Source organism: Vidua macroura, chromosome Z (assembly GCF_024509145.1).
Source record: "Vidua macroura isolate BioBank_ID:100142 chromosome Z, ASM2450914v1, whole genome shotgun sequence".
In the NCBI taxonomy this organism is placed as follows: Eukaryota; Metazoa; Chordata; class Aves; order Passeriformes; family Viduidae; genus Vidua; species Vidua macroura.
Window position 1 is genome coordinate 31,434,655 of NC_071611.1, and position 538,431 is coordinate 31,973,085.

General features: G+C 36.6%; 2 protein-coding genes across 10 annotated transcripts in view; one reads left to right on the forward strand and one right to left on the reverse strand.

Moving 5' to 3' along the window:
• The first annotated feature begins 126,459 nt into the window (after positions 1-126,459).
• PDE4D (phosphodiesterase 4D) lies at positions 126,460-486,375 on the forward strand. 7 transcript variants are annotated; one of them, XM_054002840.1, is made up of 16 exons: positions 126,730-126,812; positions 234,666-234,716; positions 384,515-384,706; positions 398,104-398,140; positions 400,432-400,505; positions 401,338-401,387; positions 442,682-442,794; positions 473,201-473,294; positions 476,995-477,167; positions 478,117-478,215; positions 478,305-478,469; positions 480,126-480,225; positions 483,894-484,048; positions 484,540-484,662; positions 485,138-485,320; positions 485,909-486,375. In XM_054002840.1, exons 1-16 carry the CDS (start codon positions 126,730-126,732, stop codon positions 486,320-486,322), a joined length of 2,106 nt encoding a protein of 701 aa, XP_053858815.1. In that variant the 3' UTR covers positions 486,323-486,375. The 7 variants fall into 7 exon arrangements, with proteins under 7 accessions (XP_053858811.1, XP_053858815.1, XP_053858813.1 ...); XM_054002838.1 differs by lacking the exons at positions 126,730-126,812; positions 234,666-234,716 and adding exons at positions 163,697-163,708; positions 169,308-169,450; XM_054002836.1 differs by lacking the exon at positions 234,666-234,716 and having other exon boundaries at positions 126,460-126,824.
• A 38,418-nt stretch (positions 486,376-524,793) lies between these two features.
• Positions 524,794-538,431, reverse strand: part of RAB3C (RAB3C, member RAS oncogene family) — a 113,841-nt gene continuing 100,203 nt past the window's right edge. For 2 of the 3 annotated variants that reach the window (XM_054003814.1, XM_054003816.1), the window contains exon 5: positions 532,689-532,939. In XM_054003814.1, the coding sequence (XP_053859789.1) occupies positions 532,752-532,939 (188 nt within the window). In that variant the 3' untranslated portion in view covers positions 532,689-532,751. Of the gene's footprint in view, positions 530,232-532,688; positions 532,940-538,431 lie in introns of those variants that run through there. The other variant, XM_054003815.1, reaches the window with a different exon arrangement.

Here is a 538,431-nt window from a genome sequence, read left to right on the forward strand (position 1 = left end):
AGCAAATATTGTGTTGCTTTTACTAGAATGTGTAAACAAGAAGTATTGAAAACCATCTTTCATTTTTAGTCTGTCAGCAGATAAAATGTTAGATCACTAAATCAGTGCTATCATGTCTATAGCTTATCATGTTACCATTTAAAAGAAAATTTTGTATTTAACTCAAGTAAATCAGAAAACAAAGTTAAAGTAAAACCAAAACATGTTTTCTAAATAACTCTCCAATTTAGATTACATTTTATTAAGTGTTTTCTGCTTCTTTGTGGTTGTTGCATGCAAGCAATTTAATCTTTCTTCAAGTACACCAGGTATGGAAAAGTAACTCCAAAAAGCATATATAGGTCTTTTACCCCAAGCATGGTCTACAAAATTTTTATACAAGTGCTACTTTGAAAACATTGGACTTTTTTCACAATGTAGTTCAAGTAAGCTGTCCTGTACATTCTGTTTTTTAGTGAGGCATAGATCTTAATTTAAAAGAAAATGTTCCTCTTAGATGTCTTCTTTATCCATTTGTCACACAGCAAAAGTGGAGCAGCATTTTTGAACACTAATTTCATTGCCAGCCTGTTTTCCTGTTTGATGCATAGAAAAGCTCAAGGAATAACTAGCTCAATAAATGATCTGTGATATTCTATAAATACTGAGTTATACTATAAAAGTCGGAATGTCATTCATCTGGACATTTGCTTCAAAATTCTGAAAATACCCTATGCCCATTTTTTAGAAGTAACTACTTCCCCAGGAGACAAGTTTCTTTATCAAAAGTCCCTCAGAAACCTACAGACTGGGCTGAGCAATTCTTGAAATTTCAAAAACTACCTATTCCTGCAAAACCCATGGAAACCAATGAAATACAGATGCCTTGAAGTTTTCAAAGCTCTCACTAGGTAATTTTTGCAACTAGAAATTCTTTTAATATCTTTGATGTTAAAATTCAGCCTTTTATCTTGATCTGTGCTAACAACACTCATGGTCCGATGAAGTCTTTTGTTAATAGACAGATAAATCAGAATTTCAAGGTAACACTTATTTAAAAGGGAAACTTATTTAAGAGACATAATAACATTCAATAGTATTAAGATTTTAGTATGAAAAAGCCATCAGAAAAGCTCTTTGTCTTTTGTAAATGTTTATTACACAACTGTTTAAAAATACTTTCTAAGATGTCTGTGTTCTTTAAGGTCACTGCAGTAATTTCTGTGTGGTGTCATGATTCATAGCCTCTTGAATGTAGCATCTTGAATAATGTTGTGTGAAAAAAGATTTTGTTTATATAAATGGAGGTAGGTTATAAAATATAGTTCTTGCTTCTGGACCAGCAAGTACCTGGGATGTGGCTGGATTTTAAAATTGTCAGAAGATATAACTTTTCAGCTTTATTTTTACTCCACACTGACCAAAGGGAATAAATAATATTTGATCTTCATTTTATGGAGCAGAGAATAGGTAGGGTATAGAGCAAAATTTTGATGCATTCAATTTTATTGGAAACCCATCAAAATCCTTGTCAAATTATACTCAGCTTTAAGGGACCAATGTTGCAAGGGAGAGGTTGGTTAGACACAGTTTTTGAATATAACTCAGGTTTTCTCTCTGTAAGCATAACTATTTGGGTAGTCAAAAAACATACTGCTTTTTAAACATCTGATTCTGAAGCCCAGGTTAGGCATCCAGTCATCTTATGCAGCTGGAAAAGGTTAAGATGATAATCTCATTCACAATTACTTAATGCTGGCAGGAGCAGTAAAGTGAGTTGAGGGTTAGATCTCACCTCAGCCAGCTTTTTCTTGGGCAGAAATTTTCTGTCCTGTCAGCTGCATTAGGAGACCAGGCTGCACTACACTGCAATGGCAGTGGCTGGAATAAAACAGCCCCCTAAAAACACGTGTCAGGTGAGAAAGGCACCTTTATTCATTTTAGTGATCTGGTTTGAAACGTGACAGATGTGTTATGTTGGTGTAGCTGTGATGAGACAAACCCCAGTGACATAGAGCTGGAGGAGCAGGGACAGGAGATCTTTAAAGCTCCTTTGCTATGACACCAAAGTATCTGCCACCTCTGCCCTCATGTATTTTGTATGGCTCACTGGAAGAGCTAAGTGACTCTATCAGCACCTTACATCACAGTTATACCCCTCAGAAAAATATATGTAACATGATGGTGTGGACACCCTCTGTACTCTTTTTAAATTACAAATCTTAACAATACATATTAATAGGAAATGAGGAAATGGTAATGTAAAACTTATTGTCCATTAATTTGTAGCCCTTGTGAGGAATATTATAGAACACCTTAGAAATGAAATAGTTCATTCTATGGAAATAATATTGATGTGTGTTTTTGCTTTTCTCCAGTTTAAGCATTAAAAAGTTGTTGTTTACTTTTTTTTTTTTCATCCTGATTTTGATGTAATAGTGTTATACTGTAAAATGAAAGATTTTGAAAAAGCCAGATATTTTAAAAACCTAAAATGAGGGGTTAATACTGTTAACAGCAAGTAAGTTGGGTCAGATCTGGTAATAAAAGGGAATAATTTTGACAACAAAAAGCCTTCTCTTTCTTCAGCTGTTCCAATGCTTATCTCAGCCTAGCTCTGCTCATGTTTTTCAAGTCACCATCATAAGAAGACATATCTTAGGCATGCTAACGCTAAACCTAATCTGCTCACAGATTCTTGTCCTTGCTGAAAAGCATAAATGAAGAATTAAATGGAAGACTTCCATAATCATAGCATGAATTTTTGTGAAAAACTAATGTTATCGCCTGTCTTCATATTTAAATTTTCCCCATTTTTTTAAAAAAGGAAAAAAGGTTCTGGCATGAATTAGCAATCTTCTTACACACTTTGAATGAATTTAAATTATTGAGATTCTGTAAAAAATTACACAAATCTGGAGATAAACCTTCAATAATAGATACGTCCTGTTCTTTCCAGGTAACATACTGTAGGATTGTAACATAATGTGACAGAAATCTCTGCTCTTGCTAGGCCAAACAGCTGCAGATTTCTATCTTCCCCTGTAGTTGCTTATTAAGGAATTCCTTTTATTCATATTAGAAATGTAATAGGGAATACAAGGAATTGGGAAGATAATGCTATTTTTTCCAATCCCACCTTTTTTCCTTTGAACTGTGAACTGGTTCTGATAACTGAACAGTGTATTTGCATTTGGCTTTATTCACTACTGGTTTACTATGCTATTTGTGAAGGCAAAGAAAATAATTACAAATTCAATTGAAACTCAAATATTTTCACTCCTGGCTGAACTTGGCTTTGCCTTTTGTTCATGACTAGCAATTTGTAGCTGTGTTGTCTAGACTTAATTTACATTTTGGTTGAGTTTTAAGCCTTCTTTACAGATGATGCTATACCAAGAGATTACACAACCATTTCAATAATGGAGAGAAAAGCACTTTTTATGATTTCTTTTAAATATGGGAGACTCAGCCATAAGGAAAAATACGTTGCCAATAGAACCGAAATTAAAATTTGATAGTAATTTGACAGTAAACAAATTACACCAGAGGATTCACAGGAGCCAGATTGTAAAATTGATATTTCCTATAACTGTCAGCATTAGGAATCTTACCACTAGTACCAGCTGTATATCTACAGGCCATACTTATTTCACAGTCAGCTGAATTACAAATGGAAAGGTAGTTGAAGTAGTTAAATTTCCTTCTAAGATTAAAATTTGATATGCATTATTCTTTATGACATTTTAATGTCATAACTGCCATAGATACAAAATAGCAGCCTTTAAGCTAAATAAAGAGAATTTTTCCTCTCTTTCCTTCATGGCACTCCGGTAGGTAGCTGAAAAACAAGGTTTTAATATTCAATTTATAGTTCTACAGAAGTTTCTTTTATTGGAAGAACATAATGAAATATTTGATTATCTTGTTTGTGTGATAACCAGTTTGTATTTGATACCTTTGGTAAAGAAGTGCTGTGTACGTCAGTTAAAAGAAATTAATATAAAGCAAGATATTTTATAAGAGAAATTGTATTTTATTTTCCTAGGATTCATGACTCAGAATGAATGCTGAATGTGTTTGTAAGTGAAGAACTTCTAGTTGCATTCTGACAGTGTTTCCATTTAAATTATATGTACTTTTGTTTACCTGTGAAGACAAAATTATTTGATCAGACAGCTGTGTTAGAAATAGTTCAAGGAACTTTTGACATTGGTTATAGATTTTACCCACCTATTCAACAGGTAAAATAAAGGGATATAAGGAGGTAGAGAAGGGAAATAGGAAGGAAATGTATTCATTTATTTAGTTATTTAATACCTTGCATGTATAAACCCCTGTAATGTATCTCCTGTATGCTTAATTATGTTGTTCTATTGTAACCTTTTCATTGCAACTTCTGAAACTGCCTAGTTTAGTAATTCCAAACAAATGAGAAGTCTTAAGTTCTACTGTAATTTGGAAAATTAACCCAGCTGATTATCACAGCTAATTATATTCTACTAATATAATTTAGCAGAGAAATATATATAACTAATTGTTGTAAAATATGCTGTATTGTTATATTTTGGTGAAAGGACCAGCAGTTCTGAAAGGAAAACTAAAGCAGCTTGCATCAAAATAACTTTACTGAGACAATTTACAAATGTACCAAGATAGTAAGTTTTTTATGTTTGCGCTACACACTTGTAAACTGAAGTACAGAGAAAGATCTAACTTACTGTTGCATTCCCTCTAAAATAGAGAAATACCAGGAATCTAATTCAGTTTTCTAAAGTCCAGCTGCAACAAAACAAGCTTCCTTCTAATTTTACAGTAGCAAAATTAGTAGTTGTTATGCCATCCTAAACTCATGGGCAAGATCTGATTCAGTTCTGTTGTTTTTATGGGATACTTCCTGTCATTGGGCATATAAGAAAAATCAGCACTAGCGTGATAGGCATTTTTTAACTTCCTCACTCGTTAATCTTCTAAAGCAGCATAATTGCATTAGAAAGGTACAATTAAGAAGATACTTCCTTTCACTGTGTTCCTTCCTATCTCAGCTAATTCGCCTGCATAGATGTTATTTGTTTGCATGACCTGAATCAGACCTCACTCAATATCTAGATAATGGACTGAAAGGTCAAGATATACTCTAGTAACGGAAGCGAACCTGGGACCATAAGTAAAACTACTGATATTCTAGTGAGCTGCTTGACTGGACTGTACCAGATGGAATTATTTGAAGTGCTTCTCCAGTCTGTTTGAAAGTTGTGTGTTTTCTTCCAGTACTGCCTTCTGTTGTCCCAGAATTTTACTTGGTGCAAGCCTTAGCCTTCTGTCTCACCAAGAGAACCTCTTCAGCTGTTAGGTGGTAGCTGGTTCCTTTAATTCCACTGTTTTGCGCATAAGAACACATGAAGTGAAGTTACTGTCCTTGGCAGTATGTATAGCTTTCCAGAAGAATATTTTAGTTCATTCCTGTTGGTCTCCTAATAGAAAGAGGAGAAATAAAAACTTCAACAAAGATTAACCAGATGTGTCCCTTAATAAATATCCCAATGCTTACTCAACATTACTGTATTTTTCACTTGTACGTTGAACCTATCTAATGTCAGTGGGATCATTCTAATGGTTAGATTCCTCAACACATTTCTAAACATGGATTCAACATGCTGATATTATTCAAGTGTGATGAGCAGATGGCAGTAAGATTAAAATGTAAGTAAGGAACAAAGGAAGAAATTAATAGTCAGCTCAGGTACACTTCATCACATCAGTGCTTTGCACTTAAGTGGTCTGCTTAAATTTAAACACATTTTTCTGCCTAAAAAGGGTGGTGACTTGCTGATGAGTACTTATTTAGATTCAGGGAGTCACTTTCCAATTCCCCCTAATATAAGAAGATTGCTTCAAGTACCTCTTAGGTCTTCCAAAAGATACTACAGCAGAGGATTGCAAATTTGGTTTGGAATATTGAGAGTACAGTTAAATTATATAGTCTATGCATAGCTAACCTGAATAAACCTTCTTTTCACCTTTTCTGGAGTTTAAATTGATAGTCAAGATAGTGGATGCTTTCAGCTAGTGCTCTTGGAAATGATTGATTGGGCAGGTCTGTGCAAACAAGACAGGAGTGAAATGCCTCTGAACAAGCTGTAGTATTCCTGCTGGTCCAGTCTGAGGCTCTCTTGAACAGAAAGTACAAATTGTGCTAATTTGTACAAATTTGTATCTCAAACTGTGTGGCGGTTTCTTCATATGCCCAAATATTAATTGATGTTTAGGTTAAGTGACCTCACTTGCCTTCCCACAGGTCTGGTGACTTTTGCATCACATACTGTGAAGAATCTCAGCTATTACCAACTAGAATACAGTTTGCTGACTCACGTTTAAGCATGATGCATTTGCCAGATTGTGTAGCACACCAAAAATAAAGAGGGCATTTACTATAATTATGCACCTCTCAACACCAAATACAAGCTCCAGCAACTGTAAAAATGTTTTCTTTAGGCAAAACAGAAGAAGTTTTTTGCAGTAAGGATGGTGTAACTCTGTAACATATTGTCCAAGGAGGTGGTGAATACCCCGTCCCTGGGCTCCTTCATGATCAGGTTGGACTGGGCTCTGAGCAACCTGATCTAATTGAAGATATCCCAGGCCATGGCAGGGGGATTGATCTTGATGACCTTTAAAGGTCTCTTCTAACACAAACCAATCTATGATTCTATGAAAACTGTTCCTAGATATTTCTTTAAAATGATGAAAAGTTTTAAATGACACACAGAAAGTGGAGACTGAGTTTCACTTCCTTTATTGTTTCACATGTATGGTTCAGTTTTTAAAATTTTCATTTTCCTTTTATTAGAGCTGGTGGTATTTTTGTGGTAACTGCTTCAGCCAGATACAAATGTGCTTTAATAGAAAAACAGCAAGGCATTTAGCTATTCCTAATTAATAAACAAATGTTAAATAGCTCATGCAGTATTTCTCTTTCGAAATCAAGCAAAGTATGGGTAATCACAGATGAAGATATTTCAAATAGAAAAGTTTGTTACTTTACTTTAGCTTCTCTTTTAGAATTGTTATAAAATATGGCCTGGGAACAGTACTCTAATCTATATTAGATTAGAGGCTCTCTATCCTCCACCTTCCTGTTCTGCATATTGCTGTTTTAGGTCTTCTTTTCAATTCTTTGAAGCAGTATTTTTTACTGGGAAAAATTTTGCTTAAGTAACGGAAACATTAGGAGTAAATCTATTTGTTATACAAAAAATAAATGTCTTTTTATGTCTTTGTAGGCTATTTGACTAATCTCTTTTTTGGAATGCCATGCTATCTGTGGTTTAAAATGGGACATTTCTGTAGATGAAGGGAACATAAATGAAATGACAGAAACTTGCTGGATTTTTCTTGCCACAGATGCTCTCTTGCTCTCTTGTTTCCCACAGTTACTATCTTCTTCTTTTTTTTTTTTTTTTTCCCCACCCTGTGTTTCCCTGAAAAAGCATGGATTTACTGTGTTAGTATGTGGAGCATTTGATGATTCCACTTAAAATCTAGTGTGGTATATGGATTCCTTTTTTGCTTGTGAGTACTCATTTCTCTGAGCTGAAACTACCATAAATTTTATAATATCAAACAGCACAATTGGCTTCTTTATCAAGGAATTGCATGCCGAATAACCATATTATCAGTGATAACACTTACAATAACAATTAAAGGCATGGGCACAGATTTGTCCTTGAAGGGGGTCAAATTAGACATTAGGGAGGCCAAAAGATTTCCTCAAATTATTTTTTTAGAAACTAATAAAACTCTAGCTGTGTATGCTTCTCTTCTATAGGTTGTTCTCTAGAATGAAAAGCAGCTAATGCTAACCACATTCTGTCTGTGAGATTATTTGTATACTAAATATACTAAGGTATATAGATTGATATTACTGGTGTTGATCTTTTATACTTACTTATTTTTTAAATTCAGAATCTCTCAAATATTATTTCTTTCTCAGACTTTAATGGTATTAATACAAGTAATGTCCATTCTAGTCTCAAGAATTCATGGTAATGCACAGTGGAGTTTATTAATAATTAACCTAATGATTTACCTTCTTTGGGGGATCCTCTATTATTTCAGGAAGAATTTCTAATTTATTTGAATAATGTGAGAATTTGTTTTATCTAGACAGTGAACATTGTCAATTTAATTATCATTTTAATATCTTCAAAGAAAGGAAAAAAATATGCACGTTTCATAACTCTGAGATATAGCTTGTATAAAGGACAACTCCCCTCTCTTAAATAGTTTTGTAGCTCTTAGGTGGTATCTAAGTTACTTGGCTATGTCTGGTTTACTGCATGTGCATTGTTTTAGAGTAGTGTGGCAAGTGATAATCCTATAATTTTAGAACCTGTATTAATTTGAAAAATGTTTCAGGCTTTTATTTGTCAACCTCTCAGTAGAGAGACTTAAATGGAAGACAGAGAATGAACACCTACACAGCTGCTAATACATGTTTATTTCCAAAAATACTTCGAAAAATCTGTCAATGCCTGAAGAATTCATGTTCTGTTTAAGTTTAAGCTGTTCTTTACTTGATGATTTGTCAATACACTGATTCTTAGTTTTCTCAGCTGAAAACTCAATAGCCTCTTAGACAATTTTATAGTTGGCATTCAATGTTTCTTGAAGCAGAGGAACAAAAATTAATGCAGACATTACATTGTTTAAAGGATGCAATGGCAGTCGATGCAGTGGTCTGAGGCTTTAAAAATAATATGCAGCTAATCTCTTTGTGACCACATCATTGTTCTCTGAGATTCCCAGCAAGACTGTTCATGACATACCCTGATATAAGTCTTATTGATTTACAAAGTGGGACAATTCGTGATCTATTTCTATATGTACACTTGTCTGTCCTGTTCTTATTGATGAAAGGGGCTCTACAAATGTCAGGAAGGACTGTGAGAAGCAGTGCAGTGAAGCACTCATTGTGGGCCTGCACAGAAAGATCGGAACAAGGAAGGGTGAAGGACAGTAGCTCCCTCAGTCTTTCCTTTATGTCTTTATCTTCTAACAAATATATTGCATTTTGGGGCAGAAAGGACATAAACAGAAATATAACAGGCTTGCAGTGATGAATATTATGTACTTCGTTGTTATTTTATAAATAGCCCTTTTGTTTTAAGCTGCTCTACAATTACATGTCAAGTCAAAATTCTTCAGTTTCACACAGTGTTAACACTTTTTTTTTCTTAAAAATCAGTTTCTTGCCTTTTTTTTCTGTGTATTGTGACAGCATATTGAATAAAAATTAGAAAAATATGGTAACAGTTGAGCAGGACAGCTTCCAAAAATGATGTAATCAGGAAACTGAGTGTCACCCTTCAAAAAAATAGAAGGATGTATGAAGGATATAAAAGCTTGCTACTTAAAACCTTCCAATAAATGGCATTTATTATGCTAGTGACGAGTCAGTCAGGTTTTTGTTTCCTTGTTTATTTGCTTCATTTTTTTTTTGTTTATTTTCCTTGTGAGGTCGTGTTTTTGCATGGTTTGAGTCTTTCAGTTTGAGCCTGTCAAAGCTAAATTAAATCACAGAACTGCTGAAATACATTTTTCTTATGGTCCTCCTATAGATCATTTGCAATCCTGGCTTGTGTGTTTTTATTGAAAACCATATTAATGAAAGGAGAAGAAGCAACACTCCCGACAAGGAGAATGACTGCTCCTGCATTTGGCTCACAGACTCTGAGGCTTAATTCTTCTTGGTCTGTGATGGAAACTCTGCAGCCACCTATGCTGGAGTACTGATGTGAGGAGGTCCCTGTCACTTTCTCCTCATTCTAACTTGACCCATGAAGCCTGTGCTGTTTCTTTCCACTTCTTGAGCTTCTGCATCTTTCCAGATGCATGTACTGATGAGTGATCTCATCAGCAAACCTGGTTCAACTTTACTGCTGGTAGGAAAAATATTGCTGCATATTTCATTTGCTGCACAAACATGTTTTACTGCTTGCAATATCAATCAGACAATGCGAACTTACTATGCAGCTACATAATCAGGCAAAACAGGAGATGAGATTAAAAGAGTAATGTTTTTGTGCTTAGTCAAAGGTCCGTGATACTATTTCTGAAGTTTATGCATTTTTAAGGAATTGCTGACTTGTGTAGGGAATCTAACTGCATTTCAAGAAGAGTCTTTAATCCTGTCAAAATACAAGAATATGGAGCTTTCATTGCATCAATAAAAGTATTGCTTTTAGATGACAGGAGTGTGAAACTGAGGTCCTGTTCACTTTTCATCATTCAAAATGCCATAGGCCTGTTGAAATAAAGCAAGGATATAAAAATCTGTGTTTGGACATGGATTCTGAAAAAAGTATTTATAACAAATATTCCATCATTTAGGGCTCTGTCTTATGAAATACCATAAAGATTTATTTTGCTTAAATTGAATGCTTTATATAACCTCATATAGTCTGGTTCACAGAAGCAAGGAGACCTAAGCTCTTGGATTAGGTGCCTTGCATTTATCTCTACTCCAAAATGGAAAATACTTGCTTTCCAGGCCTCATGTAATACATGGCTGCTTTGTGTGAAAGTACTTGAAGAATGATCTAGATGCAGACCATATTATATTCTTCTAAGATTGGATTTGTAACAAGGCCAATCTTCTACTCAATTTATCTTTCAATTTGCAAGTGAGTTAGTGGAGTGCTGTTTTGAATTATGGAGACTTAAGTTCAAGGATAATGAAAAATTAGAAAATACTTGGGCAAAATGATCTGACATGACATGACTCAAGGAGTTCAATCAAATGGATTAGAGAAGACTGAAAGCGGCACAGCATTAAAGGTCCAAACACTGGAGCAAAGCAAATTTGGATGATTGAGGATTTTAAGTTATTTTTATAGAATTTGAGTGCTGTCAATCACAATATTAGTTTTAAGATTGTCATGGAGTCTTCAATATAGCAACATTTTAATCAAAATTTGATATTTTAAGAGTGAATCTTGTCATTTAAATGGCAATTAATTCTATGCAAATATTTGGATTATGCAGGTAATTGAGTTTGATCAAAATGACAACTTTAAATTTTGTAGTGATGTAAGTTGTTTTAAATTAGAAATAGAGAAAGGAAGAATATATAGGGATGCTTTTAAAATTTAATGTGTATAAAAATTTTATGGTCTTCAAAGACTTTCCAATTAAGTGCATAGAGCTGAAATTGAATAAATTTTGAATTTTTTTATACATTGCATTAAATTGTCTTTTAATAAAAGAACCTCTAAGGGTGTCTAATCTAAAGATTTCTAATGTGCAGTATTTTTTCTCTTTGAGGTACAGAAAAAGCTGTTTGCTTCAGAAGTTCCTGTTTGCTTGCTGACATTTAGTAAGGTTGTGAGAAATTCAGCTAAAAACATATTGAGTTACATGACACCATTATTAGCTTTTTTCTCCTCTGGGATGATTGGTCATGTCTTATATTAACACTTAGACAGTGGTTGTTATTTTGTTTTAAATAAAATGTGATTTTGGCATTTGTTATCCAAACCAAGTATTTCTCTTACTGCTTTATGCTTAAATTCATCAACAAAACAAGTAAAGCAGAATGAGGACTGTGTGGTGTGCTATTTTAGAAAGATTACCTTCTGCACTTCAGTTACAGTGTTTTGTGTGGTTTGGGTTTCTTCTTTTGTCTATTGTCTTAATTGGATTACAACGTGCTCAACATTTTATAGACCTGCACTACAGTGTTGGTCTACTAAGACATTAACACGTTTTAATTAGTATAATCTTTCAGGTGTGTTTTGCCTGTTTCTGTCAGCATAAGAGTTTCATTTCAACTTGTTAACTCAGTATTGCTACATTTTACTTTCTGGCTTTGAACTGTCTGTTCTTACAGTTATAAAAAATGTGAGTGTGAGTATTAATTCCTGAATTGTTGGCTTATTTTTGTCACGGTCACTTGAAATGCACCAAGCTGAGAGATAGGCTTTCCTATTTCTTATTGTTAGACTCCAGAGTTGGTTAGACATCTGGTTAAAACTTTTACAGTAAATGAGTGTGGGTCTTTTGCTATTCTCAAGGTGGCACATTGCTGATTTTATCTCTTCATTTAAAAAAGAAAATCTCATTGTTTTCATGAGAAAATTCTTGCAAAGAGAGAAGATCAAAGATAGAAGCAGTCTCATGAGGAATAATAAAAAGTTTCTTAAAAGACAAATGTTAAATCCTCAGTGCATTCTCCTTTTCACTCTTCATTGAGCAAGTAGACATCTTTTTCTAGGGTGAAAAAGACTTGATGTATTCCAAAAGCCTTTCAGCCAGACAAGTGTAATGACTTACCATTGGCAGTATTTTATACCTATCTTACTACCTCTACTATATTACTCAGACCATGTCTTACCAATAATCTAAAAGAGAATGTTTTTACAGTTCAGTTCTTTAGATTCAAATAACTTACAATTTAACATGACATTTATTTATCTAAATTGTATAGAACAGACTAGTGATTATTTGAATCTGTAGAAAAATATCATGTAGCATTTACTTTACCTCACATTTTTTCTTTTTAACCAATATGTTCAATTACTCTTCTTATCCTATTTTATTTTAGCCCCTAAAAAGAAACAGAAAAAATTACTTCAGTTCTGCTCCAAGAAATAACTTTTTGATGAGGGTGATATAGGCTTACATGTTTATCTTTGCACTTTTTCCTAGGCAGTTTTTCTAGGCAGTTTGTGATATTAGTGGAAAATATACTGTAACAATAGCCAATACATTGCTATATTAAAATAAAGCCAGGATAATTTTGTTTTCTTTCTTCAACACTGACAAAGCATTTGCAAATGAAATATAGCAGTTATCTTTATAATCTAGAAATTGAAATGGATGGCATTTATGTTTTGTTCTTCTGTGCGTTATAAAGTTATATACACTGTAGGAAAAAAAAATGCTTATAACTTAGAATGTAAAAAGGGACCTAATCTATGACCTCTGGTTATTGTTTCTTTTAATTAAAAATGTATTTTTTTGAAAAGCATGAAAATGTCTGTAGTTGTCCAGCTGATACAGTTTATTCAAACTCCAAGTGACTTAATTTATGATAAACAAATGTATCAGAGGCATTTTGAATACCAGGACATTACTCTAGCTTATGTTGTTCCTGACCTGGAAGTTGCTGGAGTCATGGAGATTGTGCAAGGATAACATCCTCTATTCTCTTCCTCTTGCATAGGCATCTGGTGTTTACCAGTGGAAAAAAAAAAATAGATTGTGTTAAATGGGCTTTTAATCTGATAATTTTGACCAGTTTTTCTGCTCGTTTAGTTATAGTCATGATTTGGAAAAAAAAAAAACAAAAGAGAAAATGGTGGATAAGTAACTTTATGCAAAAATTTTCATGCCAACTCTATTTCTAATTGTCATTTTTAATGCCTTCTTTTACCCTAATATGCAGGATAAAGTTAATGTCAGACTCTGGATTCCAGTAAGGTAGTATAAAAAATTACCAGCTTTATGGTTACCACAGTAGCTGGAGTAAGTAATACCACAATAAGAGCACTTTCCTCCTTTCAAGCCAAAATGAAACAACTGGCACAGCTTTCACAGTGCTCATGGACATTTGTTTAACTCTCTCAGAGATTAGTAAAGTATAGAAGGCCATTACTTCCTTTCCTAGGGTTTTGCGAGTTCTTCCTGTCTTCTGCGCTAAGAGCTCTGGTTTGCAAAGCAGTTTCCATACATTCGGGGAGTGTATGTCTGTCCCTGCCATAAACACCCCTCCCAGAGCTTGGCTTTCTCTTCTCATGGTCCTTTAACACCAAGAACCTTTAACGCCATCTCACATGCAGGGAGTGGCTGGCTGTCCAGCCTTGTGATAGTGGCGATCAGTATAACCTCTGCCTGTGTGTGTCCCTGAGAAAGTAATTTTGGCTGGCGTTTCCTTCGTGTGGTAACAGATAGTGTGCTAGATAAAGGCCTTGTGTACAAACAGAACTGAATTAATTTAATTAAAGCAAGTTGGACATTTTGAGCAACTTCTGTATTGATGTTCTCAATTCCTTAGCTTATCTAAGCTCCTTTTCAAAATAACCTTTGTAAATCCTGATTTAAAATGTTAGTTATTATTAATCGTTTGAAAATAGATGAACTACCAGAATTTAAATACTTCTATTTAAATTAATGACTTAAATCTTCTTCAAAGAGTCAACGTGAGAACCAAAGCTGTCTTTAGATTGGACACGACCCATATTTTTCTCAATTAGAATAAAGACAGAATAGTGATGGTCAGACTCTACTGTACAATGAGCCATAAAGTAATCTAGGAAGAAATACATCTGCATTTTCATGGTTTGGTTTTTCTTTCTCAATGAGATTTACATTCTCAAGCATCCACTTTTGGATAATTTCTGGTCTCACACCTTGCCTGAACTTTGGCCATAATTCCTCGACTCTGATGTTAGTACTGTTTCCAGATCAATTAATGACGCTCAAAAGAAGCTTTTTGTATGCAGTGGTGCAAGATACAGCCTGATTAGACGAACTGTATGGTGACAACGATTATGATTTGAAGCTCAAATATCTTTTGTAATAAATTGAAGAAGTATAACATAAGGGCTAGGAAAAAAATAAAGAAGTAAAGGAAGTACGTCCAAACATTTCAGTTGCATTTAATTTTTAAAGGATCATCTGCAGACTGTGGGCTCTTTGGGTTTTTTTAGCAGAGGTGTGTGTAGTGTGTTTTGGGCTTTTGGATTGTGTTTGTAGTGGGGTTTTTTAGAACTTTTAGACTTACAAATCTGGTATTTACTTTTACTCCCAAATCATGTGTATCACACATCTTTTTAATATTTTCAGATTTGCTATTATGCTCAGATATTTAAAGGATATGGACTTGGAAAAATGAAATATAATCTCAACTTCAACACAAACATCTTTGGGAAGGAACTCATCTGTGCCTATCCTGTGTGAGAGACTAAACAAATAATGAATAAAATATTTGGAGATGCCTGAAAACACAAAGAACAGATCTAAGTAATCTCCATTAGGATTTCTGTGCTCAACAGCAGCTGCTTAGTGCCATGGGTATAGCAGCTACCTTTCTATTCAGTGAGGGGACAGAGATCCACATTTTCTTCTGTAGGCACTTAATCAGTGGAGGCCACTGCCCTTAAAGTCTGCCTGAAGAATAGACTAAGTAAAAGATGGGGTGTGGAAGCTGTTGAATTACTTTCACTGCTAGATAAGTAAAAGGGCTGGTACTTTTAAGGATCGGCAGGACAAAACAACAAAGCACAGGGTTAGAAAAAGATACAGGCATAACAAATAATTTTATAGTTGGGAGTTAGATCTCTAAGGAAAGGTAATGAATTTTATTTTTTTTCTGATGAGCTAAATGAAAGGGAACTCTCTTCTCATCCACCTGCGATAATAGTTAGGACTGCATGAAAGATAAAAAAACCCTCATGCTATTATGATGTTTTTCTTCAGTGATATAATTCATGACTTTTGGCTATATCTTCCTTGCAAATGCCATAGTTACAATTTGAAAATAGAAAATTAGATATTTAGAAAAATAGTTTGCTACATTTTTGTCATTAAATGTATCATCAAATCCCTTAGTAACGTTCTTACCGTTTCTGAGAATGGGCATTTTACATAAGCGTATCAGTATGTGAGAGAAGAAGGAAAGAAATAATTTTTTCCTGCTTTTCCCTGATATATTAAATAATAAACTATTTTTCTAATTTTTCATCACCTTGTGTTCTACCTGTAGTAGCATTTGCTAGACTTTGTATCTGATATTTCTAACTTCTATGCTACAAAATCCCTGAAGATCCACTAAGAGATGACTTTGACAAAGTAATAAAAATGTTTTTGCTTTGCTTTCTTTGTTAATCATTCACTGTACACAGCAGAGCTGTATTTTTGGCTCTTTATTTAATCTCAGTAGAGAATTGCTATGGCTAACTGACTCCAACCTATGCATCCTAGTGAAGGTGCAACAACCCTCTTCTATTTTTTTCTAATTTCCCAAAAATATTTAATTCATCTATATTGCTCTTCATAGCACAAACTGAACATAGGTGCAAAGATAGATGTTTCTAGTGTCATTTGGGTGTGCTTATACAAGAGCAGAGAAGAAACTTGGTTTTGAATGACAACTGTTAGGTCTCCTTAAAATTTAGCAGTTCTGGGAGCTTATGCTGTTATACAGATGTAAGCTAGATGTGAAAAGGAAGCCTTGAAAGGTCCCAGACAGACATTTACTATGGAGTAAAATGAAATTGAACAAGTTGGTGGATAAATATGTTAAAAATATTCCTTCCTTAAAGGAAAATTTGTGAATTTTTTGCCATTAAGGTGCTTGTTCACACATCCTATTATTGTCTGTCTTTGCCTATTAAATTTTTTTTTTAATCAGCCTGGATGCTAATATAGAAAGACTGAGAAACAAGGAAGAAGGAACAAAATAATAATGCACAATTAACATTATAATTTACTTGACATAACATAAATTTGTGGGATAACTTGACAGGAATAATGTGAAAGAAGGAAATAGAAAAGGAAGATTTCTGCTGCTCTATTATTTACATCTTTATGCTTGAATACAGAATGCAGAAGGAAGGGGATCTGCTGAAATTTCATGGACAATAATAGCAGAAAAAACAACCAGGAGCATTATTGTGTTGATGCTGCATGGCATACCCCCAGATTTATAAGGACAGGTGGACAGTGTTTTCCATGAGCAACTATGGACTAAATCAAAGCAGTGAATACTGCAGTAGGAAATATTTCCCAGAAATCTTTTGTGGGAGGTGTACTACAAGATGCTAATGGCCTATCAGATTTTTGATAATTTTGTTACAGCTTCTTTGTTTAGAAAGCTAAAATACAGCTCAGATGAACACCAAGCAATGGGATTTAGTTGAGAATGTGGAAATGGAGGACAACTACTTGAAGCTAATGAAAAGAAGAGAAAGTCAAAGAGCAACAAAACAAAACCAATGAACTGGAAACAGACAGACTCCAGACTTCAGTGCAGTTAGGAAGCTAATAGATGAAATTGCTTGTAATGCAAATTTAGAAGTTGAGCTGTGGCAGACTAACCAAGTGAGAACAGCAGCAAAGACACAAACTAATAGTAGATTTAGTGAATGGTAACATTAAAATAAATGAAGTTATTTTTATTGTCCCCAAAATGTCAAACATCACATAGGTATGCTGCAGTGTAAAGTGATGTTGCAGAGATGAGGAAGACAGAACATTAGGTAGGAAAGGACACATGACATTTATATATGGGAAAAGTTATCCTCTGTGTTTTAAACATACATGACAATGTTGAAACCAATTTACTGTAAGCTTTTCTATATAATTTGGTTGTTTCCATACCAATATACACATGTTCTTATACTCAAAATATTTATGATATTTTTAAAGAATAGTTTTCTTGAATTTAAGTATGCATATATTTTAAAATCTGTCCATAAATTAAAGCATTTAGAGAATGTTTCCTTTGATTACAATCTCTCATTTGTATGACTGTTGAGGGTTTTTTTTTTTCCATTTATTGTACATAATAGAGTTAAATTAAAGTGTACCCCAGCATTCTTGTTTAACATTTCATATACTGGAGAAGTGCCATTTTGATAATTTTTATAACTTTGACCTGGGAAGAAATTGATATATTATGATTTTCTTTTGTCTTATGTATATTTTTTTTAATGAGTATGCCACCTAAACTATGTGGTTTGTGATAGAAGTGGCATATTGAGTGGATTTTGAGCAATCCTTTGTTTCAAGGATTTTAAATCTAAACATGCAAAATTATTCATTCAGAAGTTCTGATCAATGCAGATTCTCTGATCTAGCTGGGAAAGCATTTTCTTCTGGATGAGATGGTATCAGATGCTTTCTCACTTTCATGTGTTTTGCTTGAGCTGTGACTTAAATCCATTTTTGATATAAGTATGGTTGATTTTTATGGCGTCTCTTTAAGTGCTTCATGAAGTCATAGTCACACAAATTATCTTAGTCACAGTCTAATTAAATAGAATGAGAGCTGTGTTTGCATTTCAGAATTCTGTCTCCCACTCATCATAAATATAGCAAAATGTGTGTATTTTTGCACAGGCAAATATATGTGTGTATCCCTATATATGAAAACATGTAAAAATATAACAGGCCTCACAGATTTGTTCCCAGACTGCTATCTCAAAATAGAAAGTAGTAGGATTGAAAACTAATTTTGATTTAAAGTACAGGTTCTAGTGGTTAACTTTGAAATCCAGTTGGGTATAAAACAAATGCAGATCTTTGCTACACTACCTGGACTAGCAATATAATGCTAGATAATGAAAAAAATAGGCATACAGAATTAGTTTAGTAAGATGGTGATATATATATTGCAGGAGATGAAGACAGTTCAGAAAATAAGAATGTTTTGTGCATTATTCATATAGTGATTACTGTATCAGTGGTTTGTTACACAGTCTTTGAAGAAAAGCTTGATGTTTAAGGAGAAATTTAAAGAAAGAAAAAAATCTTATTATTTTGATTGGTGGAAGAACAAAACACTTCTCACCAAGTCCCAAAATACTATTCCTTGAACACTAAAGAATATTGTAGAAATTAATACAAAAACCTAAACTTACAGATTTAAAGATCAGTTTTGAAAATGTAACAGGATGATTTCATCCAGTACTGAGCAGATTACATCTAATGAATAATGTTGAATGTGTACAATTATACTTGTTTACTTTCTAAAGATTCACTTAGGTTACTAGAATGGAAAAACAAGCACGGGTCTGTGCCTGACGTAGACTTGGTGATGTAATTTCCTATTATTTCATTATTCAGACATAAAATGATGTAGTGTTGGAAACTATGACCACACATATGTTTGCATTTCTTATTTACAATTCTGCATTGTTTCAGAATTGTCCTAATCCTAAAGAATTTGCCAATATAAACTCATGCCATTTCTCTAATCTGGTAAAAGGTCATGCTTCTGAAGTGTCAAGGACACAATAAATGGCAAGTTCTTTGTTTGACAGACCTGTAGTGCTGCAGGTTTTACCAACTGGTAAGGTCCTGGCCCAGTGGGCCAGGCCTTGCAATGTATATGTGAGTATAATGATTATTGCTGTAGCCACAGTTCAGATGGGAACATACTCAGTTCAAAAGAATAAACTTACAGAAATATTGACAGCTCCTCAATGTGCACATAAAAGTAATTTTGCTGAATTAGTTGTGAGTACATTCTGCTATTTGTTTGTTTTGTCTAATGTTTCCTAACATTTTCTTTATCTTTACACTGAAACAATTTAGCAATGTCTCTACTGAGTAAGAACTTTAAGTCCCAACATGTAAATGCCAGGTCTTGCTTGTGTAACAGGGTCCATATAAAGTCCCAAAGTGGGTGTCCCCATCTTTTGTTCCCTGTTGCTATCTATGGAGTACTTAGATTTCACAAGTCTCCCTTTCTGTAAAATTGCTACTGGTTCATTTTGCCATAAACAGGCACCAGTGTAGAATTTGGCAGTTAATGCTTTTCATGTCTAAATTTCCATAAGGAAGATTTAACTGGTTATCTTGCCCATGGACATTAGTGTAATAGATTAGTGAACAGGTTCTTGCGCAGTAAGCCAGTGGATGTACACATTCTGCATGTCAGTTTCTTTCTAAAAATTAAAAATCATGTTCTCAAAATCATAGAATCATAGAACATGCTGAGTTGGAAGGCACCCATCAGGATCATCAATCCCAACTCTTGGCTATGTGCAAGACACCCCAACAATCATACCATATGCCTGAGAGCATTGTCCAAACACTTTTTAAACTCAGACAAGCTGGGTGATGTGAACACTCCCCTGGGGAGCCTGTTCCAGTGCTCCAGCCACCTTCTGGGAGAAGAAGCTTTTCCTTTTATCCAACTTAAATCTCCCCTGACTCAGTTTCATGCCATTTCCTTGAGTCCTGTCACTGGTCATGGGAATGAAGAAATCAGTACCTGCCCCTCTCCTTTTGCTTGTGAGGATATTGTGAGGTCTCCCTTCAGTCTCCTCTTGTTCAGGCTGAACCAACCAACTCCTCATATAGCTTCACTTCCAGACCCTCACCATCTTTGTTGTCCTGGGGTCATGGATCCTGACCCCAGGACATGTATGTCTGTCCTGGCTGCCAGGGCACTGCTGACTCAAGTTCAACTTGCCATTGACCTGTACCCCCAGGGCCCTTTATGCAGTGTTGTTTTCCAGCCTCTCACTTCCCACTCTGTCCATACACCCAGGGTTCCCATTGCAGGGCCAGAATCCAGCACCTTTTAAACTTCATGTGATTCATGATTGCTCAGCCCTCTAATTTGTTGAGGTTTCTCTGCAGGGCCTCTTTGCCCTGGAGTAGTCAACAACTCCTCTCAACCTAGTATCATCATCAAACTTAGTATTCTGAGTTCTGTGTCAAAGTTGTTTATGAAGATGTTGAAGTGGGCCAAGGATGGAGCCCTGTGAAACCCCACTAGTGACAGGTCGCCAGTCTGATGTCACCCCATTCACTGTAACCCTTTGTGCCACATGGAAGCCAGCTGCTTGCCCATTGAATAAACCCATCCAGCTGTGGGCTGGGCATTTTGTCTAGGAAGACACTGTGAAAGATAGTATCAAAAACTTCGTTGAAGACCAAAAAGTTCACATCTACTGGTTCTGGTGATTGGCTAGGTGAGCTACCCTGCCTAAGTTTCAACAAGCAGGCCTTTCTTCTCATGAAGCTGTGCTGTTACCAGTGACTGCATTGCCCTTCAGGTCTTTTTCAATACTTCCCAGAATAATTTTTTTCTATGAATTTACCAGGCACTGAATTGACACTGACAGACCTGTTGTTTCCAGGGTCCTCCTTCCTGCCCTTCTTGAAAATTGGGACAGTGTGTGCTGGCTTTCATTCAGTTGGGACCTCTCAGGAGTGCCAAGACCACTCAAAAACCATTGAGAGAGGCATTGCAAACACATCACCCAGGTCTTTGAGGATTCTCAGATGAATCCCACCAGGCCCCATAGATTTGCAGGGATCCAGCTGGAGCAGCCAATACTGCACAGTTTCAGGTTCAGCTGGGAGCTGATCACTCTCACAGCCATGGCCCTCCAGCTCAGGACACTGAGACCCCCTTGGTCTGCCATCAGTTTTGAAGACAGAGGCAAAGGATATGTTAAAACACCTCTGCCTTGTCCATGCTCCTGTTTGTGAGGTGAACATCCTCATCCTGTTGATGTTATTTTTACACTGCCTTTTACAATTAATGTATTTTTTAAAAGGCCCTTTTTAGTGTTTCCTACAGTTCTGGTGGCTTCAACTCCAGTTGAGCTTTGGCTGCATCAATTTTCTCTCTACAGTGGTGAGCAGCATCTCTGTATTATTCCCATGTCACCTGACCTTGCTTCCACTGGGCAGAAAACTTCCTTTATTGCCTTAGTTCCAGGAGAACATCCCTGCTCAGCCAAGGTGGCCTTCTGCCTCGCCTGCTTGACTTCTGACATTTGGTAATTTCCTGTTCCTGTGCACTAAAGAGGTGATGTTTAAAAAGTGGTCAGTGCTGACAGAACCCTGCACCTGCAGAAACTTCTTCTAAGGAGGACTTATTAATTCTCTGAGCAGCCTGAAGTCTGCTTTCCTCATGTCCAGAGTTGAGGTTTTGCTGACACTTTTTCTTCTGTCAACAGAGATTTTTCTTCTGTCAACAGAGATTTTAAACTCAATCTTTTTCTGGTTGCTGTGGCCAAGATGGCCCCAGTCGCTTCTTTGCTCATGAGACAAGCCCCTGTTGACAAGCAGCAGATCAAGGACAGTGTCTTTCCAAGTCAGGTCCCTTAGGACTTGTTCCATAAATTTGTCATCCAGATCTTTAAGGAATCATCTGTTTCAGGCTGCACCAGCTGTGTGATGCTCCCGGTTAAATTCTGGCAAGCTGAAGTCCCCCATAAGGACAAGGGCAATTCACCTGCAAGGACCCCTTTATTTCCCTCAGAATAATTCATCAGTGCCATTATCCTGGCCAGGAGGTCTATAGTAGATTCCCACAATGACATCCAGATTAATTGTTTGCCCCTTGATTCTGATCCAGAGGCTCTCAATAGTGCCCTTGACAACTGTGCCAGACATTCTAACCCTGTTAGATGTTGCATCCTAACGCCTGTTGCATCCTGGGGTTCGGGTTTAGATTAGGGGTTCTAATCTATTGTAGTTAGCCGAGTCTTGTGTATCCCCGTGCACCCCTCGTGTTTCCCCCCGGCGGTGGCTGGCTCTGGGCTGCCTGCCATTGGAAGCCTCCCCTGCCACTCCTGTGACCACTCCCCCATCCAGTCCCGGGAAGTTCGGTGTCTGTCACCCCGATCCCGCATCCCCAGTAGCCCAGGGACCTGGGAACCACCCCAGCCCCGTCTCGGTTGGTTGCTGTGGCCGACGTCACCCACGGCAACTGCCTCCATTAGGCGGGAGGCTGTGGGTCCTCTCGTCCCGCCCCCCCATAAAATCCTACACCAACGAAGCCCTGGCACCATTTTCTCCTATATGAGCACCGGGAGCGGTCACACCTTTCCGCCGAACCATGCCATGTGACCAATAAACCGTTCCTGCCAAGCATGGAGTAAATGGACAAATTCCTTACCTCGTTACTGGATTCCTAGTGCACTGTTACAGCGGCTGGCCTGCCCACATGCCTGGGACACGGAAGCTGTGTCTGGGAAACAGCAGCAGAAACCCCGGTGGCACGTGGAAGCTACGCCACAGCCGGGCTCCCAAGAGCTGTGTGTGGCCGGGGAAAACAAAGCTACGCTGCATAGCGGCGCACAGCGTGGGGCCGAGGCCAGCACTGAGCTGATTGCATGGACGGAGGATCACCGTGGAGTGCCGGAAACAGCTCCAGGAGCTGCCACTGCCGGCCTGAGGCCGCGCGCCGCCAAGGGAGGAGTGCTGCCGCCAAGCCAAAGTGGGCAGTGGTCTGCGCCGGATCACCGCTCCGTGTCGGATGGAATCTGAGAGCAAAGGTTCTCCAAAGTACGTCAGTGAAGTCTCTGTTGCCCACAGGGGAGCACACAGTGTTTGCCCTGCATGGGACAGGAAGTGCAAAGTTTTGCAGCCAAGAGGGCAGCAGAAAGGACACTTCTCAGGTTTCCCGTACCCTCGTAGCAGCTTTGGTTTGCAGAGACTTCAGTCTGGTAAGTATTAGTTGTGGAAAGGTGTCCAGCTAATACGTTGAGGGCCTGCCGTGTTTCCGAGGTCGGGATGTGCCGCACGCAGCACGAGTGGCAACCACTGGAGTTGCCTGTTTTTTGCTTTTTTTTTTCCTTTTTCATTGCCCCAGGGGTAAGGTGGGTTGGGTGGAAGAAGCATGGGGACTGTGCTATCTGCCCAACAAAAGGAATTTTATGCCCAAGTTAAGGAAATCCTTGCGGTGAAGGGCCCCTACCCGAAAAGCTTAGTTAAGAAGTTTGTTCACTGGCTGTTTGCTTTCCCCCGTCTGTCTGCTGAGGACGCGCACAAAACGGAATTTTGGGAGCACATGGGTAAAAGGCTAGCGGAGGGTATTAGTAGAGATCCCTCCATAGATGACTGCTTCCCCAAGTTCCATTTGTTGGTCTCAGATGTAGTGAAAGCAGACCCCGCGCGGAACTCGGTTAGGGAAGGGAAAGAACCATCCGGAAAATCTGTTACTCCCCCTGAATCCGTTTCCCCATCCCCTTCTCCTACCCCTTCTTCCCCTAACCCGGGTGGGCAGGGAGCAGTACCCCATCAGTCTGAGACGCAGGGCAGCCTCACTACCGTGGGCCGTGCTCCTGGCTCCCCCAAGCCCCCCCCGGCAACCCTGCCTTAGCGAAATTGGCCATTTTGCTGAGGAACTGACCCCAAACCTTTTTCCCAATCCTTTTTTCCCAGTTGGAAATCCCAGTTTCGGTGCTACCCCACACAGTTCTGTTTCTTTGAACCCCTTCCTTTGTCCCCCTGAGGAGGCCGAGACCATGTAGTCGATTTCTTTGTCTTCCCAAGATGGAGGGCAGCCACGTGGAGGAGCCTCTTCTTCCCACAATCCCTTTCTTCCCTTTGTTCCCTATGACCCCACCCCCTCCTGTTTCCTGGTGGGCGTGGGCGCCGCCCCCTTGGGAAGTCAGGTTACTCCCTCACCCATGGTTCTCGGAAACCTGGGAGGGAGGGAAGCAGGGAGAGGGGGGAGCAGGGGCAGGTTTCTGAGCCTTTTGCAGATTCCATGGATCGGGTCAAGGTGGCAGCTGAGAGGCATGTGGAGGGATCGGAGGTTCAGGACAAGTCTGTCCTGGAAGCAGCATCCATGAACACTGACACTGGCATGAGATCCGTAAAAGGCCCAGAACCCATGCGGTTGCCTTGGATGCTGTGCCTCCAAAGAATGCTGGTCCAAGGCAGCTTCCATCAAGACGCCAATGCTTCCACTGTGACTGGAGGGGACATTTTGTTATCCAATGTCCATTTTTGGGAAGAGCACCCCCAGGGACAGTGGAAGGGGGGAGAGCGGGGGAGGGAAACCCCATTCCCCCAAAAAACTGAAAAAAGAACGTGCATCTGCCTCGTGTAAAGATAAAAATAAGGTAGGCCACAGCACCTTAAGGGGAGCTGTGATTTATCAAGTAGTTGTGCAGGTGGTGAGTTGTGCCATCAAAGTGCCTGTGTGTGTGGCAGATGACCCCAACAATTGGGGGGTGGCGTCAAACCGCAGGCGATGCAAAGAGAAAAGGACCCTACATCTCTTTAAAAAATGCTTTTTCCCAAAGCCCCAGAAAAACCTTCCAAATACCCCAGTCACGTGTTTGTAATAAAGTTGTTGTCCCAGTTCCCCTATTCCCAAACACCTAGGGATGAGCCACCACCAGAATCATCACAGCAAGCCCTCTACATCTGCAAAGGGCAGCCATCACAGCAGCAGAAGAAGCTGGGAGAAGAGGCCACTGCACGAAGATCCAAGTCAAAGCAACTGTCTTTTTTATACATTTTAAAGCGGGGAATTGTTGTATCCTGGGGTTTGGGTTTAGATTAGGGGTTCTAATCTATGTTAGTTAGCCGAGTCTTGTGTATCCCCGTGCACCCCTCGTGTTTCCCCCCCGGTGGTGGCTGGCTCCGGGCTGCCTGCCATTGGAAGCCTCCCCCGCCACTCCTGTGACCACTCCCCCATCCAGTCCCAGGAAGTTCGGTGTCTGTCACCCTGATCCCGCATCCCCAGTAGCCCAGGGACCTGGGAACCACCCCAGCCCCGTCTCGGTTGGTTGCTGTGGCCGACGTCACCGCCATGGCAACTGCCTCCATCATCCCGCCCCTCCATAAAATCCTACACCACCAAAGCCCCGGCGCCATTTTCTCCTATATGAGCACCGGGAGCGGCCGCGCCTTTCCACCGAACCATGCCGTGTGACCAATAAACTGTTCCAAGCATGGAGTAAATGGACAAATTCCTTACCTCTTTGCCGGATTCCTAGTGCACAATTACAGCGGCTGGCCAGCCCACGCGCCCGGGACATGGAAGCCTTGTCTGGGAACCCACGGCAGAAACCCCGGCGGCACGTGCAAGCTACGCCACAGCCAAGCTCCCAAGAGCTGCATGCGGCCGGGGAAAACAATGCTATGCTGTAGACGCCCTCCACCTCTTCCACCCTGCCTATGCCTCCTGAAGAGCTTGTAAGAAAAACAGCAAACCTGAGTCCTCTCTTCTTGAGGACTTTTTTTTGGAGTTTCTCAATCGCTCTGTTTCTTCTGCCAGAATAGGGAGAAAAATTTGATCAAATTTTTAGCCTTTCCTGAGTGTGTAAAGATAAAGTTTTAGATTTATCTTTGCTGCATCTAAAATCAAATTCTTGTCCTGAAGTTGATGTGATTTAAAAGAGACCTTATCTACACTGCTGGGATGATAAAAGTTATGACATCATGAAACTAGTGCCAGCTATAGTTTTGAAAGCTGCTGTCTAGTTGGAGATAAAAAGCCAGGAAAATCCAAAATGCTAGCTAGACTATACCTTGGACATAGAGGAAACTGGAATTTCTCATTTGCAGTTGTTTGGGGTCATGTTTGGCGTTTTTATTTGCTTGTCTGTTTTTAAATGTTCTTTCCCTTTCTTTTGTACTTCATCCAAATTCTTTTAATCTGAATACTTTTAAATTTTTTTTGGCAACAGCAAATTAATTGCTTGTATATTCAGAAAGCTGTATTTTAGCTACCCTGTGAAGATTCTTCTGTTACTGTTTTTGATCATATTAGCTCCTCTTCCATAAGGAAGTTGAGTTCATTGACAGAGTGTAAATATGATAAGCAGAAAATTAAACTTGTTTTGTAATAAAAATCTAGTACTTCTATTAAAATAATGTATATTTTAAAAATAATGAACAGCAGGTAAAACAAATTGATTTTGAGCTCCAATCTCCTTCAATTGAATCCAGCCAAAGGATGAATTACATTAACTGGTATTTTATATGCCTTCTCAGTCTACTATCATATAATAATAACCTTTCAATTCAGGTTTGTCAAAAAAACAGGACAGCTCAATTTCAGTCACCTGAAGTAATTTCAGAATAATTTGCTCCTCATTTTTGTCATAATTTAAGTAAATTATGTAAAATCATCAAAAGATAGATGTGTGTCTTGTTTTATGAAAGTCAAAATCCTTGTTATTAATATATTTTTGTTTTGGGTTCAAGAACAAAAGAGTAGCAATTTGACCTTGACAGTCATTATTATGTGACAGGAATGTAAAGCAGGAGGTTTATTTGGAGCAAACTTATCCAAGATTTTTCTAGTCTACAAAATCTCCTAACTATGTGCTTCACTATTAGACAAAATAGTATTAAAATCATATCTGACAGTTGTTCCCTCAACTTAGATTTGCCCGCCCTGATTTTACTCCACCTCTTCTGTAGCAAAGTTCTATCCAAATATGAGATGAAAATTATCATACATAAAGAAGTTTTTACTTCCAGCTTTTAAGAAATCTCTTCATCTGTTCCCAGTCCTCACCTGCATGAAGAATCTTACTTGCAAACATCTGTCTTAAATGGCACAACTGTAAGCCTTGCATAGCAAGTTTCAAGGATTTGTCTCTTGGATCACACACCTCTCTTTAAGCAGTTATTTGTATGCAGTGTTCTATATGTTTTGGCAGAAAGACAAATTCAGAGTTCCAATGCCTTGCTACCACTTCAAGTGGACCAGTTTCTCTGAAAATGCCCTGAAAGCATAATAGCATAAATTTGAGCAGCCTGGGGCAAAGGGACTATTTTTTAATAAACTTGAACCATGAAAAATAGGAAATATATGCAGTTGCAGATGTGCACAGAAGGAGGAAAATTATGATAGGTTTTAGAATAGCACGAAGTGTGAAGAAATTATAGTGCTTCGAGGCATAGGTGAAAGTTAGTGCTGCTCATAAAAGAAACAAAATCCATTAATTATACAGCCACTGAGCTGCTCTGTAAGATCATAATATGAATGCATGTCATGGTTTGAAGGCAGAAAGCAATTACCGATGGCTTATAGTAAAACCAATTTTACACTGGATAGCATATGTTGATTTTTAAATATATTTGTTTTTAAGGTAAGCTAAAATATGCATTTATCAAATATGAATTTTGTGAACTACATCAGTAAATTTTATGAGTTGTAGTCATAGAAAGAAAAGTAAAGGTGGTTGTGTTACTCTGAAATGGTGTTATTGCTATCATTTATTCAAATGAGTATAAGAAGAGATGGGGAAAGCGTGAACACTTCCAGAAAAAGATTTCAAAATTTGTATAAGTAATATTCCATCTCTGCAGTGGTATGTTCTCAAGTGCTTTCCATATTGCATGCAAAAATGCAAGAAGAAACAGAGGGGGACAGCATTTCATCTTGTAGATAAGAAAATCAAGAACAAGGGATTTATGCCTTTACAACAGAACAATTCTATTTAGAGAGATAGGCTTTATCTGAACCTCAAAGGAAGTAGGCAACATATCAACTCAAGAGATTGTACTAAGATTTTAAACCCTTTGAGGTGGAGTTTTATCTGAGGTTTTTAATTCAAGATTTTGAGAAGGAAGATAATTCTGAAACAGCACATTTCAAAATGATGCATTCCCCTAGGTAATTTTTGTATCTCTAAAGAAAAGTAAAGGTAGAAAATTTTTATCAAATAGGAAATTGGAGAGGACAGAAAACAGTGAAAGGATTATTAGACACAGTGAAGGAGAAAAATTATATGGGTCTATTTTTTTTTTGTGTGCGTGTAAAACTTGTAGAAGCCCGAGAAAAACAACTGAGAGGATATGAATATATCATTTGCAATTTTTTGGGAAGTGAAAGAAACCTGTCATGGGGAAAAAATAGGATAAAGACAATTCTAACAAAGACATCCTTGAAAAACATGAAGTTTTGCTCAAATGAGGAAAATACAAAAGGCTATAAAATTTTACACAATAAAATATTTCATAAAAATTAAATAGTACATATTAAAATCTAATGTGAAAGGCCAAAAAAAGGGAAATAGAAACAAAGGTATAAAGATATAGCAGTCCTTTAAGAAACCTCCTCCAGATCATGAGGTCAGCTAGAGAGGTTGGAAGGACATAAGTAAAATTAACGGAAAATTTAATGAAGATGTACTACATAAGAACTTGCAAAATCTATTATGATAGGATTTTTCTTGTAATATGCATCAAAACCTACCCAAGATTTAGGCAGTAGTAGAAGAAATTCTTAAACAGGTAAAATGGACAAGGACTATCAATAGAACACTTCTATAAAAGCCCACAAATTAAACACATTAATTACTAACTCTCAAATATGAGCTTGCCAGGAAGCAGAGCTTTGTGTTGTTCTATATGCTAAATAGGTTTTGGGAAAAAAAAAAAAAAAAGAAAGAATTTGGTAATGCCAAACTATCAAAGGCTTTAAAGACAACTATGCAAAATTGCAAAACTGCAGAATCTGATAAAATAGCAGATGAAATCTAAAATGAAATGAAATGTGAAGTAATGAACACGGCAGTGGGAGCATGGCAAGTTTGAAGTTGCATGATGGACTTGGAATGAGCATCACTGTGTAGAAAAGGGTCTTTGAGCAAAAGCAAAGAGTAGTATGAATATGCTAGCTTGATGTTCAGAGGTCAAGGAAGAAGCCTGAAACATTAGGAAGTGTGTGGAAACCAGAATAATATGAAGCAGAAGTTGTTATGCTGGCACATATGTGCCAAGACTGCCTGCATGTTAAGCAGTATAGATGTTCTGGTCAGTTTTCTTGAAGGGTACCCATTTTTGTGATGTAAATGTATCATCCATTCAGTACTAGGAGAATAGGCACATTGGAGGACTTGCAGAGCATTATAGCTATTTTAAGCCACTTCCTCCATTAAAAAGACTGCAATCTTGGAACAGTCATTACCCAACAGGTGTAAACCTGGGACTAGCAGTGCCTGACATCGTCAGTGCTGCTGTGTGGTGTGTGGTGTGAGGACACACACAGTGTTCTCTTGTGTGTGTAACATTCGGAATGTTTGTGGGAGAAGTTAACCTTGTACATAGAACAGGACTGCATGCACTTTGGGGAAAGTCTGCATTGTTTTGTTCAGTCTTGATACAGTCCCTAGGACTGAATCAGACCAACCCACCAGCTGAGTCCTCAGTACTAACACAGAAGTGATGAACTAAATACTAGCAATTGGTCTATAAGCTTATAAACAAAGTTATCAAATATCCCGCCATAAGGAAAATATACTTAGTGGGAATACTCTTACCCCAAATTGCTTTTTCATGTCCCATCCCTAGATTCAAAACCTGACTAATTTTCCCAGCTTTCATGTTCTGTCTATCTGTTCTAAGGCATTTATTGGGGGAAGTGCTGGACACTTATTCTGGGATGAATGGAAGTTACTTAAAAAAACAAAAAAGAAAATGCACTAAGTGGACTTAAGTGTCACTCTAGAGGTCATGCTGTATTCTGCTAAAATCATATTCCCTGTGTCCAAAAATGAGGCTTTATGATTTTTTCCAAGGAAAGAAATAAAAAATATGGCAATATTTTTATATTCCTCAGTGCTTTATAACCTGCTACAGCAATTTTACTCCATCTTTTTTTATTAAAAAATCCAGCATCCTGCTGTGCAGTACATTATCTAATACATACCTGTGATTAATGATATTTCTTGTAACAAGTCCTCTAAATTGTCTGGCATTGATACTCATGTTGTATCCATTCAGCAATATGTCTTCAAAAAACTCGTAGAAATATACTCTCCTTCTTGTGTAAGCTGCCAGTGCTTCCTGAAAAGTGGTTCCCATAACCTGTATTTCATGATTTTCAATTGTAGGAGAAAACTTATGGCTAAGTAATTCTCCAGTGTTAACTTAATTTGTTCAATAATGTCGTGGGTGATACAATTTACATGGAATCACCAAAAGAGTACAGTACTTAACAATCAAGGACTGACAGTAAAATTATTTGGTGTTATTGTTAAAGAAGATAATAGTAATTATTATTTTGTTTTGAAAAATTAAAGAAAAATGCTCCTGCAAGTGTGATAAGAGTTTATGTCTATTTTGCAAAATTTAAATGTTGATGTTACCTGAATCAGTGTCATGATTATCATTTTCTCCACTGAAGACTGTTTACCTATCATTCATGACTACAGAAAAGGTTATGGTAGAACAGGAAATTTAAAAAAGACCCACCAAAATACTAAACAGCTCTGATTTAATTCACCCTAGTTGACAAGTTTAAAGCATTTATGCACTATTGTATGTAGTATATTTCTTCATGTAGCTTTCATATAGTTTTGAAACACTGACTTTTATAGTAGTGTTTTTAAATTTGGAGAATATAAAGAAAGTAGAATTGATACAAACAAGGTTTTTATATACCTTTTTTTTAAACTCATATAGCAATGACTTTTTTAGTGGGACATTCATAATCTTGCTTGCTGTGTATTTAGCCAAGTGTAATGTGGAATGTTCATACTCATGCCAATTATATTTTTTTAAAGTAGTGTAAATGCTTTTTGAATATTGAGTTGTTTTGAAAAATGCCTACAATGAGAAGCAAATGATATAGAAAATATATCATTGAACTAAAGGAGGCAAAAAGCTAGTCTAACTAGGCAAATGTGACTGATTTCTTGGTTATGCTTTAAAAGATATTTAAAGAAATAGGAGACCAGTAGCATGATAACAGGAATATATTTGGCTTTGAATATTCTAGTGTTTATTTGCACAGTCTCTCTTAATAAGAGAGTTCTCATGTCTCAGCCTATCTATATGATTTTTTTGTCAGTCATAACTGAAAATACAGTTGCTTGCTTAGCATAGGAGACAGCATGTGCTGTTGAAGCTTTTACCTTTCTTTCACATTTGTTCCAGTTGTCTAGGTCTTTCACAGCCTGTTGCTCTGAAAAATTTCTTCAGTGGAGCTTAGCAGATTCATTGGAGTGTCTCTGCTCTTTTGTACTGGCTTTTTTTTTTATTCCTTTTATTTTCTTTTGTATGTGCTTGTGCTAGGGAAGCTAGTCCTACTAAAATTATACAAAAAACATTAAAGTGTTCCAGAAGTGGTCCTGGACACTGAATGAGTCATACACTGCAAATATAAGCTCAGGCCTTTCAGATCTTTATCTTCAGTTGTAAAGTGAGGATGCTTTGCTTGGCTCTGAGATTAAAGTCTGTAAACAATACATTTTTTCAGAGAAATGGCAGTTTTCTTGCAGCAGATTGGAGAGACAGAAGATCATCCAAGAGCTCTCTATCCTGTATGATAATGTGCTTTTTCCCCTACCTATTTAACTGAAAGAAATTTGGCTACCTTACCAGCCCAGAACTGCTCAGAAATAGAAAGAGATAATCAGTATGTCGGAGATAATCAGTGTGAGTTCTTCATCTCACTCGTGTAAATGGATGTCGGGTGGCAACAGTGATTAAGCTCTATCTCAAATCTTTGCTGCAACTTTTATAGAAAGATTTTAGGCAGTGATTGGCAACCCAAATCACCGTAGAAAATCTTTCTAGATCATGAATAAATCTAAATGATTAAGTATAACATTTGTATGGTTGTCAATCAGAAAGGAGGAGAAAACTCTTATGTCTAGTGTTGTATTTTGTTAAACACAGCTCTGATGCAGACACAGGTGACCCTAGAGTCAGACTTCATATTACTAATCATAATCTTGTCAGCTTCCAGCAGTCTGCTCCCCAAAATCACTTCATTCTACATCAATATATTGAAACAACTTTGCTTAGGTTTTAGATAGGTGCCTAAGATAAACCAACTTAAACATCGTATAGAAGAGTGAGCAAACATAGCATATAGGCATGCAGAGTGTCAGTTCCTGATGGAAGAAAATGTCTTCATCTTAGTTTCTGTTGAATTCCTGTTACAGAGATGAACGGGTGTTGCACACAAGAGAGATTGTTCAAGGTCAAGTCATATGTGATAAAATGGCATAAGAATTTCTCATCTAGTTTGATGCATTTCTGTGCAAATTTTAAAGAGTTTTTTTAAAAATAAACACTATTAAAGAAATGTGAGGTTCTCTAACAAGTAGGAAAAGCATAAGTCTGTTGAACTGTGCAGCAACTCCTATTTTGCAGTGTTCTATAACTCTCTTGAAAGAAAATATGCTTTTTCTATAAAGAGACAGACATGCATGCAAACAAATAAACAACAACAATATCCCAGATGTCACAAGAACATAAATATCCTGATTTACCCTGGAAATTGCTCGAGCAGTCTATCAGAATTTTTCGTTGTTTTTTATTCCTCCTCTTATGATATTTCTCTAGTATTTTTTTTTTATATACTTACAACATGAAGTGGTAATATTTTGCTCTGTATGAATGTACCACTTTACTCAATGGAAATTCACATCCTGAAAAAGTACACAGCCTTGAAAGAGAAGTGAAAACTAGAGGTAGAAACAGATCATAAGGGCAAGTTGTTTTTATTGATTTTGCCATCTCTTAATCACCTATTCAGAAAAAAAATTGCAATTGAGCTGAAATGCTTAAGTAGAAGCATTTACATTTTCATTGTCCTCTATAATTTAGAAAATAAGCAATATCAGAAAAGTCTTCAATTTGAAGTCACTAGCTGTTTTGTTAGTCTTTGTTGTGCTTATGTTTTTTATCTAAATTGTTATTGTTTAAGCTTAATGACTAAGGTGATGAAATAAAAGTTTATATATATTGTTCTGCTTATAGTCCAGACTGAATGTCTTCTGTTTGAACTATTTATTTGGCTAATATTTTGGACATATCATGTTCAACAGGAATAAAATCCATAATACTTAAAAGAAAACTTGGAAAACTTGTAAGGTCTGGAAGAAGGGCATCTGTCTATATGACTCATGTCCCTGTTAAAATAAATGGCACCAGTCTGGCACTGGAAGTACCTCTGGGCTAGTTCAGTGAGGTAGGGAATGTTCTTCAGCCTTTTCAATCAAATGTACACAGGAAAAGAAGTTACCTCTCCAATCGTCAGCCTAGTACTGAATAGCCTGCATTCTTCTCCTTTGTTTTAAGATTTTAAGAGCTCTACTCTTCTGTTTTCTGGCTGTGATGTGGACTGATGTATTGTGGTTGTTCATAGAATCATGCCTGAAAGTGTTTACAACAGAATGTCGCTTAATATATAAAAAAAATATTTGACCTCCATTTAATGTGCTAGTACTGCTTTCATCAGTTAAAGCCATAAACTTGTACCTTGATTTCATACATAGTTCTAGACATTTTATTAGACTTCTATGAATTTTGTTAATGTATCAACTAGTTTAATTAGCTAAGTGTTTTTCTCTCTTGTGTGTATTGCTGGAATAGATTGATCAATTATTTATTTACTTTTGTGTCCATTGAAAAAGTAATGTGAGGATACTCTTGCAGATACTATTTGTTGCTGATATAATTGATGTTATATTAGGAGATTTTACTGTAGCATCTGTTGGTCAGAAATTACACTTTATCTTGTCTTTGGCTGGCTGAGCTAAGGAAAAAAATGTGTACAGAGATGTATCTGGCTCAAATGAGAATATAAATCTTTTAACTGCCTGATCTCAGAGCATCTGAATGTCCCTTTAATTCCACTCTTCCATGGTTATTGCAATGCATGTAGCTAGAGGCTGACAAATGCTTCCTTTCAAAGCTGTGATGCCATACCATAATCAGTTGCTAGGGGTTTTTGCTTAGTTATTGTTTTAATACAAGGACAAATTTGTCAAATTCTGACAACTATATGAAAGTACCCCACTGCTGGTTTAAGCATTCCTAGGCTCCTGGATTTGAAAATTTCTGTAGATGCTCTTCTTTCTCTGAATTTTTAGCCTATGGTCTGAATAGCATATAAGTTTAAAAATGCCATTAGACTGAGAAACTGGATAAAAATATCCAATAAGCCTTATTTCGTTATTACAAACTATACTGCCAATGTCTAGTTAAATATAATTGGTGTAAAAAGCCTGTAATCAGAAGCCTGTCATCTTCTGCAATTTTTTGCATTTGTATGCATTTGTTATTGACTGGAAAACATGATCTATTCACAGATATGTTTGCTGTATGGTTCAGGGCAACTATGTGTTGAATGGTGTAGTGATACATGAAACATTTGCTCTGGTGGATTTTAGAATGTGTGCAGCTTTTATACACTGATGAAGGGTCTTATGCCTGAATGTAGAACTTGAAAGGCCTTTGTTTTAATTATGTAAATTTATTTCTTTCAGTATAGAAGCTACTTGGATGATTGAGGGATAAAACCTCACTTTTGACTTGCAAAAGACTCCTGATTTAATCCTAGTCACCATGAATAAGAATACCTGTAGTCTACATGGGAAGAGCAAGAGTGTAAGTAGAAGGTTTTCTTTTTCTCGCTTTTTTATTTAATATCAGTATTCTTCCACACTACTTCTGTGTTGTATTAGCCTTTCAAATGCCACTTGCTGAAATGGAATGATAAAATCATTATAATTGGAACCCTATTATATCTGTAACCTAAATAAATATGTGCATGTCTTCAACACCAGGAGATATGATTATTGAATAGTAGTATGGTTTCAGTGATTTTTTTATTTTCTTGTAATGACACATTCATTTTCCACAGTTTATTTTTTAAAAGGTTTGTTTTTTTCTTGAGCATTCATTGAAATATAAGATTATATAATGCCCATATTGTACTCAGCTGTAAATGCATGCCCCTGCTCTGATGTTAGGGACTGCATTTGATTTGATATGAAATGTTGACTGTGAAATATTCCAGGAGATTGATGAGAAAATAAGCTAATTATATAGGTTTGCATATGGCTTGATTTTGCCTATTTTCTGGTCTTTTTCATGTGTTTTGTCATATATATATATATATATATATATATATATAAGGCATATATATATATATATATATATATATATATAAAAAAATATAAGGCATATATATATATATATACATACGTCTCTCTGTATCCAACAGTACTTCTTAAACAGAGAGGTTTGGACAGTTCAGACTCTGAAAGATATTTTTTAACCTACAAAATAAACTTCTTTATTTTGGTGTTAAGTCCTAGCATATCTTGCTCTGTGAACTTAGATAAAACCATCTGCAACTATTTTTACTTTGGACTGGTTGCATAGAATATTTCCTACTGTTTGCTGTTTTGAAATTGTATAATACATAGTCTCTGAGAAGTTATTTTAAGCTATGTGGTGTCATGCTACATAAATAATTTTTTGACTACTGCTTGTAGGGGAATAATGAAACTATTTGAACTATTTCAACAAAAGTGACTTTGGAGAAGCCTTATTAGACTTGTTGAGCACAGCCAAAGATTTCATACAACATATCAAATCTTCCATTGTTCCACATGCCTGTCAATTTGAATTTTCATTGTCAAACTCATCCCTGGTCTGCCAGACCAGTCATTTCATGAAGAGACCAACTGGTGAATAAGTAGAAATGCTATCAGTTGAATGATCTTAAAAAGAAAGATAGACTATGAGCTCTGTTTTTATTTAATGGCATGTTGTCACATATGTTCCAAGAAGGTTTTTGTCCTTTTAGGAAGCATAGGAATCAAGTGATTGGTTCAGTGGTTTCAGATGTCAGTGAACATACTTAATATAGAAGATGAACCTGCAGATACATGTGAACATTTGGGTATTTTCACCAAATATAGAAATCAGTGTGCATCTTGAACTAACTGAGGCTAACTTTAACAGTGTAGCATAATAGAAATTGCTGGTAGAAAATACTTAAACAGTTCTATTTCTTTTCTGACAATACAATATGTATAGTACTGTTAAAATAATTTGCAAGTGGTCTTGTAATTAAAAATATGTGGTTAGTATTTATTAATTGTACTTCTAATAGACTTTTTAATTCCATTACTTAACTATGCTCAGATGGCACAATATGTCTAATCCTGCTAGACCTTCACTCTCTCCTTGATGGTTTGCATAGTATTGCCATTCATTCTTTCATTTACGGCCTATGGAGTTGCATTTAACTATGTTTGTGAAAAGGGTTTCTATAATAGTAATTTCTTTCAGTGTTGCTCACAGCATTAAGTGAGGATGTCAGCATCCATGTCCTTTCAGCCTATGCGTATTATTTGTCTAATACTTTTTCTTAGGTATCCTTAGGTAGCTCTTTATTTCTTTTACAACATTTCCTCTTAAATAATTTCCTCCTTTCCTTTTTTTTTTTTTTTTTTAATTCCTCTTTTTTCAGCATTTTCAACTTACAATATTCTAGGTGGTCTAATGCTTCTAATTCCATGACTTACCATCTGGTACTTCTGAAAACACAGCTAAATCTTTGTCTCTCCCTGTCTCCTTCCCTCTGTCCCTCCCTGTAATTTGTTTTCCTCCTCCATTTTCATCCCCTCCCCACCACAAAGTTACTTCTAGTAAAAAATGGAATTTTAGTTAGTACTGATCAACCACAGAATGAGATCTTTTTTTTGAATAATTTTTATTATAAAACAGTGAACTTGATTATTTTTTATGTTTCAGAAGGTTTTAATATTATTTTCATAACTGCATAAGCAAGGCAAAGTATTTCCACACACTATTTCTACAGCTTTGCATATGTGAATATAATTTGTTCTTTATCAAAAAGCATGATGAAATATATTTATTGGTACTTTCAAAATCGGACTTCCAGCCTATCGTCAATGAAACTAGCATTTTACTGACAGTACACCATTTATAAGAAATAACTTTTCAACAAAGTATTGTAATAATTAGATTTCTTTTGGAGTATATTGGAGAATATTTGGTCAGCTAAAGGAAGTAAGAGTACTTTCAGGTGATGAGCATGCTAGTATCAAGAATGAAGTCTGAATGTCACACTGTGTGGGATTTTATCTTGGAACATTGTGTCAGAAGTGAGTCAATCCTTGTGAAATCTGAAAGTAGCTATATTGCAAGAAAACGAACCAAGAAAGAGGATATATTTAGCCACTGGGTCTGCTTAAATTGTGGCATTTCAACAGCTTCAACAACAACAAAAGAAAAGGAGTGGGGGGCAGAAAGCAAAATTAGAACTTTAAGGGTAGTTTGTCTGCCTTTTAATTTATTATTATCTGTAAAAGCCTAGAAGTGCAAGACTTTTGAATTCATAAATATAAAAAGTATATTTTCAACAATGACAGGTTCAGGATAAACTACATATCACTAATTGGAGACAAAATGGCTCATATTTTATGACCAAAGCTTTAAAATCAAAAGTTTTGACCACTGGGGTAAAAAAGTGGTGGAGCTCAAAATGGTATGCTCTCCAGAGGGACATTGCAGGAATGATTCTGAGCTGCATGCAGAAGTTGTGAGCAGGGGGAGGTGATGGTGGTGGTGGCAAATCATGCAAATGCAAAGTAGGCAGGGAGCATCCATAGAAAAGTGCAAAGGAGGGCAGAGAGCTATTTGCAAACAGCTGACTCACAGAAATATTTTCATCCAATGTTCTTAGGGCTACATTGTCATAACCTTTGCTTGTGATGTGGAGGAGTGAAGAGAAGTTATACGCTTCTTTAGTTTCTATGCTCATTTCTCCTTAGATGATGAGCCTCAGAGAAGACAAAGGCCAAGGGCTCTTTGTCTGCTCCTCCTCCTGAAGGGAGAGGGAATGTCATCCTTTCTTCCCCAGACAAATTCACTACACTCCTCTGCTCACCAGCTAGAATAGTTAGTCAGCAACACAGTAAGACACTCAATACCAAAAAGTAGAGTGATGTAGTTCTCCACTGAGAGTGTGAAGGAATTGCAAAGAAATTCAGTTCCAGTCTCTTTTCTGGCACAGTGCAGTTCTGTCAGACAGGAATTCTTGCTTTAGGTCAATAGTTCTAAGTAAGCAATTTGTCAACAGACAAACTTGCAGTGTTCCAGAAGCATTTTTCATAATAAAATCACATTAGTTACGAATAAATTGATTTTTCTCTCAGCGCTAGTGGTTAGGTCCGTTTGTTATCTGATAGGAGGATACTTAGAGGGAGGTTGCGTGGTCTAACCATTCTTAATTAATGGGAAGCAATTACATTGCATATTCTTTGCCTTCTCCCACCTTTCAATCTGTAATACAGTCTTTGCAAATGAAACAAGGGATAGAAAAGGCAAAGGTGGGACATTGCTAAGGGCAAACTGAAATTCATACAGTGGTTTTCTGGCAAAATGGACATCTTAGGCAGCATGTTTCCTTATGTAGAGCAGCTGCTTATGTAAGAAATTCCTGGCACAGCTTTCATCCTTCTTTTTGAACGTTCATTCTACAGGGCTAGTAATTAATGCCTATTGTGAGAATCCAGTCTGAGAAAAAATAGCTGGATTTGTATCCTATTAAATTAATTATTTTATGTTAATTTACTATATTCACATGTACGCACTTGTTAATATCCTTTTACTTGTGGAATTATCTTTTGGAAAGAGAGGAAAGGTACTATAGCGGGAATACACTAGTTTATTCCTGGCAAAGATATTGCATGTGTTCATTTTCTTCCACTCATTCTGGATTTCTTCATTTTATTCTTCTGCCCTCTCCCATCATGGAAGTTTCCTTTATGGAAGTTCTGACTAATGTTTCCAGCTACTCTGTTCTGTTCAGATCTCAAAATCTATTCTCCATACTTTTCTTCCTTCTGACTCTGACATGTCTGAAATTAATAGACATGCTTTTGTCATAAATCTCTCTTTTCTTCTCTTGATTCTTCTCCTAGCTCAGCTCCTGCCTATGTTCCTAATTAAGTTCCAGCCTTTTTGAAGGAAGTCTTACCTCCTTATCTAGGGCCTGGGCAGTACTTAAAATTTTGAGACATAACTGCACCATTTGGAACATGAAAATACTCCCACTCATGTGCTAACAGACATAAAAATCCTAATCTGTAACTCAAATGCCATCCATTATTATACAGATTTAAATAATAATCTGTGGGGCAACGGTATTTATTTAGTCCAAATTACATCCACAGGAAAAAAAATCTCTTGATGGTTTGAATGGGTCTGACATAGAGTTTTACAGCTCAGCTATGCTAGCAAACCCCTGAATTACACCTAGGTCTCTATTTTTTGGAGTTCTTGCACATTTGTGTCATTGGCATCCCTTGTCCCAGTTCTTCCTATCTGCAACAATTATTGTCTGCTGGGAGGTTATATCTTCTCAGCAATACATTTATGCTCTAATTTTCCCACCCAGTGCTTGATTTCAGGCTGTCTTGGAGAGGCACAATGTATGGTTCAGGCCCCCTTTCATGGGAAGGACTGGGAGAGGTCAAACATTTGTATCAGAATTACACCTACTTTGGTGTTTTACTCAGAATAATTATCCCAAATCTGACACCAGATCCAACCCTTTTGTCTTTACTGTTTGATGGAAACTGCTCCTACCTTTGGAATAATTTACTACAGTGGTGAAAATTACATTAAAAATCCCTGAAGATCTCACTCTATGACTATAAAGAAAATATGCTTAACCTTGACAGTATTAGCTTAAATGAAATAGATGCTAAAAGGTTAAAAAAGGAAAACATGGGTAGATTACTGAGTCCTGGAATAGGCAAATTAGGAGTAAAGACAATAAAGATCAGGTCTTTACACATTGCACATCACACTGAAGGGCAGCTAGTGGTCAGGGAGGAGTAAAGGAAAGGCAAGAATGTGGTGAATAATATAATTAAAACTGAGTAATATTAAAGATTTAATGATCTCCCTGCTTTTGCTTCCCACTTACTTATTACAGTATATTTCTAATCCATGACTGAGTTTCTAGACACTCTTCTCTCTTTAAATATGAAGATAGTCTTTCTGGCTCTTCAGTTTGCAAACACTGTGTCTTTCGATTCCCTCTTTGAGACTGAATTTTGAAACAGTGCCTAGGAGAAGGCTGGCTGATGCTGACAGAGTGAGGGATATCGGAGAATGAGCATGTAACTGATGCACACTATATATGGATGGAAATACCATATTGTGTAATTCCTTTTTTAATGTAAATTCTGTTCTTATTTGTCTTTCACTTGTCTTTTTAAATTACAGGTAGTTATTGTCAATATCTATGCATCTGACAGAGTGCAATGGATATTGCATATTCAGGTTCTCCTGCATGACAAGGTCCTTGAGATATTTATAATACAAATATTAAATATTTTCAATGGAAATTTAAAATTTCAAGACTTTGGAAGTATGATAGGTGTAGAGTACTAAAGAATGGTAAGTAGCAGTCACATGGACAATGCTTTTAGAGGAACAAATATCTTAGTAATGACAGAACAATTTGCTAGATATTTTTATTGAAAATGGAAATGGCTTCATACTAGTTGTTATGTCAAAACAGATAATTCCCTGGCAAGGATTACTGTTCTTTGGCCACAGACAGCAAAAGGAGACATGAAGAACTAAAAACAATAAACAGCTGAGTAGTATTAAAACTTGAATAGGTTGACAAGAGCAGTATATTCCAAAATTAAGACCGTCCTTCAACTCTTAGATGGTGGTCTTGCTACTGGAGTTTTGCAATTTCTATTTTGTTTCTTCAGCAATGGCTTCAGAAACAGCTGTGACTGTAAAGAATGAGATTTTTTTTCTTAATGTTGTATAATTTTTCCCTTGTGACACAGGCAGTATATCTTTTATCTATGTATGCATACATGTCTGTAGACATAAATATAGAGCCTAGAAAGGCAGAAAGCATATGGTGTGTATGTCCATTAGGAAGCACTTAATGAAGAAAGAACATGATCAGATTTCCTTAAATGAATAAGAAGTTCCATTAAACAAATAAAATGTAGTTCTGAAGAGGGCTAATATCAAACTTGCCTTTCTATGGAATGTGAGGTTTCTCTCACCAGAATTGAAGCCTGTTACCTTATATAGGACCTCAGCAGGAACACTGCAAACTGCCTATGAACAGTGAAACTGCATAATCTGTAGCCCCTCAGCAGATGCATCTGGTGGTTTAAGGTTGAAAAACTTAGTATTATCTATGAAAGGGCTGGTTAAATCTTCAGACTCTCACCTATTTCTTTCAGCACTGCAGAATCTGAAAATTTCAGTTTCATCTGTTTATTTTCTTTCTCTCTCCTTTTTAAACTTTATTATAATTTGTATCAAAACTCAGCTAAAGAAAAGAAAGAATATATTTAAGATCTGGGGAATCTCTGCTTTTCATTAAATTCTTTGATTCTATGATTCAATACAGTTTGAGAACACAGTAAACAGAAACAGAAATTTTTGGTCAGTTGCAGCTGCATATTTGTGGATAGATCTTAAATCATGTTCTCAAAAGACCAAATGAGGCCTACTAGGTATTTGTTTCATGTCTCTGTAAAGAGAAGGGTCAAAGAAAACAAATTTTGCAGTTTTTCCTTCCATATTCCACTTCTGCTGTTTGCAATTTTCACATATAAATATTCAAAATAACTAGAAATTTCCCAACTCCTCCCTTATAGAACCAATAAGTATTGTCCCTCACTTTCAGGAAGTCCTAACAGAGATGAATTTTTATTTTGAAACCTCCAAAAGGCTGTGATTTACTGCCTCTGCACTGTCAGTCCTAAGCTGGAAAAATAAAGAAGGCTCAAACCTGCTCTAGGGCTAGTACTTATCTCATAGCTCAGATCATGCGTTCTAGAAAATTATTTGATTCTGATTTTTCAAATATATCAGGGAATTCTTTTCTGCTGCTGTTTCTGTTATTATTCCCCTTCCCCTATCTCTGTCTTTTTTTAGTTACAATAACTTGCCTAGAGACTAAATTATCACTTCACCTTTTCTTTATAAGTATAAAAAACAATGGAAGCCTTTGAATCTGATGGATTTTCACTGTGATTTGTGCCCCTCCCAAGCACAAGGCATTCTTTGGTATAACTTCTAAGCTTTTGTCTTGCTTTGGGTTCCAAGCTGTTAGCTTTCACCTAAGCTTATGACACATGCCTATAGGTTTTTCACGGTCCTATCTGCTTTTTTGGATTATTTTCTGGGTCTCTGTTAGATGTTAGACCATGCATCTTCCTTTCATATTTAAGATCCAGAAAGCAATGAAGGCAATGGTGCAATATCCAAAATAATTAGTCTGTTACAAAGTGCAAATTAGGCCAAATTCTGTTAGCTTTTTTATCAGCTATTACAGATTAGAATATTACAACACCTCGTCTGGACATTTTGCTGTAAAATATAATAACAAAAAACAGAGTTACAAAAAAATTAGGGCTCACTTGAAAAAGCCAGAGCAACAAAATCAAAGAAACACTTAATTTGGCATCAAAGAAACACAGGTAATTTGCATGGTCTTAAATAAGTACAAACTACAACTGATTGTAATATAATTTTAAAGAATGAATTGGCGTGCATAATATTTTTGGCTGAAGAACTGAAGAAATCATCAAATTTTGTGTGAGATGGGGGAGATTTTTTATTATACATGTTATGCTTCTTATACAGTTTAAATTACCATGCCTTGAGAAAATTGATTTCAATACATTTGAAAATACTGAAAGGCAATAATGTCCAATTCTTCCATTAGGTAAATGAACTAGTTTTCTACCTACATAATTTGAAACTTAGACAAAGGCTACGATACTCTTATCTACATCCTTTTCTCTGCGTGTTCTTCATAAATAGTGGCAATTAATAGCAAACTTTCATCTCTTTCTGGAGCAGAACATTGCGTATCATTGGTTTTTTTACCAAGGCTCAGTATCTGAATTACATGGCACATGTCAAGATCTAGATTTTGCTTAGTAAAAACAATATCTGAATAATAAAGTAAGAACAAATGAATTAGGATGGGAAGGGCAATTTAGACAGACAGAGAGGAAAAATTTAGATTTAATTGTTGTATATTTACAATTATCTACTTCCAGCCTTGGTTTTGGTATCTTTGCTTCAGACATAAGATGCTAGATTTTTTTTGATGCCTTTGAAAATTCCTCTAGAAATAATTTTTATTTATTCTCTTCATGAGAAACCAGCTCAGTGTCACAATCCAGAGAGTAAAAGATCAAGTCTCAACAGTTTTGCTATGCTCTTTTCAAAATAAAACAATTGTCTCAGTGCAAATATTCTTTCTGAATGATCCTCTCTTGAGAGAGCAAAATTAGGATTTCTCTAGTCCTCTTTTGAAGCAGCAGTTCCTCTGTTTCAGGAAGGGGTTGTTTTAAAAAATAAAAATGAGAAACTATGTTGGAAAATGAGATTAGATAAGGCATTGAAAAATAATATTTTTGGAGACTGTGTGGTTTTCTAATATAAAACCTATGAGAGGAAATATGTGATCACAAAAACCAGCATGGTTTTATGGCTGTACCCAGACCTTCATCCACATTGCTTTGCAGCCTGTTCTGGCATCTCTCTCTGTATATTATCTAGCATTTTTTACTCTCTTGCATCTTCAATTGCATCTTAGAAAAAGGAAACTCATATAAAGGAGAGACAACAAAGATATCTGTCACTTATCCATGTAATTACTCTTATAAGTCTTTTCCATCCTGTGTCTTTGGGGTCACTTCAGGGTGAAAAATTTCAGTTCATAAAATATATATAAAAATAGCAGTCTTTTATATTCTTTTTGCATTTTATCTTGATCAAATAAAAATTACTATATTACTACCTAGATTGGTACATAATAGTAGCAGATAAAAAATAATTGAAACACTCTAAAATTCTTTGAGCCTCATTACAGAAGCCATAAATGTCTTCATCAGAAGTGCTTCATTTTTTTCCAAACTACACTCTAGTTTCTTTGGTTGCACAGTGCCGTGTGTCGTGAAGCAGTCCCAGTTAACCATTTACATTTTCTTAATCAGGAATGCATCAGAAGTCTGATCAGAACTGTTGCTATTTTACAAGCATCTGCTATTTTCATGATTGTGTCTTCCTCTTCATCTGCAACTCGGTACAAAGATTTAATTAAAGTGGTTAAAATAACAGACAACAGATGTGATCTACTCAACTACAAGTAAGCAGTTTGAGATTCCTCTGTGGATGAACAGAAATTAAAACATTTAAAATTCTGTAATTTATTTCAATTACTTTGTCTAGCAAGTTTAGCTAAACACTCTTGTCTTGCAACATTGCTTTCCAATAGCTAATAATGTGGAATTCTTAAGAGCTGCCTACAGTTTTCACAAAATTTATTTTGGAGATAGGAAATTCCTGCAATTTTTCTGATTTCCTAATGAGCGTGTACCTTATTATTCTTTACACCCTGCACTTTTTTTACATTAAATAATCCACAACATTATGCTCTTACATAAGTTATCAGCAGCAGAGGTAGAGATTGGTATCTCTAAATCTTATATATTGTCACACCAATATAATCAGTCTCATGTGCTGCATAAGTGTGGCTTGCTTAATTCCTTGGGAAAGCCATGTTTTGGTTGTTTTAATTGCAAGCTGGGTGTTCAGTTGTGGCTGGGTATGTCTCAAGCCTTCACTTGCTTTCCTCAACGAATTTTTTATATTTGTAGAAAATTGTCTGCATATAGAAACAGGAAAGAAAAATTGACTTTTTTTTCCTCTAAAAATGTCTAATTAGAATGAAATGTATACTAATAATTAGCTTGTGCTGACCATAATGTCATAAGTTGTTGAGTTGCTGCCCAGCAGACTTCATCACTCATCAGAGTAATCAAGATAAGATGGGATGCAAATTAGGAAGTTTGTACCCTAATCATGTCTTTCCCTTCTTTCTCCCGGTGTTCACAAGTACTAGGTCTCTGTTAATTTCTTTCTTTAGTTAATCATATGTTCTTTTTCTATTCTTCAATGCATAACAATTCCATCAACTCTTCTAGTTCCTCTTTGTGATTCCATTTTAAATTTTAACATCGCTTCTGGCTGTGTTTCTCCATGAGTGATCCCTCTAAATGGTAAATGAAAAGTAATTAAAAAAATAATTCCACTATGTTGTTCTAGGGTTAAATCAATGAATAGAAATGTAATAGACAAACCACAGTAAGAGTAGTGAGTTTGGGAAAGAATATTATTCTGTCTATCAAAACATTGCAAACTAGCTGTGGTGCATAAACTGAAAGAATTAATATGACGGAATTCTTTTGCCTGGAACAAAACTACTCTCTCAAGTAGAATATCTATTGGCTTAGCAATATTCCTTGAAGCTTTGCAAAAGAATTCTCAGAACCTGGTAGAGTGCAATTTGAAATATGTTTAAAATCAATTTATTAAGTTTGCCATGGCTCTGGTACCTTATGATATATGAAGGTGTCCCTTTCACACTTAGCTTTGGATTTTTTTAGCTTTTTCATTATGCTTTACCTATAACGCGATCCTGCATGCTGGCTTTCAGTCAAGAGCAGTCTCAGTTAAAGACTGAGTGGTGAAACAACGTGCAGTTACTAAAAGAAGATACAGAACAGACAACCATGTATAAATGCTGTCCACATAACATTATATTTTCCCCTACCAGCCTCATCTATGGGGCAATAAGAAAAGGATAATGTTGGTGGAAGTTAAATTTTAAAAATGTGGTGTGAGAGCAGAGACATAAGTAAAACTTTCTCTCTTTCAGGGATCACAGATATGTTAATGTTAATGACACACTGACAATATTTTCATAGAATTGTTTGGGTTGGAAAGGACCTTAAGTATCATCTAGTTCTAACTTTCTGCCATGAGCCAGATCTCCTGCCACTAGAGCAGGGCTCAAAACCCCATTCAGTCTGACCTTGACCTGGGGATGAAACATCTACACCTTCTCTGGGTGCTGTGTTCCAGTGCCTCATCAGCCTCACAATAAAAAAATTCTTTCTAATATCTACTCTAAATCTACCATTTTTCAGGTTAAAACCATCTCCCCTTGTCCTGTCGCTGCCTTTTTAAAAGTCCCTCTCCATCTTCCTTCTAGGCACCCTTCAGGTACTGGAAGGCTTCAATTAGGTTGCTCCAAAGCTTTCTGTTCTGCATTTTGAACAATCCCAATTCTCTCAGGTGTTCCTTGTATGGAAGTGCTCTACCCCTTGATCTTGGTGTCCTTCCTCTGGACTTGCTCCAGCAGGCAGTTGACTTTCCTGTGCTGAGGACCCCACAGCTAGATGCAGTACTGGGGTCTTACATAACTGTAGTTTGAAGACAATTGATGAAACAAAAAGAAAAACTGTTGCTTTACATGGAGAATTTGCATCACAGTCTTTGGATCTTTTCCAGTCTAGAAAACCTAGAGAAATAAAAGCTACCAAAGTTGCTGTGGCTGTTTCAGTGTTCAATATTCTCTACTTACTTCCAGGAACAAGAACCAGGGAAAGTAAAAGAATGCTGGTATAGCAGTATAGCAACTCTTGAATTATCCTATAGTGAACACCAGTTTGCTAAGACACTCTTGTTTCCAATACAATGGTGTATACTTCAGGCTGTGTATCCTTATCAAGGATACTGGCAGCTGCTTCAAGCATTAGCTCTCCATTCTGCCTTTTTCCATCCCTGACAGCACATGGCCCCCTGCTCCTAGTATCTACTTCTGGAGCTTTGAAATAAACATTCGTATTACAGAAGTGTTTTCAGAGGGGAGATTATCAATGGAAGGAATTGTTCAGTTTACCTTTGTTGGTGTAAAGGTGAAAAGTTTGGGGTTACAACTCAGGTGAAAAGTTGGGTGTTAGAATTATATGTAATAAAACTTGCTTATACAAATCTAATCAAAATTCTGTCTTGATGTTCTTCCCTTCCAGCAATCTATTATAGATGTTCAGCATTATTAAAATCAAAATCTATTTATAATGGAAGAATCTATTTTATGGATGGTAAAGTTCATCAATAATATCACCAAGGAACTCAGAAATAACACTGTAAGCATGCATTCTTTAGAGGTGTGATAAACTGAAATTGTGGACATCACAGTAGCAGTAGCAGATGTATTTGAAAGCTCTTGTTCTTTGGTTGGTGCTCAGAGGTTACAGGGCTGCCCAACAGCATGATTGTGTAGTGCACTATAATGGGTTGGGTTAGTTAGGAGCAGGGAAAGACTCAAATAAGAAACTGCATTTCTAACCATTTCTCTCTATTAATGAAGCACTAAAGAGTGCAAGTTTTTCAAAGTACAGAACAGAATCTAGGAATCTGTGTCTTCAGTGAAGCCAGAAAAGGTAAGATGCATAACGTAGTATAGCATTGATAAGCAGAAGAGTGGGGAAAAATGTTTGAAAGTCAGGATTTCTTACTGGAACATACATATGAAACAAACAGTCTAAATAAATGCAAAGAAAAATATAAATAATAAAAAATACCTTTATAAGCTCAGGATTTCTGGAGTTATGTCTATTTGTTATCATTCCTCTCCTGGAGTAAAAATATAGAATGATTTCTCTTGCTGTGTAATTTTTTAGAGAACTGTGCTTCAACATTTTTAACTGTACATTAATGGATACATAAGGTTTTCTAAGAGATTATTTCGAAAGCTTGTGTACTATTGCTAGAGAAGTCTTAAATTTTGTAAAAGGACAATATTTTTAGTTATGTGACTGAGTTTGTATAGTGCCAGTTTCAGAATGGGTGAAAATATTGTCAATATATGGAGTGCTTGTATGGACAGAGATAAGCTTTTTGTCTACCTTGAGCTCTGCAATATGGCTCTACAAATTTTATCCATATTTTGCACGTTTTATTTCTCACACCTATCCAAATGGTAAGCCATCAACTTCTTCCTCCTCCTCTTCCTCCCCCACAGTACATGGGGATTTTTAATTTTTTTTTTAAAATAATGAATTTCTACAGAAAATAAGTTTGTAATGCTATTGTATGAAATGGCTACAATGGATGTAAAATAGATTATATATTTAAGCACATTTCTTTATTGTCTGGGAGAAATTGCATGTTTGTTGTTAATTGTCAGATTCTTAGGTGAAAACAACATTCTTAAGAAATTTTCCTGCCCACATGTTGAGTTACAGCCACTTTTTATGTCTGTCCAGCATTGTATGTAGCGCCAGGAATGTGCTACTCTGTGATTATCCATGCTCTGGGAAACTCAGAGCTCAAGCAGTAAATCTGTGTTTTAAGAGCGGCAGAAAATTTTAGAAGTAGAAACAAAGAGTGTGCATTTTATTGGTACTCAATAGCAGAAACCTCTGTACTTATGCCTACACTTACAATCTTTCTTTCCTGCTGTTGAAGATTATATTTTTAAAATATAACACTTCTGTGTTCAAAGAACTGTGTATGACCAGTGAGATTGGTGGCATAAAGAAGAATGGAAAGCAGTGAGGGAAACGTCTAGGATTTGAAGTGATTCCACAATTTAGATGAGGTCTTATATTTTGGCATCATAACACCATTTTTATGCTGGTTATTCCAGGGGAAAAATTAAATAAATCAATCTGATTTTGTTGTTCTTTTTTAAAGGAAATACCTTATGGAAGTTTTGTTTAGGATGCTTACAGAAAAATCTCTTTACTGCTTGGAAACTAAGGGATATTATGTTTAAAAATATGCAAAATAGGTAGTTGCAATGCCATAACTTATGTGTCATTTTATGTTTTTTTTTTTACTTTTTAAACAGAGGAAGATTCTATGATAATAGAGGCAATGTCATAGCCCTAATTCTGTCCTCTTCAGAGCAAGTTTTCCATTTTTCAATTTTTAATATTTGCAGATAGGAATCTATTGTGGAAGCCATTTGGAAATTTGGTTTTGGAGCATGCCTCCCTTGTGTCCTACACTTAATTGAGACCTTAGGATAAATCGCTGATATGGCAGTGCCAAATTCAGGACATTGCAGCTCTTCCCACTTGACCAGTTGTTATTAAACATGACAGGTGATGCAGTCTGAAAACAATCAAGGCCTTATGTTGACATAGGAGGGCATTTCAACTGTCATGCAGATGAGAGCTATTGACATTTACCTTTGCTTCATTATGTAGTTAATGTGAAGTTTGGAAGTGATAGAAAATACTATTCATCAGTAGAGTGGTACATTTACAGTGGTCTGAAAAACTGCAGCAACAGTTATATTTTTATGTACCCTACACTCGACTGAGTAGATGGAACTATCAATCTCTCTCGTTTCACTGCTGGGTTGAAAAGCATAAGGATGTTATTGCTTGTTTAAGAAATGGACAGTCTGTAACTCTTGAACCTCATGCAGTTTGAAAAAGGTTACTGAAGAGAGCAGTTTAATTTGTAGTTTGATTCTGACAATTTATTCAGTGATGTTAAATCATGCATCAAACAGCATGGATTTAAGACTGCTGCATGCACTGCCTATATTGCACTCGACTATATAATTTGTCTGTAATAAATTAGTTAAACAAATACTTCTATGAAACAGCATAATTTAATATAAATATGTGTTAGTTAACTCTTGAGTCTTATATGTGACTTTATGTAGGTCTAAAGAAGTCTTCTCTAGGAAGTCTATTAATGTGGTCACATTTTGAATTTAAAAGTCCACTTAAATACCTGTAAATCAAAAGATCACTTTGGAGAAGTGGCCTTTCTCCAATTAAAATTGTGTATTAATCTCTAACTCAGTATAAGGCTAGGACTAGACAGGGGAATTTAATTAAGTATCTCCCTCACAGCTGTCAGAGAGCTGTGCCCTTTTTATCCATCTGAAATCTAAGTCTTGGTTTAAAACCTGGCTACTTGAAATTGGTGGGATAATATGATTGGTTCTTTTGGAATGCCTTCTCTAATACAAAATTAAGGTCTTACAAAGCATTTGGAACACCTGTGAGTAATAAAAATGGAAATGAAATATGTGTGATATTGTTCATATTGTTGGTAAATTTACACTGTAACTTGAAAGCTAATTGTTTTTCAAACATAATTTATCCATTTCAGAGAAGAAATTGACTGTTATAGATATGTACCATCATCAAATTTTACAGATAACATAAAACTTCCTACAAAGCAATTTCTAAATGGAATTTGTGTAGAATGTATTGATTACTAACTTGAGATAAAATTCCTAAGCTATGAGTTCCTAGCACTGAGATAAGTCAAAGAATTTTCAAGTTAACCATGCATTAAAAAATGTTCAAAACCAGAGATATGTAGTAGTAGCATGCAAAGAGTGATGTCATATACTGGAACCCATATGGAAAACAGTTAAAAGGAGTATATAAACAATTTAAAGTAATTTGGATCTAAAATTTTTGTTTAGGTCATAAAATGTCTGAATCAGAAAAATATGCTCTTATTAATGATTTTCTTGCAAGAAAATTTTATTTCAGCTGAATCAGAAAATGTTAAATCATAAAGAATACTCTTGAGTAGAAAAAGCTACCATTAAAATATTTAAATTTAGAATGAAAATATTCTTTTACAATAAAGTCCCTACAGAATAATTTAAGAAAGTTTGAAGTGTATAAAAATACTGAATCATACCTCTAATTTCTTTATCATGTTCTTCCTTCTCCTCATGTCTGAAAAATAGTTCTGCCCAAAATGAATATATATATATTTTTTTTTAAGATATTTTTGTTTGTGTGTCTGAAATATTTTCCCCTTATGAATTATGGCCTTAAAAATGTTATTACTTGCTAAAAAGGTTATTATTTAGGGTGGGGGCACTATGATGTCCAAAAGTTCATTGAGCATGCTTTAAAATGTAATTAAAAAATATGAGTTTTAAACCAGAATAATTTTAAAATGCACCACTGTTTTGCAATAGGACCTTTAAGATAATTATTTTATTTCATTGTCTAGATAAGAAAATGCAACAACTTAAGCTTAGTCAGACTTTTTTGGGACATTGGCTATGGCATCCCAAATGTGCTGATTAGTTAGTGTGAAGACAATGATCAGTTTAAGAACCGAAGGCTGGACAAAGCAGGATAAGCAGCAGGTTTTATTGAAGTGATAATCTACAATGTTAGTGGGAGGTTACACAAATATTTCCTTTGTGGTTTGGTCACCTTGATTTATTTCAAGTCATGAGGCATCATCTATAAATGGAAGTCTGTGACTATCTCCTGGGAAGATATTACTGCCTTAGTGGTCCAGCTGAAATATAAAGAAATTCAATAGCTTGAAAGAAAAGTTATGCACATAGGGGACATAATTACAAATATTCCTGCTATAAGTTGAAGGCTTACTAACTTTAAAATACCGAAGACAAGGCAGACCTCAGTCTCTTAGCAGAGTACAGATTGACTATGTGATAACAACATGAGGCTGCTGTGAAAAATAAAATGGGAGTCTAGAACATATAAGGCAAGCTCTTTCTACCACTGAAATTAGTACCGTTGTATAGTATAATGGAAAATGTCCAACTGGGATATATTATACATTTCTCATCACTTGAGTTAGTGAAAGGCTAGTCCATATTGGGAGATATATGACGTGGACTAATAATATGATATTATGCTGCTGAATACTCTTAGTGAAGACATTAGCAGTGATAGAAATGGATAAATTTCTATCCATTTCTGGGAGGCAGGAAGAAGTAAGGTCTTGCTTAAACTGACAGAAATATCAGTACAAAAAAAAAAAAAAAGAATGGAGTGGCTATAAAGAAATTTAGATATTCAAATATAAGATATCAGGAAGGTGAGATTTCAAAGCAGACTTCTAACTAGGTGAGTTGGAACAAATATGATTATTTTGGAACAAAATTGATTATTTTGCGAGAGGAATTATATGACTGCAGTGGTAGTAGAAGGCTTAATTTGGTGACAGAATAAGATTAATAGAATTTTTAACAGCAAGGTAAAATAAGGAACATTTTATAGTTTGTGGTCAGTCGATCGACAGTTTGGCTTTCCAGGTTTACAGAATATGAAGTTGATAGGCTTCTTAATAAAGTTTCATTTGTCAGCCTGACAAGCTTGTTACAATTTCTGGTGAAGTGAATTTTCTAAATGATAGAATTTTTCTTGTGGCTTCCAGATAAAGAAAACTTTCAGGTATCAAAAAAAGTTTCTTGAAATACTGTCATTTTTGGGATACAAAGAGGGTCATTGTTAGTCATACCAGATATATTCTGCTCAGGTCCGAGCCTGGGACCTGTGTTTTCCACTGATTAGGAAACCTCTAGGGCAATTCAGAATGTATAAAATGGGAGTGTGCTCCTTTCTCTGCTGAATAGGTAAAGAACCTCACTTCCAGACTAAAGTTACATTTAATCATTCAGACAATGAATATCCACAACTTGATCCGGACGTCTGTGTTAACCTGTCTTTCCTACCCACTTCCTTAGTCTTAGATTCTTTCCACTTGGGCCTTTATTTTCAAGTGATTGAGAAGCTACTGGGAGTGGACAAAAGAGGAGGAAAATAAGTGATATAAAGACAGGAGGAAGAGGAAAATAAGTGATATTAAGACAGCATCAGACTTTTTTTTTTTTGCCTACTTGACCACTTGGTTTTCCAGCAAAGTCTGCACATGCAGATTGTAGATGTGGAGAAAAATATAAGTCTGTGTAGATGTTCTAATACAATCAAGTTTTAGGTGAGGAACTATCTTGAAGCTAGAAAAACAAAGTGATCTTGTATCTTCACTCTGAAAAAAATAATCTTCCTAATCTACTAAATTTAAAATAAGAATTTAGTTTATGAGAGGGGTAAACATAAATGTACATGCTCTGGCTTTTACGATATTTACTCCTGCTGTTAGTGAAATTTCATGATTTACTTTACCTAACACATCATTTACTTCCTCTGCTGGGATTTGTGCTTGGTTTTATATGACAATTTTTTCAGTAGTGTTTGTTCTGAAATGATGTAATTCACGATGACTGATGCAATGAAAGATTTTATGGACCTCTTAGACTGTATTGTGTGAAGCATTCAAAGGCAGTTCAAATATCTTTTGTAGAATTAGAAGATATTGTCTCTGTTTCAAAAGAGATATATTTGGCATTCCTTTCATGTGAAAACAGGACAATGTAATAAAATATTTCTCTTTAGGAAAAGGAATTTATTTTCTAATGTGTTTTTATCACTGAAAGATTTTTTTATTTTTTCTGCCTGCTGAGTTATTCAAACTTTTTTTGCCATTCAGGATAAAAAAGAATATAAAAGCCGCACCTCAGCCCCATTTCCCCATAAAACCTCAAATCAACTCACCAACCAATCAATAAACCAAAAACCCCACCAAAAAAAAACCAAAAACCCACAAAACAAACAAAGAACTCCCCCAGAAAATAACAACAACCCCCACCAGTTCTAATGGTATCTTTCCATCTTTAAAGTAACTTCTGGTCTAGCAAGTTTTTAAAATTTATTTAAGTTACAATAAAACATTATAGGAAGTTTATTCATGTCTTAATGTGAAATTCAAATAGCTTTTCATACTCAAATAATCAAAATGTCAACACCCAGCTCAGTAAATATAGCCACTATGTATGGGTATTACTTTTCATTCATGGACTCTGCACAATATAGCAGTTTCTCTCCAGCTACAAATACTCCTCCAGCATTGCCTTTCCTTGTGTGTGTGCTATATTCTTGCTTAAAATGTCACATTTGATGAGAACTTCAGGATTTTTTGTCTAAAATAAAATAACTAATAATGGTATCCCTCATAAAAGCACACATGCCAGTTTTAAAAGAGTTATGGTGCATTCATACTTTTGGTGTTGACTTTTAATAAAATCTTTCAAGTTAAAGCTTTTAACTTCAAGGTTGGTTTCTTTTTAGGAAGCCACAGAAACAGCAAAATTTCCCTGAGATGGATAATTATGGTCATCAATTTTCATTTTTTTCTCTGCTTTTTTATGAGGGGGTTATCTTTTTCCCTCCCCTTTCCACACTGATGAATTTACACTCTGGAGTCAGTTGAAACAACTTACAAACCGGACACTTGGAACAGTTTTTAATGATAAACAAAATATACTGAGGAGAAGTTTAGTACCAAATATGTTTAGTGCTGTAGATAGTCAGCAAGTGCACTGGAAGAGGCATTTCAGGGAAATTTTAGGAGTACTTTGAATGTAAAAAGTAGCATTAATCCCTAGTGTTCAAGAGCACTGAGATCTGTTTTCATATCAGCATGAGGTCTAGTACTCTTGAATAGGCTTCCTGCCCATCAGAACCATTATGTATAATGCCTTCTGAGACTTGATGTTTTTTTGACAAATCTTCACTTGCTTGCAAGAGATGTTGTTTTGCCTCTTTGGCCAGCATAGGCAGATTTTTCAGAGGTAGATTTTAAATAATGATTTTTAAAACTGTGAAGAATTTTGTTTGATACCCAATTGTGTAAATAAGTTCCAGGAGGGAGATGGGTTATCATTACGTAGAGTTAATAAAGAGAAAAACTGATCTGAAAAATTGGAACCTATAGATTACCATCAACTGTAGTCATGCTTTACCAAAAGCTGTTGGTTTAAAGCACAACGATGTAAGAATAGCTGTGTCAGGAGAGAACATAGGATCATTTAGCCAATATCATGTCTCCTAAAATTTTATTTGGAAGCTTCACTGCATTATCCTTCTGCAAGTGGATATTCTGGGTCTTTCCTTGAACAGACATAAAAATTTACAGTCTGCAATAGTGTCAGCAGAGTTCCGTGGTTCAGCCAACTGTGAGGAGACTTCTGTTCCTTTGCTTTGAACCTTACTCCTGCCATCTTCATTTAATTATTCTTCTCTATTTACTTTATAAAGATATTGTCAAAGGTGATCCACTTCATTGGCTTTCACTGGTTTTGACTGGGTATGAAGAAACAACTTTCCATTAATTTACATTTACTTCTAATTCTTGCAGTCTGACAAATCAAGGAGTATATGTAGATGGATATTTAAAAATTCATCTACAGTCCCCAGTTTACAGAGTTCACTAATGCAGGACGGCTCTCTGTGCTCAGAACTGATAGACCTATGATATTGTGTATACAGTAAATACAGTAAAAAGTAGTACCTCTAGTACTCAGAACTAGTACTACATTAAGAATGTAACCCGTACAATTTGCATGAAAATAGTGCCCTGCAGAAACATTTCTTTCATTCAATTTCTTTTTGTTTTTAAAATAAGAACTTTAGTTCAGATTTAAAACTCTTTATCCTAGCAATTTCAATAGATAATACTGTTTATTAGAGAGAATGTATTTCAGTACATGTCTTCAAGGGCCTTGTATTCAGCCTCACTCTGAGTGCCTCTGTAATCCTTTGCCTAATGTAACTCCTTGGTCCTGATTTATACATGTTTTGTTTTTATTATTTTTATGCTTAATCATGACAGCACTAGGGACTTTTCACAAAGATAGATTTTCTGAGGCATAGAATTTGATTAGAGTAATGCAAAAAGAGCTGCTTGTAAATAAGAACCAACAACATAATCTGTGTTAGAAGTTTATTTAACTATTCTCTAAAAATAAACTTGTGATTTTGATTTCCTTATCATAAATATAGCTCAAGATTTTTTTTATGTAGACCACCAGGTTCTTATCACTTGGCACACTCCTGCTAATATGAATAGACCCCTGTGTTTACCATTAAAGGTTAATTCCTAAAATTAAGTTAGCATACAGAATGCATCTGTAGAGAATTGTTTTGTCAAATTAAATTTAGAATAGTTAATACAATATGATTTTTCTACAGAGTGCTAAGGATATAAAACCTTTCTTTTGAATAAAGAAGTGATAAGGATACTAAATAACAGGATCAATTTATAGACTGTTTAAAAGACATGCTCTCTGGAAATGGATTTCTTCCTCATGAAGTAGAACTATCTGTCTTGAATATTATGAAATAAAAAAGCAAATTAAATTCCTTGCTAAAGTGCTTTCAGCAGGCTGAAATCCGTGTCTGGAATCTGTTGCACAGTAAATCCTCATAGCACAGAATATTATAGTGAAACTGCCCAAAATTTTTAAATTATTCCTTTAAATCAGAGTAGACAAAACCAAATAGAATTACTTCATAAGATTAAATCATTAATATATATAGATTGTTTGTCGTACCTTTTTGTTTGGGAAATCTTTTTGTGATTGTGATATGTCTCATGCAGAGAAGCCACATCCTATTCCTAATATTGGAAGATCCAATACCTACATCATTTATACTGCAGTGCATGGCTATAAACTCAAATATTTTTTTAAAAAATTCCTGAAATATTCATAGATACTGACGATGTGTGTCATTTCCCTCCTTCCCACATTTGCCTTGTATTAATATATCCCTCATGTAAACCATTTCAGCAAGGTTTTTAAAGGACTTGCAAGTCAAATCTCTGATGTATACTGTTCTCACTGAAAAAAAATATGGTGAATAAGGAATTTCCAACTGCTAGGAATTTGTTTCTCTTCTCTTTGTCCTTCTGTCTTCAAAAGATTGAGTTTGGTTAATTTCTGTTTTACTAAGATAATTAATTTGTTTTGAGTATTGGGTTAAAATTATGACTAGGTTGAAAGGAGATGGAACTCTTTCCATTGGCCTCAATGGGAGGATATTAAATGATATATTCTGTACTGCAGCATATTTGGGTTCTGGATCTTAGATTTGTTTCTCATTGCAGAGAATTGATAAATTATTAATTATCTTACTGGTCTTATTTTTTAGTTATTGATTTCAAATGGGTAAATGGTTTATTTAAGTTATATACAATTCAGTTTTGGAGATAAAATAATATGGTGTGGTAAATAATATTAGAATTTTGCAAAAACCCAGTTAATCTAATTCCTGACTAACTGAATGGGAATCTTTGTTTCCCTGAGTCTGGAGAATGAAGAGAGAGTGAATACTGGGCAAGACCCAGGAAAGACGCAGCCAACCACTCACCCACAGAACCAGAAACACGCATAGAGTGTTAGCAACTGGAGAGTCCTTGCTGAGAGATACACAACAAGAAGTGGCCATTTGTCACCCTGACAGTATCTCTAGACGTTTGCTGCCTGCCAAGAGGTTGCATCCATGGTGTAACTGAAAGGCTGCTGAGCCTGCTGACTCATTCCTTTCTTTCTAAGGAGGATTGAATAATACTGGAAAAAAAGTGAGCCAGAGATATCAAGAGATAAGTCTCTTGCAACAGTCCCTTGTCTATTGTCCTCCTCTACCGTCCCAGCCAGAGAAGAGGATTTGAGAAAAAGGAGATGGATTGAACAGGTGAAAGGCTGTCTTAATAGCTGGTGTCATGCTCAAAGTCTTAGCCTTTGTGATCTTTGCACACCTTTGAGAAGCTGGACCTGTTTACAGCCGATAGAGCTCAAGTGTCCAAGTGTGAGCAAGAATGTCCTGGGCAATAAACTGTCTGGATGGAGAATTATACCAGATTTAATATGGAAAAATAATGATGTTCTAAGAACTCAAGAAGAGCCAAAGGCTGTTGAAACATTAGGATGCAACAGGGAAGCCAGGGTGAACTCTGTTGAGAGAATTAGGGTAAGTTCCTCTAAGGAGGGCATGGGGCCAATAGTCCAGCCAAATGCTTCCATACCAGGGCATAGGGCATGCAGCATGGGAAACAAACAGGAGGAGCTGGGAGATTAAGTGAAAAACTACGATCTGATTACTACCACAGGAACTCAGTGGGGTGAATTCTATGACTGGAGTGTTGTGGTAGATGGCAATAAAGTATTCAGAAGTGACAGGCAAAGGAGAGGGGAGTGGCTGGTTCTCCATGTTCAAACTGGGATTGCTTGAAGCTGTATCTGAGAAGGAGAAATGCACAGGTCAAGGGTTTATGGGTGAACAAAGTCAACAAAGAAAACTTTGTTTCCTATAAACAGATATAAAAATGCAGTCAATTGTGCCATTATATTGTAATTATTTTGCTTCCTTTTTATAGTTTATTTATCATAAATGTGAGATATACTCTTTTTTTTCATTTGTTTTTCCATTTTCCCCCCTCAAATTATCATTAATAGCTCTATGCCAAGATATGTTATGGCAATCATGAAGCTCTTCCTTCTCATTTTGCTAGGAAGAACAAAAAGGGCAGTGTGGCAGTAGCTTCTCTAATTGCACATTTCCTGCTTGATGGGAGCATCTGATGTTCATTGGATCACTGCACTGCTTTGCACAGCAGTACTATTATCTGGTTTCAGCATCTATTTCAGGACTGTATTCAATTTTAGGATAAAGGCTAAAAATAGGAAAAATGTGCAATAAATCAAAGTATAGTAGTCTTACACAGTTTACCATCTGATTCTTCAGGCACTGTATCCTAATTCAGCACAATTTGCAACTCACAGTCATATTTTCCTATATGTTATACATCCTAATGGTCTTTGAAAAAGCTGTGTGGTATCAATCTCCAGTTTTTCACCTTAAGCATGACAGTAAAAAGGTGTAGCATTTATGCTACTATGGGCCATTGTTGATACATACATGTTTGATTGTGAATGTTGAGTTTATTTTGTTCCTTTATTGAATCCTTGCCTAAACTCAGTGAAACAGATTCTGTACTCCCCAGTTTCTACAGCTTTAGAGCTCACTTTGTTCTGAGGTCAGAATCTGATGCTTTGTTCTGAGGTCAGAATCAGAATACTGATTTCAACTCAGTCAATAATCAGCAGTCTGCATAGTGGCAATTTTTAGTGATTTTCCATACACATTGACACAGTTGGTAGTTGAGCCAGATTTGGTAATTTCAACATCTAGTGATTTTCTTCCATGCCATTATTAGTATTTGATAGCATTTTTTGACTAGAAATCTTCAAAAAACAAACCATAGTATTCAAAAACATTCATAAGACCACTATTTACCATATTTACATATTCTGTACTTAATCTGACTAATGTGCACTACTTACGTAGCAGAACAACTGTAAACAGGCAACCATTGTTTTAGAGAGCTTGTAATTTAGCATAACACAATGAATAAGAGTAATAAATAGGAAGAGGAAAGGATACACAATGAGTACAAGAATTATGGTTTTTATGATTAGGTTCCAGAGTTTGAGGACCCCTTTCACAGAATCAAACAGAATCATTTAGGTTGGAAAAGACCTTTAAGATCAAGTCCAACCTTTGGCCAATAACCACCTTGTCAACTAGACTGTAGCACTAAGTGCCTCATTGACCCTGAGATTGTTTAGGTGATACATCAAGAAATGTAAAGCCAAATAAATGCAGTCAACCCCCTTTACAAACAGATACTGCAGTGAAATTTTACTTTCTATGGACTGTAGTCTAAAATTCATGTTTGATGAATATGTAAGGTTTTGTTTCTTAAAACATTAGTTTTAATTGGACCTGAATATAATTGCTCTTTTGATTTATTTTTCAAAGGTACTTTCATAGTTCTTTATTTACATGCTCTTCTTTCACTTTTTATTTAATATCTAAGAGGATAGCTAATCCTCTTTTTCATATTTTTGTCATATTGATGTCCATTTATATAGAGCATAGGCACTGGCTTCTTTAAGCACATATAGAAAGAAATGAATAGTGCTAAAATCACCACACCATTGTTTGCCCATTGAAATTCAATGTTACTGCCCAGGATAATATAATATTTTGAGTTTAGGTTTAATACAATATAATAAGTCAGAGACAATACAGTTTGGTTTCTTTTATCTATTACTGAGATCAGAGTGCTTCAGTGTTAGTAGCTGCTGCTGCAACTTTTGCTAATTTACTACTCTAAAAAAGATGTTTTAACGTTGTGACAATGTGTTTCATTATGACATTCGAATAAATATATGATAAGAATAGGAAATTATATTCAAGAATATAATTTCTGAATTTATTATGAATCTAGCTTTAAGCATACCCAGTGCAAGAGGAATAAAGACAAAATAGAGTGCAGGAGAGGAAAGGCCACAGGTGTGGCCAGGAACTGGAACTAATGGCATTCAAAGGGGAGGCTGAGGTAGGTGGGCTCGTTTGGCATAGAGAAGAGAAGGCTCAGGCATGGAGCAAACACACATCAGACTACCACAGTCTAGAGGGTGATTGTAGAGGGGCAATCACCCAGAGGGGTGCCCAGTGAAACATCAAAAAGCAGCAATAATAAATGGCACCAAGAGATAACTTCTTGGGCAAAAGAGAGAAATCCTTCCTGCAGCAGTGGTCTATTACTTGCAAGAGCTGTGCATAGAGTCTGGAGCATATCCAAAAAGGGAGTGTGCCCCAGTTCCACCTGAACAACCAGTTTTGAAGCCAGCCATGATGGGATAAGGATATCGTAATAGATAACCTGTAGACATACTCTCCAACTTTTCTTTTTTTTCATAAGGATCACAACTATTAACACAACTATTTAACTATTCATTTATTTAAGGAAACAGTGCTTTGCAGACTGTGGGTAGGAGGATATGGGGTGTGCATGTATCTCTCTTCTTAGTCCCCTTCAGATGGCCTGAAGTCACCAAGCAGAATTTTGTATTGGAGACTGTACTTGAGTATCTTTCTTTTCCCTTAAGGCTTGTGATAATTCCTACCTTGCCCCACCCTGTAAGTGGTAGGTAGGTACTGCTTGGGACAGCACTTGAAAGGTGAAGTGCCACTGGGCAAAAAGAGGAAGTGAGAAGAACATGGTAAATTCCTAAATTATCTCAGCTGCTGTTTCAGGTCACACTGCCTCAGCGCTGAGCAGGGGGGAAATGCAGCTAGGTCTTAGTATGTGGGATAGTACTTGGGAAGCAGGGCTGAATGGACTTTAGATAGAAGTACTTCCTACCTTGCCCCACCCTGTAAGTGGTAGGTAGGTACTGCTTGGGACAGCACTTGAAAGGTGAAGTGCCACTGGGCAAAAAGAGGAAGTGAGAAGAACATGGTAAATTCCTAAATTATCTCAGCTGCTGTTTCAGGTCACACTGCCTCAGCGCTGAGCAGGGGGGAAATGCAGCTAGGTCTTAGTATGTGGGATAGTACTTGGGAAGCAGGGCTGAATGGACTTTAGATAGAAGTACTTATAATGAAAACACAGTTTAGTTCTGGGAAGGTTACCACTGTGTTCTTGAAGACAAAGAAGACGAAAACCAACCCCATATTAGAAGAGAGTGACACATAATCATTAGAAGAGAGTGACATATTTTTTCAAAAATGTTACGACCTATTAGAAGGAAAGCTACAGGTGGATCCACTGATCTTGTCACAGCAAAGCGTAAGAAGGGAAAGGCAGACAGCCAGTTTGTGGGCCCAAAAATATCCCAGGATAGATTCTCCCAGTGTAGCCAAATTCTTCCTGTGGAGACCCCATCTGTAACACAGCCTGGTTCCTCAGTTGTTGCATAACTTATATGTAGGGCTGAATCTACCTTGAAAAATGTCAATCCTTGTCCTCAGAGATTTTGATAGGAATAACAGAAAGATAATTACAGCCTTTAATGGACTCTGAGGTGTATGCATATTATTTGTGTATACTGAATTCTCAAGGACAAGATAAGAAATTAATGTCAACATATGCCATTAGAAAGAGTACAATAAATTTTCAATCTTATGAAATTAAATTATATCTGCAAATTTCTTTAAAGAAAATTGCATTTCAACAACTTCTAGCTCCCAAACTATTTGTAAATAGCATTTTGTAGAGATTTCAAGATTATGTTATGTTACTCAATGGTAGCACAAAATGATAAGGCTTGAGCTAGAATGCTTTTTTCATGCTTGATGAAGTGTGAAAAACTTAAGCTTTTCTGTCAAGTTCTGAAAGCCTGTTCAATATAGCCCTTAATACCTGGAACAGAGTGAGGAGATGAGGGAATAAAGTTTCTCTTCCTTATCACCACTAGAAAAAATAGTTTTCACAGATAAGTTTGACAATTTATTTCTTTTACTGACACGTTCTATGTGACTAGAAATTGTTAAGATAAGTCTAATAACACTTGATATTCTTGGAAGGTTATTGGGTACAGAGACTTTCAGCTCCAGTTTACTAGCATGAATCCAGTCAAGGTGGAGCTTCAGTGTTGCCTTCAAATGAAAATAAGGGTCTAAACTGATCTGAACTGACTGTTGTGGATCAAGTGTCTATGGTACAACTTTTGTGTAGCGGAACTCATAACTATGATGAGAAGATGATGTGGCCTCAACTTTGCAAACAAAGAAACAGGAAGATAGGTTTTTTTGGAAGTACGTCTGCCATCTAGGAAGATGATTCCAAGTCCCATTTGGAATATATTATGCTACACACTTCAATTTTCCTTCCTTGAACATAGTAACCCTGAATCTGTATAAACAATAACAAGTTTTCTACAAGTTCCTCTTAGCAACTGCTAAAATATGCTACTTTTTTCTCCAGGGGAAAAAAGTAATAATGGGAAACTTGAATGGTATTTTGTTTTGTGTTTCCTTTGTTTCCTTGCAAATTGAAAGCATCTTTATGTGGGTCAAGTATAATGAAAAAAAATAAAAATAGGAAGAGCAGAGTTATCAAATGCTGAATGGTAGTATCACAGTGTTCTTGAACAGCAGGTGTCCATAAAAAAGCAAATCAGAAATTAAGGACAATACATATGCTGTGATAATTGAATTTTACTTGTGGCAGCTATAATATTTGTAAAAGTAATTTTAATATTTTTTCATTTATCTTTTTCATAGGTGTGTGTATAGAAGTAGCCTCATTAATAACACTTAGATGCCCACGCTGGAGGAATGCACACACTATACAACACACTAGACATCAGAATATGCATACTGAATATTGCAAATGTGCCTATTGTGTCTTTCCCTGGATTAGTTACCATATAAGATATAAATGAAAAGTTGCTACATTTGTTATTATTAGTCAAGGAATAAAAGTAGGATAATGCCATTCATATTGTGTAGGTGAAGTTGAAATAGCCTGTGCAGTACTTTTAGAGGAATCCTGCTGCTATCCAGAGTCTGATTAGTCGCTCCTTGTTGCTGCCTGCATTTAAATGTGATGACTTTTTTATCAGAACAAAACTATTCGTTTTCTTGAAGTGGTGCTAATAGTGATGGAAGGGATATTGCATTTCTGTACTTTATGCTAAATCTGTCTTTCTTGCATATGTGTAATGTCAATAAAACAATGTGCTAGTATAGCTGATTTGATTTATGTAATTTCTTCTGGCTTAGCGTGAAATGATGCTGGAGGTTTCTCTTAGTTCAGCAAAGAAAAATAATCTACCAGAAGGATTCAGAAATATTCCTTCTTTATTGGTCCTTTTGCCAGCTTCTGCAGCATCCATAGAGGGTGAATATATCACTACTTACTTCACTGATATTAAGTGCTCTGGAGAACTGCTAATTCTTCTGTTGCTTCCTTTATGTGAGAATTCAAGAGGTGAAAGCATGAAAAAAATCTTTGAAAATCCTTAAGAAGTTTTGAGTTTTTCACTTTTTTTTTAAATATTGCAAAGCAAACCCAAACATTTCAGAAACATATGAAAAATATAATTTTAAAACCATTTATTTTCTGTTCTTCAGTTAGGCAACAATAGGACTATCAATTCATGGTTTACAAATCTATTTTAAATATTTCACTGGATTATTTTTTTGTTACTGGACCGGCCTGTACATGATTTCCTGTTTATGACTGTTTTAACCTCCTGTTTTAACTCTAGCTGACAACTAAGTGCTACAGAGCTGTTGGCTCACTTGTTGCCATACTACAGTACTGTGGGGAGGAGAATCAGAAAAATATAAGACCTGTGGGTTGAGAAAATAACAGGTTAGTATTTGAAATAAACTATATATATATATTATAAACTAATATATACTACTAGCAGTAATGAAAAGAGAGATAACATAGAGAAAGGAATATGACCCCAGACAAACAAGTGATAAGCAAAACAATCTGCTGACTGATGCTCAGCCTATCCCCCAGCAGTGATTGGCACCTCCTGGTCAACTGCCCCCCAGTTAATATACTAGACACGATGTCCTGCAGTATGGAATATCTCTTTGTCCCATTCAGGTCAGCTTCCTTGGCTGCACTGCTAGCCAGATTCTTGTGCATCTGCTCACAGGCAGAGTACAGGACACTAAAAAGTCCTTGATTTAGAGTAAAGACTAATTAGCAACAAATAAAAGATCAGTGTATTTTCACTATTCTCACTCTAGTGGTAAACACTAAAAATACTGTTCTCATATTAATACCAAAACACAGTAGTTGTACCAGCTACTACAAAGAAAATGCACTCTGTAAGTCTCTGGATCCGCCCTAAAAAGTGTACATTTGAGTTCCTTCCATTGAGTGATTTTGGGCTCCACCTGCTTTAGCAATCTTTCAAGAAAAATAGTGTATGGTGCTAGAATATTGCATGACGAAGCTAGCTCTGATTCCATCCATTTATTTTCCACTGCTGTGCTAGTCCAGTTTCACCAAGATTCATCCTTCATTGATCCGGATGATTTTACTGTAATACTCTTGGTATGTTGGCCAAAAGTGAGGTGAGCTCAGATCCCCACATCTGTAGTGGTGGAAAAGGATGCTTGTAGCTCCAAGAGAAGTGATAATATATAATATTTTATAGTAATTAACAGAATACAATGTAATTAGTTTGTTATTCTCATCCAAAATCAAATCCCTTTGGGGTACACAGTGGATTTCCGCATCCTTTTACATTACCCATGAAGTCCATCCATTTCCTTGAGTAAAAGCAGTTCACAAATGGATTTGCCGCTGCCTGAGTCAGGAATAAACCAGACTGGCTTTCTCAGAATATTTTCTAAGAGCACTATGAGAACTTTGTCCCTTACTACAGTCTATAAAAGTTTTGATTGGGCAGGGCTAGCTTGCTTACCAGTCCCCAGGAGCTGACTAGCCAGAAGCTTTTACTCAATGAGCATCCCAGCATTTGAAGATCCCACCTCCCACTGCTCTCAATGTAGTGTTTAACAGGTCATTGCATTGTTTGATTTTGCTGGATAGATGCTGCAAGGCATGCCCATATTTACATTTCAGCCATCATTCTCCATACAAGAGGGGCTTAAACTGCCTGACTTGCTTAATTGCAGCATGTGTTTTGCATTCATGAGTACCCTGTGCAATAGTGTCCATGGTTAAGTTCACCTCTCAGCCATGAGCACACATACAGGCTGCATCTCTTCCCTGATGGCTCCAAGTATCATGGGCTCACCAACCTAAAAATAATTCAACATTATGTTGCCAAACCAGATCCACCCAAGATGCTTTAATCCTGGTTGTCTGATTCACCTGTTGGTTATTTCAATATTTTTCAGTGGTCCAGCTCTTCAGTACATAAGCATCCATGTCATATACATTCACATAGGCTTTCCACAGGGGCAGGAATATCTTGGCACCATGAAGTACTTTAAAAATTTATCTTTCTTACCCTCACTATTTTAACTGCTAGAAAACTTCTCTACTCAAGCACACCTCAATTAATTTGGTATTCTTTCCAGTGCACAGACTATGTCACCATTTTGAAAGGATGATTGGTTAATACCTTTTTTCTTTAGTCATCCACTATGAGCAAATTCTATAAAATATAATTATACTCCTTATAAGACTACTAAAAATGTTCTTGATAATGCATGTCCTCATAGAACATGCATTAATTAATCTGCAGTCCAAATATTTTGTAATGTCAAGTTTAAAAAAGGAAATAAAACTGATCTGAGTTGCAAGCCAGCAGAACACTGGAGTTGGTAAATGAAAACTTAACATAGGAAAAAAGTTTTCAAAGCATATTACCTTTTTAAACTATCGCTATTAACCAAAATAGCACAAAAAATTGTGTAAACACACAAAATATAACTCTATTATCACGAACATGAGTTTGTGTCAAGTTTCACTCAATATCTTTGATGTTGTCCCTTGGCTGGAATAATATTCTGATCATAATACAGAGTTATGAATGCTGCACCACAGAAGAACTGACATTTGTTAACAAAACAGAGGTAAATTTGACATAATCTAGTTGGCATTTAGTTGTCTTATGAACACTTACTGCAGCTTTGTTAACAAATACCTGTATTCAAGTTATTAAAAAAAAAATTGATAGTGAAGAAGGGCAACATGAAGTGAATTGTAAATAATTAGAGTAAAAATTCCTGACAGAGTCAGTAAGTGAAGCATCTAGTAACAGATAAAGTGATTTTAGACAATAATAAGGACAAAATTTCAATATCCTATTGCCATGTATCTGATTTTCTGATAATAAGGAACATAGGAGAGTGTCAGAAAAATATTAAATGGGGAAAGGAAAATGGCAATGAGATAGTTAACATTTCAAGTAACAGAGACCTATTGAAGCAGTAATGTTTTAATGTGAAGCATGTGGACACAATGTTATCTCTTTTCTGTAACACTGAAAGTGCACTAATGATTGCCAGACAGCCTCCAGTCTATCTGAATAACTGCTGGTTCAAAGAGATGTGATAGACACAAATTAGCTGCTACAGTGCGTTATTTACATCATTTTTCATCAGTCTGGTAAAGAGTCATAAGTAGCTGAGAGCTGTGATAATACTGGGATAATACCAGAACCTTAATGAAAAGGTCTAATGTTCAATTTAATGATCTTGACTCTTGCACTGTTCAGTGAAATGAAAGAAATGGTAACTACCAGTTCAGTAGTTAATCATAAATGTGCTTTTCTAGAATAATAATATGTAATTATCTTCTAAAAATAATTGCTTATTATAGAAAACTTCACTGAAACTCTTCAGTCTAAAATAGCTCAAAAAGAAAATATATCATGAATAGTGTTAAATAATGAAAGTGATCCACAGGGTTCACATCCATAAGCTGATAATTTTTTTTCTGATAATTCAGATCGTTGATCTCTGTTTTTTCAATCTACATTGGGAAAAAAACAAGCAGAGCATAAAGACTAGGAAATCAAATGTGAAACACAGTCAAAGCTTCACACTAGGCTTGTCTTTCAAAATATGATTTAGAGGAGGACTTGCTGCATTGCATTGATAAAAAATAATGAGTGATTTGAAGAAGAAATTAGAAATTATAGGCATTTCTAGTCTTGCTGGATTTCCCAATGAGTTCTGAAATTCAAAACTTTAAAAATCCCCTAACTCCCATGCATAGGTCAAGCAAGTGGTGGACATCCTCTAGGAAGTTTCTCCCTTTTCCTCAACAAGTTATTCTTTGGTGAAATTTATTATTGCTGCCTTCTGACCTTTCACTGGACACTCCTGGGAAGAAACAGTCTGCCACTTCTCTCAATCACTCTTAAGATTGTGGAAGTCTGAAGTGAATTTACCCCATGCCTCATCCTTCTCTTCTCCAGACCAAGCCAGCCCACCTAGCTCAGCCTCCCCTTTGGAGGCCATTTAGTTCAATTCCTGGCCACACCAGTGGCCTTTCTTTTGCTGGACTCTCTCCATTTTGTCCTTTATTCCTCTTGCACTGGGTAGGCTTAAAGCTGAATCCAGCATATTTCATATCCAGGTCCATGGATATAAAGAGGAAAAGGAAAGAAGAGCAAAATAGTCACTTCCCTTCCTTGTGTTCTTGCAGCCTAGTATTTGTTTGAAGTCCATTCTGAGAAACATCAATACCTCATCAATACATCAGGTTTTTTCATAAGATAATGTGCATTAAAAATGCACTATGTGGAGCAAATATAGAATATCTTCACTAATGCTTACACAAACACTGTCTTATGTATGTTGTGATATTCTGTGTTTACTTTAGAGCTGTTAGGAATGGGGAATTCTTTGTACTATTGTAACAAAACTATAAAAGAATAGACCAGGAGGGAAAAACAATATCTTTGGCCTGTGACAAAATATCATGAGGACAAACTAAGTACATCTTCCAATAATAGTGGCCATTTTTGCAAGCATGACAAATATTTGTCCCAATTACATTAATTATCATAGTAATGTGTAAAATTTGCCAAAGAAGATAATCCAGCTAGGAAATCTAGAATTTTTCTGATTTTCCAGGCTTCCTAGGATAAAAATAAGAGGTAAGCAAAGTTGTTCAAATACTTTCAATTAATTTCTTTCTTTTAATTAATATCCTCTGGAATTATGCCTATTTGAGTAAATGCAAAAACCTATTTCTAGCTTTTGAAACACACTCCCAGTTTTTCTTATTTTATAAATAGTTCCTAATTTGATACTATAATATTATTTTTATTGGAAGTTAAATCCTCTACTTATTTTTTTATTTGAAAAAAATAAACAAATCATTAAGTTGCTAACACAAATAACATTCTCTATATATATTCTGTTAAAAGTATACCAAAAAGAGAATATTTTAAATTCTTACCTACTTGGTTTATAGGAGGGACCTGAGATTTTAGTTGTTCTTTTTTTTTAATGCTGTGCCCCCATGCCAAGATTTTTTTGTGTTTTTCAGAAATTTTGTTGCAGAAACAGAGAATGAAGAATAACACATTCATTAAACCCAAAATTTTCATTTTTGGACTCTTTAAAGTCAATGGTCTAGAACTTTACTTAAGATTATTGTTTATAGTTGTACTTGTTCTGGCTAATATTTACTGCACACAGTAATATTGATACTGAGATGCTTCCAGTGTGCAGCTGCTTCTATGATTAGAAAAAACCCTCAGTTGCCTAAAGTTGATTAAAATAAGAAGTTTATATCCTGGCTTCCAATCAACATAATTGCCAGAAAATTAAAAGCCATCTGGTCTGCAGGGCCTGACTGGACTCTTACACTTGAATTGCCTTATCACACTGTACAAATTAATTTTTCATTTCTTTCAAGCCTTTCATGGACAAAATTAAAATTATAGAAAAATAATATTTGCCTCCATTTCAGAGTTCTTATTTTAGTAGAGAATGAGACAACTTACACTCTGTTATAAAGGATTCATTCTGTGCTCTTAAAGAACATAAAACTTACATGCCTATGTAAAAATGAGACAGATCTCCATGTCTGTGTTAGTAGGACACAACTGATAGGAGATTTATTTGCAGTAAAATAAAACTAGCATCTTTAAGCTGTAAAAATTTTAACATTTCTGAAAAGGAATTTAATGTGCTTTGTAGTCACTATACCCACAGTTCAGGTTACAATTACAAATGTTGTCTCTGAATCACATCTGTATTGAGCATTGATCCACTATATCTTCACAATTACTCAGTTTGTAATTTTGTTCACTGAGTAACTTGAAAAATAGAATCTATTCTAAGGAAATCTGTAAGCATGGAATTTCATTAAAATCTTGTTACTGTTTTCCCCGCTCTTTTTGCCCAAACTTATTTCTACTAGGCCACTTGCCAACATATTCCTAGTGATAGCATTTTACTGCACCCATTAATGAAATCTCTCTCCCTCCTGTACAGAGAGAAGGATGTTGGGGGAGTCTTTGTCCAAAAGACTTTACAGAAGTCCAGGTGAATGACATTTGTAACACTTCCCTTATCCACTGATTTGGTCAGTCCATCATAGAAGGCCACTGGATTGGTCAGGCAAGACTTGCTCTTGGTGAAGCTGTACTGGCTGTCTCAAATCACCTCCATGTCCTCCTTAGCACAGCTTCTAGGAGGATCTGCTCCATGACCTTCCCAAGCAGAGAGGGGAGGCTGACAGGTCAGTAGTTCCCAGGGTACTCCTTTCACTCTTTCACTGGGTGAAAGGTTTCCCTTTTTCCAGTCACCTGGGAGTTCTCCTGACTGCCATGATTTCACAAATATCATGGAGAATGGCTTGGCAGCTATATCACACTTTTCCCCAAAGAATCTGTGATGCATCTCATTAGGCCTTAAAGACTTACGTACATTCAGGTTCCCCAGGTGGTTGTGAACCTGATCTTTACTTACAGTGGGAGGGACTTTGCTGCCCTCATCCCCACCTTGAGGTTCACCCACTCAAGAGGTGTGGGAAGAGATATTGTCAGTACCTCAGCTTCCTCATCCTTTATTTTTACCAATTTGCCAGCCACATTCATCAGAAGTGTACGCTTTTTTGACCTGCCTTTTCTAGCTGTCCCTCCTCAAGCTCAGCACCAGCTGTGCCTTTGTCTTGCTGACTCCATTCCTACATAACCAGGCAGCATTCCTATACTCTTCCCAGGTTACCTGTCCTGTCTTGTGAGTTCTTGCCCCTTAGTTTAACCAGCAGGTCCTGACTTATCAATGCCAGTTTCTTCCCTTCATTTCCAGAATTTTTTACTGAGAGTCAAGAGTTGCTGTGGTTTTTGGAAAATGTCCTGAAAGATCTGCCGGCTTATTTCTGCTCCCCGTCTGTGAGGCAGCTTCCCTTGTCATCCTACTGATTAATTCCTTGAGCAGCTGGAGTTTGCTTTCCTAAAATTCAGGGTCCTGACTGTGTTCTTCACCTGTCCCATATTCCTCAGGACTGCAGATCCACCAGTGATGTTCACTGCAGCCCTGGCTGCCTCCATCTTTGATGTCACCCATGAGCTCACTTGCACTGGTGACCATCAGGTCCAGTAACAGATCCCTTCTGTCAGGGCTGTCCATTACCTGGCTTAGAAAGTTATCCCCTGAGCATCCCAGCAGTCCCCTGGATTGCCTGCAGCTCACTGTGCTTCTTTTCCAGGAGATGTTGGGGGTTGAAGTGTCCATCTCATCCCAGCAGGATGAGATCTGGTGAGTTCAGTGCCTCCTGTGCTGGAACAAGAAGGTGCTGTTGTCAAGAGGCTCCCCCTGATCAGGCAGCTTCTAACAGACGCCATCCACAGTGGTTATTGTTACCTCAGTCTCTGATTCTCACCCATGAAGTTTTGACCTGTTTGTGGCTGTTCTTCAGAGAGAGCCCTCCACATTCCATTCATTTCTTATATAGAGGGCAATCCACAGAGAGCCCTGCCTGTCCCTTCTGAGCAGCCTGTAGCCATCGGTAGCCACACTCATCATGAGATTCATCCCACCATCTTTCAGAGATGACAACTAGTTCATATCCTTTTAGCAGCACAGTGACTTCCAGCTCCTCTTTGCTGTCCAGCTGTACCCATTGGTGTAGAAGTACTTCAGCTGTGCTGTTGGCTATGTCATCTTTTTAGAAGAACATGCCTTAACTCCCTGGAAATATTTCAGTTGTGTTCACCTATTGGCTCCTATCACCTCTGGAGCCTTTGGCACACCTCTGTAAGACAAGCTTTGTGCCCAGCACTAGGATTAATTTTATAAAAGTTAAATTATTAATTCTAAGGACCATCGGTTTATAATGAGCCACAGCCTAAACCCTAAATTCTGTATTGAAGTAACTTGTGTGCCAACACAAATATCCTTCTGCTGATATGTCAGTGTTATGAGTAGCAACCTCAGCAAATAGGATGTAAAGAGAAATAATACTTTTAACTGCTGGCAGCTATTTCTTCTTCAGATACCTGTCCAAGTGTTTTTTAAATTTGCAAGATATGTAGCCAGCTCTGTCATCCAATTTGTTACTACACTGCCTGCCTGTCTTAGCCTGAACCTTAAAAGCAAGTACCATAAACTCAACACATTCTGCAATTGAACAAACATAAATATACTGCCACAGCATTTCTTTAGGAAGGAGTTAATTTCATCATTTCAGATTTTGAGATGCCTTTTTTCCCCTCTTTCTGTTTCAGATATACATGAACTCTGCTATCTGAAAGAGAAGCTTTTCACCAAATCCTGTTGATTCAAACCAACAATGCTAAAGCTTTAGTGGTGTTATTTTTTTATAAAGATTATATGAATATGACTATATAAACACTATATATAAATTCTTTACACATATATATAAAGACTATGAAATAGACAATTGGGGTCAGTTTTTAATTGATACATTTTCATTAATTAATGTGGAGAAGTGATGACAGGGTTTTGAAATACACCAGTGGAATGAATCTTTGTGTTATGCATTGTGTTTGTCTTCAAAATTTATTATTAAGTATTTTTGGTAATCTTTATTTTTTCATGTTCTCAGACAGCAAGGCACCAAATTTTTTCTCTTTTGCTAAACATGAAAAGATCTTTCCTCATAGTTAATTGTAAATGTATAATAAAATCATATTAAATATCTTTTAAAACACCACAAAATAATTTTCAAGTAGTTCATATTGGATAAGAACAAATTTTTCGATATGGGATATTTTTAGCACATGAAGTATATATTAAACACATGGGAACATTTACTGAAATATTGTTATCTCTACTGGTTAGAGTACTTTCAATGGCCTAAAGTGTTTAGGTTTCATCAGGGAACTTAGGGAGGTTATACTAATTTTAGGGTGGCGTTATTATTTTTCATGTTTAGCTTTTTTTTTTTGGTCAGATAGTTGTGCAAAAGGAAAGGGTATGTTGTGAGTCTCGATGTGTTGCCAATTAGATTCATGATTTGCAGACTGTTGACTGCTTTCTGTGTCTGAAAGTATGGTGTAAATCCTGGTCTCAATGACCTGCTTTAATGATACACTAATTGGTGTGATAGAATTATGTTTATTTCCCATAAAAATTAATTTGTCAGTAAAAAAACCAATGTAGATATCTCATTCACTTGATAAACATGAACCAGTCTATTTTGAAGCAATTTCTTTCTGTAAATCAGGTAATAAAATACACTGAAGTGTTTAATTTTGAAGGAAAATAATAAAACGTAAGTCTTATGAGATTCACAGGCATAAATGGTCTGGGATTTTTGATGGTCTTTGATGTTATTCTATCTGTAGAAAACTATATTATTGTTTTTGCTATATTGTTTGTATACAGATGTGCTGCTATGCTGAAATAGACATGCAGAGTAAGGAATTCATCTACATCACAGAATCCCAGAACAGGTGACCACAAGTGGGTCATCTGGGCCAATCTCCCTGATAAAGCAGGGTGGTCCTAGAGCATATGACATATGATTGCATCTAAGTGGTTCTTGAGTGACTCCACTGGGGAGACTCCACAACCTCTCTGGAAAATCTGTCCCACTGCCTAGTCATCTGCACAGTAAAGGAGTTCTTCCTCACATTCAGGTGGAACTTCTGTGTGCCAGTTTCTGCCCATTGTTTCTTCTCCTATTGTTCAGCACCACCTGGTCCATCCTATTGACATCCTCCCATCACACACTGATAGACATTGATCAGGTCCTCTCTCAGGCATTTCTCAAGGCAGAACAGGCCCAGCTCTGTCAGCGTTTCCCCACAAGAGAGATCCTTAGATGCCTTAATAATCTTTGTTGTCCTTTACTGCATCTGCTTCAGAAGCTCCATGTCTCTGGAGGAGACCACAACTGGACACAGCACTCCAGGTAGGGCCTCACCAGGGCTCAGTAGAGGGGCAGGATCACCTCCCTCCACCTGCTGGCAATGCTCTTCCTAATGCCCCCCAGGATAGCACTGGCCTTCTTGGCCATCAGGACACGCTGCTGGCTTATGGACAGCTTGTTGGCGACCAGGACCCCCAGAGCTGCCTCCCTGCAGGTCAGCCCAGCCTGTGCTGGTGCCTGGGGTTGTTCTTCCCCATGTGCAGGACCCTGCATTTGCCTTTGCTGAATTTCAGAAGGTTCCTCTCTGCCCATGGCTCCAGCCTGTTGAGGTCCTCTGAAAGGCTGCACGGCCCTCTGGGGTATCAGCCATTGCTCCCAGCTCTGCATCCTCAGCAAACTTGCTCAGGAGGCATCTGTCCCTTCTCCCAAGTCACTGGTAAGTTAAACAGTCCTGGGCCCCGTGCTGAACCCTGGGTAACAGCACCAGTGACAGGCCTCCAGCCAGACCCTGGACCAGTGATTGATTACATCCAGCTAGACCCTGGGCCAGTGACTACAAGCCTCTGGATTCTGCCATTCAGCCAGTTCTCAATCCACCTCACTGTCCACTCATCCAGTCCACACCTCTTGAGTTTTCCTACAAGGATGCTGTGAGAGACCATGTCAAAAGCCTTGCTGAAGTGAAGGTTCCACTGCTCTCCCCTCCTTCATCCAGGTAGTTGTTTAATCATAAAAGTCAATCAGTTTGGTCAGGCATGACTTATCTGCAGTGAATCCGTGCTGGTTATTCCTGATCACCTTGTCAGCCACAGGAACTTTCAGGGACTGAGTTGAGGCTGACTGAAATTAGGCCCCTGTGTCATCCTCCTTGTTCTTTTGGGGTGATATTTGCTCTCTCCAGGCCTCAGGAACCTCTTCTGATCTTCACAACCTTTCAGAGGTGATAATGACTAGACTTGCTATGGTGTGCACCAGCTCTCTCAGCACTCGGGGATGCATCCTGTCAGAGCTCATGGACTTGGCAATCTCAAGTTTGCCCAGGTATTCTCAGAATGCATCCTCCTTGACCAAGGGAAAACCTTCCTTCCAACATTCCTTTATCCTGGATTTGTGAGTCAGAGAGACCCAGGTCAACATCTTAGGCCTGGTATGGCCATTGAAGACTGATGAAAAGAAGACATTTAGTAACTCTGCCCTCTCTGTATCCTCTGTTACCAGGGTTCTTCCCCCCTCATTTAGTAATTAATAGGTCCACATTATTCTTTGTTCTCCTTTTGCTATTACTGTATTTGAAAAAGCCCTCGTTGTCATTGACAACTTTGGCCACCAATGTATATTCTGCAATTTTAACTGAAATAGTCTTCAGATTTCCATAAATTTACAAATGGATTTTTAGTAATATCTAAATTCTTGGTAAGAGAGTTAATTGTGAAACAGTGTTCATTTGCATCAATCTAATGTTCCATGAAAGGAAAAAAGTTGCTTGATTTTGAGTTCTTACTTTGGCTGTTACAGAAATTGATCTATTAGGCAAGATCCATTTAGCATTAAAAATGTTTGGTACTAGAAATAAAATATTTTCAGTATTTGAAAACATTATTTCTATCATTACGATGATTTTAGGTTTCATGTTTCTAAATATTTTTTACAACATAGGCAAGAAGAAGAGTCTGCATATTGAATTTGTTCATAAATACATGTTTCTACTCCACTAAATCTCTCTACAAATTCCAGAAGTTTTTGCCACACATATGCTCTTTTAAGAGCATAGTTGCAACTTATGCTCCTTTGTTCCTCATTTCTACCATGATGATAGACAGAGATCCATATAGCATAATGGGATTCTGAATATTATTATATTCAAGTATGAAACTGAAACACAACAGTAACAGAAAAATATATAAATCATTTATGTGGGTTATACAGGTTGGGAAAGGAAAAGGGAATATAGAAATTAAAGATTACTTCAAATAGGACATAAATTGATTGAGGCATGAATGAAAAGCTAATATATAATAAGTGTTAAAAATTAGATTGTCCCATTTGATAAAATAAGTATATCAAAGAGATGAAGTATGCATATGTTGTTCATGTATGTTGATCTGTGATCTTTCCATAATAAAATTTTATCAGCATGAAATGTTTTATAAAGTCATAGGCTTATGATTCACCCACTAAACAGGTTGGTTTTGGCTGGCCACCAGAGACAGGAGACCAGAACTCAGCACATAAATACTGAATGTTCTGCTAGGAATTTCTTGTACAGAAGCTGGTTCAATGACAGAAATTTTTATGAACTAAATTCTAAATTCTACATTCAAGTACTGTTATGCCCAGACACTATTCCCACTAGAATTCTTGCATACCCACCCCCCCCATATATATATATATACACAAATAAAACATAAATTTGATTGCATTACTTTGCATGGATGTTGCTAAAGAAAACTTGCTAGCTGTGATTCCAAGAGAATGCATTTCACAGCCTTAGAATGAAGACAAGATGTTATAACTGAAGACCTTCAGCAGGAGGAGTGGATGTAGGGGGAAGAGCGATAACTTTGGTTAGATGCATTTTCCCAGTTCTACAAACTGGTGGTCCAATTTCCCCTCTGCATCCTAGGAAATATGAAGAGTATCTTCCACAGCTCTTTACCCTACAGTATGGTGTTGCATCAGTGCATATTATTTGAGGGCCAGTGGTGAGCTCATACCACACTGTTTCATGGAGATATAAAACAGCAATTCTAAAAGTCAGATGAACAATATCCTCACCAGCATCCCATTCTCCCCCCCCCGCCCCCCCCCCCATTTTCTGTAGTAATTAAAATAAAAGCAAATTCATATAATAAAACTGTATTAAATGGATTGGAATTCAAATAGCATCCATTTCTAATACTTGCTTATATGAAGAGAGTGACAGAAGCCAAACTAAATTATTTTCATAGCCACGGGAATGTGGCAAAATATGTATTGTGGATGCTCCTGCCGGAACAGAGCATGTTCTCTGAAGAAGCAGGTTATGACTTTGGATGTATTTTCACAGGGGAAGGCTAAAAAAAAAAGGAGTTCCCCTAGTTTAAAGAATTAATATGGATATTAGGGAATGTGAAATGTTTCTGCCTTTTCCATCAATCAGGAATTGGGAATAAGTGACCATTTTGAAGAGAGTTCTTTCTACGTGGATATTATTTGGAAAGAGAGCATTAATTTATTGATTTTATCATATGTGCTACAGAGTAGCAGACAGGCAAAACAGAATATTCCGAATTGGAAGGGACCCACAAGGATCATCAATTCAGCTTTAAAGTAAATGGCCCATATAGGGAATAAACACACAACCATGGCATTGTTGCCACCATTCTCTGACCCGCTGAGAGCTCTTGGGAAGCTTCAACTGGTATTGATTCTCTTGGTAATAACAGAATAAACTAAGATTTTGCTTAGCTAATTTTATTTCAGGGGAATAATTCTGGATATTAATTTGTCTCTCTAACTTAATTACTTTAGCTTTCTATGGAATTTTTCTTCATCTGAATGAATGGCTTATTTGGCCTACCTAAATGTTCACTGCTACCTTGGATACTATTTTATTTTTATCCATTAAAGTAATTTTGTTTCCACCTGGTTCTGTTACACTGAAAGTCCAGTTGCCTTGGACTGCTCTTAGTTCCTTCAGGATTTGATGCCATATAATGGAACTCCACTTTTCAACTGCTCTGTACGCCTTTCTTCATAGTGCTTTATCTAGTATTTTGGTCTGCCCTTGATTATATGCACAATCCTACATATACAGGTCGAAAAGGTAGTGTAGAACAAAGGATAAGTTCTGTAAATATTGTTTCTGAAGTTTTTGAGTTAGATGAGTGCATTTTCTTCTTGTATAACTATGCACTTTTCATACTGTAAAAGCATGGAATTATTTTTTGAAAAAAAAGTGTTGCGTTTAGTTGTTGGATTTTGATTTTTTTAAAGACCCAAGAATGTCTTAATTTAAAGCTATTGTCTTTCTAGCTTCTATAATTGAAGAGAAGGAAATTTCGGTGTTGTATCCTCTTAAATTCAGGAAGCATAAAGAAGTAAAGGGCAGTAAATACACTTACGTAACATCAAGATGTAACAAGAGAGGCAATTAAAATAAATCTTCAAAGAAGTGTGAATTCAGCCTTATGTGTGCAGAAAGCAAATATGTATGCTCAGATGTGTTATTTTGTGGGTGGCACTATTTTTTGGGAGGGTAGAGTACATGACCTTTGAGTACAGAGTCTGAGGGCATTCTGATAAGCTTTACATTCACATTGTTTTATCCCCTTCTGCTCTGGGTTGCCTGCATAAGGAACAATGGGCTTTACTTCAAGTATTTACATTATTGGTGTGTGCAGTTGAAAAGAAACAAGGATCAGAAAAACATACTTAGAAAATGAACTGGCAGAAATGTCTGCTAACTTGTCAGAGCAGCCAAAAATAGGGAGGCATTTATTGTGAAGACACAAAACAGCTATTTTCAGTTCATGCTGTATAGAAGCCAAGGACTTATACCTTGCATTGTATTTTACTAGCATTTGGCAAAGAAAATCTGTACTCAGGGGAAATGAAAATAGGCAATCTCTCTACTGCAGTGTTGTGTTGTTTTCCCCGGTCCTGGGCAGCTCTGGAGAGCCCGGCTAGGGTGCTGTTTCTCGGCGGGAGCAGGGCTGCTGCGTGGGCTGGGTGTTGTTGCGTTCTGTGCACCAGGGTGGGGCTGGCTGTGCTCTGTGGGCAGTGCTGGGAGGAGACGAAGAGGCGAAGGAGATTACACCCTGTCCTTGCGGTTGGCTGGAGAGCTTTTATTGTCACATGGAGCTGCGATGGAGAACAGAGATCGCTCCCTAGTGCCACATGGACAAAATGGCGATAGGACTGAGAGCGTGTGGGGTTTTATAGGGGGCGGGCTGACGGGGGCGGAAGCCCCCCTCGCCCAGTGGGGACAGACAAGGGGGGAGTGATGTGGACTGTGGCAACCAATGGGGACACAACAGGGGTGTGTACAGGATTCCAGGACGAATAGGGAACGGAGGGATGGGGTAACTCTCAGGAGTGGACAGGGGGGTGGTTACAGGACTGGAATGGTGATGCTCCAATGGTAAGTGACCCGGAGCAAACCACTGCGGGGGGTACACAGGGGTACACCAAACCAGCTAACTAACATATATCAGAACCCCTAATCTGAACCCAAACCTGGGATGCAACACTCTACCTTAGTCATCAATCAGTGCTTTGTTGCAACTGTCTGCTGTTTCTTTTTAATGCATGCAGAGCATGTTAGAAATTTGAGAAGCAACTTGTCTTAAACTTGTGAGTGGGGGCATGGATGGGTGTCTTTAGAACTCATTTGCAGGTATTCAAGAGTGACTTACCCTAGCCTTCAGACAGACCACCAGGCCTTCTGCTCTTGAGCTGGAAGGTGAAGGTCCTGTTAGAATGAAAAATTCAGAACAATTCCTGACCAAAGCACTCCATTAATGCCTTATAAGCAAATTGCTGTCTAATAAGTTACTTAACACACTGGTTCAACAAGATTTATTTTTTCTGGGGGAGATGATAAACACATACTTTACTATTACGAGGTGGAAGTATTAAAAACAGATCTCTATTTACCATATCATGAAACTAATTTGGGGATTTTTTTATTGCTGACCTTTCTATATTGTTAAATTTTTTAAACAGATACAAATCCTTCTGTGTGATATATTGATGCCATTACTTTTGTTAGAAAAATAATCATGGCCTTTAACTTTCTAATTCTTCATCAAATGGCTATTTGTAATGTTTTAGTCAGAATAGTAATATTTTTAATTGAAAACCTGATAACATTTTTAATTATTTAAGGAATGAATAAATTAATTAAAATTGTAAATATAGTGGGTTAATTTTGCTGTGTTTGACAGTAATTGTGGAGGATATTCTAAACAAAAATTGAATCAATCTGTCACTGCACCTGCTCAAACATTTTATTAAGAAGCTGAAGCTCAGTACCATTTTATGAATGACCTTGAAAATAGTATTTTGAAGAAACATGCATTATGAAAGTTGAATCAAATATTCCACATTTAAGTTCTCTTTTCACTTTTAAGGTTGACTGCAAGAAATAAAATATAGCTTTGGGATAGGAAAATATGAATGTAAGGTTTATTTTTCGCATCAATCTTGCATGTACATACTTGCTGCTAATGTTAACACTTCAAAATAAAAATCCAACATTATAGAAGTGATAATTAGTAAAAACTTAGGAGGCAGGAAAAGGTAGATGAAAGACAGAAGGTTTTTAAAGATGCATAAAAGTGCTGTAAAGAATGATTGACAAAAATTACCCAGTGTCAGTGGTTAGTTAGGGTATTTTGATTGTTCCAGTCTTAAGACATGCATTGCCTTTTTACTGGCATTCTGAAAAATTTTTGCTAGCATCCTGAAAAATGCTGAAATCATGTAGTTAGCCAGTGGAATCCATGTCAAGCCTACCTGAAATCTTGTTTCCAAGGATTCTTCACACTCAGATTTTAGCAATCCTAAAGCTGTACAAACGCTGACTAATAGACTTAGCTACAGTGTTTCTTTCTTGTTATAACTTGAGTAGTTAAAAAGTATAGAGGGAGTGGTTAAAATAGCCCAATGCTCAAATTTTAGATGGAGAAGTGAGCAGTTGCTTACCATGTCTGCAAGACTTAATTGGGATTGGGTATGGATTGAACTGTTCTCTAAAGGAACATGAGGCCAGGTGGAGGACTGTGGTTTTAAACAGCTACTAATGATTCATTTGTGGTTGCTAAATTATGTTATTACCCAGTAGGATGTATCATGCATTTAATAATCTTGTCACAAAATTCAGTAGCAATGTGGTAATACAGCAAAGTGAATTCATACAAGATATAGCTCATATAAAGAAGAGGGCCCAAGTGAATCTTGTTTGTATGAAGTTTACGGGTAAATGCTGAGATGTGCACCTGGTGTGGGTGCTGGATGTACAGACAGACTGGGGAATGAGAGGCTGGAGAGCAGTGACATGGAAAGGGCCCTGGGGTTCTGGTCCATGGCAAGTTGAACATGGGCCAGCAGTGCCCTGGCAGCCAGGAGGGCCAAGGGTGGCCTGGGGGCATCAGGGACAACATCACAGCCAGGCAAGGGAGGGGCCGGTTCTGCTCTGCTCTGGGGCAGCCTCACCTTGAATGCTGGGGCCACTTTTGGGTACCACAGTATAGGAAAGACATTAAATTAAAGCCTAGTCTCACTTGCAAACATACACTTAAAATAAGTATTGTACTTGATGGTGACACAGTGTCCTGTAAAGTGATAAAATAGTTTCTATCTGTGAAGTAGTATGTTGATTTTTTTTTTGGTTTGTGTATTTTATTTGTGTAGCAGAATTTAGAAGACAAGGGTCTAGTTTTGCCAATACTGATAAAACAGCAGTAACTAAAAATTAGTATTTTTACTGCTGCTTATTTGTACAAACACAGTTTTGTATTGCACAGAATCTAAGCATAACTCTTTCATAGGTTCATTATAAGCTACTTGAGTTTTTTGCATCAACATTATAATTACATCAATTTCTTTTCTGAACTTTTAGTATGTTCCAGAAAACTGAGATAGAACCACTTTGTTTCATCAGTAGTTTCTTCATGTTTAACAGCCTTTTTGAGGCAATATAAGCTTACCTTTGGCACAAGTCCCTGTGGCACATGGACTTAAATAGCAAAGGCAGAACCCTAGATCTGCTCCCTGAATTAGAATACAATAGAATAGGAATAGTTTAATTGGAAGAGACCTTCCAGTCCACCTGCCTGACCACTTCAGGGCTTAGCAAAAGCTATAGCATGTTGCTAAGGGCAACATGCCCTTAGCATTTGTTGTCCAAATGTCTCTTAAACACTGACAGACTGGGGGCACTGGCCTTCTCTCTAGGAAACCTGTTCCTGGGTTATAACATTGTCTTGGTGAATAAATGCTCTCTAATGTTGGGGCTAAGCCTCCCCTGCCTCAGCTTTGAACCATTCCTATGTGTTCCATCACTGGATACCAGGGAGAGGAGATCAGCACCTCTCTCTCCATCTCTCGTCCTCAGGAACCTGCAGAGAGCCACGAGGTCACCCCTCAGCCTCCTTCTCGCCAAACAGACAAACTCCAAATCCTGAACTGATCCTCATGGGACATACCTTCTAGCCCTTTCACCAGCTTCAGTTCATGAGAGTTGAAGAGGTGCTTGTAGGACCAATTTTTGTTTAAGAGTACAAATACTGATACCTTAGTTGTTTTATCTGGATCTAAGACATTTTTAATAATTCCTTTTTCGTTGGATTGCAGTATTTGGACAACACCATATGACTACAAGATGATACAGTACACTTTGAGGTAGCCCAGTGCTGCTTTGAGCAACTTGACGGGTAATTGGGTGATTGAGAGCATATGAGAACCTTATTATCCCATGCAGAAATGGAGGAAAAAGAAGTTACTGTGTAAAATGTATCTATGTGTTGTGACCTACCCTGCAGCACCAATCAAATGCATCTCATAATACATGGAAAGTGCTACAGATACTATGTAGGTAAAACTGAGGTGAATTCTGATTCCTTCTTGATGCCATAAAGTTCTTTGCCTGAGGGAACTAAACATTAAGGGAAAATATGCACAGGGCAGAAATTAGGCTCTGTAGTTTATTTGTATACACCCATTAATTTGACCAAAATGGTATGTTTTCTGTAATGCAGACATTGCTTTCTTATGGAGCTAAGGTATGTGTTTTCTATGCATCATGATGTTTTTTCACCCAAAAGCCCTTTTATTTGCTGAGGTTAGCTTCTATGAATCATTTTAAATTATAAATTTTCACTGAAAATCTTATACTTTTTGTCATAAAAGCAGCAAGTAATAAAACTGCTGATCATTCATTTAGAAATAGTTTAACATTGAGAATGTACAGGAAGCTAACTATCCCATACATGAGGAAAAACAGATTACATAGAGTCAGATATTTTCAATCTCACATAGCTTACCTATCCCAAGCCTCAAACTTCAAGATCTTGAGATTGAAAATGAAAACATAGATGTTAACTTCTTGCAGTGTTAGCTTCCTGAATGATACAGTTCTTTATTGGAGGCCTCATAGCAGAGAACGATTTGATATGCCAAATAAACTTTAATGCTCTGATACAAAGTAAATGTTCAGCGCCCGAGGAATAACTCTTGTTATTTTAGAATGGTTATCATTTTCTGTGTGAATTTCTATTATTTCTTCTTGAACTTAATGGGAATTTATAGGAAACCTGTGATGTATCAGTAGACTGACACAATTATTCAGTAAAAAGACATTTTGTTCCAGTTCATTAATGTTGGAATACCTACATAGATTATGTAGTTAGCATTATGGGATTTTATACAGAGTTATTAACTCCTGTAGGCCTATCTTCACAACAGGAGACTCCTTAGGTGAAAGTATCTGATTTTTTCCTAAGGCATTTTACTTCCTTTGAAGTGATGCTTGATATTAAGATCTATTTTCCTCCAATATTTCATTATCTTAAGTTTACTGAAGTACTTAGAGAGCTTAGAGGGCTCATATAATTACAGGAACATCTAAGAAAAGCAATTGGGGCATTAATGATTAACATTTTTCTCTTTTATTGTGGATGATGCCAGGAATTGAGTGCTAATTCATGAATGAGCTTTCCCAAAAACACTACATGGTGGGTTATACTCAGAGTGCAACAAGGGTTTTTTTTCTAGTTAAATAGAATCACAGAATCATTAAGACTAAAGCATGTCCCTAAGCACTACATTTACATGTTTTTTGAAGGCTTCCAGGGACAATGATTCCCCCATTTACCTAGTCAGCTTGTTCCACCACCTCAATGCAGGAATTTTTTCTAATATCCAATCTAAAACTCCCTTGGTGCAACTTCAGGCCATTTGCTCTTGTCCTATCACTTGTTACCGCGAATGAAATACAGACTAACACCTCATTACGCCCTCCTCCCTTCAGGAAGTTCTAGAGAGCAATTAGATCTCCTCTGAGCTTTCCAGACTAAACAACCACAGCTTCCTCAGACACTCCTCATAGAACTTGTTCTCCAAATCGTTTGGTAAGAGTACAAGAGTACAGCAAAAACAGGTAAAGGGCATGGTAACTGTCAAAACTACTCCTGGAAATTTGGCAGGCCAGCAGACTCTTCAGTGGTGTTTCCAGCTTGGGTTCAATGGCAGGGCAACCCAGTGAGTCAGTCTACAACTTTAACATTGCTCATGATTCCTGTAAAAATAGAATACTTTAAAAATTAATTCATAGCTTTTAAAAATCAGTCTAAATTTAAAAGTAGTTAGAAACACAGAATTTATCTTGGGCTAGTAATTCTTGTTGCTATACAGACCTGTTTAAAAATATTAATACTATGTGAATCAGTGATGCAAATTGGTGAGATTTGCTGAGATCTTACCAGGACCTATCATTTGAACTGTCGATCACCTCATGTCCTAAAAGTTATTGGAGAATTCACACTTGCATTAGAGAAGGAAAATGAGCACAGCCTGGATGAAAAAAACTGAAAAACCAAACAAACAACAGGAATTTTGTCTTAAATGCATTAACATAATCCATAATTAATTGTCACAATATACTGTTTTAACCCCGAATTTTACATACTTGGATTATAAATAGATTATTCTTTATATAGATCTGGAATAATATTGGAAATTGTGAAAATTAATGCTGAAGAAATAGAATGAAAGAAAACTTGAAAAGGATAAAAACTTCATGTTTCTGTGTTTATGAATTTCTTTAATAGAGTTAGGTAAGACTTTATAGGGATCAGATTTCCTTTGTTCTCAGTTTTACAAGGGTTTTTTTCTACCTGCTTCTGATAGGGATCTTTTTGTTGTTTTGTTTTGTTTTGTTTTGTTTTGTTTTGTTTTGTTTTGTTTTGTTTTTTTCTGCTGACCACTAACCAAGCCTGAAATAGTTAGTTATAAGCCTGATCTAATGTGGAAATTAAAATAATGCATTAATTTAATAAATGTAGTATAGATTTTTCTTTAAATATATGACATTTGCAACATATGTTTTCTTTTGTTTTTGTTTTTTTGTTTCTCTCTGTGTGTATGTAGATATATGAATTATATAAAATTGATAATCACCAGTGAGAGAGAACTTACAAAAAAATGAGCAGTTACAGTTGAACTCTTAGGCTATGCAATACGAAAATTATATTTTTATGTCCCAGTGTTTTTCAATTAATCTTTAATTTAAATAACCCCCCTCACTAATTCTCACATTAAGTTAAAAAATTACCTTGCTATTATTTGAACATAATCCTCCTCTTGGTTTACTTATGTTCTAACTGAAATGATTCTCAATGTACTACTGTTACTGTGAGGAACAAAACATGACAGAGACGCTGGAGTTATGCTTCAAAATATGATTAAAGAAGAGAGAAATGTAAAATCATTGCGGTTGCAAAAGCCTTTTAAGATCATTAAGTCAAACTGTAAACTTAACACTACCAAGTGCCACATTTATATGTCTTTTAAATACCTCTATTGTGACTCTACTACCTCCCTGAGCAGCTGGCTCCAATGCTTGATAACCCTTTTAATGAAGAAATTTTTCCTAATATCCAATCTAGAACTCCTCTGGCACAACTTGAGGCCATTTCCTCTTGCCCTATTGCTTATTACTTGAGAGAAAAGATCGACCTGGCCACAGGCTCCTTTCAGGCAGTTGTAGAGAGTGATAAAGTCTCCCCTGAGCCTCCTTTTCTCCAGGATAAACACCCCCAGCTCCCTCAGCTGCTCCTCACAGGACTTGTGCTCCAGACCCTTCCCCAGCTCCATTGCCCTTCTCTGGACTCACTCCAGCTCCTCGGTGTCTTTCTTGCAGTGAGGGCCCAGAGCTGGACACAGCACTGGAGGTGTGGCCTCACCAGTGCCCAGCACAGGGGGACAATCCCTGTCCTGCTCCTGCTGGCCACACCATTGCTGATCCAGGCCAGGATGCCATTGGCCTTCTTGGCCACCTGGGCACACCCTGGCTCACGTTCAGCTGCTGTCACCAGCACCCCCAGGTCCTTTTCCACAGGGCAGCTTTCCAGCCATGCTGTCCCAAACCTATTGTGTATATGGTGTTTTTGTGATTCAAGAGTAGGATCCAACATTTCATCTTGTTAAAGGTAAATGACCTTTTGCTAATATATTTAAAACTGATTTTTTTTCTTCTCTGAGTTACAGGTCTTATAAAAAAGCTACTGACAACATGTCAGGAACAAATTATTTGGTTTTAAAGATTTTTCTATAATAAGTTATTACCGCTAGTATTTTAAAGTACATCAAAAGTGATGCAAGCACAGTTAGACTAATGATAAGAATGGCAGAGTTTGGAAAAGATGTAAGGGATAAATGTTATAAATTGAAAATCAGGAGCCCTTCCTGTGTCTTCTTCTCAAGAGAGACTTAAAATAAAAATACACTAGATTTCAACTTCTTCTTCATGAAAATGTCCACAGGAACACAAAAACACTGTTGAATCTAGTACAAGGAATTCTTATTGTAATGTGAAATTATCCATCCAGTTGGAGCAATTGGAGATGCTTTTGGGAGTCCCATATTGTCATCATTTTTATGGAAGCAGTCCAATGAGAGGAGGTTGCAGAACAAATGAAGACCTAAAAGGTACACTGAAATAGTTAAATGAAATTAATTTGACTACTTTAAACAAATTAAATAATTATTAAAAGTATTTTAGAAAAGACTGAGTCTATAATGAGTTAACATTATTGCACAGGGAAAAAAGAAAGATTATGACATTTAGTTCTCTTACTAGAAATGATGTTGTAGTAGTCCATTTGAAACCAAGCAAAAAGCAAGCATAAAAATTCATAAATCATGAATTGCATAAGCTTGAGGGAGGACAATGGTAAAGAGAGAAACTTTTCACCAAAGATAATAGTGGAAAGAAATTATTTTCTGGAATGTCAGAAATTTCAAACAGTGTCAATAAGCTGTAATTTTACTAATTTTAGGGATGCACTGATATGTGACAAAATAATTTTGGGTATATACGATTTGCTCCCACAAGAATATTTACTATGGGAACTGGGAAGAAAAATCTAGCATATCTCTAAGGCTGTGCAGGTGGAGAAGGAATGCCATTGATTTTTACCCAAGACAAGGGACAGAGGGACAAGAGCCTGAAAATATATGTGTATTCTTTTATATGCTGTTAAATCAAGATGGGGAAATTTAAGTTTATGGGGGTTTTATTTGCATATAAAGAGCAAATATTCAGCAAATTGACAAAAAGATGGGTGCTTGTACAGTGCAGCTGTTTTAGGAGAAAACAGACAGTTATCTGTAAGAAAAGCCAACAGATGAACATGAATAGAGAAGAAACAGCACGATCACCTAGGGGTATGGGTATTTTGTTAGTACTGAGTCCTGAATGCATTCAAAATATGAATGCATGTGAATAATTTGGCTTTTGTACATAAACAGTAATAACTTTCAACATCAGTGATTTTATGTATTGCTTAACTATTGCAGTTTAATAATGGAAACAGAAAAAATAAATTAGAAATAGTTCAAAATATGAATTAAGATTAAATGGGAGGTAAAGTGTGAACTTCTAATAAAGAACCTCAAAATTCAATAAGTGAATAGATGACAATGACTGATGGCTGATGGTGACTCATCTGTTACATTGCTTTCAGAATTCAGAGCACCAGAACAAGAAATAATGTGATGAAAGAGCTTTGTAGTAGAGAAAAATTGTACACATTTTCAGCAGGGACAGGCTGATTCATTTTAGTTTTAAGGGTTCTCAGAAGAAAATATGAAGTTGAAACAAAAAGAAGCATGACATATGCATGGGTGCCTAAGGAGATGAGCTAGTAGAATTTTTATGCAATCCCCCAAAAAAATGAATGAAATTACTCAGAAAATAAATGATCTTTAAAAAGTGCAGTACTTTTGCCAGTGGATACTAAGAGATAGAAAAGCATTTTTATAGTCTAATAAAAAATATTAAAGTATTATAAGAGAAAATGGTGATAAATTTTAGTATCTTGATATAACAGAGCAGAAGTATTACTGGGAGTAATATTGAATTGAATCACTTACTCTAATATGTAACAGCAGAACCTTTTTTACACTTGAGGATTCCTGAAGTTCTGCTCTGATACATGATTACCTATCACATTGAGAAATTCCGTTTCTTCTCTTCTACCCCATACTTTGAACATCTAGGCAAGGTTCAAAGGCAGTGAAGAGGTGCTGGAAATGAAGGATTCCCCACTGTGAGTCAAACAGCTTTCATAAAATACTACCATCCCCAAACTGCACAAAACACAAGCAATTATATATAATACTTGCTGCTGCTTCTTTATTTTCCTTCTCTGTTTTGTCCTCTAAAAACTGCATTTGTCAAGGCAGGCACAGGGCTTATTGATGCCTGCAAATGGGTATGCTGGTTCAACTCATTCCATCCAGTCTTGTCTGGACTGTAATGAAAGTTAAGTTTTGTGACCATGCTATGTTTTTCCTGCTGCCATGGCAGAAGGAACCAACTGGATTTGCCCACCTTAATGATACTCAGTGAAGCATTTCCTGTATTACTGTGTTCGTCTATCACACCTACCACTTAACAAAAATTTTTGATGATCAGCTCTTACAGTGCATTCCAATATGACCCAAATTTTGTGGGTTTTTCAATACCAAAACTCAGTTATGTCAGAACTTCAAAGCATTCTACACCACTATAAGACAAATTAAGCAGATTATCCGAGTTGCCTCTTCTCTTAGAAAATTGATTCTTTAGAGCAGTATAGCTTTCTTCATCATGGAATTCTACTAAAAAAAAAAAAGAAGTAATTATTTCTTTGTAGAAATTACTACTGCAGGGAGCAGCTGCTGAAACACCACCTCTAGTCTGGCTGTAGTTGCTGTTGCTCTATACAACTTTGGGAGACTACCCCTCTTTCTGGGTCATTGCAGGCTAGTTCAAAACTGGTTAACTCACTCTGCATCGGAACATGTCCTGCATTATGACACCCTATTTCATTATTGTAGCCACTGACAGTATCAGCTTGCATTTTCAACATCCCATAACAAGTGTGTGGTGAGATTTTTAATTTACTTTTATCATTAGAAAAGAAAACAATTTGTGGAGACTGAAATTTGCCATACAAATGTAGATGAGACCTGATGAGTCATTCACTGAAGATTACCCTGGATATAAAACTGGATTTCTCATTAGAATAATTCAATTCCTTGCCTTTCTCTCCACATGCCTTGTGGTATTCTGGTTTATATTTAATTTGGACAAGAACTAGTCTGTAACTTATCTATGTAGATGAAGTGTAAGTCTCTTCCCAGCCACCTCAGAAGTAATTAGTTGTAGGCAATGATCTGTTTCAACAGGCGAAATTGAGAAAGGCCTACCCCAGGACAGCCAATACTTTAGTGAAATCCTTCTGTGAGGACAGCAGGGGAGTGAAGTCCTTGTGTTTTATGACTGGAGTGCTGTGATGGATCGATAATTGCTCTTTAAGAAGGAAAATGAGGAGGAAAGCTGCCTTTCATTTAGGAGAGCAGCAGGAATAAAGGAAAGGAGCTCTGCATATTGTGAGGTGATGAGCCAGCTGAAAACTTATTTATTTGGGTTAGTCGTCAAACTAGCATCAGTGATGTTGTGGTAGGGGTGTTCTTCAGATGTCCTTGTCAAGAATAGGTTGTAGATCAAAAATGAACTGGAGGAAGCCTCACATTTACAGGTAGTAGTCCTATAACAAGGCACATGCAACCTAGGAGACTTCTGAAGTGCTTTGATGACAACTTCTGCTGCAGGTAATCAAGGTACCAACAAGGAGCAGCTGTCAAATGGACCTGATACTTAAACAAGGAGACCTGAAGAGGAGTTGAATGTGGGCAACAGCCTCAGCTGCAAACACTTTGGGATGTTCAGGATCATGAGAGGAGGGAAAAGAGAAGGAACAAGACCACAGCTCCTATAAAATAGGCTTTGGCCTGTTACGGGGTTTTCTAGAAATGGGATGCAGCCCTGGTGAGAAGAGTGGACTGGGAGACCTGGTAGATTTTCATGGATCACCTTCTCTAAGCTTAAGAACAGTACATGCCAACAAAGGGAAAATCAAGTAGCTGTTGAAGGAGGCCTGCACTAATAATAATAAAGAACTCCTGAATTCCTGATAAACTTCAAACATTAAAAGGAAGCATACAAGAAGGGAAGGAAGGCCATGTGACTTAGGTAGAATATAGAAATACTGTTTGAGTATACAAAGATGGGGTTGCAAAAGCCAAATTCATGTTCAGTTGAATCTGGAGAAATATAAAGAAGAAAGAGGAAAAGTTTCTACAGGTACATCAGCAGTGAGAGGAAGAATAGGGAAAATGTGGGTCTGCTGCTGAATGGTCATGGGACCCAATAACAAGAGGGAAAACACCAAACTACTCAAAGTACACACTGGAGATTGCCATCTGGAAAGAAATGGGCAGAAAAGTACCTGAGTACCCTAGTGAACAAGCTCAGCACGAGGCAGCAGTATGTCTTTGTAGCAAAAAAGCCTAAGAGGATGCTGGACAGCATTAGTGAAAGCACTCCTAATTTGTCAAGCAGAGCTATTATTTCCCTCTACTCAGCCCTATTGGAAGCATATCTGGAGTGCTGTGTTATGTTCTGGGTGCTCCACTACAAGAAAATCATGAATCATTAAATGAGTACCACAAAGAATCATGAAGATGATTAAGGAAACTGAGCATGTGACATACAGGAGAAGGCTGAGGGCTGGAACTGCTTAGCCTGGAGAAGAGAAGGCTCTGGGGTGAGGTATCAATGTGTATAAATGCCTCTTGTGGGAGTATTCATAATGGAACCAGTTTCTGCTTAGTAGTGCTTAGTGACAAGGCAAAAAGCGATGGGCTTATATTAACTATTGAAACACATGACATTTCATCTGAACACAAGAAAACACATTTTTAATGTTTTAAATTTTATTTATTAACTATGTATTTTTAAATTATTATTATTATTATTATTATTATTATTATTATTATTATTATTATTATTATTATTATTTTCTGATTGACAGATGGTCAAACACTATTTGAAGTGTTTGAAGGCCAAGTTGTCCAGAGCGACTGAGGAGTAGCCTATGGATAAGTCCAGAACCCGACTTGACACTGTCCTGACAAACTACTCTCTGAGCTTGCTTGAACAGAGCTTGAACTAGACAACAGAATTCTTCCAAGCTCAGCAATTAAGTAATTCACTCTTGATTGATTTGGTTTCCAGGACATTGTGGTGTCCTGGACTATTTGATTCTGAGGAGAAAGGTTGGAGAACACATACATTGTGAACATTGCTTTTTATGAAAAAAACATTCATATGTCATGGAATATGAAGATTTCTGACATGGAACAGTGAGGCGGCATACAAAACCAATTTCCTACTCAACTCAGATGGCATAAGTGTTCTTGGAAGAGAGTGTACTTGTGCAACATTATATAAAATGTTCAGCATGTCGTCTTTGTTATGGAACTGGTTTATATCAAGTTTTTACCTTGAACTATTATTGAATTAACTCAAGCAATAGCAGTGACCTGGTGAAACATGAACACAGAGGTAGTAGCCCTATCTGACCCCTCTATAAGATTACAATCTCTAATGCCATTATAATTTGAATTTCTACCCCTACCTAGGCAGTTCAAGAGATCTGAGTTCAAATAATTATTCTACTGAGATTTTTATGTGTAGATGGAAGTAGCAGAATTTAACTGTATTTAAATTGTACTTTGATTTTCAGAAAGATAAGCCTTGTGGAGAGAACATGGTTATAGTAATAAATTTATAGTGTTGAGTTTATTAATAAAAGAATATATTTGGGTGGCTGTTTGGCTTTCTGTTTCTCAGTGTGATTTGCTTTAAGACTTTTATTCATTCTCCTTCTTTTCTTTTTAATTTTCCTGTCTTCTTTGTTTTGAGTATTTAGATATTAATGCAGTGCCTTGTTAACTATCTAATATGTCTTTAGCAGAACTTTCCATATACTTTTATTGACACAGTAGTTTGTGTAGGGCTTTTTTTAATGAAATAATGATGTACAAACACAGGAAGGCCATCCTGAAATTACGGCTTTTACTGTGTGGCCTTTGTTTTACTTGCATTTGTCAAGTTATATTTTTACACTTACATGCAATAAGTTTTTTATTATTATTGCTTAATAGAATATGAACATCTAACTTGAGCAGGATGGTCTTACTAGTTCATGTTTCAACAAATTGACAGCTATTGATGGCAAGAAATTGCAATATTTTAAATAAATCACTATATATTGCAATTTATTTACATGTCTTCCTGCAACAACATTATTCAAAGTATTCCCTATATAAAACTATAGGAATTCTATTTCCTTTTTGACCTGAGGATATAAAATAGAACGTCTTCCTCCTTTGTAGTTTTCTTCCTTTTAAAAATTAGTCTGAACTAAGGTGCAAATAAAGATTCTTTGTCAGAGACTGTTCTCAATTACCTTTACTTGGGCACTTTATAGATACCTGTTTGCAAGGTAATGCATTGAAAGATCAAAGCTAGTTTCTGAAAAAAAAAAATTCCTGAAATTAATAATTCTACTGATTTTGAGTCTTAAGCTCAGGCTGGACGGAGCTCTGAGTAATCTGGTCTAGTGGTGGTTTCCCTGTCCATGGCAGGGGATTGGAATAAGATGGTCTTTAAGTTTCATTCTGACCCAAATAATTCTGTAGTTCTATGATTGTAAGATATTTCAAAAGATTCTATGCTTGACCTACTTTATTGATAAGTAACAAAAAATGTACATGGGAAATATAAAATTTCTATAAGTATGTGGTAAAGGGGTTTATAATGACCTATTTCAACTCAGAATAGAGCTGGGCATTGTTAGTGTTCATCTGCAAAAATCACCTCAATAGCCAGCAGTGAAAAGTCAAATAGAATATTAGGTATTATCCAAAAAAACATAGATAATAAAATAATAACTGGCATGCATTCAAAAGCCAAGAAGAGTATTTTTTTGCAGAAAATGTAGAAATAAAAATTGCAAAGTGTAAGAGGTGTGGTAGATAGGGACAGGCGAACGGAAGATCTCGGGATGTGACGGAAAGCTAGACCCTTCCCCCCTTCTTCCTGCTATAGTTAATCAATTACCCCTAAAGCATGCAGCCCCTCCTAAACTCAGTAGTTTTCCACTCCTTACTAACCCCAGCCAGACCCACCATCCCCTTCTGACGTAGTGAAGCCCCCTTGACTATTTAACCCCATGAGATAAGATAATAAAGGCCATTTGACCATCCACCACATTGGTGTCTGTGCATGTCTGTGGCCCGAGTGACCTGGGGGAGGCCGGGTTGCCGTGCTGTGTCTTGAAACCAGGTCGCCCGCCTTCTCATCAGAAAGCGACAAAGAGGAAGTTGTATAAATAGTTTGAAAAAAGCACATAAATTAATATAATTAACTATGACTTTCTAATCCTAAATGTAACAGCCCAAATGAAACCTCTATGTTAGCATATCTTAAACTTGATTTTAATGAAGGAGTATTAGCAAAGTGGAGGTGAATCACTTTTAGGCTTGGTCTTTTTCTAATCATTCTAATCATTCTCTTTCAAAATGCCATCAGATAGGATACTGAGGTAGGTGTAGAACTAATGTGGAATGTATGGCCATCTCCCTGTGTCAAACAAGGTAAGAAACTGTGGTGCTCACAATTTCTTTTTTTAAATACAGAACTAAAACTGTATGTATTTATTTATTCTGAATAGAGTCAAATATTTATTTGCTCTGAATAAAAGTTTTCTGGTGTGGATTCCTTACTATTGGGCAAACAGAACACGCTAGTAAAAATTAGGCTAACAATAGTAAAGTGATGATAACTAAAAGTCTTGTTAAAGCAGTAGTTTAATCTTGGTGAGCTAAAAGGATATGAGCTCTGTACATTGGGTTGCAATTTCAAAGTACATTATGAAAATTTCTGAAGCTTCTGTGATGTATTTCTTGTTAGTGTAAAATACAAGCATATTTACCTTGTACTGTTTCCTGGTAAAGTGAACTGCATATTAACATTCTCTTAAAGTAACAGTCATTACTCTAAATCTGTATATAGTCAAGTTTAGTATTGCCCTGCTTATGAAGTTGCTTAGAAACAGCTTGAAATTCAAGAAGTATACTTCAACAAGAAGGATGGTCTTGCTTTCCTATTTAAACCATATGGGGACTGCTTTAAAGCAGGTCTGATCCTTGACTATAAAAAGATCATATTAAAATAATACCTTGGAAAACTTGAAAAATAAAATTTTGATATATAGAAGCTTTTGGTTCCAATTTCTCTACCAGTAGTTTAGTGTTTGTCATGTTGTAACCTCAGCCAGCAAACAAGTACAATGCAGCTGCTTACTCACTCTCTCACCAGCAGGATGGAAAAAGCAAATTGGAAGAGTAAAAGCTGGAAAACTCGTGGGTTGAAATAAAAGACAGCTTAATAGGGAGCACCAAAGCTTCACACACAAGCAAAGAAAAGCAAGGAATGAATTCACTGCTTCCTGTGGGCAGGTTCAGCCGTCTCCAAGAGAGAAGGGCCCAAACACACAGTGGTAATTTGGGAAGACAAACTCTTCACTCCAAATGTCTCCCTGCTTCCTCCTTCTTCCCCCACTTAATGTACTTAGTAGGATGTCACATGGTCTGGAATCTCCCTTTGCTCAGCTGGGGTCGCCTGTCCTGGCTGTGTGTCCTCCCAGCCTCCCAGGCACTCTCAGTCCCCTCACCACCATGGCGGTAGGAGAAGCAGAAAAGGCCTTGGCTCTGTGTGGGCTCTGCAAAAAAAAAAATTCTGTATTATGTGTTCAGCACAAGTCCAAAGCACAGCCCCATGCCAGCCGCTGGGAAGAAAATTAACTCTACCCCAGCCAAGAGCAGTGTAATATCTTTCAGGAATATTTATTTAAGTACAACAAAGAATAATTGCATTATTACAGAAGATTATACTCTATTTAAATCAACTAACTCTGATAGTGTTTTCTTTAAGAAAATGAAACCTTTCAAGCAATTTAATGTTAGGTATTTGCCTAAAATGCTAGATGTTTGCTTAAAATTTGTTGTTCGTTGGTTTTTAAAGTTTGGTAAATTTTATAAAATGCTAAAACTTTATGGAAGTGTATTTAAATTTGCAAGTTTCTAGAACATCACAAACGCAAGAGTAGATATGATTTAGCTGGATTACATTTAGATCAGAAATTATTGTTTTTCTTTTTTGGTGCTGCTAGAGATCTCTATTCAAACTGATAATTTGTTATAAATTATTAGAACAGGCACTCTAATAATTTTTAAATATTATTCTTTTCTATAGCTTATTTTTTAAAGGATGGAATATTTTAATATCACGCCTATTTATTTGAAATTTATTTTCCCTACAAGTTAGGAAGATTAGTGTGTTATTCAGCTCCACTTGCAGAGAGAGGATAAGGAGACAGGTTAATCCAGATCTTAGCCTTTGAAAAACCTGTAATTTCAGAACATTAAAAAAAGAGCATTTTAGACTCATGATACTGGTGGTTTATATGCTTTTTTTCTTCAGCTTGACAAAGATTTTCCTGAGTAAGTCACAAAACATATTCTGGTAAAACTCATTTGCAGAAATGAGTTTGTATCTTTTCTTCATGTAATGTTTCTTTTTTCCCTGCAGCTAGGTTTCCTAAGCTTGTCTAGCATGTAATCATGGAACAATCATGGAACTAGCCTCAGGTATCCTTTCTTGCTGGAAGGAACATTTTTTTACATATTTTTTCTTCTTGCAGGCTTTCCTAGAACATGCTAATTTCTTATGCTGGTATTGGAAATTTTCTGCAAAAAATTATTCATTAGTTGTGGCAACGGGGAAATTGTAATGCTTTCACTTATATGAATATCCTGAAAAACTGAGTCATCCAATACTTGTGTGGTCGAAGGATGATAAAAATGAAGAAGGGTAGTATGTGTAGTAAAAAAGACAAAACTTACTTCAGTGATATTGAGGTTAATGTGGTTTAATTTGCATTTCTGAGGACATAAGAGTATACATAAAATTTGGCCCAGTCTCAAATATTTGACATAACTGGCATAAAGGAAACCTGGTGGAGTGAGTCCCTTGAGTGGAGTGCACTGCTGGATGGCTACAGGCTGTTCAGGAGGGATTTGTAGGGCAGAAAAGGTGGAGGGGTGTATTAACAGACAAGTTAAAATGGATGGAGCTCACATTTGGCAATGTCAGTTGAGGCAATATCTAATCTGAAAAATTTCAAAATATGTACTGGAAACATAGAGAGGCCAAATCTGTATTTTAGTCTATATGCCTAAGTAATCATATGACCTGCTAGATAACTCTGATTCTTAGAGTGGAAAAATAGGAGGTAAAGACACATGGGTAAGTCTTTATACTCAGAGTTCCAACTGGACTATTGATTCCCTTTTGGGAAAAAAAAAAAAGATCTCTGTAAACTACTTCACTGTGGCTATGTCTTAAAATAAAACTCCACTACTACGGGGTCCCAACATTTTGCAATGTGCATGTAATGTTATGATTCTGTTAGCATATTTATTGGAAAAATTTTACAAATGAATAATTTTGTTTCAGGAAGTTGGATGAGATCAGTGAAAGGACTTCATCCCAGTACTTCTGACAATAAAGTCACTTGTATGAGGATCTGAAAGAAAAATCTTAAAAAAAAAAATCTTAATAAATAAAATCTTAATAAATAAAATATTAATAAATAAAACATTTTTTAAAAAGTCTTAATTAATATTTTGTCAGCTTTCTCTTGTATGTCCCTGTCCTAAAGGTGCATTTACAGCAATAAATAAGTTGTTTCTAAGCTTTCACTTATCCTGAAAGATTTGATATAAGTGATGCCACATAACTCTTTTCTTTAGGTAATGGGATGGAATAAGCTTTTTTCCATGTTAGGAACTTAATTTTTTTTCACATGTACATCTCAACTTCCTTCCCATGCAGAGGCGAGTATACCTGAGTACACTTTACAGAATTCCAGATAATAGCAAACAAACTCATTTTTTAATAACAACAGCTACTATACAATTAATGCAAGTATGGGTGAACCTTTGTTTCTTGATTTTTCAAGTATCATTAATGGGCTAAATCTTGTACTAACATTTTTCGAACATTCTGACAAGTATGTAGCTTAGTTATGAATTCCATAGGATTTGAGTTTATTACTGAATGAGGTCCTCTTATGCAACTGACAATGCTTCATGAAGCTGAAGTAAGAGTAGTTCTGCTTTTCTGAAGCCCACAAAACCTAGGTCTGTATACCTACAGGTTTTTCATTATATGTGCCGCAGAGGATGCAGTACTCTTGTCATAATCTCCTATATGAACAGATCTGAAATTCAAAACTATACCATCAATGTGATTTTAAACAACTTACTTTGGTTATTTTTTTTCCTGGTTTTGGCATGATGTTTTCATTGCTAGTATATCCCTATCTACAGACAATTTTCAAAAAATATGCTGTCAGAAGAATAGTTGCTAGAGATAAAAAAGAAGAGCTTGTGGGAAATTTTCTGATTAAAGAAGTATAAGATTAAGAAAACTGTCTAATATATCAGCACCTGGGCTGAAGACATTGAAAGAGTACACAAAGTCCTGAGGCTGGAGCCTTGGAGTTTCGACGTTTGGGATAGGTAGACCTACTTAACCTCTGAGACAGACCTACCCTATTTCTTTCCAGGAAACAAATGACAGGACAAAAGGAAACAACCTCAGGATGTACCACAGGAGGTTTGGATTGGACATTAGGAAAAATTTCTTCACTGATGGTGTTGTGAAGTGTTGGATCAGACTGCCCAAGAAAGTGTTTGAGTCATAATCCCTGGAAGTATTTAGAAGATGTAGACATGCAGATGGGGTGCTTAGATATGTGGCTTGCTGTTGGACCTGATAGCCTTAGTTTTACAATTGGACTCATTGATCTGAAAAATCTTTCCCAAATGAAATTATTCTATAATTCTTAAGAATGCAGCTCGGATCAAGGAGTGTTTATTTCAGTTAGACCTTATTTTTCTGGTAAGTTGAGAATAACCTCATGCAGATGAGTCTGAGAACCTGAAAGTCGGGTAGGAAATTCCCAGGGTCTGTGCCTCAGAGACAGATGTACTCGAACAGCATTATTTTTGTCATCAGTTTCATGTTAGTGTGTTACAAAACTTTGTCGTATATACCCCCAAAATGGCAGTAGTTCATTTGAGGAGGTTTTCTATAAAGTCAAACTCACTGTATTCTTCTTACATCTGTATAGTAATATGATTTATTTCTTTGTGTGATATTTGTAGGTTCACTCTTCTACTGGAATTTGAGTCCTGTAATTTGTTCTCTTAGAACAGGTGTTTTTCCAGTTCTTTCAGACTTTTTGTGCTTCCCAGGATTTGTCATTCTCAAAGGAGACAAAGGACCCTTTACTGTATTTTTTAGACCTTTTCTGTGAAAATAATTTGTTCTGTTGAATTAAAATAATTTTTTCTTTATTAAACTCTATATATTGTTAATCTGCAAAGTATTTCTTTTCCATTTGCCTCAAGTATATAATTTTCATCCTTCTAAATACATAACAGGAATAAACATGGTCATTCCTTGTACTATTAACAGTTCCACTATTTCAATTGGATTAACCATATTATTACTAAAAATTTTAAATTTTTTTTTGTAAATGAGTACTTAATTTATTCTGAGATGCATAATCACATTTTAAATGGTGTAATTATTTTAAACCACTTGAAGAAACATATAGCAAAAAATTATTCTAAACACACATAGAGTCTTTTTCACTAAAAATATTGGCATCATAAAAAAAAAAAAAAAGGAGAATAATTGCCTGACAGAATAAAAGTTAATTTTATTAAACTATGATTTTAGGAGTGTGAATCATCATTGTTTTCTCCTTTTCCATACTGCAAGTAATGAATAGCAATAAATCTAGTCACAGTAAAATGCATAATTGAAATGGTCTGTGAATAATATATTCTCATTTATTTTTTAATAAAAATTAGAGAATCCAAAAGCAAGAACATTTACTAGTTTGATAGTTTCCTTGAGTTATATTTTCAAAGTATTTAAATAGTTATTGGTGAGGAAGAAGTGAAGAGAATGTAGGAATGGAAAGTAGAGTATTGCTTGAAAGAAAAGTAGTGTATTTAGTCTAGATCTAAAATACCTATGCTAATAAATAGTGTTGTGGATCTCAAAAACACTCATACCTTGATGGGAATTGTGTCAGTTCTCCAGTACAGAAACTAAGGCATGGTGATGGTGAAAACATTGCCAGCGCCATTAACATTCAGAGTAAAGCAGAAAAGAGAGTCCAGATAATAATACTGTCAAGCCAGCACCTATTCTTTGTAAATATATTACTGGTTTGTAAAACACTAAGTTTAGTGTAAGACACTAGCCACTGTCTTCTTAGAGGAACTGTTTGAACACTTACCGTAATAGTAAATACTGCTATATCATCTTTTAATAATGCACAAAATCATTATTTCTTATTCTGAGTAAAAGTATAGAAGTATTATTTAGGTGTGTCATCTAAATATTCTGCTGTAAATGAGAGAATTATTTTTTACAGCTGTAGGTAGAGATTATTATTTTCTGACTCAAGCCAGTCTTGAGTCACAAAGCTGAGTCAAGGAGTTGTTTTGTAGGTGGGATAGTAACAACTCCTATTATTCATTAGAAGAAAGAGTGTCAAACCTCCAAAATGAGCCTCTGGCTCTTTGGTACTCAGCATGCCTCTGGGCTGCAGGTAAACAAACTGAGGTGATTACTTTAGCCTATTTTTCAGATAACTTATGATTCAATTCTGCTATTGGACATGACATTGAAGTGCAAGAACACAAGGCACTGTACCCCTTTTCCCCCTGCCTAGTATTCTTTAAAGAGCACTGTGCTGGCATGTCAAAGTTGTTAGAAGAATGACTGCAGCGCTGAGTTTTTTAAAGTACTTTCACATTTGCCTATTTGTTCTTGGTAGAGAAAGGAAAAACTTTAGGATACCAGTAGTCATTTGTGATAGGTGGCTGACTTTTGTTCATTAGGTTACAATGGCTTATTTTTGCACAAAAATCTATGCCTACTAATGAGCAATTACTGATAAGAACTAAGAAACATGCCTGCTAATTAGAAGGCTAGCAAATGATCCCTTGAGCATTAAGTTAACCAACAAGGAAAAAAATGAAAAAAGGGGAACAGACACTTTAAATGTCCCAGCCCAGAGTCTTCTCTGGACAAAAAATGTTGAAGTAAGTTAATTGGTATCTGAAAGGCTGCCATGTTCTAGAATTCAGTTAATTGGTTACAGGGCAGGGATTAACAGAGAGTCTTCCAGACCTTTAAGGTAAAAAAGAAAGCCTAATATGTTCCATTTAACTGATTTCATGAACAGACACTTTACAGGAACATTTTTTTCTTTTGTGCATTCTCGGAGATAAGAAAATGTCAGGAGCAGAACTGTTTCTTGTTTTCTTTTTTATCAGCAATCATGAGCTTGGGTCATTTTGTGTAGCATATGACACACCTGCCATTCCAAAGCTTGTTTTTCATTTTTAGTGAGTGCTTTTGAGGTAATGACAGCAACGGCTTTTGCTATGCTTGCTCAACAATTTCATGATGGGATACTGGTATAAATTGACTAAAATTCTGTTGATACATATAATGCTTCTTGAAACCATGCTGAAAAATTAGGCAAATCTACCAAAGCATGTTTCTTTTTTATTTCCCAAGATGGATAAAATCATTATGACGAACATTTCCTGGTTTAGATGCCTGAACATTTGTACTTGAATAGGTCGCCAGTTTTTCCACAAATTGATTTAATTTTCATTGTCATTGAAATAAACATTAGGTGTCTATTTTTCATTTCGGCAAGGCTTGGCCTTAATATTTGCGTCAGAACTTTTCCATTTCTTTCTGGCTTTATTCAGATCATATTCCTTTAACTCTCTAATTTTTGAATTGGAATTGAAGAAACTGCCCAGTGAATTCACTTTCTCAATTCAGCTATCTAGTTCTGACTGTGTGTGGCTCCAATTCAAGGACTTTTATGGTGCTTCAAGTTGGCCCAAAAAAACACAACTGGTGAAATGAATCAAAAGTCCTCATGTAAGACACTATTCTTAGCTTTGATATCAGCATTTTTCATTTCTTGCAGAGATATAATTAGTTTAATTATTGTTTTTAATTTATTAAGCTGTCTTAAATATACACTGTGCACACACTGAAAATACAAGAATGAAGTTAAACTTCTCCCTGGATGACTATAACACATTAATTCCTGTCGTATTTTTACAGTGATTGATTTTACTGTTGATTTCCTTCAGAGTATTTGCATTAATGCATACTGTTTTATAATATTTGTTTTCTTAAATTATATTGCAGCTGAATTAAGAAAAATATCTAAATTATTAATTAAGATTTAATGATTAAAAATTGAAAACCATTTGCTTACAACAACTGATCAAGTTCCAAGTACAAATGGAACGCTCATTAATGTTACTGTGGTGGGTTGACCTTGGCAGGATGCCAAGTGCACTCCAAAGCCACTCTATCACTTCCCTTAGCTGGACAGGAGAGAGGGAGTATGATGAGAGGCTTAGGGGTTGAGATAAGGCTAGGAAGAGGCTACTCACCATTACCATCGCAGGAAAAACCGACTTGATCCAAGGAATTTAAATATATTACCAATCAAATCAGAACAGGTTAGTGAGAAAAATTAAATTAAATCTTAAAACACTTTCCAACTGCCCCTCCCTTCTTCCTGGCTTCAACTTTACTCCAGAATTCTCTACCTCGTCCTCTCCATGTGAAGCAGGAGGATGGGGAATGGGGACTGCAGGCAGTTCATCATGTTGTTTCCACTGCTCTCTCCTCCACTGGGGGAGTACTTCTCACACTTTTCCCCTGCTCCACCTTGTGGTGCCTCGCATTGGAGAAAATTCTCCACAGCCTCAGTCCCTCCCATAGGCTGCAGTTCTGCTCCAGCATGGGTCCTTTCCACAAGGTGCAGTCCTTCAGCAACAGGCTGCTTCAGTAGGGGTTCCCCATGGGGGTCACAATTCCTGACAGCAAACCTGCTCCAGCAAGGGCTTCCAATGGAGCTACAGCTTCCTTTCAGGCATCTACGTGCTCCAGTGTGGGTGTCCTCCAGGGGCTGCAGGTGGATCTCTGCATCCCCAGGGACCTCCATGGGCTGCAGGGCCACAGCTACCTCACCATGTCTGCACCATGGGCTGCAGGGGAACCTCAGCTCTGGAGCCTGGAGTCCCTCCTGTTCCTTCTTCTCCTCTGACCTGGGCATCTGTAGAACTGTTGCTCTCACATGTTCTCATTCCTCTCTCTGACTGAATTTGCTCAAGGGTTTTTTCCCTTTCTGAAATAAGTTATCTCAGAGGTGCTACCACCACTACAGATGGGCTAGGCAAGGTGTCCATCTTGCAGCTGGTTGGTATTGGCTCTGTCATGGCAATAACTTCTGTTCTCACCAGAGCCACTGCCAAACTCCAAAGCTCTTTCCAAAAAGTAAACTTTTTGGGAATTTTCTCTCACAATGGTGAGAGAAACAGCTGTTTGTTGAAGTTTCAGAAACTTTCAGGGCAAACATTTCCCCTTTAAATCATTACCAGTTGGAGTTTTCTTTATTGAATTATCTGCCACTCTTCTTTGACCCAGAGAATATTGCCATCTCTTTAGATGATTAAATTTAAAATAATGTTTACTAATGTTTAAAAAAATATTTAATTAGGGCCTCAACTTCAGAGGTTCTAAGATCTATGGTGGTTGCTCTAAATGCTCAGCTCTTACTGTTAGCATGAAATTATTGTAAGCAAGAAAGAAAGATGGGAATTGGCATCCCTGAGAAAATATAAGATGAAGTTTCTTATTATTTTAGTCAAGAGGTGTATAGTTTTAAATCTCTGATTGCTACTTTTTTAAAAGAAAATTTTATTATCAGTCTGTAGACCCTCAGTTCTTCCAAAAGGTAGTTAACTTGTAAGGAAGCATATATATTGTGGGAAAAAAATTTGTCTAATGCAAAGCTTTTGTTCCCTATAGAGGTATGAATAAGTATTTTAGATAGCAGTGTGCTAATCCCATGATAAAAATACTTCTACTTTCTCTTTGCTTTTAAAACCACAAATTCTTTAAATCCCTGAAATTTTTTACTGTATTTTTTCATTCTTTTTATTAAAGTGCAAATAGTATTTATTATAAACTAAGTTACAGAAAGGAAATAAAAGAGTTATCAAATTAACATTATGAGTATTTTCTTATATGATGGATATCTTTTTGCCTTCATAGGTTTCAGAAGAAGCTCTGCATCACAGCACTGAGGATGAAGAGCCTTCCCAAGGAATGGAGCCTTATCTTGTGCGGAGGTTATCGTCCCGTAACATTCAGCTTCCCCCACTGGCTTTCAGGCAGTTAGAACAGGCAGACTGGGATAAAAAGAATGATACTGAGACTATCCCAAGGTCCATGACTCTTCCACTGAGGATACCTCCTCTGATTGCCATTACAGCTGCTGAGTCCAGCAGGTAAGATCCAGTAATTTATTTATTCAATATTTCCTGTGGCAGGGACAGGCCTGCCGATGCTGCTTCTAGGAGAAAAGTTTATTTATTTTCTCAAGCCACTAAATGAAAAAGTAAAATAAAATGTCTGTAAATTTGTGCCTGACACTTGGTAAGTCTGGTTGTAAATATTTTGGTCATATCTAGTACAACAAACTCTAAAAAATATTTATTCTGAACATTATTAATACTTCATATTCTAATGAAGGTTTCTGGAGGCTTGATTAACCATTTATGATGATGAAAGGAAGGAGGAAGTAAAGGATTAAAGGACCTTTTTATACACAGAATTTAAAAAAAATTATACAACTTCAAAACTAGTTTCAAGAAATCCAGAGGGGATTTTGTCTGCTCTTGTATGTCTACATTATTTGTAACATAAATGGTTTAAAATTATTTGTTTATAGTGATTTCTATTGTAGTTTCTTCCTATTACATTTGTGAATTTTTATAGAATATGTTTTCTAAAGTGAAATTTCCTGTTCTTAAATTTTCTGATAATATACTATTTTCCGTCTTTATTTTCCAAAATTTAAAGTGTTTAGTATGAAAGTTTTGCTTACAATGGTGAAGGCAATACAGATGTTTGGTGACATGCTAATATATAAGGGAAAGTTAACATGAATACACTGAGAGCTAACATGCAATATTTAAGAATTTTAGAACATATGTTCTGAGAGAATATTCTGAACAATGTTATGAAAAGAATGTAGGACTTGTAGAACATGAGTAAACCCATAAGTATTCATTACTGTGCTTAGCCAAAAAGCCAGCTAATATTAACATTGAATTTAATACCACTTCCCATATCTTATTTCCTCCTAGATATCTTTATTTTTTTTAAGAAGTTAGACCCATTCTTGAAATATGCTCATAGAAATACTACTTCCACAAAACCATGTAAACATTTAGATTGATTACAAATTAAAATATTATTTGGAGAGTTAAATGTAATGAAATTTAATGTTGTTTTGAAGATAGGTTGGTGTCTTGATTTTTTGTTTTTATCCATGGAGTCTGGAGAGAAGATTGTCTGAGATATGGAAGCAAAATAAGTGCAATGCTTCTAGTAACACTGACTGCGAAAAAAAAAAGGTGTGATACTGATGTGGTACATCAGAAAGATTAGAAAGGTGAATGAAAAATATTGTCTGATGAAAGTAGCTAAGTGATTATAAATTTCTGGACACTGCGTTATTTTCTAGGCTGGATTTAAATACACCAGAGAAAGACTGTTCTAAGGTTGCTCAAATAACATTGTGGTTACTATGCGTAGCTATCAACTGTACTCAGAGAATGATTACTTCTTTGAGAGGCTTCTCTGTGGGTATGAATCTCTCCTCAGCAGTAAGAGATAGGTTTGTACCCTGTCTATGCCATTTATTCCTGTGGTTGGTAGGAATGTGTTTTGAAGCTGGACAAAACAAGATTTATTCTGAGAGTGACAGGGAAACAGCAGACAGATTGTTGAATGGAACTGCTGGGCTGTTTAAACAAATAAACTAAATCTAAATACAACAGCAAAAGCAATTGTAATTTTGATCTTACTTTGTAATATAAAATCTTTACCTTTTTTGATTCTTTCTTAGCTAAAGAGCAATTACAGTGATACAGGAAGAATATTGTTCAGGAAATTAAATTTCTCTAGATGTTTAGTGCTGTTTTTTGGTTGTTAGCTCTCTCTCAAGCAGCTATGAATTTCCCATTTACATGCTTATTATACCAGCCAAACAGCTGGAGAAAGCTATCCTTTTATCTGTCTTCCCATCTGCATGAAAGTGCATAAACTTAGGGGTCTCATTATGTCTGTAGAAATGCAGCTTACCTCCCTTGCTTTTGAAATGTGCAGTTAAGGAAAGGGAATCAAAGTGTGGGTGTGATGATTCTCTGTTTTCAGTAGGTAAATGAAGGTAGAAGAGCATTTGGGTCATAGAAACTCATTCTAAAGCAGAAGAATTTCACCATAGAAAACATCGTAAATTATAAATATATGGTTTTGGGAGAATATACTAAAAGGATCAAAAAATAGCATTATAAAGCCCTTATGCTTTGATTTAATTGACTGTAATGTGCAAAATTAAAAACAATGACAGTGGATTTGTTTTTAAAATATGTGTTCTATTCCTGGACATGCACATATGCATGTTTGTATACACACGCTCCCATTTTCATTCTCCTTTTCACTCCATTTTTCCCTCTCTTTATGCTGTCACAGGATTGTTTCTAGTTGTATGCTAGCTTTGTAGAGCAATTAAAACAAAGTTTATATTAAAAAAAACCAAACAACTAAACAAAATCCAAACAGCAGCATAGGTAGAAATTTGGAAAGCAAACTTTCAGTAATGTTTTTCTTAATCTTTCATACTTTGTAAGCTCTTATCCTTCTGACTCTGAGACATGACAATGCCTTGCCATTTCTTTCACTCTTCTAATTTCATTCCATGCATACATGGAGCCAGATTCTTATTTTTTTCATACAGGTTAGACTGAGACTGTAATGAAGATCATTGCTAAGATAAAAAATTTTTGTCTCCTGTTGAAGTATGACATGGAAAAATGCTTATTGCACTATAAGAACAAGTGCTTGAAAATTGGTAGGCTGATCCTGCAGCTGGCATCATCCTTACAATTATGAAATATAATAATTGCCAGATCTTCTATGGGAAAGATTAGAAACAGGCAGACAATTGCTTTTAATATGTCAATTCTATTTTTATTTTTATTTTTAGTTTTAGTTTTATTTTTAGTTTTAGTTTTAGTTTTAGTTTTAGTTTTAATTTTAGTTTTATTTTTAGTTTTATTCTTATTTATGTTTATGTTTATTTGTATTTTTATTTTATAAACAATAACCTGTATATTTATAGAATGTGTAGTGTGATATTTTACTGTAAGCTGGGATAGCTTGGCCGTTTGGGGTGTGGTGTATGCTTTGGCCAGTTTTCCTCAAATAACTATAACTAAATTTACCAATGGCTTTGGTGTAAGCAACAGCTATAATGGTATTTAATATGGAATGCACAGATAAGAAATGATTGATGGTAGAATGGTTTTGCTTTCTCCAAAGCAGCTGGTATTAAAATTATGGGGGACTGTTATGTATGGAAAGTTATTTATTTGAGGATATTTAAGGTTTTTATCTTACCTACTTTATAATAACTATTTGAAAAGTTTCCTTACCTCTGTATTTGACCAGTAGCCAGAGCTCCCACCCTGACTCAATATTCTAGCAAATATTTATATTATGTAGCATTTGTGATACTATATATTTGATTTCTTTTTTTAAACATTTGTACTTGTGATTTAGGGTAATTGATCAAATCTCTCTATAATGTTGGTATTGATTTATCCAAAGCTCCATGAAATATGATGGAAGTCTATTCAGTCACTTTTGTTCTGGAAACAATTTCTGCATTGTCTTACTCCAAAGAAGAAATGGTTATGAGAAGGTGGGCCCCTACTGAATACTGTGAATTATCATGGCACATATACCTTCCCTTTCCATGGTACAAATCCAAGGTATCAGGGACTGAAGCATTTCTTTGTTTTGCCTTTTAAGAATAGCTTTTTCAGTGAAAAAGGACTATCCCAGTTGTTGCTGTGATTGTTGTGTCCTTTAACACATGTGACAGACAAAATTAGATGGAAAATGTTATGTTCATTGCATAAAATGTTATGTTCATTGTAGACTCCAGAAATAAGAGACTATCAAACACTTGAAGATTTCATTAAAAGCATTATTTGAAAGCAAAAAGTTGTTTTGTAATCAAAAAGTACTTAGAAAGGCTTTCATAACAAAAATACCTAAAATAATCTGGTGTTTCATTTAGTTATCTGTGATTTGGTATGGATACTCTCTTCCTACTATTCATCCTAGTCTTTGCTCAAACATCATTTGAGAGAGATTATTATAATTACACAGTATAAAATCTATTTTAAATTGCTTTCGTATTGCTTATGTACAACTCAGAGTGGGCATATTATTGTGTTTATGAAACTCTAGGGAGCTACAAGAACAACTTACACGACAGCTAATTTCTGAAGTATCTTTTTTGCAATGTTCTTTCTGTCTTAATTTATGTTTTTCCTTAATTTAAGTTCTGTGGATTAGAAAGTTACTATATTGCTTAAAACTTCTGTGTTTTATTATCCACTAAAAAGAGAATCAACACTCTCTATACTGGAAATCAGATAAAAACTTGATTTAAAATTAATCCCCAGGCCCTTTCACGATGAACTTAAGATTTTTAATATCTGTTTTTGAAGAGAAATATTAGCAAATTGTTATTAGCATGATCACTGAAAGTATGATACTCTGATTCAGAATCAGAGTCTAGTTTCAAGCTAAATATTCTTAAGGCCTATCACTTTCTTGCACATTGTCTTTTTTGTGTCCAAGGAATACCTTAAAGACCAGATTTTGTCTTCTGTATTCAGAGCAAGAAAAGCTTTTTCAAATGTTAGAAACTGAAATATAGGAATCATGAGCCATAAGTTTGCTGTTATTCATTTACTATAACAGCAAACTATTTTTAAAAGAACAGCTAGGATGCTAAATTTTTATCGTTGTTTTAAAGAAATAAGTGTTAGCAAGAGATCATAAAAGCAATAAGACCGTAGCTGAGTAACACACAATAAAAATAAAATCAGAGAAAATCTGCTCTTCAGGTTTATTTATTTGCAACTCAGTAGAATAGTGTATGTAGTGAAAATAAGTTGGAACTATGGTTTAGATACTTCTTAAAGAGAAAGACAGAGAAAAAAGGGAAAATTTGTTATTTCATTTATTTTTTAACTCAGAATTATGGCTGTGAACCTACCAAGTAGTAACTTTACTCAGAAAGCTGCTCATGAGTCTAGGCTCTCTTCAACAGCATCTGTATTCCCTGAGTCACCTGCTAGTAAAGAAAAATGAAGAGCAACACAATAATTCTTAGTTCTTCTTCTTATTGCTTATTTCTTTATTTTAAAAGCATTATAAACATGAGAAAATCTTCACTATACTCTTGGACAACTTTTCCAATTAGTGAAAACATTGTGTTATTTTCATTTTGTGCATAGGAAAGTTTGCACACAAATGGGAAGTGCCACTGTCCAAGGCTAAGGAACAAGCCGGGAATCAAAGTATGAAGAGAATCTGAGCATTTCTGACTCCTGTTTTTGTGTCTGCTTTATTCTGCCTGTTAATTGAGGATAGATCTTGGGGAAAAATATGCTTTACATTTATCTCAACTTTTAAGCTAAACCTGCTATGTCAAGGATAATTTTATTGATCAGGTCTTGGAAAGTTTTAAATTGTTAGTAGTGGGAGTTAAGCACATTACTGTTGTTATGCATCCAGACTCACATTGAACCTGTATCATACTGACTCAGTGACATCAAATTTTGACTGCAGTATCTCTTGTGAAGAAAAACATATCTGATTATTGTGGAAACCAAAACTGTGTCAGCATTTAAGTGTATATTTCTCAGTGGGAAAAATTAGTGGGAATTTTGGAGGTTAAGTGGATGCTAGAAGTTTCAATGTTTGTGGAATCCAAGCTTTGGCTTTTAAGAGACTCTTCTATTCTGGTGACCAATGTCCATAATTTCTATTGTGCTATATGGAACCTGGAATTATTTTGGAGAATAATATAAAAATAATTCTGTTGGTCAAGAACTGTACTTTCTTGGTGCTAAAGATATGTAAAGAAGCTGTGAAGATGGCAGATCTTGTATCATAGCACTTACTTGCATAATAGTAACTGAGGATAGTACTTGAGGATAACTTCAGATGACACAATTAGCTCCAGCCCCTCATCTCCCAGATAAAAGGATTTTTGTAAACTTACATCTAGCATTAATTGAATTATTTAAATTTGATGCCCAGGTGGAGGACATGGAGGACAGCAGGTACTGTGTACAGTTCAGTCCATTAACTATTCTGAAATCCTTTTTAAAAGTTGGAATTTTGATCAACTCTTGCTCTTTCAATCCATAATGGTAAAATTTCTAATTTTTCAACTTGATTATTTAATTATCTATATAGCATAAACTGGAAACAGCTGGTACTGTAAATTGTGTATGAATAGTCTATGTGTGCATGTATTTTTTTAGTTTAGGAAAGAAAGTATAATTATTGTTTAAAATATGTATTTTGAAACAGTTCCTTTCAAACAATGGGTATTCTGAAAAAATTTTAAACAATACTATGTGGTTCCAGGAACTTAAACCTAACTTGATCTTTCCCCACGTGGATGGTATCTTCTCCTTCTCAAAACTTTGCTTTTGGTTGAGGCCTGAGAACAGAGATTGCCACGAAAATAAGGAAATGAAGGGTTGGGATGCTTCAGCACTTTACACATCCTTTGTCACTTGGTTTGCTACTCCATTCAGCAGCAAGCCCATGCTTACCTTTTTCTTATTTTTGACTTTGATGCACCTTTTTGCTACCCTTCATCTCAGTTGCCAGGTTCATCCTGAGTTGAGCTTTGGCTTTATTGGTGCCATGCCTGAAAAGCCAGGGGATACTTCAGTATTCCTCCCTGAAAATGCTTCTTCTTCTACCACCTATGTTTCTTTTTTATCAGAGGTTCTCTGTTCAACCAATTTGATGTCCTTCTATTGTTTCTAAGCCCTTAATCATGGTTTATCCCTTATACTAGAAGAAATTGAGTCAATGGCTGATTATGTAGTATTTTTATGATTAAAGTATTATTTTAATATTCAATTTTTGTGAAAGTCCAGTATAAATTCCATAAAAGGGGGAAGGGGGATTTTTAATATGAGTATACTCTGTTCTTTGTTTTTGCATTTTAATCATTTTCTCTGTATTAAACAGAGTAGGAAAGACTGTTTTCTTGCTCCATAGCTTATTTGATTTTTTTAAAGAGACAGATTGTTTGCTAAATGACCCCTTTAAATGATTTCTCTTGATGATTCTTCTTAGTCTATTGAATAGTCATCGGTTAGACGGTTATTGGTGTCAAGGTCTACAGCTACAATGGTTCACCCTCTTAGGGATATCTCAGAAGTAAAAGACTGCTTCTAATGGGTTAAAGTTTCAGTGAGGTGGAGGACGGCTGGGCGTTCATTAACACAGCTTTACTTTCTGTACCATAAATGGTCAATGTATTCTATTAATATTTCTTAAAATATTTGTAATTTTCAGGTATATTCTGGGTTTTTATGGGTAGTTAATCAGCAAAGTAGTTATTTTCTTAAAATACTTCTTTGGGCAGTCAGTCAAACCCAAATTCACACACTATTCAAAATTGTGCGAAACTGAACATAGTGAATCAGAGCAATGTGAAAAGTAATGCATAACACAATAATATCTTAATATATACTTCTTCACTATGTCATATTTACATCAATTTAGATATGACAAAAGAAATCAGAAAGTCTATCCAGACAGAGGAATACATTTCACAAGAATCTTTTCATGTTGGAAATTATTCTTTTACATTAGCTTCACCAGTGAAGATGTGTTGGGCTCTCTCTGACTGACATTTCAATCACCTTCACAGCAGCAGCATATAAATGCAAACAAGAAACTGGACTGCCAAAGGCACATAAAACTAAGGGGGAAAAAAATCACTTCAAATGAATGATCTAGCCAGCAGCTGTGGGTGAATCCAGCTTTTGGGACAATTTCATCCAAGCTGCCTTGGCCCAGAAGGATATGTTTGATTGTTGAGGGAGAGCATAGAGCAGCTCAGAAGCAATTGGTGTGGTAGAATAATGCCTGGTCTCTGAGCAGCCAAAGCACACGAGAAAGAAAATCAAATCAGAAACATATTAATTCTGAGCATTTACATCTTTCTATGGGTCTGTGTGCAGAGTTGCTATGTTCTTTCATATGATCTCTGTTAAGACTGGTTTTATTGTCAACGGTGATTCTTTCTCTAAATTTGCAAGTGACAAGGAGTTGCATAGGCAAAGAAAGGGTTTCTTACATCACTTCAGTACAATTGTGTGGAGAGAAGCAACTGATCACATAACCTAGTAATTAGAAAATACAGTTCATAGTAAAACTGGATGGTGTTTTATGTCCTTATTCTCTATATAACTTAAGCTATCCTTGGCTAAAAATTTCTCTGAGAGGGAAGTGGGTGGATTTTTAGGAGGTTACATGCCTTTGTAAGTAAATAAATTATGGCTGTCCAGTTCTTTCTTTTGTCAGCTCCCTGCTTATGACCAGTGCAGGTTACAGGATGCCGTCCAGAAGAACTCTTGGTCTCATTAAGTGTAGTCATTCTCCCACAAAATGCATTGTAATAGTTTTTCTTTTTCTAGACCATGGCCATCTGTTAATAGCATGCATTTCTTCAGCTTGATTCTGCAGAAATTTCATCCATGTTCAGACAATTGATAACCATAGCTTAACTAATACATAAGCATGCACATAGCAAGGCCTTAATTTGTTTTATAATTTAACATATTTTCAGTAACAATTCACATTACTATCAAATGATGCAGTTAGAGCAGATTCCAGATGTCACTTTGGAATTTGAACATCCAACAGTTTTCAAGATTGATGTTTAAATATTGTAAAATATAACACCCAAGTATATATATAATAATTTAGATAGTGGTGATAAGGCATTTCACTTGTAGGATTACACATTGTTGCAATGGAAAAAGAATTTGCAAAATGTGAAAATTTTACCAAAATGTTATTTCATTAAATTACATAATATTTTGAAATTTTATTTAGAGAAAAAGATAATTTTATTTTCTGACTGATGAAACTTAATTTTCTTTTCACTATGGAGCAATTTTTCAATTTAAATAATATAATCTCATATATATAATTAAGTATAAAGCTTATATTGAGAAAGTCAAATTTTGATTTATTGAATTTATTTATCAATTCTTTTATTCCCATTTAAAAAATGAAGTGGAAAACTCAATGAGCAGAAAATGAATAATATTCCAGTTTGGAACATAGGGGAATAAATGGGATCTTCAGAAAACAGGAAGTTGTTTTCCTTGCATTTGTAATTAAAATGATACATTGAAATGATCCAGCATAGCAAGTGATTTCCACGTACATATTTTACACTAGGTGTACTGTCTGAGAACAGTTTTTTAAGTAAATTCCTTTAACTACTAACTTTATTTTTCTGTTTCTAGTTTAAGGCTTCAGGTTATCTTCTGATTTCTCTGTCACATCAGATAAAGACTGGACATTAGGTCACTGAAAAGAAAATTAATCAGATCCTCTTCAGAAAAATCACCATAGTTTATCTTTCCATAAAATCGTCTTCTTTAAAAGACATGAAATCTATAAAGTGGAGATTAAACGAAAGAATTTCAAAGCTATTTTGAAAAAATATATGGACAGATAGTTTTTTGCTATTGTTATAGGGAAAAAAGTAGAAGGGCTAAGCCATGAAAGGCTGTGACTCTGGTTTTACCTCTTCCCAAGCAGTAAATACATTTTATGTGATGTTTTTCTTAGGTCTGTTGCTTTAACTTCTGGGTAAGAAGTTAAATTCCTCCATGTGATATAGTAAGAGCTGGTTGACTGTTATTACTTTCAACAAAATAAGTTTCTGTGCACTCTAGATAATGGCTAGATAATAGTTTTATTCTGTTCTCTCTTGCCACAACCCTTTTCAACTATAATTTTCTTTAATTCAAAGCTAACTCTTTTCTTTTTTCTGATACAGGGGACAGGTTGATTAAACACAACATCTTGATGATGAGAAAAGTATGATTAGATGAATACTAACCCTCACAGCCCTTACAATTAAATGTTTCATTATGACGCTCTATGGTCATATCATATCAAACATATCAGATATGTCTGCATATTATTACCAAAGAATAATTTTTGATAACTGTATAAGTCAATAATTTTCTAAGCTGTGAGAAATCCATTGAACAGTAGCATTTGAGACATTGCAATTGAGACAAATCAACAGTGTGGATTTTCAACTGCTTTTATCTAGTTTTATATACAATTAATTGGATTTTTATGACAACTTTGTCTGAAAAGTTTGAGGGAGTTGTGTCTTTCTCTGACTGCAATCATACTGCAGCATTTCCTCCCTTAGTTTCCTTCTCTTAATCTGTTTCAGTTCACATCTCCTTTCTCCGCCAGATGTTTCCATTCCTACAGATGTTTATTATATTCCCCATAAACTGTTAAAACATCTATTAATCACGCATATTCTGCTTTTCTTAGCCTGACACAATGTAAGATAGTTCTCTTTCATGTTCTGTGCCATTTCTGAAACTGTTTCTTATCTTTGACAGAACACCTGAGTTCAATTTGTTTCAAAGTGATTACCACTAGACCCAGGCACGATTGATGGAGTACCTTGAGTAGACTGCATACAGTAACTTAAAAAATGTGTATCAGTGACTTATGCTATATTGAGTACCAAAGTTTCTAAGATATTTTATGTTAAGAAAATTATTTAATGCTTTCTGCTATTGTGGGAAATGAATTGTCAGGTTTTTCATAGGTAACATAAATTTAAACGGGAATAGCACCACTTGATATATATAGAGAGAAAACTACAGCAAGATATTCAATAAACAGAAGTAAAGCTTGATGTCATACTAGTTATTTTCCACAATCAAAGGCCTAATCATATTTCACATTTGCAAAAGTAAAACATATTAAAAAATTCTTAACCCCAAATATTGCTGTTGATACGCTTCATTTTTTATGTATGCATGAATCAGTAGCAATTGCTCTTCTGCATCAAATGTGAGTATATAATTGTGCTTTTTGATTCACAGATTAATTGGTGTAAATTCTGGCAATATCTACGCTTTCATCACGTTTATGTTTGATGCTAAAATTTCTTGATTTAGAACATTTAGAAAATTTAGAAGAATCTTGCAAAGACTGATTCTTCTGCACGAAGAGATGGTGGCAAAATCCTTTTAAATTAAGTGGTGACAGGATGTGGACTACACAGAGATGCTAAAAGCTGTGTGGGAGATTAATATAAAGATATCAGAAATCTAGGGTTTTCTCTGGAGATAGTTCTGTAAATTTAGGCTTAATTGAAAACAGAGGAAAAAAAGAATCTTAAGATTTTCTCCATTAAGTAAAAATTACATGCTAGATAGCAATTATTTAAAAATGCAATAGAACTATGATATTTTTAATATAGAGGAGGAAATTTTAATAGTAGAGGAGGAAATTACACAAAAAAAAAAAAAAAAGAGACATTTTAAAAGCCTTTAAACCCCTAATATAAAGATAACAACATCAGGCAAGAAAAGTTGGGTTTTCTGTAGTTAAAAATCTTTAAGCTCTTCATTAACATGCTTATATTTCAGGTGATTATTACTGGTTTCCTGGATAAAGCAAAGGTTACATGTACTTTAGAGAAGATTTACAAAATAAAGTATAGGTCGCCAACCTGAAAAACAGCTTCATCCCTACAGATGAATATCCTTGAGAGTTATATTTCTTTCAATATTAGTTAATACTGAATTTGTATTAGAAAGTTTTCTATAGTTCTGATGACCTGGCCTCAGAGGATTTTTCTTCTCGCCAAATGTCTTAGTGCATAAACAAATCGTGTCTGTTGTGGTTTTCGCGATCTCCATTACTGTCAATAGAACCTGAGCATCCCAAATCTCAAGTCAAATGTAAGTACCATTTCAATTACAGGCTGAATTTAAGGGCCATTATTCCTTTGATTTGTGCTTGCCCTTACATAACACCTGTTGACAGATGTGAAATCTGCAATTTACAAGAAAGGTGAGGAATTTCTAGGAGTTTATATGTGTAAAAGTTTCCCCTTTATCTGAGGACGGTGAGTTCAATATTGTGGTTTTTTTGCCTAGACTTGATACACCTTGAATTTTGAAAATAAAACCTCCTCTAAAAAAGCTCCAGAGATAAAAAAAAGAAAATTAAAAATATTGGTGAGACCAGTCTATCAAAGCCCAAGTAAAGATGAGAAACATACCTTGAAATGTGTTGAAAAAATCCAGGAATAAATTGTTCAAGTTACTTTAAATATTGAGCAGAAGTAGCCAGAGGTGACCAGGACAGTAATGTCAGAGAACGTGTATTAAAGAAAACTGAAACACAATTGCAGTTGTTGCAATTTTCAAAAAGCATTTGAGGTTTCTGCGTTTCAGGTTAAATATCATTGGCAGTAGTGTAGCTAAAAGTAATTGAAGTCAGAGAAGAGACATCCAAGCCTCAAACTTTTTAATTTTAATTTAGACCTTTGAACAGCTGCACTTCAAATGACTATAAATCTCCACACTTCAGTCTCAATGTCAGCATAGTCAATTAAATCAAATATTTGCAAAGCCTCTGTAGAATGCTTTCCAATGAGCCTTGATGATAGTGCAGGATAATAGAAGTAACATAGTCCTCTAATACAGCAGTAGTAATTGTTACTTTCGTTTGCACCAATTCATTAGATGCTATTGCCATTACAATGAGAAAAAAAAATTGTGAGCTCTCTTTTTTTAAGCTTATTTAGAAATCCAATAAAAAACAAAACAAAACAACTTTTTATTGATCATTAATTTGATTCCAGGTGGTAGGACTAGGACCTTTAGCACAGGGAATTCAATAATAGTTACCTGCTTTGTTTAATTAAAAAATAAAATTACTTTAAATAATATAGATAGCTTAGAAAGGTTATTAGATCAATAGCCTGCACACCAGAAAAATTTTTGAAGATGTTTGGAGAAAACTTCTCCCTCTACAAACACAGAAGGTTAAATTTTTAAGGCAAGCTTGAGTGTGGTAAGACATTTGCCAAGAAGCAAGGTGAAGACAAGCAAAGAAATCTCCTGGAAAAGCTATACTAACATTTTCATACATTTTGTCAAGGATAATAAAAGGTGCATGGAGTATGACTGAAGTAATGGGGAGTACCAGGGAACTGTGATGAAAATTAGTAAATTATATTGTTGAAACTGTTTAAATTAATATAATTTCTCCTTCTATAGAATTTTCCGTATGAAAGATCAAGACCTGTCTGATGCTCAATAGCTACATAGTTACATAACACAAATGTGTCTGTTATACACTGTTCTTAACTAAGAATTAGGACGGCATGCCACAACACATTGAAGAGTGCAAAATGCTTTGGAAAACAGTGGGAATATTTTTAATACCAGTAGAGTGGTGAAAGAGAATGAACTATGAATATAAAATTCACTTAGAAGTTGGATTTTTTCTCTCATCATTTCAAGTGAAATTTCCCAACACCACCAGTTTTATGACAGCATTTACTGTCAGCAATTATTTCAGTAATAAAAGCAGTAAGTGAATTACAATTTCTTACTGAGCACTATCAGTCAGAGAAATCATGAGTGTTGAGCTACTGGTGGTGGTTTTTACTCCAACATTAAATGAATATTAGCTATCCATCATGAATAAGATCAAAAGTGATGATTTCATCACCTGAGTGATCAGTGGCGCTCAAAATCCGGATTCCCTAATGTATGAGGTGTTTGATTGTATATAAAATTCACATTTTAACGAAACCAATTTTTTGTTATTTTAAATTATGAGAAAATAAACTGGTACTTAATTTATTCTGTAAGTAGATATTGCAGTATTTGTTGCTTCTATAGATAACACACAGTTTTGGGAAAGTATTCATTAGCAACATTTATGTGCATGGAAAGGTGCTGTTTTGTTCATGAATACCCTCATGATACTGAATATGTGAAAATTCTTTCTTTAAAGAGTTCCCTATTAAAGAAACATTGAGATGTATAATCACCAAACAACCAGTTACAAAAATGGAAATATAAAATTTTCCAAGAGTTCCCCCTTAATTGTGAGGTGTTGATCACGTTCTAACAATAGCAGCTGGGCATTGATAGTTTCCAGTATCCTTGACCCCATCTTAATCCCTTTTTGAGTACAAAATTAACACATTCTGATTGCACTGGGCCATGTTAGTACAAGCAGCATGTAGTCACAGTGCTCTAAAAGAGGTAATAATTTCTAAGTCTAGTATTGCCTCTGTAAAGCTGATGATGAGCTTCAGTGCTTCAGTTAACACTGATCCAGGAGAGACACAGCTGGGAATGGTTTCTCTTTGTGATTGCTGCTTTGGATAGTGAAAAACTGGCTAGCATCCCTATAGGGTTTATAAATTCTGCAATATCAAGCAGAAGCTCAAATTTCTGTTTTATTTTTTTAGAGGACAGAAAAGTATGTTTTAATAATTCAATCTTTATTTCTCTCCACTTGAAAATACTGGTGAGAGGAAAGAAGGAGGTGAAGAGAATGGGTGGGTGCTAGCTGTAGTGATAAGATCAGATAAAAGCATTCCAACACCTCTGTGAAAGTAATTTGAAAAACATGGCATTTTACTGTGCAAACAGTTGCCTATAAGATCTTTCACATTTGTCTCTGGAGGGCAGTACTCTTCTTATGCAAGTGATTAATTCGACAAATGTGACAGAATTTTAAGCCAATGAAGTTTCATATTTTCAGAGTATAACTAAACCTGATATATTACAGAGGCTTCAGGCAAGTACTGCAATTTACATAATGTTCACTTGTAGCTCAAATATGAGCTGAACAATCCAAGTTTCAATGAAAACAGCAGAAAAACCTCCTAGTGGTTTTAGCTGGAGGACTGTCAAACCAATATGACCTGAGCTCAGAAAATAAAGCCATTAATAGCACCAGGGTATTTCAGAAAGTATAACATGACAAATGACAATTTTGATGAATAATGCTTTAAACCATTTTTTAGTCTTGAACTTAACAGCCTTCAATATGGACCTTTACTTTGAAAAATTACAGAAGGGAAATTAAATTGTCAATATTTACACTCACACACATTAATGGATGCTACTTTCTCCTCTATCCTTCATTTAAATAACAAGTAATCCATTGGTGTGCAAAATTATATTTTATTGTTCAAATTCTTGACATTTTTGATTCACTAAAAAAAAGTAATAAAGGATGTTTTAACTGGAAATGTAATTTGTTAAGAAAAATTACATCTATATGACTTGCTTGCTGAATAATGGTTTATTTTTAAAAAATGACCAATCATTATTCTGGAGTATATAATTAAAAATATTAAGTTTCTCCTCCGTTATAGATTTTTACACTTTAATTAGTTTCAATGAATTATATTTTAAAATTTTGGTCTGTATCTGACCAAAAGTTAAGATTAGGTACATGTTAAGTAAGTCTAGTAACAGAAATATATGATACAGATGAATGTAATTTTATTCTCAATGCTGTTTCCAAGAAGAAAATAAACTCTATTATTCATTCTAATGATGGTTATAGAACCTACTGCTTTATTTAGAAATACAAATAAAATAAGATAACATACATTTTCAGAAGGACTTGAGTGTAATTAACTCGAATCTATTGGCATGAACTTTTCCATTCATTTGCCTTCTTACTACCTGAGAATAGTCAGCCAAAATACATGTATTGCTGTTCCTGAAAAGTGACTACTTTAAAGCTAATTTAAAAACATTTTTACTTTTTCTTTGTATCTTGCTTGATAAAGTTGGAGACTGTTAAACTGTTAAAGCTGAGTGAGAGCTTAAAGAAATTAAAAAGGTGAAGAGAGAAAAATATCTAATTAAAAGAGTTGTTTCAACATTAACCTAATCAGAAATATTGGTTCAGTTGAATTGATGAAATATATAGTAAAGTCTATTTTTTTTTTTGTTTGACTTTGTATCTTTAGAGAATTTAAATAGCAGATATAAGGGAGGGTTCAGTAACCCAAACTCTGATCAGAAAATTTGAAACACATTAAGACAATGAATAGTAAGTTTCACATATGGCTTGGGTAATAGAAAGGACCCCTAGAATTATACTGCCTAGTTCTGAATAAATAGCTTATCTATCTTTATTCAAAAGCTCAATCTTTTTCAATTAGAATTTAAATTTTCTAGCAGCTTTATAAAAGAGATTGATGAAAACTTTAAATCATGCAAAACTCATCTGCCTTGTATTTTGTCTGGAGTGCTCCAGGTTTTGTGTTTTTTTGTAAGTTTTTGTCCTAATGTTTGTTATTTTAGTACAGTTTCATGCTTTTTTTTTTTTTTTACCAAGAATTTAGTGCAATTATGTTGAAGAGATTTTTTTTTAACTGGTAGACTTTTGTGTTTGTCAGAAGTCAGAGTAAAATCAAGAGGATTTCAAGCTGTGCAATAATGTCTTACAGAAATGAAATGCTCATAAATACCTAAAAACATGAAGTCACTATTCCATACAAGTATAAACCTAAAAAAATATTTTGGATGCCACCCATTGTCCTCTGTCTGAAGTGAGCAGATCAGTAATTCAAATGACAGAATGTAAAAGAAACTGCAGAAGTATCTTTATCCTTCAAACCTTGTTCAGAGTGGGCTGAGCGCTCAATTAGTGATGTTTTTCATGATCAATGGATGATGAAGAGTAGCTATATTATCTGGAAACTACTTTGGAAAAAAGTTTCAGTCAATGTAGCACCATCTCCTATTGCTACATAAAAAAGAAACTCCACAGAGGAGGTCTTAGTGTTTATGCTTCGTTTAATTTGCTGCTGTGGTAAAGTGAAGAAGAGGCAATGGGAAGGGTACTAACTGTGCTAAATCCCTCCTCTCCCTCTTGTGCTATCCAACTGGTAAAATAATAACTGCTGCTGTTGTTTCCTACTCCAGCTGCAAATCAAGGCAGTCAAGTAAATGTCAAGATCTGTCCCCTTTTACGTTCAGTAATTATATAGTGCTAGGGCGAATTGAGTGTGTGGTTTTCAACATGCTTCTGAAATGGAGTCTTTGCTCACTGCTCCAAGTGGGAGGTTACATGAAATGGTGAACTTAGTGGGTGCAAAATGCCTTTCATCTCAGTCAGCTCAGCTTTTCATCAGTAGAGCCCTGCACCAGCCTGGGGGTGTCAAAGCCCAGGCTTTAGCTTTGTGGTCCATGTAGCTGCACTATCAAATATCTGGTTCTTACATACTTGACATATTTTAAACTACCTGGGTAAAAGGAGAGGGTTGGCTTTGTATGTCAAGATATTTCTCTGTGTCTGGGTTGTGATGAATGTATTGCACTGGACTAAACTCAGTACATTAATACAAAAAGCAAGAATACAATCTGTACAGAAAAGTTATGCTTTTACAATTGAAATGTCAATAAATGCAAAGAAACAGTCTCCTGGTATGCATAAACTCCATAAGAAATAGAAATTGTGTGCTTACATGAAATTGTTTGCTTTGGGTTTATATTCAGATTTTGAAAGGTATGTAGTACTTTGTACTGTAGTAAATACTTACATGGATATGATTTCTCTTTTGCTTTATATTATAAATTAATTCGTATCTATATCACTGATTCTAAGTAGATCTTTGAATCCATTGCAACTAAACACAGGAAAAGTTAAAAAGCACTCAAAAATATCATATATAGGGTAATAAATTAAGCACTTTTGTTATATTTATGTATAGAAGACACCAGATAAGATAGCTCATAAGATTGCCATGTTTCGGTTATTTTTTTTTAAACTGGAAAGTATTATTCCTCACTTAAAAATATATAAAAAATAAATCCCCATGGAACTACCTGAAGGAATATCTTTCACAAACTGGAAAGACTTCTTAATATATGATAAGAATCAAACTTGCATATTTTTTTAGTTCTAGATTAATCCCCTCTTTATCATGTTAATAGTAATTTCAGTAGAATTAGATTATGGAGTCATTCCATTATTTACAAAAGGCATTCAACAAAAAAAGACTATTGGTTGTTAATTACTTTCTGCAGTAGGATTTCAGAATACATATTGAATGTCTTAGTCTTAGTCATACTGCCCCTTGTTTACAATGGCAAAGACGTTTGTGTAATGGAAAAAACATTCTACAAACAGATTGTGTGATACCTATATGGGTATATTATTGTAATATTTTCTTTTTCTAGGATTTGAAGTCACTCAACTAATAAAATATTCTATATTTATTCAGTACTCTACTTTTTAAGCACTCATTTTTTCCTCTTTAATAATTCATGCTTTCTGTTGAGTTATAGAATGATTATCTGCTGAATTCCTTTTACATTGCTAGCAGCAGGAATGTGTTTCTGTCTTATGAGTCAGATGTGATACAAAAATTTATATGAACAGCTAGCGACTCTGCACTGTATCTGGAATTCAATCTTATTGGACTGAAAAGATCTCAGTGTAATATGTAAGATGTGGTACAGTTTCTTAAGTGCAATTGCACTGAATTACAACAGGACTAATATCAATGCTGAAGTCAGTGGTGAATTCTACCGAACAAAATGTACTGTCATTTATATTCAGGTGTTACCATTGTTTCTTTTGTTGTAGAGATGATGCAAGTTATTTCCTCTTACTTTACCACTGTTTACAAGGTCTGTAAACTATTAAAAAAGCACCTTCTCTGACATGAAGTGGGGTGATACTGTTAGCTTCTTAATTGAATAGCTGAATAATTTCTTTCTAATCAATTCTAAACCTATACTGGTTATCTCCTTAATATACTGTTGTCTCCTTCAATGATATGTTTTTATCTCAATTGTGATTTTTTTTCTATTGCACTTAGGTAATATATTTCCCTTATATTTTGGCCAAAAACAAAAGACAGTGGTTTTTAAGAACTGTGTGTCATTATTACGCCAGGAAGGTAAAAAATAAGGGGTTCCCCATTATTTTTCTGTATGTCAGAACTATTTATCTTTAGTGCAGTACTGTCACAAATGTCTGATAAGAATTGCAGTGCTGTTCTGAAGGAGTAAGTGATACAGCAGTTTATCTAGTACACTGTGAATACTAGCACCATCAGCTGAAGAGAGCTTTGAAAATATTATCAAAACCTTTGTAAACAAATCTACAAAAGCAAATGGAATTGTTATTTTTTGAGAGCAATTCTTTCTATTATTCTAAGTACTTCTTGAAAGCAAGGACATGCTTTTAAAAAAGTATTTGAAAGGTTTGTGCATTTTGGTATCATGTACACAGAAAGCTCTGTGTACATGATACCAAGGCAAGGCTCTCAAGTTGGGTGTGGCCGGAGAAGTAGTTCTTATATTTGAGCCTCAACTCACCAAGGAGTTCCTAGTTTCTTGTGAGGAGGCTCAGGCATGTTCTAGGAAAATGGAAAGAAAGGCATTCTTCTAAATAATTTTCAGTTACAATTCTCAAATGTAGACTGTTCTATTGCTATTGAGTCATCACCATACTTAGTGCTTCTGAGGATTCTGTGTGAAATAAGCTAGGCAAGTAAGAAAAAAACTTGTCTTGACTTCATATATAAAATATTGACAAAAAGGTATTATATACCTCTCTTTTTATTTGTCTGTTTGTTTGATTTTTAGATAATGCTGCTAGCTCCCATTTATATATTGTATTTTGCAGGGAAATATAAATATTTTGTGTAAATGTTGTTTGTGCATGGTCTTAGCACACTGGTGTAATAAAAAGCTGGTCATGTAAATGTTCTTTTTAAAATTTAAATACAAAGATTGGTAGGGGAAATGAAATTCAGATATTTAATAGTATCTGAAAATATTTATACTTTTTTACATATACTCTATACATGGCCTTTTTACTGTGCCATGTCTTGTGCCCTATGGTGCAGATTCTATTTGTGTGAAATACTGTAGCAACATTCTATTTGTGTTTTTTTTGACAAAGTTTTTGAAAAACACTTTGTAAATTCAGAACCACATTATTTTTAATACTGTAAAATGGGCATTCAAATGAAATACACCAATGCTGTTATTAAAAAAAGAGACTACTTTTATGAAATTTCATTGGCATGAAGGTACAGTAAGGTTTCTGCACAAGAAAGAGACACACACATACAATCCACTAGAAATAGAAAAATAAAAAGAAAAAAAACCCATTCAACCAACAAAAAAACCAAATCAAAAATAGTCAGAAAAGAATTAAGAATTCATGTAGATTTCACGATTAATTCTAATGAAGTACTTCAACTTCTACTTGTGCAAGTATTGACATTTTATTGTATAGGAGGTTGTACTTCTGCTGTATTTTCTGTGTTTCTCAGAGACCATTTTTTTAAATTTAAAATGCTAATATGCTTTGATTATCTGTCTAATTGAACTTAGTGTCTAAAACATTGGACAAACTCTGAAAATATGAGACTGAATGGGGAATACCAAAAGTGCCTTATGAGCTCAAATGTAAGTTCGTTGCCAAAATGCAACGCCAGTGTCAAACCAAAGGGCATCTATGAGGCTGCTGGTTGTTGTCTGTGGAAAGTGATGGTAGTTAAGGGAAATCCCTGTCAGCTGGGAAAAGGTCACTGTCACACCCACTCTTAAGAAAGGCAAGAAAAATAATGGAACTACTACAGATTTACTGGTCTCACACATATTGCTGGAAAGCTCCAAGCGCACTTCTAAATCTATTTTCTAAAAGCAGGAAGATAGGACTAAAATTTTTACCGAAGATTTACCAAAAGCAAATAATGTGTGTCTGACCTGATTGTGTTCCATTATGAAAAGACTGTTTGGGATACAGAACAGTGGGTGTAACACACCTTCAGTTTAGTAAGGATTTTGAAATAATCCCTCAAAACATTTTAATTTTGAAACTGAGGAAGTCTCAACTGGATGAATGGCAGGTAGGACTGAAGTGTAGAGAATGGTCTTTCAGAATCTGGCTGGCAAGTGGTAAATCATACATCACCAGAAGGGGCAGACACCAGAGCCCATGTTGAACTGTAGAGTTTGGCACTCAGACAGGATAACCTGAAGTACAGGCTGTCAAGTGACTGACTAGATTATGGCCCCACTGGAAAGGATCTGGGAGCTTTAGTGGACTGTAGGGTGGATAACAGCTGAACAGTGCAGTTTTCATAATAAAAAAAGCAAACTATGTGCCAAAGTGACTGCAGGCAGTGGATGAATGGGAATGCTGGGAACCCAGAAGAGGCTACCAGGATGGCCAAGGGCACACGACCAGTGATGAGTGCTTGAGGGGACAGAGCTTCCTGGGTCTGGTGTGGAGGAGGTAAGAGGTAATCTAAAGGCAGCCTGCAGCTATGGGAAGATTAGTTGAAAAAAACAAATTTAAGGTCTTGTCAGTGGTGGCATGCTGTTTAACGAGGGGCAAGGGCCCCTGATTGGGAGGTTCAGATTGAACATCAGGAAAATTGTCTTCATTAGGGATGTGGTGAAGCACCATAACAGCCACAAAGGCTGGTGAATTTCTGTTGAAGACTTTTGAGATTCAGAGAAAGCTGTAGCTGATGTGATCTAGTATTGATGATAACCTCATTATGAGCTTGAGATTAGATTGGACAGTCTTACCAAGGCCCTTCCAAATGGCAGTTCTGTGATTCTGTGCAATTATAGCACAATTGATCACAGAAGTTTTGTCTAATTTTAAGGTAGAGAAAACTAGCAATTGTGAAATAGTCCCCTTGCAATATCTGTCTAGAGGTTAACAAGGATAAAAAGTTATTTCTCTTCTCTGGGTTTTTCACAGAATTGCATCCTATATGCCTATATTCCATGATGCAATTATCCCCACTGTTACATTTCAGGTAGAATTCTCTCCTGTTGTCTGACTTGACTCTTTTTCTTTTCATTGCCCCATTTTTGTCTCCTGTACATGCTGTCAAAACTGACACAGCCCAACACAGCAGAGAAAATGGAGCATCTAAGATGTCTGGCTTGGAAATAGTCTTAGATGTCTGGATAAAAATCAGGAGAACTTGACAAATGTGAGCTCAAGTTCAAATTTCCTTCAATGGAAGTACTACTTTGTCTTTTTTTAGGTACTTATAATATTTATTTAAATGTATTATTTTCTGGGGTATTTTTGCTGAAACTAACAGTTTTTAGGGCAAGAGAGAAGACCTGAAGGGATGGTGTGTGATTACCAGGATTATCTATGAACTCATGACTCAAAGAAACACAGGCTGGGAGTTTTGCCCAACAAAATCTTGTATGTACATGTTTGGAGGGTGAGTCTTAATTTAAGGAGCACTGTATGTTTAGAAAGGAATGCTGACTTTTAAGATGGAGAACAGAAAAAAAGTACATCAATACATTAAAGAGTTGTCATAAGTGTACTTTTGCATTAATAAAAAATTAAGTTCAGAGAAAAATTTATGAGGATTAAAATGATTGCAGACCTGTCATGGAAAGGGAAAAGGACTGGCAAGATCAATTTTCTGATTGAGGAAGTAGAAGTTGTGCATGAAGCTAATCAGAACAGTCTAATGAGTAGATGAACACTGATTAGAAGAAAATGTATGTTTTTGTTAAGATACTGTAGGAGAGATATTTTTGCAATGCTTTCTTAGTACTGATTAGTACTGCTTAGTACTGATACTCTGGCAAACAGAAAGACCAAACAAATTCATATTAATAGTTTCCAAATGAACACTTGCATGTGTCCTTTTCATATTTTATCAGGAAGGTGGATATTATAATTTTGCCCTGAATAACAACTGCTAGATTTTGGAATATTACCACACAGAACAAATATCAATGCTTTAAAAAAAAAAAAAAAAAAATGCAATTCCCTTCCAGTGTGAATTATTGCTTGTGCATGAGCACAAAAGAATTTGAAATGTAAAACTAATTAAAAAGATCTCTTTAGTATGAAGTTCCTGTTCTGCAGATTTTAACTTTAAATCATTTTTTCCCGCGGCAGCTACAAAGTCCTGAAGCTAGTGGTATGTCATATAAAAGCTTCTCTGTAGCAGTAGGCTCACCATCGCTATAATTAAACCTTCCTCGCCTTGATTTGCAGCCAGTCTTACTCCTTGCGGGGAGGGAGCTTACTCATCGGTGAAGACCAGGAGAAGGTTTCAAGTTGGGAAACACGATTTCTGAACCTGATGTGGACTGGAAGCACGATATAGAGAATAAAGGGTGGCGGGAGGAGGGTGTTTAAGTAACGAGAACCCATTTTTAAACCACCTCAAAGTTCTCGGTGAACAGGGGTGTGAGCAACTTTTCCACCTGCTGTCGCCTGGCAGCGAGAGTCCCTCTGGAGGGAGTCCTGTCCGGTCAGCAGCCACGGCCTCAGGAAGAGACAGGCGCGCCTCAGGAGAGGCGGGCTGCAGCATCAGCGGCACTGAACCCCTCCGCATTCACTGCCGGTCCCATTCCCACCCCCGCGCCCTGTCGGCATCCTCGTCGCGCCCTCTCCCACCTCCCTCACACCGCAGCGCTCCCTGACCACCGCCCCCTGTCGGGTCTGCTCTCTACCGCCTGGGCTCCGGCCTGGCTTTAAATATTTCCGAGCGGGATGCCAGCCCCTCCTCTCCTCCTCCTCCCCCTCTCCCCGCCTCCCCTCCCGCGGAGCAGTCAAGACCCGGCGGCGCGGCTGCCCCGGCCGCTCCCACAGTCGGGCGAGGGGTGGCGCGGCAGGAGCTGTCCAACTTTTCAGCACAGTTTCCTTGCCGCTGCTCGCAGAAAGGCGGCAGCCGCCGCCCCTGCCCGCCCGCCCGGCGCGGCCCGACCGCCGGCAGCATGGAGGCAGAGAGCAGCAGCGGCTTGACCGCGATGCCCAGCGGCAGCGACGGCGGCAGCGACGGTAGCGGGGGTCTCAAAGCCCCGAAGCATCTGTGGCGGCAAGATCAGCACTACCCACCGCAGCTGCGACAGCACCAGTTCCTCCAGCACCAGCAGCACCCCGGGCAGCCGCAGCCGTCTCCCGTCTCGCGGGGCCGCTGCCTGGCCGGGGCTCGCGTCAGGCACCGCGGCTACTCCGACACGGAGCGGTACCTCTACTGCCAAGCCATGGACCGCGCCTCCTACGCCGTGGAGACCGGCCACCGGCCCGGCTTGAAAAAATCGCGGATGTCCTGGCCCTCCTCCTTCCAGGGACTCAGACGGTAGGAGAGGGCTTGGCCCAGCGCTCCGACCGCGCGTGTGGGGATGCGGCGGAGGAGCGCCGCTCCCGGCCGCGGGGACGGGATTCATCGGCAGCCGCTGAGGGGTGGGCACCACGGGACCCCCGTCCGACCGGCCTCGCTTCCCCCGGCGGCAAGGATAAGGAAGGGGTACCCTGCGGTTGCGGAGGCTGCGAAAGGGAGGTGGGCTGGGGCTGCGCTGCCGTGCCGGGGCCCCTGACCCCGGGCTGGGACGCTGCAAGGAGCCCCCGGGCAGGGTTCGCCTGAAGCGGGCGTGACCGGGGCACGGGCGGCGCCGCGTCGTCCCGTACACTCCGGTCTGTGGGTGGAAAAGCGGCCACGAAACACGTGGGTGGGAGCGGGACGGCGTCTGTGCCAGCACGGAGCCGTGAGCGGGGTGGGCAGCGGGGCCGCGCTTCCCCTGCACCCGGCGCCGCTCCGCTGCCTCCCCGGCTGCCCCTCCTAGCTCGAGCTGCCCGCGTTCCCCGGGAACCTTCAGCGCTGCTGCCGAGCGGGAAGGACGCAATTTGTATGATGTTTTCACAAAGTTAATTAAAATAATGAGAGCTCGGGGGGGGGGGGGGGGTAGGGGTGGGGGGGGGGGAGACAGTCTGGCAAATCCAGGTTTAGGGTCTTGTTAGTTTGAATGGGCTTAGTTGAGAAAATAGGCTAATGGTTTCTTAGCCAGAGGGTGGACTCCGTCATCTACTAGTCTATTGTTCCCCTTTAAATGAGCTGTGGATTTATTTTTCAATGTGTAGCTTACCAATGCCTATTTTTCCCTTGGTGACTGTAACAGGCATCTGTTTTAAAATCAAATTCTCTGTCAAAATCAGAAAGATGTTGAATCTGAAGAATCAATTTATTATTCGGACTTCATATTTGGTAGCTGGAACCACTTCCTTTTAGTAGAAAGATGCTTGCACTTGAATTTTAAACAGACATTGTGAATAAAGGATTTATGGAGAGAATGGTGGGCAGAAGGACAATACTTGATACTGAGGGACTCTGTAGATTTTTGATTTCCTGAATAATCAGATTTTTATAGCGTGATATGCTTGATGAATAAATAATAGAATCCTTTCTGAACGAAGATTGCTTTGTGTGTTTCTGTGGTGCACACCTCATTCCTTATTATGGAGCCTTGGCCATCAATCTGAAAAAGACATACTTGAATATTCTCTGGCAGTGTTTGCTGTATTTGTACCTAACAGTAACTTCATTTCCACTGCATTTATAATTAAGAAATAAAAAGACATTCAGCAATTGTAAAGTAGAACTGTATTTTCAAAGAAGTAATCTTTAAATATGTCTTTTAATATATTTGGTTTCCACATGGCTGTTCTGTTGCTACACATTTGTATCCCTTCTGTGAACTCATTCTTGTCTGAAGTTCATGATGTTAAAATTTTCACCATGTAAGATTTGAAAGAAAAAATAATAAGCTTCAAAAATTAACAAATGTTCAATTTAAAGATTTTTTCGCTACATTTCTGTTTCTTTTATATAAAAAACCCTCTAGGGGTCTAGTATTTTTGGCCTTTAAGACTGAGTGCTGAATTTCTGTTTTCTAGTTGCAAAAAAGTTTAATTTTTATTAATCATAATGATTGGCTTGAATACATTCAGCATTAAGTGATTAGTGATAAGTGATTAGTTACTGAGGAGATACTAAGTCAAGGTGGAAAGGGAGACTACACATACTATTCCTTTTATTAGGATTTCAGGGCCATTTTAAAATACGATTCATATGACACCTCTTTAAATAGGAATTAAAACTTCAATATTAAAAGTATTTTTGTTTTTTAAACCTTCATTCTTATAATAAAAATATTGTTTTGACAGGACATGCTGCTTAACTGAGGTTGCTGGATTTTATTTTAATTTTATGGGATTAGTAAAAATGCTTAAGATGTGCTTCCCTTTTGGAAGTAGTAAAGCAAAGCAGAGTAAAGAAGTTCAATGTAATTCACCATCAAATGACTTTCTTAGAATAAAGTCTTAGAGTAAAACATCTTGAATGAAGCTAGCAACTATAGTATGGAAATGCAAAGAGAACTGTAACAAATTGCTTTACAAATATATTCAAGAAATACCAGAAAAAGGATGGTCTTTCAATGACTTTCATGTCAAGGTTTTAATCAATTACTATTTTTCCCCCTCTTTTTTGTATAGAAAGCAAAGAAAAATAGCTTCTTATTATTCTTGTAAAAGCAGTGACTTGCAAAAACCCCCAAAATTTTTGTAAGACACCTGTCTTTTAGAAGTATTGCAGTTCCCTTTTCAAATTTAGATATTTTTATATTTCTTCCCTATTTCAACTGTTTTCAGAAGAACATTTCTGAACGGATTCCTTTGGATTTATTGTGGTATAAGTAAATACAAGCTTGTGTTTCAGAAGACCTCAAATTACTCTGAATATGGTGGATAAAACTGTCTAGAACTGGGGAAAATTGTGTATAAAAGTATGGAAAATGCATCAAAAGATATGGGTAGTATATTACACTGATGTCTCAAATGTCAAAAAATTAAATCTATGTAATTGTTTTTCCAGAATTTATTTTGTTTCACTCTACACATATCACAGTACTGAAAACCTCAATGAAAACCATAAAGGACACTTAATAAGCCAAATATACAACTTTGAAGTATTTTCTCTTTTAAGTTCGGTAGAGAACTTAAAAATATGTAACAGTTACATTTTTTTAAAGAAATTAAAAGGAGAAATTACATATGCTAAAATTTGAGTTAGAATTGACTAGTACATCTTTATTATTCAAACTGGAGAGAGTTAACATTTAAAAGGTAAAATCAGCTAGCAAAGATTCTAAACTGAATTAGTTGAAAAACACTATGTGCTTGTAGTTTGTGATGTTAAATACTGCTTATAATCATTCCAATGCTTTCTCTGTCTCTTCATGACCATCACTAACTTTGCACTCAACTTATTTAGAACAGTGCTGTAGTTCCTTCAAGGAATACAGTAGCATTTCATTACACAGAAGGATATATCAGGATCATCTACTAATGAATTTTGCTTAAAAGTCAAGATTATTCCTGCATTTTTAAATGAGAAGGTAAGTGCTTTGAATTGATATACAGAAGAGCTGTACAAAAATCAGGATAGTCAAGAAGATGACTGTGATTATCTGTGATCCAGGGGTTTTTGCCAGTTGTTTACTGTGTTGTCTTGTGCAAGTCATTTAATCTCTCTCTGACAATATTTTCTATTATGTAAAAAAAAAAACAGAAACAGGGTAATTACATGTTCATGCTGAAGTGAATTTTTAGATAATTTTAGATTTTTAGAATAAAAAGAACTATGAATAATAAATAGTAGTTGTGGAATTGGGAAAGAAAAACTTAAACTCAAATAATTTTCTAGTCAATAGTACAAAATATTCTGTGTAATAAATGAAGCTATTATGGTTATCTTCATAAATTTCGGGTACCTCTTCGCACATAACTAGCACTGTTGCATGGTCTATATACACAGGCTAGTTGTTCAAACCCCACCTTAGCATTTTTAAAGGTCATTAGTCATATATTAATCAAATCATCTTGCCATTTCATCTTTCAATGTTCTATTTTTCACTACTGAAATTTCAGACTGGAAAAATTAGAGAACAAACACCATCAGTATTAATTTCACTAGTCATGGAATTTCCCAGGATGTTGTATATTTAAAATAAATCTTAGTCTCTTAGTTTCTTTTTGTCAGGTTTCCCAGACAATTACTATTTTACAATATGTTCTCTGTAAATTTTATCTCCAGTGTTGTTTTGGCCTAGGATTTCACAAAAACAACTTTTTATCTGTAATTAAATATAAACATCCATGCAATGGTGAGGCAACACTAGGTTTTACAATCCAGTAATCCTTGTGTTCGTTCCCTGTTGCTGTCTGTTCAAAAAACTACTTTCATAAGTGAAAAAAAGTTTAAAAAACTACTTTTATTAAAATTAGTTGCTGTCAAAAAAATCTACTTGCTATCTTTCCATTTCATCTATGGGACCCGGTCTGACCACGTAGCATTCATTACTACATTCTTTACATATGAAGATTGCTCTAAAGTACTGTTATTTTTCTTGAAGTGTCAATCTTGTCCTTATACCACTCAATAATAGCTAATAAACCAGAATAACACTCAAAATTGAATGCAGCATAACATTTCAGTTGCCCAGAGGCCTTATTCTGTATTAGGAGAAGAAAGGTTTATGCATTAGTTTCTTGACTTTCTGAGGTCTGGGATATTGTATACCACTCTAATAATTTAGATAGATAAACTCTTGGGCTTTATCTACATATAGAGCTATAAAAATAATGGCTGCTTTGCAAATCTGTTTGGTTCTCCAATAAAATGCACACCTCTTTCCATCCTAAGCCCCATTCCTTCCTTCTGCTTGGTTTGGAAAGCTCCTCTTGATATGTCTTAGATAATGTCTTAGCTACTTCCACACAAACAAAGAAAAAGGAAGAAGAGTGTTTGCCAACTTACAGGCCCATAAATAACATTCTCAGAATTTAGTAGCAGCTTCTAATTTAGAATTTTGTTGTTTACTTGTCTGGCAGTGTATTTTTGCTTTGTTTACTACTATGTAGTACTGGCACCCAAGATGTTAAGATAATTGGCATATGGTATCCCTACCTCAAAGACACAAATAAATTTTACATCGTAGTAAATGTTGGATTACTGTTCTTTATAATTGTCTATAGAGATAAATTAAATAAGAAACTTATGTTGTCAATATTTTAAGTAAGGGACTATTAAGGGTGTTATTTTCATGTTTTGAAAGGCTTACATTTTCTTATTGTTAGAGTTATGTGACCTGAACTATATGAGTAGCATTAATTTTCATGCTGTTGGAACATGTAAAAATATGAGCTTTAAAAATTCACATATTCAAATATATTTTAATATGAATGTTGCTGAGAATGAATGGTTCAGATTTCTTAATTTAATAAGTATACACCTGATAATTTAACAGGACAATTTCTTTGTGATCAAACAGAGAATAATCAGGATTTAAACACTTTTTAAAAAAGATGTAGCCATATGAAGTTCTACCATAAAATTATTAACATAACTTTTTAATATGTTCATATATTTTAAATCTGCTTTAATATAGCAATATTATTTGAGCCTTAGTGAAGATGTCCGTTGAACATACAAGCTCATGGTGTCAGGTCAGTGAAGCTCAGCTGATGCTGTAAACATGTGGAGACATCAGGTGCACGGCTGAAGGGTAATTTAGGTGGAACATTTGTGTAAAATACTGAAGCAACCTTAGTAAGTTTCTTTAAAAGTAATTTTAAACAGAGTTAAAGAATTTTAACTATATTTTAGTCTTCCTTTAGAGAAGACTTTGGAGCTAGCAGGAAAACCTGTGAGATTTGTGTTAAAACTATGAATGTGAGAGGAAGCTGGGAACATACAGGAAAGCAAGGCAATACCATTTGACTTCTAAATAGTTTGCCTCAATGGACAAATTCCAAGAATTTATTTTTTGCTACTGGAAGGCAAAGGTTTTATGAAAAAGGGGGTTGGACAAACATCACTCTGTGTCAGTTGATAGGGTGATTTGAAAGTAGCTTGGTCCTTGCCAATGTGAATAATGTCAATGTTACTTCCATATAGTCAGTATAAGGTATTCAGCAGATCTAGAAGAGATGAGCTTTATTTGCATGAACAAGAATACAGGTTATTTCTTAGAATAAAAGGATTTTTTGGTAATAGAGTGGATCTACCACAATTTCAGGATCAAATCCAAAGCTCTTCCAGTAATCTAAAGAAACTAGATTCAGTAATTAGAAATTAGATTTAATAATGCATGTTTAGACTACATATTTAAAGGTGTCAAGGTGACAATAACATTTGCTAATAGGAATGAAAATATATAGGTAGGATTTTAAATTCTGTTAATATTTGTTTTGATCCTGTTACCTGCATCTCTTCCTTGATGCTTTAAGACCTTAAGTTGTATATAGCAAGGATTAGAGGAGGGAAGCAATAGCTGTCTACTAATAGCAATTACTAATCACAGTTAATAGCTAGGACATGGCCCACATTGTTCACTCCTCAAATTCTTTTCAGAGGTATCTGTCCTGTTTCCTGTGTGTTCCTAATGACTTAAGATGTCCTGCTCTGGAGATGTCAAACTATACTTTTAGCTTAGTAATGTGGCTGCCATTGTGCGTATGTGCCTGGCTACTTTCAGTTATTTTAAAAAGGTCTGTATTACAGTATTACATGACAGCATTTGTGCCAAAGTTATGAAGTATCTTTTAGTAAAAGTATGTTCCAGTAAAGAAAAATAACCACACGCTGATGATAAATAAGACAAATCTGCCTGCTCAGTTAACTTAATACATGCAAACAAATATGAAAGGGCCAAAGAGAAATTATGGATATATAGCACTATACAATCATGGAATCATGGAATGATTTATGTTGGAAAGGACCTTTGTAAGTGACTTGGTCCAACCATTGCTCAAAGAAGATCTATTGAGAACAGATTGCCCAGTGCAGTGTTCAGTTCAGTCTTGAACACTCCCAGGAAAAGAGGTTCTACAGTCTCTCTGGACAAACTGTTTCAGGATTTGACTATTCCATGGTAAAACACTTTTCCACTATCTAGTCTGAATTTGCTATGTTCTGACTTGTGTCCTTTGCTTCACATGATATCATTGTGCACTTCCAAGAGACTCGCTCCATCTTCTTTAAATCCATTCTCTGATCAGGGAGGTAGCATATTTCCCTTGGTGCAGTCTCACAAATGTGTAATAGCTATTTCACAGGTCTACTGGGAAGTCTAGTGCTCTTAGTGTTGTTTTCAAGTGCCATTTATTACATACACAATTAGAGGAATGACTGATTCCTTTGGTAGATTAGTTTACATAGACTATCCCCTCACTCTCTCCTTGTCTGGGATCTGTAACATCCTTTCTCTCTGCTTTCAGGGAGAGAGTTCACCTGCAAGAATACTCAGGAGGAATAAAGACAGGAAAATAGCACCGTGATTTCCAATCAAATAGTTTGTTGAGGACTTTAGTATCTCTCAGAGATGTTATGAATATTTCCACTCTTGCCTCTCCTGCCTTGGCCTAGATGATCTAAGGCCTATATAGTTCCAGACAGGAAAAGTAAGCGTGATTGGAATGGTTTTCTCTGGGCCATATATCCACCCTTCTAATTCCAGAAATTAAAACAATGAAAACCAAACCTCATTCAAAAATCTCTGGTCCAATACTTGAACCTATGCTCTGACTGCTGAGCTTGACTTTCTGTTGCTTCCAGTATTCTAAGGTTTCAGTTATGCCATTCTGAGGTTTCGGTTTTCATGACACAATGCCATGAAAACTGGAGACTGCAAACTGGATTTTGAAATCCCAATTACTTTTTTTCTTTTTGCCATTGCCATTATAAGCTCTTCCAAAAGATGTTTCAAAATTTTACCTCCCTGGAAAAAAAATTGTTCTGGACTGTGCAGTGTAGAAAACTTCTCATAAGCTCATCTCACATAACAAGAAAAGCTTAGAGAGAAAAAAGCACAAAAAGCTACCATCTTTGAGGACTTGAAAGTCACTAGAAAATTCAAATAAGAGCTTAGCTTTGTTTAGTTATTCCTCCTGAACCAAAGTCTTCGAGCATTATTCACATGAAGAAGTAGTAGTGTAAAATGAGTACTTGGAAATATATGGGGGTGGGGGGGGGGTGTAATAAAAACCTCAAAACATCCAAAAATTATTTGGATGTGTATTTTAACACCCACATGCAAAGACAACTGAAACACATTCAGTCACAGAGAATTAAGTTCAACTATGTAAATTTAGAGAGGTTCAATTTGTAATAAGTTTATATTAAATACAGAGCTCATGAGGCAAAGGTTTATTTTCCACTCTTCTAGGATATGTTATAACAGGGGGATGAAATTCCCATGTCTGATTGTGGAACTGCGAAACCATTGGATGATCATCACTCAGTTATCACTACAGTTTTTCAGACCTGTATTTTGACATGTGGTCACATTTGTGCTTGTTTACATCAGATGATAATAAAAAGTAATGAGAGTCAAAGCAGCTGCTATTCATATAACCTTTACTGTTTTGTAAAGGTAATTAGTTAAAGATAAACTATGTTTGTTTGCAATTATTACCTCTACACTCATAATTTTAGGTTAAACTCATAAACTTCCTCTGTTTTTTTACTTATTTTTTCTCTCCACTTAGGAAATGAAATAGCATCAAGTATTTCAAGGCAAAGTTAGGTTCTCAAGAAACAGACTTTTTATAGAAGTGAAAGGACATGCTACTAGTGAGAAAATATATGGAAGGAGGATAAACATTCTGTTGAACAGTTTCCTGACTGTTATAATATTGAATAAAAAATACCACAGATTTGAGGTGCTTCTATGTGGATGCACTTGTGGGCGCTCTTTCTCTGTGTCTCTCTCAAACACTTGAGAGAACATCAAATAAAACATTAGTAATGTCCTATCCAATGACAGGATAATGATATAAAGGGCGGCTGGATGTAGAGATGTGCTCCAGGAACTAATGTTTATTTAATTTCCCTCTTTTGACTTAAAAACCTTAGATTAACAACAAATCCATTTCTCTATGCAGCAATGTTCTAGAAATTTTTAGGCATAATCTGTGCTTGGCTGAGAATAAAAACAGTTTACAGTTAAGATAGGTATTTTGATATATCTACATTGTTTATAGGGTTTCCCATGTGTGAGCAGAAAAATGTCTCTCGTATATTTAACATTACAAAAATTGCACAAAAGATCTATTTTATTTTCATCAGTGAGTAAAGAATACTTAATAGCATAAAATACAAATTACTCAGTTACTTACCTGAATTCCTGTTTTCCTTTAGTGTGACTTACAAAAATGCTTAATGAAGCATTAATGCTTAAGAATGCTTAAGAAATGCTTAAGAAACTGATAACATTAATAACTAGTAACATTCTGAGGACACTAAGAAACAAAGATATTGGATAGAAATTGATAGGAGGAAACAGAGCCTACCACTAAATTTTCACTAAAATTTTCTCGCTAGTCTCACCATTTTTTGGCCAGTGTTCTCACTAGCTTCTGTCAATCTAGCTCTGTAGTGATTTGTTGTCTTTCCTTACGAAATAAATAAATTTACAGTCATGCTTAATGACTCTAACAGTTGCTAATAGTAACAGGAAGGGTGTTCAGCTGGAAAATATAAATTTTCCTAGTGTGGTCAAAAGAGCACAATCTTAGATGTATGGCAGGAGATTGTTCTGAGCAAAGTAGTTTTCCTTCCACCTTATACTGCCAGAAACTCTATATGTCATTAGGAAAGTACAAATAAGCTATCTTCCCATGTTGATCTCCTGAAGACTATTAGATTTCCTTGAATTTATGAGGATTTTCTCTTAGCACTGTATTTTTCTTTTGGAAAGGTTGTACAATATTCAAAGTAACTTTTTTTCTAAAGACATAGCAGACTTTTTATATAGACATTTAAAAATTGGATGGCAAAAAATATCATCCATTTATTGGCTTAGAATCTTAAAGATGAGAGATTTCATAGCTGGAAGAGAGCTCATAACAGAATCAGCTGTACCTGTTGCAGATATTTTCTTTCTTGCTTGCTCTCTTGCTTTCTCTTTTGCTTTCTCTCTGTCTATCTTTCTCTCTCTCTCTTTCTCTCTCTGTTTTCTGTCTTTTTTTTTTTTCCCACATTTTTGGTGGTCTAATGTGGTAGTTCCTTTCTTTTACACCCTTCCCATTTCTAATACATACCTTTCATTACGTGACATGTCCAAAACTGTTTCAAGCCTTCAGTGCTATGCTGGATGTGCATAGAGCAGAGGCATATACTAAGTGTTCTGCAAGATAAGCCTCGTATATTTATCCTAGTTTGATGATTGATTTTTTTTTTCCAACAGCGTGGAAGTAGCCTATCATGAATGTCTTTTAATGCACAGTAATCTGAAATGCTCTTCAACAACACTGCTACCTAATGCTGAAGTTCTACAGTTTCCACCAATTGTGTTCTTGCAAATCCCCAAATTGATATCAAGTACTTTGAGCTCGTGAAGCATGAAAAATTACTATAATCAAAACAGCTTTATTTACATCAAGTAACATGTAGTATAGGGTCTGTAGGAAGCCCTATTAGATTGCTAAAACTTTTGATGCAACATTTAGAAGTCTATAAACACCTAGAAGAAAAGCCTGGGACTTGATAGTCCCATTGAAGTAATGGGCAAACATTGATGCTATAGTAGTAGTAGAAGTGTTAGTGTAATATAAGTGCAGGGTAGCATAAAAATAAAATATAGTTGTTTTGTTTTTTTTTTTTTTTAAGAAATACATACTCAAAGGAAACAAACTAAGGAAGTAACTTGAAGTGCCTCTTTTCTTAGGGTGAAATATAAAGAAAATAATTAAATTATTAATTGTGAAATTCTTATGTCTATTAAATAATGCAGCAATGTAGCATAATCTAATGAAAGAAACAACTGACTAGTCCTTACATGGATCACACTCAGAAGCAAAATTATATCAGCAAAATTTCAACTGTAAAAGTTCTCTATACACTTGTCCAGAATGTACATTAACTCTTTTTAGACCTATTTAACTTTTAATGAGAATAAATGCAGTTGAAAAATTAATGACTGGATCAAGGAAGAAGAAAATAATCAGATATGACAAATATCTTTTGTATTGTTTTAGAAAACCTTGGGGCCCATAATGCAAATTAAAGTAGTTGATTCTATCGCTATTTAAAGAACCTATCTTTTGTTAAATTTATAGCTGCCCTTATTAAGAGTAAGGAAACTTGTGTAATTTGAAGCACAGGTCAGAGAAAAAAAACTTAGTTTGAGACGATGGTACCAAAACTGAAAGAACTAGGAAATTAAACTGGTACAGAAAATTAGAGAAATGAGCAGATTGAAACATATGTGCATTTTCTGTCCTCAAAATATATGATATTAAAAAAATTTTAAGGGAGCATAAATTGAATATTATCTGAAAAATTATACTTAAGTAGATGTCAATTTATTGCAAATTACAGAACTTAATCACTTCAATTCTTACTTTATATACTTTACATTAAGTTTAAGGTAATGCATTTTTACCACGTGCCAGATAGTGAAAAAGAAACACTCCTACTTTCAAGTCTACTTCTCCTTCCAAGAGCTATGTGTAATAAACTGATTGAAGTCTGAATTTCAGTAAACTTTGTCTCTTTAGACTTTTAAACAGGGAGGTGATAAGGCCAAGAGGTCCCAGAGCATAACTGTCTTTACAAGCTTATTTCTAAGGAAAAATGCTTCTGTTGCTACTAAAATACTTCAGTTAAATATGAGCTTTAACATTGCAAAGCTAACTTCATCACTTCTGTGCCCTTCTCACCTAATAAAAAAGGAGAATCAAAAGAGAGTTATCCAGTATAAAATTCAAATAGTTCTAACATTTCTAGCTGTATAGTTTTATTCAGGTAAGAAATGCTTTTCCAAGATGCTGCTCTGAGACAGCAGTGTTTGCAGTCATTAGCAATGTGATATGATGGACTGAACACATGTTCTAAAAGCAGGGTATCAAGTAACAATTCTAGTAGCAATTTACCCCCGTTCTTACTCTAGCTCAAATGTACTGAAGTGTTAATTTTTATTTAATTTATTAAATTATTTATATTTATTTACAGATTTTTGATTCTCCAGATTTACCCTAATTTGCAGCTCAGGAAAAAAATATTATTGTAGATAGAAAAAAAATCCCACAACTTTAAATTAAAATAATAAATGAAAATTCATAATTAATATCTCAATAATAACTTCATGTTCTGAAGAGTTGAATGTATTACAAACTTAGCAAGCAATTATTTTAAACCTCCTGGAATAGCTTGTTTGCAAAAAATAAGTTTAAAGTGAGTGATGACTTTTAGAGTAGAACACCCCATTTTCAGTAGAAAAATAAATAGAGATGCCAGGACATCCTGTGCTTTTTGCTGATTTCATAAGTGCAAAGAATTTGATACTACAGGCGTAAGTTCTTCAGTATCTGATCTCCATTTTTGTAGTTTCTTGCCTGTAAGAAAGGATATATGTCCAGATGATCAACTCTTACCCCATATGTGAAAGCTGTGTAAGAAAATCAAATACGTTTGTGAATATGTATGCCTCAGCAGGAAAAGATATGCTTAAAGACAGACTAAGGTACTGTTAATATTCTGTTTTCAAAGTTCTTACCACAATATATACGTAAAATTGCATGTCTTGAGCAGAAATTAAAACTTACAAAACACTGATATTGAATAGTTTGGAAACATTGATTTCTGCTTTCCTATCTTTATTCTAGGTAATAATGATGATTAACTGTGTGTATTAAACATATACCCATTTCTTTGCTTCTAAGAAATTGTTCTAGGACTTACATAGCTATTTTAGTTTATGACATGGATCGTATTAACAATAAGGATTTTATCAGAGACTAAAAAATAAGTTACTTTGAAAACACTTAATTTCCCAGCTGGATCTTTCAGCTTTAATTTCACTTGTGATTATATCTTCCTCAACATACTTAGTGTCTCTTTTTGTTCTTTATATATTATTAAATTTGGTTTGCCCTAAGTTTAATTTTATGCATTTTAAAGAAGATAATTTCATTTCTATAATTGTTCTAAACTTTAAAACGTGTTTCTGAAAACTGTAGTTAAAATAACTCCTTTTTCAGTAATTCCTAAAATTCACATTAATAAAATCTGCTGCAATGATTATGTTATTTTGGTGGATTTGAAAGGAACTGGATTAAGTCCAGAGAATTTTTAGTGTTGCGTTTTTATTGTAGATTTGTTTAGATTGGAAAAGGCCCGTAAGATTGTTGAGTCCAACTACTAATCCAGCACTGCCAAGTCCATCACTAAACCATGTCCCCAAGGGTACATCTACATGTCTTTTAAAAACCTCTAGAGATGGTGACTCAGCCACTTCCCTGGGCAGCCTCTTACAATGCTAGACAATCCTTTTGATGGAGAATTATCTACTAAAATCCAAACAATTTCCTCTTGTCCTCTCACTTGCTACCCAGGAGAAGAGGCCAATCTCCACCTGGCTACAGCTTTCTTTCAGGCAGTTGTAGAGAGTGGTAAGATCACACCTGAGCCTCCTTTAATCCAGGCTAAACACCCTCAGCTGCTCCTCATAGGACTTGTGTCCTGTGTCTTTTTTTTCCTGTGGAGACCCTTCCCCAGCTCCATTGCCCTTCCCTGGACTCGCTCCAGCTCCTCTGTGTCTTTCTTGCAGTGAGGGGCCCAGAGCTGGACACAGCACTGGAGGTGTGGCCTCACCAGTGCCCAGCACAGGGGGACAATCCCTGCCCTGCTCCTGCTGGCCACACCATTGCTGATCCAGGCCAGGATGCCATTGGCCTTCTTGGCCACCTGGGCACACCCTGGCTCACGTTCAGCTGCTGTCACCAGCACCCCCAGGTCCTTTTCCACTGGGCAGCTTTCCCAGTGATGATGCCCCAGAACTGTAGTGCTGTATATGGTGTTTTTGTGATTCAAGAGTAGGACCTGGCACTGGGCCTTGTTGAACCTCACACCACTGGCCTTGGCCCATTGATCCAGCCTGCCCAGATCCTTCTGAGATTTTCCTGCCCTCCAGCAGATCAACAATCCTACCCAACCTGGTGTCATCTGCAGAGTGTCTGGGGGCACACTCAGTCCCCTTGTTCAGATGATCAATAAAAATGTTAAACAGAACTGGCCCTGATACTGATCTTGGGAGCACCAATGGTGACTGGCTGCCAACTGGGTATAGGTCTGTTCACCTCCACTCTCTTGGCCTAGCCATCCAGACAGTTTTTAACCCAGGAAAGAGTGAGCCATCCAAGTCTTGAACAGCTGGTTTCCCAAGAAGGAAACTTTCCCAAGTAGGAAATGGTGTCAGAGTCTTTACTGAAGGCCAGGCAGACGACATCCACAACCTCTCTCTCACCCATTCAGCAGGTCTCCTTTGTTGTAGAAGGAGATTAGGCTGGTCAAACAAGACCTGCCTTTCCTGGCATGGAACTTATGCTGGCTGTTCCCAACCCCCTTGCACTTGCTGTAGGGTCACATTCAAGATTGTTTGGTCCTTGACTTTCCCTGGATCGAGATCTGTAGTTCCCTGGGTTCTCCTTCTGACCCTTCTTGTAGAGGGGCATCAGATTTGCCAACGTCCAGTCAACTGGGATCTGCCCAGTTGAGCAGGATGGCAGGTAAATGCTTGAATGTGGCCTGGTGAGCACTTCTGTGGGCTCAGGACCTCTGGGTGGATCCCATCTGGCCCCCCAGACTTGTGCGGGTCATAGTGGTCTGGGAGGTGGCTAACTATTTCCTCCTGGATTATGGGGGCTTTATTCAGCTTCCTGTCCCAGTCTTCCAGCTTAGAGAGTGGATACCCAAAGAACCAAGTCTTATTAACAAAGACTGAGGCAAAGAAGGCATTAAGTGCATCAGCCTTTTTCTCACTCTTTGTCACCAATCAAGGCTGGAAGTTCTCCTTGATCCTCTTCTTGTTGCTGATGTATTAGAAACATTTTTAGTTGTCTTTTACTACAGTAGCCAGTTTAGGTGCTAGTTGGGCCTTGGCCTTTCTAACTTTCTCTCCATATAGGCTCATGATGTTGTTGTAGTCCTCTAGAATTGCCTGTCTCTTCTTTCAAAGGTCATGAAAAACTCTGTTTTTCCCCCCATTAGTTCCAGAGTTCCAACCAAAGGCACTAGGATAAACTATGGTGGATAAAAAAATATATTTGGCCTACATAAATTAAGATTTAATAATATTTATAAATTCTAAATATAGAATTTATTTACTATATAGGACAGCTAGTATAATATACATATGATTGATAAAAAACATGTATGTGTTTTAATTAATAAAAATGTTACATAGGTGGAAAATAAAATATGTAAGATATATTTTGTGTCTTTTACATTATTAGGTGTTACATTTTGAAGCTAGCACAAACTTTTCTCAAATTTATTAGAAAAAAAATCCCAATTTCTGGCACCTTATATATTGCATAAATTTAATTTTATATGAATAGAATGTAGCTGGTTATTCAAAAAGATACGAAGCATTCTTTTATTGAGACACAATATCAAATTTTAGAAGCCAGAAAATGTGTATTACTTTCAAAACGGACTCAATAAAAGAAAGTGGTTATTTATAGCCTCTCTATATCTGTTATTAGGCTACCAGTGCCTTAGTTTTGATAGTGTTGAAGCCTCAGATGGAGTGATGAGTCATTCCAAAGATCAAACTGTCCTGTAATAAGTCAAAAGATTCTAGAATTTAGGTATATGGAAAGGATTGGAGATGCAAGGAAAAGAGGCAGTACTTATGGGAAACAGCCTAGATCAGAATTTCAAGGTGTCACGAAAAGATTTCCTTCCACAGATAAACCTTCTTGTCACTTAAAATTGTGGAGGCAAACATCTTACCTGCAGTGTCTTGGAATATTGTATCAACACAATAAATCAGTTTTTTTTAGTATTTATCTAAACAGTGTAATTGAAAAATACCAATACATTGATGATATATTGATATTGATGATATCAAAAAAGCATCTCCCTCTGATTATGTTCATTCTCAGAAGGAAAGCATTTCTCCAGTGCTTGCACTGTACAGCTTTTAAATTATATGAACTTACATTTCTGCTTCCACTGATTTTGTAAATGCTTCTGAGTTTTATGGATTTCTGTATGATCTGTGAGCACTTTTGCTTCTTGGCACAAGCAGAAAGGTATCTGAGTGAGAGGAAGGTGGTGGAGTCAGACAAAATCACCTTTTCTTTAATTACTTAGAAGGAACTTAATGGCCTTTGGGGAAATATTAAAATTTAACACCAGTAAAATTTATGTGTACTGTAAGTGGTGCAGATGCTAATTTTAAGTAGCTCTTGTTTCAAAATATTTTTTATGTTTCAGATGTCAGCCCTTACGTTTGATATTGGAGGATTTTTTTCTATGAAATGCTAATAGTGGATATTACCTGTCATCTGAATAGGCTCGATGTATGGTTTGCAATTAAATCTACAGTACTTGATCCCATGCTGAATTGTTTACTCATCAGGCTTAATAACTTGAAGTCATATTCATATAGAATACTATCAATATTTTTGCAAATACCAAGGAAAAGCAGTCACTCCACTGGAGAGCAATGCGTTAGTTGAGCAAATTACTCTCTGGTGGATTTCTCACTAGCTGTAAGAAGAACATTTCCAACTTGTTTGAAAATTTGACAAGTGTTAATTGTGAGTTGATATCCTGAGCTGATTTGCAAGTGGGAGTTTTAACAGAGGAAGTAAGACGTAGATAAGGACGGAATAACTAATGACCAACCTTGAAAGGAGCAGCTTCTATTTGATACTACAGAAAGGGAGAAAAGACAACAGGAGATTAGGTAATTTTCTTTGCAGCAGTGTTCTGTGTGAATAAAGTATATATAAATTAATGACAATCTGGATGTTAATATCTTTGCAGATGGATAAGAAAAGTGGCATCTGAGATCTGAAAAAAGAGTTTTTCATTTCAGTGTGCACCTATTGCATTGCATAGAACAGTCCTGAACAAGTATCAGTTACAGAATGTATTCATACTTCTAGGCAACTATGTTCAGTTTTGTTTGGTTAACAGAATCATAGAATAGCCTGACTTGGAATGGACCCAAAAGGATCCTTGACTTCAGCTCCTGGGCCTGTGCAGGACACCTCAGGAATCACACCATGTGCTTGAGAGCATTGTCCAAACACTCCTTGAGCAGTGCTGTGACCACTTCTCTGGGGAGCTTTTTCCAGTGCCTAGCCACCCTCTGGATGAAAAGACCTTTCCTAATATCCAGCCTGAACCTCCCCTGACACAACTTCAGGTAATTTCACTGGCCTCGGTCCTGTCACTGGCTACTGGAGAGAAGAGATCAGTGTCTGCCCCTCCTCTTCCCCTCACAAGGAAGTTGTAACTACAATGGGATCTCCTCTCAGTTTCCTCCAGGCTGAACCATCCTTGCACCATCTAACCTCAACCCTGTATAGAGGAGTTCTGCATCATATGGATTTATTTGGGGAATTCTATAGGCTTAGGATCATATATATGCTCTAGGACTTGATGTCTTTTATTTCCTATTTATTTTTCTAAATATTTTTGGTTTATGATGCATTTCAGTAGGAATCCTATAGCATGATTTTTTGATAAATATGAAATGGTACTTGTGCTGTTATCCATTTGTAAGTGAAATGTGAAAAAAAGCCCTGAGGGGTGTCTTCCAGCACGTCTAGAATTTATCTATCAATAAAAGAGAAATGTAGCTCCAGATATTTTCATAGCATGTTCAGCATTCCAGTGAAACTCTATGTTTATTTTGCCAGGAAGGTCTGTTTCACCAACACGTGGGTGATGATTGTCCTCAACTACCTCATTCAACTGTTTGACAGTGAGACTTCCACACCACTACATTTTATCACATTATGACACATCCTCTACTTTTTTTTTGTCAAAACCATCGCTTTTAGACCTTCTTGGCTAACATTAATATCATAGTAATCAGAGGAAATTTGTGAACTTGATTTATCAGGGGTACTTTGAGAAGTATTAGATATTTGTGCAACAATTAGATTTATTTCAATTTATAATTGAAATTATATAATATATATATTTATTTCAACTTATTGAAATAGAATTTATTTCTAGTGATATATAATTTATTGAATTATAATTTATTTAAATTTAATAATTTTTTCTCTGTTTATTTTTTCCTTTTAATTCAGTGATATAAAAAAGGTATTTCCCTACACTTGACTGGGGAAAGAACTACAAATAACTCATTTACAATGAAGTGGGATTACAAACCAAAAAATTTCTAGCACACTGTGCAGAGGCTATAGCCTGCAAAGTATCTCAATTATTCATAAAGCCCTCACAAAACTCCCATTTTGAAGATTCAAAAATTACTTGCATGAAGATTGCCAGCTAAAATGAAAGAACATGCAAAATAATATTCAAGTTTTGTGTAGGTGAATCTCTTGAAAAGTTTCTTTTAGAGTTACCACAAAATAATTTTTTACTAGGTATGTGAGGAGATGATAGTTGAGGAAAGACTGCAACTGAAGAATAAGATACTCCACATTTTCTGTCAGGTTAGGGTGGAAAACAATTTGGTACTGGGATAGTGTCAATACAAACCTTATATATTAGCTTAATTCCCAGCAATTAGTTAATATAGTTATATACAATGGGTAAATAACAGACATTTAGGCTTTGGATACGTGATGGTAATTCTATATAGTACTGTTCATATAGGCTTCTTCTGCACATAAAATCTGCTTCACCTTTAGAAATACTGCATTCTTCCAAATGAAAAAATAAAAAAGGTCAGAAATTTGGGCTGTTCGACAAGTATTTATCCTTAAGATAACTCAATAGAGTGAATCTTGAAATATATAATATTTGGGTAGATAGGCTTGGCAAGAATTTTTTCAAATATTAATGTGTTCTTATATTTATGTGAATATATAATATTGGTACGTGTATATGTATTATGTGAACACTCATGTATATGTGCGTTTCTGGCAATTTATTCAAAGAATATAAAAAGACCAGCAACAGAGAAGTTATAAATGTAACTTACATATCTGTACAAACAGCTATTCTGTGTTACTATTAAGAGTAATCACACTGCTTTTGTTGTCTGTGTATGAAGCAGGGACATTCTACTGTCTCTATGTTTAGAACATAATGAAAATTATAGACTTAGTAATAGTAGATTAAATATAAAATGTCTTGAGACTAAGCAATGCACATTAATTATGATTGTGACACCTTTATTAAAATGGAGATTATATATGCACATGAGAAAATATATTAGGAAGAAATTGAAATAAAATAAATCAGTAGTCACTTTATAGAGCATTTGGTTTAACAGACATAAGTGTTCTACACTTTCACTGAATAGGAACTCTAGAAAAACCAACATTTTCCTTAGGGATCAATCTCAAATTCCATATGTAATTTATTCTTGCTGTAGCTGTATAAATAACAGGTTTGATAAATACAGTTGTAAAATTAACTTCTTGTAAATTTGGGATATATTGGGATGTTCTCTATTCCTGCTTTCATTATTTGGCAGAAAAAGTGATGAGCGAAAAAGAGGGAAGTCTTTCTTACTTTCTAAACCTACAGTGGGAATTCCTACAAATAAACTGGAAACTGAAACTGGAAACAGAGCACTGGAACATGCATCAGGTCTATGTTTTAAGTTTCACCTTAGAGATTATGAAAGAGATCTACCCAGAGAATGGTTATCAAGCACAAGTTCTGTCAATCTATCTATTATTCAATTATTATATATTATTATATGCCAAGTTACCTATTATGTAGTTTATATATGACTCTCCATATAAGAAATTAAACTGTAAGTCCAGTCCCGTTTGAATATGGTGATGAGAATTTGTTCCTCAGTGTTTTCCCCCAGTTTCATGAGGAAGACAGAACTCCTTTAAAAATGCAGGTAAATGGACAGTTTTGCAATCTATGAATGTGTTTTGTCTTCTGAATTATACCTTGTTGTTTGATAATCAGCTATGGTCGCTCTTCACTTCCTTACTACTTAACGTAGAATTGACAATAAAAACCCCCAATCTAGCTGTGTAATCTGAAGTACTCTTAATTAAAGGATAAAGTTTCCAAGATGACAAACAGCTTTTAAAAAGAGTTGCCATTTTCCAAAATCTAAGTATATTATAATATCCAATGTGGTCTCCTGGGTTTTTTGTTGTTTGTTTGTTTGGGGTTTTTTTTGTGGTTTTGTTTGTTTTGGTTTGGTTTGGTTTGGTTTTTGTTTTTTTTGGTGTGTGTGTGGTTTTGTTTTATGTCACAAGATATGTTTTTTATAAAAAGTTGTGAACCCTCTTTTGCTGGTAGTTTTGCCAAATGATACTGTCATTTCTACTGTGAGGTATTCTATTTAGTACAGGGAGAAGGTGTCCTGTCTGAAGAGCAGAGAGTAAGTACCTAACCTAGTAGTATGCCTTTCATTGCTTTGCTTTTTATAAAACCAATTTACCTACCATATTATTAATAAAAAAAAAAAAAACAACAAAACAAAACAAACAAATTCTGCAAGTCTCCTGAGAAAAACTTTCTAGATTTCTAACTACAGAGAAAGACACCTATGGAAGCAGAGGTTATTTCTCTAACTAGGTAGTTAGCTTAAATTCTGCTCTACCACCTTCTGTAAATTGAAAGGCTAATGAAAGCCTGGTGACTTACATGTCAATCTAGACATCCCATATCAGGGTATATCATAAATTGTGAAATATTGAACAGTGAAATGAGATACAGCTGTGGTTTTTGCCCAGGCCTTTTATAGTTTTCATCAAAATATTACTTTGTCTGGTACCTTAGGTACCATCATGTAGGTAATAGGATATTTCTAGAATTTAATATTAAGGGCCTATGGAAGAGTGGTGATACAATGTATATGTAATTGTAGAAGTCTGTAGAACACTGAATTCTAATTTTTTTTTTTTTTACAACAAACTCATATGTGCAGCCCTTTAGTAGACAGCCTATTATATGACTCATATTTCCTTAAACACTTGAGATTGTGTGTTTCCCTAGAGAAGGGAAAGGATGCTGAATAGTACCTGGTGGAAATGATAACACAAATTATAATTTGTAGTTCAGGTTAATTTAAAATAATATTTTTATCATAGTGCAATTTAGAAATCTTAGTACTCAGAGGATGAGATACATCAGAAAGGACAGCTAAGATGATGTTGCACTATACAAAGGATTGAAGAATACTGCCTTGCAAACCTTTGTTGATGATTACTCTCTTTGAAGAAATGCTCATGTGTGAGTTGTTTCTTTAACAGTCTTCTGTGGGATATGCAGCATATTTTGATACTTTATGATATATCCACCCTCTTTATTTTTCTTTTTGTGTTTATATATTTAATATGGTTTTTAAATGAGATAATAAATGTGGCTAAAAAATTCTTACCATTTTATTCTTTCCATTGCTTGAACTGTTTGACTTTTATCTATATAATACTCTGATTTAGTAAATTTAAGCTAGTGAAGAATCAGCATAACACTGAGTAAGACCTACCTGAAAATGTCAAAAACTAATTTCAGCTTATTTCTGGTAGAGTACCTCCAATGTAAGTATTTCTAGGAGAAAATCACATCATTTTATTATTGTGTAAACAGAGTTTGGACAGTAAAACCAGGCTCTGACAGATAGCTTTTAACTGAGATTACAAAAACACTGACATGATAATGAAGATGAAATATCAGCAGAATCGTACAGGGTGATCTAGAACACAGTAAATTTAAACCCAGGTTTTCAATGATAAAATTCAAGGTTAGATATCAAAAAGTTAATACTAAAGGTATATAAAAGGGACCAAAAAATCTTTGAGGAAGACAGAGACAGAATTGTAGTGAATAATTCTTGTGAATCTACAATTTTTTCCAATAGTGGCTATATAACATTTTAATATTTTCTTCACTTAAAGCTCTAATATTTCAGCACTATAATGATGGCAATCTAGTTATACCTATGCAATAGCTCATTATTGAAAAAAACATAATCAAGACTCATTACCAAGAACAGACATTTTTAAATTCAAAATGTACGTTTGGATTATTTTTTTTGTGGAATTGAGTTAAAAATATTGAAATGTTTGAAACAGTACAATTTACTATTTTTTGCTATTCTTCTGATGAAACTTTTGTGGGCTTGGGACAATACAGCTGGCTGAAAAAAACTGTGGTTCATTACTATTTTTCTTTGTATGATCAATTTTACTGCAGTTTTGGTTGCAATCCCTGGTGTTTAACCTGCCTTTTTGTTGACAGGAACCTGACAGAACAAATTGAAATGATAATTTGTCATTACTATACATAAGTAGAACCCTCATAGATATAATGTAGCAAAATCACCATCACATTTCCCCAAACTGTGTTTATTGCCATTTAAAACACTTTTACTGTACAAGGTCATGTTGTGCACTACAACATTTCATTTTTTGTTGACAGTAATTATTCTTCCAGCTCAATGAAAAACAAATTTGTAATGCTTTTCACGAAAGTGATTACTTGGAGATACTGCCAAATTTTAGATAACTTTTCACATTATTAAAAAGTATATGAGCTTCAGCTGCCAGGAATAAAGACAGAATAATATTCTCTTACATTAATTTTGAATGTTTCACTTTCTGTTTTTTATTGACTTTGTACATTTTAATGATAGTTTTGCCACAACAATAGCTTACAGCCATTGGTGTGGACAGGGGCATATATGGGCAATAGGAATGCCTGCCTTTGTTATTAACATTTTAGTAGTTTAAAGATTGCTGACCCATATTTATATGTGCAAAGTATCTCATCCTTGAATTAAAGTTCACTCTATAATAGAATTTTTTTGGTACTTGTATATGTCTGTATATCCATGTCATTGTATATATCTGTATATCTGTTTATGTCTGTATATCCGAAATGCTAAAATATTATTTTAGCGTTCATATATAATCTTAATTCAAATTTCATCATCAGACAGCTGGTGAAGATTATGGTCACAGTAGTGTAAGACAGATGGCAGATTTTTCAAGAGAAATCTTGGCTGCTTTAGGCATCCAATTGAATTATTTGTTTTCACATCTATTCAGTATTGCAGGACTACCTTGGGAACAATGGGAATATTTGGCATAGTAATATTTTGCATCTGCAAGCTGAATACCTTTTATCCTGAACACTCTAAAAATATTTCTTATTATTTGTCATAAAAATTTGTACCTGTGTAATCATATGTGTAAACACAAGTTTCCTCAAGGAAACTCTTATTTAATGTCAACTACAAAGAGTGACTGAAAGAATGTAGGCCATTTTTTTAAAAAGTGTTTAATCTTGAAAAAAATTAAATATCCCTAAAACCCAATCTAAAATTAATTAAATACTATTCAATGACACAAGTATAATTTGCAGTCATAAATAGAATCAGATCCAAACTCAGTATCATACTGTAGGAAATGGAGCTGCAAGGTAGCATCTGTATCTTCTCCTACTAGTAAACTGATACTATTTTCTGCCTTGAGTTTCTGTGTTTAAAGATATTTTAAGTAGCAAGGCACGGGGAGTTTTTTTCTTATTTGTGCAGGCCACTCCAAGAAGAAAAATGAGTGTGGGGTGCTTTGTGTCATTTCCTGTCAAGACAGCAAAGAAGCTGACTCCAGCAAACAGGAGTTAGCAGTCAGTTCTCCTGAAAAAGTAAAAGTAGAGAACAGAGATTACATTTTTAGATTGGATCAGGAAGTATAATGACAGCAGAATGCTGTTACTTTGGAAAGTAATAATCGACACACAATGTAAATCACTAGAATAGAAAATTTAACCAGTTAACTGTTTCATTGAATATAACTTTTGGTCAATTCATGAAGTTACAACTAGAAAAAATGTGCAGTAAAGCTGGTTCTTGGTAAAAGAGGATGCAGTCCATCACTTTCCTAGAATATTTGCAGCATAAATAATTTTATGCTTCTCTATACAGAGTTTTGATAATATTTCAGTATTTCTTCAAACTGTAACTGTAATTTTAAGTTCTTAATAAGCATTTGTTGATTCAACTGCTGTATTGTACATGTTTTACATCATAAGACTGTTAGGATATATATCTCATTTCAGGATAACAATTCAAACTGATCTCAAACTAACTTACAAAAATCAGATCTGTGATCTCATGTCTGAACTGTCTGCAACAGCTCTACAGAAATTCATGCTCGTTCAGAGTATGTGCAAATTTAGGGAGGAGTGCATCAGTATCAAAGCTTTGTTTTCTAAGAAATTAATACTAATATAATTCTAATGTGAGCCAATGGTAGGTGTAGAAAGTCTATAGTCCTGAGAGCATGCCTTATTAATAACCCAGACTACCCTTTCCTAAACTTGAAAAATTAGCTTAAGGAACAGCAGAAGTAAGAGAGCCTGCTTAGCTACAGATTGGGGTCTTCCGGTTTATTGGTTCTGGTGTCTGAAGCAGTATGTTCTCAAAATAAATATTTTAAATGAAGTTGCGTCATCCATAAATATTCTATTCCATGTGTGTCCTTTGGATGCAAAGTTCACAGTAAGCCTACTTAGTGAAGCTGCAAATTTTTATCCCTTACCTAGCTGTCTTACAGAATTTACAATCAATAAATACCGTTGCTTTAACTTTCTTAATCTTTACAGTTTCTTCCTTTAATTGGTCAATTTCTTCCAAAGTCATTATGAAAAAAACTCACATTCTCCTTAAGACATTAACATAATCAGACTAAACATATTGAGGCATTTTTGGTAGCATGATATTTAATATTTTAACCTGAGACCCTTTACTTCTAGCTGAAGGCTTATTTTGGATAATGTTAATTGAAAAATTTTAATTTAAATTATTATTATTTGTTTATACTTTTATTAATAAAACTGTTCTTCACATCAAAATGCAAAATTTGATCTATGGAAAATATTCCAAGAGAAGCTAAAAATCCCACATCTCTATAATTGCCAAAAAATAAGTGTAGACAGTTACTTAAAAATATATAGATGTTTATGTTTAATCCTGTATCCATGTTTAAAAACTTTGTCTTATAAAATTAAGTTTCAAGAGAGGGATACCCGTTTATTTACACCTGTAGAATCTCTTGAAGTCTTGTCTGCTATTTCAGGGCAGGTTTAATAAATCTACCCTCCAGCTGCCTCCTTTACTCCAAATGACATAGAATATACTAATTTCTGTATTTAATTCAGTTGTAAATTAATTGGGATTCTGTGGAGATTTTGGTGGGAATAATTTCAAATGATACATCTTTCTCACCTGATTTACTGTGCAAATGATAAGGCTGATTCAAAGGAAAAGGTAAAAAATGCATGGTTTGAGAAGCAAGGAGACCTCATTTCAAAAAGTGACCATTTTAGTCTACAATGGAGTAACATTCTGAGCATCTGAGTTTTGTGTAATTCTTTTCTGCACTTTGTACCAGTACTTTGTTCTAAGGAAAAATTTGTCTGGAGCTAATTTTAGCAGAGAAGAATCCAGGTTCCCATATTGTAGCAACTTTAAAATAAATTTGAGTATCCATAACAAATAATTCTGCTGAAGAGCTGACATGTATAGTTTAAGGAAAAGTTCAGTTCTCTGGTAGTTAGGTTTTTAAAAAATACTATTGAATGCAATTATTCTGTCATTTAGCTGTTGAATGTCTCTTTCTCCTCTTTTTTTCTTCATTTGGTTTAGCTCTTATTGCAAATCTATGGCAAAACCAAATATTTTACATGTCCAAATCCGTTAGGTTGCCTGGATTTCTGTTGGTTTTGGTTTTGTTTGTTTTTTCTTTTCTGTAAAAATGTTTATTATGTTACATAAGAAATGACTAATAGATGGCCATATAAAAAATGAATAGCTTTCATAAGATCTTGTTGTTGCTTCATATTCTGAGAGCTGGGTGTGCTTGATGTGTGAACAAATTTCTTTCAAGCCCCCTTTTAGCTGCCTAACCACCCTGTGCACACGTGTACCTGTTTACTTATGAAGCTTTGCCTGTAACATTTTATTTTGTAGCTTACCTAATTTTAACTATGTGGATAACTGGTTAGTTTCTAGTGGTGTGCCAAAATCACAAGTATCTATGTAATTTATTTGGTTTTGGTTTTGAAAACTAGCTTCTGGGATTAGTTTGGAAATGTGACATTTTAACTGCCATAGGGGGGGACACTATTCTGCTGTGAGGACTGAAGAGAAAATCATGTGTCGACATAGTAGAGTGAACTACAGTTATAACTTTGAGCAGTGTTCCAGAAAGAGGTTGTGTGTTATAACATCAAAAAGAACAATGAGACACCCAAGAATAGCTTTTGATATAATTGAAGCAAAATACTTTTTCATTTGAACAAAATCTAACATTTCAATTTCAATCTTACAAAAGTGCTAGTACTAATCAGAATGTTATTTATTTCCTACAAGAAAAACTTGCTTAATATTATTCTGAAGCCCTCTTTTTGGTGTGTATTACTAGTATACCTCACCACTGTTTCTTGTTAACCTGCTTATGATGCTTCATTGGAGCATTCAAAGAACTATTCTGAACTAACTTGAACATTGTTAAATATATTTAGTAAGACATTTCTCCCCTCTCCCAAGAAACAACTAAGAGATACCATTATAATAAAATACATGCCACTGTTATTGGATGACAAAGAAATTCAACCACTGGAAATAGATAAATGCTATTATTAGGGTGTCAATATGCAGATAAAAAAAAAGAGGACATATTTTGTTGTGGTTTTTTTTAATAATAGGGTAAAGTTTGAAAATTTAAACACCAAACAGAGGTAGTATTGGTTTTGTGTGTTGGTATTTAAATCACACCTCAAGCAATGTGTTTATGATTGCTACTCCATTAATTAAAGGGAAGAAGAGAAAATTTGGAAATTGCAATTTTTGTTTTGTGGAATGGTGATTACATTTTCAGTGGGAAGAACTAGAAAGAAAGATTTCTAAGGATCCTCGGTAGGATCTGATGGTCAGCTGATTTGATCATTATGGTACCACTGAGCTAATTTAAAGAATATGGGGTCATGGTCTTATTTATTTTTAATTTTCTTGAAGCAAATAATTAAGAACATGACCCAAATCTGAATCAATCCTTTTTCTGGATAGGAAATTTATGCTTACCCTGGGTAGACAGTTGTAACTGTGTGTTGTAAAGCCGTTCCTTCTTTTTATTATTCTGACTTCTGTTCTGCACCTCTTTTTATAAAATATAAACGATTTAGGAAAAATTAGGATGGGTTTTCCCAGTAAATCAGAGCTTATGAGGAGTTTAAAAAAACTGTTTATTTTCAATACACAGTAACTTTCTTCTATAATATGCTTGCAAGTGTTTTTTCACGTTTTCCATTTCACTAGTAGTAGTAGTAAAGACAAAATTCGACTTTGTTGAGGCCAAAGCCCGGATCTTTTTCTAAGGAAGTGGGCCCCCTCTACTGTTAGATGGGAGTAAATGCTGTTGCATGCAGCTTTCTTTTTTCCTTAACTTAGTGCAAGTACGATGACGACCTAGGACAGAAAATGCAGTAACCAAAATCTCAGATTTTTTTTTTTTCTTTCTTCATAATGCAGCATGGGGTTATTTGTAAAGATGTGGTATGCTATTTTCATTTCATGCATGTGGTGATCACAATCTGTAGAGTCTCAGGAAAAATGAAAGACAGTGTACAGGTCTTGGTGACTTTACTTGTCAGAACTCTACTTTAACTCCCATGTTTTTGGCTGCAGAGCTTCAGGCCACTAATTTTTCTTCTGTACTTCTACCTGTGAGACCACTCGGGCTTCAGGAACTTTTTTTTTTCTTTTTTTTTTTCTTATGTGTTTGTTTCTAAATCTGTGTTTGAATAATGTTACTTTTGCAATAAAAGTAACCTTTTAAAAATAAATTTGATTACAACACAGAGTGCCAGAGAGCCATATTTTTACACTGGTGCCTGTAAAAAAGGTATAATTTTATTTTCTTCTGCTGGTAAAGAAAAGAGATGCATTAACTACAGGTTACTTACCTAATTACTGACAAAGGAAATACAGAAATTACACTTTTGAAGACTGCCTTCTCTGGAACTGTTTCATAGTTGGTTTAAGAATAGCAACTTGGTTGTTTGTTGTTTTTCTTTCAATTAATGAGAATGTTAAACCTTCTTTCATCAGTACTAATAAAAGGACTTCTTAAGACATGTTTTAACACTATGAAGGCAGTTTCCTTACCTCTGTGTGAGTTTTCATATCCTGTAAAGGTAACCTAGCTATATGTGTTTTAAGTCCTTTGAATTATTAATATTTTATTTTAAAATATAAAAAGGTATATATGAAAGGCAGTCTTTGTCATATGCAAAGAGAAAGATTTCATTTATCCACTTGTTGGCTCTTTTAAGTATGAAAACATTGGTACTTGTTGAAAAAGGTTAGAGAACACGTTTTTAGTGCAGTATGTGCTCCATTAATATAAGCAAGAAATGGAATTTTCTTAATTGTGGTCTGAGAGAAACAAACTGAATATTCACTCCCTTTATGACAGAAGAATGGGATTTGTAGTATCATACACTTACTGCAGTTGATGATAAGAAGTGTATAAGAATCTGTGGCAATGTTGCAAGAAGTATATTCAATAGACTTTTATACTATATTTCTGTATTCTTAAAGCAGTCTTCTTAAATACTTCCAAAGGTGAGACGTCTCTCCTGCTGTGCAGTGTTCTTAATATGGCAGTTCTGGGAAGGGAAAATGAATTTTTAAAATGCTTTATCCTCAAGTGATACTTTGAAAAGATTATGACATTGTCATTAGAAGTCTCTGAAAGTCTCTGTGTTTCTTTGGGAATGATTACATTACTGTTATTTTTTAGCCCAACAATCATGTTTTATGCAAGTGGATATGGAAGTGTTTTCTCCCTTGAAATAACTTAATTTCATATCAAATATAAATCCAGATTCACTTAGTGGAAGTGATGCACTCCAAGTCCATTCAGAACTGAAGATGGCTAAAAACTAGCAAATTTATAAGAAATGGCATTTGCAATAACAGCTATTGGGAGTCATCACTATAAATTTTCATCAATCCTTTATAATTTCACAAAAATCTGCATATTCTTATATTCATTTTACTCTCTTGGTACTTTAGCATACCTAATCTTTCAGGCTTGCAATACTGTTTTTGAAAACTGCACTCTGAAAATCCTCCACTTTAAGCATGTTTCTAAATTCCTTACTCTCACTTCCTGTCCACAAACAAATCTTATGCTTATTCTGATGTCTTGAGGTATCTATTGTTGTCTTTTGGTGTTCTCATTTTTTGTCTCTGCTGTAATACGCAGAACACTATTATTTAAAAAGTCTAGTTTTATTCAACTGGGGTTTTTCCTTTTGTTCCTAAACATATTATTGAATACATTTGTTCCTCCTCTTTTTTCCTCTTCACATGAAGTTAAAACTCAAATTACTCATCTTCAAATCTCTACAGTTTCCATTTCAGAAATTCTTTTTCGCTAGCTTTTCCCTCTTGCATGTTACCATGACTTTTAACTATTAAATGGAGACCACTGTTAACTCTTCCAGAACAGTTGTTTGTGGAGAGGGCAATGGTTCGTCAAGTCCAGAATTTATTTTTTGACTGTGATTTTCTCCATAGGCAAGTTTCTAAGAAAAAGTCTTTTAAGAAAAAGTGTAAGAACAGCACAAGCATATATGATAAGCCTACTTAAGACATTTTCATCTCTCAGCCATTTTCATTTTTGAATCTTCAATGCAGGATGTGGATCCTATTGAATTAACAGTGACATGGATTTCTTTCCCATGAACTTGTTTACTATGCCTTTCAGCTCATACAAATTTTGTTATCTGTAGCCACTCTTCACAAAGACTTCCAGAGATAAACTGTGTGTTACATAAATAACTGAATTGTTCATCTTTGAACTTCATCCCCACTAGCTTCATGTCATGCCTTGTCCCCATATCAGAAAACAGAACAAAATATTTAGCATATCACCTTTCCTTAGACATAATCTTGTAGATGAGTTTGCCTCTGCTATATTTGCTTGCATTCTGTTTTTCTTATATATTTGCAGTGTATTATTGTGGACTTAACCTAATTATGAAAACCTGTATTAATTTTTAAAAATTCTCTGGTCTATAATTGTGAGTGATAAGGCAGCATGCAGACTCAGAGAGTCCCATATGTTCCTGAGATCTCTAGCCAGCCTCCTGCTACAGCATGTTGCTCAGGCACTCCCTACTTGGGTTTTGAGTATCTCCATGGGTAGAGTTTCTACAGCCTCTTGGGACAGCATGTTGCGATGTCCAGCCATCCTCATGGGAATTCTTTTTTTATACATCCAGTCAGAATATAACATGTTCCAGCTTGTATCTACTGCCACTTATCTGTGCAGTTCTGCTGTGAGTCTCACTCCCGCTTCTCCACACCTTCCTATTAAGTGGTTGCAGACAGTGCTGAGGTCCCAACTTAATTTTCTTTCCTTACAGATGAACAAACCTACTTTTCTTAGTCTTTGAGTCATTCTCTGGACTTGTTCCACTATGTCAGTGTCTTTCTTGCACTTAGAAGCCCAAAAGTTAGCATGCTATTCTCCATGTGGTCTTAAGATGGTGAAAATCACTTTATTCAGTCTGCTGAGACCAATTTTGTTGATACAGATAAATATGTGGCCTTCATTGCTGCAAGGACAAACTGTGGAAGCTTATTAGCTTGCTAAATAAGTTCTTGTCCACTCTGGTCTTTTCTGGGTGGCTTTTCCTGTACCTACTGCATGGAGTTATTCCATTCCAGCTATAACATTTTGCACTTAATCATTGTTGAACTCCTTGACAATTCTGGCATCAAAATACTTTTATGTCCCAAATAGCAGCCTTGCCTTCCTCTTATCAACCACCCCCAGTCTGGTGTCACAACTGTAGCTCTCTGTTGCAGATGCAGAAAACTCAGATTCTGTAGCAGCCTGGAGATGTAGGTTAAAAATAGAAATTCAGATTTGTCAGTGTTTAAGACTAAATGTGTTTGAACAAAGAAAGCAAACTTTTATTATAGGTTAAAAACTACTAGTAATTTCACTGCTAAAAACAGTCAAACTGTTGAATGTCACTGAATAGCAACAAAGTGCAAGAGAGTACCTTCACGCTAAATTCAGTGTAAAGCAAAATTTAAAAAAAAAGTCCAAAAATATTGCTAATGAGTGTGAGGGAGGTTTCAGGTACTATGCTTTTTCTTTCTCTCTGGATTCCTATGTTCCATACTTGCTCAGCTTGCCCCTGCAGTGAGCATGTTTGCCATACAGTGTTTATTTACAGGCACTCAGAGGAGCTCAGCTAGAAGCAGATTTTACAGTTTCAGCCTAGTGCCTACCACTTTGCCTCTCACACAGCTGACCTGTCATTTCTCCCATCCTCCAGTCACTTTAAAACAGTGCACACAAGAAATTATGCTTGGTGCTTCTAATTTCATAACTGAAAAAAAAAAGTTCTATGAACTGATTAATGTCCTGTGAGGAAAAGAACTGCTGGCTGAAGCCATTCAGTGCTTCCAATATTACCTAGAATGATCGGGCACAACATGCTTAACTCTGATTGAAATATACAGATTTTGCCCCTTCAGAAGGAAAGTGTTAATCAAACTTTTTCTACTGACCAGTGTTTACAAGAAGATACAGTTCAACTGAGATAAGTAACACTGGTTGTACTAGAGAGGGTCTTGAATTAATTAAATTTGATTAAGGATCTTCACTTTCATTGACTTTGAGAAGATCTTGCCAACTCTTGTGTGTTATTTTACTCTCTTCTAGAATTTTGGTTTTTCCAGTAAACATGGTGTTTTCTTCCCTGCCACTCTTACTCAAGAGACATTGAAAAAACCCCTGCTATTTTAAACTTCTGCTTTGCTTCCTCCACTTTAAAACCTGGATCACATTTTTAATCAAGTCCAGCCTTTCTCTTGTTCTATACTGTATGACTTGCAGCTGTGCCTCCCCTTACCTGTACTGCAGGTCATAATTTCTAGCTATGTTCAGAAGACAAAAATTAAGAGGGAAAATGGCAGTTGCAGCATGGAAAATTGGAATAGCACTGCTGTGGTTTAATGCCAGCATCCCACAGACCTGGAAGAGTAAAGGTGAGGAAACGAATTGAGATAAAGACCGTTTAATGGCACAGAAAAGGAAGTAAATAATAATACTTATAATACTTATAATAATAATAATAATAATAATAATAATAATAATAATAAAGTTGGAATGCACAAAACAAGTGATGCCCAGTGCAATTGCTTATCACTCCCTGATCGATACCACTTTCTAAGCAGTGGCCTCCAGCCAGCTTTCCTACTTTTTTAATGTACTAAGCATGATGTCATATAGTATGTTCCCTTGGCCAGTTTGGGTCAGCTTGTGTGTCTCCAGCTTTCTTTTTGGCTGGGTGTGAGAAACAGGGAAGTCTTTGACTTAGAATAACTACTACTTAGCAACAATTAAAGCCATCAGTGTTTTATCAATGTTAGTCTCATATTGACTCCAAAAAACCAGCACTGTACAGCTACCAGAAAGAAAATTAACTATATTCCAGCCAAAATCCCAGGACCATATTTACCCCTTATTTAACACCATTTACAAAATATTCAGGTTCCACACTTTCCAATTAATCAATTGGAAAGTGTCTGTCTTTTGCCTGTCTTTTGATATATACACGTAGATACCATTCTCTTAGAAATGAAAATAATATCACCTTCAGGGAGAATTTAGGTTTTTCTTAGTGCGTTCTTTTCCTTTGGTTTTAAAATGACAAAATCACAGAACAGTAAAAGTTGTAAGGGGTTAACTTGGTACAACATCTCTGCTCAAGCAGGGCCATCCTAGAGCATGTATGTCCGGACAGTTCTGGAATATCTTTGGTGTGGGAGACTCCACAGCCTCTCCAGACAACTGTTCCAGTGCTCTGTAGGCCACCTGCACAGTAAAGAAGTTCTGTCTTCCTTATTGTCCATGTGGAATTTCTGTGCATCAATTTCTGTCTGTTGCCTCTTGTCCTGTTTGGCACCACTGAGAACAGCCTGGTCCATCCTCTTCTGTCACATACCTGTATACACTGACAAGTTCCCCTCTCAGTCATCTCTTCTTCGGGTTGAACAGGCCCAGCTTCATGTCTCTGTTGTCCTGAGGAGCACAGAACTGAGCACAGCACTCCACGTGAGGCCTCACCAGAGCTGAGTAGATGAGCAGGATCACCTTCTTTGATCACAATGAGATCAAAGTCCTGTGACTGTACACAGATCTATATTTCATCCTGTTTGTTCACCATACTGTAAGTATTGGTTTACATTTGGTTGTGTCAATATCCCAGTAGGATTGCAAAGGGTTGCCCTATAGTCCTGTCTTGTAATTAAGTCTTTCACTATTTGTGCTTGCTCGAGCCTCCTTTTGCTACTGGGGTGGTCACTATAGCTCTGCCCTTCCCACACCTTGTCTCTTCAAGACTGGAAATATTCCCAACCCCCTATTACCTGATAATTCAAATCTGGTTTAAGGTCTCTCAACAAGCCCTGCTAGCTTGTCAGCTAAGATCCTTTTCCACATTTGGGGCAGCCCCATTTTTTACCAGCAGGCTTGCTGTTGTTTAAACTGACTGTGATCAAAACCCCATTTTTTGTCTGGTAACACTTGTCTCAAAGCCAGATATCCATCTACATGATTATCCTGTTTCTTGCTCCATCATTCAGAGCAAATGGCAGGACAGAAGAGAATACAGCATGTGCCCCAGGTCCCTTGACCAGTTGTCCCAAGGCCCTGAGTTCTGTCTTGATTGTCCACAACTTTTCTGTTGGGAGCTCAACACTGCTCACCTAGAAAACCATTAGAGCATAATAATCCATGTGCGGAATCAGGCTAGGAAGTTTCTTGGTGACATCCCTTACCTGGATCTCAGTGTACACCTCCCGATGGGTTGGGTCTGGTTGGCATATTGGGCCCTCCATTCCTCTAAAAAGGGGACTAGTATCCTTCTTTTATTTATATTTGAGGAGACTACGATGAAGGGGTGGGCTGCCCTGCCCTAGGCAATCCTTCTATTCCAGTAGAACCTTCATCCACTTCCTCATTTCCCTTTTTTTCAGATTCCATGGCCTCACAGGTTCAAGGTATAAATAGACTCAATATTTTTTCTTAATGGTTATCTTAGGATGATATCTAATTATTTCAAATATAATAAAACCCCGAGACACTGTGAAAATAAGAAACAAAAGGCAGAATTATAAAACTAATATTTTTTACGACATTTATTACATTTATAAATTTTTTTTTAGTGAGCTTTATGTGTGTTCCTTGCTAACATTAAATAGAAGAAGCATAGAAAGTATAATATAAATTTCAGCTTAGAAATTTGGATTCTGCAATTGCAACTCTTTCATTTAATTTTTTATTATTCATATAATTTTTGATTCATATATATAATTATATGATTAATATAATTATATGATTCATATAATTTTTTATGTAAAGTTAGTATGATTTGTTTTCAGTCAGTAATCCAGGGGTGTGATTGTAACACAAATACTATAATATTCTGTAAAGATCTGCTGATTGTTCTTGCCCTCAGTTTTATAAATTAAAAAAGAGACATTTTGATTACAGTTATATCTGACAAGAGTGTTTGAAACATTGAACTTCTCCGAATATACAGGTGTCCCTTAAATCAGTTGTGAAGTGCTGGTACAGATTTGTTTAATTCTGCCTTTAAGAACTCTGGTTTAGGATTTTTCCTATAGAGGGTGACAGAGGACTGATGATTTCTTATTTCATTTTCATAGTTCTAGAGATTGTTCCTGTCCCCATTTGAAGTCAATAGACATAGGCTCAGTGAAAAACTCTCTATAGTAATAATTTTGGCCAGTCTATCAGGTGATCTTAAAGCTCTGCTAATTTTTTTTTTGCCTAAATATAACAGTTTTCTTTACCTCACAGAGTACTGCAGTCGTTTGGATTATCTGATAGCAGATTTAAATTTGAAGATTTAAACATATCTTCAGATTTAAATATATTTCAGATTTAAATAAATATATTTTATATTTAAATAGATTTTTATTCTTCTGTAATTATGACTGCCATATGATGTACCTCAATAAATTATTTTCTAGGTAGATGCACTAAAATGCCCACTTTGTTTCCATTTTTCTCTGGGACATTACTTATACCTATATTTATAACTTTCTATACTGTGCACCAAGCTCTAGTCTCATACAAAACCGATCTCTTACTATACAAAAATTTATAAGGCATATGCAACCAAAAGGAGTTTTGAAGGTTTCTTTCCAAGTACATTTAAAAAAATGTAACAGTATTTAAAACTGCAGAGTAGAATTCTGCAAGATAGAATGCGGCGTGGGTTTTCGCTCTCCCCAGCTGCACACGGCTCTTGGGAGCCCGGCTGTGGCGTAGCTTCCACGTGCTGCCGGGGTTTGCTGCCGCGGGTTCCCGGACACGGCTCCGTGTCTCGGGCGCGTGGGCTGGCCAGCCTCTGTTACTGTGCGCTAGGGACCCGGCAAAGAGGAAGGAATTTGTCCATTTACTCTGTGCTTGGCAGGAACGGTTTATTGGTCACGTGGCGCGATTCGATGGAAAGGCGCGACCACTCCCGGCACTCGCATGGGAGAAAATGGCGTCTGACTGCCGGCGGGATAGGGCTTTATGGAGGGGCGGGGCGAGAGGATCCACGGCCTGCCACCCAATAGGGGCGGCTGCCGTGGCGGTGACGCCAGCAACCGCGACCAACCAGAGAACCCCGCAGGGGCGGGCACCGAGCCAGAGCGGGCTGAGCGGGACCGTGTGGCCAGCACGGGGTTTCCCGGGGCCGGACGGCAGGGTGGTTACAGGAGTGGCACAGGGGTAAGATCCGGCAGCAGGCAACGTGGGGCCAGAAACCGCGGGGGGGGGGGGGGGGGAAACAACGCGGGGGAAACGCAGGATTACAGAACTTTACTTATTTTAACATAAATTAAAACCCCTAATCTAAACCCAAACTCCGGGATGCAACAATAGAATCAAATTTCGATAAAAGATTTATGTAACTTAAGTCCTACTTAAGATTAAGAAATACACACTATAAAATTGGCAAGCACACAAATACCTACTGTTGATTCCAGAGGGGTTTCTGAAATTCATACTTTCTGAGGCAATTCTATAAAGAAAAAGTGTTATGCATTTAAAGTATCACAATTCCAAGCTTTTCCATGTAGGGAAGAAATTTTTTTTCCCTTGAAACTCTTTCAGGGTGCCAATTCTTCATAACACTGTAGAATAGAATCCTTTGTGTTAATTATGTTCCAATTCTTTCAAATCTCCCAAGTGACCAGCTTAACATCTGTAGAAGAGATACAGAAATTATTCCAAGTGAATTGTATGAATAGTTTTTTTGATGTTTCATTTTATTTTATACTCAAAATTTTAGAAACTTCAGACTTGTAAAAACCAACTTACAATAATGGGTTTGAACAGAAGCATTTATAAGTTCCACAACCTAAAAAGGACTTCCCAGGCTCTGAGGCATCCTGTGATATTAAACCTTGTTAAATAGCTATGTTCCTCTTTTAATGCACTTATTTTTTTTGCCATTAAGTAGTAGCTCATCTCCAGACAATGAATTAATTATTAAGACTCATTAAGGCAGTCTTAATGTAGACTTTTAGACTCATATTCTTTTCTTCTAATCTCTCACAGTTTTGTAAATATTTCTTTGAATTCTTCTCAGCTTTTAGTGCATGATCAAAATGACAAATAATTTGAAATACAGCAGATGGTGTAGATTTCTTATAAAGTAAACTCTCTGTGCATGTGTCTGACCTCAGAGAAATGTACATGTTTATTTATGCATTACATTCTGGCTTAACCACCATTCTTGGAGAGCCTGGGTTAAGTCTAGTTTGGTAAGACATATTGCTTGTGCTAACTTAAGAAATAAACTCTAAAGTTTAGGAATCTGGAATGTTGATGTACTTTTTTTGCAACTACTTATGATAATTTATAATCCTTATCCTAGATTTTTACAAAGCCGTGATCTATTCACTGCTGTCAATAGGCAAAATTATGCTCCCAAGATTAGGTTATACAGTTTTCTAAAGGTTCTAACAGTATCTACCATGAGTCTACCCTTAAGAGATCTAGGATTACAACGAAAAACTTGCTTAGCTGCTATGATTTTAAATGAAGTCTATATCCCTATGAAACACAGACTAGGGGATTGGACTCAGCATGGTTCCTTCTGTGCTGTGTCCTTTCCACTGACCTTTCCTTTCTCTTCTCCTCAGGACTGCTCTTCAAAGCAATTTATGCTTGTAATTGTTTTTTGCTCATGTGGGCCAAGTCCTTCCTTGGAATTAACTAACAGCAATCAGATATATTTGAGCATTGCAGTGGCAGAAATGCTGCCTAACACTCCTGACTTTTCTTTGACATAATTGTGTAGAAGTACATTAATTGCCCTTAATCTTACCCCATAAAATGTGGGTTTTTTGTTTGTTTGTTTTTGTAGAAGCATGACAACATTTGCAAACATGATTTATGAAGTCATGTTTTACTGACTTGCAAAGTGAATTTGAACTGATATTCTGAAACATTTTTTAGAAACTTCTCAAGAATGGAAGTGCTCTAGAATTTTAAGTGACAGCAAATGGTTTTATTATAGTGCTAAACATATCATACCCAGTTTCATGTGTATTCTGTTCCTCTTTTGAGAATATATTTGTAAATGTATGTGTGTCTGATTATGATTTTGAAGGGTGTTTTAATGCCATTTTAAGTACATTGTTCTGTTAGGATGTTAAAAGTGTACTCAGATCAAAGACAAAAAGTGAATACAGCAGCCTAGAATTTCCTTTGAATATTTAGAGGTGCATGTGTTTCTTGTACTTTGGTCTGTTAAAGGCTTTATCTCTTGGTGTATGCCTGTCATTTCTGTGCTAAGTGCAACTAATCCCCTTCTTAGTTGCCTGTAGTAAGCTACATAGTACCTATGGTCTCCTCAGCAGGCCATGCTAGGAAACTGCTAGGAAAACAGTCTCATAAACATTACCCTGCAAGTGGCAAATCCATGAATACCATCCCAGCTCTTTGAGAATGTGGCAATTGACACGTATTGAACTTTGCTAACACATAACATTTTATTAAGACTTCTATCACCTGATAATTTCTTCTTTTATCCTTTTCTTCCTCACTACTATGCTCCTCAATTAATTTATCAACCTTACTTTCCAAATAAGAATCATATTGCTATCCAAGATTCTTATTTTCTACTTTATCTGGAACAATTCTCTTATGTCACCCCATACCTTTTTTGCTCCAGGAAATTAAACCATGGCATACCAGCCATTCTTCACAACCACCTCCGACTTTTTCTTCTTTTCTCTCCACTTCTGTGCCACTCTTAGTTGCCCTAGTGCCTCAGTGTGGTCTGACCTTACAGCTGCTCCTGCTTTAAGCAGGAGAGCAGGCTTGATCATTATCACCTTCTGTGATCCTATGATACTGATCTGCTTGCTTTCAAAGAAGTAACACATTGGAGGGTTGTTTTTGGCTTGCATTCCTATGTCTCTGGAATTCTCTACTTGGTCCCAAGTAAGATGCAAAAAAAGTTCTGCTCCTTCCAAGTGACTGCACTTATTCTCTAATAAGAAAAACACTGTTCAAGATAATTTGAAATAGACACGATCACATGATAGATTTTATATGTTGATTAGCAGTTAAAATTTACAGTAAGTTTATCATACTCTGTGTTCAAAGTAATTGTTACAAAGAAAGTACTTTAAATCCTTATTTATTTTCTTTTATGTAAGATCAAATACATGTTTAATCTTGCACAGTATCTCTGCAGAACCAATTAACTTATTCTTTCTAGATGCTGCAGTTCAGAAAGTCTTTGTAATTAACAGAAAAGTAAGCACTTTAAGCCTCTATCTTTTTAAAGTACGTTTTTCATACGGTACATATTTCTTAGGAAAATTTGTGAAAAGTACAAGAACTGAAAACTTTAATTTCATTTTTTAGTATCTTTAGGTGGTCACTGGAAGACAATAATAGCTACTGGAACTTCTAGATTTTTTTGTAATGAATTTCCCTTGTTAGGAGATTCTAATTCTATGCTTTTGCCTTGAGCTTTATAATGAATCAACTGAATGTATAGTAGACAGAATTACATCTGTTCTTGTTATAACTTTTACCTGTGAGATGTGACTATATATAATTTATCTGCAAAATTAGATTTAACTGTCTGTGCCTTTAAATAGGGCAATACAACATGCTAAAAGGACTGTCAAGATAAACTTTTGGAAATTAGGTATGTATCAGCTCTCAAATTTCTTATTTCAAAAGGACCTATATATATATATATATATATAGATATACTTTGAATTTAATAGAAATTTTCAGTGATTTCATTTCAATAGGCAAAAGCCCAGAAAATGAACTCATCAGAATAAAAGCATGTAAAAATACTTTTCTGGTGGAAATTTTTCAAAGTTTTATTAACAATTTTTGTGATCTTTGTAAGAAAATGAGATGTTTTTATTAAAACACAGTCTAGTAAGTCTGTTTCTTCTGTTTCTTAATTAATCTTTCTAGAAAAAAGAAGTGCTTTGCTGTCTTTTTTTTTAACAACTTAAACTGGAAATGCTATTTTTTTTCTTTATGGAACAGTTTTCTTTCAAATGGTCATTTTAGTACCTGTGTAAACACCTCATGCTACTGCTATTTTTCTGCTTTATCTTCCCCCAGCTACTGACTCTTAACCTGAGCATTTTGTCTGACTCACATAATGCTTATTTGAAGTTGCTGGAAGTTAGATCTCTGCTTTTTTTTTACAGTGAAGACTTTTCATGTTTCTATTTTATAATAAAATCAGTCCACAGGCTTTAAATTTATGAGCATGCTTGAAACTTTTCATAGCTTTTCTTTTTCCTTCCTGGACAAGGAGGAGGAAGATATGCCAAAATGAGGTATCTGGAACATGGATAATCTATGTGCAGAAAATTAACCTACTAACACAGTCAGGAAAAGCATTTCATTAGGTATTCATGCAAATAATGACTTGGTTCATTTCTTCTGTTAAAAGGACTTATCCTGCTGTTCTATATACATGATATCTTACCTCTTTGAAAATGTAACAAACTCTCAATACCTGTAATGCAAGGTGTCAATGGCCCTTGTTGACTTAGTTTAAAAACAAGGGTAATAAAACTTCTGATTCATGGACTAATGCTTTCCTCTTCCATAATTACCTTTGAAATATAGAACACCTTAAAATATGATCCCAGGTCCACTATGATAAATGTTAATTGTCTTAATGACATCATTGATTGTTGATCTCCAATGGGTCAGCTTGACTAGTTTTATAAAGCCACTGCAGTTGTCTAAAGACCATGCTTTGGAACAGACATCAGGTGGCAGTATTTCATAGCATAAAAGAACATAAGTCTCATTATACAGACTGCATTATCTAAAAGAAGTACTTGGAGTTATTATGCAATTGCTAGTGTTTTCTACTAAAGAAGAAAAAATAACAGTCTAACAGAGGGTGATATGTTTGTTCTTCACAGTTAAAAATATTTTAATATATCATACTTTTATTTTGTCTACTTGTTGAAGATGAGTTCTGTGTGTACTATTCTTCCAATTAAGAAGATGTGGAAGCAGTTATTGTGGTAGTTATGTGTTAGTTATGATTTAATAAAATTCTTTGTCTGTTTGTGAAATAACACCTTGTTTCCAATTTTAATTTTATTCTTAATGAAACAGCTTAAAATTTTGGTTTTTGTAGTTTTAATAGTATCTGGGCTTTATTCTTTGGTCAGTGTTCATTTTTCCATAATGATTACATTTTCTATAAAATCTTAGAAAAATACACAAAAACAATGCACAGTGATTTCTGCATTCTGTAGTGCTGTTCAATACAGAGTTAAATTTGCAAGTACATTGTTATCAAATTTCACATATGACAGAGTACAGTTAAAACTTGTCTACATAATGGGGTTGACACCTGATAGCAATGTCATTCTTAATGTAAGCTGACCTTTCCTCTGCTGTTCTCATCTACTGCTGTCAGCATCATGATGTTCCCTTTATAATCCTCATCAGGAATTGTGGCTTCAGTGCTAAATACAAAGGTGATTCCTCTCTATTGTGAGAGAAAGCTGCTTTCGCAGGATTTCTGATTTTGCTGCAAAACAGGGAGCAGTATTTGCCTTTCACACCTGGTCATGCAATTGTAAACACCCTTCATCTCATTAAAAGCCAAGACACTGTGTGCTTCAAAGAAAATTCTTATTCACAAAGGAAATTCTAAGACAAAGTATAAGAGGAACAATATATTGTAACAACGAAAATTATATGAAACCAGTGTTCTGATTTTACAAAGATATCTCTCACAGAGAAATCTCTGACAAAATGTTGATTCTTTATTCCTGTAGGATGAACAGGAAATACGGTTATAACTGAAAAGACTGTTGTTGTTACTGTTGCTGTAAAACAAAACTTTAAGCAAATTTTCACCTGCTTCCCTTTATTACAGTTCATCTGCTGTTAGTGAGTTATCAACACAGTTTAACATGTTTATAAAATCTTTGTCTTCCGTAATAAATGAAGTTAGTTATTTTATTAAAAATGTAAAAAAGTATAAGGCTCAGATTTCTTTGACAAAGGTGTTGTTGTATCATAAAAATTAAACCATCTTATTTGCATAATTACATGAAAATAAATATGAAATTTATTAGCTGTATGCATTCACCAAATAAATGCAAGTAGTTTTGCCTTTTTATCTTCTGGAAGTTCTCTTTGAATAGCTTTTGATATTTTATTTCCCCATCATCTGTGTATAGAAAAAAGGCATTTCCTTAGTTCAAACAGTGGTAATACTATGATGAAAATACTAAAATAAGAATATCTCATTAAACTGATAGTAGTAACTGTCATAGTTTTATTTTACGTGCATCTCTTAAATGTTAGGTTTGCTTTTCTGAAAAATATAAGGTAACAAGTATCTGACTTTCCTAAATGCATTTGAAATCTGGTTGTGATAAACTGACTCAAGGGCAGGGAGAACGCAGAAACGAAGCCCTTTTGCACTATTTAATTGTAGCATTTTTTAGCTTAATAGGTAAAAATTTGGAATGTTAAATTTTTCCTGGGGACAAAGATGAGCATGGTAGATCCTAGAAAAAACAGAAGAGGTTATTCAGCAGTCCCCCTTTTTCTCCACCTCCCTGGAGGTTCAGGAATAAGCAAAGGAAAGAATAATCAAACAAAAGGAGCACACATCTGATGTTTAAGCCCTCCTCCAGCACTTTTTATGTACATAACCAGAAGTCACTCAAGCAGCTGCAACGCATTAGTTACGATAGTTTAACAGGCAGCTTTACAGCTCTGATAAAGGTTGTGCTAAAGCAATTTCTTCCTCCCATGCTCACTTGCTATGATAACTCAGAAGTGATCTTTGGCAGCAGGGCTGTGAAAGGAGTGGTAATGTTTAATCGGTTTCTGTGGAGGAGTTAGCTTGCTTTTTCCTTTGTAGATCATTATCTACAGAAAGACGTTAAGGGCAGGCAACACCATGTTGAAAACAGAATAGGCTGAACTGGTGCAGGGTCTTTGAAGAGTTCTTGGGAACTGATTTAGAAGAGAAATATTTTAAGCAGTTAGGCCAACATTTGATTGTATTAGACCTTAATAACAAAGTTGCTTGAGAAACATGGCTCAGCAGACAAGTCCAGACAATTTACCTGTTCCTGAAGTGGATAATACACACAGTCAAAATCCATGGCTAAATGAAGATCTTGTGAAGACCCTGAGGGAAAACCTGTTGCAACATGAAAAGTCCAGGACAACTCGAAAATCTTCACCTGCTTCTCCCCGGCTGTGTCCAGTTATTTCTCCTCGAAATTCTCCAAGGCTCTTGAGAAGGATGTTTTTAAATAGCAACATACCAAAACAGCGTCGTTTCACTGTGGCACATACCTGGTAAGCGCTGAGGTGGTTGAAATAAAATATTAATTTTTTAAATGGAATATTTATCTCCATGATGTTTGTGTTTCTGTTTCTTGGTTTGATCTCTACATTAATGTCTCTGGTTGAAAAAGACAGTTCTAATTTGTGACTAAACTTAATTGCAGTCTAGAGGTTTTAAATAGTAATAAATATGAAGTCAGAAAATATATATTTCCTTGTAAATATAAGGCTGCTGAAGTTCCTCTGATTTCTTAGGTAATAACTCCATTCTTTCCTTTCCCTCCAAAATAAAAAAAAGTACTTATTTCATTCTGTACTGTTCTGGCCAGAGTGACTTGGCAATTCTTTTCTTTAATGTGCCTGTTGAAAATATTTTATTTTTTTATTGACAATTTTGGACCCCTTAGCCTCTTAGCAGAATGACGTAAGTCTATTTATCTTTTAACAGTGCTCAAATTTAGAAGGGCATGATAAAGAAGAATGATAGCAATACATATTTCATGTGAAACAGTGGTTTTTATTAAAGCAGTTGCTAGAAAAACAGGAAAGGTGGTAAGGGAAGCCCTTGGTAAATGATTCACTATAGTATTTCTTTGGTAACTTGATCACTTCTTAGATGTGTTTGTGATCAAATCTAAAAAGGACATTCATTTTTTGGATCTATCTCATGTAAAACAGCAGTATTATTTCAGTACTTTTAAAATTATTGTTTCAAAAGATGTTTTATATGAGGTTATTGTAACTCAAAAACACATTTGTGTTTGCTTTGATGGTCTGAGATGTTTGGGTTTTTTGCTTGTGAGTTCTTCCCTACCCCCCCTGCCAATTATTCCTCTAACAAAAATGTAATATGAAGAGAGGAGGGTGATGACATATGTTCAAAGAAAGCAAGTCATGCATTCTAAGCAGCAAGTGAATATGCTCTTGAAGTTTATCTTCATTTGTCTAAAATTAAATATACACTATAGCTATGTGATTGGCATGTGCATTGCACATTGTATACTAGTGTGCTTAAATCTTTACTATGTATGTATTTATGTAAAGTACTTCTTGTATAAAATAATATTTTTACCACTGAAAAGCATAAGAAAAAACATGTGCTTTTATAATTTAAGAATACTTTTTTGAAACAAATATACCTGTTCAGATATTGCATGGGTAAAATAGAAAATGAAATATCCAGAATGAAATCAGCATATTTGATGTTTTTTAACAATTATGCATAAATCCCAACTGCTGTTCTGTGTTAAATAATATATAAAACTTCCTATACATAACAATGTGCAGGTTAAAAAAGCAATTCAGGCAGATCTGGCTTACAATGTTAGATGAAAAAAAAATTGGAAGGTGTAGAGAAGGAAATTATCATGTGTGATTATGCATGTGTAGGCAGTCCAGTATGACAGACAAAGAAAGGGGACAGATATGAAGTTAACAAAAATGATTGGGCAACATAAAAGGACACAGGCTTGTATAGCATTAAAAAGTGAAATTTTGTTTAAATTCACTTTCTTTAATGAGCTTCAGAAGTTTGTGTAGAATGCCTTTTTCACCATGATGAATGTAGAAAACACTTGAGGTTTTCCCAAATATGTGAAATATTAGACCTGAAATAAATACCTCATTGTTATGATTTATGAGACAGGCTGATCAGGGTAATAATGTTTTTTTTTCCAGCAAGTAGAGAAGTATAGAGTTAAGCAACAAGTTACAATGAGTTACCTGAGAACCTGCAAAGAACAATGTTTATGAAGTGACAAAGCAATGACATACATGATCAGACTTAGGGGCTTGTGGGCTTACAAAGGACATGCAAAATTTATTTGTTGCCAAAGACCATAAAATCTGAAGTTTCTGATATGTCCTCACTTGGTTATCTAGTCAGAAAACTGAGGTGCTATGTGATAGACCTGTAGCTACATAGGCTCTATAGTGGTTTTAATTCCATTTGCATGTATAGAACTTTAGACCGCTTATAGGAAAACAGTGCATTTGAAAATGGAGTAGTTGTAACCTTAATTCAAAATGTTATACTATGAAATATCCATTCTGGGGTTAGTTTGGCCCACTGTAGTAATGAACATCTCTGCTTTATTTTTCTTGTATTTCTAATATAATCTATTTCTAATGTAATGGTTTTGTAATTTAAGAGAAGTTGTTGAATTCATGTATACATCTTTTTTGTTTAGTGCACTGTTCATACAGGCATTAAAATTTTTAATAGCATGATCTTATTCAAACCATGAGTAAGCTGGTAAGCCATTCTGACTTTGTGAAATGTCATTAATTTGATTTTTTAAATTTTCTTTTTTTTTTGCTAGTGATTAAGTTATGTAAATAGATAGCATAAGAAGTAAATATATGACACTAAAGATACTGCTGTGTGTTGCAGTGATGCCAAACAGCCACCACAGATCCAGAGTGCTAAAACTCCCTAATTTAGATTGTACCTAGCTCCCTGATTTCAAGGTTCTGAAACAGCATTCACATACAGTCAAGAAGTGAGTGGGAGTTTCATGAATCGTTTTGGCAATCCATTTCTCTCCCTTTTTTATCATAAAGTCTATAGCTCACTCACTGTAATGTCTTGGATTGTAGAACTTTTGACACCAAAATGCATTTTCTTTATCACGTGACCATTATCTTTTCACAGTAATAATTCAGTTATCACTTTTAGTCATTTTACCAGTCATTCTTGATTTCCTTTTTTTATTCTTCTCTCCCTTCTCTACCCCTGAATTCATTCAAGCACTTGAAGGATAAACTGCTACTTTAAGGATTTTAGAGAGGAAAAGCCTTCCGAGTTGAAATTGAAGGGTTTAATTGGCAGAGGTGCATAAGGCCTTCATTTTTGTTGGAGAAATTTCTGAGAATATCCCTCAGTTTCTGAGAATGTTAGTTCTGCCTAAAACTGAAATTAAAACTAGTTATCTTGAACTTTTAGCCTGGATTCCTCTCAGTCTCTAAACAATATCAGTCTACAGTCTGTAGGATAAAACCACAGCAACTACAAGTGTTTAAGTTTTGTGGCCAGGATTTCAAGCAAACTCTACACAAACCTAAATTCCATTTCCTCACAAATCTGTCTTATATTGTATTACTGTAAAAGTATTAATAATGCTTTAAGATCTCATCAATTTAGTGACTCCACAGCACATATTACAGCTGGACATGGACAAGATAAATTAAGTCCCTTGGTATGTGCTTGACAAATCAGTTTCTGGATTGTCTTGATTTGCTCTTAATAAAGCTTTTAAAAATGGGCTGATTACCTCAGTGCATTTTGGCAGGATGGGTCTCAAAGGTGGAACACACACGCTGTGATTTGTGAGGAGAGAGGGAAAGAGACTGTCAGTTCCCATCTGTGTGGACATCCAGTGTCTGTGATCCCTCACACACACACTGCCCAAAGATCTGTGGAAGGATGTTTAGATACTTTAAATCATACACTCTTAGTTAACTTATGTGGAAAGTCAGCTTTCCTTAATTGTCTATGAAAAATTCCTTTCTGTAAAGGGAGGAAAAGCAAGAAAGATAAATATTTGGAGCAGGATAGTAAAGTCAGTGGAACATAACAACTAAATTATATCTGTTTAATTGAAAGGATGAAGTCATGGAACATATGTGCTTGTTTTTTTGACTTCTGTTTGCTGCCTTAATCCTTCTCAGTGAATACAAAATGATCAATCAGTTGTTTTTTTCTGTATTATATGTAACTTTGGACAGTGCATTTACTGCCTTTGTGATTTTTTTTTTTTTTTTTTGTGTATGTGTTCAGAGACAGCAGCTAGTGATATATGCCTGTCTTCTAAGTCATATAAAGTGGATTTGTTATTCACAGGTACAGTGTGAGGGTTCCCCTTTGAAACTGTTCCCTTTCCAGCTCTTATGGAGTTCATTTAGTACTTCCTGATGTTCAGGGCTTTGTGCTCTTTAGAAGTTTTTTAAAAACATGTACCCCCAAAACTAAGAATTTAATGCAATTAATAATACAAGTATGTGCTCAGTTAAACGGAGTACTTTTATCTGAATTTAGTCAGTCTTTGTCCCCACCCATAGCAAATATTTTACATTGACTTTGGCATTCAGATATGAAAACGATAGATGCCTTAGAAATAGTTTAGATAGATATGGGCAAGGTGTGCCATTTTAAGTTTCGGGAATGTAACTGTCATAAGCATATCCATAAAACCGAGTTTGTCTTAATTTTTATTGCACAATATCTTCTCATGCACTTTTACTGCTAATTACAAAAAACAGCAAAACCTCAAGTTTTGCTATAGGTAGATTGCAGAAGAGGAACTTATTTAATTTGATGTGATTCTACAAGGCCTGGTTCAGTGCATATCAACTATGAAAGCAGAATGAAGCTCTACCACACTGAATCAATATATTTTTATCACTACTCTTTTCTTCCAACTTTCAGTATAAATTTTGCTAAAATATTTTTAATACCTATGTTTATATAGGTATATAGGTATATATAAACATAGGTATTAAAATCTTAGATTACATGAAATCTATTTATATATATAATACTTTGTCACTACTCTGTGCTTTTCAGGAACTGAAGTAATTACATTTGGCATATGGAAGTAATTTCAAAAGGAAGAAACATCAAAGCAGATATCTGTAAAAGATAGTAAGTGAATAACTACTTCAGAAAACCAAATATATACTGGGCTGCATCCAAAGCAACATGGTCATCAGATTGTAGGAGGTTCTATCCCTTTACTCCATGCTGGTGAGATCCCACCTGGAGTACTGCATACAGTTCTGGGGTTGCCAGCAGAGGAATTACATGAACCTGTTGAAGCAGGTTCAGAGAAGGGACAAAAAAATGATCAGAAGGATGGGACACTTCTCCTGTGAGGAAAGGCCTGGAGAGTTGGAACTGTTCAGCATGGAGATGAGGCTTCATATAGAGTTTAAGAAGAAGAGATTGCTTGAGTAAGTTGATGTTTACCATCAAGTTATTGAGTTGCATCAAATAAGATGTAGTTTAACAGGGGCAAGTGCTGGAGTCTGCACCAGAGACAGGGCCATGCTGGCTGTGTGTAGACTGAAGAAAGAAAGACTGGAGAGCAGTGACATGGAAAGGGCCCTGGGTTCTGGAAAGGGTTCTGGTCCATGGCTAGTTGAACATGGGCCAGCTGTGCCCTGGCAGCCAGGAGGGCCAAGGGTGTCCTGGGGGCATCAGGGACAGCATCACAGCCAGGCAAGGGAGGGGATTGTCCTGCTCTGCTCTGCACTGGGGCAGCCTCACTTCGAGTGCTGGGGGCAGCTCTGGGTGCCACAATAAAAAAAGACAACAGCCTATTAGAGAGCATCCAGGGGAAGGCCATAAGGATGGTGAAATGTCTGGAAGGGAAGTCATGTGAAGAGTGGCTCAGGCCACTTGATTTATTCAGCCTGAAGGAGACTAAGGAGAGACCTCAGTGCAATTTACAACTTCTTAGTGCGGGAAAATGGAGGGACAGGTACTGATCTCTTCACTCTCATAACCATTTACAGAAGTCAAGGAAATGGCATGAAGCTGAGCCAGGGGATGATTAGGTTGGATATCAGGAAAACATTTTGCCCCCAGAGGGTGGTTGGGCACTGGAACGGGCTCCCCAGTGCAGTGGTCACAACACCAGGCCTGACAGAGTTAAAACCCCATTTAGATAATACTCTCAGGCACATGGTGTGACTCTTGAGATGTCCTCCATTTGGCCAGGAGTTGGACTTGATGTTCCTTCTGGGTCTTTTCCAACTCAGCATATTCTATAATTCTATATTGATAAAGTGCATATATGCCTATGTAATCTTACTTGTTCTTATTCAATTAAAACAACAACAACAACAACAACAAAAAAACCACAAAAAAACCCCAACCAACTCAGTTTTCTTCTACTACTTCCTTGTTTTTCTCACATAAACTTTATTCACACTTTCTAAATCAAATCACCCATATTGCATAAAGTTTTAGTCAAGGTAAAACCTGGCAAATTAGAATGGACTATTCAAATTTTTCAGACTTTTTAGACTGAGCTATCACACTCCTTTTCTAGAAAAATACGTGAACCACATAAATGTAAAGATATAACAGATGCATAAAATCATAAGATATAACTCCATAACAGATGCATAAATCTTTCCCAGGAAATAATTTAATTCACAATATTTTCATAGAGACATACAATTTTTATAAGGTAACTCAATCCACATATCCACTCTTGAAATTCTATTACATAAGAAGGTGCATGCCTGTATGGATGCATAGGTTAGTGGGGCAGAGAAAAACCATAAGCTTTGAGAACATAATGCGCCTCTGATGCTTTACAGAATGGTTTGTGGTAAGCTAAGAATGCTGCGCAATGGTATTAACTACTGACAAATTTATTTACCACAGATAAATAATACTGCTTCTCCACAGCTGAAGAAAGACAGATGCAGAAAAAGTTAATCTTTCCATAAAGAAAGAAATAGCAAAGATGCTTGTTTTCAGAAATGAGAGTTGCGTTGAAGAGAGCTCCTACTACTGGGTAGGAAATTGAAAACCACTTCAGAAAGATGAGTGAGCAATCAAAGACTAAATTCTAAGAATTCTAAGTTTTTATTTTATTATACAGGGAAAAATAACTGAGCAAGGAAGAGCAGAGTAAAAGAGTAATAGATTTGGCTGACTAGATTTGGTAGTACAGGAATTTTCACTTATAAAAATACCTGTTGTATCTCTCCTTTTCTTTCAAAATAAAATGTATCTCAACCATTTTGATTGAGCCTTTTTTTCTTGCCTATGACCTGCTTGCCTTGTAAAATTGGAATTTCTTCATAAGTTGTAGTTACTGAAGTACTATGCCTGGACCATGCTATTTTCTGACCTATGGTCTTCAATGTCATGTCCTGTGTTAGACAGATTTTGGGAGAAATTGTAAAAAAATTAGCAGTTGTGAAACAGAGCTCCTGTTTAGGAACTTTCCTGTGCTTTTGTTTAGTACCTACCTCAAAACCTAAAACCACTTTGCTAAAGTGCTATTGAACCCCAGAATTTTTATTATATCTTAGTTTAGTTGTATCACAAGTGATTATACACGACTGTAAAAGTTTTAAATATTGTATTCTTGTAATGTGATATTGTCTGTTTTCTGGATTTTTTTTTTAAATATGCAAAATGTTTCAGTAAGTTTTGCAACAAGTTTTTTTAGTTTACTGTGTAACACAAGCCTGTTACACTCAAGCAGTCTTCCACATTGCTCCTTACTGCATTACTCTGCACTTTGGAAACTTGCTATTTTCATTTTCACTTTGTATGAGTAAATTACTATTTTATTGGTAGTAAAAGCTTATTTGTTTCTGACCCATCCCATGGGATCCTGCCTGTTTTTTTTCTGCAATTTGACACAAAGTTTTATGACAGCTCAAATTTGTATTGCAAAGTTAACCATTCCCTCCATCTGGAGTATCTTGTCTTCTGTACATTGGCCTTAAAGATTTTATAAGTTCCATACTATCGTAGTTTGACATGGAAGTGAACCATGACACATACACAAAACAATGAAGTTCCAATGTGTTATAAAATACTCAGAAATTTATTTCCCTTTTTGTTTTCTTATAGTAATTCATATCTTTAGATGTGTTTGTCATGAGAATAGATATTACAATTTTTTTAGCGTCTAACAATGAGCTAGCTTTTTCTTTCATACATTCCTGAAGAGCTTCATCTTCTTTGGGATTTGTACATATTACTACATTTTTTTCTGTCTTGTGACAGTTCTTCTATATCTCATGACCTTTTTGACGTTTTATTCTTCTGTTTCATTTTGTACTGCACATGATTTTTCCCACTGGTCATCCAGGAGAACACTGAGCTTAAAATTTGCAAGAGTTTGTTCCAACAATAGATAAATTAACATTTAAGTGAGAAAGAGGACTGGGAGAAGGGTCATCTCTGTCCTTAAGGAGCAACTGTTAAGTGGAACCAGCAAGTTTTACTCTTTCATTGGGCAGAGTACTATCAGACTTCTACTTTATTTGGAAAAGCAGTGAAACATTTTCAGAAGGCTGATTTCTGTCCTGATCTGGGGGAAATGTGCAGGCTTTGAACTGTTGTCTGTCTTCAAGTTACTTAGACTGTGTATGCAATGGTCCCTCTGCTGTGGTGGGATGCTGCCAGACCTGTCCTTACATTCATTCACTCCTAATGTTTGATCTTGGTCACTAGAGAAACTTGGTAATATTGTCATCTGCTCTCACTGCAGAGTTTTAGGGAATGGTCTTGTAAAACTTCTATTGCTATCCTGTGCAGTCTATTAATATTATACTATACATTGTATTATACTATATTGTACTATATACTAAACTTAGTAAATCTGTTGTGTGCTGAATTTCCATTTTCTATACCCTCAAAAAGCTCTCTTCTTTCTCTGTCATCAAACAGGGAATGACAGTTTGTGGCTAATGTTTCATATTGGCAGAAAACTTTTCTTCTGGTAGTTCCCCTCTTAGTAAATACTCAGGATCTCCTATCTGTTATTTTCAATGGTTTACTTTCACTAAACCTCTGCATTCAGTTGTTTAAAAAAGGACGCATACAGAATTAATAAGCAAAAAGTAAAATTTACATGCACAGGGTGAAATATAAGACAAGAGAGATATACTCTGTTTAATTTCTTTTTATTATTATGAAGAAACACTCATGGTAATGTTATAATGTTTTAATTGTGACCTGGTTTCATCTTAGATTGCATTTTTCTTAGTAATCGCATGTCATTGGTATTCTTCAATGCACCAAATTTATCACCACTCATTAAGTATTCTTATTATAACATAGAACTTATCAGTTATAATCTCATTGTGACAAGTACGTAATAGGTGTGTATTCCTGATAGTGGAGTAAAGTTATTGTAGGCTACTAGTAAAAGACTTTTATTGTTCAAATAAAGTTGGAATATTTTAAAGTGTCATAAAATATAAAAACAAATGGCATATAATTAAATATATTATGGGCCAGAGTAACTGCAGCTGGAATGTCAAGGAACTTTCATAGTGTTCCTTAATGCACTAATTTATCTCTGAGATAGTCTCGCTAATTAAAGAAACCCAACTAAATAATTGTGAATAAAGTAATTGAACATGTGAACTATGGATTTTGAAAATATGTGTGGGTTTTTTGTGGTTTATGCTTTATTTGGCTTAAAATCTGCCATAAATCTGCATCTGCTGAACCTGACAATCTCCAGAATAAGTTAGAATTTAGAAAATTAATCTCTAAAAAGTGTTTTAAGAACATCTGTGTATATATAGTAATTTTTCCTCCTTAAAATAGAATAAAGCAGTGAATAACTTTTATTCAAAATAAATGTTGTAATTTTATCTTCATTTGAAAAAAAATGTATTTCCACATTAAATAAGTATGCATTTCTGATGTGTATTTTAATGTTGTAAGAGTTTTCCAGATATATGCAAATAATTGCTTTATTTGACCCTTACTATAAACATAGTTTTGTGTTACACAAGACACATACAATCCCAGATAGCATATATTATTTTCTTTTGGGAATGGGTTGATTCAATGAATGAAGAATCAGACAAATTAGCTATTGTATTTTCAGTCATACAAAACTGTAAGAACCTTTAAAATCTGCTGCAGGTTCATAAGCACAGTCATAAGCAATAAAATAGAAATAATTTTAAAATATTTGCCTCTTGGACCTCCTCATTATTATGCACATTCGCATGATAGAGATTAAATTCTCCAAAGGCATTAATTGCAATCGTAACATGTGGTACATTACAGAATCAAAAAAAAGAATAATGACTTGTGTAAATGCATGCTTTCATGGGAAATAGAATAGACCACATACTTAAATGTAGAAATCCAGTCAGATCACTAAAAATGTTCATTACAATGCCTAAGATATGATTGTACAATGAACTATATTCCCCACATAAAAAAATAATTTCCCATAGAAGAAATATTTGAAATTTCTAAACAATAGCATGTTTCAATCATTTCCAAGGAATGCAACATATGTCTGGAAGACCTAAGTTAGCTATGCCAGCTACAAGATGACCATTTTAAGAATCACTGTGTACTTAAATATTTCTCACATTTTGTGGATAATAGTTGCTGTCTGGTGCCGTCCATGTGGTTCTCCTGTGAGTGTGTTAAGGACGGCATCGTGCAGTTCACTTGTAAGAAACAAGTTACGATATGCTTTGTTGATGTAACAAATTTCAGCCATAGATGTGACTGTGTTTTAACAAGATTTGATGGCAAAGTACGCTCGATTATTTACAGCATAGAGGGCAGAGTCAAAGACAAAGCTGTCAGGAAGGCCCATTCATTGTGCCGTGAGTTTCAGACAGGGTCCCCTTGCTTTCTAAACTTCTCAGAGAGGAGTTTAGGTGGGGCCGGATCCAGTCCTAGCAGTGCAGACTTGGTTTATGGACAGTGGTTTATGTCTGGAGGATTATATGTACACAATCAGTCCTTTGTGTCACTCAGCTGAGATGTCCAAATTTTACATGCAGTTAATCACTTACTGAGGATGTGCTGCGACAAGGAATTTCTCACCCCTGAGGTGTAAGCTGGACAGACATTCCTGCGCAGGAGGAAATCCTGGTGTGCAGCCCAGCTCCCTGCATGACAGCCCCCGGGCCCTGGGCTGCTCACTCTTCATGGCTTACAGTCACAGTTGCACAGCAGCAAGATGTGTGGGTCTCTGGTCCAAACAGCCCTCGGCTGCCAAGTTTCATTCATGCCCCAAGGTCTAAAGTAAGCTGGGTGCAGCCATCACAGCCCCCACTGGTGATTATGGCTTCAGCTGGGGCTGGTGCTGGGGGGAGCGCACCACCACAGCATTGACTATGTTTGTCTGCAGTGGCTGTGCAAGGTATATGTATATGTATATGTATATGTATATGTATATGTATATGTATATGTATATGTATATGTATATGTATATGTATATGTATATGTATCAGAGAGGGAGTTGTGGCAGCCAGAGCCACACAACAGTTGGTGCTATCTGGTGGCACTAGTATAGCATAACACCTGTGACAATTTCAAACTTTTGACCTTTCATCAGCAATAATTTGCCAGGAGAAACAATACATGTAGTGGGGAGGGGAGTAGACTAAGAAAAAAATTATATCACATCATGTGACTATTGTAAGCAATTTGAAAAGTAACTAACACTGAACCATGTTGAGTTTAATATATATATCTATATAATTCTCCAGACTATGTGCTTCATTTAATTAAAAAACTGCTGTAGACATGCCTTACAAAATCAAAAATGTTTCGTATGTTGTCTCTTTGTTACAAGCTGCTAGCTGCGTGTCCAAAGGGCAAAGACGATCACCAATCAAAAATAAACAAAAAAAAATTATTAATATTTGAAACCCATATAAAGATGTTACCAGTTTGAATGCATATGATGAAACATCATTGTTTAAATGGCAAGGGCAGATAAAATCCTTGGCCTGTAAACGATGCTTGGTAATGTTTTCTTCATATAATCTTGTGCTATGAATTTAAGCTGTTCAATAGCAGCTATTTCCATCCACACCCTTTCTGTAACAGAACATTATGCTTTAATTGTCACAGAAGGAGTTATAAAGGAGACAAAAAAGAATGACTTTGAAATGGAAATCACCTAATGTCATAAAGGCAGTCATTTCTTTATAACCAATATGGCGTCATATGTTACTTCATGCAGGAACTGAAGTTTAGAAAACTTGGTTGGAAAGTTCAGAAAGCCTACATCAGAAAAGAATATGGCTTTTCCGGAATTTAGTGTATATAATGTGAAAGAAACTCTTCAACAGAAAGATGATGTAGTTACTAATTGATACAGTCTTCATTTGTAAAACAAAATTGGTACACAAAATGTAATTTAATCCTCTTAAGGATGTTTAAGCCCTGGAGTAGGCTTAGCTCTTTATATAAATTCTGCAAAGGTAACTGATACTTTTGCAGACCTAATTCTATCCATATAATAATTTACAGAGAAGCTTACTGTTTAGGTGTGACTTTTGCAAAGTAGTCTGCTTAAATATATTATCTTTTATAGATATATTAATGTGTTCATGAGGAACAGTAGTCTTAGACAAGGAATTCAAGATGAGCAACTGGAAGTATAAATGCAGCTGGTTTTAGGGCATTTGAGTACAGATGAAGTAGCCTGGGTGAAAGTATGAAACAAAACTCTACCATCTAGCTGCGGAGCCTTGTCAGAAGTGTTAAGATTTGAGGCATAGAAAGGCTGGAGAAAAAACGAGAATCGTAATGCTTGGGTGCATACGAAAGCAATTTGACTGAAAGCCAGTAAAATTGTCTGACTCACTTTTGACTGCTAGAAGACTAATAGTGCCTCAGTATGTTGACAAACAGGTTGCAATGCAGGCCACATGCAGTAGTATCAATGATCATCTAATTTCAGACTATTTTAATTCCTGTGAAGTTGTTAAACACAATTGTTATTAACCTATTACAATCCAGTCTCATGAGTGAGAAATTATGACTCTGTAGCAAAGTCCTGTTCTGTGTGCTATAACAACTACTAATTTATCAGTAATTCTCTAGAAATCTTAATTGCTTTCATATTCATCCTGACATGATTGCAGGTAACATGAAAGATTTTTGTATTAATTTGAAGTGATTTTACCTTTTCAGGAGTTTTTTTGCCCTTAAAGTGATGGTGTTTGAATATCATTACATTTTCATGCAATGACTAATAAAAATGATCAGTGTCATGTTCAGACTAAAATGTGATATGGCTCCAAATTAATTTAAATTGTTTAAAATATAAAAATACTACCACAAAAAAAATCTGGATAATAATTTCCTACTTGTAACTACAAGAGGAAAAGTCCAGCTTTTCTATAAAAAGACTGTTACAACTTTGCATATGCTGGTAACTTATAGCTCATTTTTTAGGGTAAAATCATTGGGTGAGGATTAGGAAGCATTTTAATGCTTCCTAATTAATTTATTTCAATAGAATGTCAAATCATAACACTTAATCATTAATTATGAATTATGTTGTGAGACTGAGTCAAAATATTCTGGGATTTTTTTTAGCTATGCCATCAGTTGCTATGCTTTTGAGTCAGCAAAGTTGTTTATAAATATATTGTTCTAATTTCTAAATACTTGACATAAAACATAAAATTTATCTCAGGAATGTTTTGGAAAATATTGGAAAAAATATTGAGAAGTATGAAATGCTGTCATTGCCTACAGATTAAGAAAATGTTCAATTTTCATCTTTTGAATACAAAATATGCACAGTTTTTTATAGCGTCAACAATCCAGGTATTATAGTAATCTAAGAAAACAGTTTTGACCTTTTTAACTCTAGAAGAAACTAAAGCAATAAAAACTTTAGGGGTTCTTGACATATAATTGTTAGAGTACCTACTGACCTGTAGGAAAAAATCTGAAACATTAATGTAGTTGAGTGTGACAAATACATCCAAACAAATTTATCTTGGTTGTCATCAAATTTAGCAGTTCATATGTGCCACACTAACCTTGACTATGCAGTCCAAAGCTCAGTTGAATCTGATTCACAGGAAGAGCAATCAGTGCAAAAGTTTACCTGCTTTGATAAAGGCACAGACATCCTCTGCAGTGGAGAAAATGTCACACATGGGTTTACAAAGTAGTGGCTCCTTCTTAAATACAGTGTGTATGTTCCCTTTTTTACACTACAGTTTCCAGTGTCTTTTGCATTAAAGTGTCTTCAAAAGCTATGGGGCAACTCCTCAGTTTGAGGCCTTCTGCCTCTTTCTCTGTTTGGAAAATACATTTGTTCAGCTCACCCAAAGTATTACTGGTATGATGGAAAAGATGGTTGTGATCACTGTTAATGAGCATGTCTGTCATTATGTGTGCTGTACCCAAAGGGCAAATTATGGCTGCTTGGACAAACAAGTTTAGCATTTTTAACACTTAAGAGCTTGTCTTAAAATCCTTATAGCCTTTCCTGTAGGTATTTTCTGAGTGCAGGTTTGGCTTTTTGGTTATTTTTTTAATGAAAAAAAAAAACCCCATCATTTTATGTTGTCTTCTTAATCACTTTTCTGTATGCTTGGCTGTGTCTGTACTTCCATATTTATATTAGGTGAGATTTACAGGGAGTTGAATGAATTTTCTAATGTTGGGATGCTGGAGCCATGTAATATCTGACTATGTACATTAGACATCTATCAATATATTCAAGATGGGTGAACCTGCAACACTGCAGAAATTACACTTTTTTCTTTTTTTTTTTTTTTTTTTTTAACTTGTGGGATTGTATTTTCCAGGCATTCAGCTGGTTCTTGAGAAAGAATGTTTAAATATTTAATTTTCTATATAATTTCTTTTACTTGAAAGTAATCTAAGCCATTTGGGATGAAAAAAAGATGGATCTTTCCCAGGAAAGTCCTCTTGGCTGATCTTAACATATTTCTATAATGGTTACCTATTAGAGATTTAACTAAAAAGGCTATGAGGACTTGCTGAAGTCTAAATCTCTTTTTTTGTTTGTTTGGTTTTTTTTTTAATTTTGCATTTTAAAGGCACAGGATTCTGTTTTCTCACCTAAACTAAAGACCTGAATACAAAAAAAAAAAAAAAAAAAAACCAAAAACCAAAAAAAACCCCAACCTTCAGAAAATACATATACAAATTAAATACAAAAGAATTAAAATGTGGAAATTTAAAGTCCAAATATCTTTCTATATTCTCTGGGTGTTTAATTAATTTTAATTTTCCATTCTGCTTCTTGTTTGTATGTATTTCCATACTCACAACTTCAGTAATTTATCCACAGTTTTTATTCATGATTTTGCTTTCCATGAAATTTCTATTATATAGGTGGTGACTCATTCTGTAGATAAGGGTTAAAAGCCCTATGGCAAAATAAACTATTTCTTTGCATTCTGATGCCTCTTGTATGTGGTAAGGGTAATAACCTTCCTGAGGTTGCTACTTCTGCACCTGTAAGAACTGTAAGACTCCTGAATTTTGCAGAACATTCACTGAAATTGCCTAAAGAAAGTGTTCTTTTTTTACAGCTCTCAGAAAAACAGAAAATGGGGAGGAAGGTAAAAGAAAACATTCCTATTCTACTACTACTTATACTGACATTAGAAGCACAAAATATTTTTCTTCCAGGGCAAAAGAGGACTATTTGTATGGTAGCAAAAACATTATATTAATTATAAAATTTAAGCTGGGGCAATGTAAATATTACAGTCCTACTGTAATGATCACTAATAATGATTACAGAGATTGTTCCAGAGGTAAAAAAAAAAAAAAAAAGAAGAAAAAAAAGAATTAAAAATCCATTTTAAAAGAAAAATAATTTAAACATAGCAAATTTGAATTAGCTATTGGAAACTGAATTAAGTTGAAATTCTCCTTGCTGTTGCACTCTGTGGAAAAAAAATTAGAAAATTAATGTCATGCTGACCATTTCCTTACTGTGAAAAATGTGGAGGGAGTGCTGGATAAAATATTATGATAGCTTTGCTAAAAAAATCAAATTAAATTAATTTTGCCAGCACTATTGTTTTATAAATAAGCTTTGTTCAAAACTTAAGATCAACAGAAATGTAAATATTATTTTTAAATGTAGTTTCCATTTCTTTATATCTTAAATAAAATACCCAAATGCTTGAACATTTATTGCTGCCAGTTCAGAAAACAGGCATGTAATCATAAAATGAACATATTTTAAAAAAAAGTCAAATCAGGAATGAAAGACAAGGGAAAACATAACAGTTCAATACATAAAAGGAAAGACAGAAAGCACAAGCCATTTATTTATGTCTCAAAGAGTAGTCAAAGGAATTTGTCTTGTTGAGTTTGTTGAAGCCTTCACCTGAGAGTTTTTTGTATATATTGAAGTTGCATGAGTATATTGTAAAGCTTTTATTTTTTTTTTTTTATCATAATGAGCCATCCATTTAGAAACTGATCAAACAGTTATAAAAACCAACTTAGTTTGGAAAACAAAATCTATTGTTGTTTCTGACCAGCTTAGATGTCCAGTGTAGAAGTTCTGTTTTATTTGTGTGGAAGAATGAATGTATTGAATTAACAGAAACATGGCAAAAAATTAATCTCCTTGCAAACTGATTCTTCTCAGTCACTGAACAAAGCACAAACATTGGTGCTGTGTGACTTTATTGCTCTTTGAACTGCACTGCTTTTGGTAGTTGGAGACTGTGGATGCCAGGGGAGGACCAGGTCTGAACATGCAGGGAAAGGGTGTGGGTGGTGTGTTGTCAGAAGCAGTCCGCTGGCTGTTTAATCCACTCAGGTTAGAGATCACTTGGCAGTGAAGTGTTGCTGCCTGGGGTTGGTACCTTGTCCATGGCTCTGAGCAAGTCTTCTTCCACAGCTGAGACCAGAATTAGAGCTGCTTAAGGAATAAATTGTCTCCTGTAATCACTGTTATCTTATAACCCATATAATACATGCTGCATTTATATCATAGGTATATTTAAGAGAGGAAATAGAAGTTCTACTCTTTACTTTAACAGAATTTTACTCCTTATTACATGCAAGTACTTAGGTATTGTATGTCACTACAGAAATACACATTTCAGCTATGTAGTGACTGAAAACCATTGCAGTTGTTTAAAAGTAAATATTCTACTTTTTGGAATAGCAACATAGCTAAATTTGCAGAAGAGCTGCAACAGTAGAGATTTGTTAAAGATTTAAAAAATTCCGGTTTTCCAGTGGATCTATGAGAGTGAACAGGAGTACCCTAAAAAGTAAACAAAACCAAAAAGATTAGTTTTAACTGATCTCTAATGAAATTAGTCCTTTTTAACACGCTTCTTTATGACAAATACTTTAGATTTATTTTTGTTACTTCTTTTGGAGGTAATTTTCACCACATAAATTCAGACTACTTTAACTTAGGGTGAGTATCCCTATTACTGTTCAATATGATTAAAGTAAGCACCTCTAAATTAAACCTATGAAACAGCCGATGCCCAAGCTACTAAATGTCCTATGTCAGAAGTCTACCTCCTCTCCATTTTCTAATCCACCTGAATCAAAAGAAGAGCAAGTTCAGAACTGGCAAAGTTATGTGGCTATCATACAATCATGGAATGTCTTGTGTTGGAAGAGACTCTAAAGATCATCTAGTTCTAATCCCCCTGCCATGAGCACCAAGGGACACATTCCATTGGACCACACTGCTCAGAGTCCCATCCAACCTGGCCTTGAACACCTCCAGGAACGTGACAACAACAGCTTCTCTGGCCAGCCTGTTCCAATGCCTCACCACCTTCACAGTGGAGAATTTCTTCCTAATACTGATCTAAACTTACACTCTTTCAGTTTGAAGCCATTGACCCTTTTTTTCTCACTACATGTCAATGTAAGAAGTCTCTCTCCATCTTCCTTGTAAGCTCCCTGCAGGTACTGGAAGGTTGCAATTAGGTCACCCCTAGGCCTTTTCTTTTCCAGTCTGAACAAACCCAATTCTCTCAGCCTTTCCTCACAGCAGAGGTGATCCATCCCTCTGACCATCCTTGTGGCCCTTCTCTGGACTATTATTTGATTTTAATACCATTTTAGTAGTAGGCACTTAGTAAGGGACTTCCTCCAAGGAGTGACTATGTGGATTATACAGACAGACACTATTTCAGAAAAAGGATGTCCCCTAACATGGCTAAAAGGGACAGAATATAGAAAAAGAAAAATGAAAAACAGGGAAAAAAAAAAAAAAAAAAGGATTGGACACATGAGGTGGAAGAAGCAAATGCTTATATTTAAACTGCATGATAATTATGAGTTCTAGCAGTTTTTGGAACAAAGACCAGCATGCTGCATAGCCATTACTTTTCTGTGTTGCCTGGAAACTGAAGTGAAATAACCCTGTTCATTTGCAGCTTGCCCTAGCTCTCCCCTGCTGAAGTGTTTGATACCTCAGAACAGAATATGTACTGAGCAGAACACAACATTGGTAAACCCATTAACTATGTGGGGGTTTTTAAAGTGTAATTAGTTCTACTACATTGCAGTACAATATCACAGAAAAAATAAGAAATATATTTTCAGGTGGAGCTAATATAGGACTATTTCAGTTCTGTTAATCAGCAATGTGTTTTCAATGAAAAATAGAACTAACTCCTACATTCATAATATCAATATCCTGTCTGAAAAACTGATAGTTTTTGTGCTTGGCAAACTTTGGCAAATCATGCCAGTTGCTAAAGTGAGAAGTAACAGTCTTGGACTGGTAACCCTTCAATATCTATAATTTAAAATATTTATTGAAAACAGTAGAATTAATTGTCTCAATGAAAGACAAGTGAATCCTATAGAGTTTAATTAAAATTAGCTATTTTTTGTGCCAAGTATCTGTCCCTCCCCCTGCACCACCCCCCCAAAAAAAAAAAAAAAAAAAGAGAAAAAATGAATATATTTGTGGTGCAAAAAATAAACCCAAACTTTTTGTTACTGGTGAAGTTATTTTCAAAGACTAGATCTTTCTGCTTAAACAGCTGTATAATAGAAGTTAATGTTGTCTGAAAATGTGCAGTTTCTAAGAAAAGTTTTATTTTTGTAGTGAAAGACTCTTTGAAATATTTTTCTGGACAAAAAGAATAATTTTCCACAAGTGTTATTTTTCAGTCCAGCAAAGTCTGTAGAAAAGAATACAGGGCTGGTTCAAGGTCTAGATCCCTGCATACCTCTCTAAATAGCCGAAATTTAATTGCATTAATCAAGCCTAATTCCAAGTATTAAAGGTCATTATTTATTCGTATTTCTAAAGTTATGTAAATTCTATCATACATTGGAATTAAGTGTATTGAGTAACACCTAGAAGTTATTAACATACCTTCAGTTCATCAGAGCTTGTTTCAGATTTTATGGTTTCACACAGGTAGATAATGGGCTTTTTCTAGCCCACTTTTACTTTTGAAAAGTACTCAGTGTTTATGTGTGTAACATTTGATGTATAACCTGACAAATGATTGAGAGATGATTGAGAGTGTTCAAAAAAAGTTAAAGCAAGAGGAGAAAACCAAAACAATTTTTCTTCTATCACAGTTCACTAAAAAAAACTTAGGCTATGTTTTGCAGGAGAACTTTTGTTTGCAAGTGATGAATTTAATGCTTGCTTCAGACAGAGACCAATGGCTGCTCAAAAAAAAAAAAAAAAGTAAAATTAATAAGTTTGTGTGTCCAGACGTTTTTCATTCAGTATTTCCAAAATAATTCAAACACATAAAACTATTACTTCCATCTATCCGTGAAATCAGTGTTATTACCTAAAGATCAGATGGTGGCAAACATAATGCTGTATTTTTAATAGAATTGTTTTTGGAGAGAGAAGGAAGATTTGTTTTTGGAGAATACAGAGAATTTCTAGCAAGCATGCCTTAATTCTGTACTGAACAAACTCCAGAAAGTTTTTGGAATAAAAAAACTCCTTTTAATGCAGTGGGCTTTCATAGAAGAAAAGTATCCTTCAAACTCGTTAGAGGGTGTGTGCAGCGGTTACCTGCTACGACCTCAAGCAGTCGAAAAGCACCAGCTAGCGCTGCCTTTGAGAGGCCGTAGCCACCACGTGAGTGGGCACTCTAGGGTTAGGGCGCCTGCCTCCCTGATGGTGTGGAGACAAAGCCGCCGCAGTTTCCTGCCACGTGGGCAGCCGTGCTTCTTCGGGGGAACAAAGGAAAGGGTTTAGGGAAACAGAACTGTGCTGGGCTGCGCCAAAACCGGGATTCACAACTGGGAAAAAGGGATTGGAATGAGGGATAGGGGTAGAGTTCCTGGCGGCGTGGCCCGGGCTGTCAGGGCAGGGATGCCCGGCAGATTCAGGGGAGCCAGGAACACAGTCTGTGTTCTGGGAGCTGTCCTGCACCTTCGACTGGTGGACTTCTCCCCCCTGCCCACCCAGTTTAGGGGAAGAAAGGGAAGGAAAAGAGGGTAGGAACACAGGTTTAGGGAAAACTGGGGTTTCGTCTGGCGGCCGTGCTCCTTCCCCTTCCTGGACAGCGTCTTGCGCGCCTTCCATTTTAACAACTTCCCAAATCAGGAGAAACTGCTTAATAAAGCTATCTTTGACAGAGGAATCTCTGCATTCGATTCCCTCCATTAATTTCGTGCCAACACGCGTCCAAAACTGTTTTTTTTCTGGCATCCTCTGCTGAGACCTCTGTGAAGGTAAAGAACAACCACCGAACAAAATTCTTAACTGAAACTTTTAGGAATGCCTCCACGCCACACCCTTAGGATTCCTTTAACTTGGATATAAAATTCTCTCTGGTGAGTGGTTAGCATGGCTCCCATGCTGCCCACCCATGTGGTCCCACCCCTCGCCACAGGAAAAATGAATAAAAGAAAAAAATGGCCAAGGTTGCCAGCAGCTGGCTACTCACGCTGTACACAGTGTGTCCCCTACCTCGGGATTGTGGCCAGCCCACACCCAGTGAAGGAAGCCCTCGGTCAGGTCTGTCCCAGCCACCAATACTTACCAAACTGGCAACTTCGGAAAAAAAACAGCGACAAAAGTTTTTTTTTGAGAGTGAAACCACTCTCAAAGTTGGTTTCCCTTTGTGATTTGCGACCCTTCCTCATGGCCACAGCAGGACAAAAGTCTGTGTACTCCTTACGAGGGTGGTGGAGTTTTCACTGACTTACTCCGTAGAGCCGATGCTCTCGGTTTCAGTCTGTCTTCCATGCGGAGACGGCGGCTTCTGCTCTCAGTTCAGCAGCGCGTCTCTGCGCGGCTCCGGAGTGCCTCATGGTGAGCTCCATCGCGTTTGCTACGTCTTCGTGCGCGGCCCCATATTGGGTGCCACCTGCGGCGGTTACCTGCTACGACCTCAAGCAGTCGAAAAGCACCAGCTAGCGCTGCCTTTGAGAGGCTGTAGCTGCCACGTGAGCAGGCACTCCAGGGTTAGGGCGCCTGCCTCCCTAATGGTGCGGAGTGCCCCGCCGTGGGTAATGCAGCTTCAGTAGCTTCACGCTGAGAGGAAGTGAAGGGACGAGAGAAGGACACTTTGCTTGTGAGCCTGAGAACTTTTATTCCCCCATGCGTGGTTGGAGCAAATCGCTTTCAGCGCAATGCAAAGCAAAATGGTGATGGACAAAGAACTTGCAACAGATTAAGTAGGGGGTGGGTGGACAGGGGTGAAAACCTGCCTCACCCTATAGGGACAAACGACAGGGGAGTGACATGGATTATAACAACCAATGGTAGCGTAACAGAGGTGGGTACAGTGTTCTGGGACAAATAGAAGTGCTAAAGTGAGGTGATTGATGCAGAACTTTCATGAAGAAGCAGGGAGTGGTTACAAGATTGACACCCTTACAAGGAGTGACAAGCCCTGACTGACAGGACCATGTAAGAAGAAAACTGTGAGAAGCGAGAAGATTGACAGATCTGAGTGACACGAGCTCCCGTGGTAAATAACTTGGAGCAAACCACTGTGAGGGAAAATAGGGGTACAAGGAAAAAACCTAACTAACAGTAATAAAATCCCTGACTAAACCAACCCAATCTACAACAGGTGTGGTGGGTTTGGGATTTTTTGTGCAGGAGAAGGGGATATGTTGAGTTTTCTACTCTTGTTTCTTTGGAGCTTCCTTTGGGTTTTTTCCTTTTTATTTTTTTAAATGGATGTTTTTTAATGAGTTAGCACATGTAAGTAATATGATCCAGTTATTTTTTTAATATATGGATTTCACAATAGCTTTTTTTATTGTACTCTTTAAGAGCTCCTAGAGTCAAGGCTATGAAGCAAGCAATAGTGATTCCATGCGAAGAAACATGTTGAAGAAAGCTCATTGGCAATAAATACAAGAATACAAGAGAATAAAAAAAACCTTTAGCTATGCATAGCTAACAATGGATCTTAAATAACACTCCGGGGTTCTAACAATCATTGTGGGTAGTTGTCTGAAAGTATCACCTTGGTGCTAAGCAGGAGTCTTAAAAGATGATGAGATTGTTAGGAGTTATTTGAAAAGAAATAGTGAAAAAAGCAAAGATTGATCGGATAGACTAAAGTGCTTCAGTTTGGAAAAAAGCTTGGGTTTCTACGAAAATATACACAGATGTGAGATGATGAGGAAATCTGAAAAAGTCACTAGCTATTTCTCACGTAAGAACCAGATCACCCAGTACTGATCAGGCAGCAGGTTTCAAATAATTTATTTTTTCTCAGCATAATAAAGGTATTTATGTGAATGTCAAAGTATATGTGCAATCAAATATGTTTAGGTAAAATCCAAGGATAAAAGCCTGTTGAGAGTTATTCAGCACAATAATGATGTGTAATTAACCACAACTTCATCTTTCCATATTCTGACGGGAAATGCTGAGAGAAATGCCATTCTGTTTTGAAGTTCTATTTTTACATTTTCCATGAGCACCTGTTAGTCTATTCTGTCAGAGAGTCAAAAACTCACTAAGTCAATTTATACTCCAGCCCGGTGAGGTTGTGTCCCATGTGTGCATGTGACTGGAGAGTTTTTATGTCTCTATCCAACCAGTCCTACCTGGAGGGTTCCCAAATAGAAAAGAATTTTTAGAACTGTTAATATGAATTCAGTGGTATCATGTATGACAGAAATTACTCCCCAGTACATAAGTCTGAAAATCAACAGTATCAAGGGCAGGAAACTTTTCCTTTTAATGATTTTCAGTAAAATCAACTTGGTTGATTTCAAAGATCAACTTGGTTGATCTCATTACTTTTACTTGGGTTGATTTCTGTCCTAAAAGGGTATATATAAGTTTCTCTGCGTTTAAGACCAAGAACTTAGTATAGGTATGAGCTGGGGCTGGGTGGGACTATACAACACTGGTAATGCTTACTAGCAGAGATTTGGGAATATCTTAGTCTTATTTTATTGCTCAAACTAGCCTTTTTTGTTATTGCAAAAAGTCAATGAAAATACCATGCTGTGCCTCTTGCCTAGGTGGATTTATCTTGCCATTAAATAATTACAAAGCAGAAGATTTTCAATTTTTTAGGATATGGACATATTATGTTGTATTTGCTAAAAGTTTGTTGTTGTTGAATAGTCAGAAAAAGAATGTTTAAGAAGGAATTGTTTCAGGTGTGGACTGTGGTGGTTTTTTTTCCTTTTTCTGGTGGAATAATGTAAATTCCACTGCTGTTGCCCATGGTGCTTTAACTTGGCATGTGTGTGACATGCATCAGAAATGTCTAAGACAAAAAAATGGCTCTTTTATTCAAAAGAATAGCAAACAGGCAGTGGCCTGCTGTCAGGTAAAAACAATTTCCCAGGAATTTCACAGTATTTAAGATTAAAGATGAGTAGAGATTTTTTTGTGATCACTGATTGTTTATTATATAAATTTTGTTGAAAAGCTATCACGTTTTCCTCACGCTGTAGAGGACATTTTGGGATAGTGTTATAATACAACATTTAATCTACTGCTGAAGGCATAAAATGTGGCTAAAATTTTACGTTATAACTGACTTCACTGACTTTCTACCTGCTTTCCTCTGGAAATATTTCAGGTGGTTTTGTGTGTTCAGGTAGTTATTTCTACCCTTTGTTAAATGATATAATTTTATCAATTATGTTTATCCTTATTTGGTATTTTTTGTGCATATCTGGCATTTTTTTGTAGCAAATTAACACTCTTCACCTGACTGTCTATAGCTTGATTAGAGTATGAGGTAAATCTATCAAATAGAAAAATTAAAACAGTCAACAGAGTTTGACTGACTTTGAAATGAATCTAGCTGACTTATGGGTTCATGGAGCTGTATCTTTATATGTATATAAAAAGCATATGTTTATTGCAAGTCATTTTTAAAGTAAAGCCACATAAAACAGCAATGGCTGCTGCATACCCTCTTTAATTTATATTGGTTATGCCAATTAGGATATTCTGGATTGAGAGATCCTGAAAAATTTATTGGCAGGTCAGAATGTCTGAATTAACAAATGATTAAAAGTTAACAATTAATGAGCTGTTATGACTTCAGCTCTTGTTATAGTGGAACAAATCACCATGTGAATTTACAGTATGTTCCCTGTTTTCCATATGTTTATCATTGATGCCCCATGTTCCAGTACTCTACTGTCTCTTTTCCACATAATTAAACAATATAAAGCTATACAGAAGTATTTAGCCACACGTTGTTGTGCTTTGAGCAGCATTTTGGAAGTTGGTCTGTACTGTTTGGTCCTCCTCTGCTGTTGCTTCCCTGGCTCCCTCTGACAGTAGCTGCTTGCACAGATACTCTACTCAATTTTTAGGAAGAAGAATGTAATAAGAATTAGCCTCACTGACTCCTTTTTACTCTGCTGAGAAATGTGTTTGAACAGAGCAGATTTGCAGTCTTTTTGTAAGTTTGCTGAGTTCTAAGTAAGAATGCAAAAATGGGAAATTCTAATGAGAACTGAAGGAAGACAAATTTGCAATGATTCTCATTGCACTTTGGACAGTAGGTCTGAAGCCTTCCCAGGTTATATCATGTCACTCATTACGAGTGTGTATCCAGCAGTAAAGCAGAAAGAAATAAAGGAAAAAGAAGGAAAAAGAGTGGTGTGAGAGGGAGGCTGGTTTTTTTCCTCTTTTTTAAAATCTAAAGTATCATAGAAGTATAATTACGAGTGTGTTTCCAGCAGTAAAGCAGAAGGAAATAAAATAAAAAGAAGGAAAAAGAAGGAAAAAGAAGGAAAAAAAAGGGAAAAGAGTGGTGTGAGAGGGAGGCTGTTTTCTCTTTTTTAAAATCTAAAGTATCATAGAAGTATAATCCTTGGTAAAAGGATATTTGTTGGACAAGCCCAGGTATTGTGTGTTTTAAAAATCATCACTCACACTGAGTGCAGAGCCTTGGTTAATGTGAGAACTGACTCTTCTAAGAAAAAAAAAAAGCCATATTGCATTGTTTCTTGTCTATTGCATAGTAAAAATGAGCATATAAGCAAACACTACAGAGCAATAAACCAGTAAAAACTTGTAACTACAGGAAGACTGGTCAGTGTTTCAGTTTTATAGTTACTATGCTGCCTCTACTTTCCTGGCCTGAGCCCTGTCATAGCTAGATCTTCAATTTATACATTCTGGCTTGCCAGATGCTTTGGAATATATTTAGCCTAGAGTTCTGTGATTGAGTTTGGAAGCATATGGCAAAGCTCAATCTGTCATTTGGGCTACCAGTGCAAATAGTTCACCATATGAAGTTGTCAAATTTATCAGGAAAGAAGCAACAAAAGGCAATTGAAACATGCACTTCAGAGGGTGCAAGTTACTGGTATGAATACAAGTATATTCGCTGCTAATTATTTTGGGGCTGTAAAGGACCAGTATAGTGACTTAAGAGATTAAAAGAATTCATTCATAAAGGATGTTAGGTTGAGCAATGTTTGGGGTATGCTGTGGTAGTATTAAAATTCATTAATAATAGTAATAGAGTGCAGTGTTAGAAACAGTGTAAGACAATGATATAGTAGCATCAATGAGAGAGAGAAAAAGTAATCCATTGTTTTTAGACAATTAGAATTAGGTAGGTAATTATGTAGGTGATCATGATAAATTTTTCATTTTGGATAGAGCCCAGTTACCTGAGCTTGCCTATGAAGTCCTACCTCCTCAAAGAAGATTTATCTATGAAGCTCTGTCATGTGGCTTTCTAAGAGCACTGCAGCAAAAAGAAGAGAAAATACTATATAAAAGTAATTTCAGATTTTCTTAGCAGCAGTATTCCACCACTGCTAGAAAAAGTGAGTCATGAAACAATGTAGATTATAATTACAATCTTTAAAGAAAGCTTAATAGTGACTTGGATTTCTTTTCATAAGGTAATTAGTCCCTATTATTTGTAGAACAAAGACTTGAAACAAATCCATTATTATATATATATATTTTAGTCCATTATTGTCATTAAAGTAATTACTATAATAGTGGATGAAAGATGATGTGCTTTGCTAATTTACAATATTCATTGTTGTCTTGACTTGTTGTCTTGAATATACTAAAAAGCAGCTCATACAGAAATGCTAAAACTGGAATAAAGCAATTTCCTGTTGGTCTAGGCAGTAATTTAGGGCAAAATTTGAGGCAGAATGTTTATATGTAGCAAACATACCGTAAGGTATGAAACCACACTGTGAGCTTTCTTTTTCCTACCATCAACCTTGTTTTTTTGATATTATGGGACACAACTTCTGACAAACAGATGTACATGGATAAGATATATAAGTAAAGTACTTAAAAAAAAATCTTTCTAACTTTTAAGTGCAGATGCTTTCTAAGGAAAATCTTGTTGCCTTTGTATTTCATAGTTGAAAAAGAAAAAGCATAATAGAACAACAATTTCTATATATAACAGACAGATTTTATTTGTTTTTTCCTGAGAATGGAAATAACTATTATTAGTAAGCAATGTAATAAAAGAAATTGATTTGGTCTTGTCAAATTTGAGATTGTTTTTCAGCTGTTATACAAATACCAGAAGGGTTACTGTGCTACTCTAGAAATGCTAAAAGGGCCATAGAGAAATTATATTCTAGGAAAAAAAAAGATTTCAGAGGAAGATGAAGAAAGTATACCATTAGTGCTTAAAGCAGTCTACAGAACATAAATGAGTTGAAAAATAATCAGTTTTTTTTAATGGGATTTAAAAAAAACATGCATGATTTATAATAATTTCATGTGGCAACTTTTAAAATTTTAATTTTTTTAAAACAAATAATGTTTTTTGACTAATTTATTTAAGTTTAGTATTAAAAAGACATGTCAAAAAAGAGAAGCTCCTTGACAAGCATATGAAGTTTTGTAAAAAGGCATTTTAAATGACACAATAGTTTATCAATATATATATACAAGAAAGATGAATTAATCTCTATTAAATGTAAATTAGACTTATTTGTTGAGTATGTTTTTATATAGACCCACAGAATTGTTGAGGCTACAAGGGACCTCTGAAGGTCATCTAATCCAACCTTCCTCTCAAGCAAGGTCACCTAGAACAGGTTGCCCAGAACAACCCCCTCAGGGGTCAGAGGACCCCTGAGTATGTCCAAGGATGGTGCCTCCACAGCCTCTCAAGGCAACCTGTGCCTGTGCTCACCCTCACAGCAAGAAGAAAATGTTTCCTGATATTCAAAGGGAACCACTTGTGTTTTAGTACCCCTTGCCTCTGTTCTTTTTGCTCAGCACTGCTGGGAGGAGCCTGACTCCATCTTCTTTGTAACATGCCTGCAGATATTTGTATACATTGATATGACAGCCCAAACCCTTTGATTGTCTTCTCGAGGCTTAACAGTCCCAGCTTTACCAGTCTGTCTTTGTGTGAGAGATACTCCAAACCCTTGATCATATTAGTGGTCCTTTCTTGAACTCTTTTAAAGAGTTACGTATTTCTCTTGTCCTGGGCACAATACTCCACACATGGCTTCATCAGTGCTCAGCAGAGGGGAAGGATCACATCTCTTGATCTGGTGGCAACTCTCTTCCCAGAAGCCTTGAACCCTCTTTGCCATAAGGGGACAGCACTGGCTCATATTCAGCTTTGTGTTCTCTAGGACCCCCTGGGCCTTTGAAGGAAAGCTGCTTTCCAACAGGGTGGTCCCCAGCAGCTACTGCTCTATTGCTCTATTCCTTGTGTAACTACAGGAGGTTCCTGTCAGCCTGTTCCTCCAGCTTTTTGAGATTCCTTTAGATGGAAGCATGAACCTCTGGGTGTATAAACCACACTTTCCAGTTTTGAGTCATTGGCAAACTTCTTGAGGCTATGCTCTGCCCCGTCATCCAGAATAATGAGGATATTGAGCAAAGCTGGATCCACTGCCTAGGGTACAGAATTAGATGTTGGCCTCAACTAGGCTACATGCTATGGATCACATCCGTATGAATCCGGCTATTCCACCAGTTTTAAATTTGCTTCACTGTCTACTCATCCAACCCATGCCCCATTGGATTGTTTCTGAAGAACTTATGGGAGACATTGTCAAAAACCTTTCTGAAGTGGTGGTAGACAATGTCCTGCTATTAGACTTAGAGGAGTAATCCTCTACTGCTCATGTGACTTTGCACAGTGCAAAGTTTGATTATTATTTTTTATTTTGTATGAATGTCATACATAAATAATAAAAAAGTTTTAGTTCAATTGTATTGGGATTTTTTCCCCCGTTTATGACACAAAAATTATTTTGCTTGTAAACAGTTTCATCAGTAGGATTCCCTGTGGGCTCTCAGAAATGCCAACTCTGCTCCTTTGTTCCAATGGATATATCATTGGTGATAGCATATGAGGTGGTTAATTTCTGTTGCTTTTAAGAATACAAAATGATGGATGCTGGTTTTGAGCAGAAGAAAAAGTAGCAACAGAAAGGTTGTTTTAGAATGCTAACAACTTTGGATTCATATTATCAGACCGAATGTATAAGACTTAGACAGAAAAGAAAAATACAACCATGTTTTTATATTTAAAATATTCAGCAATTATTCCCTAATAATTTGCTTTGGGTAGTTGCATCCTTAGTTGCATGCACTGAAAACCAAAGGGACAGTGAGAGACAGCATCCTGCACATGAGATCCTAATGTTTAAAAGATAATGTGTAATGCAGATGACAGGAGGATCATGTCTGTGGATAAGTCTTTGTTTCTTAGCTCCTATTTATTTTGCTGCAAATTTAGTAGTTAAGCAGCCAGCCTTAGGCTAGTTGGAAGTCCTTATTTTATAAATAAAGAGGAAAATAAATGGATACTCTATAAAGCCCTTGATAAATTAAACTGAGGAAAAATAACTCCTGTGATATATTATTTTCCATCTGAATATTTGCATTACTTTTATAGCATATTTTCGAGTCTTTATAATTAATAAGAAAGCAAGCAAGCAATGTAAGTTTAATGATACCAAATTAGTTCTTTAATGATACTAAGCTCATAATTATTTTTTTGTTGTGTAATATCTCATACACAGCACAGTTAGGTTGTTGGCAGACCAACAATTATGTCTTTTGGTGTTGTGAAGCTCAGTGTGCTCCGTTTTTCTTATATCTAAGCATTAGTTATAATGTTTCAAAGCAAAAAACCCAACAACTAAACTTGCAGAAGTTGATACAGAGAATATATGCTTCTGCTTTTTGGTTAATTTTGCTATGATTTCTGCAATCCTAGTACAATTACATTAAGCAAAGGATGAAGCTTGCAAAGAATTTTGAAGTCCTTTTGATGCCATGAAATAAATATGAATAATTTGGCTAACATAGCTTAATTTCCAGTAATCCTAATATTCCAGTTCAATTTCTGGATTATTCTTAATGTTGCTTCCTAACAGGAAGAATGCAAACATTCTCAAGTTTTTTGGAAATTAGAGAACACACAAAGACCTCAGTTGATCAGGTGACAACCAAGAGCACCACATGGGCTGGTACAAAGCAGGGTAATACTCTCATGTTTTCCATTGTATCAGCCACAAGAAATATTTACTTTTTCAAGGTATATATTTACTTTTTAATGTTTGCAGCCATGAACTATTAATAATTTTACATGCTTAGCCAACTTAATACTATAACATAGAGTGGAACAAGTAATCTACCTCAAAAATTCATATTTAAAGATATTTGATAATATTAACACTGTCTTGTAAACTGAAACACATGTTAGGGGTATTTACTGCTCTGTTCTGTAAAATAACACACAAGTGGAAGGAGAGAGAACCTGTGGCTTTAGAAGTGAATTTTCTTGGCATATTTGTGTAGGTAGAATGGCTGCTCCCTGCTGACACACACTATTGAATTATTTCAGTGAAGTCACAAATCAACTAAATCCAACAAAAAATCCTGGAACTACACAGTGTTAAAAATTATAATTGTTTTATACTTAATTAAGTGATTATAAAGTTTTAGTGCTCCTCAGCATATGGATACTGTTATCATCTCAGTGATTTCAGGCTTTTGTAGACTTCTGTGCAGACCTAGGGCCTCCAATTTTATTTTGAGATTCTTGAGAACTGGGATGAAAAAGAAATTATTCTTTGCGTTCCTTTTATTTCTTGTTTTTCCCCTTCTTTGGTATTTTTTAAAAAATAATAACATTAATTTTGTTTTCTGTGGATATATTCAGTAATCTGTACAAAGCACTTCATGCGATTTGCCTGTGAAATAGCTTTTAGACTTCCATCATCTAGGTGGAAGTTTCCACAGCAATAGGCAGCAGGCACACTTCCCAGCCTGCTAAGACTTTTAGAGGATATATTGGAAAATAGCATATGTTGGAAGATAATATTAATCTTATGGGGAATCCTTAAGTGCTCTGTAATTTTTTTTTTTTCCTATTATTAAGGCAAATCATGATCTGTATTTTTTTTTTTTTTGGCTTGATGTAAGTAATTTTCAAAAGCTAGTGTAATGATTACAATAAAAAGACTGTGTGAAGTGGGACTGTTTACTGTTTTGACTGAACTTACGCTATATATGTTTCCTGTTAGGAGTTTTAGTTTGGGCTAAAATCTTTGCTCCCACCTTTTTCTGATGGTGTTCTGGCTGTTCTAGATGTATATCGTGACTGGGATAAGGAAAGTCAAAAAGACAAAGACTATATACTCATCCTTCCAGCTTTGTTATACACATCATGGACAGATGGACATGTTTGCTGGAACCACAAAATTCCTAGGTTGGCGAAAGTGCATTTGTGCTATAGATAAGAAAAAAGAAAAGCCAATTACTATTGTAACCAGGTTACTGGGCAGAGCATTACAACACCCAGCACAGCAGCTTTACTGCTATTTCATAAATACATAATATATCTCAGTCTGGTCTGGATCCTGACACTGTGTTTTGCTGTGCAGAAGTAGCTCACAACAAACAGAACATGGTGTGAAACAAATTAATGTCTTACATTTCCTAGAGTCATAACAGACCTTTTGTATCAAATCACATTCTTACCTCTAGTTTGAACAGGTACTGAAACCTTTCTGCACCTAACAAATACTCAGGTATCCTTGTTGCTGTGGAGTACTGATTTATTATGCCTGCAGACGCAAAGGAATTGAAACATTTATATACAGCAACATAAAACAATTAAGAACAGCTCTACCAGAGTATGGATCAACCCTATGCAGAAATAGAAGTAATTGGTCATAAGATTAGCTTGGGGTTTGTTTCAGGGGCTTTTGGTTTTTGTTTTTGCAGTTTCTGGTTTTGGTATTTTGGTTTGGGTTTTTTGTTGTTGTTTTTATTTTTTTCCCCCATTCATGCTTGTACATACAACAATTTCGAGACTATTTTACACAAGTGGATCTGTTCTGGTAACCTATACTGAAGCTCAAGCAAGAAATTCACAGCTTAGAAATTTCTACACATCAAGACATTTCTCCTGTGTTCTTGGGTTTTTTTCCCCTCCTCTCTGCAATAACTGAAAACAAAAGAATGCCTCATGATTTAGTAGTTTGAAATGATTTTGAAGAGTTAGATTAATCATGTTTTTCTCTCCCCATTATATGTCACATGGCTGTGTGTTTGAGGACTGAAGTATTGTTTCAGTTTGATTATTGACTGATCTTTTGCAAAGTTGATCAAGTAAATTTTGTGCTATGTTGTTGTTCTTTTTTTCTTTTTTACCCTGTCAAAGGTAGGCAACACATGTAATTGAAAAATTGGATCTATGAATATATAAGGTTATTTATTGTTAAATATTTAATTTTTTTGGGGGGCTAAGATACTGTAAAGAGTTAGAATTTCAGGGTAGCATTATCTGAAATTAGAGCATAAAACTGCATAAAAAATATAAACTCTTAACCTTTTAAACAACCTGCTTAGAAATACAACTGGTTGTATATAATACAAATAAAACCTTTTTCAACATATTTTTCTGTATCAACTGACTCCGAAAATTTGAATGTAGGGTAGGTAGCAGAATTTTGCAAGTCTTTTTAGACCTTAAAAGTTGTGATTTTCCAAAGTTAAGAGGGAAAATTGGAAAACAAAGCTGATATGAGACTATTTTTAAATTATTTGTGACTATTCATGATGAATGCAGTCTAAGTTACAAATCTAAAAATATGTTTTGACTGGAACCTTTTGCCAGTACAAAATTTGTGAGTACAATATCGTGGTCCACTGGCATTTTTAGGATGCTAATATGTACATGTGCCTCTGCATAGTTATTTAATGTCTCTTTTTGTTTTTTTGCTTTTTACATTAAGTAGCATTTCCCAAGAAGCATATAGTTTGGTGGGTGTTTGCCTTGTGCCTTTCTATGAATTCATATGTCCAGTGAGTATATGCAAAATCTTTTAATGTCTTGAGATTTTTAACTCATCAGAAATTACTGTCATTTTTAATTAAATCTTTCTGCTGTGTTCTCTGGATTTTGCATGATATCTGTAGGAGCACATCAACAAGTATGCTCTTGTCCTCTTCTCTGGCACATGCTGTTTCAGATGAGTGGAAACTAAGGCAAAATTCATGGTACTTTTCCATGTTTAGAACTCAAGTGCAAAAACCTGTAAGTGATTTGACTGCAGTGTTTTCAGCTAGTGATGATATTGGCTCATTACTTTTATTTTACTGCAAATCTGAAGTCAGATGAGTTACTTTGAATGCTGTGGTTTAAAAAAAATTACAGGCCTACATGAAGATTTATAGCAAGAAATCAGTAAATATATGAGAACTTCCTCCAAAGTTCTTGAAGCTTATATGCAAAGAGTTTTAAGGAACAAAACTAGGAGAGAATGCAAACTATTTACTAAATGCTATGCTCACGTGATGTTCGGAAAGAAAAAATAAGCTGTTCAGGATTTTCAGAAATTGATATTCTGAGCTCTAGTGATGTGATTCAGCAAACTATAGCAAGCCCTATTTTTAAAGGAAATTGTAAACATTTAAAGAAAAATATAACATTTAAGGCTACTAGTGGCTAATTTGCATGATTAAGTTATACATTTGCATTAAAACATGCTATAAACCACTTTAACCCTGGGTGGTTGGAAATTGATAAATATATGTAGTTTTACAATTTACATGAGCATCAGTGATCTAAAGCATAGATACAATTGTATTATGAAATACTTCATGATCCAAATGATACACAAAAATCCTGTATAATTATGTCATTTTTGTGGTCTTTATGAACTATAGTACTGGCAGACATGAGTGAAAGGTGAAACACACAGGCATTTTTATATTCCAGTAATTCTGATGAACCATTTTCTGGACTATATGTAGGTACATGAGCTGCTTTAAAATTCATGCTAAACAATGCTGTATTGTCAGAAGTTATATTTTCACTTCATACTAGGAAATAGAGAAAATGAATTAAGAAAATTTGCAAGGTGCAAGACTGAAGATGACATTTTTCATCTCTATTTGCAACTGATACATATCAGTCTATACATGTACTGCCTTAGGAAGCATCAACACATTCAGGAACCAACAGACTTACATTAACTATACAGATATTTTATATGTGTTGAAGATATGAATCACTGGACTGGGCTCTACTGCTCTTCTGTAGTGAAAGCTCACTTTTCTTTGTTTGTACCCTCCCAAGTTTACTCTGGACAAGATTCCTGGACTTCTACTGTTCCATGTTAGAAATTCATATGCAGAGTCATCTGTCAGTTACTCTTTTCTATGCTGTGTTCTTAAAGCATGACCTGCTCTCCCTGGAGACTGGGAGGAGACTATATCCAGATCTCTTTGGGTGTTCCTAGATCAGTGTAAAGTAAGATTGGAAAATTCACTTCATGCAGCATAGGTGTTAGGAACTCTTCTACTAAGAAGTTAGTCTCAATGATAGTATGTGGTAAAACAAACATTAGTTTGTGATTTCTACAGAGCAGCTTTAGACACCCTCAGTGTTTTTCAGGAGTTTGCTCAGAGGGATTATAATCTCTTAAAGACCTCTTAGGCTGTAATTTAACTGGCAAATAGGGTATAATAGGGAGGTTACTGCAGCTTCAAGCAGTCAGTACTGATAAACCAGTGCCTACATTGCTTGTACTTGAGATTATTTCTACTTGTGTCCCACTGGGCACAGAGCTCTGTGAACACAGACCTGGTACCTACCATCTGGTTTCACTTTGTTTAAGTTCTATTTACATACTACAGGACTAGTGTGTGTTTTGATATGCACAACAAAGTGGTAAAGGTGGGCTAGTTTCACAATGCACTCCCAAGCCAAACTATAACACAAATATAGATGCAACCTTGAACTGTGGGCTTTTTTATCTAATTTGCTGATTTTGCAAATTTTCTGTATATATACAGAAAGAGAGCATGCTTGTATTCCTTAAACAACAGCACCACAACATGGGTCATACAGAAAAAGAACTCTGAAATGAGTGAAAAATTACTTTTTTTTCTGAAATGTAAAGTTTGGCCAAATATATAATAATAGGTTATATATAACTGTTGTCACCCTGAAGAACCATATGGACCAGGAAACTAAATAAGCCATTTCATATTTTGCAGCTACAATTACAAATTTCATACTTTATTTCTAAAGTGGAAAAACAAATGGAGTTTATAGTATAATTTCTTGTAAATACCCCTAATTTTATAAAATTTGCTTCTTGTTAGGCAAACTAGAGTGTTTTTAATACTATATTATTTTATCATCATCCTAAACTTTAGCTATGTTGGTGGTTGAGACTTTCCATTGTAATTAGTAACAACACTTTTTGTATCTAAATGATGCCACCTATTTTATTAATAATTTATTAATTTATTAATACTTAAATGTTGGTTTTTTAGGCAGGAAAAAAAACAGAGTAGATGGAGAAGTCTTTAAACTGGAATCCTAGAACCTTTATTTTGACAACTATGATTAATAGTAAGAATTTGCTGTTGTAGATATTGTGATTGCTTTTTCCAAAGTTCTCTGGTGCTTGTCTCAGAGTCAGCATGGAATTAAAATGAAATTAGATGTGTTTACTAATTCTTTTAATGCCTTTAGAGGTGCTCTGTTTAAAACTTAGTGCAGACTCAAAAGGCAAAACATCTTTGTCCACTTCTTTTAATGCAAACAAGCATGCTTATAAATAAATTGTTTATTTCACAATGCCTGTTTTTAGGAATTTCCAACAGTGTTCTTTACATACATAATAGGAGAATGATGATCTAAGGTCAGCACAAAATTTGAGTACATTTTCATTTGTGTTACTTTTCAGAACACATTTGCAAATATGTCTAAATTTCATAATTATCCAATAGAATTCATATACATATATGAGCTATTGGGATAAAAATACACATTGCAGAAATACGCTCCAGTGTTTTCCTGAACTAAAATGGCCTGAAATATTATGTGCATTTTTTCTGTAACAAGGAAATAGACAATTAAATTACTGTATCATTACTGAAACAACCAAGTTAATTTTAAATTTAATCAGAAAAAAGGGAAGAACCATAAGATGATATGTAGAACACACTGGATAATGTAGATGTTGTGAAAATAAGAACTATAGGTTTCTGTAACAAATTTCCCATCAAGAACATCAAGAAAGGAGTCTAGAATGATACAATGTAGAATGTAGAGCCACCTACATTACAATGATGTGATGTTCGGTACATTTTGTGTAACACATAATAAATAGAACATAAAATGAACTGCTAAATAATACAGATGTTTTACACAATGTTATGTTAGTGACATTGTGTAAATGTTATGTTAGTAACACAAGTTACTAACAAAAGTTAGTAACACAAAGTTAGTAAAGTAAAACCAGAAAAAGTTCCACAGTATACAAACAACATTATGAAGAACTGACATGCAGAAATGTGAGTACAAGTTTTATTTCCCAGAAATTTATTTACACTCTTGGACACTATGAGGGAAGTTATGCCTTCTGGAGAAAGAAAACCTAGAAAAATAAAAATTATTTAGAAAAAATTACAGAAACTAATGTTGCTGAACTCGTGTATTTCAATCTATAACTGCAGCTACCATGAAGTTTTTATCATATTCTCTATGTTGTGGGTATAATAATATAAATTCTTAAATTTCTTAGTGTAGCAACCATGTTAGGGGGCAAGACGTAAAAGTAAAAATAGCACACTTTTTTTGCTAATTTTACGAAAGAGTCTGTCAAGTGCAAGTTATAATTTACTGTTTTCTGAACATGCCAGTGTGTAAGAATTTATAATCTGGGGGACATTTACTTTGCAAAACTAAGGTGTTGCACATTTAAATGCTACTGTATACAGATTAAAGCAAGCAAGACAACTTAAGTCTTGTTTTGTTTTTCTTTTGTGCTGATTTTTAACATGAAAAGCAGTTCATCTTGAAGCTTGAGGGAGTATATTGTGGTCACAAGTGTAGAGGTGAATGTGTATTCATTTAGTCCTGCATAAGGAAGACAGAGTTGTGATTTTCTGTCTTGTCACTAGATGTCATTGTTTTTCTCAATAATATTTCTACTAGACTTTTGAAAAGTTGTCCAATATTTCAATTAGTATATATAATTTGATAACATGGGTTACAAAGAAGAGAGTTCTGTTCTTTAAAGGAAGTGAGATGTCTTTCATAATTTGTGTTGTTGGTTGTGATTTGCTGCCTCTTTGTGTAAAGTTCTGCACACAGGCTGCATGAATGAAGGCTGCCCATTCACCTTGGTCTAACCTCTTCACACTGAATAGATGAAGCTCTGGAGAACAGACTGTTTGTACTATTGCAGAGAATAGGTAAAGGTGAGTGGGACACGAGAGAACCTAAGAGGGAAAAAGTCAGGGAGACCACAGCATGAAGAGAGCTAGGCAAAAATTCTGAGTAAAGCAAGGATGAGTGACCAGACCAGAGCAATAGGAGAAAGTGAATCTTTTCTCAGGGGCATGGCTGGGAATACATTGTTGACAGATGCTTAGGAGATTTGTTTTTGGATTGAGAGTGAACTCTAAGGGAAGAATCCGCTCTGTGGTCTGGGTCAGCCTTATTGATGAAAAGGCATCTTTATTGATCAAGCATCATTCAGGTGTACTCAATGTCTCTCTCTCTCAAAGCTGCTTGAGACGATCTCATTACCACCTTATGCTATCTGACATGAGGGTGTGCACCTACTTCAAATATTCGTAACTCATTGTCAGAGCTAAGGTTTTCTATTTTTCTGTTTTCCTTTTCTTTTTTCCCTAATCACATTCTAAGTGAATGTCTTAGTCTTTTTTTTACAGTGTGTCAATAAAAGATATAAGTAATTACAGGTTAATATTTTCTTCTTATTTGATGTGTGCTAAATTCATTTTGAAAGAAGATGGTTCTGAAAGACAAATAATACTTGCCCAACATTACTATAAAAAGGGAACTTTTGCAATTTCCACAGCCATAATTCATGTAAAAAAATTGTTAGATATTTATATAATATTCTTTTCTGAATAAGGACAATTTGATCACTTATAAAAGCAAATGCTTTGAACTTTAAACTCTCTTTTCCACTTTCCTATGTGAGATATGATATATTAATAATTCCTATTCCTTTACTAGATTAACCTCTCATGAAAATTTTGTGAAATTAGGTGGCTAATGCATGTGTGTAGAAGTTATGGCCTAATTTTTATCTTAAGAACTTATTTTTAAAACAACTGCCTTAGAGATTTTATATGCTATGACATCAGTTTTGTCTTCTATGGAAAATTCTATGGAAAAATCCCAGTGACTTTCAAAATTATTTTATAGCAGACAGATGCAAAGGGTATATCAGAAAACTATTTCAATACGAACACCAAACAAAAATATAATAAGTTGTTCCAATGAAAAAAAAATGCTACTTTTGGGTTTCTATAAGGCTTTATTTCAGAATGGATTTGAAGACAAAATGGGAGGAACAAGTTGTTGTGCTTGTTACATTACATTTATTAGTTTGCAGCCTTTCAGATATTTGGCAGTCATTTTTTCTAATTATTTGGAGAAATCTGTCTATGCAGAAGGTACTGCAATTTTTAAAATATTTTATTTTTTATGATTGTGTTTTATCTATGTAATATAAAAATATTTCTTCACTTCTAAGTAAAGTTAGAATTTTCCTTCTGAAACTGAAGTGAATTTTCATAGTGAAACTGATTTGTATCATTGCAAATTAAAATATTCAGATTTGTAACTTATCCTCAAGGTCTAGATGAATTTCTTAGTGTGATTATTTTCAATGACAGATTGAATGGAAAAACAACTGTGTGTTGGGAGTGTGACTTCTTAATGCAAGACTATGTGGCCAATCTTGACCTTGACCTTGACCTGAGCACCCAGAAGTTAATTCTCTCAGTAGTGTCAAAGATAAGTTCTAACATCTCTGTAATCAATTATTCACTGTACCAGAGATACCGGTAAGAAACTCACAGTTCCTCACATCTGTTATTTTCCCTCTGTTAATTGTCCTTATTACTGAGCCCAAAAGTGTTTGAAACACTCCTTGGAATTAGCTTTTTATAGCTGTGGGTTACAGACCACATTCAATGATCTCTGGTAGTTGCATTAACATCTTTCAGACCCATCAGTAAAAAGAAAGTGGGTTTGGAATATAACCATGGCTTTTATTTTCTTTTCTTAAATTGCTGCCTTGGTTTTTGAGTGCCCTTTTTAGTGTCCTTGATAAAACCTTTGCTGATGTCTTTAACTGAATTCCATTCCAGCATGTATCATACCTCCTTACAGTGCTTGCTATAAATAAGAAATCTGGAACTCTGCAGACTCAAAAATGAAGTCAAAACTACCACTTTGTTGCCATATTAATGAGGAACATATCAGCATAGTTATTATATTCAGGCTGGCCTTGGAAGTTTTTCATGTATCTGACATAGCTTAGCTAATTACAAGCTATAGTGCTTTAAGCCAAGAAAGCCCATGGCACTTTACAAACAAAAAGGGAGTTAAATTCATAGGGATTATAAGCATGAATATGGATTATCAGTAAGAAGCTTTTTAACTCAGCAATTTTCTTGTTAGAACCTGAAGATGAAAACAATATATCTTTTAAAACAATTAGATTTTTATAGCCAGAGATGAAACAACCATGTTTGCTCTCAGTATCTATATTTATTGAAATTAAAATTAGTCTGTATATGTATACTTTATAAGACAAGCATTTAGTTACCTTTTATGAAAAAAAAAATGAACAGATCTAGTGCTGACTTTTCTTAAGTCTGCATTTCCTTTAAAAGACAATTCCAAACCTTCATATATTTCTGTTAGCAAATCCTTCCTGCAACAGTGCTATGATCTTGACTGTCTGCTTTGCATAATGACAATCAAACATACAAGTGCTTGGAGAGAATGAAACTTCTGTGTTTTAGAAATGAATGAGGTACAGAAGTGGATCTTGATTTTTGGACATCTCTGTGCATCTCTGACCTCAGTACCAGGGAAGGTCAGAGAGCAGCTCATCTGGAGTGCCATGTGGCATGTGCAGGACAACCAGGGGACCAGGCTCTGCCAGAAGGGGTTTGTGAAAGGCAGGTGCTGTTTGACCTCCTTCTATGACAGGGGGACCCACTCAGTCGATGCAGGAAAGGCTGTGGATGTTCTGTGCCTGGACTTCAGTAAAGCCTTTGACACTGTCTCCCATAGCATTCACATGGAGAAAATGGCTGCTTAGGGCTTAGATGGGTGTGCTGTGCACCGGCTAAAAAACCTATCTGGATAGCTGAGCCCAGAAAGTGGAGGTGAATGGAGTTACATCCAGCTGGCAGTCAGTCACCAGTGCAGTTCCCTAGGGTTCAGTATCAGGGTCAGCTCTGTTTAATGTCTTTATTGATCATCTGGACAAGAGGATTTGGACAACTTCAGTCAGTTTGCATACAAAACCAAGTTGGGCAGGAGTGTTGATCTGCTGGAGGGCAGGAAGGCTCTGCAGAGGCATCTGGGCAGGCTGCATCGATGGGCTGAGGCCAGTGGTGTGAGGTTCAACAAGGTGCAGTGCCCTGCCCATGGGTCACAACAACCCCAGGCAGTGCCGCAGACTGTATTGGGTTTGCATAGCCAGGTTTTGGAAGTGGGGTGGGAGGAGTGGTGGAGAATTTACAGGAGTGGCTTCTGTGAGAAGCTATGCAAAGCTTCCCCCGTGTCCGAGCTAATGACAGCTGGCTCCAAGATGGACCCTCCACTAGCTAAGGCCAAACAACCTTTGTGATAGCATATATAAGATGAAGAAAACCTCTGTGATAGCATATATAAGATGAAGAAAACCTTATTATGCAGTTGTAGTCACTCTCAGAGAAGAGTGAGAATATATGAGAGGAACAACTCTGCAGACACCAAGGTCAGTGCAGAGGTGGGGCAGGAGGTGCTCCAGGGGCCAGAGCTGAGGTTCCTCTGCAGCTTGTGGTATAGACAACATCATGGTGAGGCAGCTGTGCCCCCACAGCCCATGGAGGTCCCTGGGGATGCAGAGATCCACTTGCAGTCCATGAAGGAAACCCACACTGGCGCAGGTAAATACCCATGAAGAACTTTGGTCTGTGAGAAGGAATCATGCCAGAGAAATCTGGGGAGACCTCTCCTTTGGGAGTGACCCCACTTTGGAGCAAGGGAAGGACTTCTCTCCCTGAGCAGCAGCAGAAATAACCTGTGATGAAATGAGAGTAACCTCCATTCCTCATCTCCTGTGCTGCTGCAGGGGAGGAGGTGAACCCTGGGAAGGAGGTTAGGACTGGGGAAGATATTTTAAGATTAATTTTACTTATCATCCTGTTCTGATTTTGAGCAACAATAAATTCAATTAATATCCTGAAGCTGAGATTCTTTTATCTGTGATGATAGTTGGTGAGCAATATCTCCCTGTCCTTACCTCAATTCATGAGCCTTTTGTTATATTTTCTCACCCCTATCCTGTGGCACAGGGATAGGTGAGTACCTGGCATCCAGCAAGAGTCCACTGACCATACAAACTTAGAACAGAGTGGCTGGAAAGCTGCCCAGTGGAAAAGGACCTGGGGGTGCTGGTGACAGCAGCTGAGCATGAGCCAGGGTGTGTCCAGGTGGCCAAGAAGGCCAATGGCAGCCTGGCCTGGATCAGCAATGGTGTGGCCAGCAGGAGCAGGGCAGGGATTGTCCCCCTGGACTGGGCACTGGTGAGGCCACACCTCCGGTGCTGTGTCCAGCTCTGGGCCCCTCACTGCAAGAAAGACACTGAGGAGCTGGAGTGAGTCCAGAGAAGGGCAATGGAGCTGGGGAAGGATCTGGAGCACAAGTCCTGTGAGGAGCAGCTGAGGGAGCTGGGGGTGTTTAGCCTGGAGAAAAGGAGGTTCAGGAGTGACCTTATCACTCTCTACAACTCTCTACAACTGCCTGAAAGGAGGCTGTAGAAGGTGGGGGTTGTCCTCCTCTCTCAGCTAACAATAGACTTATCTCTTAAGAGGAAGAGATAAGAGGAAATGGCCTTGAATTCTACCAGGGGAGGTTTAAATTGGATATTAAGAAAAATTTCTTCACTGAAGTGTGGTCAGGCATTGGACCAGGCTGCCCGGGAAAGTGGTAGAATAAGTGTCGCTGGAAGTGTTCAAAACTGTGTGGATGTGGCCCTTGGGGACATGGTTCAGTGATGGACTTGGGCTAACCATCAGTCTTGATGATCTTAAGAGTCTTTTCCAACCTAAATGATTCTGTGATCCTATGATTCTCAGTTATCCAGGATTCATCAGTGAGCTCACTCAAGTAAGATGAAAGCAGTAATGTACAGTTCAGTGGTGAGATGTACTAATATCAAAAATCTCTTTGATTTTTCAGTTCGGGGACCATGCTGAAGCAGGTGAGATAACTCCATCTGAAATAAGAGAAGCAGTAGACATTGTCAGGTACATAAAATGCAGCAAAGGAGTTCCTAGCTTTCTTCCTAAATAAACTGTCATTAACATTATTTTCCAAAATGCTTTGTGTGAAATACGATGCTGTACACAGTGAACTGTTGATAGGCATATTTAATACTGTACTGCCTTGAAAACAGTATGCTACAGTATTGCAAGTAGTGTGCATGCCTATTAATGATGCCTGATATCCTTAGAAATTAGGAGAGAAAAAGGGGATAGATGTCTAGATAAGGGGAAGAATAAAATGAGAATATGCATCTGTAAGGGAGAGCTAATAGAAAATAATTTGTGGTTTCACTGGACAAAAGTAGTATCTGAATACCCAGATCTGGCTGGAAAATGGGAATTGGCTCTTAGGAAGAAGGAATATTAATATTTTCTTTGTATCTGGAACAAACTAAAACTTTTTACATTTATAAACATAAAATTTAAGTGACAGTGAACAGCCATGCTTTCCAATATGTAAATGTTTAAAAATTTATTTAATTGTGATATAGGAAGATGAAGTACAAGTTCTTACTCTGCATGTGTCAGCATTGAGATTCAACATGCATTTCTCAAAACACTGCTGATTCCTTTAACAGGGGATAACTAGGATTACTGGAAACAGAATCTAAGCATGCAGTCTGCTTTAGCACTTCCTCAGTCTGTTTAGGCTTTCATGAACTGCAGGGCAACAGGTCCAATTTTCATTTTATAGACAATGAGGTCAAAGCAAAATATCCTCTTTTACGTCCTTTAATTCTTAACATGCTTTGTCCTTGTCCCCTTCCTTCTGCTCTCACCACCTTAGTCTGGATTATAATTTAAAGAATGTAGAATTGTCAAAATCAGAACACCATAGGTATTAAAATGAGCAAAAACTGCAATCAGCATCTTGCTGTTTCTTCCCACTCTCCAGCTGAAAACTCTGAGAATTTTCTGTAGCAGGTTTTCTATAAAACCTATAGTGCAACAGGTTCTTTTTCTGTTGTTTTTAATTTTTTTTTTGCTTCTGAATTAGCAGTGTTATACAAAGAGTTACAAATATAACAGTGTTATACAAAGAGTTACAAAACAAAATAAGTTTCTCATATCTCCAATATTTGCAAAAATACCCATCCAAGTTTTCTTAAAATTCAGCAGTGTCAAATCACTCTGGATAGAGAAGTTCCTCTTTCTGATGATTTCTTCTCAGTGCTAGCTTAATTATACTGCTTTAAGTACCATTTCCCTTCTGCTATCTTCTTCAGAAACATTTGGCAGCCTACCAAAATAACGATACACTCAAACTTTCTAAAACTCAAGGTTTCCTGCATCAACAAGGCAAGAGCAGCAGATTTTGTGGGCAAATCTGGAAGCCAATGTGTGAGTTGTCACAGCAGGTACAGCAGTGGCAACTTATCATCTGATCAAGCTATAGCAGACAGGTTTAATCAGGGGATGATGATTTAACAGTTCCTGAGCAGTGCTCATACCTAGCCCCCAGCTCCAGACAGTGGCCACAGTAGAGACAAGAGCTGTCTCCAATAAAGATATATCACCTCTGCATGGCAAAGATATTAATTAGCAAGATGGAAATACAGGAAAATCAAAAAACCTCAGTCACCTGGGCAGGTGACTTTTGTTCTTGCTCTCTATATAGATCTATAATGATGCAGCATTTAATTATTTAATCTTTTTTATTTGGAATCTGTTTGGCTGGCAGGCACAGGCAAGGGTCACTGAAGAATGGCACCAGCTAAAACAATTTTACAGCAAAAAGCAGTAGAGGGCAAAGACAGAAAAACATTACAGACACTGATGAGAGAAAGACCACTCCATTTACAACACTGAAGTGATAATGAGTTTATGTAACATGCTCAAGACAAATTGCTCTTGAGTGTTTTTCTTAAGTTAGTACTGTAAAAGGCTGTGGTTTATATTTAATTTCTCTATTAGTTTTATTTCTGCCATTTGGTATAGCCTCTTTATTATTGTCTTAACAATTAAAACTTAACTCTCACTTTTTCTCATTACTTTTAGTCTATTTTATTCTCTTCTTGCCCCCAAAAACTTAAGAATGTGTAATATTTCTTTACACTGAAGAACAGCAAGAAATGTACTTAGTTCCCTTCAAATAGGAAAGAATGCATACCCCTTTCTTTGTAAATCCAGTATTAATTTGTTTATTGACAGTATCAAGGATGACATTACAGAAGTTAATGTATCTTGTAACTATTACTTCTATTGTAACAGCAAACAAAGATAAGCAATTGCCTAAAAGCATAAGAAACATAGAATCTCTGAATCAAAAGGATTAAAGTGCAATATTTCAAATATGACTATTGGAATCTGCTTGCCTTAGGACATAAAATTAGTCTTTTACACAGTCCAAGAAATCAACTATTTCATGCCAGGAAATGTTAGTTCAAAAAACTTCCTGTTTCCACCTCCTTTACATTGTAAAAAAATGTCAGATTTATTTAGAAAATTTTTACAACACATGTCCTAAGTGTAGTTTTGGATTAAAAAAATGTTACCTTGGGGACTTTTGCTTCAGAAAATGGTATTACTATTGTTATCAGGCATTTCAAATAAGTTTGTCTTGTCACCAGGTTTAGAACCAAAACAGGCTTATTTATGAAACAATGTACAAAGAACCATTTTAAAAAGAATGCTACTCCATAAAACTGATGTAACACTAAGAGTCTTGTTCAAGCTTTGGCAACATGCTATGGACATCCTGGTAGACTCATACAATGCCAAAAAAGCCCCTAAGGCAATACATACTACTGCAGATTATAATAGTCTTTCTGTGTCATAAGAAATAAAAATTTTTAAAAAGCCCAAATCAGGCCCAAAAAGCCCAAACCAAAACATCCAGCCACAGTATTTAGAAAGAATAGTTTCATTTCTATTCCATCTACTGTCAAAACTTGCAGAAAGTTAAAGTTATCCTAATACCTAACCAGGCATTTAAAATCACTATGCTGAGAAGTTAAATTAGCTGTAAGAAGCAGTAGCTTATTCTTCACAGCTGAATGAAAAAAAAAAAGTGATTAAAAATATTTATTTTGTCAGACTGTTTTGTCAATAATGAAATAGGAAATCTGATTAGCTTTTTTGCTTTACCAGCTATGATTTTCCTTTTCCTTCTTCTTCTCCTAATCATTTTAAGAAAACAAAACAAAACAAAACAAAAACAAAAAACCAACCCAAAACAACAAAAAAACCCAAACCAAACTCAAACACAGAATCCTCTAAACACCCTGAAGGATGAATATCAGTTATGAAGTCTTGAAGGATACAAAGAAGTCTCTTGCTATACTTTCAATTATTTGCATGCTAGTTGAAATCCATATCCACCACTTATTATCTTTAAATATCTATAGCATAGTAATTATTTTCTATAAAAACCAACTCTAATAAACAGCAAACACTGAAAATGCTGAGTTTTGTATTATAATAGAATTTTAGTTTCCAGTGAAAAGCGGTTTTCCGGAAACTTTAAATAAAAGATGGTGTCATCAAATTTTAAATGGTGGCATTTAATATTTTAACATCATAAAAGAGTATGAAAAATAAATGTCTACTGAACTGTGGAATTGCTTCAAATATACAGTTACAGTGTGTCTTTGATTAGTAAAAATAAGTGTGAACTTTAAGGAGATGAAAATTTCTTTAGGTAAAATACCAGAAAAATTTAAAAAAAATTAAATTAGTGATTGAAATATTTAAATTATTGAAATTATTTCCATTTGCTAATTTAAATTTTATTAAACTTTTAAGATTTAAATATTTGTTTAAATATCTCCAAAAAATTAGGGGAGTAAGTCTCTTCTGTCTGTATTTGAAGAACTTTTATCCCATGTTATCAGGATAACTTCTGCCTAGTATTCTGAGTGCATTTTGGATTGAGACCTAAGGCCATTTCATAGCTGTCTAGTCAACTGTCTCACAGAATGAGCTCTACAAAGATTGAAGAAATCTTCCATCCATCCTGAAAAATGCATCAGTTACTGAGTATGAGGTATAAATTAAATGATACAGATTGGCCCATGCTGCTCAGGACCCTAAGGAGGGCTGTCTTTGCATACCATTTGGCTCTGAATTCCCTCTACATGATACTGTTAAGACAGCAAGGTAATAATTATTTTTTATACATATAATTGGAAGTGTTTGAAATAATAAATGGTAACACAGGGTGTATTGCAGCCGACCATAGTGTTGCTTTTACACTGCGTGGCTTGGGCTTTTGCATGAAGGCTTTTAGTAGTATTTGGGGATAGAAAATTCTAGGGTAGCAGTGGAGGATTGTGTAGGTCAAAGGAGAACAAATTTGATGCATTCTGGTCTATATCACTTGCTGGAACTCATCTTCAGGATGAACTATTTCAGGACCCTATCCTGATTTTGTCTTAGAGAGAAGTAGCTGGAGTGGTCTGGAAAAGAGCCATGGAGAGACTTTGGCTCCAAATCCTGGTGGCTCATGCGCTGTCTTTGTGCAGTGTGAACACAGCCTATGCTGAGACTCCAGTGTCACAGGTGACAAAGCGTTGGTAGCTAAGGAAGTTCATTCTTCCTCCTATATATGTATTGATCAAAAAATCTGAGTGTGGAGATAGACAAACTGACAGTTTGCATCTTTGTGTCTGAGGTTATTTGGTGACCATAACCAGAAGATTGTCCAGTTCTTGATACATTACTTCAAAAAGTGCAGTCCACAGCTGTTTCAAAGAAGGATTTGGAAGTATGGAGAATATTTTCATGCCATCTACAGGACTGCTACAGGATAGGACTTATCAAAGGCCTAAATAGGAACAGTTTTATATTTAAAGCTAGTAAGGTATTCCTACCTGAATATTTTTTATTGGTAAAGCCTTTTGACAGAGATTCATCTTGTTCTTGAGAAGTTTTGGTTGGTGGTGGTGGTGGTGGTATTGAAAGGAATTGAATTTATTATCCAAATGGAACAGCATATAGTGCAATTTACCTGCACCAAAGCTTTGAGCAGACAAAACCACACCACATCCTATAAAGGACATTATTGGATAATTTAAAAAAATAATTATTAGATATTAAGTGTGGAAAGACTACCTGAGAAAACACAGCACTAAAATACTTAACATTTATATGCTTTCTAACCTGGTAGGGAAAGCTATGACAATCTTCCATCACTGTACAAAGAAAGGAAGATATATTAAGACATTTTAAAACTAATCACTCAAAAAGCCCCACAAAACATAAATAACCCCCTTCAAAACCAAAAGAAAAACCAAGCAAGGAACTGAAAAGTTTAAACTACATTTTACTGGGATAACTGAAAAAATTAATGGGCTAGACTTTGTTGACATTTGTTTCTTTTTAAAAATTTCTGCCTATAGTGATCTCTCAGGTTTAAAATGTAAGAACTGAAATATTTTATATATCCAACAGACAATTCCAGGGGACAATAATAGTAACAATAAGAAAAGATTTTTTTGTGTTTTCAACTCCTCCACTCTGCTTTGTAACTTTTTTTTTTTTTTTTACCAAATACAAGATCTCTTTCCCAGGAAAGACTGGACAAGATGATCTTCTGAAGTCCATTCCAACCTGGTCTGTTTTATGCCTTCATGACTTTGAACGGCATTGCAACGATTTTGTAGCTCATCAGTATCTGAAAGACAATTATTAATTCAGATATATGGGCTTGCAGAAATGCTGACAGTCTGACCTTCAGCTCAGTATAAATGTTGATCAGTGAAGCATTGCTTGCTTCTCTACATTGAAAACAAACTAACCAAACACACCACACCCACACAAAACCCAGACAAAACAAACAAAAACCAACAGTAAACCAGAACTGGCTGATTTTCCTAAGAATTTATTTACTTTTCTTCAAAAGAAAGACAGACAATTTATATTTTCCATTTTTACAGACGTGCCATAAGCTGCAGGAAACCTTTACAGTACCTTCTTACATGCTTTGCTCAATTGTGTCAGAATCTTTTCTATATCACAGTTAAGGGCTTTTACTTTTGGAAATCTGCGTATTTATAATTTATTTTAAACATTGGCTGTTTCAGATCATTGCTTTTCTGGAATAAACGTGTTATTATTTATGAGCTTTCTTTTCAATATGCTTGTGAGCTAATTACCAGACAGTCCAGGCATAGTTTTGAACATAGTTTTGCTCTAATATTTTCAGCTATTTCAGTCTATCGATGTAGGTGCTTATAAATTGCCTAGAGACCTGAAAGTTACATAACTTTTAGTGAATGTACACAGATGGACTATGACTTCAGAAAATGCTTAACCTGTGTCCTCCAGGTCTTGCCTTGAGATTTCTACAGAAATGTTATTCACTTGTGAAATAGTTATGGCATGAACACTTGTAAAACTCAAAAAAAGTGTCTATTTTCTAGAACTTTTTTTCTAAGGAAAAATATAAAGACTTAGGGCTGGAGGGAGGAGGGAGTATTCTTATATGACAAGCTAATAATTTTGTCCCCCAAATCTGTAATTATATTTTCTTTGCATTTCTGCTGAAATTAAGTTGAATTGTGTGGAAAAAAAGTTTTTTTATGAACAATGAAAAAAATTACAGAAGCTATGTAAAAAGTACCTTTTCTAGAAAAATGAATGCATGCCTATCTAAAATGCACATGGAGAAGAGTATATTCTTAAGCCTTCCTTAAGAACATTCCTCAAATTTTACAAGATTCATTTATATCTTCAGACTTTTAAAAAATCTTATGTATTGATATTTTTTATTACGAATATTTGCATGATGATTATTTTAGGTGTGACAGAATATATCTGGTTTCAATACTGCTACCAACTTCATAGCTAAAACATGACTGTTTAGGGCATACTGCATCTTATGGCAGCTGTCTTTTTCTTGCTATAAAACAGAGGTCTTGTCTAAATACTTCATCTGGGTCAATGTAATAAGATTCCATAACAAATGTTTAAAACATCTCAATAAATTTAGAGCACATGAAGAGGCTTGTTTCCATAAAACTTCCTTGTCCAAACCCAAAGACATTTTATCAAATATTTCTGAAATTCTATCAAATTATTCTGAAATTTTATCAAATAATTTTGAGGAATGTGGCATTAACTGCCTTGGTAATAAAGAAGACTACCTTTCATAGGGTCTTCTTTGGCATATGAGATCCCAGTTCCATGACTACTTTCTGAAAATAAAGAAATGCTCTTCTGTACAGCCTTCAGCTCCGTTAAGAAATGTATTAAGAGCTTATGGTTTAAAAATATTTTCAATTGTAATTTTTTTCACATGACATTCTTGCTGATAGTGTATTAAGTCTCTAGTTAGTCAAAAGCTATTTAAGTACTTCTTCCTAACATGTTCAAATATTTGTCCATTTTCTCATATTACATATAGAATCTTTAAAAAATTCATGAAAGGTGATGAAATGATCTTCCAGGAAGCTTGTCACAGTTTAAAAATAGCACACTCCACTGCTTAATTGCAATTGGCCATCAAACTCATATAAGCATCACAGAGGAATTTATTATTGAACAGTATTACAGGCACTGTTGGTGTATTAACTAGATTAATTATATTTGGCAGCCACAGATAGCCTTACATCTTTAAAACACATTATGAAGAATAATTAATCTTCACAACATGATATAAGAGATCTAAATGAGATTGAAAATGTGCTCTCTGGGAGTGCTTTCTTTGTGTAGGATAGACCAGGTATTGTACAATGCTAAAATAAAAAAATTATATTGAAACTTTCTGTCATCCTCTTTCACAGTATTTATGTATAATTTTTTATAAAAGCCTTAATAATGATTTCTTATATGGTATAAGAACATATATACACATAATTCCTTATGTGTAGAAGATATTGATGTACTGCTGAAATATTAGCACAGAGAAATGTAAAAAGACTGAATGAAAAGCACTGTAAATTAAGGATTCGGAATATATCCATAAGCCTATGAAATATCCTAGAATAGAAAGTATAAGAATATTTCAACCAGTGGACTCATTATGAAATGATGTTTCATTAAACTTCAATTTCTACCTTTTACCTTCTAATAAATTTACGTAAAATTGTTTGAAACATACTTTTGTGTCAAGATAAGTTGCAATAGAGACTGCAAGTAAAAATTTTAAACATCCTGGATTAATTATAGAAAATCTACAAGCCAAGATTTCACATCACTTGATTTACCATCAGAAATTCCATTTGGGTCTATTACGATGCAGCAGCTCTCAGCTTAGAAATCTTCTTCTTCAATTATACATAACTTTACTTCTTGACTTCTGGGAAAAATACTATATGTTTATGCTACAAGACTACATGATTAGTTATTTCAAATAGTTATTGCTACAACAGTAATTGTAAAATAAGTTGGAAAATTTCCTGTGAACTTTATTGCTTGTGAATCTAAAGATGTTTTCAGATTTTCAGATTTTTTCAAATTTCTGTTCCACATAAGAAATAATATAAATTAATTTTCTAAGTTATATTATTATTAACTTAGTTTTCTAAGTTCAGTTGTGAGCTCTCTGAAGAATAAGCGAAAAGAGGTACCTACTGCTCAAATAATAGAACTGGGAGTTTCATGTCCATTTCTGTAATGCTTTCTAAGGACTAGACTGAGAAGAGGAGCAGGTGGTCTTGGGTTTAGTTAATATTCCCTTCCATACAGATGTCACTGTTTCTGTGCAGATGAAATTTACAACAGCTACCTCATTCTTGAAGTAGCAACTGGCAATTTTATGTTGGGTATGATTTATATGCTATTTTAATATGGCATGTTCCAATGAAAAAAAAGTCAAACCTGGGTTTCAGTGTTACCAGCACAGTCAATTAGCCTGATTTTTCAACAGTTGAACTTTCCAAATTCCTATTCTTTCAGTGGAGCTGCTCTATGTCCAGCCCTTTAGAGGACAATTTCAAATGTTCAGTCTTAATTTAGGTAATTCTGTTATTCTACTAGTTTTGAAAAACATTAAATTGGCGTTCACCTTTTCTTTTGGGAAATCAAAACTTCTATTCATTTTTTAGGAAGAAATTATTGCACCATGGCCTTTCAAGTGATCAAAAAACAGCCAGAAAAGAAAACCCCTCTTAATTTTTCAGGTAGTCTATGTTTTACTTTTAGAGTTTAAACATGGATTTAAATGAGTGTTTAGAACCATTTTTGACAAGCATTTTGCAACTCAACCTTGCTTGAGGAAATTGAAAATTTTCTGATGTTATAAGTAGCAAACTTGTGGTCATAATCACAGCAATCTCTAAAATAATACAAAAGATCTGTTTGAACCCTGTCAAGTGCAAGATATGAAATTCATGCATTCTTTTCTCCACAGAATATTTTCTAGAGAGTGATAGTCTTATGGATGAACTGGCAGTGAAGTATATTAATAAATTGAAGAAAATAGTAAAACAACAGTTTTCTATTTATTTCAGTATTGGAACAAGCTTAAAGTTAGTACCTGACAAAACACTGGGAGAAGATATAAAATACTCAGATGCTGGCATGACATGACATGTCATGTAATGACATTTCGTTAACAGGTTTATTTAGTTGGCAACCTAAGACAGTGTTTCTTGGAGAATTCATTCAGTAGTTTCTCAGTATTAGCTTAGTGTATGCAATAGAAAGTATATCATGCTTCTTTCTTACATGTTGTGTTCTAAAGATCACTTCCACAATGAGGTATCATACAATAAATACCTTTGGCATGGACTAGTGTTTCATTATTATAACATGCAAATCATGAGGGGAGTAAGAAATTATATGTATAACTTCACTATTATTTTGTAAGGACCAGTGAGATAGTACTGTCCCCAGTTACCTACATTAACTGAGGGAGAATATTTGAGAATGTAAACATATCCAACTTTAAGGATTAAATTTAATTTATTCAGAAAAATATGTGTGTGGCCCTACAGCGTTACAGGCTGGGTACAGTGTGGCTGGACAGTGTTCAGGCGAAAAGGGACCTGGGGGTGCTGGTTGACAGCCCGTTGAATATGAGCCAGCAATGTGCCTTGGTGGCCAAGAAGGCCAATGGCATCCTGGCCTGCATTAGGAATTGTGTGACCAGCAGGAGTAGGGAGGTCATTCTTCCCCTGTACTCGGCACTGGTAAGGATACATCTTGAGTGCTGTGTCCAGTTCTGGGCCCCTCAGCTTAGGAAGGACATTGAGATGCTTGAGCACATCTAGAGGAGGCAACGAGGCTTGTGAGGGGCTTGGAACACAAACCCTGTGAGCAATGTTTGAAGGAGCTGGGGTTGTTTAGCCTGGAGAAGAGGAGGCTTAGAGGTGACCTTATTGCTCTCTACAACTTCCTGAAGGGAGGCTGTAGACAGGTGGGGGTCGGTCTCTCCCACATGGCAGCCACTAACAAAACATGAGAACACAGTCTCAGGCTATATCAGGGAAGTTAGAGGTTGGATATTAGGAAGAAATTTGTCACCAAAAGAATAATAAAGTACTGGAATTGTCTTCCCTGGGAGGTGGTGGAATCACCATCTCTGGATGTGTTTAAAAAAAGACTGGACATGGCACTTGGTGCTATAGTCTAGCTGAGGTGTTAGGGCATAGGTTGGACTTAATGATCTTAGAGGTCTCTTCCAACCTCATTATTCTGTGATTCTGTTACTAATAACAGCTGTTCTGTTTCTTCATACACACAAGCTTTTAAGCTATAGAGAGAAAAAATCAGACCTTTCTCCGAACACTTCAGAAAATACATGTTATGAGCATCACTTTCTCAGGAAAAAATATTTGGGTTTTATTCAGATGAGTATTTTTATTTCATTTAATTATCAAAAATTATCTGCCTAGTTTTGAAAATAGGGAACATCAGCAAAATAGGCTTTGAAAACATGCTCACTTTCTTTATTTTAGTGAATTATCCAATATTCAACTTTACTGGAGATTGTCATGTGAAGGGACACATAAGAGCTTTTAATACTTGATTTTAGAGGAATTATGGATACTTATCAGACTACCAGGAAATAATAGTATTCTAGTAACTTTAATTAAAAGTAAGCCTGGAAAATGTATATTTCAGGGAATATAACTTTAAAATGCATCTGTTTTCTTGACTAATCTTTTCTTCTAATCTCTTAGATTTTGTCTACATTGTACTTTACATTTATACTACAATATTGTTTTAATATCTGTATTTTTGAATAAATAGCAAAAGCAGCGTGGTTACAATGGCTCAAACATAGCATGACAAGTAAGTGTTTATAGTTCAAGCAGTGCTGCCCTGGCTTTCCATAATGTTAAAAAGTTTCCATGTTTCTCATGGGTTATATTGGCAAAGTACTGTAAAACTGATCTATGTCATGAGAGCTTTCCAGATTTCCCAAGTGTTAATAGCTAGTGATCAGAGGGCATGTCTTTACAGACCTAATCTTCTGACTGGACCTTTTGATGTCTGCCTTTGTACCAGTGATAGGTTCTTTTTTTCAGCCATCAACTGCAAGGAAAAAAAAAATCAAATGTCAAAGAGGTGTCTTATGTTTGCAGTAATGATTTAATTCTCAACTTCCCCTGACTAAAATTCCCTTGATCTAAAATTTAGTATGCAAATATAGGATATAGTGCAATGCCTTGCCATTAGTCTTCAGGGATAACAGGGAACTAGGCCTAGATTCAACTGATCCTGCAAAGGCATCAAATATATGTCTGACTTAAAGTGTATGGGTCCTATCACATTTCACCATCTCATCAGACAAATAATTTGCAAAATGGAGGGATTTTTCTGAAGAATGTTTCATTAGACTGACAAGAGAAGAGTCTGTAGTTGAGCTGTCACCTAAAGCTGTTGTCTGTCTCAGAGATTCTCAATTTAGGAATCTGTTCTTCAAAAACTTTGGGAGCATATAGGAAAAAGAAGGTGAATTTTTATGTTTTGTGTGCTTCCTAAAAGCAGCAGTTTCTAAGCATTATACTTTTAACAGGCTGAGGTATATTGTGAGGGAAGACTTCCATTTTTCCCAAATATATTTGAGGAAATAATCAGTGAGGCTCCAGAACTTCTCAGTTTATCCACAATCGCACAGTTAGTGATTAACACCATGGATGGCATGGGGGTATTCAGCATTTTTAGTGATGTAAATGCAGTAGGACTTGGACTTCAAACTTTAGAAACGCTGCTCTAATCTCATGTGAATTTGTACTTCAGTCTGCAAATCAGAGAGTTTTGCTACTTAGATTGTCACATGTTTGCTCTTTATTGTACTCCTTTAAATAATAAATTAAAAAGAAACTAAGAATGGCTTTGTATACAGGGAATATTGGCCCATTTTCATCTTACAAATCTCATTAAGTACTTTATAATCAGCTTATTATCCTACTTATGTTAAGAACGTTTTAGTCCACTTCTCTATGTAATGAATAATAATTTCCCTCTGTTTTCTACTTATTTTAGGATGGTAAACTGTTTGCGATCTTGTATTTTCCATGTTTCTTAGTAACCCTAAGCATCTGTGGTTCTATGTACCTATAAAAAGCTATTCTACAATTAAGTACTTGTCCATAGCTACATCCCAGCTGCATATGCATAAACAAGTTTTTATTCAGCAATATATATTAGAGCAACTTCTGTATGCTATTCCTGGGACAGAGAGAATTTCTTGATACTAGAAAAAGTCTAGGGTTTTTTTTCTTTTTATATTTAGCTGGGAAACAGAACAGTTATCTGAATTAGCTTTCCTTTGGGCACTCAGCAATTTAAATTATATGTTAATTCTTAAACAGCTTTTACTTAAGAAGTTGACTCTGGCTTCAATGTCTTTTCAAGTGTGAGTTTCAGTTCTCATCCTCTAATTCAAGTTATAAATTTATGTATCTTTGTCAGAATACAAGTTGTCACTTAATGCTAGAAATTGCCAGAAATAGAATACACAATCACAAATTCATGTTTTGGCTACATCTGACAAAAAGGAAAAAAATGTACTTGTGTACAAAGGGTAATTATCATGATAATTCCTGTCTAAAGAATTATTTATCAGTACATCTGTGTAAAGGTGGGTAAACAACATTACTTATTTGTGCATGAAAGGTGGTTTGCAGATGCCTGGAGGTTGTTGAACTGGTTCTAGAGACAAAGGCAATTAGAAAATAAAAATTGTCGGCTTGCCGAAATTAGCTCTCTGGGATTTGTACATCCACTGGTAGGGGCAGGGGAATTACAGTTTGATGAATTGAAGAGAATACTGAACATGAAAAGGAAGATGTTCCATATAGATAAAAAAATTGTGTAGGGGGAATATTTCCTGGGATCAATACCAGGAATTATGATATTATGAGAAACTTAAAAACTTCTAGTGTTTGTGTTGCATAGAAAAGTCTGTAAAATATGGTAAGGGCTGAATAGTCTGACAAGATAAATCCAATCAATTTCTTTATCAATATTCAATGAAAGAACAGAAAGAAAAAGATGCATAGTGTTAATAAGGAAAATTATTTTAAGCATCAAGACAGGCATGATAGATAATAGGAAAAAAGGTATTTACATATAAATTACTACAATTTATCTGGAAACAAATCTCATGCAATAATGCTCTTAAGGGGGCTGAATGACCTTTGTTCAAGAACTTTGAAAGAACTGGTATAGGAAATCTCACTCTTATAGTAAGGATTGTTAATAAAATTTTAAAATCAGGAACAGAATAATATTAAACATGTTACTTGTATTTTAAGATATCAGCAATGATCTAGACAGGTACACAGCCTTTTTCATTTACTAAAGAAAAAGAAAAAAAGTTTTGAAGACTTTTGAAGAGTTCATAATCATCAAGACAAATATAAAATTGGATAAAATTGTTATGTGTTTACTAAATTAATTTGCTCTGCAACCTTATTTTGCAGACAAAATAGTCGGTGGACTCATAGACGTGATTTTTGTTATAATGTTACTAGGAAAATTGCTATTTAAAATAGAAAACATGAGTATATGTAAGGAATTTTAAGGTAGATTAGGAAGTAGTAACAGAAGAAAAAAAGGACTGCAAGAAGGTAGTATTATTTCCTAAGTAAACTGCTACTAGAGTTCAAATATTTCACCTAGTACTTTTGTTCATGGAGTGCACTAGTGACATTTTCATATGACTCAGTGTTAGGAAACTATCACTACAGAGAAGAATCAGATTACAGGATCTTGCAGTAGTTCAGTAGGAGAGAATGTAAAGCTTACATGTTTGACGTCCTGACATCTTTTGAAAATATGAAAGAAAATAGAAAGTCTGTTGATGACAATAAGCAATAAGCTGACCACAACTGAAAAGCAAGTTCAGTGACTCAACATCACTCATATTACTTTCATAATTGCTAACCTTTTTTATGACATAATTTCAATGTTGAAATGGTTTGATTTTGCAAGGCCTGAAGGTTTTGACATAATACATTTATTGCTGACTAAGTTACAAACAGGCAGCAATTATTTGCTTATAAATAAAATTAAAAGCAACAAAACCAAGGCAAATCACATCAAATAAAAAAGCTTTTCATTCATTAGTGTACATTACCCCTCAAATATCCAACTTCATATTCTCATTTCAGAAAGAAATTACAGTAAGGCGTGTAATTTTTGTTTTTTTTTTTCCACAGAAAAGGTATATCAAAGGTATATTTGATAGAAAGCTGGAAGTTATTTATTATGAAAATAATAATAAAAATTGCAAAATTCATTAAGGCATCTGAAGAAGTTTTAGAAATCCTCACACAGAAAATATTAATTTTTTTTTCTTTGGAAAAGAATTGCAGTATGTCTATTTCCATCTGAAAAATAACAAGAAAAAAATGTGATGAATAAACAGCTCCAGAAAAAACAGAATTATTTTATTGGACCATTAATGATTCTAATGGTTCATCTACAATTTAGATCTTTAAGAAACATTTTGAGATTATTAAGAATGTCTAAACCATACTATATTCAAATGTCCAAATTCAAATGTCTAAACCATACTATAAATCATAAATTTAAATTTAGTTGACTGAACTGTGTATTTGACATCAGAAAGCATACTTGATATAAGATATATTAGGAGAAATGAGATTTCAGTAAAAAATATCTCAAAGCATTGTCCTGTGTTTTACATGTGTCCATTCTACTGCTTTTCCTTCCCCATCCCATAAAAGAAATTACCTAGACAGGAAAGTGTCAAAATAAAGTATGTCTAAGTAAGATTCCACAAGAATTGTCAAGAAAAGTCCTTTTTCTCTGTTTCTTGTTGTAAATTATAACTGAATTGTACAATTCAGGTAGTTATCATTCCTTTTACGAAATATACTTATGTTCAGAATAATATATCATGCTTGGAAATATAGGAAGAAGCCATCTTCACTAAACCAATGTGAAACTGAGTAATGAATGTAATGCAAACATTACCAGATATGGTAAAAAGAAAAAAAAAAAAGTATTACCAAGTAAAATTTCATCCTACCTTGTCATTTAAGATACAAGTACTCTGAACTGTGTTCTATTTGAAATGCAGTTGACCAAAATAATGCACAATAATCTCCATATTATAGAACAGGTCATGAATATTTGCTGGAAGTATTTTAATCTGACTTCAGTTTGCTAACATTATATAAATAAAAAACTGTCATCATTTTCTCATGGTTTCCATTTTACAGCTGTGAAAACATACAATTTGTTTTCTTGAATAACTGCTGCCAAACTGTCATTGGGAATTTTAGTAATATCTAATATTTTCACTGAGGTAAAATTTTACAATTTGTGGTTACTGGAAGTCTCTTCCTGTTTCATAGCAGACATGCATCCAAACTGGGAGTGTATTACCAGGCCCATATTCCATAGCAGTAACATGACTCCTTACAGAGAGCTCAAGCTCTGCTTCTGGCCAAAAATAAGATATCTAGGACATAGGAAGCAAAATAACTTGATAAACATGAGTCTGAACTGTCACTTATTTAAATACGTTAAGTCTGTATTCTGTCAACAAACTAGAATAGTTGCTTTTCTTGCTTTTTTTAAGGCAAAGAAGATTCATTGGTCAGTCAGTGGGTAGAAAAATGGATACAATGGGAAAAGAGAGAACAATAATCTGCACCTCTTATTTACATTTCTTTTGCATAGATGTAAAGTTTCTGTTTATATTTCTGGAATGATCTTTAAGGCATCTGAACTCTGTCTTATGCAATAGTAAGATACGAGTCTTTGAGCAAAACCAGTGGTGCTTAATCTAAGGAGGTATGTTGCTATGAAGGACATTTATTTTTCTTCAGGTATCACCACCAGTGGTATTCAGGACAGAAGATTATTTCTCTTCAAATGAGATCAAAAGATAGTTTAATCTCCCTGAGATGCCCTGGCATTCTTTTCCACACCACTCCTTCTATGCAAGTTTAAATCTGTGGAGCCTTAAGGATCTTTTTTTATCAGTTATAAAACATAAATGGCACAACAAAAGTATAACAACAACTGATGCTTACTAAATGAGATGAGGAAAAATAACTATTTTTTAAACAGCTAAGAAGATTTGACATTTTAAAATGAGATTACCTGAAAAAAATCTCTTGCTCTCATTGAAAGGAAAACATAGAGACACAGAACAAGCTAAGAATTTAATAGAAGACACATAAAATGTTCATTTTTCAAAGTTTCTGACCTGAAGATTTTTTGGACTTCAAAAAGGGCTGGGGCTTGGATGGAGAATGTTCTGCTCAAATTACATTTATAGTTCAGCACATCATTTTCAGAACAAAAATATACTTGATAACTAAGCTCTTTTTGTTCTTAAGGGATAGCCGCAAGCTCTTAGCAACATTACCTAATTCATGATTGTTGTTCAAAACTGAACTATATGTTTTTTGAAGTTTTGTCTTTTAGTAGTCATTTCAATGCGATAATTATGACTCTAAGTTCTCAAGCCCTCAGGGCAAGTTATGTGGTGTGGGTTATTTCCCCACTGCATAGTGCTCATTTAGACCTCTCTGGGTACAGGAAAAAAAAATTTCTGTCATTTTTCAGTTCAAAGTGTCTGAAATCATGTGAGACTCTGTCAGAACGCACTGGGGTGATGCTTCTGTAGCATGACACCAAATGCATGTGGCTTGTCTTATGATTCATCATGAAAATATCTGAGGGTGGAAGCTCTGTAGGGATTTTACAAGACTGTATAGGGAGAATAGAGAGAAACTACTGTGATCTGGACTGGTTGTAGCAAGTGCTTCTAAGTTCCACTTAGAAATTGCACTTCTAAGTGCTTCTAGGTTTTTCATTCTTAAGATAGACTTTCCTTACTCCAGAAGGGGGTCCAATAGAGAGCTAATTTACTTGCAGGGCAGATGGCAGAGGAAGACCACAGGACAGAATCCTAAGTTTCTTGTCTTGACGTGCACTCATATAACGCTTGTGAGCAAAGTATAAGATGTGTTAAGGAGCTCACTGGGTTTATCTGCTCAGTCTGATGAGGATTCTGTTGAGATGAATTTGTGCCTTTACTTTCTATGCTAGTATTACTGAAGACAACTTGTGAGGACCTAAAAAGTTGTATGACTAACGACCTATCATTTGGATGATTTTCTTCAACTATGTGCAGTGGGATACATTTCTTACCACTTCATTAACCACACTGATATTTTAATCTATGTGGTCTTCATGGAAAGTTTATAAATAATGATGCCGTCCTAACACTCAAAATATAGAAATTAATCCCAAATGTGGACATGTTTCACATCTATGTCTTATATTTCCATAATATTGCAAATGAATAGATATTAGGATTTAGGTGAGTGCTAATTTTTCTGTTTTAAAAAATCTCTTTACCTTTTATTCCTTAAAAGTGCATGCAAAAATGCTATCCCTTTTAATTTTTTTTAATAAGAATTTTTATTTCAGCCATCTTCCCAAAGCTTGAAATTACCATCTGCACTGGTCAGTTGTGTCAGCAATATATTTATTACATGCTCTGGAGTTGATCTCCAGAAACTCTTCTTTTTAGTGGTAGCATATTTCAGGCTCCACAACCATTTGTAACTTGGGGGGCATTTTGAAACTGTTTATGGAATTAAAAAGTTTGATAAGACTTTTTTAATTGATATTTATCCAGAATCTACTGGTTTAAGCCACCAGCTCATCTTGCATAGTCTTAAAAAATCTGCCATTGGTCATTATTACTATTTAATAATGACACTGATGAAATTTCTGTGAACTTATATTAGGAGATTACTTTTCAGTATTGCTTTAAGAATTATCGTTACCTTTCCAGATACATGTATTGCACTGTGTATTACTGTATTTTAAGCAAAATATTTTATCAAATTACTTTTTTTTTTGCCCCCATTTCATAAAAATCAAAAGATGCAGTAAATTAAACTGATCTCTTTGGAAAATTTGGACTAGGCATACAAATGTTAGTCCTATATGCCCCAGGTGCAGTTTTCTTCTCAGGATGTGTACGTCTGTATTATTTATTTTTATTGGTTTTGTTAAGTTTTGTATTAAAAATCTAACACTGCTAGAACAGTTCTTATTATATATTTTCATTGGTTTTGTTGAGTTTTGTATTAAACATCCAACACTGCTAGAAGAGGTTTAGTACTGTCATCATTTAGAAAGGCATGCAGTGATAGGACATGGGATACAAGGTTTTAAAATAAAAGAGAGTTTATTCAGAATAGGTGTAGGAAAGAAATTTCTTACAATGTGAAATACTGGAACAGATTCCCCAGAGAGCTGGTAGATGACCCATCCCTGGAAACATTCAAGGTCAGGTTGGACAGGGCTCTAAAAATCCTGATCTAGCTGAAGATGTCCCTGTCATTGCAGGGGTTTAGGACTAAATGACCTTTAAAGGTGCCTTCCAACCCAAACCATTCTATGCAGGATAATGGCCAGAAATGTCACAAAGGAAACTCTTCCTCTGGTATCTGCTAGTGCATCTGTGAGAGGAGTATAGAAAATATTCTAGAGGACTTCAGTTTAACAGACATAGACCTTAGTCAATTTTTAAGTGAATTTTGTGGTATGGCTAGTAATTGAAAATCTGAGTGCTGTGGGAGGAAGAATGCATAAAAATAGAGATGCAAATAATCCTCTCTTTGGTTTGCCTTCTCAGAAAAAACAGAATGGAAAGGTGTTTCCAATTTTGCAGCATTAATAGCCTGATTAAAAATAAGGTTAATAGGACATATTCTTTAATCCTCCCTCTTTAGATATTTCACTGGGCAACAAGAACTGAAAGATTCCCAAGACTATTGAGAGAAAGAGGATAGATCCTCACTCAGTAGTCCAATGCAGCTACTATTGGAAGTGAGAAGTGGTACCAGATAATCTGGTTCCTACTATAAACATACATTGTCCTAAATAATTCAGTGGAAAATAGTCAAGAAGACTTTGTATAATGACTGGAGTCTAGGGTTCCTTCACATCAGGGAAGAGTCATAATCACTTGTAGACTTCTCTTGTGTCTATGTTATCCACCCTCCATGCCTAGTCGAGATTCTGCTCGAATGAGGAAGATGGACTCACTGTCATATAGCCTGAATTCTAGTGGTCAGAGCACTCTTCTGGTAACCAAGGAATCAAATTAAAATCTGCTTCCAATTTTATTTGTTTGTTGTTCGTTGTTGTTGTTGTTTTTGCCTTGTTGTTTTGTTTTGGTTTTTTTAAATGCAGAGTGGTTGGCAAGTATTATGGGCTTGAACAGGAAGAATTTCACAAGGCAACCTATTTTACCGGGTAAAAGTCTCTAGCTTTAATTTATCCCTGCTCTGGAAAGCCTATATATTGCGCACTCCGTTTTGCTGGTGAGTTCTTTATCTGGTTTGTAATACTGTATAGTAACTTTGTATACGCCCACACTCCTTCTGCAACTCTGCTTCTGAATGAAATTAGCTGAGTCAATGGGTGCTATGCTTTGTGCTGAACTTAACACTAAAGAAAAAGAGAGAAATTGTAATACATATGCAGAATAGACTCATTCACAGATTTCAAATGTTGTAAGTGACAGGTCAGTGCTGAGAAGCTATTTCTCAAGATAGTACAAGTCATTATGTATGTCCAGTGTTGAAAATGTCAGTGACTGAGTGATCAGGCAAGCATGCAGTGAGATAAGTACAGTATGAAATAGTAATGATGGTGCAGATTTGTGTAGCATTCGCTACAGTTAATATTTCACAATAAATTTATCTAGCTTAGAGAAAGCAGTAGATAACTGGAATATATATGATTTTTTTTTTTCATATTCAGATTAATCATGCGATGTTTCAGCTTTTAGAGTTTTGTTTATATTCTCTTCAAGTGTCTCTGGTATAAATTCCCAAACTAATTGGGAGGTGTGGTATAGGGGTGCTTTTTACATAAAACATGAACATAACCTAGTTGTAACTAGCTCACCTGGTCTCTTTAAAGTCATACAATATTTATCTTTACTGAACAATTACACATTTTGTTTTGTAGCATCTTTGTGAAAAATGCTAACTTTCATTCTCATTATTTCTAATTCTCAGAGTATGCTTTCTATCATGGATGTACTTAAATGACAAAAAAAAAAAAAAGCCACATTCTCTATAGAGTAGTAGAACATAAATGATGCTAGAGCCCCTTTAAATTTTGTAATCTGTTGTACTTTTGCGCTGTAAGTCTTCAAATAGGTAGTAATATCAATAGGTAGTAATATACAAATATTGAGTAATATAAAAATGTGTGTGGCAGTGTAGGCTCCCTTTTTATTACTGAATTGAAATAAATGCCATTTCACTGTCAATACACTGTGACATTCAAGTACTTTAATATTTTATTCTTTCTTCAGAATGGCATCAACTCTACTAGGGCTAATTTGGGGTATTGTAGAATAGGGTTGTGACAAGCAGCAGAAATGATCTTAAGGAAATAGGATCTATGCAAATGTGACGTGCAATCGCTTATCATGTTACTCCCAAGTTCACCCACACCCTAATCAAATACAAAGTCTTATCACACGTTTTAATGTAATTGAAGTTGCAGCTGGCTTCCATACTGCAGGATTTCCTGTCCAAAAGGGCAAGGGGTCGTTAGAAGTTTAAGAAGCCTTAGTACAGGGTAAACCATTTAGAAGAATGGCAAGCAAACAATGTATGCCCTGGATATGCTGAAGTATAAAAGTCTAGGAATCTTTTACATCGCAGTACAGATCAACATGGTGAACTCTGCTTCCTGCGTGTCTCTTTTCCTGCAGATTTTTGCACTTCTATGCAAAATTTTCAATGCTTTCTGTCATCCTGGAAGCACGGGCCGTCCTCAGAAAGGCTCTTCCGCTAGTGCCCCGTCCTTCCCCTCCATGCTGGGCGGGTGGGAGCGGCAGGGCAGGTTGCGCGGTGCCGGGAGAACCCACCTAGAGGGCCCCCTTGACGCCAGCATAGCCTCTGCCAGGCAGAGCCCTCTCCGCAGCCGAGCCCAGTCTGCTGCAGGACTAGTGCCACGCAGCCCGACACTGTCCGGGGCTGCCGCGGCTGCTGCTGCTGCTGGGCGAGGAGACCAGCAGCCCGAGGGCAGGCTGGAAATTCTGGCCCGGGAAAGGGAAGTGTGAGCCTGTTCACTCTGCATTGCTTCAAAATAGATGCCGTCTCTGTAGCCTGGGCTTAAGAATCTTCCCGAGGATGTTTGCCAGAGCGTAAGGAGTGATAACTACTGTCTGGGAGCTGAATTGGGAAAAAAGGACAGCAGAGAAAGAATGCTTAGGTAACATGGGACTTATAGCTTTGCTTTCGTTTTGAAACATACAAATTGATGCACGTGGGTTTATATACAGTATAATATCAAAACAGAACTAGACTCTGCAGTGAGAGTCAATAGCTTAGTCATTTCACTTAAAGGGAGCAGGCAGCCTTATTACGGGGTTAGACAGCAAAAATGAATTTGATCATGACATGATCATAACCTTTGATGGTATCTAACTGTAGTCCTGTCCTATGGAGTGGAAAAAGCATACTTCCTTCCTTCTTTCTTAGCTGAAGAAACAAAGTAACAGTATCAAATTCAGAAAGAAGTTTGGGGTTGTTGTACGAGGCTATTAAAAATCCTTCTGTTCCCCAGGCTCGTAAGAAAGGAAAACTGCATTAAATTGATCATTGATGAATATGTGTCTAAGAAAGAAGAAAAAGCAGTATTCATTTCTGAACATGGCAAAGCAGTCTGAAGTTACACATCTCTCCCTAAACACTGATTTGGCACAGATGGCAAGAAACTATCTTTTAACTAACCTTTTCCAACTGTCCAAAATGCTGCATATGAAGATGCTTTAATTCACAGTCAAAGCACTTGGATTTTTATCAAGGCAAACTGTTGGCATTGTCAGAACAGTTTCTGTATACTGATTAGTTTAATGTTTTTTTTAAAATAGCAAGTGATGCATAAATGGATGGACGTGTACCTAGAAAACCCTGTGAGAAGTCTTTCACTGGATCCTGGGAATTTTTATTTTTGTGGATTACAGTAATTCTTGCAATAACCCCTGCTGTTGACTGCTCATGCAGTTGTTCTGGCATGCATCTATGAATACCATAACAGATAAATCAGTCTGACAAGGAAAACACTAATGTTGGAAGACCTGTGAACATGATGCATGTGAATAATTTCCCCTTTAGGAGGCATTCATGGATATGGTGAGTAATCAATACACATTATAGACTCTTAAACTTAAAATGCTTGTTTGCAAAATACTGTGGCAACTACAAGATGCTATGTTTTTACCTAAATAAATGTCAAGTGTGGACTACCAGAGCTATGAGAAAAATGAAAATCAGACAGAGGTAGTAGTGATGAAGTAATATGAGTTTAGCACTTCTTTATATTGCAAAATAGGCAAGTCACATAAATTGTATTGTTATGGTAATGTCTTCTTACATAACTGTTTTGAGCAACGTGATGTATTTTCTTCCTGTGTCAAAGGAACAGTTATTCACATTTCTTTCTTAACCTGATTTGAAGAAAATAACAAAGGTATATTTTCCCCCTATGGTTTGTTTGTCATAGAACATATGTATTTATACTTTCAAGTGACCAGAAAAAAATGCTCATTCATATGGCAATTCAGTAATCATTTATTAAAGATATGCATAAATGCTGTAAAATGTTTTTGTACGAGAGGTTTTCAAATGTGGCCGTTTGAAAGACAATCATACAGCATTAAAATCCCTTTATCATCATTAAAACCTCTGTTTCCTCTTTGAATCACAGACATCTATAGTTCTTCCTGACTGAAGTATCTTTCTACTTGCCTTGCAATACAGTGCAGTCAGCTTGCTTATAAATTCTACCAGTGGTTGTTGCGTCACGTCTTCTTCCTGATGCTGGAATTAGTGTCTTGGTTAGTGCTTAATGAAGATTGTTAGCTAAGGCAAAAATACTTCCCCATAAAACTTTTGCCCTTTGGTTAAATACCAAGTCTTTCAGAACACTGGAAGCAAACCCGTTTTGGAAGCCTCTGAAGCGAACCAGCCCACGAGCCGCAGGCCGGCAGAGGAGCCGGCCGCAGGGCAGCGCGTGCGGCGGGCCGGGGCCGGGGCCGGGGCCGGGGCCGGGGCCGGGGCCGGGGCCGGGGCCGGGGCCGGGGCCGGGGCCGGGGCCGGGCGCGGGCCAAGCCGGGGCGGCCGCGCCGCCGGGACACGCCGGGGCCGCGCCGTCGTCACCGCCCGCACGCCGCCAATGGCAGCGCCCGCGCGCCGCGCGTCACCGCCGAGGGGCGGCACCGCGCGACGAGCGGACAATTAGCGGGCGCGCGCTGCTGCCGGCGCCTCTGTTTATGTCCTTAATTAGATCTGGTACCGCCTTGCCGTGAGACCGTTTCAGGCTCTTTAAAGGCCCGTGAGAGCCAGCTTCAAACCGCACCCCCCCGCCCAAAATTACTAGCGAGATCTCGGATGTGTTTCATCTTCCTTTTTGGCGGTTTTTTTTTTAGCAGAGTGTGCTGGAAAGGACACTGCAGGTGTGTCCGCACCTGACAGGGAAAGCGCTTCCATTTTCTTCTAAGAATATGGTTTGTTTCTCCTTTTATTAACTTAGAGAAACGTTTTAAGCACTCCTTAACCCACAGGTTAATTTCCTGACCAAGCATTTTTCAAACATGAACAGTGAAGTCTGCTGAAAGATGCTAGGAACGAACCATCAGTTTTTTATTTATCTTCTCTAGAAGCTGGTTACCTGTCTTCCCTGTCTGCTCCTTGCCAGCCCTTGCTGTCTGTCACAGTATGTGAGCCCATTGTCTGGGGAAGCCCAGCAGAAGTGTTTGATCGGAAGACATAAGATAATTATATGTTCTATATTTGCTACTTTAACTGGATGCAAATCATACCATGGTTTCTGCCTGCATTTGTGGTTACCTAATCACAAGCCTTAATTTAGAATGCAAATGTTTTTAGTTGTTCATGTCAGCTCTCAGAGAATAGGCAAGTTTGCTTATTCATGCTACAGTAGGTCTGTAAGGGGCATTTTTGAATGCATTTGAGTGTCAGGGCATTTTGAGTTGAGTGTCAGGATGTTAAGTCGCGAGTCATTGGTTTTCTTTTAATTCTGAACCTTCAAAAATCCATACAGTGACTGTAAGGTGTGCTATCCTTCTCTTGCAAGAGTAGAAATTGTCGTGAAATGTTCTGTATATATATACACTCTCTCATGCTACTTTCAGATGTCCTTTAGAGAATGACAATGAAGATAAAAGAAAGAATATATTTCATGGGACACAAATAGTTTTATATTTATTAATACAAATACTAGTTGATCAGCTTTAATAATGTTTCTTCAGTGCTGATGCAGCACATCAAAGGTGTCCTTTGGCCTGTGTCATATGCTTCATGATGTTTGTAACCTCTATGAGCATGCAGAACCAAATATTTTAGAACTAGATAAGTGATTTTAAAGTTATTTTCTTTACCTTAGAGACATGCATTTTGCCTTCGTGTGCTAGTTCCTGCTTGTCTTGCATGGAATATGGAGAGAAAGAGTTCTGGGGAATAAAAATATGAACCTTTCTGAAATGCAATTTATTGTTTTGAATATCCAGGATTTAATGTTGTGTAACAAGCCAAGGGAGTGGATGTGTCTTTTGTGTTAGGCCCTCTATTTGGATTTAGGGAAAGAACAGCCAAAAAGGTGATGGCCTATAGAGCAAGGTTTGATTTGGAATCCATAACCTTTAATAAATGTAGTGAAAATTCCAGTGTCTGAACTCTCCTGATAATTTTAGCAAAAGGTAGGAATGGACTGCTGGCACAAAGCAGCAATAAAATGTGTATGTTCCTAGGCAGTATGACTGGGAGCACAACTATATCAGACAGATAAATGTAGCTGTAATGTAAATAGACTCTAAATGGCTTAGAAAGTGGAGACTGGAGTAAGCAAAATAGGGTATTTTGTCTGCAACTGTTTCAGAGTTTGGATAACAGAGGAGCAAATGTAAAATACATTAAAGAGGTGCAGTGGTTGGAGGAAGTGATGTCCTGGTGAGGATGAAGTTAGGCCTGGAAGTACTAACACATTTGGGGTGATAATTGGAGGAGTAGGATTTTATAGCTACTTACCACATTACACACTATACAGCATAAATTATGTATCAACAGTATGTAGCCTACTGCCATTCAATCTGGAAATTATTTTAGAAACATTTACTGCTGAGTTATGTAACCTGGTTTTCCTTTCCATTGCATTCTATCTGTTTTTGTGATGACAAACAAATTTTAGCTTGCTTAATTGCATAAACAGCTACTGCATGTGCCTTTTAGTTTTACCATATGGAAAATAGAAGTAGAAAAAGCATGTCTACCTTTAAACTGGCAAAGATTTGAAATTAATCCACAGGTTAATACCTTAACTTCAGAATCAAAATGTAACCTGTGACTTTTCATCATTTTCTATCAAATTGCAGCCTATTAAGATTGAATAAAATTTAGTTTGCTTTTCAGGGCAGTGAATAAAAGAAAAAAAAAATCCTCTCTTGGTTCCTTTAATCCCCCCATATTTACTTGAGTGTTATTGTTCTATATACTTAAATGAAAAACAGTGCAAATGCATGGTTATACACATTACCCTTTGCCTCATATAAATTTTATTTTTAACTCTTTTTTCAAAAATTTCTTATTGTCATCAATAACATGATTTATCGTTAGTGCTGTGTAACAGGGGAGGTCATGGATGACTGCAGGCTGGCCAGTTTGATGGCCATCCACAAGAAGAGCTGGAAGGAATCCAGCTAGTCCTGGGGAACTACAGGCCTGTCAGCCTGACTTTGGAAAGGCAGGTTCTATGTGATCGACCTGATTGCCTTTTATAACCAGGTGACCTGCCCAGTGGATGAGGGAAAGGCAGTGGATGTAGACTACCAGGGCTGCAGGGAAGGTTTTCCCATGGCAACACTGTTTCCCACAGCATTCTCCTGGGAAAGCTGACTGCCCATGGAGTGAACAGGTGCACCCCTTGCTGGGTGTCAGGATGGCTGGGCCCAGAAAGTGGCTGTGAATGGAATGACATCCAGTTGGTGATAGTCATGAGTGAAATTCCCTGAGCTCAGGATTGGGATCAGCCCTGTTCAGTTTCTTTACTGATGATCTGAGTGAGGGCTTTGAGTGCACCCTCAGTAAATTCACAAATGACACCAAGCTGGGTGGGAGTGTTGATGTCCTGGAGGGCAGGAAGTCCCTGCAGAGGGATCTGGGCAGGCTGGATCATGGGCTGAGGCAGATGGTGTGAGGTTCAACAAGGCCAGTGCCGGGTGCTGCCCTTGGGTCACAACAACCCCAGGCAGTGCCCCAGGATGGGGCAGAGTGGCAGGAAGGCTGCCCAGAGAAAAAGGCCCTGGGGGTGCTCATCAGCAGCAGCTGAACATGAGCCAGGGTGTGCCCAGGTGGCCAAGAAGGCCAATGGCAGCCTGGCCTGGATCAGCAATGGTGTGGCCAGCAGGAGCAGGGCAGGGATTGTCCCCCTGTACTTTGCTTCTGTGCTGATGAGGCCACCCTCGAATCTTGTGTCCAGCTCTGAGCTTCAAGAAAGTCCCTGAAGTGCTGGAGCAAGGCCAGAGAAGGGCAATGGAAGTGAGGGAGCTGGGGGTGTTTATCTTGGAGAAAAGGAGGCTCAGGGTGACGTTATCACACTTCAGAACTGCCTGAAAGGAGATTGCAGCCAGGTGGGGATTGACCTCTTCTCCCAGGAAACACGTGGCAGGATAAGAGGACATGGCCTTAGGGAGTTCAACTGGGACATCAGGAAGAATATCTTCACTGAATGTGTTGTTAAGCTTCAAAATGTGCTGCACAGGGAGATGGTGAAGTCACCATATCTGAGGTTATTCAAGAAATAACTAGACATGACACTTAGTTCTTTGGTGTAGTTGACAAGGTGGTCAGTTTAAGGTTGGAGTCCATGATCTTCAAGGTCCTTTCCAAGTCAGATGATTCTGTGATTAGTAAATCCCTGAAATAATGCAATTGTTAATAGACTTCAATCTTCTGGTTTTGCCAGTGTTCTAAAATAATTATGCCATTTTTTAAAATTTTTTGCCTCTTATGGAATGCTACATGATTTTCAGCCAGCCAAAACTGGTCTGGCTTTCCATTATTATGCAAGTTATTCTAGTTTATTAAAGTAAAATGTAACTGTAAAGAAAATTGATGGAAAATGAAGATATTATGCTAATTCCTGAAATCAGCTTTTTGTTATGCTCTTAGGAATGTGATGAGTCACCTCAGCTCATGAAGTTATCATGGGGAACTGAATCTGACCAGTGCTATGCCCTTCTCATGGCATAAGTGTTCACTTCTAACCGAAATGTTTTATGCAATATTTATGCATCTGCTTTTTCTAGAAGAATTTTATTATTTATACTTTATAGTGGGGAAAGAAAAAAGGCTTCTTTCCCAACTGCATTTCAATACAGTATTTAATCAGCTTTCATATATTTTATATCTAACAGTAAAACACTAGAGAAACATCTCAGTTTATCCTTTGGAAGTCTGGATTTGAACCTGAATTTAGGGGAAAAAAATTCTTAAACGAAGAAGCAAACTTTAAGAGCAAAGAATGTACTCTGAACAGTAGATTTTGACAGTACTGCTAAATATGAAAGGTCACCTAAATCCCTATTTTCTTATGCTCAGTGACAGGTGAAACTTTTCTCTGGGCATAGTTGAAGTCTATTTCTCAAGTTAGAATTAATGTAGTGGGATGTATTAGGATACTGAGTGAAACAAAGAGTTTAATTTTAGGATATGTTAAGCCTTTTCCTTTGTATTTATAATACCTTATCTGCCCAGTAGCATCTAACCAGCATTCAGCATGCTGAATATCAGATAAGAGATAAAATAATTTCTGCTATTTGGAAGCAGGGCAAGGGTTCAATTTTTTTTTTTTTTTTTTTTTTTTTTTTTTTTTTTTTTTTTTTTAATTAGCGGTCATTTGATTTACTGTAATGCATGCATGTGAAAATTGAAAGTACTTCAGATACCATACTCAGCTAAGCCTGCCAGCACCCCTGATGGGTGGGTTAGATATGTATTTATATATGTGTATGTAAAATACCCCTTACCACAGAAGTGCTCTATAGTCTTCCATACAATAGTTATGGCACATTTGCGTGCAAAATTTCTGCACAGGCAAGATAATTTAACCATACAAGCTAATTTAAACTCTAATTTATCAGTTTGGATGTTCTAGATAGATGAGTACGCTGTTGGGATTCTAATCTATTTTTCCAGAATAATGAGATCACATAACCTGCATTTTCAGATTACTATTATGTTAATAATTACCACAACTGACTCAAACTAAACTTTTTTATATTTGAAATGTGGATCTTGCCAAGCCTTGTCTTCTGGTCTTCTGTCCTCAGCATATAATCTGCAAATGAAGCTGTTATTGCCTATCTTGATCCTTTTGATGTACTACTGTTTTTGTCAATTTGGTTTGAAAACACTTTGACACACTATGTCTCATTATGAGTAGGGAAAATATTTTACCCAGTCATTTTAAGGCTAAGTTAAAGTAATTTTTTGAAGCATCCTATAAACTTGCTGAAAGTCTTGCTGTCACTTAATATAATCCTGATTATATTAATCAAGTCACAATAGTAGAAACTAAACTGGAGCTTCTTCTACTCATAAAATACCAGTTGAATGTTCATGCAGTTTTTCTACAGTCTTTTACTCTTAACTGCATTCTTAACACTAAAAAAGAGTTGCCATTTCTTTGGGAAGAGTTAATCCATACTGCAATTTCATGCAGCAAAAACTACCCTGCACCACTACCTACTAGGTATAATTTAATAATTAAGAAAAAAACTTCAAACCCAATTAAGGTATTATTACATTAAGTATGACTGATTACATATTTGTTATTTATAAGCAATTTCATTTATAAGGTATTTGTTTAATTTAGAAAGTATTTTGTAAGTGGTTTAGTGGGTGCTTATATTGTTTCTAAACATTGTGGCCTGAATTTAGTGGCTGTGGTCTTTATTCCCTGAGAAATGGCTCCGACTGAAAAAAGAATTTATAATGTTAAATAAAATGGTAAATTAGCAGACTTACTTGAAATCCATGCTTTTGGCATTCATATACAGCCAAAGGATTGTCTAGGTCTGTAAGTGAAGATTGACTATTTTGTTTGATATTGTCGACACAGTATTTGTAGGCAGGGAGAAGAGTAGAGAGAGGGGGAGAGAACATAAATATAGTGAAAGCTAACAGAAAATTAAGAAGGTTGGTAAACAGTTATCAATTACAGCTTATTGTACTTTCATCTCATTGAAATAGAATTAGTTAGGTTTCCGGGACACACTATACTAAATGGTAACTTTTGTTATAATATTGATTCAGTATTGCCTGCTGAAACCTGAACTAAGTACATGCTGCTAGATATTTTTTGTGACTCACTTAACTCTTTGATCATAGCAGAATGATTTAAGATAATTGTTATTTTAACCATTACAAAATACAAGAATATTTCCAGTAAAAGCTACTTGTCAGTAGTTGTTAATAAACAGAGTAATTTTCCCACTGTGACTCACTCCATGGAATTAGCAAAATGGAGGGCATGAAATAAAAGGCTTCAAAGGAGTGGATAATATCAGGCACAGCATCTGAAAAAGGAATGAATAATTTTTCTAAAGAAACTATTTTTAAGTGGCTTATCCATTTAAACTATGAAGAATGCAAATATATTAAGAGAAAGGGCATTTATTTCTCTAATTTTACAACTAGCTGCATTGATATTCCTAGATTACTTTGAGAATTTATTACTCCTTTTAAAAATGTGTAGTAAAAAATGGTCTGAAAATTTGTATTTTGCCTTATTTAGACAGTAACTCTTCTGGTATTGTGAACTGAATAAAACAATTTCCCAAATATTAAAGGTATTCAACCTCTGGAAAGCTATAGTGAAATTGTGTATACCCAAGTCTCAAATTCAGTTATGTGAAGGAATCTGTTCCTTTTAGTTCTATTTGACTTAGTTAATCTCTCAAAAAAGATTCAACTTATGTAAAAAATTTTAATTTTACCAAATAACTTTACTCAGTAACATTGCAAAAAATGTGGAAGATTTTTTTTCTCTAGTGGCATGGCTTCATATTTTAAATTGTCTGAAGTGATCAGTTTAGATTGCATTATTCATATTGTCTCCTTTTAATTGGTTTACTTTGGTATGATGGATGATTGTTTGTTCCCATCATGAAAACAGATAATTCTTAAAGAGGTGAAAAGAGATGACTTTAACTCTTCCCATGTGCAATGAAATCTAGCTCCTTATGTAATGTTTTTTGTATAACATTGACCAAATTCTTAGCTTTAGTCACTACCACAGGTTTGATCTGACATGTGGATACATTTTTAATCTCAGTAGTTGAGGTTTAAATCGTATAGATTATCACATAGATGTAACCCTTACAGAACATTTCTGTGTCCTTCGCAAGTTGTTGGGCTTGGCACAACAGTTATTTGGTGAAATTCTAAGGTCAGCTCTATGCTTATTTGAATTAAAACGTGATCTTTAGAACAATTTAAGGGGAAAAAAAAGGAATTCCATATTGCATCATAACATTTTATATTCCATTCTTTTCATGTGTCTTATTCACATTATTAATGGATTTATTTTTCTTTACAAATTTATTTGAACAAATTTTAAAGGTCAAGTTCTTAAACCATCAGTTTTTTAAGAGCAATTTTTTTTCCGTTGATGTCAGTATACCCTCTGTTACTCACAAACAAGGAAAAAATTCAGTTTAACTTTCTTTAAACTGGAAAAAAAGTATAGCTGATTTTTTATATACTTGGAGATTCAGAACAGGGCAAGCCCTTCATGGTGAAGTAGCCTTTCTGGTAATAGTAGAAGCATCATGCTCCGAGGCTTATAGACCCCAGTGATATATGCACATAGATACTAGGGTAAAGATGTTTCAAAATTTGGTTTTGTTTGCCTTTGCATCTATGACAGCCTACCCCTCTACAGTATCCAGCTATATTCTCTATAGGCAAATAATGCCTTCAGGGAGCAAGGAATGCCCTCAGTGAAGTGAGTCGATTTTAGTTACCAAATGATTGATTGAAGTGTTATTTTCATTTAGTTTACAGATAAATACTTAAGATATATTTAAAAAAAAAAGCAGATTGACTGTGGTTTTGACTGCTCTTTTAAGAAGATTTAGTTTGATGGATCTGGACTTCAGTTGCTATTTTTTATTTTTACTGAATATTGACCAGTAAAAAATTATCTTGATAAAAAAGATCATAGAATCACAGAATGGTTTATGTTAGAAGAACTTTAAGGATTCATCTAGCTGCAACCTTCATGCCATGGGTACGAACTTTGGCCAGGTTACCCAGAGCTTCATCCTGTTTCGTCTTGAACTCCTCTAGGGACAGAGAATCCACAATTTCTGGGCAACATGTTCCAGTGTTATACCACTCCCACAGTAAGAAATTTATTCCTAATATCTAAACTGAACCTCTTCCTTTTCAGTTTAAAGCCATTCGTCCTTGTCTATGTCTTTGTAAAAAGTCACTCTGGCTTTAGGTTCCCTTCTATATAAGATCTACAAGAACTCCCCAGAGCCTTCTTTTCTCCAGGATGGACAACCCCAACTCTCTCAGCTTTTCATCTTGTGGGGGGATGTTCTCTCCATCTAATAATTTTTGTGGCCCTCCTCTAGGACCATGTCCTTTTGATGCTCAGAACCCCAAAACTGAATGCGGCACTGCAGGTGGGGTCTCAGCAGAGCAGAGGGGCAGAATCCCCTCCCTGGCCCTGCTGCCCACACTGCTCTGGATGCAGCCCAGGACACGTGTGGCTTTCTGGGCTGCAAGTGCAGATGGCTGAGTCACATTGAGCTTTTGTTCACAAATACCCCAAAGTCTCTTTTCCCAAAGCTGCTCTCAATCTCAATCTCCAGATCTAAGATTTTGTGCATCTTAGGCCATTTTTGAAGTTTTGTTTTCAAGGCGAATTTAAGAATGTCATCTTCCACTGTTACTTCTTGGGATAATTTGTCTTAAACAGAGTAAATGTAATCATCGAAAAAAGAGTGAGGCATGTTATTCATTCCCACTCTCAGAACTTCAGACAGAGGGACAAGTATCATGCCACTTTCAGTATCTTGATACATTCAGAAATGTATGGAAATCAGTGCTCAATTAAACTAAAATCTACATATTCAGGACAAAAAAAGCAATTTTAATAGGTTGTATTTAGTGAAATAACAACCTACAAATCACACCATCCTCCACTAGCAGATTTATTTACTAAAATAATACCAGTATGAGAAGTAAATATATTAAGCTTTGTATTTGTTTGCATCCGTTCATTCATATTTTTATCTAGACATCTAAATAATAACTTAGTCTTCCAACTTCAGATGCTTTATTTAATCCTTAAACTCAGATAGAAGTATTTTATCCAATGCTTTTCAGCTTATGGGGGATCCAAAAGTTCCCAGCAACTGTCTTGAAATCTGTCACTCATGTTTTTTTCCCTGCCCATTATAGGGTATAATTTCATGCAATAGGTCTCATGGCATAACTGTCCCAACAAACATGGCCTCTAACTGCTATTTGGCTTCTATGTCTTGCCTTTCCTCAATATTTTGATTTGTGAACAGTGGGTCTGAACCCAATTTCATTTGCTATATTTGGCTCCTGTATTTATTCTACTGTATGACAATTTTTTCGTCTGGCATCCATCATGTCATCTTTGTAGTTTTCAGAAGTTTTATTGTCATATAAACACAAAACACAAGGTGAAATAAAAATTAACGCTTTCTCCACAAGCTACTTAGAGTTTTGAGGTATGAAGAAATTAACACCTGGGAGAAAAGTGGGAGATAAATTCCTTGAATTTTAGGATAGTATTGTAGAGAATAGCGTATTTTCATGTAGAGGCTGAGACATACCCAGCCCTATATCCACTTATTTTTTGACATAACTTCAGCCCTTCCACATTTCTTACTGGTTGTCTCAAAGGCTGAGAGAGTGTAGGTTTTTTTTTTTCTTTAACACTGAAATCTTGAAGATCTGGGGAAGGTTACAAATCAACTTCTTTCTTTGTTACTGTTTGGATTTTTCACCTTAAATGTCTTGGGAATGCTCTTCAGGGTAAAAGTAAAGCAGACGCTGTGCAGTTTCCCCATAGAATTTTCCATCTTTTTAAATAACTAGCATAGAATGTGGTCTTTCTCATGGAATATCTGTGACAGAGTAACCTGTCCTGTGAAGGTATAATCCTAGAAACTGGCCAGACAAGAAAAATACTGCTGCATTTTTGGTTTTGTATTCCCCTTTCTAATTCAACAGTATTTTGAATATCCAGCCCACAAATACTGAAATTACCCTTTGCAACATTAGGCAGATTTTTACTAGCGGGTTCAGTTTGGGCTGTTAGACACTATATTTGGATAAAAATATAGTTAAGGTACAATGTTGGTTATATGTATAATAAGTATTTTCAAATTTTAAATGCTATTATGCTTAATCATTGAATCACAGATTGGTGAGCTATATACTATACATATATTTTAGTCAGAGAGGAATCTCTATATACTGTATAATCCTCAAAGCCTAATCATATTTTTTTCTGTAGGATTTCATTTTGCAAGGAGATGTGGCTTGTGGTGAAGCAACTGCCACTGGGAATGCCACAGTCACAAAAAGGTATGCATGCTGAGCTGCAGCTGAGCTAATATCTGCCTATTTATGGCAACCAAGCAGGAATCAGAGATTAAGTCATAATAAGGTAGGGATTGTACCAGATAGAGACTCACTTGTTTGTTCCATGAAGTGGAAGAAGGATTTTAAAGAAGATGATTTAGAGCATTGCTTATCCCCTGCAAAGTGACTATGAATAAAAGTTTTAAGAAGTTTTTTGCATAATGAACCATGGATGCATGCAATTCTAGTAGAAGATCAGATGTTCAGGTCATTGTTTCATTTTTTATACAATATATTAAAAAAAAAAAAATCAGAGAAGCAAAATGAAAATATTTCCTGGAACAGAATACAGTATAATGTATCAGAATCTGTCTTTAGAACTTGTATGTAGAAAAATCTGGTCACACAGGTACTGGCATCTGTATTAGAATAAAAATATAAATAACTGGTAAAAGCAAACACACCTGCAAATTTTCAGTCTTTCTCTTTGTAACTTTCATTGAAATGTTTCATTTCTGTCATCCCTGATACTAAAAAAAAACCAAGCACCCAAAAATGCATATCTCCTTATCTAGTACTCTTAATAAAGATTTCTTTTACTTGGAAAATATAAAATGCACAAACATACTTGTGACTGTGAGTTTAAGTTCACTTCTTTCCTGAAATGCCATTTACTTTCCATATATTCACAGGTTATTTTACTGGATTTTAATCAAGTGAATAGATACAGAATGCTAGGTAGGAAGAATTGCTTTGAGGCTCTTATATATATGTCTATATATATAAAAGTATTTATATATGGTTTTTTTTTTCCTGGTTTCTTAAAGAAATGAAGCCTATATGATCATATATATCTGTTTACCCCCTTTTATAGCTTTGGAACCTGTCTTCTGCTTTCAACCAAACCTTAGATGATATAATTTTAAAACTTAAGATCTTTCATATAACAGTCTTGGTTAGAAAACACCTTCAGTTTGTGCTATCCATATGGAAATGTCTTCTGAGTCTTGGCAGTGGCCAGACAAAGCCCTTGTAGAGCTATATGTCTGCTCAGTGCTTCCCACCTCCTATACCCTCAAACTGAGCTCGTGCTGCTGCATCACTAGAGAGGGAGGTATCTCAGCTTCATGCAGCAACTTTTGCAATTCAGGTATACTGTGACAAAAATACCAGTGAAAATGCCAGTCCATTATTACACATGGGTGAGAAATAGGAGAGTCCAACCATTATCCATGTAGCCTGGTCAGGACAGAAACACAGACAGAATGTCTGCAGTGATGATTAATCCTTATCTCTGATAGCCAGAGATGTTAATCTCTTAACATCAGTCTGAATACTTTCAAGAATCCATCATACAGATCTTAAGTGCTTTAGCTGCCTCTGAGCTCTTGAAGAGGAATGCCCTTACAGAATGGCAGTCTAGTCCAGTTGTGTTATCCTTACACATTATCAATAGTGTAGGTAAGAGACAGGATTGGGAAAGTACCAGAATATCTCAGAGCAACAATGATGTAATATTTTCATCAAAAATGTGCTCAGTATTTCAACTGTCCATTACAGAAAACACAGAATGCATTCCTAAATTTCATAAAAAGCTACTCTTATTTTCTAGTTTTCACCAGTGTTTGAAGTGCTATAAAAATGCTGAGTACTCATGATACCTCAGTTTTAGGTTTCAAGAATGTAAGTTTAGGACACATAGATACATTTGGAATGAGATTTGTCATAGCAGGAGTGAGTGCTACAGGCTTTAAGATGTATCGGATTTCTGATATCAAAAGAGTTTTTGGCATCCTGGATAAGTTTTGCGCTAACATTAATGTTTGTTAGGGGATGCTTTGAAAAAAACACAGATGTGTTTGCATGTCTTAAAAAAGTAAGGAAGGCCTTTTTTTTAGTGCTCTGAGTCTCTTAGGGGATCACACAGAATCAAATAATGGTTTGGGTTGGAGGGGACCTTTAAAGGTCATCTAGTCCAACCCCCTCCAGAGTAAACAGGGACACTTTCAACTACATAAGGTTACTCAGAGCCCATTTCCAGCTTGACATTAAATGTTTCCAGGAAAAGGACATCCACCACCTCTCTAGGCAAGTTCCAATATTTTGCTACTCTCATTACAAAATTTTTTTCCCTTAGTTCTAGACTGAGCCTACCTTCTTTCAGCTTTAAAAACCATTACCCTTTGTCCTATAACTATGTTGAAAGGTCTGTCCCCATCTTTCTTATAAGCTCCCTCTCAGTACTGAAAGGTCACCCTTGTGACCATGATGAACAACCCCAGTTCTTTTAGCCTTTTTTTGTTAAGCTGTTCTACCCCTCTGATCATCTTCATGGCCCTGTTCTGAACTCACGCCAACAAGTCCACGTCTTTCTGTCACGTGCTGAGCACTCCAGACCTGGACACTCTACTCCAGGTTTGGTCTCACCAGAGCAGAGCAGAGCAGAGCAGAGGAGCAGAATCCCCTCCCTGGCCCTGCTGCCCACAGTGCTCTGGAGGCAGCCCTGACATGTTTGCTTCTCTGGGCTGTGAGTACCCATGGCTGGGTCATTTCCAGCCTCTCATCCACCAGCACCCCCAAGTCCTTCTGGGGAGGGCTGCTCTCAATCATTTTATCTACCAGCCTATGTTGTTGTTTATTGTTGCCCCAACTCAAATTCAGGACTTTGTACCTGGCCTTGTTCAACCTCATAAAATTCACATGAATTCACTTCTTGAGCTTGTCCGGATCTCTCTGGTTGGTATTCAGTGAGGTCAATGATCCCACTCATCTTGGAGTCATCTGCAAACTTACTTGATCCTACTATGAAATTGATGTAGATAATAATCAGTCCAGGTCCCAGTATAAATCTCTGTGGGACACCACTCATCACTGATCTCCATCCAGACATTGAGCTGGTTACCACTACTCTCTGAATGCAACCATCCAGCCAATTTCTCATCCACTAGATAGTCTATCCATGAAATTCATCTCTCCAATTTGGAGAGAAGGGTGTTGTGGGGTACCATGTCAAAGACTTTACAGAAGTCCAGGATATCCATAGCCCTTCCTTTTTTTACTGACGCAGTCATTTCATCATAAAAGGCCACCAGGTTGGTCAGACAGGTTGCCCTTGGTGAAGCCATGCTGGCTGTCCTGAATCACCTCCAGGTCCTCCAACAACATTAGCACAGTTTCTAGGAGGATTGCTTCATGATCTTCCCAGGAACAGGTGAAGCTAACAGTCAGTAGTACCTAGAGTACTCTTTTCACTCTTTTTAATAATTGATGCAACATTTTCATTTCTCCAGTCATTAGGGGCTTCGCCTGTCTGCCATGACATTTACATAGCTACAGTCAAGGATTTTCAAGTGAGACTTTCTGTTATGAATCAAGACAGTTTCCTTTCCTGGAGAAAACAATATATGATATGATTGAATTGTTTTCATTTACATTAGAAGTCAGGACAGGGAAATAAAAAAATGGTGTGCAAGTGTATTCAGTGATCTGCATTGTTATTGCACATAGGTTTTCAACTACTGAACATCAGAATTCCAAACACACTGTGAAATTGAATGGCAAATATGGGATAACTTTTGCATTCTAAATACATATCTGCAATGATAGGAGATGTCAGAGTCTAAGAGAATTCTTATAAAAAAAAAAAAAAACACAACATAATTTTATAAAAGTAACCCTTGATAAAGTTGTGCTTGAGATGATAAAAGTATCTCGCCTGCGGCTCCTCTACTGTTGCAGAGTTTTAAGGGCAAGTTTAACCAAAATGGCTAGGCAGATTTAACTACAGACCATTGGATTTTTCTAATACTTCTCTGTTAGAGCTGTGTTGGCAAAATAGAAGAAATCAATGAGGTTTAATTGGCCACTGGAACAGACATTCAATAGGATATTGGAGAAAGGCATGAAAATAATTGACTGTAGTATGTTAAAAATAGCCGTGAAGAGGTTTGTATGATGTGGAGCCTGTGACAGCAGAGGAGATAAAAAATCCATTCTGGTGAATGAATTCATTTAAGTACTTTTTTTTTTTTATTTGTTGGTGGGGGATTTTTTTGCATTTGCTTTCTTTGTTTATTTGCATTTTTTTACCTGCCATTTTTGAGGACTAAATTTTTGGAATAACAAGGATCTGGTAGAATTCTTTTAGTAATGCAACTGCTTGTATAAGTAAGTATAAGTGATATGTAAAATGTATAAACTTAATATTTAAGTATATTTTAAATTATATTTTATATACATTTGGGTTCTCAGTGTATATTAACTATTAATTTTTTTAAAATATATGAATTATTTACCTTTTCAAAAATGAATTGCTACAGGCTAGTGATCAGCTACTTCATTTAAATTTACAAAAACAAGGGAAAAAATTGATGAAACTATGAACAAAGCAGATTCTTGGTATAATATTAGATCCATGAAGAAAGTTCCAAAAGACATTTGAACTTTTGAAAATGAGACTTGCAACAGTAGAAAACTTTTTCACCAAGGCATTCTTTGAAAACCATTCTTTGGTTTGCATCAATACCAAGAGCACTTTTGGCTAAAATTGCATTAGTAATTTCAGTGTGTAAAAAGGTAGTTCATTGGATAAAGGTAGTTCTGTGCTGGAGTAGTCTGCCAAGCTCAAATGAGTTTATGGTTCTGATGGTATCCTTGTCCACCAAAAATAAGAGAAAGAATCCAGAGAGTTTATTTTCTCACATTGCACAGACTTGTAGAATGCACTGAATACTAGGCCACATGGTAATCTTATGGGTCTTTATTGCAGTCCTTTTTGCTGAGACATTACATTTTATATAGAATGTTTCCGTAGTGGTTCTGTATCAAGGTGAATAAGGCAATCAGCAAACAGCAGAAGCAATTAAATGTAGATCCTATTGTCTCATGGCAGAGCTGTTTAATAAATTATGATGCCTCTAGCAGTAGCTTCTTATCTCAATAGGTTTTTCATCTCAGTGAGAAAAACAGATTAAAAATAATTTATGAATAATCCAAATTGATTTTTAAGGGTTTTTTTATGAGATAACTAAATCAAAAATCTATTTACTTCAGCAGTATTATTTACAAACTTCTTTTCCCTTTTCCTTGTTAGATTATTTTATAATCCTTTAATATTTAGGGCTTACACCTCTTTTGGATCAAAAAAACTAACATGGCTGAGCACAACTGCTTTCTACAATTGAACATAACTTTGATGATAGCTTTCAATTTCACTATGCTGTGTAATTCAAGTATTTTCAACCTGATCTGGTATGAAATATCTCTTTAAAATAGTCTCAAGATATTAATCTATTAAATAAAAAGTACAGTAAACAGTGTACTTATTATCCATGCATCACAAATAGAATAATTCTATTATTTCTGCTGAAGATTTTCTGTATGTATTATACACTCAGACAAAATGCGTACTTTTCTGTAATTTCTTAATTCAAATGTTTTCTAATAAACTAAGTAACCTAAAATAATATATTAAGGTTTTTTTTTTTGCTAACATGCTAAACTGCTAGTAAGATCTTGTGTATCTTTTACTGACAGCCTAATTTTCTCTTACATTATTCATGAATTATTTGGGTGAAATTTTATATCACTTTAGTTCCTTTGTGCATATTCTATTGTAACATAATATCTGAAATAAAGTGACAAGCATACTATGTTTTTTTTAATCTCATTCAATTTTGAAATGGCTTCTATTTTGATTTAGCTTGAGTATTTGGCAATATGTTACATAGTTTTTCTTTTTCCTCACTAGACAGAAAGGATAGATATTTTAAAAGATAATTTTTATAGGTGTTTGTTTCAACAGCTTCCAGATAACATTTCAAGCATGTAATTTGAGTCATATTTAAGAGTGCATTATTTTTTATTCCTTCAATAATGCTTGGTACATTTGGTGCTTATTTGCATTACATTTCATATTTTACTATTATTTGCAGTAGTTTTATGATTATATTTTCAGTTGCTTTTAGTTTCTATAAAATACTTACCTCTTTTCTTCATAAGACAACATTAGTACCCCTGATATATTTTTTCTATATAGTTCTTGCTGCTCATCTTGCTGCAAGCATTATAGAACACTGATGCCAATAACATCCAGGATGGAAAGCATGACTGCTGCTGGAACCTAATAAAGCATTTTCTCACCTTAATTTTTTAGGGGTAGTAGATTCTTGAGAAGACATTTTCTGAAAAATGGCAAACTAGCAGCCATCTCACCTTATTTTCTTGGTGTGTTCCCCCCCCAGTCAAGATTCAATATCTTCAGCAGAAGTTTCAGAATACTCATTGCATAATTTTTTTCTCCCATACCCTACTTTTGTGTATAGACTGTGACTATAAATATCAGAAAGTTTCTAGTGAATTGTATTCTCATTGGTGAGCTTTTAGTGCCCAGTAGGGCTTTTTAGCTCTGTATGTGATTAATAGGTCAGTTCTGAGTTCTCAGAGTACTATTTCAGTGCCTCATAATCCAGCTCTCCTGTAGCTAATTTCATTGAGACGTCAGCAGCTATTATTCTCACCAAATGTTACTGGTATCACTCTTAAGGACCCATGTGACTGCTCTTCTCGTTTTTCTCTAGTCCTAATGATATCTTTCACTTTGCAACACATCAGACACCTGTTTCAATGTAATTGGACTTCACTTCTACTGTGTCATCATTAAGCCCTTTTATTTGCACATTTATATCTTACTAAAAAAAGGATTGTGTGCAGATTTCTGGACTAAGTTTTTGGTAAAAAAGGACCTGTGTTCTCATCACAGTCAGGAAGGAACAAACAAAAACTCAAGGCAAAGTTATATTAATGAAATATTAATGGATCATATTAATTACAGAATAATCTTATGGATCTGCTAACAGGATAAAATGCACATCGCTACAAGGAATGTAAGGATAAGTAAAGTCTTCCATAGTAAATGGTCTTTTACTTTCCAGTAGTCATGAATCTATTCTGACTGAATATCAAATAGAATTCTAACCTGAAGTGGCTAAAAGATAATGGGTGCAGTGGAAACACAAAAACTCAGGGTAGATTTAGGGGAATGACTGATTAGGTTCTGAAAAGAATTAGGTGAGATAATGATGCTCTAGATATTTTTAAAAGTAAAGAATGTGGGTAATTTGAAAATGGTGCCAGTGTTAAATAATTTGCAGAAGCACTACAAAGTAGTTGCTGTCTCTGATAGATTTCTGTTCAGAAAAATGTTTTCAAAAGGTATATGAGGAATTGCCATGATTCTAGGAGCAAAGAACCCTGCATACCTGATTTTATTTTTATTTTTATTCCCTAAAAATGTTTAAAACATTTAACAGTTTAAAATGCTTTTTCCATTCTAATGGCAGTAATGAAAACCTGTGTCATGGTTCTCAAATGATCTACATAAGTATCTTTGAAAATTGTACAGTAATTGGTAAACTGAATTTTTTAAAGGCTTGATTCTGCAGAACCAAGACTTCACATTGAGATTTTTTTGAGTGAGTTTTGTTTTATAATTATAAAATTATTAAACATCAGGTAGGATTATTGTTCCCCTTTTCCTTCCCCTTTTTTTTCTCTTTTTCTCTAGCAATTGTTAACAGGGTTTAAATAAAGTTTTATTTCTTTAATTTTTTCTCTTTAAATTGATATATGTTACTACAGAAGGAGCCAATCATTTCTCATCCTCAGCCTGAGATACCATAATCATGATTTTCCAACCACTCACACTGCTGAGCACAGAACAACATACTGAGACAGGTTGAGGAAAATGAAAAGGAATGGTTTCAGTTTTTAAATTAGTGACCTCTTTTTACTTTCGTGTGTGAGATGGGGTTCTCTCACTTTTTCCTTTCACTGCAATTTCTTTTGTATCTGAATCCTGATCTAATGAAATCAACATGCTTGAATGAAAAATCTTGGTTAAAAGTTGGTATTTAAAATAATCCAGATGCCTATCCCACAAAATGCAATGATATCTGTGCTTAATTAAAAATTCAGGGATTTTTTTTTTAATTAAACTAAAATTAAAAAAAAAAATCACTTGCTGGCAAAAGAGATTGATTTTTGGAACCAGTGAAATTATTCTAATTTTAGAATATATAGGCATGAGTCAAAGAGAGCTGAGCTTGCTAAATATTTGTCAAAGTCAAAGCATTATTGTGTATGTTTTCAGCTCCAGGTTGTGAATTTCAAAACTGTGTCTGGATAGATTTTCATTTAATATAATAGCCCAGAATTATGTTATTTTTAGCTATCACCAAAATTAGTAAGTTCATTGCTTGTATACTTTTCAATGTCAAGCCAAATTCCTGAGGATAAACATTTTGCCTTTTAGGAATAAGAAACAAAAAGATGTTGTGTCAAACAGTGTTTTATTGTCTTAAACAGGACACCGAGTCCCATTAGAGTTTCTGCCTGGAAGTGGCCCCCTCCCTTTATACAAGAAATAGCATATTGACTGAGCTGCTGTGTTCTCAGGGATTCCCTAAAGTCTTTAGCTGTTATGCTGTGGCAAGAGAAAGTCCAATTGCCCCCCAGCCCAGTACTCAACTCAATGAACTGTGTGTGGTGGAAGACCTGAGGCTCACACTCACCAAAGCTGCAGTATGCTTATTACTCATGATAATGTCCTCTGTTAAAGGATGGCAGCTCTTGGAGGTCAAACATTTTTTTTTTATTTTTAGCATTCTGATTATAGTTTTGAAACTATATTCTCACAATATATTAACTAGCTTAAAATTACATGTTGGTAATAACACCCATTAAAAGTGTAGAGATGGAATCTGTAACAGTCTATGATACCACTCTGGAACTACTGACTTTTTTTGCAGGGTTCTTAAAGTACATTATTTTCTTCTTTTCTGAGCTGATTATTAATCTAATAGATTAAATATTAATATTAACATTTTGGTTTTTGTTGAGTCTGCCCTGTACATGAGTCATAAGAAAAATTTAATATTTAAATTATATTTAATATTATTTTTAATAAAAATTAAATTACATTTAATATTTAAATTTAATATGTGTGTGTGTGTGTGTGTGTGTGTGTGTGTGTGTGTAAATTAGACAGTGGCCTCTGTTTTCATGCACTAATTATTCTTGACAGAGCTTTATATTCAATGCCACTCTGCGGCTTAAGTGTTTTGGGAAGATCTTTTTCACAAGCCTTAGAGTCTTATGCCAATTAAAATATTTGAATTTTCACTAAATCTTATCTATTAAGATTATTTAAAAAGTTGTAATTTTACATTTCAACCAGACTTCTTTTTGAAAAGAAGATGGGAGTCAGTAGATAAGAGGAAATCATAGATTATCAAGCTTGATGGTGATAATTCTAGATGGTTAATTGTGCATTTTGTAGCATTTTTTTGAGAGACAAAGATATTTTGGTTAATTTTGATGTAACACCTTTTATTCTTTCTTTGAAATAAGGAATAATTAAATGAAAAATTGCAGACAAATAAACTAAATTGAAATACCTAATTTTTCTGTGGCACTTCTAGGAAGGCTGAAATTGTTTTGGGAATATAGGTAGGAATTACTGGCTGGAATTTTTCTTCCTGAGAAAATGGTATAGCTTTATTTCTTAAGATAGCAGGAATGCTTCTGCCTCCAGCTCAACCAGAAGAGGTGATATATTATATTGTTAAACTAGGAAGGAAAGACTAATGAAGCTTTGATTTTTATTGTGATTTGCTTTGGTCAAACATGAATTTCTTGAAATTTTCAGAAAAGTAGAAAAACTTCTAGAGAAAACAAGTGCTCATTTGTCACTTTAAGGTGCTTTAACCTACCATTTTATGTATAATGTAAACACAGTCTTTCTGAACCAAATTTTTATAACTACCATTAACGGATTAAACTCATTTATCTTTAGACTTTCCACTGTGAAATACCTTTCTGCTTCATTATTTTCTTCAACAGATACAGGCTAAGTTTGTTAACAATAAAAACACATTAATTTAAAATCTGAGAGAAATGAGAAGGCGTATAAATCTCAAGGGTATCAATATATTTGCAACATACTAAAGAGCACAATATCATCTACTGTGATTTTCTCACACTTCTTATTTATTGTCCCACTAAATTAGAACATAACAATACAAAGTGTGATTGTTGAAAGGATTAAGAGAACCCCATGACAGAATATTTGAGATTTTCATTTTTACATGCTCCATTAAGCATCCTGTGTGTTTCTCAGTCGTAAGGACACTAAGGCTATACCTGGTTTTAAGTTTATTTTATACTTAGAATCACAGAATCATTAAGGTCTGTCTTTATTTCAATTCCTTCCTTTGGAGTAAATAATGAAATGTCTGTAATGACAATCTAGTATCTTAATTTTCATTATTTTTATAGCAGCTATTACTACCAGTATATACAATATGGCATTTGCAGATATAAAGTGCTGGGCTTTTTAGGATGCTTTGCAGGAAGGAGTATGTGTCAGAAGTTAATAGAGCTCTTTCAAATACTGAGAAGACACAGCTTTGCCCAATTCTGTCTTCATCTTAGCAGCTTGCATGGTACGTTTGACACCAATTCTTGAATATGATTCTATTGCACAAGTCACACTGGATGTAGATTTGGGAAAGACCACAAAAGGTTCTAGGCTATCAAACTGTCTTCTGTGACAGTTCATGTGAGAAAATTATAGATAAATATGAATTTTGAGTATTTCCCAAATCTCCCTTGATAAGACAGTGATTTTCTCTGACTATCAGGCTTGGAGCTAGAAAGATACAAGACAACTCCTAACCTAAATGCTAAAGGTATATTTTAGTTTCTATTAAAACTATAGTATTGTCACTTTCCACCCTCCTGTCCCCCCTAAACCTCCACCTCCACCACCTGCCCAGTCTTGAAAATGATAGAATACATACCTTTCTCTGTAGGAGTTAGAAGTTGTTTTTTTTTTGGGGGGGGGGAGGGCGGGAAGGGATAAGGGGGGTGGGAAGGAAGCAAGGGGACAGGAGTGGGGGAAAAGGTGGGAAGTAACATGTTCCTTTTCACAGAAGTTGGAAAATAGTTTTCTCTTAAGAAATCTGGAATTTGGATCTGCAGTTCTAAGGTTTTTCTCTCACTTTTGGGTAAGAGTGGCCCAGTTGTATAATGAACACTAGTCTAGAAAGAAATCAGGAACATCGTATTTTAAATATATTTTTATGTTTGCACAAGTAGCTTATTATTAAAAACATTTATTGCATTAGAGAACTGAAGGTTTGTTTTTATAGTCCCTTATTTATTTTATTTCTATATTTTCTAGGATATGTCATTTAAATGGTAAATTTTTTAGATTTAATATTGTGCTTCCTATAAAAATATCAAGGTTAATTTTGGAAAGGTAATTAATATCATTCCTTTCTGTGTACCAAATTTACAGGAGGATAAATGGAAGCACAGGAAACAGTTTTACCTGTAGTGTTTTTAAAAAATATGCTGTTTGTTATTATTTCAGTTGAGTGTAAAGATTATAATTAAGATTAAGATTTTTTTTTTTTGATAGCTGACATTGTTGGAATTCACAGTAGGAAATAACCTCTGCCTCGAAGAGTTTAATCCAGATTCAGGAACAGGGTTGGGGTAGAATTCAAAGGTAGAGAAAAGTGCACAACAAGGACAAAATGTTTGTGGGGTCCTGAAGCTTAACTTCTGTTTTCTACTCTAGTGCTTTCTGCCTTGTACTGTAGTTCATGCTACATCATCTTGTCCAGATAAAACTGTTTAAGTTAAATCTTATTGTATATGGTCAGTTATATTGTGTAATGGTACTTTAGGAATGGATGTAATGGGTGAAACCCATGATACCTCCAGACTAGTATCCAGGCTTTTAAACAGATGTTCACAGAAGAAAGTGCAATATGATACTTCCCACAACTACTCTCCCAACCTCCAATTATTTTCCCTCAGGTATTTCCTAAGTTTTTGTCCAGTGTCTTCTGGAATTTTGTAAACTCTTTCATCTTCAACATCCTTTGTCAGGAAATCCCTCAAGTTACAACAACCTGTTGTATGGAGAACATCCTCCATTTTTACTTGGAATGTAATATAATATTTTTTTCTGAACTGGTTACTCACTGAAATTTAGATTTATGAAACTTAGTCAGGGAATACTGTGTATTGTTAGATATTATCAGTTTCTCACTGAAGAAAATCTTGTTCATGTTCTTGTTTTTTGAAAGGAAGTTTTTTTATCATATGTAAAAAAGAAACCATCTTTGAGGCTGATGGCAATTGTTTGTCGGCCTTTAACCTTGTTTTGCCCTCTTTTGAATGAGTCCATTGCAAAAGCCTTAGAAAAAACATATCTTAAAAATTTCTGGATGTTATGCAGTTCCTTGCCTTTTATTTATCTGTGCTCAGATGGAAAGATAGTACCTGATAGTAAAGATGACTATTAGTGGTTTGGACTTTTTTTCTTACAGTTTTTAATGTTCCTGATGTAGAATTTTTTTTTTTTTACAGGTAATTTTTTTTCTGTCTTGTCATTTATACTATAGAGAAAACTTTTTTTTTTCTTAGGTTTATTTCCATTGAGAACCAGGGATAGGCAGGAATAGAAATATAAGGCCAGAAATTTTATACCCACTTTTAAAGACAAAGTCATTATCAACAATTATCTGTCCTTAATTCATGCGCCTCCATATAGTGAGACATAACCTCCATATAGTGGGACATAACTCTAGTTAGTCTGAATCAGAGTTGGAATATTTACATTTACAAAAGTATTTAAAAGTGTTTAAATATTTTTCCTGACTATACCAAACAGATTGTGCCTTGTAAATCTCAAATGTTCAAAAAGTTTAATGATGGGGAATGTGGAAATCACCAGTTACATTCTCATGAACTTGTTATGCACATGCAAATTGAGTAGTTGCAAAGAGGCTTTTTTAATAGAGTCCCTGTTTCCTTTCATTGAAGTTTACAGAATGTACTACGGCATGATTTCACATGCAGCTGTTTGAGTAAATTTAGCATCATATATGTCACCTTTGTAGCAAAGACAAAACTGTGGTTTATGCGCTTGCATGAAAACAAACCTAATCTTGTTAAAAACAAGAGGATTTAAAGGAAAAAAAGACAGGAAATGTTGCAATTTTGGTAATTTTCACCTTATGGTGACTGGAAAGTTGGCATTCCTATGAGTGTGAGTTACTTGTTCCAAATGCACAAAAGCACAATGTAGCTTCCACAGTACACCTTATCCCTTCACTGCCTTGGCAGTTGCCCAATATTTCTTCTTCTGTTGACACCCCAGCTCTTCTTGTTCAAAATAAACAATTTAAAATCTGCACCAGATTTGAAAAGGCCTATTTCTTCTTGAGCTCTTCCCATTGTAGAAGTTATGTGCTTTAAAAAGATTTAAAGCAGAGGTGTTACAGCACTGACAAAGTCTCTTCTATAGATAGGGATTTGGAATATTAAGTACTGTCCATTGATGTGGGGTAGTAATTTGCAGTATTCAGAAACTAACCATCCAGCATTTCTAATTCTTCAGTAGTACAAAATATAATACATATACTGTTCAAATTGACTTTTTTGCTGTTGGGAATGGTCTTTTTACTAATCTGTCTTCAAAGCTCAGAGCTAAGCACTGCCAAAATTGAGGGAGGTGCCTGTGGAAATCAGCTTTGAAGAGTGTGGGTGTGACTGAGAGTAGGTGACCCATTATCACACGGGAGCTCAGAAATCTCATTTTACAAAACTAAAATGTCAATAATGAATAATCTTTGGATTTGTACCCAATTGTAATAAACAATTCTGGCTGTGTGAATAATTTTAGGCAAATCTATAAATAACTAAAAAGTAACATCTTAAAAGGAATATCAGGGAATTCTAATGATCAACAGTGTTATAATTTTGTCAAAAGAACTTATTTTGAATAGGAAATGCAGATTAGTACTAGATTCTGTCCCTCTCATGTATTAATAATTTGCACAAGAAAGAGTATTTTATGCAGTTACTTTTTCTTAAATGGAATTAAATGATGACCAACAGGTTAATCCTTAAATAAATCTTTGCCTCTTAAGAAAACTGTTTTGCTTTTCCAAGGATTTATTTTCCTGGACCATTACCTGATAAATAGCAACTTGTTTCAGTAATACTTAATGACGCAGGACCCATCTGGCATTGTATCAGGATGTGCAGCTGGCTATTAATTACTGAAAACTCCTCCACAGCTCAAATGAAACCATCCACCAAAGATCTGATTGAACAGATTGTTTTTTCTTCTTTCTTCTATAACACTAAAAACAAAGAAGAAGTAATTCATACTTATTTACTAAGTTAGTCATGGATACTAAAGTTTCCAGCAACATGAATGTTGACTGCATCAACGATTTCTATTCTCCACTAGTCTTGATTTTTATTCTGGAAACAATGTAGTAGTTTCTCTTTTGAATTGTCCTTCCAGCCTTATGGGATGTAACATTTGTTTTGCTGTAAGGTTTACAGTGTAACAATGCATACAGTTTTGCAAATGATTTTGTAACTTCATCCATGCCTGGAAGAAGTGAGATGCTGCAGGTTGGTGTTGTCAGGGCCAGCCTGGATGCAGCATGAGTGTGCCTCACCCATTGGTACTCAGTGGGGTGCAGCACTGATAAGAACATGATCATGGTCATGGCCATACATATCGGCACAGATAAAACCACTTGGCATTCAAGGCAAGCCCAAACAGCTCTGTTTGCATCGCATGTCCTCGTCTAGCTGATCAGGATGAAGGTCTGTTGTTGGGACATACATATGTTGGTGGGCCCCTCCAGAGGCTGGACTGAAGACCCAGTAGTTATGTGTCCAGCAGCTGGTGCCTTGTTTCCTCATTTCTGTCAGTGTGCATGTGTGCACACACTTTGGATCTCCTCATGATCAGGCTTTGAGACCCAACCTGATCAAACCATAGCAGGCTCTGCTGCCTTCAACTCAGACACTCACATATGCAGATCAGCCATAACTTGGATCCCCTGGTAGCTGCCTTCTCCAGGTGCCTCACTTGCAGCACATGGCTCCCAGGCCACTCAGACTGCTCACTGGCTAGCTTGTCTTGATGGTTGTTGACAAATATGCAGGGACTTTGACACATCTATAAGCTTTCTGGCCCCATTTGTTTTGGCATTAAATGCCAAAAGAAGGCTTTGCCGTAGAAGCCCCTTTCCTAGGAATAGAGTAAGATGTGCAGTTTAGTAAGCAGACAGAACAGACTCTGGGGATTTGGCAAAGGGCATAGTCAGACAAGGGAATCAACAACCTGCTTTAACCCCTTATCCCTCTATTTTACCATGTTTGCTCCTCTGCAAACTATTTTATCTGTATTTTCCCTCGCTTTTTCTTCCTGCCCTGCACATCTCAGTCTGTCTCATCCAAGCCCAAAACGCTCTTCCCTGATACTTGTAACTCTTCCCGTAACTTGTCCCATGTCCCGTGGCAGTAAGCCTTCAGTCTGTAAGGTGCAGTGAGGAGCTTCTGCCATCAGTTCTCCAGGGAGGGGCTACGTGAGGATTCCTTTTCTGTGACTGGGCTATTGGGGTATCACTTTTCCCATTGTGGCTCTGTGCTCCTCTGCGTCTGTGAATGTGTGTAAAAATAAATTACATTACCTGTGTGGTTCTACTGTTACTCATTTTGAGCAATTTCTGCATTGTTTTACATGCACTAAGTGATAAATCTTCTTTAAAGGCATACATTAAGAAAAATGTACATGAAAGGAAAGCAGTAAAAAAATATACTGAAAAATAAATATATTTTGTAGGGAAGTACAGCAGAAGTAAATGCAGTATTGTGTCATAACTGTAATGGGAGATTACTAGTAAGAAAATGTCCCTACAAGCTATTTAATGGAAAGAGATCTAAAAAAAAGTTCTTTGTGTTAAGATGCCATGAAATAGTATTAGGAAGCATTTTACGGAAATGTACTGGATGTTTTACAAGCTGTTGTGGCTGTGTTATTGGTCATCTCATTAAAAAAAAAAATGACAGCGTGAATGTCTTTCTGGCTTTGACAGCACCCCTGATCTGGCATTGACAGAGAGCTTGTCAAGGCAAATATCCTCTGCAGTCCCACTCCAGACTTGTACATTTTGTAATAAATTTTTGTACACTTCTAGAGGTCAGACATCCAAGGAATTCTGGAGGCCAAATGTGGTCTGACTCCACCAATTATTTAGCTCTTTAAATAAGCTGTCCTGAATAAATAACTGAGCCTCAGCATTTGAAAAATGAGTGCATGGTAGCTGGAGCTGAAGACTTGGCAGAAGTACTTGTGCAGTGGGCTAGCATCACAGCCAGGTAATTCGTTCATACAGCAGTGTTTTTTCTGGTCTCAGAGAGGAAGGAGGTCTCAGTCTGTACATGTTACTAATTTGCCATGCCTCAATATTCTAATTCTTGGAAGAAAATGTGCACTGTGAAAAGTCTATTTCTGATGCTAGCAAAATACTGATTTTAATGTATTACTTAACTAAAGTAAACTTTTTATTAATCTGGTATAAGAGCAAAAATATTTGTTGCAAAAATTAAATTGGGTGTTCAGTTCCTCAGAGAAGTTAGGAAGAGTGAGTTAGTGGTAAACCATATGCATAGTTTGTACGGACTGTACAGACTGTATTGCTGCTTTGTTTTCTATGTTCCCTTTTCAGGCTTTTTTTTTTTTTTTTTTTTTTTTTTAGTGGTATAAAGTTGAGCAGTGAAGGCAGTGAGGAAAGAGGAACTTCTCTAATTCTGTGGCGTTTAGCAGTACCTTCCTTTTGTGTGAAAAAACTGCAGGAATTTACTAATTTTAATCAACTGTATTTTATCCTTGAGGGATCAAAAATTTTAAAAAATATTTCCTAAATTTTTATATAATACTGCTAGATTTAAACCCCAAAAATCTTTGTCTTTGCTGTTGGGTTGATGCTTGAGGCCCCTTAGTAATGAAGATGAGGTTTGTATTCCAGAACAAAAAACTGTAATATGTTCTAGCTGCTGAGTTGCACTGTGTGCCCTAGAATGATGAAATTGCTTCCCTTGCTACTGCCTGTGAGGAGCTGGTAGTAGTAAATTTGCTGTTTAAATGAGTCACTGTTCACATACAGAACCATCCTCAACATTCCACCGTCATATGAGGGGATGCAGCCTTCCAATCTCTGTGTGTAGAAGAGGAGAAGACATGCTGTCTGTTCAAGCAGACTGTGCTTCCCTGGCAGCTTGTTCTTTCTTGCCAGTCTGAGGAACTCCCTTGCCTCCCTGGATCCCCACTGTTACTTGTGGTGGCCTACTGCAGTGGGCAACTACAGATATGAAATGGGCTCAGCACTGCATTGCATTTTCAATTTTCCCTAGAGATGCTGGGAATAGGCTGTGTAATTAAAAGTTGAGATTCTTGAAGTTATTTTCTTAGCTGACATTTTAGAAAGAAATTCAAGGTCTTGTCAGACTGTTTAACGATATGATGAACAATTAAATTCCTACCGACTTTGCAGAAATATCGTAGATTTGTAGAAAAATGTGCTGATTAATACTACTTTCTCTTTGTATGAAGCTTGAAGATAACAATAAATATGCATATTTACACATCTATGTCTAGGTGTTAGAAAACTGGAACTACAGTTGATAAGGTACTTTCTGTTGAAATCCTTGTAATTGTCTAACCACCATTCTTAAATGAAAGCTACTTTTTAAATTGGGAAGGGATAATTTAAAAAGTAAATTATATCTGAAACTCAGCACAATGAAAGTGTTAGTATTCAACAGTAAATGAAAGAGCTGCAAAGTAATGTGAGGTAGGAGACAAGCTTGGTGAGTAGAAATAAAAAGACTGAATGGGAGCACACTGATCTTTATTAAGGGAATTACTTTAACTGTACCTGCAGAACTTCAATATATCATATAAATTTTCTGGAGAAAATGGCTTTTTTTTCCCAAAAAAAATTTCAGAAACAGCATTAAAGGTCATAAGTCTTGTAAATTATATAAAGAACATCGCATTAATTTTGAAAATCTCTCTCTAAGACAAGAAAGAAATGGAAGTAAAAATGCCTTCTTTGTGAAGAATAACAGGAAAAGTATGCTTATGGAGAAAATCCTGAAATTCAGGTATCGGAAGAGAAATAAGAAGCCCTTCAGATTATAACAATTAATGATGAAGTTTACTTTAACAAAATGCAGTTTAAAATAAGTCAAGTAATGGTGTTTTTTCATTATTTAAAGAAGAAAATCCCCGAGAGCAATAATTTCAGACTTTAAAATAATCAGAGTACATGACTTGTTTTGCATGCAAGTCACCTTTACACTGGAACAGAGAATAGCTGATGTGGAGGCAATTATCTAACAGCCCAAGAATGTGAGGTTTTGAAATGACAGCTGCAAAATGTAGTAGAAAGCATCTACAGTCTGTTGCTTGAAAAGGCCCCTTGTAATTTCTCATAGAGTTTGTGTAGAAATGTTTGTTTCTTACTTGGGAACAGCTGACATTTCAAGTGAATCCTGAAGAGAAATTTGAACTACATTGATAGTATAGAGGCTTTTTTAATAGCGTTTGTGAGCTGTGCATCCCTGAAGTTCAGTTCTGCTGTTCTCTGTCCTTTGTTTTGTGTTGGAAGATTGAAAATCCTTATGCTTTCAAACATATATATGGTGGAACCATACATGATTGTTGACATTCTACAGGAAAATGCCTTAGCATTTGCAAATTTTATAGTAATAAATAATATCTTAAAATTTTCATGAAGATCTGAAGTGAAATATCAGATCTTGCTGAGGCCAATGTCAACTTTCTCATTGATCTCCTACAGCTAAGGATTTTAAAAAGTGTTTGAGACAAAGTCTTTAGACGTACAAAGAATTGTTAAAAATATTCTGTACTTTTAACCCATTAGTGACATTGGTTGGACCCACTGGTGATTTTCTACACAGCTCCAGTATGTGTAACATGGACATCATAATGATTCTGCAGAGCAAGTGCCATATTTTGTCATAGTCTATTTAGCAGGACTAAATTTTCCTTCTTTTTGTCTGTCTGAAAAACAATATGCAGGCTGCAGAGGAAATATCCCTTTCTTGTGCTTTTTGTGCCTTTTATAATGTTAAGAATTTCATCATAATCCTGTGTCCCAGTGCTCTGCATGAACACTGGCCAGATTTTATACAGCAGGCAGGAACATTTCCTGAAGTAAATAATGCCAAGGAAAACCACATGCAGGATGTATGCTTGGGTTCTCTGCACTTTTTATACTCCTAGACTGAGTAAATTGGTGCCAGGGGGGTTTCCTCATATTGTTCTATTATGTTTCAGAGACTTCTCTATTTTTAAATGAATTTGTATTGTTCTTTAAATTAGCTGAAAAAGCATTTAGAATGGAACTCTTTTATTTCTTTGTATTTGTATTTTAGTAGAAGAATTGTGAATTTAAACAACCTTGTTTTTTTTTTTCCCTTAGATTCTGCTATCTTTAAGAAAGTTATATAAATATAGCATATTTATCTTATTTTTGCATATATAGTCTAGGAATCAATTGCAATCATAAAAGATTATAGGCAGGTAATCTACATTTGAATCCATCTATTTGGGAGGGGGAAAAGAAACAACAAAAAAACTTACTTCTGACATTGTAATTTATGAAGTCACATAAGAACATTACAATTTAAATTCAGTCCATCACCTGTTTGTTATTATACTTTCTAGCACTTTCTAGCATTACTTTTTAGACTATGTGTTTATCTCACAGCTTCACCAGAACTTCTTTGAGAATTTTTTAAACAAGAATTGCAAAGGTTAAATGAATATTTCAAATAATTCTTCATTCATTATTTCTACATAAAAAGAGAAAATGAAAGTAAGCTTTTCTCATACTCTTGCTTTCTGCATGTAGTTGAGTTTGTCACATCTTACATTCCTTCTTATTCTATACTACTTTTTGTTTTCTAGTTTGAATATATATTCATGAATTTTGAAGCGGTATCCACACAGAATTAGCTGAGAGACTAGTTGGCCTATTGTTCTTCGAGAATTCAGGCCAAATCTAAAATTATCACCTGGTGCCTTATTAATCAGTACTAAAACAGAAGAAAAAATTATGTATCACAAATATCTGGAATAAAGGAGAAAAAATAAAGTGCCAAAAAGCCAAATCTTTTTATATACAGCCTGCTAGCACACCTAAGATCACTGATCTTTTTCTCAGCATCAATTGTTCTGGCCATAGTGTTGTGCATTTAAGTGTCTAATGCCTATTGATTTTGATACAGGAAGTTATGTACCTGAACTGGAGGGGAGAATCAAAATCTCCAGTGCCTTGCTTGTATTTTTATTTTCCATGAGAACAGTCTGAAGAAAGTCCAAAAAAAGGTATTAATTTTCAGAAGCAGTCAAATGGAAATGAAAAATTAATTTGCCTATCTGCTCCTCTTTTTTTTTTTTTTCACATCTATCCTCTGACTGCTGAATGTAAATCAAGCCTATTTAATTTCAATAAAGTAGTTTTCTGCTCTGATGATAAATATTGCACAGGTTCTTAGGTAAGTCTTTATGCCTCTCTCAGTACCACAACACAGAGAAAATCTAAACAATTACATGACTTCTGATATGTTATACCTGCTCCCTACCATACTGACCAATACCATGCCATTATCTTAATTTGTTTTCTTGGCTGTATTAATTTATCTGGGTCTGCCTATGTCAGGTTCTTTTCTGTGGAGTCTTGGACTTGGAGATAGGGATTAAGTTTGTTGTTGCTGTTCTGTTCAGCAACTAACTGTGTATTGATAAAGAAAAATAAAGGTCCTGACAACAGTGAGAGGCCCTTCAGGTTGCTAAATGTTGGCAGTTGTCATTTTAAATTTGAAAAAATCACATATATTTACTCTTCTATGGCTTCTGAGTATCTGCATAATTTACTCAATTATCATCCAATTTACAGGTGTTCCTTTAATATTTAATATATTCATCCATTATTCTTAAATTAGCTTTCATATTGATTGCCTGAAAAATAATTTTGAAAATTGAATTGAATGGATGTTATTATTTCTATCAGAATGAAAGAGAGGAAGGTAACTGAAGAGATCATTATGTAGCAGTTTGATGCAGGATCACATACATCCAGAAACGTTATGAAGATTTTAAGTAACCTAATTGATCTGTCATGTATGATATCCAATGAGCAGGAAATGTGTTTCAGGTTTTGGGCATCATTATCTTTAAAATAGCATCTAGGCCAAACCACCCTGGCTCCAAATTATGCAAGCTTCTTGTCTAAACTCAGAGAACAAGGTGAATAATCAATCAGTGTATTTTCACAGTGTTATTCTCAGCTTCCAGGTTACCAATATCAATTGCCTCTTAATCTGTCTGTCTTAAATGTTTTTCATCACTTTTCTACTTATAAAATCAACACTTAGTCACTTCATACTTAATTTCAAGACTGTAATGGAAATGTGATACAGTCTAAAGGACTTTATTCAAGATGTGGTATTACTACTTGAGAGAAATTTCTTTCTATATTTAGTCAGTTAAATATTAATTTAATCTAACTCAGGCCTACCTGTTTCATTCCTGTGTATGTCACATAAAGCACTACCTAAAGTTTTGCTAAACTCAAAATACATGAAACATACAGCTTTCAGTTTCAATCTGTATCTGATTGGTTGTTTTGCCAATGAAAGTCATAATGATCTGGCAAGATTTTAAGCTATTTTGGCTGCTTATAATGATTAATATTATCCTTTAAAGTCTTGGTTAGTGAACTACTTTTCGTATTGGAGTTAAGCTGGGTCCTTCTTCTTTTCCCCATTGGCATTGTCTGCCCTCTCCAACACACTGTACTCTCACTGGTATTCTGCAGTTCATGAAAAAATTACTTACATAAATATTATTTCAGATAGTCATGTGGTGTGGTGTGATAGACATAAACATGTTGGGGTAGGTTTCACTTTCTCCTGATGATTCTATACCAAGTATTTCCACTGTCATTATTTGGCCACTATTTTTAAATGGTTTGATACCTAATAATATGACAATACTTCTATTATATTTATATTAAATGGGAAAAGAGACTATCCTGTTATTATATTGAAAAATGTTAAACAGTGCTTTAAAGTTTTTCAACAGATTTTGAAGTAGCTATTACAACTGGGAAAATTTTTAACAAGCTTCTACAAAAATTAGGAATTATATTTATTGTCTGGTTTTCTTTTGGGTCATAGTGATTTCAAAGTATTGGTAATGACAAGCTATAAAACTTTCAGTGGCAGTGATGGAGAGATTTCATGTACATATTTTATGCATACCTGAGGTGCTGCAAGTTATGAACAACTTTTGCCCTATATAACATGGCCAATAAAATATTCCCTAAACGAGGATTTTCAGTTCTTGATACTGTTTACTAAGAAAATAATGAGATGGGTTCACTAAGTACTGGTTTTATATGAGTGTGTGAATGTGCTCTTTGGTTTGGGGGTAACCATGTGAGCAGTATATTTTATGCTTAACTCAGCAGCTACTCCTTTTGTAGGAAAGAGTAGCCAGAAAAAACATTGCTTCATTTGGCTGGAGAATGTGCTTAGAATTTTAAAACTATAAGACTTTTTTACTACTCAGATAAGAATTCATACTTTTCAGTGTACTGAAGCAGAATTTTAAAATATTGTAAATAATCTGTTAAACTTGTTGTTATACTAATATGTACAAGACAGGACTATTTAAGAATTATTCAACATAGCCAACAAATATTTTCAAGAAACCAAGAAAAATTAACCCAAATTGGTTTACACTCTGTCATACATATTTACTCTGAACTGTGGTGAACTGAAACCATTTTTCAACACTAATTTGTGAAGATTTAGCTGTCAGGTTGAAGACTTTTTATGTTTTACTCTGAATATTTCTTCTGTTTTAGCTTCAGTTCTGCAGAAATGAATAATAACCTTGTATTGTTAAAACGACATAAATAAGTAATGAAACAATGTGGACCAGGTTCGGCCTTCATCTGAAAGTCACACTGCTCTATAAGAGCATGCTCTGCAAGAGCTCTGTAAGAAGGTAGCAGTGGTGTATCTCAGGCATTTTTTTACTAGGCTGCCAAGTGTCAGTTTCCAAGTGGAAATGTGCCTGTCCTGTAGCATCCTGCAGCATGTGAATCCTTGCACTTCCCACCAATTGCCTGTGCCTGGGCTCCAGCATCCGATAGCATCTGGCAGGTCCAGGTATGCAGTAGCAGTGATCTGAAAGGGCAGCTAGCTTCAGAACATGTGCAATTACCTTTCTGTCACTTTCAATCCCTTTTATTAGAAGTACTCTTTTTGATTCTTGGATAAGTATATGAAAATATATTTCAAGTTTCTTCACTGGGACTGAACAAAATAGAAAAATAGTTGCTTGGCCAAACATGGAAAAATATTGTTGTTTTTGAACACAATAAATCCTAGAAGATTGAGATAAACTGAGAGAAGAAAATCCAGGGAAACCTGGAACTACCTCCTATTGGTCAGGCTCATAGACCATATTCTAAAGTGATGTTTGAACTTACCTTGGATCAAAAATAATATAACTGTGCATTCTCTTACTGCTGTGTATTGCACCATTTAACAAAGCCATTCATTAGATGCTTAGTGCAAAGGTGTACCAAATTGTTTGGGTATGAAAAAAATTTAAAAAAGGTTTGTGCGAGCCTAACTATAGAAACTCTGCAGAATCTGTATGACAGAGCTGAAAGATTATATAATTATTCAGTTCCTTACTCTCAACTTAGACTTATAGCAATTTATCTGCCTACTTTATTTCCCATGATGAATTGCCTAATGAATTAAAACATTTTTCATCTTAGTGCCCATTTATTTTTATTTAAGACCCCAAACTCCTAGTCCAACTAAGGAATCCAACTAAGTGGGGTATTGCTGATGAAAAATAGCCTAAAACTTGAAACAAACAGCAATAAAGTCAAGACATTATTTCAGGTGCACTCTGAAACCTGTTAAAAGGGCAAACATTTATTGAGAAACTGATGATATACTTTGTGTTACTTGTTTGTTTTCCTTTTTAAGTTTACTTTTGATGTTCTAAAAAGGTGTAAATACAATCTTTAAAGTGGCAGAGTCTCTCTTTTGCATGTGCACTCTCTCACACATCTGTATCGCAACATTTTTTTTTTATGTTGTTTTATTTATCTTGGTTTTCCAGAATTTTTTCCCCCATACGTGAGGGAGGGAATAGATTTGACGATGTCATCTAATATCTTTAACTCCATGGCTCTGCAAGCCCTAACACCTTTCATTTCTGGGTTTTAATTTCAGAATATTCTGATCTCCGGCACAGAAATAAAGCATTTGAGTTTTAGTAGCTCTCTGTGTTCTTTTTCTGATATTGAGAAAAAGACAACACACAAAAACCACATTTCTGTTAACATAAAACTTGAAATGAGAAGTTATTTCCTTAGTTTTAATTATCTTTTGTTATTTAAATAGCTAAAATATAAAACAATTGAGCTTATCAGATCTCTATTACTGATTCCTTTGTCTATCCGACCAGTTACTTTCTGTGGTTTTCTGCTTTAAATTTTAGGGGTTTTGATAGAACAGCATTCTCATATATTTGTAGAGTGTATTAAGTACAGTAACTCACAGGGGCCTGTAGAAATTACTGGAATATAAAATATAATTTAGAAAATTGATGCCTTTGATTCATAATGCTGGGGTTTTTTCAGTCTTTTTTTCTATATGTGGTAGATTAATTATTTTTGTTTTGTTTTGTTTTTACTGTTTAAAGCCAAATTTGCTTCTCTATTCCTAATACGAAATTTAGAGTCTTGAAAATGGTATAGGATGGTGGGAAGGAAGATGAGGGGATGATAAGGAAATTCAGTTTCTAATTACATTTCTGTGCCAGAGTTAAGGAGGGAACTGTGTCCTTTTACTCTTTCAGCACTTTGCAGGTCAGCACAGGCAGCATCTACTTTTTGTTCATTTTTTTCAACAGCTTTTTAGTATGATTTCTCAGGAAGGAAACAAATATGTTATGTAAATTAGACCCAGGGTTTGTGTCATGTCTCTTTCAGGCTCTGTAAACTCTATTTTAAAAGTGGTAGCTTATCTCTCAGTGGCAGAACTGCTCTTAGCAGTTCAACACTGCTGTAGTTTCCTAAACTGAGTAAGATGAATGTAAGTAAGACCTAGCATGAAACTAATATCCTGGCTTAGTCACTGGAGGTTTAGGCAGGAGAAATCTTCAGTGATGAAACTAAAGCTGTTCAGCCTCAACTGCAAAGTCATCATTTTTGTACAGAAGTCCTGTACAGTCTAATGTTGGAAAAACCTTCAGCACTAGAATTATGGGACCAATCACTGTCTCTGGTTACAAGTTAAATGAAATTTTCAGAGTTATTAAAAAAGCACAGTGTGTGTAATCTGAGTCTTACTTTGTCTTAGAGGATCAACAGTGATGGCCATAGTATATATGCAATAAAATTATAAAAGATATTCAAGAACCAGTGTTTTAATTGGTCTGTGTGTTTGCCTGCTGTGAGATTAATACAGAGTCAGGTGCAGTAGTGGATTTCAAAAGAAGCCAAATATTTTTAGGATTAAGGTTTTAGCATTAGCATTTTATTGTCAGGAGAGGTATAGCCAGATAAGCTTCCAAATGCCAGCTGACTTACTGCGGAGTCCATGTGAGGAGTTCCCTCACCTGCACAGAAAACAGTTCAGAGTACTCTTTACAGCCTAAAAGTTAGTGGCCATTTCCCTGTTTTCCACAGCTATTGAGGCAAGGAAATGACACTTCCAGGATAAGAAAATTTAATAAATAGATTCTCTATGTCATTGCCCTCTTACACGTGCTCACAATGTCTCCTATTCACAATTGTTGTTGCTGTTCATAGAATTATCTTGAGATGTTCATCAATTTTGTACATTTTACTTATTTCCTTGAAATGTGTAAATGATTACCTAGTAAATGTGGGAAACAACTGGTAATTGAACTTAATTGTATAAGATTTTCTTTTGCTTTGACTCATGAATCAAAAAGACTTACTATAGTTTTTTTAATTTCTTCATTTTTCATGTTCCCATTTGGAATTTTTTTTCTCTATAATAGAATTGTGTGCAGTATACATTATTAAAAAAAAAAAAAGAAGCCAATACTGATGCAGATGAATTTTCACCAGTGGCTACCTGTTAATTTCAAAAGCTACGATGATAATATTCTGAGCATATTACTTTTATTTTTTTCTCTTTTATTATCTTTGCCTTTTTTATATGTATCTATACAGAACTTAATTTTTTTTTTTTTTTTACGACACTGTGATGCATAGTTTCTTAATAGCCCTACATTACTTTTAGCTCTACAATCAGAGCTGGTATTGCAGAGAAAGAATCTTGTGGCCATGATCTTCTGAAAACAATTTTCCACTCTCACATAGGATTTTCATAGCTTTCAGCAGATAAATGCTGAGAATTTCATCACATTTCAAATTTATCTAGATAATTGTTTAAATAGCTAAAACTGCAGATTTTTTTTCTTTTTTAATTATCTGGCCCCAAGGCTAAGGTTAATGAGTAAGGCATTAATCATGATAAAAGAAACCCAAACAAAAACCAAACATTAAAAAAAAAAAGCTAGAAGAGTTTGGAAAAGAGATGTTCAAATTAATAATTAAAGAAGGATAAAATCAACATGAAGACACCAACAAAATCTAGTACAGCTTACTGAGATATAAATTATTTGTGAAGTATGTGGGGAAAGTGAAGATATTTCTTCTTCACATGCTTTTGTTGTTAGAAAAAATCGCTGATAAATTCAGAGCTTGCTTTTCTGAAACTCTTCCTTTAGAGGATCTGTCAAAATGCTTTTCATGTTTGTCAGTGACTTTCCTTTTGCCTCCTCCCCACCTCAGGACATAGTTCTACGTAGGAGCTATCTAATTCTAAAAATTATAATCCACAAGATAATGTCTGTATTTGGGATCGTGTTTTGAGATACCCTCGGTGAATTCTTTTCTATTTCTCTCTCACATATGTTTAAAAAATACTTCCTGACTTTTCACCATCAAATTCCTCTCTCCTGCATTCCTCTCCCTTATCACACTCCTGACTGTGGAGCAAGGCTCGCACAGCCTGTCTTGGAGCTCCCCCTGCTGTAGAATGCCGCCAAGATTTGTTCTGCTTGATTAACGATAACTAATAATACAGCCTTGTCTAACAGCTTTTTCTTTGAAGTTTAACCTCCCTTTTACCTATGTGCAAGCCGAGTCAGATAAAACAATTTGTTCCCAGCTACCTAATAAATAACTTAAATGAATGGTTGTGTAAAAGACCTGGTGGAACTTGCAGCCAATGCAAGATTTCAATGATGATTTCAGTCGAGATTTCAAGAAGTTGTTTTACTAGGCTGAATTCACTAGGATTCCAAACTCTTTATTTTTTGCAATATGTTAATTTTGTGTACTTATAATTTAAGCACAAGTGTTAAACAGTACCAACACAATTTCGTCTTGCAAGCCTGAGTCACTTCATAGAAACATGGGTCCCTATTAGTCTTGTCATGATGCCTAGTCCAGTCTGTACTTTAAACAGGGAAAAGAAAATTTCTCTAAATACCCTTGGTACCTAACCTAAGTATCTGGTAATAAACATGATCTGTGAGAAAGCAAAAAATATTTTATTTCTGAAGATCAAGACATAAGACAATTCCAATTATTTTCTGTTTCAAAATCATGCTGATTTATATGCTACATATTTGCCTTCTTTTCTTTCCCTGATAATATATTTTCTGAAAATATTGGTATTTGAATTGATGCTATGCATACTTCTATAATGTATTTGTGAGAGGCAATCAAGAAGCAAAGAAAATTAATTTTATGCTCCTCTTTTAGCAGCCTTTCCAGAAAGAATATTCATAGAAAAAAAAATTCTTAATTCAGCTGGTGGACATTTTCTGGTATTCTTAGAATAACAGATACTGCTAAATGAACAATGATGAGCTGATGAGCTCTCTTCCCTTCAGGATTTGCCAGAATGACTAGACTTCTTGTTTTGTAAAAAATTATCTTTACAATCTTTTTAACCCACCAGACTGAGAAATCAGTGACCGTACCAAGGCAAAAAAAAAAAAAAAAAAAAAAAAAAAAAAAAAAAAAAAAAAAAAAAAAAAGCTAAGATGAAAATTTTGTCTCTGAAGGCTCTGAAGGGAAGTAGTAAGCTATATCCTTGGTAATGCATGGAGTTGAAAGGCTGAAACTATGATACTGACTTTTTCAGAATAATTTTGCAACAGAAAACCCTACAGGTTTCTTAACTGATGCTGCAGAGCAAAGATTTATGCTCTTACGAAGGAGAAAGAAGGATTAAATATTCAAATAAAATCATTCAACTTTAATTTGTGAAATAATAGTTTATCCTTTATAAAGTATTGTTTATGGATTCCCTAAAGTTTCCTATAATTTCAGGATTATGTTACATCAGGAACAGGGATATACCAGTGCTCTGAGCTCAAGAATTGTATTGAGATAAGCAGAAGGTGCTAACTACCTTTGATCCTAATATGTATTAACAAACTGACATCTTATGCAAAAATATTCAACTTTTCAAATGCCCTGAGAACTTACACTCATCTTTATTACAAAGTTTATATTCAAGCGAAACATTTTGATTGAGGAAGACAAATACTTATTTCAAACAATTGTACATGAATTGTGACAAAGACAGTGTTTGAGTATAAAGTTTACAAACTAGAAACTAATCAGTGTAGAAACCTCATAAAGTGAAAGGATGCAAAGAGGTCTGGATATCCAAGAGAATTAAGAGAATTTTTACAAAACTGTAGGTGAATCATCTTAGCAATTCACTTTTATATTGAATCAGATGAAAGCTGTCAGTCTAACAATATTAAGGAAATAAATGGATTTAATTAATAGTTTTGTTCTTTCATTGGTGTAGCAGACAGAACAGAAATCAACTTGCAAAAAAAAAAAAACCCAAAAATTAGAAAATTGTAAAAAATAATATGTACTGATTAAATGAAGGAGTTTAACCAATTTTACTTCTCCAGCAAAGAATTGAAAGGTAGTCCGGTGGCAGTACAGACATATGGATAACAACACAATAGTTTAATAGAGGAAGATATATATAACAAAAATATTAGAAGTTTGAATGACTGATAGATGAAGCTAGAAAATTAACTTTAGAAACAATTTTAAATAGAATATTTAAATAGATATTTTACAAATAATTTACCAACATTTGCACAGATTCTTCAACAGCACGTTTTAGAGATATGTTCTGTTTCAAACAGGATTAATTTATTTTGATTTAACAATCTTCTTTATTCAATGAGTTGGATTAGGTGATCACAGTAGTCAGTTTTAGCTTCACAATTTCTAATGCAATTTGTGTTGCTTAAAGTACAGCCTGCATGTCCATCATTATCTGTTATTCCACAGACTGTGGTACACATGAGTAATGCCAAGGCAACTGTGAGATCTTATGTAATAGTTGTCTAAAGTGAAAAAAACTCATTCAGGCACTGCTCTGATTCTTTATAGGGAAACTATACTTTCACTACTGAAAACTACTGTAAAGGCAAGGTATAAAACCACAGCTCATCACGACATCTATTAAATATATAATAATTTAAGTGCTGTTTTTTTGTGTATTGATAGTCCACAGCCCATTGGTAAACTTTAGAGATCCTACTTTGGAAAATAAAAACAAGAAAAATCTGTACTAGTAGCACAGTGCTGTTGTTAAATCTAAGAAAAAGATGTCTTGAAAGATTTTGATGACCTGAAAACATTCGTAAAGTTGCTACTACATTAGTAAGATATGCTTCTTTCAGTATGCATGCAGTTTTTGTGCTAAAGAAATGGCTATTTTCCCACCATTTCTCAAAAAAAAACCCCCTAAATTAACAAAATAGAATGCTCTGGAATCACCCCCAAGGCTCTTTGAATCACACTAAAGTGTTAGAACCTATCTGTATGTCCCTCTGAGCTGTAGCAATCCATCTGCTGCCAGAGTTAAAAAATTTCAATGCTTCAAGATGTGCTGCATTAAGGAAGTCCCATTGCTCTTTTGTAGAATATGCTCATGCCATTTCTGTTCTCTAACTCTTACACATCTTGTGAGATACTGCATTAGAAATGAAGCATAGTTTTACATTATAAGAACAAATTCTGTTATCATGAAAGACTAAATCATCTATTGATATGTTTTCAGTGGGGATGTTGTTCACCTAGATGCAGATAATTTGGCTTGATGTCATAGTTCACAGTACACTCAGATTTATTCTTATTCTTTTCAACTTCTCAACATCACCTCTTGGTAGGACTGGAATATGTAAGAAAGAAAAAGAAAATATAGCTTTGTTACTTGGATCTGATTGTATTATTTCCTACTGTGACAATCTATGGGTTGTGATGAAAGTCTGTTAAAATTTTTAACTTTAAGGAGAAAAAAAAATATCTTCCTTTATTGAAGAGGAACAGTAGCAAGTAAATAAAATTACTTGGGCATGTTTATTTGGTCATTAGCAGGTTATTTTCATCTTTTGTGACTGAGAAAAATATTGCCAGAAAAGCCTAAAATGCTTTTTATAGAATTATAAGTGAATGGTTTTGGAACGCTATGAAAATACTACTTCTAGTCATAGATATTTACTATTTTCTATTTATTGAATAAATTAGATATGTAACTGATAAAAGTATATAATAGAAATAATCTGGTATGTTACTTATTAATTTTACTGACATATTTATTTTGTTATGTTAGGCAAGCTAAAATATGGGCTTAAAAATGCTTTGTGCTTACAGTGTTCTTTAAAACATTAATATTATTTTTCATATGAATGTACTTATGGAAATAATATTTTCTTTGGCCTTTTGTTAAGGATTTTAAGAATTAAATTAAGCTTATAGTTTGCTTATTTCTCTCTGTAAATTAATTTTGTTGCAAAGTAAAGGAGATTAAATCCCTTTCTAATTGTATATATATGGCCTTATAATGAAAAGACCTACAAAACCTTAAGTGTAAATACACTTTAAATACACTCTAGTGTATTTAACTCATCTGGAGTATTTTAGAATAAAATAATATAAATATTATATTATGCACAATATTCAGTTGGTATAAAAATATTTCAAAACATATGCAGGAAGTATCCAAATCATTAATTATCAGGTTTATTAGTGGAGTTAAATATACAACATCAGGTGTTAAATGGACTCATTTTGTAAAGTACTATTGGCCGTCCGAACACACCAATGGATTTATTGCTGCTGTCACTGGAGGAGATTACACAGTATACCAGGAGATCCAGTAGGGAAAATATGTTAAAGAAGATCATCTCCAATAAATTCTGCTTAAAAAATTAATTTTTTTTAAGATTTCTGGAAGAAATCCTAAATTAACTTGCCATTACAAACTTCTTCCAAACTTGAAATTATTAGACTAAGTAATACTGGTTTTAAAGCTTTAAGTATAAGCACCATGACTCTGTTGCAGCAGAGGACTAGTGTAGGTCCATTCATGACTGCAGCATTTTCTTATTTGGGATGCTCTCCTTTGTTTGTAAAGGTATCCTCACCTGCCGGCACAAAATACCTGAGCACAATATGTGGCACATCAATAAATGAGATCTGTTTTCTATCAAGTTATTAATAACTTGAATAATAGATGCAGTGGTTTTGTTTATTTTTAAATTGAGAAAATGAAAAGGTTTTGCAGGAGAACTTTGGGAAAGATTTCCTTATAGTAAAGATTTGAGGAAAGATTTCCTCATAGTAAAAGACCGTTTTCTTCCATATCCCTGATCAGCAGTGGTGAGCAGCAGGATGCTGTTCTGGGTTGCACATTCAGCCATTGAAGCAAATTGGTTGTGAGGTTTCACATGTTAAAAGAGCAGTGAGAGACAGGACTGCACCAGTTCCTGGAGAGGGAGAAGCCCTGTTCCCAAGCCTGGGAAGAACAGGCATAACTGCTTGGTGCACCCACAGCCCTGGCAGCATCTCTGTCTGCTATTTTCTAATGGCATTGAAAAGTTTGAAAACAACATATACTGTCTGGTTGCAATTCCTGCTCTGTCTGCTGGAGCCAGAAATGGATGCAGTTATTGTTGCAGTGGGAATATGATTTCTCTAGGAGCTGAGTAATGATATCCATTTCTGGGTCTTTTTCTGCATTTGTTTTTTTACTCTGTGGCTTTGTGTTAATGACTAAATGGAACCTGGGCTCATCTTCTGTTTTTGTTTTTTTACAATGCTTAGGAACTGGTTTTGTTTCCTAAAAAACATGCAGTGAGATAATAGTGTGCAGGTGTATTCCTTTGGCTCTAGGAAAATGCAGTTAAACATCTGCAAGTCAGGTTTCTTCACCCCTTGTTTAGGTGCTCAGAGAAATAGGAGTGAGTTATTGGGAAACAAGAAACTTGTAGGAAACCCGTCATGATAAGAATACAAAGTTTACTTTGGTCCAGTTTTACTGTTTAAATTTGGACTTAGATTTGTTATCATTGCAAATAAATGACTGTACAGGTAAGAAAAATATTTCTACCTGTGGTTGCATCCCATTGTAAGCAGTCTAAGTGAATTTTTCCACTGGGCCACAGGTAGTTATGGTAAAGAACTTTTTCTTCAGAGCATCCTCTTCAGCTCATCTTCAAAGTATCTTTATTTCTGTGTGGATGGCTGAGCAGGATCAACATTCTGCATTCTACAGCTCGTAGTATGAGTATAACACTTATAAATATCCTATCATCCATAGGATATATCTATCAGATATATTTATGGCAAAATAGAATTTTAATGGAAAGTCATGATGTGTAATTTGCATTTTTGCAAACAGGACTTCAAAATTTTTGATATTATTGGAATGCTATTCTACTTTATGCAAGTATTTGAAGGTGCTATTTTTTCATATGCTAGCAATCATGGAAGTCTTTTTCTATTTGTCCTTAATGCTGAGGCATGTGAATAAGGAGAGGGGGAGGGAAGAGAAGAGAATGGGAGAGAAGGGTATTGTTTCCTTGGCAACAGGCACTGCTGTTCAGGGCACAGGTGGCATCTGTCTTAAAGGCTGTTTAACAAAGCATGCAGGAAAATATGAAAGAAAGCATAGAATTTCTGTGGCAAGAGAAGGATTTTCTCAATCAGACCCAAATAATCCAAACCCTACCAAAAAAAATCTCAGCTGATTTGGTTGTGAATTTGAATAAAAGTTAATAGGAAATAAACGTTTATTTTATATTTATTTTATACCTAAAAAGAAAGTCATAAAAATATCCTAGAAATGAGTGAATTCTAGTAATCATGGTCCTGATATTGCAAACTTATAATGGTCAGCTTTTAATTGGAAATAATTATTGGAAATAATAAAATTTTGAAGGGATGGGACCCTCATAGATGTCAGAAGTTAGCTAAGCAAATTACAGCTTTTGAGGCAACGTGGCATTACTGGCACTGGAAATGCTGAAAGCAATTTGGAAGATATCTTCTGTGGGTGTTCCTCCTGTAAGGAGCACATTATGCTTTTAATTTTCTGCAACATAAAGGTAACCTGAGAGTCAGTGTACAAAGAAGAATGTATAATATACTCATGTAATTTTGAATCTATATTCTGTTCTGAATTTTTACAATTACTGATTCATAAAAGTCTGCTAAGACTCTGTTCTGACTTTGCTACTCTTCCATTAGACATAAATTCAGAGGAATGAAATCTGTGTTCATCAACTTCTTCCCAATTAAGTTGAGCATCCTTTTCTCTGAAACTTTACTTTTTGACAAAATTGTCTTCAATTAGTTGTTTCAATACAATCATTTTAAAATGAAACTTGAATTTTTCATGTGGATATTCATTTATATCTGGAATTGCAGCAGTTATATCAGAAAAATACATGGCAAATATGGTAGATGTAAGGTAGTGTGTGCATATTGCAAAAATAGTGAGCACCAATGAAAATAACTTTAATGTCCATTTAATAGAAAACTGTATTATCTTATCAATTATTTTCAAAGACAACCTGCTTGATTTTTCAGTTTGAAAGCGCTATTTTTTTTCAAAGTGTTCAGAAAAGCAGAGAACTAGAGCAAATCATATTTGATTTATTAGTGAGAACGTGGAAAGAAAAGACAGCACTGAAAGAGGTACAATTCAGCTTAGCTATAAAAAAGAATTTTTTTGGGATAAGGTTAGTGAAACAATGTAACAGGTTGCCCACAGAGATGGTGGATGCCCTTTTCCTGGAAACATGCACGATAAAGCTGGACGGGCCTCTGAGTAACCTGATCTAGTGAAAGATGTCCCTGCTCATGGCCAAGGGGGTTGCACTGGGTGACCTTTAAGGGCCCCTTCCAACCAGAACCATTCTACTCACTATTCTATGATTCTGTGATACAGGTGTATATCCAGACAGAGGTGATCCAGCCAAAACATGTAGGTCCACTTACAGGATCATGGCTCTTCCCAACAAATACTGAAATTTTCAAGATTAAACATCTTGGGGTTTTGCTTCTTTCCACTTGCTCTACTGGATCCAGGCAAGAGCTAGATGGAATTTATAGGTGTACAAAAGGTGAAAGCAGCAGCAGGAGCACAGCAGCTCCATGTTTCATTGGACGTTTGGAAGTATCTTTTTAAGCATTGAGGGAGAAATAGATTGATTTGCTATTTATGACAAGTAATCTATAGAAATTTTATGAGAACTCCAATGAAAGTGAAGAAATACTAAAAATTTGACTGCCTTCCACCAACTTGCCACATTTCTTTCTTAAAAGCATCACAGGGTTTTGCCCTGCTTTTAGCAGGAATCTCCAGAGCTCTCTTAAATCCCACTATTCTGAGTTTTATGTACATGTACTAAAATAACACAGTATATAAAGCATTAAATAAAACCTACTGAATGCAGGTGACTGCAAGCTCCTGAATTTTTCTTGAGAAATTTGAGAGGGAGAAAATGTATTATCTGCTGCATTTTTAACACATATTTTAGACTGGAATCAACATATGTGGGTATTGAGGGTAGATCTGCAGAAAGGTTAAAACATTTATCAAAATGTAGTGAAGGCTATTTCAGCTCTTAGATCCTAAATGTATTTTTCTTCTGGGCAGTTTAATATCAAGAGACATGAGACACTACAGATGGATTGGTTTTGGTGCCCTAATTATTGACACTTACAGACGAAAACACTGTATAACTTTCAGTAAAGTATTTTATTTTAAAGGCCAGAATTCCCATTTGTACAAAATAAAATGCCAGCTATTAGAAACATAACATACAAATTAAAGGACAAGAAAGTGAAGCAATTTGCCCCAGATTATGCAAACTTACTGGATACAAACAATAAGCAAACAGATTTCCTGTCTTACAGTCATGGACTTCACATTTCAGAAGAGAAAATATGTATCTAATTATTTAAAAAAAATTTCAAGTGAGTATTGGGGAACCAGAAAATGTCAACATACAGGTAGTTTTTTCAGTTCACTCTCTCAATGTGGGTGCTGTTTTGAAATCTTTAATTACATGGATGCTGTAATGAAAGTATGTGAAATGTATGTATATATGTAATGAAAGAGGGAAGAAATGTTGTTTATTTTTATTTTAAAACTATAGCACCCCATTCTGACCTAGGGTACGTTTTATCCCTCATGATGGTATAACACAATGAGATACTCTGTTACAACCAGGCAAGATTATTATGCATTATTACTTTCAGTAATTACATTACAAGATTTCATGACATAAGAAGAACTATCTAAATACACCTGTAAAGAGGCATCTGTAAATAATATTATTGAAAACTTTACACCAACCATGCTAACAGACATTATTTTTTGTCCCAGGATATTTTTTGATTTTTATCCCATTTTAAGAAAATCACTTAGTATTTCATATTAGCTTAAAGTGTTTGCATATTGCAACTATGAACTAAGAGGAAAGTATAGTGAAAATTAGTGTAGATAATCTATAGGGAGTGTAATTTTGATATGTTTTAGTACCCAGAAGCCAGTTTACAGATTTTTTTACAGCACTCAGCAGCTTGCGGATGCCAAGCAATGCATGTGGAATTCAGTATTTCTAGATATAAATTTGCATCTCTTTATATTTAATGTATGTTGTATGCAGTTGTAACATTCACCAATTATTATCTCAATCAACAGATCCAAAATTGACTATTATATATCTATGCCAATTATTTTATGTATCTAAGCAATTATATATCTATGACTATTATTTTATGTACCTAAGCAATTTGTTTAAAAGACATTTATTATAGAAAAATTTAATACTCTTAGTAATAAGAAGTTAAATTAACTGCATTTTGCTAGTAAATAACACTATTCTGAGATATCCAAAGGACAGAGATGGATATCACTTTGAATTAATTAGACACGTGTAGAACAGTGAATGGGGTTTTTTTGCCAGTCAGTATTGTCACATTGGTGACTGCTGCTCTGAGTAACTTAACAACTTGTAAGTCTATATGAATTTTGTATTCTATGCATCTGTAATTAAGATGTTAAATAATTCAAAGCAAATGAAAACAAAACCTGGATGATTTGCTAAGCCCTGGAATTAAGGAACCTTTCTCCTTATGTTTTTTTTTATAGTTGCCTAGGAAAAAAGTTATAGTGATGCTATAAAGATTATAAGATGTATTGCGCTTCATTTATATTCACAATTATCCTAAAGAATGCTCATCAGTTTTTATATCAATGACTCTTCATAATGCAGTGCCTACAAAGTGCAAGTGTTTCTGGAGTCTCTAACAGTTTGAAATCAGGGTGCATATAAATGAGAATTAGCATCATAGAATCATAAAATGGTTTGTGCTGGAAGGGAGCTTAAAGGTCATCTAGTTCCAAACTCTATGTCACGGGTAGGGACGTCACCTGCTAGATCAGGTTATTCAGGACCCCATCTAACTTGACCTTGAACACTTCCAGGGATAGGGAATGCACAGCATCTCTGGCAACATACTTCAGTGCTTCAGCAAGCTCTGAGTAGACAATTTCTTACTAACATCTAATCTAAACATGCGTTGCAATTTTAAGCCATTATCCCTTGTCACTATCTGACTATAGACTATCCCTGCTTTTTGTGAGACTCCTCCAGGAAGTGGAGGAGTTAACCAGCCCCACACAGGAATATTTACTGTAGAATTAGTGTTTTAGCCATGTGTTATGGCCTAAACATTTGAAATATTTGCCTGGGTAACTTTTGCTAAACAGAGAGCTGTTTCCCCTATATTGTAAGGCAACTTTAGATTACTAGTTCTCAGATTTGATCTGGTGCTGGATAGCATGAATGACACACCAACCTAGTTGGTTCAGCTAGGACTTGTGGGAAGCAGTTGTGCTGTAAGTGTATTTTATTTCCTAAGTGTTTCCAGTATTGCATTCACCTGCTTGTCCCTTAAGATATTTCTGGAAAGTGCTGTGTCACTGGTTATGGGCAATACAACAGCAGTTTCTCATGTAAGACTTCCTTATCCTACCTCTGTAAATATTACTGAGAAAAGGATACATGCATCAAAATAACTACTGATTGGTAAATATGGTGTCTGTGGATGAGGCTGGTACTAGAAGAATCTTATTATCCATACCTCCTGAAGTATACTCCTTTTTGTGTTCTTTCCCTTTAACAAATATAACACGGTTTCTGTTATCTTGATTGTATGTCGGTGATATTGGCCATTTTTCCTAACTTCTGAGAATAACACAGGATTTTCATTGCCATAGCAACTTTTGAAATCCTTAAAATATAGTGCATTACATGTTCTTTTCTTTGGAATGAAGTCCTGCAAAATATATCAGAAATTTCATATTGGTAGCGTCTTACTGCTAGAATAGTCATATACTTATGCACAAAGTAATACATAGTCTTAAAAAAAAAAGAGCTCTGAGATTAGGTTATCATGTGTTAGGTTATTAGATTACTTTTATTTATTTCCCAGAGGTATGTTTTTTCACTGAAATGCTTGAAAACTTGGAATTACAGCTACCACACCCACTCTTTAAATATAGGGAAAGTTGTGAAGAGGGGAATTGCAGTGGTGAAGAAGGCAGAGCAGCAGTAGCTAGAAGGCAATTCAATACTACAACTTCTCTAAGATCCTTTAATTAATCTTTTTGAAACATATTTTCTTCTCTAGCCATCATGATTTTCAATTATGTGATTTAGAAGCCTACATAATGCTCAAGTGGGAGCACATTAAGATATGCTCATAATTAAGGCTCAAATAAATAGTAGTGTAAATTTTGTATTCATAGGTGGACCTTATCACTGCTTTATCTTACCTGGTAGGCATGGTAGGCTACCTGGTAGGCTTTCCTAAAAGGCCTAATGTCCCTTGCATCAGAGCTGTTGCAGCAAGCAGGATTATCAGATGCAGCCAGAACTGCAACTCTCAGTCACTCCACACAGCCACACAGTATCCCTGTAGGACCTGAAAGAAGTGACTTTACACAAAACTAAGCACAGAGAAGTATACAAAAGACAGAACATGTCTGGGAAGAGGAAAGAAAACAGTATTGGATGGTAGAAATACTGCTGCAGACAGCAAATAACATTTTATTTTTATGAATACTCATGCAACATTAGCCCATACATGCCTCTTCTGTTGTCAATTCCTCTTTCTGTCAGAGTTATGCTGTCATAACCTAAAAGCAGAAGCATGCAAAGATGACTTTCTCTGCCTAATATCTGCCATCAGCATTTGAGAACCATTCTTTTCAGAGTGGACATCTTTGATCTCCTTTACTAAGACAAACAAATGAAAGAGTAGAAGGACAGCTAATGCTCAGTGTGTTGTGGCAGTGCCATATAGCAGTCAGTTTTCAAATATTCATTATCCAAGCATTTTTATTCTGCAGTCTAGTGAGAAGCAAATTATACTTTTTCATCTGGTTTCTACAGAAAAGGCTGAGAGGATTTTAATATATTTGCGGGGAGAAATTAATTGCTCCAGATTTCGTCTTGTCTTTGTAATTCTTCCTCCAGCTGTGGCTTTAATTAGTTCTGCAACAGCACCCACTGAGAATCTATTCTTCAATGCCAACATTTGAACATTATAAATGTGCATGCTCTCTCTTGCATGTAAAGAAAATAGGTTTACAAAGATGGAACTTTCTGAAGTTGTATGTAATTTTGGGCTTTACGATGATTTCGGCTGTAATATTTAAACTATGAGAAAATTTCATCTAAATGATAACAGAAGCTCATCCTTTCAATCCTCCATCTGCAGATATATACAAATATCAACATAGAAATACTGACTGCCAAGTGCTTCCTGGATGTGTCCTTCTCATATGGCATTAGGGGGCATGTCTGACTGGCAAAATAAATAATGGTAGACAAATATTATATCCATGAATGGCTGGGAAGAGTTCAACTTTACCTCCCTATATCCTTTCCATAGGTAGTTGAGTACAGTAATTATGTCTCTCTCCCCTTATCCCTGCTATCCAGGCCCTGTTCACTCACCATTCCTCACTACGTGTCTCAGCAAGACATTCCTCTATTCAACTCTCACCAGTTTCCTACTGTCAAGGGAAAAGTTCTGTGATGGCTCCATTAACAGTCTGAAGTGCCTGAGATAAAAGCCAGTCTAGCAGACAATCTAATAAGTCCACTGAGGAAGTTAACACATTAACCTGGGCTAATAAGTCGCACTGAGAAAGGGAACACATTCACTTGGGCTTGACTCTGTCCAATACAATTACACAGCACAACTTCCCAGTTTTTCCTGCGCCTAGGCCTGCTAGCAGAAGATTTGACACTTCCCAGAACCCAGCAGGGTATGAATTGTTGCTGCTGTAGTTCAACAAGTAAACCTACAACTCTTTGTCAGAAGCTGGTATCTTTTGAAGGTCTGGCTATTTGAAAATCATAAATGTTCTAGCTTTATACATTTATAGCCTCCTTAGGTAAATTAAAGCTAAAGCAGTTACCCTTACCCCTTTGCTGGTTGTATGACATAAAAAAATCTTTGTCTTTTTCTAAGAACTGCTTTGAAGCTCTTTTATTACTGAAGCAAACATGAGGAAAGAGGGAGATAGATTGTGCTATTGTGAATATACAGGGATGTGCATCATATTTTGATCCTCTGGATCTGAAGAAATATCTAAATCTATTTGCACTGCTTGGCGAAGTTAGCTGTACTCTACACCAGTAAAGCATACTGCCTTAATGTGTTAAAACAGAAAAAAACCCACACTTTAAAATGAGGATTTTTTACTGCTGCTGATCTTTCTTTTGGCCTTAATATGAAAATATTCATTGTGGCATTTGTCACAGGTATTTTCTTATAATCTTCTTATTTCTACTATCCCCTAAGGGCAAAAGAATAGATGTAATGAGAGCAAAAGAGATGTCTTAAAAACCTGTTTTGACAAACAGTGAAAATGTAAGTCAACCTACAAAATGTAAGTCAACCTGTCAAATATGGAAGTGTAAGTTGTCAGGTTGTCCTGATTATAAATACTTTTAGCCTTCATGTACTGAGAAATTTAGTTAATAATATTCATTCCTTCAGCTACTTACGGTCCTTTCAGCCTTTTTCTACTGAGTGCTGTACCTATTCCAGAAAAAATTTCTATTCCTGGGTTTTTTCCCCCCTAAGAGTTATGTCCAATATAAACTTCAGTTTTGTAAGAGCTCTAATTTAAGTCTAATAAAAGGCTTTTTGCCACACTTTTCTTCTAGAATTTTGTTACTAATTTCCATTTCTAAATCATTAAGCAAAACTATTAAATAGAGAAAAAAGCAGTGTCCTTAATAAAATATAATATCAGCTTTTGTAGCAATGTATCATACACACACAATTGCTATCATGACAATTTATAGGACCTCTAACAAATAACTTCTTTCCTCTGCTGTTGTCACCATTTTGCCCCAGTCATTGACTGACATCTGGATTGCATTGTGCTTGGAGTCTCATGAGTCTCTTGGTGTTGGCAATACCAAGAGGAGGTAGATATGAAGTCTGGAGTGTCCAGGTGTTAGGCTTGTCTACAACACCAGCAGGGAGTGTGGTATTTGCGGAGAGAAAGAGAATCAAAGCAGGGCTGGAAAATGATGAACAGGAAAGCATAGAGGGAAGTGTTTAACAGCAATGGCTTCTAATGTGTGTCAAATTCACTTTTATATAACCTTGTATTCCTCATGAGACTCTTCAGTGTCACTTCTGGACTGAGTTTTCAGGCATTCTTTAATGATATTTTCACCGTATTTCTGCTGAAAGTATAATAGGTTGTAAATTCAGCAATACTGACTAATAGGGATTACTTTTCTTTGGTTTTCTGTTTTTTACTTGTGGAGAGCTTTATTTGGCCAGGAGTTTTTGTGCATATGTAACTGAGATGACAGCACACATGTTTTTAGACTACTGAAGATATTTTTTAAAACACCAATTCTTTACTGAGCACTGGTAAAAATCCTGGTTGTCTAGTCATATTTGAAATGCAGAGCATTTTTATATCCTCTTACATAGTTCTTTCTAAAACTCAAGTAATTTTATAATCCTTTTCTTTTTCCAGTTTGTGTTGTGAATATTTTCGATGGAATTAAATAGCAAAGAAACTTTAGTGATTTTAAAATAACTTCAATATTTCACTTTTAATCTATCTAAAATTTGATCTATCTGTATGCACAATGACTGAAAACCTACATTTTCTATGAAGATATGAGAACTCAAAGTTTGTTTACTTGCATGTTTTGATATAAGTAAATATAGTTATATTCAACAATAATAAAGTAAAACTGATTTTAGATTCAACTGCACAAAAATATATACTAGAAGCTAATGACTGTAGTGACTGTAGTAATTGTAATAAAAATTGAAATAAATAATAATTGAAATAAAAATTTTTATTATGTTGTCCACAGAAAGATATAAATATTTTGTATAGAAGGTGTCAAAAATAAATGCTGTATTAAATTTTAAATATTCTAAGAAACAAAATTCTTAACAAAATTCAGAAATATTTTTGAATATCCAAAGAAACATAGTGTCCTGTATGTATGTGCTAACTTCACATTAATTCATAATTAAAATGCCTTAGGAGTAACAATAATTTTTTCTAGGGCCTCTGTAAGTATTTTTATATGCTACTGATATAAGTAAAAATTGTAAGCTTCCGTGTTCTAATGATTTCTTTCTTAATGTTCTATTTTCTAGGTAAGTATTCTGTCCTTTTCTTCCTAACATTCCTCTCTGCCTTCTTGAAGTTCAATGAAAGAGGTAAAAATCAAGACAACAAAAATGAAGGTCTATTTGGTAAGAATTTACTTTGGTTTACATGCTTATCTACGTTTCTTTCTTTAATTGAAGAAATGCACCAATTACAGAGGATTAGTTTGTGTAAAATTGGTGAGAGAACCCATTTAGAAGAACAGTACATGATGTATGAATGCTGATGGCACTGCCAGACTGCCCAGGTGAACTGCAGGCAGTGCTGCCTCCTCTCCAAGGTCTAGGGACACACTATTATGGTAAAGGCTCTTCTATTTGCTATAAGGCTGAAATACATACCCAGAGAGTTTTCGTGGCAGAAATCTCTATGTTTGAAAGTTATTTGGCTCATATCAAAGATGGAGGAAACTGCCCTTTTGGAAAAGGTGTGACACAAGGTACCTGAAGCAGTGAAGTACAATTACTATAGTACAATCTGATCTTGCTTCCTTGAAGGGAAACAAGGCAATTACAAGGCAATAGTAAAAAGTGAAAAACTGTTGCTTTGTTCTTTTCTCTCTCTGACTTCCTTGTTTTCGCCCGGCTACTCTTTCCCGGGGCGCTGGCCAGGTGCTTCCGGGAGCAGTTGGAGAGAAGCAACAAACACCTTTATGGTTCGTTTGATACAGATAGAGCTATTTAGAGAGCACGATCAAGACCGGGATAAAGAGACTCAAGAGATTGGACACTTGTGTGCAGTCCAAAGTAGGTTGTATTTACTCGATCGCCGCACATACAAGTGACAATGGTCAGGGGTTGAGTTACAGGTTATATAGGGGAAAATAAGAGATAAGGTGAAACCAATAGAACAATGCCCAGTGTGAATACATTATAGGTAAAATCCAATGGGAATAGCTTCAGGGGGAAGGATGAATACACGTAAAAATACAGAATAGAAACTCCAGCTTTAGGTTTAGGAAACAGAAACTCCCATCTCAAATTCACAAAGCCTTTTTGCTCCGTTTGCATAGCTGCACACTGCAACAAAAAACAGGGGAAAATGCCTTTAATCGTGGTTCTTTTTAGTTTGTCTCACATCCATTTGATGAAGCAGTAGAACAGATGGCCTTCTGAACTTCTCCAAAATACATTGTCTGTGCTCAATTGAAGCTATTTATGAAGCTATTACTGATAGCTTCCATTGTAGCTACAGTTACAAGAATGCAGGATGCAGCCTTAGCCAGTCTAGAACTGGTAACTTTTAGTTAGAAGGCCAAGGACAAGAAAAAGAGAAACAACAGAGGAGGAGACTGAGGATAATTACAAGGAAAATGGTACAAGTGAATGTTTTTACAGCAGAAATATGAATCTCACACGCCAGTGCTCTTCAGGGCCTAACCAAAGATATTTGAAGTGGTGATGTCCTCTGTAATCATTCTCCAAAACTGAGTTTTTGAAAGTTTAACGGTGCTAAGGGGATTCCAGGGGTCCTGGACATGACCATGGAAGGCTGACATGCTAGCAGAGATTAATTTCATCTATCTACCTGACCTTTGTAGTACTGGTGTCACACTGGTAAATGCTCCAGGACTCATACTGGCCTAGGAATCTCTACATGTTCCACTCCAAAACTCAAGTTCTTGTGCTTGCTAGACACTAAAGCTTTTCTGACACATCTGAAAAATAATTATAAATTTTAATCTTGTATGAATTTAGTTTGCCTAATTATGCACTGCCTACATTAAATTCACTATATTTGTGTTGACACACATACATATATATACAAGTGCACATATATCTGAAACCATGGTAAAAAGTTAAATTATTTTTGAGCTAGATAGTTTGGAAAATGAAAATTAAAACAGCTCAAAAAAATTACTTTAAGAAAGATTCAAAGGCTAATGAGGACAAGACTAACTGCAAATTTTGGAATGATGGGTGAAGACCATCTTGATTAAAAGTAAAAAGAATAGAAGCAATATTTTAGTATTTCCCTCATTTTAAAAAATGTCTAATTTAGCTTTTTAATACCTAAAGAACTTCAGATTACCTTCAAAAGTTACAGTTAGAAGTTATAATCTCTAAAAATAGGAGATTATAATGTCTATTGTAAATTGAAATTTCTCTGTATTGTACATAACTAAATTATTTAACCTAACTGAAAAACTCAGATATTCCTCTAATTAAAAGACAATAAAATAAGTTTAGAGAAGCAACAAGAACAACAAATCAGAAGCACACATGCTGGGTTTTTCCACATTTTAAGTGTTCAATTAATGACTTCTTGGTGAGTCTACATAGTGACTCTGTACTGAGATTTTTAAGACTTCAGTACTTGTTTCAAGAATATCAGGGAGAAAAATAATGGCTAACATTATGATAAAGACATATTTTATATACATATAATTTTAAAGTATATTATATACATATAACATATTTTCATAATAGATGTTATTTTTCAGATGTATATGAGATAACATTCTTCAGGCAAAAAATGTTTTGACAAGGAGTATGTTACCAAATCAACCTGTAGAGTGCAATACAAGGATTTTAGTATAGCAAGTGATTAGCTGAATAGGGAAATTAGAAAATTCACTAAGGTTTCATTATAAGGAGTTTAAAAATTCATGCAAGTTGTTTCTACATTTTGCTGCTCAAGATACTAAAATAGTATGTCTTGCTCTGAGCTGTTGTGGAATAGAAACTATCTTTCAAATGTATTTTTTTTTTTTTTTTCCTTTGGAAAAAGTTTGCTCTGCAGTTCTGGTTAAAATAAAAAAGCAAAACCATTTAAATAACCAGCAAAATCCTGTAAAGCTTTCAACACCATGTTCCACAATATTTTACTTCAGACTAATACATCATAAGTAAAGGGGAGAGGTTAAATATGTATTTTTGTATATAGATAAATATGTATAAAACACACCTGTGTTTGAATATGTCCATTCCACATGACTAAAATTCTTGTAAAATACCCTTTGAGGGAGAGAAGGGAGTTCTGTGGTATAGTAAAAATCAGCCATGACACATGGGCCTGGCAACATCTTATTTTCTAGTGCTAGCAGATTGCATGGTTCTGTATGCTTTCTGATAGAAAATTAGATTGAATCTGACTTTTGTGAGTTTTTTGACTAGGAGCCTGTTGAGAACTGCCTGCTGTGATCTCTGTATTGCCATCCTCAAGGCACAAATAATAGAACCATTCAGAAAGGGTGGCTTAAGAGGGAAGGAATTGGGGCTTGAAAGGTAGAATGAGTTTCTTTTGTACCATGCAAAATAAAGAAACAGACTTATTTCAAGTGAGATCTTTTATTTATTTCTGCAGGGACCATTCAACTGTGCAAATTGTACTATTTAGGTAATATCTTGTGTATACACATAATGTCTTACAGTAGTTCATGCATGCACAAGTGACAATGTTGACAAATGGTGCAAACACAATTGCATTCTCATAAACACAGATCAAACTGAAATAGAATGCAGCCTTGCTTTAGAGTTGTTTCTAATTTTAATTTTTTTTTAACCCAATCTTTTTTGGGTTTAAATATTGGCTTTTTAAATTCTAGCAATTTCTGCTGATATTTTCCTAAAATGCTTTGTCAAACCAATTTAATATGCAGCTGCTCTTTCTGCTAGAGGAAAAATGTATGCAAATCATGTATTTAGTAGCAGAATCTTATTGACTTAAAAGCTTGAGGTGTTTGTTTTTTTTTATGAAACCTTTGTTGCCCAGCATACCATGGACTTTTACTGGGTTTTAAATGCATTTTCTTTGTCATTCCCAAACTCGTTTTATTATAGTATAGAAACAGAATTAAGCACTGAGAATGTGTTCTTCAAAAGACCAAATAATGTATCTTCTAACAGGCTGTTACAGGAATTAAGGCTGTGAAGTCATAAGGACAGGAGTAGCAAATTGTTTTGGAGCAAATGGGCTAATAAAAGAGGAGCAATCATGGGTAGTGTGTGCTACAGATGGTGACAGCAGAAATGGAAATGTACCTGGTTTGTGTTGTTGCAGCTAAGATAAGCTCAAAATCTTTGTTTGTATCTCATTTTGAGGTAAGTACTCTCACATGTTTAGGATGACATCAGATAACTATAAGGTTGTTGCATACTTTCCATATTTGGAATGCATGTAAAATAACTAACATAATATAGTTTGCTCAGTCTCCTACATAATCCTAATACAAATAACTTTACACTATAGAGCTAGATGACTTTGGTACAGTAACCTTCTTGCATATAGAAAATGCAAGGTATCTAGAGGGAAATTACAGATCCTGTGTTTTTCCATTTAGTTTTGGCTTTGTGACCAATGTGAGGATAGTAATGCTTTGGTAAATTTTTCTGAATCACTCACCTTTTTTAGACCAGAAGAGTAGCCTGTTTCCCGACTCTTCTACAAGTTGTGTGCTTATACTTTCTTTCATTTTGGACCCGGAAGAAGCAAACACAGTCCAGTATTCTAGTCTGCACCCTGTCATCAGAGATGCACAGGAAACTTTCAGCATTGTTGAGTGGAAATGGGCTTTATTGTCTTACTCTCTACCCTTTCAACTCAGCACAACCTGCCTTGTTTTATCAGCATGACTCTATTCCCCATCTTCTCCCCTATTCCAGATATCCTTTGGGCACGTGCTCTGTTTGTTATTCCCAACCTTGTTGTTCACTGGCAGCTTCCAGAAAACAAAACAAAAAATTGTCCTGTTTTTACAAATACTTCAGTCTTCTAAAAAGTGAAAAACCATATTTTGAGATCATATTTATATGTTGAACACATAAATTGTATACCACTCCACTATATCGTGATGTTATCCTGCAAAATTTTATTCTTTCTTCTTACATCTTAACCTTTTTTGCTTCAAGAGTTTGGCATGGAAATTACTTGTCAGACATAAACCATTGTCACTCTTGTGGTTTTGAGTTGCTGGGGTTCTCAACAGAAAATTCCATCATATTCTGAAACTGTATTTGGATGAGACCATGTCTTGTTCTGAAACGGAACTATGATGTACAGTGAGTACATCCTGAGTACAAATTCATTCTGTGTTCATGCAGTTCTGAGGTATGATTTCACATTATTTTGACATCCAAAAGCCTCCACTACAATTGACTCTGTTATATGCTTTATTCCAAAGAAGGTTTCTCTTTGCACTGTGTTACTTCCTTAGACTTAAATTCAACTCCATGTCATTCATGAGCAGTTTCATTTGGGCCTTTTTCAAACTGCTCTGCTTATATCACTTCTTTATGCAGTATTCTTTTCCAAATGGCTACTTCCTTAACTGGAAGTGCACAAAGGCTTCGACCACAATAATGGCTAAACCTCCCGAAATGACTCTTCACAGCCACACCAACTGAAATCAGTTACTAAAGTAACAAAACTCCACTGAAATCAAGGTAATAATTAATTGGTAACATCTGCAAAATTTTAATTTCATCCATGCTTTATTGTATCGAAAGAACAACAGTATAGAGAGTCTTCTCTGTGATTTCTGGGTAGGGAAAAAAGGTCACCAAATTTGTCAGAATAGATTACAAGACTAAGTTCACACAGAGAATTCTGTCCTGCTATGATCACAGAGTGTAACTGTGAGTATCTCTTTCATCAAAATGAAAGCTTGCTCTATCCACATATCCACATTCAAGTAAAACTCTCAGAGTCTATCTTGGAGACAGAGCAGTTCTCAAAATGCTCTAACAAGCAACATGATGTTCAGCTGTATCAAACAGCTAATATGAAGTTAGTGGGATCATGTGACAAATTTAAGACTGGATTACAGTCTGACTGATTATGCTGGCACCCCTCATTTCCACCATCCTGAGAGGGTAAAATCTATCAGTTTTCCACAATTGAATCTACACTGACACTTACATAAAGCAAAAGGGACTGTGATCTTTATAACTTGCCCAACTCCTGCCCTGAAAATAACTTGCCTCCTTTTCTCTCAGGGCTTGCTAGGCAATTTCCTGAAATTTTTCTCAGGCATTTTACCTGCTGTAATTATACTTAAGATAACATCATGTGTCATCTGGTGCTTAGGTTTAACTTCAAGCCATAGAAAACATGAAAGTGTTGACAAAGGTCACCTTAGCATTTGTATTTATAACGTTCTAATTAATGTCAACATTACAGAGCAGATTTATTTCATTTTCTCCACTAGTTTAAGTCTCTGATAACACAGAAGTAAGTAGCCTTTAACCGGTAGTCTTTAGCAGTTCAAATGAGAAATTTAAATGGACTTCAAATTTATGGTCATGAAAGGAAAACCAGCCTTTTAGTACAAAGCTTCAAGAGCTTTGTGATGAATGTTATTTACTTTACTTAAATTATTATGCATTAACAATTATTTACAATACAAAAATGAGATAATAGCTCAATTTTAATGTTTCTCCTCACTTTTATATTGGTCTTCAATATATGCTCATGAATTTTGGAAGGAGTATGAAGTAATATTTGCAAATACTTAGTGACCCTATTGTTCTCCTTAACTCTTGCTCTGCAGCTCAGCCCATGAAGCAGTATGACTTATTTCATACAATGAAGCCATTTTGAAAAGAAATATTTTCTAGGAAGTGATGGTGGCTTGCATTTTGTCATGATAGAAATCAAAACTTCTCCATGATAGACATAGATTACAAACAGGTGCATCCATTATAGTGGAAGAGAGGATGACTAAATACTAATTATTTAAGCACTTTGAAAAGGGGAAATGAAACTTTTCTCACCACTTCCTGCATGAGAAATAAAACTGCTCTTTTATTATAAAAAGCAAATCATAATAGCATACCTGTCACCCTACATGCAGCAACACAGAAACTGTGTCCCTGTATGTGGAAGCAGATTCTCTGTTCATTTCAGTTGCAAATCAGCATGTAATTTTCTCTGCAGTGCATGAAGTTTATTTGTAGCAGAGATTAAAATTTGGGATGATGGTATCAAGGAAAAGAGTTCAATAGTCAATATGGTTGGTGCAGCACGAAGTGTTACAGCTATCATAGTGAATAGCTAAAGTGCAGAACTTAAAAGATCTCTGTGGAAAAAATTTGTTTTTTTCTATACCGACTTTGATTTATGCAGTATTTTCATAACTGGGAATATTCTTGTATTTTCAATTTGCTTCATCTGCTACAACATACTTAAAATTCCGTACCAAAAGAAAAGCATTAAGAAACATGTGTTGCAAATTTTGACATTCTAGATTTATAAAGAATTAAATTATCCTTATTTAATAAAGTTAATTTTGACTGTGCATACATGAACTGATAGTATTCAGATGTTTAATTGTGAGCTTTTACAAAGGACTTTAACCTTATATATTCATTGAGGCTGACAGGACAGTTTCTTATTTTATCTTCACTGGTTTTTGTGGAGAATCCCCTTCCCTTTTTTTTACCCTTTTAAAAAGTAACTCTGTCCCACTGGCTATAGAACATTGTGAGTCCTGACTGGTAAAAAAATTAATTCCTTTGTTCATTTTTCTGAAGTGTTCAACAGTATAATATCTGGGTCTACACTTATCTTTACAGTAACCTGAACATCTAAAATTATGGGAACTCTTCTATTGTCAGACACAGAAAGATCAATGCCAAAAATATATGCTATGTATTTCTGGTATTTAATTTGCAAACTAATGATGTAATTGTTTTATTTTGTGGGGTTTTTTTATGGCATCTTTTTGGTCATATCACTCATCAGAAAGACAAATTAATGTTCAGCAGTTCCACAGAAGAGGTACAAAGGATCCCATGATACCCTGGTTAAAGGTAGACATCACTTGCGGCGTTTTCTCTTTCTCCCTGGTCCGGGGCAGCTCCGACGCCCTCTGGTGCCGCCTCCCCCCGGACTTCTGGGTTCGCCACTTGTCTCCCATGTGCCGCTGGCACCGGAACGCGGGTCAGGGTCTGCCGGGTTCTCTCGCCCGTGCTACAGGATCCGAGGTAAAGAGTGAAGGAATGTCCAGATCACCCGCGAGGAAGGCAGGAAGGCTTTATTGTCGCTGAGAGCTATGGTGGGGGGGTAGTGACCCGCACTTCCCACTCCACGTGGGGGAAATGGCGGCGGGACCCGGGAGGGAGTGGGATGATATAGGGAATGTGATAGGAAGGGCAGACACTGCCCCCCAGTGATGATGTAGGGCAGCGACCAATCAGGGAATCGCAGGGGCGGACACGGAGCCTCGTGCTGAGTGGGATCGTGGGGATGGGGTGGCAGGCATGGGGTTTCCTGGGGCCGGATGGGGGAGTGGTTACAGGAGCGGCAGAGGGGAAAGCCCAACAGCAGGCAGCATGGGGCCAGACACCGCGGAGGTGGGGGGAACGACACGGGGAAAGCGTGGGAGTACCCAGGACTTGGCTAGCTAACACAAATAAGAACCCCTAAAACGCAATCCCAGGATGCAACAATCACTATCCTAGACATTACATTTGTGGATGTTGCAATAGGCACTTTTAATGGAAACTATATCAGTACTCTTTGGGAATAATTTCTTTCATTCTAGAACTTTGAATACTCATCTTAGCAAAATATGACAGCTTTCTTTGCTCTTTCAATTAGTAATTGGAATCAGTTCACCAGGGGCTCAAATGAGCACCCTAATCCACACAAGAGCAGGAGGGAAGCTGGAAGCAGCTCAGTTATGTGTATGTACACACATGTACCTTTATCCAGGCTCAGCTCTGACAGGTTGTGGCAGTCAAAACTGTTGTAAGACACTCAGGATCTCGTTATTTTATTTTTAAATATAAGAAAAAATATTTAAATATTGATTCCTCGACAAATCCTTAACTCTTTAGAGCGATAGATCATGTTAAACAGTGCTGTAAACAAGGTACTGTGAAAATTTCTCAGAGTAAGAAGAACTCAGCTTGCTACAACATATATCAAGATATATCCTGTAATTATGCTAGATCACTCTGTTTTTAGTGCAAGAGTTCCTCCTTTTTCCTTGGCAATGTAGAATTAAGACTCCTTTGCCTTCAGGAAAGGATTTTTCCCAACAGTTAGGTTAAGTTAAAGGCACATCCTTCTGCTCTTTCTCTCATGTGTGATTTGTGTGGGGTGTGACAGCCATATGGACAGTATCACTGTGAGTTTTGTTTTATGTTGTTTTGTTCTATAGGATGGTTTTAAGACAGCCTAGTTATATCATTCTGGGAAGAGATGAAGAATACTATTAGATCTATACTATAAATTTTAAAATGTCATGGAATGTTGGGATGAATTTATACCAAGTAGGGATATCTATTCCTTAGAGTTTATCTATGGGAATCAAAAGGCCTTTGTAATGTCAGTGTTAAAGAGGACAGCACAGTTCTTCACTTTCTTCATGGAATTGTCACTTAAAAAAAAAAAAAAAAGTTGAAAACTAACCAGAAGTCATAACCTTTACAAATTGACAGTTTCTGATGGAAAATATCTTTCTTGAAAATTAATTATCTGTGGAAAACTGTAGTGAACTACATAGCCTGATATAAAACCTGTACATTTGCCATGGTTTTCAACCCAGCTACAGATAACATCGTGCTGCCATTTGCTCAACCCCTTTTCTCTTCTCCTTGCTGCCCCCTGCAATGGAATGGGGAGGAGAATGGAAGTAAAACTTGTATATTGAGATAAGAACAGTTTAATATTTGAAAATAAAATAATATAATAATTTTAAATAATAAGTATGAAAATAAAAAGAAAAAAAAACCTAAGTGATGCACAGTACAATTTTTCATGACCTGCTGATTGAAGTCAGATCCATGTTTCTGAACCTAGATCAGCCACGCTTCCAGGTAATTCACTCCAGTTGACATCCTAGGCATGACTTCTGTGGTGTGGAATATCTCTTTAGTCAGTTTGGATCACCTGTCCTGGCTGTGTTCCATCCCAGTTTTGTTAGGGATTTTTGGTGGTTTTTTTTGCGTATGTCCTCACTGGTAGAGCATGAGACAAGGGAAAAATAAAAGTCCTTGACTTAGGACAAGCACAACTTGGCAAAAACAAAACATCAGTGTGTTAGCAACACTATTTTCACCTGAATCCTAAACACAGCACTGTAACAGCTACTGAGAAGAAAGTAAGTCTACTCCCGCTGAAACCAAGACATTATAAATAAAATAGAATAAATAAATAGAATAAATAAAAATAACAGAGGTGATAACAGTTGTGACATGTCAACACATCTCACATATTAAATGGTACCTAAAAAATTGGACTAAGAAAATACTTGATTATTAATCTATACAAAATATAAAATTTAATCCTAAATAGACAAATTTGTACTTAGTATGCCATAGAAGTAATGCATATTACCAGCAGCTAACATTTCTATCTTCGTTTGCCTACTCAGTAAACAACATTGGCAATACTAACTTGATATTCTAAATATAGTAGTAGCAGTTCAAGGAAGTTGTTCATTTGGTGAGATGAATAAACAGAATTTTTCTGCTGTGTAATTACTGCACTATTACTGTCTTGTAATGAGTAATATTATATGTCTTGTAATGAGTAATATTATATACAGTGACACTATCTATGCTTGCAGATTGAATTTAATAAGAACTCCTGATTTTTAATTGCTTCTATTCATCAGCTATTTTATGCCCTTATATAATTTTTCTGTCAGAAGAATGTGATTTCCTTGCAATGAGATAGCTGAAATTCAATCTTTCAAACCTTTTTGGTTTTATTGGTAAGATGCATGCCAAATAAAGGTCAGGCTTCTGGGCTAGTGTTGCATGGGGTGCTGAGCTGAATGGACCCACTGCAACTATTCTAAAGGCTTAATGATGTGAGCGGTAGAGAATAGAAGGTCTTCATTAATGATTCCCTGAGTTATTTAATGAGATAAAAGGAAGCAAAAGTGTGTAGGAGTCAATTGAGAAAAACGGGTCTTCAAGGGCAGCAGCAGGTAGCTCTACATTTCAATAGCAAAAGTGTATTGGCAGAGTTAAAAGAACATATGTTAAAACCAGATCCATCTTTATAAGACAAATCTAAACATTAAAAACTGAAGCCAAGTATATGCTGTTACTGAATATTTGTCTAACTCCTTTGAACTGGGGAGTCTTTTCCAGTATGTATTTGACATAGACTATATAAAAGCATTTTCATTGTCCCCATATGTAACAGAAAGACTCACAATATGTCTATGCAATCTGTGCAGTGGTATAAGCAAGAGCTGTTTCTTATTCACAACTTTAGTATATGATCCATATGTTACGAATTTTTGTTTGTGTGTTTGCTTTGGCTAGCACTATGTAGTGTGCCATAAATCTATGGCATACTATCTCAGATTACCACCAATTAACACTTAATTAAAAATCCATGCAAATAGTTTTGGACAATTCAAGCAATAGTCTTCTTTTTAAGTAAATTAGCACTACATTTTTTAGGAAATTCATTCTCTAAAAAGTGGGAGAGACAATCAAATATTCATCAGTCAAGAAGATATGTGTTGAAATAACACTTGTATTCTCACATTTCTTTTGCCTTTCCATTTAGAGTTTATTCAGCAGTCAGGGAATGTTCAACAGCAATATTTTAACTAGTTATTTAGACAAGTAAATACATACATATGGAGGGAAAATCTTCAAAACAATCATGGGAAGAGGAGCTTTGTCTAGTCTATTAATCTATAAATGAAGGTCCTTAATTATAATTGTATTCTGGAGAGACCATAACTTCATCAGAAAAGTTTGTCACATGTTGCCAAACCATTTTCATGTTATCTGTTGATTCTTTTTCAGTCATATTTCTGGGAAAAAATTCTTGTCACAAGGAAAAAGTCTAGTCAATAGATAGAAACTGACACTATACAGATGAAGAAAAATCTTTCTATATATTTGGGCTGTGAATGTGAGGAACACCTGACTTTTCCTTAAAATGTTTGCTAGTCTAGTGAAGCCCATGGCATTGGCTGAGACCATCTAGTCAAAACTCTGCAATCTAACCGTAGTAATAGGAGTAATAGGGGTCAAAATCTTATGTGATTTTCTCTCATGCAGCAAGAGATGATTTTCTAATTATTCTTTAATATCTAATTATTTCCCGATGTCAAACTTTTGCAAAGTTTTGCAAATATTGTTAAAATTTGATACATAAAAATAGTAAGACAAATATACCATATGCCAAAATGAATGTAATTCCCTAAAAGACACAAGGTTAGTATTTTACTGAGACTTTGGTATAGGAATAAAGGGTAATAAAAAATGTAACTTTTTAAGTTAAAATTCAAAAAAATGTTGAAAAGCTTTTCATAAAGCAAGTAAATAGGAAGATGTTTGATTAATACTTGAATCTTCAATGATATTATGTGAAAAAACGATGATTAAATTTCATTTCATTTTTGTCAAGTATTTTGAGATATTTAAATTAAGGTGTGTGGCAATCCAAAATATCAATATCCATCCACACAGTAAAATCTTAGATGGATTAGTTTTACATCAATTTAAATATATCAGATTCAAAAATTGAAGATATTTTTTTCACATAAATGTTGATTTTAGAGAATTTTTGAAGACCACATCTTCATGGAAAAATTTAGATTGCTCTTAAGATATCAAGATTAAGTGGTTTTAATTTTTCTGCCAAAATTCCACAAAAGTCAATCCAATCTCAAAATGCCTTGATATATCCTAATGCTAACTTTTCCACTGAAATTTCCCTTGAGACTATTTTAAATATGGTCTAATTACCTGCAGATTCATTATTTTGGAAACATTATGTCAGAGTTCACTTTTTCTGGCTGCATACTGTACAAAGGTGTTAAATCTGAAGATGTGTATAATGTGTTGTTTTCAAAAATTCGTCCTTCATGGAGGAACAAAAGAGCTCGCAGACAAGTTCCATGGAGCATGTCTGGTATCCATGAGACTTCAAAATTATAATAGCTCCATACTTTGAATCTACCCAAATAAGATAAAAATTGTCATGTCCAATAGGCTGTTCAGATTTGAAGAAAGTGCTTTACAGTGGATATAATATTCCATCCCACATGTGACCCCAGGCCATGAGATGGGAAAATATTATTTGCTGTAAATTTCCCAGTAAATTTTCAAGGCCTTCAAAGACACATTACTGGGAGGAAGTTTGGAGCCTCCCAGTTCTTCCAGTCTAGGGCTGCTGAGGGCAACCTGGTGGCTGGGGTGCAGGCATCAGCACTGCAATGGAGAATTTACTGACACAGCATGGCTTCTGAAGTGCTGTTGTACACATTTTAATTCCTTCTTTGGTGAAGAATCTTCAATGCATAAATTAAATCAATTTTGTATCTGGAACAAATATTTCCAGTTGTGCGTATGTACCCATTATGAAATGAAAATAAACTATTCCATTTCATTCACAAGGAAGAAACTGTTCTATATATAAAAATACTGGCTTAAAATCAACTTTAGTTTCACTTAAATAAACCCCAAATATAAAAAAAAAGAAAAAAAACACAACAAAACAAGAACCCAATAAACAAGCCACAACTGAGGAAAAACCCTCTGATTTTCCTCTGATCTGATTTTTCTTAAATTATTTTTAGTTAAGCCTGCTTTCCCTGCCTTTTTCTCCTTTCTTTTTCTTTCTTAACTACAGAGATAATAGGCATAATAATAATAATAATAATAATGCTTGTTTTTTAGCTTGGGGTTTTTTTTCTTCATAGTAATTGTATTTGCAAGTTGGATAATGGCTACTTGAGGCTTAGGTTAGATATATTTATTTATTTTAACTTTCTGTTGTACAAAGCTGAAGTAGTTTCTGAAAGATTTTTTAACTGCTGGTATTTTATGACCCAAGTAGAATCAGATGTAGCCTTATACTAATGTCACAGTTAAAAGACTAGTGCAGATTTTCAGCTCACATCAGTCACATTTTCATCTTTCCAAGAGAATGGATTCCTCTTTACTTAGAGTGGGTGTTAATGCAATAGAAAGTTTGCCTGGATTGAATTCAGTCTTGTAATAGCTGTGCAAAGTTATACAGAAAAACAGTTTCAGGACACAAACAGAATTAAGAACAACCTATAAAAAGTCTTATGCATTGCATTTATAATTTGTATTAGATGCAAGGAAAACACACAGTATGGATGACTGTCCACCTTTTGCCTGTTTTTTTCATCATCATCCTTTGAACACTTTGACTCCTGCCAAGGGTCCGTGACAAATTGCTTCCGTTTCCAGCAAGGCACTGAGGGTGTCAGCACATGGACCAGGTGCATTGTGATTGCAGGCCAGAGCACCCCTCTGATGCATCTGAACTTTTGAATTCCCGATTCCACTTCATTTTAGCAGTTCCAAGGCAAGGCATCCTGCTTCCCATTTGTAGGACGCCTCTGCTACCTCTGAGGTATATTGGGCACATTCTTGCCATTCACTTCTTTTTCCTTCTCTAGTGAACTGCAGCCTGGGAAAAGTAAATGTCACAACCTCTGGAGCAAGGCATAGGGTATTGCCCTTTTGGTAAGTGTCCTGTGCCCATTGTTCTCACAAGGTGCCATATCGTTCTTTCTTTTCTTTTCTTTTGCTTCCTGTTAGGTTTCCAGCTTTGCAACCTCCTTTGATTTAATGCTGGGAATTTAAGGGGATTAATACTAGATAGATAGATTGAGGTTCTTATAATACTTACACATGATACACACAAAATACCCCCAGTTTTCCACTTCTCCATGATAGTTTTTTTTCTGTGTTGGACATAAATATCTTTCTATCCTTCCGATTTTCATGCTACAGTGTAAAATGTACTTCATAATTTTATTGTGTGTGAAAGTAGCACTGTTGTAATACTTTCCTGGATTTTTTGTAGTTGGTACGTCTAAGAACATTGCACAGAGACTGAGGTAGTGGAGGCCAAGTAGATGTATTCTCATAAATAAAGGCAATTCCATGGATAATTTTGAGTTGTTGAATTGTATAAAATGTCTTATAGATATGAGAAAACAACTTTATATATCGCTGTTTTTCAGAGACAGAGTAGGTTCTTCGAAGGGTTATTCACATTTTATTACTTTGTATTAGTGGAAAATGCTTTGTTATTCAATAAGAAACATACCTCAGAATATGAAACTTCATAAAATACATAATAAATTACATGTTCTTCATTTAGTCTTCATAGAGATAAAATTCGGAAATAATTTGTGGAGCAAATCTAATCAGTCTGAGTTCACATCATGAATCTTAAATATTATTTGACCATTTCAAGTCTATTACTAGGTAGATCCTCCTTCTTCCTTTTGATATATGCAAAAACATCTCTTCAGGGCCACCTGCTTCTTCAAAGTGAATTCAGTCTGTGGCTTTTTCAGATATTAGTCTTAACTGATTAAACTATGCTTATGGTCAGTCTCCCCCACTCCCCCCCTGCCCAAAAAAATAGAGGGGAAAAAAAAATAGAAAATAAAAATTATTAGGGTTAGTGTCCACAGGTGAGGGAATCTGTTCCTGAGTGACTTTCTACTTTATCTGATTAATCAGTAATTGGTTGGAATATGACTGGGTGGAAATAAACAGCTAACTTCCTGCATCCATGATGGTGACTGATGCAGCTGAGATGAGGATCATTTGCACAGGACTGCTCAGCTCCTTTGGAGCAGCATACTTCAATGACGTTGATTACGTAATATTTTGTTTCCAGTTTTCCCAGGAATGCATCCTTTGGGCTGTTAGTCTTGTGCTGCTTCTGTTGGGATAAAATGAGTTTACCACCCAGCTGTGACCACCTGGCTCTGGGGAAAGTGGCTAGATTCCAGAATGCTTGCACTCATGGATCACCTTATGCTATTAACAAGCCAATTGATATTAAACAGCAAAGGAGACGGTATGAGACTTTATTATTCTTCAGCAAAGTGTTTGCATTGTCTACAGCTTGCTGCCTTTAAAACTTCTGTGCTTGTGTGTAGAGAGAGGGGGAGAAGGGGTGTGCTATAAAAAACATTTTGCTGTTTGTGTGCTCAGTATTGAATCATGGAAGAGAAGTGTAATAAAAAAAGAAAAAGGTACAATACTGGGTAACAGAAAAAATTATAGCAGCAGAAAATTATATTTGTGCTGTATGTATGTGCAGTTACCAATAATTCAAAAGTTTTTCAGGGATGAAAGGTGAAACTAAAGATATTGTCTTTAAATTTCAGGTAAAATACATACTAGGAATTTGACTATTGACAAATTATTTCTTAATCCAATTTGTCAGATATGTGCATTATGTATGACATTAGATACCTTCTATCTTTTTCTCTGGAATATATTTGTTACATATTTTAGCAAAGTAGTTGATACAGCTTTTTTGCATATTGTTCATTGTGACAGAATTTCCATCCAATTTTATCAAACTGTGACATGAAGAGAAACTTTCTTTATTGATGGAATTAAAAGAGGTACTAAAACATCTTGTGTGAAAAAATTGCTCTCCCTTGATTTTGTCCCACCATAAAAAAAAAAAAGGATGCAAAGTTCCATGTAAAATCAGAGAAATGATGATATCTGATTAGTTTTTTAGCACAGGATTTTTGAAATTAAAAAAAAAAAAAAAAAAAGAAAAAGAAAAAGAGAAAAGAAAGAGATTCTAATGAAAAAAGCCACCTTAAGAACAAAAAAGAACTTTTATACTGGCTGCCTTACCCCAAGTAATTTCAGGTGAAATCAATATTTATAGTCCAAAATCTTTCATGTATTTATATATTTCATGGTACTTTTCCTTGAAATTACAAGGTTATATGTAGATTTTAAATAGAGAATGCAAATTCTGACTAGGAGAATGAAAAATCTACTGGAAAACTTCAATGAAAACCTTTCTCCAATTGAAAAAAAAAACAAACAAACAGTACTTTTCCATAATATTTCTGATGTTAATTAAAAAAAATACTGCTAGAAAGGTAACCACAGTAATACAAAAATTTTGAGTACCTTTTATTGTAATGCTTAGAGAGCCCTATGATTTTGCTACAAAATCTAATTTCCTCTTAATTGTTTACAGTTTGAAAAATCAGTGCAATACATAATTTTTCCCAAGATTTTATTTCATTGTCCTAGGATAGTTTCAGGCTATGCTAAAGCTTGAGCTTTGATTTTGGTATTAGAAGGGTATATTTCTCTGGTCTGTTGATGATCCCACACCATGTGGACATCTGTGTTTGCTGAGTACATATCAATATAACTTCATCAGAGCTGGTGATATACTGGGGAGAAAAAACAAACCAACAAAGCAACAGAATTACAAATGATCTTGTACAAATGCATAACTTGATTTTACAACCAGTGATTCATTTTTTGTCTGTAAGCCAGAGAAATTTCCTCTGTTACATGGCATTAAGAGTGGGAAATTCATTCCAATCTCAGGTGTCTTTAAAGAATATGGAGGCTGGTGCTAGCATCTGGTAAATATGATATGACATATCTGTCAGTCTCCATTTCCGTGGCCTTTCTAAGGTGTCACACCAGTCTGGAGGCTGCTGCACTACTGCCTTTTAGAAAGATGATGCTCTCTTGTTTAATAACTGTTCTAGTTAAGTTTTTAACCTTTATTATATTGATGTAATACTTTGGTCTCTGTTTTTTTAAGAGGTTGATGCATTGTGCGACTATCCATTCTTCTTCCTTTAGTGACAGCTCAAATCCAAATCAGTTTAAAAACAAAATAATATAAGTAATTGAAGGTCTTCCACAGTTTCATTGTTTTCTACATGTAGTTTGACCTTCTTTAGAAAACTCATGAACAACAGTGCAGGAATGTACTTCTTATAGTACACAGGACTACTTGCTGACTTTTTCAGGGAGAAGAGGTTCTATGTACAAGTTAATTTGAAGTATATACAAAACACATATGGGTCACATTTTTCAGTGCATTACTTTGAGGCAGGACTTGTAAAAATTGTAGGTGAAGAATTTCTAAGCAAAATATAATTATTAGTATTGTCATGTCAAATATTATTTAGGAGCTTGTAAGAGAGTAGAATTCAAACTATTTAAAAAGATTAAGACAAATGAGAGTATTTATATAGTGGAAATGAAAATATTTATTGTAACCTTGAAGCCATAACTTGAAGTCAACCATGCAACATTTAAGATGATTGGGTCACTGAGAATGCTTCTACCTCCAAACACACCAAATTAGTCATTCAGAGGAAGGATTTGCAACAAGACTTTTCATGACTAATAGAAAAAAAAGTGCAGAGTGTGAATAGAAGAACTTTTATGGGTATTGTTTGCCATTAGGTAGCATTTGTTTATTCTTGCTTTCAGTGGGTGTATGAGATACAAGAGTTTTTCTCAAAGATCACACTTTGTGTTGCTTGACATGCAAGGTGTCTCTTTGCTGACTTTGTTTTTGTCATCAATGCAAAAATATCATCAAGGCTTGGGAAAGTAATTGCATCTTTTATAACAAGGGACTCAGGAGGTGAGACGTAGACATATTGAGGTTGTGGAGTTAGAACTATGAATTATCCTGATAAGTACAGGTCTCTTTTTAGAGAAAAACCAATCACTTACATTTGAACATATAAACCTTCTAAATAGACACACCACAAATATATACATTTGAAATTATGTAATGCTTGTTTTCATGGCTGTCACCAAAACTAAGACAAGAATTTCTCTATCGCAGTAGTGCTAGCTAGATGTTTCCCAGTGTGTCTTGTAAACTAATACCTTTTACAGTAATGTATAACACCAAATTCCTTGAAGATATTCCATTTGATAATTCCATATTGTCTTTAGGAGGAAATGTGTCAAATGTTTGTTGCAAAGGAGATTTTTGATTTTAGATTTTTATATCATAAGTCTTCCACATGCTAATAAAAAAAATCCCCAACAAATAGGAGAAAAATTTCAGGTTTCTAATACCAAATACATTTCAATTAACCTATATGCAAGCCTTTTAAAATTTTGTGTCACTTGAAATTTCTGCATTAATAATTAGTATTATGTTCTGGAATAGGATGAAATTCTGGGATTGCAATACTACCAGTTGAAGCAAAAAGATTGTTCCTGATATTGTCCTTCCCAGGAGTACAAATCAGAGGTTTTGTCGAATCACCAAGCCAGTTGCCATTTTGTAATGATATCTGTTAAATGTTTAAATTCCAATGTCACAATGGGTAGGACTTAGACTAATGACAATGTTTTAGATATATCTTCATGTCCATAGAAACAGAATGAAACAATCAGTGAATCCCAATATATGGTGAACCATGTTGCAGAGCTCACCCTGTTCCAAGAAGGAAAACCTGTTTTTTCCTGCTCAAAAAAAGAAAGGAAAAAAAAGAACCCCAGAGGGGAAATTATATCCAACGTGTAGGGGGAAAATATTTTTCTTTTAAATACAATATATCATGCACGCTGTTAATGCAGTGCTTTGGTGGCCCGGTAGAGCTGGAAGTGACAACTTAAGGAGCACTTGGCAAGTCAGATATTGATATAAAACATGAGTATTAAACCCTGTCATTAGTGCTTCTTAATCTGTGGCACAAGCAGACACAAACCAGGGAGCTGAACGTCTGTTTAGTTTATTTCTGCTCTGTTCTCATTTGGCATGAGCAACTTCATTTCCCAAGCAGATCTTTCGTTACAACATTTTACTACTCTGTTTTGTCTGAAATGCTCTCTAAAAAATGCTTTTATTTTGGTGCAATTCTAAAGTGTGTTGCTTTATCATATGAAAACTGTGTCATATTCTTTCATTTTTTCCTGTTTTAACTCTACATTGGGTAGATTATTTTTGAAATTAAACTTCAGAGCATTTGAAAGAGATGCTGCCTTAGTAGGTTATTGTGTGATCAAAAAAGTGTAGTGGCAAACTGAGGAAGTCCCTCAACTGATTTACAATTCTGTTCATTACTGTAAAATTCCCATTTCTTTTTCTACTTCATCCTCTATTGCCCTGTATGGTGTCAACCTGGTTTGGGAGCAATCTGAGCAAAAGTAGAATTAGTCCAGCAAAGAAATTATGACAGTGGTTTTTTTCAGGAATTACAATGACTCACAGAATATCAAAATAGCTTAGAAATAAATAGTTGAGTTTTTTGGTTGCAGTAATAAGTAATGGAAAGATATTATTGAAGTGTGAATGGCCTGTTGCGTTTAGAATGTAGTTTGCTAACCAGTAATTAAATATTACATAGTCAGTAGCAGTGGTTGAGGGTGAGGGGGAAAGAGTAAGAACAACTGAGTAATTTTTCTTTATAATAATTTAGCTTTAAAATAGGGTCTGATTTCAAACTTTCTCTTCACTGAAAGCAATGTTCTGAAACCAAGTACTGATATTTCCTAAATCACCTGGCTTAGGTAACACTGTATTGCAGGCAAATACGTCGATGGTTGATGGTAGATTTAGGCACATGGAGATGTGCCATAAAAAGTTCTGAAATTTGAAGGCTGTCATTATACCAGTGAGAATGTAAAATGCTGTTTCAGTCCTAAGAACAAAGCAGTTCTGTCACTAGGAATCAATTTTAGACAATTGACAGCCTCACTTTTTAGTAGCTTTAACTGAACATCTTTAAGGAATTACCTAGATAACAATTCTTTATTTTTATACAGTGAGATATATCAAGAGAAATAATGACATACAACGCTCCATCCTTAAAGGCTGAGGGAAGAGCTGCCTGAAGTACAGCAGTCATCCTGATAGCTGAGGCACAGGGCTATGCTACCTCATTTAACTGATCTTTGGTAACAGCTCTTGTCTTTTGCAGTCAGAAGAAAAAAGGTTCCTCACCTTCAGTCTCAACTATTGCAAATTGAGAGCTTGGACAGGCATACAGAAAGTAAAATCAGGTAGCTCAAACTCTCAATCAGTGCTCTCAGCCAGCTGTTCTGCTCATAAAAATTATGTTTGATCTGTTTGTTAATAAATTTCTGAACCCCAGCCATGTCTAGATTTGGTCCTGGGTATTAATTTACCTTCTAGTTTAGTGAGGCAGTAGTACCTTCTACTATTTCTGTCTTTTGGATGATATATTTTCTGTCAAAATTTAAAGCTAAAACATTTAGCCTGTGGCTTATCATAGCCTAAAAAGTTACACAACAGTCTGGATTTGAAGAAGAATGAAAACTTTTTAAGTGTAGCTGCATATTTGAGCCTTAGTCTTCATGATGAGAAGGTTCCTTAATAATTTTTCACACAATCATTTTATATGCACCTGGTAGACAATTAAGTTGAAAAGAAGCCCTGACAAGCTTTTTGGACCAGGGCAAATTATGACCAACTAATGTAATGCTCTTTAGCAGGATAACTCGACTAATATTGAGGAAAGCTATAGGAAAGCTATGCTACTATTCCCTGAGAGACTTGCAAGCAAAGCAGTTACAGTGGTTTGGATTAAATTAGTATAAACTGAGTATCCATCTTTAAATTTAAATGTATTTTCAGAAAATAGCAAACATTTAATGTCAAGTAGGGTGAATTAAATGAACTTTTGTGGATATCTTGATTTAAGTGGTGAAACAGGAAGAAATACAATGACAATCTGAGGAGGGGTCAAAAGGCTTAGCGTCATAGCTGAAATCAAATCCAGATGAAATTCAGTGTAGACAAATACAAAGTGTTCAGAAAGAGGAAACAGACTGTGTAAATAGGTGGGCAGCTCTGCAAAGAGCTATTAAGAAAGGACTTGTAGACTGTGGTGAATAACAAACATGGTGGTGATACTCCATCTCAAATATACCAACAGAAACAAGCTTGGAAAGGACCTCAGTGTGCTGGATATTTAACGGAAGAACAGGTTTAAATAAAAACTTATAAATATGAGGTTAAGATGTGTGAAAAAAAATTAGGGCTCTTAAATACCAAGTTTCATTCAGAAACAAAATCTTAATGTTTTAATAGCCCCTGAAAACATTAAACATAAATAAGTTATGTTAGCATTGTTTAGAAGCCAAAGAATAAAATTATATCTGGAGTTATGATGAAAAACATAAGGAACAGAAAGGGAAACTTTATGCCATTATTTATAGCTATATTGTGACCATGTTTTGGATGTTAGATGCTCTGATTTCTCTTGATTTAAAAAAAAAGAGTAGTTGAAAAAGCTAGAGAAAAAGATAGCAAACATGATGAATAGGAGGAACATCTGAGAAACTGAACAAAGACTAGGGATTTTCAGCTTAGAAAAGAAGAACAACTGGAAAGTTTGAGAAAGATGAAGAATGTGGCTGGAAAACAGCTGCTCAGTATCTTTTTCAAAACAATGACAAAGCACTGGTCAGGAACAGGGAAGACACCTTTCCATGAAATGTGTGGTTAAAGTATGGAAATCATCAAAGGATGTTGTTCTCATTGAGTTTACATGAGTAAAAAAAAATTTTATATTTATATTTGTATTTATTTATTTATTTGTCATAAGAGGGTATTTCCACAAAATATTTGCAAGCCACAATTGTCAGAATTAATTTAATATTTTTAAAATTTTTATTTAGTTACTTCTATTCCTTCACTTTGAAGAAATATTTTAGAATATTAAAACTTGGTTAATAAATAGGAACACCACGGAAGTTTAACCTTTCTATTTATAATCTACAAAAAATAATGCAAAACCATAATGCAAGAAGCAGCAATGGAAGCATACCTATTTCCTATTACACTTGTAACCAGGTCTCCTAACAGCAGTCTGGTAATTAGCCAGCGTACACTAAGATGATGCCATTAACAACCCTCATCCCCTCACCCCTCATTTTTTACAAATGCCTGAGGCAGAACATGGCTGGTAATGGGCTGTACAGAAAGCGTTTGCGGGAGAATGGGATAAACAAGCTATCATAGTTATCAGTGGGCTGAACTGCTGACTGAGCTTTGTTTATTGTGATGGGCTATAGGAATATGCAAAGGGAAGTTTAAATGTGGGATCAATGAGCAACACTAAGCATACTGAGTGACAGCAGCTATCAGTCAACATGAAGCCTTCTGTCTGATGGGAGAGCTGTTGTGTGTGAGCCATGGGGATTCTGCATGTGGTCTTACTACTTCTACTTATTACTTCTACTAACATGCTGTGATGAGTTGACCACAGCTGGATGCCAGGTGCCCACCACGCACCCACCTCAGCAGAAAAGTAGGGACAGAAAATAAGATGGAAAACCTTGTAGGTCAAAATAAAAACAGTTTAATAAAGTAAAAGCAAAGGCTGTGTGGAAGCAAAGGAAGAAATATATTTTCTTCTCTATTTCCCACCAGCAGGTGATCAGCCACTTCTTGGAAAGCAGGGCTTCAGAACAGATAGAGGTTTCTTCAGGCAATAAATATGAAGAGTAACTAGCCCCTTTTCTTTGTCCTTTTGCTTAGCTTTTGCTGCAGAGCAAATCCTATAGGTAGGAATAACCCTTTGGTCAGCTGTGCCCCCTTCCTTGATTTTGCCCATCCCCAGCCTACTGATGCAGGGAGGGCATGTTGGGAGTGCCAGCACTTCCCAGCAGTCCCAAAACACAGGTATCTTGTCAATATCTTCCTAGGTACCACTGCAAAGCACAGCACTGTGAGGGCTGCTATGGGGAAAACTAACTCTGTCTCAGCCAGACCCAATTCTCACACACTCCTGAATTTCACCTCGGTCTTGTATAAGAGATAATTAATAGTTGTTTTTCAGCTACTAACATTCCTGTGGGCATATGAGTCATTTAAGGGAGTAGTGCAGATGCATTAGGTTACTTTAATGTAACTGAAAAATTTCCAAAGAAATTCCAAAATAATTAATTTTTAGATATTTCTACTAATGAGATCACAGTGCTTCAGAAACTGGGCCAGAATAGTATACATTTAAATTTCCTAGACTAGTAATTTGGCCAAAGATGATACAAGCTTTCAAAAACTGGTTGAGAGCTGAGTAGTAGATTTGACTATTTCCCTTTATCTCCCCTTACACAAAAACTCAGCTAAGATTTTTCTTACATGCTCACATACTGAGTTCTATAGCTGTAGCTTCCCTCATGTTATTTTCAAATTTACTTTCCAATTTATAAATCATATAGTTATTTGTATTTACGATCACTTCTGATCAGTCTGCTCTCTTCTACCGGTAGTTTTTTTTTCTCTCTCTTTCATCAGTATACTATTGCAGGTGGCTATTCAGTGATACAAATAATTTGAAGAAAAAGAGTTTTCTATGCTTTGCTGGTTCATTAAATAACTCTAAATTTTCTCCAGGATTTTTCCACACAAAAAAATACAGTCCTCTGTATTACAGCAATAGCTCACACACATCTTTCATTTGCATCTGCTTTAGTGCTGTTATGATTAAACCTTTTAACAATTTCAAGATAGCATATGGCATAATGACTTCGGTCTCTCTTCAAACATTTTAATAGAATGCTTTTTCTTGTGACTTAAACATCACTCAAATGACACTACCATTCTGATTCTCGTTAACTGTGTTTCCTAAAATGTTGCTGTTATTAGAGTGGATCACTAATACATCTTTTCAGGCTGGGAAAGCAATCATATCAGTGTATTTTCTGCTTAGAGATATTGCAGAAATAGATAATTCTGAATTACACTCAGTTTAATAAGAAAAGTTTGGGAACCCAAAGATTTTCTGTTGAATTTCAAGGTGTACATAAAAGCACTTTATAAAAGGCTGTATTTTCAAAAAAAAAAAAAAAAAAAAAAAAAAAAAAAAAAGAAGTGTAAACATAAATATCAGCTTTAATAAATTTAGATTAATTTTTCCTTCTGATATTGTTTACTTGATTGTGCTTGGCCCATTGGAATTATTTGAATGTAAGATCTTCTGTATGGCAGGAATGTTCTTGGTTCACAGCTAATAACCCTGAGCCCTAGTTCACTTTGAAAGTTCCTGGGTATTGCAGTTAATCATAATAAGCAGAGATAATAATAAATACTGCTGTTGAATTTTGAGATAAGCTATTGTTTTACTGATGAAAAAGTAAATGCATGGGGTAGATATTCTTAGTACTGATTACTTCTGAAACGTGATATGGCAGCTCTCTGAAATAACATATCTATTGAAGAAATGTTACTTATCAAAGGGAAGCTAGATCTGAACTGCTGAAAAGAGCATTTTCAAGGTTGTATGGAATAGTATTCAGCTTCACAAAATAAGATTATTAGGAATGTGGATTCTTTATCACAAAATATCTCCCAAAGGAAATATCAAACACAAGGCAATACCAAGACTGTCACTAAATGCGCTTTCCTCAAGATGACAGCTGTAATGGGCCATAGTCTGCTGATTTATCACAACAGAATATGCTGTTTTTATAAAAAAGAGCAAACTTTATGACAATTTATCTGAGATAGGTCCATTGTAATTCTCTAGTAATGTACTAGTCTCTCCCATGATGCTGTGGCACTTTAGACCCACGAAGCAGGACACTTCCTAGCCCAATTCCCCTCTCTTCCCACACCTGACAGAGAACCAAGAAACAAATGCCCCACTCCCAATCCCTCATTTGCAAGGCATGACAGAGCCAGGTGTATTGAGAATTTGAAAATCGGTAATAAATTGGCCAACAAAATGATTGTTTGGAAAATGGGAAAGACAATCCTCCAACCACTGCATAATGAGTTGTGTGAAAAAAGGTGCTTACAGTAAGAAGCAACACTATGTGTTTGAGTTCCTGTGTAGCAAGATAAATGTAGAATACATACCCTGCAATCCAATATTTCACAATGAAGAAAAGAGTTTAAAAGTATAGGTTAAAAATGAAAATAAGCCTTGATAGTCATAATAGCAAATTAAATTTGTATCCTTTATGTGTGGTTCTTAAATAATTTCTTTAGTGAAAAAGAATGTGTTTTTAAGTTTAGAAACTTGAAGAAAAGGGACTTAGCAAGCAAAAGAAATTAAATTAATACAGCTACATCCTAAGAATAATCAATTGGATTGTGATTCAGCTCCCAACCCAGTAATTTAAAAGCAAAGCATCTTTTTTAATAATCACCTACATTTATTTTATGAGTACTTAAAAGAGAGGGACACCTCTAAAGTTTTGTCCAAACCTGACTTTTAAGGTAAGTGAAATTGATCACATTTTCAAGATGTCTTTCTTTGTTTATTACTATACACAGATTAGTCAAAATATTTCAAATTAAGCTAACTTTTAAATAACTGAAAGTAAGTGAGGGAAATTCTTTTCATGTTGAAACAATAGGGGGGTTTTTTTGGGTTTTTTTTGTTGTTTGTTTTTTGGTTTTGTTTTGTTTTTTTTTTGTTGTTGTTTTTGTTTTGGTTTTTTTTTTTGGTTTTTTTGCAATAGGAACAAGTAAAGCTATCTAGAACAGTTTCTTGAGTTACCAGAAACAATGAAGAATACCAGATGAGAAGTCAACATTTTTTTAAAATTCCATAGAAGAATATCCCATAATTTTCATTTTATGAAATGGAGGCTTGCTTCTTTGCTATGTGCATGTATAGTGACTACTGCAATAAGGGTTGATTTTGAGATTGAAATGTTGCTGTTGAGAGTGTTCAAGCTCCTGAGATCCTATTTGCTAAAAGAAGAAAGTTTGGAGATCCCAAAATTATCTTTGAAGTCAGAAATTTTATTTTTAAGAATTTAAGATGATTATGCATAGTTAAGAGTTGATGGTTTAAATGCACATGTGAAATATAGATTGCTGCCAATACATGTGTAAGTTTTTGAAGAATTAAACAGCTTCTAATCTGACTTTACCAATGCAGGAAAATTGATTCATTACTTGGTTATTGGTCTGATGTTCACTTGAACTTTTTCATTCAGTCTTTTAAATTCAAAATAATTTAGAAATAGCACTAAATAATTAATAACTTTTAAATATTCAGTATTTTATTTCAGACTCCACTTGCTTGATAAATAGCTTTTGGGATTTAAAGAATGAAATAAACATAAGACTATATGTATTCCAAAACAAGCAAAGCACATCCAGGAGGCATTTTGATTTGTGGGGCAAAAGGAAAGTGACTAACATGACAAATGTCAGCAATTCGTGTGGTGTGAGTGACAGGAGGATTGAGCTAATCTTATGAAGTTCAGTAAGGAGAAACACATGGTGCCGGGTCACAATAACCCATGTATGGAGTAAATACCTAACTGGCAATTCTACTGAAAAGCACCTGCAGATTTTGATGGACATCTGGTTGAATATGGGCTAATAGCACACTTTCATCATGAGCAAAACAAGCTACATACTGAGATACATTAAGTGATCTGTGGCCAGCAGATCAATGAAAGCAGTTATTTTCATCATAAATTGTGAGTTACTGAAATAGTTCCTGTAGTTCTGGGATACAATTAAAGAGGGATGTGGAAAAGCCATCAGAGATCCAGTAAGGGAGCTTGCAAGAAGGACTAAAGAGATGTTCAAGTTTACTCAAGTAGGAAAGAGGAACTAAGGAGGGATCTAATAGTCTGAAGCTAGTAGTAACAGGCTAATAACAGCTAGTGAAGGATAGTTGCAAGCAGTGACATAGCTTGCATATGTTCTTCATAGTGAACAGTGCTCTAAACAGGGAAAATGGTCACAAATTGACTTTGGGTCTTTGTATCTGGTTTTGAAATACATTGGGTTTTTTTTGTTTTTTTTTTTTTTTTCCCAACTGTGAGGGTAGTGCAGTGTTCCATCGACACCTGGATATGCTGTCAGTTCTTCATCTTTGGAAATTTCTCAGACTCAAGTAGGTGAATAATGTCTGGAATACTCAGTATTGGTGAGTAGGAGCAGGAGATTGGGAGAGATGAGTTTCTGAGACCCTTCCACCAAGTGTGTGAGTCCATGGTTCATTGCTGCAATACTTGAATACTGTACAGCAGAAGTTTTTATTTCCTTCACAGTGGGGTCTGATTGATGAGGGTCTAATATTGCTTTCTTTCTGTAAATGGGTACCAAATAGAGAACAAGTAAGATCAAAGTTTCATTCTTAATTTTATGTACTTGGTTGAATGTCTTTAAGGTTTGTAGTAAACTTCTTTATTTGTTTTCAAAAATCTTTCTTTACCTTCATCTGTGATTATGAACATTAGCACATTAGCAAAGCTAACTCAGGTACCCAGAATATGAAGAAATTATAATTGCTATAATTTTTTCTTCTTCTGCCTTCAATTTCCTTACTAAGGTCAATCTTCAATTTCTATAATTTCCCCTTGTATTTACTACATAGCTGTGAGACATTATTCTCTTATCTGTCCATACTTACTTTCCCCTCTGCAGCTTCATCTTAGTGGATGATGTAGACTTCAGTGGGTAAAAGGTGTATAAGGTCCTTTCCATAAAGCACAATGCACAACAATGTACAAGGAGGACAAAGGTATTTTCATAGTTACAGACATTTTAATTTAGCCTGTTTTTTCTTCAAGAATAGGTATTGAAAATATTGGTAATTGTGTACATACAGATTCTAATTCTCAGTGTGCACTTTTAACACAAGAAGTCCTCTTTGCATCTTGGCTGCTTGAAATAAAAAAAAAAAAAAAGGTGAATACTTTTTAAATAATATAAACTTAAAAAAAATTAACAAACATTAACTGAAATTAGCAGAAAAATTTAACAAATACTAACTGAAATAATAATATTAATTGGCTAAACAGTCAGTACTGGATTAATAAAAGATCTAGTAGAAAACAAGAGTTCTCTGTATTTCCCCCCAGTAACTGATAAGAGACCTCAAAGGACAAGGAAGAGTTTGTCTAATCCAATTCTGTTGAAGATTTTTGAATCAAGGCTAGTTGAGACAGTGCCGAGATGTGTGAGTTTATTGTAAACATGGAATGAGGGATTCTCCATTTTGCCCACTAAACTTCCCAGCGCTGTCACCAGAAGAGTACAGAATTACCACTTTCTTCATTCTATCATGTGATAGACAGTTTTGTAACAAATACAGCAATTAAATAAAATTAAGTAGCCAACATAATATGCGAATGTTATATAGTTGCTCTTAGTAAGTGAAAAATGGTCTACTACACAGCTGGCTACATAATCCCACCCAAGGCCCTAAAACAAAGCCATGCAAAACATTTTGAATTAAAAAGCCAGAAATTAGACTTTCAACGTCAAGTGGCTCAAATGTTCTGTTCCCTTCACAGAAGCCAATTGCTAACATGTCTGAGATAATGTATTAAACTTGACTCTTAAGTGTTTATTGTATTGGAATCCTGGAAAACAAAGTATTTTTTTTCTCATCCTGGTTTGATATTTTTTTAATTGAATGTTTTGCATGTCTTCATGAACATGTAGTTACATTATTAAATGTTATTATTCATGAGTGGAGGCAATTATGTTAAAAAAAATAGGTATTATTGGATTTACATAAGAAGCTTTTGCTGACAGGGACTAATAGTTTTGTTAAAATAGAAGGCTTAATATCAGTCATAGTTATCAGACCATAGCAAATGAATAGCATAGAAAATCACAGGTACACTTTGAATTTGAAATGCCAGGGCACTCTTTCTACACTCCTAACATCTGCTCTAGAAAACAGCTTCACTAAATTTTAAATTATCTTGTAAATAAGATGATCTTTTTGCAGGATGCTGTAAGAGGAACTTGTAAGTCCTTGCAGCATTAGTACTTATTTGGCAGTGTTTTATTTTGTCTTTCACTTTGAAGTTAGCTGAAAAGCATTATTCTTGTCAAATAATGGCTATACCAACGTCACTGTGCAATAATTTTGGGGCAAGATGGAATTTCAACACTTAAAACTAGGGAGGAAAACTCAGCAGAGTTCATGGCATTAACTTAATTCAGTAGTGTCTTTAGTTGTCAAGTGACTAGACCATTATAATATGAGGTGAGCCAGGCAGCCTACACCTATTCTGGGGGTGACATTTTCTATGTAATGTCAAATGGGCAGAATAATCCATGACACTGCCAAAATACTAACATTATTGAAAAATTGTTAGGTTTGGGATTTTTTACCAGAAAAAGACAGTGAATGCACAGTGTGGACAGACACAGTAAATCTGTCTCAGTCTTAGAAAGGCAGCTCCACAGGCACCAAAATCTCATATTTTATGGAGAACACATTTTTTTCACTTATATCCAATTTAACAGATGCATTTCAACTGATTCTTAGAGGAAATCCATCAGAAAAGTTTACAGTTGAAAATATTTTAAATATCTGGACTTCTAATGAGGAGAAATATTGACAAAATAAAAAAATGAGGAGAAACATTAACAATCAGCAAAGTCTTTATTATAAAACAGAAAAAAATATTAAGTGATACTAAGTGACTTATATTGAGTTAAAACTTGATCAGATTTGTAAAATGTCTTGAAGATTTATTACCAGCATAATAGACATAAAATCAATGTACTCTAGAGCTGCATTTCCTGGTTTCAGCCATGATTGACTGATGACTCAGCTTTTTCTGTTACCATCAACTGCCCATTTACAGAAATATCATTGAACTAATTTCCAAAATGTCTTTATTCATTCAACTAAATATTGTATGTTCCCCAGAACTGTGAAGCTGATAAAGATGTTTTGGCATACTGGCAACCAATTTTGCAAATCAGCATAGTATTCTCCTTTTTTTTCAAATGTAACCTTGCAATACAATATATAATCACAACTTCTACATAATTTGAGAGTATTGAGCAACAGAAGTGCTGACTTACACCTTGAAAATAGAGAAAAAAACCTGTTATGAAACCAAGTTGATAATCACTGCTAGGAACTTTCAGATCTCTATTTTCCTTTTACTTGTGCTCATAAAAGTACTAGTAACTCTGTTCCAAATTTCTATATTTAGCATGAATAAATTTTCTGTACTAGTTAATGCAACTATAAAAGCCTAGCACAAATTTCCAAGGTATATGCAGCCAAAGTCACATAATGTATTTCAAGCCTATTGCATGGGCTTTCACCAAGACTTTGTTATAAGGGGAAAATAATTTTTGACGGAAAATGGTTGAAATACATATTTCTTCTCTCACCAAAACACGTATATAGTAATGAAGCAATTTCTCCCATTAATTGGAAATAAAAGAAAGTGGCAAAATATTTAAGTCTAGAAATTATCTCTTCTCTTCCCCAGAAATTATTTGAATTTGAAACCAGAGGTTTCTTCAGTTGTATTTCCTCTGTCATCTCTGTGCTTCTTATAACATCTCCTATTCCTTTCTTGTCTGATAACTCCAACCTGTTTTTACAGTTCTTCTGGTAGATTTCCATCTTCCCTTATTTTCTCAGAGTACTACATCATTCTGCGTGGAGCCCTTTTCTTATCCTTTCCTGTGCCTTTAATTAAATCTTCTTCAAACTCAAATTTCAGCTAGATGCATCTGACTCCAGGACTGGTACCTTGCTCTTTCTTGGGCCTTGGCTTCTCATGAAGCAATATTGCCATTCTGCTTCTGAACAAAGGGCTTTGTTGGCTTCTACACACACACACAGACACACACAGACACACACAGAAACACACACACACACACACACACATACTGCATTCTCTATAATTTTATGTGTGAAACTAAGAAACAAATATACTTACTAAAAAGTTATATTTTGCTGTACAAATAAGTAAAAGACAGCATAGTGCAAAATAATCTAATCTGAGTTTGTAATCTGAAATAATGTGAAAAAAGTACTTGGTAAATAACTTTTTTCCAAAGGTTATCCAAAAGTAGCATCACTGTGTTTATCTGTTTGGGGAATGTCCACTGCTAATTTTTTTCATGTGTTCTCATTGATAGTTTTTCATATTTTCTTTCTGAAAGGAATAAAAAAAAAATCTGTTTGGGTCTTTGTTCTACTGTTCCAACTTTCTACTCAAATTCTTTGGGGTAGAAAACTTTATATAAATCTATTATTCACATGTTCATGTGAAAGGAAATAATCATGGATGAACAACTGTATCTGAATTCTCTATAGGCAGTCTGTGTCTTGCAGCCTCATATCATGGTAAATGGTGATAGTACTTTTCCTATTTTCATTTTCAAAAGAACCATTTTTAAAATTTGTGGGATAGAAGGAAATCAGCATTTTCAATTCTGTCAGGGTCTGAGAGGAAAAGAAATTTTCACTGTCTCCATTTCAGATCCACTGTCTAAATTTTTTTTGGTTTTTTTTTTTTTTTTTTTTTTTTTTTTTTTTTTTTTTTTTGTTTGTTTTTGTTTTTGTTTTTGTTTTGTTTAGAATTAGTCTTCAGTTTCCATTCTTTTTTTTAGTAACAGACAAGATGAAGGGGTATTAGTAGTGAATATATTTGGAGTTTAATTTTATTTTTTCATGGTAAGTGAAATTCTTAGGGTTTGGTTGGGGTTTTTTTTTTAAGTATATATGAAGACTTAGCTCTGGCTGTTGAAATAATGGGCTGCCTTGTTGGAGCTGGAAGGTGGCAGTGTGCCCCTTTCCACTGGGCCAGGGTGCTGTAAGCATGACAACATCAAGTGGCCAGTGACAAAGAGCTGCCCTTGAGCAAGACTCTGAGCCATGTCACAGCTTGAAAATGTACAGTTTTTTCTGTTCATATATCCAGGATTTGATCCTTTCTTATTGAGCACAAACTTACTGGTATTCCCAAGCTGCTGAATTAAATTCTAATTTATGATTCATGCTGGGCATGCATGTCAGCAGTTGGTATGGAATTGTGTATTGGAGATGGTCCCAATATTCCTCACAATTTCAAATACTGAAGCGGTATATGCAAGTAAAGTACAGATGGCTGCTGCTTTTTCTTTTTTAAGAAAAAATATATTTCTACCTCAGCTACTAAGAAGAGAGGCATAAGTCAGCCATACTGCTGCAATCATCTTTAAATTGGTTCATTTGTTACTACTCCTACCGTACCGTCACATCATGTTGAGATTGAATAATATGTTTAGTGCTTTGAATTTTACACAGCTCACATTTTTAAATGCTAGGAATTATGCTTCCTTTAAAAATGTTGTCTAACTCCTGTTTTCTGAGGGTTTTAAGCCCTTAAGAGTCTAGGGAAGGAGCTTGCTCCAGTTAGGACAACCCTCTGAATTAAGATGTGATCTGTGTATGTGTGAGAGGCATCGGAGCTACTGCAGCCAAGAGCCAGCTGTAGCTTAAAGATCAGCTGAGTTCACCACACAGATACATCTGGTGGCAGCTAGCTGAACAAACCCCTCCAAAGGAAGAAAATGACCTGGTTATGGATGTCTTATTATTTTAGAAGTAAGTTCTGAGAGTAACATTTTTTATTATATTGAACACCAGAGGGCATGGAAGCATGTTTCCAGAGAGGGAGAGATGCTTTGCAGGCATGTTAAAACACTTCTGAAATCCCATAGCTTTCATGATATCAAAACTTGTCAAAAGTGAGACTGCTTTACATCATCACAGAATCTATCAGGCTGGAAGCCACCTCTGGAAATCCTTTAGTCCAGCCCCCCTGCTCAAGCAGGGTCACCTGGAACAGGTGGTCCTAGACCATGTCAGTTGTTATCTTTATGGCTTTATATGTAGTTTTGACGTGCTTTCAACACAAAGTGACCAAAATAATTACTCTATAGTTTTGCATCATTTTTTTTATTTCTGTCAAGAATGTTTCAGTAAATTCTTAATGAATTTTCTTAACTCGCCTGCAGTAACAAGAGGTCTAATATTACTTTCATATCTGTTCAGTTTTTAGGGTAACTTGTAATGCCAAGCATTACCTCTTTCATCCTTTTCCTAAATTAATTTTCATAATTTATGCTAGGAACTTTATGATAGTACTTTCAACATAAAATCTAAATAAGCAGTTCTCATTATCTAATGTAATAATTCTTGTGTTAGGACTGTGCAATTAAATAAGTCAGTAGAGCTAAAGGAATTAATTATAAATATAATTGTCTTGATTTTCATATACTTAAGCATAAATTGAATGGGAATAAATATAATGAAAAATTATTAAAAACTAAATATAATAGTTTTTCCTATCTGCAATATAATTCCTAGTTTAAAAGTTAAGTTTATTACATTTACATTACTATAAATTATGAATTATTATTATACATTAGAGTAATGTGTTAAGCAAGATTTTGGTCCTAGTTCAGATACTGATATCCTTTTAGGTTTAGGTTAAAGCATCTAAGTTTCCCACTTCAACTTCCATTTTCACTGCATGAAAAAACACTTATTTACAGATGGATAGTTTTAATTTTGATAACATTTTGATAAACTATTGAAACACACAATATAGGTACCTAAAGTGTTCTATTGAATACTTTATTTAACAGTTCTTTTGAATATAAAATATGTAGAATATTGGTTAAGTCAATTTGTTCCTTTAAGCCTTTAACAATATAGGGGAAATGTGAGTTTTGAATCAATATTTATGCATGGAGACAAGAGAATTATCTCCACTTTTTCCTTGCAGGCATCACTTCTGGGATTTTCCAGTATTTTGACTGGTAGCCATGTTGACTACCAATTCACTCTACTCATTTTCATAGGGTATATTTTCTTGGAGACTAAAGGTAAACCACAGTTTGCTAATTCTCTAAGTGTGTCCTGGGCAGATCTAATGCCGTTCCTCTAATTGTTCCTTTCTTCTGAGTAAGATTTTGATGCATAAGAGAAACGTTTCTGTTTAAGAAATTACTTATAAATGTTGTTCATCGTCTTTAAAAGACAGAGGGATGTACCTATCTGAGCAGCAGGAGAATTGATCCATGCTTTTTTCATTGTCACACAGACAAACAGGGCTGAGTTGTACAGACTTTAAGACTCAGATTTCCCAAGTCTTGCTAGCAGCAAATTCTATATTCTGCTGCTCAGGCACTGAAGCAGGATCTTCATTTCCACCTTTACAAAAGATCACTTAATATTATGCATGATGCAAACAGCATCATGTGTGTTAACAGCACATTCAGTAAATTGAAAAGTAGACTATAAACTAAGCTTATTTCTTTCGCATCTCAGCACTGTCCAGAGATGTCCCATTTTTTGCCCTTGTCCTAAGGCACTTCTCAAATTAGCTCTTATCTAAGTGACTCTCTTGCTGCTTCTGTTGCAGTCACCTAGAAGTAGAATGTGCTCCTGCTAAATAGTTTTTGAAATCCCACTAAAAGCATAGGATTTCAAGTGTTCAGGGCAAGTAACGACTATAATTCTCTGACAGATCTTTGTGGAATCAAACAAAAAATGGAAAGGCTTCCTAGGTAATCTGCTGAATATACATTTAGTTTATCTGTGAAATTCCCTTTCAATAAGCCAGCTCCAAACATGAGTCAAAGGTGCCTGGTAATCGTTTGCACAAGCTCTTCAATTTCATTTGTACTAAAATTAGGTTCCTCAGTAGTTCTAGAGACGTTATTTGTCCTTGAAGTTTATCAGCATCCTTTGAGAGAACAGATAAATAGAAAAGCTTTGATTTCAGCAGTGACTTAAAAAGCAATTACTAAAGTACACATTTCTTATGCAAAACTTTTTTTTTTTGTAAATATAGATTTAATAAATAAAATAAAATTTCTTGGAAAATTACTAGAAATTATGGCATTTATATAAAAAGTTTAATCTGGCTACCATTAAAAAAATACTTTCAAGCATGTTTTATACAGAATTCTGTAGTTTATAACTCTAAAGCTGAAGATCAGTGCTCACTGCTTGTATAATGTCCATAGATAACCATAGTAGTGTGTACCAAGGATAATGTGTTTACACAGGCTGCAGGGGTTGTCAGACAAATTCAGACAAAAACCTTGCTCAGTAAAAGTTGGTGCAAATTTCATAAAAACTCTGCTAGACATATTTCAATACTCTTAACATTGCTGCATGGCTTAACACTTTCATTATTAAAATAACTTATTTCTGAGTGCAGGTCTCTCCTGGTTTTCATTCTGATATTTCCTTCTTGATGATATCTGTCACCTATAGTAGGTAGCATCTGTATGCATGACTAATGGAAGAGCTATCTGCTTAGGCTGGTATATTTTTGACAACTCTCTTCTTGCTCTCCAGTATTAGTACTTTAATCTGTAGGAAAGAATTTCACACTTTTTTAATCCTTCATACACTTATCTATTCATGTGATTTGCTTGCAGCACAGACAGTCATTTTACTTTCTGAGCGAGAGCTTCATCAAATGACTCTGGTGACAATGGCAAGAGCATCAAACTTCCTCTCACTTTAAATTAGTCATCGCTATTTACAATAATTTCCACACAATAAATATATGAGAAGCCAAAAATAGTTATGATTGATGAGACAAAATCCTTTATAACATGCATTTCAAATTGGGTTGTATCTGTAAAACTAGCACTAGCAATAAATACATTACTATAAAAGTTACCGAAAAAGCAAAATCCAGATATTTTATGATGTTTTCAGAATTAATATATATTTTCTAATTACAAAAGTAAGTAAGTACATGCTTGTGTGTGCATATTTGTATGTCCTCCTTCTAGATAATTTTTAATCCTTTAGAGCAATCATTTTATAGGAATCTGGGAGATCATTAAAATGATCAGAAGTTCACAATTGTAGTAGGCTAGATATGTGAGAAACCCTTTTGACAGAAGGGCTACAGGCCATGCCGAATCTTTGCAAATCGCAAAAAGTGATTAAGTGTTAAGCCATCAGTAGAGCATTCTTATGGAATCACAAGAGAAGTGTCACTACTACCAGCCACTTCAGAAACCGTTGCTCAATAAAAAAGCCTTACAAAAATATTTTAGCCAGATTTTTTTCACAGACACAGACTGCAGGATTAAGCACTAAATCTAAGAAGGGATGATAAATAATAATAATTGGAAAGCATTTGCAGTGCAAATAGATACTAGTCTTGGGCAGACTATTTAAGTCTACAAAACAAAACGTGGAGACAGCATGCCTTTTTCTTGATATTTCATCCCAAATGAAACAACTTGTGATTTATTTTGCATTGTACACTTTAATAGAGCCAAACTGGTATCAAAAACAATATATATTCAGACTTGCTGAGGTGTTAAAATAGATCAGGGTGATGGAAAAAATGAAAGACTGAAGAAAATCTGCTTGCCTTTTGAGGGGAGTTGAAAGTTCAGGTTTTCTGTTTACAACTCAGTCAGATTTGGGTAGGGTTTTTTTTGTTTAGGATGACCCTTTTTTCTCAGGTGAAAAAGGAATACTTCAAATTTCAGGATACTTTTTACAGAGGAAAAGACCTATGTTATGAATTATAATATTCTGAATAAAGGAATAATGTAAAAAATGGAAGTTAGAAGAATTTTTTAAAAATAAAATTAAAGTAGTTCAAAACGTAAATGAAATATAGAAAATAATTTTATATAATTCTAGGCCTTACATATTTTTTATCTTTCCAGCATAAACTTTTATTCAGGTATCTCTATGTGAAAACAAACACACATCATTCTACTGGGGAAAATTAGAATGTAATTTTATCCTATATTCAAATTGTTTCCTCATAATTCTTGTTTTGGAGGTTGTGTTTCATTTGTTTTGATAGCAAGACAGAAAGTAAAAAAGCTGGGAAAATATCTAGTCCACAACAAAATTTACATGAATACTATTAAATTATTTGTAATTTGAATTGTGCAAGATATATCTTTGAAATGGTGGGTAAATATTTGAATCTAGCTGTACAAAATTCAGTGGCATTTTGTTTGGAGGTGTCTAACAAAACCATAAGACAATGTTTGAAAACAGAAGGAATAACTCTGAGAGAAGCATCTGTAAAATGCTGTATGCCAATGTAAACCATCCTGCCTGTTGTAATGACCTCAGATTGAACTCTTTTCAAGTTTCCAGTTGTTGATAAGTAAGAATTTTTTAAACAACATGACAGAGTTTATATCATAGAACCATAGAAACATAGAATTATTTGAGTTAGAAGGGACCTTAAATATCATCTAGTTCTGACCTCCCTGCTATGGCCAGGGACACCTCCCACTAGACCAGGTTAGTCAGAGCTCCATCCAGTCTGGCTTTGGACACTTCCAGGGATGTGGCATCCACTGCTTCTCTGGGCAACCCATTCCACTGCTGCACCACCCTCCCAGCAAAGAACTTCCTCCTAATACCTAATCTAAACCTACTCTCTTTCAGTTTGAAACCATTCCTTCTTGTCCTGTCACTACAGCTCTTGTACTCCCTTCAGGTACTGTAAGGTCACCCCAAAGCCTTCTCTTTTCCAAGCTGAGCAAACACAATTATCGCAGTCTTTCCTCACAGGAGATTCACCCATCCCTCTTATAATCCTTGTGACCTCCTCTGGACTTGCTCCAACAAGTCCATATCCTTCCTGTACTGGCTGACAGATTGATACCTCCAGAGTCCTCCTTTCTACCCTTTTAAAAGATGGGCACAATGTTTCCCCTTTTCCAATCTCCTGGGACTGCCATGACTGTTCAGTCATGGAGAGTGGCTTGGTACCATCAGCTGCCCTTTCCCTCAGGACTCTGGGATGCATTTCACCAGGTCCCATTGACTTATGTACATTCAGGGTCTTCAGGTGGTCACCAATCTGATCTTTACTTACAGTGGGATGGACTTTGCTCCCCAAGTCCCCATCCTCCCGTCCATCCACTTGAGAAGTGTGGGAAGAGAAGCTATCACTGAAGCCCAAGGCAAAAATATTGTTGAGTATCTCAGCCTTTTCCTCATCCTTGTTACCAGTTTTATGGCTTTGTTCAACAGAGGCCATTACTTCTTATTTGACCTTCCTTTTCTGGTTAACATAGCCATAGGAGCCCTTCTTGGTGTTCTTTGTGTTCCTTGCCAAGTTCAGCTCCAGCTTTGCCATCCTCCTCTATACTCTTCCTGTGTCACCCATCTTAGCTTCATCATTTTATGCAGTTCCTTCTTTTCCTTTAGTTTGACCGGTAGATTCCAACTCAGCCATGCCATTGCCATTGTCACAATAGGAACTGTAACATCCTTTCTCTCAAGGTATAACACTGAATACAATAGAACCACACACCTTCTGCTTCCTACATCTACCACTACTACATCATCTGTCAAAACAGGAAAGTATACCATGCCTGTGAGGGTATTTATGCTAATGACCAGACCTAGTTACTTACAGGAAGTTTTACACTTACCTGACTTCAAATGACCAAAATAAACCCTAATTTCTTGTGGGTTTATGTGCTCATTGTTACTTTAAGTTTCAATTTTTTAATCATGCTAAATATTATTTTGCTATTTATTGATACTAAACTTTTCTATATAAAGTAGTAGTTGACATCTATGAGAGAATAGTGAAACTGTTTCTAAAAATTCACCTTTTGTGGATCCTGTAAACCTGAAGCCATCATAGCACACTACAGGGGTACCATTAAGGAACTAGAGTGTGGTGCTGATATCTCACTATCTGTCAAAAAATGTGGAACAGAAGTTGCAATCACAAAATTGCATAGAATTTCAAAGATACTGCACCATAATTTTTTGTTACAGCGTTCATTTCTATAAGAGGTATGTATTATCATTAAATGCAATGACTGATTACACCTCTTTTATATAAAACTATGAGTTTGTTTACTCACACTATTTAGCTATTTTTTTCAAAAAAACTCACTTCTAAAAAGCAACTTCATGTCAAATAATTTTATATTATTTGAGTATTCCTAGAAATGTTTTGTTTTGGTCTGAAAGAAAAAGGAAATGGCTGTAAGAGTCTAGCAACCTCTCTGTAAAAGTCAAGGTGTATTACAGACTTATTTGCTTCTTCATTTCTTTGAATTTCTGTAAGCACTGGGACATGTTTTGGTACAGTGATTTACTGCATGCCACTACACAGTGACAATAAGTGGTTTTGATATCAAGGTATAAATTTAGTCTTTACTAATCTCGTAAGAGGCTTATTTCTATGACCTTACTGTGGTTGCCTTCATTAGAAGATTTAGTGCTACAGTGAAGGAAAGCCACCAAGGAGGAAAGAGAAATCACAAGAAGTGTGTTCAGATTATTTGGTTCAGTTTTCTTTATTAAAAGAAATAAAAAGACAAATGTTACTGCTGTGTTAATGTGTTGTACAAAATCGTTTTTAGAAACAGAATGTAAAAAGGAAAAAAACTGGCAATATTAAGATACTTAGGATACAATTATAAAAATATAGCCTACCTTGGCTTTATTTGCCAGAAGCAAAATATTGATTTTGTCAATGCTCACATTCAGTATTATTCAGGCATGATTAAGGTGATCCATTAATCAGTCAGACGTTAATAATATCATCATTTTGAAGAAGACTATAGCTTATGATACTCAGAAGGTACCTTACTAATCACTGTGGGAATGATTTCAATTATATTCCTTTGAAAATTAGTTGCTACATTATTTTCATTCAATTATATAGTCTATACTTTTAAGTGCTCAAACAAAAAATTACTTTTGGCCTTAAGGCTTTCACCTATGAATCCCACATATCGAAAACTTATGATGTGAAGATATTGTCAGTTGATGCTGTAGCACATTTCTCAATGTAAAAGGAGAAAAATTGTTCCTCCAAGGAGGACAATACAGCCAGTTATATTTATAATATTTCTGAAGAGTGTACTTACTCATAGTACACTTTACCATGAAAACAGTACATTTTATCAGATAATTGATGGATAGTTGTCATTTTTTCCTAGAAATTCATTTTTCTAAGTCTCTGAACTTTTTTGGTAAAGCCCTGAGTAATTCTAAATTTTTATCTTTAACCTTGCTCTGGATGAATACTCAGTTTCTTCTTGATCACATTTCTTATGAATAAAAATATCTGAATTTATTTTGTTTCAACTTCACGGGAAGGGGAGAATACTCTGCCTACCAGTGTTGAGAGATCATAGCCAGGGTGACAGCCACTTGCTTGTAGTACTACTTAAGGTAGGCTGAAACAACTGTATGCAAGAGTTGAGGCTTGAATAAATAAATAAATAATAAAACAAAAAGAAGTGAAAAGCCAGCCAGCCAAACAAACAGTAAAAAGACACTGAACTGCAATGACCTCAGGTAGGAAGGAACTGAGTTAAATTCTCAATGTCACTGGTGGTAATACAACGCAGGAGTGATGTCATTGAGAAAAGCTGTGAAGAGGCCTGAAAATTATCTACCAGACTGAGACTTACTTTCTTAGAGTGGCTGATCTCTTATAGATCATTAAGCCCTCTCAGGAAAGCTGCTTAATGTTATAAATTGATTCTCTTAAGAAACTGTGAGGATGGAAAACACACTTGAAAAGAGTTAAGAATTAAACAAAGACGCAATTGAGGGCTTTGTGATTGTGTTTCCAGCAGCAGTTTTGCTCCCTGTTTACTAGCTTCTTGCTGTGCTGGGGGCACACATTGAGTGATGCAGCAGATTTTAATTTGGGGGGGGGGGGGTGTTCATTTGGCTTTTTTCCTCTCTGTACCCTTATCTGCCTGATGTCAGTCGGAATAGGTTGTTCAAATAGGATCCATATTAAAAATACTTTGTTAAGAATTTGAGGGGTTTTGTCTGGGCAGCAGTGAATAATCAGAGCATTGTCTATTTCTGGTCTCCCTTAGCTCCATAGTTCTGTGTTCTTTAGTGGCTGCTGTAACTATCTAAGGTTTACCATAAGAGTTCTCACTTGAATAATGCGATAAGAGCCCTGAATATAGGAGATGTTTATGCAAAGGGCAAGCCTCACTCAGCAGGAAATCCCAGTTATCCCTTTAGCCTGTGCTCTCAGCCAGCCACGTCTCTGCCAAAGCATACCATAGGAAAAGGACGTACCCTTACACAGTTACGAGCGTTTCATGATTAGTGTGGGGCACTTGCAGCACTACTGTCCTGTTCCCCTCAGGGATATACTTATTAGACAGTTTTAGAATTAGCTTTTCCCATGGCCTTTCTGTGGGATCCTTTTGGAGCCTATATGCCTCGTTCATCTCCAAGAAATAAGATGAGATTTCGCTTTTTGAAGTCCTACAGGTATCTCTTCTGGTGGCTTACAGTGCAATTGACAGTGGTAATAGTTGCAACTGTGGATCTTTTTTATTCTTTTAGAGCATTACAGTATATCAAAAAATGGAAATGGCTTGTATTAATTGTGATTCTCTTGAGCTCGTAAAGGTTGTGCTTGAACATGGTATATCAGGAAAAAAGGTATTGTTTCTGTATAAGAAAAAATAATGTGAACAAGTGATCCTGGAAGTGTATGCAACTGCACTTTTTAAGTAAATGATACCTTTGAATATTTTTAGCATACCAAGTTGGGGGAAAAGGTAGATTAACATTTATGTCAGTGTTCTTATGAAAATATTAATTGTAAGTATTCTCAGTACTTATGAGTTAGCATATTTAATTAAAAATATGACACACTAGTATAGAGTACCAAACCTGAATTAATATTTAGAGTTTTGAGGCTTTTGCCAGACAATCATATTTATTAATTAATTTTTTTTGAAACATATTTGAAAGTAAGTTTAGCAAATGAGAAAAACACACAAATTGTATTTTTTCCTAAATTACTGTCTAAAAATAGCAGTATCAATGCTTGATTTCCATAATTTGTCACATTACTTTTGGTAATTGAACCAATATTTGTTCTTCAACTTCCTTACATTTATTACAGATTCCTTCCTTACAGATTAATGTATATTTTCAAATAAAAACTCTTACAATCCTTCCATTTGAATATAATGAATTGAAAAACTTACTACATAGCATAATAAAAAATTTTTAATCAATGCAACATTCAAAATTATTTGCACACATGTGCAATACAAAATGCTTCAGAGTATAAATTCTTTATGTAAGATTACTGATAGCAAACACTGTGTATATATATATATAGTTTAAAAAAACTCGCTAGCTGCTGTCCAATTTCTCTCAGTATTTTCTTTTGTAAAAGTTAGTCTGTTTATACAGAGGGAGCTAGGTTTATGACAAAAATAATAATAACAGTTAAAGGTATTAGAATCTGTTCAAAATTAGATCATAGAGTTCATTTGAGATTCCCTTAAGAAATCTTAAGGGATTTTCTTGCTTAAAGTAAGCTGCTTATGTTTCTTTTACAAATTTATATCAATATATCTATATCTATTTATATTTCTATTTATCTATCTAATTGCTTTAAAGTCAAAACCAAACATGTTTCATGTAACATGTTAATATAGGGTCTGATTATTTTCATTGTTATTTACATATTGCACTTTTTCTAATTTTTCAATATAGCAAAGTGAAAATATTCTTAAAAGTTGTTAATTAAACTAAAAAAAAAAAAAAAAGAACAAAAAAAACCAAGGAAACTGTTGAAAGTCCAGAGGTGTGAATAAATTTTGTGTTACCCTAGAGTGTTACATATTTGTTTTTCAGGAGCATTTAAGAACTAGGATGAGGTTGGAGAGAATTAAAAAAAATAAAAGTCATAGTTGTATTACTGAATTTGAGCCATAATCTTTGCTATTGCTTTTTCATTTAACTGTAAGTCTCTAAGAGGAGAAATTAAAATCCTTAATATATATATATATTGCCGTGTCACTGCCATGGCTCCATTCACACTGTAGGTTATATTTAGAAATTTACTACAAAATTTTACGGTACTCAGTGCCTATGTAATTTAATAACCTTGTTTATATCCACTGACAGTTCTGCTCACAGTACTCAACCATTTGATGTCAAGGGACGTTAGTTTCTAAAACTATATATGTGACAGTGCTGTCCATGCATTCCATGGTGAACATTGTTCAGCAAGCCATTTAAATGGTGAAGTTTGCCATAATTTAAAATTTTCTTTTCTTACATTTTGAGAAAAAAACAGAATGTTTCTTTTGTGAGATACTCACCATCTATTGGTTAAATAAGCCATCATGTTTTATTTCATATACTTAATTTCGGGGAGATTCTGTGATACATTGATGTCCCTTACAGGCAAATTAGAATGTTACCTCATAGCAAAATAGTGAATTGAGTTTCTTTGCTCATCAGGAAGTGCTTTCAGAAGATAACAGAAGACTCAGGCTGATGCAAGTTTTCCCAGGTTTGGAGAAAAATATGCCTTGAAACAAAGCAATTTTTCTAGGAAGAGCTGGAATGCAATGCAGTCAGTTAGAGCTCTTCTTACTCCACCTGTCCCATCAAATAACCCATGTCTTAAAACTTCAGCAAATTGAACTGAACAAAAACAAAGTACGCTAAAAGAGCTGGTAGATACACTTATGATTGATTCTACACTAGAAATGCAAATATTCACAGAATTAGATATAGAGCCAAAGCCAGGAGTCAGTTTTTTACAGAGAGCAGACTCAGGAGACCACCAAAACTTTTCACATTTTACACAACTTCTTGCAGGCTGGAGGAGGAGTGTTCTTTAATTTTGTAGGGATGTGTACCCACTCTGTTCTCAGGAAGATGAACATTCTTCTACTCCAATACAAAAAAAAAGTGTACATCTTTATTTTTGTTTCCATAACACAGATTAGATCACCTCTTTTCCTTTTTTTATCCCCTCTCCCTTTTTTTTCTTTCATTTAGAGAGCCCTGAGTCTCTCTAATCAAAGCACACTTCCCTTAGTGAAATGCAAATAAGGATACGGTTTTCCTGCTGCTTTTAGATTTGCTCAGGAAAATAGCACTAGATGTGATGGTAAAAATGATATCCTAATAACAGCACAGTTAAGCTTTTGAGCCTCATGAAACCTCTGAAAAATTAACATAGAAACTTTAGAAGCTTTTTTCATGATCTCTAAATCCTGTCACATATGGATGAAGAACTAAAGCACCTATCAAAATTGCACATTACTGAAATGTATGAATAAGAACATGTTCCATGACACTCAGCCCAGCTAGATATTAAACACACCTCCCACTGACCTAGTGACAGGTCCTCAGGACCACTTAGAAGATCCTCCAGAGGCATCAGGATCTGCCTGGCTGTGATTAAGTCTTCTTTTCCCACTATATGTGAGTTGTTTCATCATTTGTGAAAAGCATAGTGACTATCTGCTGAGTAAAACCTTTCTGTGGAGACAGTTTTGTAAAGATGGTAAGCTTCAAAGTAAAATGGGTGCTATGGAGAAATGGCACGTCAATAATATGCATTAAATTGAATAATCAAATTATTAGTAAGTTTGCTAAATTATTACATTGTCAGAACTACATCTTCATTCAGTTAGCTGAAACAGTAATCATGACATTTATACCTTCATCTGGAAAAGAAAGAGAGGTTCTTTGCTGGGTGAAGTGGTTTTCTTTTGTTCTGCTTTCTTTCTGTTTTTCTTGTTTGGCTGCCATTTGGCATAGTTCCCTGGACTAGAGAAACAGTCATGTGGCTGAAACTACTGCCAACACCACTTCTGCAGCCAGCTGCTCACAGCATTAGTACATAAGAAGGTAGATTCCCTCCTGCCAGATAATTGTACTCCAAGCCACTAAACTCTTGGGAACTGGGCTGGAAAGTGGTATATCTCTCTTAAACAACAGTTTTCAGGAATTCCTTCTCTAAGGGGATTTCTTAATTATGTCATAGCTGTCTTAGTGAAAAGAACATAATATTAGAAGTTTTTGGTATATTACAATCTTGGTGATGAAATGGAAATCAAAACCAGATTAAAATTTATTATTTTATTTATTAGGCATTAGAGTCCCAGCTCACTGGAAATATCTTGGTCCTATTTGACAAGCCATTCAACATTTTCTGGGAAATAAAATATTTGAATGCATAATTGTGAACTTTTCTAATGAACATCATGAATCACGCATTTGATTTCATATTTAGCTGTTCATGTTCTGTAATTCATAGAATGCCATGTCACCACTAAAGGGATGTTTTGAACCTCACTCAGACTTATTTTAGATGAATTTACATGCCAAAATATCATCTATCCAATTCAGACATTTGGCAATGTTGACTTGAAGTCTTGGGAAAAGTGGCAAAATAGCAAGGTATATTGCAAGTCAGATTAAGTAGCAGTGGGAGACCAGGTGCAAGTGAATCACAGTGTTGCTGCAGACTTACCTCCTTGTTAAAACTGCCTACAGAGTCCCTTGTAGTGAATAAATATAATCTCTATTCCATTTCCTAACAGCTCAGAAAGTCAAGCTCCAGTCCTTAGGTCACAAAAAGCAAGAAAAACCTGCAGAGAAGTACCTTGTTCATAAGATAAGGCTTTTGATTAATTTTTTTTTTTTTTATATAGCTGATCATCATACAGATAGGTTAAGTGAATCTATCACAGTGGGACAGGTTGAATCCATCAGGTTTTCTTATTGCTGCTTCCAATTAGTGTTACCTGAGTGCTTATTCAGTGGGATTTTGTCGTTCTTGCTGCAGCCTTGAAAGTGATTTAATTACGGTGAAATAAACAGAAAACAGAAGTATATCAAAGGCATTTTATTAAAAAATTTTTTCAAATTTATGTTTAAATATGTTTTGACAGCCAAAGCCAGATCTTCTATTAATAACCACAGGAAACATTCCTTCATACAGAGTGAGGTAAAGTATGATGACTAGTGTTGCTACAGTTTACAGTAAATAAATGGCTGGTCTTTGCTGTTTGTGGCTAAAACATGGCCACACAAAGCCAGCCTTCAAGATGGAGCTAGGCCCAGACACTAACATCTCTTGGGATGCATTAAAAGATTGCACTAATCATAAATGCCAGGAAATACTCAGTTTGATTTACAAATTGTAGATGTCCATGGATATTTATGTAAATGTCAGAAGTATCTGGCTTGTAATTCCCTGATGTATCACAAATTCTCAGAGCACTATAAATAGACCTATCATTCAATCTGATACCGAATACATCAGGAACAAGCTGACATAAATTCAGCATGTACCATGTCCAAGTGTTGTAATTAATTTCTAGATACTTCATTAAATAAGAAAAGTCATACAAGGATAACATATTAATGTTTGTTTTATGGCATTCTAGAATTTGCTTTTTTCCATTGTGAATCTGAAAAGTTGTTTTTGTTTTCTTTGTTTTTAATGGAAAACTGACATTTCCTATTGGAATTAGTAAATACAATTGATTTCTGTGACCTAGAAGCCTAATAATCTGCAGGTCATTTTATGCTTCAGTTGTCTCTATGAGAGGAATTTGTGAGTATTAATTGAAACTTCACTAATATGCTGAAAGGTAATTTAATGCTCTAAAGCACCTTTCTTCATGGGGCAATAAATGAAAATAGGAGTGAAAAACAGAGGCTCCTGCCCACCTAGAGGGGTCTGACACAAACACCAGTGTGGTGCTCTCAGTAGTAGGGGCAGTTATACTTCAGCACATGGGTGGTCCATACAAGCTAATCCAGCTCTTGGTCTCTCCAGCAGTCATCAGCAAATATTTGAATGGGAACAGTAAGAAACTTGGTGGTTACAGTATAATCTTCCTTGAGGGATGATCTCAACATCTTCAGTAGTTCCTGTGTATGTGTATGCCAGAACTCTCCTTATTGTGTGTATTACTTAGCCTAGAAAATCTGAGTATTTTACTTATTCACAGTAAATGTTGATCATTATACAATAAAAAAAAATGCTGAATTTTTATTTTGCAGTATTTTTTACACTCACTTCCACAGATGAACCCCATGCAATGTACAAGATTTTCTTCATCCTGGTGTTTAATTTTCCCAATAGTAGACGTATTGTGACCCAAGGATTTGTTGTTTTATATATTTGTAGGTCACTCTTTTTCATCAGCTTTCTCACTAATCTTTTCACATGGAAAAATTTTGTGTCCATCATTCATGTTGCCAATCTCTTAACACCTTCTCCTATCTCAATGCTCTTTCTAATGCAGAATGACTAGGAGCAAACACAGAGATTCTGATGAGGACAATAGATGTAGAATCATAATATTACTATTCTCAAGGAAAAATAAATCCATTATTAAACTTACATTATTCCCCTCTATCTCGTTTCTGATGTAGATTAACAGACTTGCTGATTAACTGGTTTTAAGTGGTAACCTCTCATTCCTAGTGGTGTCTGGACTGGCCAGGCTAGATATTCTGTGTTCTTAACCCTGTTGGGTAGTCTAACTTCCATTACTGTGTACTTTTTAGTTCATCTCTCCCCATTCTCTTTTCTCAGAGAAGTTTACAAGGATACTGTATTGTGTAAAGACAACAAGGATCATTTCAGTATTCATTTCAGAATTTCAGTCTCACTAGAAATTTTGCATTTTTGAAAGAAAAAAACACCCAACCTTGTACTAAACAGTTTTACATAGTTTTCTATGGGAAGAACATTTTTATTTTTAGATAAGGAAACAAAATGTTTTTCAGGTTTTCTTTTCTTATAGTGTCTTCAGGATTTCTGACTCATTAGAAGGCTAGGAAGTAATTCAGGAAATATGTCATAATCCATGCAGCTGAAGATATGGGGGCTTTTAGCAGTAGGAGGAGATAGATGTTTCCCATCAACATACCCATACACTTGATCATTATATACATGTGTGCTAGATAAACAGTCTGCACACATACAAACACACGTGTGGGTGTTTCCTACACTGAAGTGTACAAACTATGAGAAGTTTTCCAGGAAGAAGCTGAATAAAGCACTTTATTGTTTGTCCAAATGAACTTGATTTTCCTTTATTTGTTTTACCTTTGCAACATTTCCAGTTGATACTTGGCTCCTCAGAGACTTAGCTTTCATAGGCTTTGGTACAAATTTCTGTTGCAGTTGTAAAAGTAAATGACACAGTTGAACAAACACCAGGATCAGATAAACTCTTGTTAACATTAACTGAAGTTCTTTAGCAAGTAAAGAAACCAGAAATTGAAAAAAAAAAAAAAAAAGTTTAAAGGGAAAATAATTTTCTTCAGATGGAGGATGGGAGGCCTCACTTTTTTTCTTGTTATGACGTGTATGTAGGTGAAGCAAAGGGACAAATACAATAAATAAATAAATAAATTTATAACTCCAGCTGAAGCTACATATACATTACTTTGATAGGTGCTATGAGTTACCCTGTGAATCCAACTCAATTAGCAGCTGCAGGGAAGTGGTCATTGCAGATGGAGCAGAATCTGCTGCTCAGACAGCTATGGTGTAAGGCACAAGCTTTGCGTGGCACTGTGAAACAAATGCATTTTTTACCTTCATAGGTACTAATAGATGTGGGTGAATTCTTAAATTTACTTGGTTTTCCCAAGTGTATGAAATGTACTTAAGATTCTAGGTTGCATCATTTTCTTCACTTCTTTACCAATTACATAATTTTTCTTTACTTCTTATTCTTCCTTGTGACATAAGAAAATGCAAATATCATCATGCAAACATTAAACTGGAAACTCAGAAAAACCGGTTATTTTAAGCAACAAAGTTCATCTGATTTATATCATGCGCTAGAGGCTAAGTCAAGTGTTTCAACATCATTTGCACTCTATTGAACCATTTTTCTATTGAAAAATCAGAAAACTGATAATTTGGAAACTAGGTTATGTCACTGAAACAGTGGAAGCAAAGTCCTCTGAGTTAGGCTTCTACTGATGGCAAAGGAGAAAATTAAGTGTCTTTTAAACATCCTATAAGAAAAACATGAGCTTGCCATGCCACATCTAGAAGTAATGGGCTCCTCAAGAGAAGCACCATTGGCACCTGAGAATCAGGAAGAAATTTACACTAGTCTAGTATATGTGGCTAATCTTATGAAGCTTCTGAAAGAAAATGTTGATTTGTGAAGAAATGTTTCTGTTTCAAATAGAGGGGAGAAAAAAAGAGGGGAAAAAAGGAGACAAAAAGAGATATAAAGGGAATGTAATTTCTTAGCATTGATCCTGGCATCCAGATGACTCCCTTAATAAGGTAGTTGTGCAGTCTTAATGAGCGTGTAAGTGGCAAATGGTGTTTGTTCCACGTCTCCTCTTGGCCACAGTCTTTGTTTAAGCTCTCTCCCACATGACACAGTAAAGTGTTATTTGCAACCTGGAACATGACATATTTGAGGCTTATCTCATTTTGGCGTAAAAATACATGTAGTTCTGTTTTACAATAAACTCTGCTTGCTGTCATAGGAGACAAAAGGAATTTTAGACAGAGTAGTTATACAATACAAATACAAATACAAATACAAACACACATTTATGCCAAAATAGGGCTTACTGTTTACAGATAAGAATAAAATTATTTTAAACAGGTGTTATATTAATTTATAGGGGGGGCCAATAGCAAAATGTTGTGTTATGCCATTAAAAATCTGTTTCATGATACTGACAAAATTTCATCCTCAAATACAGAGGAACAGATGTGTCTGTGATACACAAAAGATTTAAGTTTTGTTGTCACAGTTCTTCATGCTTGACTACCCCTATTAGACTACAATTAAAATATAAAGTTTTATTTATACTGTACATAATTTTCAGTCTGTATTACTACATGCACCATATATTAACCCATAAATTCATGTAATATTTAAATATAAATATAGTAGTATGTAGTAATACATATTAGGTACTGTCTGTTAAACATCTAATTATACAATGATATGTCTGCCTTATAAATTCTGAAAGTCACACACTATATATTTTTGTAAAAATCTGATTTAAAACCCCTTTTTTAGGTAGCTTGATATTATCAAAAAGTGCTAGCTCCTCTGATTTTAGTGAGTACTATGTGGGGCTTATGATTTTTCCATCGTTGAATCTGCATAGTGAATAAAACAACCCAGAAATATTTTCATCTGGTGAACTGTGACTAGATGGTGTGACATGGCAAGGAGGCTGTAGCCAGGTGCTGGTCTGACTCTTCTCCCAGGCAATCAGAAACAGGACAGAGGGCACAGTCTTAAGCTGTGCCAGGGAAATTTTAGGCTAGACATTAGAGAAAAATTTCTTGACAGAAAGAGTGGTTGAGAGGCATTGGAATGAGCTGCCCAGGGAAGTCATGGAATCACCATCCCTGAAGGTGTGTAAAAAAGAGACTGGATATGGCACTCAGTGCCATGGTTTTGTTGACAAGGTGGTTTTAGGTTTTAGGCTGGACTTAATAATCTCCAAGGTGTTTTCCAACCTAGTCAATTCTGTGATTCTGTGACAGGGCCATGTCAGTAACACTAACCACTCCTGCTCCCTGGAATGGAATATGAGGTGCCAAAATACTCTTCAGGGCTCAGGTGGTCCACAGTAGCATTCAAACCAAGAAGGGCATAAGCCTTTTTACTGCATTAAAATAGATTTATCAAATTTTATACAGGAATATATTGTTTTCGGCTTGCATATATTACAGTACAGTCAACTTCAACTGTTTTTTAGCTATATCTTGGAGAATCCTAAGAGTTTGTGTAAAAAGCCTTTCTTTTTTCCTTATCTAAATCTTAAAGGGTTTATCAGAACCAGAAAAGCTAGGAACTTCCTTAAGATGCAGTTGAGATTTTAATCTAAAACCTGGACTCTAAAAAATTTAAGGAAAATACTTAGTCTGTGAGACTGGAACTATCATTTCAGAGGGTAGCAAGGCAGAATACTGTGACTTTGACAGCCACACCTCGAAATATTTAGCTATCTAAAATTCTAGTTTTCATTGCACGGAGTGGATGTGTGACCCAGAGTGGTCACTGTAGTGCCCTATGCAGGGCACTTTTTTGGGTTCAAAGTAGAGAACTGTTAGGTAGCATTATTTCACCTAGACTATTTTTGTCATGCAAAACTCATCAGCTTCTTCCCTGACATTCTTCCAAAATGCAGATTTCCCAGCTGTCTAATGCAACTGGTTTAGGAAGTAGGGAAAGGAGCAGACAGTCCTGGAAAAATTGTGCTTGCTCTTTCCACTAAGAGAAAGATTTCCTGGATTTTTACTCTCTTCATCCTTTCAAAGAAACAACTGGTCTTTGACCAAGAAGTTATTTTTATAATTTGGACCATTTATTTTGAATTAACATGTTGTTCTGATTATGGTTTACAGTAGCTAATGTAAGTTTAAATGAAGGAGAATAAAAAGCACTCAGAGGATGCCGTGAAAATTATTTATTGCAGTGTAGGGCTATCTAATTGATTTGCAGTTCACCAGGTTCTTGACTTTGATAAAGAAAAATTGATGGATTATATTAGCAATTCATTGTAAATATTTTCTCACATGATGCTTCTAAATGGTTTAGATAACATTTACTTTTGGTGCAATATATTTATTTGATCCTGGAACATTTAATTCACCGTTAAATGTCATACACTCTGTTACTATAAAAGGATAAAACTGCTTCCAAGTACATATTGTTTCAGTAAGACATGAGCTTGTTCATGGCAGCCCTTCAGGTTTACAAAGTCACTTCAAAATAGCAGCTTTAGAAGTTATGGTGATAATGTAAAGCAATGTAAAACTCTCTGTGGTAACAATATAAAGTGTTCTTGGACATCTGCACTTGAAGTCCACAGTGCTTATCCTAACTTTGGGCAACAGCATTATTTTTGCATTTATATTGGATCTTCTAGTAAAGTATGAATGTAATGTTAGAAAGGTCTTGTGGTTCTACATCCTGAAGGAATTGTATTTTTTTTTCTTCTTTTTAATCTTTAGTTCTTCTGTATTTAATATTTTTATGTATAACCTAAATATTTTTTAATTGTCGTTGTTATCCTATTCCTTAATTAAAGTCACTGTAGATTTTCTGCCATGTTTTGGGAATTTATTTCTGGCTAATGAATTGCCTACTTTAGTTACCTTCTTTCTTGTGTCACTAAATGGTTAACTACAGAAAATTCAGAAGAGTCACAGAATTAACTTCTATAGATTTGATATTTTTATTTGGCAGCATGACAGGAAACTATAGAGCAAAGTGTGGAAATGAGAAAAAAATGTTAAGGGGGCAATAGTCTGCAATGGAAGAGACAATGAGATCTCTGTCTATTCACTTTGTAGTAAAAACTACATCATACTGCTCCAGCTCATTTTTTTCATTTCTCTGTTTTGAAGGGCTGAAATTGTTTCCCACCTGCCTAGAGCCTTCTGATCTGTAATGTCTGTTTATAGCAAAACAATATTTGGAGCTCCTTAAAGACCGGAGTTCTTGGAGGTAATACTCTAGCCTGGTGAGTTACCTTCATGGTTACACCTTACCGAGTTCAGGAGAACATTATATGCATTCTCTTCCAGTAATATAAATTAACTGATTATAAGTATTTATCTAAGAAATAACTAGTAATATGTGTAATGGTCAGGCATAGGTCAGAGCCACCCCAGGTTGCCACTAACCAGTAAAACCAGGATGCAGATGCCTATAGTGAGTAAAAGCTTCATTACAGTTTTCAAGGCAAAATTTTATGGCAAACATGGCAGGCCACTGGAGCTAGCACACAGAAATTTCCTCTTTCCAGCCTCAAACCATATTCAGAAAATTTTACATAATTTTTTATCCATTCTGTATCTCTCACAGCCATTGAAATTGGAGTGGCATTCATTTATTTTGGAACTTACTCTACCATGGTGAATTTAGAATCACTAAAAAAAAAATTATTCGTGATTCTTGTTGGCAAATATTCAGAATTTGCAAGGCACCTGTTGATGCCTCTAAATATAATGAAAAATATGACAAAAACTTAAAGGCTCTCTAAAGAAAGTTTTAACAAAGGAAATACCATTTAAGCAATACTGCTGGAAATTTAATTTACAAATTCACTTGCTGTACTATCCAGGCCACCCAAGTGGCCTGCAGGCACTGAAATTTCTTAGAATAGCAGCTCACAAGACCAAAAAAAACATTCCTGCTCCACATGGGTTTGGAGGTCTGCACCCTTTGGAGTAATGAACAGTAAACCGGTACTGCTTCAGCTCCTCCCTCTTAGAACTGCTGTAAAGTGAATTAGTCAATGCTGTAAAATTTAGTTTCTGTAAAACATCACCTTGAAATCTTGCATTTAATCTTCTATCATTTTGAAATGGTACAAAAGGTTAGTGTTTGCTGATAAGGAAGTCAAGAGTTTTTGTTGTTGTTCTTTTCCATTTTTAGTTCAAAACAAAACTTGCATTTTTTCTGCTCAAAAACAAAAACAAAAATTTGAGGGCTAGTTAAAATGGACAGTACAGTGCAGCTCTAAGATTTGATCAATGTTGAATATTCCTGAGTGTATTAAACAGAAGCCACATGCACTATAGAAACAATGTACATTTTACCTGTAATTTGGTATGCGCTCAAATTCATGAAGAATGTTCTGCAGCATACTGTAGTTAGGGTCTACTGATGTGTTAGATAGAAGTACAGGAAAAATAATTTCAGGATTGGCTTTTTGGCGTCTATTTCATTTGGTTCAACTTTGATATTTGCATATCTTGTGAGATTTCTTTCTACATAAAATATTAAAAAATATATAAAATAGTGGTCAGGGAAAAAAATTCTGAGGTAGTTCAGCTTCTTTCTACTTACACCAGTAAATTTACAAGGAAAAATGTTTTCCAAGAGCCGTAGGAAACAAAGTTGACTGAACTGAACCTATCTTGCTGAGATGATAATCAGGAAGTGACGTATCAGAATGAATAATCCAAGTTGATTAAAACCATGGAAATACATGGACTGCAAAAGATTTAGGGAATCATTTAACACAAAATTCAACCGGATACTTGACATAGATAGTCCAGTATAGTTGCATTTCTAACTTATATATTAAAAGAGAGACGTGACAGTGGAACACATGAAATAAAAAACCAACCCTGGGATATGAAGAGGTTCTTCAGCTGTTCATTCAAATAGAAAACTAATTACAAAAGCTGCAGATGCATTTGGTTTATTATTTATTTTATATTTTGTTCTTGCTAGTTATATGTTTTGTTTTTTAAACATAAGGGCATGTTTGTTTGGTGAGGCTTCTATCTTAGTCTTTCTGCAAACTGACTTTAAAAAAGAGTATCATGATACATTATTGCTTTGTTTTGTTTTTTTTTTCTCTAATGGTGTAAATAAGACATCAGTTTACTGAGTGGTTAGAGTCAGTATTTGCTGAAGTTACAATGCAAAATGAGGCAGGAAAGTGTTATTAGCAATCACCAACTTCAATTTGTAAATCAATTGTAACACAGTAAAAATAAAAATCAGTGTGTGTACCTAAAATCTGTCATGTCAACTAAATATATTGAGCAGTTAAATAACACTTTGTGTACTTAATAGTCATGTTTGCTGTAGCAAGGCTTAGTTGTTCAGGAATAATGGCCCATCAGCTGAGCCTGAAAGAGATCCCAGACTGATTTCAGACATAAGCAAGATGACAAACCGTAAGGGAAGTGAATCTGAAGTCTAAATTGAAGAAATGCGAGTCAAGTATCATTGGAAATTATAATTTTAACATTACTTTTCGTGTAACAGTGATAGTATTAGTAGTACTTTTTTTGCAATATGTGTCATGTTTTCCACTTTAGGGAAAAGTTATTACTTTTTTCACAGAAATGCCTACTAAGGGAAGAACAACATGCTGCTCTGCCTTATCAAAAGGGCCTCTCTTAAAAGAACTGAAGTGGGATAACTTTGAATGTGGTGCTGTCATGCATATTCATATTTAAACCAGAGATTCATGTCTACACCACAAATTTGAATTATTAAAGTTCTTTCCATTCCATATATCTGTGGATAAATCTCTACAGGAGAGAAAGATTCAAGTTATTTATTTCATTACATACTGCAACAGACAAACATTAAATAAATTTCATGTTCAAACTAAAATTACACCAAACACAGGATACATAAAGGATGAAAGGAAGACTGTATTATAGGAGAGGCCTAAAAGATTGTTTAGAAAAGTGATTTAACTATTCTGATGTTCAATGGCTTTTCTTCATTAAGATTTTGTTTGTTGATAAGAGTTGAAAAGAGCTTTTTGTCAGGGAAATTACTCATATTATTCTTAAGCTCCAATGCATTTTTTTGTTCTCTAATGCTCCGTAAAACCCTTAACCATAAGGTGTTTACAGAGTTGAAGGAGGCCTATTTAAAATGTTATTCTCCAAAAAACAAAGCAAAGCCAAGCCAGAAAGACTTGAGAGAGCTTAAAGGCAAAAGTCTTAGACCCACAAAATGAAGTTTTTAATGTAGAATATTTTCATCTATTAAGAATGCAATGCATCTCCAAAACTATCTCAATCAGTTGGGTTTTTTGTTTTTTTTTTTAATGAAAATCCATGGATTCTCATTATTGTAGTATACTTTATCCCTTGCACTGGCCATCATCATAGAAACCATGTGAATCAAAATAGACAAGTTCTGCAACCTAGAATCATCTTTCTGAAGCAATGGAGGAAGGTCAAAAGCAAGAGGAGCTTTGTTGTATCTCATCCCTCAATGTGACATGCAAAGGGAAAAACAGGGAATTGAAAGTTGTCATTCTGTTGGACACTAAAATTAATAGAACCACAGAGTCATTGTTATTTTCAAGCATATATTTTCCTTACAATCCCACTCATCGCCTTCTATTCTATAGATGCTGTTTCTCTCTTTTTGGTCTCCACAGACCTGTTATTTGTTTCCTTTTCAGCATCTCTTTCTTCTTGAGTGCTCTTTTGTTTTGTTTTGTTTTCCTGTGGGTTTGTTTTATTCTAGCACTGTCAAATCATTTCTTGAGAGACATCTTTTTCTGAAAATCTGACATCACTATAAATGTCTTTCTTTGATTAAGAATTTAGAACATTAATATATTTGAACTCTGACTTATTTTGGCACTACAGGTTTGATTGTCGGTACCTACATATTTGAAAACTTTCATTCAGATCTTAGAAGGACAGGACTTAGCCAGATTTATTTTGAAAACAAAACCAATCCTTCTCCAACATCCATACTCTTCTAGAAGTCAAGAACTGATACTTAGTACAAATATCTACTGACCTATATTTCAGAAATTTTTGGTCATCCCTATCAAGGCTGTGAATGAGTAGATCTGAAGGAAGGCACGTTGCATTCCTGAAAGCTCAGCCTCTTCCCTGAGACCTCTGAGCCTCCAGTAATGTGCAGCCTGGCACATGTCTGTGTCAGGCAACTCAGCCACACTTCCTAGTGCTTCATTTGCTGGGACTGGCATACAGAGGGTCTGTATTAAAAAAAACCCCATGCTTATCCTCAGACAAGGGGACATGAACCTTTGCATAAAGTGCAAAGCTGAGAAATGTGATCATAATTCAAGTAGTCATGGTTTTGAAATGGGCTTTTCTCAGTTTCTTGAGTTAAAATAATACTTTTGTATTGGTCTAGGTGGTTGAAAATGTATTAATTATTAGAAAAGTTTTTTAATCTTTGTTTTCCTTAAATGCCTCTGAGAAAGAATATTACCAGAATTAGTGGTTGCTATAAGTGGTTCTGTGTAAGCTTTTTCAGAATAAAGATTTCTGCACAGAGCTTTCTCTAAAATTAAGATTTTTTTTAACCATCTGGCCAAGAGTCATAAAGAAAGTAAGCAACAGACTGCTTGAGGGGAATGCTGCTATGCTGGAAGGAAAACAGAACTTCCAGTATGCTGCTTGGAAGACTTTGGAGAAAAGAGATGGGGTAACTAAGCTCCAAATATTCATAACAGTATTAAATTTATCAACACTCTTATATACAGTTTAAAATAAACACTGAAGAAATCCTAGTTTTTCCTCCTGCAGTCAGAGCAATATGTAATAGGTCAAGAACTTTTCAAGCAAAGCAGCTTAGTAGCTCATCCTTGTCTTTGCAAAAATGTCATCCTAACTGAGAAAGGGTTTAGATGCCAAGACTTTTTTTTTAAGTTGTAAAAGGCAAAAGTGAATAATTTAGTTGTGTTCTCGTCCAAAATAATAGAACACAATAGATAGAAACAGGACAGAAAAATTCCCTGCCAGTTTCTCTCTTCTTAAATGTCACTTTATTTGGATGATGATCAGCTGGATTGACTTTGCAAGACTGACTTTATTTACACATACAAAACTGCTTAAACAGCAAAAATAAATTCCAACATTTTGTAACTTCATATTCCAGAGACAGTAATGTGCATCTTGCTGGGATTTGTAAACCTGCCAGTGTATTTTGAAAGTTAGTTCAAATTAAATTATAAGTATGAAATATGTGCATATGAGCATGTAAATTAAAAGAATATACAGTCAACATTTAAAGTCAGTATACAGCCAATATTACAGCTAACATTTAATGTCAGTAGTTGTCTTTAGCAATGTTTGCAATAAAAAATACAAAACCATTTTGTGAATTTTTACTATAGTGAATTATAAAACAAAAAAATTCCACTATTACAATATTTGTAGAATAAATTTTTCCAAAATTTTCTATAAATGAATCTTCATGTAAGCTTTCACATAGAGAAATCATAGATTATTTTTTTTCAGTATTTTCATAGGTAATCTCAGGTGATAATTAAAAAAAATTCTGAAGTGTCTTTTCACCCCAGTCTGTTTTATTTTTTAACCCGCCTTTACATATGTAAAAAAGGAAAGCAAACAAACCATCCTTCAAAATTACATGTGAAATGCTTACAGTAATTTAAAAGGGCTGACTCTGGTTTTTGTAGGTTTTGTGCAAACACACTGAAATACAGCCCATATGGTCTTAACCAACAGTGAACACATTCTGTTAGACGTGCTGCATAAATTAAGTTGTTTCAAATAAGGACTGCTGCAATTTAGATTTCTTTTCTTTATATTCATGGAATAGATTCTCATGGAAACAATGTTCAGATATCTACAAAGCTTCTGAAAACTTTAAACACAGTTTCACATGGAATCAAAAACTCCAAGCTGGAGATTTGGAGTTGGATTTTAAGGGTAAACTATGAAAAGGGTGAGATGAATGCAGCCAGAGAGTTGCAGTCAATGACTCTATGTCCAGATGGAGGCCAGTGATGAGTGGTGTCCCTCAGGTCTGTCTTGAGACTTAGGCTCTTCAGTATCTTCATCTGTGTCAGAGGCAGTGGGATTGAGTGCACCCTCAGTACATTTGCAGTGACAGGAAGCTGAGCAGTGCAGGTGACGCTACAGAAAGATGGGATGCCATCCAGGGGCACCAGGACAACCTTGAGAACTGAAACCATGAGAAGTTAAGGATGTTAAAAAGTCAAAGTGCAAGTGCTGCACCACAGTCAGAGCAGTCCTAGATATGAGTACAGGACTGGGAGTAACACTTATTGAGAGCAGCCCTGCCAAGAAGGACTTGGAAGTTCTTATGGCTGAAAAGCTGGACATGACCCAGCAATGTACCCTTGCAGCCCAGAAAGCCAAACATGTCCTGGGCTACATCCAAGGCAATGTGGTCAGCAGAGAGTGGTGAGGGATTCTGCCCCTCTGCTCTGCTCTGGTGAGACCCCACCTGCAGTGCTGCATCAGCTCTGGGGTCCCAGCACAGGAAGGACCTGTTGGTGCAAGTCCAGAGGAGACGACAGAGAAAATGAACAGGCTGGAGTTCCTTTTCTGTGAAAAGAGGCTGAGAGTGTTGGGGTTATTAAACCTGGAGAGGAGAAGGCTCCAGTAAGACCACATTTCAGCCTTCTAATAGTTAAAGTGACTTAAAAAAAAAGAGGGAGAACAGCTTTTTACAGGGACAGATAGTGATAGAATAAGATTTTTAAGATTAAAAAAAGGAGGGAATTAGATTAGATATTAGGAAGAAATTATTTATTCAGATGGTAGTGAGGCACTGGAACAGGTTGCTCAGAGAAATTTTGAATGCCCTTTTCCTGGCTTTGTTCATGGCCAGGTTTGGTGAGGCTCTGAGTAGACTGGTCCAGTGGAAGGTGCCCCTGCCAATGGTAGAAGGGTTGGAAGTAGGTCATATTTAAGATCCCTTCTAACCCAAGCCATTCTATGTTTCTATGATTTTTTTCTTTTTTTTTTTATTTCTCCTAAGGAAATATGCTATACAGTTGATGAAGCCCACTTAATTAAAAAAATAACACCCTAAATAAAGAAAGAGGAAGATTTAATGTCTTTCATCTTATTTCAGCCAGAGATTCTCTCTTTCTGCATTTAACATAGCAGCAAATACCTAGAAGGAAGTTAGCTGGATTGAATTCAGTGTTAAAAACAGAGATAGCTTTGCTAATCAGATACTGAAGGAGACCATCAAGAGAAAAGAATAGATTGATTTGCTTATTAGAAGGCTACCATATGTAAAACACTAGCTAGGTATGAAGTGAAACTGTACTGGTCTCAGAATTGCTCTTTTGAGCAGGAAGTATGTTGAGGTCTATATACTTATGTATTCCTCTGTGTATATCCATACACTAGGCTAAGCTATGACATGTTTGATGACACACAAAGTATCTCTTACTCATAGGAGAGTAAAGAGGAAAGATGCACATTGTCCATGGCAATTCACTGGCAACATCCAATTCAGGCAATTTAAATTCCCACAAGAACATGAAGTTTCTGGCTACTGTCATCTCTGGTGGTATTTACAGCCAGCGTTGCTAAGATTTATAGTGCAACATGGTTTTCTTGTGCCTGGTACATTGTTTAATAAGGGGACATTCAAACATATAAATATGGAATAAAGAATTCATCTAGATCTAACAAATTAGTCCTAAACTGAGAAGAAATTTAGAATCAATGAATATCAGAACATACTGTATCTCTCCCTCCACATGCCTGAATATTCAGAAGAATTAGGTCTTATGTGAGTTTTCAGTGGTAGGCATAACTGCTGTACTATATACATGGGTATTCCTTTTGATCACTTTGCTTTTCCTCCCCTGGGAAGGAAGGAGGGGAGAGGTCAGAAGTGCACCTTTTTTTTTTTTTTTTTTTTTTTTTGACTACATTAAATATGGATTGGGGCAGTGGTGTCTTGGCATTGTTCACCTCTCACAAAATCCAAATATGATGTGAGGCCAAATATGAAAATATGTAAAAGTTTATATTTCTATAAAAGGAAAAAAATTAATCCTATCTACATTCAGTTCAACTGCTACAAGTAAGAGAGTTGTGAGGCAAAAATCTGCAATCCCCCTGTTATATAAACCTATCGGTTTTATTCTGGTAACATAGAATTTATTAAGTACATCTTGAGTTGCCCAAAACATAGGTTTCTAACATAAAATAGGCAGGAAGCCATAGTCCACAGAAGGATAGCTAGACAGCTGAGAGGAGCAGTTCTGTCTGTCTTAAAATAGATGTCTGAATCATGGAAACAGACTACCCCAGCAAGTGCCTAACAAAGATGTCTCTAGCAGGAGCCTAGCTGACCAGTTAAATGAGCAACCAATCCTCTGGCAGCTCACAGCTAGTGAGAAAACTCCTTTCTTAGTGTGCCTTGTTTAACTCAGTGAATAATTCATGACAAGTAATGTACTCTCAATGTAACCTTCATTTGTTCTTATAGAAACTCCCCAGTAACTTGCAACTTTTTTAAATACATAGTTTTTTTCCTTTAATTATAGGTTTCACATTAAAAGTCAAACACATTTTGTACTTTTGAGTGTTCATATAAAATGTTTAGGTTTTTTTTTCCTTTTTCACCTCATACAAGCCATGCTTTGGAGTTTTCCATACCTTAAAAACAAACAGAAGTGAAATATGAGTAGCAAATTTTATACAAATTCAAGTGGATTTTTTGAAACTTAAGTGTTATAGAGGTGTACTTCCTCTTCAAGAAAGGCTTTGTAACATAATGCATAATTTAAATTTAATTTTAGTTCCTGACATTTTTCTGAAGGACTTAGAAGTATGGATGATGTCATTCTACCAAACAAGAGTCTTATCCATGTCTGACTCATTCAGGCCGTGATCCCATACCTGTGGATGCCAAGTTTCCAGTGAAGGACATGGAGAAATCCACTCTACTGTTTTGTAGAGAACTCTTCTGTTACACTAATGTGGTTACCTCACCACAGATTTGCTTTCAGGATGGCTTTCTGACAGTAGAAGTTTATTGTTTCCAAAAAGACAAAATGTTAAACATTTATTTTTGATTAATGTTGGTTGGGCAGATTAATTGTTGGTTGATTAATTGTTGGTTGATTAATGTTGGGTTGGGCAGCTTTTCTGCTAATGTTTGCTTTTTGTTCTAAACAAGACAAAATAGGAAAAAAGAAAGCACTTTACTATATAAGGCTAGCTAACATGCTTAAAATTTAAGTATAAATTTTCAAATTGCACGTACAAGTTTTCTTTGCTTGAAACAGTGGTCTGTGTGTACTCTTGAAATACATCCATTGTCTTGAAATGGTGGTATTCCTAAGAGTCTTCCAACCTCACACTAACCTCAATTAATCTCACACTATCCCATTCTTCTGAATAAGATGATGATGAAAGAAGGCATGTCTTACAAAATATAATGGTTCTCTGATAGCCTGGCACTCAAGAGTAACTTTGTTCAGGACCATTCATAATTATGAAAGCTTTGTAAAAGGAATACAATTCTCTCTTGCCTTTCCAAGCAGCCACTGCTTCATTTGGGAAAAAAAAAAAAAAAAAAAAAAAAAAGAAAGAAAGAAAAAAAAAATGAGTCTACTTTCTTTTAGCCTAAAAAAGCTGGCATATTACTCTTGGAAACTATAGCTACTTCTTAACTCCCTACTGAGTTGAGTATGAACCACCAATTTTTATTTTTTAAGCAACTATTTAGCTAAGAAATTATAGTCTGAGTTTGTGTGGAGCAAATAGTTCAAAAACAGAAGGTCTGATGGAAACATTGATAGATTTTTCCTTATAACCTTGTAATTAGTCCTGTATTACTGCAGTAACCCCATTTAGATTTGACCAAAGTCAATGTTTTTATAACGCAACCTGTATTTTTATGTCTATGTGTTTAGATATAGATATAGATAGATATAGATATAGATATAGATTATATAGATAGATATATCTATGGTTCCATCTGGGGGGAATTTTTATGTTTATTAAAAAAAAAAGAGGAAAACAGCCTGACACGCTAGGCAGCCTTAGCTCAGCTGATGTTCAAAGTCTGCTAGTAGGGTAGTATTTAATTTTAGGCTATTTGTTGGTATACAGTGTTAATCCAACATTAGCAGATATCATTTATTCCACCTTAATGACAGACCACAGCATAGCTGGTGGTACTGTTTCCCTAGAATATAATGTTTCTCTGAAAAAAAGTATTCTCCTACTCCTAAAAACTATCTCTTTTCATTTTCTTTTTGAATCTCTAGCAATGAAGATTTGCACAGGTTCTATTTTTATTTTTGCAATGGAATCTATGCAGACCAACAATGGTCAGTTAGTACTGAGGTTGCTAACCTCTAATTGCATAACTGATTAAAGGGAATTAAAAGTAGGCAGAAGTGAAGGCAGAAGGACACGTTTTCAGTCTGACATATATATATCAAGAACCTGACTTTGCTACATAAAGGAGTGAGGCACTGTGAGGCCTCTCTGTGACACTTACCTCCTTTACTGCTCATGGTACAGCTCAGCCAGCAGCACCTGGCAGCTTCAAAGGAAACAGATCAAGCATTTTCAGACAAGCATCATATTAGAATTGGTTATTCTTACAGAAGACCCTCTCTGTCATGAGGTCTATGAGGAGTTTTGCACATTTAATTGTGTGTAAGGCCTTTGTAGAGCATGTAGTAACTTTGTTTACACAGCAGGCTCTGAGCTAATAAACCATATTTATAAGTTAGGTAGCTCAATCCAGGCAGCTAGATGCAAGTGGATACAGAAAGGAAACACCAGTGACATACGTCATGTTTCTGCTGTGCCCTTTGGTTTGCCTTTTTTAATTCTTATGAATTCTAATCTCTAGTTATCATTATATTTTTTAGTGGTCTTACTTATGCAGTTATGTGTAACTTTTTCCTCTTTGCTAAAGAACTCCAGTCAAAAGGAGTTATCTAGACATGAATGGCAAAGTTTAGTTTTCTGGAATTCCAACCCTACAAAAAGTGTTTTTAAAATCACTTACTATGTTGAACAGTGGCAAAATCTGCAGCTGGGTCAAAATTTTTTTTCTCAAATTCTCTGACTTAATACTTGTTTTGGAAAGATACGGCTCCTGAACCTATGCCTGCACTACTAGTTCTCAGACCCACTCATGTAAGTAATATAAGAATATTTTATTAATCTTTTCTGTCCTTCAGCTTATTATGCAGTACAGGACAATAAGAGGATAATCTAGTTCTGTGGATGAACTAGAATGAACTGTGCAACTCAAGAGTTTCACAAAACTAATTTTTGTGGTGCTTAGTTTGTGAAAAAATGTTTCCAACGATGAAATGTGTGCTCCAGCAGACTAGAAATTTGATTTCAAGTTTAAATGCATATTCTTTATTTATTGAAAACTGTACTTCACATAAATGTAGAATCTGGAAAGTGTATATGAAGAAAGGAAAGATACAAACTGTGAGCAAGACTAGATGCAACAGTAAAAAATGGCATGGACAATCCTAAGTGAATGAGCCCAGCTCCAGGTTTTTAAAGATAGTTTAGCTATCCTGCTTGAAAAAAAAAGAAAACCCAAGGCAAAACTAAGATTGCATATCAAAAGGCAGCAGATTGTTTTATAGCTTTCATTTGGTAATGTATATTCCAAACTCCACACTTAAGAGCCCAGTTGTTATTCGTATCTGAAGGCTTGAAGTTGTGAATCCATTTCTTCAGCTTGTATAGAGCAACAAAAATAACCTGTCTCCTATTGCATTTTTCATCAGTATGATGTCCAAGTGCTTTTCAAGCAGCATTATGTGGGTTATCCTTTTTTTACGAAATAGGAAGACAAAATTCAGAATGTTTCAGCGAGTTTTCCATACCCTGAAGAAAGAGATGTTCCCAAGCATGGAACAAAAGAATCAGTCCTGTACCTCATTCCATAAGCCATGCTTCTGGCAATTCATTTTAATTTTCAATTCTTTGCACTGTAGCACTGGTATAATTCAATTAGTTACTAATTTGAAGAAAGGTAACTAAAATGTAAGCTTGCTCAAAGTGGGCTGAATCCAGCACACTTTTCATTTAATGGGGTTTGGTTTCTGTGTCTATTTTCCTTAGACCTTTTAACTATACAGCTAAAACCTCGGTTGATGTTACATGCAGATAAAAAATATTATTGCTTTTCTTGATTCTTTTATTATTAGTATATTTCGTAGTACTGAATATCTCCATCTTTAAGTAGTTTCATTAATTTTAAATAATTTCTTCATTACTTTTATTATACAATCATCACTTGCCTTAAACGTGATGGCATCCTAAGACTTCTCTTCCAAAGCCTTTTTCCTGCCACCATAAAAAAAAAATAAAAGGAAAAAAAAGGAAAATAAATATGGGATTGTTAGGGGATCTTTTTAAGTTACAAGATTACATGCACAAATCAGCTATTTAAACAATTTTATTTAGTCTCTTAATTTTCCTTAATTCTTTTTTCTCTTAATTCCTCAAATAATGAGAAATTGAGAGTTTTTATTATTTGACCTCATGCCAAATACAAAAATAAATGCTACACCATCTTCTATGAGCACAGTGGACTAGTATTCTCCTATCTTTACATAAAACTTAGACCAATCTGCCTCTGTTGTTAATTGTAGCACAACAGATTTTATGTACGAATTAGAACCTATTGTAACTGCCAAAGTTGTTCTAATGAGTTCTCTAGAAACCTCTCTAGAAAAAGATTGCCCTTTCTCATGATGAATATTAAGAGGCTCCTTTGCTTCCACAAAGTCAGCTGATTAATTTCCCTAGAACATTCCCTAGAGGTTCTGTGATCTCCCTGCTGGTACATTCCCTGTTTTTGTGGGAAGCCTATGAGTCTGAGGTTGCTCCTTGAAGACGGTCTCTGATTTGGCCACTTGAAGTATGGTTGCTTAATATATATTTCATAGTAGTTGAAGTTAGTAGGCACTTGGAGAACAGGAGGTTATTTCTAAAGAGCTGAGGATGGAGACTAACAAAGCAGGTTTGCAGTGGGTGTTAGTTAATGAGATGGAGAGCTGTGACCCCATGAGGACTTTTTTTCTGAATTGCCATTGAAAAACAGTGACTCAGATTGAGTACCTGCAACTAAAATGTATTTATAATGTATAGTAGTGCTTAGTATATATATAAGTTAATATTTCTAGTTATATTTCTAGTAACTACAAGTAAAAGGCAGCATCTTGTCTGATATACTACTGAAAACAGACCATCCTGAGATATTTACTTTGTGACAAAACAGAAATAGTCTTTGAATATTCAATTTCAGTATGGTACTGCAAAAAAACTTAGTCAGAAGCTCTGTTTTGCTTAATTTTGTTTTTCTGTGTAAAATTGGAATAATGTTTATATTTATAAATTATAAATAATCAACAAAACTAAAAAAACCATCTTTAAAATGATCAGGTATTCTGCAACAGTCAAGGATCTCTATTTTATCTGGTTTTTTTTAATGACCTATTCTATCTGCTAAAGGAATAAAAAAGTTTTACAACATGGTGCCTGATTCATGTGCACTTCTATAGATGTGTGACCTGCACAGTAACAGACCCAGCTGTTACTAAAGGTCCTATGTATGACCCTTAGAGCTAAATTTACCACAGATGTCTTTTCCATTCATTGAAGCTAACTTTTTTGATTCCATAGAACTACTACAAAAGGTCCTTTGCAAGTCACTAAGTGATATTTGTGAGATAGGTGCCAGAAAACATGGAAAACATGAAGAACAGAACGCAGAGCAAGAACCATTATTAACATTACTTCTGCTGTTGTGGAACAATTTGTATGCAGATTACCATCATAAGCCTCTAGGCAAGTTAGGATCTTTTCTGGTGATATACAGTGTAGTTGGGAATACATTTTATTGTACTGTCATAAAATAAAGTGCAAAAGTTGTAGGGAGCCTTACAAACTATTAATTAATCAAAAATTAATTTAAAATTAATTAATCAAAAAATAGATTAATTTTTTGCTCTTTGATGCATAATCTATTTATCATATTTTCCTTCTATTTGCCAAGTCTATATAAATTTTATAAAAATAATCTTCAGTGCTTGTTTTCATTATTTCATTATTTCACTCCCATCCAAAATAATGTACTGCAAAACCTGTAGACTGCAAAGGAATGGCTATTAAGCATGTAAACACTTGTTCCACAATAAATTTGTTCTTTCAGTTTAAAACCAATTCTAACACTCTTCAGAGCAGTTTCAAAAATGTATAAATTAAACAATATAACCCCTATCTTATTTGCTGAATTTCCCCCTCTTTTAATGCTGAAATATATCAAATATATTAACATAGGAATTAACTCTCAAAGATTTTTTGAAATTTTTTTATTAGAAATTATAAATGCAATATTTTTGTAATGCATAAACTATTAATGTAATTATTATAACAGGAAAAGATAACTGAAGTACAGCAGAAAGGAAGTCATATTGTAGTTCTTCAACTAAGGTATTTTGTCCTTCAGTGATTAATAACAATCACCATCTGTATGTGTGTTTGACTTTAACAGTCAACAAGGAATTTAATTTTTACTTAACTTCCCCACAGTGTTCTGAATGTCTTTCAGACAGGGAATACTTTCTGGTTTGTGAAGTTAGATAATAGAACTATTTCACAGTATCTAAGCAAGGGTTAGGAGAAAGAGAAAGGGAAGAATTACATTTCTGGGTAAGGGTTTTGGCTGATTTGGAATGAAAAAAATCTTTGTTCCTCTCTTTACTCCACAAGGACTAATTTATCTAGCATGTCTGTAAGTGGAATTTCTTTGCAAACTCAGAAATGTTGCTGTAACTTACATTCATCCTTTTCTTTCATTTATTATCCAGAACTATTGTTTCTTCTTCTTTTTTTCTTTTTTTCTTTTTTTTTTTCTTTTTTTCTTTTTTTTTTTTTAATGTTATTGACCTTTAAACCTGTTGTTATCAAACTGAAAGAAAGAGATAGGGACTCTTTTCCGCTGCCTTCATTCTCATGTGACCTGAAGGGAGAATAGGTTCAAAATAGACTAGTTCCTCCCAGGGCAATACAAGACAGAGGAGAAAAGCACTGTCATTTCCGAACAGCACAGTGCTAGAGTAAACTCAGCATGAAAAAGGAAGGAGTTGCAGCATGTTAGAATTCTTCCTCCACAGCCTGGATTTTTACACAAGAAGGATTTGGAGGGTGTTAAAAAGCAGAGGATTTTTAAAAATTCTCTGAAATTGAGTACTTTGAGAATGATCTTTTTAAGGACAACTGACGTGTGACTGCTAGTAATACTGAAGGAATTTTTCAAAATGAGCATTGTTATGAAGCCAAGATCCCGATCTACCAGCTCCTTAAGGACTGCCGACGCAATGTGGTAATGTGGTTCGCTTGTTTCTTTCAGGCTCTCCTTCCTATTATGACACAGAGATATGTCCCAAGAAAGTCACAGGCTTTAATTTTGATTTGATAGATATTGCATAGTTATTGAAGGTGTTCAGCTGCTGAGTTGCACAATTATTAGTAAGAAACAAAATTATGTAGCTTTTTGTTGTAAAATACAGTGCCTATAATTTTTAAAAAGATAATCCTTTTCATACTTTTTGTAACATGTTACAAGGTTTTACCCATTCAGCAGTCGGGTATACTCCTTACAGTTAGAGATGCCATCTAAAAATCTTCAGTACACTTATTTCAGTAAGAGAAATCATAACACAAATCTTCATTTCTAGTGGCTGGAGAGTAAAATGAAGTTATAGGCTGTGTGAGCTATTTTGGGATGCTTACATGTAGTTTTGCTGCATAAATAGACTTACTGGTAGAGATGTATCCTGGGAAACAGCAGACTTTGTAGCAGCGTGTGTAAGACTGTGCTGTATTATGCTTCATGTGTTTCCCCTGCTCTCTGAGTCTTAAAGGAGTAGAAGTAGTTTGTGATATTGATCTGTCTGTATAATTTTCTTGCATATTTTTTAGTTATGAATCAGCAAAGCTTTGTCTTTTGAATAATTATTTTTCTTTATGTTTTTTAAGCATCACTTCTTGCTTTTTAAAACTTGGTAGGCACTGACAGGACAGATTTCTATGAAGTATGAGAAATAAATTAATTTACTCTCTTAATGTGTCCCACATTTTGTTCTTCTCTCTGTGACTTAGTAGAACCACCACAATTTTAATAAACACATAGTAGACTAATTGTTCAGAGCTATATTTTACAGGTATAAAAGAAGTGTTTTAAAATATAGCTTTTTTCTAATATATAAATGGCTGATGTGTTACTGAGGGATAGACTAGTGACTAAATACAGTTCTTTGTGAGGACATACATCCAGTTAATTAAATATTAGCCTTATAAAACCTTTATGTTTCAAATAACTTTGACTCTGAGCTACAGCCATGCCAGTATTACTGTTAAAGCAATTAGAAATTTCTTCCAGTTATCTTTTACTTAAACCATTTTGTAGTAAAAGGAAATTAAACAAGTACACTACTCAATCTAAAGAGTAGTCCTAGTTGTTCTCAGAAAGTGCTAAGGCAGAGTTCTGCTCAAATAAATGCAGTAAGTAGTGTCTCTATGTCTTTATTAAAATTCAATGCCATGTTGGTAAACTAAATATTGCTAATTTGCTACATTCTGCAGGGTGTCTCCAAGGAAGTGAGCTAAAACATACATACCTTAGCTGTTACATACAACTGTGCAAATAAATCAGGACCTCTGATTAAGTTTGCCTTTTTTTTGTTGTTGTTGTTGACTGCCTCCATTAAATCTTGCAGGAAAAAAAATAGTTTAGAAGAAAAAGAAATCCTTGTAACTAATAGTTGCAGACTAATTTAAGCACCAAGTATTCTGTCTAAAATACCTTCCTGCCTTTCTTTTGTTGCTGTTGCCTTTAGTTATAGTGCTAATCTGATATCTGAGAATACCTGTTCTGCTGGTTGTAAGCTGGAAGTCCTCTGCTACCCTGCTGTTTGGGAACATGACCTGAGCTCAGAGGTAGCTCTCAGGGAGATACTTGAAGGCTACTGTAGAGGGTACATGCTGTTCTGTGGTGGTGTGGAGCAAAGCCAGGCAGGCCCTGTCCCAACCAGAGGGAAAACAAGACTGCAGAGATAAGAGAGAATGGGAGGGAACTGCTGGCTGCCCACACCGAGCTCAGCTGCTGGCTGCCTCTGGGGAGGTGGCAGCTGAGACCAGCCCACCCTACCCACGCTGCCCAGCCAGCCACCTTCAAGGGCCTGAGCAGGACCAGTTTCCAAACTGTCTGTTTGACTTTGCTTTGTGTGCATTGTTGCCTGAGTCTGTGGGTTTGTACCCATGGGTCAGCACCTTCCTGCAGCTCTCTAGGAGAGAGTAACAACGCTATAGTCTTGCCACCATATTAATGCTTAGGGAAAAGTTAAATCAGGGTTAAATCAGAAGCATTGGTAGGTGTTCAGGCCAGAAGACAGGAAGAGCATAATTATCTTTTTTGAATCTGTTGATATAGTGATCTCACTCTATGTAGGAGGAGCAGAAGTGCCCAGGAGGAAGGAGAAGATGGGTCTCAAGAGCACAGGGACTTGACTGACAGGACTGTTTTAAAGTATGGATACCCCTTTTGCAAGGGTTTGAGAAAAAATGATCCCAGGATTTCCTCTACCATTTCTCATGTGAATAAAGTTCCTGTGAGGATCAGAAGTCAGGCTCCCAACACACAGAGGCCAGTGAAAGGACAGAAGAGATGTAAAGATAAGATAGAGAAACCTCTGTTCTTGGTGCCCTGAAATCAGACTCACTCTTTCTCCAAAAAATACAGTAAGTTCAGTGTAAAAGCATACGTGTGGTAAAAGCATGATATTCTTTTCAGTATCAATATTAGAAAGCAATCAAAGGGTAACTCCTTTGGTGGAGATATCTCACTGGTGGTGCTATGATGAGTACCCCAGCTGGCTTTGAGCAGATGCAGGCAGGCCCAGGCTGTGCTGATGCCTCTGCTTTAAAGGTGAATGGGTTGGGGATGGCTGCTGTTTACTGTGATGGTAGGGTCTGTAGGCAAATCTTCTCTTGCCCTTGTGGCTTGGAAAATTTATCTCGATGTTATGGTGACTGAAGAAAAAGCAGATGGTTGGTATTTATACAGAACAAGAAAGTGACTTATATAAGGGTTATTACCTGTTATGTTATTGCTGCTCAATTCTTCCACACATTCCCACTCATTCCTACATTCAGGGTGTGATTGTGAAGTATGGTGTTATATCATAAATCTTCTAGAGAATAATCTAGAAGGGGTAAATGTTTGTGCAGATTTTTCAACTAAGACAATTGATGAGTCTTTTTATTCCAGAGAAGGAATAACAAGGAAGTAAAGAAATCACAGTAAATTAAACTTTGGCTGAGACAGCCAAATGATAATATGATTACATTTTCTTGACTATTTGCCACTGAACAGTAAAGCAGTAGTGTTCTACTGAAAATGTCATATTTCTGTTGATTTTTTCCTTTTGTAATGAAAGAAAAGTTTGAACATATAAAAAAAAAATCTATTTGGAAGAATTGAATCAGAATTTTGGAAGTTTAAATGAGAAGTTGAGAATGCTTGCTTGATGGCAAGTCAAGAAAGCAGCCTCAGTTGTTGGACAGAACCTACTGCCTGTAAATAGTGCAGTTTATCAGCCTTTGTGTTTCATGATACATATAACTAGCCAAAAGAGCTATAAGCCTCTGGAGTATTGTCAGTTTTTTTCCACAATTCTTTCTGCATTATGTGACTAGAGATAGTTACACGTTTACTCTGTGAGTTGGCATTACTGAGTTTATTTTGTTTTTGTAACACTGACCAGTTCAGGCTTTTCTGGGTTTTGGAACTTAGGGTAGATTTACCTGCAAAGGGCACAGCCTGTCTAGTGACTTGTCTAAACCCAGAGAGCAGAGGTCTTCAACAACAGAGTCTGCGGTATTGTGTAAAACAATGCATCTGTTCTTACTTAGCTCTAGAAGTGAGTGATATTGCTTGTATGCAATATGATGGAAATTACTGAAAGATGTTGTCAAATATGTATTTCTCAGTCTATGACATATTTATAGATAAGTGGGACAAAACTTATCTCTTGTATGGACTTTCTCTAACCTTTAATATGTGGATCACAAGAGGGATGGTAATAAAATTTTATTGAATAGCGAGAGAAAAATTCTTGTGACTTGACATCAGTGACTAGCATTGTTTCTGGGGCAGAAGAGCTAGAACAAACAAACAAGCTGACGTTCAGCTATGCTGACCTCAGGTAGGTGCACTGCTTTCCTGATTTAAAGGTACCATGAAGTGGAACTCTGGGAAAAGTGTGACCCAATCTTTTGGTAGCCCTGTCTGACAGGAGGAAGCTGTGGCCACATCACACTGCTTTGTAACTGGCCATCCCAAAATAATTCAGTTCCTTGGTTAATCCCTTGGTGCTAACAAGCCTATTGCCATTACAAAGATGATGAATATATTCAATAAATGACACTGAATGAGTCATATACTTCTAGGTTATTATTATCAGACCTGTATTTAAAGTTAGCTGCTGATTTCCAGGATGGGAATCCCACTACTGGTGACATCAACACCAAAACCAGGGTACTCCTTGAAGGAATCTTTGTCTACGGGGCAGAGAATGTTAACATAGGTAAATATAACTGTGAACAATATTAACAGCATTCATATCACTTGGCTGCTAAAAGGTTAAGGCTTTTTATTTCCTTGTTGAGTGAATTTCTTTTCCTCTAGAGTATTATAATTGTCTGTGTGAGGCATTGTTGGTGATATTACTTGTCCCTTGTTGCCATATCTTATAAAACTGCTCTTAAACAAAAGAGGGTTGGGACCTCACATAATATCCAATTGCACTTTTAGTAGTTGAAGGTATTGAATAGAGTGCTCTGGGAAAGTTCAATGCAAGCTGCACACCATTCAAACTCATAGGTAGGGATTGAAGTACAAGTATCATATGTAAAATTATGGGATTTCTGAAAGTTGAGAAAAGCTTGCAAGCTATAGATATAGTCTTTCCTACATGAAGTCTGACTTTGATGGACTTCATAGGTGACTTCATTAAGATAAATAGGCTTTTGTAAGCAGTATGGGCATCAAATCAAGACAACCATATAAATTCAAGGTGGTATATATGCTTTTATTTATTGCTCCGTGCTAGTGAGGAAGTCTGCAAAGTCAGCATGACACTATTTTCCATAGTGCAATATGTTAACAAGTATTATTTTTACAAAATGAAAGGGAAAAATTGCAGTTTTGTCAACAAAGTTGTGGTAGATTTTGAAATTATCAAGTAGTCTATTTTCTAACAGAATAAGACATGGGCCTGGCCAATAGTCTTCCTAACCGAGTATTCTGTTATCACCTGTAGCAACAGGAATACCTGAGTACCTGTGCAGTTTCTGCAGTCCATCCTGTTGCCCAACATTAACTGGTGTTGTATTAGGGATGTTACAGGGTTCACCCTGGGCTTCTCTTTTTCAGATCGTCTATGTACCTTTTTGCCTACAGATTTACCTAATGTCTTTTCTGAATTTGCCAATAAACTGACTTCCCCTGCAGCCTTCTGACAATCTTTTGCCTATCTAGGAAAGCCATTTTCTTTAGCGTGCTTTAAAATGAGTTCTGTCATTGCAGCATTTTGTGAAAGAGTCTGCATTCACTTATCCAACAGCTTCATGATTTTGTGATGTTCAGTTATAACCTCCTGAGCCTTTTCTTTTAGAAATGGAGAAGTTGTAGCTTTCTTATATTTCCCTAAACAGGCTACTGCCCCATCTCTTGATCATTTTAGCTCCCATTCATTGTATTTTGTCAAAGACTGCTGTGTCCTTGAAATACAAAGATCAAGGCAGGCATTATCCAAGACATGAACACACCAAAGTTCTCACAAAGTGGTAAAATTATACCTGTTTTTTTTTTCTCAGCACCTTTGTTGATGTCCAGTATGCTGTTAGCTTTTTTGACTGCCATTTCAGGTTGAGCTATATTTTAAAATAATTTTTACTGGGTTTTCTAGCTATTTTTTTTGGCATGTTCCCATATCTGTATTTTTGTAAAGCAGAAGAATTAGCATTGCAATCATAAAATCCAGTTACTTTAACATTAATGTGATAAGAACTCCTTATAGAAATTGTGGATTTTTATAGGATATGTGGATTTTTTTTTAAATAAACAAACATTGCAAATCCTGCCAAAGAGAACAAATTGCGAAGTGTAACTCCAGCAAAGAAAGGCACTTCCTACAAGATACAATTCTTTCTCCACCACACACAACCACACAATTTAGTTCTCTGCCACTCACTTGAGTGTATTAATAATCCACTTTCAGTTTTCCTGAAAATATAATCTTGTCTTTACAGCACAGTTCTCACACCTTCTCCTTGAGCACATCTGGTATATTATCAGCTTGTGGACAAAGCTCTGTTCAAATCTAACAACCATGAGGCCCAGTGAAGATGTGGCACTTCAGTGTCTGTCCCTAGTGTGAAATAAGGGAGAGGACAGCAAGTTCCATGAGGAGTTCAATTGACAGCTCAGCCGAATGACGAAAAGCCCATTCACAGCTGGTTCAAATGAGGATAGAAGGTAGTCACAACTTGAATCAATGCTGAGTTGCCATAAGTCAAGTCCTTGCCTTCCATTACACCATGTCTGAACCATTTGTTTGCATCTAATTCCACACTGAGAGGTTATCTTTCTCCCTACCTTGTATTCTGAGACGCACAATTATAGTGTAAAGCATAATAGGTGGGATTCACCTAATCTAGACAGATTTTTATCATACCTGGTCTAGTAACCTCTTGGTGGAGAGAAATATTTGCTTTCAGGGTATGACGTGTCCGTGACATATTTTAGATGCCTGCCTCAGAAAGAGGCACTCTTGATGTCAATGGTTTAATCAGCCTAAGCACCACTCATGAAATCTAACTTGTATGTGACACCTGCAGTATGCATATATAGCCAGATTAATTGTTTCTGATGCAACTAAATTAGCTTATGCTGAATAAATGCTTTAATATTTAGTAGTTTTACTATTATTTTATAATATAAGGGGAAGATCCACATAAAATAAGGGAAGTCCAGTATGGAATAGGAAGTATTAGAACACAACAGCAAGAACCTACTTGGGCTAAATATAGTATTGAAAGAACCTTGCAGTCAAAGTGAGGTCAATTCACAACCATGAAATCACTAAGCAGTGATGTCATTCCAATGACAGCACAAATTACTTAATCTCATTATTGTGATTCCCATCAGATTTCAGCTATGGTAGTTTCTAATTCAGACTAATATGCCCTAGAGTATGTTTCTTAGCTCACATTACACAACCAGAAGTAGATTTCTGCACTTCTTCATTTGGTACCATGGCTGATACGAAAGGAAGATTGAGGGCATTAATGACTTAGATAGATGCATAGTATAATATTATGTGACCTTTTAAATATTTTTCTTTCATCAAAAATCATGAAAGCTTTTCAGATCTATAATGTATAAAATGGCTGAACAGTTTCCGAAGCTAAATGGCAGAAACAGATTTGTTCATCTGACCTCATTTTCAAGGATTTGAGAGGCACAAAGAACCCATGACTTAAATTTGTTGCTTCTCTATTTCATTTGCAAGCTTTATTACAGCACTTTTTGGTGCCTTTATAAATAGACTCAAAACCTCATGTACTAATTCAAAAATAATTTTTTTAATAGTTATTTAAGAAATACTTTCCCCCTTTTATCAAAGTGTTAAGCATTAAAAAAAAAAAAAAAAAAGATGGTTGCTTCAGAAACATTAAAAACTTCCTTTCTCTTTGTCAGATCTCTTAAAATACATCCAGCACAGATCAATTTAACAAAATTCTTGTAGCTTCATGGTACTTTGTTTCAATTTAGTAATTGAAAATCATTATTCAAATAAATTATTTGAATAAAAAATTAGCTTAGACTAGAAAAAAAGGAATTTTTTAAAATGAAAATACCTTTCAGTACTTCTGAAATTTATCCTTAAATTTCTTTTAATAATTGTAATTTTGGGGTAGTTATATCAGTTAATTATCTAAATTTTGAAGAACTTTCCATATGCAGTTATATAATAACCAACTGAAACTATCTCTCTATGATGTGTACCCAAAACAAGTTTCAGAAAAAGGACACAAGTACTGTATTCCTACAGTACAATGCCTGGCAAAGAGTTGCATGTTGGCGCTTGCTGTACTGCCCTGGAGGCTGGTGGGATGGTGCTGTAACAAGGCCAGTTAACCCTCTGACACCATGACAGGCTGCTTGTGGACAGTGACTAATTCCACGTGGTGTTGTACTACATCTCATAGCTGCTGCCAGCATCCACCCCCACACACATCAGGGCAGATTGCAGTAAGTGCTTTTAGGAAATTCTTTACAAGAGGTATATACTGAGAAGTAAACAACCAGTCACTATGAAAGCTCCTTGGGTGCTGCTGCCCTGAAGTGTCACCTACACAAGATCAATTATATAAGATCATCTTCTTCTCAGAGCTTTATATTCATATTCATAATCATCTTTATTGTCTCAGAGGTTTCCACATTTAGTAGTTTTAAGCTTGTGAGCCGTGATTTCATTTCATATGTGGTCTTTCCTTGACTTAACCAATATCTGTTTTTCTCTTGTTCTAGCCCTCTATATGCCTTATTACTGAGCTCTGACACTGTAACTAGTTTACCTTTACTTCCTCCCATTTGCACATTTTCTGTCCGAGTTTCCTTTCCAACTGAGTTAGAAATAGCCTTTGCCATTTGAATGCCATTAAAATTTACCTTTGCAAGACTGCCAGAAAACTGTTCTTTTCATATTGTTAACTTCACTTAATGAAAAAAATACTTGTTTCAATTTTAGCCTTCAAAACTTCTAGATATAAAATAGGTATTTTTATGCCTAAAACTGAGCAATTGCATTATTGCAGCTTCCATCCATCCTGGTTCAACATCTCCTAAATTGTTTGACACCCTTATTGCTGTATCATGAATACAGACATGCTCAAATCAGTTTCATCCTTTTACTATATTTGCACCTTAGATGTGTGATGCCTGTAAAGTTGGTCAAAAGTCCTTTTGTGGAAATGTGCATATCTACTTGAAATATATCATCTATATTATACGGTATAATTTACACTTTCCTTGCTTGTATCTGTGTATTTTCCAGGTGTCTCCAGTGAACAAAAAATTTTATTTACCTCTCACAAGTGGTATATCTTCACATTTATTGTGAGAAGCCACAGTGTGATAAAACCTGCACTCCTTATGTTCTATGAGATCAAGTGAAGTGTATCACATTTCCAGAAGTGAACCTCTTGGTTTTACTAGTATTTAATCTTGCTGATTTCATTGCATGCCATCCTGAGGTGTCTGAATTAAACTCTATACATAAATACCTTTTTTCTTTTTCCGATTCTAACTTTTGTTCCAGTCAAATATTTTTCTTTCATAAAAATCTTTCATCAATCTTCTATTGTCTTCTCCCTTAGTATAGATTGAGTAATTTTTATGTGCTCAAGTCTAATAGTCACACAACATTCTCAGCTCTCACATTTAAAAATTAAAGATTTAATTATTATAGAAAATACTGTAAATTTCACAAATTAAAAGGTGAGGAAAAATCTGGTGCTTTGAAAATCTTACTATTTTAAGATAATCCTTTCACCTATGATAGCATAGTCAACAAGGGAATTCATGTAAGTCCAGAAGGCTGTTCAGAAAATCAGAAATTACATCCTAATGCAGACAGGTGTTCCCAGATTTCCTCTGAGCTCTCTCCCCAGGGACTTCTAGAAAGCCTGACCTTCAAGTTTAGACATCTGTGCAAACTTGTGCTGTTAATTTTCCCTGTGTGATCAAAAAAACCTGTTTTTTCAAGTTTTGCCTTGAAAAAAAAGAGCAAAAAAAGATATCTTTCTGGGTGTATTTACTTCTTATTCTTGACTTATTCTTGATTAATATGTATATTTACTATGCATGTTTTGCATAAAGATTGTGTGATAATATCTGCTGGTGTTGTAGTGTACACAGGAAAAAGGTAATACAGAGGAAGGACATTTGATGGACTGAAATGCTGTTTCACAGATGCTGGATAGATTTTGTCTGATTCCTGTGTGCAGTTTTTAGTTATTTTTCATCTGTTAAATCTGAAACTGCATTTTAAAATGTTGGCAGGTATAGCCCTATTTTGTGGAGAGAAATATGATTAAGTAAAGATGAACAATTAAAAGTCAGCAGGCTTATGCTTGCAGTAAGAGTGCAAGACTTCTATTTAAGCTTCCTCTTAGAGACCCAATAAGGGTAAAATGGAACATATTTGCCTATGATAAATGAAAATGTCAGGTCACAAAAGAACAGCAGTAACATCAGTACCTCAGCTTGTAGATGTTCTGGTTATACTCATCAGCAGATGTTTCTTAGTGGCAGAGGCCATATTAGTCCCTTGTTGCACTCCTTGCATGCTTATTTTGGCTACCAAACAAACAGAGTTACCCTAAGTTCAGTAGTGGAAATGGGAAAAAACCCACCATATGTTCTTACTGGCCTGTTCTTAAAACCCTGAAGGGATCCTTTGCTGATGCTGGAGACTAAAGACCCCTTTCCCACTCATTGTAGCTCATTGTAGCACAAGTTTTCTTCAAATAATTTTCAGTGATGTGAAAGCAATTAAAAATGTACAAACATCATTTCATTTGAGCATGCTTCTATAAAGCATGGCTTGAAACTACTTTGCAGTAGGCAGCTAGGTTGAAAGGAACATTTACAGAGATATTGTTAGGGCTTTCAAATGAGTTTCATGTTTTCTTTATGTAACCTCAATTTTGCATAACTTTAGTCTTAAAATAGTACTGAATTCTGAAATTGAAATATATAGACTAAAATAATTTGATTTCCTACTATTCTTTTTATCTCTTGCCAGTCATTCAACACCTGGACATGAAACAATTCATAATACAGGTCGCAGTTTCAAATATATTCTGCTCAGTCCTGGCATCTTGTTTGCTTGGGAACAACATTTAAATGGAAAAAAATATCTGCACTATAAATTAAGTAAATGCTTATTTACAGCAGCAGAAAATTGGGTTTTGATAGCTTTTCATTCCTGGCTCCTATTCTTTCTCTTGTTCCATTATTTTCTAAATTTTTTTAGGTTTATTAACCTTTTAATACCCACTGTTTCGCAATTTAATTTTTTTCAGAGATTCTGAAAAAGTCAAACCAGTCCTGATTGTGTTCTTTCAACAGAACAGGGCTGAAAGGAGAATTGGTTGTGTGTCAGGAACTATTGTGATTCGTTTCTGTCCAGATTGAATAACATGTTTCCCTGACTTCTTTTCTGCCTTTATTCTGCAGTATAAACCTCTGCATGAATAAGATAATGAGATAGTAGATGTGTGCCTTTCCTGTGATAAGGGAAGAAAAAACATTCTGGTCAAGTAACTCTTTGGTTTGTGTCTTGGATAGGGAACATTTTGGCTCTGTCTTTATATTCTTTCATAACTCTCAGTTCTTTTCTTATGCTTTAATAAACAGAATTTTAAAATTTGAAATGTAATATTTCCCTAGTATGCAGCTTACAATACACCAAAACCTGCACTGTAAGTATCCCAGTACCTCCAAAGTTTCAGTATTACTGCTCAGTGCCCATTTCTACAACTACTATATTAGATCTAGAAAACAGTCAGTGTCCAAAGAGGTGAGCAGATTGTTACCTTTGTTACCTTCTCCCTCTCTTTAGTATATTTAAATCCTGATTTGATAGTTTTGTCTGCCTTAAATTGCTGACAGTTCAAAATATATTTCACAATAGAAAGAAATCTGTGATTTAGAACCCAAAGACAGTAAAACTATGTACCAGGCTGTTACCACTGTTACCTGAAATTACAGGAAATCCTGGTGATAATAACCTTTCATTTTTACCCACACATAGAGGAAATCTGTCAAGAATCAAGGAGTAATTGACACTGTGGGGGGGGGGGGAATTACAGCATTCAAGGGGAAATATACACAGCATAAGGGTCATTAAAAAGTTAGAATATTTTTGAAAGGTGTGAGAAGAGAATATAAGAATCAAAGCCAATGGGACCCCTTGGTCTAAATTTGCTGATCATCAGTGATAGACACTACCATTGCATAATTAATTACTTTTCAAAAGTTCAACCTTCTCTGTGTCAGTTCTCAAGCAAACTGTTCAGATGTCCTTCATTTAATGAGCTGGAAAATGATGCTGGCTGGTTCAGTGATATTGAAGCTGTGTCCTTTGCAGCCTAGTCTGCAAAAGCTTGTTTTTGATTTATCCTCTAGGGAACACTGGTCAAGCTAATCTCTGTTTTGGTTTTTGTTTTAATGTCCCTTTTGACATTAGTCAAGACATGATAGTCACCTCAGTGCTCAGTGCTCTGACCTCCATGCTGTTAAGGAAAGATCTATTCTTGCCTAGGTTTCTGTATGACCAAAATGACTGTTTAGGTTTGGTGCCATGTAGAGTCCAGGACATTTGAGAAAACATATTAAGTGACTCAGTTGATATTGGCACCGGCACTGTTTTTATGCTTGGTAACACTATGATTAGTGACTTAATTGCTGGCATATGTTTTCCATTATTTAAGGGTCAGAGACATGAGCTGGGAAAACATTAGGAATCACTCTTTGAACCCCTAGTGGTAGTGTCAACCTTCATAAAATCTTAGCATTTGTGGTAACTCAAATACCACAATTGCCTATTAAAAGGATTTTTTCTCTTACAACTGTGATCCTGTTGTCAGTTTGTAACTGATGTTCTTACTGTTACAGAGAGCCCTTCCCAATGAATCTGAATTTCACCTGTAGAGATCTGCATTTCCATAAAGCCACAGAAGGTTAGAATGGTTTGTGTTGGAAGGGACCTTAAAGATCATCTGTCTGCAACCTCCTTGTCATGGGCAGAGATACCTTTCCTCTGTTAGGTCAGGTTACTGACAGCCCCATCCTGCACAGCCCTGAAGACTTCCAGGGATGTGGCAAACATGGCAGGGTTTAGGTCTTACTCATATTTATCAGCAGTGCCACAGTTTTTCTTTGATTCACGATAGTAATTACATTAGCATTTTTGGCAAGCAGGATGTTCACAGCTGTGAAGCAATGCATTTTTCTCCTTAGAATATCCATTCTTGAAAAAGGCTGGAAATGAATAACTAGGAAATGATATTTTGTAAAGCCATCACAGCTTTTCATCTTGTCCAAACAGCTTTTCCACCACAGAAAGACTTCCCTCCCCCACACTTTCTCCCCATGTTAGTAAGATGACCATATGACTTTGTTTCTGATATTGTGCATTTATAACATTTATAATTATCTTACAATTATTGATTGCAAAAGTAAAGTTTTGCTTTGTATTCATGCCATTAGTATGGCACATGTATCATTATATAGCTCTAGATGGATGAGAAGCATGCATTTTTCCATTTCCAGTAGCTCCTCAGAATGTTTGACTTCATCACCTAAAACTGATTGATTTCCTAACCAGTAGTTATGTTCTTATTGGTTCCTGGTACTAGAAATAGAAGTTCTGTATGATTCATTGTAACTGAAAGCAAAACACTGTGTCTTTTTTAACATTCAGATAGGCCAGCTGCTCTCTCTGCCTTCTCAATTTTTCCTTTTTTCTATTTGAGGTATTGAGTATAGTAATACTTGGGCTTTTACTTCAAAATAAGATTTTATTTTAGTTTAAATACTTGTTGGCAATTGGAAATATAGAATCAAAAAGTGAAGAGTTCAAGAACTTTCCATTTGCTTTCAAAAATCCTCAGAAGAGACCACTTAAATAAAGTAATAATAAAATTGTGATAATAATTGAAATTCTATTTCAGTTTTTTTTTTTATCTAGAGAAGAAAATTTAAGGGCTATCAGCTTGGAATGTACTTTTACTCACTAGCACATCCCTTTTCTCAAATCTTTAATATGAAGTATTGATAAATATAATTTCATTTGCTGGAGATAGATATTTTCTAAAAGAGATGAGCTTGCTTAAAGATGCTTTATTGTTTCCTCTCCCTTCTCCACACATGTCCAGTCCATTCCCCTTTTGTCAGCTGCTCCTCTTTTTAAATGTGTGAATCTTACGAAGGATCTTACCATAAAAATATTGGTGAATATTGATTTTGAGAGCAGACTTCTGAAACTCTTTGACCTTGCTATCTCTCTGTGGCTCAGAACCAGGATCTGGTTTCAGATTTACTTTCTAGTTCATTTGATGTTGAATTAGCCTCAGATACTGTATTCATTGATGGTAAATTAAAGGACCCGTTTCCTGAAATTTAGCTTTGCAGAATGAGGTCTTGTGCAATATTTTTTATTGCAGGTGCTTTGAAAATAAATTCAATCCAGCTTCCCATAAAGGATAGAATATAGAGACGATTACAAACATTACTGCATAATCTAATAGTTCTTGAAGATTCAGATATTCTTCAGATATTCCCATAATTGTTTATTTTACTTTCTCACATGCCAGGGAATGGTATGAACTTTAATATTTGAATTATAAGCAAAAATCCTCTGCCTTACCTCTCTTCTTTTAATACTCATTGAGGAATTTATTTTGTTTTAATCAAACATTTAATTTTTCAAGCATGCTATCCCTTAAATTGTACAAATCCTTATATATTTATGGTGCACTTCTATATATTGACACTGAAGTTCATTAGCAAAAACTGTATTTACTTAATGCTACTTCGTTCATGCATTGGAGAAGTCAGATATAAATTGGTTTCTGTTTTCATTGCCTTAATTATTAACAATCACAGAAAGATTTCAGAGGAAAATAGTACACAAACCTGCTATGTTTTTAATAGCCTGTGTTTCTCATGGATAGACAAAAAGGTCTGTGGGCAACAAAACCATGGCTGGGAGGGGTAAAAAAAAAGAATACTGTGGGAAGATATGTACTGACGAGGCTTCCTTAATGCAAAACTACAAGATTCCCAGGAGGAGATACTTGTCCATGTGCTGTCTTAGCAGGTCTGTGTAGTAGGGTATTCTAAGCACATATTTAGCCACTGACGGGTTTTTCTCCTTTACACCTCAGTAATGTTTCATCTGGTGCATTAATTGTCCATTTAACTTTTTTTCAAAAATTTATTTAGTCCTTTCTGTTACTGTTCTGAAAAATACCGGAAACCAAACAGAACCAAACAAACCATTTAATTCTATCTGAAATGAGAATTCAGAATGGTTTTCTTTGTCTTATAGAACTACAGCTTGGTGGGGCAAAAAATAAAACCACATTTTCAAAAAATCTAGTCAGCTTCTAACCTGAAGTGAGAAAGATGTTCTCCTTTGTTTTCTAAATTTTTTAAATGAAATTTCTTGTAATAATTGTTTGGTGAAGGATATTTGTTTGTTTGATGATGGTTTATTTTGTTGTCTTTTATTCTCTTGTATTTTTTCTGCATTATTCTCTTCTTTTACATAGAAAAGTTACAGAAATACCCATTCTAATGTCTTCTTCTGCTGCATTTTTATGGAGGGGATCTTGAAAAGCATATGTACCAAAGTAAATAAGTAGCATATGTACCAAAGTAAATAAGTAGCATATGTACCAAGTAAATAAGCTAGTCTTCTATTCTTCCTATTCCTTCACAGGTTTTCTATGAGGAAAACTAGTAAATTTTCTAAATTTCTCCTTTCCTCACCTATACCTGCTTTTGATGCACCCTAAAAAACAGTGTTTCTGATACTTCTCTTGTTACCTTTTGTAAACTCCTACTACCAAATTAAATCTCCCACTACTAAAATTAATTACTATTAATTTTAGGTAATATGTAGTTTCTAATTTATTTTGTTTTGGTTGATTTTAAGCTTCAGAACTCGGTTCCTTATGAAGTTCCCATTTTGCAGGTAGGGAAATGTAAGCATAGAAGAGGATAAAATGATTTAGTCAGGATGACTCACCCAGGGAGAGAACTGGTTTTAGTATCTTATTCTACTGTATTCCCAAAAAAGAAACAAATGTAACAAAGGATATCCTGATAGTTTGTCCCTCCTTCAGTAGCCTGGGACCCCTTTCCCATCTGCTTAAGGTTTCTCCTTAAGAGCCAAAGACTGTATGCAAGTTTTACAGCAGAACAAGGTGATGGATGGCACATCTACAGTGGCGCCAGCTATGAGAGCACATCACCACCACCGTGTGTGGGCAGTATGGCAGGGCTTTGGGTACCTCGGCTGAGTTTTGCTGAAAAGCACTGCTCAAAAAGTAATTTTTATTTGGCAAAATTGTTGATTCTACTGGGAACTCTTCACAGGATGAAATAACAAGACATCAGGGGAAAATAGTTGACGATGTTGTTCTAAAATCAACAATGTTACACTGACATTTTTTCATCTGTAGGGGCTAATGAGAGATGATGGATTTTCTTTTGCGCTCTTGGATTGTGCATTTTGTGATGTTTCCTGAGTGATATAATCACCTACTTGGCACCAGCAATTATGGCGTATCCTATGCCAATTTTAGTAATGACATCAAGATCAAAAAAAATGCTTTTGATTTTTTTTTCTATTTGTAAACATACTTCATATTAATCATTTTGTCCTAAGAAACTCTATAATCAGTTGTTATGATTTGTCCAGACTTTGCAATGATTTATGTTAGTTTAAACATACATTCTTTTGGTGTTTGGGGAAGGGCTTGTGGAAAGGATGAAAAAAGGCAGTGCATTTTGCCCGATGGAGAATGGCAGCAGAAGAATTGTTACAGTAGGGAGGACAGTTAATCGACAAAACGAGTAGAAAGCAATCATCTCTCCCAGATTTTTAGTGCAAATTGGAGCACAAATCTTATACTATGGAACTGCTTTGTGCTTACAGATAACTCTGTAACTGACAAGAAATTTTTAGCTGGCCTTGATAGATCTACAGATATATATTTTTGCATGGCACAAGACTGAGTTGTAAATTTTAATAGAATGATTTGGTCTTGTTCTGTGAGAAGAATTTCACAAACTATTTTGTTTTGCAATACACAGTAATTTTTAACAGCTTTGGCTTGCCAGGTCACTCACATTTATTTTAAAAAGTATATTTTTTGCAGCTTCTCTTTCAATTAACTGCATATAATCTGCTTGTAGGTTTATTTAATACTGGAAGAAAAATGTCTTGCTACAAGCAATGTAAATTGGCCTTTCTGTTACTACATTCCTTTATGAGAGAAAGACTAATTTCTTTGATGAGGCATGCTTAGCTTAGCACTGTATCTGGCATCTGAAGACTGTAGCAACCAGTGTTAGAGGCTTTCTCTCATTTTTAGTTAAATTTTTTAATAGTCCTTGAGCATTTTCAGACTTCTGTTCATTTAGATATTTCACCAAATGAGAATTGTATTATATGTATAGTAACTTTACGCCACACAATATTTTCTTTGTTTTACTAATAGGTAAAGCACTAAATTTATAGCTCTGTAGGTTTTGCTTTGTCACATTTGCTTTTAGAGTCCAGGAGTCATGTGCTCAATAGAGATCTTATAGCAGCTGGTAGAAACAGACAATACAGGAGCACAAGAAATTGTAACAAGAACATGCACAAGAAATTGTAACAAGAACACGCTATATTACAGTAGTAGTTCATCAAAATGAGACTGTGAATGAAATTACAATGATTTTGAGGATGAGCAGAAGATGAAGTTAATCAAATATTCATTATAACCAAAATGGAATGTGTTCTTCTTCATTAATGTACTAATTGTTAGAAGGCAAACCTGCAACACTACATTTGAAGTCAGATTTCTGATGGTCTGCCATTAACAGCTGTTAGCAGTACTACATTAGGCTGAAATAGAAAACTGGAGATAAGCAATAGTAAATGCAAGGGTCTTCAACATGTGCTCAAATGTATATGCAATAACTTGATATCCATGTTATTATGACTCAAAAGTCAAGCACAAAAGTCAATATTGCATATGTCTTTGGAACTTTAGGTTAGTCCTGTGCATAAATAATTTTATACTTTACCTATATGGTTCTATATTATTTTTACTTCACTGAGTGCTCAAAACAAATGCAATTCAATTCATAAGATATTCAGTATATTATCATTTTCTTGCTTCTCATTATATGGTCACATGCTTTATTGACAATCTGCTGTTCAAATGTATTGTAAAGGCAGCTCTAGTGCTTTCATTAGCTTTTCTGCTCTGCTCACCACTATGACACTTCACTGCTTCTCACAGATTAATAAATTAATTTCCACCTTGCCCTTGTGATAGAAGGAATTGTATCATCCTTACTTAATAGGTACTAAACCACAGAGATTAAAATGAAAGTATTACCTAACTCAAACATTTAAAATATGTTGTACAGGACTTTGGGTTTTTTATCTCCTTGGCATGGAATGACTCTTGTATTCAGAGCATTGTTTCAATGAAAGAGTGAGCAAATGAGGAGGGGCTGGGTTACAAGGAAGATGTAGCACTTCTACTTGCTCCTTCTTACCCTTTTCCATTGGCATTCACTTTTGGCACTCGTAGAGAGAGAACAGTGGATTTGATGGACCTTTGATCCATCCTGAGCAGTAGCTGCTCAGAGGTTTTGAGTTAATCTGTGTTTGTGAGTGTTCATGGCTTAAGCATGTGGATACCTCAAGAATGAAAAATACTTAACTGGTGATGCAGGATAAAGTTGGTGTAAATCATTGGTTCAGGTGCTTTGCAGCTGGAGCAATTCTTTCCAGTTCCTGATAATAAAATCACTCTTACTTCTTGGTAGCCCTTTGATCAGTACCTGTCTTCTGTGGTGAAAGACACAAATACCACCCCCCCAAGAGGGACTTCTTCCTCAGAGTCCTCTGAGACTCTGGGCAAGACAGGAGATTTTTGAAAAATACTACAGTAGCACTTCAGATTTTTTTCAATAATGATGATACATGAGGTGACAGACTTAAGCTTGGCCTATACTTATAACCTTTTGAAATTTATGAAGAGGTTCACAGAATCAGTAAAAAACCACATTTTGCAGACACTTGGCTAAACCCTACTTTATACAACAAAATATGAGTCACTAGAGTATCTTACAAAACAGTTTCCAGAATGTCTTAGATATGAAAAAATATTATTTCCTCTGTCACTTTCTATCAACAGTTGACCCTCTTTGCCTCTTAAAAACTTGGAAAGAAAATTGCAGCACAGAATTTTGTGATTTAGCAACAAGAAAACACAGTCCTATACTGTGGAACACCAGACATCCCTCCTAGGTAATGCTATTAGGCATTGTAATAATACATTTAACATTAAAATAATGTCCTAAAAATCAGGAAAAACAAGACCTAAATGATTCATTATTGTAGATTATAATTTGCTTTGGACTTGTGACATGAATTATCTTTGAAATTACATGCACTCAGTGAATGTGATCAGGGTCTAACACAAGTGTGAGTGCATACGCAAGAGGTAATTCATCTTAGCAATCTTCCAAGGTTAGCTTCTGAACTTGTTATCCTTTAAAGGTTGTTGCTTGGATGTGGCAAAGAACTTCCTCAGAAATCAAATCACTACATATATCTTGATACATTTAGTAGAAGTCTATGGAAGAGGAAGAGACAAAAATCTAGCACATTTGGTAAACTAAATACAAAAATACAGTATAAAATAAAAATAATTCAATATAACAAAATAGAAACTAAAAAAAAAAAAATCCAATATCCAGGATTTAAAGAACTGAAATGAACTGAAGTGGAAAGGATGAAACAATTTCGCTTAACAAAAGCAGAAAAATTTTAGAACTCTAAAGGTCTTAGTACCTTGAGCTTTCACCCTTTACAAAATATATAGCTTTCCTTCAGTGATAATTGCTATTAACATATCCCAACACAAATTCCTGTGGAAGCAGAATTTTTTTTGTGATTTATTGCCAGCAATTGCTTATTGCAATGAGAGGAATGCTACAATGGTAGAAAAAAAAAAAAAATGTTTCCTTTCAAATATAATTATGCATCCTTTACCTAAAGCTTTCATGGGCAATCTAGAACAATACCTAAAGAAACAACTGCAATTTCTTATCTAGCTGTCTCCTGTCCACCTTTCTCTGAAGCTGGCCTTGATTTCATGTTGATATTTATGTGTGCACATTGTACTGGTGAAACAAATCACCTTCTATGTGCAAGGTCCCCATAGTTTGGGCTTTAGAGCTTCTTCTCTTTGGACCTTTCTGTACACAACCCTTACCCATTTTCTTCAATGCACAATTTTTGAAGAAAGGGTTGCTTAAGGTCAGTTGTGCAAAGATTTAATAATTATGAACTAAGTAATACTGAGGATTGCGGGTCCTCTTGTTATAATGGTCACACCATCTGGCTCACTGGATCCCTTTCTAAGAAGGACCTGGGCCTCTTCTAGGGGAACAGGCTGAGATAGCTGAGCTTATTCAACCTAGAGAAGGGAAGGAAGATATAGAACACCAGGGAGACGTTAGAACACCTTCCAGTACCTGAAGGGGGCCTACAAGAACATTCAAGAGAGATGTTTTATAAGAGAATGTAATGACAAGAGACAAGGTAATGGCATTAAGATGAAGAAGGATAACTTCAGATTAGATGTTAGGAAGAAATTCCTCTTTGTGAGGATGGTAAGCCTCTGGAACATGTTGCCCTGAAACATTGTGAATGTCCCATCCCTGGAAGTGTTCAAGGTCAATTTGGATGGAGATCAAAGAAACCTGATCTGGTGGAAGGTGTATTCCTGCTCATGGCAGGTGGGCTGAAACGAGATAATTTTTTGGTCCCTTCCAAACCAAACCAGTCTATGGTTCTATCATTCTGTGCTGTATTTTCTGATATGGGAAAATAGCATGAAGTAACCACGAACGCTTAGTTTTGCCACCTTCTGTCACAGGTACTCCTTGCAAAAGATCTTTGCCTACACAGGGTAGGTGTAACCATATCTTCTGTGACCTAGCATTTATCACCATTGGGGTTGTATATCATGATGCCTCAGGAAGACATTTTGCTAGGAAACTTCGTAATGAATATTAGTGTTATCGCTTGGAATATTTTTACTTATTATATGGACTCTGTGTTTTCATCAGTACTATAGATTTAAATATTATAGGTCTGAGAAACTCCCTGTTTTCCTACATTTACTTTATCACACCAGTAATTCACAAAGAATATATAAGCAATTTAATCGCTTTTCATAATGGCATCTGACTGGATTCACAGAAAGAGGAGGCTGAGCTCTTTCAGGGTATTGAATTTTTCATCTCTGGTACCATCTTGGTTCTCAACCATGTTCTGCTAATATCTTAGGGAAACTGCATTTTAACTAGGGTTAGGAAACATGTTTGTTGGATGATTTGCATATTTTTATTAATTTATAAATAAGTATTTTGATATGCTTTGAAATTTTATTCTACTACATTTAAAATAAAACATTAATGGCACTGTGCATTACAGTAAATTTATGCCACATGGTCACACTTGGTGCAAGTTGGTTTTGTATCCTAGCATCCAAATACTGCCCTAAGAGTAGTGGTGGAGAAAAAGAAGTTGGTATATTTGAATCAAAACTCACCCTGGAAAGAAAAAAAAAAAAAATTCTTGAACTTAAATAAACTAGGTAAAGCGATTTTTTAAAAAACATCTGAAGATAGTTCAGTATTTATGCCATCCAGAGGAACCTAAATAGGCTGAAGTAGTGGGTGCATGGGAATCTTAACAAGTTTAGTAAGACCAAGTGCAGTGTGCTGGACTTGACCAGTGTGCTGCTCAGGGCAACATCTGAGGGGATGAACAGATCAAGAGCAGCTCCAGGGAGAAGGACTTGTGAGGCTGGACATGACCCAGCCATGGGCACTCATACCCCAGAGAGCCACATGTGTCCTGAGCTGCATCCAGAGCAGTGTGGGCAGCAGGGGAGGGAGGGGATTCTGCCCCTCTGCTCTGCTGAGACCCCACCTGCAGTGCTGCATCAGCTCTGGGGTCACAGCACAAAAGGAGGACATGGAACTGCTGGACAGAGTCCAGAGAAGGCCACAAAGATGATCAGAGGGATGGAGCACCTCTCCTATTAGGAAATACTAAGAGAGTTAAGTTTGTAGAGCCTGGAAAAGAGAGGGCTTTGGGGTGACCTAATTGCAGTCTCCAAGTACCCAAAGGGAATTTACTGGAAGAATGGAGAGAGACCATTTACAAGAGTATGCGAATTCACAGGAAAAGGAGGAATGGCTTCAAAGTGAAAGAAAGCAGATGGTTGGATTAGATATTAGGAAAAAATTCTTTACTGTGAGGGTGGTGAGGCACTGGAACAAGTTGCCCAGGAAAGTTGTAGATTCCCCAACCCTGGGGATCATAGAATCATAAACCCATAGGATTATGGAATGATTTAAGTGAATGGTGATACTGCAATGTGTCACTGCAATCAAATAATGACAGTAGTAGAACAGAGAACCATCACTCCGGCTGAGAGTGCAATCCTAGAAATGCAGGTGAAGAGTACCTGCAGCAATGGCATATGGGGGTGTCAGGGACCAGCAGGCTCGTGGGATACTTGGAGCACCCCAGGGCTTGCTGCCTAGTCTTTCTCATGTCTGGATCAAGTGGTTCTGTTTTTCAACATTCTTTTTCTCAGATTGCTTAAAATACTTCTAATTCTTCAACATTTTCTGCAGGTTTTCTCATTCAGATCTCAAGCTGCCACAGATTTTAGCAGAAGCACTGGGAAAAAAGAGTTACTGTCTTGGTGGCTTTTTTTATTATCGAAAAGTAGGAATATTAATCCCCTTAGATCTATTAGATCAGGAGAACCATACAAAGTGACTTAAATTTAATAAAAGCATGTACAGATTACCACATTTCTTGGAAATTATTTTTAATTTCATTTCTCTTGTGGTTCTTGTTTAAATTGTTATTATACAGTTTCAAAGAAACATCAAAACATAAATCCATGTGATATGATCTGGAATCTGGCATTCAGTTTGAGCATCATATTAGTAGAAAGAAGTTCACTCCCAAGACCTAGTTCAGAGAACTAAACTTGCCAGGTGAGGGAAGATATTCTCTCTGAGGAAAAAATAAAAGGAATAACAAAGGGAATCCCGGTACAGCTGAGCACAAAAGGCAAGCTGATGTAATAGGTACTTTAAAAAAGTGTTTGCTGCCAAATGGATAGACCACTGAGGTATAATTAGTAATAATGAGGTAACATTGTGGAAAGCACATCTTCAGTTGAGTACCAGGAAACAATTCAAAGCTAAAGTACCAAAGATATTGAGTAGTCTTCCCAGGAAACTCCTTGCTTGGAAACTTCATAACAAAATATGAAGCAGTTTATTTTGAGAGATTGGATTTCCTGAGATGCTTGCTAGAAAAGTATGACCCAGAAGATAAATAGCATAGATAATAGTTAACTCTGTTAACATGTTTGAGTTGACCAGTTCTTACAAACCAGTCTGCTTGTTTTTCATCCTACACATCTTCTATTTGTCCATTTCCTGGGTTTTTAATACTAAGTCTTGTAATTTTAGACCTAATATTAAGCCTTGTTCACTCAAATGTTTCTAAAAAGAGTTAATGCCAAGAACAAAAGCCAAGTTCTACTGCTAAAAAAACAATCACAAAATGCTGTATTTTATTTTTTGCTTAGAATTTTGATACAGGAAAATCTACCCACATCACTTCTAAATATGGCATTAATCACAGGGTTTGCTTTCTGAATCGCTGAACTGGAAACTCAAAACCACAACCAGATAGCTGGCTTGAATTCTACTGTGGTACATGAAAATTCAGATTTAGATCATATGTTCCTTTTAATATCATTTGGTTACAATTGACTGGAAATATTTTAACTAATGGAAGGCAAATTTTTTTCTTCATTTTGCTACAAAGAATATAAAAATATCAGTTCATATATAAACACTTTTTTCTTCAAATGTAGAGAGTAGGTATTATATTCCTTCTATATCAATACAAATGTTTTTCTTTTTCTTCCCTCATTTTACTGAGGGGTTTTTTTGTTGTTTTGGATTTTTTTTTGGCTTGGTTTTTTTGGTGGCTTTTTTTGTTTGGCTTTTTTTTTTTTTGGGCTTTTTGTTTTTTGGGTTTTTTGGTTTTTTTAAGTAGTCTTGGGGGAAAAGATGGAAAGAAAAGAGATCACAGATGTGGACTTTTCTGCATCACTGGGTAGACACTGTCAGTAAGGAAACATTTTGAAAGGCCTCAAACAAGTAATTAGCTTGGTATTAAATATAAAAATCCAATTATTTAGTTTTACTTGGTTTTTACTTTTTTTTTTTTTCTGATGCTGCAGGTTAGCCTATCAATATCTAAAATCTTCTGGGAGCCTGTGGCAGGAGCAGACTAGTGACAACTTATTTCTTTATGACAAAGAGAGTTCTAAAGTTACATCTCTCTCTTAGGGATAAATATGCCTGACAAAATAAAAGGGACACCCAAGTCAGCTGTTGTCTCAATTTAATGCTTAGTTTATTAATAAGCAACAAAAAGGCCCAAGTGAAATCACAAAGACCTAGCGAGCAGTCTTAGATACAGGCACAATCTGGCCTTTCTCTACAATTCTCCATACTCATGGTGCATGCCATCAGCTATGGTGACCCACTGCTTTAAATCTGAAGCAATCCAAGCAATTCTGCTTTTGAAGGCAGCATCCATTCCTTCCCTTTCTCCAGTTGCTACGGCTTCCTTCCTCAGAGATGGACTCCTGTCCTGGGGCACAAACAATAAAAGGTTTACCCTTTCCTTGGAACCTTATAGTTTTATTACCTTGCTTTTTCTCTAAATTGGATCCTGCTCCAAGGGAGTTGCTGCAGGGCAGGTCTTCTCTGATAATTTCAGTGAATTACAGCTGCTACACCAAATGCACCTATTTTGTGTTATATTGGGATTGTGCTACCAGGTGAAAAAGCAGGACACTGCAAGAAGAAGCTTCACTTCTTGGAAGTGAAGACATTGAGATGAGTATATAGGTCATAGCACAGATGGCTGGAGAGATTGCTTGACACTAGGACAATGGGCTTCTTTGATGGGGGAAAAAAATTGCTCCTCTAGAACTGTCCCTCTGTCCCTCTGTAATGCTAAAGATGGCCTTAAAAGATAAGATGTCCCCAAGATTCAATTAATTTGACTCTCCCTCCCTGTAGTTTCCAAGATGAAAGTGGGGAGACACTTTAAGGGGAATAGCAGGAATACAATTTGCATTCTTAAAAAGTCTAGTAAGTTCTTAATTCTAGGGTGAAATTTATTTCCTTTTCTCTCCTACTATTGCATATTTCTCTAAAAAAAAACCACACAAAAATAAAGAAAATTACCCCCCCCCCCCAAAAAAAATGCTGCAGGATTAGAGCTAAATTCTCAGTACTAAGGAAAACCAACACTAAGATTTTCTATGCAGCCTTAATTATAAACTCTTGGGTATAGTGATTATGATGCTATTATTCCTTATGTAACTAAAATCTATATTTTATATACAGGCCTCCACATTTTTTCTTTTAGCAGCATGGCAGAGAGTAGGAAACCATTTTTTAGGGACTCAAAAGGAAGTCCACTGTTTCTTTTATTATGCAAAGAAGTTGTGCAGTCATTAACAATGAAAAAGTGCTGCTAAGATTCAGGATCCAGAACCTCTCTGGTTCTTGCAACCGAGTCCTAGTATTGTCTGAAGCAAATCTCTAATAATCTTCCTAATGTTTGCCTGTGGTGTTATTTGTACTTGTTGTGTTAGGAGCAAATCACTCTGTTTTGTCCCCGTCCTAATACAGAGCCTGGATGACAGAAAGTGGGCAAGAAGTGCAAACAAGATGAATAGCCAAACAAGGAAAAAACTCTGAATTTCGTCTCATGTCAAGTTTGTCAGCATTGAACACTGAATAAGGCAGGCTCTAAAGATAAACACTATCTGCTAATGCCTTAAAACATTTTGTCAAAATGCAGACACAAAAGCTGCTGAATTATCGTTGGCTTTTCAGGGCTTTGGAGTCTCTGAAGTTGCAGCAAAGCTCTTTGAACCTATAAAATTCTGTGATGTCTGTGCCAAATCCTTCTGTCACCAAAGGCAGTTTCAGTTTGCATGTGTTATACAAAGTGCCCAGAGCTGGCTGCAGAGCAATGGTGTAAAATTCTGTCTTTAAACTTCCACTTACTACCTGTGAAATGAAAGCAAAAGAGTTCCTGTCCTCTTTAGCAACAACTTCCATGAAGATGTTCTGTTTCTCTGTTCTTTCTAATTCACAGCATATTCTTGCTGTGGATTTAAACCTATTGAGAGTGAAAAGATAAATATGAAGCAAGCACAGATGTCTTTTAGCAAATTCTGTTCAGGCAAGTTAAAGAGCCTGTCCTATTTTGTGTCTTAAATTTTTGATTTTTCCAGTATATGCAACAACAAAGAGCAAAGAACTGGAGTGGAAGGGTTCTGATTCTCTCTTCTTTTGATACAGTGTTGTCAGAAGTACAGTTTCTTAAAAATAACACTTGTGATTCAGCCAAAGAAACAATTTATATAATTTTCATTGTAATAACTCTTCTTTTGATATAGAATTCTACAAACTTTTGTATCTGAAAGTGTTGGCAAATGTCTAAGAAAGATCTAAATACTATAACATTTCAGAATTTTTTTATTATAAACATGGGTTTCTTTAAAAAATATTTCTGTATTCACACTTTCCTTTAATTGTAGAGCTGAACACTATTTTTCTTGATGCATAGGTTCAGAAAAGACGTTTTCTTGGAACAGCATGAGGCAAATCCAGCTGATATATTTGGATCCTGTTTTTTACTTTTTACACCCATCTAGTGGTCGCCATGCAGGACAACAGGATAAAATTTCTGTTGCAACAGCAATGTCTTGCACAAGTTTGTCCTTTCCTGGAGATGCAAACCAAAGGACCTCTCCCAGCTGGTGAAACTGCAGTTTCACCTAAGAGACTTCTAAATTTTAAAAATTGACTATGTTACAATCTGACAGTGAAATCATTTGTAGAAGCCTGTCTTAGTTTCTGACTGGAAGAAATAAGACTGGTAATATAATATTCATGTGGTGTCCACAAAAGGGGGATGAAGAAAATAAAAGAAAATTGCAAATAAAACCATATTTCTTTAATCCAACTGAATACTTTTGATTCAGTTGAATATTTAAGTCCACTGTTAAATAAATCAATTTAGTATTAACTCTTTATTCAAAATTTTCATTCTGTGAGAGGGATTTACATTAATCTTCATTTATTTATATCCAGCCTTTAACTTTAAGCTCATATATATTTGAAAAGATACTGCCATAGAAGAATTTAGTCTTACTGAGAACAGTCTTCTGTTTTACCTAAAATTGCAGGAATTATCTGCCCTCCTGCCCTCAATAGAAAAACAAGGTATACAGACTATGTATTGATTAGGAGTTTGTGTTTTCTTGAAGCTGTTTAAAGGGTATAAAAGTTATTCAGGAAACAAAATATTAATGTTAGGAAATTTGAATATTATGAGCTAAACCCTTCATTACCATTTTGATTATTTTGTGTTCCTGCAATATTTAGGAATTCAAGCTAAAAAGACATTGATTGATAACAAGTGATAGTAGTCATGCTAGTAACAATGGCAATGTGGTTATGAACGAATGACACTAGAAGCTGCAAGGGACATTTTACTGTAGTGTTCATGGTATCTTGACCTTTCCAATATATTCTCAAATACTCTTTGTGAGGAGATTTCACAGATGCATTCACAGATGCATCACAAAAATAGGGGAAATGAAAGGCAAAGAAGAACTCTGCACAGTCCAAGATCACCTAGAAGGCTGGTGGCAGAGTCTAATTTGTTGTCTCATGGTTTAAGATTTCTTAGTTTGAGGTTCATAAAGCAGTAGGACATTTTAAGATACAGGCATAATCAAATCAAATCAGTCCTGGGAAGAAATGTATGTGTTTGGATTTACTGACAGGTAATTGTTCTGAAAACTGCAGTGAAAAGAGAATTAAATTATTGTACTCTCCTGAAGTTTTTAAATAATATTTTCTGTATTTATTTTTTTTAAAAAGAGAAACAAACAAACCAACTACACTTGCTTTTCTATATTCAAACTGTAAGTGGTAAATACAAAGAAAATAATATAGTCTGAGTGGTAAATACAAAGAAAATAATATAGTCTGAATTTGGCAGTAAGCTTGCAGTTCTAGAAATATGTGCAAAGTAAAAATAAACAGTGAAATAAATAATGAAACAAAAATCTATCCTCTGCCAGGCCATGTGCATCTGTGTCAAAATAAGCAATATATGTTTCTTTGATTAGTTCATTTAGGAAAGGAAAAAATGGTCATGGGAATCCTGTCACTTCAGCGAAGGATTGAAGCAGCAACCTCATTGAAACCTCAGGTCAATGGGAGATAAGCTGGTACAAAGTAGCATGTACCAGCTATGACACTTGTAATCAACAGCTGACTTGCACTGCATGTTTTCTGCTGTCCTTAGCTGTACATGGAAACCTTCAAATGAACACCATTTTCAAAATGAATACTTTATATGGGTTCAGCAAAAATGCATAATATGCTGCTAACACTTACCTATGTTTAAAAAATTATGCGAAAAAAATGTGAAAAAAAAAATATTATCCCTCATTCTTAAATGTTTTAGCAGTGTTATTTTTGTCCCCATTAGTATGGCAAATGAGCCTCGACAGCTAGTCTTGCTAATCCGCTCTCAGACTGCATACCACAAGGCATCCAAACATGAAGCCACATACTGCAAAAAGCCTCCATACACTACCAAATGGAGCTGTTCGGGCTCTCAAGCAACACAGATTGCCATGAACGCATCCTCTCAGCACCACCCACCCTGTACCAGTGTTGTTTGCAGACTCCTCTTCAAGGTCTCTGCACTGATTTTCAAAGCCCTTTGTAGAAATTTTACTGTCTATGTAAAATAGCATCTACTCTCTCCTTCTCTTTCTTTCTGTTCCGTCGTCCTTCAGCCTCGCTAGAGAAAAGTGTTCTCTAGGAATGATAAGCCTCTTTACCACTCTTCATACCAAACACAATAACCAAAAGTGCTGAATCTAAACTGTGTAGTTCAAAGACACAAATGGCTACAGAAGTTCTGCTGCTTGGCCATTAACAAAGGACTCACTGCTTCCATCTGTTTATAAAACAACAAATCTAATGCCTGCAGATGTGCTCCAGCACATGCATATGCCTTAATGCCACCGCAGCACTTTGTTTACTGGGACAAGATAAAGTATGTACTTGAAATATTTTTGTAGTAACAAAATATTAGGATTAGCAATGGGAGACAGGATAATTGGTGTCCAGGTCAGGAGAGTTGGGATCTGAAGAATTAAATAGAGAAATATAATGCTTCCTCTGGTATAGAGCTCATGGATACTCTACATGCAGAAAGTAGAAGGCTTCCTGTATTTCTAATAGAATGGGATTTTTCTCTGCCAATTTTCTTTTACTTCAGCCTTGGGGGGTTTTTTGTTGATCAATAATTTTAAAGTATCTCTCTTGTGTGGTTTGTGCTTTTTTGTAGCAGTGGACAGGACCAGGTCTTTATTTCTCCACTACTATCAAGATGTAATTAGTTATGATAATTTGTCAGAAGGGTGTTTATTATATTTTAAAATTCTTAGGTCAATAACATAAAAAAAAATCTCTTCTTTTTGCAGTTTCGATGTAGACAATGGTACATCATCAGGACGAAGTCCCTTGGACCCCATGACAAGCCCAGGGTCAGGGCTAATTCTTCAGGCAAATTTTGTCCACAGCCAACGTAGGGAGTCTTTCCTTTACCGGTCAGACAGTGATTATGATCTGTCTCCAAAGTCTATGTCCAGGAATTCCTCCATTGCCAGTGATATGTAAGTACCTTATAAAATACTTCTAGTCTATCATTTGTCCAATATCAAGACTTTTGCAGCCACGAGAAATTTTTTTTAAGTCAGACTGTAATCACTTATGCTAGTGAAGTAATGGCAAATTGTTTGTTTATTTCTTTAATGAAGATTATACTTGTTCCTGCAGCTTTTTGAAGGATATCATGAGGGTGTACTTGACATGTTTATGCACTCTACTAGCTTTGACAGAATAATAATGATAGTCAATACTGGTGTACTAAAATGGTAAGGAGAGCTATTTTCTGGCTCTTATTTTCAAGAGAAACAATACAAACTCAATTTATGCTTCTTCATAATTTTAAGAAATACATTCCATTTATTTCCAACTGGGGTCTTTTATGTTTTTAGACAAAAGATTTACCAGCTGGGAGAAAATAATATATTTGAGAGAAAAAAAATTATTTCAAATACCATCTTAACTAAAAGACAAAATTCTAACAAAAAACCTTTTTAATCTTATTCTGTCCTCTCTCACTATTCTGTGAAGTGTGTATTTTCTGCTAGTAAGTCATGCTTTTCAAGTATGTGTGGACCCCAAGTTCCATGTGTAGTGGAAGTCATGCAACTCTCTGTTTATTAGTAAAATGACAAAAATATTTAAATGTTCCATCTTCTAATCACTTCTAATTAGGAGAAATTATTAACTATTTTATGTTTGCTTTTTTTTTGTCTAAATGGCTCCAATTTGCACTGCCAAATTGGTGTTTATGGTTCAAATATATATCTAAAATAAAGGAACAGGCTTGACAGGATATCACAGTGAATGCTGGTTTTTAATGAGGCAAAGACCAATCAATATCATCTTTAAAAAATAAAAGTAGGCACAAAAAAAGAATAAGAGTTTTCATAAAAATGAGTGAAATTAGACCTGATATTTAACTTAAAAGTCATAAATAAACACTCTATTTTTTTTCAGCTTATATAATTTTTAGAACTGTTGCTTTGTTTAATTATAGCTCTTTTTCTATATAGAGTTTCAAGGTAAGAACATTTCCTGCCTTTAGAGAGGGTTAGTGTAAGGTCTATGACTCAGTTAAGATCTGTGGATTGAAATACTCAGTAATCTTTGTGCCAAATGTGACCAGTTTTTGTTGAGACTAAATGGGTTAGAACAAGAAAAAATCAGCTTGCTTTTTTATAAAAAATATGCATTTTTCTTGGGAATAGCAAATCTTCCTCTGACAGATTTTTTTTGGAGGGAGAAGGTTGAAGCTTTTATTATGGCACCAGTACCAGGATAACATTTGTAAAGATTTTTACATTCAGGAGGACAATCCAGCTGACTGCATTGCTTAGATGAGTCATTTCAATGAAAAATTCAATTAGTGCTCCATCCTTGAACTCACAATCCACTTAATTTCCTAGAATTTTGGGTAATATTTCAGGACATGGCAGTAAATTGGATAAACAATATAATTACTGAAACAGCACACATTTTCCCCCTTTTTTCCCCCTCTCTATTTTCTTTTCAAATTTTTCTGGAAACACATTTACATATAAAATTTATTTGACCTCACATCTGGATAGATTATCACAATCTCTTGTCTCAGATGAACCTTTGTACTAAGAAGGTAAGTATTCCTGCCACTGTTTTGGAGGAGAGCACATTAGGAAATGTAAAAGGCAAGTTGTTCTCACCATGGAATATTAATCATTTATCAATAAGCCTAATTATAATAAGCTTGGCTGTATCACAGAAATTAAGTGAAAGAAAGACAGGGAATAAAATAGGGGAAAGTTAAAAAAGATAAAATCGCAAGGAATAAAAAATAAAAGTCACAAAAGTACTTATGTATGTATTCAACCATAAACTTAATGTGCTTATGGAAAGAAAACCCATCAAATATTATTAAAATAAAGAAACAATTCTGATTCACAACCTTGCTAAATGAAGTGGAAGATGAAAGGGTTGACAGAGGAAGCACACAAATTTTAGATTAGTGTCAAATTATTCTATTTCCTTTTGCATCTATATACATGCTTAAGTATTGTTTGTTTTTAAAGCATGAGCAATGTATATTACAAAATATACACATCATTCAGGTAATGTAAGTCAATTAATTGTACACAGCAGTTTAGTCTAGATTCCCTGATTCTTCAACCAGCCTCAATATTTCACTTTGTAAAGAAAAAGACACCTCAAAAAGCATACGTCTCGTATTTGAAAGGGTAGAACAAAAAGAATTCTGGCATTTTCATTACTCTGAAATACTGAACTTAGAATAATACTTTCCAGTCAGTAGCAATGTTTCAGAATTTTAGTCAGATGTGGAATGTCATGTTAAGACAGCCAGTGGATGGCAGTGCTAAAGTGCTAAATTCATTGTGTCATTATTTACTATATATGCAGCTCCAACCAAGGCAGGGAACAAGTTGTGCTCAGTTGTTTGCAAACCCAAAATGAAAAGATGGGCTCTGTTACAAAGAACCTATAAAGTCAAAGATAATAACCAAGAGACAAATACAGTCAGATACTGTCCCCAGAAGAAGATACAGTGTGAGTTGCTATGCTCAAAATAGTCAACCTCACAGAGAAAGCAAAGGGAGTTTCATTCATGGAGTTGAGATGGAAAGTAAAGAAATAAGGGCAGAGAAAGGGCAGGTGGATTTTTTTTTTTTTTTTTTTTTTTTAAATCAGAGAATCTAAAGTATATTTTCATTAATTAGTTATGGAAAAGAATAAAAAGATAGGATGAGTGCAAGGCTGTTTTGATGATAGAAGATTGGTGGGACTATTGTGGGTGCAGTTTGGAAGAAAAAGCAGCTCAGTGTAAGAAAAGAAAAGGACATAAATTGAAGTGGGGGTCAGTAACATTGTTTTAATTATCCCTTAGAAGAAATAACATGATCTTTGACAATAATGAAAACAGGACATGGAGATTATATACAGAGATTAGGGAAGGCTGCTAAAGTTTGTGAACTGGAGAGGTGAATAGTTTAGGCAGGAAGATACAAGGTCCAAGGCAGATGAGCACATGTGTGTTTTGAAGCATCTCTGTGGGATTTCCAGCAGAGAAAAGGATGTGCAAGATAAAAAGAAGTAACTGAATGAGGCAGTGAGGGGTAGTGAGACAATATGAAGGATTATAGTTCAGGATCTGTGATGAAAGACAGGAAAACACGTTTAAAGGGAAGAAGAATAAAGAATGGAAAACAAAAAAAACCCAAAAAAGGTTCCAACAGCAACACAGAGGAGAAAGGAAGTAGTATCTAGATGAAAGATGTGAAACATTATTATTGGAAAAATTGTCAGACCTATATTGAAGACATTAGTGATGCAGAGAGCTGTGTGGATGTCTTGCTGAGGTGGTCTGATTACATAAGCTGGATTTGTTTGAACTGCGGTGGCTGTCCAGAACTTACAAATGCAGGAAGAGGTTTAAGTGATAACACTTTTTATACTCTCTCTTGTTAAGGGATCACTGCCCTGGTTAATGGAGGAAGAGATCAAATCAGTAGAGAATTTCTGTTTTAGCAGAACCCAGGTCTCTAATCAGGTTAAAAAATAGGTTTTATGCCACTCTGAAGGGCAAAAACATGTATAATCCCCCTGTGATTCTGAAAAAGCAGACCAGAGGATAGCAGTCTAGACCAGAAGACCAAGACATTCTCAGTAGACAAGTCTGCCCAAGCTCCACTGTGTCTTCTGAGTGTAAGAAGACATCTTCTGACCTCTCATTTAAGTCTGTTCTTCTCCCATTTCCATAAGCTCTCAGAACACAGTACAGCACAGACATTCTGGTTTCCTCAGGACATGGCCAGCTGAACCTCACTCAAAAAAAGCAACTGCTGGGGGAGTTTTACAGCTTTCTTTAGAGAAGGGCAGCATTGTTTTCTTCATCAGCTTATCACTATAAGCTCCAACTATTATTATTACACAAAATTTGCTGATTTCTATTAAAACTTGCTTGTATGCAAAAAAAGAAGCAGAACCCAGCCAAGGAGCTGTGGGGAACTGTAGTGTCACTGATCTGGTGATTTGCTAAATGGCCACCATACACCCATTCCCCGACCTGGACAACCTACTCAGTCAGTAACTTCTGCGGATGACAGCATCCCTCTGCTGCTGTCTATGATAAAAGAAAGAGGATGAAGTTTTCTCCAGGACATTTTCCCTACAGCTACAGTTACAGAGGATATATTTTCTTATCCCCAAAGGCAAGCTTTTTCTTTTTTTTCTGAACCAGTAAGGCCTTTTATTAATCAAATGTTGTAATTATGAATCTTAAGTTATGGAGAAAAAATACATCTTTTTCATGAAAAGTGCTAGCCAAGATTCTAGGACAGCAGACAAGATGTGTTTACTGAGAGGAGTAATTGCACTTCAGTTTAAAAAATTAGAAATAATTATCTGTTCTCCAGAAAATTTGCAGCTGAAATTCTTTTCAATAATATTCTTTTCTAGGAATCTCTAATATTATTATTTTGTCGTTATTACTGGCTGATAATGAACAATTAAACTTCAAAGTTCAGCCTGCTCTAAAAAAGAAGCATTTTCTATGTGTGACTTTGTTTAGAAACAATCTTTAATTTAAAAAGTATATTCAGTTGCTTGAGACATTTGTTCATGTAAAGAAATGTAGTTACATCACTTTAGGAAAAACAGACAAATATTTTGCTTCTTTGTGTTTTTCTTTTTTTTTTTTTTTTTAAGAACCTTAAAAGAAGTTCCAGGTTGCAGCTTAAATTAATCTAAGTAATTTGCAAATCACTTACAGTATACTTTGAGCTATAAACGAAAAAAACTTTGAAAAAAAAAAATATGACTGTCTTTTCTGGTTGACACATTTTACAGGAGAAATTCAAAACAAAGAACTCAACTTAGAATGCAACTAGCTTAAAGTTGAATAATAAATTTGTGTTAACTTTATTTGTTGATCAGGAAATTGGTTATGTTGGAAAACAAAAAGAAAGCATTTTTGCATGGAGAAGACTATCTGCTTGTTATTCAGGGGAGAATTTTTCTTGATGAAACGAAAATATATTGTATTTATTTTCAATCAATACAGAATCATGATTGGTTTTGTGTGAGATTGCTAAAACCTTACAATTTTCCAAACATAAGTCTCAGTTGTTAAACACATTGCTTCCCCTTTAAATACTTTAAATGTTTTAGGTGTTTTTCTTCCCTTCTCTGGAAACAACAGCTGTTTGAAGGAAAATAACAAGTGATTACTGAAGCTACAACCTAACCAGACTGAATTCCTACATCTTTTCAGTCACAGATGGCGTGTTCTTAAAAATATGGTACCAAACCAAATTCTTAGCTGGGATTTTATCACAACACCACTACTCCCTGGGCTTGCAACACTGATCAGCAGTGGAGGGGAGGGTAGATGTGCATTTTGTGTGCCTGCAATGCTGAAGGATAGAAGCAGTGTGAAGAGAGGCAGCTTTATAAAAGGGGACTTGAATGTTTTGGGGGGATCTCTTTCGGACTGTTTTTCTGGTTCAGTGATCACCTTCGTGTGCAGGTCAAATTTATTTCAAAACTTAGAAAAACATTAGCTGTCATTCCACACTTCAGGGCACAAACTAAATGTTCTGAATTCTTTTAATGGCACTAATGCTGAGTTAGCTGTAGAGTTCAATCCCTGAAAGTGTACAGTCTGAAAATCTGATGTTTCTGTCTTGTTTTTCTTGAAGTCAGTTTCTTCTTACCTACGTTTAGGGACCTCTGAATTTAGTTAAGGGACCATTTTTTTATAAACTTTGAAAATCTCTGTGGCTGGCTGATAAGAAGCTCTCTCAGGTTGCATTGAATTGGATGAGTGCCTTGTTCTCAGCAGCTCTACTATTTTTTTTAAGGAGGGAATCTTTCAGCCTGCATCAGTAGGAGGCTTACATGGAAAGTCATGTAGTCTTATTCTTCAGAAGTAACACACCCATATCAGTTTTAAACACTTAAGCATGTGGGACAGGGACAAGCAAACAACCAAATACCTAATGATTAAAAGCAGTTACAGGAAACACATTTCATTTTAATTTGATAAAAGATAAAAGTTTATGTGTGTCAGCTAATGCAATCAAAACTCACTAATGGTAACTCATTAAGTGGCACTAACTTGATTGCTTCCATTCATGTATACAAACCCAATCACTAATTTTCTCAAACCTGAGAAGAAAACAGAACTACTTTGTAGTCTCTGATGCCTCTTTGTTTTCCAGGCTTGATATAGCTAAATGATGATTTTGGTTGTATGAACAGTTCAATATTGGCACTGCTGAGTTGGCCTGGACTCCTCTGATTGAGTTCAGCATTTTTCTCATTCAAAGTCCTATCTCCTCTGGCTTAATCCAGCTTCTCCTTCAATACACAAAACAAAGCTCCACACTGCTGTAACTTCTTTTCCCTTGCCATTGCCTCAGTGACCCCCAGGCAGACTACCTTCTGATTTCAGAAAGAAAACCACCTGCAGCAGTGAAACACTCTGGCAAGGCCATGCTCTGTTTCCCTTCAGGACTGAATAATTGTCAGAATTAATAGAGGCCAGTTGCTCAGTTAGTTGCCCACCATTCAGTTGTAATCTAAATGGTCTGCTATATAATGACAGGATTAAAGCATTGAAGCTTGGTGAATGACTAGGGCAATATGATACAAATTATTTCTTGAGTTATCGTTGGTTTTTTATGTTACACATTATGCTAGCATCCTACTGTGGTGGTCTACTATATCACTACCTGTGTGATTTCCTCAGGCACATTACACAAGCCAAATGTGTGAGGACAATGTCTTTGGAAGAGGTTTAAGGTTCTGAGCAAAATAGCTGGGACTGACATAAGAGATCCTGGTGGTCGTCAAACTCTACCAAAGGTGTTGGAAACTTTCTTGGTAGATGCAAGAAGCCTAGTCGTGTTCCTACAGCACATTATATTGGATGGGAAAAAATAGTAATAATTCCTGGTATTTTGAGATAGTTAGCCAATTCTGATTCCAGCTCATCCAGCAATTCTGAATGAAGCTCCAGATTTGATGGGTCTTAGTTCAGATCACTGTCACTGAGACCTAAAATAGCCCTTGTCACCCAGCAAAACCTGTTGTTTTTGGTTTTTTTTAAAATCTGGTCAAAAGTAGAGGCACTATGAAAGGGAGCTATTAATGCACAGTGAGGTGCACACATAGCCAGATAGTATGTACCTAATAGTCTCTGGATTAAATCTCAAAATACTGATTTAGAATTGCTAACACTATTCCTTTCCAGTTCCTTAGTCTGTAAAAGATGTGGTCCTTTTGTCTTTCCAAGTCTTGAGAGAGTTTCTCACTTTGGGCGCTAATGCAGTTCAGCTTGAATTAAGATTGCAGTTTGGGTAACCTAGCACTGATGACTGCAACAGGGTAGATTTCAAGAATTCAATGACTTCTTTCAAGCCTAACCAAGTCTATCTTCGGGATCTGACATGCTAAAAAGGTGACATGAAAAATTAAAGTATTTTCATATATAAAATACAAGTTGTATCTAGAAGACTCTAGGTATTTTAGTACATAACATATGTGTATTAACCAAATGTAATAATTCAATTTTTTGAGGTTTTTTTGATCTCTGTAAGACAATTGTTTTCTTCATGAACATCATAGTGGAGTAACTTGATTTATGCTCCCTATGAAGTCAATTGAGGTCTTTGGAAAGACTTATATCTGAAGTTTTTACTAGTGACAGTTATGCTGGAGAATTTTTTTCTCCCTTTAGTCTGTCTTTCCAAATCTCACTTGATAAGTTAGACAGTCCAAGGAGAATTACTATAACCAGCATTCTTTTGGCTAGGATAATGGACATCTCAGGTGCTGTTGCTTTTCGGAGCCAATCCTCCTTCATCTGGTTAAGCTTGATTAAATTAACTGTACTGAACTCCCAATGTTACAGCAATACTTTTTCACTAATTAGGGCTAGCTGTGTTGCTGAATTAGATGATGTATCAAGAGGACATAACTGCACAGTGTTACAGAAAATTGTGGTGATCTGAAATACTCAGACAATAGTTGTTGAGTCTGCTTCATTCAGGGTCTAATTTCTGTGGTTTCAAGTAGCTCTTTTTAACAATCCTCTTACATACATGTTCACAGAAATAAAATGCTCTGGGAAAAACAACCCCCTCCTCTATATCTCATGGCTCTGATATCAATTTTAATTGCTTGCTCTCTAAACCTAAATACCAGCCTGCTCACAGTGTCATAGACTCTATCCCCTGCCTGAGATGCCCAATCATCCCCCAGATTGTGCTTACCCTTTCAAAGACATGCAAATCACTAATAACCCACTGGCTATCTAGGAAAAGATGTAACCCCATTTTGTAATGTGGGCAAAACATTAAGAGCTGCCACACACACTTATTTAGTCTTGGCTTTTTGAGCCAGGCCTAAGCTATCTCAGGACTAGAAATTTTTTTCTCAAAGTCTTTAAAAATTGAGATGACATTGCTTAAGCACTATTCCTGCAGAATAAGCTGTCTTGGAGCACTGTGATTTCTGACTTCACAAAATCCATTTTGCAATCAACCCATTTGTATTTTCCAAATGCAGTTGATGACAATTAAGATCAAGCTACATGGAACAGGCAGCCACTGCTGCTCACTGTCCTTAAAGCACAACTTCTGATAGCTAGTACCATTACCATTGCCATATCAGGGTGAAATCTAAAATCATCTCTCACTGCGGCTAAAATGTGAATCTGAGCAATGTGAATACTTCACCATACTTAATTCATATGTTTTTTGTGTGCATATTTGGCTTCAACTAGGAAATGTTATTGGGACAAAAAAGAAAATCCTGGCAGTTAGAGTACTCCGTTAGCTTATTCTCTGTCTTTCATGTGTGGTTTTGTATATGGTATAATTGAGTTCCAGCATATATGCAAACAAAACACAAATGTCTCATCTAAGCTGAGAAACACTATTGGACAGTAAATATACAAACTTGTAAACAGAAATGAGTGGATGCTATGTTTTATCCAAATCCAGATGTTTACACTGCAAAAGCCAGCTACCATATTTTTTCTGACCGAAAAAGAAGACTACCTTAGTGTCCATCTTCTTTCTTATACAATTCTTTAAAAATAGAATAAATTCATATGACAGTGTGATGAAAGCTTCAGCTCTTGATGTGGAGCTTCATTCAGGGATTCCATACAGCCACTGTCCTCTTGGGCTTTTCAATTCAGTTGGCAGCTTTATTCTTTCAAATGGTCTATGTCCAAAGTTTGTAGCCAGAGAATCCAACATGGACAATGCCAGTTGGATTCAAGGCCTGACCAGCATCCTCAGCCAGTACTTCTCTTGAGAATATAAGAAAGGTTGTGATTCAATGGGGGCAGTGTTGCAAACCAATAAAATCATACTTTAGACTGGTATATTTGTGTCAAACTGGTGTAAATATGTGTTGTATATTTTCTCCCCTCTATTTAAATAAAGCAGAGCTCCTCTTTATCATGTTTATATCTCATAACTTCAATGCATTTCCTCAAGATCACCCAGTTGATATTCATGTGAAGTCCAGAAAGACCTAGAAAACCTTAATCTCTCTTTACTATGACCTTTAGAAAGACAAACCTTAAGTACCTTCCCTGTGAAGCTCCACAGTGGCAAGTCCCTCACTCCTCATGGTCTCTAAAGCCTGGGATTTCCTTCTCCTTAATGGATGTAGTGAGTTTTTTCTAGCCACTATAAAAAACATCCACTATTTTTTAAGTGTATCCTGATAGGTCTGCAGAATATCTCTCTAATTACTTCCCTTATTAGATGCTATATTAAATTATGACAGCTTAATTATAAAGTAAAGGTTATGCAATCACCCTGTCTTATCCTTGGGTTAATCTTCCTGCCTGCTTCTCTGTCTGTCCATGCATCTCTAAGTTCCTTATTATTAGGGGAAAAGTTAATTACTGTTCTACGATTGGGATAGAAGAGATAAATTGTGCAAATCCTGAGGAAAGAAAGCAGAACTTTTGTACTGAACATGTTCAACTAACTTCTGACTTAATATAGAACTTCCATCTCCTCTTTAGGGAGGGGATCAGTGTTGCCTATATGGTGAAAGTTCAAGTGTCACATAGGAAATGTTATGAAGAAAAAGTCAGAAATTTGCAGAAGTCTAGGCTTCACCACTTTACTGTGGCAAATAGCTTGCAATGTGTGTATAATCTTCGGTCTGCTAGAGAGAATTTCGCTTTTGTTTTATGTAAGAGTCATTAATTTCATGTAGGCCGGTGCATATTTTAGCAATGTTCTTTGGTGGCAGAGAACAGATAATTTTAAATTTTGGGGCTCTGTAAAAATATTCTGTTTTCAAACTTGTATTTTCTTTGAAAAATGAAGATGTGAACAAATATGCCAGGCATTCTAGTTAAAAGAGTCTAACACTGATGTGAACAATTTCTTCTAACTTTAAAAGCTAATACCTCTGTCTATATTTAGAAGCTTGTGACATATTGAAGTATTTATACTCCCTCTTGATTCTAAATAGAGATGTGTAGCACTATCCTAGGAATCCAGAACGAATCACCCATCAGCTTCCATGTCATCTAGAAAGGAGGACACTGATACATTGTAGTGTTTATTACACTAGTGTATCAACTAGTACACTGTGTATCAATGGCATTTTGAATCATATGTTCTTGCTATTCTATATTAAAATTACCACAACTTCTTTGGATGTGTCTGCTCTATTTTTGAACCCTCTCACCTTGTCCAGATTTTCTGACCCAATGTGGATCAAAGATTGCTCACCACCTTTTACGATTGCATTGCAGTTCAAGTGGTCTGGTGAGTGCTAAACTATTTTGCGAAATCTGTGGATATCTGTATTTTCAGTATCAGATTCACCAAAATAATGATAATATCCAGATTTCTTGCTCTTGACACAAGGAGGATTTGAAAAGTGAAAATTAAGTCCTGGCTTGATTTCTGTACATTAAATTATTACTTAATCATGCTTTTTCTAAAGAATAACAAGCTATGTTATGATATCAGTGTTCTTCATTGAAATGCAGTCCAGAAACAACTCAAGCAGAATCATGTTTGAAAATGAGAAAAGTGACATCATATTATTTTACATAAAAGAATAAAAGATCCTCCAGGGCAGAAAGCCAAGAACATGTAGCTGTTGCCTTTTATGGGTGCCTCAGCATCCAAGGAGTGACAAACAGGGGCTAAATGGGAAGGAGAGGAAGCACGATCTACAATAAATAATCCCACAAGAGATTTTGAGGAGGACAATCTTATTTTCATATTTTTTGCCAATCTGAAGTTAACTGTTAGTGACTATGTTTCAGAAATTGTCTGGTACTTTGAGGCACTGGTGAATATTTTGTGCATTTGTGTCATATATTGGGCATTAAGAGTGTTTGCCACTGACAGATGCTGGAAAGAACCATCTCCATCTCTCCACTGTCTTATTTACAGGTAGAAACAACTGAATATTTTTATTCTTTGTCCAGTGCTTCTGCTACCTGTAAACACTTTCATCTTCATAATTCTGGCCTTTCATAATTTCTGAATGTGCAGATTAGACTAGATCACTAAAATTTGGTTTTATATTTTGAGCTGGGCCCCCTTTAAATGTTAAAAAAGAAGTAAAAACTGAAGTAGCTCTATGAAAATAATAAAAATATCCTTTATAAAAGATAAGAAATTAAAGGACTACTGAGAAATATTTAAGCCAGCTATCACATATCAGACAATGCCATTTCACAGAACTTGAAGACAAAGAGCATAATTTTCCTGGAAGCGAAGTAGCATAGTCACACTCTCTTTCAGTGGAGAACAGGATAAAAAAAAAAAAAAAAAAAAAAGCAAAAAAAAAAAAAAAAAGCACTTGGCTTATCTTCTGCTAAAGCCTTTGTGTAATTCATTAGGCAACCCTTATCTAAAATTATAGTGAAGGGCATTTGCCGATGTTTTCCTGACCCAATGAAAACATAAAGAGGCATTAAATCCAGCTGATCATTAACTCTCCTGTTAATGCTCTGGGCTGATTCATCTTGTCTGTTATACCTGATTGGATTTGGCTTCCCAGAACAATTAAAGCCTCTGAGTTCCTCCCATGGAGGTAAATGTTTCTTTTGGTTCATTCTAAGAGTCAGGCTTATATGCTTTCTGTCCAGTCTGGGCCTGTGGTTTCACCTGAAAGAACATCCTATTCCAACCACTCCTGCAAAGACTGTATTCAAAGTGCAGATTTCTTCCACAGGGTGTTTAAAAATCCATTCTTCTATTACAAAAGGAATAAAAAGAGATGATAATAAAAATGGTTATTTAACATTCTCATGATCTTGAATATTGGGGAGTTTTGTTTCATCCTTACAGACTGATTGTACAGTGGTACAGATTGCACCTACTGCTTTTTAATTAGGTTCTTGCAATATCTGCAAACCATTACTATCTTGTGGACAGTATATAAATTACAAGAATAATGTTGTAGCAAGTCAAACACAAGTCAAATTTTTCCATTTATCAGCCTTTTTCTAATTAGATTTTCATGGACTGGAAATCCAATGTTCAAAACTGATATTTTATGCTTAAACTTAACTAACATTAAAATAGCACCAAATCATTGGTAGTTTCTGTTAGAAGTTGCACCTTGTACTTATGATAAATTCACTACAGGGAAGTACAAGAAAATTTAAAACTTATTGTATTTTTGCCTTTGGAAAATTTCTTTTCACCTTGATTGCTGACATATACTGGATATGATAACTGAAAATGCCAAATTTTCTGTGTCCCTATGTTTTGACTCTATATCCTCAGTCCTGCAGATTATATTTATGCCCTTCTGTCTACTTGTGTTTACGGGACTGTAGTTTTTGACAACCATTTCAAGTAGCAGTTTTTCATGCTGAAGAGCAGGAACCCTACTTTCTCTTCCTGCCTTTTGTCCCATGGTGTGTTATCCTGGCACCTTGTCCCATGCATCCCCGCCATGGAGGTGAGATTGCCACAGTGACAGCACTCCCTTGGTCACAGGCCATATAACTACAGAAGTCTCAGTCAGTTTGGAAGTTTTAGTAGGTTTTTCTTCATCTGTGATGTGCTTCCCAGCCATTCACTCATTCTGTCCACACAAGTCTGGTGACAACCCTCCATAGAGTCACTTTTGGAGCATTCACCTCTGTCCTTTGGGATAACATGTCTGTCATCATTAATCCTGGATGGTCAGTCACCTGCCATACCCACAGCACAGAAAGTGGCTGGTCTGTCAACGTTCCCAAAGACTTACCAGGCAGTTGGGCAATAACTAAGTTGATACTTGCTTTTCAAAGAGTGTGTGTAGCAATAATAAAGTGTAACTTTGTAAAACTTGATTTTCTTTCTGTTAAAGCAGCAAATTTTTTGTGATACCTAACTCACAACTCTGCTTATTTTTTTTTCAGACATGGAGATGACTTGATTGTGACACCATTTGCTCAGGTAGGAACAGCTTTATCATATTTCTCACATGGCCTTGTAATTTAAAAACAAAGTGTCCAAACCATTTGTTTTCCGTTCTTGATATTATATATGTTTGCCTGAAACAAGAAAAGTGTTTTAACAGAAAGTCATAATCCTCCCACTCTCTTAACTATACCTCTCTTTCTTAATACTTGATTATCTGAAAAGTTGAAGTGCAACAGCATGACAAACACCTTTGATCTCTTCCAAATACTGTAGCAGGCAGTGATGATTAAGACAAATCTCTGACTCCTGTTATTCTGTTATTTTTCTAATTACAATTTCTCCACTTTAACATCTTTTATGAATTAAATACAATGAAATTTTTAGACATGTGGTAAATTTTACCCAAAACAGTTATGTTCCATTACAAAATCAGGTTTGTTTTTTTTATTCAGATTCTGGTTTATCAAACACTAGTTCAAAATTCTTTATAATTCAGATTAAAAAGCCACAGTTTTTCACAAGAGAGCTTCCTTATAAAGTATGAAAAGTTAACATTGTTTTGCCTTGAACTCATGATGATCGGTTTTACTCCAAAACAGACAGGAATTAAAGTTAAATTACTGTAATTATGAGGTCATATGCGATTGAAGGTGAATGGAAAGAGAAAGGTCGAGTCACACAGCACTGTCAAATAAGAATATTATAAGAATGCAATGTATATATATAATATATATTTTATAGATCATATAATATACATCATATGTCATATATATATAAAATATATATGCCACATATAAGCATATGTGGCAGCTTCAGCCACACTATGCAGGTTGCTTTGGTCAAATAATAAGCTATTAAAAGAATATTAATTAAATACTTTATTATACATTTAATTATATTGCAAAGAGATTCAGTGTTTATAAGACTCAATCAAGTCCTTATCATGAATAAAACCATCATCTTTTACTAGCAGAGAAAATATTAAGCAAGAGCCTTTTATAAAATACTCTGAAATCTCCACTGTACCCTGAATATACAAATTTGATGACATATATAATTTGTTTTAATCCATGCTGAATTAAAAATAAGTCAGTTTGCTTCCTGATTTTTCAAAAGAAAAACATAACAAAATTAATGCTGTTTAGTTAGCCAAATGTATTTATTATCTTAACTTCATTGAAAATTACCTCCAATAGCTTGACCACTGCCAGTCATTGCTATTTCTTAAATACTTTCTGTTACAAACTTTCATTAATTTATTCTTTTTTTCTTTGGTGTCCTACTTACTTCCTACCTCCTGTATACATTTAAGGCGCTATGAAAAGAGGGTTGTGCCCTCCTCAACTCAGATCTCTGAAACTCAGCTTCCCATCACTGCTTTTGTTATTCTTCAGATGGGTTCACCAGAAACCCAGCCCAGTCTGGGCTGAGAAAAAAAAAAAATGGTCAACTTCTGCAAAGATATACCAGTGATTAGTCTTGCTGCTTTCTCCCATTTTCAGCCTAGCTCAAATCAGCTCATGGTTCCTCTCTGACATCAGCTGAACAACCTCTCCCTGACAGAGAAGTTCATCTTTTCACCCTCACATGGCAAAAAAAACAACTTTTGTGTGTTATCTAACTGCCTTCAGAAGAGAGTGCCTATGCCACTTATAACAAGAAGACACTCCACTGCATTCACTGTCTGCTATCTTGCATGAAATTAAGTCCAGAAAGGAAGCAGTTCATCTATGTTGTCTTTCCCAATGGGTAAAGCTTGTAAGAGCCTGCAGATTTTTCCTGCATTCTCAGGGGAGAACTTCCTCTTTCTCTGCCCTTCTGCACTAAGTCCCTAAATCAACTGTGCCTCTTAGAGGAGACACTTTTACTTTTTACTTTTCCTGGCAGTCTAGACAGTCTAATTTCCTTTGTCCTTTGAAGTTTACGGGGACTGAACTGCAAATTAAGATTTTGTAATTATTTCTTATGCATGAAGTATTAGGGTTGAATGGGCTATTATCTTCCAGACTCAAATGTTTTTCTTATTATTTTAAAGAAATAAGTAGAATTATGTAAAAAACTTTCCTTCCCTGCAAGTCAGCCTGCCTTCAGACAGATAATGAGTTGTTTATGAGGGGAACAAAAAAATAGAGGTAAACTACTGCCTCTGTATTACAGACATATTATTGTTAAATAATAGCCAAAGGTTCCAGACTAACCTGCCCAGGAAACCTTTTACAGTGGTTTTGCAATGTGCTTTCCATTTTCTTTCAGCACAGTGGAGCAGAGATAGATCAGTCTCACTTGTGCAGAAATTGATACTGAAACCACTTTTTTTGTTCCAGGTTCTGGCCAGCCTGCGTACTGTCCGGAATAACTTTGCTGCATTAACCAATTTACAAGACCGGGCACCCAGCAAGTGAGTGTCACTTTTTGGCCACTGAACTTTTTGCAGTGATACTTTTTTAATGTAAGCTAAGAAGACAAATAGGAGTTATAGATTTCAGTCTGTGCCACGAAACCTGCATAAAACAATGATGAGGAATAAGTTTATTAATCCCCTAAAGATATTACAGTTGGTAGCTGAGACAATAGCCCCCTTGACTTCTAATTGATCTTGCAGTTGTTGTCCTTTCATAAACTTGGAATAGGTTTTTTCACCTTATGTGATTTTAGATAAAGTAGTCTATGTCTAAGACATAGACATAAAGTAGACATGTCTAAGATCATTCAAAGATGACCATTCAGGCTCAGTCTGAGTATTGCAAATGAAACAGTGAGCAGACAGCTGCACTCACTTGCGTGATCTGAACCTAGAACTCTACTTCACTCATCCAAGGTAGTGATACCCTACCAATCCACAGTAATTCATAACAATAAATTAGGCAGCATAAATATGATCTCTCTCCAGTCATGTTACAGCATCACAATTAACTAATGTTAGTTACACTGGAAAATGTAGTGAAGTTATTTCCCTCACCCAAAACATGCATCTCAAGACCTAGAAGTAATTAGCATTCCAAAGAAAAGAATGTCTTTTGTATATGTTTATAAGTCACATTTCAAATTATTTAGAATTTGCTCTAGATGTGATTAGACAGGCTTTTAATAAACCTGTAAGTTCCTAAAATATTCCTGTTCTGAAGTTCCCAAATAAATTCCCAGGTAATGTATTTTCTATTGTATTGTTCAAGAATTCTGTCACCAGTGAATTTATCAGGCTTAAACCTTTTTCATTTCCTTTTTAATAGAAGATCACCAATGTGTAGCCAACCATCTATTAACAAAGCAACTATAACAGGTAAGAATAATTTATTTAAAAAAGCATGTAACTGAAAAATGCATTTTATAATAGTAAACATATATTGTTTCATATACTTATATTGCTTCATATCCTTGTTTTATTAAAGAGCTTTTGATTTTTTGAGTCACATAGGGACTCAAATTGGTGACTTCTAGTGTTCTGTCCTGTTAACTTCTGATTTCTATTTTATTATTCTAGTTTTAATTTAAGTTCTTTCCCAATTCTTTTTCCTTACATACCAGTGTGTGACCATGTCATTAATAAATTCATTAGTAACTTTTTGCAAGGAAATCTAATAGAAAAAACTCATATGAGGAATCCATTCATCTTTCTTTTTGGGACATAGAGCTCTGTAGCTATGCAGACACAAAGTGCTTATGCACTTTAAAACTCTAAAAGTGTTTATGCTATGAGGAGAAATTTTCAAAACTGAGTTTTCCGATTTAGAATTGTAAATCCAATTTTTATAACATTTGTATGAGAAAGAAATTTCCTTTTAAAATATAGCATTATTTTTAAGGAAACATTGACTTAAAAACAAGACTAGCAGTGTAAATTACATTAAATTTTGTTGAAAATTTTACCCCACACTACTTTGGTTATTTTGATGACAACTTGGTCTTGGCTGTCTTTAGGGAAATACACTTTATTGGACCCCATATTTTTTACGTCACGTTAATTCACAACTTATATTGTGTAATTTTCCAGGTGTTACTTTCTCGATTGTATTCTGTCAGAGTGAAAGAGCATTTGCTTTTCTTCTTGATGAAAATATACAGACACTTACTAAACAGGCAAATTATCATTTCAACCACAACCAGAAATGCAATTTTCCATAATTTTCAAAATCCTCTTGTTTTTAATTGAATTATACATTTGTATCTCTAAGAAAAAAAAAGGCACTTCAACAATTTTGAGGAGCAGTGTAGCTTTCCAATGTTCAATAGTTTCTGCTGTTAGGCTCTGGAATGTGTTAAAATCAATGGGTTTTTTCAGCTAACTTCTCGTCTTAAAAGGACCCGGTCTTGGCAGTTCTCTATAGTTTTATTCTCCTAGGAACTCATACAATATGAACATTTGTGGGTAGAGCTCATCAGGGGACAGAAAGTTATGTGTTTGAATCTATACTATAAACAGAACCGCATCATGTTAATTAAATAATAGAAAGAAGATATACTATATATGTAGACCAATTATATTAATGATCCTTTGTTAATGTATTTCTTGAAGAGGTAATTCTGGGCATTGGTTTCAAATTGCTGTCTATAAACTATTTCAGTTATGGATATTACATCTATTTTTGATTTTGTGATTTGTTTCACAGCAGAGTAATCCAGAAATATGTTAACTGGAGACAGAGATACTCAAATATAGGGCTCTTTCTTTAACTCCAAGGGACACACTTTAGAAAACATAGTGAAATTCATGACAGTAAAAGAAAATGATAACTGAAAGAGAAGATGTGCATGCCTGTGAGCACTACCTTACATGCTCTCCCACAGCTATTTGCCTGAGGTCAACTTCTTTTCTCCAGCAGGAGAAGCTGTTCAGACAGCAGGACCCAAAACACTCTCTGTTGGAAGATGCTGTTGCTCTTTTTAAATTCTCCCTGATCTGAAGGTTTCCATGCAGTTAATCCTCAGAGTGCAGTCTACATGTCAGCCATCTGAAATTTTAAAGTTAGAAAGAAGGTACTACAGTCAGATCTCCAATTAATCTAGAAAATTCTTCTTTGCCAATAAATTCAAAGGCAGCAAGAAAAGGCAAAGAATAGTAAGGATAATTTAATCTAATTTAGTTTAGTCTGATTTCTCAGAGATGCTGCTGGAATTTCTGTGCCCAAATTATGCATTGACCTGGAACCTGTGTGCACTGGATATAAGTGGTTGAAAGACTTTAATGATATAACAAAGATATTAAGCCACTATAAAGCATGAAAATAGCTACAATTCATTTTGCCTATTGAATGGAAATTGAGGCTGGATACTAGCTTGCATGAAAGGGTTTGCCTGTTCTTTGTTATGAACTGGTTTTTCATATTTCCATGGCAAAAAATTTAATGGCATCGGTGCAGAAATATGCATAGGTTTGTTCTTGGGGCATATAGAATCCTAGTAAAACATCTTAACAGCAGTATGTTAAGAAGGAAGATTAAAAACACTTCTGCTACAATTCACAGAATAATTGAAAGCCCTTTCAGATGCTACTAAGTTTTTTGAATACTTGGGGGCAACATTCAAAATATAGCTTATAGAGATCCTTCCTGCTGAGAAATCCTCCTGGTTTTGCTGCTCTCAGAATTTGTGTCAAGGAGTATCCAGAAAAATACACCAGCTAGGGTAGAGCCACATCATGTCATCCAGATGGCTCAGCTTGCAATCCCAGCAAGAACTTACTGGCAAGCTAGCAATCTAGGTGACTAGAGGGCAAGTGTCACTAAGCTATATTGATGATAAACCAGAAAAGAGACACTTAAGATGGAGATTTTATGTTGCTAAACTTCCAGAAAGATTTTGGAAAACTTTCCAAAAACTCTGGAAAGATTCTCTCTGAGGAAAGGGATAATAACAGAAGGGAACTACTGCAGAAGATATGGGGGTACCAACAAAGCAAACATGAAAAGCAATCTAGTAAAGCCAAGTAACTAAAAAAGCAAGAGCAAAATTCTCTCATTTGTTGTTTTAAGAATTCACTATGAGGCATAAATCTGTGTCAGCATACCTTAGCAAAAAAGTAAGAAACTATGACATTGAGAAGTGAAGCAGCACCGGAATCATCTGTTCAAATTCTTAGAAGCAACAGCCACCATGGCAGCCTTAAAATTTATGGTGATTTTTCAATGTAAATATGTAGCAGTTGTGATCAAAATTAAGTCTTTTCTATTCAATATATCCACATGAATCCCTATTGGAAACTGTGTTGAAAGAACCTAATGAATATCATTGACATACAACACCATGTTCATTATCAGACAATTATGCTAAAGCATGCTGAGTGCTCCTTTTGCAGACAAATTAGGGGGCAGGACGTGGGAGAAATAGAATTTTTAGATGACAGCTTTCATACTTTCTTTAGATTCTAGGATGTAAATATCAGTTTTAACTATTGTCAGTGTGAACAAGCAGATATGAAAATTTACTCCTATTAGAAGGCTTCAAATGGATATGAATTTCTTACAGGTGCCATGTCTCTCTCATGACTAAGACCAGCCTGAAATAACAGGGTTTGCTAAACAGTTCTCTCATGCTTGGTGTTCTGTACTTCAACCAAAAGAGAGGTTTCTCTCACCATGAATCATATTTTCTGGTATTTCATTTCAAACTGACAGTAACTCTTTTAACACAACCAGTGAAATACAAATATTTTGTTTTCAAAAAAAAAAAAGGAACTATCTGTGACTCGAGGATTGAGCTTAAAAGTTTTATACTACAATTCTGTCCACTCATCCAGTCCACACTTCCAGAGTTTGCTTATGATGATATATATTGTCAGAGACAGTGTCGACTCATGCTGAAGTCATTGCATGAGACCTCACCTGGAGACCTGGGCCCCCCAGCATAAGAAAGACTTGTACCTTCTTGAGCCAGTCCAGAGGAAGCCATTATCAGGGATGATCAGAGAGAGCTGGAACACCTCTCCTGTGAGGACAGGCTGATAGAGTTGTGCTCTGTTCAGAGAAGTGGCGGATGATCTTAAATAAGTAAGATCAAGTACAAGCCTTCAAGTACATAAAGGGGCATACTGGAAAGCTGAAGAGGGACTCTTTACAAGGGTTTGTCATGATAAGACAAGGGGAAATGGTTTCAAGCTGAAAGAGGGCAGATTTACAGTAGACATTAGAAGAAATATTCTGAGGGTGATGAGGCCCTGGAACAGGTTGCCCAGAGAAGATCTGAATGCCCCATCCCTGGAAGTGTTTGAGCAGGGGCTCTGAGCAACCTGGTCTAGTGGAAGGTGTTGAAACTAGATGATCTTTAAAGTCTTTTCTAACCCAAACCGTTTTATGTTTCTATGAATTCTAATAATTGAAAAAAAGAAACATTTATATTTTGCTGTTCAGAGCATATTTAGATTTAGCTTCCATTAAAATCCCTCCATCTGATCCATAAAGTTCAGTAACCAAGTAGCAGTGCAGCTGTTGGTTGTTTTAGCTAGTTTCAGCTATCTCATTTTTGCAAAACAAGCTCACAATTTTCCCAACAAATGTTTTGAATATAGGTTTGATAATCATCAGGTTTAGTGGAGTTGAACAATTCTAGTGGAGTTGAACCAGTTCCCCATCATTACGGTGAAAAGCACTTTAAAGTGACTTGTATATTGCTTTCTTAAACAATCAATAATATTTTTCATAAATATGACAGATTTGGGAAACAGCCATATTTACATCAGATACTCTTTTCAGTTAATCATTAAAAGTCCTTATCTAGCTCATGATCACCAGAGAGTTATCTCATTTATAGCCTTGTTAGCCACAACAGAAAAAAAATCATATTGCTTTTTGAGATACAGGGCACAAATTACATTCAGACTGAAATTCATTCATATGTCCCCTGACCCATAGGAAGTAAGGTATGCACCTAACAGGTAAGGCATCAGAGATCCTCCGGTCAGCTCCCCACCCAGACCTTCAAAGTCACTTCCTTATCTTTGGGGCTGAATTAGCAACTTTACCCCTTGCAAATGCAGAGTTTGTGAGCATTTGATATTAATAAATTGAAGCCATATTTGCTTGCATTCAGAAAAAAAATTCTCAGTGTCACAGCTGCTGCAGTACTTTCATGCGCTACAATTTTTAAAAATAGCTGCTTAAATGGAGTCATTTAATAAACTGGTTTTCCTTTTCAGAGAAGTATTGTCTCAAGTTCATCCCCATTAGTTTAGGGAAGAGGTTGTTATTAACAGGGTAAAACTGTGAAGGCTTGCTGAAGGCTTTCTTTATCTTGATTTGTGGATTTTTAATTAATGTTGCAAAAGTTTTCTAACTCAAATCCTTCAAATTAAATCTATATGTAGGGTTCTTTTAGGATGAGTGGGTTTGTAAAACAGTGATTAACCTTAAGGCAGAACAGCAGGAAGAGGACTGACATGGTTTTGAACCAGATAAGCTGTTCATGTATCATCTCACATTCAAGGAAGTGAATAAAACCAGGGCACAAAACAGATATTCTCTATATTTGAATAGTGCTCTTCAACACTGATACATGAGAGGCAAATATGTAAGCTTTCACAAAATAGAAAGTTAAACAAAGTAATATATGTCATAGTTTACGAGATTCCTGGCAAGAATGTCCATGTAATTAAACCTAACTACTTGAAACAAAAATTAGAAAATAAAAGGAGATGTTTTGCAGTGTGTAGATGCACTTAGACCTTGTGTATGAATTCAATTTCTCAGCAGTCTGTTTCCTTAGAAATATGTGGTGGTTATTAAAGTGCATAGAGACTAGAACCCATCATAGGGCTGACCTTTGCTTTTTATCTTCATCTAGCACTTCAGGTTACTTTTCATAAGACTGCAGTGTAGTAGAGCCTTGATTTTCTTTCAGACTCACATATTTTGGAGTTAGACTAGGGATCCATTTAAAAAGAAAACATCAGAGGCATTATCAATCTTCACATCAATAATCTGATATGCAACCCCGCTTAAATCTTTTCTTCTTACTTTCAATTTGGTGTCATATTTTGCTGCACCAGTAAAAGTCCTTATATTACTATTTCACCCAAACTGTCCACTTCACTGGAAAGAGAGACAAGGTGACAAGCTTCATGTGCTTCTTCTTTCAGCCTGTGTCCCTTACAGGCACTGGTAGTGTAGCACAGCAGAGAACTTTACATGGCCCCAGACTGTATTTATTGTTTTCATAATAACAGAAAAACTGAAAAGAAGAAATAGTTTGGTTTTTAGGACAGAGTTGAGAAGAATCGGAAAGAAAAATAGGACTCTTGCCTGTGTCATTTTTCTCCTTCCTATTACAAATGCAGTCCTTTGTCTGATGAATATAGAAAATAAAACTGAAGCAGGTGTGGTTTCTGATATGACTTGGATGTAGTCTGAGTGTACCTTCTTTTCACATCTTCATCCAGCTTCTGACATTTCTTATCAGGGACACATTTTCACCTGTCCAGTTGAAAAGATTTATTTCAAAGTGGATATTTTTTCCTTTAACAGATTACAGAGAAACTAGCCTATTCAAGCCTATTCACTTTCCTGAGCACCTGTTTTAAAATTAAGGGTTACATTGAAATCACCCATTAAAGTGCATGAGTTCTGCTTTTGTTATATGCAGGTTCCTGAGTAAGGAGCCTGAACACAGCAGTGAATCAGAGCAGCCAGAAGCCATGGTCAGACAACCCTGGAGACAAGCTACAACAAAGCCTCCCTTTTCTGTATTTTCTCTCTCTGGCCTCATGTATTTTGCTTTACATCCTGCAAAATGACTCATCTTCAACTGAAAGGTGTAATTCCAGGTCTGGTGGTAGGAACAGCCACTTGTGTCTACTGCACTTTCTCAGGAACTAGGACTAAAAATTTCAAGAATAAGCAATGCCTAAAATTCAGTCTTCTGCTCTCAAGCCAAAAGTTACAAAAAGACCTCTTTTTCCAATGTTAGGTAACTCAGCTCGGAAAATAGTTGATAGTGTGAACTAGTCAGAATGGAAGCAACTGATTGGCATACAGTAATATATTCAGACTTGCCCCTGTGCTTCATGCTTCCAGTTGGCTCTCTTGATATCAAATCCCTCTAAACAACCACATGCATTCTTTATAGTCAGGGAAGGCAAGCAGGTGTCTCAGGGAACCCACATGCTCTACACAGGCCCTAAACCCCTACACTGCCTGTGCAAAATCTTGAGTTATCCAGTGGACATTACTTTGGTGTCACTGTCCATGAGAAACACCAGCAGTGAGTGGCCTAGCATAGTCCCAAACATTCTAAAGTATTCTCTAGCAGAAACTTGTCAGGGAAGAGTTGCAGTGAAAATTTTACCAAATTTGACTTTGGGACTTTGGGGGGGATGATGGGAGGCAGTGAAAGAAACAGTAGTTCTTACTGGAGAACTTTCACTTGAAGTGTGAAATGTGCCAAGGTATGACTTTAAAATTTCCTAATCAAACCCAAACTATAGTATTCAGACAGGTTGTCCTAGGTTGACTGTATGATGCTTTTATCCCCAATCATCTGTTCTGTTTATGCTGAATAATAAGTTTTGCACCTTTAAGACTTGTTCCAGGAGTGAAGGGAGGGAGAAGAAGCGCGGAGTTTGTTTTCAGAAACTGCACTCACTCCTCCACGTTCCTTCTCCCGAACTGTGTTGTCGGCAGATGGACAGACAGCGAGACAGAGCTCGCCTTTGCTTTTTAGTTAGTTTTAGCTAGCTGAGGCAAAGAAGTTCCCTGGACTGTGGCTTTTCCTTTTCTTTGGACCTGCTCAAACTGCTCTGGACTGAACATCAAGAAGAGCAGCAGCAGCTCGCACCTGTGGCCCAGCGGGCCGGGCCTGAGCCGCGGCGTTTCCAGCACTGGAGGGAGTGATCAGAGAGTGAGTGAGCCAACCTGCAGCCCGGGGTGGAGGGGGGATTTTTTTCTGAGTTTGTCTCTCTTTTAAAGCAGCAAGAAATTTCATTGTTTAATATTGTTTAGGTTTTCTTGTTTAATAAACAGTTTTTTCCACTTTTCTCCAGGGAAGTATTTTTCCCCGAACCAGCTGGGGGAGGGGCCAGTTGAATCTGCCTTCTAGAGGACCCCCTTTGGGGATTCTCTCCCAAATTTACCTTGAACCAGGACACAGGTTTTCATAGCTCAATGACTCTTGCTTTCTGTTAATAAAATTTTAAAATTTACATTCTTTTGCCATAGTCCTTAATCAGCTTACCATTAAGATTATCTCTGAGTAGAGGCAAACTGTTTTTGTACTAGGAAAGTCTTGATTTTATTGCCATTATGATGATATTCTGAGTTAATAAAGCAGCTGTGGTCACATGCATATAGCTTTAGTTTTTATGAAACATTAAAAATTATTCCCAAATATTTGCATCAAATGTTAGCATAAAATTGCCAATCTGATTAATTATTCTTTCTGCACACAGCATTTTAAATTAATTTCTGCAATGATATTTATATTTGAATGTTTACATTAGATATGAATTTGGACAGATGTTAAGCCAAATAAAAAATACAGATGAGAGACAAAAAATTAGGATCTATCTCTTAAATCATAGGATATTATGATAAAAATAAAAGGTTTATTTTCTTAATTACAATAAGCAAGGTGGGATTATATCCAAGCAAGTGAATTTAGCCACTATATTACTTACTACTATACTAAAAAAATGTGAATTAAATCAGAAGCATATTACAGAAGTGACTATTGGATTAGCAAGCATTTACAAATTCCCCTTGTACCAAGTAAGTCATATGCTAATAACTTAGTGCACATACTATAGGAACTATTGACTAATTAGTCTTTAATTTAAGGAGTACAAAGATGACTAGAATAAAAAGCCTAGGAAGAAGTCTGTGCCATAGAAATGAAGGAGAAAATCAAACAAGAGTTTCAAAACCTGGAAAGCTGAGCAACCTAAATGTTGTCAGTGGGATTTGGGAAGGTCCAACAGATGACAGAAGTCAACTAATGGGAAAGAAAACAGTATTTGGTTTGGGAAGAGTCTTTAGCATTGTTGTTAATGTTATTGTAGATGCGGTTGGTTCTGCTATTAATACTACTGGGTTTGAACTCTGCTTTTCAAACTGAAAAATAAAAATCAGAATTTTGTGTAGGTTAGTTATTTTAAATTGGATTGCAGGTAATACAAGCAATGACAAATGCTACCTGACCCCCTAATTGTGTGTATGACCTATTTCAGCATTTCAGATGCAGAAATACATTTTTCTCTGGTGGCTTCCTCCTTTTTTTTTTTTTTTTTTTTTTTTTTTGTGGTGAGTTTGGGGGTGAATCTCAAAATATTTTTTGCATATCAGATATAAGATAAAGAGAATTTGAATCTCATAAAATTTCATCTCATTAATCTCATCACAATCTGATCTGTTTGTTTGAATCTCGTCATTCCTCATACAATCTTGAAAACCTATGGCATAAAGGAAGTGAGCAGAGAAGCATTAGTCCTACAGCAATATATGCTCTTGCAGTTTGAGGTGGTATTTTCAAAGAGCAAGCAGCTGACTTAGATAGTATGCATATGCCTTTCACATGGGAAAACAACAGTCAAGTGGTTAAACCATGTAGTTATCACATGTTTCTGCTGCTTGGAAATATATGTAATCATGTTACCTATCAGCCATAGATATTCACTGTATGATATTGTGAAACCAAAGCCTGTTTGCCTTGCTTCTGCTGATTCTCATTATGAAATCTGCCAGTTTCTGCTTTGCTGAGTAAAATCTGAAATTGCAGCATGAATAAATTTTTTACAACACTTTTTTTTGGTCTAGTGCAGTTCCACCCTCCTTGCAGATTTATACTCCCTTGACTTCTGTTTTGTGTTTGGTTTATTTCTTCCCTAGGAGGCAGGGGTGGCTTTAAGATATGGTGCAGTGAGAAGCCATGATGTGGGAAGACACTAGGAAGAAAAAGACTCCTTGTAGCGTCACTACACACTCCAAAAGAGAAGGGCACAATTCTGTTCCACAAATACTATTGTCTAAACATACCCACTGAAAGACAGAGTTGATGCTCAAACAAATATATTCAACAAATAATATGTTTGTGGTTAAGACGTGGTGTGCTGAAATACTTTCCAGTTCTACTTTCAAGACATTTTTCTCCAAAAAAGATGTTGGTCTTCTCTATAAAAGAAGGGCTATAAAAAATTGCACATATTTTCCAAGAATTTCTTTGAAGATTGGTTGTTAAAATAAATAGATATTCCTACTTCATAATATACATAAATTTGCTCATAAGCATTTATTTTTGAAAACTGTATGCATTGCTGGTTCTGTGAGAGATCAGTTCTGCAAGCATTATTTCCAATCACAGCTCAATCCTGCAGAGCTGAATTATAAAACATCTACTATAGCCACATTACCTTTGCAAAATAAATAGGTTTGTATAAATATTCTAAAGACTAAAATTCCATAGAATAAAATCAAAATATAATAAAAATTTTCTTTAAAAATCTAGCTCTTTCAAAGTTACAACTCCATCAGTCAAAAATACACTGTAAAAAATCCATCTTTCTCCTACTAAAAAGTAATTAATGCAATTTTTTTACATTGTTCAGCAAGTTAATGGAAAAGGCAGATTACCATTTTATTGTCAGAGTTATTGATTAGCTCCTTATCTGACAGTGCTTAGACAAGGTTATTTGGAAGCTAGTGTTAATATTTCAGTGCAGGTAAAGAGCTTCCCTAGTGCATTCTCAGGCAGCCTTGCAAATGAGGGAGACTACAAGACATATAAATACCTCTCAGCTCATTCTGTTTAGTGAGCAGACACCAACAGAGATTAAGAAGTACAGTGCGACTTTCATCCACCAGAATAAATGCCCGGTGTTAGTAAATCCCCAGTCTAAAGCCCACAGTCTCACAGATTCATGGCTAGCACATCAAAACTGGTTTACCTATGGTCAAATCCCTAGCATCAGTAGCAACATCGCTTTAAATAAAAGTTATCACACATTTGAAGACCATACTCAACACTTTCCTTTACACAAGATTGCTACTAGAAGTTCTCAAACTCGTCTCTGTGTTGTGTTGCTGGTTGTGTTGGTGAAGAATGGACAGTTACCAGGTGACAGTCAGGATCATTAACAAAGGCTTTAGTCTATACAACCAGCACAGTAAACTAAAACATGAGCTTTTTCATAGAGAACATTGTTCCCCACATCTAATGTTTAATCGTGAATTTGTTTAGCAGAGGAACAGGACTCAGAAAATAGTTTTCTTGACTTTGTTCACTTCATACAATCTGTTCTGTTAGCTGAGGCTGGAAACAGAAACTGTCCTTTAAAGGGGCAATGGAGGTCAGAAGGCTTTCTGCTTCCTGTGTTCTTCTGTAAAGGGTTTCTCCATTAAGAGAATGTTATTCATGATACTAACATGGCCACTATTTCTATCTGGCCATATTTCAAGGCTGCAATTTTTGCTTCTCGCCATTACAGGAACTCCTGTAATATGAAAACAGGTTTTAATGTTAGTGTTACTAACACTTTCGAAATGTGTAGCTGACAAATAAATGTCAGGCTCTTCTATGAAATGGAAATGTTGCCACAACAGACTGTAGTCCACCACAGCTGTAAATGGGAATGGAATTTCAAGGCTACTCCTAAGGCAGGAACATGGATCAGTGGTTGTCATTGTGCATGAGTCTGTTAGGTGGATTTATCAGAAACACGCAGCTAAAAATTATATCTGAGGAAAGAAACATCTTCTGGCTACTAATTCTGGGGAAAAAATATAATTTGGCTTCTAATTTTTAAATTGTTTTACTTTCAGTTTAATATATTGTTATCCGATCCTGAAACACTGTACATATTTGTCGCTGTTGAGGCAGGATGGGAAAGAAAGACTCCAATTCAAAAGGCGAGAAGAAAACTGATTTATTTCAAATACATTGCTCTTTTTAAAGAGAACATCGTGCAGACTAATTTCATTGGTCTTAAAGTAAAAACATCTCACACCATTGGTGCGCAGTGAATGACCCACGGTGGCAGAACATATCTATAAACAATGTGAACAACAAGAGAGAGTGAATTATTTACATTTCTTTCCAACTCTTTCCCAGGCTTAGCATGGTAGAATCTCTCTCTTTTTCTCTCTGACTGAACTGAGAATATCCATACATATTTACTTTGTATAGGTAGTTACCTGCCAGTTCAACATTCTACTACTTTTGTATTGGACTCAAAATCATTATAAGTTTATTTTTTTTTAATATAATAATAAGAAGAGTAGATTTTAAAATTTTATTTACTCCTGTAAGTGCACAGACAAAGCACTTTATATGCTGTAGGGATCATTTTTAGTCTTTGCTGCTATATTGATGATCTTAAATGGATTCTACATCCTAGACAAATAAAAGTCTTATCTCATTTGAAAGAGTTACACAAACAGAATTTTTATAAGCTTAATCTCAGAATCCTCCCAGTTACTTCTGAATTTCTTTTGATATCTATACATAAACAAAGATTAATACATTATTTTCTCAGAGCCAGAGACTCTTGAATTCATCACGGGAAGTTCATCACAAAAGTTTTATGACTTTTGCCATAAAACTCCACATTCAGAGCTATCAGTTCCTCTGGATCTTAAAATGGTTGCATTCAATATAAAGAGTGAATTCTGTTTAAAAATTGTTTTCCAATATTCTATTAACCATTATGCATGAATCTTAACCATTTTTTAAAGTATATTTTAATGAATGGAAATGTGGGTTTAATTGCACTGATTAGTCAGTTGCTGCTCTTGGTTTGACTGTCCAGTCTGGAATTGAAGTAGCAATCCCAGTGAGCAGAATTTGATTACATTTTTTCAGGCCTGGCCAAGATTTGACTTAATTTTTTCAGTTTCTCTTTCTCTGTATTTTTACCTCACTAAAAAGGTGGTATGAACGATAGCAGTCCTCTCACAACTTACCACTTGGTAGTATTATAGTTCTTTTCATTGAAAAAGGTGATGGCTGGTCTGCATTTGCACCTTTATTGCTGTATCTGGAAGACTGACAACAACAATAGTCCAATTTTAAAAATTAAGGAATTTAGTCATGGCTTTAGGGAGCTTGTCTGTAAATGGATTAAGCCTGGTTGCCTCAAACCATTTTTGACAATTTTTTCAGTCTTTTTTAAGCAAAGGCCAGCTCTAGCTTAATCCTGTTGATGCAGCAGGACAATTTTATAACACATCTGACCTTCTGGAGAAGAATTGCTATTTTGAAGAGTGTAGATATAGGACAGGGTCTGTTTTTCTATTTTTTCCCTTACATTGTCTTCATTCTTGTAAGAGACAGCTGTCACCACAATCAAGAATAATATATGACTATCATACTAAGAAAATGCTGCTAAATTTCCACTCCTTTCTATTCTAATTCAACCTTTTTGAGCCTTTTGCTTTCTGTGGAAATTACTCACTTCCCGTAATAGAAAAAAAAAAAAAATCTAAAATAAGTGATGTGCTTACTAGCAGAAAATGTATAATTTCTATATGTTTTTTCTATCTCATTATCTGTGCATAACCATCGACTTGAAGAAAAGCTTTCTAAAGCAGAAGTAACAAGAATATTTGTGAAGTGCAGATATTACAATGAAACAATGCAAGAACCTCAGTTGCAGCAGGAGTGTCTACATCTCTGCCAGTCTGTTATGCTTTGTCTCTGCAAGTCCAAGTGCCACTTCCCACTTTGTGGACTGAAGTCATACACAGGACCAGCAGCTGTAATTATTTTGAAAAGTAATGGAGTTTCAAGTGTTTTTGCTAGGACTGAACATTTGGCTCTTTCTTTTGGGTGGATGGGAGTGCTAATGATTCATTACGTTCACAGTACATCAGTTGCAAACTGTTTGTTAAAATGTATCTGACCGTAAAATCAGAAACAATCCAGGAATCGGTATCAGTATGTAAAAACTTGGGGCTTAAATGATGCTAATACATTTCATTCAAAGGGTAATTTTGCTTTACATTCAAGGAAATAAACCGGGCTAATATTATAAAATTGAGTTTGATGGATTTTATACATATGAGTATACGTAGAATATATTGGGGAGGTATAAACAACACATAAAGTGTTGTTTAAAGGGTTGTGAGTAAAGGTTTGGACAGGAGAGGAAAGCATGTAAGAAAAGACATTTTGGGACATTTATAGCAACAGCTGATAAAGATAACTCACAATCAGCCAAGTCACATGTTATGAGGTGTGCACCAGACCGACACACTATACGGGTGTTGCAGATTTCAGTGCAAGTCCTGTAAGACCTGATGTCATCACGCCATCTGACAAACTAATCACTGTCCTCCTTTCCCATAGTTTCCCAAACTTTCCCTAGTTTGCTCACTAGTTCAGGCTTGGAATGTGGCTTATCTCATAAATTCTCAGTTCTTTTCCCCTTTTTTTTTCTACAACAGAGCGTCTGCAATTTCGTGCAATATCCTGCCTGCATATCAGTGGCCTTGACCTCCCAGCTGCCACACACACTTCTTAATGCCTGTTCTTTCCACTCAGTTTTCCCAGCATCATCTTGAACATAAAAGCATTGCATCCCTATAGCTTAAATACTCCCGAAGGAATATTGCCAGTTGTCAAACCCCATCACCCATGGTGCTAAAACAACTGTACGGTGCCAGGTGCTTCTCATCCTCCTGCTGCTGTAGTTAGGTGGCATGCTGTCAAAAACAGAGATGCTAGGTGTGACAGGACACCACCATGGAAGGGGAAAGACACAGCCCCTCGGAGTGAATGTTTTAGACACTTCGGCTTGAAACTGCATTGTTCAAACTTTCAGTGCCTTTAGGAAAACAACTTTTCCCTGTCTCTCGACTGAACTCCCCGTGGTGCCGGCTGCCCGGAGGTCCTGCGGCCCGCCGCCTGCTCAGCCCGTGCTCCCCCGGAACGCTATCTGCCGATGGCGAGGATGAGAGCCGGCTCCAGGCCGGGTAACCCGTGTAAGGGAAAAACTGTTCGTCCGGCACCAGGAGCTGTCGGGGACAGGGCTGGACAGGATGAGGCCGGCCGGAGGGCACGGTCCAGGGGCTGCGGCGGCCGGCGGTGCAACAAGCGATGGCACTGACGCCAGCAGAAGCGAGGGCTGCAGAGTGGGGAAGGGGTGCTCGGAGCGTCCGTCCCGTTCCTCCGCCGCCCCTGACTCGAGCTGTGCCCGGTAACATTCCAAATAGGGCACACATAGCCAGAGCTGCGCCACTGACATGGCCCGCAGCTGGAGCCGAGTTCTTACGTGTCTGCAATCTGCGTGTTCATGTTTGTAGAAACATGGAACGGTTTGGCTGGAAGGCACCTTAGAGATCATCTTCTTCCAAACCCTCTGCCATGGGCAGGGACACCTCGACTTGGCTAGGCTGCTGACAGCCTTATCCAACCTGGCCCTGAACACTTTCAGGAACAGGGCATCCACTTGCCTGGGCAACCTGTTCCAGTGCTTCACCATCCTCACAGTAAAGAAGTTCTATCTGATATCTGATGCAAACCTCTCTTCTTTCTGTTTAAAGCTGTGCTTGTCCATTTAAATGTACCTCTCCAGCTCTCTTGTAAGTTGCCTTTATGTAAACAAAAGCCACAATAAAGCCACTCTGAAGCTTTCTCTTTTCAGGCTGAACAATCCCAATTCCCTTAGCCATTTGTAGTTGTTGGATGTGTGAGGAAGAGGATATAGGTGCTTCTGTAAATTTGTGTTTTGATGGGGAAGAAAAGGAAGTTTCTTAATTGAAATCACCTCAAAAATACACTGCGGTAGTAACTGATGTAATTTCATAAAATGTAGAAATAATTTCATATTTCCTTGCATATTAACTATTTAATTAACAAATTAACTACTTACTCTAATTCCTCAATATCCATATAAAATCATAAAAATCATCAACAACTTCTCTATAAAGTGTCAAATCAAAATCAGATGTCAGATGTGATTTTCAACCTGCAAATAAATCTCAGCATGTCTTATTCAACCCCATCAAATTTGTAGCTGTTCTGTTTAGTCTTATTTATGGCTTTATTCCTTTTGATGTTTGATATTTCTAGTGTCCCTACTTCTTAATACATGCTTAAAAACTGGCTTCAAATGAGACAGCATCAGTAGGATGAGACTTTTTCTGGTTTAGGCTTTAGTTATACACTGCACATAAGATATATATGGGGATATATGTACCTTTCTAAAGATCTTGCAAGTCTGTGCAATGAGTGAGAATTCTGTTCTTCAAGCCTAGAGCCATTAATTAGGGTGTTATACAGCAATAGTGTCAGGAAAGAGGCAAATTTCCCGTGTTTAGAACATTAACATGTGATCAAAAAAACTCCTTTCCTCCTACATCTAGAAGTCAGCAATCTACTTGGAGTATCCTCTAACTCTGTGTGCCTTTCCCTCTGTTGACTTTGGGCATGTCACTGTGATCTCTGAAAATCCCCCTGCTATCAACATGAAATAGTTCCCATTTTCAGATTTAAAAGTAGATACTTTATGAGATAGTCTAGAAAACGCAGCTGAAAGAGACAGTTTGTGCCTGTCTAACTGTGGCACTCTATAACTGGATTATAACTGAATGCTGCTTAAATTGGCTAGCTTTCCGTAGCCTTATGGATGTGGACATGAATTTACTTAAATGAAACAGTTTTAAACTAATTTCCCAGAGAGCAGTGGTTGCCCTGAAATGAGAATGCCCTTGTTTGCTGAGTACACATCAACCATTGTAAAACACTCCCAGTTTGCTTAGTTTCTATTTAATTTTCCTAGTTATTTTACAGTTTTCTTCAACCTAAGACTATACATCATATATCTGATACTGTGTATTAATGTCACATCTATTTGCTTGGTAATCCATAAAAAAGAGAACTATGCATTAAAAAGAGAGAAAGAGAGACAGAATTTACAGTGATACTTTCTGTATTTCTCCAAAGGGATTTTCCAAATCCCTTTAATAACAAATTTCCTGCATTTAGATACTGTGCTCCGGGAAATAATTCAGCTAAGGACAATGCAAGTGGTATTACCTATAGCCCTTTATTTGGTGCTTGACCTGATTTCATTTACCATATAAAATCCTTAGGCTGTATCAGAACTATTTCAATGTACATTAATTGTAACAGTAGCTTTATTGTAACTGAGCTGTCCTTGAAATAAGTTGAGTGACTCTACCTCGAATTTTAACATTTACCATGTGAATTATTGAATTAGCTGTTATCATTAGTTAGATTAGTTATCTAGTAGTTAGTATTATAAATACTCATTAGTAGTTTTTATCTTTCACATTTCTGATAAATTTGCTTAAAATATCATAATGGAGGACTTTATTTTTTTTTAAATCATAAAGGTATAAGATCTACAAGGACTGGAAGTGGTTGTGTTTCCATTACTTCATGTAATAAAATTTACATTATTAATACACAAATAGTATAGTGTGTATAGTGTGGCCTTATCAATTTAACTAGAAAATACATAATGTAATAAAGACATGAGTCACAGAAGCATAGGTCTGACTGTGTTTCCCAGGACTAGTCACCCAGCACTGGTGTATATTAGAAAATACCATTTCCTTCTTGTGGTCTTTGTCAGTACATTGTCTCCAACCTGAGCTGCTGCTGTGTGAAGTGGTTGCCATTCTGCACAGTGTCTATGGCACAGTCACCTTCAGGGAACCTTTCACAGGAGATTTCTTGTAACTGGTGCCTCTTGCAAGCATCCTGAATATTCTCATGCGGTAATACCTCTGGTATCAATGATGTTTTGAAAGATAACAGCACAAAAGTGTTTTGCTACCTTTCAGAATCAGAATCTTAGAAAGACACTCAGTTTTTCTTAAAGGATTACCAATTCTAGATTTACCTGCTTTTTAAAAAGGAAAACACTGTAAAAGAATATTGCTGATATAGTCAACTTGGGAAAATAATGAGCACATACATAATTTCTGTACATTTGGCCCTCCACCAGTTCTGTCCTATGCAGATGTTTAAATCTAGAACAGAGTTAACAGTTAACATGAGCATCCTAGAAGATTTTGTTTTAAATCTGGATGTTGACTATTTATCCTGTTGCACAATCAGAGGTAGGAAGGCTGTAACAGAAGCAGTGAAGTTAGCTGGACCTTCTGTGTGAAAAAGTCAAAATACTAAGGATGTTAGGCTGACATATTTTTGTTACCTGATTATAATTTGCAGTGTCAGGACTAACTCATTCCAACTAAAGTCTGAAAAACAATAAATATTTTAGTATTGGAAGAATTTACTAGTTGTAGTTAATCAACTTTTTAAAATGGGACTTCTCAGTGTTTCTGAAGGTGCCTGAGTCCACACTCTGATGTTCTTGATTGTTGGCATCACTGATTTAATAACAAGAGAAGTCTCCTTTTTTGTTGTCAGTACCACTGTACCAGTAAAGTAGCTCCAGGCCTAGATGAGGGCTTGTACTAATAAGCTATAGCTGCTGGTCTGTGTCTCAAAGAGGCTTTTATTATTATTAGAATGTAAAGGAAGAAGATGGGTAGATTCAGAAGAAAGGAATGATGAAATTATGAATAAGAAATCACTTTGATGGCATTATTTGGCATGAGAGGCAGTTGACACAAAACAGCAGCAGTTTTCAATTTAGCAGTTTTAAATACATAACAGCAATTGGAACATAGGGGCATAATTTCAGTAAGAACGGTATAGTTTTGCTAACATATAGATAAGACCCTGCATGTGTGAAACTGCAGTAGAATCGCAAATGTCACAGTTTAAAGGTGAAGAGACCAGATAAGTAATGTCTCAGGACTGAGTCAGGAATGAGATTGAAAGACATCTTGTAAAGTATTTAAACCCTAATACAAATGGCTAATTTTTTGGCACATTAGAAAAGAAGTAGCCATAAGAGGGGTGTTATGAATAATGTGAACATACAGAGACTGAGCAAGTTAGGGGGATCAGGTCTATATTAATGTTTTCACAAAGTTTTGAAATTGTTCTGTTATCTATTTTCTTGGTGAAAGTTATGACCAAGGTCATGCCAGTTGCCAGATCCTGCTGCCATGAAGCACATGCTGGGTATATTCTAACGAAAGCCCTGAAAATGTTTCTAAGAAGTATCTAATAAACATGTTTCTTTGTACCTTAATGATGCTTTTGTTACTTTTACTGGAATTGCATTGATGTTTACAGGTCTCCTACTGATCAGGTTAACACATGTAATACCTCATAAGAGGAGCTATTTATTTTCTAGATTTGCCTGTACAAGCCTGAACTATTAGGTTCTGCAAATCAATGCTAACAACATGAAAAGAAAAAGCAATAGGCTTTAAAGCATAAAGTAAGTTACACTTAATCAATATAAACAATAAAATCTAGGGTCTTTTTGGCAATATTTTGAGAAAAATTAGAAAAGCCATGCCTCATTGTTAGCCAGGCGTACAATTTAAAGTTCTTTGGTGACTTTGTTTAAAGATAATAATGATTAGGGTTGTGCCCTTATTAAATAGCTCTGACTTTGAATTCAAGGAAACTTTAAGAATAAAACTGCATGTTTAATGTTTATTTGTGACTTCTGATAGTTAAATACATGAATTCCTTGTAAATCATTATGAGTTTTTCATAATTTCCAATAAGAGAAATAATAGCTAAATGGGGTATGCAGGCTGTGTAAGCATAATCAGTGAAATAATGAAATAGCTCAGGATATGTTCAACAATAAAAAACCATTAGGCATCCATGAAGGTCATTATAGAGAGTTTAACTTGGTGATAAAAGAATAAACTACTTTTCCTAGGTACTTTATCTGAACATCAAAAACACAGCTGGAAAGAAACCATAAAATCAATAACATCCTTTTGTTTCATTGGCATTATGTGCATGGAGCTACATTAACTGTTCCAAAAATATTCCTTTTGTGTCAGTGAGCTCCAACAGACAAAGAAGAAGAAAGAAATGAATATGCTGCCACTTACAGAGTAATAGCTTAAAAAATAATAAGCATCCTGCCCTGGGTACTGCATTTAATTTAATTTTCTTTTGTTTTATTGGAAAGACACAGTCCTTTCTTGTGGGCTTTGGACAAAAATGCCTCACTTTTCTGCCTGTACCTTGTTTTCTTCAGGGCTGACATCATACTGCAACATGACATCACTGCAAAGCCCTAATTTAAATTTTATGTGCTTTAGGTTTGTTTATATTTGAACTTGGCATTCTCTTTGAAGTCTATTCACATCTATTATCCCTTACTCTTTCAACCTTCTTAGCAGAGGATGTTGGCTGACATTATTATTTACCTCATTAGTGTTGTAATACTTGTTGTGGGATTCCAAATTTTAATTATATTGCAGTATGCACTGCTCTGTTAGGAATCTTTCACACAATGAAGGAGGTTCCACATGGAATCAGAAAAGTACATTTGTTGTATATTTTATCTTTGTTTAATTATAGTCTGACTGAGAAATAAAAAAATAGCCTTCTGGGAAAACCTTTATTTGAGTATCACCTGGCTGGAGTGCAGGAACTTGAAGAATAGTTTATATTTCTTTGGTGAGAATTTATATATCAGTCTTTCATAAAAAGAAAAAAAAAAAAAAAAAAAAAAAAAAAAAAAAAAAAAAAAAGTTTATATAATGGAAGCTAAAATCCTTTTTAAAGGATATTCATAATTGAGGCAAAGGTGAAATTAATGTTAAACTTGACTACACACCATTCATGGATGTTCATGGAGATTTGCAATTAACGTTTAAGTAAAAGTAATAGACAATGTTCTTGGTATGTGGTGGGATTCTTGGGGATGGTGCTGTGCAGGCCCAGTAGTGGGACTTGATGATTCTTGTGGGTTCTTTCCAGCTCAGCTTAATCTGTGCTTCTGTGATTCTGATTTAGAAAGACATGGCAGGGCAGACTGAATTTATGTGTGCGATGCACAGTGATAAACTGGTCTCAAATCTTTAAATGATAGTGTGGAGCACAGGATTTTTCTTCTTAACATCTCACCACTGACTACCTTCATGCACTTTGTTGCCACAGATGTCGCGAATTTGGGTGAGTGATTCTGAATGTTTATGCATATTAGAGACTCATTGACTGTCCTTACACCAGTCTATTTATAATGATTAAAAATGCTAATCTGGGCAGACTGTGAAGCACTTCTCAATGGATATTTGTCAAGTACAGCAGCACAGTGAAATCCTTTGTAGTTTATATGAAGGGAGTATAAACCAATGTCAATGTAAAAAGCAAAAAGAAAGCAAAGTAAGAAAATTATAAATTCAGTGCTGAATTTTGGGAGCAACTTAGAACTGTTGAAGATATTAGCTGAATTATTTGCATCTAAAATAGTAAACAGAAGTAATCAAAATTATTTTAAATCATGAATAAGCCAAAACTGCTCTCATTTATCTTAAAGTAGGAGAGAAAATATGATTGAAGGGAAAATTAACCTTGGTCTTTTTCAGGACATCACCAAGTGTGAGGATCTAAGGACATGCCCCAATGCTGCACTCATCTGTGGGAGTAATGATGTCAGATATACAGTGGTACTGAGCTCACCATGACAACCTTTTCCTTTTGGGTAATAGTTGTCTGTAGATTTCCAAAATAATTTCAAATATGAGCTACAATCACATGAAATGTGCTTTAGCTACGTATTAGGACTGAATCATTTTTGAATCTGTTGTGGGATGATAAAAGTTTCTACTTCCAGCTGTATAATTCAGGACCAGTTTCAGTAGGTAGGAGATTCATTTGTGATGGATTAGGTAAATACAAACCCTGGTTCCAAGAAACACTTTTGTTTTGGACTTGTTCTTCAATGTTGAGTAGTGTGCTCTTATCGCCATCCAAAAGTTCATACCTGCTTAAGTGACATATTATAAAATATCATTTTATATTTAAATATTTTAAAAAGTGCAGCAAACATTAGAAATTTTGCTGAAATAAGTTTAATCTATTTCTGGTGGAATGATAATTTAGAGTTTAAAAGAAATATGACAGAACTGTCTGTTTTTCTGCATTCCAAATTTCTCCATGGAAAAACAGAGAGCAAAATTCCTTTAGGAGCCCACTTCCTTCAGCATATTCCTCCTCTGTCACTTTGTGGCTGCATAGCCCAAGCATCTCAGGACTTCTGTTGAGTGGATGATGTTGATTAAAAATATTATCATCTGATATCCTTTCCTTCTTAGTAATAAATTTCATTTTCTAACAGAGCTAATTGCACAGCCCTCCTTATCATGTTAAACAATGTGGCAACAATGTGGGTTTTTCTGCTTTGCCCAACCTTTGATTTTTTTATCAGATCTGATGCAGGACTCATGGCTGATAACTATATTGTAAGCTGCTAATTGTATTTGTACCAACAAATCGTGACCTTTGTTGGTCAGAGCCACCCACAAGTTTACTATACTAAAAAAGGGCAACCCCGACAGGGAAGAAATGATGATGTCTGGCTCCAGATCAGAAGGCTGAAGGATATCTTTATTAAAACTATACTACATTACATATACATTCATATACTATATAAAGAGAGACTATCCTATTCTACATACTTATTTCTTATTTACCTATCAACTACTAACAAACTCGTGACTCTCTGCTGAGAGTCCAAGACACAGCTGGATCCGACTGGTCATTGAACCCAAACAACCTTCACCGGAATCCAATCAAGCAATCACTTCAGGTAAACAATCTCCATACCACATTCCACATGGAGGAAAAAAGGAGCAGAGATAAAGATTGTCTTCTCTTCTTCTCCCTGTGCTTCTCCTGACAGACAGAATTATGTGTCTCTGTCCAGAGAATGTGAATGCCACAGTTTACCATAGTCCACCTGAATGCTAGGGAGATTGCATTTCTTCTCACATTCTCTTTCATCATGAATTTCTAACTGCTTTGCTAATAGTAAAGTTTTCTTATGATAAGCAAGAAGATCTTATTTTTTAAATTTGATTCCCTAGCAGACTCAACCAGAAACTTCCTATATTTTTATTTATTGCAGCAGATCTAAGTTAAACACTTGCTCCCTTCCCAAGCATAACATTTTGCTCTTTTGGGTACAGTGAAGACTGTCATTCAAGTATCACAGCCCTTGGTGGTGCAGTGTTATGGAACACTTGAGTTAGATATGTCTTTTATTTTCTCTGAGAGCTTGTCGTCATTACTATATTAACTTTAGCTGCAAGTCATATTTTGCCCCAAAATTATTCTTGTGTAACTGGTGATGCAAGTCAAATTGTGTTCCAAAATTATTCTTGTTGTATGAAGGAAAAATAGAAGAAGCTTTTGAAGCTAACAGGGTACCTGAGAATCATTTTTAATCACATTACTTCTAGATAACTGTGATTCCTAGGTGGAATCCTGAGCTGAATATTTCAGAGATCTGATCTCTGGTCACACTTGTGGATAAACAAGGTATATGGTATAGATTTCATAACTTATTTTCCCCCTCTATGCCTTTCTGTTGGAGTACAGATAGCTTAGATTGTGGACTGTGTCTTAACGTAATGTTCTTCAGTAAGTATCAGTAGAGACTTGATGTTCAGTTTTTTTAACTCCTTTAGCATTACTGTAGTATGTATAATTACTATCTTAAACCAGTTAGTGACCAAACTTCTGTAGAAATGTACAAGTCCATGAAAATAATTATATTTATTTGATTTTTACATGTAATGTAATTCATATTTCCCATTGTCTCACTTTATTTCTCTGTAGTAAAACAAAAAGTCACTGGACTCATAGGCACCATAAATTTAGATAAACTGAATTTTCAGCTGTTATTCTTGCTTGCAAAAAGCTATACTGATAACACCTGTGAGCAGATGAATGCTACTCTTATGCGAAATCTTACTCAAAAATGTTGAGTATTTATTCCACTTGATCTTCATCTGTAAGGAATTATAAAATTTTTGTCTGGGTTCTTTTCATGTGACAATAATCTACGTGTTAAGGATGGGGAGCTGGAAGGCATGATGAGGATGCTTGCCAAAAATAATTGGCTTCTACTGTGTGGAGCAGCTCAAATATTGCATTACATTATATAATTTGGGTGTGCATATTGCCCGTAGTTCAAAGCATTTCATTAATCTGCAGCAGCAAGCTGAGCTTCCTTTGGGCTTTCTCCTTACAAATTTACTGAGCATGCTACATGCAGCACGTGAGAAAGGATTGTCATTTCCAGGTATAGACAGAGTTCTCTTTGGAATATAAAGAAATTAATCCTAGTCCTTTTCTTTCCATTTTTTTTTCTAATGGCTGTCATTCTTGTGGTTTTCTACTAAATCTAAAAACCTCTTTGCTGGCACATGGAGGTGGATGACAAGAGTAATTGTGGAGCTCTCTGTGGATTGGTAAAAGAATTGTTATATCCTTATATACATGCTATTTATTAAACTTCAGCAGTGTTCTCAAAAGCGGTCTTCTGCCAATTCAGATTTGTCATCTGTAGCGTTAGAGTTCTTTGGTGGGTTAAATCTATCTTGTTTTCTTGTCACTAAACTTTTTTTATGTACTTCTCCTACTCTTTATCTATACATATTCCTTTAAACGCTGCTCTAATATTTTTCTCCTTCAACTTAAAGGGATGGGAGAGATTGAAGGTGCATTTGTCCTCATCCTCAATGAAAAGCCCAAACATTTTTAACTACTTAGGTCTTTACCTATCCATAGTCAAAGCAAAGATCATCTGAATTCTAGAAGTTATGAGTTGGCCTCAGAATTTTACAGGACAGAATTTCTGTAGGAATAATTCAGGTTGGACAGGGCTCTAAACAAACTGATCCAGTTGAAGATGTCTCTGTTCATTGCAAGAGGTTTGGACTAGACAATCTTTAAAAGGTCCCTTCCAACTTGAACTGTTCCATGATTCTATGAAGCATCTCTGGCAGGAGGTAAAAAATATGTGACTTTGATGACTGTAAGGTGCATGTAGTTTACTGGACTGAACCATCCCAGAGGAGAAAATCAGATTATCTGATTTTCTACACAGCACATACCTTCCTGCCATGAGCTCTGCAGCGCAGAGTCCAGCACAGCCTCATTCTGTGACTCTTCATGTTAGACACACCAGGGTGGCCCAAGCTGCAGTTCACCAGCTTCCTGTGCCTGGCAAGCAGGGCCATCAGCAGTCAACCAAGCTCAGGCACTGTTACTTCTCTATGAGAAAAATGTTGTGATGACAATGAACTGTTTTAAGGTTTGTAATATGAGGTAACTTTGTAGATTATGTAAAACTCATTTTTGGCTTTCACATTTCAATGCCTTGACCACTTGTCTAAACTTGCTGGAACACATGGCTTGACCTGTTTGCTGGTCTAACTTTACAGACTTATCTTCTTACTCCTGAGGCTGAATTCATTTGTATAAACAAATGTAAGCTACAGGCCACATCCTCACCTACAGTAAATCAGTGTTCCACTATTAAAATCTGATGTCTATCTATTGGCTAAGATGTAGCCATTTATTTTTCTATTATTTCCTTTGCAGAGATGTACTGTGTTTTAGAAGATAAGGTGTTAAAACTATACCTCTGCATACAAAACACTCTCCTTGCCTTAAAAAAAGGAGTGACCTTTACATTGGACCAAATAGAATTTAAATCAGAACACTCTTCCATATTTAAAGCAGGTTGCAAAATTCATTAAGAAGCAATCTAGAGTCACAACAATACTTGTGTCACAGAGGTTAAGAGAATTTACCTGATAATCAAAGCCTGATTTAAAGTTTCTTATAGCAGAACATTCAGCTACTTGTTCTAGATTGCTGTGTTTGTTTCTAATAAGCTTTCTTAAAGATTTTTTTTTTTTTAATAATCACTTTTTAATTGATTCTGGTCACTAGCAGTGTTTCTCAGGACTCAGAATTGGGCCCAATCCTGTTCAGTATCTTTATTGATTATCTGAATTATGGGATTTAGTGTACCCTCAGTAAGTTTACCCACATCATGTTGGATAGTAGTATTGGAAGGCTTTATAGAGGGGCTTGGAGATGTGAGATAGATGGGCTGAAACTGACAGCATGAGGTTCAACAAGGCCAAGTGCCAGGTCCTGCCCTTGGGTCACAACAACCCCAGGCAGTGCCACAGGCTGGGGCAGAGTGACTGGAAAGGACCTGAGGGCGCTGGTGACAGCAGCTGAACACAAGCTGAACATGATACCAAGAAGGCCAATGGCATCCTGGCCTGGATCAGCAATGGTGTGGTCAGCAGGATCAGAGCAGAGATTGTCCCCCTGTACTGGGCACTGGTGAGGCCATATCTTAAGAGGTCAAAAAAGAAAACACAACCACTACTGTCATTTTACAGTCTCTATTAATCAGTCCTTCTATCACTCCTGATAACTCTGGAGTGACACTTCAGTGAAATTCTGGTTTGTTGCAGTCAGTGGGAGTTATGCACATTGGAGAATTCATTGGAGCTGTGGTTTTTGCTGCTGTTTTCCAGTTGAAAAGTTTTATAATCTGATGACTATTTTCCAGTTTATACCATTTTTCCTTTTGGAAAATTCATTGTCTCATTATGGAGTCTGACCAAATTGAGCACCTCTTCTTGTTTTATAGCTAATCTCATTCTTTTTCAATCCTTTCCTATATTCCTCATTGAATTTCATTATCTACCACAATGACTTCCAAAATAATCAAAGAAAATGCTCATCATAACTATATTTGGTATTTTTTAACTCCTCATATCGGGGACTGCAGTGTTGCATTGTTTTTCCCGGTCCCGGGCAGCTCCGGAGGGCCCAGCAAGGGCACAGCTTCTCAGCGGGACCGCGGCACTGCTGGTCCCAGGCGCTGCTGCATTCTGCACACCAGGGTGGGCCGGCCGCGTTCTGCTGCCGTGCGCGAGGGACAAGACAAAGAGGGAAGGAACTGTCCACTCCGTCTGCATGGTCGGCTGGAGAGCTTTTATTTGCCACAGGGAGCTGCAGTGGAGAGCCGTGACTCGCTCCCCAGCACCGTGTGGACAAAATGGCCCCAAAAAAAGGAACGCATGGGGTTTTAGAGGGGGTGGGCCAAGGGGGGCAGAAGTCCCCCTTGCCCAGTGGGGACAGGCTACAGGGGGTGTGACGTGGACTGGGGTAACCAACGGGGATGTGACAGGGGCGGACACGGTGCTCCGGGGCGAATGGGGTTGCGGGAACAGGATGTCAGACACCGAAATCTCCGGAGAGGGCAGGGGGTGGTTACAGGACTGGCATGGTGAGCTCCAATGGTAAGTAACCCAGAGCGGACCACCGCAGGAGGGGAAACACAGGGGGTGCACAGAACCAGCTAACTAACACATATCAGAACCCCTAACCTGAACCCAAACCCAGGATGCAACATGTCCCTGTTGTTCAATATATGAAAAAGGATGGCTGTTTGGTCGTCTTTGCTGCTTGTCTGGTCACTCAGCTTCTTCTCCTGGTGTTTTCTTCTGCTGCTGCGGCGTCTGCCCTTTGCAGATGGAAAGGGCTCACTGTGATGATGCTGGGACTGGCTCTTCTCTGGGTGTTTGGGGATAGGGGAACTGGGACAACAACTTTATTACAAACACGTGGACTGGGGGCACAAACAGACTGGGGTAGCTGAGGGGATTTTTCTGTGGCTTTGGGGAAAAAACATTTTTTAAAGAGATGTAGAATTTCTTTTCTCCTTGCAGCGCCTGTGGTTTGATGCCACCACCCGGTTAGAGGGGTCATCTGCTGCACTCACAGGCACTCTGATGTTGCGACTCACCACCTGCACTACTTGATAAATCACAGCTCCCCTTGAGGTGCTGTGGCCTGCCTTATTTTTATCTTTACACGAGGCAAATTAGCATTCCTCTTTCAGTTTTTTGGGAAAGTGGGGTCTCCCTCCCCTCCATCCCGCCCGCTGTCCCTGGGGGTGCCCTCCCAAAAAATGGATATTGGATTACAAAATGTCCCTTCCAATCACAGTGGAAGCATTGGCGTTTCGATGGAGACTGCCTTGGAGCAAAGTTCTTTGGAGGCACAGCAGCCAAGGCGACCACGTGGTTTCTGGGCTTTTCTGGGATCTCAAGCTGTGTTTCAGCATTCATGGATGTTGTTTCTGGGACAAGCTTGTCTTGGACCTCTGATCCCTCTACATGCCTCTCAACTGTCCCTTTGACCCGATCCATGGAATCTGCTAAAGGCTCAGAAACCTGCTCCTGCTCCCCCCTCCCCCTGCTTCCCTCCCTCTTGGGTCTCCAGGAACCATGGGAATGCAGGGGCGGGGACTCCCGCTCCCCTCTCCCTCCTCTCCCCCCCCCAGATCTCTGGGGCCCATGGGAAGATGGAGGCAGGGCACTGGGGACAGGACAGGGGCTGTCCCCTTCCTGAGGCAGTGGGGCGGAGATAGCAGAGCTCTCCTTGGAGGGAGAGGGCGGGGTTGATGATGCAACTGGAAGAACATGTAAAGGACTGGAGGGACTGCCCACATGAGGGGGAACAGTGGGTGGGGGAGTAACCTATCTCCCAAGGGGGTGGTGCCCACACCCACAGGGAAGCAGGAGGGGGTTGGGTCAAAGGTGGGGACACTGGGAACAAAGGAGAGAAAGGGGTTGTGGGAAGAAGAATGGCCCACATGTGGCCCCCCCACATGGCCATCCTCCATCTTGTGGAGACAAAGGCACTGACCACATGGCAGCAGCTTCCTCAGGGGAACAAAGAAAAGGATTCAGAGAAACAGAACTGCGTGGGGTAGCACCAAAACTGGGATTCTTAACTGGGGAAAAGGGATTGGAAAAAGGGTTTGGGGTCAGTTCCTCAGCAAAGTGGCCAATTTTGCTAAGGCGGGGGCGCCGAGGGGGCTCGGGGGAGCCAGGAGCACGGTCCACGTTTGTGGAGCTGCCCTGCGCTTTAGAGTGGCAGAGTACTCCCCCCTGCGCACCTGAGTTAGTGGAAGAAGGGGTAGGAGAGGAAGGTGGGGAAACGGGTTCAGGGGGAACAGTTTTGTCCGATGGCTTTTTCCCTTCCTGGCTCGCGTCCAGCACGCTCTCTGCGTTTACAACCTCCCAAATTAACACATGGAGCTTAAGGAAGCAATCTTTCACGGAGGGATCCCTGCGTTTGATTCCCTCCGCTAACTTGCATTTGCTCCCACCTGCTCCCAGAACTGTTTTTTGTGGGCGTCCTCCGCGGAAATGCATGGGAAGGAAAAGCACAGCCATCGAACAAAATTTTTAACAGAACTTTTGGGATAGGGGCCCTTCACCAATAGAATTTCTTTAACTTGGGTATAGAATTTCTTCTGTTGGGTGGTTAGCATGGTCCCCATGCTATTTCCACCCACCCAACCTCACCCCTGATTGCAGGAAAAGCAGAAAAAAACCAAAAAAGGTGAAAGAGCCCAGTGGCTGCCGCTCGCACTGTGCACTGCGCATCCCCTTGCCCCAGGAACGCGGCAAAGCGCACCCACGTGAAGGAGAGTATTAGCTGGGTCCATCCCTACCACTAATTACTCAGCAAACCTGAATCTCCGCAAACAAAAACTGCAAGCAAGGTCCTCGGCTCCTGGGAAACGGCTTCTCTTCGGCTTTCCGTGGCTGTGAAAAATTGCGCTTCCTCTCCCACGCAGGGAAACACTGCATGCTTTCCTCGGGGGTGGTGGAGATTTCACTGATGTACTACTTCAGGGAGTCTGCGCTACTGTTTTCAGTCCGGCACAAAGCACTGTTTCGGCACAGACCGCAGCTCGCTCAGCTGGGTGGCAGCGCTCGCTGGTCGGCAGCGTGGCCCCGTAGCGGCAGCAGCGGCTGTCCGCACGGCTTGCCAGTGCTTTGCGGTGAATCTCTACCTGCGCCGGTGGCTTCGTGCTGGCTGTGGCCCCTACACTGGATGCCACTTGCAGTATTGCTTTGTTCTTCCCTGGTCCCAGGCAGCTCCAGCGAGCCTGGCACGGGCGTTGTTTCTCGGTGGGACTGGGGTGCCGCTGGTCCCAGGCGCTGCTGCATTCCGCACACCGGGGTGGGCTGGCCGCGTTCTGCTGCCGTGTGTGAGGGACAAGACAAAGAAGGAAGGAATTGTCCACTCTGTCGGCGTGGTTGGCTGGAGAGCTTTTATCTGCCGTGGGGAGCTGCGGTGGAGAGCCACGACTCGCTCCCCAGCACCATGTGGACAAAATGGCCCCAAACAAAGGAACTCATGGGGTTTTATAGGGGGTGGGCCAAGGGGGAGTGGCATGGACCGGGGTAACCAACGGGGATGTGACAGGGGTGGACATGGGGCTCCGGGCGAATGGGGTTGCGGGAATGGGGTAACAGACACCGAACTCTCCGGAGTGCAGAGGGGGGTGGTTACAGGACTGTCAGGGTGATGCTCTAATGATAAGAGACCCGGAGTGGGCCACCCTGGGGGGGGGGGGGGGGGGGGGGAACATGGGGAGTGCACAGGGGTACACAGAACTGGCTAACTAACATATATCAGAACCTCTAATATGAACCCAAACCAGGGTGCAACAGGGGACTTCCCTCTAGCAGGTACAATAAGCTTGATGTGCATGCTGCTGGACACCAGTGCCCAGCAAATCTGCTCTATCACTCCTTCCCTCAAATGGACAGGGAGAGAAAGACTAACAAAAGGTTGAGATAAGGCCAGAAAGAGATTACTCATTGGTTACCATCACAGGCAAAACAGGCTCAACTTGGGAAAATTAGTTTAGTTTATTAACAATCACATCAAAGTAGGATAATGAGAATTAAAACTCAAATCTTAAAATCTCAAAATCTTAAAATCACCTTTCCACCTTTCCCCTACTTCCTGTGCTTAACTTTTTTCCCAGTTTCCTCTACCTCTTCCCCTCCAGTGCCGCAGGGGAGTGGGTAATGGAGGTTATGGTTAGTTCATCACACATTGTTTCTGTCACTGCTTCTTCCTCAAGACAGGACTCCTTCACCTGCTCCATCATGGGATATCTCCCATGGGAGACAATTCTCTGTGTACTTCCCCTATGTGAGCCCTTCCTGCTGACTGCAGTTCTTCACAAACTGCTCCAGCATGTGTTGCTTCTACAGGTTGCAGTCCTTCAGGTGCAGCCTGCTCCAGGACGGGTCCCCCACAGAGTCACAGGTCCCTGCCAGGACCTTACTCCAGCACAGGTTACCTATGGAGTCACAGCTGACTCCCAGGCATCCAGCTGCTCCAGCATGGGCCTCCTCCACGGGCTGCAGCTACCTCCCCATGTCTGCACCACAGGCTGCAGGGGAATCTCAGCTCTGGCACCTGGAGCATCTCCTAACCTTCCTTCTGCATTGACCTTGGTGTCTTCAAAGCTACTCCTGTCACATATCCTCACCCCACTCTTTTCTGGCCACAATTTGCTTCTGCACAACTTTTTTCCTCTCAAATACACTATCCCAGAGGTATTGCCACTGTCACTGACAGACTCAGCCTTGGCCCGTGGTGGATCCATCCTGGAGTTGCCTGCTTAATAATATAGTTTAAAAGTTGTATGTATCTTATTTCCCAATACTTGCATTTTAACTGATGACTGATGACATTTAAAATGCCTATGCTTTCCTGAAAAATGTTTAAAGACTTACATTTCTCTTGGGTGAACTGATTTCACCAGCAACATGTAGAGGAGCTCTGCTCCAATCAGCTGCTGATGCTGTAATTCTTCAGGAGAAAAGTGGTGCTGGCCCCTGGATCTCAGGACATTTTATTTTGATTTTAAAATGCAGTCACTGGAAATGTTGAAGTCCACACATGAATGTTACTGGGACTAAAACGGTTACTTTTTTCTTTTCCTTCTTTAAAAAAAAAAGTTTTGATAACTTCCATGATTCAATTTTGTGTTTTGTATATTAAATCATATTACTTGGGTTGGGTTTTTTTTAATTTCTATTTTGATTTTTACTTTTTATGTTCTTTGTCTTTTATATTATCCTGTGGTTTGACACAAAGCAAAATGAGAAGAAAAATTATACTGGGCACTTGCAGGTCTAGAAGGGGAGAAGCTTCCTATTTATCCATATCAGAAGAACATTAACAGAAAAAAAAAGAGGGGAGAAGACCCCGAATTTTGATGGATTTGTACCATCTAATCCTGAATACATCTCTTGAGTACTACTAGAATAATATTTTGAATATATTTATAAGTAGTTATGCTAAAACCAAGGAGATTATAAGAATACTGGTGACAATAGTAAAAGTTCTATTAGAATTACCTAATTAAAACTAGAGTTTATCTACCATCTTAGTCTTATACTTTTAGGCAAAAGGATTATTCACTTCTTCAGCACTGTCACAGAGAAGTATGGAATTTTACAAGAGATGGAGGAGATGATCTGTACCTTTTGTAGAGCAAGGGCCTGATTCAGCACTTGTTCACTGGGAATAATCTGTCAAGAGTATCCATTCAGACAAGAATTTCACATTTTTCCATTGTCATTAGTAGAGCATGAGAGTTCAGTGATAAGGAGTGTGCTGTTAACCCAAGGGCTGATTCAGACACCACTTCACCTGGGAACAAAGCTTTAAAAACTAAATAAATATTGAAGCTAAAAGGGATGTTTGCCAGTTGCCTCTGTTCTTATTTTAGGGAAGAGTGAAAAAGTGTAGTCCCTCTGTGCTATGTAAACACAACAGCTAATTGCGTGTGGAGGGAAGAAGAGCTTCACAGAAAGAAAGAAGAAAAGTTCATTCATGCTACTGCCCTTTCTTCTGTTTTCAGGAATAAAGATGATTGAATTTGTGTATTCTTGTATTTCTCCTTTTGCTTTGTTGGAAAGAAAGCATTCTTCCTGCTACACAGCTGGGGCAAGGCTGAGAACTTTCTGCTCTCTTGCAATATCTGAGGTTCTGAGATAAAACCTCTCTCTGCTCAGTCTTGCCATCAGTTAAATTACTTGATCTTAGCAGTATCATGCATCTCTGTTTCAAATTAGAATTAACACCAAAAACAATGTGACATTTTAGAATGCTTCCCTTAGGAAATAGGTGTGTATTACCAACAGCCACTTATTAACTTTTGAAATCACTTACCACAGCCAGCTAAATCTGATAGCGAGGTAGTGATTTATTAAATGTATTAAGTATAAACCCTGCAAAAATGGTGAATTTATAGAAGAGCCTATTAACGCTGTCCTCAAACAAACAAACAAACACCCACAACATGCAGTTTGAGCACATTTCTTATTAGACACCACAGGAGTCATATGAAGAACAGCCAAAGTGAATGCCTTAACTCTTTCATTCAGTTTTCCCACCTTATCAGACACCATGAATTCTACTCAGGTTTTTTGGCAAAGACAAAGACAGATTAAACATTTCTTAGACTTTGGCATTATTTTTTTTTCTTATAGTATGAGCTCAGTCTGCACCACTGCATGTCAGGGAGTTCAGCAGTCAAGTCAACTACAAAAAGACACAAAAGCTTAAGGAAACAGACTTTATCTGCTTTGGTACTTACCAATAACTTTATTTTTATTTTATTCCACAGTGATATCTGAATATGTATTTGTAAAGTTTCTGAAGGACACTCAAATCCACATAAAAGATATAATATTATTTCACAGATGAAACCCCCAATTTTCACATTTCAGCTTGATCTAAGCAAGTTCCAGCTGATAATAAGCATTTTGCTGCAGAACAGAGTTGCTAGGTTTTTCAGCTATTGACATCTCAGGCAAAACCAATAGTAATCTGCTTAAAAGTGAAGCTGATTACTTCTAATGAGCAGTTTTTGATAAAAACTTGAGCTGTTCCTTTGTGTTCAGATTATATGTCCTAAGAAAGCAGGAAAACAAAACTGTGGTCTTTTTAATAGTGAAATTTTACACATTTACATTTAGTGATTTTTATTTCTTTTTTTTCATCATAATGTCCATATCAATATAGATGAAAAGAGCTCTTCAGCAAAAACCTGATGGAAACAGTGTGTAATATCCTTTGATCCCTTCTAGCAGGAACCAAGACTATTACAGAATTGCAAACATGACAACATTGCCATTTGAACTACACACTTTTTTGCAAAAATGGCTTTTTTTTTTTTTCTCAGTTGCTAATTTAATCGCAGAATGGTGGAAGCTGAAAGGAACTTCTGCAGGCCACATAGTCCAATCCCCCTGCTTAGGCAGTGCCAGCTGTAGCTGGTTGCCTAGATTATGTCCTGATGCCTTTTGAAGATTTACAAGCATAGAGACTCCGCGGAACAACCTGTGCCAGTGTTCAGTCACCATCACAGTGAAAGTTTTGCAATCTTCAGAGGGAGCACCCTGTTTAGTTTGTGCCTATTGCCTCTGATTTTGTTCCACTTTGAAAATCTTTCACTTCTGTCATTATGTTGAATCAACAGCAGTATCCTTCTTGGAAAGAAACTGGCTTACAGCTACAGGGGAAACTGATTTGAGGATATATCCTCTCCACTAGAAGAAATATTTTTTCTATGATATAAAAATAGGATAAGAAAGCAACTTGAGCAATGAATCCATTATTGAACTCCTTGTTGACAAAGGAATATAATTGACACAATTCTTTCATAGGTGTTGGGAGAAAAAGAGATTTTAAAAAGAAACATATCTTTTCTCAAAATTAAGTTTTTTCATGAAAAAATAATAAAAATACATTAAAAGGACATGGTGCTACATGAGCTACTTGAAAATCAAGAGCTTCCTTCTTTTTCTTCATTTTGGGCAACTGATTGCTTGATGAAAAGGCTTACTTCTTTTTGTCAGTGAGTAAGTGACAGTGGTGCTTCTGGCAAATTCTTATAGGCAGTGGAGTAAGGAATGTGTTAGTACTTTGCCAAATTGATCAGAGGGGAAAGGAGCACTGGGCAGGGATAAGTGGTAACAAAAATACATTCATTTGGCCTTGCTGGATATTTGATAATAGAAAAGAGTGGATTTAAACATTCACACTGCAAAATTTTGGTGTGCTTTGTCATTGAGGCAATAAATTTAAATATACTGTCTGTACTGTATGCATGTTTTTCTGCTTGGCTTCAACAGAAAACACTTTTTTATATATATTCTGCCTTAGTATGGCATCTCAAGACTGTTTGTTTAGACAAATTTGCAAATACTTCAAGCAGAAATTCGTCTAGACTTTGGGGCAATTTATATCAGTATGAGTAACTTTGTTCCAGACGTTTTTTTCCAATAAATACATAAAATTATTACAGAAAAAAAAAAAAAGCCAGCACAAGTTAGCAGTCCCACACAGAGAAACCAAGCCACATAGTGAGAGCCTAATGATACAGTTCTTTGTTATAAAGGAATCAGAAGTGTTTTATTTACTCTATACTTAGTGTTATAGGCCTGTTTCAAGAGCCCAGTAAGTTCTTCCTAGATATCTGCAGTGTCCCTGTTACCTGGATTTGTAACAATATAAACATATACTTTTTATCCTTTTGCCCTTGACATAGATCTTAGTATGCAGAGATATTGTTGCATGAGATATTTGGTTTGTTCTAAGACCATGAGAGAAATAAAATCTGTTTCAGGAATAAAAATTACTTTTTTCCTAAATCCTCATTTAAGGGGTGTTTTGTTTGTACAATTCTTTATGCACTCCTTTTTTTATTATGTAACTATAATCAAGTATTTTGACAATTTGAGCATAACTGGAATTAATAATTTTCCTCCTATTATAACTTGAAAGTTTCTACCTTCTCTGTTCAAGGAGATAAGGCAGTTTTCACAGCCTAAAGCTAGTGCTATTTGTATAAAGCAGTATATCCTTGTCATTTCGATAGTCTCTATGTGTAAGGCTACTAACATGTACAAGGAATATTTTCTTTACCTTAAGAAGAACTTGGAGATATTCCTAGCATGGAAAAAATGAGTGTTATGAGTGGGACCATAAAGACACTTGCTGAGAAACCTGCTGCAGCTGAGTGGTTTTCCCAGATGCTCATTCTAAAACCTGATAAAGGGTATTGGTTTGCCTGTAATTGTGGAGAGATGTGCAAAAATTTCTAGATGTCGAACAAAAGTGTCTTTCATAATTAGATTTTATCAACAGTAACACATGTAAACACTCCTTAAAAATAGCCTTTTAAGTCACAATATGTGTGATTTTCTCAGTAGATATAAAAAAAATAAGTTGCAAGAAAATGGATACTATCTCTGTGCTGAATAAGAGCTAACATGCCTATAATTAATAGAAACTATCAATATTGACTAAATATATCAGTCACTTCAATTTTAGGTCATCACTTAAGTCCCTAAGTATGAACATCTTCATTTACAGAAAAACTTACTGATTTGAACCTCTGAGGATTTTATTGAAATGGTAGTTGTAAGAGAAACTGAAAATCTTGCTTCTGCAATTCCATTGCTCCAAACTCAGTAGGCTGGAGAGCAAAAATATGGACAGAAAATTCAGGGATGGTGTCCAGGGTCTAAATTTCACAGTAGATCATAGAATCATAAAATGGTTTGGGTTGGAAGATCTTCTAAACCTTCTGCCATGGGCAAGGCCACTTTTTACCAGACCAGATTTCTCAGAGCTCCATCCAACCTGGCTTTGAACACTTCCTGGGATGGGGCATCCACAGCTTTTCTGGACAACCTGTTCCAGTGTCTCACCACCCTTGCAATAAAGACCTCCTCCCAATACCTAATATAAACATATTTGTTTCAATTTGAAGCCATTCCCCCTTGTCCTGTCACTACATTCACTTGTAAAAAGCCTCTCTCCATCTTCCTTAATGGTTCCCTTCAGGTACAGGAAAACCACAATTAGGTCACCTCAAAGCCTTCTCTTTTCCAGGCTAAATTATCCCAACGCAGTCTTTCCTCATAGGAGAGGTGCTCCATCCCTCTGATCATGCTTGTGGATCATGCTTCTGGCCTCCTCTGGACTTGCTTGAGCAGTTCCATGTCCTTCCTGTGCTGTGACCCCAGAGCTGATGCAGCACTGCAGGTGGGGTCTCAGCAGAGCAGAGCAGAGGGGCAGAATCCCCTCCCTGGCCCTGCTGCCCACACTGCTCTGGATGCAGCCCAGGACACGTTTGGCTCTCTGGGCTGTGAGTGCCATGGCTGGGTCATGTCCAGCCTCTCAGCCACCAGCACCCCCAGGTCCTTCTGGGCAGGGCTGCTGTGGAACTGTTCATCCCCAGCCTATGTTGATACCAGGGATTACCTCAACCCAGATGCAGCACAAACACTTGGTCTAGTAAATCTCATGGAGTTCCCATGGGCCACATGTTCCCAGCTTGTCCAGGTCCCTCTGGATGACATCCCATCATTCAGGTGTGTCAACAGCACCACTCAGCTTGGGGTCATCTGCAAATTTGCTGAGGGTGCACTTGATTGCTGATGAAGATATTAAATAACTCTGGTCCCAGTGCAGACCCCTTACAGCACCACTTGTCACTGATGTCCATTGGGATTCTGAGTCCTTGGCCACAACCCTCTGGATGTGACCATCTAACCAATTTATTATCCATCTAATAGTCCACTTCACAAATCCATTTCTCCAATTTAGAGAGTAGGATATTGTGAGGGATCATGTCAAAGGATTTACAGAAGTCCAGAACATCCACACCCCTTCCCTTGTTCACTGATGCAGCCAGTCCACTACAAAAGGCCACTGGATTACTAAGACAGGACTTACCCTTGGTGAAGCTGTGCTGGTGTCTCAAATCATCTCCCTGTCCTCCATGTGCCTTAGCACAGCTTCCAGGAGGATTTGTTCCATGATCTTCCCAGGCACAGAAGTAACCTTGACAGGTCAGTAGTTTCCAGGGTACTCTTTCTACCCTTTTTAAAGATGGGCACAATATTTCCTGTTTTCCAGTCATGAAGGACTTCTCATCTGACTGCCATGACTTTTCATGAAGAGTGTCTTGGTAACTATATCGGACATTTAATTGAAGACTCTGGGATGTATCCCATTAGGTCCCATAGACTTATCTATGTTAGGGGTCCTTAGGTGGTCACAAACCTGATCTTCCCTTATAAGGGCTTTGCTATCCCAGTCCCATCCATCTGTCTGTCCTCTCAAGAGGTATGCAAAGAGAGAAATGAAGATTGTGACAAAAAATTGTTGAGAACCTCAACTTTCTTTTCATGTGTTGTTACCAGTTTATTTTTAGCATTGTTTATCAGGGGGTGCACACCTTTGATTTTCCTTTTCTGGTTAGATCTTCTGTTCATTTAGCCTGGAGGTTTTCAGAGCTTCTTCCAGCAGCCTGCAGCTCCAAAAGACAGTACACATGCCAAGACTCTCTGGATCACATCACTGCTTAGCAGAGTACTTGTCATGCCTCCAAGACACTCCCATTTTAAGGCAAGTTGTCAAAGGCCTTCACTGTGTGCTTGCTGAGTCAACTCTTTTCCAGGATCTTTGTGTCACTTAGATGATCTCAACTGATCAGACAATAATGAAGAATCTGTACTTATTTTTTGATTTTGCTCTTTTGAAATTCATTAAAATATTTCAAAGATTACTACAAATACACTTGAGTGCCTTTCTACTTGAGTGGAAAAGTATAATATTGCTTTTTGTTCTCCAGAAGTAGCAGAATAACATATATGAAAATCATGACAAACCATTACATAAAGTAGACACTTTACATAAGTATTGCCATATAGTAATTTTTTCCTTGCCAAATTTTTGAACAGAAATTGTTCCCAAATAATCATGTGAGTTAAAGTACAGCCATCTATGGTGGTGTGTTAGGCACTGTGCTAAGAATCAAGACTTCTATAAACACAGACAGTAGAATACGCTTTAAAAAAATAGCTTTGCAGTGCCAAATGATTATGGTAGAGCTTTTTCTTTCTGCTAGCCTTTCATTTTTTTCCCTATGTACCATACTGAAAGCTACATATATTGGAATTGCCTGTAACCTGTAAACTGAAAAGAGAACACTTGCTGTCACTTCCTTTTTTTCTAAAAACATATACAAAATAACATGCAAATTCTTAAAGCAGCTGGTGTTAATATGTCTCTTCCTTATATTAGAGCCTAATGAGACATAAAAGAACCTTTGACATTTCAAGATGCCTCTCATTTTCAGAAGTTAATATGTTTTAAGACTTCATCATCTGGGTGGGGAAGATTAATCATGTGTCTAAAACAAAAAAAAAAACCTATTGGTAGATCAGTCCTGGATCTAATTACAGGGTGCTATCTTAGAGGTAACAGAGAAGTCAGAAACAGTGTTTTGAGGTTCTCAAAGATGCACAGCTGATAATTATTCTTTTATTCTTAGCTTAGTGGCACCAGAGTGTTATATTTGAAAAGCTGTTAACCTCAACATTTTCCACCACATTGTATAACAACAAAAGTGTGGCCCAAATTTAGAGCTTTGGTACTGTTCAGAAAAAAGCTTTCCTACAGTTGTTCTGCCCTTCAGAACTGCAGGCGTGCTTATTTGATGGGTACTTTGCCATCATTTAGAAAACCTTTTATTTCCATTTAAGATTGGTCTGACAGCTCTGAGTTCTAAGAATTGTCAGGAGGTGCCAAGTCCAGCAAGTCTTAAGCCTAGCATTGGCCATCAGAGTTTTACTTAGCCTGAGTGGTCAGTCAGGTCCCCATGGCAGTCACAGACTCTTGAAGTGTGGCAGTCTTGAAGTGGGAGATTGTGAGAAGCAACCTGGGGGTGACATACTTGTGAGTGATGGATTGTGCTTTCTAATGTGCTTTGAGATGTACTGGTAAGGTAAATAGTAGACAAAGATTCCTGAATGTAAGGTGCCATTGGTAATGTATATATTTTTGCTAAATAAATAGCAAACATTTTATTAGTTTTACCTGAATATTTTATCCCTTGAGTTTATTTTGTTGTTTTCATACTTGGGGAAAAAAACCTTATCTACATACTCTCTTAAATATTAGAAGGGACGTTAAGAAGGAATATCTTGATAAGAAAAACATGGTTCCCAGCATCTGATTTTCAAGAATTGCTGTTGGGCAGGCTTCAGGCTAGCAGGAAAATAATATCATACAAATTTGTTTTACTGTGTTCAAGAACTTGTGATCTGTGATGCGTGTTGTATTATAGACCATCATGGATTCTCTTTCAATAGATAAACAGGCTGGAAATCCTGGCTTTATTGGCCAGGAAATTCCTTTGGATGAGACAGCATTTGTAGTAAGTATGCATCTGAATGACAGAGTATACAATTTAATGGGAAAGGTTTTTGTTGAGCGTTGCTTAATGTGTTTACTGAAGTGGCAAGCACTGCAAAATTTTCATTAAATGGTTCTGCCAATTAATCTCAATTGAAACTTCTTCCTGTGTTACATTTTTTTTTTTTTTTTTCCAGATGATAGTGAACTTTACTCAAAATTTTGGGGTGTTTTTGCAATAGCCACAAGTATGTGAAGTTTAAAAGTTGTGAGGGAACTTGAAGTTTCTGAGCATGTGTTCTGAAACATAAAAAGATACAGGTCTAGCATCCAGGATGTTGTACAGTAATGCACTGAGCTATTTGACAGTAGTCCGTGCTGGGATGTTTCATTTGAAAAGGAATTTTAGTTAATTTCTTTTCCTGACTTTTTGCTTGTCTGACATTTTAAAAATAAGGTTAATTTGATATGAAACAAGTTAAGAGAGATGTTATAGACGTGAAACAAGTCAAGGGAAATGTTATAGATGTTCATAACCAGTGCCCTGAAGAAATATTTCTCTGCCTTGGAGGAATGTTTGCATGTAGCTGATCTAGATGTGTCCATGCCAGCAGTTTCAAAACTTGATGTTTCAGATACACAGCTTGCAAGACGGGATACCTGGGCTAAAACTCACTCAGCTCTGAGTTCAATGTGGAGAAGCATTCTTGCCTTCAGATCTACATTAGAATAAAAAATAGCCAGGCTTGGTAGGTGAGGCTTGCACTCTATATATAGGATTATTTTTCTAAAATTATTTGCATACTGACAACAGATTTCCTGTTGTTGGGGAGTTGCTGAAGAAGGGTATGTCTTCCTGTCTTTAACTGAAACTTCTGCAAGACAGTTCCAATTGAATATTTAGCAATTTAGGTTAAACCATGGTTTTCCATACCATTACTGGGTTCATTTCCCATATTGTATTCCTATATCCAGTTCCAAAACCTTTTCATCTGTTCTTTTCTGCTTACAGTCAGCATGCAATATTTTGTGCCTGCTCTAGCACACACACACACACAGGCTTTGGGTTACAACAAATACGACTGCAGTTATTTGAGCACTGCTTTGACAGCTGGCGCTTCGGCAGGCCGGCGTTGTTCGGAGCACTTACATGTGCTCTTACACCTTCACCCACGCTTCTATAAAGGTTACCCGGTTAATTTCTGATGATGCCGCGGTCGGTAGGTAAGAGAAGGACGGGGAGGACGGCTCAGCGCTCCTGCCGGCGGAGAGTGGATGGCTGTGGGTGCCCTCAGCAGCCGTGGCCCCGCGCTGCGTGCGGCCCCGCACCGTGCTTGCCCCGCCGCGGTGCCGGGGCGCGGAGCGGAGCCGGACACCTCCCTCGAGGGGGCGGCGCTGCAGGCGGCAGCGGCCCCGGGGCGGGCGGCGAGCTGAGGCAAGGGGCGAGCCCGGCAGGACCGAAGTTACTTGCCCGCGCAGCCCCGGTGTCTCCGCAGAGCGCGGCCCAGCGGAGGGGCAGAGCCGCTGCCCGCGCCGGCAGAATGAGGGAGCAGCGCCCATGTCCGGGCACCGGACAGCAGAGGATGGGCGCGCTGGCACTACTCCCCGTGAGCCCTGTGAAACTCTTGCGAACTGAACGCGCCTTTCCCTGTCTTTTCGCAGAGGAGGCCTACCAAAAACTGGCTAGCGAGACCATGGAGGAGCTGGACTGGTGCCTGGACCAGCTGGAGACCCTGCAGACCAGGCACTCCGTCAGCGAAATGGCCTCGAACAAGGTAGGAGCCCGCGGGCTCGGTCCCGCCGTCCCGCTCCTCCCTGAGCGCGGGCGGGGGGTCGCGGCAGCCGCGGCTTTGCTGGGTCAGGGGCGGCCGGAGGGGCCAAGGCGCTGGAACGGCCCCGAGCGGAGAGACTTGACCTGGACAAGCAGTGTCCAAACGTAGTCTTGGGAGCGGGAGCGGGTTCTGTTGTGGTTTTATACACCAATTCTTTTAAATTTCAGTGCAAGTTGTGAAAGTGACACAGGTTTTGTAAAGCTATGCTGCTTTCTTGTTTGTGTTAGTTTAAAAACAAAAAGAGATTGTTCAGGGCTGCTGGCAATTATCTCTCCAGTTGCTCCTTCTTTTCACAGAACCCCATATAGAATATTACCTAGAAACTTTTCTAGATTTTTCCTAGAAACTGTGTAGAAAGCAGTATGAAAGGTGATAAAGATAGTTCCTGAGCCCAGATGAGCTGTATGGTGGATTCTACTTGTAAACAATGATGATGACACCTCTCATAATACTATTTGTTATGAAAAAACGTGCTCTCAACCAAAGTGCCATCACAATAGACACCTACATCCAGAGGTGTGCTTCTGCAACAGATTGTGCACTTCCTTTGCATCCTGGAAGCTGAGGATTTGCATTATCTGGGAACTCTGTGCCAGGATCTGCTATGGTCTGTATGTGCTTTGGTTTTGCAATTTGAAATTGAGTTTCGACATCTTTCATCCATAAGTAAACTTTTTTTCCTGATTTTGATTTGTAAGAAATATGCAGGTACATTTCTGGAGGGTTTTTTGTTTGTTTGTTTGTTTGTTTGTTTTTTGTTGTTTTTTTTTGTTTTGTTTTTTTGGGGGGGTTTGTTTGTTTGTTTTGTGGTTTTTTTGGTTTTTTTTTTAAGGTGAATTAGTAAAAGTCTGTGTTACTTCAAAATTTATTTTTATATTTTTCATCAACTGAGTACTTGAACAGCAACATATACAATTATAAATTATAAGAAAGCTTTAATTAAACAAGCTAGTTTTCCTACTCTTACGTTTGCAAAGGCAACTGATGATATTTTAGCATCTTTTAATCATTTCAGTTGTAATTAATATTTTAAGTTGGAAGATAGTTCTTTTTTGACTCAGCTTATGCCTTCTTAATACTCTACTGTCTTGCTTTGACTGCTCTTACCAAGTATCTGCTCTTTGTTATTGACTGTTTTTAAGTTCCTGTTGAAGTATGCCTGCATGCCAGATATGAAGTATCTGCACACTTGTAGTTTAATCCCACAATGTAATATTCCCTGTACTTTTATTTCTTGGCTTTAGAGACACTTAGCACCAATTCAATCTCTGTTTTAAGAGTTTCTTGCCTGGCATTATGCTATTCTCAGAACTGCATTTTCAGTTTTTATTGCAGCTAAAAGATCTTGTTACTAGTACCTATTGTATATGCATTGGTAAGTTACAAAGTCAAGAGTTTCCAAGGCTGTTTCAGCACTGTATGAATCTGAGACTTTGTTTCCAAAGGGAGTGAGATCAGACAGACACATGCAACCTGGTCTTTTCTTTCTAATAAGTTTGAACACCTGTCTATTTCCTGACTTGTGATGTTTGTGTAACCATTCTTTCACAAAATGCTGCATTTTCTTCAAGTATTTATTTCTTAACTCCCTATAATAGATAAGATATGCAGTGTATTTGAATAACAGTGAGGGTAAGCTGTTACTAGAATGAGGTAAAATTAATTGCAAATCAATGTTTTTTAGGGTTTGCCAAGTATATTCAGATTTTTACAAAAAGAGGACATTTTAAAAATAAAATTTGACAACTGATTTACATCTCTAAGTAGACCCAGAGGTGCTACTGATTTTGATACTATGTTTTGTTTGTACTTGTTTGAGTAAGTAAGCATTTTCACTTTCTTTTTGGAAATCTAACTGCTTGTATACAAATTTGTGTTATCTTTCAGTGATCTTTCAAACCTCCTCATTTAGGAAGTTTTTGTTTTGGTTGGTAAGATAATTTTAAAAACCCAAAGAACAGACAAAAAACCCAAAAAAATTCAAACCAAAAACAACAACAAAGTCTAAATCTGTGCCACTAACCAGAATGTGAACAATCTTGAATATAAACCAGGAAGCCTATACCATAGTGTGAGAAAAATTAGTGCAGGAGGATTTTCATTTCGGGTTACAGCAGGTTATTCTAAAGAATAATTTTAATTCTTATTACTGAAACATACCCAGCAATATCTCCTGTTATACCCATGCAATACCTCCTATTGTAATATAACTGCAAACTTCAACCTCTCAGTGAGGCATATAGATAAATTGTACTATTTCACCTTATTGAGAAACTGAAGAAGAGAAGTTTTGCTCAAGGCTGAGAACTTCAGTACAGAAGTGAACATGCAAGAGTACTCTGTTCTCTATCTGAAGAGTAGTCCTGTAAAATCAGATGAGAAAGTCAAGAAAAGGAATGTTGGTGGTACAGAAGAACATAGTTTCTCACAGTGTTTCTCTCTTTCTTTTTGTCTGGATTTCTCAAAGATCCAACCCACAAGACTGACTGCTGGTGTGGTGTTTTTCCCCGTGGACTTACAGCTACTTCCCTTACTTATTTCTCTCCCCTTTATTTTGTATGCAACAGCATTTTCATCAGTATTTGTTTTCTTTATTTATGTGAACAAATGCAAGATATAAGGGGTGGTGTAAGAATTGAACTCTGCACTAGGTAAGAACTTTTCCCATTGTGGAAAGGCTGCCGTAGAAGAGAAAAAAAAAACAAACAAACAAACCTGGGGTGGGAGCAGTATTTCACGTCCTGAATGCTTGGAGTAATCCAAGGAGTGAGTCTTAACTCCAGTCCTCTTCTGTGCAGTGAGTTGACAGTCTGAACGGTTGGCTTCATCTGTTTGGAATCTCTTTACTGTTGTAATGCTTGCGTAGGACTAGCATTAGCATATCCCAGTCCAGGGATATTTGTTTTGTTTAAATGCCCCTCATGCTCAATTAGCAGTCGTCTATGACGTGCCAGCTCATGGCTTTGGATGACAGAAAGTGGAATGACGCAGATACATAAGAAGATCCTTCTCCCTACTTAAATTTGATTAAAGCAGTAGTGACAAGGTGCTATCCACAACCTCTGGATGTGCCCCGGTATGTTGTGGGACTAAGTGTTACCCAAAAACATTGAAAGCTGTCTGTAGGTCTGTTCTGTAGGAAGCCTGCTGTGATGCTTGGCTGCCACATTACATCAGTATGACTGGAATATCCAGATAATTTCCCATGTCCCAGCCATCTCAATGACACAAAGATTTCCAAATGCTTCCAGCCATTGCATGTGAAGTAACTGATGGATGGATCTCTGGTGCACCCATAGGCATAGATTGTAAATTAATATGATTTTGAAAGGACATAATATGTAGTTGTAGTGTCACTTGTCATTGTGTTGTTATAAATCTTGCAGTACTTGGTGTTTACTTACAGTGCTAGCTTCTGAAATTGGGTACTAGCAAGAGAAAACCAGCTTTTCAAAAGCACAGGAAGTTTGTCATCTTCGTTCTCCTTTAGAAACCCTTTAAAGTTTCGAAAGGTTCCAAAGCAAACATAGAAGAAGCACCTTAAACATAGAAAATTGACTAAAATGTCTTTCATTTTTGGAGAACTGGTTTTCTGTATGATGTACTCTTAATATTGCCTGGTGTTAGTGGATTGTAGTATTGTTGTGTTTTTCTGGGTAATGCTTTCTTGAACAGATAAAAAATAATTTTAGGATATAGTTTACAAATCTGGGTCATTAGAGATAGGATCCCAAGGCATAATTAGATGTCATTATTTAACTGTTCACATTTCCATGTATCCCAACCCATATCACTTCTTGTTAGACTGAATTGTGAGTAATCTCCTGAAAAATATAAAAATATGGGGTTTAGGAGGCTACTAACTTGTTGATTGTGATTTCTAACTTTAGATACGGCTGCACTTTGATGCACATATACAAGCAAATGATATTTTAAAATTTCCAATTTGCAGAGTGATGATTTTATGCTTATTTTTTTTAATAGTTGTGGTTTGTTTTTTTTTTTTAATGCATAGCATCCTGAGTTTTTTACCTGCTAAATAATATTAAAGCAATATTTAATAGATTTTAAATTCTCTGGGAGAAGAACTGTCTTCTTCCAGTATGAAGTTTACCACTACCTAGTTTATGGATCTGAGAGTTATTCTGTGATAGACAATATACAAATTAAAAATTCCAGTAATAAAAATGTAGCAACTCCTCTCCGTTAGCATTATTTGTAGATTAGTCAAAAATGGAGGAGTTTCTATAATGAAACTTGTTTGCAAAAGTGTATTTTCGCTTCTGTAATCATGATTTCGCAAGCATCTCCTGTTGGATGGTTTATGTGTCTAATATCTGAACTTAGACATGGGAAAAGTTTCGAACTCAATCATTTTTGTTTCAGCTTTAGCTCTCCTGCAGATGATGTTTTTTGCAGGATTTGCTAATAACTGGTAAAGAGCAAGAGTACAGAAGATGTCAATCATAGGGCACTTCTTTCCCACTACAAGTGCAGGTGAATGCCCTTGTCCAGGAATCTCTTTTAGGTATTAGAGCCAAGAAAAATTTGATTTCATTTAGTCGGACCATGTTAACTACAAATCTGCTTTTTAAATACAGACTTATAATTGTCCAGGTTGTATACCAGTATGTGCAATTGCTTACAGATTAGAGTAGAAGTCTATTTACAGACAGTTACTAGTGCTATTTACTTTTTTTAAAAAAATTTGAAATTTCTTTTGGTGATTTGAAAATACCCAAAGTATCAATTTTATCAACCAGCTTACCCTAATGTAACACAGGGCTTATATTTATAGTTCTGTACTTGTCACCTACTATGTACATTTAAACAATAATCTTAATGATACTTTATTTTTTAAAAATTACTTAACCTGTAAAATTACTTACCTGTAAATATTTAATGTAAACCAAAATGATACTTGAAGGCAACTTGAAATCTGTTCAGTTACTTTTTTTTTTTTTTACATTTCCTCCTCTGCTACTTTGAGCTCGTTTGTAATCATATTTTCTTAATGCTAAAAGATATTTTTCCTCTCATCTTTTCAGCACTAAAAAGCTCACAGAGGTAATGGGTGACTGACTAACATAATACCTGGGGAAAGAGTGAGGCTAAATTCATTACTTAGGTCAAATAATGGACCATGTATAAACCCTAAAATGCTTCAAACAGAGGTGCTGTGTTACCTTCACTGTGTTTTCCTAGGAAAGCCCTGCTGCCAGCATTCCAGCATGACCCTTGCTGGGGTGAAAAAAGCAGAGCCAGAGCTCCTTGGCAGCTCTTAGACAAAATCCCCCACTGAATGGAGAAGCATTATCGTGTTACCCCAGGCTGACAGTAGCTCTCTGAGTTTTACCCAGGCCCAGAAAAAATGGAGCTGGTGACAGACTGACTTCTGATTTAGTCCATCCATCTCTTTTATTTTGTCTTGTTCTGTGAAAAAGCATAAGTGCTGTGGTGGCCGGTACTTTTGTATGGTCCTAGATAGGCTATGTCTAGAACTAATCAATGTGACTGAGTCTTTTGTTAACAGGCTAGATTTTACTGTTGTCTTTTTTGTGTTCTTGCTTCCAGCTTTGGGGTTAGGTTCATGGTACAGTGAGGAGCTTGTCTTCAGAAATCACCTTTTGTATGTAAAAGCATAATATTTTTGCATTGGTTTTTCCAAATGTGGAAACTCAGCCAGAGTAAAATTGTCTCCTCTGTCACAGCCACTGGTTAAATTGACCTGTTTCCAGTTAAAGGACAAGATAATATGTCATATCCACTTAAGAGGAATTATACATTGGTCATTCACTTGGGTTAGCTACTGCATATAAAAAATAGGTACTGGAAACATATCACTAGAAAAGAAATATGTTGTTTTCATGAGTAAATATAGGATTTGTTATGTGGCAGTCTTCTTATATAATGTCTGGCAATGCCATTGCTTTTGGCTGGCTGACATTATAGTTTAATTGGGTCTTAAATTCTCAGATCTCTTGAAGAAAATCTGAGGATTTGGTTAGCTCTTTAGAGTGCTGCTTGTGATTAAGAATGTGATTAAGGGGCAGCTGTTAGCCAGAAACTGCTTGTTCAGTGCAGCATCAGGAAATTTTTTATTCATTAAAGATTTCCGTTCGTACAGTGACAAAGTAAAGGTATACTGGTAAGTGCAAGCTTCAAGTTTAGTTAATGCACACTTGTGTGGCTTCCCCAATTTTGTTGTACTTTATAGCAAAAGAAAAGGGCAAGAATATTGTGGAGGTAAGGAAGACCTAATTTTGTTGGAAAACTGCTCGCTTTCCATTCACTGAAGCCAGACTGAAAGAATTTTAAGACCTCTGGGCTTGAGTGCAGTTCCCTGTACACAACTTTACTTGCTCTCATGTAAGACTTCTCATGCTTCTGGAGAGCAGGAGACTTGCTCTGGGGTAACTGCAGTGATGAGTGAGGTGTACATATATGTATACATAAAAAAATAAAAGGAGATAGCACTTTCCTTGCTGTACTGTACAGGGATGTGCTGCAGCAAGATGAAGGGTGAAACTTGCCTTCCTGCAGATGCTTTGCACCAGCCCCTCTTTATCATTTATGGACACCTCCATCTTCTCAGAAACAAGTGGATGGAGTAGTGGTGCCACTTCAGGTGTGGCTGAATCTCTTCTGTACAAATCCTGCTGCTTCCATAGGGGTTGTGGGGTTGCTGACAAATGAGAAAAATAATGAAACAGAGTTTTTTCTGCTAGGAGAGTGAAGTAAGTGTGGTGAGTGAGGCTCAAGGCAACTGAGCTGTAAGCAGCCCTTACTCCTTGTACATAATGGCAATCACTGGCCTCCTTGGCCATGACAAGCAGGCAGTTGTGATTTCAAAACATCTTGGATCTGTGGGAGTGTCAGCCTCATCCACATTTTTTGTGACTTTTGTCCAACAGAATTATCCAGCACAGGCTATCCAGTTCTGCACCAGTGGAAAGGAGCGTAGAGTTCATAGACATAACAGTTGATAGAAAGAACACTGGTATTTCAAGGCTCAAAAACAAGATAGGAACTCTGAATCTCACAGATTCATTTTGTATGTTAAATTTTATAGGAAAAGTAGGTTTTTGCATCTCTCATTCACTGCTTTTTAAAAGGTTCTGGATGTAAGAGATGTGTAAAAAAGGCATTATGCCTCTCAGAGGGTTGATATTATTTAACACTTTCCAGCTTTTTAGCTGCTTCTAAGATTGCAGAGTTTCTCAGTCCTAACTTGATAATTTTTTTCCCATAAATATAAACAAATGGTCCATGCTAACATACAAACAAACCTTTATTGTAGCCTCTTTAATTATAGGAAATACCAGTATGAAATATTCTTTCCTTTAGCATAATGGGACAGAAAAAACAGACAAAGTATTACAGGGTAAATAACTAGGGTTTAATGTGGGAAAACTACATTATTTTCAACCATCATAATAACAGATTTTAAAATTATGAATTTTTTTCAGGAATTGTATTATTTAGTTAAGATGCAGACATCATTCTGCCTTTTTTTTAGGCATTTACAATTTTTTTCCCCCAAAAGCTCTTATTTTGAAAGGTTTTTCATGGGTATTCATATCTAATAACTTCCTTCAGTTATAAGGTGGTATTCATGACTACTGAAAGGTATAAGAAATATCTAAATACTTGTGGCTCCTTGTGATGGTATTTAGAGCCAAGAATGCTATCATTGTAATCCTGGTAGGGTGATGCTTTAGTCAGGGTTAGACTGTAACATGTGAAGAATTTAGGAAAGCAGTGGCCATCCGTTTTTTTTTGGTTGGTTTTTTTTTTTTTTTTTTTTGTAAATCAATTTTGCGTTTCTAATAAGAGGCAGCTTCTACTATTATATGAAGTTTTGGTACAACAAATGTGGTATTTGCTGAAATGTCACTTCAGTCTTTGTCTCATAAAGATGACGCTGTTCTATAAAATTGTTCTATTGTTCTCCTGTTTTAGTTTTATTAGTAGGGGTTTTGGTATCATCTGCTAAAATTTTACATGTTTAGGACACTCACCACAGGATTAAGTATATTGTAGATGGGTATTTCCCAGTCTGTGATTTTTTCTTTGTTTGTTTGGTGTTTTTTGGTTGTTTTTTTTTAATAAAGCTTATTTCAATAGAAATTGATCCCAGTTAACTCACAATGGGTCCCCATGTGAACTACAAAACTGAATCTAGGCAAGCTAAGGCATGATGGAAAGTGATGCTACTCATCCTGCCTTGAAACCATGTGAGCAGGGTGGTGGCCAGCACCTGCCTCTGGAGCTTGTTCACCTCTGAGCAGGTCAGAGGTGAACCTGCCCTGTGACTCCCCTGTTATGTGCCTGGTGGGCATGATGTGCTGCCATGGGGGACTGCTGCTTCATCTGGGTCGGGTCGACAGCCAAGGGAGGCATTGCTGTGCTAGGGCAACTTCAAGTTCTGCCTGTTGTTCTCTCTGTTTGCCTGCTCCAGGTGTTGAAAAGGAACTGCACAGACAGCAGTACCATCTACAATCGCCAGCAGTGGAGCAGTACTAAATCAAGCTAATGTGTCAGGCCTGATTACAAGATACTCTAGAAACTAGAAAATTTAAACAGCTTGCTGCTTTTATTAAGTGGTAGTCCACTAACATATGGCCAGCTGATGAAAATGAGCTTGAATTGCTCAAGGTTGAATACTTGTATAAGATCCTACAGCAAGACAATACCATCGACTAAACTTTCCACTCAGAATTGCTGCTGGTTTATGCAAAATGAAGTCAATGTTAATTTTATTCTGGAATAAACAGCCAAGCCTTACAGGAAATATGTACAGTTAACTTCAACCTCCTAACCATTCCACTTCGTCAGTCATATTACCCAGATGTGTGAGTCCAGGAATATTTTTTGATGCATGTAAAGATGTGTGGTTTTTAATTGAATTTGTTTATGTGATTTAGAGGACCTGTAAAAGCAGGCGTTAATGTATTTAAACCAGGTTATCTGATTTGTGTTCAAGATTGACTGTACAGCCTTAATGCAGTAGTTTTATCCAGGGTTACAGACAACCTCACACTGTCAGCTAAGATACTAATATTTTCAAAAACATGATGTTTGTGATCCAGAATCAGCTGTTATAACAGAGATATCTTTTTCTAATGACCAAGAGTAAAATGAATAGCAATAAAGTTGCTTTAGTTACCATAAATCAAATTCTAAGAAGAGAACTCCAAACTGGGTAGGTAGAATTTTATAATAAAATAAAATTCTCTTGTTCTATACCAATACCTGTCAATAGATTCGGAACCCCTGCACCAGTCGGTACTTAAAAAGTTATTTCAATTGCAGGGACTAGATATGAAGGTGGCAGATATTTTTTCCTACTCTCTCCCGGTGTAGTGGTTTATATTGAGCATTGTAAAATGTAAATGGAAGGATTATTTTTTATAGAAATGATGACTTTTCATAATATATTGCCCCCCACCTTTGGTGCTTCAAGGATCATCGAAATGAAGAGCAGTTTTTAATAAGTGAGGATGTGATTCTTGTGTACTTGCTGACATAAGAAAGCAGTTGATTGTTTTCAGAGCTGATCAGTACAAAGGAAATATAAGCATCCTAGGTTTTATTTCGTTTATGCTCTTTAGTAGTATTTCTACAAACTTCATCTCTAGTATATGGAAAAAGTAGCACAACTCTGAGTAGAAGGCACAGTAGAGCTTAGAGTAAGAAAAAAAGAAATAGCAGGATAGTGCTCTTTCACTAATAGAGTAGAAAAAAGTCTGTAGAACAGAAACAAATAAAAAGCAGGCTGCTGGATGGACACTGTGGACCTATGCATCTTCAAGTATGTTTTAATGAAAAATTGCCAAGGCAAAAAACAAACTTTTTTTACACATGTAATAATATTTTGAGTAGTTGATGTGTTTGCCAAACTTTATTGGCACTGTGATAAGTAATAATGAATACAAGGAACATTTGAGTTTGTTTTTTTAATGACTTGATACCTTTAAAAAATAAATAAATAAAATTACTCTTTGGTTCTGCAAATGGTTATGCAGGTGTACTACTGCTGGCTTTACATGTGGTTGATGTTGTTGAGTATGTCAGCAGTAGTGTGATTCTTGGCTACTGTTGATAAACTTTGTGGCCACAATAGTGGCATTGGTGATTTTGTTACCACATGTACAATGGGGACACCCTGATACATTAAAAATGATGCATGAGTAGTTATGAGAGTCTCCAACACTTTGGTTTTGGCTGTGCTTTCCCCATGCACAAAGGGACTTCCTCTAGAAGTACACATGAATCAATGTTTTCAGTTTGGTTGCTGGAATGAATGAATAAAATAATTATATTTGAAGGTTAATTATGAGCATATTTGTAAGGATGTTTCTTTACTGAGCTCTTGTTATTTGAATAAACCTGCTCACTTCTTTGAGATTCAATAGCAGCATCTCAGAACCAGGGGACTGACAGATACTTGAATCCTTGCAATGTGCAGTGTTTATTTGGCTTTCTAAACCTGTAGTTATCTGGATTCTTCCCTCTTAGCCTTAGACCTGTTCAACTTCTGCCGCAGAGAACTGGAGCTTAAAAGTAGTTCTTCAGCCTAATTAAGATGCATTTTTTTGCATGAGACGTAACATGTGTCAAAGCAGACCTTGTGTTTGGTGTTGCAGGGAGAGTGCTTCGATTCCTCTGCATTTCTGCCCTCTGCTGCTTGCTGATCTCCTCGGCAGAGGGTGGTAGCTCCTGCGACTGCTGCTGCTGTGAATGTTCGCCTTGCTGATCCAGGCACCAAGATAGGAAGTGCCTGGGCCTGTCCTAAACAAACAGGTCCATGGCAAGCCTGACCTATGCCGTGGCCAAAGCAACAAGCAGAGATGAGTGTGCCATTTTGTAGTAAGTGTAGGCTGTGGTGTCTCAGCAAGAAGCCAGAAAGTATCCTTGATGCTTTTACAAAACTATTCTACGTGTACCTGTCAGAGTCTTTCTGTTATGCACTCCTTTCAGGAAAACAGTTTTAAAAAACCAAAAAATGAAATTAAATCTGTAAGAATGCCTTAAAAACAATTATTTTTTTGCTTGCAATGGAAGTTTCAGGTGGAGAACTTAAAAGCATGTTTAGTACTAGAGTTATTAATGTGATTAATTTTTTGACAAATCACTGAATATCTCTTTGGCTACATAAACTTTAAAGCCCAATACCTAGATTTCTCAGTAAAATGACTGACATTTTTCCTGTACTCTGAAGCATGGGCCAAGTTTTGCCTGCCTAAATACTGGACCCAGGTAAGATTACATTTTGAAATTTGGTAGTTTTTCACCCCCCACCCCTTTCTTATCATCAGTAAAAACTGATGTGCATTTTCTAGCTGGGATGGATTTTCTGCAGCTCATTTTGGTTGTTGCTCAAAAGGTTTCAGGATGAAGAAGTTTTTGATATGTAGTCAGAACTTGGCATTTGTAGCACAGCTTTCTGTACATACATCTATTTTAAAAATGCAGCAGCTAAATTTTAAATATAAGATGATAAAGTGCTCTAAAAATTTGTGCAAAAGCAAATCTTGGCATTTGGAAGCTAAACCATTTTTTTTTTTGTGGTCAGGAATATACATCTGTAATTTGATCTTTTTTTCCTAGGTCTGTGAAAGATAGATAGGTTATAGGAATGATAATACAAAATAAAACTGTGCTGTTAGGATAAAATAAATCTGCAGGAAGAAAAATAGTTTGATAACTATGTTGTAGTGTTTTGTCTTTTCAGCTAGATACTACTCCTGTGCTCATGTGTCTTTTTAGATTGTATAGATCTAAAAGATGTCATGTAAATAAAAGCATGCTGATGTATGTAGGCACTTTTGGTTTGTTCTTGAAATTGTTATAAGAGCTTGAAAAATGTCCCAGTTGTAGAAAACTAAAGCTGCCTTACTGATCAGAGGCAAAATGAGAGGACATATGTTGAGTTTTAAATCTTATTACAACCTGTCATTTCAATCATGTGGCTAAGTAGGAAACTGTGCCTTAATTACTCTTGAGGGAAGAGTTATATGGTTTTTTTGTTTTGTTTTGTTTTGTTTTGTTTTTTTTCTTTGTTTCCTTCTGCAGTGTCTTGGCTATTGTGAAATAGCATGCTGCATGCAAATCTTTTGTGTTCTCCAGCATCTCTTTCCACCCCCACATCCTGCGTCTTACCTTTGGGTGTTGGACATAATGTTATTGAATGGTGAGAGTACACTATACACAGTACACTGACCTGTACTGTGTCTGCTGATTGTTGCTTATGGACTCATAGGTAGCAGCCTTGGAAGAGATAAGATCCTTTTTGACTTGTACTTCTTGGCTACCTGGGTCTTTTGAGAAGTCTGTTTCCAGACTTGGACAAATCACTCTGCTTTGCTTCATAGGCCTTTCTCTCTCAGAAAATTTCCTAATCAAGACGTGTGACTTTAACTGGTATTAGGAACTTATACTAGTATTTTAATATGAGGTGACAAATATAAAGGTGCACTAGAAAATAGACAAGGCAAATCCTCATTTTAGTCATGAAAAGTATGTGTTGTTCTTACACTGGATGGGGTAATATTGGGAATTCTCACCACCTAATGCACAGAGGAAACAATCTAAAAATGAGAAACATTTTGGTTCAACATTTTGTTTTTGTTAAGCTAGGATTATGATTTTTACATGTGTAGCAGTAAATTAAGCAGTAATTAGCAATATAGGTGTATCAATCTTATGAAGTGAGTATGAAAATTAATTTAAATATTCACTGAAGTTATCAAATATTGCATATCATTTTGAATGGATTTTGCCTTAAATGAGGCATAAACTGGCTAACTTTACAGTCCTGCATGGATGAACTGCATTTATTACACGGTTTCAGATTTTTTTCTCTGGTTTGGAGATTGAACAAAAGATGGCATTGGACAGGGGTGGGCAGGACTGATGTACCAGTGCATCATTCCTGTTGCCTGGGACATTTGAAAACTTTGTGAGACTTCAACTAGCTGGAGCTAGTGAGAATCTTTACATTTATTTCATCAGGCTGGGAATGGAGCCCAAAGTTAGTTTTATTTGTCATTGTTGTCACTTTGATAAAGAGCTGATAGAATCAGCTTTTACACAGGAGCTTCTTTGGAAGACTGGAGAAAACTTATTTAGACACAGACTGTGAGCATTTTTAACATTTCTGTCCTTGTCAGGGCAAAAGTCGGCTTCTGCATGTGTTCCCATGTAACTGGGTAGGCTGATGTCTTTCTGCATCTGCTGAGACCTTTCCGGTGTTTCATGTGCTGCTCAGAGCTTTTTGAGCTGCTCCAAATATTGCATGTAAATGGGCAAAAAAGCAGGCAAAGTTTCCCAGGTTGTTTTTTTTTTAAAACTAATGAAAATGTGAGCCAAAGATGATGATGCCATACCTATTTAGCCCTTATTGGTTTTGTGTGATTTTAAGATGTTTTTCAAATTAGGGATGATTTTTATGGAGACATAAGAGTACCTATCTAAGAAGACTGAAATATGAAAAATACGTTGTTTCCTGTTAAAATGCCTAATAATAATGAAAGATCAATAGACAGTCTTCTACTTTAATAATGTCTGTGCATTTTGTATCCATATTGCAAGTCCTTCAAAGAATATAGCTCAATCTAATGTTGTATTTCAGTTAGTGGAGCCTAATCAATTTTCAGTATGCAACATTACTTTCATGTTTTTTAATCTACTTTTCACTTCAAATTTTGTATGAATGACAAGATTCATCAGTTTAGTGTTCAGAAAAGAAGAAATCATTTGTGGGTTATCACTGGTTAAACAGAGGTATTTAATTTTAAATGAAGTTTTCTTTAAGGCTTTTCTGTGCTATGTAAGTTCATAAGTGAACTAAATTATCAAAGCTAAAGTATATTAATTTGTTATGAATGTACTTTTAATGATTGTTAAGTACAAAATATTAACTGATTATAAACCATGCATAAAAGCAGTGTTTGCAAAAGGGGATTACTGTATGGTGTTACAGTACACAGTGGAAACTGCTAAATACAAGCCACATTGGAGTATTTTAAAAGAAAATATTGATTTAACTATCAAACTGTTTGTTTGGAAATATGGATTTATTGTCAAATTGAGGTTTTTCAGGAGCAACACTAATTCTTGTAGAAAAATTAGGAAAAAAGCATTTTCTACATTTGAACAGTCAGTTGTGAATAATATAAAAATATTGAAAAATTACCCCTGGAGGATGACTAAAATCCACCTAAAATCCATTTCTACAACGTTAATGAGAAATGTGTATGTTTATACTCAAACATAGTTTGTACTCAAATGACTTAAGATACTCATGGTGCCTGCTTTGGTGTTAGATTAGTTTCACAAAAAGAAGAGAAATTCATGCAGGTGAGAGGACCCCTACAAAATTTCTACTGTTGCGATAACTGTGTTGGAGACTAGTAGATGTAGGAGTTGTGTGAGTTGTAGCTCCGTTGTAGCTAAAACCTGGTGCAAAAATGGCTGTATTTGGAAGGGCTTCTGGCTGTAGCCCATGGACTCTGAGCTGGTGAGGTTTGAGCCTTGTAGCACAAGAATGGTTCTGAGTTAATACATCTGTCTCACAACAACCTATACTATGGAGTAGGAAGGAGCAAAACACTCTTGGGATGGAGTGATGCAGGTCTGCATTCGTGGAAGAATCTCAAAAGGGGACTTGGTGGCTTGGGACTGCAAGGAGTGTTCACTGTCAGGTGTGGGTGAGTCGCGTGCTCAGTGCTTGGCCAACATCTCCCAGCATGGCCTGGTCTGAACCTGCTAAGCCCTGGCTCTGTGTGAACTCATTCATGGCTCATTAGGTGAGCACCAGACAATGGAGCAGAGCCAGTCCACGTGATCGGAATGCAGCAGCACCCAACGTGCACTGTCACAACCGCGTGAGAAGCAAAGACCCTAAAGGCACTCGGTTTCTGTGTGTAGCATGGGAGGCAAATCTCTGGTATCTATAGGCAAGGAGTAATGAAACGTACCACAAGCTGCCTCATGCAAATATTGAGACTTCTTGTAAGAGGGATTTAAATCACAGTGGTAATAAGTATGCTATTCAGGAAACTACAGAGCTGCCTTTAGCCTGGTTATGTTATCATGTCTCCATCTCCCTCATGTGGAGCCATAAACCCAACTTCACAGTACGCCTGAATGTGGGACTGGAAACCACTTGGGTTTTGTGATTGCTTGCTTAATTTTACCTAGAGGCATTCAGGTGAAATGCTCACTTCCACAGAAAAACAAGCATGAAATTTTGTTTTGTTTCTCTATATGCGTGAGACAAGGGTGTAATGGATGAGACTAGTTGTTTCTCTTGTTCCAAATGAATAGATGTTCATTATTTTGTGAATCTCTATAGGTGTGGAGCATATTTCTAGCATCTAAATAGATAATCAAATGAAAGGTATGAAGGACACATTGAAATGAGTATTATCATTTCTTCCTTGAAAGAACAATGATGCTATCACATGCATTTTAATAAGAAATACAACACCCATGGTTTAATAAGAACTGGAGTGTGAACCAACAAAATTGCATGAAACAACTTGCAGTTTGCTTTCAAAATGTTGGTATCTACAGTGTGTGATTTGTGGGCATTTGCTAAGGCATGTTTATCAGAGCTGTATTGAGCTTGTTGCAGTGTTAGTAATCACTTCATATTCCACAAATCTCTGGTTTTGAATGTGGAATCTTTTTTTTTTTCCCCACAGCTGTACAAAGAGGGATGAAAAACTCATTTCTTTTATGGTGAAATTACAACCATTCAGCAGTATTTCTGATGAACTGTTAAAGCTTGACTTTGGCAAGGTCTGCAGTAGGAACACATCATTAAAATAAGAATGCCATGATACAGGAGAAGTAAGATTAATCCAGCAATACCTGTAAAAAAGCTGAGGTTTGTTCTTACATAGCAAACCATCTTTCTGTATGAGCTAGGAATCCCTGTTTGGGATTAAAGTGGTATAGCTGTATCAGTCTTAGGATAAGTGTGCCATTGCAGCTCTCTGAATTAAGTATTACACCTCTTTGCACTTTTCCTGGATATAGCTATCTGCAAAAATGTGTAATGTTGGTATAAACTTCTTACATGGCTATGCTATGGTAAATACAGGGTGCTTATTTACTTGCAGGGTGCATTTACATTAAAAAATAGAAATAAGGTTTTCATACAATTCTGCGTTTTTAGGATCATTGATGTGTCAGTTGCCAATATTCTGTCAGAGCAATAACCACCTGAACTATTTGTTACTGCTTTCTGTCTCCTTTAATCTGCTGTCATAACTACAGCTTGTCACACCCTGGCTGACCTTTCTCTGATCTAAATTATGTTTTAACAGTAGCTTCTTTGTAATTTACATAGTTTTGATAGTATTACAGTCAGGGGGAAATAAATACATAGCAGAATATTGTAAAAAGTTTAATATTTGTTGAAATTAAACTCCATATAGTGTAGGGTGTTTTTTAGAGATTATTGCATACGCATGTACTCTGTCGTTATGTGGAAAACTTTCATGAGAATGATTAGTATATATTGTGTCTTAAAGAATTGACAGTGATCCCCAAAATAAGAGTCGAAATAGGTGTTGTTTCTGTTGCATGTATAATTCCTCACAAGTGTCTATTGAAAATGCTGCAGCTGTAGAGAATACCTGTAAAGACCCTGCCCTGGTATGGTTGAAAATTAGTGAGCTATGTTGTGACATTTATGATCTGAAAAAGCTTCATGTTCCTACATATTCATAGCTAATGCTTTTATTATCACTAGAGGGCAGTAAATACAAACACTGAATTACGTATCTTATCAGAATGTATTAATTTTTTTTTCTTTGTTAAATTTAAAATAATAAGGGAACCTTACTCTGTATTAAACACCTTAGCTCCTGGGTTTTGCTACATATTTCCCCTATAATAGTTCAGAAGAACATCGTCATCTCAGTTTGTTTAACAGCATAAAATTTTTATATTTTATGCATAAGAATTATATATTCCAAATAAAAATATCTGAAAAATGATACTGCATAGGCTATTCTGTAATTTTTAACAAATGTAATTTTGACAGGCAGAAGGCTTTCAAGAAAACCTTTTTACAGCAGTATAATGATGCTACAGTTAGCACACTTAAAACTTCCTTCAGAAGAACTGGAGATATGTTCCACTTGCTGTCATCAGTTGTCAGCCACCAGTGAAGTTCATCTCTTTTTGCTATCAGCATAAGACCCATGCTTTTTCTCTGTCCCCCCACCTCACTTAGTGTGTGGCAGCTGGTTGCTGCAGTTGAAACAACTTCTCATATTTGTAAAATTACTAATTGTTTGTCTGGGACTTTTTACTTAAATCCTACAGTTTCTGTCCTAGCCTGGATTCTTATGTGGAACCCAGAGGATTTTGGTGCGGCTGGTTGATTCAGCCTAGTTTTCTTTTCTCTGGCTGTCCTGCTGCTTCCTCTATTCTGGCTCTCGGTTTTGGCTGATACGTGCTCTTGCTTGGTGGATGAAATGACCATTCTTTTCTGCTGTGGTCTTCTAGCACTGGGTAGACTCTCCACTTTGTGGGGAAGCTTTCTGGTGGTGTACATACCAGCACAACTCACAGATAGAGCTGGCTAATGCTGTGAAAACAGTTCTACGTTTGTGACGAGTAGGAGCTGGATTTGACATGGGTGATTATTGCTGTTCTCTGATGTGTGAAGATCAGTCTAAAAATCATAGAATCATAGAAATGTTTGGGTTGGAAGGGACCTTAAAGATTATGTAGTTCTAACCACCTGCCACAGGCCTTGTTTTTTCATGTTTTCAAAGGCTCTTCATTTAGCATATAGAATTTGTTCAGGCAATCTGTTCTTGTTTGTAATGCAAACATTGAAAACTAAAACTGGTGATTATGCTTAGATGTCTACTTCTTTGCTTTACTTTTTGCTGTTTACTAGACAATATGCATTACGTCCAGCACACTTGTATTCAGAATTGATGCTCAGACATCTCTCAAAATGATCTTAGTGCAATTTCATAGTCAATCTAAGGGTTGCATTTGAGAGCACTCTTCTTCCCTCAAAGCTAAGTACATTTTTGTATTACCCATCACTTACCTGTAGTAGGAAAGACCAAGGTGGTAAGTCTCCCATGTGACAGTTCATAAAAGTACTGCAACTGAATCACAGAATCAGAATATAAGGTTGAAAGTGACCCCAGTGGGTCATCTGGTCCCACCTTCTTGCAGAACCATCCTGAAGCACATTGCATGGGATTGAGTCAAGATGGTGCTTGAATATGTCCAGTGAGGGAGACTACACAGCCTCTCCGGCAGTCTGTTCCTGTGCAGTCACCCACATAGTAAGGTACTTCCTCATGTTCAGGGGGAACTTTCCCTGCATCATTTCTGCCCATTGTCTCTTGTCCTATTTCTTGGCACCACTGAGAAGGGCCTGGTCCATCCTTTTAACATCCTCCCTTTAGATATTGCATACATTGATGAGGTTCCCTCTCAGTCTTTTCTTCTTGAAGCTGAACATGCCCAGCTCTCTCAGCCTTTCATTGTGAAAGAGATGCTCCAGCCCCCAAATCATCTTTGCTTCCCTCTTCCGGACTTGTTCCAGGACTCTCATGTCTCTCTTGTCCTGAGGAGCCCAGAACTGGACACAGCCCTCCTGGTGAGGGACTGAGTAACGGGGCAGGATCACCCTCTGTGACATGCTGGCAATGTTCTTCCTACTACACCCAGGGTACCACTGACCTTCCCTATGTCATCTTGTAGTGTTTGTTGGTTTCAGCCCAGTTGGTTTGAAGCAGTTTCAGCTGCCTTCCATTGCTTTTTGTTGCTTCCTTGGTGCTAGAGAATTAGGTCTGGTGTGCTGTGTTTTCTTATTTTCATGATTCTCCACAGTAGCTGTGGGCTTATAAGTTAAATAGACTGAGGTTTTTATTTTATTACAGAAGATTTTCTCTGTCACATTAATAATATTTGCAAGTATTTTTTCCTACACAATGCACTTAATAGAAATTAGGAAAAGATACACTAAAGCTCTATGCACTGTTCCATTATGTATGTTGCCAGAATAAGAGGCTTAGAGCCTCTTTTTATTTAGAGACACAGAAGACACAGGTTTTAGGGGGTGACAGTATCACCATGAAATGCCCTGTTGTGACTTTACATACTCTGCAGGGTTCTTGCTTTCTTCAGTGTCGTTTACCTAGTCGTGAACCGTGTTCCTTATTGATGGTGGGTGTCCTTGCAGACATTAAATTCCCTGAACTGTATTTAGTTTTCCCCTTGAATTACCTGAACTGTAGTTTACATGAATGATGTCAACATTCTAAACAAGCAAGGCTGCTGGTGGTGACTTTCACATCCTCACAATTTATCCCATGAACCACCCCTCCTCCCAGTTGTTTCTGTTCTCAGAAAATTTTTACACTGGAAATCTTCATGGTAGTGATGAATTGCAGATCACCAACAAAGAAATTTAGTACCATAAAACAGTTTCAAATAATGCAAAGCCTTACTTAAAACAGTCCCATTAGATGAAAACAGCCTGTTTATGACCATTAGGAATGAGTCTATAATCAGATTCTTAGCCCACTCAGTGTGCCTTCTCAACATTGGGAGTGGTGCAGAATATTTTACAGTTATAAATCTAATGCTCTATGACTGTATAAGAATATTACATGCTCAAACACATAAATGATACTGACTGGCATTAATTGCTCTTTTAAGTCTCACTTCTATATTGAGCAAAAACATGGAATATGTGTATATCAGCTCTTCTGTCATTATACCCAGGACTGGGGTTTCATGAAGTGGTCTGAACATACCCATCCATCCTGCTTGTGAATTTTAATTAGCACAAATTAACATTTTTAAAGTCTTTAAAAGTATGCTAAAACTGAACATTGCAGCTCCTGGGATCTCTGCCACCTACTTTTATGACTTCTTTGGAGAAGGTTGTCCAGAATCATTGATTAAATAATAGCTAACATTTGCTAAGGTTGTTAAGGGACTTCATCATCTTTGAGTCTTTCAAGATCATTGTCTTGATTCTTTCAAAACACATAGCAGTACTCATTAAAAACTTCCTTTTTTTTTTTTTTTCCGAATTGTTTTATTACTCACTTACTATAATTTCAAATTACACCTTTCCCATTTCCATATACTCTGATTGATTGGAACCATTATAGAAAATGTCATTATGTCCTTCCTTCCCCCATGTTTTATCTTCATGGATGTATATTTGTACAAAAAACAAGAATCTCTAAATTTTGTTTTTCTTATCTTGAATTCCTCTAGGTATTTAGTTAGTGGCAGCTATTTGCCATGCACTCATCTATCCACCATAACCTCCTCTAAAGCTAGTTATACAATGATTGTGACCTGGGAATTCAGGAGGAAAATCAACCAAAACCATTCTTGTAAATCATAGCTGGTTTGAATTTCCTGACTCTCCTCATCTAAGATCATATGGCCAAAGTCAGGGGGCATGCTTTCTAACTCAGTGAAGTTATACAATTAAATTCTATTACAGCAATCATTAATTTTATGAGGTTGAGACTATGGGTATTGAAAAAATAATACAAGTCAGTAATAAGCAGTCTGTATCAGGTGTAATTGCTGATCAGTATAATTAATATGGAACTATAGTGAATTGATGTAATGTATACTTACATTGGAGGGAAATGTTTTTTCCTGTTTTTTATATCAAAATGACCTAGCTAATAACTTGATAAACACCATTCTTCAATAAATTCTACCTACTGTAACCCTTTATAATTCTTATAAACACTAATGTCTTTGTCTCATACATTAGTGGGGAAGAAAAAAAATTTGATGACTTTTTACTACATGCTTTACAGCTGGTATAATTTACATACCAGACATTTTAAATGTTTTTATCTGAATCAAGTTCTTTTGGAAACAGTTCTTGGGGAAGAGTTGTTAATATTTCATGAGGAAGCAGCCTTTAGTAGCAAAGTAAGAAAAAAATATTTAAATCTTGACTTTCTCATGTCTTCTCATACAACCTCTTGCATACAAAATGTCATACCCACTTAATTCCTAAAGTAGCCAAAAGTTATTTTACCATTTTCTAAGTCATGCTTGAAATTGCCTCCTGAAGAAAGGCATCATTTTTCCAGGTCTGTGTTGATGCTGGGTAGGTGGCAGCAGTGCTCTCTTGTGGATGATAGGAAGACAATGAAACACAGATGTAGAGAAGATTTATATTCAGCATTATGAAGTTGAGCTGGAAGAATCAGGAGAAATATTTTCTTCAAGTACCTTTTGACTTCTTTAATGTCTTGCTGAGTGTCTAGTAACCCCAGGTCTGTTTTCAAAATGCAATTGTTTTATATACATTTAGCTTCACAGATTCAGATAAAGTATAACTGTGAATATTAAAATGTGTCAGAAATGTTTTATATTATCTATTCTAAGGCAAACAGTATGCCTTCCACATGAAAATACTTTAAATACTGATGATCTGTTGATTGTATCCAGTTTTCATACTGCTCTAGGTTTCTCTTCTGTAAGGAAGAGATTTGTTGATATCATATTTTGCCCTATTGATCTTTACAGGTTCAATTCTTTTTGAAGCACTTAGTGTTGCTGACTACTTCAGCCAAAACCTCTCTTATGACCATTCTCAGCATCTTCCAATGAATCAGCAGTGTGGGATTAGGCTGAATGCTGCACCTCATTCAGCTTGTCCTTAGGCATTTACCCATTGTCACTCTTGCTTGCTTTTGACACAAAAAGACTCAGAAATTTGCTGAAGTAATGCATGTGCCTTGCACAGAGTGGAGCAAGATAATCAGAGAACTATAGAATGGCTTGGGATGGAAGGGACTTTAAAGACCATCTAGTTCCACCCCCCCTGCAGTGGGCATAATATATTCCTCCTTTCAAGTTTTGGTCTCTGAGTGGCAGATGGTGGGATCTTTTATTTAATGCTTGAGTCAGCTCACTGACAAACTCCACTTTCAGTTAATCCCTTCTTTTTTTCAATGATGTATAGTAGTAATTGATTATAATAATCTGCTGAGGCAAAAAGAGCAAAAGTTGAATAAATACAGTGAGAATTTGAGGACTCTTATCTCACTTTTTTACATCTCCATAGAATTAACATTTACTGAGAATTGTAAGACATGTGACTTGCTTTAGTTTAATAGTAACTGCGTTTATCTCTTTAAATAAAAAAGCATTAGCAGCCTGGCCCAATATTCTGAAGTAGATCAGTTTTTAATGTATATGGCATAAAAGCCAAATATTTTCATTTTTAAGGTACATCATAAACTACTCAAGAAACAAGATAGATCTATTTATGTTGGGTTTCTTCCCCATAAAAAACACCTCACAATATATTTTTCTTCCATATGAAAAAATAAACCCACTAAGCAATCCAGACAGATGTATGCACAATACTAATTTTGACTGCTTGGATGGTGTGTCCGTTGAAAACTGGTAAATGCTGCTGAAGTGACGAGACTTTAGCCCAATTATTTTTGAATGGCATGTGAATGCTGCAGGCAGGGATGCCATTAGGAAAGGGCATTTGCTGTCAGGGAAAAAAAAAAAAAAAAAAGAAAAAAATAAATATCCCATCCCATGCCTAGGAGAGTCCCCAGAATCAGCCAACGGGAAATTACCGTACATCATGACACCAGCCCTGCGGATGTATATATTTTAGGGTGACACACTATTGGCTGCTAGTATGGCTCTATGGGAGGGATCGCTGCCACTGTCTGTGGCTTCCTCTTCAGGTCCTTATTTGGTAGCTGTTGATAGAGCAAGTCTTTGAGCAGCTGAGCATCTTGACATACATTATTCATTAAATCCTGGTGTTCAGGAAATATGCATATCCCTAGCTCTTCAGAAATTTCTTCAGCTCGTACAATATGTGTCTTCAACGTTGCCCCTGAATGCTTGGAGTTTCATAAATGGCATTTATACAATCGGAAGACCACAGGGTTGGATTTCATTTCAGTATGCGTCCTGAGCACACAGTTGCTGAGAACCTGAAGACCAGCAAAAAGAATTAGGAGAGGGAAGACAAAATCTTGATTCTTGGAAGTCTTTTGCAGTGTCAGATAGCAAAGAACTGATAGCTTAGATTGGTAGTATAGAAAAAATCAAAAATGCCTGAGGCAAACTATTTACTCTCAGTTTCTTGGGGCTACATAAAGGTAGGTTTTTGTTTTACCTTTTAAGAACTTTGATTTATGGTGCATGATTGCATGATCACTGGATCGCATGAGGATTTGTGGGTGATATGATTAATTTGAAGTAAAAAATCAGACAACAAGTCTTTGTTCAGCAAGAAGAATGAACTGCACAGTATAATCTTTCTTAGAAACTGTGCTGGGACTTTTAAAATAATATTACTTCAGTGAATGATTAGACCAAGTCTAAAGCCAAAGAAATTCAGAACAGTTTTGTGTTCTATCAGAAAAAGGTTGCTACAAAACTGTATTTCTAGCCATTAAAATGTTTTTTAAAACTCCAAATACCCCAAAACAGAGATACTATACAATAGAAAAGAGCATGACTAAAGAAGCTGAGGATAATGGGTGGATGCATGACTCATACTGGTTTTAATAGCTGAAGAAAGGTGAAATTATGAACACTGTGTTTCAACAGCATTTTTGGTAGCCTCTGTGAGTGTGACAGCTTATTGATTAAAAAATTGGAAAGTGCCATCTTTTAATACTGATCTATATTGTTTCATGGGGCAGTGTGAACTAGCTTGAAATAGCAATACTGCTAGAAAATGCAATAAGCTTTATCTCTTTTATGGAAAATCTAGCATTAAAGAGTTAAATCAGTGTGCCTGTCAACACACAGAACTGAAATCCACTTAATAGAAAACCACATCTGAGCTTTGGTTTATTCCTAAAAATTATGTTTGTGCTTAAGAAAAATGCTGCTGCTTTTATACTTTTATAATTATTATTGAGTATGCAAAAAAAATTATCCTGTGCTTGACATACAATAAAGGTACCAAATCAGTCTGCTTTAAAGAAATTCTGATTTCTCCTAAACTAAATAAGGCATATGTTGAATTAAATGACTAAAAATAGCACAAGCATTATATTTACACAATTGAATTTCTTATGCTTTCTTTTATTAATACCTACTTTTACAATAGATATATGTATTTTAAAATAGAAGTGCAAAGCCTCATTATGTCCAATTATGAGTACTTTCAGCTAATGCTGAATTGTTACAAAATATTACTAAGGATTTTGATCAGTCATCTGTGAAGAAATTAATCCCATTATGCTAGCTAGGTAGATTACTTTCTTGTTTGCCAAAACAATGAGATGAAATTACTTTGCATTTCAGCTAAAAGTAATTTATTGTAATTTACTAGAAAGTATTTCCTGCATTTCTAGGCAGCTGTTGTCATGTTCCTCTTGCTAAATCAGAAAAATTCAATCACCAGTTAAAAAAAAAAAAAATTAAAATTCACTCTTTAGCCTTTAGAATTCATAGACTTTTTTTTTTCCTAATTGAAGTTTAGCAGAGACCATGGTAGGTGTAATTGAGTACACGTGGGGAAAAAATGTTCTTTGTATAGAGAGTGACCTATACTGTCTACAGACAATGATTTTAGTTACTAAGCTAAGTTGTCCTTGAGCACAATTTTATTACAGTGTTTTTGTAAGAGCAAAAATGCGAGAAGCAAAGACGTTCTATTCTTTGTGACATTCAAAACAATTATGTAGAGAATTTATGAAATTCTGAAGATTTATATATCTTATTCTCAGATTGTAATATAAAAGATGTATCTTATTCTCATTGTTTATAATATAAGATATAACACTGTATATGTTTCTATCCCTTATTATACACATATTTCTGTGTGCTTCAGGCTGTACTTTATCTCCTGTGAATTATATTTTGGAAAATGTTTATCCCTGGCTTTTGTTGAGTATCTTTTACTGAAAAAAATGAGCACCTCTATCACAATGACAGCCTTAGGGATATCTGCCTTTCTGTAGCTCATTATAAAAAACAGTGCCTGACCTTGATACTAATTAATCCCATGGGCTTCCAACACAAACCTGTAGCTATGAAGAATGCTGTTTATGTATTTAGAATGCTGCTAAAATCAAAGATAGTTTTGCATCGATAAGCAGTGCAGACAGAAGCCTTATGTTAATTTGTAAGGCTGACTTATTTAAAATTCCTTGTTATATTGTAGAATACAAGCTTTTCAAATCTAGTAATATTTTATATATCTAGTTTCTTTTTGAAATACAAGTATGTTTTAAAAATAACATTGGTAGGTATTTCAGAAACAAAACATAGTCATGTAAGTTGAATGTTACAAGTATTAATAGTATGTTCCACGATTGTATTCTATTTCATGTAAGATTTTAGAAATGTTACCTAGAAAAGAGGCAGCCACAAAGGCTGAAACTTGGATCTTGGCCCTGTGGGTTTGGGAGCCAGTGCTGTGAGAGTCCCCTGTCACTCTTGAGCATTTTTATTCTAGCCTCCACTGGACTTGGAACTTGATAAATGCTCAAACTGAAGGCCAGGCAGGACTGGGCTTTTTGATCCATGGACTGCCTTCTAACTCTAGCTTCACCTTCAGTATTCGTGCCAAGGGCTGTGTTGGAGACAGCCTCTTTACAGTCCCCGGGATGCAGCAGGTTTCTCTACAGGAACAGAAAACCTGCATGGAAGTGACCCTGCTGCTGCAGGGAGTCTACAGCAAGAGTGGTTCTGTGTGCTTCCTCTTGACACAACTAACTGCTGGCTGCTTCTTTACTTAAGCTCTTTGTTATTTAGTCAAGAACTTTATAGAAAATTTGTAAAATCTTCTAAAGTGTAAACAATAACACATATATATATATAAAGCGTGTGGTCCAAACTTGTTCGTGGCCATGAATCAACTTTATTTGGATCTTGGAGTTGGTGATTCTTTCTAACATACCTTGAAATTCTTCCAAAAAATGTATCAATGCTCTGGTTGCCATCTGGGAACATGGTTACTCCAAAAGTTTGTCTGTGTTTTTCTTTGTGTCTTTGCTGGCATCAGAAAAGTATCTTATTTTTCAAAAAAACTCCTCCATGTATGCTTATCCTAGGCTGAGAGTAGTAATATAGCTACAGAGATGTGCACACACTGGGCTTTAGCCCAGAAAGACCTAAACAACAAACCTCTTCTTGGGAACTTAAACAATTTAGGAAATCGTTCTCAGTTCATTATCATTAATGTATGTATACCTTTATTCTCATATATTACAGTTTTTGCTACAGAAGATTTCTTAGGTTTATAAAGGAAGATAAAGGTGCACATCTACTCTTTTCACTTTAGAGACATTTTTAATGTTATTTGAATGCTCTGTTGTATTTGTGTTTAATGTTATTTGAATGCTCTGTTGTATCTGTTGTCTTATTTCCCCCATCCCCCTAACCCCAGCTGAGATTAAAATCTAAAATAAATAGAAACAAATGAAAATTTAAAAATTTTGCTTAAGGAAATATTTTCAGGATTTGTTTTAGAAAAGAGCTTATGACTCCATTACTCTGACATCAGTATTTGGCAGTGAAGAACTGTATAATTGACTTAATTGGCATTTTATTGCCAGTTCATTTTCAGGGTGATTTTCTAAGGATATAGTCAAGGACTGTCATATTCCAAAGCGATGCATGTGTCATTTTTCCAACTTAACAATGCCTAGTGGGATGTGTGAAAATCTTTCTTTCTGACAAAAATACAATATATGCATAGATCAGCCAAAAACCTCTGCTTCCTCCCCATGCTGAGCTCACAATATCATAATTAAATTGTATTGTTTAAATGTTTATTAATAACAAGAGTTTTGATCTTTATGATTTATTTTCTTGAATTTGGAAAGTATATGGCATTCAGATTTTTAAAATTCTTATTCAAAATATCATCTTTAATATATACTGCTGTTAAGAACAAGGTGGTTTTATGTTCTCTTTGACTTGTTTAGAATATAACATGCAACGTGTTATTTCCAATATGAGATTGTTGATTCTAGCTAAGTTTCATGCACTTAAGGGTGTTTCTTGGATAAATAAAACAGTGTTGGCTGATGTAACCAACTTCTCTGGCTGGCAATAAGAACTTGTGGGAGCCATGTGAGAGGCAAATTTCATTATAAAGTAATTGTGCAGAGCTGTGTAAGATGTGGATCTTTGAAACAGTTACTATGCATGGGTGCACTTGGGCCCAAATTAAATCTTTGAGAAATAGGTAAAATTGGGAAAAATAATAGGGTTAAATTTGGTTTTGCTGTTTTGATTGCTGTTTTCTTAGAAAAAGGATTTTTTTCCTCAAAAGGCAAGTTATGAAATGTAAGGGGACTGAGCAATGTACCAATACAGTGAAACAGAGTATAAACAAAAAAATGCCTGAATAGCTTGATTGCTGTTTGTCTCTCATGTTTGATTTTTTTTAATATTCTCAAAGAGCATTATTGTTTTGCATCAGCAACTGCTGATGATCTGCATATGGTCTTCAGCTTCATCTGATTCCGTGGCAATGACGGTTGTAAGGCCTTGTCAGATAATTAGAAAAATCAAAACAGTTCTCTAAACTCCTGCTTAGTCCAGAAGTTTTCATGTCAATTAAAGTCTTGGTCCTGTGGTGTCAGCAACATGTGAAAGAATATGAGGAAATTGGGCAGCTACAGTTCTTCAAAGCCAAAGGCATCTCCAATTGAATTTGCTCTCAGCAGGAAGGCCTTGCAGAGGCTGAGGGACTTGTTTCACTTTACACGCTTGTTCAGCAGTAATACAGACTATTCTGCAGTTCTCATGCAGATGGTTGAGTTCTACTCATGTTCTGTTGACTTGTGGGGTGATGGGAGGTGGGAAGATGAGGGTTGGCATCAGACTAGTGGGGAACATAGCACTAGAAAATAATGTTATGTACCTTCTGTTTGCTGTGGATATTCATACAACAAATACTGAGCTGAAAATTCTTAGAGAATATATGCTCCATAAGTTCCATAGGATGATTCCCAGTATGTAATAACAAACCTCTCCATGCACTCCTTGCAGGTAAATTTTTTATCTGGGGTGGGGGCGGGGGGGAATCCTTCCTATTTCCTGTGTCAGGTACCTGCAAATACTGATTTGTTCCTCTTTCAAGGATGGAAAACTTTTAAGAAGACATCCTGAAGAGTACATGCCAGTGGTAGCTAGATGTGTTTCCCCGAGTGTGGAACATGACACAATTAGTGTTTTTCTGCAGCAAAAAGGAGCAACACCAAGTTGGGCATTATGTAGAAGTGTTTACTAAGAAACAACCAGGCAGATGAAGATCTATTGAAGTTAGGATCCAGTGAACTAGCTAATTAAATGAAGGAAGAGAGAATATTGAAGTACTAATGGATAAACTGATGACATGCCTGGAAGTTAATGTGCTTTTGTCCGCTCCTGGTATTTTATTAATATTCCTATATTCAATATTTAATTTGAAGCTGCAGTGTCTGGATGCTGTCTAGAGACAAGCTATTCCATTACATCTTCAGTTTTTTGTCTTATGTATTACAGTTTCTCACCTTTTGTGGGAACAGAAGAAAAAGTGTGTAAGCATGACTTAAGTGTTTAAAAGTTTAAAGACAGACTTTTAAAAAAAGGTCTTGGTATTTTTGGACCAGTCATTTTATTGCTTGGTAAACTTGGCTTGATTTTTCAGCATTTGACGTTGGTGACAAACATTAGACCTTGCTGAAGACATTGAGACTGTTTTTGTCTAGAATGCATAGCTCTGTAGTTCTCATAGTATGTGTAGCTGTGTTTGCAGTATGGTTCTAATTTTCAGACATGTGTTGAGCACTTTGTAGCACATGGCTCTATCTGAGATCAAAGATGAGCCTTTGGCTTGTGACTAAAGTAGGATTCAGTCTTTGTAGCTCTGGAACTTCCTGAGCTGATGACACATCAAGATGGCAGGAAAATGCAGTGGCTAATGGTTAGAATGTTTTATTAAAGTTAATTTTGTTGGTCACATTGTGAGCAATATGGTAATTGGTGGGTTACAAAGATATTGTGAAGAAAATAACACCTTTCACTATGCAAGGCTACTTTGAAGAAGTAGCTTTGATGATTCCAGTGGAATGGAAATATGATGGTTAATATTTACTATAGTGGTTTATCTCCTTTGAAGAAGAATAAACTATAAATTACCAGTTTTGAACACAGAGCAATGTTTACATGTATATACTCTAAGGGTAGCTACTCCTTGATATAGTGGGTAGTCATGACTGCATGAAGAAAGTAAAAGGTGATTCTGAAAGTGGCACAAATCATTTTGCTTTGTTAAGAGAAAAGATGACTGAGAAATCTAACAACAAAATAAAAGGATGGCACAATAGGAGGCAAAATTCAATAGTGACATATGCATGCTAATTTTCAGTGGCAAAAGTTTGAATTAATACTAAGTATTGCTGACTTCTATTTGTTGGTAATATCAAGGCAGACCTATAATCATTGAAAATGTATCTAAGACAGTGAGAGCTATATTATGCAATTAACCTGTCAGGAATAATACCACAGGATATCATTTCACCCTGGAGTCTAGAAGAAATCAAGAAAGGCCCAGTGATGTGTACCTAATTAATTATACATTTCATGGAATATTAGTATCTGCTTCTATCCTATGGACTGCCTAGAGTGAATTGCTAACTAAGAGGGAAATAGAAGGTGTTTCCACAGATGGGTATTTTCTACCCCAATGTTTCTTGCTTGCAGTTTTCCGAGATAGTGGAATGGTCAAGTCATTGGTTGAATATTATAATTTTACGTCAGAGACAACGAAACCTAACTCTTTTCCTATTGGCTAGTATGAAATCAATAAGATATTTGGATTGTTTGGAGCAATATTGTCAAGTAATTTTAAGTAGATTAATTATGAGAGGTAAGATAGACTTGAAATGTTACCTAATGAATTGCAAAAAATGCAAAAAGATATTAATTTGTAAATATTGTGAGAAAAGTAGTAGAGAACAGCTCCAACGTAAATACATTTATATTTACTTCCAAATTAAAATTGAAAAATTGGAAAGACAATATTATAACTTGTGTGTGTGCAAATGCCGTAGAGTTTTCAGTTACTAGTAGGACACTGTACCTTAGTCAGTGAATCACTGTGCTGTATTGTAGGAGGTTAAGAATGACATTGTCCAATCCATGAGTAAGTTGGTTGGGTAGATCATTGGTACATGTGATTTCTGCTTTCATAGTTGTCTTAATTTAGTATATATTCTTAATGCCATGTTCTTTCCCCAGTTATAAAGTGACTGCATTTTCTTATTCTAACTAAAATGTATCTTGATGTAGCTAACTTTACAATTTTTGTTTTCTTTTGCAGTTTAAAAGAATGCTCAACCGTGAGCTAACCCACCTCTCTGAAATGAGCAGGTCGGGCAATCAGGTCTCAGAATATATATCAAACACTTTCTTAGGTAAGACTATGAAGAGCTTTTTTGCCTTTGGGGGTTTTTTAGATCTCTCTTGGCTGTGTTAGAACCTAAAAACAAGTGCATTTCCATATTACTTTCTGCTTTCAGAAACTGTGCATTTAGCATATTGTTGTCAGCATTTGTGCAGAGAAAACAGGTTAGATCCACTTCTTCACAGTTCAATTAATTTGTGTAGGTGATTTTCCTGTATGTGTAATTGCAGATAAATATTCATGTACATATTACAACTATTATATTGATACCGTATTAAGATAATTAATATAATGAATTATAAGAAATCACAGAGATTCACAGAATATCCTTCTGAGTTGGAAAGACAACTCAGGATCACACAAGGATCATCAAGTCCAACTCTAAAAGTGAATGGCTCATACAGGGCTCAAACCTACAACCTGGCTTTATTTGCCTCATGCACTAACCAATTGGGCTAATCAATTTTATATATATATATATATAAAAGAGAATTCTACCACTATATTTTACTACTGGAATTATTGTAGAGGTTTCAGTGTGCTGGAAGCACATAAGCACATGTAACCTCATAAAATCTCACAGCAAGCAGTTAAGATATTTTGGTATTCCCTGCCTGTACATGCACAGTTAGGTGCATGTGACTAAATAAACATCGGAATAGACTTTTTCCAGTAAGTTTTTTGCAGCTCAGGATCATGGCATGCTGGAATGTGAGCATTAATAAAAGCCCAACACAATATTACAAAGCATATGGTTTCTTAACAATGGCTTTTTTTTTCCTTAAAAGTCATGAAAATCAAGAAAACTTCCATATTGCTGATTTTGAATGTGAAGATAAAGATACTATACCCATCTCAAAATATTTTTTGAGCAAAATACCATTGGTTCATAAAGACAGTGTAATAAGAGAGGCACAGTCAAATACATCTAAATCAGGATAACAAGTACTTTAAAAAGTACATATTAATATCCATCTTATCCTGTATGAGATACCATAGCTGGTGCTTTTTGTGGCTTTTTTGAAAGAAGTGGGGTTTCTGTGAAGTACCTTTTGTCCTGTCACGCTGTCCAAAATGGATGGCTGAATGTGCCTTTTCAGGGGGCATATGGTTGCAGCAGTGTGCCAACTGCTGCAGCACAGCAGGGTTTCACACAGTGGGAAAGGGATAAGCCTCTGTCATGGACAAGCAATATTGCCCAGCTTCAGATGCCCTGAAAACCACAGTGTGCAGTTGCCTGAAAGGATGACCCACTTAGGCTGTGGAGACTGAGATGCCAGCTTCTGCTTGCTTTCACTTGAAAGCTTAAGACTTACTTTGACAATAAAGAAATGCATCCATCAGCCTTTCATATGAGATCTCAGTCATGAGCAGAAAGAGGGCTGGAAAGGCAATCACTTTACTGGACCATGGGTATTGTTTTCTGTCTGCATGAAATTAGAATTGTAGGTATAAGAGAAGCACAATAGTGAAAACACCTCATATACAGATGTATTGCTTCAATATTTTCAAATTACGCAGTCTAAGTATATAGGTTCTGAACATCTATGCAGAGAGAAAACGTTCTCTCCCTAGAAGTATTTAATGAGTTTATTATCTAAGTTATTTTTTTAATACATAACTTAACCTCCTCAATATCTACAAACTTTCTCACATTTGTAAGTTAGGAAAGGGTTTTCTGTTCTTCTTAAAAGAAAAAAAAAAAAAAAAAAAAAGAAAAAAAAAGACAAAACAAAACAAAACAAAACAAAAAAAAACCACAACCCAAAACCTAACTGTTTCCTTTAGGGCTATATGAATATTTGAAGTTATTTACAATGATAAGAAATATAATCTGTGTATATGACGTAAGTCTCTTACATTGTGTATAATAATATGCAAAGTTTCCTTTTTCAGCATATTAACCTGTTTTCTATGAATGGAAAATCTTTGAGAACCTCTAATTGAACATAGCATAAGCAGGGTCAAAACGGCAAGCTGTCTTTTCTGGATGTTCAGATGGGCACAGCCCTGTGTGCTCAAAGTTGCAAAAGAAGAAGCAGTCCCACGGAGTTTCTCTGGAGATCTCAAGTCATTCAGACAGACACTTCCTTTCACTTGAGTTTGTCTGACAGCTCAGCTAACAAACCTCTGTTTGATGGGTCTAAACTTTGTGCATATGACTGAATCTATAAACATCAAAGCACAGGCACAAGTCATAGCTCCTCATCTGTTGTCAGTTTGCACCAGAGAAGGGCTGCCATGCTCCACCTCCCCTTTTTCTCCTTACAAGGAGAGTGGTGAAGTATGGTGGGGCAGTATGGGGACTCAGTGCTGTAGGCTACAAACTGGTGACATTTCCAAAGTCTCTACTTCATTGTGATTTGTTTGGAATTTGAGGTATCCATTAAATGTATCTGCTAAAAGGTAATTAAAAAAAGAAAAATAAGAAAAGAAAGTGAAGAAGCAAATACACAATGAGCTCATAATTAGAAATGGACTTGCTAACCTCATCTAGCTTAAAGTCTGTATTGGAAATGAATATTGCAGAAAGGAAAAAAATGCACATGTAAAAATCCCAATTTTTCTTACTTTATTTTCAAATTTTATTTTGATTTAAGGTTTTTTAGCTGTTTTGGCTCATCTCCTTGTCAGAAACATCTTTTCTGGATTTTTGTGGGTTTACTGGTATATTCCTTGAGGTCTAGAAAAGGCGGAGGTACATTTCAGTAAAAGAGGTAATTTGAAGGGAGTCATTAAACTCTAGGTTGAAATACAGTATGAATAAAAGAAACAAAAAATAATTCATGTTCTTAGTAGTTTTGTTTTTTTTTTCAGAAAAGCCCTTCATTGCACTAACTTGGGTTTCTTTGGAGCAGATGTTTGCAGTGCTCCACCACCCCATACTGATTTTGTGGCAATCCTATGGCAGTTGCCTAAATATATTTTATTCTCAGTTTAATTCTTGTCTAAAGTTTTGCTGTCACATATGTTGATAAATTTTATTAAGTGATGCTGCTGATACTGCTATGGAGGCAAAAGCCCATAGCAAAATTCAGCGGTTAACAAAGCACTCTCTCGTTTTGTCATTGTTACTGACTCTAGTTGGGAGGTGCAGAAATGCTACATTGGTGGCATGAACTACCAGCAATCCAAAGTGCTTGTAGATGTGACTTGGAAAGCACAAAAGGCTTTCCAAGTTGTACAGTCTCGGTAGACAAGACCAGTCCACAAGTATTAAATTCTTCGAGTCTTCGAGTCCTGAAAACGTTTTCGAAAGGTTTACATGAAGACACACATAGAGAGTTTTGAAATACAATTTCAGAGAATGTTTCTCCTGAAAAAAGAAAGAAAATGATTTTTTCTTGCAAAGTATATTCTTGTGCAGTTGTAATAACATTTTTATACTGAGATGATTGACCCTTTCTTCAGCACTAGGGATATGGCAGAAGTGGTAATTAGACAGTCACACAATTGGTTTTAAAGCCAATTCAGAAATAATGAGGCAATTTGAGTAAAAGAGATCTGCTTTTACTGAAGTACAGGTCTATATTTAACTTTTCATGGGTTTAGTGACCTTGATAGAAAGAATCTATTGCAAAATCTTAAAAGAGGTTTTTCTAAGAATTAAAAAGTCCAGAAGGTGCAACTCAACAGTTGCACAATTATATGAATTTTATAATATTTATAATATTTTTTAAATTACTCTCTTTTTATTCATTCTTTTGAAGACAAGCAACATGAAGTTGAAATCCCTTCTCCGACACAGAAGGAGAAAGAGAAAAAGAAGAGGCCAATGTCTCAGATCAGTGGAGTCAAAAAACTCATGCACAGCTCCAGCCTAACTAATTCCAGTATTCCCAGGTTTGGAGTTAAAACAGACCAAGAAGATGTCCTTGCCAAGGTAGAGAATATATATATCCTTGAAACTATATAAACAGAGTGTGGACTTTTCAGTATTGTTCTGCTTATTGTTCTCTGCTTATACACATTGATTTTAAGCTGCAGCACCAAGCCTTTATATCACTTGAAATAATCCAAATTTGTTGGAGTGGAAGAATAGCAAGTAAAATCAGAATCAGACTATAAGGGTTAATTTCAGCATGAGGACAATATCATCTGGAGATGGAATGTAAATTAGCACTTGTGTATGCATTAAGAAAGCTTCCTATTCATAAATAGTATCTGAAGATTGAAGAGTAAACATATTGTATAATGTCACAGGAATGGAAATGTATAGATACCAAACTTATTTTTTTTAAAATGCACAAGGGTATATAGCATTAGACTACCCTTCCTGTTCTTAGCTGTATCATTTTATGTGCATTCCTTCTCTTATTTTTTAATAAAATTTCTTATTTTTGCACCAGCAGCTAACTACTTGGTAATAACTTGGTATAAAGGGACCTTTGATTGAATTATGCCTCTTCTAGCATTTTCAGGAATCTTATTTGAAGAGTGTTTCTGAGAACTAGGGAGAGAGCAGCAGAATTGCCACATTTCTGGAGGTTTTCTCCTCACTGAACTTCATTTTCAATGGACAGTGAGATAGCAAAGTGTGTTAGTTAAACTCATTCAAGATACTGTAGAGCTTTTCCTCCTAGAGCAATCCACTTAAGAGGCAGTCTTTCCTGCTTAGACTAATAAAATCTGAAAAATGGGTAGATGTAAATTCTGATATTGCAAGATTAGTAGCAGCTGCAGAGTTTAGAGCTTAGCCCTTGCAAAGTTCAGCATGTCAGTTGCACAGTAGCCAGGTCTTAATGAGTCCTCTGTTTATAATTGCTTCTCTCAAAAATTGCACAAATTTTTGTGTTAGGTTTCAACCTGTTCATTGCTTGATTTTACTGTAGGAACTTGAAGATTTGAACAAGTGGGGCCTTCAGGTTTTCAGAGTAGCAGAGTTATCTGGAAACAGACCTCTGACTGTCATCATGCACACTATTTTTCAGGCAAGTATGAGCAGTCATGCTGCTTTTTTTCTTATCTTGGAGACTGTTCTGTGCTTTGAAATCTAATTGTTTTTCCTTTACTTTTATAGGAGCGGGACTTGTTAAAAACTTTTAAGATTCCAGTAGATACTTTAATAACTTACTTGATGACCCTGGAAGACCATTACCATGCAGATGTGGCATACCACAATAACATACATGCTGCAGATGTTGTTCAGTCAACCCATGTCCTACTATCAACCCCAGCATTAGAGGTAAACTACAGTGAAGAAGAAAAGGGGCAGTCATGAGAGAAGGGGATGCACTCAGAGTCTTCTAAACTAAAGATCTTAGTTTCTGCAATGTTTTTAAAAGAAATCTTAGCATTTATTTAATGAATTCTGTTCTTTTGAAGACCTTTTGTGAGGATCAAAGTTGCATGTAAATATTGTGCAGAAAACATCAATTCATTTCATTTTAAATCATGGAAATTTTTGCTGTCATAATCTTTTTTCACTGTAACACAATGCATATCTTGTTTCTACCATGTTATTTATGCTACATCCTGTTCTGTAGTTATTTCCCATGTGAGACTCTACCTAACCACAGTAAGTGGAATTTCTTAGGAAAGTTTATTCTGATCCGGAAAGACTTTTGTATTTATTTCTAAGACAAACTGGAACATGTACTAAAGTTTCAGTGGACTACCTCTTTTTTTTACACCCCTCCCCCCGATAAATATTTCAAATTTTTTTCGGAAAAAAAATTAATCTGTTCTTTTTGTAGCAATTCTCTTCTTGAAAGTTCTTAAATCTCTGAAGTAGAAGGATGTGAAAGATGGATCTTTTCCTTCTTTTAAGCACAGTTCAGGTCTTAACGTAGCAAACGTTGATGTTGATATATCCCAGCAAGCAGTTAGAAAAAGTCAAGTAAAGGAAACAGTAGAAATTTTATTAGTTTGAAAGGATTTACCTTCATTTTAAAGAAGGGCTGCATTTTGACTCTCCTATAATGGTCAATATTTCATATTACTGAAATACATCTGTTTTACCTTCGTCTTAAAAAGAGGGTTATAAGTGGACCTTGAGATTATTGGCAGGTTTGGATCCTCAAAGACTTGGAAATCTCTTGAGAAAGATTTTCCTGCTTTCAAGAAGAAAGATCAGATAATGTTCTTAAAACACTACTAGCTTAACCACACAGCTGTCATCAGTACAATTCTGGGTTTTTGGTTTTTTTTTCTGTCTGTTTTTTTTCTCATGGCCTTCTTCTCAGCAGAGCTTTAGCTGGTGAAATGGCAATGTCTGCCCAGTGCCACTGCTGGCACTGTTGGCACTTCTGAGCTGTCCTTGATCAATTTTGAAAGCCTTTTCATCATGTGGGTGCTTCTGACAACAGGGCACTGGGCTCAGTGACATCCCAAGTCCATTGCTGTCCTCTTTTCCTATCTTCCTAGTAATCTCATACAAATGGAAAATCAGTAAATGCTAAGTGAGATGATGTGTAGTCTGTCCCTATTTCCTTTATGTAGGAGATGTGCATCTTTCAAGTACAGGATGATACAGAGGAGTCAGGCTGAAATATTAACTTTAATTTGTGCTATAAGTTAGAAACCTGTACTTAATTGCCTAATAAATGTGGATTTATTTACAGACTGAAGTTGAAAATACTTCAGTTGTGGCAGAATTTAGTGATGCTCTCTATATGAAGTACGAATTACTTTACTTTGGCCAAAGTTTAAATATTTATTAAATTCTACATAATTGATGATTTTACAATGGGCTTGATAGCTTGTGTGTAAAGTCTCTAGAGATCATGGTATATTTTAAAAGTGTTTTGCTTGCTCACATCCAGATTCAAGTAGAATCCTTTTTATTGAAAACACTTTTTCACTGTTTGGTGATTGTCAATTCTGTTTCATTATATTCTAGGCCGTATTCACTGATTTGGAGATTCTTGCAGCAATTTTTGCCAGCGCAATACATGATGTAGATCATCCTGGGGTTTCAAACCAATTTCTTATCAACACAAGTAAGTTTGATGTTTAGTGGTTTTCTCAGAAATTTGCTGTGAGGTCTGCACATAGCACAGACATAACCTGAAAAATACCGATTTCATTTCTTGTTTGCTTCTGTCTCTAACTTTTCTCAGTAAATAGATAGATGTTTATATTTTAAACCTGATATTACTTTGCAGTTTTTCTAACTTTAGAAATTATTTACATAGTACACTAGCAAGAATTACTAAGGTATAAACTATAAACCTGGCATTGTTTCAAATTATAAACCTGGCATGTTTTCTCTCCTGGAAATATAGTTGATTTACATTAAGTAGATGAAGTTTTAGAAAGAGAATGAAGGAAGATTAAAAAAAAAAAAAAAAGAGTTTATGTGTTTATATTGGAAACATATGACATAACCAAGGATAGAAATTCAGAAAGCAGAAAAGCAAGTTTCTTTTTAGCAAACAGACAGTCAGGACAAGTACAGGATTTCTGCCTGGATCCTGTACTTGGCTTTTGATCTCTCATGCTTTGTAGACTGAGTTTCCTCACCCTGTTTCTGCAGCTATGATAAACTTATTTGTTTTTTTCTGACCCTGATGTCATCTCCAAATTTGAAACCCAGTGTACATTGCAGAGTGTGAATTCCTCAAGGCTGTTGTTGGCAGCATTGCTGAACCTCTATTGCATCATTCATCTACTGAAAGAAAAACTGTTAACTTTATTGAACTTGATCATTACATATTTACTCAATGGTTTGTTGCCCCAGTGGCAACTTGCTTGGATTTTGTTGCCTTATGTCACTATTTCCATTTGTAGGTCAGTACAAGTTCCATCATACTATGTTATTTCTTCTGCGCTCTGACAACTTCTCCTTTTATGATAACTGACCCAGAAGTGCAAAGTTTAAATAATATTAGTAATCCAAACACAAAAGAAGAAAAAGCAACAGAAATAGAAACATACATAGGGCTGTGTATTTGACCCATCTGGTTGCACATTTATAGATACTGTCACTTCTGCACAAGGGCAGAATCTATTTCACAGGGGTTAAAATACAATGACCCCAAATCAGCGGTAGAGTTTGAAGAAGGGAGCTCCTCCTCTGACTCATTGCTGCTGTATATTCAAATAAGATATGCACTTCAGTTTAGCCTGCACCTAGTTTTGTTTGTCTCAATGGCCTAAGTGCCACCCTATAATGAAATTGAATTTGATGACTCATCTTCATGAAAGAGGATTAAGATTGACTCTGGGTTTTTTGTGCTTTACTGGGGACCAGTACAGTTCAGCAGTGCAGGCAGAAAGTGAATCAAGTTTTGTGCAAAACCAAAGAATTCTTAATTGAATTCTTAAGAGTGGGCATGTGTAAGTAAAGCTTTTTCCTTGCTTGTTGAGTCAGAAATTGAGTACCAGGTTATACTGGTGGCTCCAAGGTTCTGTGAGGAAACCAATGAATTGTTTAGGTTTAAGAGTGTTAACTTAGTTGAAGGGATGAGTATTGGTGCATAAAGCTTTTACTTCTAGTTAGACAGATTGAAATTCAGCTAATGTAGGAGTCATACTCATGCTGATAATTACCAGCTTAGAAAATATATCTTGTTTTTCTCAATTCAGCTTTTGATAAAGGAGGCTTATGTGTCAGTCAAGTAAAAACAGTAATTGAAACTGCTGTTGCAAGGCTGAAAGATACAAAGAGGTTTTGTTTAAATTGTTCTGTGTACAAGGAAGAAACTGCAGGAACAGAGACAGAAAAAGATCATCTAATGTTGCTTTCTCAAATCCAAAATTTTCCTAACCTCTAGAAAATAATTTGCTTCCATCTAATTTTGCTTTTCCAATGAACTGAACAGTGTATTAAGATTTCACTAAATATAAGAATGTATTAAAAATTATAGATGTAGTTACTTGAATATATATATTGTATGTAAATGTATATATTTGCCATATTTCCTTTTTTATAATTAATTTTGTGACTTTTCTGACTATTATTTTCCTATTTAAAGTTTATTACAGAGTTGTCAACTAAATGGATCCCTCTTGAATGCTATTAAAGAACAAACAAATATGAAGTATATTAGCATCAGAGGAGATTAGCATCATATTGAAGTATATTAGCATCAGAGGTTTATTTTACCACTGTAACTCTGTCCTTCCAGAAAAATATTCCTGAATCTTACAATGTGTTACAGAGGGGGAACTTTCTTCCATTTTTGCACCCATTTTGAAGCTGAGTGCATTTTAGCTGTGTCTGTAGCTCCAGCTCTTCCAAAGTATTTTGGCAATGTGGATTGTTTTGCAGTTGAAGCAAATTAGAAGGCTGTTTGAAAGGAAAATAAACTAGTGCCTGTTTTCTGCATGAGAAAAACAAGTATGCAAGCTTTGTATGTGTTCTGTGAAAGATGAAAGAGAGATCATTTTACAAACTTGCTTTCTTTCTGCTTCTGCTATTATGGTTTTGCTGTCTTTGGGATAAGGAAAGGCAGAGGAAGATTTTCCTGATTCAAGAGATCGACTTATTCAAGACAGGAGAGGAAGACAGCAGGAGAATAGATAATGAGATTAATGAAATTTGAAGATCAAAGCTTTAGAGACCTCCCATTGAACCAGAAGCATTTTAAAACATGGCTGCTGTAAAAGAAGAAAAGAGGACTAAGAGTGGAATACACTGATGTATGTTTAGACTTAGGCTAGAACAGCTGTAATAAACAGAAGTTAATATAGCACAGGAAAAGCATGATTGCATAAAAAGTATTTGAGATTTTTGTGATAGATTTATTTACAAGCTGTATCTTGAAGCATGTGCAAGCTTCCTGTGCAGCATTCCTGGATTAAAGCTAAAGCTGTGCAGACTGCTTTGATTTTACAGAGATGTCTGTTGAGCAGGTCTAAACTGACCTTACAGGTGTGCCTTAGCAGCAGCATGGCTGGGAAGTGTGTGTTATTCTCACAGCCATATGGGGTGACTGAGGTAAGAATAATTCCATTGGTGAAGACAGTATTACAGAGAGCACCAGGGACTGACCATGCCCAAACACAAGGCAGCAGACAAGGCCACTGCCTGCAGTTTCACACCACATGAAATTACATGAAAAAGACAGAAGCTTGTTACCATTCTATCAGCCTTCAGTTGTCATGGACTAATGACTGTAAGCCTAGTTCACTAGGCATCTGAGCATCTTAGATAACTGCAGAAAGACATGATTTGAAAACCAAGAAGCTTGTGCTCCACAGCAGACCTGTAGAAAAGCCTCAGCTATGTGTTCCCAGGTAAAAGTGCTAGGAAGCTGAAACTTGACTAACAGTAAAATTGTAGGTGATGTGAAGGGAGAGAGGCGTGAGACGACAACACATCAGTGTGTTTTAGTTGAGGTGTGTTTATGCATATATTGTGCATATAATATCTTCTAAGTTACCTCATGCAGATATGAAAATTTATTCTAAAAATAACCTTTCTTATATTTTTTCTAACTTGCCACTCCAGGCACATGTTCATGCAAAGCCTTTTTTCTTTGTTTTGCTCAACTTTGGCCTGACCCAGTAAGTTATTCAGTCAATAATTCTGTAACTTTCAGGGCTGCTACTAAAAGTTTATCTGTAAATCTTGTTATGCATGTAATGAATTTGAAAAAGATCTTAAGGGATTTGGTAGAAGCACAGGCTTTAATAACCTTCTGCCCTGCGACTGTTATTGCAGATTCTGAACTCGCCTTGATGTACAATGACTCATCAGTACTGGAGAATCATCACTTGGCTGTGGGTTTCAAGCTGCTGCAGGAAGAAAATTGTGACATTTTCCAGAATTTGACCAAGAAACAGAGACAATCATTGAGGAAAATGGTCATTGACATTGTGAGTTTTGAGACTCTGTCTTCCATGGAGCTAGGATATTGAATAATAAAGCACAGAAGCATTTTTTGATAAATTACATGTCATCAGATCTGTAAACAATGAAGTGAAAGTTTGAAGTTTTGTCACATCTTACTCAAATACAAATAGTGGGTTCTTTTAAGTTTCACTCACTTTCTATGCATTTCTGGAAGGTATACCATTCTGTTTCAAGCTGGTTTTGTACTGACATGATATCATTCTACCATTACAGTTAGAAATTTGCTACTGAATTAATAATGAATGTGGGCTGATGAGTTCATTTTGAGCAATACTGAACAATGATTTTGTCATGCTCTTAAAAAAAAAAAAAGAGAACCTGATTATGAACATACAGGACTCTTACTTGTATCATGTATTGGGTTCCTTCCAAAAATTTTGATTTATATTATTTTTCAAAAAACCCCAGTAGAATAATTTACATAGTCTTCTTTTTTTTTGTTGTTTTTTTCTAGGTACTTGCAACAGATATGTCTAAGCATATGAATCTACTGGCTGATTTAAAAACTATGGTTGAAACTAAAAAAGTGACCAGTTCTGGTGTCTTGCTTCTTGATAACTATTCAGACAGGATTCAAGTAAGGAAATGCATTTGAAAATGTTCACTTGTATTACATACTTAATAACATTGTCTTCCCCATTCTCCAGCATGGATTAGAGCTCTCTCTGTCACACCGTGATTTGCTGCTTCCCTCTATTTCCTCCCTGGTCTAAGTGACATGGTTTAACTGACTCTCTGGGAGACTAACAAAGCGCTAGGGTAGTTCAGGACTAAAAGAGGCTTTGGCCTTCCCTTCAAATTATCAAAAAGTGATTCTCTTTCTCACAAGGATTTTGTGACCTTTATAATGGCAGAAGCAGCAGAAGCCACGTAATTCATGGATGTTACTGCAAGTGTGAAAAGCACACAAGCACATAAGTTTTGGCTGTTTAGAATAAATTTTTCATTACGTGTATTTTCAAGATTTTGTTTTACAGTCACCAGAAATGTAAATAAAAAAGGAGCTGCTTTTCTTCATCGCAATAACACCACAGGTGTTCAATGTATTCTAGGTTCTTCAGAATATGGTGCACTGTGCAGATCTGAGCAACCCTACCAAGCCGCTCCATCTCTACCGCCAATGGACAGATAGAATAATGGAGGAATTTTTCCGTCAGGGAGACCGGGAACGAGAGAGGGGAATGGAGATAAGTCCCATGTGTGATAAGCACAATGCATCTGTAGAAAAATCACAGGTAATTGATTTTATAAAGTAGTTAAACCTTTTAGAAGAAAAGGATGGTACATAGTCTTGTTTTGAACAATTTCTGAAAGCACTTTTTTCTTTTCTTCTTCTGAGTTGAGGATTCACTACTGAGGATTCTTCTACTGAGGATTCAGCTCCTCAGTAGTAAGTGAAGCAAACTGAGGATTTTACTGTGAAAACACAGTGTGTGGCAGTGTGTTTGCTGAAGGGATTCCACCACTGTCCTGACCTGAAAAGCAGCATACATGCCAAAAGAGATTATTGTACAGTTGATTGGGGTTTCCTTCGAAAACATAATTAAATATAAAGCGGGTATTTAGCTCACTAGATGCAGTGGAGTTGTTTGGAATGAGCAGTTTGCTTGAAAACAAATCCTTTCCATGCCATTATCCAGTATCCTGGATCAGACTTCCGAAAAGTAAAAGACCTTATCTATTTTATAAACTAGTATGGTTTCCTTTCAGCCACTTCTAAGGGTAATGTATCTTGTGTCTCTTCCTAGCATTATATTTCTCATACTTTGCATGACTTATTAATTTCTCTGTGATTAATCATATTCTTGCCTTATTTGAAACAGGTGGGTTTTATAGATTACATTGTTCATCCTTTGTGGGAGACGTGGGCAGATCTCGTTCACCCGGATGCCCAGGATATCTTAGATACACTGGAGGACAATCGAGAATGGTACCAGAGCACAATCCCTAGAAGTCCCTCTCCTGCACCTGAAGAAAAGGAAGAGGGAAATCAGGGTCAAACTGAAAAATTCCAGTTTGAACTAACGCTGGAGGAAGACGGTGAGTCAGACACCGAAAAGGACAGTGGAAGTCAAGTAGAAGAAGACACCAGCTTCAGTGACTCCAAGACTCTTTGCACCCAGGATTCAGAATCTACTGAAATTCCTCTTGATGAACAAGTAGGGGAAGAAGTGGAAGAGGACGAGAACCAAACAGCAGAGCCTTGTATGGTAGAAGAACATTCTTCTGACACATAACAATGAAAACTCAGTCTTTATCTCTCTTGCTCACTCCCTTTCTTTTCCTCTTTCTCGCTCTCTTTTTTTTTTTTTTGTTTGTTGGTTTTTTGGTTTTTTTTTGCTTTGTTTTGTTTTGTTTTTTGTTGTTTTTGGGTTTTTTTGGTTTTTTTAATTTATTTTTTGTGAGATGGGGTCAGGGGCATTTTCAGTTTTGTTATGGATTTTTTATTTTTATTTTCTTTTTTTTTTTTAATGTAAGTAATGATTTCCAAAGTATATGTCACATACTACAACCATGGTCAGAAGTTGGTGTTATCTGCCAGAATGATTGTTGATCAAAACTGAAGCTGATGATTCAGTTTGGCACTCAGGAATATTGTAAACAGCATTTTCACCTCCATGCTCTCAGAAAGCAGGGGGAGAGCATCCATAAATTATATTTTAATAAGTTCTCTATTTGGCAGATTCCATTAAATAAAGCAAATGCTTTCCGAGGAGTACCACCTGCCAAACAAATGTTGGTGTGCTTTGATCGTTTTTGAATTCATTGTATTGTATTGTAAGATATTCGGTAACGTTCATCTGTAGAAGAAACAGACAGAAAAGACATTGAGGTTCCTACTGGAAAACAAATTCACAAAAAATGATGGGACACAAATGGATTCTGTTACCAACATAAATATAAGCTGTGAAAATTACATAATTTTCTAATTTCTAATCTTCTGAAACATGACTGAAAAAAATGTGACCCAGTGGGTTGCACTAACCTCACCATTTTGTATAATATGTGAAAGAGAGATCTTTTTTAGAGCTCACTTTTATTAAATATACCAAGGTATTATATTTAAAAAAAACCCCACTTTCATCTGCCACTGGTTATTTTTTTTTTCCAAAGAGTAACTTACAAGTTTTTAGTACAAATCTGTACTACACTGGATAATACTTGTAGGTTTTTTTTTTTAATTCTCTTTTTTTAATTTTGTTTGGCACCTTAGAATGTCATGGTAATATTGAGCTGTAAATGTCTATTGTTTTATATATCAGTGAGTTCCATGAGTATTTGTGTTGCACAAAACTTTTTCAGTAGAATAGCTTTTTTTGTTTATTTGTTTTTTCATCACAATTTTCCCAAATGTGTTAGTGGACTTATATAGTGCTTTTGCCCTCATAGTAGCCTGATCTTGCCAACTCTGTCTTACTACAGAAGAAGTGGTCTCGGTGATACCAGCTGGGACCACTAACATTAGGATTTACAGGACCAGAGCCTGTAAAAAGAGTAATGAATTGTCATCAGTACAAAAGCACCTCTTTTGCTATTCTAATAAATTTTGTTCCTCTGAAACATGGTTTTTCAGACTGCCTGTGTTTGGGAGCTATAGACTGCTAAATCAGAACAGACGAATACAATGTATGAAATATTTGTTCTGGTGCAAAAAATCATTAGTGTAATATGTCCAATTTATGACTCCCAGTAACTTTTAATCTGGGTAGCTATCTAGTTAAACCATTTGCTAATCTGAGAGGTGTGCTACATAAAAATTACGATTAGCGTTATTTTTTCATGTCTTTGTTGCTAGAAGAGCCAGGCCAGTCTTGTCTTTTTATATTATTGTGTAAGTGAGCAGTGCATCATCAGAGTTCTAGTTTTCTCCATATTATTTCAATCTTAGATCTTTTCATCCTTTATCCAGTATGTGCTAAGAGAATCCTACCTTTCAGTTTGATTGGTACTGAAAGCTTCCTTGGTAACTTGGAAAGCTAAAGGGAGGTGGGAGTTCATATTTGTCATTTTTCAGCCTTGATGTTTGGTCACATGGAAGAAATTATTTTATTTCCTCCACTTTACTCTTCATTAGAATTGTAGTTTTGAGTGTAGAAGATGGGAAATAGTTGCCTAGGGAGGCTAACAGATTCCTATGTTGCAAAATTCTGTTAAAATGATAATATCAAGATAATTTCTTAACAAAAGTTGATAGAAGCAGCCATTATTTTCCCTTTGGATTTTTTTGTAGCAAATTTGCAGATATGAATGCAGGTACTTTTAAATTACCAGAAATCTAGAATAAAAGCTTGTTTTAAACTGATTAGCTAATAGTTCAACTTTTAAATAAATTTTGCATTCTTCTATATCCAGGTCATAATTTTCTTTACCATTAGCCTGTACAGGGCCTTAGCACAGAAGATGCAGAAGGAGTAAAAGAATTAAGATAATTCATGGGATTTTTTTGTGTTTTGACTTTTTTTTTAATTCCTTTTTTTTTTTTTTATTTTCATTATTTCTTGCTGAACCTGATCCATCTAAAAGTCCTTTCAGCCCCCAAGAGTGCCTGGAACCTCAGTAGTGGAAAAGCAATATAAATTCCAGAATAACAAGTAGGACCTGGAAGGTTTTGTTTCTGCACTAATTGAAAGTAAATAGACATAAAACCATATTGTGAGATATACACCTGTACATGTGGACAATCAAATCATAGAAAATGATACCATTTCTTAGAGTTGGGGATATAATGCACTGTACAATCTTTTTTTCCCTCTTTTGCCAAAGTATGTTTTAGCATTGTTCACTGCTTTAAAACAATACAATCTACAAGTGGCTTTATGTGTTGTTAATATTTTTGCCATAAAAAAATGCAGTGAGTGGATATTGAGTGGGAGGAAAAAAGAAAAATCACCTTGTTTATAACAGTACACTTTAGCTTGCAAGTTGCTGTACTCAGTAATGCTGTATTTAAATTCTTAAATTGTTTTGTGTCATTAAAGAAGGATAACAAAAGAATATAGATAGAACAAATAGCATTCAGAAGTTAAAAAACTTGAATGAAATGGATTTTATAGAAAGCTTTGACAGTTCTTTTCAAATGCGTTATTTATTTTTTGTGCCATACATTTTTCTCACCAAATGACCTTACCTGTAATACAGTCTTGTTTGTCTCTGTTTACAACCATGTATTTATTGTAATGTACATACTGTAATGTTAATTGTAAATTATCAGTTCTTATTATAACATCATCCTTATCAGGGTGGTGTTGCTGTATCTGGAAACTCTTGGTGAGAGAATGACTATCGTGTATACATATTCCTTGTACATTTCTTCTCCTGTAATATATTCAGTGTCACCATAGAGCTCATTTATGGAAGATTCAAGAAAAGTATAAAATACATAAAGATATATAAATTTAAAAAGCTTCAGGTCTTTGGTCCCAGGGCTGTGCCTTAACTTTAAACAATATTTTCTTGTTTAAGCTGCATTTGAAAGTAAGGTAGCCTTGGGGCTGGGGCTGGGCATTTCTATCATATTTTTAGTTGCTGACTGATGGGGGATACTCTTACAAGCTAATATGTGTAATTCTACAATAAATTTTCATTCTTGACCCTGCTGGAAGTTCAAGCTTTTGCAGACTTCTGGTAATATAATTGTATTGTCTCTGAATATCTTTTTACAGCCTGTAATTGGGGATTATTGCAACCATTTTTTGTTCCTAAAAAAGATAAATAATTGATGCTGCATTTCAGTGCTGAAATGCACTGAAACAGCTTTGGAAAGCATCTCTAATAAACGTTTGATTTTAATGCATCTTATGAAATGGAATGATCAGAATTAAGAGGGTGTAACTCATACACTTTTACAATTGTCTGTAATGTCTCTTCTTTAGTAGCACAAATGATCACTGTATAAGCAGAATCCATAGTAGGATATACAACTTCAGTCTTGGAAATGCTTTCCAATATTAGTGTTACAAGTAGCCAAAGTTTATTTTATATAGGTGTAGCTAACGCTTTGTGCAGGTGTGTGTAGCATTGTGCACTAGCTCTCCAGAAGAGCAGTAAACTGTTAGATGTTTCAATAACACTGCTATTAGGTTTGCAGGTTGGACTGAGCAACTCTTGCTGTTTGATTGTCACATTGCTCCAGATAACTCAGAGCTGGTATCACTGAATTTGCCAGAGTGAGGTAAAAACCTCTTCTCCATTCCAGTGATGCCCAGCCCTTGTAACTTGCAACTTATTCATGAAAGGAGAGATTCTTTTCCAAGAAAAAGCAGAATCTCCTTTTTGACACAAACTGTAGATTTTAGCAGCCCTGGCCCAAAGGAATTCGAATGCTTTTGTTTTATATGGTCTAAAAGGGACACTACAACAACAGATATCCTGAACAATTTCTTGTTACTGTTTTAATTTGGTATTTTCTTTGGGGATGTCTTGAGAGTGGCAACTTGTGTGAACATTGCACATGGCTATTCTTTCACTGGTTTCTTAGCCTCTCTTACAGCCTATGGGTTAGTACTGTACATCAATACCTTCATATGAAATTTTATATGCAATGGAAATAAAAGCATGTGTTGATTCTGCCTAGTTACTGCATTTAATTTTTTTTGAAAGTTAACGTTTTTTACATGCATCCCATAGTTTTGACAGCTTAAGAGAAAACACATTTCCAGAATAATTTGATTATCATATTTTGTCAGAATAGTGGTTTGCATAGATAATAAAAAATAAATATGAGCAAATCAGAAAAGTCAATCAAATATGGTATTATTTAAGGAACCTAATTCACAAAGGTGTGACGTATAGTTATACATCACATATATAGTTATAGTTATATAAAGGCATACAGTCTTTGTTTTCAGAAAATTTTACCACTGGCTTCAATGGCTTTAAAGAAACTAGATGTCTAGAGATTGTCTAGAGGAGCAATATGCTGGGATACAACAAAGAAACATAACCAAACCAAACAAACAAAAAAGAAAATGTACCACAGTTAAACATTGTCACAATCTCTGTTCCAAATGGATGATAAAAAGAAACTGGTCTTAAAAATAAAATTCTTAAATTATAGTGTTTTCTTGAGGAAGAAATGTGGTCTTAACATGAGTCCAAATCTTAAAGTGGTTTTCAGGGACTTTTTAGGTGCCTGGCTTTCAGGATCAGTGTGATGTTTTGTGGGACTCTTTGCTTAACTGAAAATAGTTCATGGTTGAATTAAAAAAAAAACAAACCTATGTTCATTTTTTTCTTTAAGTCTCTTAGGTCCTTCTTTGGGTTTAGGGATTAGTTTGCAAGGAGAATGAATTCTTAGGACTACTTTTTCATTCACACCTTTGTGTCAGAAAATGCTGATAAGTTCTGTGTGGGGAAGATGAAGGATGCTGCAGTGAGTGGATAAATTAGATGATGTCTGTCACTCCTGTCAGGCTTCTCCTTGCATGTTTCCAGGAGCCCTAATAAGAAAATGGCTTGCATACATCATGTCTATTATTATAAAGAAGAAGGAGTCCCAAATTATTGTTGACAGTACTAAAACCTTTTCAGTAAGCAGATCAGGTACCACAGCCGTGCATAAGCCTGAAGCTGGCAGCAGTAGCTCATGGCTTCCTTCCTACAGTCTCTGGTATTACTTTGTCAGTCTCTGTGCATGGAAATAATGAATCAGAATAGAGAAGTTTCAGAGCAAAACCAAAATGTGTCCCCTGTTTCAGTACACACAGCTGCTGCTGTAGCAGTTCAATGTATTTATGAACAAATGACTCTTCTATTTCCTAATGAGACAAATAGTCTGAATAGCTGCAGCTTTGTTTGCTAAATGTCTCTGCAATGTGGAAAATGAAAGTCACAGTTACTAGCACACGTAGTGTTTACTGGAATGATCAGTCCAATTTCTCTCCAGCTGTGATTAATTTTGCTTAGGTTTTTCCAGGGAAAAAAAATAGAAAAAAGTTCAAAGATGTTATAAAAGCCTTAGTTCAGTTTAGTTTAGTCTGTAGAATAAAGAAAATCTCTAGCTTCCTCCAGTCTAACTGGTTGAGAAATCTGCAAAAGTAATAAAGGGGGATAGGAAGTCCAAACAGAAATTGGAGTGACAAATTGGGAGCAAAACCTGAGCAGGGAGAAATTCTCTCCAACTAAAATAATCTCATCTCATCAAAGACATCCCATAGTTTGAATATGGACATTAGCAGAACAGAGTTTGATTTTTGTCTCAGTTCCTTGGGTACAAAAATGTATCTTTTTTGACTTTTTGCAAAGCAAATATTTTGAGTTCTTTGAAGTTACTGGTAAAAACTGTTTATGTAGTTAAGATCTATATATAAAAATCTAAAAATTGTTCAATACAATGCAGAGTTAATCTCAGCTTTAAAGACTAAAAATGTGGGATGACTGTCTCAGATAAACAAGCCCTTAGCATGGGAGATATCACACCTGAGTAAACAGCCCCTAGTGAAAGCAAGAGGGAGAAGACATAGGACTCCAGGTAACGTTAATTAACTAGTGCTGATGAGCTGGGAAGACAGCAAATACTGAGATGAGAAACTCATCAATCATGTTACTTCCAGTTCTACCGCCATCCTTCTCCAACATCCATTGAGTTTAGATGCCTACAATATCAGCATTTCTAATATGCAGCAGAGACCGTTTTTTTGTCTGAAGAAGTCTAGAAAACAAGACGGAGGTTTTGCAGCATGTGGTAGTCAAACTACAGAGGCGTGCTTTGTACAGATGTTGGACTTGGCTTGCAGCAAATGCCTGTAAGCCGTCATTGCATGGGGCTAGGCAGAGACAGTTAAAGTTAGCTTAAAATCCTCAGAATCTTCTGAGACTCCAGAAAGCTAATAACCAAGTCTCTTAAGAACCTAAGTTAAATTTGTTATTTTACTGTGTGCTGGTTTTCTCTGAGGTAGAGTTAATTGTCTTCACAGGGGCTGTGTTTTAGATTTGTGCTGGGGCTGACAATACAGAGATGATTTTCTTATGGCTGAGCAGGGCTCTCACAGAGCCAAGGCCTTTTCTGCTTCTCCTACTGCCATGGTGGTGAGGGGACTGGGAGTGCCTGGGAAGCTGGGAGGACACACAGCCAGGACAGGTGACCCCAACTGACTAAAGGGATATTCCAGACCACGTGGCATCATGCTCACTATATAAAGTGGGGGAAGAGGAGGAAAGGGGGACATTTGGAGTGAGGAGTTTGTCTTCCCAAGTCACCATTATGTGTGATTAGGCCCTGCTCTCTTGGAGATGGCTGAACTCCTGCCTGCCCATGGCAAGCAGTGAATTCATACCTTGTTTTTCTTTGCTTGTGTGCACAGCTTTTGCTTTCCCTATTAAAGTGTCTGTACCTCAGCTCATGAGTTCTCCAGCTTCTACCCTTCTGATTCCCTCCCAGCCCCATTTGTGGAGAAGCAGCTTGTAGAGCTTGGTTGATGGCTGGGGTTAAACCAAGACAATATCTCATTGAAACCTATCAAAAGTGATCTGTCTGGGGTTGCCTTGAAGTGGAGTATGAAACCCAGGGAAACACACAAGTAAGGAGAGAGAAGGAGGAAATGTTTTAAGAAAATGTATGGGGGGAAAAGGACCAAAAAAATGTTTGAATAAGAGATTATTGCAATCTGGCTCTGCATTTTGACATTTCTTAGCAGGGATACAACCTCCAACTGTGTCCTCTGAAGTTCTTCTGTGCAGTAGGCATACAGGCCTTCACATTGAGAAGAAGTGGACAGGCTTGTGTAGTGAGGGGAGGGAAAAAGCAAGAAAAAAGCCCTCACTCAAGGAGTGACTCAACCACAGCCATTGCTGCTCTGAGGAAGATTAAGGAGCAGCCAGTCACAACTAAAACCTGTCACTGTGAGCTGTGTCTGTTACACACTGATGTTCTGGGCTGCACAGTTTCTCCTTGCCCATGTAGTGGTGCAGCCAGAGTCACGGCTCAGAGCTCAGTGCATAGTGCGGCATGCAGGCTGTGGTGCCAGCTGCTCTGAAGTCATTAGAGGGGTGGATATCCCTGAAAACTGCCAGTGCCCTGAGGTTGAAATGCACCCCAAAACTCTCACAAGTGCTGTAAAGTGCAGCTGCCCCAGAGAGAAACCTGCTGTGCTCCTGTGGGTTGCTATGGAGTATCGTTGCCCCTTCACTTGGGGCCAGCCAGCTGGTGCACTCTGTAAATTTCAAAGACCTTTAAATCTTATTTTCTCAAATGGGAGTGGGGTGCTACACCATTTGGAGCCTCTGATCTGCAGCACTCAAGAGCACAGCAAAGTCAGGGCAGATGTGAGACACAGATAGTGTCCCCAGCAGGGGCACAGGACATGGGCTGTCTCCTAGCATCCTCCTCCACAGACAGTAATTAATAATAAGTAGTATTAGTATTCAATTTATTCATTATTCTGTAGAAGCTGAAAAAACCTTCAGCAGCATGACTTCTAACTGAACTAGTAATAGTTTGGTGTCTTTTCCCTGCAGGTAAGTAAAATAACTCTCAAGTTCATGCTTCATTAGAAATGTTTGCTATCATGGTCCATTTTTTCCTCACCAGAATTCCCTCCATAAATATTAATACCTTCCGGTGCTTCTCCCAAACCTGCTGCTGTCTGGAGAGACTAGTGGGGACTCCCTTAAAGATATGCTCTTGCAGAACCATTCAGCTTTTGTGTCTGATAAGTTGGCAACAAGCCTCAGACCGTCTGGTTTGCCGGGTTTGCTGTTCCAGTGCTCCACCAGCCCGGATGAGTGGGCGCCCTCAGCACTGTTTCCTTGTGGGATGCCTGCAACAGCAGTCCTGGAGCTCCTCTGCTGCCGATCAGGTTGCACAAGCTGCCAGGCTGGAGAAACTGTGTGTAGTGGTGCAGGATTTTTCTCTGACAGTTTTAATGTGCTGCAGGATCCTCAGAGCTTTGTGCTTGGGGAGTGGTGGAAATAATAACCAAGAGCAATGGCACTGTTTCATGGGGATGAGTGTGGGGGGGTGATGTTTTGGGATGCCAGTACTGTTGTTTCCCACAGCCAACCTAAAAACTTGGAGGGTCTTTTTTAGATAAATTTGATCAATTTTCTGATGCATTTCTGCAGAGTCCTGCAGCTCTCCTTATAGTTGCAGCTCTCCCTGGCATCACTAATGGTGTTTATTTCCCTGGGGAGAAGACACTAGAATTTGGCTGCTTTTAGCAAAAGGTATCCTCATGGTGGTATCCAAATTTTCCTCTGCTGTACAGGATTCAGGAGGAATGGAGATGAAATCCCAGTGACACGCCCCACCACCCTTTCAGTAGCTAGCCAGCAGCAGGCAGTGCATTTCCACTGTTTTCTGGGGACAGGTGGTGCGCCCACAGGGACCCTCAATGCAGGGGTGCTGCTGGCTGTGCCACAACCCTGGGCTGCATATCCTGCTGCTGTGCTGCTGCCAAGGCACTGCAGAGGAGCAGCTTAGCCAGTCACTGGCCGATGCAATGGGATTTTTTTTGTACTTATGCTGGGAGGAAAACACTGCTTTGGGCACATGCTAATCTCTACACGTTCATTTCAGTACAGAACAGCATGCTATTGTGAAAAATAGATCAGAAAGCCCTTTGTAGTAGACTTCCTATCCAAAACCCCATGTTGTATTTCCAGGTATTGCTATTGGACTGTTTTGTATGTGACTTGATGGTGTCATATAGAGACCACTCTGCCTCTGATAAGCTGAAATTTTCTCTAGCTGGAAAGAGCTTTGTACCTGATTTAGAAAGAAAAAGGGAGGGTATGGGGATTTAATTTTGGGCCGCTGGAAATCCAGCAAATCTGAAAGCATTAGCAAGGGCAGGTATGAATCATTCCTTTTTTCTTTGTGCTACTTCAGATGAATCGTTCTTATGTCCAGGTTCATTAATAATTAATACAGTAGGAAAGCGGGGCTCAGCCACATTATCTTCTGTCACAGCCAAAGGGCATGTCTGCAGATCCACACAGCTGCTCTTACACCATAGCTCTGGGAAGGAGTGCTCTGTGTGTAAAAGTGAATGGAAATGTGTTTTTCTTGCTGTAGCTAATAGTGGTAGATGACAAAAAGTGAAGGCACCATACAAGGTGAAGGTGACATGAAGGTTCTCCAGGAAGAGAAAACAAATACACAATAGGGAACACAACCTTGACAACTGCAGCACAGCTGGCACAGCAGCACAATCATGCTTCTCAGAGGAGAGGAAAACATGAGGTTTCTGAGAATCTCTTAAGTAACAGCTAAAAAAGCCTGAGTTTTTTCATGAGGCAGGTTGCAGCAAAGTAAGGAGTGCCTGGGTCTTGGTGCCCTGCAGCCTCCTGGACACACTGCAAAGGTACCTGGCTCTGCTGCTTGCCTGGTCACAAACTCCCACCTAGGTATCTCTCAGGAATGGCTGATGCAGGGAAGTACACAAGGGCATAATCCTGGCTGAGGAATTATATTATAGTGAGTACCTGAGCACAGAGGGAAATAAATGGTGGATAAAGGGATGCTGGGAACACCTTTAGGGTAGCAGTAAAGCTGCACACCCAGCAAGCATTGAGACACAGGGGCCACAGCATCCTTACAGGGTGAGGGAGGAACATTCTGTTGTCACACTTCTGGCACAAGAAAGGAAAAGAGTCCTTGGAATAACATCTACAGGATAGCTTGTGTGGAGTAAGTCAGGCCCTGGAAAACATCTGTGTTGAACATTGGCATGGCAGATTAGGATCCTATTTTAGTCCCTCTACAACTTATTTTATCATCTCTTCTCACCAACATAAACTAGCAACTTCCTCCAGTACTGAGGGAAAAGAATGCCTGATTACTTTGAGCAATTATCCATGTCAAGAAGGTAGGTTGGTTGTTTGACATCTGTTAAAAAGCTTTAGTTTGGTAGAAGTGGTACATGTCTGCAAGTTAGGGCTTTCTGAAAAGCTTTTACAGTACAGAAATCACTAATACTCAATTGAGCTTTTGAAACTAACTCCTCAAGGAAGATTATTGTGTTTCTAATCTATGCTTGGTGTGAAAAAGCACATAGATGCATATGCACCCAGATAGAGATAGATATAAATGATAGATAGATACATAGATAGATAGATACATAGATAGATAGATAGATGATAGACAGATTAATAGATTATATAGGTATAGATGATAGACTAGATATAGCTATAGATACTGGTTGAAAAGAGGAAATTCTGTGTGAATGTATGGATGATCATGCTTCTCTAGTGCGGCAGTTGCGCTCTGCAGAAAACAGGAGCTCTCCATAGCCAATTAGTGGTGTGCCCTAGAGCAATTCCAGCAGTGACGAGGAGTGAACCTCTCATCAGACTACCTATAAGAAAGGACATCCCCTGCAAAAAATGTCAGCAAGAGGGAACCTGTTAGTGTTTATTGACAGATGCAATGCAAGTCCTGCAGGCCCTGACTGACCTGACCTTTGCCAGTAGAAGCTGCAGCAGGGAGCTCTGCACTGATGTGGCTGGTCCCACAGCTCCAGCTCTGCTGCAGGGGGCATAGAGCTGGGGGATAAACACAGTCCTGAGGCACCATCCCCCTTGCTCTGAATATAAGCAGCAAAGTGCATATGGCTTAGAAGCAAGACTCAAGACAATTGTGTAGCTAAGCACAATTGGTAACAAAGACACACACTCACAGAGGCACATACAAAAAGAGATGTTCTTGCATTACATATGAAGAACAGAGCTCAGAAATTGCTTAAGATGGCTCACAGGAACAGTGCCATGGGGAAATCATGCAACAGACTGAATTCTGCCTGCACTTTAAAAGCGTGTCATATAGTCCATATTGGGGCAGTGAAGAAAGTCTCAAGGATCAAACAGGTAGAGGCATTTCAATTATTAAAGTAGACTTTAAATGTGACACTCAGTTAGAAAAATATGAAAAGTTCACACTGCCATTGGCTCAGGGTTCACCCTCGCTGCAGAAAAAGCAAGACAACCAAGTGGTCACAGAGGCTGGCTGTGTAGGCTAGAGTGGGTGATAAAATACTGCCTCCTCTTTTTATTTAATGACTTTTTTTTTCTCTTTTTCTTTTTTCTTTTCTTTTTTTTTATTAATCTAAATGAAGAGAGAAAGCAGAGGTGGCTCTCTGATAAAAACGGCACAAAATTGCAGAATTCTGTCACTGTTTATCTGTGGGTTTTGTTAATGACAAATTTATTGGCAGTAAGATTTGATAGGGCCATCTTAATAACCCTGAGTCAAAACATGAAATCTGCATCTGTTTATCTGCAATGGTCAGTAATTTTCTTGGAGATCAGTGGGGATCCTGTGCAAGCCTGGAACTTGCAGCAGCAACTCTGGCAAAGAGACTGGCACCCCTGTCCTACCCTTCTCCAGGGACTTACTACCAACATTGCCACCCAAAGCCATGTTTATGCCAACCCATTTTGGCTCAAATAATGCATATTATCTGGGGCACTTTTAATAACAGAGTGGTTTTTTTGTCCCACCAATCCTGTGCTATAAGCAGAGGGCAAAGGCCTACCACTGTGGCTTTTTTAACAGCATATTCATTTTCCTATTTTGCATACTCTCTGTTACCTCCTTTTCCTGTCAGGCACTGAAAAAGGGATTAAAAATCTCCTCCTCTTCCAATAGCTAGAGTGCTACTGGAAAACCTGTTACCCAAAGTGATTCTTAGCCTCCAGGAGGACAGGAGGAGCTGGAAGAGGTTGCAGAGTCAAAGAAGGGGCTACAGCCTCACTCTGACCACCCTCCAAATCCGCTTCTTTCACAGCTCTACAGAACTAAGCCATTTATCAACTGCATTTTAAGTGCAGTTCATCATATTCAGCACATTTCATTATCACTTCTCACATATTTCCTCCCAGCAACTGTTCGCAGTCACAGCATTTCTGAACACATGGGTCCTTTCCTCTTAGGCTGGAGCATTCACTGTTGGTTTTCCCTGGTCCCATAAGGTTTCTTTCTTTATATTTCATATGTCATCATCTTGATACTCTCACACTTTCAGCTTCCTTGTTTAAGCACTGTGAAGTGGTTGTTCTGCTCTCTTTGCTTGCTAGAATGGGACAACTCATCTCTATCATATTATGTTGCTGGAATGGATACCTGAAGTGAGCGATACTGGTGTGTAACAGACAAACATTCTTCTCTTGCTCTGAGTTTCCAAAAAAAAAAAACTTCTTCGGATTTTTCTTCCTGGTAAACATAATTTAATCATTCCACAATAGGTATTTTTAAACATAAATTGTACCTTTGATGCTGTATTAAAAATAAATCCTTGCATCATTTAAACAAAAGGATTTTGGCCCCATTCTCTCATCAAAGCATAAGCTATCTCACTTCAGATTGCAGGAAGTGCTTGATTCTTTCTGATTACTCTGGATGGAGTACACACAGAGCATGTGGGATCTCTGACCTGCCTCCTGTACCCCTTGGGAAGGTTCTTCTCCCAGAGCGCAGTCACCCACAGGGAACATTGCCCATGAGTCAACCTTTGCCACACAAAGCCCAGCATCATTGATGACACTGACACTGAAGGTTCAGTTGTGCAAAGACACAGAAATGTGCACTGAAGCAACTAATGTTTGGTGCCTGCTCCCTTCCTGTGTCTCTGCACAAGAAAGGCATCTTCACAAACAGTGGAGATGACACTCATCAGACAGTGTAGCAGCCAGCACAGTGTGAATGGTGTGCTGTCATCACATACTCCCACCCTCCCAGATAGGTGTAGCTGCATTCACACAGAATCGATCCATGCCTTTGTGAAGGATGGAGTGGGGAGGGTCACTGTGCATGCACACAGGCTCTCTGCTGTTCAATGAGCAAGAGGCTGTGGTCCATTAGAACAAGGAAGACATCTTGCCCTGAACCACCCAGCAGACTTTTCCTCTGCTTGGAGAAATGTAACAAAAACAACAACCGAAAAAAAAGAAGGTAAAAAGCTGAGCTTGACAGATGTCAGCACAGTAGGAAATTAAACAAACTCAAGGACCCAGGTATAATAATGGGATGGATCAAGGAAGCCCAGAAGTGTAAAAAATTTTAAAGGCTGGTTCTCAGTGCCTGGTGATCCAATTGGAAAAGGATGAAACTTGGCCTCAAGCCCATATTTTGAGCTGCATCTGTGTAAAGAACATCTGCCTCCAATGAAGTTATTTGCATTTGTCTGGGAGAGACAGGGCAGAAGTTTATTACTAACTGCAAGGATACCTATTAAATCTAGGCTTATAGGATCTAGACCATGCTATGAAGCCCTGTTTGATTCTACCTCTCCTCACACTGCACTTGGAAAGATAGCCACAACCAGGAGTGGGCTGAGTGGAAAAAAAGTTTTGATGCCCACATGATGCCTTACTTTGTGCTGTCTAGGTGGAAGTGCTGTGCTCAGACCCACCAAGAACCAGATCTGCAAGAGTGACCAAGTTGAGTGGTTTGTTCTCCTTCTAGAGGGAAGTTGGTGTCTGCAGACAGTCAATACAGGCTCACCCTCTAGCATGGCAAAGGGGTCAATTGGCTGGGTCTAAGTAATTTCATCTGGCACCAAAATGTAGGTGGGGCCACTGAGCTTCAGAGAGCTTCAGAGAGCTCTTCACAGGAAAGTTTCAAGCAGAGAACAATGTCTGAGGGCAGTGGCTGACCTGGACACAGGGCATCAGGTTCTGACAGGAGCCTCAGTCTTTGTTCCAGCAGAGGGGTCCTGCAATGCAATAGAAAAGTAACTAAAAACTGAAGGGCACTGCTGTGCAAACTGTCTTCCTCTGGCTTCTGAAGAAAGCCCAGGGCTTTGGCCAATGTCATAGAGGGATCTCCCAGCCAAAGGAATTTCCTCTGCAGAGTGGGTAGTACCTGGAACATGGGGAAATATGGTAGTAGCCATATTGTGTCTGGGTGCCTTAGTACTAGTCCTGGTCATCTTTCCAGTATTTAATTCGAGACAGCATTGAAAACCGCATATTGTTCTTTGCTGCTGAAATGAACAGGCAGCTGCTGAGTAGGCAGAGATCACTCCCCCAGGTACCCCAGGACACTCATAACTCACTCACACCTGATACAGAGAAAGGCACTCCTTGGGGAATCTTGTCCGTCTCTGAGAAGATTCCATCTGCCACACTGGAGAAGAAAGCAGAAAAGATGGAGGGTGAGAGAGAGAAAAGATATTCCATTTTCCTTCAGGGATGTAGAAAAGCAGTGACTGCAAGGCACAAAGTTCTTCCCACAGTCTCTGTCAGCTACAACCATAACAAAAAAGTTTGCTGACCTAGATCAGAGTGCAAGTATTAGGGTGGGGATTCTGCAGCACAAACCATTGAACAAGCTCTTTGAGGGTGTGTCTGTGCAGTGAGCCACAGCCATGGATGTTCCTCCTGGGACAATGAACACTGTGCTTTTTAGTGTTCTGGGTGCAGCCATTTCAGGGAGCCATGTGGAGGCTCTACTCCAACAGCCAAACCCAGATTCAGCCTTGACAAATCCATCTCACTTGCATGACACACAAAATCCAATGAGTGAATACATTACCTGAACCAGACATGTACAAAAGCACAGACACTGCCTGTGAGTCACCTGCTATTCCTGACTTTGATGAATCCCCTGATGCCCCTGGTGACATGTTAATATCAACCCAATCGAAGCAATGACTGATACCTTCCATCCTCTTTTCTCAACTCTAACTTCTGAACAGGTATATGTAATGTACCAAAAAAAGGGGAAATGAAACAAAGCCTAATGACCTCATGTCTTTTTATAGGTAGGAAAAATGAAGTAGTGTTGTTTTCTGCTTTCTCATTGCAACATCTGATGATTATGGATATCTGTATAGAAGCAGCAGTGGTAGGGCAAGGCAAACAGGTGTAACCTCGTTTGCCTGCACAGGCCAGGCACAGCTCTTAGGTGAGTGTGTGTGATTCCCATTAAAGTAATGTAAACCAGCCTGTCCCAGGCAAAATTATAGCACCTTCTTTTCCCATTTTTCTGCAACATATGGCTATCAGTCTGACCATGGCAGACCTTTGCCTTGGGTTGCTCATGTCCAGGCCCCTTGGAGTTGGCCAGACCCAGCTTCCTTCTGCTGTGGAGAAAAGATTATTCCCAAAGCCCCACAGGATTGACATCCATTGACAAACTTCTCAAAGCCTTTTTTCACAACAGACTCAGACTTCACATCCTGTAGCAGTATAACATCTTGACCCAGGCTTTTAATTCAGCCACACAGAAGGTACCCTGGTATGAAAGCAAAAATTCTGCCAGAGGCTATTTATTTCACAACTTTCTCTTACAGCACTTGAAAGTTTTGAATGGGTGGAGAATATGCAGAGGGATAAGGTTAACACATATCTTTAAGTTCCTGCTTCTTTCATGACTTGATGCTATGGACGAGCATAAGCAAGAAGATATTTTGGTTTGATGTGTCCATTTTTCTTGATACCCTGCAAAAGCTTGAAGTCTCTAGCTTGGCCAAAATCCTATGCTTCATCCAGCAATTTAAGATGTTTGGGACAGAACAGGGAGATGAAGCTGACATCTTTGCCACATTCAAGTGGAGGCCATGGTTAGGTCTGAATCTGTGCTGTCACCTGGCAGGACCACTGTAAACCACTGTTTGTGCAGTGGTTTTGCTTTCTTCAAAAATAGGTGCAATTCTTTCCAAGAATCAGTACAAACTAGGTAAGCTGTTCAAAATACTGCTTGTAAGTGAGACGTAAGCAGAGCACCGTTCTTCCTGTACCACCTATGCAGGTGCGAATTGTATCTAGCTCTCCTACAACTAGAATCATAAATGTACATTGGAAATTTAGGCTGCTAATGAGAACAACAGGAACCAGAGAATGCGTGCTATAATTTTAGCTCATTGCCTCTATTGAATCACCTCCAACGCAACCAGCATCACACGTTGCTTTAAAGAATGGCAGTGCCACCTGGTCATAACATAATTTAGTCAACTGAAAGTAAAAATCTTGCTAGGTAGACCTCATGGGGCATGCGCAGTTACATGCCTAAAGGGTGTTTTTTTTCTTCTACCTGAAGCTATGCAGGCTTAGAAACATGGAGGGTTTTAAATGACTGCTATGGATAACTGATTTAAGCTTGCTTTCAGGAAGCTGATGGCGGTAAATTCATTTATGAAAGAAATTATTTTCTCTAAATACTGGAAATGCGTTGTCTAATGTGAAAACAAGCTGAAAGCTGAAAACATGCACGTTTGTGGGCATGAGAGGTATTTTTCTTATTCTCTTTTTTTTTTTCCTCTGTTGATATCTCCACATTTTAGCAGCTCCTGCAATAGGAAAACATGTGAGGTTTTCCAGCCCAGCAGTCAGCAGTGGGTTAGCTGGGCACATTGCCTTGAGATGTGATTCGTGCTTCCAGAGGTACTGGTCAAGGTTGTCATGCTGAGGAATATAAAATAGCCCTGAGCTGTGTTTTTGGATGTGCTTGTGGTGATAAAACCAGGCTGCATTGCTCCAGGAACTTGCAGCATTTTCAACTTGAGAATTATAGTGTCAGAGAAAATTATTCAGTGTTTTATTTCATGCCCTTATGTATTCAAACTGTGTTTTTTTGATAGCATAGCTGAATAGCAAGTGACACATAAATGCCTGTTTTAAAGAAGGTCTTTACTTAGCATGTCACATATGAAACAGGCAATGTGAATCCAGTGATGTCATCTGATGGGGAAGGAAGCTGTCAGTACTGGGGAAGGAAGCACTGTAGCTACTGAAAGTGGAGGCAGGAATTCTTTGTGGGTTTGGTAATATTAACTAAGAAGAGCCAAAATCTCCAGCTCCCACCTCATTTACTTACATGTAGTTACTCAAAGCAGTTTGGCTAAAACCAGAAGATATTCCAGTATTATATTCAAATAGTTGGATACTTTTTTTTTAAGCTCTTATTCCAAACTGTTTTATCTTTCTTTTGGAGAAACCGCTTATTCTGAAGAGATTTCTTTCTCTATAGGGAAAATTTTGTCAGAGCTGGACAGACAGGCTTCCCAGCTGCAGTAAAATTCATTCTTTATTAATTATCATCTTCAAAAGTGAAATTCGCTTATATGCAGGAGTTCTGTCTGAGCTGGTAAGACAGGAAAGCCCCTGGGTGTCTGAGCAAGGGCTCAAAGGTGAGGACAAGGAAGTCCCACGTCAAGTCTGTACATTAGACATTGCCCAGGTTTCCATGCTGAGTGAGGAATCAGTCAGTGCAGCTGTCAGCTTAGCAGCACATTAGAGCAGGCTTCATTTGCATAAAGAGTACCTGAGCATGATCAACACCCCCCTAAATCTGAAGAGCATTTCTGTGTAGGAAAGAGAGGGATCTTTGAGAACCTTAAATTAGGTAACAGCACAGTGACAGTGTGATCTCCTAGAAAGCCTTGTTGGCGTGCAAGAGGGTCACAACTAAGCATATACAGGTTATGCTTTGGTGTAAATGGTCCTGGGGAAAGAAGTGGATGGTGCAGGTACCTAATCTTATGCTCTATGACAGAGAGGAGAGCTCATACAGCAAACAGACCTTTGAAAAGTAATACCAATGTGGTTGCTTCTGATGGACCAGAGACATAATATAAGACCACCAATACCTTCAGCTTTTTCTGAAATTACCATACACAGACACCTGTCAGAAAAGCTGCTCTGTGTGTCTCTCTCTCTGTGTCCCTCTTTGGTTTTCACAGACTTTGGCAGTGCTTCTTCAGACCCCTCCCCTCCCCTCCCCTCCCCTCCCCTCCCCCCTGGTTTCCTAAATCTTAAAAAGAAATGCCCCTGAGGCACACCCACTGATCTCAATGCATAAAAAAAGCAGAGCAAGAATTTAAATGAATGAGGATTTTCTGGTTAGCCATTGTATCACTACCATGTTCTGAAGCAAATAACACACCTACTGGCCTGCACATGCTGGACTTCATTCCACATGCACCAGCACTAAAATGCCATTTTTGAAAATAACACACTGTGAACTGGTAGCATTGCAGTAGATAATTTTAAAGTTTTATTGAGATACTCGTGTTTAACATTATTCAAAAGGTGAATCAGGCTTCACACATTTTCTAAGCACTGTGTGCTGTACTATGTTAATTGCTATTACTTGTTGAACACATCTATTTATACATGCTGCTGCTGCTACTGCTTTTCTCTTCTTTTTGTGTAAATTCTGACCTTTTTGCAGAAGCAAGATAACCTTTGATAGCACATTGTAACAGCAGACTTGAATTTCTGTTGCTCTGCTGATCCAAAACTATTTTAAAAACCTGAAAACCACCTGGACACAAAAAAAAAAAAAAAAAAAAAAAAAAAAAAAAAAAAAGAAAAAAAGAAAAAAAGAAAAAAAAACCAACCAAAAACAAACAAACAAACAAAAAACCCCAAAACCAAAAAACATGTAGGAATGTAAAAAAAATGGAAGTACTTAGCATTCAATAACTATTTCTTTAAATCATGTTATATTATATTATTAGTTTATATTATTAATTGCCTTCCTCTTTCTACTGTAGGCCTATGAAAAGTGTTTGATGGGCCAGAGAAGCACAGCATAACAGAAGCTGACTCTTCTGGAAGGCTCTTCTGCATTGCTGAGAGGTGAAAATGTGACACACTGTGAACTTGCTCCAGAAAGAGTGATTACAGTAACTCAACAGTGAAAACATATTTTCCATAGTTCCTCCTGTTTTAAACCTGAAAACAGTGGCATTTTGGATGAACACTAAGTGGCTATAATACAGGTAAAACTTTAATCTTCAAAAGCCTAATATAAATTGAGAAAGAGGCTTCAGCCTGGGTTCTGAGACATTAAGGAGACTGTAGAATATTTATAAGATTGCAATATGGTCCCATGGTGGGGCAGGGTTGACAGTAGATAATATTTAAGGTCCCTTCCAACTCAAACCATTCTATGATTCTGCAATTCTGTGATCCCCATGGAAAGCCCAAGACATTTATTTTTCCTCCACATGTCAGTGTGTGATTTAATGTTAAGAGAATTTGGGAGAGCTAACAGTAAAACCCTCGAGTCTGGGGAAGAGATTTTACACTGAAATGACAAGAAATGTCTCTCACTCTGTAAAACTCTTGTCCATTCAGGATTTTGCTGGGAGGGACTGCTGACTGAAGATTTTCTATGACTGTATCAGTGCCCTCTGGCCATCAACAAAGGCACTCCTGCAGAAGCAGACTATGCTCCCACTGCAGATATGGTTACCAAGTCCAGCATATTTTTACAGCTCTCCAGCTTCTTGGAATCACTGGGCCATGTTGCAGTATTCTGTGTAGTCACTAATGGGCCTCTACATTTCTGGTTCTGCACCAAAGTGGTCTTCACTGAGCATTAGGGCAGGCAGCAGGGGAGCAACTGACCCCATAAGAGCACTGGTGCTGTCCCTGGGGCTGGTCTGCTGTCGGAACTACCAGCAGGCCTACAAGGTCCCTCATCAACTACAGGTGCAGAACATGGATGTGAATAACTACAGGTTACACAATGTTTAGCTCTGATCATCCTGCCCTTCCCATCCCACAAAGCTCTGCTTCCCTTTGAGAAGGGCACCAGGGCAGCATCTTCTCTTGTTCAAAAAGAAGCAGCAACAGAGCTTCCCAGTAGGAAAGATAAGATGCTTCCATGGTCTGAAATTGCATTCATGTTCTCTGTTTCAGCTTTTCTTACTGTTTTCACTTTTCATTCAGTATCTGCAAATTTTCAAAATCTTTTCTGGAACCTGATACTTCCTAATTCTTATATGACATTTCCTCCACCCAACCACTTAATAAATGGCTTTGTTCCCTTCCAGGTGTCTCAGTAAGGTCTAAATTTGCAACCTCTGCCATGCTGCCTCTTACAGTTGCAAGCACCTGTCCCCTGTCTGACAGCTGAGACCCTGCTCTGCTGTGGGACCTCCCCAGTCAGTTTAAACTGAGAAAGTGAGAGAAGGTGGAAACTGTAGGAGATGCAAGAACTGTTGGGAGCAGGGATGAGTCTTCCCAGGCTGCTCTTGGCCTGCTAGGAAAGTGTGATGTTTATATCTCAGACACATCATTCAGAGACAAAGCCTTGGCCAGTAGAGCAAGCAAATGACAGCCAAGACAAGGCAAAGGCATAAGAGAGTGAATGTGGGCATGGAAAGTCCCTTGGCAGGTCACAGCAGCCATCCACATGAAAAGCCAGTGCAGAGCCAACTCGTGCCTCAAATGAGTTGCTCTGCCTCCATTTCTGGGGTTTTATTTTCCTGTTTATAATGCTTCATGCTCTTGTGAGCAATGATTACTGACATTGCTATATAAATTGGAGCTGAAGTATTTCTTCTAATTGCTTTCTGCAGGCATATTAAGGCAGAATACTGTGATCTGAGAACACAGATCCTGCACAGCAAAGCTGTCTGAGGGCTGTATGCTGTGCCAGGATGTCTCCCTTGGGAAAAAAAAGGGATTATAGGAGGAGTCATCTTTAAATGAGAAGTGACGGGGAAGATTGGGAGGGAGAAACCCATAGCTTTAGTAAGTTTTGAATGGAACATAAATTCTGCCCTCCGTCCCTGCTCCATGAGCAAATTTTTGCGCAGCAGCATTGGCAGTGCCTTTTCCCTCAGCCATCTTTCTCTTCCACTTAGTCACAAAGGGCAAGAGCACATATTCCTTTCCTAAGACCCTCAGAAATCAGATAAGCATCCTTTCTGAAGGTGATGACTCTGGAAGGCAGCACTGGGATTCATGCTTTGCATGTGGGTCTCTTAAGAGATATTTCTGCATTGTATACAAGAGAGGTTAAGAGGGCACAGCACTAGGTACCACATGAAGCCTTTGTGTTCTTAGCCACCTTTCCTGCTGACACCATGAAGCTGGGGCTGGGCCTGTGTGGCTCACAAGTGAGGACAGGAGAATTGTGCATCATCTGTCTGAACTGAGCATCTTTTCACCTTGCCTTTTAGCTGTTTGGGGGCACATTTGAGCTATGGGGGAAGAGAGCAGAAAACCAGTCACTTCTCCTATACAGGAATGGGGCAGGAGCCCCATATATTTTAGAAGTGATCAGTTGAGAATTTGCAGCCAGTTCTGCTCTCTCTTGAAGCTATAAACCTCTATTTAATGTAAATGCCTGCCCCGGGCCTCCAAACCTGGTGGCCCCCATATCTGGGTTGAAAAAAGGATGAGGAGGCCTGAGATGTTCACAGTCTGTGCTCGATGAAGAGTAGGGCCATCCTGTCCCTAATCTCTCCACATCCCCATGTGGTGTACTGCCCAGGTAGAGGAGCACAATCAGGAGTAGGCCCACTTCTCCTGAGCAATGAGTTAATAAGAAACATGAGATTGTGGGGTCCCTGTTAAAGCTGTTTGTTTCACTCTCTCTGTAGCTGCTGTGGGTGAGAAGCTCTTCCTGCCTCCTAGCCTCTTGCCCAGGCCACAACAGGCTGTGTGTCCTGTGCAACAGCAGCTCCTGCTTCTGTCTGAATTGCAGGACCTGAACAGGAAAGCCTATTAGGGTGACCCTGTGAATCCATCTGGAAATGTTGGCAAATGCATAAACTTTTGCCTGAAAAAACCACAGAATTTTGAGTAAACCTCCAAGCTTGTCAATATCGAGTTGTTTCTGGCAATGGAACTATAATTTCTTGCCTTAGAGTTGGTAAGAAACGATTAAAGAATCCATTAGCACTAATTCTCCAGGGAGTTTTTAGCCCTTGTTGCTTGTAGAAAGGCTTACAATGTGGGAGGTGTCATAAGCAGATGTGGAACTGTGGTGCTGAGCTGAAATGGGAAGTTGCAGACCAGAGTACCCACAAGGGATAGAAGAAGACCATCTTTGATAATTTTTGTCTAGAGACTCTTTTTTTCTTCCTCTTGAGAGGTGACAGCATGAAGCATTTCTCCTTCTTGCTCTTTCTGTCCTTCACCTAAGCACACACACACTAACACACATTTAAACACATCTCAGATGCACTTGAAGTACTGACAAGAAGCCCTATGTACCAGACAATAGTAGGGATGAAGCCAATATATTATATGATTTTTAGGCGCCTATTTCACAGCTTTCCACGAGTCAGACTCATGGTTTGGGAAATTACAAGAATGACAATATTGAAGTCTTTAATTAAATGCAGAGTTGAAAACTGTTAGCAGCTGCCACCAAAATGTGTGCTGTGGGAGGAGCAGGATGGGGAACGCATGGAAAAAAAAAATGGAAAGGGCTGGAGTGGAGCAGAAATCTTTCCCACGCTTGGATCTGTGAAGGTTAAAAGTAGCAGATAAGGATATCTCTCAGGCATCCATCAGACGGCAACAAACTAAGAAAAAACCTTGTCGCCACATCGTGGACAAGCGAGGCCACTCATTTCTGGCGTCGGTAGCACAGCCCTCCTACCTCTGTTTCTGAGCAGGAAAACGGGGAAAGCTAGGTACACGCGTAAAGGCAAGCTGCAGGAGGGAGCGACCTACGGAGAGGCTCGCAAGGTGTGGAAGGGGCACCGCAGCCCCCGCTTCGTGCCGCAAGGCCCGGTGCAGCTGAGATGCGCTGCGCGGCTCCGGCGCTCCCTCTGCCGTCCCCGCCGCCCGCGCAGCCCCGGCAGCTCCAGGCGGGGTTATCCCGTCCTGCTGCGCTCGGAACGGTAACCGCCGGGGCAGGATTCGGGCAAAGTGCGCATGTCTCACGTATGACCCTTTTTGTTTTCAGAGCTGCGCTGTGCCTAGGATATGCCTGTCCTCCAGCACCCAGCTGTAGTGGAGTAAGGCACAGGAATCATAGAATAGAGTCATAACATCTGTTAGGCTGGGAAAGATGCTTAAGATCAAGTGGAATCCTCAACCCAGCACTGCCAAGTCCACCACTAAACCATGTCCTCGAGTGCCATATCTGCACGTCTTTTGCAGACTTCTGGCGTTGGTGCTCCCACCAGTTCCCTGAGCAGGCTATTCCAATGTCTAACCACCCTTTCAGTGAAGAAATCTTTCCTACTCCCCAGTCTAAACCTCCGCAACACAACTTGAGGCCATTTCCTCTTGTCTTGTTGCATGTTACTTGTGAGAAGAGATTGACCCCCACCTTGCTAAAACCTCCTTTCATGTACTTATAAAGAGCAATGGGTCACCTTCTTTTCTCCAGGATAAACACCCCCAGCTCCCTCAGCTGCTCCTCACAGGACTTGTGCTCCAGACCCTTCCCCAGCTCCACTGCCTTTCTCTGGACTCACTCCAGCTCCTCAGTGTCTTTCTTGCAGTTAGGGGCCCAGAGCTGGACACAGCACTGGAGGTGTGGCCTCACCAGTGCCCAGCACAGGGAGACAATCCCTGCCCTGCTCCTGATGGCCACACCATTGCTGATCCAGGCCAGGCTGCCATTGGCCTTCTTGGCCACCTGGGCACACCCTGGCTCATATCCAGCCACTGTCAACCAGGGGTCAGGAAGACAGAGTGACTGTACACAGTCACTGGTGCAGCAGTGTGCATTGCAAACTCTCTGAGCCCTCACTTTAACTCTTGCCCTGGTTAGGATAGCAGCTCTTAGGGATCAACCCCTCTTATACCAAGAGACAGTGTTGCGTGCCTGCTTGCATGTGTCTTGCAGGGAATGAGTGGGGTAATGCACAACCAGAAAATACATCCAGGCTTAGTTCTCAAGCCTGACATTCAACTACAGAGATAAAGGAAGTAGTAAAAGATGGGATAGATAGCTCAATCTGTTTACCAGGCTGAGCAGCAGCCCGGGGTTGAGTGAATGGCTTAAAAACTGAAATCTTCCCATGAAAGCTGAAATGACAAAAGATTGCTCCCAAGGCCAAATGCTCTGCTGTGTGGCAGGTGACAGGTGACAGGACAGGTCCCTGCCAGGTGGTGGGGAGCAGCTGCACTGCACAGCACAGTGCCGCACACACACATTAGAGGGCTATGGAATGCAATCACGAGCTGCACAGAGAGGCACCCATCTCTCCTTCCCAAGGGGCAGAGGGAAAGGGGACTGGAAGGCAGCTGGGGGAGATTTTAGCCTGTAGCACCTATATGGGGCATTGGAATAATACAAAGGAAGGTTCTTGCTGTGAGACCAGAAAAGATGGATGAGTTAAAAGATATTTCTGTCATCTGATTTTCATTTCAATGCAAAGAAAAGGAAAAACAGGGAAGGAAAACAATTTTTTTTTTTTTTTTTTTTTAATGAGCCTGTCATTACCAGGCAGTTCAAAGTTATGCTGAAATAACACAGGTAGTTTGAACATTGGTCATGGATCACAGCAGTGGACCACTGGAGTGGATCACAGCAGAATGAGGCTCCAGCAGCAAGTTCTATTGACCACCCCCTGGGATCTCTGTACCTAGGTACGCATAGCCAAGGGTGTAGGACCCACAGCAAGATTTATGAAGTGCTTGTATCAAGGCTCTGATGAGCCAAAAATCCTTGGACTGCTAAAATGGACAAAAGGACTAGGTCATTGTTGATTTACTAACTTTAGTCCTACTCTTGAAGAGTATTGCCTTTATACCAAGACTTTTGCAAGTCTTACACACACACCTTTCTTTTTCCCTTTCCCCATACCTTCTTTTAGCACTCTAAGACCATTAGTTGTGTGATTCCCCACTGTTGCATTGTAGCAGCACCTTTGAGAAAATGCAGAAACCTCATGCCTGGATCATGAAGGGTGAAGGCAAATAGACAGCCAGAAATGTAGCTGTCCAAAAAATCATAGTTTCCATTGCTTATACTTGGAAGTAGCTTTGCATGGTATCTGTGGTCACCTGAACTATCCAGGCCCAGCTCCTTTTCTCTGTGGCTTGTCTGTCATGATCATCATTCATGTATGCATATTATTTGAGTGCAACATTTATCTACAGCTCTCCTGGTACAATGATTTTTTTTTTTCTGGTTTGTGACATCATAAAAAAAAAAAAAAAAAAAAAAAAAACCAAAAAAAACCACAACCAAACCAAAAAAAAAAAAAAAAAAAACAAAACAAAAACAAAAAAAAAAACCCTCACATAGCATCATCCCAGCACCATAAAAATGACAGTTTGTCTTTGGAATATAAGTGGTGAATGGAGGAGAAAGAGTCTGTTTGCTTAGCACTGAGACACTAAGGCTTCTTACCCAACCCACCAATGAGCCTAGTGCAGGAGGGATGCCTGTTGCCAGCACATCTCCAAAATGTCAAAATGTAGTTCTGTGATTTCTCCCTTTTCTTTGGTTAGCAGTTGCCAGGTACCTGCCGCTCTGAGTTAGTGATTTGTGCGTTATGGGACTGTGCAGACATGGATTATATTTAGCCAAGATTGGTAAGGCAAGAAAGAAAGCTTAGCAGACTAAGCTTCCTCTGGCTTCCTCTGAAATGTAATAATGAAAATATTATCTGGTAAGGAAATAGGAAGAAATCCCTCCTCTAATGGTTTGGGAATCTCTATTATTACATGTCAGGAAAATAATTAGTAGAATTAGTAGAAAACTGGGAGCCACATGCAGAAGAGGAATTAGACAATTTTCAGATAGAAGTGTTTATCCCAGGACCAGATCCTTATGTCCCCTAATACCATGGTACAGAAAACACTCATACAATAAAAGCAGATAGCAGCCAGACTATTGACCAAAGGCATAGGACTCCTGAAATGAATGAATGGCTGTATCTGAAATCCTGTGTGTGCTCAAGGTTGAATGACCTCCTGTAGACTTGCTATGGACACCAAGTACTTCCATCCTTGTAGATGGTCCCCACTTCCCTGCAAGATAAAAGGAAGCTATTTAACCGGCTTGTCTGCAATGTAAGTGAAGATATTTTAATCCTGCATAGACACAAAGCAAGAGTCGTGTATTAAATTATAAATCCTCCGGGCTTCACCCAGGTGCCCAGCCAGTCCAGGGGAAAACCCTCGGCTGACTGGTCCGCGGGGAGGAGGTGGCGGGACCCGGATAGCTCCACCGTATGGACGAGAGGACTCCGGAGTGGCTGTATTCCTAGAGGCTTTATTGTAGGAGAGGCTCAGGAACAGGAGGAGGAGACGAGGGACACAAGCACTCTAAGAGGGAGGAAACTCCGGAAGCCCCGAGGAAAGGCGGGGCTGGGTATTAAGGGCAAAGGAGTAGGAGTGGTTAGGGTACAAAACAACCAACCGGCAACGGGTAAAGGGGTGGAGACAGAGTGGGGTGACATACAGAGAACTAATTGGGGTAAAGAGGAGGAGTGGTATTCTAACAGGGAGTAATTACTATTCAATGGGAGTAACAGAACAAGTGAACTTTCTGGAACTGGGGAGAGTACCAAGCATTGATGGACAGCTCTTCTGGGGTGGAGGGCAGCAGTTGATTGGCAACCTTTTCTAGACTGTTGCTGCCTCCCAAGGGAGAGCAGGAACCCCTCCCACAACTCCCCCTTTCTGATTTATTAAAAAAACATTCCCCAAGTTCCTCGTTAACATTTTCTTAAAAATAGTTAAGGCTACAGAAATTAAGAAAATAATAAGCAAAACCCAAATTAAACCTTTAACGATTGGCACGGCCCACCCAGGAACACCCCACTGGGAGAAGGTCTTGTTCACCGCGTCCACAGCCCTGGTTTCAGTCTTTAAGTCTTTGACTAACGCCTGGATCCGCTGGATGTTGGCTTGGATGGATGTGCTCTTCGATGTCAAGTTGAAGCAGCACATCCCTTCAAAGTCCTCGCAGCTATGGCCATGGGCGAGCAGCAGAAAATTGATGGCCGCTCTGTTCTGTAAGGTGGCGTGCCTGGTGGTCTCTTCTTCTGCCAAGAGGTCTGATAATGCGGCAGATGTAGCATTGGCCTGCTTACTCATCCAACACCCCAGGTGAGAAATCTCACCGAGGGCTTTCGCTGCCGCGTACCATGGTAGAAAAATAGAAGCGGCGACCCTCTTTCCCTTACTCCAGTCATAAATTTCGGAATCGCAATTTGGGTCAAATTCACCATATGATCGCTTTTTGCGTGCCAATTGACTTTTCTTCTTCCAATCCAGAATTTGGGTTTTATTGGGGGTCAGCGTCGTAAGCTTGCCAAGGCTACAGGGACCCCCTTTGATATTGGAGGGGATCCCAGCCCACGCCCTGTCCCCACAGATGAGAAACACACCCCAAGGGAGCTCCTTAGGGAATGGGTAGGACTTAGACAACACAGGGCTTGTGTAATTGCACCACTCATTGATTTATTTTCTACTTGCTGGTGTTACGTCTTTGATGTTTTGCCCTGGTTTTGTTTGTGGGGCCTTAGTATAAAACCGAATACAAAAGTGGGTCCTTGTGGACCCCAGTAGGTCCAATTCCTGGGGTTCCTGTGGTGCCTGTGGTAGTGTCCTCATCCAACCCATCCAGGAGTCCGCCGGGTTGAGTTTCATCCCTGTGAACGGAAAATCATTTTCGGACAGGGGGACTCCCACCAGGCATGTAGACAATGGATTGTCTACACTGCCCATGGCCATGCAAAGCTGTTCTTGTCCTATAGACTTTGCCAGCGTGACCCAGACGTTTTCCTTGGGCTGTGGCACGAGCCAGCTTCCTGCCAGGTGGAGCCATAAGATGGTGACAAAGGCAGCTGCAGGAAGCCGGTCGCTGCGGGGTGTTCTGGCTAATGTAATTGCCATCTGGGTGGTCGGTAATCTAATAACTCAAACATACAAAAAGAAAATAAGACCAAGGGTCCCTTCAAATCCCCATCCTCCCCCGTTTAAATTAACATTGAAACAGAAAAAATGTGGGGTCAGGTGTGAGGGTAAGGGGGGTGAGGAAAGTGGTAGGACGGGAAAGGGTAAGGAGTGGTTGGAGATGGGGTCAGGGGGTAAGCTGTCCAAGCCGGTGGGAAGAATCGATTAGTTATCAGAGTCCTTGTGGCGGCGTCGATGGGTCTGCTTCCCTTCTTCTTCCTCCGACTCCAGGCGACGGTGGTATCGGCCAGAGTTGACATCTCGGGGGAGTGGTCCGGGGGGTGGCTTTCTTTCACGATGTCTTCCCGGTACGGTTTAATGAATTTGCCGGGGATCCACCTGGGGCCCTGTTCTGTGGAGACACAGCCATACCCTCTCCCCCACGTTATCAGAGGGTACAGACCTTTGATGATCCTGGACTCAGGGCCTTTCACGAGCACTGGTGGTCTTTCTTTTAACTGCGCCCGGGTGTTGTTGTGGAAATGGCGCAGTATTGGGGGGTTTGGCTCGCGGTCCGAACAATTCATGAAATTGAGAACATATAGGGTTTTGAACAACCTCTCTACAGGGCTTGTGGTGAGGGCCGAATCATTCTGCTGTTCTAATAATTCTTTGATTTCCTGATGTTTTCTCTCCACAATTGATTGCCCTGTAGGGTTGTGCGGAATACCTGTAATATGGTCAATGCCCCATTGTTGCACAAATTCCATGAACTGTTTGGACACAAACCCTGGTCCATTGTCTGTTTTGATCGTTTTAGGGACACCCAAGGTGGAGAAAGCCATGTATAAGTGTTTGATGACGTCCTTTGTTTTTTCCCCCGTGTGGGTGGAGGCAAACACTGCCCCCGAGAACGTGTCTACAGACACATGGATGTACTTCAGCCGCCCAAAGGAGGGAAAGTGTGTTATGTCCGTTTGCCAGATGTCCAATGCCCCCAATCCCCGGGGGTTAACCCCCGTCGCTAAAGATGGCAACGCATGGGATTGACAATTGGGGCATGTGGCTAAGATGGCTCGCGCCTGCTCCTTGGAGATTTTAAACTGGCGGCAAAGCGCCGGAGCATTTTGGTGGAAAAAGGCGTGGCTCATCTTAGCCTGCCTGTAGACCTCTGGCAAGGTGGGTCTCAAAATTGTAGGGTTTATGGAGGTGGAGGTGGCCAACATCGCCAGGGCGTCTGCTCTCCAGTTGCCCTCAGTGATGTTGCCTGGCAGGTCTGTGTGTGACCTAATATGCAAAAGGTGATACGGTTGCTTCCGGTGGGAGATAAGCCAAATGAGTTTTGAGAGCAATCCGTACAATACTTTGTTCTGAATTTCTTTGAGCAGGGCGTGTTCAGCCCACTCTGTTATCCCGGCCACATATGCCAAATCAGTGACGAGATTAAAAGGTTGTTGAAATTTTTTGAAGGCTCTCACGACCGCTGCAAGTTCAGTGATCTGGGGGGAACCCTGAACTATTTGGACATCAGACTCCTACTTCTGACTGTCCGGGTCCTTCCAGGTGATCACCGACTTGTGGGATCTACCTGACCCATCGGTGAACACCGTGAGAGCACCTTTCAATGCAGTTTTACTTTTGTAGGATTTTGGGGCCAAATACAAGGTGTCTTTAAAAAGTTTGTGTTTGGGATAATGTATTAAAATTTGACCAGGATAGCTGTCTACCGAAATCTGTAAATTTTCGTTTGTTTGTAAGAGGAAATCTGTTGCATCCCGGAGTTTGGGTTTAGATTAGGGTTTTTAATTTATGTTAAAATAAGTTCTGTAATCCCGCGTTTCCCCCGTGTTGTTCCCCCCCGCGGTTTCTGGCCCCACGCTGCCTGTTGCCATACCTTACCCCTGTGCGGCTCCTGTACCCACCCTGCTGTCCGGCCCTGGGAAACCCCGTGCTGGCCGCCCCGAGCCACACGGTCCCGCTCAGCCGGCTCTGGCTCGGTGCCCGCCCCTGTGGGGTTCTCTGGTTGGTCGCGGTTGCTGGCGTCACCGCCACGGCAGCCGCCCCTATTGGGCGGCAGGCCGTGGATCCTCTCGCCCCGCCCCTCTATAAAGCCCTATCCCGCCGGCAGTCAGACGCCATTTTCTCCCATGCGAGTGCTGGGAGCGGTCGCGTCTTTCCATTGAACCGCGCCGCGTGACCAATAGACCGTTCCTGCTAAGCACGGAGTAAATGGACAAATTCCTTCCTCTTTGCCGGGTCCCTAGCGCACGGTAACAGAGGCTGGCCAGCCCACGCACCCGAGACACGGAGCCGTGTCCGGGAACCCGCGGCAGCAAACCCCGGCAGCACGTGGAAGCTACGCCACAGCCGGGCTCCCAAGAGCCGCGTGCAGCCGGGGAGAGCGAAAACCCACGCCGCAGAAATCCAATTGGTCCAAATTTAATGGTAAGTAGATGCATGCTGGGTCACACCCTGCGAGGGTCCAGAGGCGCTGGCGGGCCTTGATAATAAGTTTTGCCATCAATTCCGGAAAAGGTGTCACTGTTTTTGCGGGCTGGTGTGGGAGGAACAACCACTCTATGATTAAGAGTGGGTCCCTCTGGCTGTCATCCCACTGGAATGAGGGGGCATGTAAGTTCGGGGACTTACCTAAGACGGCACAGTTGATGGGGAGGGACCGCGCAACCCGATGTGCCTGGCGGGACTTGATGGCAGCTGCGACTCTCTCCAGGGCCTCATGGGCATCGGGGGTGAGATGGCGTGGGGATGCCAGGTCGCCGTCGCCTTTCAGCAGTTGGAACAGCGGCGACAGCTCCTCCGTGGTGAGTCCTAGGAGAGGTCGGATCCACGTGATGGTGTGCAGAGCTGCTGCAAGTCCCACAGGGTTTGAGGGTTGTCCTTGATGGTGAGGGACTGGGGTGCAACGGTCCTTCCCGTGATTAGGAAGCCTAAATATTTCCAGGGGGACAACAGCTGGATCTTTTCTTCCACAATTTGGAATCCTGAGTCCTTGATGGTCTTTATTGTCTTTTCCACTGCTGCTCGCAGGTATTTCGCATCAGCAGTGCAAATTAAAATGTCGTCCATGTAGTGCAAAAAGATTACCTCGGGAAAGAGGCGACGAACTGGGGAAAGGACCTGAGCCACAAAAGTTTGGCAGAGCACTGGGGAATTTTTCATTCCCTGGGGCAGAGTGGTCCACTGATAGCGTTTATATGGCTCTCCTCGGTTGATGGAGGGAACCGAGAAGGCAAATCTGGGAACATCTCCGGGATACAAAGGGATGTTAAAGAAGCAATCCTTGATGTCAAGGATTGCAAGCTGCCAATCCCGGGGCAGCATGGAGGGAGAAGGAAGGCCTGGTTGCAAAGGGCCCATATTTTCGATGACATCATTAACCCTGCGTAGGTCTTGGAGCAGGCGCCATCTGTCCTTGCCGGGTTTCTTGATCACAAAGACAGGTGTGTTCCAGGGGCTGGTGGAAGGTATTAAATGCTCCAGGCGCACCTGCTCCTCCACAAGTTCATTGAGTGCCTTTAATTTTTCAGATGGTAAGGGCCACTGGTCCACCCACACCGGTGTGTCTGTTTTCCAATTGAGCGGTGGGGAGGTGCGCTCCGCAGTGGCCCAGACTAAAAATCCCACGCAGGGCTAGGGATGTCAAGTCAGGCACCCCATTGGGACAAAACATCCCTACCTAACAATTTGATATTGGAAGCTACCACAAAAGGTCTAATCGTGGCAACTTGACCCTCCGGCCCCTCCACACATACCAGATGTTTGCTCCGGCGGGAATTGACAGCACCTCCCACGCCGGAGATTGTGCCACAAGGGGACACCAGCTCTCAGTCGCGAGGCCACTCTGCCTGGGGAATGATGGCAACATCCGCGCCGGTTTCTGCCATCAGGAGATGGATTTCCCCTGTAAAATAAAAGAAGTCTTAATAATAGGTCTCTGTCTGCTTACGTTTTGTACAAGAAAGGCCGAAGAGTCCAAATCCGAAGAAAGGTCTGTTGAAAGGTCCATGCTGGTGTCTTCTGTGTGGACATGCAAGATGTAGCAAAGGGCTAAATGAGACCCCTTAGGCAATGAGAATGGAGGCTGGTAACATACCACGGAGACGGTGAGCTCTGTCCCCGGCTCGAAGTAGACGACCTCTGGGATGATGGTGAGGTCATCCGGCGTGTTGGCGGTGTCTCCTAACAGCAAAACAGTGGTGGGGTAGTCACAGTAGGGCGGTGGCAGGAATCCCGCCAGGACACGAACCAAGTCCTCATCTGGAAACATGACGTGAAGGCTGGTCCGGAGGACTTGGCGACGGGTGCAGTTCAGTTGCCTGGTTCTTCTGAGGAGCCGGAGCCCGTCCTCCTGGCTGCGGACGTCCAGAGAAACGTACCGCTGGGGCAGTGGTTCTCCGGGAAAGATGGCAGCCCCGGGCGCTGGGATGGGCCATTTGGTGTCATGGCGTGGCCCCTCATCACGCTCTGCCTTCCATTTCCCGGCCGATGGAAGCGGGGATTCCTGTATGTTGGTCTCGGGGAGGGGTTGTAAGGGTGGTAAGACCTATCTGGCGGCCAGTGTGGGCAGTTCGCTTGGATGTGGCCCAACTGGCCGCAGCCGAAACAGCGAGTGTTCATCAGGTCTACCATCGCCTCCCCCACCCCTTTGCTCACCGCAAATGCCACTGTCTGCTCCATCGAAGTCGCCTTGGTGCACGCCTCTACCATCTTAGTGATGGTAGGCTCCGGATCCTGGGGAAGAGCTCTCAGGATCTTCTTGGTCTCCGGGTTGGCATTGGTCAGGGCCATCTTTCGCAGAAGTTCTTCTCAGGCCCCGACGTTCTCAATTTGCCTGTCGATGGCCTCCTTTAACCTGTCCACGAACTTGGTAAAAGTTTCATCAGGGCCTTGAAGAACTGATGAAAAGTTTTGGAGGGGGGAAAAAAATCGGGGATTTTCAGCAGTGCCTCCTTCCCAGCGTCCCTTATGTCACTTAACAAATTCTTGGGAAGGAGGATTTGGTCTTCAGGTCTGCTGAATTCCCCTTCCCCTGCCAAAGCTTCAAGGCCCTCCGCGCCATCTCCTAACACCTCCCTGAGATCATACTTTGTTAGGAGAGGCTTAATCAATTTTTTTCCAATGTATCACAATGTATCACAATGTATCACAGAATTTCTTCTGTGGGAGACAGCAGGGCCTTCACTATATAGCAAAGGTCACGTTGTACGAGAGAGTGTCCCAAAAAGGTAAGGTCCAAGACATTTTTAAAGAAGGGAGAGTTTCTCCCATAGTCCTTTGCGGCTCTCCTCAACTCCTTTACTTCAGCGTATGGTAACTGTTCCCACCTTGGCTCTTTTCCCCTCTTATGCACAATTGGTGCTGTGAATGGACCTAGATCCCTTGTGAGATCTAGGTCCCCATCCTTAATGGCCTCGGCCCGGATCTGGGCCTAGCCCTCCCCCGGCTTGGTTGTGGGCCAGGGGTCATCGCTGTCCTCATCCTCTTCCGAGGATGAGGCAGGACGGGCTAGGGCGCGGAGCCTCTCCCTTGCCGGTGGGTCCCGGTGCCAGGAGACCCTGCAGGCCAAGATGGCCTGCTTCCGGCTGGGCCTACTTCCAGTTCTGGTAGCGTGGGAACCAGAAGCGGCAGGAGAGGGGGCGTGGCCTGACCCACCCACCAGGACGTGGCCTGACCCACCCACCGAGGCGTGGCCTTCCGGCAGGCCTGTCCCACCCACCAGGGGCCCACCCAGGGGTGTGGTCAAGGAGGCAGGATGGGAGGGTCCCGACATCACAGAGATCGACACGTGTTGGGGTGTGGGACCTGACGCAGGGGCGGCAACCGACAGAGCGGGCGGAGATATTAAAATGGCGGGAACCCAAGGGGGTGAGGAGGAGGAGGCGCCATTTTGTGAAAAGTGGCGATCGGCCAGGAGGCTGTCGCCATTTTGAGGTATTAAAACAGCATTGGAACAACTATGACAACTGGGAATAGAACTGGGGTCAGGGACTCGTGGAATAAGGGAACGGGTAGGGCTCGCGCTGGGGTGGCCAGTTCCAACACAAGGAGAGGACAGGGTGGAACGGGAGGCAGTAGGGAGACGGCAGCAACCCTGTGCCTCATTCTGGCAGGATCTGTCTCCTGATCCACCCTTAGGGGAAGTGGGGTTAGGAGCGGGGGGGGGGGTGGAATGAGGGGTAGGAGAACTGGGACCCAAACTTTCCCCTTTCGATTTAACTAAATTGAAAATGGAATCATAAATTGGAAAAAACCTCCCCACTTTAAAATTCCCCGTAACCTGAACATCATAAATGTAATGTCCAACTTTCCCCCAAAACGAAACAGAAAAGACATCGTCCATGGAGACATCAGGAAAGTGCTCAAAAATAAAATTAACAAAAGATTTTAAAACCCCTTTTTTAATGGAAACATTCCCCAACACAAGGGCAGACTTAACTTGGATATAAAACTCCCGTCGTGCAGGGGAAAGGCGGTTTCTCATTTTTCCCACTGCAAGAGAGATCCCTGGCCAAAGCAAAAGAGAGAAAAGAAAAAAGAAGAGCCTGCGTCGGCTGCTTGCGTCGAGCAGCGAAACTCACCGACACTGGGACGCGGCGAAATGAAGAAAGCTTTGGCGGGGTGGTGGAGGGCTGCTGATCTCGTGGAATCCGGCGCTTCCCCTGAAGCTGCAGGGTCGGATCTCCACGAGTTATCAGCAGCGCCAGGAGACAGAAGTCTTCAAACAATAGAGGGAGAGCTGCTCCTGGAAGCGGCGGCGGACGGCGCTTTAAATCCTGGAGCATGGGGTCACGGATCCGGACGCTCGCAGGAGACGCTCTTCAGTGACCAGGGCAGTGGTCGCCGTGTTCGGGACGCCACTTGTATTAAATTATAAATCCTCCGGGCTTCACCCAGGTGCCCAGCCAGTCCGGGGGGAAACCCTCGGCTGACCGGTCCGCGGGGAGGAGGTGGCGGGACCCGGATAGCTCTACCGTACGGACGAGAGGACTCCGGAGTAGCTGTATTCCTAGAGGCTTTATTGTAGGAGAGGCGCAGGAACAGGAGGAGGAGACGAGGGACACAAGCACTCTAAGAGGGAGGAAACTCCGGAAGCCCCGAGGAAAGGCGGGGCTGGGTATTAAGGGCAAAGGAGTAGGAGTGGTTAGGGTACAAAACAACCAACCGGCAACGGGTAAAGGGGGGGAGACAGAGTGGGGTGACATACAGAGAACTAATTGGGGTAAAGAGGAGGAGTGGTATTCTAACAGGGGCCAATAGGGGTAACAGAACAAGTGAACTTTCTGGAACTGGGGAGAGTACCAAGCATTGATGGACAGCTCTTCTGGGGTGGAGGGCAGCAGTTGATTGGCAACCTTTTCTAGACTGTTGCTGCCTCCCAAGGGAGAGCAGGAACCCCTCCCATAGATTTGCTCCATGTTGGCAGTTATAGAGTAAAACCTTGGTGTTTTTCTGCTATGCCAGGTGGCATGTGAATGGTTATGTGCCCTCATGCAGCAAAGGCACCAGAAAACTCATCTCCCTATTGTTAATCACTGAAGAGAGAAACTTCAGTTTGAAGTGGGCTGTATTTTCCACACAATTTATGGTGTTGTACCCCAACAGAAATAAAAGAGATGGCCCAAAGGCAGGTCCCACCTGAGACACTGAGCAGATGCTGCCTGAGCCAATGGCTGCAGGGCACGGGTGGCTGGGCTGTGTGCACTGTGGTGCTGGTCTGCACAGGGGCTGGAGCTGCTGGGGTCAGGGGCTAAGCCTTCTCCTGCTTGGAAAAGTATTAAAGAAAACAGTAAAAATGACAATATATCTCTTAGGGCAAATCTTGCAAAGGCAAGCAGGGCAGAGTTTTTTATTCCTAGAACCCTATCTAAGCTTTAAAGTCTCTAGTCTGGTTAGACACAGTTATTCTGTGTGACATCCAGATGTTCTGCAGCTATTCATGGGCTTGTTTTCTAACCACAGGCATTGATTTGAAACGAGAGTATGTACTTCCTGGGGCCTCAGAACACCCTGTAGGGCCCCCAGCATGAAGCTGCTCTGCTGTGAGCATGCTGATTGTCTGCACCTAGCACAATTAATTTGGATTAGCTACACTGCCTCAATGGGGGTGATAATTTGGCAGTCCAAGGTCACTCTTCACATGTGCTTGAACATGTGGAAAAGGCTGTATCTCCTCAGGAAACCATGGTGCTTCTTGTGGAGGCCCCAGATAGCCTCCTCAGGGGCAGCTGTTGGGAAGTGAACAGTGTGATACCAGAGTGTCTAACTCTTGAAGACAATGTTTTTTATCTTCCTAACAATCGTGAGTTTGGGTGGGCTTTGGACCTTTCACACAATTTTTCTGGAATAGTCTCTGGTCTCATTTTCCATTGCACTGCAGTGGGTTGCAGAGTTGCCTGGGTTCACTCCTAGGCTTAGCCAGGGCTGGAGTCTTTTCATCCTGCCACTCATTCAGCACCTTCAGCTTCTCCAACTCCAGTGGAGCATTAGGACCAGACCCAATGGAAGACACTCTGGCTGGGATATCATAGAGAACAGGATCTCATACCAGCTTCCTACAGCCTGTGCCTGCCGCTGATGACCTGTGTTCACCATGGTTTAAAGCACAAACCTTTTTTACATGAGACAATTAAGTTGTAAATCTTCTGTCTTACAGTTAATTTCTTCAGGATCTTGCATTCGTGCCAACAGGTACAGAGGTGTAGAAAGACACTTCAGATTTTTGATGGCACCTCTGTTTTTCACTTTGCAGCTAAAGAGTTGCACAGCTAACCCTCAGTTTTCCATTACCTTGCTGAGTCCCCTCAGTTAGGTGTAAGCCACAGTTTGTTTTTCTCAGTTTTGGTGGATCACAATGCTAAGTCACCCACTCTTACTTCACTGGGATATTCTGCCTGTTTGACCTTTTTTTTTTTTGGGGGGGGGTAGTTAGAAACATTTTGTCTTCAGCCTTCTGACTGGAAATAGGATAAAAATTGTATTCCTTGAACAAGAAATACCTATTGCTGAGAGAGGTTTTATCCTGGTAGATCACTGTTCCCATCTACCCATCTGTGATTTTCCCTAGTATAGTTCTTTAAAAGTTTCAGCATGTTCAAAATAAAATCAGTTCAAAAATTCTCTCATTCCAAGGTATCCATCAGAAATGATCTTTTTTTTCCCTGCTATCTTTCCCGTCTTACATCTCATTTTCTTGTCTTCCACTCTCTGTAATACACAAAGCAAGTACATTAGGACAAATCTCAGAGAGCAATGGAATGAGGCAGGTAGATGAAAAAGACACTACATTTGCCAATATCTGGAAGGAATGAAGGAATTTCATTCTCAGACATGATTTGATGACAAGAGTCCATGCTACAAAGAGATGATCTATGTGTGAAGGAAGTAAGCTGCACAAACAGAACCTTCAGCAAAAGCCTGTCTAGAGATACAGGATCACAAACAGCAAGCATGGAAGCACTCAATGTTGAGAGAAAATTAAGCAATTATCATGAGATATTTTGCAGATGACATATAAATATACTAGAAAAAATAGGGGGATTTGGCTGGAACACAGTAGAACATGCTAAAGGATTTTGTATGTAGGCACCTGCTCACAGGAGTTGAGGGGGACAGGGGATGGTGCAACCTGATCAATAGATTGATTGAAGATTAGGATTTATGTGGAGGGAAAATAAATTCAGGAGTCACAGCAGGGTTCAAACTAGCACAAGTGTGTGTGTAAGTGTTGGAAAAAGCAAAAACTGGAGAGTGATGCATCATAATTTGTGTGAAATAACCACCCACCACAACTGAGATGGTGCATTTGAACTAAGATTACATGATCAAGTAACAACAGCTTACAAAAAGCACATATTCTGTTAAGCAGTTTAGACAGTGAAAAAAATCAAAAGAAAAATGTTGCCCTATTTTAAAGTCAGCTTAGAGGAAGTGTGCTTTTGCTAGGGAAATGTCTAACAAATGTTTCTCTTTCATACTATTAGGGCAAAGTTCCCATAGAATTCTATGGAATTCATACAGAGCTACAGTCACTAAGTCACTAGTGCTACTGTGAGGATATTAGTGAAATGAATTATTGCAGATGTGGTATGTTTGTCGATCATTTAGTCAAAAATGAAGTTATTGTTTTCCAATTTTAGTAAGTAAAAGGAAATAAATGGAGGGAGAAGGGTGGGGTGTAAGACCATGACACCACAACTGAGATATTAATGAATATAGTCTCTTGAATATTTATTGTGACTGCAAAAGGAAAAAAAAAAAAACTTTCAGCAAAAAATCAAACAAACAAAATCCACTTGGTATACAGAAGTCACATACAAAAAGAATTTCCAATGGAATACACATGGTTGCTACGTCAGCACAGAATTAAACTCTCCATGTGGATAAAACTTGTACTGAACATTCAGACAACAGCTTCCATGGATTTATGGAGAAAATTCACAAAATTTATCACCCAGCAGCATTTTAGCTAACCTATTTTTTAAAATCACACTAGCTATATTGCAGTAAGAGTCGGGGGAGAAGGCACAGATTGAGTCTCACCCCCTCACAAAGGTATCCTAAACATATACTTCAATTTTTATTCAAGAACAGTTCAGCAAACACGTTGGTTTGAGAGAACCAGAACAGCTACATGTTATCAAGGAATGCATTTATTTTCGTGCATGTAATCACATGTCTATGAGGAATTATAAAAACTAGGTAAAATTAACTGCCAGCCCTTGAACTGTCAGGTCACTTAACAATAAAAAGTTTAGGGAGTCCTGTAGCAGGCTGTACATTTCCATTTCAGTGGTACCTCATATTCTGACTCTAACTTTGTTGCTCAGCAACAATGATGCCAATAATTTCCTTTTTATATTAAGCAATCCCAAATTTCTATCTACATACATTTTCATTTCACTCTGGTCTATATAAATTTGCAGAAGTTTTAATGGCATTAGGTACAAAAAAAGTTTTTTAAGGACTTTTCAGGTCATTGCAAGTACTGTCATGTGCTACTTAATGCAATTTGGCTACTTTGCTTTCTCAGAGAATGTGTTTGATGACATCAGAAAGGAAACCCATGATACTGGTTTCCAGTAGGCCTTAGAATTTCATTCTTTTCCAGATCAAGCAAATTAAAAAAAAACCAAAACAAAGCAACAAAAAACCATAACTTATTCAACCTCATATATTGTCACAAAAATGCATCAAATAAAATTAAAAATCTACTTGTGTACTTTTTAGCGTGGCACTAATGAATATATGTTTTTTAGGAAAATTGTCTGGCAAAACCAATTCCCCAGTTCTTCCCCATGGCCCAGACTCAGTGACCTGTCTCTGTTTAGTAAATTCCTAATGCAGATGACACATGCCTTTGAAGCTGAAGATTTAGCAAAAATTATCAGAATGAGCTTTTCTGCAGGCTCTATGGGCACAGCTGGGAACCCATGGCAGATCAGTGATTCAGGGTTTAAGGTCCCAAATGTACCCAAGGGTACATTTGCTGAGTATTGATGGCCTTGCTCATGTTCTTAGAAAACCATTAGAATTATGCAAGTAAGTAGGAGTAAATAAATTATTGGATGTCTCCTTTTAATTTCGGGGTTAGATTCTAGCTTGCATTTTGTTTCCATTTGTACCTCAGCTTTACTCCTAATACTGGAAATGCTGAACTTTGAAGGCCATGTAAAAATGGAGTGAAGAATGTGGGTCAGTATCTTTAAGGAGGTATCTTCCATCTTTAGTATCTAGAGAACTTAAGAAACTTAATTGTCAAAAGTGACCAAGTAAGGTCACCTTCCACTCTGCTGTGCTGCTGACTGTGACCTTGAAGCTGTTTGCAAACATGTTAAACCAGGGCACCAACCAAAGTCTGCCAAGTCATCTGCAAAAATATTGGGTACCCTTATTTATTATTTCAGGTAAGTATTATGAATTAACTGTATCAGATTAAAGAAAACATGTCCACATGATATTATGCAATAGAGGCAGACACAGCATGTAACTGACTCTTTAAGAATAAATAATTAACTCACCATAAATGCTGAGCTCTAAGAGGATCTTTTAGTGCTTCTAGAGAACATGCTTTACAAAATATAGGCAGACAGTTTATAAATGGTTTAAAGCATTTTCTGACAGAAGGCCTGTCCCACTAGTGTTGGTGTAACATGACAATTCTCAAAAAAAGACACTCAGAACTCTAAAAGTAAAATTGACATGCACTTGCAATAAACATACAAATATCTTTAACCATAGTCTCATATATGAAAAATAGCTTAAGTTACTTAGGAATATTCTTACACTACACTCGTAAAGTGTTTACTATATAATATTTCTACAAGACGTGTACATTTACTAGAAATCTTAAGCCACACAGGCATCATCAACAGCTTATCACACATACATGATGCTTCTCCCTTTCACACAAGTTTATATACACTGAGTAAATAATTAAATATTGCACTTATTGGCCCATGATTCCTCAGTCTTGAGGTATTCCAAAATAGAAAAAATATCTATTTTTATAACATTTTTTTCATGCAACATGTAAGACATTTGACATACACGAATGCTAGTATATAGGTTACACATTGTGACGATCCAACTGAGTCACAACACATCTGACATTACTGACAAAATACCAAACAGGAGTTACAGCACAAACATTTCATATATCACTAGTTGCAGGTACATGTCAGAATTACTTGAGGAAATTTATCACCAGAAGTGGTAAACAATGTTTCATATTTGTGTTTTATAGGTGAACATGAAGTTATGGGAAAATCAGGACTTTTGCTTCCCCCCCAGATCAGATACCAAGTACTTCATTGTACAAATGACAAGCCACCTACCTCTGCTGGAACCATGGTTAATAAACCTATGGTCTTCAAATGGTAACACATTTGATTTCCAGCAATAATGACAACTTAAGGATAAATTTTGGAAAAGTGGCACTGAACATATGAATGAGTATCAAAGATGTACTACTGTATATATGTACATATAAGATGTGCGTAGTCACAAATTCTGCTTCACTGAACACCCATGGATAAACAAAAGGAAAAAAAAAAGAGAAAACTTAATTTGCAAAGGTGAGCTACATTTACCCCTAAATCAAACTGGCAGAGTTCATTCAAATAATTGAAATATGTTGCCTTTTTAAATGAGACTGGACAAGTGATCAGCCTTGGAGAATCTGGAGTCAGAATGTATGGATCAATGGTGCAAATTATTCCCCTGTTGGTATAGGTGAAGATATGTTGCTAAACCCCCTGAGGATGCATCTATGAGGCTTTAAACTCATGGTCTCACATTGCTAAATCTGTCATGCTAAAGAAGAACTAGGCTCATACATTGTGAGTCTATATGAAACAGGCCAAGGAGGAATCGGTCTCTCAGACATGAAATTTAATTGATGCCTGTAAAAATGTAAATAATAAAACTTTCTTCTCTAAAAACAAATATAGAAAACAGTAGCTTTGGAGAGGTGGAGTTTGTAAGGGGGTTTCTCTTGGAATGCAATTGCAACATCATTTGTCTGCTCTGAAGAAACAAATGCATAACCACCAACTGTAGAATTTTTGTTACTTTTTTTCCCCTAAAAATGGCAAATTTAATGCATTCTCAAAGTTAGGATTAAACTCCAGCAAAATTTGTGCATCCTGAAATAGCACTTCATTTCTAAAATAAAGAAGATGAAGATGGTACAGTGAAACTGAGCAGACTGGGAAAAAAAAATCTTTCAGACTGGTGCTCTGGAAAAGGCCACATAGATGTGGCCTCAGGTAATTTCTCTAGGTGTTGCATTAAGTATAAGCACAATGGAACAAAGAATTCCAGTTAACAGTCACTTACATAGCTGTTCAGAGAGAAAGAGTATTTTTTGACAGAAAATTAGGCTAGTTCATATTTATTTAAAACACCAAATGAACAAGACTAAATAAACTAATCACCACCACCAAAAATAACAGACACAGTATTAAGTCAGTTGCACTTGTAACTTGTGAACATGAACTCTTAAAATAATCAAAAACATGCATCTGAATATTCAATCCAGCAGGGCTGGCTAGCTTTTTGGCAGGTTGGTGCCAGAGGCACCGCAGGAACCACTCAATCCCCATGTTCCTGGGTGCTCCCAAGGTATTTCCTGACCAGCAGCTTGAAGGTGCAGAAAACAGCACATTGTCAGAGCATGATAAGGCTGGTGCATGGCCCATGCACAGGATTAGCCAGCTGCTATAAGCTTTAGTCTGGATCATAACTCGGAAAAAGGATTGTGTAGTATTAGTTCAGCTTCAGCTGGCACTATGTAGCTCAGGACTCTCTGCCCAAAGGCATTTCATCTCTCAGAAATTTAACATAATCTGTGTATTAACTGCTGTATTTCACCAAGTGATAAATTTCTGCTGAAGGGGGTATGTATGGCAGGACCAATGATTTGCTGTGACATTCATTCTTATTTCTATGTTGAAAGTACAAATTAATGAAAGGTGTGCAAGAACTTTTTCACTAATATTTATGATGAGGCTGAAAGTAGTTTTGTTTCTGCTATCCCAGTTTTCATCTGAGCCCTCCCCTCTTCCATCACAAAATATGGTGCTTTGTAGCCTGGTATGTGAAGGAATTGTGCCACTCCACTGGATAGATCAGGGATATAACCAAAACCTGCTTGTCTCCTCCAGGAACTCATAATCAGTGACTACTGGATATATGTGAAGAACAAGGTATTGATTGTTTAAATTTAGGCCCTTGATCAAGTTGTGACAGGTTCTTCAAAAATGTTCAGCCTACCTGAATTTAAGAAAACTGCAGTTCTATCCTGTAGTCAAGAGGAACTGAACCAGGTTGACACAGGCTGCTGTTGGATAATCTATCCCATAGAAGACCAAGGAATAAGTTTACATAGAATGAAAATTCTAACACTGCTAGTCCCCTCAGAATTCTTGGAATATTTGAGGAATGCTTGGTAAGTTACATCTCAAAAGGTTTTCTGTCTTTATTGTTTCTCTACAAAAGGCAAGTTCGACTAGAGAGAGGTACTGAGATCATGATGCTCATGATCTAAATGTGACCAACTTTATAGCAGAAAACTCAATATTGCCATGAAGCATGTGACTGCAAAAGCCAACCTGTGATGGAATATGAGAGCCTACTTTTCTGACAGTAGGTAACCCAGTTTGAAAAGAAAAAGCCTGCTTGAACTTCCACACATTTTCAATTGCAGTGAAAGTATTGGTAGGATAAATTTGGTTTGATGGGACCACAGCAGGTCATCCTTTCCAACCTTCTACTCAAAACAGTGTCAGCTGAGAGGGTTGAGTGATTTTCCTAGGGTTTTAGTCTTATCTTGAAAAACTCCAAATATTTTATTTGAACATTTTAAAAATTAATCTAACCATGACAACCGTCTGAGTGTTAGTTGAGGAGATTTTAGATACAGACTCATTCTCTGCTGTTGTATTTCAGATAAGCTTTTTCCTTTTAACACATTTTTAGCACTGTAAGGAACAACACTACTCTGATAGCTGCTTCCTCCAGCCACCCCATCTCATGCAGAAGGCCAAACATGTGGAGGCCTAGCAGGTTAGTTGCCTCAGAAACTTGAAGCAGTGGTTTTCCTTAGATTTTGCAGTTACTCTTCTTCCTAGACTCCTGATGCAAAATGAAAAGCAATTAATTAATCCCATTTATGTAAAGAACTTTTTATCTACCACTCAATTTGTTTAAAAAGATATATGCTAATAATGTGTTTCTACCACCAAGTCTAAATGGTCATAACCAGGCAGGGAGGGTCTTAAATTCATTGCAATGGAATACAAGCAAAGTGTGACTGCAGCAAGGGACACATTGAAGTCTTTTTTCCTGTGCACAGGAGATGACAATTTCACATCATACATCTCAGAGCAAAGCTGGAAGAATACTTGCACTTCTTGCCAAGCTGCATGATTCAGGATATGCCCAAGATCCTTGTCAACGTGATTATGTCTCTCCCCTTCTTGCCTGATATGGTTCAGACTAATAATACAATCTAAGACTCGTCTAAAGAACTTGAGAACTGAAGCTTAATTCTGTCTCAAGGCTTTCCTGCTCCTTCGTGAGCAGGACTCACTGACATAACAAGAAACTCATGGAAAACTGCCCAGCAGACATCTCAAATGAAACTTGCTCAGCTTTGTACCACTTCTGTTTTTTCCAATCAGCTGCCACCTATGGGGTGAAAATGTACTAGTGAAAGCCTCTCAACACACTTAGCAACATGTTATCTTTAATGGGGAGGGAAAAGAAGCACTCTGGAGAGAGAAAGGACATGGTTTGGATAGAACATAACATATTCCACTTGGCTGGTCCTCCACTCTAAAAAGGAGTGTGCTTTCTCTTTATGGAGGTAAATGTATACTAGGGGGAAAACTACTTGAATAAACTACCTAACGGACAGACATAGTTTGAAGACACAGAATGAAGACAGCATTTATTAATTTAACTTAGGCAGCCCAGGTAGAACCCTCCTGGCATATCCTTTTTACATGTGTATATGTGCCTTGTTTGGAAGTAACTTTTATTGTGTCAAAGTGTATTTAGCTTATTTAATCAATTTTTAAAAAGAGGCCATTTTCTCTTAGTGTGTATCAGGAGTTACATAAGTTACCTTCAAAAAACATAAACTGTAAAGAAGGATTTCTTTGTAGTTGTGAGTCATTCAATGTACTATGTGTTACTTCCTTTTATTTTATTTTTCAGATTTTTCCCATTGCTGACAGTTTACAAAATTTCAGCCTTGTCTTAAATTCTGTCTAATTGGAAAAAATAAAATAATCAGGGCTTCTTCAGTTATGCTGTTCAGCTAAAAAAAGTCACTATGATGCAAGTAAAGCAGTTGTACAAAGTACTTCAGGACACTGATTTAAGAAACTTCCACCAATTACTAGAGGAGTAAAAACTGTAAAATATAACTATTTTAACACTTTACCATAAAAGAATTTGTGTACTTTATTCAACTATGTTCACTTTTTTTTTGCTGATATTTTCAATGTATTCAGCCTAAGATTAGAAATGTTGACAGTTTTATTTCTCCTAAAGTTTTAAAAATCCTAATTCTCTTGTCAAAATAAATGGAAAAAAATCAGGTCAAACTTCAGTTCACTGACACCATCAGCATTTCTGCAATAGATCTGAGTAAAATACAGACATTTACAGCCACTGTGGTGGTAGCTCTCAGTGACTGAATGGGAGATGAAATTTCTGAAAACTGAAGCATGCAGGTTTGACAGCAATGTGACAAGGCAGCTTTTGGCTATGAACAACCAAACACAATGGATTTGGCTCTGTCAGACATAATATAGGACTGTGTGGTTAATGTCTCATGCAGGCAGACATGGAAAGAGCTAACTAGCCTTCTTCTACAGGGGTAGGTAAGACTGAGATCTCCATAATGATGGAATGAGAAATTAAGTCCAGTTTCAGAAAATTATTAATTAGACATGCAGCTCCTATGTAAAAGTAAATACTCTAGCTGTCCAAACAGAATGAAGCACCTAATATCTCTGAGACTCTGGACTGAATATCCACATCCAGTTGGAAATTGTTGATGAACAGCTGGAAATTTTGATGGTTTTGGGCCCAGAACCTAACTTCTGATTTCTGCAGTTTTCAGTCAGCCAGGATGTGTAACATAGTGAGTGTGGATTTTGCAAGGCAATGTGCTCCAGGAAATGTCCCTCATACAAGTGACCTGGCAGAATGAGGGATTTGCTCACTACAAGAATACTTCTAAATTCATTTTCAGTCAGGAAAATGTACAGTGGCATCAGGAAGCTAACACCCTGACCACTACCCTAAAAATTCAACTATATAACTTGAAAATGATGAAGCAAGAGACAATTATAGGCAAACATGGTCTGAGGACATGGCACCAGCTGAAGTGTGACATAAAACAGTAAAAAGAGAACAGGAATTAATATACACCCTGCATGCAAAAGCCAGGTTCTAAAATATGGATCATCCTTTCAGACTAAAAACTGCTCTATCCCCATATGCACATCCAAACAGCTGCTGTAAAACAAGACTGTTCTCCCAAATAAATTAATAAGACAGTATAAATAAAGGCATATAAACCATTCGTAAATACTCTGTTGGCAATAGAACACACTGGAGCTGCCTTTGCTGATAGGTGCATTAGCAGCTGCAGTTGGGCTGCTGTGGAGGAGGGGTGTCCTTTAGCTGTGTGTTCTGGTTGCTGGCAGCAATGGTGGGATTCGTCTCCAGACTTTCTGACATTTTGTCACAGATGATATCCACAAGTCGCTCAAACGTCTGCTTGACATTAATGTTTTCCTTGGCACTTGTTTCAAAAAATTCAAATCCTAAGAAAATAAAGAACACGTTTATGTTCTAGGCATATTTCGGTATCTCCAGTAAACGTACAAACTTCTCTTGAGCAAGAGACACTCAGAAAGGAAACACTTGAGAGCACACATGTGAAAGAAGAGCAGTTAAAATTGTAACACAATCAAAGTACACTAGTGCTACTGGCTTTATACACGGCTGGATGAAGTCAGGACCACTCCAAACATATTCCCTTAGAAAAATTCTACTTTAACACATTTTAATCTAAAACTTGATACCTGTTTCAGAGAATTACTTTAGGAAAGCCCTATATTTACAGCCCTTCGGAACGAGTAATCTGCTGCTCCATCTCTAACTATTATGTTCCTCTGAGCATTATTCAGTTGGAAACAGCCATTTCCATTGTGTTATTAAGGGGTGCCAAAATACAAAATGACACTTGGAAAAGTCAGGTAAAAAACCAAGCAAGACAAGAAAAGATTTTTGTAATTTGATAGTTACTAAAGTTAGTTATTAAAGTTAGATGTGAATCCATGGAACCAAAGGGATTCCCAACTCCACAAAGAGAACTAATAAAAAAAGAAAAAAAAACAAACAAAAAAAAAAAAACAAAAAAAAAAACAAAAAAAAAAACAACAGAAATGCACATAAGGAAGAAAACATCTTAATTAATTTGTACAGAAGGACTTTTTACTTATTCATTCCAAATGATTAGCCCAAAGGCAAAAACCAGAGCTATCCTTAGCCCTTAAGGGACACAGAAAGTTTTTACAGAGCAGAGACAGCTTTTCTAAGCCCTCCAGAGACAGTTTTACTAAGTTCTCTTCTCTGCTCCCATTTGTACCACATCTCACCTCCCACATGTTTGTCCAGGCCATCTAGGCCAGGTTTGCAGCTTGGCAGTCAGCCTGCAACCTAGAAAGCTTCTGCCAGTGCTGGGTCTTCCCACATGCTTGTTTCCTTTGTAAAGCATTTGTGTTCTTTAATTTATTGTTTTCTAGGACTTTTCCCACATTTTTCCCAAGTTAGGACATTGCTCACCCGTTCCCTGATAATTCAAAACTTTCTTCCATTCCTGTCTTTCCACTACCTATGGGTTCAATATTGAAATGGTTTACAAAACATCTGATTCACTGGTAGCTTTACAGAAGCCTTTGCACAGTCTGTTTTACTCTTTGCATAATTATTTTGATTCCTTCTGATTAAATCTGAATATTAATGTGCAATTACCACTGTCTTTAAGTATGAGAAAAATCCCTGTCAGAAAATTTCAATTACTTGAAATTCCTGGCAGAAGGACAGAAAACAAATCTTTGCAGGTCTGGTGGTTTGGTTTGATTTTTTAAAATGTTTTTTTCTGTTTTGAAAAGCCACATGATATTTAAATGCAAGTACTTTGGTATCATTAGTAATACATATTCAGTGTGTCATCTAAAGAGAATGTAATCTACACATTCACTCCTAAAACTGTTGTCCATGCAGCTTTTGCAATTTGAGTTCTACCCTAGAATTACTGCAAATAATTATATTTAGCTTGACATGATAACCCAGCAAGAAGTAATAAGCAATGTACAAACTCAACTCTGCTCTGAATTTTTTTTGTATTTTTAATTTAGGTAAGGTGCTGGACTGAAGTGTCATGAACTACTAAAATGTTTAAAGGTATAGGAGCTAAGCAGTGTTCATAGGCAGATTAGATAACAAGAGCTACAAATATTGTACAGGGATTTATTTGGCCATACGACTTCTGTTAGCATCAGGAAGAAGTGTAAGGGTAAGATCACCAGTATGAGAATACACTGTCATAAAAACTTTTCCATTCCACATTTTTCTGCAAAGCAGGAAAAATGTGAATAATAAAAGACTTTCTACAAAAATTACATACAAGGATATAGTTTTAATCTATAAGATACTGCTTTAGTTTAGCTTTGCTCGCACATTTCCTTTGCTCTAAAATAGAAGGAAAATGAGGAAAGACAGTGTAGCATCACTTGCTGGTGGCTTTGGCCCTCCTGCAGAGCTCCATGCAGGAGAAAGCTGTTCAGATAATTTGGGAGCTGCTTGGGGAAAGGAAGATCCTCTACAATTTCAGTATGCTGTGTTGAAACCCAGATGCAGATCTAGCCCGGAAATGCAGTCAAGAATCTTCCACAACTCTTAGTGTCTTCTCCACAGGAAGGAGGAGGAAAGCAGCTGTTCCACAGAGGAACGAGCAGAATCATAGGACAGAAGGGTTGAGTAGAAATCGGGGAATGGTGCACCAAAGCTTTGGAGATGATAGGAAGAACACTGAATCTAAAGAACATTTAGGAGTGGAACAGTTTTACAGTTATAAAGATGGAATGAGCATATCAGATGATCATGAAATAGCAGATATGGTATCTAGATAAGAGATCTAGACAGAGAAAAGCAGAAAATGAAAGGAAAAGAGTCACAGAGGAGGCCCATGCCAAGAACTTCTGTAACAAGGATAAGATCACTCCACTATCTTAGTGAGGATGGTTTGCAGAAGGACATCATGAAAAACTTACAAGGCACCCATTCTCCAGATTAAATGGAGGGTTACAGAGTGTCAAGCACAAAATAATTGATTCAGATAAAATACTGTGGAGGTTTCTATGGAATTTCAGGTATGATTCTGATATAAGAAGGAAATTGCAGTCATAGCAGTGATGTAGTTGTATATCAGGCTATGGGGGTATTCCATCAACATGGACATTAATTGCCTGGACCTGCTAGGCTAGTCTTTGCTGCACAGATGAAACAATGGACAGATCTGAAAGAAAATGATTGAGCACCCAATTGCCTCCACAATAAAACTAATGCTGTATTCTTTACTGGAACTGTATAGGTGGGAATTCTGAACAGTCTGGGAAATTAGCCCAAACAGCTCCTTCTGTGTATAGACCTATGATACTGGTTTTTATATGCTTGTGGTTTATATGGTGGTTTTTAAATGCTTGAATGTGCAACTAAACATCCATCTTCCCAAGAAGAGAATGGGGCATACATGTGAGCTCCTTCCAGGCAGTTCCTGCTGTAAAACAGATGCAGCTGCACATAGGTAAGACACTGTTCTCACAGGTGTGGAAATGGTAACATAGAAGAGTCTTTTGAAGCCAATTAAGACAGTTAAGAAAAGCTTTTTGCAGTTTCTGGTAATCACTGTCAAAGCATTGTGGTATGTACTGAGCAGGTAGGACCAACTGGATTACAAAAATTCAGCAGAACAGGAGCTCAGAATCTCATCTGATGCAGCCAAAGACACCATTACAAAGACCCTTGCAAGAGAGGCTCCTGTAGGTACCCAAACAGCAACTGATTGTCCTGGGCAAGGGATTCAATTTCTCATGGGAGTATTACCTTGTGCAAGATACCCCAACAAATTGGATTGGTTTTTTGGCTGATTTGATTGTTTAACCAAAACCCTGCCTGTGGAACAGTTTCAAGGAGATATACAGAATTTTTCCTAGCAGAGTGTGCCTGGAATCCGCACTTGAATTCTGTCTTTTTTCATTTTCTTATGGAATATTTTGCAGATCTTTTTTCCCCATGACACCTCCTTCTCCCCTGACTCATCCTGCAATTATTTTACTAATGGCTCTTAGACACCCTAAGCTTCATAAATCCCATATGTATGGCAGCCAAAGTTCTATGATTTTTAATACTTTTTTTCAGGGATTTTTTCCACTGCTCATTATTAATTGGGAGAAAATATTTTCCATGAGGGTATAAGTGTGAAGTGAGGCAGCTATCTGGTGCTGCCCAGGGAAGCAGAGCTCAAAGAACACCATGTTCCCACCACCTGTGATGATCTGTACTGCTGATGTGGATGAGGCCAGGCAGAGGAGATTATTGCAAAGACATGACAAGCCCAAGAGGTAAATGGGTAGGTCAGGCAGAAGAGAGCTGAAACTCAGAAAATCCAACACATCAGAGTGTTGCCTGAACATATATACAAAGCATGTGGAACATGTAATATGATATTTTAAATGCTTATTTTGTGTTTAATTCTGTTTTCCTTTGCTGATTCCCTCTCTCCCTACTACTGACTCACAGAAAGCTGGCAAGCTCTTGGCTTCTCCTACAGAGCACTACAGCAGCAGAGTAAGACAGGGCACTGGCACAGTTCTGTTGTTCACCTGGTCATCTACAATGCACACAGAGCATTTAGATGGCTTTCCTGAATCATACACACAGCCAGAATTACTGACGTTGTACCCTCTCTGCTTCATATATGTGCTGGCTCTGTAGAGGCTCCTTCACAACTGCTCATTAACACTTATTTATGTCTGCTTTCAAAACACAGGAAAGAAAAAAGCCCAGAAAGCAGAGTCATATGCAAATAGAAGAACATTATGCACCCTCTCATCTTTCTGAGAAAACATGACGTCAAGAGCACAGGCTAGACAGCAAATTTTAAGAACATTTCCACAGACAATACAGACAAGATCTACGGTAATGTTTCACAAGTTGAGCAGGAGGCATTTTGGCTTCAGAGTGTTTTTCTACAATAAAGACATTTTAATTTATCACCCCTGATGTTATGTTTTACAGATGTCCACAAGGACATGTTCCCTCAAAAACTATCTTTCTTAACTTTCATGAAGGCCAGCTTGAGCTGTGGTCCTTAGTGCTGCTTTTGTCAGCATCTTGTTCAATCCAGAATTGTGAGGAGAAGTAGGAGACTGCAGCATCAGAGCAAGGAATGGCTGCAGGAAGCTGCTCCCTTTGTAAGAGTAGGATGTAAAAGGCAACCTCCAGGAAATCATGGGAATTAATAATTTAACAATATCTTTGTATATAAAGGAGAGGAGATAAAAAGACCTTAATTTCTTAAAATTGCATCCTGTGGGTAGTTCTGAGGGGGCACTGGCAGGCACTTACCTTCTTGCCTGATATGAATAGTATCTAATAAGTTTCGGATTCACATTACAGGCTGTCAAGGCAACTGCAAGACCTTTCTCCTCTACTCAGATGTCCACTTCCTCAGAACTGTCAATATTTTTTAGTCAAAGAGAGAAAGGACACACATAGCATGACTGCAAAGGTCATCTCTCCTAGGAAACTGGGCTGAAAGTAGCTGGAGACCACTGCTGTTCTTCAAGTATCTCCTACATCAGCAACTATCTGGTTATGGCAGCAGTTCTGGTTTGCTGTGCTTTGCTCTCTAGATCAGTAGGATAGGATCTCTGCTGTGCTAACATGCCCAAGTGCTGGACTATGAACAGAAAATTATTAAAACAACATTGAGCCTCAGAACAGGACTCTGCTAATATTATCTCAGTGAAGAGCAGTGCTTTATCACCACTCAAGATAGGGAATTAAAAGGAAGATAAACATTATTAACAGAAATGCTAAGGTATTTATCCAGTCTTTAGGATGGCTGAATTTATTAACAAGAACAAAGCTAAAGAGGGACTGTCAGCTGTGGCAGAATGGGGAGACCCAAGGGGCTGTTACTGGTCATGCTCTAGCTAACATCTCATTTTCCAGTCTTTTGGAACAG

Excerpts from the sequence above, each read along its gene's own strand:
- PDE4D (XM_054002836.1), top strand. The coding sequence starts at position 126,460 with ATGGAGGCAGAGAGCAGCAGCGGCTTGACCGCGATGCCCAGCGGCAGC. Across the intron at positions 398,141-400,431 it reads TTGTGACACCATTTGCTCAG|GTTCTGGCCAGCCTGCGTAC; the intron begins GTAGGAACAGCT and ends TTTTTGTTCCAG. Across the intron at positions 478,216-478,304 it reads TCATGCACACTATTTTTCAG|GAGCGGGACTTGTTAAAAAC; the intron begins GCAAGTATGAGC and ends TTACTTTTATAG.